Source organism: Camelus dromedarius, chromosome 26 (genome assembly GCF_036321535.1).
Source record: "Camelus dromedarius isolate mCamDro1 chromosome 26, mCamDro1.pat, whole genome shotgun sequence".
Taxonomy (NCBI): Eukaryota; Metazoa; Chordata; class Mammalia; order Artiodactyla; family Camelidae; genus Camelus; species Camelus dromedarius.
In genome coordinates, this window is record NC_087461.1 from 14,017,940 (window position 1) to 14,544,043 (window position 526,104).

Sequence of the window (526,104 nt, forward strand, 5' to 3'; positions counted from 1 at the left end):
CCGTGAGATTTTCAGCCCAGGGTTTTAGAAATATGACATTTATAAGGGCAATAAATGCAGAAATAACATTCAAGAATTTAGAGGCTGGCTGTGGAGCCAGGCAACTCTGGGCTGGAGCGGGGCCACTCACCAGCATTGGCAGGTCCCATCTGAATTCAGGATTCCTTGGCCCCGGAGCCAATTTTTGACCATTTCTGGTTTCCAAAAATGGCAATTTCACTCAATTGAATTCAATTTTAAGCTCTGCTGCCTGAGGCTTGTGCCTGTAATTATAACCACAAACCAATATTTAATTTCCATGAGCAGGTTACTGTAGTTACTGTAATACTATAGGATACAAGATACATAACCATTTCTAAGTTCAGGAGTACAGCACAAGCGTTTGAGTTCTAAGTAAATGTCATAAAATACAAATACCAAAGCTTGGATCTCAAGTAGCACATGTGCCCCTGGGGGAGGGTGGGGTCCCAGCATTGTGAGTACGGGATACTGTCTCTACCGTAAAAAGCCTGAGAAGTTACTCTCTCTGACTCCTCCACCAACACAGTGTTAGACTGAGGCTGTTGTTGATTTGACAGTGAGCTTCTACTAGGTACAAAGCAAAAGGTTGACTCTGATATAATTACAGAGAGTTACCCACAGCACAGTAAATGTCTTTTAAAACCATTTGGTCTGCAAAAATTCTATTCGACCTGCAGTGAGGCGTCACTCACACCCAATACTTATCTGTTGTCTATTTAACTCTTCTGTACCTGACACAGTTTCCTCTGCTGTGTTATCTCCCAAAGCTAAAAAGAAACTAACTTCTGCCACCCCCCAAATATATTCAGATCTTTTATTAAGCAGCATTATTTAAAAAGCATCATAAAGATAAACCAGAGGTTGTCACTGGACTCAGGTAAAAAAATACCACAACCATGAACATTGTTACAGTTAGAGGCCCTCTTGGTTCTCCGCAATGATACTGAGCATGTTCACAAGGGGTTCCCATTGTTTAGTCTTAAACAACCATCTTTAAAAGAAGAAAAAAAAAACCAACTCAGCACACTACCATTAACTTGTTTTAATGTTTCTTCACAAATAATAAAGTACAGACAAGGAATAATCATAATGTTGTGGCCAACATTATAAATACGGAATTATAAATTTAAAAAATTTTCTGGTTTAAAAAGTAAATCTGGTATTAATGCAGCTCTGTGGGGTCTGCGTCTAGTAGGGCCGATCTCTGTGCTCCTGGCGGTGCTCGCCTTTGTCCATTTTTCCAGGTCCTCCACGCCCGCCTCTTCTTCCTCCCATTTGTTCCATCAAAGATCCAGTGGGTCCCCCAGGGCCACCTCGTCTTCCTCCACCGAAGCCACCACGGTCCATGCCCCGGCCACCATGGAAGCCACCTCTGTCTCCACCACAGCCACCTCTGAACATTCCACCAGGGCCACCACGGTCCATGAGGCCACCTCTTCCTCCCTGCATGCCACTAGGGCCACCTCTGCCACGGTCACCACCCAGAGGTGGGAAAGGTGGTGGAAGAAAGCCTTCAGGCTTTGGAGCCTCACACTGGTTGCACTCTGTTCTCCAGGAGAAGTTCTGGTTTCCACACCCCTTACGGGGGCACTTTCAGTCTCCAGCTCGGTGCCAGATGTTTCCTCCTCCAGATGGGTTCCCTCGAAAACCACGGGGCCCTCTTGGTGGGAAGTCTCCTCTGTCTCCTCCACGGCCTCCCATGCGACCCATGGGTCCCCCAGGACCTCCTGGGCCCCCTGGACCTCCCCGGAGCAGCGGTGGTGTCATCCCTCTGCCCTCCCGCGGTGGCGTTCCACCTCGTGTGCTGTTCATTGGAGGCTTCTTACGAGCAAGAGAAACTAAGTTTGCTCCCTTGAAAATCTTTCCCGTCAAACCACTCCACGGCAGCCTTGGCGGTAGGTGGGTCTTCACAGGACACCGTAGCATCACCTTTGGACTTTCCTGTTTCCTTGTCCAAGTAGATGTGGATCATGGGTTGTCCAGTCCTCTTGTTCATCTTCACAACTCCACATTGCTTAAAGAAGTCTGCCAAGTCATCTAGAGTCACATTGTCATTTAATCCTTGCACATAAATTGCACTGTTGTCACAGTCTTCATCTGGATCTACAGGTGGGCCTAAATTAAGATCTGGTCCTTCATCCATGGGTCCACCAGGCTTATTGAAGCCACCTCGCTCTCCAGTGCTGCCCATTCCACCATGTCCTCCTCCCTGCCCACCTCTGCTCATGCCTCCACAATCAAATGCCCCTCTTCCCCTGCCCTGGTTATCAGGGCCACTCATGCTCCAGTTCTCTCCTGGTCTGGAAAGTCCTCCAGACTTCTGCCCGTAAGCACTCATGCTACTGGGGTGGTCCTGTCAGAATGAACTTTGCTGCCCGTAGCTGCTGCTCTGTTGGCTATATTGACTTGGTGCCTGGCTGTAGGATCCAGTCTGGGGTGGGGGGAACTAGTGGGCGGCTGCTGCCCATAGCTGCTTTGTTGACCATAGCTACTCTGCTGTCCATAGCTGCTCGGCTGCCCATAGGTGTTCTGCTGGGAGCAACTGCTCTGATCATAACTAGTCGGCTGTGTAGAGGAATAGCTGGTAGGAGGATAGGATGGCAGTGGGCTGACTGGCTGCATGGGGTAGCTCCCAGGCACATGGGGGTAGCTGTAGTTATTCTGCCCATATCCCAGGCTGGGCTGGTTGTAACCCCCTGTGCTAGACTGAGGTTGATCAGTCTCAGCAGGTTTGTTACCATCCTGCGGTCTTGTAGGTGTGGTGGCTGCCGGCTGCTGCCCGTAGGCTGGGTAAGCAGGCGGAGTGCCTTGCACAGACTGAGCTGCATAGGAGGCCTGGGTAGTAGTGACCGTAGCAGTGGTGGTATCGTAAGCACCAGTGCTGTGCCCCTGGACAGGCTGACTGTACGTCTGGGGGGCAGTTGGAGTAGAATAACCAGTAGGACGCAGTCCATAAGAAGTTGCATAGGCGGACTGCCCATGGGTCGCAGTGGCCTGACCCTGGCTATAGCTAACATCAGTGGGCTGTCCATAGGTTCCATAACTTTGCTGCCCATATGCCTGGGTGGTCTGTGCATATCCTTGAGTGGGCTGGGTGGTGTAAGCACTGTAGACCTGCTGGGCTGCAGCCTGGCTGTAGGTACTATAATCCATGGACGCCATTTTCTCTCCTTCCTTCTCATTCTCTCAACGTCTGTCTCCCTCTCGCTTTCCCTCTATGTTTATTTTTTTAAACAGCTTTGTTGAGGTATAACTTGTATACAGAGAATTACGTGTATTTAATGTGTACCATTTGATGAGTTTGGACATAGTTAAACATGTGGCCACAATCAAGGTAACAGATATATCCTACACCCCCCAGACTTTCTTTGTGTTTGTTTTTTTGTTTCTTTGTAGCTTATGTTTTTTAGAACACTTAACATGAGATCTACTTTCAATAAATTTTGAAGTGCTCAATAATGTATTGTTAACTATGGGTTAACAATATCCTAGATCTCTAGAACTTACTCATCTAGCAAAACTGAAACTTCATACTCTCCCCCAGCCTCTGGCAACCACCTTTCATTCTCTGCTGTATGAGTAGGACTGTTTCAGACACCTCGTATAAGAGGAATCATGGGGTACTGTCCTTCTGGGACTGGCTTATTTCACATAGCATACTGCCCTCCACATTTAATCACGTTCTCACAAATGGCAGGGTTTCCTTCTTTTTTAAGGCTGAATAATATGCCATTCTGTGTGTATACCACATTTTCTCTATCTATTCATCTGTTAATGGACAGTTCTTTTTAATTTTTTAAATTAAAAATTTTAATGTTTTACTATTTGAAGCACTTCTTCTTCTTTTTTATTGAAGTGTAGTTGATGTACAATATGATGCAAGTTATAGGTGTACATTATAGTGATTCATAATTTTTAAAATTTAAATTTATGAATTTCCATTTCTAGTTACTATAAAATATTGGCTCTATTTCCTGTGTTGTACGATATATCCTTGTAGCTTACTTTATATGTAGTAGTTTGTTCTAAATCCCCTACCCCTATATTGCCCCTTCTCCCCCTCTCCCCACTGGTAACCACTAGTTTGTTCTCTATATCTGTGAGTCTGTTTCTTTTTTTTATTATATTCACTAGTTTGTTGGGTTTTTTTAGATTCTACATGTAAGTGATATCATACATTATTTGTCTTTCTCTATTCTGTTTATTTTCACTTAGCATAATGCCCTCCAAGTCCGTCCATGTTGCTGCAAGTGGCATTATGTCATTCTTTTTTATGGCCAAATAATATTCCAATGTGTATATATACCACACCTTAATCCATTCAACTGTTGATGGACACTTAGGTTGCTTCCCTACCTTGGTAATTATAAATAATGCTGCTATGAATATTGGAGTGCATGAACCTTTTTGAATTAGTTTTTTTTTTTTTTTTTTTTATATACCTAGGTGTGGAATTGCTGGGTCATAGGGTAGTTCTAGTTTCAGGTTTTTGAGAAACCTCCTTGCAGTGGCTGCACCAATTTACATTCCCACCAACAGTGTTGAAGTGTCCCTTTTTCTCCACGTCTTGGCCAGCATTTGTTATTTGTGGGTTTTTTTGATGATAGCCATTCTGACAGGTGTGAGGTAATATCTCATTGTGGGTTTGATTTGCATTTCCCTGATGCTCCATTCATCTATCTATGGACACTTTCTAAAACGTCCCCTGAGCAACCATGTAATAGAATAAATGTTAGTGATATTAATCACGTCTCATTTTTGCCATGGAAGCTGGGGGGCTCTGAGTCAAATGCACAGCTCAGTTTCTTAGGATGTTACAATGCATTGTGGGGGCCATCCTTATCCTCGCAGCAACTTAATTTTTCCCATGGTTTTCTCTTTATCCTGATTCATTCATTTCTTTTTAAAATTTAATTCTGTCATATTATAACAAGCTTCCACCACTCCTTATTCTAACAAGGTTGGGTGTGAAAAAAGGCATCACAAACTTTCTGTCGATGTGAGAAATGTGAATCTTTTTAAGTGTTGTTTTCAAGGGCTTGAAGGCAACACCCAGATAACAAGATAACATGAAAGCTGTAGAGATAAATTGTGAATCTATGTGAGCCTCAGGGTGGCTTTTACTTACAAATCTCATTTAGTTCTCAGAGGGCTGGATGGACATAAGCTGGGGATTCAGAGACAAAGAACTCTGGGGTCAAAGCTTCCCTCTCCCTGACAATGGGAAAATGGTGTATTTGCAGCAGAACATCCTATGAAGAGTCTTAGGGGATGAGGATACACTCAGGAGGGTAGTGGAAGGGAGGGAAGTCTATTTTGAGGAAATTATTACAAGATTACCTTCACTTTCAAGGTATAGCAATAGGTCATTATTATTAACTTGTGAACTTGGCAGGGAGAAAAAATCAGTTCTATGAAATCATGTATTATGTCCACAAAGGGCTGATTACTGGCATTTTTCATCTGGTCATAAAGGCATTCTAGGCACATAGTCTTGGTTTTCTTGGTTTCTATTTCTACGGATTTCCCCACGGTTGTAAAACAGAGGGATGGACACTGTAGTAGGTACCAGCCTTGACGGACACTGCCTAGCCTTGGCTGTCCTCACAGTGTGTCACCCCAGGACCACGCCTGTACAAGTGAGCCCACAACCCAGATGGAGTCTGCAAGAACACACAAAGCAGCCTCTTGCGAAGGGTCAAATTTCCTTTCTGCTTTATAACCTGCACAGAAGGCTCAGAAGGTAGAGGTTGGAGAGTGTCTTCTATATTCCATTCAGTTGATCTCCAAATTCCTGGATGGATGGGAAGAGTTTCCTTTCTAGAGCCTCAAAGTTGCTCCACTCCCAATTTTAGATGCGAGTTTTCTTGTTTTCTCTTAGGTAAACCTCCTAGGTTTACCCCAGTCCTGCACCTTTGGACTCTGGAGTGGGTCGTCAGTTGGTCAGTCATTTGGTCCCATGGGTCTTGTTGCCAGATAGGTCAGGGTTGGGTATTTACAAAACAATCAGTGCCTTGACTGATCTGCTTGTATCAATTACAACTCTTAAGTGTGAGGGACAGAAATCTCATTCCAGGGGATGTGGGTACAGCTTGTCCTCAGGTGTTTGTTTATCCTTTAGGGTTCTGGTTTGTCCTAGCTCTCGTGTGTGCAGTGTTTTCCCACCGTTGCTGGCATGGCTATTGAAAAACTGCATGGACTCCACCAGCCGCCATAATCCCATAAAATCTAACCCCTGCAATAAATCCTGCATTCCATCACTCCTAGTGTTTCTGCTTCCCTTATTGAATCCTGACTGATAAATGTCTTTAAGTAAGACACCAGCATTTTGGAGAAGCTAAAGTCTATGCAGACATTATCTATCTGATGCTGTCCCTTTGATTAAAAATGCTAAATCCTATCTAAAGTTGGCCTTACCAACACACGCATTTCCTTTTTATGTTTTACTGAAGTCAAATAATTATAAAGCTTGATTCATAAGCATTATTTAGTATCATAAGTATTATTCATACTGTTATGTAGTCTTTATAACCCTAGTTTAAAAAAGATTTTATAATAGATAGAATGGATTCTCTATGATTTAATTATTTCCCTATTGTATATATATAGGTTTCTTCCAATTTTTCAAAACTACTATGATCTGAAAAACTTCTTTATGTCTGATTTTTTCCCTCATATTTTAGAATATTTTATTCAGCTATAATTTCATAAGTTGAGGATAAAGATACATGAAAGGCATTAAGTTTTTTATTGCTTTGGAATCATATTGCTTAATTGCTTTCAAAGAGAACTAGAACAATGACTAATGCTGTTAGCAGTTGATAATATCCTTACTAACTTTGAGTAATATCATTTTAAGTAGTCTTTCTCTATTTAACAGAAAAAAGTACCAGTGCAATTTCAAAGGAACTCCACATTGCCCACTTTATATAAGCATCTATTTCCTGCTTTGCAATATCTAGAAAGCAAATAGTAATCCCAAGTGGGTCAAAAGTATTCCGAAGACACTTTCCCTGAAACACAGCTGTTAATTTCTGACTTCTGCATGCAGCCTGCCCAAAAATATAAGGATTTGACCTTGTACTTTCCAGTTAAATGGAGATTCTTTTTTTTTTTTTTAAACTGATTTAAGAGACTCATCAGTGGAGATAGTTTGGAGACAATGGAATCACTGTGCAATTAACATCCTTATCTTTTTAATTTTAGGTAATAGCACTTTTGTTCTTCAGAATAACATCTTTAAGGAAAGCATATTGAATTCAATCTGTTATGTGAATATTTTCAGTTAGAGGAGGTACAGTATGTATGTATAAATGAATGTACAGACTGCTGATGGTTATTTTGGTTCTATAGCAGCTTTGGAAATAGAAGCGAACTTTCTTTATATAGTGTCTTCCAGAATCAGGGTAGCCCTAAGCTCCTTATGGAGCAGTGATTTTGGCTGTGTCTAAATGAGGCTCCTCCTTATAGTCAAAGGCAAAAAAATTCAGATAATAAAGTTTCACTTTTCTATACAGTGTCATATAAATGGTTTGATCTGGGGCTTCCAAAATTGCTTGGCCATTTTGGCTTTATGGTCGCATCTTTTGCAACTCCCAGCAACCTGTAAAAGTAGGAAGGCTGTCAGGGATGTCCTAGGTCATGCCTTGGGTTGGGGCGGGAAGGCTCCTCTTGGAAACTAGTCATGGAATCAGCATGGTACTGACAATTTTGAGATGTTGCCCAGATACACAAGGACAGTGCTGTCTCAGGACCCTCTCTTGTTTGTCCATGGGGGGTAGGGGAGTTATAGTGGGAAAGAATTGGAACAGTAACTATTGTTGATGATTTTTTGGCCTGTCTACTGAATCACCTGGTGGGTAGATGTATATATGTGACTCTTTCCTCCTTCTATTCAGGAATAAACTCAGCATGCATGTTCACCACACATTTTGGTCTGTGTTGTTATAGTGATTGCAATGCCTTGCATTTGTACTGATATTCAGACTTTTAAAAACCCACTATACTTCACTGGATTATCCATACAGTAGCATCTGAGCTTCTAGCTCCAAGTCTTGTCAGTTCCACCTCTTAACTGTATCTCAGTTTCCCACTTCCCCCTACACCCTCTCCAGCTGAAACTTTATCATCCTTGCTCACACGACTTTAGCTGCCACCAAGCTGGTCTTCCTACTTATTGCACTCTTTAGGCTACTGCAACCTCTCCTCCATAGAACAGCTTGAGTGAGCTTCAAACATCATAACTCAAGACATGTCTCTGCCCTGCTTAAATGCCTTTCTTGTTTTCCAGAGTGCTGATAAAACAAGTAAACAAACAAACAAAAAACCTAAATGATTTCCTAGGGCACAAAGGCCCTGCATAATCTGGCACCTTCTAACCTCTCCAACCCACACCTCTCTGCCCCTCTCCTGGCCCCTCCAGCCCCTTCTAAGTTCCTCAAGCACAACCCCAAGCTGCCTTCCCACAGGACATTGGCACCTGCTGATGCGACTGCTTGAAAACCTTTTTGCATGGCTGAATTCTTCTCACCTTTTGGGCTTCAGCTCAAATATCCCATCTCTAAGAATTCTTCCCCCCAAAACTGGGATTCAGGGAGAACATGAGACTCAGAGGAGGATCCAAAGCTATGGAGTCTGGAAACCAGGAGGAGCCTCGTTCTTCTGACTCCTTGTCCACTGCTCCTGCCAAGACTTCTGCCAACCTGTGACTTATACCCATTTCCCTCCCACTAACTAGGGAGATCCTAAATTACAGGGATACTGTCTCCTGTTTTTGTTTGGTTTGCATTATTGTGACTGCAATGTTTAGGAGAATGGGGAAGATATTGCTGATGTTAAATAATTCCCAAGTGGTTGAGATTGATTCTAGGCAGGAGGGACCTTGACTATTTGTGAACTGACAAAGATACATGCTTACCAGCCCCCATGGGGCCAGGGCCCCCTGGGATCCCTTTAAAAAGGGACAGAGTTCCCTTTTATAGGGAGAGAGTTCCTCCTGCTACATAGCTGTTTGAAACCACCCTGGAGATTTCCATTTGAAAAATGATCAGAAAACATCTCATCATGAGTTCTTTGATTTAAAACAGAACCATTTTAGGACCAGTTTCTACCCTTAAGTAATATTTCCTCTAAACTAGGGTATCATGGAATACACAGATCACTTTTCCTCTAGGATATTTTTTCTCATCCAAACACTGTCTCATAAATACAATTTTTACATCCACTTGTGACTCACTCTCATCTTTTTAATCTAGAGACTCCCCAGTGTCAGCTGGCCTCCTCTGACTTATTCATCCAGATCTTGAGCATATTGAACACATACGGCGTGTGTCACCTTGGGCAGGAAAAACCAAGAAAGGGTCACAAAAAAAGAAACAAACATTACTTTTCTCTAACCATTAATAAGTGATATGCATTTGCATTTCAGACAGTTTCATGGACCTTCATTTTAGAATAAATGAGTCACAAAATAGAATTTTTAGAGACGATTCAGCCTCCCAGGTGCACTAAATTCCCTTGGCTGTGTCTCCCTTAAGCTTCATCCAGTCTCTATTTTACAGCCTCCAGTAGTGGGAACTGACTGTCTCCTGGGGCTGCATCAACTTTGCATGGAATTAATTGGTAGAAAGTTAAGTTGAGCCTAAATTTTTGACTACTAACTTGATCAACAAGGAATATATGCTTTCATCCAGGTCATCAATTAAACACTAAAGAACTAAGAACAGACCAGTGGTAGAACCATTAATCAGCATGGGCTGGGTCCTAAAATCTGGTCACCATGTTTCATGAAGAGACCACGGACGTCTTGGGCAATCAAGGAACACTATATATTCTATTAACATTCCTGGGTTAATCCTAGGTTAATTTCTACCCTCCTGAGGCAACTTTGGTGACCTCATGTTGCCTTTTGACATCCTAGTGGTGGGCAATGTTAGTAAGTAAGCTCAGCCCAAGGCAGGAATTTGACAAAGATTTATATAGATTAAAACCACTTCTCCCCTCACAAATTTTTCAAAATCCTCTCAAGGGTCATCTGTATCTTATCTCCATAATAATACATACCATGCTAATCTGTGAGGAAGGCAGATAATTTGATTTCATTACAAATTGAGAGATGTTCATCTCCGCATGTATCACCTGGTAATGCTATCTTCCTTCCTTTCCTTGGGCTCTTGGCATTTACAGATGCATAGAACTTGCCCCATAGCACTAGAAAAACCACCGAGTGAATTGAAGTTCCCAATGTCTTCCTCCACTAAGGATATTCTATTTATGTGCTTCTTCTCAGTAGTTAGTATTTACAAGCAAAGCAAATTCTGCATGTATATACATCCTGTATCTTTGATTTGGAAAAGGTTAAATCTCCCTAGCTATACAAATTTTCTAAAAGAAAGAATGTAGTTTCTCACTGCTAGGCTACAGTCTTAGGTGGGAAAGTGGAGGATGAAAAAGTTCTGAAAACAGCATGCTTCAAGGAAACAAGGAGGGGAGAAATATAGATCGAGACAGGTTGGCTATGACCTTAAACCTGGTAAACATAGCTCACCTCACTGCTGTTGGCATTTTCCCCCATTTTCACATCCTACAATAATGTGTACGTTTGCTTGTAACCATATCAAAAAAGGAAATGAGGTTAGGCTGGCATGACTTACTTGTTCTAACTGAACCCATGCTGGCTGCTAATGATTGCTTTCTTTTTTAAATGCTCCCAAGCCATCTGTTTAATAATCTATTCTAGAATTTTGCCCGAGAAGAATTTCAATGCTAGTGAAGTGGAAAGATCCCCAGGCAAAGATCCGGAGACCCAAGGTCTAGTCTGGGCTGTGTCATTAACTAGCTGGCTGCTGCTGGGCCAGCACCTTGCTCTGTCTCATTCTGTTTCATATCAAAAATGAGTGGGTCAGAGTAGGTAATCTCTGCGGCTGCTTCCAGTCATGCATCTACAAACCCTCCTTTCCCTTAGTCTTTGAAATCTACTCTGTCCCCTGCTGACAATCAGGACCTTAGCCATTATCATCTTTGAGTATTTCTGCTCTGTGTGTTCTAGACCTTGCTCTGTTGCTGGCTTATGAATTGACTGGGGCAAGTTCTTATAATTCTATGGGTCTCACCTACTTTACTTTAAAACTGAAGGGATTTAAATCAGATGGTTTCTACGTTTCTGAGCACAAGTCCATAATACCTAGACAATACTAGGTCATTGTTTTTGTGTTCACATACTGTTCATTCTTGAAGTAGCCCAGTACCTGTGTTTTTGGCCCTGGAAAGTGACAACAGATTTATCAGTTCAGGTTGGGCAGAAAGCTTAGACATTATCAGTCAAACTATTTATTGCTTAATAATTAGAATGGCTGGTTATTTTCCCCTTGCCTTGGATTTAAATAATCTTTCATTTCTAATTCACACTGAATTTTTTAAAGTTCCTCCTTCTCTTTCCCCATTAACAGTGAGGTTGGCTGCTTGGTTCATTTGCACTGACTAAAGGTCACATGCTCTTCTCGGAGAATGTTCCAGAAATCTCAGGGTATCTCAAAAGCTGCTCCTGTTTACTTTCTTCAGGTAATGACTGTTTTGGGTCATAGAGCTATTTTATTCTGGCTTGATGGTGTTGCATGAGTCAGTGTAAATGATTCTCACAGGAAGGTCTGATTTTTATTCTTTGACTAAAAACTAAAAATAGAGCCTTCGGCTCATCCTGGACTCTCAGCTGTCACATGCCATAGAAACCTGGGCACTTGGCATGGTTACTTGTGGTTTTGAAAGCATCACTACATTCTTTGGTTTAAAATAAGGAACAAACAAACATATGTGTATGAATCTGGAAGGTTGTTTCACTTCCTCTTGTCTTTATTCTGGGTACATTTTGCAGCTTGAAGGTGGTTTTTCTTTCAAATTTATTTAAATGCAGTTCTTTTCAAAGGTGCCTATAAGTAGGCATGGCCAAGAAAAGAGATTCTGACTCATCAAGTAGTCTTGTTAAGTATACCTTCCAAAAAATAATAAATGCTGATGGAACTGGACTGTTTACAGAGTCTCATTGTGGGTGGACAAATCATCTGTTATCATTCTCAATTCAGGAATAAGTAGGTTGAGGCTCAATGGGTACTTTGCCTCAAGTCAGAACTGAGTAGATGAACCAGAACCAGAACCCAGGTTACATATCATTATCCCACTTCCCCACTCCACCACCAAATAAAAACACCAATATGTTAGGCTAAGTCCGTGCTGTCTTTTTCATAAGTCCTGCCCGGGGGCAGGCACACATATCGGTCACCTGTGTCTCTGAATATCTCTTTTCATTAGTGTTTGTGACAAATAGTTGCATTCTTTGTAGACTTCTCATAGTTACATGTCCTGGCTAGACTGTTTCTTCTATAAACACCTCCCTCAACACTGGGCGCAGAACCGGGTCTACTGCAGGTTAATTAGTTTAGTTCAGGAAAAATAAGCTTCCAGGCCAGAAAAGAAGACTCTTCCAGACCTGGAGTTAACAAATGGCACCTCTCCAGTGCTTCAGCCCACTTTAAGGCTTGCTCTGGTCTTGGGGTGGATTGCCATGTGCAAGTCCAATTATTCATAGACTTGCCACACTTCGGCAGCAGAAAGAGAAAAAAGGAGTTAATATACCTGAATTAAGTCCTTGGAGACTGTGCTTGATAAAATTCTCTTAAACATTTTGCTGGGAGAGATTTCCCAGGTCTCTCAATGAATCTGTTACAGGATTGTATGGTTAGGAAGTTCAACAAAATTGCGGCAGGAACTACTTTGACTCTGAGTTGGTGAACTCAGTCATACAATTTGTAGTAATGCTTAATTAAATTTTAAAATATTCAAATTGGGTTTATATGCTCCTGTAGCTGATGTTCACTCCAAATCTCCCTTTGTTTATTTCCAGCTTCTGCTCCGGGAAGTTACTGGTCATGACACAAAGCCCTAACACAGAGCGTGCTGTAGACATCTCGTTAGGACTTAGTCCAAGCTGCCAAGACAAATAGGGAGCTGATGTATTTCATTTCTTTTTAGAACTGGCTGGGGGAGGGGTGCCTTGGAGTTATGTGCTTAGGAGCAGATTAATTCAAAAGCCATTCTGTCCACAATATTCTGCTAGTTAGTCTTAATACTCCCTTATCAGAGGTCATGAGCGTGACATTGAAATGACCTTGGTGGACTCAGGACCTTTCTTCAAACCTTGTGGGTTCACTTTACCTACTTTGAATCTATGCTGGTTGTCAGTGTCTCAGCTCCAGGTACCCCCCCCCCCCCCGCCTCTGCCCTGCTTGGTGCTACTGGAGATGGACCCTGGAACACTTCTCCTCTGTCAGCTGGTGCAGGGTTAGTCCTTGACATTGGAGAACGTGAAAGAGACTTTGCAAGTGGAAGAGGCTTCTCTTTGTCTTTCTGGTGCTGGATTTTTCTTGCTTTTTATGGTGTGGCAGGTGGCTTTCTTGCAAGGGGGCCTGGGAGAGCTGGGTGTACACCTTCCAGTGATTTTCATCACCATCCCAGCGGGAAGCTTCCTGGTGAGTTCCACAGGCAATTTCCTGTCAGCCGTTCCTGCCCTGTGGCATCTCAGCATCCAGTGGACTTCAGATGCACAGACACATCCTCTCCGACCAGGGGGCCATCAGCCACAGAGCGGGGCCTGTTCCTTCCTTGGGCTTTCTCGCTCAGCCCTAGAGGTAGTGGTTTCACTCTGCACCTGCTACTTCTGTAGCATGGAGTTCTCTTTACCCCTCTTGAAAGTCAATCTCTTGTTACTAGTTAGTAATTTTATGTTACATTTTCCCAGTCCAAATAACCAGTGTGGTTTCTGTTTTATGACTGAAAGCTGACTAATACAGAACCCCTTCAGGAACAGATCATCCCTTAGCCTCTGATCCATTTGGCTTCAACTGTGGAATCCCTCTTGCTGTTTATGATTCAGCTTTGAACTTGCTTCTTGGTACTGACACAGGGACCTCATAATACGCCGTGCCTTAAAATCCCTCCAGGTGCCATGGATTGAGTTACACAGTTGTCCTAGTCACCTGCAGTACTGCAGCAGCCACCTGCCCCATCCCCCACCTCTACCTGTCGAGGGAGAGTGATGAGTCATGTTCAAAAAGCCCAAATAATATGATCTGCCTACAAGGTTGTGTGACCTGCAGAGGCAGAAAGTATTGATTGATTTTTCACTGCTGTCTGAAGAGAAGAAATTGAAACAGTTCTCGGAACCATCCTGTTGCTGCATTGGTGAGTAAAGGCTAAACGTAGCCAAAGACATCCTAGAAGATGTGTACGAGATAATATAACAGTAGTCGCCGCCACTGCTGTCATCATTTATTGAAGGCTTACTGTGTGCCAGAAACATATTAAGTTATTAATATATATTTTTTTACTTAATTCTTATAGCAAGCCAGTAACATAAGAGCTATTAGTTCCTCATGTGCATCATTCAGGGCTCTCTAGAGAAACAGAACCAATAACATATATACATATGCATGTATTGAGAGAGAGATTTATTTTAAGGAATTGGCTCATGTAATTGTGGATGCTGGCAAGTGTGAAATCTAGCCAGGCCAGCATGCTGGAAACTCAGGCAAGATCTATGCTACAGTCTTGAGAATGGGAAACCTTAGTTTTTGCAACTGACTGGAGAAATCCAATCCACATTAATGAGAATAATATCTTTTCCTTGAAGTCAACTGACTATAAGCGTTAATCACCTCTATAAAACACCTTCACAGCAACACCTAGAGAGTGTCTGACCAAATAACTGGTCACCGGAGCCTATCTAAGTTGAAACACAGAATTTAATTATCACTGTCCACCCCTCTTCAACTTGGCAACCATATACATCTACCCAAACCATACTTAACCTCCAGATAAAGACAATGACCAAGTCTTACTTCTTCCTAACACAATACAACCATCCTACATACAATCAAACACGTACTAACCATTTCCTTAGAGCAGGACGCAGAGTGCTTGAGTGATCTGTCTTTTTGATATCCTGTAACTTAAATACTATGATGTAAAGTTAATATTACTTAAATACTGTGATACATTTTATGTTATATATTATAAAGGGCTAAGAGAGGGAAGAAAACAAAGATATTTGCTTTATGCACAGATACAAATATATTCATAACAAAATAAGGAATAAATACTCATAACGATGAAGTCCTCATTTCTGCAATTGGTCACGTGGTTGTAGCCAGTATTTATAACTCCTTTCTTCCACTATTGAGTCCCTACACCCTTTGCTTCAGCTGGTCCTGGTTCTTTGCCTGATGAAATGAACCAAACCTTCATTCCTGAGGTCTCTGGACCATTAGCAGTCCTGCCTGAATTGAGTTATTGAAGTTTTGACATTGACTTTAATCACAGAGCATGGCTGTACTGACGGGTATCCAAAGGGACTGCCTGTATCCAGATACACTCTTCCTTACCTCACTGCGTAGTAGCCGTCCAATTCCGCTGGTACCCAGGGTTAATCACCTTGGCCAGGACCGCCACTCCCTTTTGCCTATTAATACAGAGACATGAGGAGCTCAAACTTGCCCAGTGGTAATCTTCCTTTCCAGTTATTATGTCTCCTGGTGGAAGAATTCCTCCCTTTGAAAGTAAGACTGCTTGATCAGCAGAGCATCAGTCTGTGAGTACAGAAAATAACATTTTTGTTACTGGGTCACTATGGGTAATAGTGAGTAGTTCACTCCCATTTCTACCCCTTGATTTCTGCGCCCATGAACCTGGCTCTTGGGGGTAACAGCACCATATATGGGATGCTGATATGGCACATATACAGCTTCCCGGAGAACCTTGCCCCAGCCCTGCAAGGTACTGCCATGTACCTGGTGCTGGAACTGAGTCTTTAAAAGGCCACTCCACTGTTCTACAAAGCCAGCTGCTTTAGGATGATGGGGAACATGGTAAGACCGGTGAATTCCATGAGAATGGGTTCATTGCTGATCTTCATTCGCTATGAGTCCCTTGATCAGAAGCAGTGCTGTATTGAGTACCATGATGGTGGATGAGTTATTATAAGTCCACGTAAGATAGTTTTGGCGCAGATTTGTATTCAAGGAAGGCAAATCTGTATCCAGAGTAAGAGTCTACTTCAGTAAGAGCAAAACACTGCCGCTTCCATAATGGAAGTGATCCAGGCTGGTCAACCTGCTACCAGGTAGCTGACTGATCACTCTGGGGAATGACGGCATACTGAAGACTCAGTGTTGGCCTCTGCTTGGGCACACAGCAGTGGTTGTAGCCACACTGGCCTTGGTGAGTAAAAGTCCATGTTGTTGAGCCCAGGCCTGACCTCCGTCCCTGCCACCATCACCACTTTGTTCATAAGCCCATTGGGCAAAAACAAGGGTGGCTGGGAAAGAGACTGACTGGTATCCAGAGCAGATCATCTTATTGATTGTTAAAATCCTTCCTGCTGAGGTCACCCTTTGTAAGCATTCATGTGGGACACAAACACTTTCACTTTTCTTTGCCCGTTCAGGGAGGTGTCTCCACACACTTCTTCCCCCGAATTTGTTGCCACCAATATCCCAACCATGTTACTTTCCTGTCCTTGACCATCTAGCTAAATAACACCCAGTTCATGATGGGCTGCTTAGGTCATCTGGTAGCTTGGTGGACCATGGTTGAGTGTCCAGTCTCTACAAAGTCCCAGTAGCAAGCCAAAAGCTGTTTCTCAAAAGGAGAGTAGCTATCTGCAGATAATGGCAGGGTTTTGCTCCAAAATTCCAAGGGTCTGAACTATGATTCACCTATTAGGTGAATCACCTCGTCTGCTCCAAACAGTCTCTCTATCTGACACTGACAATTCAAGAACCACTAGATCTGTGGGACCTATTGGTCCAAGGGACAGAGCCTTTTGTTCTGGGCTTCACTCAAAACTAGCAGCTTTTCTAGTCTCCTGCTACATGGACTGGAGGAGTGTGCGCCAATGAGTAACACATTGCTTCCCAAATCCAGAGACCCACTAGGCACTGTGCTTGATTTTTGGGTTTAGTAGGGACCAGATGTAATAACTTGTCCTTTGCCTTAGAAGGGATATCTCAATGTGTCCCACACCACTGGACCCCCCAGAAGTTTCCCAGAGGTGGAAGGTCCCTGGATTTTTGTCACATTTATTTCCCACCCTGTGACATGTAAATCTGTTGCCAATACTCTAGAGTAGTTGCTACTTCTAGTCCAGTGGTTCCAATCAGCGTATCATCGATGTGAAGGACCAGTGTGCTGTTTTGTGGAAAAGAGGTCTTGGGCAATCAAGGTCCTTGCAGACTAAATGCTGACACAGGGCTGGAGAATTGATATACCCCTGAAGTAGTCAGTGATGGTGTATTTCTAGCCATGCCAGGTAAAAGCAAACTGCTTCTGGTGGTCTTTACTAACAGGTATGGAGAAAAATGCTTTTTCCTGATCAATAGCTCAGCTACACACCAGGTACCAGGGGACATGTTAATTTACTCAAGCAAGAAAAACCACATTTGGAACAGCAGATGTGATTAGAGTCACCACCTGGTTAAGTTTATGATAATCCATTGTCATTCTCCAAGAACTATCTGTTTTTTTCACAAGCCAAATACATGAGTGGAATGGGGATGTGGTGGAAACCATCACCCCTGCATCTTTCAAGTCCTTGATGATGCCACTAATCTCTTTGGTACTTCCAGGAATGCATAATGATTTTGGTTTACTATATTCTTGTGTAGAGGCGGATCTAGTGGCTTCCACCTGGCTTTTCCTATGATGCAACACAGATCAGAGAAACAATATGGAGATTTGCTGGTTGCTGAGTACTTCTAATTATGCACTTTGGAATTGGGGAAATAACTGCACATGATGGGTTTGGAGGCCCATTGTGAGACAAACTTGGGCTAAGATGCTGCTAATCACCTGACCTTCATAAGCCCCTACTCTGTCAAACCACAGGGACATTTGGTGGTTTTCTGGAATTAGCATCAGTTCAGAACTAGTGTCCAATCATCTCTGAAAAGTCTAATTATTTCCTTTTCCCCAATGCACATCACCATTGTAAAAGGCAGTAGGTCACTTTGGAGAAGGCTGGGAGAAAGATTAATAGTGTACATTTTTGGCAGTGTGGTCAGGTCCTTCTCCAGAGGACCTGATCTTTTCAGTTGGGGGATTCTGGGTCTGTCAGTTGGCTCAAGACTGGGAACTGACTCAAGGACCACGACTCTCTGTTTTGGTGAGTCAAGTTAGACTTCTGCCATTTGACTTAGAACTTTTCCACACATGCAAATCAAGTCAGAATTTAATTTGCAATATAATTCAGCCACTCACTGCAAAGGCTCTGTGTCTGGTTTTTATAAAGTTCAGCTCTGTGGCTACAGGAGGTAAGGATTTTTTCAAGGCAGATGGAATCTGTCAGGTGATTTATGCAGTATGAGAAATGGGAAGTTGAATCCCTGAATTCATCCTTTCCTTTCCTCACCTTGTCCAGAGAGGTTAGGAACAAGAAGCCAAACTCCTTATGGTCGTTAGTTTGACAAAATATTCTAAGGTATCAAATGTATGGTCATCCGGAACCTTGCCCCCCGTACATATTTGATTAGGAATATTCAATGGTGATATTTTGTACATTTCTATGGCCACATCACATCGTGGGCTACCAGTACTCTCTTTACCATGGGCAAGAGTCATTAGTGCATTTAAATCTACTCAAATTAGAGAACCAATTCCAGGACCCTCAGAACAAGTTCAGAAAACTCACTGTTAAGATTCTGTTCCTCTAGAGCCAATCTCAGTACCAAAGTCAGCGTCAGTCAGAATTCTCCAGAGAAACAGAATGAATGAGATGGATAGAGAAAGAGAGAGATTTATTTTGAGGAATTGGCTCACACAGTTGTGGAGGCTGGCAAGTCTGAGATCTGTAGGGCTGGCTGGAAGGCTGGATTTTTCTGTTACAGTCTTGAAGCAGAATTCTTTCTTCTTCAGGAAACCTCAATTTTTGTTCTTAAGACCTTAAAGTGATTGAATGAGGCCCATTCACATTATCGAGGGTAATCTCCATTATTTAAAGTCAACTGATTGTAGGTAGTGATGGCATCTACAAATACCTTCACAGCAACATGTAGACTAGTATTTGACAAAAGCACTGGAAACCATAGCCTAGCTAAGTTGACACATGAAATTTAATCATTACACCATTTAACATATAAAATAACTGAAACTCAAAGAGATCAAACAGTATGCTCAAACTCATCCAATTAGTAAGAGGTGGAGACATTTTTTTCTCAGGTCCATTTCCAGAGCCCAGGGTTTTAACCCCTTGACTCAAATCTCTTCCTTGCCTGACAGACAATGATGCTACTCACTGAGGAACAGATCTTAGCTGTAGGAGAGGCTTGCTTTTAGAGACCACCAGTAAACACCCAGGTGAATCCCACATGTCCTTTTCAAAAGAGTAAGACTCTTATTGCATAATAAACCCTATACCAAGGTTGATGCAGACACAAGCTACAAAATCAAAACAAACGTCTCATCATTTTCCATTAGCCATTGAATCAGGCAAGAGCTGCTTCAAAGTCTTGGTGAAAATCAGGCTAAGAATCTTTGGTGGAAAACCATGATCTGGATGAGTTCATCAAAGATCAGTGGATTTTGGGCTTCTGATTCCTTTTAGGACAGAAGAACAAAATTTAGCTGCATGCTTAGCTTTCATGAGTTACACATAAGACAATCAAGAAAAGGATCAGGGTAATAGAGAATATATAAAAGCTATGGGTGTTGTGAATCTGGGAAAAAATAATTCAAATAAAGGACATTCCAGAGAAGAACAGGTGAAAACAGTTTTATTCAACAAACATGTTTCTAGAAAATCAGTTATTAACTGCATTTAAAAAATATTTTTAAAATGCTTTAGAGTAGTTTCCTATTATCAAGAATCACAGTCTGAATTCTGAATAAGCAATTGTTGAAGTATATTACATAAATCTAGATTTTTTTTATCCATCAGGTTTGCTTAAAGAGAGATCCCCTCTATGATACTATAACTTGTACTATATAGATCCTAAAGACAAACTCTTCCTTCCAACCTCCGTGCTATCAGCAGTCTTCATGACTTCTTTCTAATTTGGATTCTCTAAAATTCTCTCCTTTTCAATTTATGATTGGGTTGGCATTTATATAAAATGTTAACCTGGTATTTCAGATTGGAGAAGGTAGCATTTTCTTCCAACTCTCTCTTACATGGAGGTTAATTCCTGCAATGACTGGAAACTAAGAGTTGGGTTGGAGGAAAAGGAAAGAAATGAAACATACTGAAAAACTATAGAATGAGCATTTAATTATGGCTGACTTACTATTATTCTTAATAGCATGTTCCCTCCGGACAACATTGTTCTTCGCTTTGAAGTTTAATTTTAACTTCCACCCCTCTCTAGGTGACTTCAAATTACCCCAGTGACTATTTTGTTTTTTTCTTATCTCTTTTTCCAGAAGAAATAGGGAAAGGTCCTGTGGGCAAGTCAGCGTAGTGAAATGCACAATGTGAAACTGCTAACAGGTAAATAAACTCCAGGAAGTGAGAATTGTTTCTTTTAACTGTCTGAGTGCAAGTTGGCTTGCACCTGCTTCAGCACTCTTTGAAATATCTCAGTTACTCTTTTTCTCCTTGCGGGGTGTGCATAAGGTGTAATTTGGAATCAGCTGAGTTCCATTCTTGCTTGGGGTTTCTGGGGTGGTAAAAAAAAAGAGAAGGGAGCTAAAGTTTCTTGAGCTAGACAAGTTATCCACATTAGCTCATTGCATCTTTCATTGACTCTACAATGTAAACAAAGCTTGTAAGCAAAGAAATATAGACATAAATGCATTTTTTTGGGGGGGAGGATGCCAACCGGCTTGTTGCTCACTTTGCTGCAGTTTAAATCAAAATTAAAATAAAAAATTAGGGCTGGGGTTAGGATTCAGTTTAAGGCCAGGGACCAGGGTTAGAACTACCTCCATTTTCCAATGAGAAAACTGAACTTCAGAGAGATTAAGAAATGTTTCCCATGTCACACCGTATATTTGCTTTCTATGGCTGCTGTGACAAGTGATTAAAAAAAAGCTTGGTGGCTTAAAACAACACAGAATTATTCTCTTGCAGTAAGTTCTGTAGGTTAGAAGTTCAATATGGGTCTCAATTTTTTAAAAAAGTGAACATTTATAAACAGAAAGAAAGGTGCTTAAATTAGAAGACACTGAAATAGTAATAATGGGCAAGTCAAAGTTGTCCCTGTCTCCCAGAGGGGTGGAGGCCTGGGAAGAAAACCAGAGCACTGATGGAGCAGGGGGAACCACATTTTCTCTGTGTATCTAAGCATGGGATACCTCTGCTTTAGTTTGTACAGATGCTCGTTCTTTATTCGATGTTGGTCTGGAAGTCCCTTTTGGCAAACCAAACCTCTAAACGAGAAGGAACATTTTTAAGTTGATGTTAGGGATAGTAACTGGATTTCCCCTTGTGAAGGTCATTTTCTAGAAATCTGCTTTAATTATTCCTTTAGAACCGCTGGGCATGGGATTTGATTCACACACAAAAATTAAAATGCCTCACGTACATTTTTTAATGAACTATGTATCTCTGTTGGGTTTGTTTCACATTTTCTGGGTTGTAGAGCCCTGAAGGCATGGGAATGAATTTTCTTTGGGTGAGCACGACACATTTTATAGTGGCCTCACGTGACTCCAGGGACAAAGCCCCTTTGGCTCCCCAGGGATGCTAGGGCTGTATGTTTTACAGATGAGAAGTGGTGTTGAGTGTTGATTACGTGCATAATTACTGTGCTATGGCTTCATGATGCTCACAGAGCTTGTTCAAGTTTCTTATCTTTTTTATCTCTACACTTCAGCGCTCCAGGCTGCCCTGTTTGTTGAGGACACTTGGTGCTACAATCAGCTGTTTTGCGTTTTCCTGACCCCGTAACTACTCATCTCTGCTATTATCTGAGCCAGTCACAGTTTCAGCTGTCCCTGTTAACTGTTTCATTTCTTCCTGGCTGCCTCTTATTTCCCCTCCCCTTTTTTTCTTGCTCCTTTTCTGATACTTCTCAGTTTGATGCTACTGGCACTGGGTTCCAACAACCTCTTCTAGGTTCATCAGGCCTCTTCTTTCTCACTGGGCCTCTGGTACTTTTTGTGTTTTCAGAATTTCTTGGTCATTTTGGCTACAGGTCACTGCCAGGCACTGATTCACTTGCAGGTTTGGGGCTGTTCCTGAGCTCTGAGGCTGTTAGATCTCCCATACATGGAAAACATGGGTATCCTATTGTGAAAAAAAAAAAAACCAACAAAAACCAAGATGATTAAACCAAAACATCAGAGGAAGCTTAAAAGGAGAATTTTAAAAATAAAAAAAAATGTGGCTGCTAAATAGTATTAAATACTGGATAATTTACTTCTATTTAATTTATGTTTGGGATACAAATGAAGCAACTGGATTACTAGAATCGTGTTATGCTCAGTGAATCTGGAAACAAGCATATATGTAGTCTCTTAATGAACTAAAAAATGGGAATAAAGAAGATTAGATTTTAGAATGGGATGTGCTTTTAGAGGACACACTGATGAGTAAGATGCCAGTCAGAATTCCCATAACAATGAGCCCTTTGAGCTGAGGAGAGAGGACCTATGTAAATGCCAGGTTATTTTTACATCCTTGATACTTAAGATCCTCCAGAAAGGTCAAGCATTAGCCAAAGAGAACAGAATGTTTTCAGCTTTTAATGGACCAGACTCATTCATTTAGAGGAAGCTTACCAGGAGTCTCCCAGACAAAGTGGATAAACAAGGTTGCAAATTTCTACCAAAATTATTAATACCTTGAGTTGGTTTTAACACTTACAAATTGATCTCAAGAGGATTTGAATCAATCCACAAATAACTTCGTGTTCATGTGGCAGATCTGTGGGCTGAACAGATTTGGAAAGAATATTAGGCATCTTAAAGATAGGGACCATGGTCTTCGAAATTCAGTTCTCCATTTATAGAAGGTGGCCAATGAAAACCCATTGAACTCAGCAGGTTGGAAAGAAATGTTAGCCCAGAGTGGAAAACTGGATTATGAGTTACAAAGAAGTAGACTGTCATTTCACCCTCTTCTTGCTTGACTTTAACATTGGAAATAATCTCTTGAATTGTCTAATTTGAATATTAATGTTAAATCATCTCTAAGAAAAAGTAGCAGCTTACCCTCATGATGAGCTCATGCTCAGTGTTCCTCTAGATTTTGTCTTAGACTCTTGATTGTAAAACTTATAAAGGGAGTATTCTTGAGAAACTTTTGACTTTTTACAAATTGCTCTCTTGGAACTTAGATTACCTCTTGGGACCACCCACTGCCCATGCCACAAGCTACCAACAAGGCAGGAAAAATGATGCTTTATTATCTTTTTTCAGCTGTTCAGGGCCAAGTGTACATTCTGAATATCAACCAAGTAAGTTATATTCATTTTGGTTGTGTCATAAGAAAGCCTAAAATACCGTGATCATCTTGGATCAAGGGGATTAAAATATATAGAAACACAGACTTCAAAATGAATTACTTGATGTTATTTCTCAGCACATCACTTTCTGCAATGTCAGTTTTAAGAGGGGGTGGCCACTCAGGTAGGTGGATTAAAGGTAGTCAGAAAATTGAACTCTGTCCTTCAATGTGTACACTCCACGGGGGTGTTACAGCAGCATAATCTTTATCACAAGAGGCAGATCACTTCACTGTGTACATTTTTTCTTCCTGAAGTGCCCTTATACAAGTCAAACTTTCTGGGGACACAAAGCCCACCACCATTAGGAGGTTTACTCAAAATGAGGTTCAGACCTCTAGAATCACTGTCATAGTTCCTGATAAAGCTGGCACATTCCAAGAGTAGACTCATAGTCTATATTTAAAATGAGCCTTCCACTCATTGGTCGCTCTTAAGAAGCAGGTACCATGGAGTTATGGTATGACAGAGAATAGATACCTCATAGACAGAATGGTATCCTATTCTAACAAAGGACAGTTGTCTCCTCAATAATAATTTAATCTGTGGTATTTCCTGCCCCTCACATACCTCCATGGCTGACAGGTCCAAAGCAAGGACTAAAATGATGGAGTTTAGGATACAGTTTGGTCAACCAGTTGGACCTTCAATCAGCTTTCAGGGTTAAGCTGTGGTAACAAACAACCCTAAATTCTCCATGGCTCCCAAAGTTTTATATTTTGTTCACATTATGTTGGCTGTGGAACAGGTGTGATTTTGCCAGGTTCTGTTTGGCTCTGCTCCACATGTCTTTTTTATTCTGAGATCCAGGCCAAAGGAGAAGTGTCAATTTAGGCCATGGAGTTCTTGAGGCAGAGAGAAAACAACTAAGCCAGGACCACAGGAAGACCCTTAAAGCTCTGCTTGAAAGTGGCCAAGCCTGCCATCGACAAGGGAAGGGAGTACCCTCCTCCTCGGGTGGGGCTTGCAAGTCTTGTGCCAGTGAGGAAGGATGTGTGTTTATTACCCTTGCAGGGTAATATTCGCTGAAATTGGCTTCCTAGTCCAGGGTACTTTATGGCTTTTGGCTCTACCCTCTGGGAGGGCCTTCTTTGTCCATGATTCTCCCTGGCCACGTATGAATATGACTTTGGAGAATACACGTACCTCGGAAGTATCACAGGTGTCTTCCTACGTATCAAAGGCTCGGGGCCCAAAGGTCATTCTGTATCTGAAACTGCCATACTCTCTTCTTTCCCAGTTAACCAGAAGTCCTAGTTTACAGCTCTTGCCTCCATGTAATTAATAATGCCTCTTTCTTTCTTAAAGTGCTCCAGTTTGGTTGATAAATGATACAATGCCTTCGCTTTTATCCTGCAAAAATTTTCACAAAAACCCATCCAGCTATTTATTCATTTCATGTCTAGCATCACCATGTGCCAATAACCACATTGGCAATTCTTTTTGAATTTCTCCCTAGATTCATTTAGGGGTACCTTGAGCTTACCAGCCTTCCATGAAAGAGCTACACCCATATTTACTTTTTCATGAAGCATTTTATTCATGTGAGGTGATTTACTGGGGGACAACTCAATTTAGATCTTTGCACCAAGGCTGAGGTGTAATTGGCCCTTGACTCAAAACTTTCAACTTTTACCAGTTGGACTTGAGAAATAGTTCCTCTTCCCAGCCCTGTGAGTCCCAGAACTTCTGGATTATCTATACTCCTTTCAATTTTGCTTACAGTACAGCCAATTCCTTTCTGGGCTCTTCTCTTTTTTGTGGTATCTTGTCCAAGTGTAGTCAATGGCTACCAACACTCCGTTTTCCCAGTCTCTGTCTAAAGTTACACATCTATTAGGGACATTATCTGCTTCCAAGTTTAGTATAAGCAACAGTTTTACCAAATATTTGGCCACTAAAAACGCCAAACTCTAATTACAGGTTCCTTGACACCCACTCTCTGGCCTTAAAATCAATATCACATATTTTATGGGTTTTGTTGTTACAGCAGCAGTCTAGTTCTTGGTACTGATTTCTGTATCAGTTAAAGCTTTTTTTTTTTTAGGTTATGGTGTGATACAAACAACTCATGTGTCTCAGTGGCTTACAGTCAAAAAGGCTGATCTCAGTACAAACTGTCTGCAACATGCCAGCAAGTCTGCTTAGCTCTGTCCCATGTGTCTTCTTGACTGGGGTTCAGGTGAGAAAGAGTGATGGGCAGGAGCAGTGCTCCCTGCCAAGGTGCTCAAGTGAGGTCATAGGCACTACAATTAAAAATCCTTGATCATTTACAATTCAGAGGCTTTTGGTTTGATTTTCCATTTTCTGATATGGTTTTCTGTGTGGATGGCGGCTACTGTTTGAGGCTGAAATCTGTGTCACCAGAATTGGCCCAGCTGCCTGCAATATGGACTTGGAATGCCAGGCTGCTCCCTCTGTCAGGAAGAAACACAGCTTATGTTACATTTGGTAACACCCAAGGAAGTTCTGAGACACACTAAATACTCACTGGCCTCTTAGACCTGGGTAGATAGCAGTGCCTAGTTTGAAGCTGGGTCCATTCACATTTTTGTCCGCACCAACTTTTTGCCTAGTGTTAGCTGTGCCCTGCCTCTTGGTCTTGCCATTGGCTGTACTGCTCTGGATCCATATCTCTGATTTCCATTTTCTTTAAGAAAGAAGGGGTGAGCTACCTGGACATAAATCCTGCCTTTTCACAGCTGCGTACTGGAACCCTCCATCAGGACCAACCTCAGATTGCTCAGACTTTCTTTAAAATTCATGCCAATGTTGCGGCTGCTGGTTTATGTGCTCTGGTCCCAGGCCAAATGATCCAGAAGCTTGAGTTTCACTAATTTCAAGTGGAAATTAGGAAAGAACTTCAAGGAAAAAAATCTTTATTCTAAATATAACCTCCTAATATCAGCTGCCTGCTACACATATTCTCATTCTTTATAGGGAACCCACTCCCCACTTACACAACGCAGGAGTTCAGTGGAGCCATCTTCGCTCTTCCTGCATGTTACCTGGGTGTTCCTGAACAGCTCCCCTTATGGTTTTCTCATGCGCCAGAAAGTAATTCCCCTACAGGCCACCCTTGACTCTGGTTCAATACCTACTTATTATTATTTTTTTAAATGCATAAAGTTCGAAGCTTCTTTTATTTTTTAACTTTTTTAGTTAAAACTTGGAGTTATCCACTTTCACAGATCAAAAATTTGAAATAGGTTATGCAGTGAAATATCTTCCACCCTTAATCGCTGTCTACTCAGGCTTAATCCCCTCTCTCCTCTCCCCAAAGCAGATAACCACTGTTAACACTTTCTTCTTTTATATTTTCAGGGATATTCTAAGCAATAAAATAAATATTAAAAATGAATATTTTATGTCTTTTGTTTTGTATAAATGGTGGCACTCTACATTTTTTCAGTAAACATTTGCCAGAGAGCATATATATCATGTACAGTCTCCTCATTCTTATATGTCTGAGTCGTACTTCCAATGTATAGATGCAATATAATTTAATAGGTTAAACAGTATAAAATTGTTGATAATTGATAGTTTTAGAACTATGAATATAACAATTTCACATACCTGATCATATATTTAATTTCCTAGTAAAGGATGTTTTACATTTCATAAACAAAATTTTATTAGAAGTCAGCTGCAACCATTCACAAAACTTAACTGATTTACATTATTCTGACACTGAATTTGACCTGAAGGATCATGACAATAAATCCAAGTTTCTCAGCTTACTGTATGTGAGGAGTATTGTAAGCAGCAGAGGGACAAATTCATCAGCTAAATATTCACCATTTGTGTTCAGACCTACCAGTCCATAAGATGTAAGAGAAAGAACAATATTTTTCATGACCTTTTGATATTTGCACCATTTGGCCAATTTAGATGGCTTTTATAATTTTACAAGCTACAAACAAGTTGTATGCATATATGTTTGTTCATGTAACTTTTATATTTCTGTTCATATATGGAAACTTAATAGTTACATGCATGCATATCATGACCATGTCTACATAACATGAAATATATGGATAAGAAATTCTAAAGTCAGTCAAACAGCCAAATAGTTTGTTCAAACTAATTTCTCAGAAACATCTGACAGCTTAGCACCAGGATCTATTTTCATGTGGATATTTTATATAGACCAGGCTTTATTTTCCAGAAAGAGTTCAAATAACTAAAAGCAAGTTCCTACAACCAAGTTAAATATTTCTTACTTTTTATAACATATGGAAACTTTTTTTATAGCTCTAACAAACTGGGCCATGTCCCAAACCCTAGGCTTCTCCCTCCTTATGGTTTAACAAACCAATTCTTTCCTTGTCATGCTGGAGAGCTAACTGTGGTTCAGGCATAATCTGAATTTTCCAGGCACGGCCAAGATGTGGATGGAAGACCAGTTAGTAGTCAATATTTTAGAAATTCTGCAGCAAGTCTTCATCCAATTCCTGAATTTCTCTCTCTCTTCAAGTGTATTTTAGACAGTGATTAGTAATCAAACATTTCAATCTGGCAAATGTCTTTTGAACTCAGAGCAAGGCACACTGCTAGAAACTGGGGCTACCTAGGTGAATAAAAAAATTCCTTGCCCTCAAGGGGGCTCTTATTTTAGCAGGTGATTCAGAGGAGTAGGTAACTGACTAAATTGTGAATCAGTGCAGTAACAGACTTAAGCCAATTCCTGCAAGCACAGAGGAAGGGGAAATTCACTCTGATCTGTGGCATTAAGAAATGCTTCACAGCGGGAATAAACAAGCAGACATCCCGGGTCCCTTGGGATAGTCCCAGTTTATGCTGTTTTCCAGGCATGATTATTAGTTATTAGCACTACACTTTCACTCTCAAAGGGTTCTTTGGACAATAAATTATATGATCGCACTAGTAACCGAACGCACGTAAGATGTTGACACAGAGCAGAAGGAGGGTTAGAAGTTCAGATGGACCAAACAGCAGGACAAAAGGCATGGAGGAATAAATCCTATGGGATGTTAAGGCAAAAACTGTGCTGAAAATCTTTCTCTTGAAGAGGGCGCCCCTACCCCCTTTTCTATCGCTGTTTGAATGGAAATGGGAGTTTAAGAATTGTCATGAACCTGCTATTTGCATATTTAACTTATTCTTCTTTCTAGGACTGTCTGTTCTGCAACACAGATTTTTCCTATCTTTATCCCTCACATTTTTCCACTTTCATTTGATTAGATAATTTTCTTTCTGGCAAAGTATTCCATTCACATCACAGAGGAAGAAAGCGAAATTAAAAACCAATTCATACATTCCATTATCTGCCTTCTGACCAGTTAACACTGAATGAGAGCAAACACTGTGCTCCAAGTTTGCCCTTGCACTTTCCAAGAAACAAATGTTTAAAGAGAAAACATCCAAAATTAAAAAGACATTATTTCTGTCCTCATAACTATTCAAGGGGGAAAGGATGGAACATGATACAATAATAAAGAAAATCTTAACTAACTTGCATTGCTTTAGAACAATAGATTTACATGATTACTTTATGAGTGATAAAGTCAACCTCTGATTGGAATATTTCCCCTAGGTACTTTTTTTTAACAGAAAGGTTCTAAATCTAGAACAAAGCAACAAGACTATCACTCTGTATAAATATATGAAAAATGATACAGCCAGCAACTGAGCAAGTCCAACCGACACTGAGAAGGCTCTTGCCACATATGTAGACTTGACCTCCATGACTTGCTAATCCCCAAATGCTTTTGTCTTAGCTGGTTAGGATCCTTCAAAGACCTGAAACCACAGATTCTACGTATAAGTGTACATATACTGAGAGTGTTTAGCATATGCAGTCCACAGTGGGGTGAAGAGATGGGGAAGGGCCAGGAACCATCGAAGGAAAGATGATGCAGGCACAGGGTGGATCCAGCTCTCTCCTCTGCCCTCTTGCCACACCTGCTTCTTTCTGGAGCTGCTTCAGAGCTGCTCCTTCCAGACAGGAATACAAGTCCCTCTCTAGGCAAGCTCTTTGCTCCTTTCTCAGTCCAGTTAAGTAGCAAGGTTTCCCATAGCTTGAACCTAGCATTCAACACTTCTTCATGAGCAGATGATATTGAGATCTACTGACCTTCAGAGAGGGCTTTTAAAACTTGACATTATCCAAAATGTCAGCAAACTTAGACGGAACATTTATATTAGACACAGTTATCTAGTTACTCTGGTTTTACTGGCTTCCTAAGAATATAATATAACAATAAACCCATTTGATGAAATAACCAATTTTTTCCCCCTCTCCTCCCGGGGCCCTCACTTTCCCTGATCTCAACTCTAATGCTAATCTTCTAACTGATCTAGCTGCCTCTAGTCTCTTCCCACTTCAGCCCATTTCTGGGTTGTTCCCCAAATGATCTTTCTAATATGGGACTTGACAATGCCCCTATTTAAAGCATTTCTGATAGCTCTCAGAACTAAAGGATAAAACTGTAGTTAACCTGCATGCAAGGCTGTGCACAGTTACCTTTCTCACCTTACCTCTTCCCTTTCATACCTGACGGCTCTGCAGAATTTCAGCCTGGTGAACGTGCCTGACTCTGAGACCCTGAGACCGAGTCACACCCTCCTGTATAATACCATAGCAGTGACTGGATGCTCCTAGGGGCCCGAGTATTACTGGAGCTCTTGTTCATCTGAAGATCATCATCACTGCTTAGCAGACTGCCTGGTATGTTGCCTGAGTAAATTTAAAAAGGTGGCTGAATTAGTTCCCATTTGACTAGCACGTTCTTAAATCAAAACCACTAGTCCTAACAGGTTTTATTGGCTCCAAATGATTACCTGCATGTTTGAGGCCACTTTTGGCTAATCACACATTCCTAGTGATAGGCAACATGAGGATATGTGTGCATAAGTGTGTGCATAAGTGTATCAAAGCCAAAGATACATGGGATTGTGCCTAAAGTTGGTTATGTGAAATAAATCCAACTTTTGATAGATGAACACACAAATCACTTTCATATAAATATATTTTATTGCAGAGAAGTTATAAGTATTTACATGCTGCAACACGTCACAACATAAATTTACCAAATATTTTATGGTGGGATGCTGTAGGTTTCAGATAATAGTTTCAGAAGAACCACAGATTGCGTGAGGAGACTGATAGCTTTATTGACTCTACAACTCTCGGTCGCTAAGGGCTAGAAGTCAAAAGGCAGTGTTTGTTCAGTCCTACCTGTCATCACTCGCATGCAGAAACCTAGGAAGCAAACACAAGAGAACTGTCGAGTTTCAAATCCATGTTGCCACCAAAGTTTACAATGGGTTGGGTTATAATTCATGTCGTAAAGCATTTAATTCTTGCATAAAATATACAGTTCTATTAAGATTGGTATAAATCTACTTATTTATAAACCCTGGGTTAAAAACGAGGACAGGATACAGCCGCACATGCAGTGAGAAGGACAACCTAGCAAATGTTTGTGAACTAACATGTTTCTTCACTTTCTTATGGTTATCAATCTGGGAAAATAACCTCAAGGACTGTAGATTTACACTTGTCTTGGTGATAAGTAATGGCAATGAACTCCAGGAAAGACCCTAGGTGCTTTCACTGATTTATGCTGGTGGAGGAAACTCTAGGGACTGGACTTAGGCATAATCTGACCAGCCTTCTTTAGGCCTCGTCTCAAACAGGGTCATCCTAAAGTGCAATACAAAACTCATCGATGCCTGACTGCTTATTTCTCAAAAAGTCAATAAAGTGCTAACAGATCTCGGACAGAAATGAAACAAGTAGGTGGGTCTGGACACTCCAAACCAAATTCACAACTCCATGCCTGAAAGTTGTGTTCCAAGGTCACCAAGTAGATAGGCTTTGATTGAAAAGGAAGGGGAGAGGAAGTAAGTGAAGAAAACACAAACAAATAGGGGGTCTGTATCTCTCCAAACCTGCCCCACCATCCTGAGTAATGCACGAAGCAAGCAAACGGGTGAGGAAGATTTATGCACAGCTTTGCAAAATGGTGCAATGCGTGTTTACTCCTGATTCCAAATCATTGAGAAAATTCTGATGACGATTAAGGAGAATTTCTGGTTTTCATCTTCCACTGAGAGTAATATTCCCTAAGAACAGCCCTGTATCCACCTTCTGATCCCTCTTCTCATTTTTTTCTCCTCCCAGCACGTTCTCCTTGCTGCTCAAGAAACGAAAAACAGTGCCTTAGGCTGTGGATGCCCTGGCCAAACAAGCTGTTGATACTTCAGTGTTTAGCATGAGAGAAAGGGAAGTCTGCGTTCTATTTTTAAGAGATTCATCTTAAAATAAAATGAGACTCAGCTTTGGAATGGAATCTCTTTGCATGCTCCCATCAGTAGGAGTGAATCAGCAGCTTAGGATTCCCATGCCAGGTGATCAGTGTGGAATACAATATATTTTTTAAAATACATTTTGGGGGGCTGTTTCATTTTGCAAATAAACCATACATTTGAAATTGTGAGCTAGGTGGCTCACAAAGGCCATCTGCAGGACTTGTAAGTTTTCTGGTGTTGGAAAAATGGACCATGTTATAGGCTTTGAGTAAATCAGGTTATAAACCTCTTTGGGATTTGAGCCCAGCAAGTTCTACCCCTGCCTGAAGCAAAGAATAAGAGTTTATGAGAATAAGTAGTTTAAGGTAATTTAAAATAGTATATATTCAGTATGCATAATAAAAATACATCCATACAGTGATCTTGATGCTATAATAATAATTTTTCTCTTTAAAAATATAATCCCCTTGAAAGTGCTAACAGGAGCTTCCTTTCTGTTTTTGTTTCAAAGGCAAACTACCTGGCTCTGCAGTACTGTAATTCTCGTGTTATTCCTGGAGTCTTCCCTTTCCAAAGGTAATAATAATGCACAGTATATTTTTCTCACTCTTTCAGCTTCTTCCTTTCTTATGAAATGCTGCTAAGTATGAAATACTGAAAGAATTAAAAGGGACAATTAATTGGAATGAAGGCGTTATCGACGTCTGACTCTGAACAAACAATAGATAAGTTGTCCTTAACTTATTGAGATATATGACTAAGTAGGACCACTTGATCTCCAGTCCTAATAAAGCCTCTGAGTCCTAACAGGAAGTGCAAAACAGGAAACTCAATTTGTATAAAAAAACCTTGATTGAGACAGTGTAACAAACCATGATGTGAAATAATAGAGTCAAATTTAAAGTCACAATATATCAACCACAGCCCAAACTGAAAGGTTTTTATCATAACAGTGATGGCTTCCTGAGCCAGAGAAAGCTTACTGTACTTCAAGGATCAACTACAGTCGACAGACAGCAGGTATTCTGTAAGTTGCAATAACAATTGAGTAGCTGCAGATTGCATAAATGTGTTGTGTCACATAATATCAAAGTTATTTGCAAAAATTATACAATCTGGAATGCTTGAATATGAGACACAACAAGGTACTGAAACATACATTTATAAGAAAATGAGAGCAATCATTAATATAAAAGATATTTTTGGATGCATTAAGTTAGCAGTGATATCAAGGTTAAATAGGTAAATAAGTTCTTTTTAGTCGACTACTTAGAATTTCGGTCATATACGTTGATATCTTCTTCTTTGCAAAATCTTAGACCTCTCTGTGTCTTCTGGTTTGCCTTGCTTGGGATCTTCAAAGTCCCAAGAGTAAGTATTGATCAGGGGCAGACATTGAGGGGTACTTTCCCAAAACATGCTCAAGGGTAAAGATTTTCCTAGGATGGCCTGGGGAAAGGCTTCCTTGGCCAGTCTCACTTCTCCATTCTGACAGCGCTCTGGCCTGAGGTCTCCCTCCACCCCTGCCTTTCCATTTCCCTCAACTGATCAATACTCCTTGGGAACTTCTGATCCTCATATCTTCTGTCTTAACACTGAATCCACCACTTCTTCCTTCTCCTTTTCTTTCTGGGCATGCTACACTTTAAAAGTATCCCAGATCTCTTATTTCCGGGGCCCCACTATCTTATTTGCACTTAAAGCAGAAGAGGCCGGGAAAGCTACACTTCTTTCAGCATTTGGTTGATCTGGGGTCTCAAACTCCCAAGGGCACACCTCAGCTCGTGACGTTAAAGGTTGCTGGAAGTTGTTACTTGGGTTATAGGAGTCAGGCACGTTTCGCTCAGAGGGAGATGTCTTTTTCTCCTGGTCTCCTATTTGGCTGAGACTTTCATTCTTCACTTTAGATGCTACAACTTTGGGAGGAAGCTCTTCAGACCACCCAGCACACACATTGGCTGCGTGACGCTGGCCCCTGTTCTCATCTTTCGCTCTTCCCGGGGGAACCTGAGTCTTGGGAATCAAATACTTCTCATCTTCAAAAAGGTACTGACCTTGGCTCTCCCAAGGGCACACCTCAGCCTTGTCTAGGCTCTTCTGATTGGATGGCTGACACAGTTCAGCTGCCTTAGGCTTGGGATGAGATTTCTCCTTTAAGGAAAAAGTTGGGTTTTTCTCCATTTCAGAAGCTGCAATAGATACGTGCTTTTGAACTTTTGAATCTGAAGGCACAGGACCAGGGGTCAGGTCGTAAATCTCCCAAGGGCACACCTCCCCTATGTCAAAGTCGTCCTTCCTCTGGGTAGTGCCTGGGCTCAGCTCAGAATTGGCAGTGGAGGGGTTGGCCCTTTGTTGCTTCATAATCCCAGATTTCTGAGGTTTTCTCGGCTCCTCTGAATGACTGGAGTTGGTGGGGGCAGGATCTTTAGTCTCTGCATTATCTGAATTTGAGTATTTTCTGTTTGTCTCTTTCTCTCTTGGCTTCTGGGACTTAGCCCGTTCCTCCACGCCTGATGTTTGGGTTTTCCCAGCTAATCCGAGAGTCTTCTCCTTGGCACTTGCTATGACACTGAGGGACTTCTGTAGCATGGATGTTCGTGGGTGCCCCGGCTTCTTCTCCGAGCTGAGGTTGTGGGCACTTGCCGACTTACACACCAAAGGCACAGACTCTGTGGACACAGCCTCGCTGTTTTCTCTCAGTGTCTGTGTTGGTTTTTTCCCCGGCAGAGACTCCAGCGTGGAGTTTTCTGTCGCCTCCTCTTCTTGGCTCTCGGTTGGCAAGCTCGTGGACACCTCCGGCTGCTCCCGCACGTGGTCATATGTACTGTGGGATTTCTTTAAGGAGAAGACTCGGTTTTTCAGGGACTCCTCCTTGGGCTTCCCAGTGTTACCCGAAGACTCCTGTGGGTTCTTCCTGCCCAGGGCTGTGCTCTTGGCCGTGCTGTGGTCCACAGCATCCTTGTCCTCTTTGGAACACTGCCTGCTGACCGTCTCCGGGATCTCAGTGATGCGCCTCATGATTGAACGGCCTAAGCCCTTCTTGGAGCACCGCTTTTTCTGGAGGTGGGGGTTATTTGTGATCATCTTCTTCCTTTTATAGATTTCCAACTGCGCATAGAGTTTCTTCAGCTCGTCCTGCCGGAAACAAGAGTAAATTCAGAGAGGTGTGGAATTTAGCATTTCAGCTGGATTATATCACTGAATGTCATGTGAAGTCAATACACTGAGTTCTTTAGGGAACTGCCCTCTACAGCTCTTCCTGACATCTCTGCCCATCAACTTCTCCCTCACTCTGATGTTCTGATTCCCCTGTATCTTGTTTCATACATAGTTTGAACTTTAAGTCACGAACCCATACATTCTACACTTGCTCCATGGAACAAGCACTTAGAACTTGTGAGTTGTGTGGACCAGGCTGAGGCTGGGCCATAACAAGGCACAGCCTGTTGTCTCCTGATGGACCAGACCCCTGGACAATATCGGAAGCATCATGTAGCCATTGACAGAATTACACCTAATGTTAGATTAGGTTTAGGGTATGACAGATCATCAAATTCTAAAAGCATCTGCTCCCTCCAAATGCTGACAGAGCGTCACAGATTATTTTAAAGAATCCCCACTCTCTTCTCACAGATCTATCTTACTGTCCCATCAGCAAGATGCCATAAACTGTATTATGGGGCTTGTCCCACCATTATGGCTGCCAGTAAGTCAGCTGAGACTATCAAGACTGCCTTGTGCATTCTAACCTATACTCTGATTGTATGTTTTAGAATTGGCTTAACTCTGCATTTGATGCCTTCAATTCTGACACCAACCCACATTCTCTGTCTCTCACACAAAGAAGCACACACATGGGCACTCATAGACACCAATCCACACATGCGTGCCTGTGTGATTGGGCCTAACTTGAAATGGAGAAGAAAAAAATACTGCTATTACCCGAATGTCCTCTGGATCCAGGCTGTGCTCACTCCAGGCTGAATTGATACTGCTGTTCAGGTAGGACCCAGACCGGCCCATGTCCAGCTCATCCTCATACGCTTCTGTAGCAATGTCATCACGCGGGTTATTGCTTGAATGTGAAAACTGCAACAGATATGCAATATGAGCCGTGGATATTAGCCCACTGTAAGACATGGCATAATAATTTTCTAAAGATTCTAATGTTACATCATGTCTATAGCTTGGACAAATTCATTCACTGAACCCTTTACAAAAGAGTTGCTGCTCTATTTGTGATCTTCTTTCCATGTCACATGCTAGAGCGCTTAGTGAGGCAGTATTAGCACTTGGTTCCCTCTTTTAAAATTTTTTTTAAACTTTTTTTTTTGGAGGGGGAGGTCATTGGTTTTACTTATTTATTTTTAGAGAAGCTACTGGGGATTGAACCCAGGACCATGTGTACACTAAGCATGCACTCTACCACTTGAGCTACACCCTCCCCCACTTGGTTCCCTCTTTGACTCCTTTTTTCATCCTCATCTTTCTTCCCAGGCTCCCTGTGTCCACTTATATCACTCCTCTTTAATGATATTTTGCAATTCCGAAAATGAAAAAAAGCAGAAGAATCCAAAGAAATGTGCTTGAGAGTGCTCTTAGTAAACTGGACTCTAAGAGCAGCAATTTAGACCCCTTGGCAGCTGAATGGGAATGTGTTTTTGAACAGTGGGGTCTACCTGGTATTTCTCATTTCACGTCACACAAAGGAGGCTGTATTTCATCTATGGGCACAACTGGCCCTGATCACAGGAATGTGACTTCCAGTCTACCACACAGAGCTTCTTCAAAAATACTACTTTCAAAACTCAGTGGACAGGAGATTTTAATTCCAGTCTCAACTATGGTCAATGAGATGTTAACCAGGTCATAGAACCTCTCTGGAGCACAGTTACCTCTCTATTTGAAGAGCTTGGGCTGGGTGGTATTCAAGTCTAAAATTCAAAGAGTCACTGAAATTACAGATCTTTTCCCCCTAATTATTCTCAAGCTCCTCCTGCATCATATTTTGATATATTTTAATTATCTTCATGCCATCTTTTGATATTTTTTCAGGGTCTCTCACTATCTCTTCTTCCAGGGAGAAGGGAGGGATGTGAATTGGCTAAGTGGTGGGAAGCAGGGAAAATCAAAAGCATCCTTTACATGACATAGAAACCACGTGACTGTCCTGTGAAAATGGAGAGAACGGCTTAGAGAACATGGATTCTCTTCTCCTAGCTTGTCACCAAGGTGAAATATTCCTTAAAAAGAAAAAAAAAAAAAAAAAAAGAACAGATTGCCCTTTGATACAGAGACACAGAAATATTTTAATGTCAACTGTTGTTAAAATGTCCAGCTAGGCAGGTGAACATAAACAGGAGAGAACATGTGAAGTGGCAGTTCTCTACTTAAGTAAAAAAAAAAAAAGTTTGTAGTTGGGACTGGCTGAGAAACCACAGACCCTGATGAACTTGCCCCTCATTCTTCTACTTACGTCTCGGGGAGCCACATGTGCAGTAAAGTTGAGGCCATTGAGACGGATGAAAAAGAGTCTTCGGCCTCCAAAATCTCCTGTGCTACTAGTTAAACTGGCTGTGGTTATCTATAAAATGGAATTCTTTTTCTTGAGCAAAGTCTTAGCGATGACCATGAGTTTAAGAAACAAGTTATTTGTCAAATATTGTCTATTTCCTGCTTTATTATTTTTCCTTAATGCTTATCTCTATCTAAAATACTACTTTAAATATTTGTTTTGTTAATCTTTCCTGCTTCCTCTTCTTTTCTTCCAGAATATAAGTACCACGAGAGCACGGATTTACGTCTGTTTATTACTCTTATTCCAGGATATGGAACAGTGGTTAGCAAAGCTCCTAAATGTTTTCAATTATTTATTTACTGAGAGATAATTCACATACCATAAAATCCCCAGATTTAAACCATACAAATCAGTGTTAGTACACTCACAAGCCTGCAGAGTCATCACCACTATCTAATTCCAGAATATTTTTGTCATTCCAGAGAGAAAGCCTGAACCTGTAGAACTGTCATTCCCCTTCCCCCTCCCCCTTCCCCAGCCCACGGCACCCACTGACCCACTTTCTGTCTCCTTACAGCTGCCTATTCAGGACATTTCATATAAATAAAATATAATGTGTGGCCTTTCTTATCTGGCTTCCTTCACTTGGCTAATGTTCCCAAGGTATGTACGAGGTGCAGCATGTATCAGTGCTTCACCCCTTTTACTGATGACTAACAGTTCATTTTGTGAGTCTATCCCACTGCATTTATCAGTTGATGGACATTTGGGTTGTTTCCACTATTTGGCTGTTATAGATAATGCTGCTGTGAACATTCATGTACAACTTTCTGTATGTTTTCAGTTCCCTTTGGAGCTCAATAGCAATGTATTGAATGAATAAACAGTCTGAGTGTACACCCATCTAATGAAAGTGTAATCATATCATGTAAAGTATAAAAATGATTGCGATAAATTGCAGGAACAGACTAATCCATGGAAATTATGGCTATTTGGTGTAATTCAAGTAAGGAAGAAATAAGAATTTTGCTGTTTACAATTGTTTGGCCATTTCAATCAGGCTGAATTTCAATGTTTTGGTTAATTGTGAGAGTTGAGGTAAAGAAAGCAAAGCCTAGAGGGAAAGAAAGAAATCGCAATTCTGGTTTCATCCGTGCTCATGTTATAGTGCACGGCACTGATGAAGATATATGATGCTCTAATGTTTTGTTTTCCTACATGTAAAACAGGAAAACAATGATAGTTTGTATAGTATGTTTTTTCCCAAAACTCTGATTTTTTAATTTTATTTCAAGCAGCCTCACTGTTATCATGTCATAGATGAGGAAACTGAAACCCAGAAAGATGGAAAGTCTTGGCTGATGTTATACTATACAGCTATATATTATATGTGTATGTGTGTGTGTGTGTGTGTATCATACAGTTAATTTGGGATGGAGTATGAGTTCAGAATCCTTGTATTCTGGGTCCTGCCCCATTTCTCTCCACTTCATAATGCTGCCTAGATAAGCCTTTGTCAAAATCTATCATTGTTAAGAAAGACTCTCTTTACACAATATTAAAATTATTTCTGTTTATATAAAATTTTTCTGAATGTTTAAAACACAATACTTCCCTGAATATGAATCCAGAGAAGAGGTTTCTTAGAATAGGATAATTCTCTTTAAAAATGATCTTGATGTTATAGCTACGATAAAAGCCACTGTGAACCTCTAATAATTAAAACATAAATAGATATCAAAACATTTGGAAAAAGAGTAAGACAGATGATGGATTTTGTACAAATTAAGGCAATTAAAATTATGTGAGATGTTTAATAAATTCTCAAAAGAAAAGAGACGCCTAGTTTCCTGAGGAGGAAGTTTTAAAAACACTGTCAAGCAAATCTCTCCACCTTCCCTTGCCTATATTGCCAGATATTTTTAAAAGAAGAAACAGTTCCATGCTCATTTAAAAGACAACTGCCTTGCAAGAGAAAAGTAATGCTGGAGGAATACCTTTGGAATCAAAAGCAACCCAATGGTGACTGTCACAGTCAAATGAGTATGTGCAAAATACAGCATCAACATCCAATCAGACTGAAGTCTTGAGGCAAGAACAAATCTGAAATGAGAATTCACCACATTAGAACCCAACAAGATCTCCACTTAAAACACGAGGCTACTTGGAAACGCTTCTCCTCAATGTGTTAGAAAAAAGCAAGCAAGCAAGCAAGAACTCAGACTGCTGTTTCTACGACATATATTTTCATCACAGAAGAATAAGGGTCTAAGTAACCCTAATTAGATGCATAAGAATATGAACTCTTTATTGTTTATTTCTTTAAATTATCAAAAGTAAGAAAGATAACATATATATAAATAATGTGCTAAACATTTCCTCGGATTATTATTTTGTAGGCAAGTTGAATGTGCAAAGCAAAAGCAGTAGACCACACATCAATTCCAAAGAAGAGTAGGTTAAAAACTGGTTGTTTCAGGCAAATTTGGGTTATAAGACACATCCACATCATTCTTGATCATAATATTCTTCATTTAAAAATATTAATTAGAATTAAGGAAAAAAATGGGTAAATACCTGTCTTAGTGAATGACCCCAGAGGTTTAAATGATAAACAGTGTAATGGATAAAATGAATATACTAATAATCAGTTTATAAACTGCCCCCTTTATTTTTTTTTATTAGTTTTAAAATGAAAATATAGTTGATGTACAAAGTACATCTCTTAAAATAAAAATTTTTCTTTTTATAAAGTGTCAAATTATTTTAAAATCATTTAAAATGTAATTTTTAAAATCTCATCTTACTGAGGAATTTATGGAGTTGTATTCCAGGACAGCCCTGCAGGAAACATGACTAGGAAGAAAATCCATGATTGTTCTCTGTTCTGGTCATTTTGGAGTATTTTCACAAATCATCAAGTGCATGTGCAAACTAAAACTCATGTTTTAAGGACTCATCCTTATGCAGAAACCAGGTGTGGCTTTTATTAAGGTCATTTTGCAATCATACCCTTCTTTTAATGTTTTCTCATCCACTGTTTATCCATGAAAGCTGAATATGAGACTTTAGAGCTTTTGGAATTAGAGAATTGGCATTTTGTTTCAACGGTAAACATCATCAAATTTGAAAACCTAACATCCTAAGAAAAGCTTATGATATAATCATGAAAGAAACATGTATGAATCTAAAAATAGAGGAGACAAATTTTATTTCTGCTTTATACCATACTCATGACAAATTTATGAAGTAAATTTATACTATTCACATTTAAAACAAAATTTCCATCAAATGTATTTCTTCCTCATTTTTACCTCCATCCTCTCCCCACCCCCCAAAAAAGCAAGCTGAAATGGAAGCTCATGAGTTATCAACATGGAGAGAGTTCTCCTGTGTCATAAACAACTTAGACTTATACGCAGAAGTGTAGAATGGTCATAACAGTTCACGGACAACTAAAAGGGATTTTCTGGATTAACATCTTTTCCAGCTCCTTTGTGAGAAAAGTAGCTTCACTGAATATGATTGAATCTTCACTTTGTTCAGGGATGGGATACTTTTGACATCGCCTGTGCTGGGTAAGGTAAGATTTTTTTTAAGCACTGCACTAGAAGCATCTTACTTAGTAACAAGTTACAGTCTCTGAGGCACAGTACTGAAGCACAGAAGCAATACAAAATGTGCCCTGGAAAATAATACAGTCCTAATCTGCCGAGGCCACTGCCAGTACTGGAGGAGACAGTTTCATCAAAGGAGATGGATTTACAGTCTAAAAGCATCCTCATGCGCTGGGAATTCCTATCTCAAATGCCAAGAGAAGTAAACTTGACACTAGCTTGACAATATCTCAAAAAAAAGAATAGTTACATATTTGAATTAACATAGGAAATCTAAAAAATTTTGAAGTATACAGACATCAGTTGTTCTTAATCAGCTTTAATTATTGCCAGGTTTTTTTAGGCTACAGTTCTGATTAGAAAAACCTTAAGAAAAATTGAGTTTTGTAGTAGTATTAAAGCTTCAATTTTTTAAAAGAGTATTTCAACTTAAAGAATAGATCTAAAAGTCAGGAGCATAAAAATATTTGAAAATTGAGGTTAAGAATAAAGGCAAATTTTTTAAAAGTCTTGCACTCTTCCAGAAGTTTGCTTTATGCTTAGCACTAAAAATAAGTAAAGGATTAGATCAGACTGAGTAAAATGCCTTCTCATTATTTACCCTTCTAGACTTAATCCTTTTAGGTTATTTCTGTTCAGTCTGACAATTTGGTAAAAAAGAAAGTAAGTCTGTACATAATATGTAGTCATAGTTTTAAATTTATATATATGTATGTATAAATACATATACATACATATATGTACACATTTTATATTTTAAGCAGACAAGAACATATATACCTATTTATACAGAATATCTTTGCTGATGTTGGATGCCTTATTTAATATTATTTCATTCTAGGAAAAAGTTATCAAGATGAATCCAGTTGATTTAAATTATTAGGTTATTGCTAATTATCTTTGAACTTTATTAATAATGGAACCACAGCATATATGAATTTAGTCCACGTGTAAAGAAGAAATTGTGCTTCCTTAATTTCTTTAATTATCACTGTTTATTACTTGCTCCTGGCTCATGCCCCTAAAATCAGTGTTTTGTAGATTTATTTTGTTAAACTGTAATTCCATTGTTGGTCCCTTATGGCCATAAAAATTAAATTTCCAAGAGAGAGGAGCTATGATTCTTTGAAGCCAATATGATACCATCTAATCAATTCTGGTCTATGTAGAAAAGTCAGCTTTGGAACTTGAAATGTATAGCTTCCCATTCAGGTTTGTGGAGGCTTGCCTAAGAGAATAGCAGAAGCTGCCAAGCCTGGTCACTGTGCTGCCATTGGAAGTCCTCCTTGTTCAAAACTGAAAGGGGTCCACAGAGTTGTCTGGAAGAAAATTGATCTTGTGAGATCAAATTGATCATGCATTGTCTACTCAACACCAAACCTACTAGGTTCAAGATCAACAATTCAATCAGAGCTTTTGTCTACACAAACCCAGCTCACAGTTTATACGATTTTTCTGGCTGGATGGGTGGGTTGTTTGGGATTTTGTAGGAAAAATCTAAGTAGAGTAAGAAAGCTCATTTTTTTTTTTTTTTGCTCACATTTAATTCTTACTTTGTTTTTTTAATGCTGCACAACACAATGTTTATTTCATTTGTTTCATTTATTTATTTTATTTCTTTATTTCTGTTTGCTGCTGTTATTTTATTTACTTAAAGAGAGAGGGAACGTTTATGGCCTTTTCTGCTTTTTCTTTTTCTGTAGGCCGCCTTAAGCTTTCTAAAATTCGAATATTTAAGCAAGCTGAAGGGCACAGGGGGTTCCGCAAGATCACTGTGGGGAAAGGCAAGGTGGCTTTGTTAGTCATGCCCTACGGTGGGTGATGAACTGCGTGTACAATTACGTTTTACTTTTAATTGTGCTTAAGGCCTTAATTGAATTTGGAGGTTCCCTTCTTAGAGCAGCTCGTACTGACGGAGGTGCACGCGCTGGATGACGTCACGGCAGTCGCTGAACACCCGCAGCAGCCGACGGTGCGTGGCCCGGCAGGCCTGCTTGTCCTCCTGCAGCTGCTTCTCCAGCTTTCTGCTGGCCTCGCGCTGCGCCTTCTCCTCCCTGCGCTGGTCCTCGGTCTTACTGTTTCCGAGGCGGCCCAGGGAGGCGGCGGCGGCGGCGGGGCCGTGCGCAGGCGGCCTCGCGAGGGCCTCGAGTGCCGGGGCAGCGGCGGGCGGGCCGGAGGCGGGCTCGGCTCCTCGGGGAGGAGCGCGCGGTGCGGACTACGGGCCGCGCGGGGAGGGTGGTGTCGCTCTGACCGAGGGGAGCCCGCGGCTCCCGGCCCCTCGAGCCGACGCTGAGGGGTCTGACGGCCGCCGCCGGTCGAGGCTGACCGGAGCAGGAGCTGCGGGAGCTGCTGCCGCCGCTGCTAGCCGCCGCCCGCCGCCGCCGCTCTTATTGCCTCGGCCCCGGCCCCGCCGCCGCCCCGACCCAAAACCTTCGCTGCGGGCGCGGGGAGGCGGCGGCGGCGGCGAGGGGGGGTGGGGGGTGGGAGGAGGAGGAGGGGAGGGGGACGGGAGGAGGAGGAGAAGGAGGAGCCGCGGCCGGGGGGGGAGGCGCCGCCCCCCGCCCCCCACCCGGCTACCCGGGAAGGTGAAAGCTCTTTTCAACTAGTATGTAACAGACTTCCTATCGCTTTGGCTCAATGTTAGAACAGTATTTTCTGAAGTGTGGCCACTGTTACTACTTGTCAGTTGAGGGTTGGGGGGAGTCCATGGTCAATAAAATTTGGAAAATGCTGATTAAACAAAGTTAAAAAGGTAACCTTACAGCAGAACTTCTTGGTGTGCTCGTTTGCACTGTGACATTCCTAGGAGGAGCTACCAAATGCAGTGCGTCATAAATACACATGTGTATAAAAACCTCTAAAAGTGATTTACTAATATGTTCACAGCACATTGGGTAGTTGGATTAGGAAGTTTATTTTTTCTTTATCATTTTATGATTTTCCTGAAATAACCATGTATTGCTTTATTATTACAATTTTTTTTTTAGTTCATTAAAAAAAAATCATTTACCTTGCCTACTTCTAAAAGGACCTGGGCCAGGTGAGAGTTGAAAATCCATTGAAAAAAAGCATATCAAATGATGGAAACAGAACAGAGTAAATCTTAAGGTTGAAAAGATATAGATCAATCATGGCAACTGCTTTGAACAGATTTAATTTCTCAGGCAATTAATCTGGTTCTAAGAAACACAGCAGTTAATTATAGGGCAAAAGTCAGAAACTCTGCATTCTGACAGTAGAAGACATTTAAACTCATCTGTGATAAGCCTTTCTGCATGCTTATAACTTTTTAGTTGCTTTGTTAATGTAACATTTAACTTATATATGGTTCTAGATAAGCATGTTTGTTAGATCTTGAAACATGTGTTTGATATTCTGAAAACAAACAACAAAAATGCAGCTCGTCTTGGGAGATGGGTTGGGAGAAATGTAAAGGCTGTCGAGCTCTGGCACCAGGACCAAGTGCCCCCTGGTGCTGACTGCGCTTTCCACCCAGGACACCCCTTCCCAGGTCCTTGAACTCCAGTCTGAGTGGAGCCATGAAGCATTCTTCTCTTTGCTTATGTATAACTTTGTATTTTGCATCTCATCTTTACTCCCGCCCCTACTCTTTGTCTCTCTTCTCTCTGTCTGTCTCTTTCTTGGACAAGACGAAGGAAGGAGGCAAATTCCCTTGATTCCGGGCCCTCTCTGATGGAATTTCTAGGGTTGTCAGATCATAAATACCTCTTTCTCTTATTTAAGAGCTTTAAAAATGTAGATTATGCCTAAGGCCCAAGTTCTCTGGCATCATCTATTCCTAGGAAGTGTAAGATATCATTTTATTATTGACTAAAGTGAGAGGTGAGAAACATCCTGCAAAACCTCCACAGATCCACAGCTTTTCGCCCTATTATTTATCTCCATCTTTCCACGGAGGGCCAAGACAAATATTCAGAATTTTTAATTTAACACATTCTTAAGTGTGTCCTAACTTTTAATATATATCGAACAATTACATGCCCTCCTTCTGTTGCCTTTCAAACTATAAGATTCCTTTTTTTTTTGTTCTCACTGAGGTTTTTATTTCATTTTCAAATATCAATCAGGTGAAAATTCTCAGAAGATAAGTCATAAGGATTTCATTTTGTTCACTTACCATAAGCTACATTCTTCCTCCTTTGTACTCACTGACTATGAAGAGGGCCAGGCCATGCATTCTCACCACAGAAAGTCACTGCTACAGTGTAAGGATGACAAAACCCACTGCACACAAAAATCTAGTCACCAACTTGGAGCGGTTTTGTTGGTCTTTTGGTTTTGCATTCAAAAGAATCCACACACATAAGTTATCTGAGTGTTAAGATTTTGAAAGTACAAACCAGCATAATAAACATGAATGAAAACATAGACAATTTATCTGTATCTATTTTATCATGTATGCATGTGTTGCCTTGTATCTTCAGAACAAAAAGTACTGTGAATTATAACACCCAATAACATGCCCCTAAGGGGCTGAACGTAACACAGTAACGCTCAGTTAACCTTCAAAATAAATGAAGGCAATAAACAACTCATCAGAAGGATCTAAGAAGAGCAGAGTTTTTCTTTTTCTTTTTAAAAGCGATATTCATTTGCCATTTTTGTAACAAAGAAATGAGTCAATTTATAAAATACTATCCTTCCTATATTTTTTCATGAGGCATCTTATCCAATTTTGCTATTTAAATTAAACTGCAGCACACCTGAAAAAATCAAAACAGTTATTTACTGGTTCTGTAGATCACTTGCCTAATTGTATGGAATATAGCGGAGATAATGAGCTCATTGTGGACTGCAACGGCCATGTAGCGTGGCTCGTGAAATGCTGATGGGACGGTCCGCACTGCATAGCAGAGATAAACGCCCCACAGGAGGAATAAAAATTCAGCTGTGAGAAGAACAAAAAAAAAAAAAAACAAAACCAAACAATTTTCCATTAGTTTTCCAGGTGAAGGAGAAAGCAAAGTTTAAATTCTGTAGCAGGCATTTTGTGCTTATGATAGAAACACATGGCGAGAAATGCATACAAAATGTCACTCACGTATGACTACATATGACATATATTTAACTTTTTATTCAGTGCATAGAGGATTTTTCACAGGTATATTTTGGCTTTTTACATTAAAATTTTTTTTAAAATAGTGTTTGGTATCTCAGGGTTTTTTTGTTTTTTGGGTTTTTTTTTTTGCTAATACCTGGCTTTTTCCTAAAACAATTGTAAAATAATTAACCACATCCCTAACCCAAGTTTAAGATGTTCATAGAGCATTTGGGTCACAATAAAGTCATCAAGGCAACAAAAGGCTGATAATGTGTTTACATGCAGCTTCTAGAAATTTAAGTCCTTACTTCACTGAGCCTGGTTCAATGCATAAAGACATTTGTTGTCAGAAATGTGAGAAAATAGGTTGCTAAACATTCAGTGGCATATTTTATCAATGAATTTTATCAATGTCTTCACATGGCAGACATCATGTGTTTTGTGGGTGAATGCTAAGGGCTTAGTAAAATTCCCAGTCACCTTGTTTGCTTGCTCAGGCCAGAAGAGACAAGCAGAGAATAGCAAAGACAGGGCTTCAGAGTCACACTAGCCCTGTTTGGGAATTCTGGCTGGATTCCTAATTAACTTTGCATAATCTGAGGCACTTTAACCTTTCTGGTCACAGTTTCCTCATCTGGAAAATGAGAATAATAAAAGTATATATTTCATGGGATTATTTGCTAATGAAATCAAGTAATGGATATAAAGCACTTAACAGTTTCTGACATAGTAGATGTTAGAAAAATAAATAGAGATGTTAAAAATTAGTTCTTATTGTTAAACATCTCCTTTGACTTTCTTTTTCCCCAAACTGAACATTGTTATTTTAACTCATTCTGACCAGTAACTGTTATCATCCATTTTATCTGTCTTAGTGACATAACCTCATTGGAGATATCTAATTGACAAAAAGAAAGCTCTAATTTGGAGAACATATTACATCAAATGCATTACCTGTTTATAAACTGAAACACTGATTTCCAGTCCCATATGCCCAGGTGTTTCACCTGCCAAAGTTTCAGCCTATTTCTATCAGTATTTAAACAATAAGTAGTGCCCCAATCATTGAAAATCCCTCAAGTAAACACATCTGTCAAGAGTTATTCTAAAACCCTGCTGTGTTCAGAAGCCAAGGGAAAAATGCACCTCACTCAAAGTTCTCCATGAGATCAGAGGGGAGGTCCTGATTTCTGTCCACGGTGTTACTACTAACTCCTCACTCAGGTTTGAAATCTCAGAGCCACCTTTCATTGACACATTTCTACTTTTGAGTTAGTTTCCCTAAGCATCATTTCTCTCAATGCTCACAATTACAATCCTGGCCTAAGCCCCTACCTGTTTACTCCTTATCTATTACAGTTATTTTTCAACTGCCCCAGGTAAACCAGGCTTCACCCTGCATTAATTCATTCATAAGTGACAAGTTCATTTTTCTGAAACTCCACTTTGATCTTATCAGGATTTGTCCGAGTCTCTGCTACTCCCTTGGGGTTAGCTGATTCATGTTTCCACTGGAAGATCCACTCATGTCCCCTTAGGACCCTCGAATAATTCCTGCTCCCAAAGGAAGCCTACATGGGTTCCTGCCAGGGCAGGCGTGTTTCAAGTTTCAAGACTTAGATGACTGTCTTGCAAGAAAGTTTCAAGACTTTCTTGCCACCTAGAGTTCCCATTAGCTGCCCCACTGCTTGGCCTTAATCTTTTGTGCTTGTGTATTTCTTAGACCCTGACTTCTTGTCTAGTCTCTGACCCTCAGGTTAGTGTTTCGTGAAGTACTGCGTGCGTCTTCATTCAGAAATCTTCAGCAGTTCACTGTAGTCTTACAAATGCTTGGCCTGGCATTCCTAGCCCTCTATGACTTCATGTTACATATTCAATATGATCTCCTAACACTCCCTGACATGAACTCTGCACTGACTCAGGAAGACTCATTGTCCACTGAACACCCCAAAGATTCTTCTTGTGTCTGAGTCTTTGTTCATGCTATTTCTCACACAAGAAATCTCTTATCCACAATTCCAAGTCTTAACCAATTTTCAATGTCCAATTCAGGTTTTCACCTCCTTTGTTGGGCTATCTGAGGTGTTTCTAATCTACAGTGAAGTTTCCTTCCTCTAATTTCTTATAGTTTTTGGCTACCTATACTACACAATGCAGAGAATAATGCCACACAATATATAATTGGGAGAAAACTGTTCATGGGGTCTTGTTAGTCACTCCTCTCCTTAGCCCCAACTAGACATGACCTCCTTCAGAGCAAGAACTGAGTCAAAATTCTACCTCTGCCCACACAGATGACAGCAACAGTACTGAGCACACATAGATAAGATTTAATAAATATTTGTTGAACTGAATGAATGTAAATTGTACCAGTTTCATGTTATGAGAGATGCAGACTTTCAGTTCCTTTACTGCTCCATCTAACATCTACATACACGATCCATCTATAGACATGATCTAAAGGTCATATTGGCATTATCATTAATGGTGGTCACTGCTACTTACTGATGGACCATTGAGTGTGTCATACTGTGCTCGGCACTCAAGCATGGTCTATGAAAAATATTATTAAACAAACACTAACACAAAAAATATACTATAATTGAAGGGTTCACATGTAGATGAGTTATAAAAACACAATCTTCTCCCGCTTACTGCAGCGTTTTTATACAATGTTATAACTGAAGATTTTTTTTAAAAGGAAAGTTATCAGGTTAAATAGTGTGCTACAATGGAGAATTATATTTAAAAACATAAGACAAAATAAGATTCCTCCTAATAGCTAAGCTGTACATTAAAATCATTTCATTAGCGATATCAAACAATATGCTTTAGCTGGAAAACAATTTATTATTCAAAGTACCAATTAAACTAACTGTGATATATAAAAGTTGTGCTTAGGGAAAAAAATCAGTTTCATATAATTAACTACAGACTAACATGGCAATTAGTAAAGAAAATATGCAGATGTTACCAAATTTTGCAGTGTTATTACGTGGGAGTCAAAATATATGTTGTGCTTCTGCTTTAGAAAATAATTTCTGGTGTTAAATGATTTTTGATGGGAGGCATGGGTATAGTTAAAAAGGGAATTGCATTTATATTTAACAATTCAAAAAGGGCTTTCAGAAAACTGAGGTATTCTATTTTTAATCTATTAGAAATAACAGTGTAAAAGTTAACTGCCATAGCCTTTAAAAAATTAATATGCCGTAATGAAAGTAATTTCAAGTTATCCTTCCAAAGGGCTGGGTCAAGCAAAGAAGTGAAAGTTGCTATCAGCTCTTTGACACTAAAGATGCCCCAGCTCTGAGAACACCTACAAGGTCTGAGAGAGACAAAACTTCAAAGCACATATGTCTCTCAAGCTGTGGGATCTACCCTGCTGTGCCGTGTTGCAAGGCTATTTTGTATTAATAACATATTGTGCTTCTTAGCCGGTTAAAAAATTATTTCTACATGACAAAAAATAAATTTCATTTTCCAAATGTTTCTTTTAATGTCCTCCTCTATTTTTTCTCTAAATCTTATCCACTTAGAAAATTTGTGGTCAAAGTAAACCTATTCTGTTTTCCTTTTAATAATGTGGGCATCACAGAAATTCTCGCTAAGTATTAAGTCAAGTAGTTCCAATAGTGCCTGCAAATACTTCAAACTCCAGCATGCCAGGGCTTGGCTGGCAGACAGAAGCCTTCATACTCTGGAGGTTTATTTGTCTTTGCTTTTGTTAAAATAAAGACAGTTATGAGACTTACAAAGATAAGGACAATGAGAATGATACTTCTGATAGAATTTCAAAGCTAGAAGTGACTTCAGGTGACCACTTCAGGGTACATTTTTGAGTGTGTGTGTGGCTGTGTATGGGGTTGGTTGGTGAGTTATTCTGCTTGTCATGAAGTCAGTTTATTCACCTGCAAAGCTTGGAGGAGAAGGGAGATTTCACAGCCAGGACAATGGGGCCAAAACTCTGTTCTCAGCTCCCGGGAGCAGCGAGCCACAGGGATGTGCCTGTGGAGAAGCTGGCTCTCCCCACGCTGACTCACCATGTTGGCAGCAGAACGGGGGCTGGATCCAGGCCTCCTGGTTCCTGACCAGTGTTCCCTAAATTACATCTTTTGGCTGAGGTTTTCTTTTGCTCTGTTATTAACAGAGGCCTAGACAAAATCCTTGGACATATTTTTATACTACTGAAGAAAATAAACATTTTCCCAAGCAACAGTTGTTTGTATTTTAAGCAACTAATATGCCAATTAGAATTAGCCAGTGGTGGTTAAAAGAGTTCTACTCAAAAGTGCTTTCTGCCCCTCAGTTCGTCTGACTTGGGAGCTAACATCCTTCAAATATGCGAGGCAGTGAGCTGAATGCATTTTGTACATTAGCTACAGTTATGAAGGTTTTATTGGAGAATTTGTGACTCCTTTAAAAAGGCTGGGGCAGAATTCTGAGTGCTGAAATGTCGTTTGGGGCAGAGCCACTGTGTGGAATGCTAAGGATTGCTGCTCTGAATCACGCAGAGTATTCAGGCCACGCAGGCCACATGGCGGCCTGTTTTCTCCCCATCTCTGGGGGAGCTCCCTCAGGCAGAAAGGCTGTGGATACCTTTGCATGTTGGTGTTCCTTTACTGCTTCCTTTCACACGTCCCTAGAACTGAGATCAAGTTTTTCACCAACTCCACTGCCTCTTAACTGGGGAAGTTAGAGGAAGTATATTTTTCTTTCCCTCTCGTATACACATTTATGCTTTTTAAAGTTTGATATGGGGTGATGGAAATGTAGTAACCCCAGATTCGTCCAAGCTGATAAGTGAACATTAAAGGACATAAATGTAAGAAGAGACGGAAGAGAAGGACAGAATAAGATTAGGGACCATGCAGGGTGGAGGTCAGGGCAGCAGGCTTTGTCTTCAGTAACGTTCCTTCCATTCCTTTCTCTATTTACATGTGTGTTGTTTGGGGTAGGAGTTGGAATTGGGGTTATTTGTTACCACTTTAAAAACATATTTTAAAATTTCAATCCTTTATCAAAGACTGACAGCACTGACATTGCCTTTGCTTGGGCGACAACACATGTACATTTTGAAGGACTAGCTTGAGTGGTTTTAGAATGACTGGTAGTGGGAGGGTTATATTTTTATTTATTTATATTCTACCTCTGTGGAAAAATATCTTACTTCTTTGAGTGCAATGATTTGTATGATGCTAAAGGACAAAGAAAGAATAAATTTATTTTATTCCTTAATTTTATACATATAGTGCCATTTTCTCTCTTAGAAGTTAAAGAAACTTTAACTTCCATGTTCAATTTACAGCTTATAACATCTATGAGACAATTTTGCTGAGTGATGCTTGGCCCAGGACATTGGTGACCACTGAGTGAAGGATTTGTGCGATCATTACCAAACTTCTGTTATTCTGTTGGCCAAATTGTCTCCCCCTTATATCCAGAATTTTGACTACTTTGGGGAATGGGGCCCAGGGAGCTGAACCAGGAAACCTCACAAACCTTTCCACTCCTATAATCAGTGCCAGGCTCTGCTCGCCACAATTACTGCAGAAATCAGGATGGGATAGGGGTGTAAGAACGTGCTGGAACTTGCAGTCCATATGGATTCGCAGCTTGTTTTAAAACTATGATAGTCCTTTTAATACCAGAGAAAGAGCTGCCAAAATCTTTTGACAACTGGCCAAATACAGGAAACCCTACATCATGTAAACAACAGGGGTCCTTGAGCAGAGAAAGAAAAGCAGGGACATCTAGGATGATAAGTGGTCACACATTTTGGGGTGACAAGTGCACACATTTTGAGGTGGACAAAGAAAGGTGGGAAAAGGCAGGACTCTCCAGTGTCTGAATGAAACCTTTTGCCTATTATGCCCTCATTTCAATAAAATTAGCCTTGCAGATTAGAAGTACCCATCATGCACTGACTCCATGACACTTCTGATCCAGATTAAGGACAAAAGTCCCTTCTCCCCTAGGGAAGGTGGAGTTGGGATGAAAATAGAGGATACAACTCCAAACCCATCCCTACACAAGGAATATTCTGCCCATTCATTTTTACACTCTGTGTAACCAGCTTGCTGAAGAAACACAGGGCAGATGCCCACCTGACCCTGTCCACTCGCCCCTTGAGAGAGGACTATCCATCCTTCAATAAATTCTCACTTTACTTTCTTAACGTCCCTCTCTCATTTCTGAATCTTTTCTGTGGCAAGACGAGAACCTAGTCACTGGCAACAGAAGTCTAATCTATTTTCCCCAATACTCATTAAAGGGGCTTTTATCACATTTCACCTGTCACAATATAGCCTAATTTTTTGGGGGGTGATTAAGAATTTAAATCCTTAGAAACAATGGCTATTTTAGAATTTCTTTAAGTAAGACTGATTGTATTCTTCTCAGTTCCTTCTAAACACTGGCATATGGCTAATTAAATCACTGAACACACTATCTGCTTTTTTGTGTTTAAAATATGACACCAGGAAAGAGGTGAACATAGAAGGACATGTCAATGAGGAAGAGAAAAGATTATATTTTCTGTAGTGAAAACAGCCCATGTGAAATTCATGGAAATGAATGAGTGCTTTTGAACTATGAGGTAATCAATGTTGGAATCCTCTGAAAGCAACCAAATATTAGGATTTTTTTTTTTTTAATTTGGGAATTTTAAATTCCCAAATGGTATGTGAACCCAAGCTTATCATACCTGTTCAATCACTGCTTAGATTTTTCTCTATGTCTTTTTCTGAAACAAAGGATTTCAAGCTCTAAGGGGTTTCCAGAACCATGAGATACTTCATATATTGGTGGACTTTTCACAACCGTGAAGAGATGGGGAAGATCTTAATTTATATAGCAGTCTTTGTCAGGGAACAGTTATTAGATCATATAAATACAGTTGAGAAGAGTTAGGTCATATCAGCAATACAGAAAGATAACAGACAATAATAGAAGATAAACAGAGCCTGAATAGAGCTTTTAGTATATATTTTTGTGCTAGGCTAAAGAAGGCAGCGAAATAGCTTTATTCTCAATCATGTCCATTTTTAACCACATTAGATTATCACCACCTAACTTCTGGAAGAAACCAAGGACAGATTTCAGTGCTTGCCTAGTTTTGAACTAAAGTTTGACACAGAGATTTAGTCCTGCAATGGAAGTTCTACACGTCCTTGCCATTACCATCTATTGGTCACATTTTTGCAGCCTTGTTGCTGTTTCTTGTAGGCAAGGCAAGAATCTGCCCTCTTCTTCTAACTTACCCTGGTCACTGGTACTGCTTTAGTATCTTCAGTCTACATTCTGAATATGTAGTCAGAAACTAACTGCTAACCAATTAAATATACTAAAGAGTGACCTCCATTGCATCATCACTTCTGCTATTGAATTTATGTATTCCAAACTTGGAAGCTGTATATTGGAGGACCTTGCCAGCAAGCTCTAAATCTAGGTATAAAGATGTGGTCTTCCCGACTGACATTATAAGAATAATTCAGACATGAGAAGTCAGTTCCACTCATTTGTCAGTTTTTACCAATCAGGAAATTCATAGGGTAATGAAGTTTTAAATTTTAACCATGATAAATTTTATTGCTATTGTGAAAAATCCTGAACACGAACAACTGACCACCAATTTACCAATTAGGGTACAGAGATTAAGAAAAAAAATCTGATAATCTTACTACTAACATTTTTCAGAATGAGTATGACTTGGGATATTTATTTGCTTTCACCATCAATTTAGCAGAATGGTTCCCAATCCCAACTCCTTTATTCTTTACATAACCCCAGTAGGACGGTGACATTAAAAAAAAAGTTTTTATCAAAAGCAAATCAACTTTATTCTACTTCAATATTTGTAAATGTACTATGCAATATTTTAAAAATTATAATTCTGATGTGCCATGCCAAATTTGTACCAAGGTCTTATTTTGACTGTTGGATGAGTCAGAGGTAGAATTTCCTAAAAGGGCTGGGTACTGCCATTTTAGTTTATATAATTTTCCCAAAAACATTTCCCCAAATTTGAACATACACTTTTACCATTCAAATTAATTTGGGGACAATTGTGTAACTGCTGGATTTTTAGCTTTAGCGTGTTTCCTCACACTGGTCTAACGCTGACCATACAGAACAGTACAAGGTAAAGGCAGCTGGGCTCATTCTTTCTTCTTTCAGCAAATGCTTATCAGGAGCCCACACCTGACAAATACATTGCTAGGTGCCAGGGATGTGGTGTGAAAGACCCAGGCAGTGTTGCTGAGGAGCACGTAGCTTCTAGGTTAGGAGAGGAAAGGCAGTGAGCAGAAGGAAGAATCCTTTCTTTTGCCTTCACTGAGCTACAGATGCTACACTGACACACACTCAGAAAAGTGCCAAGTCATATAAAGAGGAATGGGACAAGTGCAGCAGGATTATGTTTTATATGGATATAGATGATTTCCAAAGAGGTATGGCAGCTGAAGTCTTTATAGGAATTCTAGTCTGATCCAGAAATACTCTGGAACATCCAAAATTTGAAATTCTCTTTCTACCAGATAAAATTACTTTCTAAAAAACAGACTATTGGGGGCCTATACAGTATTCCTCACCTTGTCCAATGTTCATCTGTCTTTCACAGTTGCAATATTTATATCCTTATTTGCTTTCTATTAAAGTTTACTTCACAATTTTTTATACAGGACAAACAATGATTACTGAAAATTATAAGCAGACAATGGGATTCTGAAAGTCATTTTTTCTTCTATTTCTATGTTTTGAAATATTTCTTATATTTTCAAATATTTCTTAAAAGAAGAAACTGAGGCTCATAGGGGTTGAGAGATATCCCCAAGTAGTTTTCTATACCCAGTTCCTACTTCTGAAACACTTGTGGTAGGAAAATCACCTACCTGGGTGGTTCTGAAGCAGACCTGGTCAGTAAGCAAAAATAGAAAGGCCCCATCCTTGAAAATTATCACCAATGTTTCTAACTAGGGATCTACTTTAGTGAGAAAACTCCTATCACACTCCTTTAAATTGTTCTGTATTTTGTATTTTTTAAAAAAAATAGGTTGTTTTCGATGGGTCAGGCCGATCCAGAATGCATGTTTATCATTATATTAACCATCACTTTTCTTTTTTTTCTAAATTGGCTCCTGACACTAATATAAGTAAAAAACAGCTTCTTGATAAAGATTTCTTACAGCAACTTCAAGGTAAAAACCTCCCTCCAGCCTCTCCATATCCTCTCCCCTGCATAGAAACATTTCTGTTTAGGAAATAGGGAATAATTTAGCTTTCAGTATAATTTTCTTTTTGGCTGACTGAAGATATATGAATTTATTATTGAATAACAACCTGGATGTAAAAAATCTAATGGTAAGCATGCTACTTTTAGAAATATACAAAGAGAACTGAAAAGAGGCATACACTACACATTAGAAAACATTAAACTCGGAGAGGTTCAATACAGAATCTCTAATGCCCAATCCTGAAAGTGAAATGAATGAGATTGCTGTAGGGTAGTGTGAAAAAAAAATTACAGCAACCATATGCCTCTGATTTTTCAAAACAGTCCTAATTTCAAATATTTGTTCCTATTGTTAAATCACATGACGGCTTTTCTTTAGAGAACTGTGTCACTGAAAGAAAGTGTAATTTTGAAACTAAGGTGTTCCAGTGGTTTATAGCACATAATGTCTGGACAATAACAAAACCACCACCAAACATCTACCTTCCTCTGACCCCTTGATCTCTGCACCCTGTTATTAGTCTTGTACTTTCCAGGAGACACTAATGGTATCATTTCACACTGTTGGGGATATTAGTTTAACTAACTCCTGCCTCTCAAGTCTTGCTAATTCTATCTCACTTCAAAAGCATGACCTAGAGCTGACCACCATAACCAGTCTCTTCTCTTCACTTCTCTCCACCTTAACGGAGATCTGGTTACATTGCTTGAAGTACTGCATTCCCTGCAGCCTCTTAAGCCATGGCTCTTCCTCCTCTCCTCACCACCACCTCAGGGTCCTTGGGAACAAGAGCTCAGGGGTCCTCCTGGCTCTTCATTTTCCTTCCCCGGTATTATCCACACTTAATGTATTAAAAAATGCCCACTTTTTTTTTTCACAGTTTCTTCCTTGCTAGTGGAAAAACTTGCCTCCTGGTATGCATTCCTCTCTGGAGAGGAATTTCCTGGAGAATCTCCTGGCAGTCAAGTACAGTGAAGTCTGCCCATGATACTAGAGAGCGATTGTGGAGGGCGCGGTTAAACCAATAAGCGAGGAGAAAAAGTGTGGTCAGAATGGAATTCTTCAATGAGTGGTTTGAGAGGGTGGGGGATTTGAGATGGCAAAAATGTCATATAAAGTGAGAGAGGTCACTGGAGATGAGGGGGCTCAGTGGAGATGAGTGTGGCCTAGCTTAGATAGTACGAGGGAGAAAAAATACGAGTGGGTAGGAATAGAAGTGTAGGCAAGAACTGAAAGACACTCCTCTCTGATGGCACCTATTTATTTTTTCAAGAAGTTCTTTAAAAAAGAAGTGGATAGTTTGGAAGTATGAAGAGAGGATACATGTCAAGACTTGAAATAACATTGTGAAGAATGTTCTAGTGGTTGGTCAGCGACGCAGGAAGGGCATTGCAGAATGCCCAGAGCCTAACTGCCGTAAGTGGTCCCTCTCTTCTAGGAAGTTCATCTGATTACCTCCTCTGAGTCAGTCACTCTATACTTTAGGGTAACATCAGAATGACCTGGAGGGCTTGATACACAGATAGCTGGGGCCCACTATCCTAGAACGTCTCGTCTGGTTGAGGACTTCAGGAAGTGACCCCAAGAATTTGCATTTCTAACAGGCTCCTGGGCGAAGCTGCGGCTGCTGGCTGTGAGACGGCACTTTGAGAAGCACTGCTCTCAATCCTTCTCCATTCTAATGGCTCCAACTCCAAAATCCCTGAATTTGGTCCATTTCATATTGTATGTATATATACACAAACCTCTTAAAGGCAATCTAGATTGAACTTACTGATTTATTGCATCACTTTTTGGTTCACCAAGTTCCTTCAACAGATTTTCAAGACTCACGATAAACTTAACCATCTGGCATTATTTACAATGTATTTCATCATAACCCTCTTTTCTAGCTAGGCATTTCCTTCATGTTTCATATAATTCCCACCCCCCCCCACCACTATTCCTATCTTCATACTTCTTCACAATAATCTAAATATGACCCATGGCTCAGAAAATTTCTCTTTTATAAAGATACCTGGGTTCTGGTCTAAACTGCTGCCTTCCTTTACCATTGATTTTTGCTTTTTAATAATTTTTAACAATTCTCACTTATCTGTATAAACCAACAGTAAACTACCTGATGAGAGGAGTAAGGCCTTCATATCTCCCATAAAGTGTTCAACATAGTACTAGAGACATTATGGGTGTTCAGTGGATCTTATTGTATAAAATTCTTATATATAAAGAAAGTTTATATAAAATGAATGGCAGGTTACTGTCAGTTATATATTCCTATTTATTTCTACATAGAGATCACATATGTGACCTTCTTTAGGGTGAAAAATACATTTTAAAAAGGCCTTTGAATACATCTCAAAACCAATGTGTGAAAAATGCAAAAAAATGCTAGGTGAATAAATAGGACATGCTTTCTGCTTGTTTGTTGCCTATCCAATGATGCCTCTTTGTGTATTCTGAGTATTATATTCTTTGTAAAACATAAAAGAACCATAATGGGCTTTTCATAGTAATACAGGGAAATGATTTTCCCCAGTTTGGTTAACTTGAATTGAAGAATGTAAAATAATAATAAAAGAGGTTTCTATTAAGCAGAAAATTTATACCTAGACAATTTATTTAATTTCCCTACCCAGACTAAAGTCACAATCAGAATTGCTTCCTACCTTAGTCCTTGGCTTTATCTTCTGATAGTGAGATTGATATGCACTGAGGTGGAACTACTGATATCTTCTTTGATATTGATCAAAACAATGATTGACTTTGTATATTACCATAATGACCATTCCCTTTATGTACCTACACTGCTTATTATTACCGATATCAGGCCTATAAGATTCCTAAAGTATCTTGTCTAGTAAAATATTATACACATTTTATTAGCTTCTAGCAAAATATTGATTGTGAACATTCAACAAACAATTACCAAATATAGGGGAGACAGAAAATAGAAATTAAATCCATGTGTTTATTTTTGACATCTGCCAAATAAAATTAAGATTTGTCCCTGGATGACTGAGGGGAATAACAACAAAATAATAAAGGGTTTTTATATCTTTGGAAGTTTATCTTAAAACAGCCAAATATTAACAACAAAACATTTTCTATGGAATTTTCTCTTTTTCATTTTTTCAATTTTTTTCAAACTGAGGTGCCAGAAAAATAGTCTGTATTTTTGGCCCAATTCATCATGTGATTCTTCCAAGTTTTCCAGTTTCTCAGTCATATAACTCTTATTGCCCCCAAGTAGTCCAGATCTATGTTTGTGTAATACTGGACCTCCAGGGAATTTATCTTTACAGGGAAGATAAATTAGAAATTTTGCATAGAGTGCCCTGGATACCAAGTCTAATACATCATAGGACCAGAACTATATAAAAATTACCAACATGTTTCCTTTTTACCTCCCAACTAAAGAAATAATTCAAGAGAATGGCTACTGTTAGTCAAATGGGGACACACTCATAGGATAGAAAGCAGAAAGGCTCTTTGGACAGAGAAGTTGCCTTTACTTACTGAATGTCTTCCTGATTGCATTTTCTTTCTTTTTTTTTTTTTTTTTAAACATTTTTTATTGATTTATAATCCCTGATTACATTTTCTGAACAAGGCTACACATTTTTGAGAAAGAATGGGAACTCTCAGAAGAGGTTCGTATTCCATATGTCATCACTGTCCTTTTCATAATACTGTTCCACCAAAACCATATTTAGTGAAATTCCTTTAGGGTTTGTGACAGGGCTTGGCAAGGCTTCACATGAGGTCCATTTTAATGCTACTGGGCAAAGGACGATACAATCACACAAAACAAGTGACCACATACCAACTGCTGTCATGTAATCCCAGCGCTCAACGAGGCACATATTGAAGATGAGGTGATCTGATGTTTGCCCTTGGCCAATGAGTGAAATCTGCCTCTCCAAATTCTGGCAAACGGATGAAGTCCAGCCAACAAGAAACCAAAATACTACCAGGAGTATTACTGCCAGCATTCTCATGACCCGTCCCCCAGTCATGTATGGAATCCGTTGCGCTGTTCGTGAAAGAAACACCTTCAAAACCCTGGAAAAGTAAGACATCAAAATGTGAAGGCAAACCTAACACTCAGAAAGCAAAACTCTAAAATCTCATTTTTCTAGGTGAAATTTAAACCCACCCAAACCTACTTATGTAGAGTTTTAACATTAAAAAAAAAACAAACAGAAACTATTGCTTTGATTTTTACTTAATTTCATCCAGTTTACTTCCAATAGCAGAACAAATATCCTGCATTAGAGGCCAGTGAGTCAATAGATTTGTATAGGATGGAATTCTTTTGAGTACATCTTAATATTTCAAGGAAAATTCTCAGGACCTTAGAAAGATCTATAGGGCAACATTGCACAAACAGGGTTTCTGAGGGATCAAAAAATAGTCCTGAAAGTGAGTAGTTGGGTTTTACAGCATTATACGAAGACAAAAACTTCCTTAAACCAGTTATTTTTTACAGTAGAATGCTATGAAAGGTATTTTCTGATAATCATTTTATACAGCTTCCCTTTATAGTCATTTTATCACATTACCAAAAATAGTAAGTATGAAACAGTAAGAGGGGTAGTTAAATACCCCCGAGTAAGATTACTGCATTGAGGAGGAGGACTGGGATATGACCTATAAGAAATGTAGTGATTTTTAAAATTTACATTTTCTTCTTCCATATATAGGACTCACACGAATAGCCAGGGTTGAGAACTACCAGATTAGGTGAGATCTAAGAACGATTCCACCTCTAGACATGGGGTGAAGACAAAATCCAACCTTACTATAGGGATCTTTCCAGACACACTTTCTTTAATTTCATCTGCAAAATATTCTTAGCTGATTTTAACTCCCCACTCATATTCTGGTATTTTAGGTCACAAAATTATGAGTTTATATGAACTACCATGATGGTTTATGATACCATAATCAATTTCCAAAAGGCAAAAATAAATTTCTCTTCCCAACTCTATTTCCTCCTCCATTTCACTCTTTTAACATTTTAAATTAAATATTCATATGAATTAATCATAAAATCATTATAAATCTGGAAATGAAATAAATACACCTGAGACAGTCTAGATGTATTACACTATTTTTCCTTCCTATGTAGACCCTTAGTAGCTCTCCCTGAGTTCACACAACACATCTAGCAAAGAAAGTTATTTTCTAGCAGATTCTTTTTTATTCCCCCCCATCCCTGCTATATCCTTAACCTCACTGTCCTTCAACTAACTCATAGGATGAAGGTATTTAATTCTGAATAAAATACTTATCCTCAATTTTTATGAGGAACAATGTCAGAAAGGTATTAATATACAATAAGAGTAGAAAGGAGGGCATGTTAACTACTCACCATTTAACTACAGATGGTCCCCAACTTAAGATGGTTTGACTTATGGTTTTTTGACTTTATGATGGCACAAAGGGATATGCTTTCAGTAGAAACTGTACTTCAAATTCTGAATGTTGATCTTTTCACAGGCTAGTGATATGTGGTAGATACTTTCTCATGATGCTGGGCAGTAGCAGAGAGCTGCAGCTCCCAGTTAGCTGTGTGATCACGACAGTGAACAATGGATACACTTACAACTGTCTGTACCCATTCAGCCATTATTTTTCCCTGCTTCCAGTACAGTATTCAATAAATTACATGAGATATTCAACATTTTATTATAAAATAGGCCTCATGGTAGATGATTTTGCACAACTATAGGCTAATGTAAGTGTTCTGAGCATGGGTAAGGTAGGCTAGGCTAAGCTATGATGGTCCTTAGTTAGGTGTATTAATGCATTTTTGACATGATATTCTCAATTTACAATCAGTTTATCTGGGCATAACTCCATTGAAAGTCAAGGAAGAGCTGCAATTCACCAGATTAGCAGTTGTTCTCCATTCCTGCTGTAAAACACTGAGTACAGCCCATGCCGTGCTGAATGCTAGTGCTGGCAGCTAATGTGGTACCCCTGTCTCATGCTTCAAATGTTTCTGCTCCAAGTAGCTGAATTGCTACTTGTTAAGAATCAATTTTACTTGTCCCCAGATTATGCCCAATGTTATCATCTTTTTAAAACTTAAAGACTAGTTGACTTATAATATTATATTAGTTTTAGGCTACAACATAGTGCTTCAATATTTTTATAGATTATACTCCATTTAAAGTTATTATAAAATAATGGCTACATTTCCCTGTGCTGTACAATATATCTTTGTTACTTATCTATTTTATACATAGTAGTTTGTGTTTCTTAATCTCATACCCCTTTCTTATCCCCTCTCCTTCCCTTTCCCTACTGGTAACCACTAGTTTGTTCTCCAGATCTGTGAGTATGTTTCTGTTTTGTTATATACATTTGTTTATTTTTTAGATTCCACATATAAGTGATAACAGAGTATTTGTTCTCATTTTACATGATTGAACTAAATTGAGTGTGAAAGCAAAGGAGGCTTATTTGTATGAAATCTATTTTGAATACCTTGGAAAGACTCCATAAAGTCAAATCACTAAAAGAAGCTGCTAATTCAGGGGAAAGTGAGATAATTTTAATATTCTGGGGTGGTCAATAAGCATAAAAAATCTAGAAGGAGTCTACACTTAGATTACCTCAAAAAAAAATCCACAACTCTTTAGATTCTTACTCCTATTTAAAGAACCAACACTGAAAAACAGATAATACACTGCAGGGATGTATGCTAGAGAGAGAACAATGCATTCAAAATGTTAGATCCATAGTCAAAGAAAAGGCCTTATTTCAAAAATATTGGTAAAGGATTACTTGTGTTTTAGATTACAGTGTATATGCACCTTTTTAATCCCTTTCCAGTTTAAACAACTTTATCAATTAATTGACCGATTACTAATCCATTAAGAAAGCTTCTATTATAATCAGCTGATCAATATTCAAAGAACTCTCTGTCTTAGAAATGAGAGCAATTTCTTAGAAAATTAGTATTTTTGCTAGTGCCAATCTTACTTTCTGTATGAGAAATCTACACCCACTATGTACACATAATGTTTCTCATTGCACCTGGGTGAATTCTAAATTTTGAATGACTAAGATCTCAAAAGAGAGAATCTGACCCATTTTTCTGCTCCTCTATATTTTGGATATGCCCAAAAGAAAAAGAAGAGAATTGTTTCAAATTCTATCTTTACTGCATTTGAATATCTGAAATGTAATTATAATGAACAAACATTTATGTAGTGACAATCGTATGTGAGTTATCATGCTAGGCAACATGGAAGTCTTAGGATATGACCCTCATCTTCTAGAAACTTGCAATCTAACTAGAAATAAGTATGTAAATAGCTACCATATAGAACAGCATATATTATATACTGTTATAGGTAGTAGCTAGTAAGTCCAGTAACCCCACAGAATAGGTGATATTTGGACTGGGTGTTGATGGATATCAATAGGTAGAAACAGAGGGAAGTGGGGAAGAAATAAGGAGATATTCCAGGTGAAGGGAATCATGTAACAAAGTACAAAGCAGGGAAATGTAAGTTGTGTTTGAAGCCCAGTGGGTGGAAATGTTTGGCAAGAGGGGAAGTTTTTTTGCTTTTGTTTTTTCTCAACCCACAGGAACTCCTAGGGATTTTTCTAGTTACTGTGAGGAGTTTTCACTGGGTTGAGAATCACCGCTCCAGGGGAAAATAGTTATGATTTATATTTTGTTTCCATGGCCAAGATGTGGGAAATCATTTATTTTTCTGATACTTGAAGATTTTCACAATCCACATAGAAACTCTATACCTCAAAGTGAGTGAACAGTGGATTTTTAAAATAACCATCTTTAAAGTTCTTCTTAACCAGATGAGTTTGTCATTTGCAGAGGAAATCTATATGATCCCAGTTTGGTAATCTTTTCATCAAGAAATCCCACTTCTAAATTATCAGAAATATTCATGATTTCCAGATGACTGTGTGGGTGTTTATTATATAGCCTAGGAGTTCAAGATTGTCACAGATCCCATAATCTCATTTCCAGAGAGGAAAACCCAGAGCAAAGCCCTCCTGAGTCTCCTGTTATTGATTTTACTGGCTTTCAAACATTAGAAAACACAATAACACAACTCTGCCCTACAATCTAAGCGTTTCAGGATATTGGTTTTTGTAAAATGAAATAAGATACATTTTTCTAGGATTGCCTTAAAATAAAATGAGAAAATTCTGCTATATCTTTAAAAAAAAATGAGCTCTTGTTAGTCTATATAGGTTCACTGCCTAGAAACCAAGTTCTAAAAATGAAATCCTTAGACACGCAATTATTTGAAATACAGCTGTATGGAAAAAATGCAATCATTAAACTTCTTATATAGATTAATTTTTCCACTATTTTTTTCATAGATAAATCTTTAAGCTACCATCTGTTCAGAAGGTTTTTACTATTTCTGAAGGAAAGCAGTAACATATACAAGAAGGCTGCAAAAAATTTCCAGAACTTAATATAAATAGGTATATTTAAAGTATCTTTTCAATTCTCATTATTAACATAGTTTATAAATTCATAGAAATGTTGAAATGAAAAAAAAGGGGCAGCCCAGGAATTGGCTGTCATAATATTGTCTGCCTCTACTTTTTCCCTTTCCATACGTTTTTGGTTTGAGCCCATAAAATTCTTCTGTAAGGACTTGTACTTAGGTTATTGGTTATCTTCTTCAAATATCTAACTGATATTCTTTCTCTTATTTAAACTGACCTCTCTCCAGCTTTTGGCATGGTGGAAGCACGTGGCTTCCAGTAGGTCACAGTCTCTTGAGTTTCTTCCTACTCTTCAGTGAGAAACTTTTTAGTCTCTATCACAGAGTCCTCTGCCTCAGGCTTCCCTTTAAGTAACTGGGTTCCTCAAGGATCCCCTAGACACAGTCAGCTATATTTTTTTTTCCTATGGTGGTCCTGGGGATTGAACCCAGGACTTCGCACATGCCAAGCATATGCTCTGCGACTGAGCTACACACCTACCCCCATCTTCCATTCTTGCTTTACACATTACACTTAGGCAATTCCATCCATGACCCTGTTTCAGTTATTTATATGCTGGTGAGTCCTGAATCTGTGTCTTCTGTTTAGATCACTCTCTTGAGCTCAGTGACCTACTGGACATCAACAGGCCCCAAGACAAAGACATCACTGTCTCCACTCCTCTCTCCTCTAACCCGCTGCTCTTGAGTTACCTGTCTCAATGACTAGTCTCACTTAATTGCTCAAAGTAGAAGCCTGGGGATGAACTTTGATATTTCTCCCTCATCAGCATTCCAGACCCCAAGTGTAATGCTAAGAAATTTAATTTCTACCTCTTAAATATCTTTCAAATCCTTCTATTTTTCTCCACCTTTCTGCCACTATACAGCTCCTGGTCATCAGTCTGTTCCTACAGTAGCTTTCTAAGCTGTCTCCTTACTGGTCGGGCCCACCTTCAGTCCACGCTCTACACTAAAGCCACAGTGATCTTTCTACACTGCACTTCTGATCACGTTGCCCCCTGTTTACCGTCCTTCTGTGGCTCTCCACCCAAACCCTAGCTCCTTAGTATGGTAAAGGGGTTTTAAACATTGGTTCCTTCTTGCTTCAGGCTCATCTCTCCCCATTCTCCTTTTCCTAGGGTCCTGCACGTCCCTGTGGACCACATGCAGGTGTCTTCTAGCTGAACCTTTGCCCTCAGCTTTCTGTACTGCCTCTGCCCACATAAGTATGGACCCCCTAATTTAGCTAATTCCACATAGCTTCATAGCTCAGCTGAGATGTCACTTGCTCTAGGCCAGCAGTTCCCAAGCCAGTAGCATCAACACTATCTTAAAACTTGTTAGAAGTGCAAATTCCTGGGTCCCATTCAGAACTACTAAGTCAGAAACTCTGGGGGTTAGGGACAGAAATATGTATTTTAACAAAGCCTATAGGTAAATTCTGATAAAGGCTACAGTTTGAGAGCTCCTGCTCTAAACAATTTTTCCTGAAAGCCTTAAGATTGGTGCAGGTGCCTTTCCCACGGGCAAACTGCTCTAATCTATCAGATAACTTTTTGAGTTTACATTATGCTGACACCAAACTTTAAAGCCTCTAGGGACAGAAAGTTTTCCATTTTCAGAATATTTGCATTTGTTTGTGATTTAGCAGCATCTCCTTTGTTTACTAGAAGGGAATGAAGATAATACATCCTTAAGCCATCCAGTCTTCTGTTCTATTAATTTAATTTGGATAATCCTAAAGTCTTGAAGTTCTCCATTAGAGTTGAATTTCTATTAATTTTATTGCTTTCTTAGAAATTCCAGAGAATAATTGCTTGTGATGAAAGGTAGGAGGTGGTTATTATCTTTTATAAATATGAAGCCAAACAATTCTTGACAAAAAGAGCCTTGAGAGTGAACCACACAAAAAGGGCTGAAGTCACTGTCTGTCAGTTTGCTTTCAATGGTCACAAGTGCTCATGTTTATTAAGCTTTTCATCAATTTCTCAAAATTTCATTTTCAGAAATACACTAAAGCTACTTCTTGGCCGCTGGGTGGATTTTAGGTATATTAAGAAGGACTAGCATCACCTAGACAGAAACAGGTTTTAACATTTATCAGACATGAAGTTCAGTAAGATTATTATGAATATATTAAGTTATTGCTATTATAAGAAGGAAAACTCACAACTCAGTCTTCCAACTTTAGGCATTTAAAAAAATCAATTTCAGGTACTGCTTCAGCTCTCATGTCTCATCCTAATCTTCCTTTCTTCCAAGCCAATTATAAGTAGATAGAATAAGAAGGAAGAATGATGAGAAAAGAAAGAAGGAAGGGTTATAAGATTGTTGCAAGTCAAATTTTTGATAGAGCTTGAAGGAACTTGCAGATGATCTCTCTTGATCCCATTAATGTACAGAAAAGAAATGAGTCCCAGTGAGGGGAGTCACTTGTCCAAAGTCACAAAGTCCATGAGCAGCAGAACACTACAAAACTCCTATCATTTTCTCTTATCTTAGTGCTTTTTTCTATTATATCTTCCCCAGAACAGAACTGTCTATTAGTTAGTTCAGAGTTACATCAATTTTAAAAAGCACAACAGGAATCTGCCTCTCTAAACATGCCATATCTCCTCTACTCTCCTGTATTTTTCTAATTCAGATGCCCAGAGCACCATCCCTTTTATCTAAACTGATTCAAACGCACATACCTTTGTAGATTCAGTTCGAGAACCTCATACTACTTAGATCTTTGTCTGATGACCCTAGTCCACAAAATTTTCCCCAATGATCACCATTACTCAATTGGTATCTCTCATACACTTACAATCTTTTTGAAGTCAGGGGATGCCTGCTTGTTTCCTAAACCCCTAGAAGATCCAGCACATGAAGGCAAGAACATTTAGTTGACTAATTATTTACAAATGTCCTCCTGATAGCTAGCAAAGGAAGTTTTATTGTTATCATTCACTGTGTTGCCTGTGTTTTAAAGAAAACAAACCAGAGGAGGAAGAAGCTGGGTAAATCAGGGAATTTGAAAGAATTCTGGTAAAGATACAGGAATGAGAGTAAATATTATCTCCTGTTATGTGCCAACACTTCAGTAAATCCTAGAAATTTAGTAAAGAAAATGGCAATTATCTACCTGCTTTCAGGTTTATTATAAATTTAGAAAACATAAATAAATAGGCAATTAAAATATGATGGTTCTTGGGGAGTGGTATCAACAAAAATGGTGAAACAAAGAACTCCAAAAGTCGACCCATTCATAAAAGCAATTAATAAATTGGTAAAAACTGTTGGAATCAACTTTTGGGAACACTAGAAACTAATCAAAAGCTTATAGCAACCAGGGGATACTTAACTAATAAAAAAAATAGCTGAATTTGAGTAACGGAGCTTTGTGGCATTTTAACCTACATTGGTCCTATCTTCCACTCACTAGCTCAGTGGTGGCCTTGAAGACAATATCCTATACTCTCTGTATAGGTACCTAGTACTAGATGAACACAGTGGATCTTGTTCTCAAAGAATTGTGGTTTTTCACTTTGACCTCTCTGGTGGCTCCCTGGAGAACTAGTTCAAGGCCTTCCTTATTTTACTCAGCTGGCTGAGGCAATGATATGGGGGTCATTTGTTTGAAACATTTAAAGGACAATGGATTATCTGATGCCACCTGCAGCAAGGGATAATGGTTGGGACAAATAACAAACTAAACAAAAAGTTAGGAGGAAAGGCTGAAGAATAAGATGTGTTGGAGAATCAGGGCTTTGACAAGCTTCCATATTTTCCTGGGTATCTAGATGGCTGGAAGATGCTCAGAAAAGATCTAAGAAGGCCCTAAGCTCTCATCCCCTGCTGACTGGAGGCTTGCACAAGCATAGAATGAAGTCTAAGGTAAAGTTGTAAAGTCCTTGGCCAAGCAGTGAAGGCATGTCTCAACACACACACACACACACACACACACACACACACACACACACACACACACACACAGTTCATATGCAAAGAATGAGAAAATTTCAAAAGTTTTTATTGTTGTTGTTTGTTGCAGACTTTAGGGAGCTCTCTGCTGAACCACTAGCTGACCACTAAGCAAACAGAACAGAGACTTCAGTGGCCACACATAACAAAGAATATATATATATATATATATATATATATATATAAAATTAGTTCAGAAAAGCCACATAACAAACAACAGCAACTACACTAGGGAACAACAATAAATCCTGGGTAGGATAAAGAATCTGATTCTAGATTTACTACATTATAACACTTGTCATTATAACATTATAAAATGTCCAGTTTTCAAGAAAAAGTATGAGACATGTAAAGAAAAGCATATATGGCCCATACACATGAAAAAGAAATAGAAACTGTCCCTAAGAAAGCCCAGATGTTGCACTTACTAGACAAAGACTTTAGATCAACTGTCTTAAATATTCTCAAAGAGCTAAAGAAAACTATGCACAAAGAACTAAAGGAAACCAAGAAAGTGATATTCCACCAAATAGAGGATATCAATACATAGAAATTACAAAAAGGAACCAAATAGAAATTCTGTACTTGAAAAGAATAGTAACTAAAATGAAAAATTCACTAAAAAGGACTCAATAGCAGGCAAAAGAATCAGTGACTAGGTCAGAGAGATTATCCAGTATGAGGAGTAGCAAATAAAATAAAATAAAATAATGAAACATGAATGGAGCCTAACAGACTGTGGAATACTGTCCAAATAGGTATAATGGGAATTCCAGAAAGGAAGGAGAGAAAAGAAAGTCAGAAAGAATATTTGAAGAAATAATGCCTGAAGCTTCCCCAGAAAACAGACATGAATCTGTCCATCCAAGAAGCTCAAGTACCTCAAAGTAGGTTAAACTCAAAGAGATTTACATTGAGACACATTGTAAATCAAGAGCAGCTGACACATTCTTCTCAAGTGCACATAGAACATTCTCCAAACTAGACATCTATGAAGCCACAAAACAAGTCTCAATATATTTAAAAAGACTGAAATCATACGAACTATCTTCCCCAACCACAGTGGATTCAAATTAGAACTTAATAACAGAAGGAACTCTGGAAAGTTTACAAATACGTGGAAATTAAATGACATACTCTTAAACAACCAATCAGTTAAAGAAGAAATAATAAGAGAAGTTAGAGAATAATTTGAAATAAATGAAAATGAAAGAACAACATATCAAAACTTAAGTCTTTCAGCAAATATTTCAGAGAGAAATTTACAATGTGCAAATACAAATATTAACAAAAAGAAGAAATCTATCAAATCAATAACTGAACTTTCAATACTGTAAGGAACTAGAAAACGAAGAGCAAACTAAACCCAAAGCAAGCAGATGGAGGGAAATAATAAATACTAGAGTGGAATTAAATGAAATTGATAATAGAGAAACAATAGAGACAATAAACAAAACCAAAGTTTTTCTGTGAAAAAATAAACAAAATTGACAAACCTTTATCTACTCTGACAAGGAAAAAAAGAGAGAGAAGACTCCTACTACTAGAATTAAGAAAGAGGATGGAGACATTATTACAACTTTATAGGAATAAACAGGATTATAATGGAATACTATAAATAACTGTATGCTAAAAAATTAGTTAACCTAAATGAATGGACAAATTTCTAGAAACACACAAATTACTAAAAGGTAGAATATCTTAAAAGACATATAATAAGTAAAGAGATTGAATCAGTAATCAAAAACTTGCCAATAAAGAAAAGTCCAGGACCAGATAACTTCACTGGTGAATTTTACCAAATATTTGAAGAAGAATTAACATCAGTTCTTCTCAAATTTTTCTAAAGAGTAGAAGAGGAAGGAACACTTCCTAAATTATTCTATGAGGCCAGCATTACTTTGATTCCAAAGCCAGATAAAGACATCACAAGAAAAGAAAATTATAGGCCAATATCACTTATGAATATATGTGCAAAATTCCCAAGCAAAATTCTAGCAAACAAAATACAAAAGCATATTAAAAAGATTATACTCCATTGTCACTCATGCAGCCCAGGCCCCGGGTGCAGAAACTGTTTTTAACCATACAGGCTAGTTGTGTTTTATCAGCAGGATGTCACAAAGACCCAGGACAAAACCAGATTGAGTTGGCTCTGACTTGATCACAGGAACGCACCTGCACAGATGAAACCTGGAGGTGTCTGAAAGTTACCTTTGCTTCATTACCATGTTAAGATGGTCCCCCAAAGGGGGATTTGTACTCTGCTAGGCACAATTTGTGCCACGTGCAAGGGAGCCTGAGGGACCATGCATGCTGTGCCGGCTGTTTCCGGAAGTCTGCTCTATCCCCAGCTTCTGATGAAGCATTTGCCTCTTTCGCCTTAATGTTCCCTCACTTTCCTTGCTTCGGGGAGAAGGTGCCTTTAGAGCATGAGCTCCCCTCCTCCATTCTCTGGCCACTGAATAAAAGCCTGTCTTGCTTCCACCAAACTGTTTCATTACAGGCAGTGAGAACTGGAAGTGGGAGAGAACTCCCTGACCGAGCCAGAGGGGCTTCAGTTTGGCCAGGGCCCCGAGAGCGGGGCCTCATATCTAATGTGGTAACATCATGACCAAGTGGGATTTATACCAGGAATGCAAGGCAGTTCCACATACAAAAATCAATTAATATAATATACCATATTAACAGAATGAAGGAAAAAAACCCATATGATTATAATTTATGCAGAAAAATATTTGACAAAATGCAATACTCTTTCATAATAAGAAACATCAACAACTAGCTATAGAAGGTATCTTCTTCAACCTGACCCTTACCAGGCTTCTATGAAACAACCAAGGTTAACACCATACTCAGTGGTGGAAGACTGAAATCTTTCCCCTGGTATCAGTAACAAAGCAAGAAGCAAGAATGTCTGTTCTCACCACTTCTATTCATCATTGTACCAAAAGTTCTAGTCAGAGCAATTTGTCAAGAAAAAGAAATAAAATGCACCCATATGGGAATGGGAGAAGTAAAGCTATCTCCATTAGTAGATGACATGGTCTTATATATAGAAAACCCTAAGGAACACACACACACACACACACACACACACACACACACACACACACACACACACAAAATTTGAGCTAAAAACCAAATTCAGCAAATTTGTAAGATACAAGTTAATATTAAAAAATCAGTTTTATTTTTATGTACTAGTGATGAGCAATCTGAAAGTGAAGTTGAATTCCACTTACTGTAGTATCCAAAAAAAATAATTAGGGGTAAATTTAATCAAGGAGTTTAAAAAAATGTATATGCTGAAATCTACACACTAGTGAAAGAAATTTTTAAAAGACCTAAAGAAATGGAAAGACATTTTGTGTTCATGGGTTGGAAGACTTAATATTACTAAAATGGCAATATTCCCTAAACTGATCTACAGATTCAGGTCAATCTAACAAAACAGTGTGGCACTATCATAATGACAGACATGTAGAACAGTGGAATAAAACAGATCATCCAGAAATAAACCTGTACATCTCTAGTCAATTGATTTTTGACAATAGTGCCAAGACCAGCCAATAAAGAAAGAATAATCTTTTCAACAAATGGTCCTAAGGACAAGTGTATATCCAAATGCAAAAGAATGAATTTAGACCTCTGTCTCACCTAGTACACAAAAAATTAATTCCAAATGAATCAAAGACCCAAATGTAAGAGCTAAAACTATAAAACACTTAGAAGAAAACAGAGGTATAAATCCCCCTGAACTGAGATCAGGCAATGCTGTCTTAAGTTTCATGACAAAAGCGTATGTAATGAAAGAATACATAGATAAGTTAAACCTAATAAAAATGAAGAATTTATGTATCAAAGTACACTATCAGAAATTGACAAAGAAAACCCACAGAACTAGAGAAAATATTTTCAAATAATTTTTCTGATAAGGGTCTCACATCCAGAATGTATAAGAGCTCACACAATGCAATGACAAAAAGACAAACAACCCAATTAAAAATGGTCAGAGAACTTAGACATTTCTCTAAGGAGAAATATAAATGGCTAATAAACACCTAAAGATATTCTCAACATTACTGGTCATTGGGGATATGTATATCAAAACCACAATGAGATAGCACTTCACACACACTAGGACAGCAATAATAAAAATAAATGGAAAATAAGCATTGATGAAGATGTGAAGAGATCAAAAGCCTCATACATTGCTGGTAGAAAAGTGAAATGGTACAGCCTCTCTGGAAAACAATTTGGTGGCTCCTCAAAAATGTTAAACACAGATTTACCGTATGATCTAACACTTCCACTTCTACTTATTATTTATCTATGAGAATTAAACATAAGGTTCACACAGGAAACCTGTATATGAGTGTCCATAGTAACATTATTCAAAGAAGGGAGACAATTCAAAAGCCCATCAAATGATGAGTGGACAAACACAACGTAGTATATGCAAACAGCAGGATATTATATCTATGAATAAAAAGGGTTAATTCTGATATATACTACAATAAGGATGAACCTTGAAAATGTGAAAGAAAGAAAGTGGAAGAAACCAAACATAAAAGGCCACAAATTCTATGATTGCATTTATCTGAAATGTTTGGAATAAGTAAATCCATAGAGACAGAAAGCAGATTTGTGTGCAGGATTTGGGAGAGGAGAAGTGAGGGTGATCTGCTTAATGGGCTTGAAATTTATTCTTGGGGTGATGAAAATAATCTGGAATTAGATAATGGTAATGGTTGCACAACACTATGTATTAAAAGCCAGAACTGCACCCTTTAAAATGATTAAAATGGTAAATTTTATATAATATGAATTCTACCTCAAAAATAAAACAAAAACAAAAACCCCAAAATGATTCTTATTGCAGAAAAGGAGAAAATTCTTCTTTGCCTTTCTGAACACTGCAGCCCTGTCTACTGTAGCCCCAGGCTATCCTCAACCATCTGGTTGTTCTTTCCCTCTCCTGGCTGCTGAGGTGAGTTCACCAGGCTTAACACTAGTTTATTTGCAGTGTGACTATTTTAAACTTGCGTACATCATTCCTCTCTTATAAGAGTTCATCCCGTGATCTTAACACTGTAAGGAAAAATGTAAGAAATTTGAAAATCAATAAAGCATGGTTGATTCCCTAAAATAGAGGTCAAAATACTAACTGATCTAAAATCAGACCTTCTTTGTTTTAACTTGGCATAAACACCTGTTTCCTAAACCACATTCCTTTGGAGCTGTTTCAATTGTAACAATAATGCAAATAAAGGACATTTTACAGCAATTGAGTTTTTGTGCTCTAGAGATGTTTAGTTTTGAAAAGTTTGGAATAAAAGCTTTCAGAGCAATAAATTCAAATATAGATACTATTGTTCCCTCCCCACTGCTCTTCCAGCCCCATCTCACAACAGAAAGATATTTTAAACAATAAGCAGATGGTGAATCAGTCTGAAGATGAAGGAAAATAAATCAGATTATCAACAGTTTAAGAATTATGTGCTTGTTCCTTTCCTTACATCCAGAGTGAATACAAATTCTATGACCATCGTCTTCCAAATGGCTATGAGAACAGATTCTGTCCTTGTATTTCAATTATTTAGCACTGATTAATCAACAGAAATAATTTTAAATTAAATTTTCATTCTAGGATTAGGTGTTTCTAAAATTTAGTGTTTTACTATTTAATATAACATTTTGGTATTCAAGCACATGATTTCAGACAAATTACAAAAACAAAGTTATTTCAGATTGTTGCCTAATAGCATCATTACTTAAATGAGCAATTATATTACAATCTCAAAAAGGAAGCATCACTATTTGCATGATTTTGTAGTTAGAAAATTTCTAAAATGACACCATATTAAATGACATTATTTAAAGTTTGATCTGTTCTTACTTCTAATTCAAGATTTAGTTTTGCTGTCTGAAAAACAACAACAACAACAACGACAATAACAAAAAACACTATTCCTCTGAAATAGGTTAATAACAGGTAAGTATTTCCCAGGGATGTCCTAAGGCAAAGTTGTTTGAACATGTTTTCTCTTCAACTATGATTGTCCAAATTGGAATGCAGTGGAAATGACTAACAGAAAAACTTATTTCTCTTTCTAAGGAAAGTTTCAATCTAATTAAATGAGACCTAATACTCTCTTTTTTCAGTCCCTTTAATACATTTATAGATAAAGAACAGTAGCAGACCATGGGGATCACAAAAAGATGACAAAATTCTTTGTGAATATAAAGGTACACTTTAATATGTGATTAGTTATAAAAACAAACAAAAAAACCCCCTACTAAATTCTCAAAGAATAGTTGCACATTAATATAGTTAACCTCTTTAAGGTGTTAGTCCCATATAAAAGAAATGTTAAAAAGTAATGTTTTTAAAAATTCTAAACTTACTCTTGCATGCACCATCACATTAATCCACAGTTATACACAAAATACATTAGCTAGCAAATAGAGGATCCAACTGCAGAAGTAATTGAGGAGATCTGCTGTGTGAGTCTGTAGCAATTGTTCAGTCTGTCTAACTCTAATATTTTTAACTGTTTAGATAGTATTATTAATCTTGAAGTGGAAGAACTTTCAGTTACTGTCATTGAAACTTTTGGAAATTAGTTTGAAAGTGCTCTTTGGTCATTGTGCTATTCAACTATTTACACTTTGTCTCATTACTAGATTTAAAACCCTTTGACTTAAATTTCTTGGCAGGTCCCAAGGTTCCCGCTACATTGTCTTCAGTGATTATAGATCAGAAGTGTTATATGATGTAACAAACACTCAACTACTTTTGCAGGTGAATTGATTTCTCCATTAAAACTATAATACATGATCAAAGTAAAAAACCAGAAAAATATAAGCAAATAAAAAGAAAAAGTGAAAACCATGTAAAACAGCACTACTTGTACACAGATCCTGTCAGCACTGTGGTGAACTTTATTCTCCAGTATTTTTTTCTATACATATATAAAATATTTTTATAACATTGATTATAACATATAATTTATATTATACTTATTTCATATAATCAGGTGTTCTGAGTATTTTCATATAACCTATATTTGTAAATAACATGATAGCACATAACCATTTAGGCAAGTCATTATTTCTTTATTATAAGCCACTCTCTAATGAACATTCTTTTTTTCCCCTCACTCCTCAAAGCTAGCAAAAGTCCAAGAATGGAAGACAGACATCTATTGCATTAAATTCTATGCATATAAGCTGTTATGATCTAAACTGGGGAATGTTTCATCTCTTTTATCAGGTTTAGAATGGATTGAAAGTTAATTGAGAAAGTAATTTGGAAGAAAGGTGGTAGTACAAGGTTGTACAGGTTTTAAATATATAAAATTTCATAATTTCATATTGGAACAGATGCCCAACTCAGGAAAAATTTCCTAGTGCCTAAGGACATAGGGAAATTTTTATCTAGGTAAAATCTGGCTACAATGTGGGAAAAAAATAAACCTTCTGTCGATGCACTTTATTTAGCAAGTTAAGAAGTAATTGTGATTATAGCCTTCAAGGCCCCCTTTTACATGAGCTGGATCTACTTTTTAAGTGCTTTCCATCACATTCTTTGCTTATGGACTAGGGGATGCTCTATTCCGGCTTGTGTTTTTCTCTCCACAGTGTTCTAAAATCCTCCACATTCACTGACATCATCCCAAAACCTTCCTCTTCAGGCTACCTTCCCAGGCTGCCCGCCTGGATATTACATCTCGCTCACCCTCAGGGCATAATGACATGTATTATGATCACGCATATGTTTGTTCTTCCCATTGATCGATATTTTAAGCATGAACATTCTTGCAGATAAATCTTTGTGCACATCCTTAATTTTTTCTTTACATGAAAAAAAACAAGATGACTCAGTTTTATAAAAGTTCTTGATACATATTACCACTTATTTCTGGCAGATTGTACCAATTTACACTTTCTTCAGCCAAGTATGACAGTGTCTTACTCCACTGGATACTTAATATTACAGACAATCATAATTTTAAAAAAAACCTTTCCCTATTCCAATTCATGAACCACAGTGTCTCATTTTGCTCTGCTTTAATTACTAGTTTCATTGAACATTTTTTTTTAAATGTGGTTTTGCCAACTGACTTTCTTTTCCTTTGAATTGTCTGCCCCCAGCTTTAGCCTTTTTTATTTATATTAACTTTATAACTAACTGCACTATCTCATACCATAGCTGTTAGATATAATGGCCATTGAGCACCTGTCTGATATGAGATGTGTTTAAGTGCCAAATGGACACTGGATTTTGAAGACTTAGTCCAAGCCAAGAATCGAAAATATCTTATTAATAATTTTGTATATAAATTACCTGTTGGAATGGCAATAATTCAAATATGTTGGGTTAAATAAAATATATCATTAAGTTTAATTTTACCTGCTTCTTTTTATTTTACTATAAAACCTAACATTACATATGGGCTCACATTTGTGGCTTCAGTTATACTTCCATTGGACAGCACTCAGCTATAAAATATACCACAACCATATTTCCTTGTTCATTATTTGCCTTTTAATTTATGGGGTTTTTCTCCCCATGCAGAAGTTTAAAATTTATGTAATCCAATCAATTGAATTTTCTTGATCTCTTCCATTGCCCAACCTGAAATAAATGAAATATTAATCTATAATTTCTCACTGTTATTCTTTTTGGATTTAGTTTTAGAATTTATTGATATTCTTATAAATTGAGAAAAAACTCAAAGGTAAATTTTTCTAGGTATATAGTTAATTTCCTAATCCTTATTTGTTGAACTGGCCCTTGTTCCCTCACTCCACTGTTTTGGAAAGCTTTCTTTACCAAATAGATCTTCTGGTAGAAAAGTCTGCCTGGGGCTCTCTACTTTGTCCTCTTGATCTACTGACTTACTCTTCTGAATATTGCTTATGGATAATACATTGTAATATCTATAATCTTGCCTTCTTGTTCTTATTTTTATGCAAATATTCCTAGCTCTTCTTTACTTTTAAAGAGGAATATTAGGATTATTTTGCAAGGTTCTCTCCTTTGGCTTATCCATTCAACAAATGTTTACTCAGCACTTTAAGGTGCATGAGGTACTGTGCTCTGCGTGGCTTTCAGGATACAGATGAGCCCTACCTCACAAGCTTATACAACTGCGAGTCTTCATACCTCAAACCTTCCCATTCAGTGATAAGATGTGTCTCCTCATTTGTTTAAATTTAATGGGATTATTCAAGGTACGAATACACACAAAGTAGGTACTCTGACCACATGGAATTAAATTATAAATCAAAACCAGAAAGATTTATGGAAAATCGTTCAAATATTTGGAAACTAAGTAACACTTCTAAATAACAAGTAGGTCAAAGAATAAATCAAATTGGAAATGATTTTGAACCAAAGGAAAATGAAAAAACAAGTCAGGCATTTTGGACTGGACACATGAATTCTGGGTGGGGGGCAGCAGACTAACCAGAGGCCAGGTGAGCTGATGGTGCATCAGAAGGGACACAAGTGTATCCCTACAATAACACAAGTGGAACCCCTGCCTCTGTGCCCAGACAAGAGCAGCAGGCTGGCAATGGCAGCAAACGGCTGGCAGAAGCCAACTGCGTCACCTTGGCTTTTAAAGAAATCTGACTGCCCCTCTTTCCGCTGCATGAATAAATTAATCTCATTTCCCATGTATTCTCTTACATCTACTCCAGATAAGGGAAATAAATATTTCCTCTTGAGGGCAGACAAGATTTGTTAGTTGCTAACAGTGAACATTAGGATAAAGTATTCATTAACTGCAGCCTGAGATGTACTAATTCTGAATTACTAGGTAGGTTTCCATTCATAATTTTAAAGTTGATTAACATGCATGCAAGGGCACACACACACACCCAAGTTGAAACCACAACCATCAAGGCAATAAAAATCTCCATAGTTAAATGTGGCACAGAGCTCCAAAACTATACATTCTCAGGCAAACCACTTACCAGAAACCTAGACATAAAATACTGATGCTGTATTTAGAAACTAGAGCATGTATAGACATAAAACACAAAACAAAAACAGAAGCTTAATACTGAAGAGCTTTGAACGTAGATGTTATAAAATAAAGTGTATTTCAAAGATACGTTATAAAACAAATCAAGTAGGACATTCAAAGCCAGACAAAATAAGGAAAGTTTTTAAGTCTCTTTAGTTTTCTATGAGATATATTCCTGTTTTGTTCACGCCTAATGTTTAATATGTTCTGAAAGGACAAACTATAAAGAACAAAATTTGCTTTTATTTCTAATTTTCTTGTAAAGGTACCTCTACTTACTAAAAGACACCTCTTATCAACATGCTTAGTGCATTTTCCAGATCTTTGACTTCATATGAGTAGAGTAAATGGAACATATCAATTTATACATTGGTCTATTTAAGGCAGAAACCCCTAATTAGCTTCTGAAAGTGACATGAATATACCAACATAATTAACAGTATTTAGGGCCATTCAGCTGGGTTCCTTCAAGAAGCTAGCAGGGCAACGTGATAAGAGGTCATTAGAAAGAGCAGGTGGGGAGGAATGAGCAGCGGGAGCTGTCTTTTCCTCAGCTAGTCAGAGATTGTACAATATAAGAGCAACTCCCTGGAGCTCAGGAATGTCTGTTTTTCATGGTTATGGGGGAGCCATTCGTAATGGGAGATTGTATGCAAAGTCCCAGAGGACTTGGCCTCAGGCAGTTCCCAGACAGGTTACAAGGAGCCTGGGAAGGGAAGGTGAGGGCGGGAAGGGGAAGGGAGGGGGCACAAACTGCTCATCTCTCAGGGATTCAAGGGCCTCTCTTCTAGGCCCTTCCAACACACGAGCGATGAGAACGACAAAAATGTAGGGTCTGCAAAGTTAAGGCATGTAACACCACCATTTCTGAAAGTTACTTAGCTCGAGACTTTGTGGCGCCTTCCACACCAAGGCTTCCTGAATTAATGAAACGATGAAGGAAATGTACATTGTTAGGAGCCAAGTGACTTTGATCTTTCCTGTTTCATTAAAAACAACTTAAAATGGTAAGAGTATCTCCAGGGAGAGTGTTCAAATCTTAGTCTCACAAAGCCCATGTTGGCACTTAATGAGTTAAAAAACAGGAAAAGAGTAAGTCAAATTGCTTTTAAATCTAATTTTTTTAAATGTCTTAAAATACCAGCATTAGAGGTAGTTCTGAAAAATCAATTCAAAGCCTTTCTAGTCTAAGATTTCACCTTAAGCATGACATTCTTCTGTAGGGCACCTTGTTACTTTCTACTATATGCAAAGCATGGGCATATGAGATAAGGCTTGGCTATTTTCTAATTTATGTCTGAACCTAAGTAATTTTCTTTGGCTTGGGAACTTAGCTTCCTATTGACAAAGATTCTCTCCTTGTCTAAACTTCAGTCAGGCTCCTCTGAGCCCTGCCCTTCACTGAGCCTAACTAACCTTTGGGCACACACACGTCTCTGTGTTTTTGCCTTGCTCCATTTTAGCCAGAATCCTGCTAGGCCTGTTTAGTGAGAATCTCCCATCCTTGATATCTGGGATCACACCGGCTTGCCTTCAGCAAGAATCCTGCCAAGTTGGCTTATCCAGAAATTCTCTGTTACCCCTGAGGTTGCCCGCTTGTAATTTTCTATCCGGTGAATCCCCCCCTGCTCCTTGGCAATCAGTCCCCACTTTTTCTTGTTGTGTTCACAGTTGAGCCCAATCTCTTTCCCTTACTGTAAAAAAAAAAAAAAACCAAAAACCATTTTAGTTGGCCCTCTTAATAAAATCTGTCTTACCATTCTTTAACAAGTGTCCGAATAATTTTTTTTTCCTTTAACACTGTTCAAACAGTACACTTGCTGACCAGGAAAGAGACCTGCCTCAGAAACTTAAGAATGAGTCCCTTTTCTCTGGGAAAATGTGGTTCTTAGCAAACATCACTATTTCTATATCCAGAGCAGGCAGCCAGTGAAGATGAGAAATCACAGTGAGCTCAGCAGAAAGGGCCTGAAATAATTATCTTTTCCAGGATCCACATGGCAAACTCTCCCCATTTCCTGTCAGAATGCAATGCCCACAGCTACATGTTCAAAGGATACCCTACTGATAGGTTATTTTGGCTGAGGTGGGGAACTGGTTAAAACTGTTGTGAAATTGGTTCACATTGAAACTCTGGGTCATGATCAGGGATCTTAAACACCCTTCATCTGTGTGCTGGGGTGATTGCAAGAAGACTTTTAGAAGAATCTCATTTAGGCATTTGCTCAGCCACCTAAGAACAGAACAAAGGTTGTTATTTTGGGGGTTTCATAAATGAGGGCTAACCAACACCTTGCTCAGGGCTCTGCTGAGGCAGATGGGTCTGCACTTAACAGATCAAGCCTACTAACTTCAGGCGTTTGCCTAAGGCTCTTTCTCAAATTCCCTGCCACCCCGTGGTTATCACAAGTTAAGCTAAAGGAGACAGCCTTCACTGTTACGAGCTCTCATTTTTTCTATATAGTTGCACACTTGATTTTCTTTCTTTTGCTCTTCTAAAAATTTAAAATATCTTACAGTATTTTATGTATCCTTATAAGAATATGTAAAATAAATAAATATGTCTTTTCCAATGACTTTTCAAAATTTACTAGGAAACAATACTATCTATCTATCTACTTATCTATCTATCCCTTCCCACAAAGTGTAAATATTTGGGGCTAATGAGAGAAAACTGCTATGTATTGCATTGTAGCCAGAGCAAGTAGTACTGAATAATGTATGAAATGAAAATCTCTAGTCCAGAGCCAGAAGAAGGCTTTCTTGCTGCCTGCTTAAATATTTATTTTAAATATAGTACAAAAAAAATTTTTGTTTTCTTGATTAGCCTTAGAAAAGGGAAAAGTCAATTTGTTTTCAGAAACCATATTACAGGGAGTAAGAAAATGTCCTAGCATTAACTTTCTTAGTCTCTCTCCAACCACTTTCATTTAAAACAGTTCCTCATTTTACCTCCTGAAAACATACTCAGCTTTTCTGAGCCCAGAGATACTGCCTTCCCAGGTATTCTTCAAACCAACAAACCAACAAACCTAGTTTAGCAAGTATTCTGTGAACCCACACATCCACGAAGGTGCTAGATGTTCTTTCAGATCTGTCCTACGTCGTTCATGTACCAAGTCAAACATATCTATGGTTACTGAAGGAAACTCCTTTTTATAAATGCACCTTCTTTATTTTTGTCTACTTTATTTCCTTATGATCCATGCTAAGCCAGCTAAAACCTGTCCCATTCTTCCTTTTTTTTTCTTTCACCAAAGAGAGACAAACAGTTTCACGTTCAAGTAAGTTGCATTGCATGAATGGTCTGCCACTGAGGTGGGGCGGTGGGACTGCTCTGCCCAGGGTACAGGTAACAAAGTCTCTAGAGAATTTAAGACAATCATGATGACAACTAAAAGTTGTTCTGCTTTTTATCACCACCACGTGCTGGTCATTCTAAACAATGTCAGGGATAAAACCCTCCTCCCTGAAGGAGTGGACCACTTTCGCCCTCTCCCCTAACTTGTTACACCCCCGTATTGCACTGCTAACAAACAAAAGACTTTTTCCCTTTGGATTAGTATCCCTTTGGATTGGCGATATGACTCTCAAGTGTGGGGAAAGACCACTGAAGAAAAAGATGGGAGATTTGGTAAAAGTGAATGAAACCCTTAAGTTCCCATCGCAGACAAACAATATCATTTCTAGTGACAGAGTGAGATCCTATCCTTTTTCCTATTTTCTTCAAGTTCTCAGAGCTACTGGAATTCTGTAAGCACTGCAGTCGATCAGTGAGAGACCAGGAGATAGAAAAAGAAATATTCAGCAATTGTGCTAAGCCTGAGGGAAATTGCTGAAATAAAACAAAAATGCAAGTCTTTCCTCCCTATCCTATTCTTAAGGGACTAGAGCAGTCATTTTATTTATCAGTACTGATAATTGCCTTAGAATTTCTGCCTAAAGGGGTAAGATTTACTTTTTTTGGTAAATTTTGAAATAAAAAATGAAGTTCTTTGAAAATGAGACTATGGCATCCAGGAGTCTTCATACCTTAGCCCAGGCTACCTTCATCCCTTCAGCTCCTTTGGGTCAGGTCCTCCAAAGCCTGGTTTTTAGCTTCAACTCTGTGACTTTCCATATATCCTTCCAACGAATTCCCTTTTGGCTTAATTTAGTCATAGTCAGTGTCTGTCATTTGCAACCAAAGCCCCCTCCTTGATATATTTACACATATTCCAGTCGTGTTGAAATGATTTACAACAACTCCACAGGTGAGGTGAGAAGTATTTCTCAGATGTTAAAGTAATTTATTCTTGGTTGTATAAATAATTAATGGCAGAACTGAAATTCACATTTGGATTTGTAAAGAGTTATGTCTTTTCTCCCTATCCTGTTACCACGAAATCTTAGAAATCCTTTCTTGAGGATCACATGTTGCTTGATGATCAGAGATACTAACCAAAGACACCCCTTGAAGCTACATTCACTATAAATATCCACCATACAGTCACTTCACAAGTATCTGAACACATATAATATGGGCAAGATGCAGCACTGAGACTGGGCAACACAAAACTTGCTCAGCTAGTCACTTCCATTGGGCAGCTCACATCCCTGTAGGATGGTGGTTCTTCAGTTTATAGACTTAAACAATACTGGAATCAGTTGAATTTAAACAGTATGGGAAAAACCAATACAATATAAAGCCATATGGCTCAGACAGGATAAGAATAATTCAGCTCATTAAATGAGAAATAGTTTCCACTCAATTTAAGCCACCAGTAGGTAATTCTTCACTGCAATGACTTCTAGAGACACAAAGTCAGAGAGAAAATAGTTTTAATTACAGTCTTTAAAATAAACAAAAGAGTGATGAAGTAATCCAGTTCCCCAAATTCCAATCATTTGTATACCACCCTGAAGATTTTGGCCTTTGTATGTGTACCAGCTAATATTTCTTTAAATCAATTTATATTTCTTGCTTTAAAATATTTTAAAGAAAACTTTATATTGCTACTTTCAATGAAAAACTGATAGATAATCCAGTCATAGAAATTAACTATGGAAAAAATACAGGGAAATAAAGGTAATAAATTTTATCTAGACAGTGATACAGTGGGAAGCTCTGAGCATGAAGTTTGATCCTCTTTTTGCTATAAAGGAAAGCTAGCAACTGCTTGGCAGGTGTTAATGACCTACTATTTCCAAACTAATATTTCTCCTGGAAATATACAGAAGGCTGGAAAGAGTAACTGAATGGAAGTAATTTTTGTATTATATGATTCAGTGTTATTTACCACTGTGTTTTCGTCCCACCAAACAGCCTCTTGGAGATCACAGCATCATGTGTTTCAGACTCTCGAGGGCACACAGTGAGTCAGGGGAATGTGAGTGTGTAATGTGTGGAGAGAACTGTGGGGAGCAGTTCCAAGTCTGCATCTGCCATTTTCATTCATTCACTCATCAACTACTACATATTAAGCACACGCTACATGTCAGTCACTGTGCTAAGGGTCGGGATTCAATGGTAAGACCGTCGCTTCAAGGAGAAGGTAAATTAGGTAAAAATGAAAAACATAATTACATCAGCAAACTATACTATATAATAGAGGACCTAACAGATGCTCACTGCTAGACTTCTAGGGAGAGAGGCCATTTTCAAGTCTCAAGGGGCCACCCTTTTTTTTTTTATTTCCAGGAAATCCAGATGTCTTGTTGTCCATTATAGGCTGTCAATGATTTCTCACTTCTCTTGGTGAGCAGCAGTTGAAAACTAGCTATTACACAAGGAATGGAAACCAGAAGGTACTTGAAGAATAGGGCACAAGAGCAAAGTGTGCTGGGACGTGGAAGGACTAAAGTGAGCCTCAGAAAGAACATTAGAGATTGGCCTAATCCTTTCTTTTCTAGGAAACAGGGGACTATGATTTCCTAGAATTAGAGCCTCAACTGAGATTAAAACTGGACCTCTTGAGATCCAGTCCAATAAACTTTGCACTAGATGACATCTGTAAGAGAGGAATCTTGAGATATTAAGGATATTTACATTTGTTCCAAAAATCTGGAGCACTCCCAGTAAATAAGTATCAAAAAATAAATTAAAGAAAGAAATGGAGATCCTCATGTAGTTGAGAGTACAATGATCACATTTCAAGAAACGTTGAAGGGGGGTGGCATTTAAAGATGAATACAACACATATTACAGCATCTAAGATATACTACTATATGAGCCATGTCAAAATACTTCTATTGAGAAATACTCATGGTCAAATTAGCAAGAAAATATGAATGGCTTACTGCAGTTATCAAAACAACGTTAAAGCTGATCAGTGTAGTGTTTCCTCTCTAGAACTGTAATGTTGCCCTGCAGGAGCAATCTGTATTTTCTCTCCTGTGCTCTTTGGTACCACTGCATTAAGAAAACTTGGAAAGAGGAGGCAAAGGAAAGGCCTGGAATGATTTCCAGCTCTCCCCAGCCTTTGTGGGGAGGTAATTTATTTTGTTGCCTCTGTCTTTCTAATAACTTGTCATGTACATTTTTAAAAGTAGGTGACTTTGAAACTAAAGGATAAGGGAATTTACACCATTTTCCAATTTATAAGGTTGATAATCCTGAGCACGCTGATTAAGAGGAAAGCCAAGAATACTGTTTTTTGGAAATTCACCCATAGCATATTAGCAGGATTACCTGGGGTGTGGAACTTGGGAATGGAGGCCAATAGTTTCTGTCAAATAAGCATATTGCCGAATTCCTCTATATAGCATTCTTTGGTAGCTCTGGACTTTGATTATTATTTCAATTGTGTTGTCTTTGCATCTCTTTCTGTTCTTAGCTATTAAATACTGTTTCACATTCATTTAATACTTATTTTTTATTCAGAATTAACCTTTCCATAAAGAATGGCATATTCTATTAAAGCATGTTGCTCCAATTCAGTTGTATTAAAAGATTTTCCCAGAGAATCCTAAAGGTATTACTTTGAAAATGAAAACTATGTATCATCTTGCTATCTAAGTTCTTGAAATTTAACCATTTAAGTGGCTGAACCAGCTTGCAATGACATGCTAAGCCAAACACTTTGATCCTCCCATGGGAATGAAAGGCAATAAAATATAATATACCTGTGAAGCTTGAGGGTGACAGTTCCATAAACAGTAGCAAAACCAAGAAGACGGACCCATCTTAGGAGAACACAGCGAAACGTGCTTGGCTCAAAGTACAAAATAACAACCTGTTGGGTGAGAAGAGAAAGAAAGAAACCTTCAGGATCAGATGATGACCCACAGACTAAAATCAGGGTTTCATAATCTGATGTTTCGTATATTTGAATTTTGACATAAGCACATATTCATTTGAATAAAATTTTCAAATATTATTTTGCTCACTCACTGTCCAAATCAAAAGACTATAGTCTCCTTATTTCTTTCAAATCAGAGCTAAAGTCTTTAATTCTAACTTTCAGGAGTTTCTATCAATTGTCTCTACATTTTAGGTGTGTCCAAGCTTAACTCTCTTTACTTCCCTAGATGGTGAGTAACTACAGGTGAGTTCCCACGCCTTTCTCAACTAGAGCCCTGCTTATTTCCACCTCCACACTTCCAGCAATACCTTTTCCCTGTCTGAAATATTCCTGAGAGGATTATTCTGTACTGTACCCCATCCCCAGTCAATCTACCACTCTGTGTTTTATAAGTTTATTACTTCACTCAGTATTTGGCTCAATTACTTCACTAACTCCTTGCTTCTCGCTCCAGAGTTTTCATTCAACAAATATTAATTAAGCATTGACCATGAGCCAGGCACTCTGCTAGATACTGTGGATACAAAGGCCAATGAGAAAGGGAAGAGAGCCATATCGACAAGAAATTGCATCAAGGCGGTATGGATGCTGTGACAAATATCTGTGCAGGTTTGATGGGACACAAAGGAACAAGGGGCCATTTGCAGGGGGGATGATCACAAGTCATGTGAAAGCACTGTATGCACCACCCTGCACCTGCCACTGTGGGTTTGGAGGAAGCCCTGAGAGAATGGGAAGTGGTTTGGCCCTGCTAAGGGATTCATGCCATTCAGAAGTACAGACCCACACTCTTCTGCTGCAGCAGCTGGCCTGAACCGATTCTGCTGAACGTAAGGTCATTATAACAGAAAAATATGCCTGCTCCCCAAATCCTGAATATTTTTTTTTTGTCCCAAAGATGTGAATATTGGAAAAGCATAAAGCACAGCTAGGGCACAGTGTTGGGGGGGTTGGCGCTGACATTTTTTGCAGATATCTTACCAATGGAGCCCCACTCTCCAGCAGTACCAACAATTCTCAAATAATTCCACTGTACAGGTATGACACCAAGGACTGACAAGACCATTAGGATTAAATTCTCAAGGAGTGTGAAAAAGACTGGCTAAAGTGTCAGGAAGAAATGAAATGAAGATAAAAATAGGCATGGACAGGAGATAATGTTCCTTTTTGTATACGTAGTACTTGTCCTTAATTTTCTAATTCACTAAATCTATGCTGAAGATACAGATAATGATTTGATTTCAGAATTTACTCTACTAGAAAATTGTTTGAATTCATCCAAAAATCGATATAAAAAACCTTCTTTTATTTTCACAAAACAAGTTCAAATTCTGTAAATTTGTATTTTAAGTTTTAGCGCATATACTTTAGACATAGTTGCTATGCACAAGGGTCCAATGGTAATTATGAGTTCTGCAAAGTAAGCTGTACTGTTTACTAAGGAGTTGAAGCTTAAGGAAGAAGGGAAAACATATGGGGGAAAAAAAAGCAGAGAAAACTTGATAAAAGATTAAGGGATTAGGGAAGCATATGTGTTCCTTCTCACAGCAGAGAGAAATGATAGCTTAGAAACTAGAGAGATAGGCAGTTAAATTAAAGTCTAGAATATATAAAATCTCAAATATTTCCGCTAGAGATGACTTCTGAGATTATTCTAATTATGGCGGATTCCTGGGGGCTGCAAAGTCCTGTGACTTATTGCAGAGTTTTCCATTTCACAGCAAGCAATGACCAAGAGAATGAATAAGCAAAGGTGAACAACTATGGCAAAGAAGTCTGCATAATTTTTTGTTTTTTTTGAAAGAAAGAATTGCTCTTGAACTGTTAGGGAACTACTGATAGAGCTTCAAACTTCTATTTCACAGATGAAAAATCTGAAGACTTGATACTGTAAGTGAAAGATTGAGTTGGTTAGAAATAAATGAAGGAGTAATAATTTTTTTTAAGCATCCCTGGATGGGGTATAAGTTTAAAATGTAATAGAAAATGAAATTCCAGTACACTAAATAAAATGTATTATTAGAAACAGTTCGGCAGATAGTGAAGTTGAACTCTCAAGTTTGCAGTATCGTGATGAAGAACACAAGCTCTGAATCCAGTCTCCCTGGGTTTAGTCCTGGCTCTGTTCTTTATTAGTTCTGTGAATTTCACAGTGCCTTGCTATGCCTCAGTCTTCCCACGTGTAAAATGAACACAACAATAATTGCAGATGGGACTATTTTGAAGTTTACAGTGAGTATTCAGTGAGTATACAGTGACTATTCTGGCTAATATTATTATGAGAGTTGATTTATGAATGCTTTGTCTAAAAGCTACCATTCCATGCATTGCTGTATACCTGAAACCAACATTGTAAATCAACTACACTTCAATTAAAAGTGAACTTGAAAAATAAATATAAAGTTAAAATATAAATTTAAAAAAATTTAAATAAGTTACTTTTCCAATGCAGTATAATTACATTTCATCAACTCAATGAATTCTTTACTGATGGTTCCAGCCACTCCTGAATTCCTATAATCACTTTTTGACTGTATGCTTCTTTACCTTATATTATAGTTATCTGTGGGTGTCTCTCTGAATCATATGTAAAATCAGAGGAGGCAGGCTTCTCCATATAACCTGTGCGCTTTGCATTTAAATGTGAAGTATTTGCTTAATGATCTCTTAGCTAATTCAATAACTAAAGTGTTACCTTCACAATAAACTATTTGAAAAGTCTAACTAGGGTTCACTAGTCTTTGTGATTCTAATTTACACATTCACTATTATTTACTCTGTGTGAGGCAGTAAAGGATTTAGAAGCCATAAAAATAAATCAGATACAGATTAGGTCCTCAAGTTTAGAACAGTGGATGTTACATGTAAATGATGAAAATATTGGTATGGTCATACCACATTTTTACACAGCACTATCTCTAGATGCTAACTTATGCATTAACTTACTTACTTAATCTTTACAATACCTTTTAAAATAGGGACTTTTATTTTACAGAAGAGAAATGAGGCACAGAGAATTTAAGTGATCTGCTCAGGGACAGACAGCTAGGAAGTGTCTGAGCTAGAATCCGAATCCAGCAGTCTGGTTCCAGCATTTGTACTCATATGAATTCCCCTGGCTTGTCTCTCCAAAGAGTTCTACCACAAAAGGGAGGGGACAAATGCCAGGATACCACAGACTCCATCAGACTGAGGGTTCAGAGAAAAGGGCAATTAATCTCAGTGGAAACAAATGAAGCTATCCTGGGAGGGCGGGCATCTGCGAGGACATGAAGGAGGAGTGGGTTTAAGTAGGTAAACAGGGGAAAGGGGAGGGAGCCCAAGACAGAGGCATGGCTGTGGGAGGACTTCAGTGTGTGGCGTATGTGGCTACAGCAGGAAGACATCAGGGCAGGGCTGAATATCAAGCTTTAAAGCAGAGATGGGGCCAGTTCACTGTCAGCTTTGCATAACAGGGTGAGGAGCTGAGATTTTATTCTGTAAGCAGACATGCCATTAAACTTCTCAGAGTTGAGATCGAAAGTGTGTTCCTGAAAGCTACTCTGGTTGCAGCATGCCAGAGGACTGGTTCCCATGGAAGGGGAAGATACTGCAAGTGAGAGGACCATTTGGAAAAAAGAAGAGCAACCCCAATCCATCATCTTTCCCATCAACCTTTCCCCTCTTCTTATATCTTACTCCAGCATCCCCCATTCCTCCAGTTCCCAAACGGTAGCCCGGAGGATGCTTCTGATGCCTCACTCTCCTGCCTAGTGCCTCTCAGTGGCTCCTAGTGCTCTCATGAAAATGTCTAAATAATTCAAGGTGGTTGACAGGAGCTTACCTTTATTATATCATTACTTTCCATCCACTCTAGCCCTCCAATCCTGGTGTATGCTGTCCCCTCTGCCTGGATGTTCCTGATACAACCCCACAGTCTCATGTGGTCCTGGCTTACTCCCGTTTACCCGCAGGCCTCAGCCTGAATATCTCTTCCTCCAGGAAGAGGAAGCCTTCCCCGTGGCTTAAGACACTGTCCCTGCTTTACTGCAGCACAGGACCCATGACACCATGCTGGCGTGTGGTCTCTGTGACAGTCATGTTTATCGTAGTCACTCCTTTAACTCTGGCACTAGTAGAGTCCTGACACATGGAAAATGCTCCTAAATATTTGTTGAATGAAAGAAACAAATAAAGCTGTAGGAAAAAAGGTAAAGACAGATGTACCCAATATAGTGAGAATGGGAGTTCAGTCACTCATGGGAACGGAGGAAAAGAAGACATTGAATCAAGAAAATGGGGCAACTGGTTTTTTTTTTAAGGCAAAAGAGAATAAAATGTCAAAGATAATATAGAGATTTAAAACCTGGGTGATTGGGAGGATGATTGTGTTTGAAAAGAAACAAATAAGAGAAAAAGATGCATTAAGTCTGGGGGAATTATGTTACCTCTGCTTAAAAACCTCCCCAGCCCCACCTCATCCTTCACATCTCACGTCAGGGTTGGCATCCCCAGTGCTCCCCAGCTCCCCCAGGCTAAGTCAGGCTTCCATCTCGGTTGCACATTATTTACATGTACTGAATTCTGAGCTTTCCTTCATCTCACTCATCAACTCTATTTTGATATAATTATTTCTGTAATTCATCTATTGAATGTGTCTTACCAGCAGGTAAGATGTGAGGGCAGGGACTGTAACTACCTTATCCACGACTGCATGCCCATTCCCTAATATTGCACTTTGCCATAGGAGGCAACCAATAAATGGATGAGGAAGGAATGAGATTTTAAAAAAGGAAGGGACGATCACTATGCTGTACACCAGAAACTAACACTGTAAATCAACTATATTTCCATTAAAAAGAAAAGAAAAAAGGAAGGGAGGGAGAGAAGGAGAGAGGAAGTGAGGAAGGAGAGACAATAATAAGCTCATTTTTGGATGCACTGAGTGTAAGTTTTCTATGCGGTGTCCTGTCCAGATCTAGCTTTGTTGTAGTTAAAATCTGTAATAAGAAGCAAACAAAAAGAAGGCTAGGACATCTCAATGTTTTTCAAATCCCAATATTTAACCTTTTCTTGATAAATACAGTGTATGTAAATATACATTTAACAAATTATTGTAAAATAAATACCCCTTCCCAAATCCCAAGTTAATAATGCATTTCATAAGAAACCTTGGTTGGAGAAGAAATGAAGAAAAACTAGGCCACTGAGCTGAAGATTTATGAATGACGATGACAATACTGAGCTGTCATTTTTATGTACCAGTAATGACAGCTGCTCATGCCCACACGCACTGATCACTATGCTAGACATGTTACTTACATCTACGGTCCAAGATATACTTTATTATCCCCATTTTAATGGTAGAGACTTACCATTAATGGGGTTCACTGGTTTGCCTATAGTTGCCAAAATAGTAAAGTCATAAATTATTCCTTTACTGAAAGGTACATTTTCAAAGTACATATTTAAAGGGAAAAATTTCCCCATTTTCATTCCAATATGAGAGGCTAATGATAGACATGAAGACATTTTATTTAATGTGTGAGAAGCAGCGTGTGAACCACTCTGGCCAGTGAGTAACTAAGGACAGAAGAACATACCCAACTGCTGGCCGAGTGCGCACAGGGTATAAACTGGTCGCAGGTTTAGGAGGGTGGGGAGAGAGGAAAAAAAAGAGATGCATTCAGAGCCAGCGGGAGAAAATGTGTCACACCAAAGCCACCAATTTCCTTTTACCTTTAACATCGCCTCTTGGGAACTCACTATGCTTTGCCTACAGGTTGGTTTCCCCCAAGCTTGTTGAGAAGAAGCCTTTGTGGAGGTCTACAGAGGATGCACCCTCCATTTTTAAGGACTTGGCTCTTCACCATGGGAAGTTTTTTCAGATGCTACGAAATTCAGTCAGCTGACCAGTAGTGAGACACTCTAGGCATTATGATTTTTTAAATTATTGTGGTTTTGGAAATAGCCTTCTGAGCATTCCCCTCATTACAAACACACAGGCACAAATTATCCACCCATTTCACCAAATGTGACTTTTTAAGCTAGTTTTGAAGTCAGCTTGATTGCCTATACTTTTTGGATACTGAACATAGTGAATGAGGAAGAAAAAGGAACTACAGAGAAAAGAATACTAGGCTTTTCAAATACATATGAAATAGAAGAACACTTTAGCTTTCTTTTATAAATAAAGACACAATACCAGAGGGAGAAAATTAACCTCTACTACGTCAGCAGATACAAGGTCCAGTGCTTCCGGAAGAGGAAAGCTTAGAAGGTAATGTGGTCAGAAGTCAGTCCAGTCCGGCGCTTGTCCCAAAGCTCTGACGGTGAAAGCTGTGAAGCTCCCGGTTTAGGCCTGATGTTTTCAGGAACTGAGCAACAGGTTCCTAGCAGTGTCGCACACAGAGGTTCCACTTTCCTGACTGACCCATCAAGCGTTATTTGCTTCAGTTCAGTGAAACTGGCTGTGAATTAAACCACTTTCACAGGTGAAGGTGGCGTTACCATGCTTTGGGGTTTCTGTCAGTAGGTATGTGTGAACAGTTTTATTTATAAGAGAAGATGACTGGGTCATGGGATCACCATGACAGATGCCAGTGGTGAGACTTTTGTCAACGAAGTTGCCTTTTAATAAGGATTTGAAGGATTTCTGGGCCTTTAAGAATTGCCTCCTGCTTTGTACAAGGAAAAGTCTTGCTAGTCAAATATTTTCCAGGGCCACTCATCCCCCTCCAGGTCACTGTGCTCCCAACAATCCTGACCGAACAAGTGAAGGATGCAGCTGATACCCTGATGGAGGACAGACCACAAGGGTAATACTTGGAACTAGTCGATGTTAAAACCTGGCACTTAAACTATCCAGGTTTGCTGTCCTTTGAAGTAGGAGGCTGGAAACCAATCATTTAGGCAGGACTATGTATATTCAAGCACTTTTATACATGATTTGCTTTAAAAATAAGTAGCTACAAAGTCCTTGAGTGTGTTCTAAATTATTCTTCCTGTATTTGGCAAGATATATGGTTCCATATACAGGAAATATTTAGGGTGAAAATACATGTCCTGTAAGTGTTTAACTAATTATCTAAAGTTGGAGTCAAACTGCAAAAAATAAAAAAATACTTAATACAAATTACTACACACATGAAGGGATGGTGGTGATTATGTCCTCATACCACCATGGGCTAAAACTTATTACTTTGCACTTGGCTTCTTTTGTTCTAAAGCAACAAAACAGGGGTAAATTAAATAGATAAATTAAATTAAAAGTATAAAGTATACACCTAACTTTAAAATTGTATAATATATACAATAACATTTTTGAGTTATCATGACAGCAGATGAGATATGACACAGCCCCTCTAAAATTCCCAATGTAATGCTCCTGAAAAAATAAAAAGAAATTAAAGGGTCACAGATCTAAAAGCTAAAGGCAGAGATGACAAGATTCACAGTGTCTGAAGTGATTCTACCCACTGCTTGGTAGATGGTGCAGAACTAACAAGCACTTCTTAAATAAAACCCCTCGCACCTTATTCCCTGAACCAGAGTAAGATATGAAAGCCCAAAGATAACAGAGAAAAAGATCTGCATTCACCCTCCTTGCCAGGGTCTAACTCTGAGACCCATAGGCTCTCGCCAAACAAAACAAACAGATTTAAACATTTTTGGTTGCGTCCTGTGAAGGAGCCTTTCTCCATCAGTCAGTCCCGGGGCCTCCTAGTCCTTTACCATCCTCCCCTATCAGCTCCTCTCTTCTCCATCCATTCACAGACTACAGCTCCCAGGATGCAGCATTCAGAAACGTGATGCTCAGCTCCATATGGAAAAGCACAGCGAGGTGGAGACAAGCGCACAGAGAGGACAATGCTGGAAAGTACAGGGAGCCTCCCTGGTCTGTCTTCCCATTGCTCCACAAGAAGAGGCGCTTAGTGGAAATATTCCATCCTAACAAACATAGTAAGTGTAGGAACAAATGACTATTTTTTAAACTTTTATGACCTCGGTTTATGTGTTCAAAAGAAATAATGTTTTGTTGAAGAATAAATTATGGTGCGTGACTTACGATAGAAGACTATACCATCCTTTATGATCACACTCTCAAAAATATCAGCAAATATGGGAAAGCTCTCAGGATTTATATTAAGTGAAAAAAACAAGAAGCACAAAAAAGATATAAACAGTATACAAAGTGATATTGGTCATGCTTAAAATGTATTTGTATATATGAATACATATGTACACATATACACACACATAAATGAAAGTAGACTTATCACTTATTATTCTTAATTTAACCCTTAATTTATTCCAGAAAACAGGCCATAAATGGGCTACACATAAAAACCAATGGGAAAAATGTATTGCTCTGTATGTTTCTATGAAGAAATCCAACTAGAAATTATACTTTCTATAGTTATCAAAAAGAGCAAAACAAAAACAAAGAAACACAGAATCTGAAGCTACAGTTCTGCCTCCTATTTTCTCTCTTGATGCTCTTATGAGCAAACTGCATGCTCCTCTGAGAGAACACTCATTAGTGAGCAGTGGTGAGATTATGACAAGATCCTTACAGTTAACTTTTGTTTTTAGTTTTATTTTGCTACAATGAAAAAATTTTTATTTCTAAAATGTGCATAAATTCTTGTTAGATTCAGTTCAAAACCTTACTATAACCGTATATTAAGCAAGGGGTGATTCTGAATAAATATAAATGTATAGATGTGTGTGTATGTATACACACACGCGCGTGTATACGTATACACATGTGTGTATATATATCTATGTACACACACACATATATATCTCACAAAGTTAACGGTCTTGACAGTGATTCTCTGATGTTAGTATTAGGTATGCATGTACTCCTTAGCATTTAAAATTTTTTCTAAAATTAGAAAAAAGGCTAATTTAAACAAGAAACTACTCTAATATCTGTTACAGGAGCTCAGCAAATAGTAAGATAGCATAACTGAATCTTTTTGTTTAATCCATGCAGATAGTGGGAACATAAAATTAAACTTTCTAAATGTGACTACCTAAAATGTGACAAGAAAGATGCCATTTATCTATGAGCTAATAAGTTGGCAGAGAGGTAAAAAATATATCTCTTAAGAAATAGACAAGTTTAGAAACAAATGAGCTCTGAATACGATCAATGATTTAATAATTCAGTTTTTTTATATAATGGACAAAAATAGTACAAGAGTTGGTAAATAGAACAATAATGACTGGCCATTAGAAACGGGGAGACTTTATTTCAGAATAAAAATATTTGTAACATGTATCTTAGAAATTTTTGCTGTGATTTCTGGCAGAATGATAACCTGCTTCAAGATTTAGTAAGACAAAAAAATTTAAAAAGACATTGAAAAATTTCATTTGCAAAAATAATGCAAATATTTGAGTTGCCTACAAGTCAGGTGCAGGGAGACTGCAGCCTGGTGCAATGGATGAAATGAGAGATTTGGAATTAGCTGCCCTAAATGCCAATCTGGGCTCCACCACTAGACATATGTCCTGGGACAAATCCCTTAAGTTCTGGGGGCCTCCCTTTCCTCAACAGTTTAATGAAAATAATGCAAAATCCTATAGTATTTATGGAAGTACTTTATAAACCATAGATAAATGGAGAAATGCCAGTTTTATTTTTAACATACGTTAATTACTTTTGATATTTGCCACATTTGAATGAACAATCTGTTTAGTCCTCTTGTACAATTACCTTCAAATGAAAAGAAGCTTCTGAATACTGTGCAGTCAGAATGGACTATGTAGGGAAATGGAAAGAAATAGACAAGGCAAACTGAGTGTCCTTAATGCGGTAACAGAGCTATTAGTATGATGGTAAAGGCAGGGGGAGCCAGGTGTATTAATGCTCTACTGCTACATCACAAATTGCTACAAACTTAATGGCTTAAAACAATACACATCTATTATCTCATGGTATCTATGGGTTAGCAATCTAGCCTTTGCCAGTCTTTGGGTCTCTCCTGAGACAGCAACGAAAGTATTATTCAGAGTTGGGGGTTCTCATCTGAAGGCTCAACTGGGAAAGGATACACTTCCAAGCTCATGTGATTGTTGAGAGGCTTTGGTTCCTTGAAGGTCCAGGAAATGAGGTCCTTAATCCCTGCTGGCTGTTGGCTGAAGGCCATGTTCAGTTCCTTGCGTTGGAGATCTCTCCAACATAGCAACTTTCTTCATCAAAGCCAGCAAGAGAGTCTGCTAGCAAGATGGCATTCATAATCTTTTGTAACCTCATTGTGGAAGTGACAATCTCTCAATATTGATGTGTTTTATTAATTAGAAATGGATTGGTCAAAGGGAGGGGAGTACACAGGCTGTGAATACCAGGAGGCAGGGATCACTGGGGCCATCTTAGAAGCTACCTACCACAAAAGGAGACCCTACTTTGAAATAATTAGAAATGCTATTATCTACCTGTGTTCAAAGCAAATGATGTAAGAAGAATATAGAACAAAAAGCCATTAAATACTTAGGGCATGCATTTAAAGAAAGAATAATGTAAAAAATAACTTTAAGGAAGATTTTTTCCCTATTATGGTTTATTACAGGATAGTGAATATAGTTCCCAGTGCTCTACAGTAGAAGCTTGTTGTTTTATCTATTTTATCTATAGTAGTTTGTATCTGCTAATCCAAGACTCCTAATTTATCCCTCCCCCATCTCCTTTTCCCTTTGGTGACCGTAAGTTCATTTTCTATGTCTGTGAGTTTGTTTTAGAGTCACACAATAAGTGATAGCATATGATATATATTTTTTCTCTTTCTGGCTTACTTCACTTAGTATGATAATCTCTAGGTCCATCCATGTTGCTGCAAATGGCATTATTTATTCCTTTTTATGGCTGAGTAGTATTCCATTGTGTATATACCACATCTTCTTTATCCAGTCAGCTATAGATGGACATTTGGGTTATTTCCATGTCTTGGCTATTGTAAATAGTGCTGCTGTGGAGATTGGGGTGCATGTACCTTTTTGAATTAGAGTTTCCTCTGGATATATGCCTGGGAGTGGGATTGCTGGATAATACGGTATCTCTATTTTTAGTTTTTTAAGGAACCTCCATAGTGTTTTCCATAGTGGCCGCACTGATTTACATTCCCACCAACAGTGTAGGAGGATTCCCTTTTTTAAATAAGATATTTTTTAAAGATGAAAAGAAATCTACCAAGGATGTTTTCTCCAGTGGAGTCTAATTCATTATCAAGTTCATAATTCTGAGATTGTTGCACATGGCTCATGACTAGGAGCTGTTGAGAAATGAGGTTTTTGGTTGTAATATTTTTAAACAAAGAGAAAACCATGATCATGGTGTGTTGGGAGAAATAATTTGGATCTTTTCAAGCATTTATATCTATGTTTAAATTGTAGCTAAGAAAGAGTGGAGACTTTTAAGTTAAACCTGGCAGACTGAACGTGTTTATGTCTGCTGCTTCTGGAAACTCTAGTTAAATAACCATAAAACACTTAAGGCCAAAGAGAGTATGAGTAGAAATGACAACAAATGATAGACATCAGCAGAATTCTGGTAGATGGAAAGCAGATGGCAGTGTGGGACCCAATGGAGAAGCCAAAGAAAGAGGAACTCTGCACCCGAAGAGAAGGAGGGCCCTCAGAGGTCTGTCCATCATCTTTTTTGGAGGGATTTGTATAATAATAATAATAATAATAATTAATAATAATAATAATAATTAATAATAATGACATCTAATGAGGTGTGGCTACATTCCAATTACTTTTAAAGGGACTTAACATGGAACAACTTATTGTTCCTTACAACAATCCTTTGAGAGGCATTATTATCTCCATTTTACCTACAGGAAACCTGAGGCACAGAAAAGTTAAGGAATTTTTACAAGGTCACACAGCCAATGAGTGGTAGAGCTGGGGTTTAAACTCAGCTTGAGTCTAACTGGAGCTGGAAATGGTTATTGCTATGCCTTACTGTCCGCCCTTACACAGGAAGGGTAGTCTTAAGGTAAAGGCAGTGGCTGGTCTCTGAAGGGGGCTGGATGTTGTCCACTGCCTGGTGCCCTAGAACTCTGGCTTATTCAGGGTATTAAACAAGGAGGGGCTAAACTGAATAATGCTATTTATAGGGTAAAAATAATCTTCAAGTAAAAAGAAATGAAAGCTATAACTAAAGATAAAAGAATGCACTTAACAAATGGGGAAATGAATGCTAAAAAACAAAACTGGAATTGTTCCTGAAGAGAAACTGTGAAATCCGCTCAGAGATAGAACAACTCAGTCAGAGAGAAGATAGAGCCGTAATCATGGGAGGCCAGGAACCAATTCCATGGTCTTCAACTCCGACCAACATCAGCATTGCCTGTGGTGGTGTTATGAAAGCCCAGATTTCCCTTGTGAAAGCTTGGATTCAGTAGTTACGGGGCACAGCCTGAATAACCTGCTTTTTGAAAATGGTCTACAGATGGCTTTAACTTAGCACAGGTTAAGAGCTCCTGAGACTAGTGTATAGCCCAGAAGCCAGCCACACATGGAGCTGGGCTAGCCACAGCTCAGACCAAGACCAGCGAAGAGTGAGGAAAGTGCCCAAGACCTAGTAAAATGCAGTAGGAATTCTATTTCTAGAAAAACGCTCTACATATACACGCATACAAAATATGCAAAGATGCATGTCCAGGGATATTCACTCAAGCATCGTGTGTAACAGAGAAACAATGGAAACATTCTCCACCCGGATGGACAGCTCAGATCTGTAATTCATGTTACATCCATACAGAATGCAAAACCATAAACTTTAGAATAATAAATCGATCTGATTATTTTGCTGTAAAAAAAATTCTTTAAGAGAAATTATAAATGAAAAGAAAGTTGCATAACAGTATGAAAATATGATTGTTTGTATATATATGAAAAAGGAATGTCTTGCTGCACACTCAATGGGCTATTAAGACTATTTACCTCTGGGGTAGGTGGCTTGGGGATTGAGGAGGTAGGGAGAGAGAGGGGGATTTTTACTTTTGTTTGTTTGTTTCAAGGGGAGGTAACTGGGTGGGTGGGTGGGTTTATTTATTTATTTATTTATTTATTTATTTATTTATTTATTAAATTGAGGTTCTGGGGATCGAATCCAGGACCTGGTGCATGCTAAGCACGCACTCTACCACTGAGCTACACCCTCCCCTCCCCGAATTTTAACTCTTTAACGTATCTTTTGGTGCTAATTAACTTTTTTTATAATGAGAATATATTATGTTTTGTAGTAAGGGAATTAAAAAATGCATGAAAAGATTTCTAACTAATTCACCGTAATCACTATAAATGCCTGGCTGTTGTGGGGTCTGGAGGGGTTGTTTCTAAGTACTGGGGATCTGACAGCCAAATGGAGAAGGCACCATACATGGTATCTATGAACTGACATTACATGGAAGTGGCAAGACGTAGAAAAATGACCTCAGAGAAACTGGAGGATCTTAGGAACCCCAGCCAGAACTCGATAAAGAAAGAAAGATGCAACACAGTTCACAGAAAAAGAGTTGAGGTACAGCATTTTGAGAAGAAATGAGAAAAATGATGAAGAGACACAATACACAATAAGATAATTATTTTTAAAGCCAAGAAGAGAATACACAAAGTGCTTGATCACTGTTCCATTTCCTGGTCCTTAGGCAGCACTCGGCCCTTGGCCATGGTCCATCTGTTTACCTTAGCTTTGTGGGTCATCCTTTCTTCCACAAAGCTAAGAGAGAAGAGCGTCCCAATTTGCCGAAGACATTGTGCAGAACATATAAAACAACAGGTTCTATAAACCACAACTTAAAGTCTAAAAAAGTAATTATTCAAGCCACAGCCATGAGCCAGGCTCAGAATTGGACTTTCAATCACATCCCCCGTGGTGGAGAAGTCACCATGGCGGGTACCAACTCTCAATGCCCTGGGCAGAAGCAAGCATGTCTTTCTTGAGAAGCAGAGGAATACAGTGGAAAGATGTTACTATCTGGAGACATAGGGACTGCACTGCCACTTACTAACTGCATGATCTTGAGCAGATCATTCTGACCACCTCCTTCTTCATCTGGAAAGCTGAGTGAATAACCCCCTTCCTCTCTCCCTCTTAAGTGAAAGCACTGTATCACCTGGAGTGGTACGATGATTTCTCCTGTATTTATTCCTTAAGGATGGATGCAAAACTCTTTTTATTTCTGTTTAAATTGAGCAGTAGGTGATTTTACCTGATCCTTATAAATTCTCTCTCAATCACAAATGAACATAAACATCAAGTTCCTATGATGAGGGAACTGCTCAGCCAGCCCAATTCAGTCTGAGTCATTCACTGCCTCGCTCCTTTTGGAGAGGACACATTCTTATTATTCAGTTCCAAATAAAGGGCTGAAAATAAAAATCTAAGTTTAACTGTAGGTTTCCATAAAAGCTCTTCAAGAATTAGTAAGTGGTGACAAATGGATTTTTCTCAATATATTTTTAGTCCTCCACCTATTCAGTTTCTTGTTCTGCAGAGCTGTTTAACACATAATCATGTAATCATTACCAATAACAAAAATCTATCTGTACATGGAATTGTTCCTGTTTATTACACACACAATTATGTTTTCCTGAGCAGAGATACTTTGAAGGTTTAGTGACTTGCCTGTGATGACAGAGTTTAAACATGTCAAAGGTGGGATTACTCGAAATTGTCAACATTTTCAAAGAATGTTCCCTCTTCTTTTTAATAAAAAAAAATAGTTCAGTATCCAAAAATTGCATTTCCTTATTGGTAAATGTCAAGTTACTAATTGCACCACAACCTAAGTATTTCAAAGTCAGTGTTCTTTAGATAATTACTCTTCTATATTTAGACACAGGCCTTTCCTTTTGAAATTCTTGCAATATACTGTCCCACCCCCCTTGTCTCTAAGGGAACTGAACTCTCAGGCAATTCCCATGCACAGAACCTTCCATCAATTCCTGCCATTCATTACCCTCTGCACTTCCATGTACCCTAACTCCACAATTCCTCCACCTCTTCTACTCCACTGTCTTCCTTGGCCTAGAGGAGATCTACATGGCCATGTCCTGGATCACGTGGAAAGCTAGTATCACCCAGAGAAGTTGTCTTCTGAACCATATGCCACAGGTTCAAGACTACAGAAATAAAGGTGTTTTGATGAACACTACTTGCTTGTTACCTTGAGAACATCTTTATATTGGTGAATAGAAGTTGTACTCCATATTTTTCTAGAGGTTTTCTATCTAAAACACAAATCTGATAATATCTCACCCATATCTAGAAATCACTTTTGGCTTCCTTCTTTTCTTTAAATAAATTTTACATTGCTTACAATGGCCTACAAATTCCCCTTCCTTTATGTCCCCACCATCCTTTGTTAGTCCTCTCTTCCAATACCATCTCCATCTATCCATATTGTAGCCACGTGGATTTCACAGGCTTTCATAACTCCATGCCTGTATTTGTGCCATTAATCCTAAAATATTCTTTACCCCCACTTTTTTTTGCCCAGCAACCTCCCTAATCGTTATTCCAGAAAGCAAATATTTTCTTCTTCCTGTAGCCTTTCCTGTATTCCACAGGTAGTAGCCCTTTCTCTGTGCTCACAGTGCCTTTTGTTCCTCTGTTATGGAACATATTATGTTGCATTATGATACCATTTTAATACTATATCTCTCTCCTCGACTGGGCAGTATGTTCGATTTATGCTAACTGAATGAACGAATGAAAGTGTTTTTCATTTAGGAATCATCAGCTCCAAATTCAGCTGCCTTCTTAGGTTTAACAAACTTAATGCACTGTGATAAACTCAGAAACATGATAACATGTCCAAGTCACAAAGAAAAGGGGCAGCTCTTGGAATAACCTTTGGTAAGAGTCACTGAGTAAGATGTCCCACAATGTTCTCATAAGGCAAGTGCAACTAGGATGTGTCATGAATAGTTTAATTTTAGAGGCACTAACCAAAAGATAAATTATTTAAAAATATTTTTCTTACTGGTTGTCACAGTGCCTAAAATATCTACCATCAGAATGACTTTTTATATCTTCAAAAAAATCCCTAATGAAATTTACCTGAAAGGATTAGAGTGACAACAGCTAAATGAAAGTCACTTAGGATAATATATATAAGTTCTTGAAAGCACAGGTGCAGGATAGGGAAGTTTTGGTGGAAACAGAAGGAAAGAAACCATTCAGGATGTGGTCTGCTGCTCAGACTGGGAGAGCCCAGTGAGGCTGGCTCCAGGATGCCAGGGAGAGCTGGTACCTAGGTTGGAAAGGGTTTGGTACTGACGCAAGAAGAGGTGCTGAAAGGAGAGGTAGAGAGAGACCAAGAAGGGAAGGAGCAGATCCTGAGCCTGTTTTCCGTTGCTCCTTGGAAAGACGTTGCCTCTCCAGGCATGTGGTCACATCAAAATTCCTAATTTATGCAAGACCTTAAAAAGAACTTTAGCATGCATTTATTTTCTCTGCATATGTGTTTATTTATCTGGATAACTGAGGAGTAGTGTTTATTTGGTAGACTTTTAACCTTTCCTCTTGCTGTTGACTCACTAGCAGCAGGCTGGCTGTGGGGAGTGGGAAGCACACTTAGCGGCAGCCGCTTCCAAGGGCTGTCAGATGGGCCGCCTACCTTTCCACTGAGTCTAGACAGGTTCTAAGCTCTGTGGATTCTAATTTGCAACATTTCATGACCATAGGCCAGTTTGGGCTGTTCTTGAACATGACAGAAATGGAATCATTGAGTGTATATTCTTTTTTGAGACTGAATGACTATTACATTCTTGGCGCAGTAACCAGCTTCACACTGGCATTACAGTGCCTTTATAAAGCCTCTGACTTAATTTGTGAAATAAATAAATAAATAAAGGAAAGGCCCTTTTTCTTGTGTGTGTTAGGATCGAGGAGGCGAAAGACACTGATCCTGTGTGAGTGGGATGAAACTAGAATTCTTTTGTGGTGTCACACTGAAGCAGTTAGGTAAGAAGGGCCAGTGGGGGATTTTGTTTGTTTTAACTCAAACTGATGGGAAAGTAAGACCGAAAAAAAAAAAAAAAGGTATGCAAACTACTGTTGCTCTCTTGCCAGTTATTAGAAAGACAGGAACAAGGCAAAAAAACAAAACAAACAACAACAACAACAAAAAAAAACCCCAAAAAACAAACAAACAAAACAAAAACAAAAAACAGGCAGAACAGGGCAGGCCTGGGAGGTAGGACCGAGGTCTCTTACGAAAACGAAAAGGGAAGCCATGAAAAGGAAGAGATCAGGCCCCGCCTCCATTGGTCAGGAATGAAGGGTGTTTTGACAGTTGTTGCAGGGTCTTCTCTGTTACAGCAGTCACCAGGCCAACCGATAATGAAATTCCTGTGTTCCCTTTAATCCCATTTCAACCCTCCCAGTACAGCTACTGTGGTGTCAAAGTGTTTCACCACAGTTTTTTGGTTATCGTTTTTGTATCAGTAACCCTCCCTTTCCACTTTTACTTCCTACTTGTGTGAGCTAGCATAGTAACAAATTATAAGCGAAGGCAATGCCTGTGTAGCCATGGTAACCTCCAGTGCAGCCAGCACCCTCCCCTCCCTGTAACCGAAGGCTTCCCAAAGGTGCCTTTCGATGAGCAAAAGTTTTTAACTTTCATGAATTCCAAATTATCCACTTTTTCTTTCATGTTCAGTGATTTGTGTGTCCTCTCAGAGAAATCATTGCCTACCTCTTCCTCTCCCAACTCCCGCAACAGATTTCTCCAGTTGTTTAAATGCGATTTGTTGAAAAGACTTAGTTTCGATTCTGGGAGCGCGGGCCCGCCATTCGCACGCCTCACGCCTTCGTGGTCGCCAGAGTCTCCGCAGCACCAGAGAGGAAGAGGAGACGGGAGCCGGACTCTTCCGGCCAAGATGTCTATTGGTGTGCCGATTAAAGTCCTGCATGAGGCGGAGGGTCACATCGTGACTTGTAAGATAAACACTCGCGGAGGTGTATCAAGGGAAGCTCATCGAAGCCGAGGACAACATGAACTGCCAGACGTCCAACATCACAGTCACCTACAGAGACGACCGCGTAGCACAGCTGGAGCAGGTGTACATCCGCGGCAGCAAGATCCGCTTTCTGATTTTGCCTGACATGCTGAAAAATGCACCCATTGTTAAAGAGCATGAAAAACAAAAACCAAGGCTCAGAGGCCGGTGGGGAAAAGCTGCTATTCTGAAGGCCCAAGTGGCCGCAAGAGGGCGAGGACGTGGAATGGGACGTGAAAACATCTTCCAGAAGCGAAGATAAACTTATCTGTTGGACAGAATTTTGCCCTTATTTTTAATTTAAGGTTATCTGGGTTTGGGGGGTGCGCGCCTGTGTATATGTCCTAGGTTATGTTTTGACATTATTTTCTTTACATCAGGGGAAATGTTAAACTAAATAAATATGGTGATTTTTTTTTTCTTTTTGAGAACAAAAGGACTGTGTTCATTTTGGAGTTTTTGATTGTGTTTGCTTTGGCAGCAGGTTAAACTCTGATACCCAGGGTGATGTCCTGGGAACATGCCAGTACTTTGAAGTAGCACAGGTTTTGATAAGAGCATTTGCTGCTGCTCCAGGCCCATTGCTGGTTAAGCCCTCGGAACAACTGCGAGGATGCACAGATTGTCTCGTTCGTCTTCAGACACGGGCCCTCACACAGCGCTTTGTTCAGGTAACCGTAGAGGAAATGCCATCAGCTCAACTTGCACAACCCAACATGGATGATCCTGACACAAAAAATCCAGTGCTTTGCCCTTGTAGCCTGGAAACCCTCTTGGCTCAGCATTTGGCAAAAGTAATCTGATATTAAAAGGTGATTCAGAGAAAAAAAAAAAAGACTTATTTTCAATCTTGAATTACCTTGAAGCCTTTGTTAAAAAAAAAATCAATTGAACTTCTATGTGTGGATCTGTTTCTGGCTACTGTATTTTGTCTAATTGATCTATTTATCTACCCTTACTTAGCCCAATTCACACTGTATTGTGTCCTGTAGGATGCTTTAGGGTTAACTCTTGAAATTTGATAGTATTAGCCCTCCAGCTTTGTTCTTTCTACATAGTGACTTGGCTTGTGTAGATCCTTTGCTTATCCATATAAATTATAGAATCAACTTGTTAATTTCTACAAGAAAAGCCTGTTAGAGTTTTGATTACAACTGCAATGGTTCTACAGACCACGTGGAAGAAAACTGGCAACTATTTAATTCATGAACATCGTACATTCCTCCATTGGTTGGGTTTTCTTTATTTTCTTTTAGTAATATTTTGTAGTTTTCAGTGTAGATGTCACACATTTTTTGACATGTTTATAAGTGATTAGTGCTTTTAGATGTTACAGTAAATATAATTAAAAATTTTCATTTTTCAATTGCTTCCTGTCTATAAAAATAATTGATTTTTGTATATTGACTTTGTATTCTACAACCTTGCCAAGTTCATTACATCTGTTACGGTTTTGTACATTTTTTCATATTGTCTGTTGCAAATGAGTATGTTGCCTACGAATAAAAACCATATTACTACTTCCTTTCTATTTTGTCTCTTTTTCTTTCTTTCTCTGGCCATGTAACAATGGGCCAGGACTTCCAGTATGATGTTGAGTGGTATTAGCTTGAACAGATATCCATGCTTTGTTCTGATCTTAAGGAAAACTGTGTATTTCACTATTAAGTATGGTTTTAGATAGATGCCCTTTATCATACTGAGAAAGAACTCCTCTATTTTCTTCTGAGAACTTTTATTGTATGTAGGTGCTGAATTTTGTCAGATGCTTTTTCTGTCATTGGGATGATCATATGAATTTCTTCCTTTATCCTGTTAATGTGATGAATTATATTATTTGATATTTTAAAAACATATTAACCTAACCTTGAGTTTCTGAGATAAACACCACATGGCCACAATGTATTATCACTTTTATTTATTTATAGATCTAATTTGCTATTATTTTGTTAGGGAATTCTGAATATACCTTCATGAAGGCAGCTGTTTATGTACTCTGTTACCTTGGATTTTATCGGGTTCGGGTATCAGGGTATGCTAGCTTCATAATGTGAGTTACATGCACAACTGTGACGTATTACAGTCTCAAGGAATTTATAGGCAAGAGCTCTGGCCTTCCGGCCAGCCACGCTCTGACTCATACATGCATCCTTAGCACAGGTACCTCCATCCTGAGGTCTCCTAACTGGAAGACCTTGAAGTCATTTTTCTCCACTCTGACTCAGTACTGAGTACTTTTCCATTCCTAGCTCTTCCCCTGGCCTCTGGGTCCACAAAACTGCCAGGGCCTTTTGTCTGGGGCTCCTTCTGCAGTGAGACGATTCCCCACACTTGTGCTGACCCATCTGCCCCTTTCCTGATGCCATTTCCATGGGAGACAATGGAACACTGGGGGCACCAGCACTTGGTCTGGGTCAGCCTCTTGCTGATGCTATTGCCGTGAGTGCTGAAAGGCTCGACTGCTACTTTTATTTTGCCTTGTGGCCTTGATCAGCTATTTTGACACTTGGCAGCTCAGCTCCCTTCAGCTCAGCTTAGATCTTGACAGGACTCTTTCAATACAACTTTATCTTTTTATTTTCTGAACAGTCTTTTAAAAATACAGAAATTGACTGAGAGAAATTGAATTAATAGAACCTTGATATCTGCACACCACACAAATTAATAATAAACATGTATAGTTTTGTGATTCTTTGCTTTTGGCTTTTAGATAACCAAGTAGAAGCTTCTTAATTCCCCTCCATAGTTCCACCGTCTCCTACCTTCTCCAGAGGCAAGCACTGAAATGAATTTGATGTATATGCATCCAGGACATGTTTTTCTACTTCTGTTCCATTTATATGTATCCATAAATAATACATAACCTTATTTTGTGAGTTTTAAAATTTGTATATAAGTGGTTAATTGTATATTAGCCTTTTGAAATTTATAGTGAATTGAATTAAACTGTTCCAGTTTCCATTAAGGCCAAGTTAAATCCAGATCTCTTTTCTAATCTTTCATTTTTCCCCAACTCCTATATCTCATTACTAAAGCCAAGGAGAATTAGATGAAAATTGGCATTATCCTCAACAGGGTTATGGGAATAAGGAAGCTGTATCTCTGTTGGGAGATCTCTCTTTATAAAAAAGTAAGCATATAATTTCCTTGAAAACAGGATCCAAATAAATTTTCAGAGCTCTTTGAAAACAGGGGATCTGTTACTGTCTCAACCCTGCCACGCTCTGGTCTCTCTCTTGAGGAGTAAAGGGATTAACAGAAACTAGTTGAAAATGCAGAACTCAGTAGGAATGCCCTAGATGGCCACAGAGTTGAGGTCTGCTGTTGTTGGTCTTGACTCTGAAGGTGGTAAGGAGTTAGAGGCATCTCCCAGATGAGGGACTGTATAAGGTGGTGTTCTCCATGTGAAAGCTGGCCCAGGGTTAGAAAGTAAGAAACCAGGCAAGGCTGAGACCGGGGTCTCTTCTTGGGGCACAGAACTAAAGCAGTACATTTCCTGGATCTAATGAAGATAAAAGAAAGTCAAGTTGGGGGCTCAGTATATTTAGGAAAAGGCAGAGAGACTTGGTTGACCACTCTGTCACACTCGTTCATTTACTCAGCCCTTCATTCACTCATTTATTCAACAAATATTTGAGTTTATGTGATAGGTACTGTGCCAAGAAAAGAACAATATACTAGTAAATAAAAATATGCAGTCCCTGAACTCGTGGATTTGAAACCAAATGAAGAAGAGATCCATAAATAAGTCAATAAAATAGTACTAATGATAAATTATTTTAAATGTTATTGATGAGGCAGACAGCATGCAAAGGTAGGAGACAACAGTGAGGGAGGGTCCTCTGGGTAAAGGAGGCCAGAAGGCAGGACAGAGAACTGAACTTCAGCCACATGACAAGCAGTGGACAGTAATTCCAGGCAGAGATCATGGCCCGTCTATTTGTGCAGAGTTTCACGTGTCATGAGGAAGTTGAAAGAAATAGAATTACCCAGATAGTGCTCTCCTGACACTAACAGAGTAGGGGTTTTGCTTTAGGAAGTGAGTTAAACTCCTCTGCCTGTGGCGAATGCCTGGGACTGACTCTTATTTGGAGTTTTCTCTGCTCAACAGTATAGAATCTGTTACAAAGAGCCACAAGTCTGTAGATACTCAGATACCTATAATAAAGGTTGGGATTTTTGCTTAATGTTAAAATAAGATTGAATTAAACTCTGATATTATATGGTCTAGATTTTTTCCACAACTATGAAGTTACACTCATGATTTCAGACCATGTGTTTTAAAATTACTGGCCCTGAAACATTTTATCAAAGACGAAAAGCTTTGCCTTTTTGATAACACTATCCACAGCTGAAAATTTTTTTTTAAAGATGCCTTGGGAATTTTTTTCTAGAATTTTTTGGTAATTCTATGGGAAAGGTACCAGTCAACATACTACCTGTTTATAATTTTGGCCATATCGATGGAAGGAACGTGATAAATGTCACAGCGCTTTACATGTGAAAGGCACAAGGAGGTAAAAGTATCTTAAAAAAATGTAAATATAACTCAAGGCCTTTCCTTGCTTGAGATGAACTCATAATCCACTTCCTTGGCAGCAGAGGTGGCCCCATCTGTAGACCATGTGCTTGGAAGTTAGCACCTCTCAGCCACCTGGTTTGCATGTTGTACTTTTTGCAGGCTAGTCCCTCAACACTAGAAGCCTGTCAACTATGGCATCATTGCTCAGTGGGGACAGGAAAAACAAGCCAGCTTATTTTGAGCATTTGGAGAACTACCAGACTGCAAAGTGGTCCCACCTTAACCCTCAATCACAACAGGGCAGCTTTATAAATGTGGTTCTTAATTAGAGCATCACTCAGAGATGTGGCTGGATCCCACACTTACCTTGGTTCACCTTATGTGGGATAATCTACATAAAGTGTCTCACACACGGTAGGTGCTTGGTACATGGTAGAATTATCCTCCCTTCCAAGGGTCCTGGGTGGGGGGGTAGTTCATTGTGGAAGCACGTTGGCTACACCTACTTTAACCTGCTCTGAAGTAAGCTTTGAAAATCATGACTGTTCTGAGGTTATATAAGCTTATCTCTGTCTTAGGGGAAGCTTAAAATAGTCCTAGACTCAGGCATTCCTTCTTTGGGACTATTCCTAGGCTCGACTGTCTCGCTGCAAGAAGCAGTCATCAGAAATGGAAATCTTCCAGGGCAAAGGGTGTGTGATACAGCGGCTCCTGTGGTATTCAGGGGAGCCATCAGGTTGGCTTTGGAGGCTGAAGCTTTACAGAACTCAGGGACAAGTCTCCGGTACTTGGTGCAGGGAAAGAAGAGTTCGCAGCTGCTGGGACACCCGGTATATGGAGCACAGTGTCAGGAGATGACGTGGAAGGGAACACAGGGCCTGGTCTTGGGCTTCAGATCCTGGCTCTGCTAGGCATCTGCCCTGTGAGTTGGAGAGCTTCTTTCACAGTGGGTCCTGCTCTCACCACACTGGGAGGGGAGCTATGATTTCCTTAGTCTGTGTCACAGGACATCAGGGGGATGGATGAGGTGGTGTCGGGCACCCTCACCCACCTGATCTTCTGTAAGTTGATGTTTGCTCTCCTCCGGCTGAGTGTGGAACATCTCTCTGTGTGCACCCTAACCAGAGCCGCACCCCCAAGACTAACGTACGTGGGCTAGAATCCCATCCACAGCTGATATTGGATTATTTTCCTCCAGGCTCTGTATATCCATTCAACAACATTTCTTACCTGCCTAACTGTCTGCCAGGCAGAGTTAGTGCTGAATGCAGAATGCACGGCTGGGAAAACCCTGGCAAAGAAAACAGGATGCTGCCCTGTCTTGCAAACTGTGGTTAATTTAGTAAGAAGAGAGATAATATCTACATAAACACATAGATAAAGAAATAATTTCAAATTGTCATCAAGGAAAACAAAACTAGGATCAGTAATAGAAAATCATGGAAGGAGAGGTTTTGGTAAGATGATCAGGAAAGGTCCCTGGGAAGAGTGACATCTGAGCAGAGACTTGGAGGATGAGCAAGATGGATGCCGTGCTCCGTCACGGGGTTGCCTGGTGCGGCACCGCTGTGAAGAGCCCCCGACTTCCTGGTGCTAATCTCCCCTCTCTTCCTTATCAATTCTTTCCCCAGAGCAGCCCTGACTTTTTCATTCTGTGCTGTGAGTGGGGCACGTCTCCAGCCCAGTTTGCCCCAGGCAGGTCCGCACCATCGCTCTTCCTCAGGCCCTTTCTGGCTTCCACTTCCTACCAGAAATGATTTCTGTAAAACATCCATTTATTTATGCGCACGACAGACTGAAACCATTGCGTGCTGAGTAACTTCAAGTCTTAAAGCACGTTTTCCTTCACTGTGAATGTGGCCTGATGCCAGACACAGCCGGAGATCCCCAAGCAAACTGTTTTCAGGGGAATAAAATGTCCAAATGATTCCCAAATTAATTTGATCTCACACAGCAACCTCATTTTTTCTTCCATTCTTCCACCTTGCAGCAGTTTAATTTATATGCCAATAAGCTGCCATGTGCATTAACTTTGCAGTTGTAAGCCCTGTTCATTTATCAGTCACTTCACACTGTGTATGCATCTCCAAGATTTAAATGCACACATCTGCTTCAGTGTAAGACCAACCAGTTCTGTGTGTCAACAAAGGAAACATCCAGAAAAAAATCCGCCAGCTTTTATGCTTTAATACCAAACAAATAAATAAAAACTTGATCGTTTAGTTAAGATTGATCATCTCAAATAAACCACTATGTAAAGGTTATATGTGTTACATTCTACAGTAACTTAATAAGGGTCCTGTCTGATTATTTTTCAGGATTTAAAAGTGATAGGCATCCAGCCCGTGCTTTCATTTCTTCCTTTTTTTTTTTTTTTTTCTTGCCAAAAGGCATGGAATGATCCCCAGGTATTTTGAAAAAGTCAAAGTAGACTGTCAAATGAAAAGCAAATATCATTCTAAAAGCCAATGAAGGTCTCACACCAGCGCTTCTTTCTATATTTATCTGCAGTACATAGAGAATGTAATTTTATAAAATATAGGTTTTCAAAGAAATCTCAAGCTCTCAGCAAACCAAATTCAATTAAAGTAATGATTACCACAGACCACTAGCTCCACTGCCACCAAGGTGAAGGGCAAGAATCCAGCCACAGGTCTCTCTCATATCTTCCTTTGAGACAATGGCATTAGTACTCCTGAGGTGAACATGGAGGTGGAAAGAAAAGCCACAAATGTCTGATCTGAGAAAAAAAATGGATTCATTCCACTTTATTAAAAAAAATCCATTCATTGTACGCTCAATTCAAATCAAGTGAATCCAACCATCCTTTGCTGGATTCAAATGCTTCCCACTGAATTTAGGATACAATCCTAACTCCTTGACTTAGCCTGTCTACCTCCCGAGCTCCTCCCCATCCTCACTGCGCTCCAGCCACTCCCATCTTCTTTTTGATCCTCAAACATGTCAAAGCCTATGCCTTCCTCAAGGTTTTTTCACTCACCTTTTTTTTTTTTTTTTTTTTTTGCCTAGAATGCTGTGGCTGTGGGTGTTCACTGAAACGGCTCCTTCTCTTCATCTAAGTCTCATCTCACATGCCTCTTCCTAGAGAGGTCTCTGAAATCCTTATCTGTTTATTAGCCAACATTATTTTGTCTCTTCTACTAGACTATAAGATCCTTGAGAGAAGGGATCTTGTCTCTCATGAACTTCTCTATCCTCAAAAAGCAAATAGATAGCTAGTTCAGACACAGGAAATACACAAAGGGAAGAAACAAACAACACACGATCTTCAGAGAATGGGCAGGAACAGCCCAGGCTCTTCTATGGCTGGGGTCAACATTATCACCATGGTGTAAAGACATCCCAGGGTGACAAGGAACAGCACCAGCTCTTCTAAAGTTGGGGGTGGGTAGGATGGGGTGAGAAGCATTCCTAAGGAGACTTGCAAAATGGATTGGAGCCTCTGGGTTTGGAACTGAAGGTCCCACTGTATTTCAGGGAAGGTAAATTGTCCTTTCAGTGAATCATAAAGAACCTCTTCCAGGATTTGAAATTTTCAAGTTATCATTTGTAAAATAAAATTCTTTCAAAATTTTACTAACCTCAAAAAGCTTTTGGGAAAAAATGAAGAAAAAGACATGAAACATATTCAGTTTTATCAGCTTGCTGCTGAGTCAATTTTCAGGCTAAAATGAAAATACTTTCATAGAATTCAGATGCTTCGGCACTTCCCACTTACCCGAATTCCTGAGAACTCAACTCTGTGTTCCTCCAAGTCTGAAATATCTTAGTCCCCCTGAGGGCTACCTTAGGCTCTGAGAAGAAGATCACCCCCAGCTCCCAGGGCCATCACCAGGCCCCACAGGCTTCCAGGGGTCCCTAAAGCTCTCAAGCAAATGAGTCACTGCTCTCCAGTCTCAGTGCCAGGATGTAATGCCTTTTGACACAAATCTGACAGTTCTGCAATCTGGTGCTTGTGACATTCCAACATCTTATAAGCAGAGGCTGTTCTAAAGCAAGGCGAACCGATTTACCTCCCACGCAGTCCCAAATTCAAAAACGGTTTGCTGCCCAGGTGACAGATCGTGGGAGGGTTGTTAGTCACATGTAATATCTACTTCTTCTGCTGCCCCACAACCTAAACTCTAGACACAGAGAGCCCAGGTTTACAAATATTAGTCAGTTAGGCTTAAAGCTAGTGCCAGTATTATGTAAACATCTATGGTTTTACTTTCAACACGTTGACAGTAGTGATGCTCAATGTTCAGTGCATGTTAGAATCACCCGGAGAGCTTTTCAACTGCTGTTGCCCAGGCCTTACCTTATGCCAAATACATTAAGTACCTCTTTGGGTGGGATTCAGATGTGAGTAATCTTCAAAGCTCCTAGTTGTTTCCAACGTGTGTGTGACCAAGTTTAAGAATCACTGAACTACAGAAAGCTCTGGATATAGAACCCAATATGCCTTCTTGGCTTCCTTCAAAATTCTCTATGTAACGAATGCCTATATTTATATATGACACACACAGAGGCAAACTGAATGAATCCATGGCTGAAAGAAGCTGGGATGGTGATTACACTAGCGGGCAGGGAAGGCTGTAACAGAAGGAAACTAAGGGATGTTTTGCGGGAGCTGATCACATTTTGTTGTTTTCAGTTTGTGAAGATTAATCAAGCTGCACCTTTATGATATGTGTACTTTTCTGCATATATAATATGCTAAACAAAAGTAAAAAAACCCCAAAACTTCTCTTGACTGGGACATTGTGCTGTCTACCAGAAACTGACACATTGTAACAGGCCATACATGCATTAAAAACAAACAAACAAAAAACTACTTCTCTCTCTCCTTATACTTTCTTTCCTCTTTCAAATGGGTATTTTGAAATGTTATTTCCAAAATGTTAAGCTGGTCCAAGATTAAATAAAGCTATATTTCAACACTGAAACCAGCAAAGTTAAATTTAACAAGATTGAGTGATACTGCTAATATTAAAATAGATACTTCATGACATATTTAAGATGAAATTAAAAGATCTCTTTAAGCATTGGCATTCAACAGAATAGTAGAAGAGTACTCTCTTTCTTTCTGTTTTTTTAACAGTGCTCATAAAAAAATTAAATCTATGTTTGTCTTCTTCCTTTGGAATCTAAACTCCATGATGGCAGGGACCATGTATCCCTTCTTTACCATGTAATTTACCTTGCTTACCACACAGCATAGAGTATTTGCTTAATAAATGTTTTTGGAGGGATGAAAGAATGAAAAAATAAATTAACAAGTTCCTAGAACAGAAGCTCTCTCCTTATGGGCTCAATCTTTCTTTTTTTTTAATTGAAGTATAATCAGTTACAGTGTATCAATTTCTGGTGTACAGCATAATGTCCCAGACATGCATACATATACAAATAATCACTTTCATATTCTTTTCTATTAAAGGTTATTACAAGATATTGAATACAGTTCCCTGTGCTATACAGATGAAATTTGGGGTTTTTTTTTAATCTGCTTTTAAATATAGTGGCTAACATTTGCAAATCTCAAACTCCCAAATTTATCCCTTCCCACTCCCTTTCCCCTGGTAACCATAAGATTGTTTACTATGTCTGCAAGTCCGTTTCTATTTTGTAGATGAGTTCATTAGTGTCCTGTTTTCTTCTTTTTTTAGATTCCCAATGTGAGTGATATCATATGTTATTTTTCTTTCTCTTTCTGGCTTACTTCACTTAGAATGACGATCTCTATGTCCATCCATGTTGCTGCAGATGGGCCCTATCTTTTGAATACTTTATGTGTGGTTGACTCTTCAACAACACAGGTCTGAACTGCATGGATCTGCTTATACCTGGATTTTTTTCAGCAGTAAATATTACAGTGCTACAGGATCCACGATTAGTTCAATCAGTAGATGAGGAACCACAAATGAGGAGGACCTTGGTACAGAGGGGGTTGATTATATGCAGATTTTTCAACTGCGCTGACAGTCAGTGCCCCTAAACTGTGGCGCTGTTCAAGGGCCAACCGTACATTTTTTTTCAATCTGTCTACAAGCTGATACTGACTAAAATATTTCTCTGATAATATCACCTCTTGTTTCAAAAACAGTTAAACCTTCCCTTTCATCAAATTGCAAGTTCTCTCTAAGTTGTTCCACTGATTGTTAATAGTTTGCTATGCTTATGTTAATAAAAGGTCTGGTTTTATTCCTCATAATCCTCTCCCCATATCCACCTTGTGATCAAAACTGCAATTGCAAATGTTGACTTAAGCCTTTAAAAACCAGCATGCAACACTTTGAAAGTTTATTTAACCATATAACACTTTATTCAAAGGACATTCCCTGGGATTATTGTTTCACAGAACCCAGTCTGGGAAACCTTAGGTTCCAATATCTAATCAAAATTCTTTACCCTGATGTTCAAGGATCTCAAGGATCTGGCTTTATGCTCTCCTGGCTTTATTTCTCAATTCCACACACCAGATATACTTTGAGCTCTCTTATCTCAGCCTTCACACATGCCATCTTCCTTAACTGGGATCCTTTTCCTTACCTCCTTTGCCTATCTTCACGCCAAGCTCAGAGCCTACTTTTTCCAACCCCACTTTTCTGACCTCTCCAGTCTACAGAATTCTGTCTCCTAAACTCCTGTTGCGACTGTCTGTACAACTCATTTGGCAATCAATGAAATACTGTCAATTGATGAAATAACTGTTTCTCACTGATAGTCATGTTACCCAACTGTAAAAATGTTTACGTACAGTTCTCCCAAGATTGTACACTCCGTGAGGACCACTCTGCTCTCTTCTTACTGTTTCTCCCCCAAATAGTCTGGTACAGTGTCTTTAGCACAATGACTGCTGAACACAGATTAATAATTGCTTCTCCGGTATACTCACCAGCCTCCTTTGGACAGTAATCCCCATCTAACCCAAAGTGATAATGAGGATAGCTATTTCAACTATTACGGTTCTTCTCTTCCACTCAAATGCCTACTAATTCTGCCAAGCATTCTTTCCCAGTGAATTGGGAAAGCACCGATAACTCCCACTAACTTGAAAATTCCCCAGAGTCCTTTACTTTTAACCTTGTTAAACACCTGCTTATATGTAGAAGTAAAATTAAGTCTGCTTAATATGTTTTGAATAAGAGCTAGCAGAGTCACAAGAAGTTAAATGCCTGCTATAAAGTTATAAGGAGAACTGTGGTCATACTGAGACAGGGAGGAAGGGAGCTGGGCAAAGCCATTCAAGGAATGACACAGCAGTTAGCACCAAGGTGGCAGAAAATTCAACTCCCAACAGACCGTGTGGCCCAAGATGGCGGGAGACTTGACTTCCAGATTATATGCTCATTGTAATATATTAATATGGTAAGTGGCACTCCCACAGGTGCCATGACAGTTCCTAGGCTGACCATGAAATGTCGAAAAGTGGGCAGTGGCCCAATGCCTGGGAATCCCAGCCCCTTGCCCAAAAGTAGTTGGGATAATCCTCTCACTTGTTAGCATACATGAAGCTACTGAGCCCATAAAAACTCTCACTCCCTCGCCTTCTGAGATGGCCCACACTCTGTCTATGGAGTGTGTATCTCTCTGACTGCATCTACCTTTACTCAACTGTGGCTCACTCTTGAATTCTTTCCTGTGTGAAGCCAAGGACCCACACTTGGCAGGATACACCCCAGGGACTCAACCGAGTCCTGGGACATGGTCATCTTCTTGTCCCACATTTTCCTGTGTCAATATCTGCAAAGTGTCTCTCCACTTTTCACGATCCTGGACAGTGGCATTCCAAAGGGTGCCTTAGCTTAGTTGGTGTTCATAAGTAACTTGGGTGCATATGGACATATGACAGCCAAGGCCTGTCAAAGTCTGCCTCACTAATCTGAAATCACAGCAGGACAGAAATACCGGAGCCTAATAATCAAAAGAACACTCACATGATTGAAGGAGAGACAAGTGTAATAAAGGAAATACTGATAATACAATAAAGTGCTGGATTATCCTTAAGTCAGTGGTTTTCAACCAGGAGTGATTTTGCTCCCTCAAAGGATGTTTGGCAATATGTGGAGGCATTTTTGGTTGTCACAACCGGGGCTGGGGTGTTACTGGTATCTAGTTAGGCCAGGGATGCTGCCAAACATTCCAAAATGCACAGGGCAGGCCCCCTACAGCATGTCAGCAGGGTCAGGGATGAGAGGCCCTGCTCTAAGATCATTAATGGGACCTAATGAAGTGGGGAAAATTCCTCAGCTGAAGGAAGGAAAAAGAGGTTAGTGTTTCATTTAAATGCATATTAATAATTTTATAAGCAGGTTGCCAATCATTTTAGGCAATCTCCACTGTTTTTTTTTGTTTTTTTGTTTTTTGGTAATATGCAGTGGAGATCAAAGCTGCAAAATCAATTAACAGGAAAAAGACTTAGTTAATATACAATTCATGATCATTTGGCAATTTCTCCTTACTGTCGAATGACACAGCAACGCACGATATTAAAACATTTTTTTTAACATTGGAAAAGAATGACAGCTTAAAATCATCTTAAGAATAGCAAAAGCAGTAGTGTTACTCATGAGATCTTGCCTGCTTAGTCAATAAATAAACCTCATTAAATAGAATTTGGTCCTCATGTACTTATGTTATCTAAAAAGGTATGCTATACAAATCCCTAAATGGTGAGATAATTCCTTCTCTTTGCTTGTCTATACTTCCTAAATTTTCTGTAGTTAGTCAATTCTCACCTGTCACTTTTGGTTCCAAGCAACCACTGCTTTCCATTACTGTGAAGTAGATTTGTACTTCCTGACATTTCATGTAAGTGGAATTGTACACTATATACTTTTGAGCGTCAATATGCTCATGTTGGTGAACATTAAGGTTGTTTTCGGTTTTTGGCCATTATGAATAAATAGAAAATAAATAACTTATTCTTTAAATAAATAAATAAATAGAAATTATTTTAAAATAGCAAATTCATTTAAAAATGTTTACATTTTTAAACACGAAAGAGTTTGTAGTGTTTAATCCATGCATAGAGTGACATACTGTATAGAAACAATTAGATTCAAATAGTCACATATAAAATACTTCACTATGGAGTGGTTTAAATAAACTGAAACATTAAAAAAAAGAGAAACTAAAAGTCTAGGAGTAGCTAAATAAATTTTGCTACTATAGCACATACATATAGTCAAACTTCTATGGAACTGTTATAAAGTATAATGCTGGTGAGTACTTAATGACATAGGTAAGTGAAAAAACAAAAAAGATAACACTATTTATAGTAAGATCTAATTTTCCCACTTAGACAAAACATATTGACCAAAATGTATGATTATGCTACAATAGTTATCTCTGAGTGATAGAATATGAGTGATCTTAATTTGTTTCATACAGCTTTACATTTAATAAATTTCTAAATGCAGCATAAAAATTTATGATCAGAAAAAAAATCAATCCACTTAGATGTTAGTGAACAAGTATTTGAATTAAAATTAGTTCATAATAGAGATCAGTGAGTTATCTTTGTATGTTGATTTACACTATGTGAACAAATACTATTTAGCAATACAATTACATATACCAGGGACTCCACCCGCTACCATATGGTATCTCGGTAGATTTTATTCTTGGCTTCTCTCTCCCTCCCCTTTCCCTCAGGTTAGCGTAGGGGCTACTGAGGACCCCAGGTGTAGAAGTCAGCCTGCTTCTCTGGTATGCAACACTTTTGCGACTTTATAATGGATGAATTTGTTTTAACTGAATCATGTATAGCAGTTAAATGACATTTGCTCCTATGCTACATTTTTAAATGATTTAAATTTTAAATGCAGTCATTTAGAACTTATTTAAACACCATAGGCAGCTATTCATGAAGTTCTGAAGAAAATACTAAGCACAATAAACAGGTAACTACAAAATCATCCCATAAACCCTTTTGTAAATAAAGAAAGCCCTCAAAGGTCATCTACATTATCAACTCTGACAAAACAATCTGAAGCTGCCCAAACTGTCACAAAAATAATTTTCACAGCCTTGAGATTCAGATTATTAGTTATATTATAGGTGTTTAATTCACTAGTCTACATGGTTGATGTTGCTTGAATAATTTCCCAATACAGTTGCTGACAACCTGCAACAGATGTGGTCCCCAAACCTGGCTGCCTGCATCAGACACTGCAGACCTGCATCTATCAGACCTGTTTCACTCCATGCTTATCCACTGAACAAGTCCAGTGAGTTTCCTGAGTCAATGATGGGCTACCTGCTCTGTCTCCAGGTGTTCTCCTGAGAGGTTAAAAAAAAAAAAAAATAGCCCCCAACTCAAACTATCCTTCAGAGTACATTCAGTCAGTGAACTCTTTAAAAACCAATTCTTTCAGAAAGCACCCTAAAACAATCTTCTTAAAGGAGTGACATTTACAGAGAGCAGCCTGGGGCTTATCTGAGTGGTGCAGAGATAAGCTTGGCTTGAACAGAATGGCACTGGGTTATGTAAAAGGAAGAGAGATTGAGTGAGTAATGCTGAAGTCAGACCAGAGGGGACAAGAGCACAGGGCTTCCCTGCAATTGTATTTAAGTAGGCCCTATACTAGGGGACCTCTCCAAGTCCAGCTCTTCAGTGAGGCCCGAACAAAGGCATCTATGATTCAACAATGAACACACACCAAATTTCTCTTTTTGTAAAAGGGCTGTATGTCAATAATTTCTTAAAAAATATACTAGGAAATATGGCTTTCTCTTAAGTTGCAGTTCTGCACGTGAAGGTCTTTGGAGTCACTGTGATTTCATTCTTTGTAAATGCTAAATTTTACTCAAATATGATAAATTATTTTCCAATATTAAAAAAATAGAAAGGAAAATTTAGGAAAACAAGCCTTCTAAACACAAATTTACCATATTGGATAATGAATATTGTTAGTATCAAAGTAGAAAAAACTCATTTTTCGTTGATTAAATAGGTTGAATTATTTATCATTTGTTACAAGGCCAATAAAATCAGCCCACTATGATAAATTTCATTTTCACCCTTCAGGTGAAATGTCTCCATTTATTGCTCTAGTCTCTTTTTCCACTAAATGTTCAAAGACCCTTGGCCATATGCTGATAAAGCCTAGTCAAAAAGTCTGTGATGTTTTGGATTTGAGCATAAGGAAAGAGCTTACAGTCCAAATAGGAAACTACTTTTCTTTTCAAGATAGTATTTAATCTAAGACCAAAGGATGAAAAAGGCGTGGACTAGAAGGAATAACTCTTTCATAATTTACAACATACTCACAATAGATGATGAACAATGCATTTTAACAGTCATATGTCCTAAACCACATGTGACAGAATTAAAAAACGGTGCCACTGAAGAAGCCAGAAGTGGTGGAGGAAAGTGTCAGCAAAGAATTGTGTTTAATAGAAGAAATTCACCATCCTCTCTTCTGTTTGAACAGTGTTTTTGATTCAAGGATGGTCTTCATAGCACAACTTGTAATGATAATTACAGGAAACCACATAAATGTCTAACATGTGGTGACTTGTAAATGCATTTTGGTCCATTCACATAATGGTAAGGTAAACAGTTATTAAATAGAATGTTTTTCAGTGATATGAAGAACAAATACATATTTAGGTAGGCAAGATAATGATGAAATTGTCAACAAGTTATCCTTGTCATAGAATTATGGGTAATTTTTATTATCTTTATATTTATCTTCAATTCTTAACTTTGATAATAATAAACATTAAAATCACATTTAAAATTTAGAGAATAAATCTGAGTACTTTTAGGGATGCAGGGAGAATCTAGGTGGGTTACAGTGAGTGATAAATGATAATTTATCTCAACAATTTTGAGAAATGTATATTTATTTGGAGATAGTTATTAGTCAACATTCAATGAGGCTAAGCTCCAGAAACAAACTCAGAAAGCCCAGTAACTTAAACAAAGGCTACATCTCACTCATGCAAAGTCCATTTGTCTCAGGTAGCCCTTCATCCTGCAGCCACCTCATGTAGGAAATATGTCCTCCAAAACTGCCTCAGCAGAGAAAGAGAAAGGTAAAGGGGACACACTGGCTCAATCCATTTTACAAATCAATGTGCACATTTCATTGTCCCATCTGCTCATATGGCTCTCAAACTTACCTCAAGGGAGAATGGGAAATGTAAAACAACACACAAATATTTGGTGAATGATATTTGGTCCCTGCTATAAGAGTTTATAGAAAAGCTAATTTAAAATAATTGAATCATGATCATTTTTCACACACACACACACACACACACACACACACACACACACACACACACACACAGCATATATCATACACATCCATAGTGAAAAATCTACCTTGAACTTCACAAAGCTCAATTCTTCATGCTTTTCTTTGGTTTTCAAAGTTTCTAAAATGAACATATATTTATTTTCTTTTCCAAGTTGGTGAACATTTAAGGCATCCTCCACAAATTTTCACTGTGAACATTCTTAAACATGTCCACTTTTAAGCAAGTGTGAGTCTTTCTCTAAAGTACATATTTAGAAATAGTATTTTGGGGCTGTACATCATATATAATTTTACATCTACACATGCAAAAATGTACATATATTTTAAATTTGTATAAACGCTGACAATTTGCATTCTAAAGTGGCTGTGCATACAAATACAACAAGTGAGAATTTTGATTTCAGTTTCCACATATCCATACAGCGGATGAATGTGAAGTGGTATCTCTATTTCCATTTGCATTTCCTTAATTGCACTTGAGATTGGGCATCTATACATATATATTGCCCACTTGCGTTTCTTCTTATATAAATTTTCTTTTGATTTACTTTACCTTGTCTCTATGTATTTCTTCACACAGAAGTTCTCAATTTTGATGATAAAAATCTGCCTTTATGGTTTTCGGTTTTTGTGTACTAGTCAAGAAATCTTTTCAAGGTCACAAAGATAGTCTTCTATATTTTTTCCTGAAAGGCTAATTTAAAATTTTTTCAAATTTATATCTCCAATTTATCTGGATGTTCTCTGAGTGTATGTGTGTGTGGTGTGAGGTAAGGATCTAATTTTATTTCCTCCACGTATAAGTCCTTGTCTCAGTAGCATTCACTGAAGACTCTTTCCTCTCTCTACTATTTTTAAATGGTGCCTTGTTTGCATATAGGAGTGAAGTGGGGATGGGTGAAGAAAGAAAAGGTGACTGAAGGGAGCAGTTTAAGGAAGTCTCACCCTGGGAACCTGAAATTTAAGTTGTGACCTGAAGGATAATGACAAGTTAAACAGGGAACTTTGTTGTGGCGGTGAGGAACAGGAAGCCCTGAAGGGTCAGAAGAAATATAAAAGCAAAGACTATTTTCTATCTCTCTTCTTTTTCTTTTTCCTTCTTTCTTTCTTTTTCCCAAAGAGTGAGCACCTTTGTGGTGGCAGTTTGGGGTGGGCACCGCCGAGGTGAGGGGGCCTCGCCTCCTGCATGCTGGTAGATGCCTAGACAGCCAGGTTACTTCAGACTGCTCTTTACAAATAACATTCTCCAGGAGCATCCATATTGCTGTAAATGGCGTTGTGTTGTCGGTTTTTGTGGCTGGGTAGTGTTCCATTGTATGGATGTGCCAAGTCTTCTTTGCCCAGTCATCTGCTGATGGACGTTTGGGCTGTTTCCATGTCTTGGCTATTATGGGTGGTGCTGCTGTGAATGTTGGGGTGCGGGTGTCATCCTGGAGTGGGGTTCCTTCTGGATGTGTGCCCAGGAGTGGGATTCCTGTGTCATATGATTGATTGATCCATTATGGATGGAGGGGATGATGGTAACCTTGTCATCAAAAAGAGGTTTGTGTCTCAGGCAGAGCTAGATGAACGGTGCAAAAGGAGGCAAGAAGAATGGGAGAAAGTTTGGAAACCTGAAGATCCCGAAGAATGCCCAGGGGAGATTTATGACCTTCGGTCTCTGTATGAAAAGCTACAGGAACAGAAAGACAGGAAGCAGCAGGAGTATGAGGAACAGTTCAAATTCAAAAACACGGTAAGAGGCTTAGATGAAGATGAGATCAACTTCCTTGATGAGGTTTCTTGGCAGCAGGAACTAACAGAAAAGCAGCAAAGAGAGGAAGAACTGAAAGAACTGAAGGAATACAGAAGTAATCTCAACAAGGTTGGAATTTCTCCAGAAAACAAGAAAGAAGTGGAGAAGAAAGTGACTGTGAAACCCATAGAAACCAAGAACAAGTTCTCCCAGGCAAAGCTGTTGGCAGGAGCTGTGAAGCATAAGAGCTCAGAGAGTGGCAACAGTGTGAAAAGAGTGAAATCGGACCCTGACCCAGGTGACAAGAATCAAGAAGCCCCATCCTGCGTCTCTCTTGGAAGCACATCCCTAATTGGTCCCTCCATCCACTGCCCCTCCGCCGCCATCTGCATCGGCTTCCTCCCAGGCTTGGGCGCCTACTCTGGGAGCAGCGACTCTGAGTCCAGCTCAGACAGTGAGGGTACCATCAACACCACTGGCAAGAACCGTCTCCTCCATCTTCCGAACCAACACCTTCCTCGAGGCCCCCTAGCTCCTCTGTCCTTACCTCAAGGAGCCCCGCCCCAAAAGTAGACCGGACAGTTTATTTATTCTGCCTCCAGGCACTACTGCCCTCAGAAAACTCCTTTTCCTGCTCCCTGTGCACACCGTGATGTTTTTAACCTCATCTAAAAATGTGCGAGAATCTACTTGTGGCCCAAATTGTTTGGTTTCTCTTTCCAACCTGTACAGAGGCCCAGACCTGTCCCATGGCCTCTGTCCTCACTGATGAAATAGGGCGAGCAGAAATTCCCCTAAAAATGCTGTGGGAAGATAGGCACTAGCTGGCTTAGAAAGGGTTTGGGTTTGGTTGCTTTCTTTTTTTGTTTGTTTGTTTGTTTGGTTTTTTCTTTCCCAACATCAGAAAGAAGAAAGGGCAGTTATTGGACAGATATTATTTAAACTTTCTATTCTAGATGAATGCGCCGTTTGGTTATACTGCGTTGTAGAGCATGTGGCGGGAGAGAATGACCCAAGGGATGGAATGGCGCGTTGCCCTGGAACTAACTGATTCTTGATGTTGCGTGACTAAGTAAAGATTCTAAACCACAAAAAAACCCCACAGAACAAAACAAAAACGAAAACAAAAACAAAGAAAACAACAACAACAAAAAAGAAAAGTTAAACAGGTGAAGAGGATAGGTGCAGGTAGAGGTGAGGAGGAGGGAGCAACCATGATTCAAAAGTAACCATGACTCAAACAGGCACTCTAGTGTGAAACCCTTGAACTCTTTGAAAATGCCATACCTCATTCAGTGCTCCATAATACCTATGAATTCAATTTGTAAATGGCTTCTCAAAATATGTCCTCTCAATCGTTTTAAAATTCCTACCAGCACTCTATACATTATGAAACCTTATCACTGCCATCTACTTAGTGACTGAAGAAAATTTCGATGTGTGGAATGTAAACAAAAATAGAAGCAAAGGCTAAATATATACAATGACAACCACCAGTTGCCAAAAGTTGTTCCCAACCCTAATCCAGATAAAATTTCCTGAGCTTTGAGAAGCTACCTTAAACAAACTTCTTTAGCAACTCTTCTCATTTGAGATACTGCTAATTTCTAGATAGGCAGAGATTTCAATAGATAATTACCTTGTTTTATTTTAGAAAAGCCACTTGGAAGAAAAATTTTATTTTGTTTCATTATTTTTCCTTATAACTAGGATGTCAGGCCAACAAAAGTTCCTGTCTTCTTTTCTCCTCTGAATTTAAAGAAATTTTACACATTTTGTTATGCATCAAAATCAATTTGTGGCAATATTGCCTTTCTTTAAAGAAAAAACAAAAAAACAAAAAAAACCTCATAGCCAAGGAAATGAAGCTTAGAGTAAAACTACAGTTCCCCCCGCCCCAGATTTAATATACTTAGTGTGCCTACACTATAGCTTAAAGTAACTTCCAAAGAGTTTTGAGCCATTGAAATTAGCACACCCTAAAAGGAATCGAGCTGTCAACAGAAAACCCATAGGAGAAAATCCATCTTAGGTGAGTCCCTCTTTTGTAGTTATCTAATAGCCCCATAAATTAAATAAGGACATTCTTTCCTGTCTGAATCACATGTATTACATAATTACTTTCTTTCCAAGCAAGTGAAAGAAGCAAGAAGGAAGAGCTATATAAAGATTACAATTAATAATGACAGGCAGTTTTCCACCAGATGAAGTCTGTACTGTGAGTTGCATAATCAGTACCTCAGCAAATTTCGTTCTCTCTCCAAAAGTCATGGCTAGGCAGAGTCAGAGACAGGACTTCTTTTCGTTTATTTTCTTTTGCTAAAGATTACATATATACATATGCATTAAAGAAATGCAGAAAATATAAATCAGCAATTAGATGAAAATAAAAACCACATGCATGACAGAGAAGAGACCTCACCATGGACATCGCTTCCTTCACCCAGGTTTTCAGTTGAGCACATGGCTACCCAGATAAAAGACTGTTTCCTGGACTTCTCTGAAGCTATGAGTGGACATGTAATTAAATTCTGACTTATTAGGTTAAGTATTCCCTCCCTCTTCCCCATTTCTTCTTGCCTGCTTCCTTGGAAAAGACATGATAGTTGGAAGGGATAGAAGGAATAAATCACCCAGGATTCCTGTAACTGTGAAATGGAATTTAGTTTTGAACTAGTCACTTCCATACTTCTCTTTATGGGAGAAAGAAAGCTTAGCTTTTTAAAGCTTCTGTTCTTATAGTCCTTGGTACCTGCAGCTAATCCTGATTCTGACACCTATCTAATCCTAATAGCACCTTACTTTTTGTTACCTACCTTTTGAGTTTTAAAATAGTCACAATTATGCACTACCTCTTTAAATTTTTTGTTCAGCTTGTTTATTTTACTTTGGGAACATGGAGCATATGGGAGGCTTCCTTATTTTCATTAATTTAAATACAGTTTTATTCTTTTGAACTGGAATTTTAAGTAGGTGTCAGAAGAAGGATATTTTTCCTTTTTATTGTCAAAACTTTCAGCAAAATCAAACATTGTACTGAAAGCCAGGCAGTAACTTTGCATGAATAAAATGGGTGGGGTGAGACTGTGAGAAAACCCAGAAAACACAGGCACGTTCCTAGTCGGGATCCACTGTGCAAGTCCAGCAGATGGCTGGCATTGAGGGAATGAGGGCCCAGGATTTAATAGGAACTCTGCTAATTTTCTTTTTCACTTTTCAGTTTTATTAGGTAGAATTTGTTACAGTTTGACTGTATATATACACTATATTGCATGTAAATACACATATACAATATACTGCACTTTTTTTTGTTAGCATATATGTACTGATTATTGTTTCTAAGAACAGTTAAGAGCTTTAGCTTTTTAAACTTACGTAGTTATCAAAGGAATAAAGCCAAATATAAAATAAGAATTAACAGAATGTGGTAATCCAATCATAAATGACAGTCAAATACGCTTACACGTATTCAAGAAATCAATCATATAAGTTATAAATAATAAGTAGTTCATTTGCTAAGTTTTAAATGATTTTGGCAAGGAATTATGATGAAGTAAATTAATCCCTACACAGAGCACACCTGCCTGAAGGGCAAATTCATAGTAGAGGCAATAAAAAACAGAATTTTTTGTTCATTTCAGAGGCTGATTACATTTAAAACCAGGCTTTGAAAAATAAATAAATAAAATCAGGTTTTGGATATCAGAGTGCCTCAAAGACTTGTAGTAGCTCTAGTTGGATCAGGGTTGGAATCTGAACTTTTGATGACTGTTGTGCTGGGCAGAATAAAAGCACCCAAAAATATCTATATCTTAATCCCAGGAGTTTGTGAATACATTATGTCTTGCTCTCCATTTGGAAGAGGGTAATAGAAGGTATTGCTGAAATAGCAGAAGGGACAAGCCTAACGTGAAACATAAATGTACACATTCACTTGATTTCCTGTATGAATTTTCTCCCATTTTGAAGGTATGAACAAAAAATTTGCATTTCTCTGAAAATAAAATCAACTGGAAACTGAAAGAATATCTTTTTTCATTTTACTTTCCTAGTAATTCATATTTATTGTATTTTACCACAGAATTTGTCTATGACAGATTAGAATAAACAAAACAAGCAAGTGAAAAATAACCATTCTTTCACCACACCTAGTTTGAAAAGCACTACTGTTGGCCAAAGGTTTTCAAAGTGTGGCTCAGGGACCAAGAACCAGTAGCATGGGAGCCCCTTTGGAACTTATTTACAATGCAATTCTCTGACCCTACGCCAGATTTAGTGAATCCGAAACTCAGGGGAGGGGCCCAGTAATCCGGGATTTAACAAGCCCTACGTGATTCTGATGCTTGTAAAGTTGGAGAACCACTGCTTCAGGATATGCCACTCTGTTAACTAACACTTACACACTCGTGATGTGTGTCAGGCACTATTCTAAGCATCCTGCATGCATAAAATCATCCAAAGATACCTTTATTATTCCCATTTTACTGATGACATAATGGAGGTCTGGAGAGGTTAAAGGGCTAACTTAAGGCCACACAGTTACAGTAGCTACACAGTCCATGTTCTTAACTGTTACACTGTGAAGACTGACTGACCACATAGGTGAATACTAAGAGATAAGGCATTCACTAGCTAGTGCATTAAGCTTTTCAGGAAACAACTGCTATAACACAATTTAATCACGTGCCTCTAGAAAGTTGAGAAACAGTTCTAATTTTATTAGCATGCCAACTACGGGGACATATTTGCTAATATGGTTCTGTCAGAGCCTTTTATATCATATTATGGGGCAGCCATCTTTTTGCCATGTTGAAGCTCTGCATTGTTGGCATGTTTAATGCCTTGTTTACAAGTAACTGGAAAAACATTTATTGGATTCTTACCATATGCCAGCACTATGCTATACACTAGGGGATGCAAAATACATCAGACATAAGATAACACACAGAAAGCACTTAGGATATATAATGTGGTACAGAGGATGGAAAATCACGCAATAAATGTCAGCTCTCATGATCATTAAGCTGATCCCTTCTGCTGTTGCTTATAATAGTGAAACACAGGAACGCAACTACAAACCCAGACAGAACACAGTAATACTGCAGCATAATGCTTAGTTGTTCTGTAATACTAATACTTTCATGCCAGTTTTATTAACAGTATTAATATGAGTGAGAATCTCCTCCCCCCACCTTTCCTCTTATTTTTCCTCATCCCTGAGGTTGAGCACCCTGAATGCACGACTCCATTTCTGAATGTTTTCAGGATGTCATCGTAAAGCTTTTTCTGGAACTGAATCATGGATTCACTTTTTTCAAATACAAAGGGACAGAAATAAAAAAGATTTTCCTAAGGAAGAACTGAGAAGATGCCCAGTGGTAGATGAGCCACTTCCTAGAAGCCAAGATTCCCAAAGTGAAAAAAAAAAAGCCATTTAAACACTGTCTAAAAATTGTACACTTTGCAAATGTTCAGCATTCAACTTTTGCCTTCAACATTCTATTTATGTAAAGTAAGACAGAAGAAGGTGAAATAAAATGGCAAAACGGTTAACTGAATGAAGGGAAACACTTCCAGCACTAGTCAATGTTGTAAAGATCTGCCCAAGAGCCTGGGTTATTAAGGGTTTCATCCATTTTTGTGGCTTAAATTTTTTAATTAAAATTCTATCTGAGTTCATGTGACAGATAATTCGGTTCTAGCCCTGAAGACCTCTACTATCTGTCTGTATGGATTAGAATAACTAGGCAATCATCAAATTTTTAATTTACTGTATGATGGCAGAAATAGCCTAAGTAACTGAATGGCTGATACAGTGACAGCCCTGAAAATTACATGGATCCAAACACATCAGAATCTGAACTGAACAGGGCTTGACAGGCAGTGCTATCATCCGGAGTCACCATTCTATCAGTCATTTTGCCACAGAATGTACAACTGTTTGGAGGGGACACATGAAGCCAGATCACTGTGTAGTATGAAATAGTTACCACAGAGTCTGAGAAGTCACTGCCAGTTATCAGAATGTTGTAGTTAACTTATCAGGGCTCCCAACCTCAGCTGCACTGAGATCCTGCCTGACTCCCCTGTGAGGTCCTGAACAACAGGAAAGTGATAGAAATAGCCCCAAACTACACATTCTTGGAGATGTCTCACATTCTCATTTTTGCCTCACCCCCAGTTTCCATCTGATTTTTATGGAAGAGAAGTCCTGGTACCTCCTTCTTTCTTATAATGAATGAAATGGATGTGCTCTACGTTCAGCCCCTCGACTTACTCACTGGATCCCATGTCCTTTTGTCTATTTAAGGGCTTCCCTAATGACAATATTCACTTCTCTCCTGCCCCACCATTTTCCATCCACAGCCCTGAAAACATATTGTACTTTTCCTCATTAAAAATAGTCTCACCTGATCTACAACTTCCTCTAGCACCCAAATTCTCTACTTCCCTACACTGCAAAACTTGCAGAAAGAATGCTTTCTACCTGCTGTCTCTATTTCATCTCATCCACTTCCTCTTTAGAATCACAGTTAGCCTTTCATCATCCACTGCACCAAAACGGTCTTGTCAATACCACCTAAACAGTGTCGAATGCAGCAGGCAATTCTCTCACAAGACCAATCAGTAGTTTCTGAAGGAACTGACCACGCTCTTCTTTTTCTTGAAGGGCAATATGTACATTCAATTTATCCTTCTATTTCCCTGCTAGATCATTCCCAGTCTCCTTTGCTGAATCCTCTTCATCTTCCAGATTGATAACAAACAGAGCAACTCAAGATATATATATACATCTTGGAACTGATATATATATTCATATGCCATAATATGGAACCATATTAACATAATGTGGAACTGAGAGTAATGTTTGGATTAGAATGGCATCTGGACATATCTATACTTGAGTTAACCATATTATCTCCAAAGCCTAGAGATGGCGTTCGAAATAAATCTCAATTAGGAATACCTGAGGATAGACAAATCATGGAGACCACAGACATCCAATCATAAATAACATCTCTCTTAGATTACTTATATTAAATATTTATAAAGGTCCATCAATAGTGATTAAGTTTTCACAAAATATGGTCTATTTTCCTCATATTATAGAAATTATAACACGAAGAGATATTTATATACCATAATCACAGCTTTTAGATGAAGGTATAACTAAAATATAAATTTACATACTTCTCTGATATATTCTAGGCAAGCAATCTGTTCTTTCTCCTAAAATCTCATGTTGACCCCTCTAATTTAAACGATAGGTTCAAATTTTTCCTTCAGTCACACCGATACCAGGATCTGGATGTGCTGAGGTCAGTTGGGTTTTTGTTACTATCATTCCACGTTAGTGTTATTTCTTTATATTTTTCCTCTTTTGCTATTTTATTTAAGTAATATATCTGTTTTACTGAATTGTGACTCTCTAGTGTCATTGTGTAGTCCCTGACATTCAAAGTGTGATTTGCTTTGTCAAAAATGTCATCTTCTTGTCATTTTTAAAGAATACTTGCTACCATTTTAAATAGTGCTTTTTAAATAATAGTGTTTTTAAGTGTTCTACAATTTTTTCCCATTAACTTTGAAGAGGAAACTATTTTCCAGAACACATTACTAATTCTGAAAACTTTTCTTCTGTTTGTAGCCATTTTCTTAATTATCTCTCAAACATGTCTAAGCATCTTCAGACCTTCTTATGTCAATTGTTCATGAATAAGACCAGAGATAAACTTGGACATCACAGTAGTTGTGGTCTGCTAATATAAACGTCTGACAACTCTGAGACAGTTTCCTACAGACTAAAGTTCTCTAAAACTACGTGTTCACTTCTAATACCTAAAACCCGAAGTATAACTTTGTTAGGCTTTTTATTAACTGAAAATAATTTACCAAACTTCAGAAATAGCTAATTACTTCTGTGTCTTGAGCCTGCACGGGAAAATTCAAGATGCATTTTTTTTGTAAGCACAGAAGAAACAGCAACCATTGAAAAAGAGACAAAAAGAGTTTCTGCCATGTTTTTCCCATGGGTAAAGACGTTAATCCACAAACCCTGGCAGGGGAGTTAGAAATGAACTGATACTTCACCCTTTTCAAACTTTTTTACTAGATGGCTAAAACATGCTAGCTATGACGTTGCTGCAGAAGTATAATTTCTTATCTTTCAACTCAAACCATCTGACTGTCAAATTCTCTATCACTGCCAGAGCCAGTCTCCCCCCATTTGCTCCTATGAAGGCATTCTCGGTATCATTTATTATGTTCCTAGTCTACTGCCAAACTGTGACATATCAACACTGAGTCTGTCTCCATTTGGTCCTACTAGAAATTCTCTGCAATTGTGGTGGTTTAGTCTCAATTTACTGTCATTTCTTTTTATTTAACCTCTTCCTTTTTATTCTAACATAATGAGTTCCTTAACTTCTTTTCACTGAAGAGTTGAGATTTGAGCAAAGATTTAAAGAAGATAAGGGAGTTCACCGTGGAGATATGTGGGTTAAGTTGCTCCAGGAAGAGGAAACAGCCGATGCCAAGGCTGTGGGTGGGGTTTGGGGGAAACAACCTGAAAATAAATAGCACTGATGTCCTTTATAGAAGGGCACATCAACCAGTCAAATAGGTAACCAGGATTCGAGGGGAAAATTTACTTTATTAGCTGAAACCGGTGGTTTAGTCAAGCCAAAGACAAACTTCTAGACTCCATATTACTTGATATGTTTTACTAATCCCTAAAATGTTATTTTTATGTGATTTAATAAGAAAAATATACTTTAGCTGAATTTTTTAAAAGCTCTTTTTTTCTTTCTTTTATAAATTGTACGAAAGTTTTTAAGGTGATTATGAAGACTAATCATTTGTTCACAAATGTACGGACTTCAAATCATGAGTCTCTTTTGAGAATTTGTAAGAAAGTGTTTTAAATGCTTCAGTTCTCTGCTACCCAATTATAACAATGCTAAATTTAGTCAGATTTTGGTTTGTCCTTATCTGCACAATGATGATAATCTCTAATTTGGACTTTCCAATATAAGCATTGTTATGAAATCGTCTGTAGTCTAAGATTGCTTAGAAAAGGCAAAAATAACTTTAATTCTTGCAAATCTGTACAACAATATGCAGCATAAAAAGGAGAAAAGGCTCATTGCATAACAACTCAGTAGAACAGTGAATATCCTCAAAGCATCCTTCCAGGGAGTCACCCAGCCTGAAAAACAATTTTACTTTATTCAAGAACACTTAAAAAAAACTGTAACCCCCAGTAAAAATTTCATGAGCCATTGTGGTAGAGGCCATACAAGGAACAGAGAAAGTAGTAAGATATTTAACAAATAAGTATAGGTCAAATTTATACCATCACCTTCTTAGATTCTTTGGCTATATTAGGTTTACTTAATCACCTTTATCACTTAATACAGAGATCCTCCTGAAAGCAAAAAAATCTAGCCAAAAGTTATAAACTTCATTCCTGCAAAACCCAGGAAAGCCAGTGAGCTCTGGCCTAATGACCAGGTTATTCCTCTTGCCAGGAATGCTCTGTGCATGCACACCATGCACATAGACATACCCTATGTAGACAAAGACTTTATTATCAATTTCTGAGACATCATCTTCCATTCTCTCACCTAAAATAAAATTACTTTTCTTTCCAGACTCAATCAATTATATATTTTAATGTCCTTTCTTCCTCTGTATCTTACATTACATCCAAATCTTCATTAAGTAATTTGTCATCATGACCTTTCCATCATCGGAGCACGGACACTAACTTATTCAAAACCAAGGTATATAGCATGAGTTTGGGAGCTACACACTCATTTTCCAAGCAGTTGCAAAAAGAATTTACATTATGAAAGATGAACTAGACGGCTAGTTAAGCATGAAGTCAACATGATGACGTATCCTAATGTTTCTGTTGGGGAGAATTTGTTTGGTAAATCTTTTCTGTTTTTTTCCTTTTTTTCTCCCAGGCATAATAGAATTGTCAACCAGAAGTATTTCTTTTATTCCTTTTAAAATTCCATTTCTCCTTTTTTTTTTTTCTGTACTTGATATATCATAGATATAGGTCCACCACATGTCTTTCAAAATTGGATCCCAGTCAATAAAAAAGGAGCAGTTATTAACTGCTTTGAACATTTAGCAGCCTAACATATACTATTGTTTCAAATGTCTTTCTTTTCTAGAATGCAACTGTTTAACAGGCTTTAAAATTCTTCTATAGATTTTAGGCCCATGCTCTTTATTAGGACCACTTGATTTGAATAAGTATGAATCCTACAAATAAAAAATATATGAAAATTTGCTAACATCTAAAAATAACATTAAGAAATGTTTAATGACTAACTGTAGGCATTACATAAAGTAGTATAAATAAGGACTACCATTTCTGGTCTCCCACAATCAAGCAGATTCTCTGGAGGCTATTTCAATAGGATGACAGCAACTAGTTTAGGGTACAGCTCTAAATTCATCCATGTATATCCTCATTCATTCATTCACTGCATAATTACTATGCTTTGACTGTGGTGACTGGCACTGAGCTAAGGGCTACACATATAATAGTGAGTAACACAGAAACAGGCCATTGCTCTCACAGAACTAGAGTTTGTACAGGAGAGTGACAGTAATTGAATAATTGCACTTTGAGATGTACTCTTACAAACTGAGATAGGAGTTGTTAAGAAAGAGACCAGGATTCCATGAGAAGTGTTTGGAAGGAATTTGACTCAGACTGGGGTCAAGGAAAGCTTTCCTGAAAAAGCAATCTTTTAGGAGAAATCTAAAGATGATTAGTTAAAAAAATAAAGATGATGGTTATAATTAGGCAAAAGACTTGGTGAGATGGGAGTGAAGCAAAGAGAGGAAGAGTCTTCAAACCTGAAGGAAAAGCATGTGAAAAGCTCTTATGATAAGATGCGTAATTAGTTTCTTATTGCTGCTGTAATCAGCACAAATTCAGTGGCTTAAAACACAGATCTATTATCTTACAGGTCTGGAAGTAAGAAGTCCAAAATGGATCAACTATGGAACTAAAATCAAGGTGTTCCTTCTAGAGTCCTTGGGGGAGAGTCTGCTCCCTTCCCTTTTCCAGCTCCCAGAGGCTGCCTGTATCCCTTGGCTTGTGGCCTCTTCCTTTATCTTCAAAGCCAGCAACAGACAGTCCAATATTTTTCGTGGCTTCATCTCCATCTCTTTGACTCTCTTCTGCTTCTCTTTCTCACTTGGGATCCTTGGACCATTCAGATAATCCAGAATAATCTCCTAAATGTGAAGTCTTTAATTTAATCAATCTGCCAAATTCTTTTTCCCACGTAAGGTAACATAGTCACAGGTTTCAGGAATTAGGACTGTGGACATCTTTGGGGAGCCATTATTATGCCTACCATGAGATCATGTTTCATTTAAAAACTGAAAGAAAGTCAGGGTAGCTAGGTACAGAAAGTGAGGAAAAAGTGGTACCGGATGAGGCTGGCTGCTGGGGGTGGGCCAGGACCATGCTATGCACAACGTTATAAACCATGTCAGGAGTTTCGGTCTTTATTCTAAGAACACTGAGAAGCTATAGAGACAGTGAGAGGTTAGATTTGATATTTTAAAATACCTCTCTGGCTACTGGGTAGAAAATATATTTTAAAATAGCAGAGGTTCAGGGAAAAGATGATCAGAGCAGCAACAACACATATTCATATGATTAAGGTTATTATTCAGATTATTGAAGTCATTTCAGGTCTTTTACTTCATAATTGGGCAATTCCATGACTTTGGTTAAATATCTGTCTGGTAGTTTAATGGGGGGAAAGTCAAACGTTACAATATACAACATACCATTTATACAGAAATAGTACCAGGCATGATAAACAGTCTTTGTATTCTTATATTGCTTCTATTATTAATTACTGTGTATAACTCTAGTTGTATGCTAATAAATTAGGAAACTTAAATAATATGGATATTTTTATGGAAAAATAAAAATTACACCTAAATATATTTCTATCTTAAGCAGAAATATAACATGTAATTCAAGAAGTAGAAAACCTGGATAGATTAAGAATGCTTGTGAACAGTGAGTCAGGGAAGATAATTAAAAAATGGGGTAACAGAGAGGGCAGGACCAAAATCATGTTGGGCCTTGAAGGCCATCCTAAGGATTCTGGCTCTTACTGTAAGCAAAATGGGAAACCTTTTCTGAATTTTGAGAAGAGGAATGCCGTGGTCTAACTCCGGCATTAAAACTGGCTGATATTTTGAAAATATACAGCTGGCAGAGGGTAAGCACAGAGGAAGAGAGGCCAGGAAGAGACTGGCAATAATTCAGAAAAGAGTGATCGTGGTTTAGGCTATGTTGGTAGCAGTGAACACGGTGGGGAGTAGCTGGATCCTTGTTATGTTTTGAATGGTTTTCCGATGGATGTGAGAGAAAGAGCTGTCAAGGGTGACTCCCAGGGTTTGGCCTGAGCAGCTAGAAGGGTGGAGTTGCCATCAATAGAGACAGAGAGACTGACTGACTTGGGGGCTGAGGGAGATCAGTACCCCATTTAAGAGCACGACGGAATTCTACTGGACCTTCCAATGGTTAAGCTGCTGAAAGTGAGTTTGGAACTCAAGGGAAAGGTCTAGGCTGGAAATACAAACTTGGGGGTCACTGGTAATTCAACAGTATTTAAAACTTTTGAGGCTAGATGAGATCACCAGGGGAGAAGAGTGATTGAGAAAAGATGCAAGGACTGAGTCCTGAGACCCTCCAGTATTAAAAAGTGGGAAAGAAGAAAAAGAATCAGCAAAGGCTGGAATGGAGCTGCTAGCGAGGTAAGAGGAAAACCAAAAAGAATTTGGTGGCCTGGAAGCTCTGCCTCTTCCTCCTCTAACATCTCATCTTTCAGATCTCAGTCATATATTTGATTCCCCAGACTTGGTTAGGTGTCTCTCCTAAGTGCCTCTGCAGCATCCTGCCCTTACCACACTTCTCAGCATTTGTCACATTACATTATAACTGCCTGTACGGACTATCACCTCTTCTAAACTGTAAGCTTCTTGACATGAGAAAGTAAGTTTCTCTCACATACAGAGTGTTCCCAGATTAGCATAGTGCTTGATACAGAACTGCTGAATACAAGTTGGTTGACTTGAATTAGTAAAATCAGTACTTACCTTCTGGTTCCAGACATGTTACAAGTATGATGGGAAGAGTCTACCATGATTATCTATGCCACTAGTACCACACACACATTTATTTTGTTTATTTTTCTATGTAACCACTTGGCATTTTTCAGTGGCATTAACTACTTGGTGTGTCTCATGGTTCTGATTCAGGTAGAGGGGGAAGAAAAAGGAAGGCAGTGTGTATATGTATATACAAAGCATGCTTTTCACATGTGAGTTCAGTTAAGCATTTAACCCTTCTCACAAATTTGGGAAGAAAAGTATAATTAGCTCCATTTTACAGGGGGAAACCAAGGTTTCCTTGTATGCTTTTGTATGCTTAAGCAACATAAAATGGCAATTTAAAAAATGCAATTATACAATAAAGTTACTTACCGGAAAGTATAGAAGCAGAGACCCAAAAAGGATTGTTTCCAACAGAATAAGGCCCGATGCCCTGATGCTCTAAAAACAACAACAAAAAAATGAAAATGTCATTGTTAATGGACATTTCTAGGCATAGGAGAATTTATGCTATTGTGATAATGCCTCAAATGGAACAGCATTCTTTGAGGGTGGGGGAGTAATAACTAGAAATTGGCTAGTATTTCAAACAGGTGGACTTAACTGAAACATGCAATAAGACTGACTATAAAGGTGGTGGTAGACTTAATGATATTGTCAGCGGCTTCAAGGAATTCTGTTCTCTAAAATTTGAATGACTGAACAGTCTGAGCAGCTTAGAACACTATTTAGAAGATCCTTTCAACCTAAGAAATTCACAGACACAGAAGATCTCACCTGTATTTCTAAAACATTGGCCACAAGTGCATTTCCACTTGCTACCCCTAAACCATCTCACAAATACCTGAGTGACGGTTTCAGGGGATAGAACAAACATATGTACAAGGTTTTGACATCCCAATGGTATATCTCCCACCATGTCAGAACATAGTCCCCAAAACTCAGTAACAGAGCTTCACACTATAAACAATATAAATCACATTTTAAAACAGAAAATAATTAAATTATTTTATAATTTAACTATTATTTTATATGTAATTTATATATAATTATTATTATATATAAAAATTATATATATAATTTAATTATTTTAATATCTAATTTAATTATTTTATAATTATAAATCATGAAATAAATTATTTTAACTCAAAATTCAAATGAAGTAGTTGATTTTCAGGACAAACTTCCTGATTACTTAAAGTTTGTTAAGCATGTAGTCAATGATCTTAAGCTATTTTGTTAGACTCAAAATAGCATTATCTTCCCAAAGCAAAATGCTTAGAGTTGTGACAAGAAATAAAAGACCAAACAATCTTATTTTCTAATAATAAATTTTGCTTTGATGAGTTCAAATATCAATATAGTGCAAATGTATTGATTAAGAATACAAACACAAAAACAGGTCATTCTAGATCACCTGTATTTTCACTCAATGCAATGTAAAATGTATACACAAGTTACACCTGTTGTGAATATGATGTCTTAATAGGAAATGTAGTTTAATTAATTTTGCAACAACAAAAAGAAGCTGAAATGCTAAACCACAAATACATTACATTAAAAAAAAAAAGTATCATCCAACTGGACAGCCAGAGAAAGAAAATTCTAGTTCCTCTTCAAAACGCTGGTAGGAGATTGCTAGACACAGAATACTGTGTGTAATCCCTCAAAGGAACTCGGGGTTTTCATTAATCTAAGAATTTAGTCAGTGAACAGATTTGATTATTCGAGTGGCTTCTCACTCTTGGTCATCATTTTAGCTGGCAGATGCTCTTAGTGAAAAGAAAATTTCTATCATCAAGACTTTAAATGGGTTTGGCTGGTAGAATTTCCAGCATGGCAAATTACATTCATATCTAATGATGAATACTCCACAGTTTATTTTTCAAACTTTCTCCAAAATGACACTGATGTAGAGAGAGAGTCCAAAATATAATGCAAGACTGCTTGTAAAATGTCTCTGCACTATCCTTTGAAAAAAAGGGATATAAAAAGATGCTGCAAGGCTTAATGGAAAAGACAGGCATTGCAGTTAATGTCATCTCAATTTGAATTAGGAAACAACCACTTTAGTCAGGTGACCTTGAATTTCGGTGGCCTCACCTGACAAATGGGTATCCTAATCGCTGCCTTATTAAATCTGGCTGCTTTAATAAAATATGAAGTAAACAAAAATGACTAGCATCATGCCCGGCACGCAGTAAGCAGGAACGGATTCTTCAAGGAAGGAAGCAACAGCGGGACCATGAATTTGAAAACCACAGAGATTTAAGTAGTGGTGAAAATTTTTTTAAAGCTTGGGATCCAAAATGTCCCCAGAGGAGCCAAATGCCTGGCGGTAGAGAACACAGCAGTTTTTTTTTTAGGGCCATTAGTTTCTTAGCTGTGTTACAGCCATCACTACCATGTGACAACAGCTGTAGGGGTGCATGGTCTCCCATATTCTCAGAGCAAATTATCTGTCTCCTTTTCATCTGGACATGTTGAACAGTCTTAATACTCTATTGCCTTGCTCCAGGTTGAGCAGATGAGCCCATAATTTCAAATTATAAATTGGAACTCCAACAAGTGGTTCCATAATCAGATGTAAGGCCTGTTCAAAAATGTGTGCTTTTTCTTTGAGAATAGTCTTGGGCAGAGTTGGCTTCACGGCCTCACAGAATGAGCAGGTACCTAGTAGGTGGGACTTCAGGGGCAAAGAAGAAAGTTCATGCTCCCTAAAACATTTCCCCATTGTCTTGTTAGTATTGGAAGTTCTTTTAACTGGACTAAAACATTTTGTTTTGTACTTGGTGCTAACAATTAATACACAAGTATTATTGTAAGCAATACACTGACTTAAGTTCAAAGTGAAGGACAGGAATCTTTTCCTTAGAGTCCAAGAGACAGGATGAGGAAGGAGAGGAGGGACTGAAAACCAAAGATGGATGAAAAAAGATAATGAGCAAAATAACAGAGGCCAAGAAAAAAATTTCATCTCCTTCACAGTTTTGCCTGAGGTAGAAATGGTGGTATGGAAGTCTTTTTAACAAGAGTTGCTAACTGGAAAACTTTCTTGAAAGCTGACCAACAATATACAATATGATACTATTTATATAAAACACATACATACAAATCAACACCATGTGTTTGTTTTTTGGTTTTTTTGTTTGTTTGTTTTTTCCTCTCTCTCTATATATAAATACATCAAATTCAGGTTTGGGATGCATACCAAACTGAAAACAATGTTTTTTTGTTTTTCCTGGAGAAGTACATTTGAGGGTAGACAACTTATCTGGAAATATTTTACTTTCTTTGGAGACAGTCAAACATTGCTGTCTTACATACATTTTAATACTTAAATAAACAAAATTAAAGTCATGTAAAATATGTCAACTCAACTATTAGAAAACTAGGTATCACAATATGCAAAGGCATCTTAATAAAGCCCTTCCTACCCAACATCTACTTAGCGAATTTTATGCAGTACCAACAACATGCATAAAATTATAAAACAGTATTTGTATGATACTTACAGGTAAGTATAAAACTGGGGGTGGGGTTATTGAGCCTAAGTCTCTGGCTTAGAATTCACAAAGCCTAACACATATGACTCCAGAGTTGACAATAGAGGCGAGCAGATTCCACCTCACTCCACTCCATCCCACTTTCCCCATGTCTTAAACTTTCAGAACTAACTTATGAAGGTTAACAACAGATATCAAACTTGCAGACAGAATAGAAAGGCTCATCTTATTATATTAATTTTATAAAATTATGTCAAAGTCAAATTCTAAATTCCATAATCTCTAGCTGCAAAGTATAGAGGCATAAGACGAAGCACAGTTGATATTCTCACAAGATTTGCCTGCGATATAAACACCCAAAGGAAGCTAAGTCACCGGAAGTAACAAGATGATAAGAATGCTTAAGTCTGAACTTGTAAAAATAATTAAAATAGTTTGTCATTATTTCCTTGATCATATAGGGACTAACTACTTCACTTACATTTTTTAAACATATTTAACCGCTGGGAAAATTAATGTATATTTTCCTAAAACTGCAGCTATTTTTGATCACAGCTGATTTCTTCAGCCTTGCAGCAATTAAAGTTTATTTCTATTACAAAATGAACCTCTGAGCATAAAGACATTTTTATACAGCTGCACCTCAAGCATGTGTGATGAAAATACAAGAAAGCAAGAGAATTAAGATTCTGGAAAGAATGAACTAGCATAGGCTTAATTGATAAACCAAGACCCTATAAATCTGTATCATTTACAGAAAGAATTAGCCATCGTGGCAGGAGAACATTGTCACGAGCTGCACTTTTTCTTTTCATTCTTCTGTTTCTATAGAGAAACCCATGGACAGGGAGATTACAAATGAAACCTGACAAACACCTGATGAAATAATTACACAACAATCAATTGGAAGCAAGATGTGAAAGGTGATCCTGAAAAGTCCCTGACACTTGGAGGCACAAGGACACTGTTTTTCAATAATTTTATTTTATAATTCTTTAAATGGATGAGAATAGACTCATCCAGTTTGACAGACTGGATGCAAGCAGTTTGTTGTAAGAAGACCTGTGATGAAACATTGAAAAGCCAATCAGATTTAGAAAAATGTGTCAAGGAACAATTGCCCAAAATGTGGTTAGTTAAAATCAACAGCAGTTTTTCAGAAGAACGCTAAGGAGTAAAAAAGTTATAAAAAAAGCAGAAGAATATGGTCAGGATAGAGATTCCCAAAGTGAAATAAGAGTAATTCAGAGAATTATAAATTCATAGAATAAAATACACAGGCTTTATACCCAGATGGACCAGAACCTCAGCATTGGCGGCTTATAAGCAGTGTGCTGTGGGCAAGTCACTTAACCTACTGGGCTTCACTTTCTTCATTTATGAAATGGGTGGAATGATGTCCACCTTGAAGTACTGTTGTAAAGATTAGCGATACTGCTGCCCAGCATGGAGCAGGCTCTCAGTCAGTGGCAGCTCATCCCCAGTCTCTCATGGACAGGTAGATGAGGTGAGGCGAACATATCTAAGCTCACTCAGCCGACTGAGTGATGGGACAAGGTCCTGTCGTCCCCAGCTGCTGATTCTCATGTCAGGGTGATTTCCTCTGTACATCCAACCTGACCCTCCGTCACCTTTTTACCCAAAGGAACAGAACTGTATATAATACTATAATAACAAAAATACGGAGCATGACTAGAGTATTTAAAAAATAAACTACAATTAAGGGGTTTGGTCCAGATATTATCTAAAAAGTTACTAAACAATTTAACATTCCTCACAGTTTTTTTTTTCCCCTAAAAAGAGGTTTTATTTCCTTTTGTTCACAATCAGTATTTCACATTATTTCTTGGTCCCAGGGCTCCTGGGCAGGGGCTGGTCCCTAGGAGTGCCTCCGGGTGGAGGTACCTGCGCAGTACTTGGTAGGGGAGTAAGGACGAGTTGGGGCGGCGCCTGGCTTTGCCTCAAACTTTCAGAGCTCACTGTCCTGTCTGGGCCTCGGTGTCCCCACAGGCCCCTGGGAGGGGCCAGCGTTGCTGGCCTGAGGGTCCTAGGGAAATCCAGTACTTCATGAGGCTTCACGTATCTGGGGACTGTGGCCTGGCCTTCTCCTAGGGAACCCTCTTCCTTCAGTACCCTCCCACCCCCCACACTGCTTCCCTGAAAAAAAAAAAAAAGTACTTTCAAAACCGCCTGAAACTTTTGGGGGTACGGAAACCACAAACTGATCAGCAGAGAAAAAAAAAAGAGGGGAAGAAGCAACCGGAAACCATTTGGGGCCTGAACCCCTCGGAGCCGGGGTCCCCCCCCTCCCCCCCCCCGGCAGCTGCTTGTCCCAAAGCCTGCTGGAAAAATGCTGCCCGGAGCACTCAGACATGTAGGCAAACAAGACAAAAACACAGAAAACCCGAAAACTCAGGTGGGGCAAGATGTGGGGAGACAGCCCGCCTGCGCACCTCAGTAGCCTGCCTCCTCCTGGCAGTAGGAGGGGTACTCCGGGGCCTCCCCGGGCCGGGGCAGTCACTGGCAGCCGCTGCAGCGCCATCGGCTGGGCCTTGCGGGCAGTGCTTGGGGTCGTATATCTGCCGGCCCAGGCCGACCACCTGGCCGCTCTGGTTGGCTCCCTGCGTGTAGCCCATCTGCAGGGACATGGAGGAATTGTCACATTTGTCTGTCCCCAGCTTGGTGTCATAGATGTGCCGCCGGGTCCCTGGAGCCGTCACGCCCACCTGGCTGGCACACTTGTTCGTGCCCATCTGCAGCCCAATGACGCACTGGCCCGCCTTCATGGTGGCGTCGTCGAAGTTCCGCTCCTGTTTCTCTGAGTATTTGACAACAATGTCCACACCACTCTGCAGCCCCTTCGTCTTGGCCTTCCCAGCCAGGGCGAGAAGAGACACCTGCACCTGTGTCAGGTTCCAACTCTCAGACAGGTCGTTGGCCTCGAACAGACCAACGGGGTTCATGCCGTAGCCGACCATGGCCTTGATGAAGTTGGAGAGGTTTTCTAGCTGGTGCCAGTTCTCCATGGAGCGGTTGATCTTGGGGACTGGGCTTGGTTGCAGCTTATGAGTGTGCATAAGATAAGCCCGTCCTTCAAACCCGTTTGGAAGTCGGGGCTTATGGAGAGGCCGGTGAGTTCCTCAATCCAGCTGCGGAGTTCCGCCTCCTTCTGAGGGTCATGTTTGGACACGAGCCGGTTCTTGACCTCGGCCGAGAGCCCGCACGAGGGTCCCTTATTGAGCTGCGTGGAGCTCATGGCTGGTGGGGGCGGTGGGGGCGGCGGGACGGGACGGGGTGGGGGAGGAGGGTGTAAAATTCCTGACTGTTTTATGTAAAACATTAAAACAATTTGTCCCATTGCCTTAGTTAGGAATTCTTTTTAATTTCTAAGACTTCACAAGAAAGCCCATTTTTGTATAAGGTAATTTGCAGTAGTGCTGTTTAAGACTTTTTAGAAAAATGTTTATCCAAAAATAAAATCCAGAGTAATGTATACAGTTTCATACTCTTTAAAACGGTACAGCACACTAAGTAAAGAGCAAAGTCTGGGATATTTTATATATGTGAAATAAGAAATAACCAGCCATTCATTATTAGTTATAGTTCAACATTTATTGTTGGGCAGAAACATCTCTTTTGTTTTTGCAGGATTTACATGAGACGCATGCCTGTTCCCTTTGCTTTGTTTCAGCACTTAGAAGTGTCCCCCCAGTGTCTCATCTTTTGGAAGTTCAGTGCCTGATTTTATGACTCAAAGTTGCTGACTCTCACTGCCATTGCAAAGATGCAGAATAACCTAGATGCACGGGAAGGGACATTCTGGATCATTTTCACTCAGCCAAGTCATCCCTCATGCTTATGTCCAAAACAACTTAACGCCAGATCATTTTCTATCAGCCTTCATCCCCCAACTCAGCCCCTCCCCTCTGCTAAGATGCTACTGGAATGCATTCCTAAAATGCAGATAACCATGTCCTGCTTTGTCCTCATTTTCCCCATAGCTTCTTTGCAAAAATAGCTGCTATTCTCTGTAATCTATCCACAATCTCCAATTTCCTTTTTCTTTCAGTACTAATAAGTAGAGTAACTCACATTTCACATGATGGAGATGAATTCCCTAAGTGTCAAAAAAGCATGCAGAAGTGAATAGCACAGACTAAAATATTACAAAAACATCTTGCTTTGAGAAGGATTACTTAAATAAGTGTCATGAAATTACTGAAACAAAATATGTCATTTGTGTAGTCTTCTATTATTGATTAAAAGCTATTGAGAATAACTGATATATTTTCAAATAAAAAGTAGACCACTGAAAGAACAACAGATACCCCCTCATGAAAATGGAGTGGAATGACAATTTAATAACAAGTGTTTTAAAATTTGACATTAATGAGAAAAAACACTTGGCTTACTTTTTCAATATCAAGCTTTGTTTCACAGAGGTAAACTCAAATATCATCTAGTCTGACATCAATCATCTTTTAAACATAAGTGTATTTTATACTTGGAGAAATTCAAGACCTCACAAATTATTGCTCAGTGTCACCTGATTGCTAGATAGGTGCTAATGGATCTAGGCAGTCTTTCTTATCATCTGAACACTGTTTAATCTCAGAATTTTTTTTTTCTTTTTTAATTTGGTATGTTCAAAACTGGGATCTGCAAGGTAGGTGCTTTAAAATCCCACTGCTCACACGTCGGCAAGAGAACCTATCGGATGTTAGCTAGACAACGTCAGCTCTCCTCAAACTTCTTAAACAGGAAAATAAAATGTGAGAACAGGAACAGAACTGCTTAGAACTGTGAAGCTTGTCTTTAACACATTGTCTACCTTCTATAGCATGTCTGGAAGTACAGGGAATGACTAGACAAAGTGTAAAATGAAGAGACATTTCATACTTCATCTGAGATTTGGAGACAGTCTAAATATTCCTGGACTTTTTTATGCTCCTTATTTTATACTCCACAGTAACACAAAATGTTTCAATGCTGACAAGACATTTACAAATGTACAAATATGAAGAGCATTTCAGTGAATAAACCAATAGATGACTTAATGAGGTGAAAGAGATGCTCCCTTTTTCCAAGAAGAGTAGCAGTTCAGAATTTTAAAAAAGCAGGATTATGTCTGACAGGCAAAAACAAAGGTAGATTATAAAGGGTTGTGGGAAAACAGCTGCTAATTAGATGCAAAAAGGATGGAGACAGGAATTCAAAACTCAAAATAGTATAAATATTTATATATTTATATATATATATAAATATCTCTAAAATAGTATAAATATTTCTAGATTAGATGAAGTAAATTGGATTCTGATTTTCCCACACTTGGGAGCATTAACAGGAACTGTTTTTGAAAATCAATCCACATGGAGTGCCTCATTCTTAAACTTGTTTAGCAAGACAAAGTGAAAAAAATGGGAATCATATAGTTAACTAATATCTTGTTTCCATTTTGATTGTTAATTCTAACCATTTGTTTCATGAAATTCTGCTGTTTCAGTTAGGCTTAATGTTTATTAGCAAATCATAACATGTCTGCAATTAAATAATTACTTTGATATTTTTAGTTTCATATTTCATATTATTAACATGGCTCAGGAAAGATTTTCAAATAATAAATTCATAAGTTTTAATTAGAAATAAATGCTAACCCTTCAATATAGAATTCAGAAAGTTCACACTAACTGAGGGCTGTTTTAATTACTCTTCTTTCTTTTCTGTGTTGGACCCTGCTTAGTTATTCTTTGCTCTAAAATATACAAATGCATTAGGATTAGACTGTTAACTCAAAAATATACAAGAGAAATAATTAAGTACAAGCAGAAACTGGACAGTGGAGAATTACTGAAAAGCTAAAACAATGTTACAAAACCAAAAATTAGAAAAAAAGGTTTTACAGTGTAAAGGATTTTTTTAAAAAGCAATTGTGTTTAAGCTCACGGAAAGTTGAACTACTACTGACGCAGTTTTCTAGAAGTAATCAGTATTTGAAGCTTTTTAAAGGAATGACTCCAAACCTGTACCTGAACCTAAACCTCTTTTTGGAGCTCTAGACCTGTATTTCACAGTTCTACCTGAATGATTTACAGGCACCTAAAACTCAAGGTTTCTAAACTAAATTTCTCCATTTTCCAATCTGCTTTTCTCTTTACATTTCCCATCCTGGTTGGTGGTAATCAGTTACCTATTCTGTAGTTAAACTATCTAAAATATTTATCTACAAGCTAGAAATAAAAGTGGGTTTTATGAAATATTCATGGGTTTACTTTCAAGAACCCCCTTCAAATTTGGTGGGCCGACTGTCTCACTAAGTAAATGGAAGAGTGAGTAACCAAAGACGCGGTTAAACTGAGAAGCAGCATGAACGCTGAGCTGCATCCACGTGGAAAGGAAATTCTTCACTTGGAATCCATGGGCTCCTCTACAACTCAGAGAGTAAGTTAAACAGTCAAAATCTTAATAAGATTCTGGGAGAAGAAAAGGAAGAGCAGGAAGAGAGGGGGGAAGTAGAAGAAACCACCTGCTTCTCTTTGATTTAAGGCACTGCTAATTCTGGTTTCATGGGGTAACATGGTTTGCAGATGGCGTGGGTGGAGGCGGAGCGGGACTCAAGCACAGAGGAGGTCACCATCCTCTCAGCTTCCTTACAGGCGTCTTCCCTGTATTTACTGCCCTCTCTTGCCTTCATCCCTATTACTTCAGACAACCAATACCTCCTTGTTACCCTCTCTGTCATCTCATCCAGTAAGGCATGTATTTCAAAGGAATTCCCTTATTCCTCCCAACTCTTAATTTCTTCCATTCCTTAATCTTACCTACCTTTTATAAATAAAAGGAATATAAAAAATTCAAAGTAGGGTGTTCATGATTAATTATAGTTTAATTGTTGCTCCTCCAGGTAGGGCTAGGAAAACAGAATAGATAGCAAGCACTTAAAATTCACAGGCAAAAATCTTGAACTCTGAAAGTTAAGAGGGTGAGGTTGTTAGCACAGTGGACCTCCTGGTGCCCCCCAACATCACTGTCTGTGACTGTTTCCTCTGAGACTATTCCTGTATGGAAGTAAACCAAGGAATGTACATTCAATCAGAAACTGTAATGCAAAGCTCCCTCTTAGGAATAAAAGGTACCCCATCATCATCTTCTGTTGGAGATTTTTTTTTTAAGAAGCAATTCATATTTGAAAAAAAATCTTTTCTTCTCAATTGTGCATTTAAAGTCCATCAAGAATAAGTCTATCTAGCTATAACTGCCACACATCTGTGCCTCAGAAAACCCCCTAAGCCTTTGTGGAGGGCAAGCTAAGTAAGTAGGTTTGCTTCCCTTTATTCTTTCTTTCTTTGCAGGACAAGTCTGTGTAATAAGGAAGGTGCCTCTGAAATCCAGCTTCCATTATGTGGTAGTTTCATGACACGCTGGGAAGGTGTGACTTTAAGGTCCAGAACACCAGCTCCCTTCCATTCCCCATGAATATACTCTGTTTACTATGGTTTTCTTTTTGTTTCTTCTTTGACCACATTTTTAAGACCATGAAAGAGATATAAATGCATACACTCTGGGAATGAAAAAGCCAGCTCAGGGGAAAGGGCAGTAAATCCATGTATTGGGTAAAACAGGGGCCTGGAAGTGTACCTAGCATTGCTAATTTGCTCATTCAGTGGCATTTTCCCCAAAGACACCTCTGCCTTTAACAAAACATTGATAATAAGTGTAGTAGTTAGGTAACAACAATGACAGAGACAATAATGATGACAGTTGAATTTCTATGCCAGCCATCATCCTAAGCGCTTCATGTTAATTAACCCCCACAAACACATTTAACCCTCATGACAAATAGTAGGTACTATTACTCTCCCTATTTTATAAATAAGGAGGCTGAGGTTGAGAGAGGCTAAAAAACTTGCCCAAAGAGATTGACAGGACTGACATTACATAATGGTATCACTCAGCCTTGCCCCTGTCGCTTTCAAAATCCAACTCTTAAAGCTGTCATTTAAAATAATATCTGGATAGCAGCTCCTGAAGCAACATTTACTAACCTCCCACTGAAATATAAAGACACATGTGGAATAGAAAACCACAACCCTGCTGTGAACAGGAAATTCAAAGCAGAAATACAAATAGAAATAAAAATGAAAAAAAGTCCTCATTCTTACAAATAATGGGGGAAATGGAAATTGTAAATGTATTATATCATTTTTAATCCATTAGAGTGAAGAAGTTAAAAAGATTGATAACAACAACTACTATTTAGAATGCTAGAAAATGGGCACTTCCATGCTGCTAGGAATACCAATTTATGAAGCCTTTGATTAAGCAGTTTTGAAGCATCTATCAAAATCTTAAGTGTCTGTTAAAATTTAAAGTGTCTGTAGTTGATCATACCAGCCACTTCACACCCAGGGGGTTTATTCTTCAGGATTACTTGCATGTTTGCACAAAAATATATGCACAAGAATGTTTACCAAAGCACCATTGATATAATACCTAGTGGAAAACTTTAAACAATTGGCATAGCCACCAATATCAGAGAACATATAAACTGTGGTTCATCCATATGATATGATACTATGCACCTATTTTTAAAAAGAGAAAGATACATATGCACAGGCAGAGAAACAGCTCTAAGGACTTTTTAGAAGTAATTTTAAATAAAAAGCCTTTATCAGTGAAAGGCATGGTATGAGCGTACATGCGTGTACCAAACCCTTGATGGTACCTATTTTCTGGGAAGAGAAGTAGAAGGGGGAGGAAGCAGAGGGCCTTTCACGGACTGCTGTTATACTTTTCTTTATGTGTTAATTTTGTTCAACAACAATGTATTCATTTCTTATTCAAGTAATAATCAGCTAAAAATTAATGCCAAAAAAGGAAGGAAAGAAGAAAGAAGAGAAAGGATGAACCATGGGAGAGATAGGCAGATACTCAGAATAATTAAAAAATGATGAAACACAACCAAATTAGCATCTACATATAAGAGACTTAACCACAAGTTTCAAGAGAAGAGGTATTCAAAGTTCACCTCAAGGGTCTGGCATGTAGTAAGCATTTATATTTATGGGGGAAGGAAGAAAGATGGTGAAGATAAAAAGGAAAGGAAGATGGAAGAAATGAAGTCCAGAGAAAAAGGGAATAAACAAAAATTTAGCATGTAAAAAAATACCCCACAATGCCAATATGTGGCAGAATGAAATTCAAGGTAAAAAAGCATAAAAAATGGGGAAAAGGACATTTAATATCAATCACAGTTATCATTTTCTTGTAAGCTCTACCAATCAAAAGCCTGAATGTAGTGAGAGTCCTGGACCTCATGGCCCCTGCTCCCTCCTCAGCCCCGTGCAGCACCCTCTCGCATTCGCTCACCGTGTTTCAGCAGACCTGGCCACTTTTTGGTTCTACAAATGCACTTGCTCTCCACCTTAGGGCTGCCAGAGCTCATCCTGCTCCCTCACCTGTGCCTGTTTCCACCTCCCTCCCTAGCGCTCACCTGGCTCACTTCAACTCATTCCTCAGGTCTTGGCTTCGTTAACTTTTCACACAATAAAGGATTCTTTTAAGTGCCTTCCCTGCAACACGCAAGGTGGTAGCCACAGGAGTTTCAGAGAATTGCCCAAACTGGGTTGTTTCCAAGTTATGCTCACCACACAGAGTACTTCCATGAGTGGCACACTTATCACAACTGAAATTAATGTTGAAAGCAATGTTCATAAGCATCACTTCCTAACAGGAGGAACATCGACGGTAAATAAACTGCCAAGTCTTAGTGGTGAGCCAGGAATCCTTCTTAAGCAGGCACACGATAAGGACAGCTGATAGTAACAGTGGGGTTTTACAGTATTCTGGAATTTCTGTTAAATACAATGAGATAACAAAATGAAATAACAGATATAAAGAATGGAAATGAGACCACACTGCGATCTGGAAGGAAGCCCTCCCAAGGAAGTAATCTGAATCATACACAAGACTTACTTATAAGACTGTTCCATGCAGTATTATTCATACCAGGAGAAAATTAGGGACAACCCACAACCCCCAGGGTAGACAAATGGTAAAATGAATTATAATATACTCTACAGTGTAATAATATTATGTCATAAAATTCAAGGTTTCAGAGCTCAGTTAATGACAAAAGAGTATAAGATTATCATTTATACATGTGAAAATAATTTTATATTAAATATTTTAAAACAAAATTAAAAAAATTTGGACTTATAGGTAATTTTTATATTACTTAAAATTTTCAGTATTTTCCAAATTCTGTAAAATATACTTGTATTGCTTTTATAACATAGAACAGTTTAAAACTCTAACCTCACAAAAAGATTGAAAAGATTAAAGTTATAAAAAGATACCTTCTAAAACTGTTAAAATTAAAGAGACTGACAATTACAAATGTGGAGCAGGTTTAGGGCAAGGGGGATTTCTATACACTGCTAATGGGAATTCAAAACCGTACAACAACTTTGGAACATGGTTTTGCAGCATCTTATAAAAGTTAAAATACATCTGCCCTATGACCAAGCAGTTCTACTCATAGGTAAAAAAAGCATTTGATCACAAAAAGGCTTGTACAAGAATGTTCACAGCAACTTTATTTCTAATAATCAAAATGGGAACAACCCAACTATCCATCCAACAGGAAAATAAATAAATTATAACAATATTCTTACAATGAAATACCAGTCAGAAATAGAACAGGAAAAGTGTTGAGCCACATGGCCAAGATGAATCTCAAAAACTATATATATTAAAGAAGCCAGACACAAAAGAGAACACATTGCATGATTCCATTTATATGGAGTTCCAGAACAGGCAAAACTAATCTACTGTGACAGAAATCTGAACTGTAGTCATCTCTGGTTTAAGGATGGAGAGAGGTGTGGGGATTGACTGGGAAAGGACAAGAGAGAACTTGCTGGTGGAAATGTCTGCATCTTGATAAAGGCATGGATTACACAGGTGTATGCATGTGTCAAACTCACTGCACTGTACACTTAAGATTAATGCATTTCATTCTCTGTAAATTATACCTTCATAAAAAAATAAATAACAAAGGATTTGAAACTCACACTAAGGTGATTAAAGATAAAAATCAATAGACCTTTTATTACCCCTTAAATTTCATGAAATTGGTACAAACTGTAATTTGTAAGCCTTACCTCACAAGGGGTAATCTAGCAAAGAAACCAACAGTTCATACTTTTCTCGTATTTCTACCATTTGTACCTTCAATCTGTATATTCTGTTAAATTACATTTAGACCAATGACATTTCCATACTTCATTTACTTCTATCTGATCACTTGACAAAGATGGAAGAGAGCCCTACAAGAAAGGGAACAAGAAATTGACAACAAGAAGCTCAGCGTTCTCTACCCATACTCCAAGAAAGATGAGGAACATCACACAAAGGGTGGTAATTAAATGTGTAAGCTCTGCAGTGTTTATCATCTGAGTTTTACATACTGGCTCTGTGACTTACTGTTTTTGGGTAAACTTTATTAATATTAATTTTAGTTTATTCTCAAATCTACCAAAAATTCAAGTTGAATTCAATTCTTTAAGAATACACTATTTATAGGAAAATGCACCATAACTACATAAAACATATATGCCTGCTTTTTTCTCTGTGCACACAAAAAATTATTTTGAAAATAGTGTCTAGAAATCTATTGCTAAATTCTGATTCTGTTCTTGTTAGGTATAAACAGTTTTGCCATTCAATGAGTTTGTGAGTTCAATTCTGATATGAGTGAATTTTTGCTAATATATTTCAATTACGTTTAAATTTGAAATAACATTTTTATGGCCTTTCAGTTGGTAAATCACTCTTTTTTTTCTGCCCTCAGAAAATGTGTTTTTCCAAAAGGGCACCATAAAAACAAAACAACAAATACTCCCATTTGCTATTATTAAAACTGACAGAAGACTGTTGTATTATCTTCCATATCTTATGTACCAATTTAAAATACAAATACAAAAAATTGCTATTTGTCTTATGGAAAAAATGTATCTATTTGCTGGTGAACATTCAGATCAATGCATATGAGAATCTGTCCTTTTTACCTAGTTGTTTACAAATGGTTTTGACAGATACATTTTTATAGTAACCCAATATAATAAGAAAATAGGCTAGAATGTAGATAACAACATTCTATTTACAATCATCAAACTTGTTAAGGGACTAGAACTTAATTAGTCTAACCACTAAAAAAGATAATTAATGTGATAGAGGTGCTAATTATCACTACAATGGCAATCATATTACAATATACAAATGTATCAAAGTAACATGTACACTTTGAATTTATACAATGTTACATGTCAAATATATTTCAATTAAAAATAGGCTAGAACTTGATTTGAGCTTGTCATTTATGAAATAATTACATGCAATGATTTTGGTTTATATCATTCAAATGACCATATTCAGATGTCCAGTCATTAACATGAATGGGCCATATGCCAAATAAAATATAAGAAGTTCTGAAATAGATATATATGGAAATACATGGACAAAATATGTGCTCAAGAGAATAAAAAACAGTCATTAAAACAGAATCAACCCATTAATGCTAAATTAGTTCAAAAATGGTCTAAACTACATTCAGATGCTCCTATTTTTCAATCCCTACTTTTGGAAGGCAAGAACTCTCTCACCATATGCCCGTGGTCTGAAAGCACACATCGTGAAGGCTGTTCTCAAAGACTTGCAAAATTTACAAAGATTTTGTGACTTCCTGACTCACAGAGAGCTGTAAATAGATATAGCTTATTTTAAGGCATTTCAACATTCGTTCTCCTGATACCAGCAGAATAAATAAATCAGAGCAAATGGACTTGAAAATAATTTGATTACTTTCCCTTCCTGAATCTTAAAATATAAATCCTTCAGGTGATTCGAGTTTTGGATAAAGACTTAGACCAAGGCTTTTCTTATCTAAACTTTTCCTTGGTGATATACAACAGAAGTCTGTCTTTCTTCTCACACCCTTTCTCTGGGTACCTATTTCATTCTCATAGCATCAGTTATCACCCCATCCTAGCACCTCAAATCTGTCTCTAGTTCTGACCTCTCTTCAGAGCACCAGTCCTGGCTACTCCAACCCGAGTTCATGGATGATTTAATCTCAGCATGTCCAAAACCAAAACCCATCTTTGCCCATTTAAACAGCCTCCTTCCATATCCCCTCCTTCTATTAATGGCTTCACAATGCATGCAGAAAATTACATTAGCATTTTAAGAGTCATCCTGGACTTTTCTTTTTGTCACTACTGCCAATACCATGTCATTTCTACTTCCTACTCATCTTTGGAAATCATTCCCATTCTTCCACCCCTAGTATCACTGTATAAGTTATACTTGTCTTCGTTCCTCCTGGAAACGAGTATAACTGATCCCTAATCGGTCTTGAAACTTGCAGTCTCACACATTCTAGGTTATCCTCCGCATTCAGCAAGGGAGATTTCTGTAAAATACAAATGCAACCATATAATTTCCTTTTTTAAACACTTAGGGTGGTTTGCTATAAATAAATCCAAATTCCTTATCTCAGCCCTTAGCTCTTCACGTTATAACCTCTTCCAACCTTTCCAGCTCCATCTCAAACACCCCATAGACCACAGGCTGTGTGTTCCACTGTGCTCTTTTTAATCCCAAGAACTCTGCAGAAGTTGTTCTTTTACCTAGAAAATTCTTACTCATCTTTCAAAGCAGTTCAAATATTGCCTTTTCTGGAAAGGCATTCCTGATGTTTCCATTTAGAACTCCCTTTGTATACCCACTCCTACCTACTTTTTCACTCATTGTTAGTGTGTTTATGTCTACCTTTTTCATCAGCTACTTGGAGCTGCTAGGAAACCTCACAGAAGGCATAGACTACATTCCTGTTACATCTAAGAAAGGCTTTGTACTCCATTTCAAGCCTAAATATTAGCTATGTTGTCAGTGTAGTTTCCCCCCAAATAGTTAATAATATCAAGTTGTCACATAGCTACATGAAGAATGCATATGATTTTTAGGATGCGTGTTTAGATATAGAGAAGTTGAGCTTCTTCCTCAAGAAGCTTAGTGATCTGGAGATTGCCAGTCATGGAAGCATATACCCCATGACTAATGGTCTCTAGTGAATTCTACTTCAAGATTATGCTGATTTGAAATTCAATAATATTATGGATAGAATTCTCAAATTTCCTTCTGGACAAAAAAGAATGAACTTTGGAGACTAGAATCACATAGTAACATTATTCCCCTCTGGTTTTTGTTTTGTTTTGTTTTGTTTTTTACATCTTTCATTCAAAACACACACACACACACACACACACACACTACAGAGTTCCTGCTCTCATGAAGTATTCAATTTTTTAGGGAAGACATACATCACAGTCTGAAGTAGAAGTAGATGCTCTAAACCTTTGGTTTCCAAAGGGGGTAACTTTGCCCCACAGAGGGTATTTGACAATGTCTGGAGACATTTTTTAATTGTTACAACTTGCATCCAGTGGGTGGAAGTCAGGAGGGCTACTTACAAGGCACAGGACAGCTCCCCACAATGGAGGACTATCTAGAGCAGGATATGAATAGTGCCCAGGCTGGGAAGAACTGTGCTATAGGAAGACTACTTGGAACTGCAATAGCATATAGAAAAGGAATCTGACGAAGAGTGAGAACTTGGGAGAGGCTTTCTTGAGAGTGATGGATGACTGAGGTCTGAAAGATGGGAAGAAGGAAACGGAGCTGTGTAAGTGGGTGGCGATGGAGAGAGAAAAGTAATAGTGTTCCAAGTAGAGGAACCACAGGTACCTAGTCCCTGGGGACCACGTCTCCTCGAGTGACTGAAAGGTATGGCTGAAGTACCAAAAGAATGGGAGAGAAGTCAGTGTTAAAGTTGTAAAGATAGTCAACGTCAGTCATGCTGGTACTTAAAAGGATGGTTTAGGATTTTGTTCTCTACCCTATAGCAGTGAAAGGCCATCAGAGGGTTTCTGAGGAAAACGACTGATTTTAGAAGAATGTTTAAACTGCATTTAGAAAAGATCTCTCTGGCTGCCAGGTAGAGATGTTGATGGAGTACTTGGATGAATGCAGGAGGACAGTTTCACAATCTGGGGAAGAGATGACGGTATCTTGGACCAGGATGGTGGCAGCAGAGATGGAGAAAAGTGAATCCATTTTAGGCACGACCTGACAGGAATTTGTGATGGGCTGGCTACGGGGGACGAGGGAAAAGAAAGTGTCAAAGATGACGCTGTGATTCTAACATACTCTTTGCCTCTGATGGATGGTGGTGTCAGGAAGGAGTGGGAGAGGTTTAGGTTTGGCAGAGGAAGATCCAGAGTTGGTTTTAAGTGTAGTGATGTATTGAGACATAAGCAGAAATATCGATTAGGCAGTTGGGACTATGGGTCCGGAGTGCAGAGGAAATGCCCGAGGTCCTTTAGGCAGAGGTAACAGGAAAAGAGAGGGTCTAGGGTTCAGCTGAACTCCAGCTGCCTCTGTTGTTTATATGTGATTCTCATCTGCTGTCTCTTTGTGTTCCATCCGTCTCATGCAGTCACGTCTTTCAGCTTATTTCCCGTATTTACCTCACTGGTGAGCCACCACTGTTTGCTTTCTGCATTGTGGGTTCATTTGTTGTTGTGTCTAACTGCTCATTCACTTTCAGGCCAGCATTTCTCTGTTTGCTTATCTGTGTCAAAGAAAAAAAAAAAATCCTAAACCTCCATTCTAGTTTGGGTAGCTTTTACTGTCTCAGCCACTTCACGCTGCTGACAGCCAGAGCAGATGAATCAAGGGCTTCCCTCCATATTTGATTTCTTCTAGAAATCAAACTTCATGTTTGTGCCCTCTCTACATTCTCAGACATTTAAAAATAAATTTTCCTTCAGCTGTTTCGTGGCCTGGGGTAAACAGCTCAGGAATTTCATTTCACCTAGTGAATCTAGAACAGTTCAAATGGCCCCCTCTCCCTCCACAGTGCTCCATTGTCCCTGAAAGTCACTGCCTCCAGGAATACACCTCCCTGTGGTTTTATTTCTCCCTGACCCACGCAAGCCAAGAATGCAGATTAACTATGATTTCCAAAATTCTTTGTGTCTATGTGATTGTTGAAAGCACAAGACTAATAAAGAAAAGTCTCACTTCTGCTTCCCCAGATGAGAAAAATTGTTTTTAGGTTTTACACCGGCCATAGAAGAGGACATGATGAATAATTTTCAAGGTTGTAAGCCAACAGTTTCCAACCCTAGAGGTATGCTAGAAACACCTGTGACAATTTAAAAAATTGTATGTGCATGAAGACCCCATTCCAAGAAGCTTATTCCTAAGATCTGAGAAGGGGTATGTTTATCCAAATTTTAAAAGGCTGCACGGGGGATTCAGAAATCGATTGCCTAATAGATTTAAGTGACCCCCATCCAACCCAAGCACATGAGACTTTATTGGAAATAATAGTCACCCACCCGCGGTAAGCATCTAATAACAGTATCTGAACAGGCCAGCCGGGGCCTAGCAGTCAGGAGGAGAATTGTGCAATGGATTCCAAAGCAGAAAGGGCAAACTCCAAGTCACAGGAGCCAAAAGCAGAAAAACTGGTTATCGTGGCATCGCCGGCACAGGCTTTGCTAGTGACCAACTGAATCAGGTGTGGAGATGGAAGCAGGTGGCCAGGCCAGAGCAGCAGAACCACAGCTTCAGTGAAGCATTCGTGTGTGCTGAGCTGAGGGGTTAAAGTTGAGGAAGAAGAACAAATTCTAGAGACAAAAGAGTGCAGGAGCTCAAAGATAAAAGGGGAGTAAACAGTCAATATAGAAGCTAAGAGCTCCCAAAATAGTTACTACATTTCTCCTGCTGTTGGCCAATAGAGGTCAAGGCCTTTGTTATTTATTTTAAGCTTCTCTGCTATGATTATTCACTTTGCTTCCTGATCCTTCCTATTTTTCATAAGGAAAATGAGGCCAAATGTTTTAGAAATTAGACTATGAATCTTACTTCTAATCTATTTTAAATTTGGGTCCTAGAGCTAAAAATTGCCTGCATTACTGAAATGTCAAAAATGATCCTATCTGAGTGTTTTATTCTGAAACAGAAAATAACATATACCCTTTTGGGCCCTCAGCAGTATTATAAAGCAGTATTATACTTAAATTCAGTAATTTTTATGGAGAAATAATAAAGTAAACTGGGAAGTCATTAGAATGGGTAAACAAGCTTTAGAGACATTTTAATTTCTCAAAAGTTCTACACGTTTCTGGGATCTGTAATAAATAAGAAATCGTCACTTTGCTAATTAGCATTATAAAGATAATTTAAGCCTCACAGACTTTGCAAAGCAAAAGAAGGAAGAGAAAAGCGATCAATGAGAATCCTACTTCTCTTGAACTTCTACTTTTTCTCATGTCAACTCGGCTTTCTTCCAAATGAAATGAATGTCTCCCTGTCAGATGTATTTCTTAGGCGCTGTTGGTAGGGTGCAATTATGGATAATTAAAAGGGAAAATGGAAACCCATGCTTTTCTTCTGCAAACATCAACTAGCAAGTCAGTCAATGAAGGTGTAGATTGAGAGGCCCTGTCTTCTCTCTTACTGGCTATTGCAAAGGAACCCCGCTCAAGGTGCAGTCAAGAGTGTCTTTTCTTAAGACAGCCTAACCCCACCCCTCAAGGTTACACAGAGTTGGGCCCAGCCTGAAGATGGTGGCTGAGGCTGACATGCTCAGGGAGCATTCAGTCCATTTCCCTTCCCCGATCTGTGTGGAAAGCCAAGAGGGGAAATCTGGAGGAAGAGTTCAGATCCAATATTGCAGTGAAGCCCAAAAGAAATTCATCATTTTGAAATATTGCAGACAGGAAAACCTACCAAGAACAGGTTCACCTTCTGCCCCTAGAAAGCCAGGTGACATATGTATAGGTGTATGAAGAAGAACATGACTTTTATAGACATGGAAGAGTCTTGGCTCCATGATAGCTCATCCCTAACCATCTCCAACAGAAAGAAAAAATGTCTAATTCCCTGCCATGGTTTCCTGTCCTGTCCCTGAGAGCCCTGTGAGTCTACCTGGGTGAACAGGGAAAGCCAAATGGAAGGAAGTACTGTAGGCATATGTACAAGGAAGGTGGGACAAATGAGCCCTGAGGCCCCTCAAAGGATGGCTCCTGACCTCTGGTTTGAGGAGCGCTGATCCAGGCAAGCATGGGAGACATGCACTGCCCTCCAGCTGAGCAAGACCCACCTTCCAAGGTACTGACAAAGCTAAACTGAATACCAATTAGTAGTGGGCCAAGTGCTCATGGCCCAAATGAAATTTTGTTTCAGTAAAGCAAAATTTTAAATAAAATTGAACATTATGATCCAAGGCAGCCAAGCCATGCTTCTCCAGGCCCCCAGAACTTAGAACCAGGCAATGGACTTGGGTTCTAAGCAGCTATGTTTGAAATGCAGATTGAGGCCTGATTGCCCTGTCTCCTTGCTCAACCCTGCCTGGGAAGACTGTTTTGAAGTTTTAAGTTTGGGATCTGAAGGACCTGTATGTCACCAAGAGAACAACAGGTCAAGAAACTGGCAGATGCTCCAAATTAGAATCACCTTTGTAGCTGACAGAAGTGACTGCATAGTGGAATTAAAGGATGCCAGGGTAACCTTTCAGTCTAAATGTATCCAGGCATCCTGACCTGCATGTGAAATTCCAGCACTGTCCATTCACCCATTTGGGTCTTGGCTTTTTAGTGTTTAAAAGTTCCTTATGAATCCTAATGTATAGCACAGGGAACATATTCAATATATTATAATAACCTGTAATGAAAAAGAATATATATATATGTATAACTGAATTACCAAGCTATACGGCAGAAACTGATACAACACTGTGAATCAACTACCCTTCAATAAAAGAAAAAAGTGTTCCTTATGAAAGGACAAACAGCCCTGGAGTATGCAGCACCAGTGAGCAAGGTGCTGAGAGATGGTGACATGGAGATGGCAACTGGACCAGGCAGGTGCTATATTTTAAGTGACAGCCAACTTCTTCAGTAAAGGGCCAGAAAGTGAATATTTCAGCCTTCCCAAACCATACCATCTCCATCAGAGCTACTCAGTTCTGCCACCATAGTGTGAAATCAGCCAGAGACAACATGTAGATACGTGAGTGTGGCTGTATTCCAATAAAACTTTGTTTATGGAGATTGAAATGTGAATTCAACTTAACTTCCATGTGACATGAAATAATTTTCTTCTTCTGATTTTTTTCCATAACATTCAGCAGGTCATAGTTTGCTGATCCCCACTGCATTAAGAAATAAAACTCACAAAATAAATCTTCCTGACTTCATTTTTAACTGGGATAGGCCTGACTATAACTAGATACTGAGCTCCTAAGAGAAAGATGGCCCCAGACACCACACAAATATAATGCTCCCACTAACGTCTCATAAAACACACTCTTTTCATTGAATTTGGAAGATGTTGTTCACTTAATTGTGAGTAAAGAGTGGTTTGCATTATGACCTCAGGAGAATCTTTAGGCATTTTTTCTCCATTTGTAACTGAAGATGCTAATTCCTGTTATTTCTCTCCCTCCTGGGGATTTCTCTAAAATTAATGAATGGTCACAAATATTAGTGCTGTAAATGTACTAAAAAACTTGGAGAGTGAGAATTTTGCAACTCTACTTTAGAAAAAACAAATGTACATAAAGCAAGATGCCACTTGCTAAATATGTGTAGTTCCTTGAATGATAACCATGCAGTTAACATAACTACTACGCCAATGCCTTGTAGCTTGTCAGCTTTCTTCCTTTCAGAGAACTTCAGAGAAACATCTGTGCTTTCCACTTTGATCTGGGCTCTCAGCAGTCCTTTAATGTGCACTTGGACTTGTCCTTCCCTTCCCCTGTGATGGCTATGCCAAACTTGCCACAGTCCTCTCAACTCTCTACCCTACTCTACTCGAGAATACTCAGTAAATGACTTTATTCCAAATCTCAAACAGAATATTTAAGCTAAAATTTTTCAGCTGCATTGCCTGAACCCCAAATTACTGACATCTTCCTCATCAGCATCACCATTTCTCTAGCCTTAGATGCAATTGAGACCTTCTGCTCAAATGAGTATCTCCACCACCGGTACTCAGGATCCTATTCCCTTCTGTTCTCACGGGACCATGTTCCACGATTCCCTGTATTTTCCACCTGCTCTTCTCTCCTTTCTCTAGTAGTTTATAAATATGTTCCCATTTTCCAAGACAAAACTCCCTTAACCCTGAGTCTCCCCTTTGGCCATTTAGTCATAGCCTCTTTCTATCTTACCTGAGAACCAAGCTTCTTGAAAGAATGCTGTATATTTATTTTCTCTACTTTTCTATTACCAACCCATCTCTGAGTCCACCATAATCTGACTTCTCCGAAACTGCTCGGGTAAAAATTTTCAGAAACTTCATAATCATAAAATCCACAGAGTTATTTTCATCTGGGATTTATTGCAAATGGTGTTAGTGACCTAATACTGTATTTTTCTATATAACTAGACAATTGTTCTTATACTAACTATTAAATGCAATCTCAGTCAAAATCTCAATAGGATTTTGCATTGAGTTTGACAAGCTTTCCCTCGATGTTAAATATGGAAGAGCTGAGACTAAAAATATCCAAAAGATTTTAAAGATTAAGACTACGAGCTACCAAACACTTAGGTCCCAGTAAAAGTATAAGAATTAAAATAGTGTGACATGGGTATAGCAATGAACTATTCTAGGCTTCGTTTTCCTTCATTGCTCTGTATTATCTGCTACCATCTTTTGAGTCCCTCTCTGCTCCTATAAAACTTCTCTACTGGGAATGGCTCAGATCTCTCACTCCTCTGTCCACTTTCCTCCTTCTGTTTCTTGTATCTATTCCCAAGATGTTGTTTCCAATGTCTTCTTTTCTTACCGTAAACACTCCCCTAGAAAAATCAGAATTCGTCTTGGCTTTAGCTCTCACTGTCTAACCAACACTATTTCTCTGTTCCCTTCCCAAATAAAATTCTTAGAAGTTGTGGATATACACGCTTTCTCTGCCTCCTCCATCATCACTTAAAGGCGCACTGCAGAGGTTGTCAGTGACCTCCGTGTTGCCAAATCCACCGCATACTTCCCCTCCTCATTGTTAGTCTATCACTTTGCAGTTTTCCCCATGGCTGGCCACTCTCCTTTTAAATACCATCCATCCTCTTTTGGATTCTGTAATATGACTGTGATTTGGCATCTCCCTATTTCCTTTGGCTACTCTTCAAGTATTCAAAAAGGGTTCTTGCATTTTTACTTTTCCTCAAACTGCTGAAGAGGTTCAATCCTGAGCATTCTCTTCTATTTCTTCTTTGTACATTTCCTAAGTGGGTAATCTCATTTTCACAGCTTTAAGTTTCTGTGTCTCACTGTTTATAACTCTTAGTTTATAGACGGAGACTAAACTCCTGCAGTCAGCTGCCAGCTCACACATCTAACTGCCCATCTGACATCTCCACGTTGACTTCTCACAGGTGGGTTAACCACCAGGGCTGCCAGATAAATAATGCGTATAAACACAAAATAATGTTTTAGTATCAGCATGCAATACTTGTCACAGACTTCATCTCAAATTCAAATTTACTTGGGCATCCTGTTTTTTATGTGTTAAACTGGCAACCATCGTTGAACTCATGTCCAAAGTGGAACTCCTGATTTTCCTTTCCTCTGCCCTTCAACCCACTCTCTCTCCAGTGTTTCAAACTACATTTTCTTAATTTTAGTAGGTGGCACCCACTTTTCACCCAGTTCCTCAAGCTACAACCCTGAAGGGATCAAATCTGATTTTTCTTTTTTCTTCACCTCTCACAACAAATTCATCAGCACGTCCTGTCAGTTCCACCTCCTCATGTTTCCCAAATTCAGCCACTCTCCATGCCTCTGCCACCACTGTTCCTCCCCTAGACTAATTCAGCAGACCTCTTACCATTTCCCTCACTTTTACATTGTCCCTTACTAAGCTATTCTCTGCAGAGCAGCTAGAGAAATTAGTTTCATACCTACATGAGATCATTTATCCCTCTGCTTCAAATACTTCTATGGCTTCTGTCTGCACTTCAAATAAAAGAAAACTTTTCACTCTGGCTGCTAGAACTCCAAAGGACTGGCTCTCTCTGAACTCAGCTCGCATCACTTTGCTACCATTCGCCATCCATGCTGGTCCTGAAGTTCCCAGACACTCCATGACTTCTCACACTTCGGCACCTCTTCCTGGAATACTCTTCTGTCCCTGTTCCCCACCTCCTGGTTATCCTTGACACCTCAGATGAAACGACACTGCCTCAGAGAAGTCCTCCTAAACAGCTCATCTGGTAGAGTCTCCCCATCCCATTATTCTCTCTGGTGTATTATCCTTCCTCATGTTACTGTTACTTTCCTTCATGGCACTTAACACACTGGAATTTATTACTTTACTTACTCACTTATCTTTACGCCGCCAAGATTATGAACTCTGATCAGAGAGTCACAGATGATACCTGTTTTGTTCACTATCCATAAACAATGCCTGGGAACTTAGTACAGCCTCAAAAAATACTGAATGAATGAATGCATGCCTTACAAATTTACTTCTCTGGTGCCAGACCCATATGTCTAACAACTTCTGCCAGCTCAACAATTTATCTCAAGTGCCCATAGGATAAAGTCCAAAATGCTTAGCTGGGCTTTTCAGGATTCATACTGAAATATTTCAGTTTCCCTGAATGTGTCACCGGCTCTCTGACATCTTCATGTTTATGTCTGTCTCTCTGCCTCGCCTGTCCCTCTGACCTCCTGACAGTCTGACCAGTGAAATTTCATCTTTCAAGATTCTTCTCACACGTCACTTCTTCTTTGAAGTCTTCCCATAGCACTGTTAACCACTCATATTTTATGCTATCATATTCTGTACAAATCCCTATTCATAGCCAGCATTTATTGTATACTTTCCACAGGCCATTGATTGTAATAAATTTATTAGCATTCCACATATTTTAATCTTTACTACAACCCTGTAAGCTTTTTTGTTATGAGTTTCATTATTATTAGATTTATTATTATTATTATATCCATATGACAGAAAAGGAAACTGAGACAAAGAGAGGCTGGGAACTTAACTTAAGGTTTAAGAGCTCTTTTGTATGAGGCCAGGAGAGGCACCCACATAAACGGACTTCAGAGTCTGTGACCTTAATCACTATTCCTACTGCCTTGCCAAGCAGTCAACATACTGCAGAACACGTTTCTATCTACTTTCTATTTCCTTATATTCATTTCCCCATTAGATTGGGAGTCTCTCGTGGGCAAGCCAGTATCAAAATCACCACTGTGAATCTAGCTAAATGTTCATGAATAAATAGTTAATAGAGGCATTAATTTCTAATTGTGCAAAGTACTTTGCTTACATGATATTTGAATGGGGTTTAAAAATGAAGATATAAGGAGTTTAGAAAAGACAGATTGGTCTTTTGTAATATTTTTCAACTAGCAAGCAATTCAGTATACTAGTACAGTAATTTTTAGCATACTTAATATGTAACTGGCTTTACCCTTCACATAAGCATAAGTAAATGTCAGTGCCTCAGAAGAGGAACGGAGCTTAGGTGATCGGTAAGCGTTTTATGGCTTTGAAGGCATCACAATCGCTCTCATTGTTCATAATTCATAATGAGCACTGCTGCCCAGATGGAGCAGGAACTTATTTAAATGATGTTTCTTAATAAGCACAGAAAGAAGGAAATCTCTCCAGCTGTAATGTTTTTCTCCACCTTCCTGCTTCTCCCCATATTTACTTTACACTACCCTGACGTTCATACATCCCCCCCCCCAACCATTGCACGTTGAGATGCTCCTTGGGATAAGTCATTTAGGGATGCCATTAAAATGCAAAACTGTGTAGTAGCACAAATGAACAGAGACAAGGAAAGGATAACGCATTTAAATGGTACCATGCATGTATTCAGTTAACTAGTAGGCAGCTAACAAGAATGAAGCACAGGACATGTAAAGTTTTGATGAGGTATAAGGGTATGAAAAGAAAAGAAGAAAGTATGCTGGCCTAGAACCTGGATTACTGCAATGGGGCCAGGGTTGGCGAGGTCCACTTTTTAGAATTTAAGATAAAATTGCATTGTAACCAAATGACAGAGAGCACAGCACAGTGGTTAACAGCGATAATGAGTTACTAAAGCAAACAGACCCGAACCGTTAATCCTACATCCCCCAGGTAACAATGGATGCGTTTCTTAAACTCTCTATGCTTTGGTTTATTCAAAAATAAAATGACGATAATAGTAACTTACATGGTGGCCATAAGACTTTAACTCCTGAGTCACAGCCAATCATTTTTTTACTATTTAATTTTGATCACAGCACTTACTAGCCACCTGATACATTACCATTTTTTTTTTTTTTACTACCTATCTCTACCAGCCCCACAGTGGAATATCAACTTCTTCAGGGCACAGACCTCCTTTGTCCTGTTCATCACTGCGTTCCCAGCATGAGTGATACTTCCAAGCACTTGGTAGATGCTCAGCAGATGGATGATGAATGGAAAGAAGGAATGGAAGGCAGAGAGGGATGGAATGAGAAGAAAAGGTGAAAGGGAAAGATTAAAAAACAGAGTGCTAGAACTTCAGTAAATGTGGGAAATATTCTGGTGAAGGTTAATTAGATAACTATATTAAAACCATTTTCTCCCATCATTTAGTATGCTACAAGATCACTTTTATGGGCTATGTATTTAAATGCACGCATGACTTAACCCAATTTGGAATATATAATTGTTCCTAGTTTGTTTGTACCATAAATAGTGCTATGATAAACATACACACACACATAATGAATATATTTCTAAGTCCTTGTGCACGTCTATGACTTCCTTAGTACAGACATCTAGAATTGAAACTACTTTGCACTCTTAAGTTTATTGCACATAATGCCAAACCTCATCCAAAAGTTTCTACCAATTTATACAACCATCAGCAATGTATGGGAGAACCTAATTCCCAAAATCTTCACCAACACAGAGAATTATTATTGTTATGAAAGTATATGTCATTGTTTTAATTTGCATTTTGTAATTACTCACAGGTATAGAAAATGTATTTTTATGTCGTTGTTTTATAAATTGCTGGTGAATATTATTTGCTTATTTTTCTATTGGATATTTTTCTATTATTGATTCATAAGAGAATTTTGTCTGTTTTTAGAGTAAGAATGTTAGTTCTTTACCATTATATCACATCAAAACACATTTTTCCAACTTGCCTTATAATTTTGCTTTGTTTAAATGTTAGCCTTAGTCCTAAAGCTCACCTTTTACAATTTAAAAGCTTATTGACCAGAAAACTAGACATTCTTTGTTGCTAGTAGAAGCAGCTTTAAGGAAAGGTGATCTACAAATGAGTTAAATTAACTTCCACAGTAACAAGAGGAAGAAAAGATCTGAAAATCTAAACTTGAGCTGGGAGGCAAAGCTCTACTCAGAGCTCATAACATATTTTCTTGTTAACAAAATACATTGGGGGATGTATGTTGTACGCTGGGATAAAGGCCATAATTTTTTAAGATCAGATTTCTTCTGGCACTTTTATCAATATATACCACACGTATTTGTTAGAAGAAAAGTAAAAATGAATAAGAGTTGAAAGCATTACAGTTTATTTGAAATACACTTGCCTGTAAATATTTAGGGGAAAGCACCTGTCAAAATACACTTCAGACTGTGTCAAGTTCAAACTACTTGAGAACTGGCTAGTAAATTATGCAACGGAATAACTCCTAGTAAATCCATTATATCTTGGATAGATAGAGCAGTTCATCGCCTGTGGAAATGCTGAATTTTGATATAACTTTTTAGGAAGTAGGCTATCCGTAAACCAAACAGTTTCATGGCCACACTTATCACAGACACCCTCCAACATCCTGCATAAGTAGCTTTTCTTTCTTCATTTGTCCCCGAGCCTGAAATTCCCAGCCAAGGAGTGGCAAATATGTGGTACATATGTCATTAGTCTTCCTGTTAATTGGACGTACGGCTACTGAGTTAGCCAATACCAATCACTTTTCAGAAGAAATGCTTGCTGCCTTGGGACCCTTTTTAACACAGTGCTCTGATAAACATCTTGTTCATGAAATAAATGTATAAAATAATCCAACATAATTTACGAAGCCAATCCAAAAGTTTCTAAGTTGTCAGTTATGTAATTGAAATATACCCCAACCCATTTATCTTGTAGTAAGAAAGGCACAGACCAATGGAACAGAATACAGAGCCCAGAACTAAACCCTCATGTATACTGTCAGATGATCTCTGATAAGGGTGACAAGACCACACAGTGGAAAGACATATTCTCTTCAACAAATAGTGCTGGGAAAACTAGGTATCCACATGCAAAAGAATGAACTTGGGCCCAAATTAACTCAAAACAGATCAAAGTCTAATGTAAGGCCTAAAACTATAAAACTCCTAGAAGAAAACATAACAGGAAAGCTTCAGGACATTGGCTTTGGGAATGATTTCTCAGATATGATAACAAAAGTACAGCCAACAAAAGAAAACGTAGGTAAACTGGACTTTTTCAAAATTAAAAACTTTGGGGCATCAAAGGACACTGTCAAAAGAGTGAAAAAAACCCATAGGATGGGAAAAAATGGGATAAGTGACTCATACTCAGAATATATAAAGAACTCCTATGGCTCAGCAATGAACAAACAACCAACTCAAAAGTGAGCAAAAGACTTGAATAGACATTTCTGCAAAGAAGATTATCAATAAGTACATGAAAAGATGCTCAACTGCCACCAATCTTTAGGAAAATGCAAATCAAGACCACAATGTAACACCACTTCACATTCATTAGGATGACTATGATAAAAAAACAAAAGCAGAAAATCACAAGTGTTGGTGAGGATGTGAAGGAATTGGAACCCTCATGAATTTGTTGGTGAAAATATCAAATGGTTTGGCTTCTGTGGAAAACAGTTGGGTTGTTCCTCAAAAAGTTAAACACAGAATGACTGTGTGATTCAGCAATTATACTCCTAGGTTATATCCAAATAACTGAAATTGGGATCTCAACCAAATGCTCATACACCAATGTTCACAATAGCATTGTTTACAATAATCGAAAGGTGGAAACAAACCTAAAGTCCTTCAATAAACAAAATGAGGTAACCACGCACAATGGAATATTATCCATCAATTAAAAGAAATAAAGTTATGACGCATGCTACACAATAGATAAACCTTTAAAACACTATGCTAGGTGAAATAAACCAAACACAAAAGAACAAATGGTGGGACCGAATCGGCAGTGGCTCGGTAGGCGCCTCCCTCTGGCAGCCCGCCAGGCTCCAGCCCGGCCGCGGGCATCGGAGGCTCGGCGGCCAAGAGTGTGCGGCTGTTCCGCTCGAGTGAGGCCTACGTGGAGGCCATGAAGGAGGACCTGGCCAAGTGGCTCAACGCCTTGTACGGCCTGGGTCTGCCCAATGGTGGCGACGGCTTCCTGACGGGGCTGGCCACAGGCACCACCCTGTGCCAGCATGCCAACGCTGTCACCGAGGCCGCCCGCGATGGCCGCTGCCCGCCCGCCCCTCGGTGTGGCCTTCCAGGCACACAGCGTGGTTCCCGGCTCCTTCATGGCCCGAGACAACGTGGCCACCTTCATCGGCTGGTGCCGAGCGGAGCTGGGTGTGCCCGAAGTGCTCATGTTCGAGACGGAGGACCCAGTGATAGGAACGAGAAAAGCGTGGTGCTGCGTCTGCTGGAGGCGGCGCGGCGTGGAGCCCGCCTCTGCCTGCTGGCCCCTCGGCTCGTGCAGTTCAAGCAGGAGACTCCGCGGGAGCTCCGCGAAGCGCCCCCGGCCCCTAACCCCCCAACTACTGGGGAGGACACCGCAGAGACCTCCGCCACCCCTGGGGCTCCTGCACGGGGCCCCGCATGACGCCCAGCGACCTGAGCAACTTCGACGAGTTGGCGAGGGAGCTCATGGGCCGCTGCACCTGCCCAGACCAGTTTCCCACGATCAAAGCCTCGGAGGGAAGTACCGCGTGGGGGGCTCCAGCCTGCTCATCTTTGTGCGGGTGCTGAGGAGCCACGTGATAGTGCGTGTGGGCGGCGGCTGGGACACGCTGGAGCACTACGTGGACAAGCATGACTCCTGCCGCTGCTCCTCCACGGCCCACCGCCCGCCCCAGCTGAAGGCCGGCACCTTCTCCCCGCAGCGGGTGTCGCCTACCCCAGTCCCCGAGCTGGTAGCCCAGCTCCAGCGGCTGAGCACCGGGGCTCCCGCCCCGAGGTGACACCTATTAGCTTACGCAGCTCAAAGGAGGGGCCCGAGACCCCACTCAGGACCCGGGACCAGCTGCCCGCCCTCCCCAATCCCCGCTCCAGCCGCTACTCCGGGGACAGCGATTCTACAGCCTCATCAGCCCAGAGTGGCGGCCTCCTTTGCCCCCGCAGTGAAGACTCAGGCACTGGCCCCCAGCGGGAGCGGCCCAGTGAGCGGGTGACCACAGGCACCCCTGCTTCGATGAGACGGCCACCTTCCCCGCACAGCCAATCCCGAGGCCGGCTGGATCGGGGGCGGCCTCATGGGGCCCCAGGAGGCAGGGGAGGCCAGCTGTTGGCCCCCGGCCCTGCCTGGCGGGCCCGGAGCCACAGCCCCGAGGAGCAGGCTGTGCTGCTGGTGCGTTGGGACCGAGACGGGCAGCGCTCGTGGGTGCCACAGGGCAGGGGCAGTGGGGGCTCGGGCAGGAGCAGCCCCCAGACTCCCTGTGCCCACAGCCCTGCAGCCCTCCGGCCTCCCCGGGCCCCCAGCCCCAGTCCAGAGTTGAGCACCACCCCAGCCAGTGTCTTCCACACCCCGCTGCAGCTTGACCCAAAGCAGGAGCAGCCACTCTTCCGGCGCCTGGAAGAGGAGTTCCTGGCCAACGCCCGAGCCCTTGACGCTGCTGCTGGCGGGACCCCCACTGGACCAGCCCCTGACCCGGTTCGGGCCCCAGACCCTCAAGCTCCTGACTCAGCCTACTGTTCTTCCAGCGTCTCCTCTTCGTCCCTCAGCATCCTGGGTAGCAAGTGTGGCCAACTGGGGTACTCTGGCAGGATGGCCAACGGGCTGCCCAGGCCCTGAGGCCCAGCCCTGTCCAGTTCTTCTGATGAAGGCAGCCCCTGCCCTGGTGCAGGGGGCCCACCAGATGCACCTGGTGGACCCCTGGCCGGCCCAGAGGCCCCAAGGACCTGGGCACGAGGCCGGACGGACACACAGCCAGACCAAAAACCCTCACACATCCCCACACCGAGGGGCCCCCACCACCCATCTGAACTCATGGAGTCTGGGTCCTGGCATGCCCTGCACTCAGTCAACTTAAGGTAGAGACAGATTTCTGGATATGAGGGACCAGCCCAGCTGACCCCAGCCCTCCATTCCTTCTCCTTTTCCTTTGTGGCCTTAACCCCTCTGCATCAGGGAGCCCCCTCCCCTGCCTCTTGGGGACCAGACCTCATGGGACCAGACCCCGTGGGACCACAAGGCATAATGAGACCTCTGTTGTACATTCCGGTTGGGGGATGAGCATTGATATTTAATTACTAATATTATTGAATAACTTAGAGGAGGCTGGGCCAGCCCAGTGAGGACCTCTCTTGAGGTCCTAGTGGCCCTGCAGAGCCTGACAGTAAAGTTTTGTTTCAGCAAAAAAAAAAAAAAAAAAAAAAAAAAAAAAAGGTGTGTAATTCCACTAATTTGAGGTACTCTGAAAAGACAAATTTGTAGAGACAGAAAGTAGAATAAAGGTTACCAGGGCTTAGGGGACTAGGGAGCTATTTAATGGTTACAGAGTTTGGTTTGGGATGATGAAAAAGTTCTGCAAATGAACAGTGGTCATGGTTGCACAATGATGGGAAGGTACTTAATGCCACTTAATTACACGCTAAAGATGGTAAAAACGGTAAATTTTATGTTATGCGTATTTTATACAATAAAAAAGTAATATACCTCCCCCTTTTGACCAAAATAGGCATTAGACATCATAATTAGCCTAGTAGAATTTCATTTTAAAAAACAGCCACACTCTACATTAAAACACCTGATTTTCCAAACCAAAAATGGGCAGTTATAAAATCACTTGTCAATTAATTTCTATTTTAAAAAAAGAACTATTACAGGACTGAGAGGGAAAATACAAACTTCAGTTTGTTCACTTTAAAAAATGATTATCACTATTTTTTCCAAACCACTAAGCTCAAACAGAACATGTTAAAATTTTCTAAGAACAAATCAAGCAAAAGATTATTTTCAGAAGTGGAATAAACTGCTGTTTTTTCCAGTATATTGTCTCTCTGAAATTTTCACTCCAAAGTAAATTGTACCAACACTTGATATTATTAAGGTGTAAGAAACCATTCTCTCTCTTCAGAATAGCTAATAGAAAAAGATGTGACTTGTCATAATGTTTGGTAAAAACACAGAAATAATTTTCCAAATATTTTAATATTCAGAATCTTTAAAATACCGTTTTAAAAATTGCTGCTGTTTTAGAAGAACTTTCTGGGCTCAAAACCACTCACAGTTTAATGACAGATTTAATCTTTAACCCAGAGCACAAGACAAATATATATAATTATTTCTCTAAATGTTTATGAGGGGTAAAATTTAATTTACTCTTTGTGGTGCTTTATCACAAGCATTATCCCAAAATATAATGGAATCTAGTTTGTGTTGTTTAAAATGATAAAATGTTAAACTAACCTTCGACCAATGATTGTTGGTACTCAACAACTACAGAGTTGGTGTTTTAGGCATGGGTAAACCTTGTTTAACTTAATGTACTTGTAATTAGACTGAACAGTCTGGCCCCAGATTCTGCACACTTATCCATGATGTTGTTTCCTATATTGCAACTAAGCTTTTTTCTTTTGTCAAAATAGGTGTACACTGATAGATTATGTGGGCTTTCTTCTTTTAATTATCAGCGGGAAGGGAACATAATAGGAAACTCATGAGGAAAACATAAACATTGCTCCAAGAGGGATCATCAGTTTCTGCTTCATTCAAAGAAGAGTTGCAAAGACACATAAAAACTTTAAAAAGCAAAGCCAAAGTCTACATGCTTTCAACATGCATCTCTATACTAGAAATAGTTTATTGCTTTTTACAATTAATCCATTGCTTTTGGTAACTGAAATCAGAAGATAAAGTTTCACCAGACATTTCCTTTCCTCAATAAATCAGATCTATCTTCACTTACTTTATTAACTTATTTCCTAAAAAATCTCCCCCTTATATTATGTCACATTCTGTGAAAACTAACTGATTCTTCAAAAGGTGACCATCTTAAAAGTAGATAATGTCTAATTTATGTATTCCAACTAGTTTGCATCTATAGAAATCTCACCAAATGACATGTAAAGATATCTATTCTCATGATAGCCCTATAAAGCAGCATTTCATATGATGGTCCAGAGAAATTCTGAAGGTTAGTAACTTTGGAAATGTTCAGTGACATTGACCATAGATTAAGACATTGGTCTAGCAAGAAATAGCTCAGCTTTTTAATATCCAATGTAATATTCTACCCATGATATATTACTAGCTCCATTTAACACAGGAAACATTAATGTTTAAAATCAATTAAAATTCATAAAGAACTATATGTTTCCCATTGTGTAAATGAATTACATTATATAGAGGTTATTTCAGAGCAGTTTATTTAATTGACCTTTCAATTCTACCAGCTCTGCCAGTGACAGGCTTTTTAAAAAGCAATTAATTTTATCTAGGTAACAGGGGTTAAATATTTCCCCACTCCACTTGTCTAATACTTTATTAAATATATGATTTAACATATAACATATATTTTGTTGCAAAAGAATGACAAGTATTGGTTAAACGAAGAGCAGTTTTCCCTGTCTGCCCTTTCTTGCTGAATTAAAGCTTGATTCTAGTTCATTGTATGGTTCTGTTAATAAAACTGTCTATTTAAAACAACTGTTAAAGTCTACAACACTAACATAATGGATGCATTATCCTAGAATCTCAACAGAGGTGTTTTCTTATGTTAATCTGAGTCTTTATAATACATGCCATTCACAGAGAGTTGTTTTCTTAATAGAAACAATTTATACTTTCAGTGAGCTCTAAAATCTAACCCAACCTCCACAACTTTCCTAACGTGACATGAAGGGGTCATATTAATTCAGAAAAGGGGGAAACTTGAGGCTTTGTTTTTCTTTTCAACAGCACAAATAAGTTTCTGAAAGCAATAGAACCACAAATTCTAACACAACACTAGCTACATATAATTAACTGGGTGACCAACTGAAGACAGCTCCTCAGAAAGCTTTGCCCAGAACATTTCGGCAGTTCATCCAATTTATAAGCTTCTGACTGAGAAGCTTATAAACCCCTATACTATTCTTTGATTTCTCAGAACAGAACCCAGGGATAGCCTCTCTCAAAAGCCATGTGAGCTCTTCACAGGCTCACAATGATCCTGGGATACTGACGTTAAGACCAAATACACGGTCATGAATAAATTCACTCTTCAAAGTATAATGTGCTTAGAAAGAGTTGAGTCTATTTACTGTCTTCAAATATGGCTAAGAGAAATAAAAATTAAATATAATAACTATCATAAATCTTTCTAGATATGAAAAAATTAACAATATATTGGGTACTGGCAGAAGAAATTCTTCTAGAGGCCAAAGAGATGCTGTGAAAGAGTCCTTTAAGGCAATGAGATATTCAAGCTTCAGGCTAAACAGGGAAAAACATTCTGTAGAAGAACATGTTATAATAAACTTTCATATTTTCAAACCCTATTTCTGCTAGGAAGCTGAAGAATATAACTTTCATATTCTAGTCCCATCATATTACAGAAGGATTGTTGCTCAAGAGAGAAGCAACTGGGCTTTGGAAAAATTCTATTAGCTTAAGAAAAGAAGAGGTCACTTCATAATAAAAAGGAAGATCATAACCAGGGTACCTGGGTTTACCTTTGCTTTGCGAAAATGGTAGACCGCCAGCATGCTAACGAAGTCGAGCAGCATACACAGGGCTTGGAAGGAGATGATAGCAAGTCGCAAATATTTATCCTCCTGGACAAAGCAGGGGCTGTCATCAGCACAGTAGGGACAGCCCTCCCTGCAGGGTAGGCAGACATGGGCTTCTTCTGACACATCCTTTGCACTTCCTGCAAAATGGTGATCCGGACCCCTTCCTGAAAGTTCCAAATAAAACCACATTGTCATTGCACTTCTCAGGGAGATGAGACTAAGTACAGAGTCAAAACACATCCTCATCTCTTCATTCTTTTTCCCTCTTATTAAAGACCTTTCATCAACCTTTTTGCTAGGGGAGAGAGTTGCTTCACCTCTGGAGTCAAACAAAATTCTTTTATGCTTTTGATTTGAAAGAAATTGCATTCAGAGTAATTGAAGAAAATTAGCAAAAATTGAGCCAAAACTCATTAAAGGCAGGGCACAGTTTTCTAAGTCTTTTATATCATTATCTACCACTCACCAATGGAAACTCCCTATGGCACAAATCATATTCCATAAATATTTGTTAAAGAATTAACTAGAATGAAGGTTAAGAAAGTTGTGTCATTCCTGTAGCAAGTAAACATACACAACACTTTTGGAACTTCTTGACCTAGATGGCACAGAATCCAAAATGAGGCTTTGATTGCAGCTTAATCCAGCAGGGATCTCATCTACCAAGTTCATTAGGTCTAAATTGGATAAAATGGTACTTAATCGACAGTTGTTCAGTGTGCACTTGCCTAATGATGGTGCATCCTTTGCCCAGAGTACAATCCATACTTACAGGCTATCATGTAATTTCCTACTCTGCACACCCATAGGATGTTTCCACACTATTAACTAACTGCTGCTATTGATCGTCCCTTTAATTTTGTCTTAGTTATCAAACTTAGATCTGAAGTCCAAAAGGTAAGAATTCTCTTTAAGTGTTGAGTTGAGTTTAGCATTTACAAATACCCAATAAACAACACATACTTAAAAAAAAAAAACCTGTTTCCAACATGAAAGACATTCATTAGTGAATGTCTTCCCAATTTAGTATATAACACAAGCACACAGTTCAGTATATAACACAACTTTGAGGAATTTGGGAAAGGAGTTGTTCTGGTTAACAGTATTTTAATAACACAAAGTTTCACAGAAAGTCTTTATTACTTTTAACTCTTGTTGAAGGTTCACAATCTTTCTCAAATGTATTTTGTCTTCATTCCTTACTTAATAAACATGATAGCAAACATAATTGAATATTTCTTTGTTGATCCAGGATATACTGCTGTTTAAGAGTCTTCATTTCTGTTACACAGTGAAAAGCAGATGAATTTTAGCATCCAGCTAATACAGCTCCCATTTGAGACCTTAGGCAACTCACTTGACCACTTTGGGTCTTAGTTTATTTATATATGAAATGTGAATTGCTGTGCGGTTTAAATGAGATAATGTATATAAATCACAGTGTCTGGCTTTCTCTTCTTCAAATATGGGAGATGCAAAGAGGAATTAGGAATCCACTGATACCTTAAGGAAAGGCACTACTGTCCAAAAATAAAGAAGTTTACAAGAAAGAGGTGAGATATGGAGGGAGTCAGTGGCAATGATAAGCCTGATTGAGATAAGTTAAATTTGAGGTTCAACTCATTTTTCAGGACAAATGTGCAATAAGTGAGAAATAATATGAGGTTGGGGTGTGAGAGAAGAATCAGTGTCAGAGAAAAAGAACCCACATGGAGCTCTGGGAGTAATTAAGGTAATGACTAGGAATTGCAATGAGGAAGAAGCTAAACAAGTAGAAGTTTTCACAATGTCATAGACAAAAACTGGGATTTACAGGAACATGCTGGAATGTGATCAGAGAGCCTGAATGAGGAGACTATGAGGTTTGATGATTACTTCATCCTTCATTGACCTTTAAGACAGTAGTTTCCAGATAGTGGCAGAGATTGAAATTAGGTTGTCAGGGCTTAAGGAGTAAATATGTGATAAAAAAGAATATTGTTTCAATAAATGCTACACTGAATTAAAAAAGCAAGAAAAGCTCATGGTTAATAGGAATAGTAATGGGGTCAAAAAAAAAAAAGGATTTTGGTTCTGTGTTTTGTTTTCTTGTATTACAGGTGAGATCTTAACATAGCTGCTGTCAGCAAAATGAGGTAATGAAAATTAAAGAGAAATTGAGAAGATTAGTAAAGACTTGAGAAGTCAGGATTGGAGGTAATCAAGAGCATAGTTGGAGAAATTAACTCTAATAACTGATGTCTCTTCTAACACTAGAAAGTAGAGGTATAGTTAAGATTTTTAAAGTATTTTTTAGAGAGAGGAGAAATCAATTGAAAATCATTTTGAAGTAGTGAAGAAAGGAAATATGGAAGTCAATCTTATAAAGTCTTACACTTTTCAACAGCTCAGGTAAGAATATGTGTTGAGGATGAAGGTGGCCAGTTTTGAGGCTGAAGACGTGAAAGATTAAGGCAGCAATCAAATACAAGACATCTGGTTGGATCACTTGGCAGAAAAGGAATCCAGTCAGAGTAAGATGCTATGATTTACTAGATTCAGTCAAGATAGTTTTTTTTTTTAATTTTCTACAAGTATCAGTAGCATAGAAACAAATGAGGAGAATAGAGCATTTGAGGGGAGAAAATAAAGAAAAAGGATTGTAACGATGTTGTTGCAGGGAAGGAGGAAAACCCAACACAAGGCTGTGTAATGGAGCTGCAGCCTGTACTCACTCGGAGGAGCAGATGCTCGATCTTCCAGGGACCCCCCGAGTATGAGTCAATCTAAGGGACTAAAGAGGAAAACACTGCCCCATCTTCAACCTTACTCATTGCTCAAAGGTAGCCTCCAGAGTCATTAATTTCCACACATTTCTGGGCTTTGCACTTATGAGTCCAGAGCAGATTCCTACACCCTGAAAATTAACTTCAGTCGTGCCCCACAGCAGGATAGAAAGTCAAAAGTGGGGTCTCAGGCAAAGCAAAGTACAGCTGTACTTATGCAAAGCTGTTCAAAGCTTTCAGGAAATCGTCACAGCAATGGCTAGGGTAAGAGGTAGGGCCAAGAGGCATGTGGAAGGATGAAAAACAGGTGTGTAATACAGACACAAACTTGAGGAATAATAGGACACACAAGCCAAAAGCTATGAAGTTTGAAAGCCTAGGTTACTAAGAAAATAATGAGTTAACAAACTCTTGAGTGAAAACTGGACAGTCATGTAAGTGAAGCCAGAAAGATCACTGTATTTAGTAAGACTGAAAAAGCTGTCAAGGATTCAGATGGTCTGATGAGGTTGACAAAAATGTCAAGAGTGCTAAGAACAGATTTGGGAGACAGAAGTTGACATTTCCTCTTCTGGCCAAGATGGAAGAATTGGGGTTGAATTTACTCTTTCATCAGAAACAACGAAAAAATGAACAAAATATTAAAAAGTAATTGTTTTACAGACACTGGACATTTGTAACAAAGGACAGCGATTCCTAAAAAGTACAAACACTCTTCAAATAAACCAACCGTCATAAACAGAACCAAAACAAAATTTAAAATAGTAAAAATAAAGTATCTATAGAAGATCTTTGTTTTGTGAAATAGTCCTTCTTAACTCCATCTTGTCTTTTTTGCTTCAGCTAAATAGCCAGATATTTTTCATAGGTTTAAAAAGCACTTGGCTGCTTGTAAGCCAAGCAGTATATATAATTTACTCTCAATACGAATTAAACTTGAAACCTCATCCCCATCTGCAAAGGGATTCTCCTGATAGTATCAGGAGAGGCTACTTAGCACACTGAATCACTTGAACCTGAAAAATACTGCAGCATGTTAACCTCTCTGTGTATTTGAGCTTGTTAGCTTTTGTACCATATGGCCATGGCAAGCAATGACAGTCACATTTTAGATATAGCTGATAAGTCCTTCAGCTTTGTAAAAATTTCAGTCATTTTTAACCCATCAAAATTTGAGAGTTCCTTTCTGCTTAGAGCCAAATCTGTGATCCATTCCAGTCAACGTAAAAAACCTAACCCTACCCCTGACTTTTCTCATGACCATTATTTTACTTTTGCTCGATTTCCTCATCTTTAGCTGTGACCCTGCTGCATAGTATGCATTTCTGTAAGGTGCTCTGCATCACTCTGGAATGAGCTATGAGACAGAAGGAACTGGGAGAATGGTACCTCAAGTTGTATAGCATTTGACAGATACACATTATTATTCAATTCAACAACTATTTTCTGAGTGTCAAATTATGTGTCACACACTGTTTTAGTGGGATAAAGTAGTGAACAAAACAGACAAAGGTATCTGTGTCTGTGGAACTTATGTTCCAGTGAGGCAAACAGACACAACCAAACAACATAGCAAGTAAATTGTACCATATGTTAAAACTTACAAGTGTCAATATAGCGAATATTTATAATCACTATAAATGGAGTATAACCTTTAAAAATTGTGAATCACTATATTGTACACCTGTAACCTACATGATATTATATAGCAACTATACTTCAATTAAAAAATAATAAAGAAAGTTTGAATAATATTCCTCCAAAACAACTGAGAAGTGCCAAGAGGAGAAAAAAGTGAAGTTGGGGGCATCAGATGTGCTGGCGTGGGAACTGCAATTTTAAATAAATTGGTTAGGGTAGCTTTCATTCTAAAGGTGCTATCTGAGCAAAGATTTGAAAGAGGTAAGGGGGTTAACCATTCTGACTTGTGAGGGAAGGGAATTCCAGGCAGAGGACACAGCCAGTGCAAAGGTCCTGAGGTGGGAGCATGACTGGCATATCCAAGGAAGTGCAAAGAGGCTGATGTGGCTGGAGCATACTAAGTGTGGGGCAGTACAGTAAAAGGTGAAGTCAGGGAGGTAACAGGGTCAGATCATAGAAGGCACTGTGGGCAACTGTAAAGACTTGGATTCTTCCCTCAGTAAAACAGAGAGAGCCACCATGGGAGTACTGAGTAGGGGAGTGACGTGATATGCCTCATGTTGTTAAAGGATGACTCTGGTTGTATAGAGAATATAATGCAGCAAGTAAGGGAGAAGCCAGGAGTCTTGTGAAAAGCTATTGCAGTAAATCCAGGTGAGACTTGATGGTGTCTGGGACCACAGGGTAACAGTGAAAAATGGCTGGATTCAGCTATAGTTTGAAGGTGGAGTCGACAGAATTTTCTGATGAGTTAGCTATGGATGAAAGAGAAGAAGGTCAGGGATGATTCCAGGTGTTTGGCATGAACAAGTGGATGGATGAAGTCACTGTCAACCAAGATGGGGAAGAATGTAGGTGGGAAAGTTTTTGGAGAAGATCATAAGTTCAAACTTGGCATTTCAGTGTAAGGATATCTACCAGAGACCCAAGGGATAATGTCAAGTAGGCATCTTGATATATTAAGTCTGGAATTTGGAAGAAAGGTCTGCAGGGAAAATAAGATATAAAGGTCATGGGAATTCAGATCACATTTAGAGCCAGGAGACTGGATCAGATCTCCAAGAGAATCAGTGTAGGTAGAGAAGACTCCTTGGGACCTCTGATATTAATGCCACACAAAATCCTTAATCACACAAAACTTTTCCTGGCCATGACTCATGTTTTTAAAGAGTACTGAATTACTTCTTTCATAACTGCAAATACAAAAAGGTTTAACAGAAAAGCAACCAACCAACAAAGAAATATTTTCTCTGGATTTAAATGACTTGATCAAAGAGCTAAAGCTGCTATCTTGGTTTGGGTCCACCAAAAGCAGAGCCTGAGATAACAATCTGGGTACAGATAACTGATTTGGAAGGTGATTTCCTAAAAGGGTGAGGTAGAGTGAGACAAGGAAGAAAAAAAAGGTAATAAAAGGTACATTATTGAGTTGGATGTCACTGTGGGTAATGTGGGCTCAATCTTTCTGGGAGCTCTCTACACACTGCATACAATACCCTGCAGAATTGTCTCTCCAAAGGGATGGGAGCATTTATACAGCAACTACCAATCCCACTGGTTGATAGTTGTTCCCAGGGGACTTCAATTTCTCCAGCACTCCTGGACAAGGGCTTGAGCAAGCTTAGAGGGCTTCAGAGGAAGCCCTGAGGCAGAAAAGGAAATTCTGGGGACACTTGAGGGGAGACACTGGTAGCATGCCCTGTAACTATCATAGTGGGTAAAATCTGAGATATATCAAGAGTATGTGATGCAGGGCACAAAAAAGAGATAGCTTCTAAGTTCCAAAGTCATATAAAACATGATTTGAACAATACACTGACCATAGACTTAGAGAGGTGAGCAACCCTAGAACTGGTCAGTCTCACAGACACTTGAATTACGTGGTTAAACACTTTCCTCCATGTTCACAAAGCAAATTACTTTGTAGAAGTAGTTTATTCTTGCCTGTGGTCCTTTTCTTTCCTTTATAAGTACTACATCTCAATCCATTTGTTAAAGATAGCAGAGAATGCAGTGAATTGCTCCCAGTCTAAACTATCATGTTTAAAGAGTAGAACCCTGGCCACTTCCCTTTTTATCATATAGATTGTAACCGTATTGCAGTATGGTGAGATATGCTAATAAGGTGGGTTGATCAAACTACCCAAATCGGACTCTCAGTGAGCTTACATCATCACCAAAGGAAAAACTTTAATTTCACATTAGGAAAAAAAAAAGAAGGCAAACAGTTTCTTTTCTCAGATTTCTCCAAATTCAACAACTGATATTTGTATTGTCAAACACCCATAAGACATCCTGCCACATTCTAAACATTTGGGTTTAAGATCAGTTACTTGTTTTCTCTTTGTAAGACTTTTCCAAGGATTAAAAAGGAAAAAGAAAAAGAAAAAGAAAAAATTTTCTTCTGTGATTATAAATGGAGTACATTCTCTGTGAAATTTATTCTGTGTATATTAAGTGCATATAATTAAATCCTGTTTATATATATTTAAAATTAGCCTTTCTTCTTTCCTTATTAGAAAATTTTATTCCTAAATCAGACTTACATACCATTTCTGCATAATTGAGAAAGATACACATTTCTTTCACTAACCCAATTCTGTTGCACATTTGTCTTTCTTAATTATGACCTCCTCTACATTGATATAATTTGTCATTCACATAAATCAAAGTTCTTTCATAGTGATTGCCATGTCCCCCAATTCTAATTTCCTGGAAAGACTGTTGCTTGTTTAGATTCAACCTACTGAAGCAGAGAATGGGAGGTAGAACTCAGGAACACAAGAACCTCAGGTAGTCCTGTTGCATAGTCCATCCCTATGGACTATAGTTGATCCCATAGTCCAAATGCAACTATCCAGCACCATTGTTCTCTTTACCAACATTACCCGAGATCCATACCAACACAGAGAACTCTTCATGACTGATCCACTCTGTCTCTGTTCACTTCTCTTCCCAATGCTCCAAGCTCTTATGACTATTGTTAACTGCCTGTGTTCTACTGTGCTTACTGCTAGAATTCCATAGATCTATATGCTGATCCCCAATAAACTGTAAACTCCCTAAAATAGGACTATGGTTTTATATTTTTATTTTCCAACCTAAAGTTATAAAAGACCCAATATAAATTACGGGGCTATAAAATATGATCATGAGTACAGGACATACCACAGAGAAGCCCACAGACTCCATTATTTTCCTCAAGTAGGACTGAAATAACAGTGAACAGGTATTATGTCTACTGAAATAGTAGCAGCTAGATATAAGGTTGGAAATGGACATAACTCCAAACAATTCTATGTTTCCTGATACGGGTAATACTAAGTTATCTTGGCTAAGTGAGTTTTTCAATATTCATGGATAAAAAGCAATTTGTTAGAAAGTAAATAATGATCACATTTTATCCTTTGTACTCAAAATAATCACAAGACCAACTCACAAATGTCAAATAGTGAAGTGTTATCATGAGAAACTTTCTCTTTAATAATTGTCTTCACTTATTTTACTACAAAAAATTGTAACCAAACATGACCCTATGGGGCCTTCCTGGGACAGACCCTTCCCCCATACCCTCTACTATAGCTCCTCTCCACAAGTACCTCAATACTATTATCTCATGCATGTTTCTTGAGTTTTTCCAGATGCTAAAAACCACCACCAAATGGAAGAAATTAACTACTTGATGATCATGAGCATCTAGCCCCCAGACCTTCTAGTGCCTAAGGGTTGATCGTCATCAGCCAATTAGAAAATTGTGCACATACTTTGGGATGCCTCTCCCTCAGCTAGACTTTAAAAAGGCTTAGCTGAAACCCTTTGGGGAGTTCAGGGTTTTGAGGGGCAGGAGCCACTTGTTCTCCTTGCTTGGCACTGCAGAAAACCTTCTTCTGCTCCAAACTCTGACATTGCAGTATTGTTTGGCCTCACTGTGTGTCATGCACATGAACTTGTGTTCGGTAACAAAATTATGAGGTTCTAAAAGGGACACAAAATGTTAAAATGGAGAGAAAGAAATTGAAGAGAAAGCATAATTGAAGAAAAAGCAAAACTGAAAGTCAGAGATGACTTCTAAAGCTCAAGAAAGTTAAAATTAAGGATAGAGCCTTTACATTTAGTGTTTCCTATAGGATACAAAGCATGATCAAATAATTTTCTGGTTCCAAAAATATTTTATTAGTTTATGCTGAAGTTCTCTATCTAGGACAAGAAAATATACACAGCTAGTAGAAATCATACTACTATTAGGTAATAATAATGGGCTTTTGGTTAACCTACTGAATGGTATATTATGTTTATAATGGTTCAAAATTTTAAGTTCCCAGAGACCAGGGACTGTGATCTATACACCTTTTTATACACTCAGCACCAAAGACAGTAATTTATACATGCTGCTGGGAGTTCAAAATTTGTAGATACTGACAGGCATATGCAGAATAGATAAACAAGATTATACTGTATAGCACAGGGAAATATATACAAGATCTTGTGGTAGCTCACAGTGAAAAAGAATGTGACAATGAATATATGTATGTTCATGTATAACTGAAAAACTGTGCTCTACACTGGAATTTGACACAACATTGTAAAAATAACTATAACTCAATAAAAAAGTGTTAAGAGAAAAAACAAATAAAAAAAACAAATAAGCAAATATAAAAAAAATTTATACATGCTGGATACTCAGCAAATAATTGGTGATAATGAGAGTGCTCTCTCAAAAGAATAAAATTAATTGGTCTATAATACAAAATATAGTTTAAAAAATTCAATTCAAATCTTTCTTCATGCTCTCAAACCACTTATGCATCAAAATTTATTCAAAATTATAGATGTTAGACACAAACATGCTAGACATAAATTAGAAAGATACACTAAAAATGTAAGTTATGACAGGTGTCTTTGGAAGCTATAGGAAAATCTGTTTGGAAATCATCTTGGATGATAATTTAGCAATTTAAAATACCCTCCATACACAGAATCCCAATCTGCTTTGCTGAAGCTGGAAAACAAAGGTGAGACTTGGAACTTTCAGATAAATACTTTCCAAAGACAAATGGCAAATATGGAGAGCTATTAGCTTTGGCAATAGCAAATTTTCAGTTCATTATATGGGTGATCAATTATGCTGCCCTGAACAAAAATACAGAGGACTTTGGGAGAAGGTTATAGTAGCATCTCAGGATGTCTGGTGAATCTAAAACAATCACCTGTAAACATGAGCCCATCAAGATAAATCGTGGCAATTTGTAAACAATATGTTAACCTATTTGCTTAGCGTAATTTTTCACATTGACATCAGAAAGACACAAACTTTCTGGACATTTTTTATACATTTTACATTTACATAAACTAGTAAAAATATAAACTTTAGAATGGCTAAGTAAACCACATTACATTTACTCAGTGGAATTCTATGTAACAAACTATGTTCTAGAAAATTATATTTCAAATGAATAGAATGCCAAATTTTTAGGCAGATCATATATACAGACATTTATATAAAAACTATAAACTGCTTCTTTATCCAGTCATCTGTTGATGGACATTTAGGCCGTTTCCATGTCATGGCTATTGTAAATAGTGCTGCTATGAACATTGGGGTGCAGGTGTCATCCTGAAGTAGGGTTCCTTCTGGGTATATGCCCAGGAGCAGGATTCCTGGGTCACATGGTAAGTCTATTCCTAGTCTTTTGAGGAAGCCCCATACTATTTTCCACAGTGGCTGCACCAAACTGCATTCCCACCAGCAGTGTAGGAGGGTTCCCTTTTCTCCACAGCCCCTCCAGCATTTGTCATTTGTGGACTTTTGAATGATGGCCATTCTGACTGGTGTGAGGTGATACCTCATTGTAGTTTTGATTTGCATTTCTCTGATAATTAGTGATATTGAGCATTTTTTTCATGTGCCTATTGATCATTTGTATGTCTTCCTTGGAGAATTGCTTGTTTAGGTCTTCTGCCCATTTTTGGATCAGGTGGTTGTTTGTTTTTTTTTTTCTTATTAAGTCGTATGAGCTGCTTATATATTCTGGAGATCAAGCCTTTGTTGGTTTCATTTGCAAAAATTTTCTCCCATTCCATAAGTTGTCTTTTTGTTTTACTTATAGTTTCCTTTACTGTGCAGAAGCTTGTAAGTTTAATTAGGTCCCATTTATTTATTCTTGCTTTTATTTCTATTGCTTGGGTAGACTGTCCTAGGAGAACATTTTTGAGATGTATGTCAGATAATGTTTTGCCTATATGGTTATACAATGGAATACTATTCAGCCATAAATACTGACAACATAACGCCATTTGCAGCAACATGGATGCTCCTGGAGAATGTCATTCTAAGTGAAGTAAGCCAGAAAGAGAAAGAAAAGTACCATATGAAATCACTCATATGTGGAATCTAAAAAACAAAACAAAACAAAACAAAACATAAATACAAAACAGAAACAGACTCATAGACATAGGATAGAAACCTGTGGTTTTGCCAAGGGGGTGGGGGGTGAGAAGGGGCAGACTGGGATTTCAAAATGTAGAACAGATAAACAAGATTATACTGTTTGGCACAGGGAAATATTTACAAGATCTTATGGTAGCTCACAGCAGAAAAAAATGTGACAATGAACATATGTATGTTCATGTATAACTGAAAAATTGTGCTCTATATTGGAATTTGACACAACATTGTAAAATGACTATAACTCAATAGAAATGTTAAAAAATAAAAAATAGACAAAAAGAAAAAAATAAATAAAAATGAATTTATTGAACAAAAACTATAAACTTAAAGAATTAAATGAACAATAGACTTTCAAATGACTTTTTAAACTCTACTTTTTATACATTCCAAGTTTCTTTAATGTGTACATTGTCTTTATAATAAAAACATAATAAAAACAAATATTTTAAAACCAGGACCCTCTGGATAGCAATCAGCAAAGAAGGAATTTTTGCTCCAAATCCCAAAGACCTCATTAACCCACCAATGCTACAATTACTGAAAACATTTAGACCTCTGAAATTCTAAAAATTCTATTTTTGTAGATTTTAATTTTGATATAATTTGAAATGCACTGAAAAGCTGCAAGGAACCCCATGTAGATGGATTAAAAATATACAGCATATTATATACATATATAATGGAATGTTATACAGCCATGAGAAAATAGGATATCCTACCATTTGTGACAACAGGGATGAAACTTGAGTACATTATGTGAAACAAGATAAGTTAGATAGAGAAAGATAAGTATGATATGGTAACACCAATATGGAATCTTATGTGGAATCTAAAAGTCAAACCTATAAAACACAGAATAAAATGGTGGTTACCAGCAATAGGATGTGGGGGGATAGGACTGATGGTATTTAAAGCTACAAACTTGTAAGAAGTAGTAAATAAGTCATAGAGATCTGATGCACAATAAAGGAATATACACAAAAATATTGTACTATAATGATGTAATGTGATTCAGTATTGGCTCAATGACATATTACAATGTACAAGTGCATCAAAGTAACACTATGCACTTTAAATTTACCAAATGTAATATTCCTTACTAATTCACTAATTATTTGCATTCTTCAGCATTTACTTTATCACTCATATTTCCTCAATGTATAAAAAAAATGTTTATAAATTTATCTCTATACTATTTTTTCTGGAGCATTTGAGATAGTGTATCTCTTTACCCATAAACACTTCAGCTTGTATGTCCTGTGAAAAGAGGATTCTCATACAAAACCACATTACAGTTATCAAAATTGGGAACTTTAATATTGACACCACGTGTTTTCATGAGTAGTCCGTATCAAAATTTCACTAGTTCTCACAGTGATGTCCTTTGCAGCTACTGTTACACATCCAGGATGAAATCCAGGATCATGTCTTGCATTTAGGTGCCATGTCTCTAGTCCCTGATGAAACATGATTAACAAAGTATTTTTCCTAGTCCCCCAAAACAGTCTTCTGATCAGTCTGTAGTTTTGCTGTGTTTTATAAGGTTTTTGCTTTACAGACTATAAATCAGCAAGTTTTTATGACTGTAACACACAGCAAGTATACAGCTGTTGAAAAATAGTGTATATCAAACTCATATAATAAATACTTAGTTGTGTATCTGTATGTTACTGTTGGTCACATTATTTTACATGGAAAAACTTTGTTATCATTAAACCAGGAAATGGAGATGATTTCTTAGTGAGTCCTTCATCTTTATGCTGCTCTTTTTAAACTGGGTACTGCTTACTGATATTCTTACAAGATTAGGACAGTTAATACTATTAACAATGCCGTTCTACATATTTCACCCCATTTGGGGATTTTTAAAAATCTTCTACTGAAATAAATTAGACAATTCAAAATAACCCCATAAAATGCAGAGATAGAGTTCTAAATGATTTGCTTAGACATCCTATCACTTTATTAAAAATGAATTTCAGTTAATAGTGTTGTCATTCCTAGGTAGCCATAACTATTTCCACAAAAAAGTTCAGCAAAGAATAAACTGCATTACTCATTGATTAAAAGTTGTCCATAATATTAAGTACAAAAGTTGTACATAATATTAAGTAGTGATATCTTAAACTTTTTCCTTCAACAAGATAATACCATATTTTCTTTTGAAGGGAATTGCAAATAGAATTAGAATGTAACATTAGAAAACTTACATTTCTAATGCCTGCTGCCAAAAACAATTACATTGGATATACATTGAGAAATTTCACTTAAGATAAAAACCCAAGTGGTAATTTCAGTTATTGCTGATAAAACACTAAAGATTTCCAGTTTTTAAAAAAATACCAGTTCCTTTAAAATTTTCTAAAGATTTAACTAATGAACAAATTAAAGGGGCACTTTTTTCCTGCTCTTCCTATTCTATTTTTTTGATTAAAAAAATACATTCTTTCTTAATCACTTAGATTGAATTTCCTGGGAATAAATTATAGAAGTATCAAACTGCTACATCAAAATATATCTACATTTTTATATCTTATGTACATATTTCAAAATGTACTCCAGAAAATTTTCTTCCTCTGTTTTATGGAAGAAAAGTTTCTGTTTTAAAAAAGAATGAGGAATGAGTTTGAGGAGGGAGGATGAACTGAAGCAGAAGTTACACATTTCAGGTCTTCATAGTTTAAACATTATGTAGAAATATCAGTATAATACTAAGGACTTTGCACATTAAGATTCTTAAGTGCCAGTTTCACAAGAGCAAAAACACAACATTTGGACAACTGAGTATCTGGATAGAAATCATGCCTACACTTTAAGGCCAGTTAAACCTTAAAGCTCTTACATTTGACCTACTTTACTAACCTTGGGCAGTGAGTTGTATTTTACTGAAGATTGCCCTCATTTGTTGTTTGTGGGTATTGCAAGTTGTTTTGGGAAGATGTGGGTTTGTCCTGGAAGCTTAGAAGCCTCACTTTTTTTACCCACTTCCTTTTCTCCAGTTCTAAACATTGTCTGGCACATAGCACCCTGTAATATTTTTTGACAGATGGATTTTCAGATATATAAATCAATCAAAAAACCAGTTGATCCGAGGAGCCTTCTTGGAAGTATTGTGGCCCTCAGTGCTAGGAACTGGTTCTGGCAGAAGAAGAATAAACTTGGACTTTTGCAAGACCAGCCCCATGTGCTTTCATGTCACAACCTCCTCTTCTTTCCATTCCACAGGCATGAAAGAAAAAGATGAGTCACAGACAATGAACATAACTCAGCTGGAAGTAACAAAGAATCAGGCCAGACATTGAGAATTCAGCATCAACTCTGCATAAAAATAATGCTCATCTGAAATCATTATTAGGGTAAACATCTTCTTCCTTCCCATACACATATTTGATTTTTCATTAGAACTGGAGGGAACATATTCATCAATCAATGTTTGGAGTTAAAATGCTGCAGTGAGCTACCCATGGGAAGATATATACGCTGTTCGTTATTTCATCTGTTTAGAATGATGAAGCAATCTGCCACCAGTCTCCGGCTTGATGAAATCACATCCAGAAATTAAGTGGAAATAGTTACATGCACATGAGTAGCTCCAACACATTCAGGAGATTTCTGTGCATATTTGGCTCAATATTTGTAACAGTCACAGGGAGAGTACAGTTAGCAGATTGTGGTTATATTTACACTGCTATCCAAACAGATTCTTACTGTTTGGATATGAATATATATTTGCATATCCTAAAATTGGGATTAGCTAATATACTTTCATGTACTTAGATCATGGATGGCTAGCTGTAACAATAAACTCAAAATAAAGCCCAGTACAAAAATTTTTTAATTTATATTTCCTCACTATGAAATAGTCAATCTTTCCCTGTATTTCTATATGCTTACACATATATCTTATATTTATTTTTCTGCTATCTTCTAGTTTTTTATTTCTTATAAGTGACTTTAGTGGTATTTTTCTTTGGACAAAAATACTACCTCAGATCTTGGAACAATTTTGATCTGAACTATAAAATTATTAAACATGAATGGATTTTTTTTGCCTATAGACAACTTATTCAATCCCCACAACACTCAATACATAAGTACAATAAATAAATAAGGACTACATTCTCCATATTCACTCATATAATAATCACTATAATTTGAGGGATATCATATGTGACCTCAATTCCTCCTCATAACTCCCAAGGGCAGAGATTTCACTACTCCTGACTTATGAATAAGGGGAGAGTCTCAGACTATATGAGAAACTTCCGCAGTCTCCTGCTAGTAAGTGGGGATAAGACTTCAACCCATCTGATTCCAAGGCCACTCGAAAACAGAAAGCCCACTAGGTTATGAACTGTCTAAGTCAGCAATCACTTGGAATTGTGACTAATTTCCTCTAGAAAAAAAACACTAGGCCTACAGTGAATACTGGAATGTGCAAGAGTGAAAACAAACTTACTGAGTGTCCTAGTTTTCTATTACTGCTGTAACAAATTATCACAAACTTGGTGTCTTACCCAAATCTATATTGCTTATTATGTGAAATACAATATACAGTTGACCCTTGAACAACACAGGTTTGAACTGTGCAGGTTCACTTACATGTGGATGTTCTTCACTAAACACGTACCACAGCACTATGTGATCCGTAGTTGGCTGAATCCACTCATGTGGAACCACAGATAAGGAAGGCCGACTATAAAGTTATACATGGGTTTCCAGCTTTGCAGGGGTCAGTGCCCCTAAGGCTGTGTAGTCTAAGAGTCAGCTAAAGTTAAATTCATTCTTATATTTCTGTAGCTCAGACATCTGACATGGGTCTCACTGGCCTGTAATCAAGCTGTGAGCAAGGCTGCATTTTTTTCCCTCCTGGAGGGTGCCGGAGAGACTCCATTTCCTCGCCTTTTCCAGCTGCTGCTGCTTTTTTTTTAATTATTATTATTGAAGTATAATCAGTTTACAATGTTGTGTCAATTTCTAGTGAGTGTACAGTTTTTCCAGCTTCTTGAGGCAACCTACATTCCTTGGCTGTTGGACCCTTTTTTCCATCTTCAAAGCCAGCAATGCAGCATTTCTCTGACCCTTCCTGGGTCCTTGCATGTCTCTGACCACAGCTGGGAATGGCTCTCTACTTTTCAGGACTTATATGATTAGACTGGACCCACCTGGATAATCCAGGATAAACTCGCCACTTCTGTGTTTGTAATTTTATCACATCTGAAAATTCCCCCTTTCCCATGGGAAGTGACATTTTTGCAGGTTGTGAAAATTGGAACATGCACATCTTTTAGGGTTTGGAGGGCACTACCCCACCTATACAGTGAGCTAATGTAGGAATGACTGACAGTCAAATTTCCCTGCCAAAGGTTTTTTATTTGGGGGAAGCTGAATGTTGATGTAAGTGAATCTCTAATTAGAAGCCTAATAATGTAAAATAATGTAAATAAATAAAAGTCATAAATAAAGAAAAAATCAAAGAAATTAAAATTTCAGCTAGTAAGGGAGAAAGGAAGATTTTTGAAGGACTGGGTGTTATATTTTGGGATTGGACTAGAGACTGATGCTGGTCTTCATCTGCAAAAAACCAAGTACCTCCAGCTCTCCAGCCATGAAATAGAAGAGGGGTAACCAGTGTGAGGCCCATGAGCAACAAAAAAGATGCCCATCCCAGAGATAGGTTAGCCTTGCTTAGCAGTTTGGTTGGAGCTCTGCATCCCTATATTGTACCTGCTTTCAAAGAGTTGCCCATTTTTTTTCCTCCAAGACTACACATTTTAAAAGTGTCTGAGTTTTTCTGGCATTTTTCTCCTCTTGCCATCAACAGCACCAGAAGTGGCAAAGCAGGGACTGTCACTTTTAGATGCAGGTCATTTGTAAGTTGGGTTTATCTGGGAATGTACATGAGCTGAAGTGGATCCAAAAGGCAAGAGAGGTAAGACTGAGAGGCTGGTGATGTGTCCCACATAAAAGAGAAAAGAGATTTTACTTTGGCTAGAGTTTGTACTGAGGCAGATGGATTTGAGGAAGATGAGCCTGTCATAAGCTTGTATTTCATCAACCTGGAAGTGAACAGCCTGGATTTGAGGAGACAGTTACACATCAGGACTTGGTTATTCTAAAATCCTGCTGCTATCCAGATGTCAGATCCTATTAGCTCTCATATGACCACCAATTTAAAGAGAGACGCTAGGAACACAGTCTCTGGGCTGTCGGCACAATTTTAAATCAAGTCGTCTGAACATATCTATGTTGATCTTTACAAGCCCTTTGTTTACTGTGGGCCTAGGTCTAAATAAAGATTTTTAAATCACTTCATATTTTAACAGGATGTGTAACACTCTCTTTGACATTTTCTCTAAGAGCACCACATCTTAGCTCCTGTCTCCAAATGGGATAAAAGACTATTATAGGTTTGGGAATGTCAGGCCTTTTTCTAGATTTACAGCTATAAATTAAATAAGTTTTATCTTTGAGGTACATCCTTTTCTGTTTTCTGTGTCCCATTTTCGCTATCAAGCAACTGATTTCTTCCTGTTGCCTCTAACTCCCAAGACTTCTTCCTACTGCCCTTCTCAGTGCAGCACTGGTTGTTACAGACTTGCTGTCCCATCTTCCTGCAGACCCATGTAGAATTCATACTCCAAGAGCTCTACTTTTAAAAACTGGTTATCCTAATATAATAAAATATGTGAGGCAAGTGCTAAATACCAGTGGTACTTAAGGATTATCTCTTTATACGTATCACTGATGTATGTGTGTTTGTTTCCTTATTCAGTTATTTAACTACATATTATGAACACTTATTATATATCGTCTACTATGCTAGCTGTTTTACATGTGTTATCTCATTTTTTGGGTCTTCAATACTTTCTTTACCTTTGGCCCAAGGGATAAATGTGGTCATTCCTTACTTCATGGAAACCGCCTCAAGAACATACGAAAACAACTGCGCGTATAAATTGCCTAGATACTATGATTAAAAACTGTTATAATATATTAAAACACATAGATATGTGGTATAAGTCTAACAATAAACAAAAATATTTTTAAATGTTTGGAGAGTCCTTGGTAGATGACCCTGGTGAGTTATACTTTGTGTTCTTTAGGACAAGGAATGAACAATGTTAGATTTTCATGCAACCTGGCACTGGCCATCAGGAATGTTATTTTTGGTCAAAGAGCACTTCACTGACCTCAAATTATAACATGCAGTTAGCTTCCTGCTCTGTCATTGAGGCAGGCTGGTTCTAGTTAAGTATGTGCTGAGGTCAAAGCTGAATCGCAGCTATGTCCAAATATAGATTATCTTTCTGAAAACTGTGGCCTCTTTTCTAGGGCTGCCGTGTGTACAGCATGGGGGTTGGACTTCTGCAGAGAAGCAGCCTCTTCTTAGAGAGAGTAGGTCCAGTGAAAAACACTGACTTTTAAAATAAGGAAGAAAGTAGGAGTGTGCAAATTAAATAAAGATAAGTTGTTAAAGGTTAACTAGTTTCTCCCGGTTGTGTTATAAGCAAATGGCACAGTCATTCTCTGGTTCTACAATATTTAGATGTTTTATTTCAGTCACATAGTGGGAGCTGAGAACAAATGTGGGTAAACCAGACACAAAATACCTTCACAGAACATAAGCTAAAACCTATTCCCTTAATCCTTCAGTGTTGAATCATATGTTATGTCTGGACCATAAATGTGAGGAATGCCAAAGTAGCTGGGCTATCGCCATGGTTTGGTAAACACACACATGCCCGCACACACACATACACATGAGAAAAAGCATATCCATGCTGAAAATATGTTATCCTTGCTATTGTATCAGTTTTCTATTGCTGTGTAATAACTTACTGAAGACCTATGGCTTAAAACACCTATTATTTCCCAGGTTCTGTTGATCAGAAGTGTGGCCCAGTGAAGCTGGGGTCTCTGCTCAGGGTCTCACTAGATGGAAACCAAGGTTGTGACCAGGCTATATTCTCATCTGGGTCCTCTTTCAAATGTATTCAGGCTATTGGAAGAATTTATAGATCTTGCATTTATAGGACTGAGGTCCCTGTACTCTTGCTGGCTGCCTTTAGCTCTTAAGGGTCACTCAGGTCCTAGCGACATGGCCCTCTTACAACAAGCTAATTTACTTCTTCACAGCTGGTACTAGACTCTCTCTCCAGTCTGCTACGATGGGAAGGAGTCTTATTTAATGCAATGTAATCACTTGAGTGACTGTAACATCACCTTTGATTTTAGGCCATAACATAGCCTAGCAAGGGAGTGAGTACCTCATTTTATACTCACAGGCCCCACCCACATGCAAGGTGAGGGATTGTAAGCACACATGGGAACAGAATCTTGGAGTCCGTCTTGAAATTACGCCTACAACACCTACTACTCAGAACAAGGCCTGGACTGTGGGAATTACATGACTGAGGAGAGAGCAAAATGTTATTCACCTCCAGAACCTAGAAGTTAAGTATAAACAGTCTCAAGGTGAAGAACACTGCTCTCCAAGAGAAAACCAGGAATAAAAATCTGTAATTGTCTACCAAGTTTCCCAGAGAAAGACACTCAGGTCTGAATCTCAATGTATCCTTTGAACTATGCCTAGGAGAGATGCAAATTCCTACACAGGCCAACAGTCCCGCGGGCAAGGATTTATGGCTGACTATCTAAATGACACCTGTGCCTCAGTCTTAGCAACCCCCAACCCTAACTTCCCAGAAGACTCCTCCTCTCACCACTACATTCCTTCTTAATTATTATATCCAACAGTTGGCTACAAGCCAATATAGCAACATTGAATTCTCTAGAGATAGAGTAAAAAGTCAATATTCAAATTGTAACAGTGACATCTTCTGGAGTAAGATAAAAATAATCAAGTGAGCAAGTTTTGATTCTGGAGTACCTGCACACCACAGAGATATTGTGGGTTTGGTTCCAGACCACTGCAATAAAGTGAAACCACAATAAAACAAGTCACACAAATGTTTTGATTTCCTAGTGCATATAAAAGTTATGCATACAGCATATAGTCGATTAAGTGCCCAAGAGCATTATGTTTAAAGAAAATAATGTACGTACCTCAATTAAAAAATATTTTATTGTGAAAAAGTGCTAATTATCATCTGATAACACAGGGTTGCCACAAACCTTTAATTTGTTAAAAAAAAAAAAAAGAAAAGAAAAGAAAAGTACAATATCTTTGCTGTGCACTAAAGAAAAGTACAATAAAATGAGATAGCCTGTATCTGCCCTGTATAATCACCTCTCCTTGAGTGTGGGTGGACCTGTAAATATAACGGGGTAGCCTTTCCTTCGATTAGGTTACATTACATGGCAAAGTGATAGGATAGTCACTCCCACGATTACATTACAGGAGACTCCATCTTGAACAGACTGGGAAAATTTTCTTGGTAGCCTTGAAAAGTAAGGTGCAAAGCTGAGAGGGTCACATGACTAGGCTTTGAGGAGACTTCTAGGTGCTGAATGTAAGCCCAGGTTGGCATCTAGGGGACCTCACACATATACAGTTGCAAGGAACCAAATTCTGCCAATGACCAGAATGAACCTGGAAGAAGACCCTGAGCCTCGGATCTGATCACATCGCAGGCGACACCCCGATTTTGGCCCAGTAAGAGCCTGTGCAGAGGAACCAGCTAACCTCTGACTGAAAAGCTAACCAGTTAAAACTGTGTGATAATAAGACTGTGTTGCTTTAAGATATTAACTTTGTGGAAATTCTTCATGTAGTGTAGAGACCTAACATATAAACAGATTGATAAATAAATAAGCAAACTAGCAATATTAGTTTTAGGAATTTTATGCAACAGTTCTCAATAAGTGAATCCCAATTGGTCTTATTTGAGTAGCTACAATATTTTCAGGCATTTAAAATGTATTGAAAATGAAAATATGCCTAAAGCAAACACATTTTCTGGTGCTAATCCAGAGGACTGGAGATGAAAAACTGAAGCAAAACACTCCTTAAGTGATGAAACAATGCCAAACCAGTGGGAATGTAATCATCTTCCTCCACAAGGTTAATAGAAAGTCTGAGTAATTAATTATGGTAGATATTAGATGTATTCACATATATGCACAGAAGCAAAGGGCACTTACTCTGAAAGTTGTTCACTGAGAAGACTCGAGGATGATAGAATCCCGCTTTGCAAATGCACTGATAGGCTCCAAGCACGAATCCTAGGCCTTTAATTGGCATGCACTATGAAACAGAAAAGACAGCAATACAGTTGATCACAGTCTATTTCACAGTATAAAGATGCACAGCTATCTGTCATTGCAACTGGTAACAGAACTATCGTACTTTCCAGAAATAAAATGTCCCACTTTTGAACTTTTATTTTAGGTTTGTTGGCCAACAGACTTTTTTTTAGAAGTAGCAAACTGAGTTTCCTTTCTAAATATATGCCGTTACAGCTGCATTTGCCATACGTCTTTATCTCAGTCAATTGCCATAGGAAGTAATTATAGACATAGGTTTTTTCAATGTCTCAAATATCATCTTACTGCTTTAAGAGACATTTCCTAAGCCTATAAGAATATTTTAAGTGATTCCGTGCTAAATATTTCCACCAGAGCAAAGGTCGGTAAGTAGCTAGATGGACAGACAGATATATAGAAGTTAACATGTGGAAACTGCCCATGAATTAAGTATTTATCAAATTTCACCCTCCAAATAAAAAATACAAATTGATGGAATAACAAAGCAAGTAAATTTTAAATTGTAAGTTTAGAAAAGAAAAAAAAGTTGAACTAATAATCCGAAGTGCTTTTTACCTAAAATCTGTTTCACAGATAAATGTTATACATGCACATAAAAAGAAGAAAAACAATGATTGGCTTTCCAAACATGTTACACAGATACACATAATGGACAGCTCCCTAAAGCTTAATATTGGCTTCTTTCAATTATATCACTGAACCCTAGCAAAATTCAGTGTAACATACTTGATTTCTGTTACATTCAATTACATAAGCATGGAATAACTTCTATTAAAATACAGTTTATCAGTAAAGCAGAGTGTTTCAAGAATTTAATCAACACTGAAACTTCTTTTCTGATATCTCTTTAACAAGATCTCAACCTTTTTGCCTTTTTGCCATTATAATCTATTAGAGGAGCTAGGAATTTAGTGAATTTAAAAGTTATAAAGTGTCCCTCTGATACAAAGGCCCTTGAGAGAAAATTCTAAATTATCTAAATAATGCTCCTACAATCTAAGTTTTAATGACTGGTAACAAGATTGATTACTGCATATCATTAAAAACTCCAGCAAATAGTAAAGCATTTATATGTAAGGTAGCAAGAGCTAATACATGCTCTAAATTCACATATTATACCAAGAAAACCTTTGAAAAAAGAGCTTTCTAAAATACCTTCTTGAATATTTTATATAATTAATACCCCCCTTTTTTACCCCACCCAACACCCACATACCCAATTATATCTTTCAATTGAAAACACAGTTCTTCACCCAGAGCAAAATACAAGAGCAGATGAGCACCAGGCAGTTCAACTGAGTTGGCAAGTGTCTATGAAATAACTATTGTGTGCCTAGAGAATTCCTAAAGGACCTGAATGAATTAACATATACTATTTATAAAGGCCCAGTCATATAGTGGATCAGATCATATTTCTGAATTGTATAAACAAAAGGGCAATTATAACAATTACTTTGGAGAAGCACTAGTATGGTGAAGAGATCATATTATTTGTGGTCAATCAGAAAATACATATTTGAATTCTGACTTTAATCACTTACTATGTGGATTTGGGCTGTTCTCCTAACTTCTCTAAAGCCTTATTATTATTTTTTAGTTTGTAAGAACAATCACTCAGTCAGATGCAGGTCCAGTTTGAAGAAGGCAGAACTACCAAGATGTCCTAACCGGTGCAATATGGGGTATAAGAGGAAGAGAAGAATAAAGGATGACTCCAGTGATCTTGGTCTGAGCAACCTTAAGAATGGAGATGCCATCATTGAGCTGGGAAAGGCTGCAGGTGAAGTCGATTTGGAGAAAAGAGCAGAAATTCAGTTTTACAAATGTTAATGAAGTGTCTATTTGAAATTTAATTCTCAATATCAAATAGGCAGTCTGATAAAGTAGTATGGAATTTAGGAGAGATGTCTGGGCTGTATAATTTGGGATTCATTTGCTTACAGATGACAGATAAAGCCATGAGAGAAGACTAGACCATTAAGGGAGTGCCTGTAGGCAGTGAAGTAAATAAGTGGTGAGACTTGGGACCCTCCTTAGGAGGCTAAGAGGTGAGGCAGAAAGGACGAAGCAAAGGATACTGAGAAGAGCAATTCAATGAGGTGTCATTATTTAATTAACTAGACAGCGATACTAAGTGCATAACATGGAATTTCTTGTGAGTTACACCAACTAAACATTCATCTGGCCAAGATACGTCCAGGTAAAACAAGTCTTGGACACTAAGAATATAGCAGTGTACTTTAAATATTCTGCTTCACTGGAGGTTAACACTATTCATTCAATCAGCACTAAATCCCTGGTAATGTCACTTGGCAATGCAACACTGACTCAGATGAGAATTTTAAATGTCTAAGGCAGATCTGAAAGTTTATTGGAACAAGAATACCTCTTTAATATAAGTTAACTATAGAGCTGAAAGAAAAATCAAGTTTCTAAAAAATCTACTTGATTAGATAAATATCACCAAATATAAAGTCCCCTGAACTTAAAAAAATGCTTCCTAATTATGGGAAATACTGCAATATGAATTATTAGTTACCTCAAACTGTTTTAGTCTTAAATTATCTTATATTCTCAAAGAAAAATTTTTAAATGTTCAACCAGTTAAATTCAATAAAAGAATATCACTCTGAAGCATACACTCCAAGATTGTGGGGCCTGTGTGGAACTAAATGTGCTGCTGCTTACATACACTTGTCTTGGAGTGTTACAAGTGATCTTGGCTTATTTTTCTCTTAATGATTGTAATTTTTCACTCAACTTGCCATACTTTCATGCTCCATCCACCACCACCATTCTATAGCTACTCCAATTTGGCCACCTCCAACCAAACTTTTACCTTTTTAAAAATGAGGCAATTGGTTTATTAGTCAAGCTAGTTTGGTTTTTTTTTTAATCTCCATTAAGTGTAGTGACTACTCAACCTTTATTTATTGTATTTGGACTGAATATCTGCCTTTTGTAATGTTTTCTCCTTAGGAATTTAGAATATAAGCAAAAATCTTCATTAAATATAGGAGAAACTTCAGACTTTTACTCTAACATTCATTTAAGATAATCATTTTAGATATTAAAGATATTTATTTTATATATTCAAATCTAAATTTTTCTACTTTAACTTTATAGAAGTCCAAGAGGGTAGAAATTGAAAAAACAGCCCTTCTTGTTCCATAAGGGTAGCTCTTCCATGATGGCCTTTGATAAACATTAAGTTTCTTATATTAAGAGTTATAGCCCCCTTGTGAGTGAGGTAGGTGCTCACAAGATTGCATGCCTTCTTTGATGAACCTTACCAAGCCATCAGCAGAGATTTCCTAAAGAGAGCTCTAGAGAACACATAATCAAAGTTAGGTTCCTAAGAGTAATCCACATCCAGATGGGAAGAGATGGTGGTTAAGAATATAGAGCAAAATGGATAGATTGCTAGGAAGTATACAACCTACCAAATCTGAGTCATGAAGAAATGAAAAACCTAAGCAAACTTTATACTAGTAAGGAGACTGAATCAGTAATCAAAAACTTCCTAATAGAGAAAAGCCCAGGCCTCATTGGACAAGATAGCCTCATAGGACAAGCCTACCAAACATTTAAAGATGAATTAACATCAATATTTCTCAAACTGTTCCAAAAATTGAAGAGAGAACACTTCCTAACTCATTTTATGAGGTCAGCATTACTCTGATATCAAAGCCAGCCAAAGATAATACAAGAAAAGAAAATTGCAAACCAATAATCCTGATTAGTATTGTTGTGAAAAATTTTAACAAAATGCTAGCAAACCATATTCAACATCACATTAAAAGGATATATACCATGACAAAGTAGGATTTATTCTTGGGATACGAGAAGGTTCATCTTACAAAAATCAATCAATGTAATACACCTCATTCACAGAATGAAGGACAAAAACTACATGATCATTTCAATTAAAGCAGAAAAAGCATTTGATAAAATTCAACACATTTTCATGATAAAAACATCAACAAACTAGGAATAGAAGGAAACTATCTCAACATAATAATAGTCATATATGAAAAGCCTGTAACTAACATCACATTCAATGAATGTGAAAAGCTGAAACAAGGAAAGGATGCCCACTGTTACCTCTTCTGTTCAGCACAGTATTAGAAGTCCTAGCAAGAGCAATTAGGCAAGAAAAATAAATAAAAGGCAGCCAAAAAGAAAATGAATAAGTTCAATTACCTCTGTTTGCAGATGACATGATCTCATATGTAGAAAACCCTAAAGATCCCCATCCCCTGCCAAAAATAAGCTTTTGTAACTAATAAACATATTTAGCTAAGTTCCAGGATATGAAATCAAAATATAAAGTTGGTTGACTGTTAAATGCTAACAATGAACAATCCAGAAGGATTTTTAAAAAATCTCATTTATAATAGCTTCGAATAGAATGAAATACTCTGAAACAAATTTAAACCAAGGATGTGAAAGACTTATAAACTAAAAACCAGGAAACATTGCTGAAAGATATTAGAGAAGACAAACAAAAGTAATGACATCGGGGGGGGTGTGGTCCAAAATGGCAACCTAGGAAGACCCTGATCTCACTTTCTCCCACAGATACACCAAATCTACAGCTACAGATGAATCATTTCTTTGTGAAGATCTGAAAATGAGATGACCTGTTTCTCCACAACAAAGAATAAAAGGACCACACTGAGATGGGTAGGAAAGGGAGAGACACGATCTTAACAAAAGCCCCACTCTTGGAGTGATGACACAAAATAGGGAGGAATCTCACCAGTCTGGCACTTCTTCTGGAGGAGCAAGGGGTTAGTGCCCGACACCAAGCACCCCAACCCCTGGGATCTGCAACAGGAAGATGAGCCCAAAAAACATGTGGCTTAGAAAACTAAAGTGCTACCGGAAACTCAGATTCCCCTTTTAAAGGGCGCATGTGTACTCTCACTCACCCTGAGACCCAGAGAGAAAATCGCAGTTTGGAATTTATGTTGTTATCAATTTAAAGTAGGCCATTATAGACTCCTAAAAGAAAACTCCTAAGCTCTTTGACATCTATGATATTTTTGTGGATCCGACTCCAAAGGCAAGGGAAACAAAAGCGAAAATAAACAAATGAGACTACATGAAACTAAAAAGCTTTTGAAGAGAAAATGAAACCATCATCAAAATGAAAAGGCAACCTACTTAATGGGAGAAGATATTTGCAAATCATATATCCAATAAGGGGCTGATATATAGAACTTAACAGCCAAAAAAAAAAAAAAAATTGCCATGTGATCCAATAATCCCACTTCTGGGTATATATCCAAAAGAACTGAAAGCAGGGTCTTGAAAAGATATTTACACACCCATGTTCACTGCAGCATTATTCATAATAGCCAAGAGGGGGAAGAAACTCAAATGTTCACCAATGGATTAAGTAAAGAATATGTGGATATGCATATGCAATGGAATTATTACTCAGCCTTAAAAAAGATGGCAATCCTGTCACATACAACAACATGGATGGACCCTGAGCACTTTATTCTCAATGAAATAAGCCAGTTACAAACATCACAAACACTGCATTATTCCACTTATCTATGGTATCTAAAGTAATTAAACTCATGGAAAAATAAAGTGGAATGATGGTTGCAAGGGACATGGGGCAGTGGGAAATGAGAAATTGTCTAATGGGCACAGAGTTTCAATTTGTAAGATGAGAAAGTTCTAGAGATCTGTTCCACAACAATGTGAAAGTAATGTATACTACTGAACAGTACATTTAAAAATGATTAATATGGTAAATTTTGTGTTACATATTTTTTATCACGATTAAAAATAAAAAAGGAGTTTAGAGCAAAATAGTCTTTCTTCCTCAACAATAGTTATGTAAAGACTACAGGTTATATTGCAATACGTAATTGGCATGACATACGATCCTTCTTAACTCCTGGTAAACAGAAATGCAGGGCAAAACCTGGCTAGCCTGAACTATGAAGATTTTGTATGGAGATACTCTAGAGCAATGAAATAGCTAAAATGAAGGCCAAAATCAAATATGTACAGGGGAAGTCTTGTTTGGCATTTAATGCAAACAATGCTTGTGCCTACGGATCACATTTACATGTCATTCTGAAGAAAAACTAATTTAGACTGAAAGAGGGCAAAAATGCAAATACAATAAAATTCACAATTCAAAATCCTCTACAAACCTTTTAAACACCTTTCTTTCTTTTCTTTTCTTTTCTTTTTTAACTTTGTTTTAGAATCCTCCTAAAATGTGAAATGTTTTCTGGCTTCTCTGGACTGAACACCATGAACAAAATTTAACATTTTTTTCATGAGTCAGAATCATTACTGAACTGTGCTTAAATACACTAATGCCCTCTGGAGCTATTGATAGTTTATAGCTATTTTCTCATTCACCAAATAGCCCAGACTGCTGGACTTTTTGAGTTCTTTTGCTTAGTTTTTATATGTTTTCTTCTTTCTTTTTAATTTTGTTGTCATACTTTAATTGTAAAATACAGATTTATTTCTAGAAGTGTCTTTTCCCTGCTATATTACAGTTATAATTGCCTGTATACAAGGAAACTAGATCAGCAAACATACAAAGCTAGAGTACATGAGATAATATATAACAAAGTAAGAGTAAATAACATAATAGTAAATGGTTCACATTTACTCAGTGTTTGGTATATGTCAGGTCCTGTTCTAAGCAGTGCATAAGCATTAACACATTTAACCCTACATCAATTCTATTATTATCTCCATCTTAAAGATGAGAAAATTAAGGCACAGACTGCTAAGGTAACTTGCCCAAAGCTTTAAGCAGCAGAGCCAGGATTCAACCCCAGGAGAATAATTAGTTTCCATGAAATATAAGTGCATAGTAACATCCCATAAACAGGAGCAGATGCTACCATCTACTCACTTGGGAATCTATTTTGATTGTTCCAAGAACTTTATTTTTTTCATTCTTCTTGGTTTCAAGCAATATTCCAAATGGATTAGTTTGCTGGATCATTAAGCTTCATGTATGTGAAAGTTATTAATTTTAAAATGCATATATGATACGTATTTTAAGAAATGCAGTTAATTCCCATGCCTGTTACAAATTTAAAAAATAAGCCCCTCCCTTCCCAAAGCAGAGTCCTCAGCTCAGAGTTTAGAAAATGAATCTTCATTTCACAGCATATCAATAGAGTATCTCTTCCCTACCTGAATTTCTGAAAACAGAAGCCCTTCAGGTCCAGGGAGAATCCTGAGGCCAGTTCACAGGTGCTTATCCCTAAACTACACTCAGCAAGCATAGCAGTGGAAACTAGGGAGTCCACAACAGTCTGAATTGTCATTTCTTTCTCTTTGGTGGCAAAAGCACAGTTCTATTCTTCTTTGACAGAAGACTTATTTAATTCTGGAAAGGGTTTCCTGCTATAAAGAATTTGCTGAGCCTTATTCAAGCCTTGTTCTGATGGCAACACCACAGAGGCATAAGGACAGACGAAAGGCTTGACCTGGCAAAATGAAGCAGTAACTGGGTCTTACAGGTTATTTTAAAAAGCCAGCAGCTTTTATTTTTATTTTACTCCTTTAATGTAACTTGTGAAGAAATGCTGTAAAATGCTGAATCTAGTCATTTGGGAGTGGATTTGGGGGAAGCTGGTATTAAAACAGGTTAATTATAATAACATCTGGTGATACTTCTCCACGACTATCAGCAAAGTTTATTAAAACAAAAGGAAACACTCAAAGAGGGGAAATCTAAAAGGCCTCCAGGCAATGATAGGGTACACATCACCCACATATTTCATCAAACCATCTTCCAGGAAAACAAGAACTCATGAATAACAAATAATGCAGCATTTCACCAGGGAGGAAAAGAACTACATTTGTCTCTATTATTCATTAGCTGCCAGAGAACCTGGTTTAAAAAGCTTGATGGACTTGGGGGTAGGGGGTGTGTATGTGAAGGGATGTTTCTTTTCTGACATAGTTAAAATGAAAAAAGAAATTATTTTCTATTATTAATTTTTGAAGTGTTTTTGTTATATGCAGTGGCCAAATCTCACAATACAGGGCTAACGAATGGCAATGCAGCATCTGGTGCAGACGCATTACAAGTCTAACTTCACACTGACACACAGCAAGATGCTTTGTGGGGGTTGAAACTGACTCAGGAAAATGTTACGATTGTATCTCATTGAGTGAGCGAGCCAATTTTCTAAACCTTCTTACAGAAAAAAAGCCCCAAAGGCTTGATAAAGATAAGTTCTTAATAGCTCAACACTTTTAAAAATAGAACAATGCCCTCCACTAAAACACAAACTCACTATGACACATCTCTGCTCTACCTTTGACTCCCTGTGCTTCCTGTGATCACAGATCAGAAGCAGTGGGGACTTCTGTCTTATTTTTGACTTAATTTAGCTCTTGTTTCCTGAGCTCCATTGTATGCTCTTTGCTGCAGCAACAAAGTGAAACAAAGTCATGGTCTAATTCTCAAAGAGCTTACAACCCATAAGCACAAAAGCAAAATCAAAGTTGCTACCTTGTTCATAGCTAAAGAGCCTCATGTATGTTTCTGAGTAGTCAACTGTTTGCAAAATACAAATTGCCATACTAAGAGAGAAATCAATGAAAGAATATATAATTTCAATTTTATAAAATTCAAAAACTTGTAAAATTTTAATAAAGTATTGTTTAAGCACATATACATAAGTGAAATGATAAAGAATAGAAGTGATAACATAAACTTCAGGATAATGGTTACCTTTTGGTGGGGCAGATGGGTATAGAATGACAGAGGAGCATACAGGGGGCTTCTGAGGTACTGGTAACAATCTATTTTTTAACCTGGACATTGGGTACAATCTTCTTCACAGCAATAGCCCCAATTCCTAGCACAGTGCCTGGAATATAGTAGGTACTCAATAAATATTACTGAAATGAAAGAAGGAAGGAACTGACTATAATTTCTGGCTGTGATACATTATTTTATAGTGGGATGACATTCCCACCAAAACCAATTAGAACATCCAGATAAAATAGAAGGAAGGAATGAAGGGACAAACAAATGAATGAATTAACCTACCTACCTATGTGGAGGCATCAGAAAGCTGACAATGGAGCCCAAATCAAGAGGCCAAGATCACAGAAATAAGGAAAATCTACAGATATTCTATATTCCTTATTTACACATCAAACTGAGTATTTTATGATATGAGGCATTGGGGGAAGACTCAGAATCCAGACAGGTAGATGGTAAGAAGTAGAGAAGCCAGCAAAGTTTTGGTAATCTTACAGTCCTCAGGAAAAAAATTAATCAATTTGAGGGCTGCAAGTATACTCAAGCCTTAAGGACAAAATCCTAGAGGGAATGAAAAAGCAAAGAAATAAGACTGAGACTCAAACATTTCTGTTGAATTTTTCAGCTGTCTAGAGTGAAAATCAAAGAAACAAAGCAGATGCTGAAGAGAAACAGAGTTAAGTTTTTGGCAGGATCACAACGTTAAATTCCTAATTGGAATTTAGAATCTTTCAAGGATGAAGGGCCCTTGTAAATATCTCAGTGAGCCCCCTAGAATGTTATACATGTAGAAGTAAATAAGGAGTAGTTTGAGTGTTTCACTGAATTCTGTCTATCTTTGGGAAAGATCAAGTACTGGTTAGATTAAGGTGATCTGTCTCTATCTAGTTACTTATCAGAGACAGGGTAAAGCCTCTCTGGAAGAAGGTAATGTGCTATAACAACACAATGTCTGGCAATCACTCTTAAATGACCAAATACCAAGAAATAAACAGACAATAGAAACAGATCCACGAATGACCAGGTGCTCAAACTACTGACAGCAATTTTTAAATAGCAATAATCAACATGTCCAAGAAAGTAGAGGACTATTTTTAGAAAAACTGGAACCTAATTTTTAGAAAAAAAAAAATAGATATTCTGAAACTAACAAAACCAAGATTGGATACCAGAGAAGAAAGGAGAAGCCAACTAGAAGACAGGTTAGCAGAAAATACCCAGTCTGAAGCTGGAAAACTAAATTGAATAAAATTATTCAAAAGAACATAAAGTACATACAAATATAGAAAAGGGATCTAATATACATGTATTTGGAGTCACATAAAGGGAGAAGATAGAAGCAACGTTAGACTAAATATATCTAGCTACCAATTCAAGACGTGCTATATACCCCAAAGTGGATAAAGATCATAGTCTAACTGGAAAACCAAACACACACACACAAATCTTAAAGTAGCCAGAGGAAAAAAGATCATACTTAACAAATGAGTAGCAACAAGTTTGAGAACTGTTTTCAAAACAGAGATAATAGAAACAAGAGGTGCGAGGGCTGCCCCGGCTCGGGTGACTGGGGCGGCGGTTCCCCCGGGTCCTGGGGTCAAGCCCTGGGCGCTCGTGTGCGGGGCCGAGTGCTGGGGCGGCTCACCTGGCCGCGCGGGCGGGCGGCGGCTGCGGCAGCGAGCGTGGGGTGCAGGTGCCCTTGAAGAATGGATGATGATGATTTTGGTGGTTTGGAGGCAGCAGAGATTTTTGGTGGGAATGGTGAAACCCGAACTACATCTCCAGCTATTCCTTGGGCTGCTTTTCCTACAGGGAAAAATGCAATTTCCATTGTAAACTGCCTTCCAGAATTTATGGTAGAGCTTCGCTGACGTTGCCACTGATGCCAAAGCGGAATAAAGTAGCTGGAGTCCATCTTGCCCCAGCTTCTCCTGAAATTGTACTGGACCATGACCACACTTCTCCTTCTGTTGGCTCCTCTCTTCTGAGCCCATCATTTCCTCGCCAGAGAATACACATACAGACAACAGCATTGTCAGTCAGACGGTTCCTAAAGCACAGATTCAGCAATCAACGCACACTCATCTGGATATCTCATTTTTTCCATTGGGTTTAACTGATGAGAAAAGTAATGAAACAATTGCTCCTGTGGGTGATTCTGAGGATCCTGGAGCCAATGTATCAAACATACAGCTTCAGCAGAAAATTGCAAGTCTGGAGATGAAACTCAAAGTTTCTGAAGAAGGAAAACAGAGAATTAAAGAGGATGTGGAATCATTGATGGAAAAACATAGTGTCTTAGAAAAAGATTCCCTTACAGAAAAAGAGCAAGAGGGCATTTATTTTCAAGATAGATACAAAGAACTTCAGGAAAAACATAAACAAGAATTAGAAGACATAAGGGAAGCTGGTCATGAGCCCTCAGCATCATTGTGGATTAACATAAGGCACTACTGCAGTCTTCAGTTAAGCAACAAGTAGAAGCAATTTAAAAACAGTACATTTCTGCAACTGAGAAATAAGCACTCAAGTGTGAGAAGTTGTTAAATATTCAGCATCAGCGGCTGCTTGAAATGCTAGATACAGAGAAGGAACTGTTAAAAGAAAAAATAAGGGAAGCTTTGATTCAGCAACCTCAAGAACAGAAGGAAATATTGGAAAAATGTTTGAAGGAAGAAAGACAAAGAAATAAAGAAGCATTAGTATCTGCTGCAAAGCTTGAGAAAGAAGAAATGAAAGAAGCAGCTTTAAAAGCCATAGAAGAGGAAAGAAAACACTTGGGAAAAGCTCACACTGAAGAAAGGGAGTTATGGAAGACTGAGCACACAAAAGATCAAGAGAAAGTATCTTAGGAGATTCAAAAAGCTATACAAGAGCAAAGAAAAATTAGTCAGGAAACTGTTAAGGCAGCAATAATACAAGAGCAGAAACATAGTGAAAATAATACAAGAGCAGAAAACATGGAAGAGGCCATGAAGAGAACAAGAGAGGAATTGATAGAGTATGTAAAGGAGCAGAAAAGGCTTGATCAAGTCATCCACCAAAGAAGTCTGTCCAGCTTGGGACTGTTCCTCTCCTGTGCTCGGAAACAGTTAAGTGCCCTGATAGCCACAGAACCAGCTGACATGGAGTAAGGGGAGCACGACAAGCTAGCCGCACTGGCAACGGTAAATCACGAGACCCCTGAAATACACACTGTGAATTGTAAAGATGCTTTTGTTTTCTTTCCAAACCTTGGAAAATTGATTTCCAGTCGAATGATAAACCAAAACAATATTTAGAAAAACTACAAGAGATTTAATTTATTTTCTTTTGTTTTTCTCCTTCCCTTTACCTTTACTATCATTTTATTAGTAGTAGTAATAGCAGCAACAGAAAGTAAGACGGGACCCTGAAACCACTGAAAATTGCCACATTACCAAAAGTTAAAAGTACATGCTATGGCCTCTGGTGGCCTGTTACATTGTATTTGGCAAAAGTAGTAAGTATCTTTACATACTGTTTCACAGTGACTCTTGATAAGACTCTAGAATGTAATCATACATTTATTTGATTTTGAGGATAGAAACAGCATGGTTTTCAACATCACCTATTTATCTATGTAACTTAAATATAAAACACTGATATAAGAGCAAAGCATTCTCATATTACAAGACCTCTCTTCTGCAGTGGGATCTATGTATTTTCATTGATAATAATTAAAAACACTAAAGATTAATTAATTCAACTTTGATCTGATATATCACTGAAAGTCATAGATGTGTGTTCTATGCTTACTTCCTATTTATATTCTTCAAGTCACTATGAACCAATAATACCATTTTTCTTATGAATCATACCATGAACTTAATCTCTAAAAAGAGAGTGTAATATACCTGTTTGTAGGAATTCAAGTTCAAATATGAGAGATGGGAAATCCTCCAGTATTTCAGAATGTACTTAATTCATGAGCAGTATGCTTCAATGTAAACTTATGAGGGTTTTTTTTGAAGATCAAAACTAAAATACTGTCATTAAAAATGTATGCAAATGTCTTGTTTTCTGAAATGCTCCTAGTTTCATGGGCTTTGTACTTTTCTGGGATTTCTCATGTAATAAAAAGCTTCAAAAGTGAAAAAAAAAAGAAATAATAGAAACAAGAAAATAATAGAATGACATCATTAAAGTGCTAAAAGAAGGGAAAACCCTAGAATTATTTCCCAAGAGAAAATATCCCTTCAGATTTGAAATAAAGGTATTTCAAGTCAAACTAAACCTGAAAAAATTCCTTATTACCAGACCTATGACAAAATAAATGTTAAAGAAATTTTCAAGCAGAAGAAAAAGTATGCCAGACAGAAGCACAAAAATACAGGATATAATGAATAGTAATGGAAAGTAAATATATGGGTGAGTCTAAATTAAAATGGTACAAGGTAGTAATAGTAAATAATAATTCTCCTGTGCTTTAAGATATATACTGACTTAAAATTCAAGGCAAAAGGGAAGGGAAAGGGTAAGATGCTGTAAAAGATGCTGACACCCTATTTTGTCTGGGAAAGGTAAAAGGAATAACTTACATTGTTTGTACTAAGGTAAAGATGTATGTTATAATCCATAGAGTAACTACTAAAAGTATAGAAAAACAGCATATAACTAACAGCCACAGAAAAGAGTGGAATACTAATAAGAAGAAATAATAGATTAATGCCAACTAAAGCAAGAAAAGAGATAGAAAGGAATACAATGGGACAGATAGAAAAATATTAGTATAATATATATGAATAAAATGCACAAGAAGGGAAGAAGGAAAATAGAAAAACAAGCAGGCTGTCCGATTTCTAACAGTGATTTTTTTTTAAATTTGCAAACATTGTGTGGTTTGTCTAGTGATGAGTAGAAAACATTGCATTTGTACAGTAGGGCTATTAGATTACTATGCTGTATGTTTACATTTTAATAAAATGAATAACAGGAAAAATTAATGTTTTTTTTAATCAAGATAGTCATTACTTTTTAAGTGGGGTGGGATTAGAAGAGAGTGAAAATGGTCTTTTTGCTGGTAATATTTTCTTTTCCTGAGTGCTTTTTAAACAAGTACGGTCATTTTGTTCACTATTTTGTAGTATGCATTTTGCACATCAATAAAATTTTTGAAAAATAACCAAGTAGCACCAAGAGAAACCACACTGACTAGGGCAACTAAAATTAAAAAGGTAAACAATAACAAGTGTTGGTGAGGATGAAGAGAAACTGGAGCCCTCATACACTGCTGGAGGGACTGTAAATAGTACAGTCACCCTGGAAAACAGTTTATCAGTTCCTTTAAATGTAAAACATGGTTCTCATATGACCCAGCAATTCCACTGCTAGGTTTATACCCAAGAGAATTATCCATACAAATCTGTGCAGAGAAATGTTCACAGCAGCCCCCAAATGGACACAACTCAAATTTCCATTAGTGGATTTTGATAAATAGAATGTAGCTTATCCATATAACAGAATATTATTCAGCAATAAAAAGGAATGAAGTACTGATATATGCTACAATATGAATAAGTTTGAGGTAAAGTATGCAAAATTAAAGAAGCTAGTCACAAGAGAGCATATATGGTATGATTCATTTATATAAAATGTTCAAAATAGGCAAATCTATTGAGATAGAAAGTAGAAGAGTGGGTGCCAAGTGCTGGGGTGAGAAAGAATGGGTACAGGGTTTCTTTTGCAGGTGACATAGATACTCTAAGGTTAGGCAACTGTTATTGCACAACTCTGAATATAATAAAAAACACTGAAATGTATACTTTAAGAGAGTGAATTTTATAGTGGGTGAATTATATTTCAATAAGCTGTTATAAAAAGAATAACTAAGTATACAAAAGGTCAGAAGTTTCCTTCAGAACTGAGAAAATGCAGGCAATAAAAATAAAAATAAATGTAAAGTAGGTAAGTGAGCTATAAAACTCAAACACGTTTTGGTAATGCTTTGTCTTAGTCATCCTGGGCAGCTTTAACAAAATATCATAAACCGCATGACTTAAATACAGATACTGCTCACAGTCTGGAAGCTGTGGAGCCCAAGATCAAGGTGCTGGTATATTCAGTTCCAAGGGAAAGTCCTCTTCCTGGCTTGCATGTGGCCACCTTCTCGCTGAGTCCTCATATGGTGGGGAGGGAGGGAGAGTTCTGGTCTTTCTTCTTCTTCTTATAAAGGCACTAATCCTACTAATGGGCACTACCCTGGTGACTTCATCTAAACCTAATTACTTCCTAAAGGCTCACTCTACAAATATCACATAGGTTAGGACTTCAACATATGAACGCTGGGGGGCGCACATTCAGTCAGTAACATGCTTAGTATGTACAAGAATATAAAAGACAAGATTGATAATATTGGCAGAGATTGGCAAATAATAAAAAGAATCAAATTGATTTCAATAAATGAAACATAGTAAGTTTAAGAATTGTCAATAGATTAAATATCCATCATATAAAGATGAAGAATGAACTATTAAACAAGAAAGCTAGATCATTAAAAAAAAATGTCTAGAATTAAACACAGACAAAATAATGGACAATATAGAAAATAACACAAGAAAAATAGGGAGTATAGAGAAAGTACCTAACATACACGTCATTAGAGACCCCAGAGGGGAGATGAGGGAGACACTGAAGCAAAAGTACCATTTTAAAAGATAATGGCTGGTTCATGTATAACTGAAAAATTGTGCTCTACACTGAAATTTGACACAACATTGTAAAATGACTATAACTCAATAAAAAAAAATGTTAAAAAACAAAAAGATAATGGCTGGAAATTTTCCAAAAAATATTGGTAAGTTCACATTTAAGATGCACTGCAAACCCTAAACTGGATTAATATAAGGAAAATAACACCTAAACATATCAAATGCAAAGATAATATTTAAAGCTGGTTTCATATCTAGCTAAAATATATATTATATATAATTTGAATATACTCAATACTGTATATGTTATTATATATTTATTATTATTATTAAAATTAAGTGATTGGTTAATATAAGTGCAAAAAAAAATGACTGGTAATCTAGAATTTATACCCAAGAAAAATACTCTTCAAAAATAAAAAGTGAATTAAATATATTTTCAGAAAACCAAAATCTGAAATCATTTTTCATCCGCAAACCAATACTACATAAAATACTAAGGAGTGTTTATTAGACAGAAAGAAAATTATCTCAAATGAAACCTTGAAGGTGCAGAAAGGAGTCAGCAGCCATGGAAACCAGGGTAAAATTTGGGTTAATTGAAATTAATATATACTGTTTAAATCACTGATATAACTATGTAGGTATCATTAGGAACATCCCTAAAAGAAGACTAAGAGAATTTAAGACACGAAGTTGATTGTAGTGAGGAGAATTGACAGAAAGAACCAAAGAGGAAAGACAACTAGAAATAATAAAATAGAATTCAAATCCTGAATATAAAAGACCTCTTATACATCAATAAGAAAAAAATAAACATTCCAGTTTAAAACTGAGCAAAAGTTTGAATAGAATGTCACAATGGTTAATAAACATATAAAAAGTTTCCAACTTCATTAGTGATCAGAGAAAAGCAAATTTAAGATAACCAATACATACCTATCAAAGTGGTTGAAACTCCAACAACTGACAATTTAAGGGTCAGTGAGGATGTGGAATAAATAGAACCCTCATATAGTACGAACAGTCATATAAATTAAATTAACACAATCTCTTTGTAAATGAGTTTGGCATTACCTACTAAATTTGAACATAACATACCCTATTATTCAGCTATTTCAATCCTAGGTATATACTAACTAAAAGATATGGAAATATGCTCTATTAGACAAGCAAAAATAGATGTACTGTTTGCAGTAATCCCAAACTGTTAAGAAGGCAAATGTGCATCTGAAGTAGAATGGAGAAGTAAATTATATTTATTTAATATTATTCTATATATATATATAGAATACTATACAATGAAAATAAACTAAGTGATATACAACAACTTGTATGAATTTCTTAATCCCTCAAACAATGTTGAACAAAATAAGTCATATATGCTGCATTATTCTATTTATATAATGTTTAAAACAGGAAAATGCAATATTTAGTGTTAGAAATCAGGATATTTGTTAGTTTGTGGAAATAGTTGGGAGGAGATAGTGGATGGAGAACTAGAAGGCCTTCTGGAGTATTGGTGATGATTTTTCTCTTGACCTGAGTGGTACTTATAGAGGTGTGTTCCCTTTGTGACAATACATTATTCTGTATACTTAGGATTCTGTTCTTTCATACAATGTTTTGTGACAATTCATTATGTTGTAGACTTGTGATTCTGTACTTTTATGCAATGTTTTTTATTTCAATAAAAATTATAGAATTAATACTATGCTACACACTTCTGCCTCCCACCCTTAATCTTTAATTTCTCTTATTTCACCTATTATATAAATTCTATTTTTTTAATTATTTTGATTTATTTGAAAGAATAAATTTTGTCCATTCCATTTTTGCTGATGGAGAAGGGATCTATATACTGATATTGAAGGAGGAAGCCTCTGAAAATTTAAAGTAATTATATAAAAAAATTATGTAAAACTCAGAATGTGTTTGCATGCACTCAGTTCTTGGCTGCTTCTCAAGTATTTAGAATCTGAATGTACATTTGCATTTTCCCAGTGAAATTTTAGAGGGTTTTTCAATAGTAATTAGCAAATCAGCTAAAGAATAAAGGGCACAGGGCTAAACCAAAAGCCAGGAACTACACAGCCTATTAAATGCTAAATCAAAACTAAATGTTATATTCTCAAATGACACTGAGCTTTTCTTTTATTATGGGGAAAACAAAATATTGTTTATCACTCAAGAAGAAAATCACTTTAATTGGTATAATTGCTACCATTCTCAGCTGAAAAACATGCAAGATGTTTTAAAACAATTTATCTAATTCTAGAAAAAAATTCAAGATGCATAAATGTCCTTAGTTCATCATTGAATCACAAAAAAGTTTTTTTTTTGTTAATAGGACAAAGCTTAAGTAAATATTTAATATAAAAAATGTTTCCAAGTACTTTAGGAATATACATTTTTATATAAAGGGTAAAAATACTGGTTATAAACTTTCTCTATCATCAAAACAGGCCCCTTTAAATAATCTCTAAGGCATGACATTCAGAGTCTTGCACATACTTTCAAGTCACAGAACTTTAGTGTGCTTTGCCTTACCTGAGACTCTAAACCTAATCTGACCAACAAAAAAAAGTGAATAGAAATCTAAAGCAGCTCTGGAATCTTAGCATTCCTGATGTCTATGAGTGGGAATGCAGGCTAAAACTGACATGTACCCTCAACTTTAGGAAAACAGGCTTTTTAAAACAGAAGGAGAAATTATCCAGTAAAACAAAGTTCAGAAAAGAAACATCCCTTTAAGAAAAACACAAGGAGTAATAAGCATTAGGATTAAGTTTAAAATGTTTAAAGGACCCTCATTTCCTTTTTGAGGATGTCTGTGGTGGCCAATAAGGGATGCATACATAGAAGGCATACATAAAGACTTCACCAAAGCATTTCCCATGATTTTATTTAAAATTTTTAAAATTCACAGAGAAATGGAAGAAAGACTTGAAGATATTACTAAATAGTCATTAAATGGGGTTCTGATTAATAGAGGGAAATTCGTGGTAGTGAATGGCAAGGCCTCTGCTTTTGGCACTCTTCTTTAATGTATTTAACAACAGTTTGAATGAAGCATTGAGAAGATAACATTAAAGAATGAGTGAGTCAACTACATATAAAACAGATAAACAACAAGGTCCTATTGTATAGTACAAGGAACTAAATTTAATATCTCACAATGGCCTATAAAAAGGGAAACAAAATGAAGGAAATACTCAGCTATTTACATGAAAACATATACCTAGAGTTTCCTAGACAGAGCCTGGGTCACCATGGGATTTGAAGCAATTTATTACTGAATTAAAATTTGTTATGTTGTAGACCTGAAAAGATTTACTCGACATTGGTAAATCACCACTTCAACACTTTTGAGCCTTCCTGCAGGAGAAAATTCTGTGATTCAGTAGTGAAGGGAAGATCCTCTTCCAATCCCACAACATGATACAGCAAGCGTAAATGTGCCCAAGGAGGCAGACATTCAAAGCTCTGAATTTTATGTTTCATTTTTAGGCTATAGTCCCAACTTTTATTATAAAAAATTTGTAATGGAAACATTTAGTGATTTAAAACAGAAAACCTGGCCTTAGTTTTGCACTGGATTCAACAGTTCTAATTAGGCTAAATCCACCTTATAAAAGTGAGGTGCAGGAAGTAATTAATCATTGTAAGACACTTTTTAAATACCAAGTGCTACAAAGATGTTAAATAATAAGCTTAAGTACTATAAAAATTAACTATTAAATAAAATATTGGATTTTCTTGAAGAACAAAGTAATCAACAGCAGAAATTCATTTCCCCTAAACTGTAGATGGTTGTGGTCATTACAGCTCTAGCAGAATTTTAACAAGGTTATTTAATTGAAGGTGTAATAGGTACTATCATGGCAATATTGCAATACTGAGGATGGACAGAAACACAAGCAAAGCTGCGGAGTGTTAGTTTAGAAACAACTACCCAGATCTCTTTGTAGCACTGTATATGTCATCTGTTTTATATTTTTATCTGTTTCTTTGAGCACATATTTAATTCTCTTATATTCTTACAATGGCCATGTTCAATACCAAGAAACTTCACAAAGAATCAGGAAAGTAATACTTAGAGGAGCCGTTCAATGCATGTTCTGCTTCCTTAAACACCTAAAACATGAGTCAAACACACCAAATAACAATAAACAAAATTCAGTGGCTTGTAATGCACTGTGAGCTTATGTCATTTTAGACACAAGTTTTAGACATGGGAGAAATCTCTAGAACCTGTGCCTTTAATCTGGGATAAGCATCTCTAATGGCGGGTAGTATTATAAGGATGTATAATTTGAACTTTTGATATTCAGGGAGGCTCTGATGGTTGGTTGGGAAGGCAGAAGTAATCAATCAGCAAAGCCATATTTGCCTTTTATTCTTAATATTATACACTTATTAAAATTATATTAACATAAACATATAAAGAAGCTTAGACTCTATAAAAGTTTCTAGAAATTGAGAAACCATTTTAAAGCAAAACTGAAGGCCAACTAATATCCTAGAATTTTGCATGAATTTCTTTGTCTAATTTTAACTGCTACCTCAAAAATTTGCTTTTTTATCAGAATAAATTCAAGGACTGCCCCACATAGTTGTAGGACACTGCTGAGCTCTCTGTGAAGCTAGCAGGGTTCACTTTTCATTAATTAAACTGATGACTTAACTTTATCATTATGGGCTTCACTATACTGATGTTTAAAATATGTAATGACAGTATGACATAGATATCAATCAGGACAAATGCTGGCCACAGTCCCAGAGCATGGTCCTGGAGGTCCCTGCAGGCCCAGAGGTCTTCTTTTAGTTGGGGATGTCCAGGGGTTTCAGACTAAGAGTCTGGGACTGGAAGTGGGTGAAGTAGGTATATTTGAGTAGTGGCTATCTAACTACTATTAAAAAAAAAAAAAAAGCAACAACAAACTATTGGTATGGCAGCTTTGCTTTATCAGGCCAAGGTGTTGGCCTAAATGGAAGCAGGTCCCCACCGGAGTCAAACGAAAAATGGAAATTCAAATACAAGGAGAGAGTAGCTACCTTTACTCCTTTGCCCATTCCCCATTTATTATCTGACATCATTTGGCCCATTTCTGGAAGTCTGAACCCACCAGCCACCCCCAACTCCACCTCCCTCACCCCACAACACACTCATACTCCTGAGTTGTCTGACTTTGAGGTTTTACCATTTGTCCCAGGACAGCCCCTGCCACCTCCACTCCAGCTCCCCAGGACAGTTTAATACAAAAAGCAACTTGTTTACTCGCTACCTCTGGCACCCACTGCCTTCTGCTGAAGCTGCCACACAGATTGGATTAACCCTCCTTCCCTCCGCCTGCCTTAGTTGGAGACTTCATAAAGGGTCATATTTTAATTTCAAATGTTAGCAACCCGGCTTGAAACAAAGAAAACAAAGTTTTAAACAGAATACCAAGGATACCTTCTCTTTACAGGTATATGCTGTGCTTATGAGAGGTTCAGCGTGAGAGCACAGGCAGCAGGCCAGCCTGGCTCTGAAAGCAAACACCTGTTCTGGCTCAGAGTCTCTTCTGTGAAAGGTTCTCCATCTCACCTGGAGACAACTGTTTTCTTTTAGCATTTTGATAGTAATTCTACTATAAGTCTTACAATGCTAGTTTTAAATCATTTACCTGTAATCTTCTGGACTGGGAGTAACTGCCAACCAATTATTTATTGAATGAATTAGTGAATGAATGAACAAATGATTGAATGAAAGAAACCGAAGTCCAGGAAACAAAAATACTATGATGAGCACATGCATATAAAAACATATATTCTTGCCTAGTACAGGAGGACAAGGAAAGAAAGGCAGATGAATCCTAGCACAGGTGAAGGAAAGGATACCTACTGACATCACTCTCGGCATTCAGGTCTGATCCTGAGACAGCTGTCCTCTCTCCAGGGCAACCAATTCTCAGAAAATGTTCAGGAAATGAGAAAGTTTGACTTCTCTGTCAATACCTGTCCCTGGAATATGAACATGGGAAAACTTCCATTCCCCACCTTCCCCACCATCCTCACTTCTGATCCTGGCCCTAACCCAGGGTCATCTTTGCAACAAGAATTAAACTACAAGACAGATTTACATGCTATTATGCTACTATTCCACCATGCAAATTTTCTAGATGAAGTTAGCAAGAAAAGTGTTCCCTTAGCCTCACCAGAAAATATCACTGGACAATGGAGTAGCTGTACCTTCCATGAGCTAATAGTGCCTATCCCCAAAGACATCCACATCCTGTCTCCTGAAACCTGAGAGTATGTTAGTTCATACAGCAAAAGGGATTTTGCAGATGTGATTAAGGATCTTAAGATGGGGAATTTAGTCTAGATTATGAATGTGGGCCCAATATAATAACAAAGGTCCTTATAAGAGGGATACAGAAGGGTCAAAGTCAGAGAAGAAAATATGACAACAGAAGTAATGGTCAGAATGATGCCAGGAAGGGTCCACAAGTCAAGGAATGAAGGTAACTGCTAGAAGCTGGAAAATGAAAGGGAACAGAATCTTTCCAAGGGCCTTCAGAAAAAAGCTAGTTGTGCTGACATCTTGACTTTAGTCCAGAGAAACTGATTTCAGAATTCTCACCTCCAGAATGGTAAGATAGATAAATTTATACATCACTGTCTTTGTGTATAACTTGTTACAGCAACAGGAAATTAATATGCCTATTCACAGACAATTAAAACTGAGTTTTCAACAGTGAAATAATGAAAAATACCAGAATTCAGGTTGATTGGTTTTTTAAGCTCCAAACTAGAATTTAACATTTTGTAAATTAAACAGCTGCCTGATTAGAATGAATCTTCAAAGCAAGTATCAAGTGATCTGAAGAGGCCTGTACATTAAAACTTCTTCTTTTACATAATACATCCTAGTCTTCCAGTTCTACAACTTGAAATATGGGCCCTACCTGTCAACAGGGGAACATGCATATAGGATTAAAGAAGATGGAGGATATTACAGACTCATTATCTGTGCATCCTAGTAACAATCTGCTTTTGGCTTCACCAAGGATGGTAAGCCCTCATTTTCTACTTCCCTGGCAATATAGAATGCTTAGTAGGGCCAATAGCTTTAATTCCCATTAACTATTTGTAGCTTCTTAGCCATAATGTTATAATCTGTTTATGCAAAATGTTACCTTACTGATGAGAATATGAACTTGTATTTTATCCAATATTTGAGTAATACGAGATGTGGCCTTCCTTCCTTCTTCCTTCCTAAAATATCATTTTTGAGCAATTATCTGTAGTAACAACATGACTAACCTTTAATGGTTTCTCTTGTGAGCATACATTTGTGTCTTAGACATAAAAGAATATTCAGAAAGCCAGCGGGTCTACCTATGAAGGTCTTCTCCCCAAGATTTTCAAGAGCAAGCTTGAAACCTCTGTCTACTCACTTGAAAGACAAAAATTATATAACCTACCCATCATATATCACAATTTCAAAGAATAAAGCAGTCAGAGAATAGGAAAATTCAGGGGGGACAATTGAAAGAAAATAGAATAATCCAGGGAATATAGTCATGCAGTTAGCTCCATTAACTCCCTGGCAGCTTTCAGGGGAGCATGGATGCAGAGCACTAAATGACAGCCAAGAAGCATGGAGGAGAGAGGTGTGCACATATGATGTCAGGCACCAAGGGCCTTCAGTGGACATTTGCACCAAAGACTGAGCCCAGCAGGGCCCACAAAAAGGCTGGGTGTGGACAGTGCTGATGGTGGGGGCAACACAGCAGAGGGGAATGAGGACTTCTCACCCTTGCACTGCCTCTAACAAGCTGTATGACTGCAGTCAGGGGACTCAGCTTGCCTGTTATTCAGCTCTTCCATCTGTAAAGTCAGAATTGGACCATATGATCACCAACATCATTTTTTAACTTCAGAATGCCATAACTCTTCAGAAGAGTTCAAAATAGTAGGTAAAAAGACATTGAAATATTGAGAAAATAGGACACATGAATGAATTACTAAAATATGTTGCCTAAGCCATTATCTGTATCCCATGAAGAGTACTTCCAATTTTCTAGACAGCCCTTTATTAAAAAAATATAAACCAAATATTTTTGAGCTCCTAACAAATGACATATACACAATGGTAATGATAGAAATGATGGCTTTTACAATGATGATGATAGGATTACTAATGCACTAGGCCCCGGGGTAGACCCTCAGCAAAAAATACCCATATCCTAATCCTCAGAACCTGTGAATATGCTGCCCTACATGGTAAAGGGACTTGGCAGAAGTGATTCATTAAGGACTGTGAGATGGGGAGATTATCCTGGATTATCAGAGTGGATCCAATCTAATCACAAGGTCCTTAAAAGTAGAGAACCTTTACTGGTTGTGATCAAAGAGGGATAGTAACTACAAAAGAAATGTCAGCGAGATCCTACAATGCTGGCTTTAAGATGAAGGAAGCAGACCATGAACCAAGAAATGTGGGAGGCTTCTAGAAGCTAGAAAAGACAAGGAAACATCCTCTCCTAAATCTCCCAAAAAAGAATGCATCTAGTCCAGTGAGACCCATATTATACTTCTAATTTACAGAACCATAAGATTATAAATGTGTGTTTTTTTTTAAGCAACTAAATTGGTAGTAATTTGTTATAATACCAACAGAGAACTAAGACAAGCATTATGGCTGGTACCTTACAAATATTTCAGTTAATTCTCAACACAATCCTATGAAGCAGGAATTATTGTTCACTTAAAGATGAGACCAGTGGGACTCAGGCAGGTTGGGTAAATTTTCCAAGTTTATACAGCTTGTGAAAATCAAGCCAAGATTTGAACTTGGGTATATCTGATTCCATCTCTCTGTTCTTAACCTGATTCTCCAGGGATTCTCCTCCTGTGTCAGTTACTTCAGAGGATACCAGAAAGCAGAATCTAGGTCCTTCATTAACTGTTGGAAAGACAAGGTTCAAGTTCTGTACCTCAAACTCTGAAAAATTTTCTTCATTTTTGCAGAAATTTTCCCCAACACAAAGTCTTCATAGGAAACAACATAAGGATGAATTCAACCTTGCCTTTAAAATAATACTTTACATATTTATAATAAACAGCTTTTTGATTTCTTCTCTTACTTAGATGGCCCATAGGAAGAATGGAATACCTTAGATAGACCCCCCCAAATCTATAAGGAACATATACGCCTGGAAAGAGCTGGGCAAGATAAACCCAGTGCACCTAAAGATGTTCACAAAATGAAATGTGCTGTGTTGTCTGTTTGATTCCACCTTTGTTAAAAATTACTTTTAAAATTATGAATTCTTTCAGACATACAAAAGAGAAAAGTTTGTTTATAAAGGACATTTGTAATTTTGAGGTGCTGGAAATATTTCCTGTATCTGTGTTAAAGTGTTTTTCCTTTTTTGGGGAGTGAAGGCTGGTGACTCATTCTGACTTAATGAGCATTAAAACTAAAACTGCATTCAATAGTATCCAGTTGTTTTGTCTTCCAGCGCAATATTTCCTTGCTCAAAATAAAGTGATTGTGAGAGCACCCAGAAACATGAGAGCTTTGTAAGTACTTAATGTATGGCTATTTGAAACTCTTTTCTTAGGGGTAATTTGGTGAAAATGGAACTCCTATTATATATGGTCTATATAAGCATAGTCTTGCTAAATCCATTTGGGAGTGGCTTGGGTCAGGAGCTCAGCTTCAGGCCTGAGACTTAGATATGCTATATTTAAATGCCAGTTTCCTCATTATCTTGGGTGCTTTCTGCTCACTATGCTCTAGATACAGCACAATGTATTCATAGGGACTCTAATCCAACACTTCTCCAGGAACCATATCATATCACTTGCCTCCCCCAACACATACCTCCATACAAATATCTTGCTGCCCAATGCCCTAGCATTGCTAAAATGAATTCTAACTTGCTACCTCATCTGAGGACTTTCTCGGATACAATTAGTTATTTGGGCTATTTCTGCTTTGGTTTTCCTATCTGTAAAATAAGAAAAGCCCCTATTAAGGTATCTTATGAAGCTGAAATACAAACTATGGTGAAAATCAACATGAGCCAGCAAATTTCAATTTTCACAAGAGAAACTTAGCTAATATAAATAACTTCAAAAAAAGAAATAAATAAAAAACCAAGCAGACTTATCATTAGTATATTTGCATTATTAATGGCTATAAATTACAAAGATTATGAAAATGGAGCTGATACCTCTCCATGCTTAATCAACAAATCTTTTACTTCCTTCCTCTGCAATATTTTAATCTGGTTTATGTTTAAATTTTTTATTTATAAAACCACAAATGGCTACATTCAGGATTACTAGAAATATGGGTACTTTCCAGACAAATCACATGGGGTACTCCTGTAGTCTGATTTCACAAGAGATCAAAGTACTACAAAGATGTTTTTAACTTTTGTTCCATGATAGAAGTCAGGCATCTTGTCAAGAGCCTTGCCACACAGTAAGATGGGCAAGAGAAAGACCTTCATCAAAGAGAAGCTTAGTGGAACACCCACTGGTCAGCCAGCAGGAGGCTCCTTTTTGTCTCTGTAGAATATTGCTTGATGAGACCACTGAGGGATAGGTTAGATACTCTGCTGTGGCAATACATGAAAGATGGAGTCTATCCTTAGTTACCTGTCAAATGGACAACAGCTTCCATCTCACAACAAGGTCAAGTATAGCAAACAGCATTCATTTCAGAGAAAGCAGTTGCATTACTTGAATATAATAACTATGCATAAAGCTAGCACGTCTATGCTTATTGATGGTGTAAATGCTTCATGTTCAGACATTTAATTTTTTTAATATAAAGTATTTGGAATGTGTTATCCATGAATGAATCAAACCAGAAATCAGGTGAAGTCTAAGATTCTGCAACCTTTTAAAAAAAAATCAAGGTAATTAATTCTTAATTTGATCTCCAGCCCCAAACAAAATAACAAAAAATACCACCAGTGAATTCTACACATCTGTATATTTTGAGATATATTTTGAATTTAATGCTGCACAATATGAAGAACGTTTCCAACCGACTGAACCTTTAAAGCAGTGAATTTTGATGACTGTCTCTTCTGAGAAGAATGTCAAGCACAAAGCAGTAATAGAAACTCAGACACTAATGAAAACAAAGGTGACCCAGTAGCTTCAGATTAGTGTAAGAGGTCTGAGTTATATAGACTCTAGCCTCTATTACTAATTTTCTTTGATATGCATAATGATCTTAAGTAAAATGCCTAATTTAATAGCTCTTTCCTCTTTGTTAAATGATGAAAATTTTTTTCTATTTCTTGGAAATGTACTGACAATTTTCAATGATTCAAAGTCCATAGTGCATGTGTGTCTTCTAGCAAGGTAAATAATCACCTATTAGGAGTTATATAAGTTACACAAAAAATGCTTTTCAAAAAATGGTCCATGGGACACCTGCCTCAGAATTGTCAGAGGTGCTTCTCAAGCTTTCTCAGACCCATTTAGATCTATTAATTCAAAATATTTTGTGAACAAGTACAGGAATGTGAACTTTTCAAAAGCACCTTAGATGATCTTCATACATTCTAAAGTTTAGAAACTACTGAATAAGATTTTGATAAATCAAGGATGATTTATAAAAATCCCAACTCAAGGATTTTTTGACCAAACTGGAAATAGAGCCATACAGTGAATAAGTCATGTGATATGAAATCAGTAATATTATCTCTGCAAGTAGACTAACTGAATTATGCTAGTAGATTCAGGCAATTTAAGATCTTCATGAGAACACATAGAGAGTAACAGATTAAAGTCAAATAGGTCTTTTATATACAACCTTAAGTAGGTTGAACAAAATTAAATGAATCAGGAACCTCATCAGATTTTAGTCATCTGCTTACTCTCTTCCTTCTCCAATTAAGTCAAAATTTAGAAACAAGAGTCATGATTTCCTTTACCTCTTAAAATGTCTGAACATCAAATTTAAGAAATTCTGGATATTTATTGATTGCTTAAGGAGGCAAACAATGCTCATTTCTAATACCTGGGCAGATTAAAAGGGGTTAGCAAGGTATCCTAAACTTACCTCCATACCAAGATCTAAATCTCACTCTCCTAGAAAATAGGAAGTCTGCTAGTCATCTGAATGAAGTCTCATTTGGCTCAGAGACTTTCACTGATGCTCTACTTGACTTGATGAGTATTTTATCTACCTAGCAGAAGACCTAAGAAGATGCATCTCCTTCCTTATGTGAAGAAAGCTGGAGACCCACTTACCCCATGGGCTATATATTTGTATCATCAAAGATGCTAGAAGAGGAAGCAATTCAAGAGCAACTAAGTACCAGGAACTTCATCAATTAAATCATAACTGATTATGAAGAGAAATGTGGAAGCATCTAAGGGGACAGGGGATCAGAAAGTGAGTCCTTCATATGCTTCAATTTTCCTTTGTTCATGATTTCTTCAGAACACATACTAAGGTGGGCTGAACTTTAGGTAAGTGCTACAAAAGATTGGCACAGATCTTTAAGATGGTGTCAGGCTAAAATCCAAAATAAGTCCTGGTACATAGAAAACAAACTTATGGTTACCAGGAGGGGGAAGGGGTGGGAAGGAATAAATTAGGAGTTCAAGATTTGCAGATATTAATTAATATATATAAAATAGGTAAACAATAAGTTCATACTGTATAGCACAGAGAACTATATTCAATATCTTGTAGTAACTTATGGTGAAAAAGAATATGAAAATGAATATATGTATGTTCATGTATGACTGAAGCATTATGCTGCACACCAGAAATTGACACAACATTATAAACTGACTATACTTCAATAAAAATATACATATACAAAAAAATAATAAAATAAGTCTTGGTAGAAAAATATTAAAAATAATGGTTTATGAAGGAGAGGGGAAATTACTGGTTTGCTTACGCCAAAAAAAAAAAAAAAAAGAATAGAGGAATTTCCACTGCTGGTAATAGGGTGGCCCAGATATTCTGATGGACACTGTCACTACAGTACAAGTAAATCCTCAACAAAATACATCTCTAGTCTTTCTTCTTTCTTTGATTCCCCTTATTTTGGATTCATCATTTTTTACTATTTTATTTTTCCTATATATTAGATTCATAGTTACTCATCCCTTTACTACCACTTTAGATGTTTCCATAGAGGTTATAATATCCATCTTTGACTTAGCAAAATCTAATATGAATTATCTTCTCAGGCAATGCATGGACATTAAAATATACAATTAACTTCTCTACCAATTTATATTCTAGCATATTTTGACATAACATTATTATTACTGTTTCATACGTTCAATATTCATTTATATTTACCCATGTTTAATTTTTTCTACTCTGCTTCATTTTCTCTTGTGAGATCCAGACTTCCATTTGGAATTGTTTTCCTTCTTCCTGAAGAATATTTATTAATATTTTCTGTAGTGCTGCTCTGATGAATTTTTTGTCTTTGCTGGCCTGAAAATGTGTTTATTTCAACTTCATTTATGAAAGATATAACCTTCTAAGTCATCACTAATTTCTTTTGGCATTTTGAAGATGTCATTACATTGTCTTCTGGCTTGTCATTTGAGAGAAAAAGCCAACTGTCCATCTTCCTGTAGCTCCCTTGATAATATTTTTTTCTCTGGCTCACATGAGTTTTATCTTCACATTTGGTTTTCACCCATTATACTATTATAGGTATAGTTGTGGTTTTCTTTATTTTTATTTTAGGGTTGATAGTATTTATAAAATATGTGGTTTAGTGTTTCTCACCAGTATTCTCAGCCATTATTTCTTCTTTAAATGCTGTGTTTGGTCCATTCTTACTCTCCTCTTCCTTTGGGACTTCACTTGCACCTATGTTGTACATTCTCATTGTAGGCTCTATTCTTAAGCTGTTTTCTACATAGTTCACCTTTTGTCTCTCTACACTCCACACTGAGTAACTTCTGATCTTTCAATTCACTAACTTTTTTCTTTAGTTGTCTACTCTACTCTTACATATAAATATGGGACTCTCAATAGTTAATTTGTTACTGTACCTTTCTGTTCTAGACTATTTGATTCTTCTAGTTTCCAGTTCTCTGATGAAATTTTTAATCTCATTATTTAATTCCTTGAATGTAACAGAGACAGTTATTTAGTCTTTCTCTAACTGTAATTTCCCTGCTTAACATATACACTTAACAAAGTCCAAACATAGTATTTTTTTAATCCTCCTGAATTATATAAATCTGCTTATGAGCCTTTTAAAACATTGTGAAAATCCCACTTCTAAGCCATTAAATTATAACTTGCTTTTATTGCTGAGGCTAGCTCTAAGACCTTTATGAAAGAAAACAAACAAACAAAAACTTAATTGTTTGAAGGCTTTGGAGAGTAACCAAAACAACCAGGACTTGAGAGGCCAAGATCCTGATACAGGAAACTTCACTGAGGTGAATGCTCTAATCACCACATTTTTTTTTTTCCCTTTCAAGACATTTGCAAGTCTGTATCAGGTAGACAGATTTCAAGCAACCTAGAGCCTACATTGGTTTACTGACCTAGGGTGACAAAAACTGGAGTTTAGCGCTACTAAGGCAGGCAGAACTTGAGGGACTAAGACCCAAGAATAGAAGAAGTGAAGAGAAGTAAGCTGACTTTCTATAGATACTTTCCCCCAAAGGCACTTCTGGTTTCTAAGCTGCACGTGTGTGAAATAAAATGAATCTAGCAATATATAAAATGATGATTTATTAGAAAACATTGGGCTTATTCCAAAAACATAAGATCAGTTTAATATTAAAAGCCTTTCAATGTAATTCACCATGTTAACATAATATAATATAAAACTTATATATGATAATTCCAGTAGTGCACCAAAAGCAGAAAAGTATTTGAAAAATTTCAACTGCTTCATGAAAAAAGCTTAGCAAATGAAGAGAAGAAAACTTTCTTAATATGATAAATTTATCTACAAAAAACCTTCAGCAAATGTCACATTTAATGATGAAATATTGAAGGCTTTCCCACTGAAATGGGAACAAGAATGTCTGCTACCTCTGTATGACTACTTTTATTCAATACTGTACTTGAATTTCTAACCAGTGCAGTGAGGAAGAAAAACAAATTGAAGGGATGAGAATCAGAAAGGAAGAAATAAACACTATTCAGAGATGACAAAACTGTTTACATAAGAACTCTAAAAGAATTAAAGTAACTCTAAAAGATTGAGGCACTCAACTTCTTCAGTTATCAGGAAAATGGTAACTAAAATGAAAATTAAAATGAGACAGCACTATACAACATCAGGTAGGCCAAAATTAAAATTTACAATGTAATATGTTGGCAAGCATGTGGAGCAAATTTTACATTCATATATGGCTCATCGAAGTATGTATTGATACAAATCACTTTAGAAAACTCTTTGACAAGATCTAGTAAAGAGGAACATTTGCCTACCCTATGACCCAGCAATCCACCCCTAATTATACACCCAATAGAAATGTACAGCTATATATACAATGAAAAACATGTATGGGAAAGTTCATAGTTTTACCATTCATAGTGGCCAAAAATCCATAGTGGTCATAATAAAATGGATAGACTGTGGTATATTCACACAATAGAATACTAAGTAGAAAAAGTGAACTGCTACTGCTACGCCTAATGTAAATAAATATCATTCCAAATTGTTAAGAAAAAAAGTCAGGGTTCATATTATATGTCTGAAATATACAGTATTCAAAGATAAGACAATTTTTCTATGGTATTAGAAAAGTGGTTACCCTTGGGATGAGGGGACCATGTTGACTTGGTGGGGCACAAGGAAGACTTCTTAGAAGCTAGTAATGTTTTATATCTTGATCTGGGTGGTAGTTTACATGGGTGTATTCACTTTATAAAAGCTGATAAAAACTTTATAAAAATTTAGGGTCAACTAAGATTTATGTGGTTTTTTGTACATATAGCATATATATAGTAAAATAGCTTTTAAAGTTAAAAAATGAATTTTCAAAGTTAAAAAATGTTAACAAACTTTTAAGTTAAAAAATATTGTCAAGTATTGCTATGATAACACTGTAGAAAGTGGTTTTACTTCTATTTGAGAAAGAGACGTCAAGTGCTGCTATATTTTCAGAAAATAATCTGCGTAAGAATTTAAGCATCTACAGAATCCTACGTGGTTATAAATTAGTTATATTTTTCATTTACATATTTTTAACATGACATTATAAGAAAACAAAAATATACATTGAGTAATATTATTTAGGATGCTTTTATTATTTAGGATGCTTTTAGCTGTATCAGAAAACCCTGACTCAACTAAATGACACCAAGAGAGAATTTATTATCTTACAAAAGAACTTAAGAGGTTGGCAATTCCAATGCTGGTTAATTCAATACTTTAACATCATCTTCAAAGACCCAAGTTTAGCTTCATCTTACTGCTATTCCATATTCATATATCAATTTTATCTTGAAGCTTATGACCTCATGATCACAAGATGGCTACAACAGTTCCAAGCATCACAGTGCCCAGAAGCAGAACAGGAGAGCTTTTCCATTTGAGAGCAAAGAAAACATTTCTCAGAATCCCTTCAGCTATAACCTCATATTTCATTAGTCACAGCTTTATAACATGCTCTTGCTTAAACCAATTACTGACAAGGGGAATAGGAGGGTGCACCAAATTGGATAAGATCTATCAGGATCTAACTCTGAGTCACTGAGAGAAAAGCAGATACCTAAATAGAATCAGAGTTCTGTTCACAAAAAAAAGGAAGAGAGGGAGGGGGATGGTTGCTGGAGAGGCAACCAAAATCATCTACTATAATAGCAGACTGAATCACAATTAAGGAAGCACTACATAAACAGTTCTTTGGTATCATTCAAAATGCTTGTAATGCTATTAATTTTAAAATGTTCTCTCTGGTTCTATTATCTATGTGGGGTTTTTTTGTCTTGTAAAAATTATACAGAATTCAAGTATAAAAATTCAAGTAGAGATTGGCTTATCCACATTTTATAGCTTATTTTTATGAGATAGGTAGACAAGATAAATACAATGATTCATTTAAAAAATACTTGCCCATTTAAATATTTGAGTAAATACACACATAGCTCAAACATCCATATCTTTTGCAATAACCGTACTAAGGCAATAATCAATCTTCACATTCAGTAATAATAACAACAACAGCTAATTTTTATCAGGTGCTTGTCATGTGCAGGCACTATGTTCAGCACTTAAATGTAAGGAACTCTTACTAAATCTTCATAGCAAATCTTTTAGGTACTACCGTCATTTCTCTTTTTCCCAACAATGGAACAGAATCACAGAAATGTTCTTTAAATTTCTCAATGTCACACAACTAGTAAATGGTGGAGCCATTTAGCTATATTTGTGATTGGAAATTTTTTTAAGATTAAGAAGGTACCCAATATAGTAAATTAATTCCTGGTGCACATGAAGATTTTTCTTTTTTTTTTTTACAATACAACGACTTAGTCTCAGACAAACAAACTTGACACAATCAAGGTATTGGGTTATCAATAGACTGTAAACAAGATGATAATATTGTTCTAGAAGTTTCAAGAAAAGAGCAGAAGAGCTTATTAGAATAGCTTTCCTTCAGACTCTGCAATTTCCTGGATAGGGAGAAGAAGTAATTATATAGAGAGAAGGTCTAAGTTACTGGACAAAATGCCACAACAAGGTTGAACTCCTGTGTTTAGAAAAGTTCCACAGGACCATAAGGCAGTATTGGTGAAACATTTTATATAATCTGTAGACCAGGAAACATTCCAGATACCATGTTGAGATATTTTATGTCAGATTCATGAATAAAATTTAAAAGTCAACAAGTTATTTTTAAAAACAATATTCTGTCATTTACAACATCAACAAAAGGAACTGTTATTACAGCACCTCATAACACTAGAAATTTCTATTCCTATGCAAAAAGCTATTAGTGAGTAATGAAATATTAATAGCAAGAATGTAGTTGCTTCTTTGGCGTCTAACCAAGTTTAAGCTATTAGTAAATCATGTATTTATGCCAGAAAAATCCAAGTACAGCACTCATTTGCTCTCTTTGTTCAGTACTAACTCGGAAGTTTGTTGGATTATTCTAGAAACAAAATATTGAAAAAATCTGTAGACTGCACTTATATACTGAATAAGTAAATTATTTGTAGTACCTGAACAAGTCTCCCATATCCTAGGGATTTGTGCAATATTCTCTCTAAAAGTAACATGAAGAAAAATTATTTTAGAAATGAAAGATTTGCATGGACCTTTTCAATTTAGCAAGATCTTCACCATGAGACAGATCCTTCTGTCTTGGCCTTTCCTTAACCTCACATTGATTCCTGCCCATTCCCTGACTTGCACATCTGTAATGAAGATACATATGACAGGATTTTAACTTTTCAAATTTTTGAAAAAAAAAAAAGTTCAGAGTGGAAGAGTCAAACACATAAAGGCAGTGAGTCAAAAATGTTAGTACATATTCCTCTTGCACTTCCCTTTTCACATCTAGTATCACATTTTATTCTCACAAGAACCTTATGCAGTAGTAAAGCAGGTAATCATATTTATACCATCTTATAAGGAGAACTGGGTCACATAGAAGCTGAATGCCTGAGGTGACACAGCTCTTTAGAAACAATCATAACTGGATCCCAGGCCTGACTCAAGGCTCAATCTCTTCCCACTCGGACCTTGTTTCCTTCAGATACTGTACTTTTTGGCTCTGGTTGCACAGTCTGAAGGCAATTGCATTGCTTATCTAAAGCTGAAACTGACCTGTCATGACAGTTCTAGACTTCATGCTGCCAATTCTATTGTCAAAGTCATTGACGCTTCACAATGACAGGAGACAGAGCAAAGCAGGAGAAGACATGTTTCCAGTAGGAGAAAACTGATCATTATAGATTTAGAGTAAATGGCAATAATAGAATAAGCTGACGATGAATTCCACTTAGGTTCTTATTTTAATACTTCTTCCAAATTCTACTCATAATATACTCCCTATTTAAATTCATAAAAATGTTTTCCTAGCCACAAAGTGACTAGTTTAATACCCAAACTTTGGGGGTATTATTATTATTATTATTATTATTATTATTATTATTAATGCAAAAACTTGAAATAAATCTACTGTTACTTCTAGTTGTCATTTTATACAAGTTCCCCTTTGTCCATTCAATAATTTCCATTTTAGCTTTTATAGATAAAATACTCCCTTCGATTTCTAGTAGGAAACCATGCTCTTTAAATGTATTTATAAATGAAACTAGTGCATTTTCTCCATGAGAACCATATTATATTTGAACTACAATGTATAAGTTTAAAAAAAGCAACACCTGAGCAATACTGTCAAGAGTACAGGGAGGAGGGTGTCCGTGAGCTCTCTATACTTGGTCCAGGACACATGACACTAAGCCTAAATGATGTCACATAAGAAGCTCTGCCCAGCCATTTTCTTTCTGTCAACATTCCAGGAAATTGCCCTACAATTAGATGGTTGGTACTACTTTCTTTTAGCAAAAGCAAACAATCACCATGTCCTTTGAGAATAAAATATTTTGGTATGTAACTTCTGCTTATATGCTTAGTTCATAAGTCCTTGGCCAGTTTTCATTTTGGAGGGAATTTAGAAACTAGTAAATAATTATTCTTCTGGAAAGAATATCCATTTTCAGTTACCTATCCCCCCTTCTCCATTGTATCATGTCCAATCACTCAATCACAGTGAGATACGTATTTCACTATAGCACTCACATCTTACACTGATGATCTAAAGTCACCCAGAGTTTATATAATTAAGAAAATCCCTTAAATCTGCCTTAAAATACAGTTTATAGATAAGTATATACAACTCTGTCTGGTAATTTTTACATATTAAACTTGAGAACCACTGAGATACCTAAAAAAAAAAAAACAAACTTAGAGAAAGAGTGTCTGCAGAAGTGTGGGCATTCAAACCATTCAGCATTTAAGATGACTGCTAAATCCCTAGCTAACAGGCTATGGGCAGAAATTCTAATGTGTCCCTGCTTGCCTACACTGTTTAGTCTTTAAAAAACAAAATCAACTGAATGGCACAATTTTTTATCTATAAAATGAAAAGACTGGACAAGAGATGTCCAACTAAAATTTCAGCTGTAATGCTCTATGTATTCTCACTAGATCTCATTCCAAGGAAACCAATATCAGAGGCTGCAAATTGTAGAAACGTGCCGTAGTTCTACCTTAAGAAACACTGTCAATTTCATGACTTTTACCATTTTCTATTTTTTTATATCTTCACCAAAATCTGTCTTTGCCAAATAGTTTCATGACACAATCCAGCCAGTTAACAATGGCAGTGGTTCCTCAAACTGTCAATACATCAGAATCATTGGAAAGCTGTTTCCATCCCCAGATCTAGTGAATCAGAATCTTCAGAGATGAGACCCCAGAAATTTATTTGCCAAAGGCTCCCTCTGGTGATTCTGATAAACACATTCTATGACTCTCTAAGTTTAAAACCACAGAACTATAAGTATATACTCTTTCTCATCAGATGCCGTATGTTAACAAAGGACTTTTTCCTTTTTTTTTTTGTAATTTTTTAGATTCAAATTTTGTTCTTTTATTATTTTGTTTTACCTTTTATTAGAGAATATTTCAAACATACACAAAGCAGAGCAAAGAGCAAACCCCTATGTAACTTTTAACAACTATCAATTCATTGCCAGTCTTATTCTTTCTGTACTGGCACTCCCACATACTATTTTGAATCAAATCTCAGAAAGAACAAAGGATCTTTTTTGAATGTTGATAAAATGGGTTCTTCTCAAAATAATGTCATATCCTAACAATGTGGAGAACACGGTCTGCATGACCCACATCTCTAACCTGGAATGCGGAGCCTGGGATGAAACCAGCCAGAAATACTAAGAAATCCAGAGACAGTGGTAGCAACTTCTTTTCAGAGTCACTGCTTTCTGCCTTTCTTAAGGTTCATTTTATTCCCTACACATTTTAATGTGCTATCACACCTCTCAGAGTACGTTTAAATCAGTCTGTTTTTCTGCTATGAGTTCAGATAGAATTTTCTTGTTCCTCTTCACCTCTAATTATGATAAAGCTAAGATAGATTCAAACCAGTAGATCACACCAAAACAACACTAGTTAGTAAAAAAGTGTGATATCTGTCCAATGAACTTGAATATGACAATTAAGTTAGCAAAGAAAAAAATTACTGGAAATACAGCGATGTGTCATACTACATCCTAAGAAAAGAAGGCCTTCCTTTCTTTCTCCTTTCTGTGGCAGATTTGAAAGCAGTGTTTACCCAGCAGAGAGAAGGTATTGTTTTAAAAATAAAAATAGACATTGATTATTATATTGCTACTTATCATATTTTGGGCATTCAGTATAGGATCAAACATGGTATGCGATAGTCGTGGTATCCTTCCAATGTGGTGTAGGTTGCTGCATTCCACTCTACTCTGCTTGACTATCTTTGGTGATTAAAAGAATCATGTTTTTCCAACAGCTAAGGCCTCAACTATTTAGATGTCAGTTATTCAAACTGAAACAACTTACTACTGAGTCAACTTGGTTTCATCTATGAAGGAAAGAGGGCTATCATAAAGTAAAATTCAACCCCAACAGCACAGACTCTTAACTGTTTCCTAAACATTCCCAGGATCTAATTTCTAAACATCATCATATCAAAGATACAGTAAAATCAATCACAGAAGACTAAGAATCCTATATAGAATCTCTGGGGAGGGGGAATGGTGTCCTTTGATTTTAATCTGTCTCTGTTATACAGCTACTTATTAAACTGTCCAAGGAGCAGAAAGAAACATTGAGATGCCTCCCCAAACTTGAGTTCCCTTATGCTGAATTTCAGTATATGTGACTTAGCTCCTGGCTTTTTCAGCAATCACAACAATTCTAGTTTTAATAAATGTGAGTCATCACTGTAGGGGAAAACTATAAAAAGAGGGGAGGTGCTTGGAATAAAAAAGAGAAGTAAAAGAATACTCATCTTCAAGAGAAAGGTTTTAAAAAGTTAAAGGGAATGAACAGAGATGTTAGACAATCCTACATCTGTCAGAAGGGAGGGAGCTGGATGATACACGTGAGAGGTAAAAGCCTGTCTCTTGAGGGTGTACCCTGGGAGACACAGGGGGATCCAAGAGCTGGATTAACAAGTCTAAATCATAAAACCTGAAAACCACTGAATATTTGTACAGCAGGCTGAGTAATAAAAATCAAATGCATCTTAGTATCCACATTGTTTGCAACAAAGCAAAACAAATTTATAAGCATTTCAATCAAACTACCAGGCAGAATGATCCTAACATGTCCAGTGAGGTACAGATGGTAAATGGAAAGTAATCATATACGGAATTATTAGTAAATTAAGATGTATGAAATGTCATTCACATTTTTTCTTTAGTATGCCACATTAATTGTTTCATTTCTGAAAAAAGAAATAATTATAATAGCTTTTATTGGTTTAGACATATTGGCTTTTAAATCATTAAAGATTATAGAATGCTATCAATGTGTTCTTCAGGGTTTCCAGAGACTAAAGAACTGTTCCACCAAAACAAACATTAGGTAGCAAATATTTACATAGTAGAATATATATTTAATAAGGTGCTATTACTGATATTTCCCAACAATTTCCTACTAAAGTTTATCAACAGGACTTAGTCTCCCTGAATCTCTCTGAGACCTCTACTTCAATTACAGTTCCAGATGTTGCCACAGGTGGGATCTAGAATAAAAAATTGTGAGGATTCCTTGGTATCTAATACCAAATCCTGTCTGAATATATGTCATGTCCTATCAAGACAAGAACCAGTGCCTTCTCATTCAGGAACATTTCAAGTGAATTAACTCTCAGACCCAATGCACTAACCATATTACAGGGACAAATTATATACACTTAGCACTATCTATAGGATACACTATTAACACTGTCATTTTTAAAATTTTTCTCATTGGTTCAGAAAATTCTGAAAAGTCATTCTGACCTTCAATCTCTTTTTTTTTTTTCCCATCCTTTTCTTTCATTCTCTTCTAACTTTTTGTAATTGTGTCAACTTTTCAGTTTCCAGTGAAGCCCAATAGTTTACAGTGAAGTACACAGGCAATTAACTCCCCAGTCAATATAACAGTTATAAAAGCCAGAGTGGCAATTTACACTTGGTTAGTGGTTCACTGTTCCTGCCTTCCACGTCAAAGAGTCATAAATCCCCAAACCCCTTCAGAAGGCAAGTTGAGCTCAGATGGAAGGAGTTTTATCTCACTTGGGAACTGAGAAGGTAAAGTCATTCCAAAGTGGGAGAGAACACAGCCAGGCCAGTGTGCACCATTTAATTCAATGGTTCCCTTGTGAGGTACCTCACTTGCTGGTGCACTGCTGACAGCAGAGATACTGCTTAGCACAGCAATACATGAGCCGTTTGTGAGGCACTGTGCTAGCAAACACTTAAGGCCATGGAAAAACTGAAGAAGTCAAGAAATCAGGTCATCTGGGTGACTCTGAATCAAGGCTGTGGGATCCTGGTTCAAAAGACTAGGTGCAGGTACATAAAATAGAATGACACTGCGGGTACCTCAGTCAAGGTTTTCATCATTCCACACCTTTGAATGAATAAAACAAAGATTAAATTCCAATCACAGGTTTTACACCCTAATTCTATTCCCTTTTCCTCCATTTCTTCCCTTTTTTTTTTTTTTTTTTTTTTTGTCTTTTCCTCTGTTGTGTAGACTTATCTATGGCAATTGTAGAGAACAGTGGAAGAAAAGTATATAAAAGGTACATAAATATTAACCCTATCCTGGTAAAGGAAAGAAGAATGACTTGAAGGGCAGAGCCATTAATGCAGAGGCCTGAGCCAATGGTGGCCCAAAAGAATAAGACCACCACCCTGATGGGCCCAAAGAGCAAGGCTGCCATCCCAGCAGTCCCAGAGGACAGAGTGTCCAGCCACAGATAATTATTCTATGGCCCTGAAATCCAGGTTGCCCTACTGTGTTGTCATCTTGCTTGGGACCCATTATGCCTTTATTCCTTCTAATTTCCCCACTTTGGAATGGAAATGTCTGTCTCACCATTGTATTTTGGAAGCAGAAAACTTGTTTTCCACAAAGAGGAATTCATACCCTGAGTCTCACTCATAACTGATTTAGATGATTTAGCTGATAATATTTGATAGCTTTTGTGTTGATGGTATTTAGATGAGATTTTAAACTTCAAGTTAATGCTACAATGAGCTGTGACTTTTGAGGATAGTGCAATTAGGTGAAAGTATTATGCACACCAAAAGTATATGAATTTAGGGAGACCATAAAATAGACTGTTGTGGGTTGAATTGTGTCCCTGAGAAAGATATGATGAAGTCCTCATCCCCACTTCTTATGAATATGACCTTATTTGTAAATAGCATCTTTATGATGTTATCAAGTTAAGATGAGGTCATACAGAATTAAGGTAGACCTTATCCAATATGACTGGTATCTTTATAAGAGGAAGAGACAGAGACACAAGAGAGGAGAATTATATGTGACAGCAGCAGTAGAGATTGAAGTATGGTAGTAACAAACCAAGGAACACTCAGGATTGCTGGCAAATCATCAGAAACTAGGAAGAGGCAAGGAAGGATTCACCCCTATAGGTTTCAGAGGGAACACGGCCCTTCTATCATCTTAATTTTGGACTTTAAGCTTCCAGAACAGTAACAGAGTAAATTTATGCTGCTTTAAGCCACTCAGTTTGTGATACTTTGTTAAAGTAGCCCTAAGAAATAAATACAAATGCTTAGTACAAAGTAGAAGAAAAATAAAAATTTGCTAAATGAAGAAATTACTGAAAGATGGAAAGAATGTTTTCATGTAACAGTAGTATCATACACCTGGAAAATAAATACGTTATTGTAATAAGCAATGAATAAATATTTGTTTATTAAAAGAAGAATGAGGGAGAGGCAGTTCAAGATGGCAGGTAGGAAGATCCTGATTTTGTCCCCTCCCAAGGACAAAACAAATATATAGCTACATGTAGACCAATTCCCCCTGGAAAGAACTGAGAACTAGCTAAAGAGCCATTCCACAACAAAGGATAGAAGAAGAAAAGCCATGTCAAGATGGATTGGAAAGACAGAGATATGGTATCACCAAAGACCCTACCCTAGGTGTGGTGACACACAATCAGGAAGAATCTACTCAGTATGGAATTTCTCCTTGAAGTCTGGAGGGATCAATTAGGAAAAAGTCTTCCATATCATGTAATAGAATTTAGACTTTTACCTTTAGCCAAGGATTGTAAGTTGTGTAAAAATTTAGAACTTTTATATTTGAATCCTATATTCCACAGGAATGACATTCTTTATTATACTAAATAGAGCCATTTTTTAACATGGCTATAGTGCCCGATTAAAGCTTAAGGCAACTGATAAATTTTACAGCAGAAATGAAACATGTCAAGTTTTCATTTTTCAACAAAATGCTTACTGAGTACAGCTAAAATAACAATGATAATATGAATAAAATGTTGCAAAACATCTTCCAAAACCCACAGAGATCAACAATAAGAATAAATGATGCCTAAAAAACACATACTTGTAGTAGAACTAGAAGACAGAGAACACTACAAAAATCAAATTAGCTCTGTGTAGAAAAAAATGAACATAACTTTCCAGTAAAGCTATTTCTTAGTATTCTGTTCTAAACCTTTAAGGCAACAAAGTCAGGTGGGGAAGGGGAGTACATAAGAGAGAAGAATGGAATGGAGAGTCTTATGATTAAACTCAATCACCCTTGGAAAGAGAAATTCTACCCTAGGTGTGAAAATACTGAAGAAAAAGAAGTCCTACTAGGTAAGAGACTTAAAAGTGCACATGAGGTTATTAAAGCAGTCTTAAAAAGGCAATGCTTATGAAGAAAGAAATGGGGAGGTAGATGCATCCATTGAAAATTGCACCAAAAGGGAAAGAAAAGCCAGAAGGGTGAATTCAGGATGCTACAAACAGATGCATTTAAAAAAATGAGGGACTCTCCCCTCCCCTCACTATTTTCCAAAGAAGCTACCGATTAAGTAAACTATAGGTTACTTCATTTAATAAAAGTGGGTGGTTCTTGAACTAGACATCTTACATTTCATATCAAAACTGCCAGCCCTATTCAAGAAAGTGGAGGCACAACCAAAGCTACTACTATAAGAAGAAAATTCAAATTGAAAATCCAAACATAGCTGATGAAAATCTAGACAGAAAACAAAAGAAGGCACAACTTTCCAAACTGTATTAGATATCCTCAAACAAGTATTTTGGGGATCTGAAAACAAATATTAAGCCAGAAATGTAAAAACTAAGAAGAAAAATGATCAAAAATGAGGAAGAATGATGAAATGCAGAATTTTTTGAATTCATAAAAGAAGCAGAAGTCAAAAATTAAATCAGAAATAAAGATTAAATTACAAATGCCCAAGGAAGAATAGATATGAATAAAAACTTAACAAAGCTATCAAAGAAAAGAGGAAGAAAATCAAGAGGATAAAAATGAGCTTTAAAAGATGTGGGAAAAGTCATAAAGAAAGTAGTTACAATAGCCAAAAAGTGTATAACAAATGTAAATATAGAATAAAACAATGGAAAAGAACTAATATTTAAAACTGTACAACAAAATAACTTTCCAGAAGTAAAATAAAACCTTTATCCAATCTTCCTCAAACTGTGTTGAGGCATATCAGTATGCTGAGTGAACTCACAGGCATGACATGGGATACTTTAAATTTTTGAGGAAAATACAGCAATATTTGAAATCTGTGGAAAATCGTACAAAACAGTTCACAGATTTAACATCAGATGGTATTACATTTCTTTTCATAGCACCAAACTCTGTGAAGTTCAATTGTCAATAGTTGTGATTAAAAGCAAGTGCAATGTGAGAGGCAATGTGGAACAGGCAGTATCCAATGTGATTCTAAGGTTTGGGAAGTTGTGCAGTGCTTAACAGGCTCACACATCCCAAATAGTACATTTGATTTAGGAACAAAATAAAAACATGTTTTTTTTTTCTTTCAGTTGTTTTCAAATGATCAAGAAACTGTTAGGACACAAATACTTACTAAGTTGTTTAGATCAGTATACTTAATAAATAGAACAGTCATATATTTATTTTGGTCTAGGGATTCCATGAAAATTTTTCTGAGACTCTAGGGGTACTATGAACTGAGAAAGTTTTGGAAACTCTGCTTTAATCTGTACATAGAATGAGCCTACAAGGCACCTAGGAAAACTGATATTTAATGATCAACTCTGAGACATAGCCTATTAAAACTATTAGATTATAAAAATAAAAAAGGGCCTCAAGGAAGAAAAGTCAAATAACTTATAATAGCAAGATAATCAAATGGACTCAAAAGCAACATACAAAGCAAGGCAACAATGAAACATCATTTTCAAGAATTAAGCAAAGAAAATATAAAATGTGGTTTTTATATCCAGCTAAGTTGTCTTTCAAGCAACAAGGCTATAGAAAAACAATTTTAAACATGAAATAACTCATGGAATACAGTGCACATGAGCCCTTCTTGAGCATTCTACAAGCAAATAAGTATCTAATCATTTCTGGAGAAACTTCAGTTGTACATAGAAGACAAAAAACAGATGAAGACAAAGATATACAAAAAAGTATGTTCTGAAAAACAATAAATAGTCCAAATAAGATACTGCACACAAGACGAGAGATAAAAATAAAGTAGAATAATCTCACTGACTGTTTTATGGGCAATGGGTCAAAGAATACAATTAAAAACTGAAAAATTAGATAGCAAAAGGTGAAATTTAAAAATAGGGTCTAAAAGCATTACAAAATATATTTTAAGTACAAAAGTAATAACTAGGAAAAAAAAAAAACACAAACCTTAATAAATACAAAAGAAATGAATAGTTTCCAAAGAAAACACAGTTTAAAATTTGTACCCAATTAGTGGTAGAATGCTTAAAAAGACAAATTTATAATGCATAAATACAAAAACATTTCAGGAAAATTCCCAACTAAATAGCTCCAGGCCTTGATGGTTTCGTTGGAGAATTCTACCAAATCTTAAAAGACCAGATCATCCTCATGCTATATAAATTATTCCAAAGCACAGAAAATAAAATAAGTTTTACAAATTCTGTGTATAAAAGAAGTATAACTAAAATCTAAACCTGTAAATACAGTACAAAAAATTACAGATCAATATCACTTATCAATATCATTACAAAAATAAAATATTAACAAACTAAAATGAACAATCTAGTGTTACATTAAGATATGTATACATCATGACCAAGTGAGATTTATTCCAAGAAATATATTAATAGATTAGGGAGCCCATTAACATAATACAACATAATAAAATATCTAAGGAGAAAAATTATATGATTATTGCTCTAGATTACAAAAAAATAAAAATAAAATACCTTTGGCAAAATTTAACATCTGGTTCTAACTAAAAAAATCACTCAAGAAAACTGGAATTGATATATACTTTTTAATGTAATAAAATATACAAACCTTATTCTTACAACCAGTATTTTACTTAATATGGAATCACAAAAGATATTTATGTTAAGATTAGGTGCAAGATACAGATATCCAATTTCTCCACTATTTAATATACAGTATTTAATATTGTACTAGAGGCAACAGTAAATGCAATTAGAAAAGAAAAATCTATTAGATCAGTGGTTCTTACAAAGTGGTCTATAAACCCCAGGTGATTCCCAGGCCTCTTTCAAGGGGTTTGCAATGTCAAAGCTTTCCTCCCAATAATACTAAGATATTACTTGCTTTTTCTACTGTATTCTTGGTGCAAAAGCACAGATGTTAAAATTCCTGGCATCTTAGCATGAATCAAGGCAATGGCATCAAACTCTACTAGTGGCCATTGTATTCTTTACTGTCAGGTACTAGAAGAAAAAAACTATAAATTCACTTAAGAATGCCCTTAATCAAGCAGTAAAAAAATTATTAATATTATTAAATATTAATCATTGAATACATTTCTTTTCAATACTCATTGTGATGAAAGAAAAGTATGCATAAAGTATTTATGCTGCACACCAAATTATAATGTTTGTCTCAAGTAAAATCACATGTACAATTGTTTCAGTTGTGAGCTGAATTAGCACTTACTTCATGGAACACCATTTCCCTTGAAAGAAAAATTGACAGATAAATTATAGTTATTCAGATTGGGTATCTGGCAGACATTTTCTAGAAAACACACAAAGTGGACTTCACGGAAAACAACTGGCAAGATTTGCTGCCGATGACAAAATTCAAGTTTTAGAAATCTTATATTTACCACCATGAGTTTGACAGCTTCCCAAAAATTAAAGCCTTCTCTGATAAGCAGTACTACTTTTAACAAATATGATTCTTTAATATTTTCTAATGAAGTGTGTTAACATTTGGAATATTTGTATAAATCAGTGAAACAATATCTCCAATACATACATAACAAAGTTATGCATGGGTAAAAGACCCATTCAAACTGCAAGATACACTAATGGGTTTTAATGTAACATAGCATAAAAAGTACATTGAAATGGTTTCAGATTCCACATTACAAATAACATTAAGAAGTTACCACATGTCATGTTTTGGAGTATAAAGGGGAATATCTATAATTCTCTGAAAATGTTACTAAAATATTCCTTTGCTTTCCAACTACATGTCTGTATGAAGCCAAATATTCTTCATATAGTTCAACCAGAAAAAAATACTGCAACAAACTGAATGCAGAAAGAGATATAAATATTCACCTGTCTTCTATTAAGCCAGATGTCAAAGAGATTTATAAAAATACAGAACAATATCAATCTTGTTACTAACTTAATAAAAGTAACTCATTAACAAAAAAAGCTGTGCTAACATACAACGGACTTACCATTGTTATTTTAAAATGGATTTTCTGATCCTTAATTCTAATATGGTAAATATTGATAGATATAACTCATACAACCAAAAAGTCTTGGGCATACTCAGAAATATCTAAGAGCATAAAGGGGTACAGACCAAAAAGTTTGAGAACTGCTGAGTTATAACATTAAAATATCTCTATTTGCAGAGTTTCTGAAAAACCACAGAGCATCAGTTATAAAACTACTTTTAGTAATAAAAGAATTCAATAAAGAATCAGAGTACAGAATTAGAATACAGAAATCAATACTCTTTATATACACAGGAAATAACCTGGTAGACGGGATACAATTGTAAAAAATAAATGCACTTACAATAGTGAAACAGAAAATAAAATACTTTGAATAAACAATGAAAAATGCAACGCTGATGTAAGAAAAACTTTAAAGTACCTCTGAAGGACACAAAAATGGTTTTGAACGAATGAGATGTCTTTGTTCTTGGATAGAATGGCTCAACATCATAAAGATGTCATGTCTCCTCAAATTAATTTATAAATTGAAAAGCATTCCAATAAAGATACCAAAAAAGGTGCTTTGTTTTTTGGTTTTTTAATGGAGCTGTACACGTTCATGTGAAAAAATAAGCATATAAGGAAACTTAAGAAAAACTGAAAAAAAAAAATTACAAGTGGGAAGCTAGCCTAACTAAATATTTAAATTTTAATTTCTCTGTAATTCAAGCACTGTAGTACTAATGTATAAATAGACACAGGGTCCTAGAATACAAGGAAACATAACGTGGAATGTTAGTAAATACAGGTAACATCTCAGATTACTGAAGCTAAAAGAAGAGCTGTATTAACAGATGGTGCTGGGAAAACTGGATAGACATTTGGGAAAAGATAAAATCAGATCCATATCTCATAGCATACAGAATTCCATGTATATCAGAGATTCAACATAAAAAAATAAAACCAGACAAGTTCTAAAATTTTTTTAAAAAAATAAATACTTGGCTGAGATATTTCTTATCTGTCATATTAGCCAAGGGAAGTAAAATAAAAACCATGCATTCATACTTATATAAATAAATTAATTTATTAATGGGGAGAAGCAAAAATTCTTCATTATAGTAGAATTCCAACAGGATACACATCTGTATAATCTTAAAGTATCTCCCTATAAGTAACAGGGGTAAAAGTAGTAACTCTACAGCCAAGAAAACCAGCATATACCAGGTTTAATGAGGGCTACAAAACTGACATGAGTAATAGTGGGACAAACAGGTACTTTACATCTATTATGACACACTGAAAAAGCAGCAATTCTGTGATATTCCTGACAAAAATCTAATCATGAAGAAACAGATAAACCCAAAGTGAGGAACATTCTACAAATCAGTCGGCCTATATGCTTCAAAAACATCAGTCATGAAAGACAAAACAGACTGAGAAACTGTTCCAAACAAGAACCTGAAGAGAGACATGGCACTTCAATGCAAGGTGTGAGTTAATTTTGGCCCACAATTTTTTTTAAAGTTATAAAAGACACTATTGGAACATCTGGTGAAATATAAAGTATTGAAATTAGATAATAGCATTGTATTAATTTTAATTTCCTGATTTTGATGATTGTAACACAACATATGGTCTTTATTCTTAGGAAATACACACTGAAGTGTTTAGGGTCAAGGATGCAAGACAGCTGCAATTTAGTCTTATATGATTCAGAAAAAAATACATATACATATTTTACATATATATGTATACAGTCAATCCTCATCATTCACAGATTCCATACTGGTGAATTCACTTACTTGCTAAAATTTATTTGTAACAACAAAATCAACTGTAGCACTTTCACAGCAATTTGTGGACATGCATAGAGTGGTGAAAATTTTGAGTCACCCAACGCACAAATTCCAAGCTGAGGTCAAACAAGGAGACACTCTTAACTTCTTGTTTCAGCTCTTAGAGTATACACAAGTGTTCTTTTTTGTGGTCTATTTAGTGGCATGTTTTTCACATTTTTGAGCTTTTTGTTGGTGATTTACTGTTTAAAATGGTCCCCAAGTATAGTGTTGAAGTGCTTTCTAGTGTTCCTAAGCACAAGAAGGTTGCGATGTGCCTTATGGAGAAAATATGTGTGTCAGATAAGCTTCATTCAGGCATGAGATACAGTGCTGTTGGCCATGAGTTCAGTGTTAGTGAATCAACCATACATACATTAAATAAGGTGTCTTTAAACAGAAACACACATAAAACAAGATTATATACGGATTGCTTAATGAAAATTTTGACCAGAGGTATGAAAAAGGATGAGGATCTAAGGAAATAAAGATTAAAAAGAGAGGTTTATGTTTAACTGGATCTGAAGGATGAAGAAGAAAAAGTCAAGGATGACTCTCAGCATTCTGGCATGAGTGGCATGTTACCAGATGATAAAGGAAATCCAGAAGCTCCAGTGTTAACATGTGAGCAGAAAATAATGAGTTAAATTTTAACCATAGAGAGTTTGAGACATTCAGCATCTACTGTTAAACAGAACAGGCAGAGGAAGAATGAGGAGTCTGTAAGTATTAGATTTTCAAAGAGAAGCAACAATACCAGATACCTTAAATGTAAGTCCCGGACCACATCTACTGGAATTGGCAATTATTCTTCAATCTTGGTCGTTATTGAGTAAATGAGAAAGGATGACAGGGGAAAAGAGAGCAAACTACTCTTTCAAGTCATCTGGATGAGGGGAAAAGGAGATAGGAAGATAAAAAAGAATTTGTGGGTGGCAATGATGTTTGGTTGGTTTTAGGATTGGGCATAGTTCTAAATTAAGAAGAAGTAGCAGTGGAAAAGAACAAGTTAAAGAGAGGTGATATGTGACAGAGCAAGGGCTAGTCAGAGGTGGGGGATTTATCCTTTAGCAGGTAAAATATCTGATCCTTTGCAATTCCTCGTAGAAAGAGGACAAGCATTTATATCTATGTAAATGGCCTCAGTTTGAGAGGACATGATGGAAGGTAGAATAATCCTCTGAGACTATCCAATTAATGGTTGGGTTAATGGTTTGAGAAGAGAGGATAAAGTCTGGAACGGATGTTGAGAGAAATCAGAGAAGTTAATGAAAGGTAGTGAGGATACTACTGAGATTAGAATTCATAAATCTACATTTCTATTATTAGACTATTTTCTCTCGCAGCATGAAACCTCCAAAGTGTGCAGGCTGAGAAGTTTACTTATGCAACTGGTATCAGGGAGCTCAGTGGGTTCACAGAAAGGTCAGTGGGGCCAACAAAGATGACGGTGCTCATGAAAACACAGTCCATATAATCCATTCTATAGATCAGTCTGTGTAGGGGAGAAAGATCATAGAGAAGTTAATAATACTGGGAGAAAATAAAAGGATCCAGAAATTGGATCCTGGAACTAAAGCCTGGGGACTAATAGATGACCCAGATAAAACGTGGTGACGTAGGATGGCATGAGCCTGAGAGAGAGAGAGAGAGAGAGAGAGAGAGAGACTGAAAGGGGGAGGGAGGGAGAGAAGAGGTTTACATGAGAGTTTGCTTTACAGCATATATGTTGGACATGGACTAGTTGTTAGTTTCCTTTGGAAGAAGAACGGCTAACCACCACCTCAAATGCCCTGGGTTTCATCCTAGAGGCCACCTTTAAGAAAATACTGTTTTAACTTTCTAATGTTTCCTCCTGACATCAACCATCCTGTATTAGATACACATTCTTCATGTTATTTTTTTTTTTCAAATACCGTCAACTTTTCCAAATGACAAAATACTTTCCTATGGCTTCAAAGTGAAATTGTGAAAAAGAATATAAATCCTTTTTGTTCAACTTCAACTGGCACCATTCCAAAATACATAATTGAAACCTCTCCCAAGTAGACAGTGATAAAAATTTTATAGAATGTGCCTGCATGTTTCATCAATAAAAGATGGTACAAAGCACTTCTAACTTGCCCATCGTTATCAGAGCTGGTTGTGTTAGCTGAGCACTGCTATTTGTGATTCAGTTTAAAGTCTTAAATTTTAGCCTTTTGGAAAGTAAGTTGAAGTCCCTCTTGAACAGTTTTTCAAAATCGTGTTTTGTAGACCAATGCAGTACCTTGAGCTCAACATGAGCTTAACCAAGGATGCACAAGTTAGTACAGTTCCAAAAGACTTACAACATATTTACAGATAAAGAGAAGGAAAAAAAGAATTCCAGGTAACAGATTCAGCATATAGTAAATATACAAAGATACAAAAACAGAAGAATGTGTGCGTACCTGTGTGTGCACCTGTGTGTGCATATGTGCACGTGTGCAAACATACTGTAAAAAAGTAGGCAAAGACTAATTTATGTCTTTGTACTTTTTCTTAATTATTCTGTTAATACTTGTATTCTTTTCCTGACTCTTTGCATCATGACAACAATCATCAATGTCTCTTTTGCTCTCAGTTTTAGCCACATTACCTCAACAACTATGTATGGAGTAATGAATGATAATATAATCATAATCAAAATCATAATCATAACCAGTCTGACTACAGCTGAAACTCAATGAGAGATATGTAGTACTAAGTGAAAATTAACATTGGAGGAGCCTAGCAAAGCCAAATTATGGAGGGTCTTAAAGGCCATCTAAGAAACCAAATGAAACTAATACATGGAGTGGACAATAAGGATTCATTGTACACCCTTGATCAGGGAAATGACCTTGTGAAAATGGCATTTTAGGGAAATGGTAGGGATATAACAGAATAACAAGGAGAAAAATGACAGCAAGAAAATAAGTTGGGAGGCAATAACTAGTCCAAGTGTCAAATGGTGAGTCTAATTTAGTATTATAATATTAGGTATAGGGAGGAAGCAGAAACCCACAGGGGCATTTCAAATGAAGACTGAAAATATGTTCAATATTAATGCCATTTTAAAAATCGTTTACAATAACTTAGGTTCCCTTTTTGGAGACTGAACCATAAACTTAAACCATGAGTAATGACTTAACTCCTAAAATACCACTTCTCTCCTATGATTAATTTGCTTCCACTTCTACCTTTAGGACATTAACAATAACAATGTAAGAAGACTTGAGCCACCCAAAGCCATATTTCTGACTAGATTTCATGATGTCTTAGGGCGCCTTATAAATTATTGCTGGTTTGTCTGTCCTTTAACCCTGCTCAGTGCAAAATCACCCAGCCGAAGTAAAAGTTAAAGACCATGGTCAAGAGAGGCTCCCAGAGGTGTACACAGTCTCCTAGTGTCTGGAGTACTCTCTCTTCTCCTTTATTACCTCCAACTCATTCTTAACACAACACAGGCATCTCCTTCACTAAGACACATTTTCTGATCCAACCAAACTGAGATGAGACTGTTGTTTCTGTCCCCATACGCTTCTGAGGTCAGTTATCACCACACTATAATTATTATACTTATCTAGTGGCATATGTATACCCCTATCTATACTCTGAATTCCCTGAAAATTGTGATTTAATCTTACTCTTGTCAGTATCCCTAGCACTCAGCACAGTCCCTGGCACATAGTAAAAGCTTATTAAATAGTTGATGAATGAACTATTAAATGTCCCTGACATAAACATGCAATGCTAAATATCTGGGAAGGCACTCTTCAGGGAAAGAGATTACACAGCCTACTAAACTGGGACAGATTTGCTGTCACACTACTTCTGAATTATAGCAAACTGATTTTTATCAGCCAGTTCTCTCCACCTTATTGACCTTATCAAATTCTACAGGGAAATAGAGTCAAGGAGGAAATCAAGTATAGGACAATCATTGTGCTTAATTAATTATTGTATTTAGGTGTCACCACCAAGAGTGTATGAGGATCTAAACAGGTAGAAGTTCTTAGAAAAAGTTCCTAAGCATCAAGGACTACAAAAGGGTTGAATGTGTCTGCTCCAAAGATGTGAACTCTTCAGACACAGGCTAGCTATCTGTTGAATTGCTACTGAATATATCCAGGAATCTGAGAGTAGCTGGATTACATTACCAGCATCATGCCTCATAAGCTCGAGGCTCATAAGACAACCAACAGTCCTTTCATTCCCCTGTATTTGAGAGGCAAGGTCAAAAAAGGGTGGGTGACTCTAAAATTCACTTTACTACTTATCAGCCTATTAACCATTGTGACTTTGGGCAAACACCTTAAGTTCCTTGATCTTCATTTGCAGAGGTGTTTTGAATATTTTTAGAAATATACTGAGAAAAAACCACATAGCTGGAGACACACACACACTCACACACATACATTCAATAAATTGTAGCAAGCGTTATCAAGCTATTATTTATTCTTCTCAACTGAATGTGCACTTAGTTTCTCTATAAAAGAGTTGTCTTGAGGCAAAAGTAAACTGACAGGGATGAGTGATAAATGGTATTGCTTCCTATGCATTATTATCCTGAAACAGAAAAAAAATGTGGTATTATAAAAATCACACTTGAAATGTCTAATTTCTCACCTCAATCTAAAGTCTTTTGGAAAATTTCAAATGGCTCTGTGATTTCAAAACTTTTTCTTATTTTCTTATTTTTTCTTATTTTCAGCCTTAGGTAAATAAAGTTTTTCTGAATATGTATAGTTTCATCCTTGCATCCCCTACTTATTATTTATTTATTTTAGACATTACTACAAGCTTCCCAACTAAAGACTGGACACATTTTTTTTCTCCCCCGATAATGAAGATAGTAGCTTTAGCTATATGGCCAACACACAGGAAAAATACATTAAGTCAACAAATTCTGTTTAAAAATATATATACATATATATATATATACATATTTCTAGCTTTGTAGAAAAGGTATATATTTCTGGTTGAAAGAAATTGATATAGAAGGGATATCAATAATTGCAGCAAACAAGAGTGAGTGCAGGCCTCTGCTCAACTACTGAACCAGGCCTCCTCCAAGTGTTGCACATGAGCTAACTGCTATGGTACCCCTCAGAGCAACCCTGTAAGATAAGTTCTATTATCATCCTTCTTTCACAAATGTAAATACTGGGACACAGAGAGGTTAATAGCATGCTCAAGGCCATAGGAATGATGAAAGTGGTGGATGAACTTGGCCCTCTTCTGGAGCCAGCAATATGAAGTACTCTGTTTGCAAGAGGTAAACTTCTTACCCATCTTCAACTTTCCCATCTGCCTATCCCAGTTTTGCATAAGAAGAAACATTTACATCTCACTTATCCCTTTTGGTAACTTGAGCATCGTTATCCATGAGGCTAACACCACAAGACAGCATCCAAGACTAGTACAGCTGAGGAAACTGAGTCCTACAGGGCAAGGGCACTTGTTCAGGTAAATAACATTAGGAAATTGTGAATTTAAGATTTCAACTTAGATATTTCCAAACTCAGGCTCTGTCTGTCACACATGACTTTTCAAAATAATTTTTGGCATACCCTTCTTTTAATGAAAGAATCCTGAAAAAGTCAACTATAAAGAATAAACAGGAAGCTTCTTAGAAAGCTCAAACACAGCCTTCAGAACTGAATTAAATAACACACTATCATGTCTTCATGAGTAGGCAGGACACAAACATGGGTGTAGCCTCCATCACGGTAGCTTCTTGCCAGGGAAGGGGAGAGGAGGTTATCACATTACCAACTGCACTCAGCCCATAATTGGCTAAAATCCCCAAACCCTTTACACACATGCTCCTTCTAGACCAGATCTCACTCATTCTTGTATTTTAAAAATTCTAGAGAAACCCAAAAGGCAGGGTTTTCCCTTTATCTTTGTTCAGTTTTACCATGTTAGATCTAATCCATCTCTCTATGTTAATAAATAAAACATGGTAATCCAGGGTCTCTTAGAGCCTTTAATATGCTTTCTGACTCACAAGAAAAGGGTTAATTACCAAAAGTGGGGGGGAGGGGGGCAAGAAAGATATTTTTCACATAATACATTAACTAATTAACATTATTATTCCAAAGATGCTGTCAAGATCTTTCAGGAAGCTGATAGTCATTTTAACACATTTGTTTTCCTTCCCAGATTTGTCTATAAATCTGTAAACTGGATAATCACATTCTCTTTTATCTGTGTAATCTTTATCTAAAATATGGTTAAAATATTGGACAATGTAAGGTTAAGGACAGAGCTTTTTTTTTCATGTCCCTAGAAACCTCTCTCTGGCAGCACTGTCCAATGAAACTTTCTGTGATAATGGAAATGTTCTAAATATTTGCTGTCCAATATGGCAGCCATCAACCATGTAGAGTTACTGAGCATTTGAAATGTGGCTGGTGCAGCTGAGGAACAGAAATTTTCACTTAATTTTAATTAATTTACATTTATATTTTATAGCTGTATGTGGCCAGTGTTGCTTACTGGACAGCACAGCAACTAACTAACACACCATGACCTGTCATCCACAGTACCAAAGCTTTGGCCTGATTGCTACAATCAATTTTCAATTAAGAATCCTTAATTGTCCCTAAATCTAATTTCTCCATGTTGACATGAGGCTATCATGAAAAAATCAGTCAGTATTGTGATTACTGCATTTCATTCATCTACCAGATTAGGAACTGACTCAAAGAAATAACTTATTGTAGCCTATATAATTTTTTGAGAACTCATTTTGGTATCATCTGATTTCTGTTTCAAGTTGTTCACAAATAGCTCCTAAAAGCCATCCTAGATTTCTGTGCTCAGTAACCACAGGTGGCTAGTGGCTACCACAATAGACCTCTTAAATACAGGTATCACCCCAGAAAACTATACTGAGCAGCACTGACTGAGAGCTGGGACTGGTGAACTACAGCCTGTGGGCCACATCCTACCTGCACAGCCTGTTTTTGTATGAATTACAAGCTAAGAATTGTGTTTACATATTTAAAACTTTGGTTAAAAAATAAGAATATGTGACAGAAGCTATAAGTGACTTACAAATCCCAAAATATTTACTGCCTAGACATGTAAGGAAAATGTTTGCCAACCCCTATCCACAAGTAAAATGTACTCTAGAAGCCACCTAGTAAAACCTAAATGTAAGCCCCCAATAAGATCCATGGAGAAGACAGTTTTGAGATTGAGTTCTGCCAAATTAGAATGTTAACAGGAAATATTCAGGCTTTTCAATGGAATTCTACTCAGCAATAAAAAGGAACAATTACTGATAGATGCAATAAACAGATCAATCTCACAGACATTACCCTGAACTACAACAACAAAAAACAGACACAAAAAAGTGCATACTATATGATTACATTTATATGAAATTCTAGAACAAGAAAACCTATAGTAATAAAATCAGATCAGTGGTTGCCTGGCACAGGGAGTGGAGAGTGACTGATCACAAAGAAACACTAGAAAACTTTCTTGAAAGATGAAAATCCCATACATCCTGATTTGGGTGGTGGTTACACAGGAAGTAGTTGACCTTAAAATGTATTTTATCATACATAAATTATACCTCAATAAAGCTGATTTTTAAAATCTATTCTAGAATCTCAGTTTTTAAAAATCAAAGCCAGAGGTATCAATTTGTGATACATAGTGTTCAATTACTTTCCCTTTTTGAAAATCAGGACATTTCCCCCTCCAAACTTTCAACATTTTTACAATTCTTCAGAAATCCCTCAAAACCTCAACACTTAATGTAGGATAGGAAGTAATTCAAAACAAGTGTTCACTTATAAGCTCTTTATTCATTCTGGGTATTTTTTCCTTATTAATACTCAGTTTAACTTTTATCTTGAAGATCTAAAATTTTGGAAAAGAATGCTGAATAGAAATAGAATTTGAAGAATTTGAGCAATTAAATCCATATCTCTGAAGGTGAGGCCCAGACACTGACATTTTCTATTTCTTTTCTAATGAATAGCGACAGTTGACACCTGGCTTAGAAGACTAGACTTTTAAAACTAGAAGTGAGGATGTTAAAGGTCCTCTAGTCAGACCATTTTATTGTAGAGATGGAGAGACTAAGGTTATGTGGTATAATTTTTATTAATTGAAAATTTCATCGAGGAACACTATTTCTGAACAGCTCCTCCTCTTGCCAGTGCTCCAATTCATAGACACATACATCTTTTTCTAAATTCTCACAATGCATTTTGAAGGGATTAAGAATGGCAGGTAAAACCTGTACAAGTAGGTATCCTACAAAACTTATAATGATAGCACACAAATGGATGAAACATGGAGAGAGCAGCTGAATGAGATGCTACACCACATTAGCCTCTGCCTCCACATGAACAATGCCCATCAATGGAGTAGTGATGTACTCTGAGCTATCTGATGAAGCCTGACTAGTACACACCCAAATGGATTCACTGGTTTGACTTCTGCTGCTCTTAATCCACTCTTGTCTAATAAGGTCTCTCTCTCACTTTGTCACCCTCTCACTCTTTCTGTCTCTGCCCCTCCCCCCCTTAAAATTTCTTTTACTTCCATGTTTCTCTTTCTTTGTAGCAGAAGAGGGTACTGGGGTATTAAACCAATTTAAGTGAATAAACTGGTATTTTTTACCCTCAATCAAGCCAAAAGGGTACATTTGCATATAAACATTATTGGACTAAGTAAAATCATTCTTATGTATTTAGCAAAGAAATTTATGTGAGAACCTCTATCAGCAAATTCTTCTTAGCTTAATTACACTCAAATGGAACAAAGAAAACTCAATTTAAGAATGTATGTAGGCAGAATAATGCCCCCACCACCACAGAAAGGGCCATGTCCTAATCCCTAGGGCCTCTGAACATTAACTCAGCAAAGGAGAATTAGGTTGCAGGTAGAATTAAGGTTGCTATTCAGCTAAGGTTGTTTATCTCAAAATAGATTATCTTGATTTTTGGGGTTGGGGGCAACATCTAATCACAAATGTCCTTGAATGTGAAAGAGAGAGGCAGAAGAAGAGAGTCAAAAGCAAATGAAGCTATGTGAGAGTGATCAGAGAGATGCAATTTCTGGAGCTGGAAGGAGGCCACAAGCCAAGCAATGCAGGTGGACAATAAAGCTGGACAAGGTGAGTGAACAGGTCCTCCTTACAGCTTCCAAAAAGGGGTGTGGCCCTGCTGACACCCTGATTTTAGCCCAGTGAGACCTGGGTCAGACTTCTAATCTACAAAAGTGTAAAATAATATACTTGTGTTGTTTTACACCACTAAATGTGAGCAATTTGTTACAGAAATAATAGAAAACCGATATCAAATTCTTCTAAAATGTAATATAAATTAAACTTCGTTCAAAATTTATACTGAAAACATGTTCAAATTATTCCAAGTGAAAGATATAACTCTTCTACAAAATAAATTCAAAAGAAAGATTTTCAGTTATGGTAACTACAACCTCAAATCATTGCTGACAAAACAGTTTAGAAAATAAATGAGTACTGTATGTACATCAAGTAACATTTAGCTCCAGCTAAAGAAGTTAAGTAGAAGAATGAAACTTAAAGGTAAAGTGAAAAGCACCTTCTTCTGACTGGAGTAAATAAACAGATTTTATCTTCTTGGAAACCCTACTAACCCCTCTAACGGCAGAGAAATGGAAACAAACTCGAGCATTTCTTTTAATTAGCTCAAATACCTAGTCAGGGAAAAACAGTAGACCTGTAACTGAGAGAGAAGAAAGAAAATTTTTAAGAAAAAGAAACAAAAACAAGCAGAACTTTAGGGGGGCGTGACCCTTTTGCCTGCCTCACCCGAGCAGCATCTGACTGCAGGATCGGGAGGGGGAGGGGGAGTGACCCGCCCACCCACGCAAAAGAGAGCAGCACCTGACTGCTGTGCTGGGAGGGGGCGTGAGCGCTTGTAGTCAGGCACTGGGAGCAGCACAGAGGAGGTCGCCAAGGGAGGGCCTCTGGAATTAGCAAGCTGAGTTCACAAAACAGGGCAAAGACAGAAAGACTTCTTGATAAAATCATTAAGAGCACAGAGTCTCCACAAGAACACCCCCTCTTTTTTAAATGTTTTTTTTATCGGTTCTATTTTCTATTACCTTTTTAATTTTTACTTTTTAACAATTATATATGCTTCCAGCTTTAATCCCCTTTTAAATTTTTCTTTTAAAATATATTTTTTATTATTATTTTTTAAAAATCCACCTCATTTCGTTTTTCTCTTGGTTTTAATCTGTTATTGATTATACACAGGTTTCAACTTTTTTTCCTCTTTTCTCCTTTTTTAAAGGTTATTAAAAGAGGTCTCAAACCAATTGCTATCCTGCTTCAACTTGCTCTTCTATTATTGATTATACGCTATTTTCAAACCTTTTTTCTCCCTTCTTTTAAAATTCTCTTTTTATTTTCTTTTTTTAATCTGTTCTATTTTCTATTACCTTTTTAATTTTTACTTTCTAAACAATTGTATATGCTTCCAGTTTTAACCCCTTTTAAATTTTTCTTTTAAAATATTATTATTATTATTTCTAAAAACCCACCTGATTTCATTTTCATTTCTCTTGGTTTTGATCTCCTGTTACTGATTACACACAGGTTTCATGTATTGTTTTTTGCTATTTTTTCCTTTTTTTAAAGGTTTTTAAAAAGGCTTCTCAACTCGATTGCTGGTCTGATTCAAATTGCTCTTCTATTATTGATTATACCTGTTTTCAAACCTTTTTATTTCTCCCTTCTTTTAAAATTCTCTTTCTCTCTCTCTTTTTTTTTTAAGTTTTATTCCTGCATAGGTATTAGATAGATAATAAATATACTCCTTAAGGACCACAATAGATAACTGATACTCCATAAACCACAGTGCCAGAGAGGTATGAGCAACATGAAGAAGCAGAGGAAACACTTCCAATGGAAAGAGCAAGAGAAATCCCCTGAAAGCACGATCAATGAAATAGACACTGACGGCCTACTAGATCAAGATTTCAAAAAAGAATTGATCAAAGTACTGAAGGAACTAAAAGAGATAGTGTTTAGAGATATAAAATATGTCATAAATGAAATTGAATCTGTAAAGAAGAGCCAAGTAGAACTGGTAAACTCATTTGTTGAGGTGAGATCTGACCTAAAGGCTGTACAAAGCAGACTAGATAATGCAAAGGGACGAATAAGTGACCTAGAAGGCAGGGCAATAGAAAGCGCCCAATCAGAACAGCTGAGAGAAAAACAAATAAAAAACAATGAAAACAATATAAGGGACCTATGGGATAATATAAAGCATGCCAAAACTGTTTTTATCTGGCAAAAAAAAAAAAAAAAACTTTTTGTCTGGCAAAAACTTAAGTCACTTTATAAATAAAGAAACTGAGGATAGAGAGAGGGACAAAGTTGTCCTGGTCTGCACAGATAGCAATATCAGACCTAGAAGTAGGATCAAGTTCTTTAAACTCCTGGCAAAGTGCTTATAATATGGAGCACATCAGAAAAAACCAGTGACTATGTCACAAAGAGCTAAACACAGGCCATAAGCAATGGGTAGCCTGAGTAGAGTACCAGACTTCTGCTACCTAAGCCTGTGCTGCAGGACACAGGCACAGAAAGACACTGAAGGATGAATTTTACTGAACTCCCATTTCATTATAGGGCTGAAACAAGGTGGCAGAAAGGTAGAAACTACCTAGAAAATGCTTGATGAACTGAACTCAATTGACTTATTCCTTCAATTCTCAACAAACTGTTCATTGAAAGTCAGCAGACAGCCTGGAGCTGAATCCTAGACCCACCACTTCCTAAATGTGTAACTGTGAGCAAGTTACTTTGACCCTCTGTCTCACATTCCTCCCTGTAAAATGAGGATAATAATAGTGTCTTCCTTATAAAATTGTTATGATAATTAAGTGAATTAAAACCTGGAATGTTTAAGCACTTAAAAGTTAGCTATGGTTATTTTTATTGGATACTTTTAATGTACTGGGTATTTATCTGGGCACAAGAAATACAGCGACACTGGAATTTGACACATTGTAAAATGATTATAAATCAATAAAAAATGTTAAAAAAAAAAAAAAAAAGAAATACAGCGATAAGCAAGACAAAGTCCCTGTCCTCATGAAGCTTTCATTTTATCTTAAAAAATCTTTAAAAAAGGAAGACAGATGGCAGGCACACACGTTAGATAATATAATTCTCACACACAAGTAACACAAGTAAGAATAAATGTAATGAAAAGTCAAGCAGTTTTTCACCATTGAGTACTATGCTGGCTGTAGGTTTGTCATATATAGCTTTTATTATGTTGAGATATGTCCCCTCTATATCCACTTTGGTAAGAGTTTTTATCATAATGGGTGTTGAATTTTATCAAATGCTTTTTCTGCATCTATTGAGACGATCATGTGGTTTTTGTCCTTTCTCTTGTTGATGTGATGTATTACATCGATTTATTTGCATATGTTGAACTACCCTTGTGTCCCTGGGATGAACCCCACTTGGTCATGATGTGTTTTTATGTGCTGTTGGATTCTATTTGCTGATATTTTGGTGAGGATTTTGGCGCCTATATTCATCAGTGATATTGGCCTATAATTCTCTTTTTTGGTAGTGTCATTGCCTGGTTTTGGTATTAGGGTGATGGTGGCTTCATAGAATGAGTTTGGGAGTATTCCCTCTTTTCAATCATCTGGAAGAGTTTGAGAAGGACTGGTATGAGTTCTTCTTTGTATGTTATCCCACTCCTGGGCTTACATCCAGAAGGAACCCTACTTCAGGATGACACCTGCACCCCAATATTCATAGCAGCATTATTTACAATAGCCAAGACATGGAAACAGCCTAAGTGTCCATCAACAGATGACTGGATAAAGAAGATGTGGTATATTTATAGAATGGAATACTACTCAGCCATAAAAACTGACAACATAATGCCATTTGCAGCAACATAGATGCTCCTGGAGAATGTCATTCTAAGTGAAGAAAGCCAGAAAGAGAAAGAAAAATACCATATGAGATTGCTCATATGTGGAATTAAATAAATAAATAAATAAATAAATAAATAAATAAATAAATAAATAAATAAATAAATAAAAAAAACAAAGCATAAACACAGAACAGAAATAGACTCATAGACACAGAATACAGACTAGTGGTTGCTAAGGGGGTGGGGGCTGGGAAGAGATAGACTGGGATTTCAAAATTGTAGAATAGATAAACAAGATTATACTGTATAGCACAGGGAAATATATACAAGATCTTATGGTAGCTCACAGAGAAAGGAATGTGACAATGAATATATATGTTTATGTATAATTGAAAAATTGTGCTCTACACTGGAATTTGACAAAACATTGTAAAATGATTATAAATCAATAAAAATGTTAAAAAAAAAAAAAGAGAAGTCAAGCAGGGTACATAACTGGGGAGGCTACTTGGAAGGGATGCTGCTGGTGACTCACCCAGATCCCCTTTCACAAAATGATATATACACCCTCAGCTTCAGTCAGTGATGGCTGCTAAAGGTTCACAGCTACCTCCTTTCCTAGAGAACTGCCTTCCACTGAATGGGAGGTGCCTTATCTGGGAGGCTGCATCCCATTACTGCCATCCCAGGAGCAGCCAATGACTGACTGACATGGCGGACAAATGGTCTGTCTCTTTGCCTCCAGGTAGGACAAAGGCTTTGATAAGATTTATGCTCCAGTACTCCAGATGCAACCAGACTAAAGCAAATCCCCAGCTGAGCCCATGTCTTCATCTAGCTTTTCCCCTGCCCTATAATATTTCTCCCATTCCCCCTCAATAAATGATTTTCACAAGAATACTTATTGCAGGTTCTGCTTCTAACATCACTGACCCAACATGTTATTTTTTTAAAGGAGGCCAGAGAAGCCTTTTTTGATATCTGAGCAGAGACCAGAAGAAGAGAGCTTTGTAAAGAGCATCTTACAAAGAAGAAGAGTATGTTAGGTAAAGCAAACCCCTCAGTCTGGAGGGACTTTGTCAGGTTCAGGTTCCTGGCTCCAGTAGACCATGAAAAGTGTTTTCAGGTTTTGTTTGAAGGATAAAGGGAAGGGAAGCAAAGCCACTGGGAGATTTTAAGTGACTGAGAGACATGATCTGATTTGTTTTTTAAACTGATTAGCCTGGCTGCTGGGTGAACAGACTAGAAAGGGCAAGCATGTAAGTAGGGCTGCCAGTTAAGAAATCACTAGAGAAGGCCACATTATATATCATGAGGTTTGGACTATGGATTTAACAGTGAAGACAATGAGAAGTGCATGGATCTAGGATGTATTTTTAAGAAAGAGACAGAAGTCGATAAAAGAGTTGATGAAGCTAATCAGAACAACAGTTAAGTATGATTCTTAGGATTCTGACTACAGGTGGGTGACATGGGGAGGTGCTGACATGGGGAAGACTGGGGAAAAGAGTGGGCTGAGAAAGAGATAGGTAAATAAATCTCCAAATGAAATACTGAGAAAGCAGTCAAGTCCTATGCCCTCTTCTTTTTAAAGTATTAAATCAATAGAGGTGAGATATTATCAGATGTTAATAATACTACTAATTTTTACGTTCAGCTTCTATGCATTTTACAAATCTAGATGCTGACCTGACAAGCTAGACATCCTAAGAACTTGACATCATAGAACTCACAGATAGGACCAATATCTTGCCTCTATAAACTTTGTTTTAAAAATGCAAAGAATGTTATTGCCTGTGGAAAATTTTGCTTCCATGTTCTTAGTTAAGAGGCCAAGAAGAAAATTCTTGGCAATATTAGACCACTTGCTGGATTAGTATCTCTTTTAATACACAAATCACTGGCCCTTTACCTGATGGATGAGATTCTACCCAAATCATAGGGGCTGGCTTTTCCTTCCATATTCCTCTTGCTATCTATTCTGTCACCTGGGATGGTGCACTTTCTCAACTCACTGCAAACCAAAGATAAAGCAATGATAGTCAGGTAGTCTCATTCCCAGAAAATATGAAATGACTCACCGTCATCAAAGCTAGCCCAATGAGTCACAAGCACGACTCAGAAAATTCAGCAAGAACATGCCTTTATGAACTGAAATTATCTTGCTGAGCAAACTAAGTTGATTTAAAGAGGGATTTCCACCTCTGTTTTTAATTAGAAGAGTATTAAGACATGATTTTTAATATTGATTAAAAATTTTTGTTAAGTGATAATAACTCACAAAGTTTCTCCTGGGGCCTTCCCAATAAAGGTGTTCTGTTTGCTTACTTTTAGTCAGCAGTCCTTCCCTTGGTTCAAATAACTAGATTTTCATTCATCTTTCACTAGTTGATTGATTACACAACAGTAATATAAATGGGGTTGATATAACGATGACAAGATAAAAGAAAATTAATTTGTTTATTAGTAAACCTACATCATTTAAAATATGAGAATTTACAAATTTAAAGAAAACATTTAAATCCTCAAACAAGGGTTAAGGAGACAGGATGGTCCCCAGAAGCAAGACTATCACCTTCTGTGATGGAATAATGTCTAATATGCTACCTCTAATCCTAAACACTTATCTAGAAAAGCATGGTGCCTACAAGGACCTCTGCAAGAAATTTGGTCACAATTCTTGCCAATTTGCATCAAAAAATATCACCAGCAATAACAATATGGCTACTACTTTTTGAGAGACTAATATTTACTAGTTATTGTGTATCTTCTAAACAAGGACTAAACTTATGTGAAGATTATCCCCATTTTTTAAGACTTACTCGTCCTAGGAAGACTAGACCCACTACATAAGTGGGACAATCAGGTACCAGGCTGTTTCATGGTCAGATATCTTCCCTGATTCCATACAGCAAAATGTTATAATTTAGATTTTTTTAATCATAAAAATTTTAAAAAGTAGAGAATGAATAACTGTACAAATCCCTATGTTTTCTATTAGAAAATGAACACTCATCAAGCAGTAGTGTATGAAGGAAGTATCTTTTACAGTTGACCCACAAAGGAAAAACTGCAAAATCTCAAAGGGTCATTTAGAAATCAATGAGCTTATAACTTTGGCTAGGAATGGTAGAAAACATAATTTTTTACTATTAGCAAAAGATAACTTTTGCATACTGTCTTTGTAATTGATCAAATCTCTAAACCACTTTCATTATGGGAAAAATCACATCCTACTCAATGTGACTGATTTCTCCTTATAACCCTTGTTGTTTTTATTATCATCCATCATTGTTTACTTCCTTAATGAACTACATAATTCTGGTCAGAGAAGTGTCTTTTATAGCAAATGACATAGTAATTCTTGGAGAAAATAAGTCAACTTAACCAAGAAAATATTGAATTTTGTCCAGGAAATAAATTTCTTTCTCTTTTCATACATGTGTGTGTGTGTGTGTGTGTGTGTGCACATGTGCACATGTGTAGAGAGAGATAAAAGCAACTCTGTGTATAAAGTTCATTTCAAATTTGTATAATTTAGGTGAACATATTTAAAATCTATTATTTTATTTACTGGCTTCATTTTGTGCTCTTTTCACAAGTCATTATACTAAACTTAGCTTTATTTCTGGTTGCCAAACCCTTTGCTCCCTCATTCAATGACTTGGTTATATACAGCTAATAAACTAGCGATGAAAAGGGAGTTAGGGAAGCTTGCACTGAAAAGCATAGATAGATCTAAGGCCAGTGAAATGCTTTAAACTGTCTACTCATCATGGGAAAATTTATCCAAAAGAAAGGAAAGAAATGTCCATTCAAAGTAACCTTGAAAGATTTTTTTTAAGACAAAAGGAACAATCAGCTTATTCCAAATAGACATTCTAAATTCTAAAGCAAATGGAATTATTGATTTAAATGCTTCCTTAAAATGCATTATTGTATGTTAACTTTGGTTCTATACTCTTTGCTAACATCAAAAATATAAAAATGTATGTTATAAAAAGTAGCCCCATGAATTTATGAGTTGCACATTTGATACCAGAGTGATGTTGAAGCCACTGTATCCTCTACAATGACAAACAAAAGAAATTTCTACATGACCTCAGGATTAAGAACACTTGTCCCTTCTCCTAAACAACTGGCCTTTTTAAATCTGTAGTTTACTGTAAGTCAGGAATAGATCCCATTTCCCTCTTTGTGTGGCTGCTCAAAAATAAATCTATAGCCTACATTTAGAATCTAATGGCATATGTTTTGTATATTACCTCATACATTTCTTATTTTCCTACTCTTCTCTTTCTCTTGAATTTTCTTTGATTTTTTTGTTTTTTGTTTGTTATCTTGTCCTATTGTGCATCTCTTCATAAGCTGACAAATTTTTTATAAGATGAAGAGAGATGGCAATTCATAATACAAAAATTATAATATGATACACATTATGACTGCAATTATGTTAACGATATGGCTGCATGCAGAAGGCAATGTGCAATTATTAAGTGCATCATGGCATTAGTATAATAAACATTTTAATTTTTTCTAATTATGACATTCTCTTCATTAAATTTTTACATATTTTGGTTAAATTTTTTTTTACAGTAGGATTTTATTTTTAACATGCAGTACTTTGGGGCCCCTATACGACCAAAGAAATATATTTGGTTCAGTTAAGATGGGGTTTTAATTCAACATTTCAAAAGGAAATTTTATTTGCATAATATACAGTTATCTAGAAGAACTAAATAAAATTATCCTACTTGGGTTCAAAGTGAGAGAATATATAGTAAGACAAACAAATAGAAGAAAATACTCCATGAAATACCTTGCCTTATACATAGGAACACCTCCCTGCTACAAAGTCATCACCATCTGACTATCTAGTATACCTCTATTGCTAATGACAAAAAAACTACATTGTTGACTATTATTTTATCTGACTATTCATCTATTTCTCCCTTGGATGCTTTCTACTGCCCTTCCCTTTCCTTTTGAAATCATGTTTTCTTTTTCCTTGAACTGATATATTATTTTAAGGTTTCACCATCATATGAATTTTCCTCTTTTGCTTTTAAGCTTTACCAATGGATTTTGTAGATGTTAGTACAACTTTAAACACTGGATTACATACATTACTAACTATCTACCCTTGTAATTTTCTTCTTAAATTCTAACCTCTGAGGACAAAATTTGCCCAGAGTATCCCAAATGATACACTTCAAGAAGACAGCAGTAATAGGAATTCAATTCTGTTAGAAAATCAGAGAGGTAATATATGGAATTATTTTCTAAAAGTCAGTGTTATGAAATGCCTTTGAGATGCTGGATAAAAAGAGCCATACTAAATCTGAGTAAGTTTTCCTATCTTTTGCTTTTTCTATGTTGTGTGGGTTTTGACTATAATGCCAGCCAATCCTATATTCAGTTATTTAACCTTGACATTCTAAGCAATGTTACCTTGTGTTTGTTATGACTTTATGACTTCATAGGGTCACTAATTGTGTGATTATTTTATTGTCAAGGTAATTAATGAAATGTTAATTAACATGGCTCATAATGAAGACTTAGAGGATCCAATTTCTTATAATTAATTGCAGTCTTGATTTGTCATTCTATCTCCATATCTTACTCATGAATTTAAAACAAGCATTTCTCTAAGGTTATTATTAACAATCACAAGAAGATGGTTTTCAAAATTCAAATTACATTTTTCATAATCCTTTGATATATATAGTTTCTTTAAAATAATGACATTTGTGGATCTGTACCAGCTCTTGATGTGCACTTATAAAATATTTGAGTGTTACTCCCTTTGCCTGGAATGCTTTCTTCTCACCTGCTTAGTGGATTTTTATTCCTATTTTAAATATGGGCCCTGTGAATCTTCTGACTCTCTCCTGTAAGATTCTCCTACACTACATTCATACATTTGGTTGCATGTCACAATTATTTACACATCAAGCCCAATACTAGAACATGTACTCACTGGGAAGCAGCAATGTCCTGTTCAACTTTGTGTCCCCAGTGCCCATCCTTGTGTCTTGCATATAAAAGAAGTTCGATAAATGTTTATGGGTAAATAAACTGTCTAGTTTGATCCACATGTACCATGAAGTGAAGGTGAAAAAACAGAGGCTCAAAAATATTAAAACATTTGCTAGAGGCCAAGTTGCTAGTAAGTCACAAAACATGACTAAGTTTTCTGACTCCTATCCCACTATACTCTCCTATATATGTGTCAGCATCACAGAAAAGTGGAAAAGAAAGAGAAAGGAAGAATATAAGATGGGAATTCTGCCCTTAAATGGTATGTGAATTTCCTTAAGCACTGTATCAAGCAGAAGGGAAGAGTTAGGAATAGGACTATGATCATGAATGAACTATATATTTAAGATTCATTCATTCCGAGGACTGATAAGGGTTAGTTATTCTGGAAAAAGCCCGAGTGGAACAAATGGCTTATATAATTACATATATTAGTTAACAAACAACTACAGGGAAAGAACTTTTGACAGTTCCAATCTATGTGTATTTACTTGTTTTTCTGTCTGAACAAGGATAGCTGTTTTAATTTTGCATGAGTTCTGTTCTTGGCCTATAGAAGCAGATGTGACATAATTAAAAGGCAATCTGAAAATTACTCTCACCTTCATCACTTGAGCTGAAACTAAATAAATTCTAGTCTAAATAAGGGGAATAACTGAAAAATGAACCTCAAAGTCTAGAAAACCTAGAAGGATTAATTTTCTATATTTGAATACATTTTCTCCCAGCAACATAAAGTGAAAAGAAAATCAAGCGATCATATTTTCCCCCCAAAAATAAATTGAATGAAAATCAAATAGGTGAATTTAAATAAGTTCCAGGAGTACTGGAACTGTACTACCATTTGTAATTAAATGTTATTATTAAGTAAAAATAGAATGAGAAATGGAAGATCTTGGTTCTGTATTAAATCAGCCACAAACTGTGTGTTTAGCCCTTGACAACGCCTTTAACTCATCTGTTTAAGGCTTCATTTATTAAAAAAAAAAAGAGCAGAACTAAATAAATGCTCCTCAGAACTCTCAGTTACCCTGATTTGTGAGCCTTTTATACTTTTTTCTTGAGAAGCAATAAAGCTTAGTGATATGAAAACATGGGTTCAAATTCTAAATTTACTCCTCAAAAAGTGGGTGATTGATGCTTGAATAGTATCTTTTTCTATGTCCTTATTTTTTTTACACCTTAAACTTGCACAATGTTATATGTCAAATATATTTCAGTAATTTTTTTTTAAAACAAAAACCACTGCAAACAGAGAGAGAGAGAGAGAGAGAAAGACAGAGGAAAGAAGGGAGGGAGTCAGACTCCCGATCCAGATCTTTTACTGGTAAATTCTATCAGACATTTAAGGAAGAAATAATGCCAACTCTACACAAACTCTCCCAGAAAATGTAAGAGAATTAAATACTTCCCAAATCATTTTAAGGAGCCAGTATTACTCTGATGCTAAAACCAGACAAACATTACTACAAAACTAGAGACTGACATGTCTTGTTATCACGGGTGCAAAAATTCTCAACAAAATATTAGAAAATAAAATGAGCAAACTATAATAAGGCTAGTAAATCACAAACAAGGATGTTCAGAATATATAAAGAACTGTGACAATTCAAATTAAGAAAATAAACAATCCAATTAGAAAGTGAGCAACAGCAACAAAAATTAAACAGAAACTTCACCAAGAAGACATATAGATAAGCACATGAAAGTATGTTCAATTTCCTTAATCATTAGGGCAATGCAAATTAAATCACAAATTAAAACCACAAGTACACACCATCATATACCTATTAGACTGGCTAACATGTTTTTAAAAATTGAAAGTTGCAAGTGCTGGTGAGGACGCAAAACAGACGCAATTCTCTGATACTGCTAGTGGGAATGCAAAATGATACAGCTACTTTGGGAAACAGTATGTCTGGTAGTTTTGTTTTGTTTTGTTTTTTTAAGGCTTGAAATGCACTTACATTTGCCAATCCCACTCCTAGTACTTACCAAGAGAAATTAAACTTATGTTCACACAGAAACCTGTACATGAATATTTATGCATACTTGTTAAAAACTGGAAACATCTCAGATGTTCTTCAAGGGGTGAATGGATACACAAAACTGTGGTATACCCATACAAGGGAATGCTACTTAACAACAAAAAGAAACAAACTATTGACACGTATAATATGAACATTTATCAAATGTATTATATTAAATGAAAGAATCTAGATACAAAGGGCTAAATACTGTATGGCTTTATTTACATGACTTTGTGGAAAAGGCAAAATTTCAGGGCCAGAGAACAGAATCAATGGTTGCCAGAAGTTTCAAGGAGTGGGGACTAACTAACCGAAAAGTGACAACACAAAGAAATTTGGGAGAATGATTGATCTGTGACTTGATTATGACAGATACTCAACTCTATGTATCAAAACTCATAGATACTAAAAACAGTTCATTTTCATCCATGTAAATTTTAAAATGAAGCTTAAATTTGTAGAAGAAAAAAATTAATTAAAGTTGTTCTTATTTGGATATTTCTATACCTACGCTGGTATCCTTGTGATGGGTCTCTTTACATTTTATACTTAGGTGAGAAACATCACCAGAAATTTGTCAATTGTATTCATTTAACTTTAGGTTTTATTGGCCCTCTATATTGTCTTCTATTTCATTAATTTTGCTCTTCACTGTTTTCTTCCTTCTTTCTTTGAGTTTATTAGTTTATTCTACTTTTTCCTAACTTCCTATGTTAGACACTTAACTCATTTATTTTCAGCCCTTTTTTTTTTCTTTTTGTTTTCTATTATAAGCATTTAAGGCTACAGAATCATTTCCAAGTGCCACCTTTACTATATCCCCAAACTTTGATTTATATTATTTTAATTATTGTTTAATTCTAGGTATTTTTAAAATTTCCATTTTGCTTTCTTATTTTACCCATGAGTTATTTAGAAGTAATTTAGATAAAAAGACAGAGAGAGGATTAGTTCTTTCTTTCTTTCTGTCTTTCTTTCTTTATTTCTTTTTTTGCAGGGGGGGAGGTAATTAGGTTTACTTATTTATTTGATTTTTCAGTGGCGGTACTGGGGATTGAACCCAGGACCTCAGACATTCTAGGCATGTGCTCTACCACTTGAGCTACACCCTCCCCCCTAGTTCGTTCTTTTTATTTTTTAACTGATGACTATTTTAACTGCATGGGCAGTGCATGTGGTGTGATCTGTATAAAACTGCTCTTTAAACCTGACTGGAGGTGATTCATGGCTTCATGGTCAATTTTTCTAAATGTTTCCTCTTTTGTAAATGACTAAGAAAAATAATATAGTCCATAATTTCAAGATGAAGAGTTTGGTTTATGTGCATTGTGTCAAAGTTCTCAACTGTGGGGTTAATCTTCTATTTCCTTATTAACTGCTAATTTCCCAAACTTGCTTACCTCTCTGTTTCAACTCTGTAATTAATTGAGGTTTGAATTTTGTTTTAGATTTGTTTCTAAAATTTTGTTTTTTGGAATTTGAAGATTTCACTGACTTTTTTACAAAGTCAGCTATTCAATTAAAATTATGTTTATTTTATTTTATCCAGCTTTTCAGAGTATCATATGAATCATTCTGCCAGCAATAGAAGACTTTTATTGCCTTTTTTCTCTGCAGGAGCTGATAGTACTATCCTACTCATTATAGCTCTGCTCAAAAACTCCTGTTACTTTTTAGTTTTCTTTGAAAAGTTTCAATTAAGATCAAATTAATAGATGGATGCTTTTAATACTCTGGGTATGTGTGTGTATGGCAGGGGATGGGGGGGCGGAGGTCCTAGAACATATGTTTCACTGCTCTTACTGCTTCTGTGACACATCTGTTCCCAAATCATTCTACTTGCCTTCACTTTTCTTGATTCAAAATCTGAAGTTAATTCAGGTGAGTTTCTTGCTTAGGTTTGTAATGGAGACAGCATTGTTCTTCATTCAAAATGCTCTCAGCAGATTCTGTTCTTCAGGACTACTATTTTTCATGCACAAAATGTGACACTTCTCTCACTCAAGTTAAAGTATTCCTCTTGCCATCTCTTTACAGACAAGATTCAATTACAGGTATTTCTACTGATCCATTTGGACTAATGTTCTGTGTTTCTTAGTTCTCTGTCTAGATTTTTAGAGAAGAATGATTTTATTACAACAGTACGTTATCAAAATGGCCTATATCCAAATTCAAATAACTACCCACTTGAGCTGTCACATGATCAGGAAGGACAAAGACCTCGTTACTCTGCCCCAGGCACTATTTTGAATGTATTCAACAACCATCAATTAAATTTCCCAAAGGAAGAAACAAAAAGCAGTTTTATTTTATTTGGGGTTTTGTGTGTGTGTGTGTGTGTGTGTGTGTGTTTGCTAAATCAAAACTGAGTGAAAGAAGAGTCCAGTAAATATAACAGGAAGCAGGTGAATTCTGCCCCAAGTACAGTAATAGAACTATCCGGATTTTAATCAACAGAATTCACGCTGATCAGTGTTATTACAGTGCATGCTAATTAAATATACCATGCCTTGACACCTAAAATAAAGTGTTACCAAATTCAACCTCAAGCAAAAGGGATCTAATTCCTTTGAAAGCTACAGTTTGCACCAAAATTCACTCAATAAGAAATGTGTTGTTAGAGTGCTGTTTTCCCACAACATACTATAAATAGAAACAGGTCTAGGAAAGCAGTGAGACTACTAAGAACACTAAATAATGATGTTCTAGCCACAAAACAATTTTCTCTTAAAGTAAGTAATTGTAATATACAATATTTTTATAATAACTTGCCCTAAAAAGATCAATAGTCTGGAAGTCAGGATACCTGGGTCCCTATTTAAGCTCTGACAACAATTAGGAGTATGACCTTGTCACATAACCTCTCTAGGCATCATTTTCTCTACATGTAAAATGACAGAACTGAGCAAAATGATCTAGTTTTCCTTCTGGGTGCAAGTTATATAAATTTTTTTATTGTGTATTTTCTTTCTCAATAGAAGGGGGCTATAGAAATGAAAGTCACTATCATGTCCATTCTTTGGTGCCATATCTGGGTTGGGGCAATGAAAGATGGTAAGGAGGCCTGGCAGCATTCAAGTATCAAACATCCACCTCTCCATTTTCCCTTTGAAAATGTCTCCGATTTCTCTTTCCGGCAACATATGAAGGGAAGGTGTTGAAAAGACTGCTATTGGTATGAAAGTCATTTATCTCTTCTGCTCCTATAGTTGTTAATGAGGAGCTAAGGTAGAGAACAAGAGACTGTTTCAAGAATTCAGTGGGAGGAGGTCTATAAAAGGAAAAGGATTACTACTTAATAAAGCAATGGTTCTCAATGTTTAGTGTATATTGGAATACCATGAGATTCCTATTAAGTCAGGAATTGGGTCAGTTTGAGAAGAACCTCAAAAATCTGTGTTTTTGACAAACAATTCTGAAGATTTTGATGGAGGCAGTCCTGGACTATATTTTGAAAACACACTTCTCAACAAAACCCAAATTATAAAATTTGTTATGAAACTGTGGAACAGGGCCTACAGAACTTAACTTTATGGAAACTTTTTAAAGATGATTTAAACAAAATCCAAGCACATAATGCTTTAATATTAAGAGGCAATAAGCAGGATTCTAGAACTAAAAATGTTATTAAATTAGCATAATTTAATATAATTTTTCCTAAACAAATGGTCCCTAACCACTGTTTTGAACAAGAATAACTTTTCTATAATTCTAGCAACATTGTTTTCCCAATAATTTAATTCCTTTTTCTTTGTCACCATAACTCAGCTTTTATATAGCTTCAATTCCCAGCACACACAAAAGTCAGAATTTAGGAAATGGAAGATGAAGTATCTATATTTACAATCAGGGATTTACTTAATTGATTATACTACATCAAAAACAAAATAAAGGTTTAGTTCATTTCCATAACGCTGGGTAGAATTATAATACTTCATAATATCTCTTCAATGTCCATCTAAATAGTTACATGGCCTTGATGGTTTGGTAGCATGAAGCAAAATTAAGTTTTTTAAAACACCTGCATTAATGGGCTTTTAGATATATTAAAAGAGTGGGTCACTTTGTGACCTTAGAAACACATACTCATCTACCTTGGAGTTTGATAATTTGCTTCTCCGCTGTCACCAGTTTCCTTATGCTGGTCTATATGTAGTGAACGCTGAGGAGTAAGTTGTTTTACACATCAGACACAATTCCTATGCTGTTAACTAATGTGTATCTATTGGAGATGCATATAAGTTAATCTTCACATAAAATTATCTCCTCGGTAAAGCTCTTCTATGCTCCCTTTATAGCATTACTATTTCTTCAAATAGTAATAAATAGCTTATTTTAGAAGCAAGCCTATTTTATCATCCACATGTTATATAGGATGTGGTGTGACCACATGAAGTGTGTGCATGTATATGTTTTCTGAAGACATGAGGAAAGTAAATATCTACTAAAGAAAAAAATGGTTTAGGAAGAGTTCAGCAATGCAATCAAAACAATCATAGACATCTGTGTTTTATAAATAACTTTAATAAAAAACGTTGACTTCAAAGGCAGAAGAATAAATGGGCTAAGTGGAGACAAAAGCATCCCAACCATAAAAGGTCAATCACAGAGGAAGTGGTGCACTACCAACTTGCCTCTTTTTCTAAACCACATATACCAGAGAAACATCATGTTGAGTAAAAACCATTTTCTTCAATGCATAAAGAAGGTACAGAAGAAGTGAACTGGGAAGCACTTCTCTTTAATTAGCTACAGTCCATAATAGGCCTGCCTGGCTAGACTTCCTGAAGTACTTTAGTCATAGTAGGTAGGAATTAACTCATCTTTTTATCCCCAAAATATGCTTACAGTAAAGGGAGTGCTATTTTCTACACATGATGGAAATCTTTACATTGGTACAAAAGAGTTAAGATATTAATTCCCTTAAGAAAGTCCTTGCATATTCTCAGGACAGATTTTCAACTGCAGATAAAATAAACTGCTTCTCTCTGTGTGCAAGTGAGAAGAATCTAGGTAAGACTGCATAATCTACTAAGTCATTCCCCTTTAGGTTAAGTGGTATTGCTAGTGACAATAAGGGTGCCAGAACTGGAAGTGTGACTGAAACAGTGCCTGATGCGCACATCCCACAAAGCAAACTAGAGACGATAGGGAAGAACATAGGTGATAAAGCGGGGTGCATCTCCAGGAACTGGAAAACAATACAGTGCTTATAAGCAGTGAAATTTAAAATAACCTTGGAATCAGAATATCTGAATTCTAGTCCCAGCTATGACATGTTGTGTGACTTTGGATAAGACATGCCCTTCTTGTCTTACAGAGTCCTTCAGCTCTTAGGTTCTAGAATACCATGAAATTATGATGTTGACATCTGCATGGATATACCTATAATTCTAGGAGCTCAGCCTTGGTTCAAGTCAGTCCTGGATAACATTTTAAGTCTAGTACATCCCCAGATAACCTTCCCGTTGTGTTGTAATTTGAAGGAATATTTGCTGTTCTATTTCTTTGCCTCACAAGCAGCCAGCATTTTTCCTCCAACTAAGGCTTCCCCTCCCCATCTAATCCCTGATCACTGTGTTTATCCTAGTGTATTTTGACTGTTTATATTTCCATTCCATTTTGTACAGGAGGACCAACTTCTGTCTTGATGAATGAATCTCCTGAGAGAAGTAATCCATTTTTATAAACATTCTAGAAAGGTAATTTCCACTCAAAATAGAAAGCTGACATTTGTACACATTCCTGTCTACATTTATAAATTGACTTGAGCATGAGAGCACATAAATAAGAGATGGGATCTTGAGATAGGATAAAGAAAAAAGGGCTAGAGAGAGGAGAGCAAAGGAGGAAAGGAAAGCAAAGGAGAGGAAATAGAAAATAGGAGTAATAACAAAATAAATCATCTGTCAGAGCAGTGAGACATTATGCCATCTGAATATTATCTGAATAAGCACCAAATCAAAATTTTTCCTGGTTAAGAAAATGTGACAAGAGAATAAAAAAAAAAAACAAATAAGCAAACAACATATTACTAAATATAACACTTCAGAAGTTTTGCAAGAATTCAGAAAACTCAAGCCTAAATAATTTTAACTGTCAATACCAGTAAATTACATTACGACTGGGCTAAGAGACTACATTATTCTGTAGTTCAGAAATGTTTCTCTGCCCTCTGAGTATCTGATGCCTTCATTCATCACTGTTCATCTGGATTTCAGACAGTTACCCTCTGAGTTCTTTGATGACTAGAAGTATGTGAGCTGGTTTGAGATGACCTAGGAGGCATTCATTATCCCCAAAAAACAACTGGGGGCACTAGTGGGCATTTTCAGTCACAGTGAAACTTACTTCGATAGTGTAATATCATGTCTCTCACTTACCTATTTTTTGGAATAGAACTTTGTAGAGAAAGCATTCAAGAGTCCTTGGTTTCTGCAGCCACACTGTAAAGCCTTACCTTCACCTGCCACCTAACAAATGTGTGATCAGGGTGGATGAACCAGAGTATGCTTACCGTCACTTCAAGGTACACTGCTTAAAACAGACAATTCTCTGAAAATGGGGCTGTATGTAAATAAGATGTCTTCCTATAATATCATTTCTTTCATTCCTTCAATGTTTAAGTCACTGTTAAGCTAAGCATTGTGCTAAGAATTAAAGATAAAATTAGGAGCAGAACAGACACATGGAGCTTAGAGTTTAATGAAAGAAACAGACACAAGTAAAATCATCACGTAAATAAATATACAATTTAAAATTATTAGAAAACTATGAAGAAAGATTTGCCATGACAGCAAATAACAGAAAAAGACAAATCTAGCCTGAAGTCAGAAGCTTCTCTAAGGAGATGCTGTTTCAGCAGACTACTGAAGGAGAGAATGAACTAAATAGATAAACTAGATACAAATGGGAGAAAGATATCCAAGCAGAGTAAAGTATCCTGAGGTATGAGACAACATGGAACTTCGGAGTCGCTAAAAGAAAGCCCAGCCATTCTCAATGGGCCAAGAGTAAGAGCAATGAGATGAAAATAAAGAAGTGGTCAGGGCTGAAGCATGCAGGAAATTGTAGGCCATGATAAGGATTTTGGACTTCATCCTAAAAGCAGTGACAGCATCAGAACTAAGCAGGGGAATGGCCTATCAGTTTCTTCATTCTCTTAACTATAGTGAAGAGAGGACAACAATGGATTGAAGAGATCTATTAGAAAGCTAGAGTTCTGGGTAATTTTGAATTACATCATTGCTGGGTAGTTGTTAAGTATACAAAAATATTTATGAAGTAAAATCAACAGGAGTTGGATAAGTTGATGAGGAAGAGGGAAATGTAAAGGAAGGCTTGTAGATTTCTGGCTTGTGCAAGTTGGTAGATGGTGGTGTCATTCATTACATAGGGAGAATGGAAGAGGACCAGATTGGAGCATTTATCTTATAACTGGATGTTTGTACCTTTGGACCAACCATCTTCCTCAATTCACCTTCCCCTTCTCTAGCCTCTGGTAACCACAATGTGATCTCTTTTTCTATGAGTTTGGATTTTGTCTTTTTTTTTTTTTTTCAGATTCCATATACAAGTGAGATCATATGGTATTTGTCTTTGTCTGACTTGTTTCATTTAGCATAATGTACTCAAGGTCCACCTATGTTATCTCAAATGGTGGGATATCCCCATTTTTATGGCTGAGTAATATTCCATTGTGTGTATATATGTATATACATGTATGTGTATGTGCACAAACACACACACACCACATTTTCTTTATCCAGTCATCTGTCAATGAACACTTAGGTTGTTTCCTTGTAAATTCCATTGCAATGAACATGGAGGGGGATGTAGATATCTCTTTGACACAGTGTTTTCCTTTCCCTTGACTATATTACCAGAAGCGGAATTGCTGGATCATATGGTAGTTTTATATTTTTTTTCTATCTATATATTTTTTTATTGAAGTATAGTCAGTTTACAATGTAGTGTCAATTTCTGGTGTACAGCACAGTGCTTCAGTCATACATGAACATACATATATTCATTTTCATATCTATTTTTAATTTTTTAAGGCTCTTCCATACTCTTTTTTCATTGTGGCTTTACCACTTTAGAATCCCACCAACAGAACACAGTGATTCCCTTTTTTCCACATCCTCACCAGCATTTATCTCTTGTCTTTCTGATGATGGTCATTCTGACAGGTAATGAGGTAATATCTCATTGGATTTTGATTTGCATTTCCCTAACAATCAATGATGTTGAGCATCTTTTCATGTACCTGTTGGCCATTCATATTCATATATCTTCATTGAAAAAATGTCTTTTTGTGTCCTTTGGCCATTTTTAACTTGAATTATTTTTTTCTTTGCTATTGAGTTGTATGAGTTCTTTGTATATCTGGGATATTAACCCCTTATCAGATGCAAATATTTTTTCCCATTCCATAGGTTGTCTTTTCACTTTCTTGATTGTTCATATGGTTTTAAATAGCAATTTTCCCCTTTTACCCTAAGTGTGTAACAATGAGCTAATTAATTAACCTTTATAAAGCTATGGTGGAGTATACCTAAAGTATCTTATTTTACACCTTGATAAATATGTTTAAAATCTAAAATGATCAGAATCTAACTTTATGTTCCCCCATTTTCCTGCATGAACCATCTGCTCTATTCAAACTAAAATTAATCCCTCAATAAATTAACTAATATTATTAAATATCAGAAATTCATTGATTCATTCAAAAAATAAGCTGTCAATGTACTAGGTCTTAGGTCAGGGTATTGAAATGTTAAAGTATATACAGAAAGTAATATGATCTTCATTTTATAGGTGAAGAAAATGAGATAAGAACTTTTCATTAAAGTCACAAGAATTTGCTTAAACAAGTTACTGGCAAAAAGCCAAACCCAGGTTTCTTGGCTCCCATCTACAAATCATCAAAACTAAATAACAAAAGGACATATGCATCACCTTAAATTACTTAGAAAGTTCCTAACATAACTCACAGATTTTTCTAAAGTATAAGTTTATTTGAAAATAATTTACTGAATATCAATGATATTTTATGGAACTTATTTGAGCCTCATTGTCAAGGCAAAGACTGATAACACTGTAATACCTCATGACTAACCTATTCCTCTATATCCTACCCTAGTTTTGCCTCCATTTCCATGTGAACTAAATCTGCACACAAAAATAGAAGCTATTTTGGTGACATTCTAGAAGGAAGGGCAAACTGGAAGAAAAAGGTTCCACCTAGAAGATACCTTTAGGTGTCTTGCTGTCTGCATTTTATTTTTTAAATGCCTTTCATTGGGAATACTAATTCACAGCTTTTTGAGGCAGGGTCAACTTACTTGAGATATAATTCACATATAAAAATTCACCAATTTTAAGTATATAATTCAATGAGTCTTAACAAATATAAATTTGTAAGTTCTTAGGGTCATAGATTTCATTTATGAATCTGATCTAATGTATGAAGACTCTCCCTTGAAAAATGCACATAAACCTAATATGTTATATAAAATTGCAAAGACTTCACAGGTATCCTAAAGCTTATCCATGCATCCTCATAGATAGACCCTAGGTTAAGAAACATTGATCAAGAAATAGTAAAGTACCTAAAAGGAATTATAGTCAAGTAAACATTCTTTTCAGGTTGAACACTTTCTTCTTTATCCTATTCATAACATAAAGAGTATTCTCTTATCTCACTTGATCTCTAACATATATTCAGAAAATTGTTGTGTGTAATACTGAAATGTAGATCAGATTACATATAAAAGATATGCTCCACTTAAAGATACTGCTTGCAAAAAACATACTTATGCTTTGGTTTTTGTCTCACAAATACAAACAAACAAAAAACCACTGCATTTAAGTATAATTTATTTCAACAAGATACACTGAGAGGTTGATAAATACCAAACCAAAGCAAAAGAAAAGCATCCTTATCTTGAGTAAATGCACCATTTTGGTTACGCTTCTTGAAATATTAAAAATAGGTCACAGAGCCAGTTCTATTTTCAAGCAAGCATGAAACCCATAGATAGCACTGGAAACTGGGAAAGGTACTCTTTAGATATCATTGTGACAAGTTTTAAGAACATCATCTTGGCATATGAAGGATCTGCCTAATACTATCAGCAAATGTAACCCAAATGAAGAAACTGTATGACACCAGCATAGCAAACAGTGTCAAAGTCTTCAGTGCCCTTTGTTTGGTTTTTTCTGCTGTGTAACAAACCACCCCAAAGCTTAGGGGCTTAAAACAAGAGAGCTGTGTTCTCTCTCACAGTTGTGTGTATGGATTCAGGTCAGCTGGGCATCTCATGCTTAAGTTATGCACTTGCAATCAGATGACAGCTGAGCCTGGAGTCATATGAAGGCTGGTCTGGACACCTAAGATGGTTCTACACTCATGTGTCTGGTGCTTCAGGTGGGATGGATGCAATAGCCATGAACTAGCCAAATGAATATATATATAATATACATAACTATAAACATGTGAACATATATAGATATCTTTCCACGTGACCTCTTCAAATGCCTCATCTGAGTAACCTTGCAGCATGGAAATCTCAAGGTTAATTGGACTTCTTACATAGCAGGTGGCTTACCCCAGAATAAGCTTTCCAAGAAATCAGGGCAAAAGTTGCAGGGCTTTTTATGACCTGTCTTCAGAATATGTGCTGCATCAGTCTGGTTACAAATAGCCAGCTCAGATTCAATGTGTAGAAGACAGAGAAGGGCATAAATACCAAGAGGTGTGATTCACTGGAAAGGCTGGATCTTTGGAACCTAGTTGCCACATAACTAGTTTGCAAAATAAGAGCCATAGATCAAAAATACCTGAGATGTGACAATTAGGAATGGCTTTCTTAAAAACAAACCTGTGATATATCCAACAAGGTGAAAATTCAGGTCTCCAAATACCAAAAGATAGCATTAACCAACAGGCCACATTTTATAAAATTTATTGTGCCATGTATTGGACCTTATAGCCACTTCTAGGCACATACGATCATCGCAGCAGCAGAATTTTTGAAAAATAGTAATAAGCAGCATCTTTAAACAGGAAATGAAATTATAATGGCTTTTTTTTTTTTAAAGAAACTAAACCTATTAACAAAATAAAATGTCAGAAAATTTATTTCACAATCTGGAAATAAAAGCTTTCCTTTCAGGTTTCCTTTATCCATGCTTATTTTATCCTGATACTCAAATGCAAAATACTTAAAAGTTACTCCAAATGTCTCAGATTCCAAAGTGCATTGCAATCATTAATTAGTTATTCCACACAATGTTCCCTGGAGGAAAATAATGATAATTATCCATTATTATGGAAAGCAGTAGCAGGCTTCTAAAGACCAGCTCGCCTAAGCGCATACCCAAAGGATGTGGCTTTTCTCTAAAGCTTTCCAGACCTCACCTCTCACCATTAAATCCTAAGAAGTCTGCCTTTCTTGGTTGGGAAGATATCTTTTACCTTGAAGACACTAAAATTAATGTGTTAAACTAATCATTTGCTAATATTGTAACTAGATCACTATTTACTTAGTCCCAAGCCCTAATAGATATATAAGAAAGCTCCAACTTGCTTGACTTGCAGGAAATGTCATCATTATTTCTCCAGAAGAAATAATTATAAATTTATAATTGTGTCACATTTTTGGATGTGCTAGTATTACATTAAAGACAGCCATAAAACACACCATTCTAATAACATGCTATGATCAATTAACATACTCTGACCTAGAACAAAGTATGGTGACCGCCCTACCTCTCTGTTTTGCTTACCACTGGCCTCACTGCTCCTGTCATTTACCATCTCCTTTTTTATTATTAGCTCCAAAGGAGAAAGGGCTGTGGCAGTCATAATGGTTAAAAGCCCAGATCATCTTACAAACAAAACAGAATGCTTTTCTGAGCAAATCTGTATTATTCAAAAAGATAACTGACTCTGCCATGTTAATTGACTCTAATTTATTCCATGGAAATTACTTCATTTTCTGTGCTAAGCTATTCATAATCCAAGCATATCACATACTGATTTGCTGAGACTATGAAACTAGTCTATCAGAATTAATTAGCAAATTAAGAGACTGCACTAAAAATTTCTCAGCAGAGGAAAACAAAATTGCATAGTGTGAAAGATGTAAAAAGAGAATATAGAATGTTGCAAAGAAAAGTAAAACAAGTTGAACGTTTTCCTATTCAGTTGACCACAGATAGAGTAGATTTAGTTACACAGAAAGCATATCAGTTTGAAGAAGGGGGTCAGGAGGATTAGAAAGTTAGTGTTTTATGTACATGTGGTCACCTGGCCTCTGAAAGAAACTATTTGGCTGAGGAAAGTGAAAAGACAGGTGAACAGGAATAGACATGAATCAAAATGGGCAGCTAGAGTCTAAGGAGTTGTTCTGAACCTTGGTTGCATGATGGAATCCTGTGGGACCTTTAAAAATTACTGATGTCTCAGAGATTTTAATTTATCTGGAGTGTGGCCTGATCATCAGGATTTTTAAAAGCTTCTCAGGTGGTTTCAATGTGCAGCAAACTTTGAGAAGGACTGATGTAAATGTTAATCATGGTCAGGTGGGACAGAGTTCAGGCCAGGAGGCTGTCATTATGGGTAAAGTCTAAGGGGGAAATACTGGTTTTGGCAACACAGCAGAAGAGGTTTTCACCCCCATGTGGTATAGCACAACTAAAATGCTAGATAAAATATTTTAAAACTTTTTTTCTGATGCATTTTCCAGCTGACAAGAAATTAAGATAACTTCTCAAAGGTCAAAATGAAAAGAAAGCACAAATCCTCAGAAGTCAGTAGCCTGGGAAGTGGCAGTGGCTTTGAAGTCTATGGCAATTCTTGCTAACCTGGACCCTGAATTTTAATCAGCTACATGTGGAGAACAGACGACCAAGCCAAAGTCCCTTTAGAGTGAAAGGGCAGATTAGAGATGCTCCCTTAAACCTGATGCCTTTGAAGGGTGACATCCTCAGAATGTGAAAGGCAGGATGGGTGGACAAAAACAAAGACAAAAAACAACAACAAAAAAACTGTCCTACTGAAAGAATAATACAAGTCATTCTTAGCCTTAACTCTGGATTCTTTGGAAGAAAGGGAAGAAGTCTGTCCTTTGTAGGAATTCATATCAACTGTGTGGCCTATAAATTCTCAGGCCAAAAATTTAGTTGAAGTTGTTCTAAGACAGTGGTGACCATACTAGCAGAAGCAGGCACAATTCCTCTCTGAAAGAACATGTTTTGATCCAGATCTAGAAGAATGTGCAGATGATGCTTTGAGAAATAGGGCCTCATAGTATGTGGGAAAAATAGGCCTCTCTTAGAGTCACAAGGAAAAAAAAGGAAAAGAATAAAAAAAAAACTGTAATTATCCAGTATTGAGGGGAAAACAAAGTAAATTCCTTGACCTAATAAAATATATCTTCCAAACAAACAAAATTCTATCATGAATATCATACACAGTTAAATCATTTTTTAAAATGGAAGGATTCCTATTCTCATAACTTCTATTCAACATTGTACTGGAGACTGGAGTCAATGGAATAAAATAAGATAGACAAAAAGCATGAGGATTGGAAAAGAAGAAAGGAAACTGTCATTGTACATAGACAATAAACCTCAAAGAAAAATATTATAGTTATTAAGAGAGTTTAGCCAGGTAGACGGAAATAAGGTCAGCATATAAATTTTTCCTGAAATTTTACACAATTTTTAGAGAGATACAATTTACCATTGTAACACAAAAATAAGGTAGCTAGGGATAAATCTAAAAAGTGATGTGCAAGGACTTAGAGAATATTATAAACGTTAGTTTAATATGTGACCCAAATTAAAAGAGAGATATACTGTGCTCAAAAACAGGAATACAATATTCTAATCTCAGTTCTCCCAAAATGGATATAATACAGTTCAATCAAATTCTAAGTGGAGTTTTTGTAGAACTTGACAAGTTGATTTTTAAGATTTATGCAGAGGGAAAGCCAAGAAAGGCCAAAGCACATCTAAAGGAGAATCAGAAGGGAAGAATCAGGGCTTTCCTTGTCAGATGTCAAACCTTATATTAAGGCTACAGGAATTGGGAAGTTGGATGTAAGCACAGGGACAGAAAACCAAAACAATTTTTTAAAAAACACAGAGCCTAGAAACAGACTCACACATACATGGAAACATTATATAACAGAGTAGGCACTGGACATCAGTGGAAAAAGAAAGACAAAAATTTTTCTGAGACAGTTAGTTAGCCATATCAAGGGTTGGCAACTATAGTCCACAGGCCAAATCCAACAAGCCTCTTGCTTTTATAAATAAAGTTTTATGGGGACACAACCATGCTCATTCATTTACAGCTTGTCTTTTGTGGTACAATGGCAAAATTAAGTATATTACAACAGGGACCATACAACCTGAGAAGCCTAAAATAGTCACTATCCTATCCTTTACAGGAAGTTTTCTGACCCTTGATTGATATTTTAAAAAAATTAGAATGAATTCCTACCTTCTACCATAACATAAATCAAGTCCAAATACATAGAGAATATAAATAGGAATGGCAAAAACTTTAAGACCTATGGAAGAAATTACAGAAAAATATTTCTATGATTATGGGGCAAGGAAGGATTTGTTTTAAAAAATGCAAAAAGCAAAAATCATAAAGAATGTTATTTAAAATAATAAATTAAAATTCAGTTCCTCAAAAACACTATAAACACAACCCACAACTTGAGGTAAGATATTTAATCACAGTAAGCCACAAAAGGATTAACATACACAACATCTAATCAAATCCTACAAATCAGTAATATGAGCAACCTAAAAGACAAATAGAAAAAGGAAAACAAGACAGTCATCATACCATGAGGTAGAAACAGGAATGACCAATTAACATAAGAATAAAAAGTTTATCTCATTAGTAGGCAGAGAAATGAAAATTGAAACCACAATGAAATGCCATTTTACATTCTATATATAAACCAAAATTAAAGAATTAGACAATATCAAGGGCCATGGATGTGGCAGAACACTGGAACTCACTAGCAGTGCTGATGGGAATACAAACTGGTACATCCACTTGGAGAAACAATCCGCACTACAGATGAAGTGAAGCATGCATATAGTCTATGGCCCAGCAATTCCATTCCTTAGGGGAATTCTTGCGCACATACACCAGAGATATGGCTATTGAAACCATGCTTATTGAAATGCATGCTTATTGAAACACTGTTCTGATAGAAAAAGAAAGAAAAAACTGGAAACAACATAAATGTTCACTGACCACAGAACTGATAAATAAATTATGGTATATTCACACAGTAGCACAGTACACAAAACTGAAATTGAATAAATGAATAGAGCTGCACACGTCCAATTAGAATGAATATCAAAACTTTACATGATGCAAAGTAAATATAAATTTCATTTATAAAGTATTTTTCAAAAATAAAAACTAAAAATGTCATTGTTTAGAGATACATATGTATATAGTAAAACTAATGAAACAGCAAAGAAAGGATATGTAAAAGATTTTTTAAACTCTCTAAAAAGAATTCTTTCATTGGTAGGTAGTAGCAGGAAGATGCATTTTGGGAGATAACCAAAGGATGCATCAAACATTTAGAAACGGAATGGCATTTACATGGGTCTTGTTATTATTACTATTACTAGTATTATTAACCCCATTGATATACTATATACAGTCACTTATATGCAGGACATATTTCATAATAAAAAAGGAAGAAAGGTAGGAAGGGAGCGAGGAAGGGAAGGAGGCCAGGAGGAGGTCAGCTAGTCCAGCAGCCATATTTAAAGGCTAAAAGTTTCAATGGACACTGATTATACTGAAGTATTCTTATTTTTAAGAAAGAAAACTTAAGATACAGGAATTACTACAGTGCTTATAATATAATTAAGTTCTATATTAACTTTTGAATGCATCAATAAAAGAATACATTGAATGAGCAAATGCATGCACGCACGATTTACATAGAGGTGATTTAATACCCTGAATGAGCAGTGTCTTACACCTAGTGTAAAAACCTACTTGAATTCTTTTATCTTAAATGTCTTAGACCTCTCTAGGTGGTCTAGGCACCAGGTGAAACTCTCTTGTAGTTAAAAGTATCTCATAGAAATCATTTCCAAGAGAATACATTATTTTTATTTCTTAATAGTATGTAGCCTTGGAATCAACTGGTGAAACCACATTTTATTCCTCTTTTGTAGAAGAAAGGCAGTCACATGCCAAAGAGTCAGAAGGGGTATAGGATGAGCAACAGAGAGGAGAATTTTTCATCCTCTTCATTTTCCCTAACCCTCTTGGACAGGCGATGATGCTTGGTTCAAGGACAAGAAACCAGTATAAGAAGCCTCATTGTGTAAGTAGAAACATTCATTATGTAAGTAGACATGAAAATGGACTTATATAACTTGCAAACTTAGCTAAAAATTAAAGGTCTTTCAAAATAACTAGGTACAAATTAATGACATAATAAGAATACAAAGTGATTTCTAATAAGCGGAATAAACAAAATAAGAATATATAAAGAGGTATCAAAAATGTTTTCAAACGTTGAGAAATTATTTTGGAAAAACTAGAAAAGGGAAAAAAGACAGCAGATGTAGTTTACTTACTCTGTTGATAAAAAGATAGAGCAGAATTATTTCCTCCCTTATTTCTAAATTGAAAATCAGCCTTTTCTGGCAGCCACATACTACCATTGGCTCACGTAGAACTCAACATTAACCAAAGTTTCTAAGACTTTCTCACACTTAGTAAGAGGTATACTAAGCCATCTATTCACCAACCTGTACCTGAGACACTGTTTTTCTTGTTTAGGGAAAAGAGTAATGCAGGGTTTTATATTTATCCCCATCAAAAACTATCTTGCTAATTTCAGCTGATTGTTTTTATTGTCAGAATATTTTTGGATCTCAATTCTGTAACTGCAATACATTTACTAATGCTATTAGCTTTGTCTCATCTGCAGATTTGCTGAGCATATCTCTATGTTTAACTAGGGCATGAAATAGGACAACCAAGGATGACTACTTTTAAAGATCAGATTCTTCATGTGGAATGCATAAAGTATACTGAACTCCAACAGATTCTTGGATGTCACCTCTAAATAAAAACACATCTTCTTTTTCTAAATATCTTCATAATATTTTCAGGTTTTGATAGTAATTAAAGAAAGTGTTTAATATTTATTTTGCTGCTAAAAATAGGGTTAAAAAAACTAAAGTATTCATTAATCATTTGGTAAAGGCCACTGAGTAATGAATGCAAATGGTAACCACAGGCTTACTGTGGCTATGGAAGGCCATTAGTCACAGCACTATCTAATAATGTACCTACAAGCACATTTTGATCTTGGACAATGCTGAAAATAGAAACTCATTCTGAAAAGACAAGGCATATGCAGTAGTCAGGATGCTAAGGTGGCCCCTAAGATTCCCATTCCCTTTTGCACACATTCTTTATAATCCCCTGCCTCTTGAGTATCAACAGGTCTCTGAATATGTCAGATTTTATTCCCATGATTAAGTTACTTTACAGGACTAAGATAAAGGACTTTTGTGTATGTTGATTTTGAGTGAGTCAAAAGGGAGATTATCCTGGATGGGTCTGACTCAATCAGTCAAGAGTTATTCAAAATAGACTGAGATTTGAAGTAAAAGGGATTCTCTTGCTGGCTTTGGAGAAGTAAGCCTTTATGCTGTGAGAGAGCTATGTGACTGGGACTTGAGACAATTCCTCCAAGAGCTGAGAGTGACCTCTGACTGACAGCCAGCATGAAAACAGCAACACTTACTGAGGTGGGAAGTCCCATAAAAAGACCGGCAGGACCCCCAAGCAGGGCCACTAATCTCCTGCCAGCACCATTGGGTTCCCTGGCCCAGAGGGTCTATCTCACTTTTTGCATCTGAAACAGCTTACTTACACCTAAAATTCTATTGGTTCCCTGAGCTCACTCCTGATTGGTTATTTCTCTCCCTCCTGATTGGCCCATTTCTACAAAGCTTGTTCTTAATTAGTCAACTTTCCTTATACATATGATGTTGCAAAGTGTAAACTGGCAGCCTATAAAAGCTGGTGTAAACCTACAGATGGGGTCCAGAGCTTGGAGTGTTAACTCCTCTGGGCCCACTGGTGTAATAAACCTGAGTTCTCCAATTCTCTGAGTGCTGCTTCGTCTCTTGTCCGGATCCAGGTTGCTGTCACAACTGAGCTATAACACCAAGTATAACACTGAGCTGTAACACATTTTTTGCAACACTACAACCACAGGGGAGTAAATTCTATTAATGGTTTGAATGAGCTTGGAAGACCTTACGTTCCTGATAAGAACACAGCCCCAGCTAACACCTTAACACCTGCTGAGACCCTGGGCAGAGGGCCCACTTAGGCTGTTTCTAGACTTTTAACCAACACAATCTGTGAGGTAGCAAATTTTTGTTCTTATGAACTCAACTTTGTGGCAATGTGTTATGCAGCAATACAAAATTAATACAGCATATAGGAAACAAGGCAGTCATTCTGGTCCTGTCATCCAACAAAGTCATCTGATGCACAAAGCCGAACTGAGACATATTGAAAGCTGTAAGGGATCCTGAGAGAAAAACAAAACTCAACTATCATTACTAAAATTACATACTGGGAGCAGTATTGTGTTAGTTTTGCTCTCAGTAAAAGAGCTATCTGCAGAGAGAGACAGAAAGACAGACAAGGAGAGAAGACAGAGAAAGCCTGGGGGGTGGGGAGAATGAATATGAATAATTTACATAACTGGAGAGGCTGATGAAAACAGTGTCCAGGAATAGCAGGGAGTCCAGACCCATAAAAAATTTGACGTCATTATAACCTACAGCAAGAATTTCCAGGAAGTAACAGACTCAGCAGGACTATATCTAAGACTTTCTATATTGATTTCAATGACTGAGTATTAAAGTAGTTGAACATCCAAATTAGCTCTCTGGAAAAAGTAGATTTAGAATTTATCTTGTAGTTGGATATTTTTAAAAAAGGAGAAAGTTAATTTGCAAACAGCTTTAGAAATAATCAGTAATCAAACACATTACACCAATATGCTTTCAAATGCATTTTTACTCTCCAAATAATCACACACTCAACTTTTCTGTAACAAAAATACCAAGGTATTCTGAAACTGGATCTTCAAAATCTGTTTCCCTTCCCATTACCCTTCTTGACATTCTTTGTTTTCTTCTACATAATGTAACACGATGATATTAGTGCAGTCAGAGTAGTGGAAGTAGAAGAATTTATTTTTTCACTTCTGAATTATTTATTATTTTATATTTTAGTGACCTCCTATAAACTCATTCCTTTATGAGCCTTTCAGAACTTTCTGATTCCATGACTATGCTAAAATATTTAAAGAAAACTTTAACCAACCATTTTTAAAAGTAAGCAAATAAGAATTCTTCAATAATAATACAATTTTAAACTAAAGCAGTTATTTTTTTGTCTTGTGATAAGAGGCTTTGCTCTTCAGGATTTGCTACATCATACAGTGTTTTTATAAATACATTTTTAGATTTCATATAGGCTCATATGGTTTTGTAAATCAATTTGCTGTGTTTTACCATGCAGAAGAACACTTTTATCAAGGCGTCTTTGTGAGAAATGAAATAATTAACAAGTATAAGCAGTCTTGGTTTTCTTAAATAGTATTTTACAAATACTACAAAGATCCAAAAAAAAAGCCCAAAGTACAAGTGGTAGCATAAACCTTAAAAAACAACAACAACAACAAAACCATGTTCCTTAGTTCTTAGCCACAGTATTTTTTAATGATCTAAAAGTGAATGGCACATAATAGTCAAAGCTCTTGAATTCACATATATATTATCCTTCCATTGTAAAAACAAGCTAAATGCTAATTAGTTAGACGAGACAACTCTTTGGAATTATCAAGAATAGAACCTTTTTTATGGTTTCTACAATTTTATCACTCTGATATATTGGTTTTATATTTACTACATTGACCAAGAGCAGTGGACAATATCTAGTTCACTGATTTTAAATTTTCTTCCAAAAGGAAAACTTTTTGTAGGTAGTTATCCCATAAACAAATGAGAATCACTTTACACATCATTAACTGCAGAACAGGCCAGAAACTATCAATATATACACAAATACACACATATAATGGTTTCATCATGGCTTATATGCTTACAGAGCATCATTCATCGGAAAAACTTGTCAAATATTATCAATATCTTCTCTACAGTAGGCTTGTGAAAATTAACATACTTTCTATAATTATATTCTTCCTTTGTCAAAGAAGATTCTGAGTGGCATTACCCATAATTATCAAATTTCTTCCAATCCCCTTAAAGTTGAAGGTAGAATTGCAGATTTAGGATTTCCTTTATAAAAGCTTTCTGTGAATATAAGGATGATTTTTCATAGCTCTTTTAAGATCTTAGGGGTATCTCCAATAAGTAGTCAGCTCAAAGACAGACCCTCTTCCCCATTATTCTAATGAAGAAATTAAATTTTAAAGTCATTATAGTTTGTTGAAGAAATTATTTTGTACAAGACTAAGTTCAAGGTTCAAAGGTATTAAGGTAATAACTTGATAATATAGTTGATGCAACAACCATTTTTAAATCAATAAGTAGTATGTTGTCATATGAATGGAAAGTCACAGTCCAAATGACCTTTCCAGGAAGAAAAGAATGGCTCCAGTTAGTGCTAGAATGGTGGAAAAATCAAATCAGATCTTCTGCCATCATCTTTGTTATATATTCCCCTAAATTTTCAAGTTGGCTAAAAGGCACCACTGACCATCACCAAAGCATCTCAGGCTTATGAAGAAATGATTTCAGAACAATCAAGTTAATTTGAAGACCATTCTTCAATACCTACTAACAAACGTATAAGTTTCCTCATTAATTGACCAGAATGCCTATTCTGAACATATCAGCACATATTGAAAGCACTATGGAAAGTATACAGTTTGCTAAACTACCACAGCCAAAATTTCTCATTTATCAATCAGCTGCATAAAGCAGTAATAATTTAACTTATAAAAATAATCTTATTTTTTTGAAGAAGTCACTATTAATTACTTTATATGCCAGGTCACGTAGTATTCAGAAGTTTCTTTAATGATCATTAATTGCTTATGTGTTATTTGCTCCAAATCTGCTCCCTATCCCCACTTCCAGTGAAACTTCAAGCTCCTTAAAGGCAGGTATCATGCTTTTACCATTCTATCCCATAATGCTCAGTTCATGGTCTTTCACTGTTGAATTGAACAGCGAATATTAAAGCTTTAGCGTTTAATTTTTCAATTTTTCAACAGTCAGAAGTTCTGAGTGAAGAATTGAAAAATCATTTCTGAAATTAAAACTGAGTTAAATTTTTAGAAAAATCCATTGTAGCCATTTTTAAATCACTGTAAATGATATTTTCCCAAGGACAGAGTAGGGTAAAGGTTTTAAATGGAGCTAAAAGTACTCATTCACCATCGTTATTAAAAGACTAATCCTAAAAAAAAAAGTATCAATTTAGAGTAGATTTGTCATCAGAGGAAACAGAGCTGTGTAGTAACGTGAACCCTGCCTGCTTCTAATGGGCAAAATTGAAGCAAAACCACAACAAACTTCTATTTTAAAATAAAAGTTCATATTAGCTTTGGTGTATTTTTCAATAATAATAATGCCTAATTTAATGTCTATATAACTACTGTAAATATTTCACAATATTCATCCATATCTGATATAGTTCTTTGATGTTTTCAAGATTTAGAATTTATTTCACAATCAACATCATATCTCACTCTTCTCAGTATTCTTTAAAAATTATAAAAGTTAGGCATGCTATTTATATTTCAAATGTAATATCCAAAATCTCAGGAGAAAAGGTAGACTAGGTTCAAAATGATTAAACTACACCTCTGCCTACTCTCTAAAAAGTTCCATGACAGGGACTTAGTAAGTAAATGTTTTTTAATTTATAGGCTTTTTATCAAAAGAATTTTGCCACAGTCTTGGAGATTGTCAAAGCTGTCACAAACCAAGGTTGAGAATCACAGTCTTACACCCACCCACCCCACACACACATTTGCATACACAATGGAACTAGAAGTCAGTTTCAGTTGAAGAACTGTTTCTAAGCTACCATTTATGGTTTTTAAAAATCTTTTCTGCCTCTTCTCTGAACACTCTACCTTATGCACTAATATAAAGGAATCATCAAATCCCATGATCCTGTGACTCATTCACAGGATTCACTGACAGGAGCCATGGCCTGAGTCAGTTCCACCCTTGAAGACTTTACCTAGGATGGGCCTCTTCAGTGTGTCCCTGGGACAGGTTTTCTGGCCAACAACTACACTAATTCCCCTCTTGGACTCCTCCTTTACTTGCCCTTCAGTTGAACTGGCATTGCTTTTGAGTATCTTGGAGGACAAAGATGCTTTTAAAGACATTTCCATGTTTATATACCGAAGCAATTGCAAAATTGGTAGTTGAAGGAAAGTCCAGTTCAGGAATGAGAATTCTAAAGCAATGACTGAGATAGGTAGTGTCCAAGGAGCCAATTAAATGTGCAATGTTATTTCAAAGTTTATCGAGAATTAAAGCATTAATGAATCCAAGTGACCAGAGCAGGCTCAGTAGCATTTGTGCCTGCCAAAAGAAACATACATCTCTGGTTAAGTAAACCAAAAACCCAAGAGAAATAAGGTTAAGTACAGAAGTATTGGCTTCAAGAATAAAAAAAGATCTAGGGTGCAAAGAGGTAAGGATCCGAAGATGATGACTATCTTCATTGTGAGGATTATCAGATCTTTTCACTGGTAATTGTTATCTATGACTCTCCAACATTTACCCAGGATGGTGTTGGCGTCAAGGGCACCCCTCCTTCTCAAGCCTCTCACTAGATCAGGACTGATGACTGGGCTGTCTAGCACGCCTGAAGCTGAGCTTGAGATATGGAATGAGAATTCAGACCTGCTTTTAGGTTTACCCTTTGGCCTCTATGAAGACAGGCTGACAGAAAACAAGGAAGCAAGCAATAGTGTGTACTTCAGATTCCTCTGGGTTTCTACCTACATTCCCTGATCTTGTTGGATGTCACCTTCTGCATTTTAAGATATGAATTATACCCACATAGGTATCACTTACAGAATTTAACTTCTAGCATATTTATTGTACTCCTATCTTAAGAGCTGATAGGCAGAAAAAGATCATATAAAGAAAAAGCAGCTTCTGCCCTAGGGTATCTCTGTTTTTACTTGAAGAATGGGGCACAGAGTCCCAAGAAATGACTGAAGAACATATAAAGATATTCAGTGGTTACTATCTCCAAAGGCTGAGAGTAGTGATAATGACACAGTGGAGTAATCCATTGGAGCCTTTTTATTATGTGATTAGTGGGGTTGGGGTGGGGTTGTTTATTTATTTTCTCAAGCCTGAATAATTAAAGAATGAAATTTCTGTGAATATGTGGATAGGGAGGATGACTCTTACTCTAAATGGATGGGGCAAGGTTCAAATTGTTGAGATCCAGAACAGGAGAATTAGGCCTCCAAAAGCCTGGAAGCATTTACTATGCATCAAGTCTTCTCCAATGGTATTTAGCATTTCTTGTCTCTTTTCTTCCTACTTTACCTGCTAGAGTTGCATAGAAACAAAGGAATAAATAATTATTATGTCTCCTATATATAAGCATCTATGCTAAACATAAAGGAAACTCTTAAATAACTTAATCTTACTGGAGATGGAGGAGTCACAGTTTCAAACACCTGTTAAACAAACAATTTATTGATTACTCACTTTGTGTCAAGTAACATATCCCTGGCTGGTACTGGGGACACATTAATGAACAAAAAATATAGACCAACTAGAAGAGCATGATATAAAAGAGGGATTATAGACACAATTAAATAAAATCTTACGTGATATGAAAATATTTTCAGTGTTAGGAGAACTTATATTAAAGGATCTTGCTTTCAGATCAAATAATGTCTTCCAGAGCAAGTGATGTTTAACCTAATTTGAAGAATGAATAGACATCAGGTAGACAATGACACAGGATCATATGCACTAAGTTTAATTAACTCTTTACTAGAGAACATCACATGAGGGGTAGGCAATTTGGGAAAGGCCTGCCAAAAAAGATCCATTTAAAATGGGCTTGAAAACATATGCAGTAATTTACAAGCAGAATGCATAATTAGTTAACTTAAGTGACATAATATAGAAAGCTTCCATTTTAGAGCAAAGTATAGCTTGCTTCTGTTGATGATCAATGAGACAATAGGTCTTGAATTGGGATTTGAATAACGAGTAAATTTAACAAGGGTGAAATAATATTGTAGGTTGAGCGAGCACAGTAAAAGCTAGAAAAATATTTTTTCCTCTTCCCTATGGAGAATGCATCAAAAGGAGCTGAGGTAGGCTGATCAATCCTCCAGTCATAGGGATGGACATATGACCAGATCTGGCCAATCAGAGAGGTCCTGCCTCCCCATCTGCTGTGATTGATTCAGAGATAAGCATGTGACCCAGGCTGTGCCAATGAGTGACATCCCTGGTACTTACTGATGGAGCTATGGGAAGATGCCCCTTCTGCCATGGTTGATAAGCTGGGAAAATGTTATCCTGGAAATCTAGTGGCAGTGCCAGCTATGTAATCATAGGCCTAGTACAAAATGGAAATACAGGGCCTCCTGCTCAAAAAGCAAGAAAAAGTGCCATTAATGGTACCTAGAACACTTTTCCTTTCTTCCACAGGATCTCCACTTGTCATGGCTTTTTTTTTTTTTTTTTTTTTTTTTTTTTGGCTATTTAATGCCATTCTGGGAAATGAAAAATAAAAATTTTAAATGATTAACAAAAAATTTTTTTGACATGTGAAAGACAGTACAGCTTGAGAAGTTACTGGATGGAAGGCTAGTTAGCTAAGTTAGGTAAAATCAGTGTAGATGGCCTTGAGGGCCATGAAGACATGATTGCACTTGATTTAACAGCAGTAAGAACTCATTGTCTGATGCTGTTTGTCTTTTGTCTCAATTTCAGTTTTGTAAACTATGCCTTGGACCTGTCACATGACCAAGGCTATGAATTCCAGATCTGGTATGTGAATTGATATGGCCATGAATTGAGAATCCAATGGAATAATAAGTTAGAATCTAGGCTAAATTCTGGGAGGTGCAATGGGGAACAATGTGCAAACCCACTATACATATTTCTGTTTGGATGAGTCTTAAAACTGCCCACATAATATATATTTTTTGAGATTCCCTGCATATGACAGTAACTTTCTGCTAATTCATATTTCATTGATAAAAACTGTGGGGAAAGAAAGACAGAAAAGAGGAAAAAAAGAAAGAAAGGAAAAGAGACAGAAAGAGGACATATAAGAGTTATTGACAAAACAATTGAAGTAATTTTTCTTCTGTGAACTGTTATAGTATTAATCTTAAGGAAAATCTAGTCTACCTCTAAAACACTTCAAATCAAATGAAGGGAAACATTATCTGAGTAGAGAGAAGTGAGTGAGAGCTTATGTAATTGTCAATCCCAAAATTTCTGTTAACACTGCGTTCTAATGTTTTTTGCCCTTGCATTAACTATCCCCATATACCCCATTCACTTATCTGTCAGCAGAGAAAAAGGAGATTAAGAATTATATGGAGAAATTTCATTCTCAATCCAGCTCTCGCCAAGGAATTCACTCAGAAAATACTGAGGTTTCTATTTGTTGGTATAATTTAATTTTTGTTTTTAGATTTTTTTAAAGGCTATGATTTTAATTCATGGTTATGTATTTCCATGAAATTAATAGTCACCTTTTGTCCGTGCCAGATTTCAAAATTTTATTTTGTTCCATCTGATGTCTCCTATCAAGCTTCTGATACTGTTTAATGAAATGAAGATTCACCAGGTCTACTGCCAGTATTTGTCTACATCTGTAAATTAGTTACACTAAGTGTGACCTATGTTGTTTTATGCTGTCCACAGCTGCTGCCTCTTCTTTGGTTTTCCTTGCAAATTCCACAAACTCACATAGCAACTAAGAGGTTCTTCGAATTGGTAATTTTCTTGGAAAATTGCCAGGTTTAGTTTATATAAACATTTCATTCATTCAAGCCATTCATTTATTCATTCAGCCAATATTTGTTAGATATATACTGGGGATTGGCACTCAACAATTTATTTAGTGCAAAACAGTTTAAAATTCCTCCAGTGAGATGCCTCGTCTAAGGGGCGTAGGTACAGAAAAATGTTTTTGAATTGGCTAGCAACCATCTGAGTGCCATAAAAATTCAACTGCACGAAATTCAAAAATTCTAAGTTTACTGATGTGCAACAGACCATGTAACAAAATAAAGCAGCAGAGGAGAGTTGTTATCTGACTCAATATTAAAATAGTAAAAATCCATCACTGAATGGTAACTGAGTTAAAAGTTACATAGAGAAACAAAAACTCCAGAAATGTCCTTAGCACCAAAAGTAGCTATAATCCAAATATTATTTTCAGAATTCATCACTTTTCCCTACCCTCTTATTGAAAGTAAGAGGAATCCATTTAAAGGAACTTCACTTAACCTCTTAACAACCAATGATAGGTTAAAAAAATGTTGAGAATGGTGGTCAAAATCAGTAATTAGTTAGGTATATTTTTTTTGAGAACATTTAAGATCTTTTCTCAGCATCTTTCAAGTATACAATGACATATTACTAACTATAGTCACCATGCTGAATATTAAATCATTGGAGCTTATTCTTCTTATAACTGAAATTTTGTATATTTTGTCCCATATATCCCCATTTCTCCCTCCCCCCAGGTCCTGGCAACCACCACTCTATTCTCTGTTTCTATGAAACAGAGAGAATTATTTTTTTAAAGATTCCACATATAAGTGATACCATACAGTATTTGTCTTTTTTTCTCTGGCTTATTTCACTTAACATAAAGCCTCCAGATTCATCCATGTTGTTTCAAATGGGAGGATTTCTTTCTTTGTTATGGCTGAATAATATTCCATCATATCCATTTATCCACCAAAGAATTTTAGGTTGTTTCCATATCTTGTCTATTTTGAATAATGCTGCAAAGAATATGGAGGTGTAGATATCTATCTGAGATACTGATTTCATTTTCTATGCATATATATCCAGATGTGAGACTGCTGGACCATGCGGTAGTTCTAATTTTGAGGAACTACTATAATGTTTTCCATAATGGCTATACCAATTTATATTCTCATCAACAGTGCATAAGAACTCCCTTTTCTATACATTCTCACCAACATTTGTTACCTCTTGTGTTTTTTGATAATAGCCATCCTTATAGGCATGAGGTGAAATATCTCATGGTTTTGATTTGTATTTCTCTAATCATTAGTGATGCTGAGCACCTTTTAATTTATCTTTTGGCCATCTGGATGTCTTCTTTGAAAAAATGCCTATTGATGTTCTGTGCCCACTTTTTAATTGGATGATTTGATTTTTTGCTATTGAGTAGTATGAGTTCCATGTATATTTTGGATATTAAGCCCTTATCAAATATACAGTTTGCAAATATTTTCTCCCATTCCATAAGCTGCATTTTAAATTAGTTTCCTTTGCTGTGCACCAGTTCTTCAGTTTGATGTAGTTCCACTTGTTTGCTTTAGTTTTCATTGTCGGTGCTTTTGATGTCTTCTCCAAGAAATCATTGCTGAAAGCAATGCCAAGGAGATTTCCTGCTAAGTTCTGTTCCAGGAGTTTTAGGGTTTCAGGTCTTAAAATTAAGTCCTTAATCCATTTTTAGTTAATTTTTATGAGTGGTATAAGATGGGGATTCAGTTTCATTCTTTTGTCTGTAGTTGTCCAACTTTCTCAATACTATTTATTAGAGACTCACCTCCTCCACTTTGTGTCCTTGACAACATTGTCAGAAATTAGTTGACCATATAGGAGTGGGTTTATTTCTAGGCTTCCTGCTCCATTCCACTGGTCTATGTACGTGTACCTGTTTTTAATGACAGTACCATGCTGTTTTGTTTACTATACCTTTGTAACATAGTTTTAAATTAGGAAGCGTGACACCTCCAGCTTTGTTTTCTTTCTCAAAATTGCTTTGGCTATTCAGGGTCATTTGTGGTTCCATACAACTTTTAAAATAGTTTTTTCTATTTCTGTGAAGTGTGCCACTGAAATTTTGGTAGGAATTGCACTGAACCTGTACATTGCTTTAGGTAGTATGGATATTTTTCACAATATTAATTCTTCCAATTCAAGAAAACAGGATATTTTTCCAATTATTTGTGTTTTCTTCAATTTCATTCATCATCATCTTATAGTTTTTGGTGTACAGGACTTTAACCTCTTTGGTTAAGTTTATTCCTAAGTATTTTACAGTTTTTGATGCTATTGTTAATGAGATTGCTTTCTTTATCTCATTTACATTAATCTTAAACTCAACTGACTTATGTATGTTGATTTTATATCCTGAAACTTTACTGAATTTATCTATTAATTCTAACAATTATTTGGTGGAATCTTCAGGGTTTTCTATATATAAGATCATGGCATCGGCAAAGAGAGACAATTTTACTCTTCCTGATTTGGATGCCCTTTATTCCTTTTTCTTGCCTAATATCATTGCTAAGACTTCCAGTACTATGTTGAATAAAAGTAGCAAGAGTGAGCATTCTTGTCTTATTCCTGATCTTAGAGGAAAGACTTTTAACTTCCATCATTGATGCTATTGATAGATGTTACAGTGATACTATTATATAATATTAATTGTGGAGTTTTCATATATGATCTTTATTATGTTGAGGTACAATCCTTCTATACCTAAATTTGTTGAGTGTTTTTAATCATGCAAGGATGCTGAATTCTATCAATGCTTTTTCTGTATTTATTAAATAATCATATAATTTTTATCACTCTGTTAATGTGGTATATCACATTTATTGATTTGTATATGTTGAATCATCCTAGCTTCCCAGGGATAAATTCCACTTGATGATGGTGCATGATCCTATGCTCCTGAAACTAAATTCAAGAGCACAGGATTTTTTTGTTGTTGTTGAGGATTTTTGCATCTATGTTTATCAGGAATATTGACCTGTCATTTTCTTTTCTTGTAGTATCCTTTCTCTGGCTTTGGTTTTAGGATAATGCTGGCCTCATAAAATGAGTTTGAAAATACTTCTTCTTCAATTTGTTGGAAGAGTTTGAGATGATTTAGTGTTAATTCTTTAAATGTTTGGCAGGATTCACCTGTGAAGGCATCCAGTCCTGAAGTTTTATTTGTTGGAAGGTTTTTGATTATTGATTAAATCCTTACTAGTAATTGATCTGTTCAGATTTTCTGTTTCTTCATGATTCAGACTTGGTAGGTTGGTAAGTTATATGTGCCTAGGAATTTACCCATTTCTTCTAGGGTGTCCAATTTGTTGTCATATAGTTAATTGTTTACAGTAGTCCCTTATGATCATATGTATTTCTGTGGTATCAGTTGTAACATATCCTCTTTGATTTCTGATTTTATTTATTTGGGTCCTTGCTATTTTCCTCTTGGTAAATTTAGCTAAAGATTTGTCAATTTTGTTTATTTTTTCAAAGAATCAGCTCTCAGCTTCATTAACCTTTTCTATTGCTTTTTAGTCTCTAGTTCATTTATTTCTATTCTAATCTTGATTATGTTTTTTTCCTTCTGCCAAATTTCAGTTCAGTTTATTTTTCCTTTTCTAGTTCCTTAGGATATAAAATTAGGTTGTTTGCTATCTTTCTTTTTTCTTAATGCAGGTATAAACTGTCTATCTGTACATCTGTATAAACTTTCCTCTTACAACTGATTTTGTTGCATTCCATAAGTTTTGATATGTTGAATTTTCACTTATCTAAGATATTTTCTGATTTCCCTTTTGATTTCTTCTTTGACCTATTATTGGTTATTCAGAAGGTGTTATTTACTTTCCACATATTCGTGAATTTTTTAGCTCTTCCATTGTTACTGATTTCTAGTTTAATACCATTGTTGTGAGAAAAGATACTTGATATGATTTCAATCTTCTTAAATTTGTTGATTAGTTTTATAATCTAATATATGATCTACCCTGGAGAATGTTCCATGTGTGCTTGAGAGAATGTGTACTCTGCTTCTGCTGGATGGAATGTTCTATATATGTCTGTTAGGCCCATTTGGTCTAAGGTGTAATTCAAGTCTAGTGTTTCCTTATTGATTTCCTGTCTTGATTATCTAACCATTGTTTAAAGTGTTATAAAGTCCCCTATTATTATTGCATTGCTGTCTAGTCTTGCCTTCATATCTATTAATAATTGTTTAAAATATTTAGGTACTCCAATATTGGGTGTATATATATATATATACACACATATATATATACATATATAAACATACATATATTTACAGTTGTTATGTCTTCTTGATGAATTGACCCCTTTATATATATTGTGACCTTTATACATAGCAGCTTTCTTTCTCTCTTGTTACAGTTTTTGACATAAAGTCTATTTTATCTGATATAAGTATAGCTATTGCTGCTTTTTAAGTTTCCATTTGCATGGTATCTTTTTCCTTCCCTTCTCTTCAGCCTATGAGTATCCTTAAAGCATAAGCAAATCTCTTATAGGCAGCATATAGTTGGGTCTTTTTTTTTTTTAATCCATTAAGCCACTCTGTCTTTTAATTGCAGATTTTAAACCTCCTACATTAAGAGCAATTAATGTTAGATAAAGACTGACTATCACCATTTTGTTAACTGCTTTCTGATTATTTTGTAACTCCTTTGTTCCATTTTCCTCTCCTGAGGTCTTGTGAACAGATGATTTTTTTGTAGTGGTATGCTTTGACTCTTTTTTCTTTATCATTTATTTATCTGTTTTAGGCCTTTGCCTTGTGATTACCATTAGGCTTTCAAAATACATCTTATAGTTATAACAGTCTGTTTTAAGCTTATTAACATGTTAACCTCAATTGCATAAAAAAAAGTATGCAATCAACTGTGGTAACACCCTACTGATAGACTGATTTTCAAATTGCATTTGCTTATTTGGATGCTGACATTGGAATATTAATACAAAAATAGCTGGAAGAGGAAGACCGACTCAAACATTCTTTCCAAATTAGAAATAAATTTAATTGTAACTGACCATAACATGCCCAAAATTTAAAACTCTGGAAAGATGTTTTAAATTTTACTGTCAGAAACATTTCAAATAAAGATGCTTTAAAGTTTACTGGCATAAACATTTTAACAAGGTTATCTTTACAAATTATTTATTTATACCTTCTCTAGAAGAGAAAATATAGGGTATTATGTGCCAACCAAACTAGGAGATAACAGTATTTCTTGGATCATAACTGCTCTATTTGAGGTTGATTGCTGCTGCTGGTCCTTTCACCTCTGTCTCTCACTCCAAACCTCCTTGAATTTGATAAAAGGAAAAGAAAGTAGCTCACCTCATCTTTTCTCTCCCACCTAGAGAAAAATCCAGATTAGCTCTTTATTAGTAAGAGTTAAAGAAAGTTAAAATGAGTTCACTTCAGAGGCAGGCTTTCCCTTCCAACTTCCCTTCCAGTTTCTTCACTCCATAACCACTCCATGCCCTCCCTCCACCACTGACTCTCACCTCCACAACATGCAGAAGAATGTGCACTCTCAGAGGATAATCTTCCCAGTTATGAATTATAATATGTGATTGGCATGTATTATTAGACCTCATAATATTTTCCTAGGGCTCTTTTTTAATTGTAAAACTCAAGAAGGATCAAATTTCCTTGATCTTCATGCTCACAACACCTGTAAAATATGTGAAGCTAAATGTGTGAAGGAATTCAATAAAATACATTCTAATTGTGGAGTCCTGAACAAGAGACCTAAATGGGATCATGTTCTGAAGGACCATCTGAAGGAAGACTTTCTGCTATGTTGATATTTCACATGGCACACATGGAACCAAATCATATTTTCTAATACATTCTATTCTTGGTTTGGTTTAAGTCCTACATGCCTTTTTAAAAGCAGAAAGAGATGAGTCAGAAAGTAAGTTCCAAAATTATCTGAAAGTAGGATATAACCTGCAGCTCATAAACCTCTGGAATCATGGAGTCACCTCAAGAAACCACAACAAGCAATCATTCTAGTTTAAATTAAAAACATATACTGACTGTTTATATCTTATTTTTCAAATGTATAGAAGGCAACAGTAATAAAATGATTTGTTTATTATGTTTTCTCAACTAGCAGATATTAAAAGCATAACCATACTTTAAAAGATAGGCAATCACTACTCTGGGAATGCTTGGGACTCCTAGAACCTTGGCCCAAGTTGTGCCATTTCTTAGCCCAACATTTATTGGAAGTTAAAACTTCCACATTTCATTTTCCTTTCTGGGAATTAATGGAGATTTTTTAAAGGAGGGGAAAGAAAGACAAGAACAAGAAAGGGGGAATGAAAGAGATCAGAGGAAAAGGAAAAGGAAAAAAACAAAAATAAAGAAATAAGGAAAGAAGGACAAATGTAGAAAAAGAAGGATGGAGGGGTGGTTGGAAGGGAAGGCCAAAAATTGACAAAGTTTTTTTTTTTTTTTAATTATACATTTATACACACTGAAAAACTTTCTATCAAGAAAATAATCCAATGTTTAACTTGGTGTTTTGATTTTGAGGGAGGGTTTATATGGATTTAGCTGAATAGTATTTGTAAAGCTCTCTATTTTTATGTCAAAAAGAGAGAGAGATGCAGTTTTTAAAAGCATCATGTGTTCATTCATTCTTTCAAATCTAGATAAGTGACAAAAATACTTGACAATGGTGAATTGAGAATAATCACTCATCAATTTGTAGAACCACCTACTCTGAATTCTTTACACCCTTTTTCCAAAATGCATCTATCACAAATGAAAAACAATAGAAACTAAAGCACATAACTAAGTCATTATGGCATGTACAGAGTTTTTATTTGATTCTAAAAATAATAGTAGTTGATTATAGTATTTGTGATAATAGAAGTTCCCTAAATAAGAATTAAAATCATCAATTTTAATTGAACTCCTATTCATTTTTAATTAGAACTGCTTACAATGAGTAAATGAAATAAATGAAGTAAAATATAAAAAAATTAAAGTTTAATCTAATTATCCAAGAAAGTTTTCCGATACTAGGAAGAGCATCACGAGTAACTAGGCAGTGCCTGAATCTTCTATTCCCAAAGGAACATGGAGTACCTGGCAAACAATGGTAGAATGAATCTAGATCTTTCTTTTGGGCATGATACGATGATAAAAACTGTCACTGTAAGAGATACTCTATAACACAAATATGATATTATGCATGAACTTAAACTACAAAGAGCAGCCATACCAATAAGATGTGAGTAGCCACAGCCCTTGCCTCAGGGTACTCTTGCATCAGCAACTGATCAGTCCAAATTCCTAATTAAGATATAACCTATATATATATATATTTTTAAATAGCTGATCTCATTTCCTCATCCATAAAATTGGAAAAATAATAAGTATTTTCCAGGACTGTTTTGAGAATTAAATTCACTTATATATATATATGTTTATACACATATGTATGTATACACACACATACGTAGAGGACATAATAGGGCAGGCATCTGATAAAAGTAGCTATTGAGTTAATATTAATCATTTTAATATAGTATTATAGGTATTAAAATTAAAATATGTACAATACACTATAGTGGCACATAGAAGAGAACCAGCTCTGCCTGAAGTGGGGAATAGGCTGCCAGGGGGTCACAAAGGAGCAAAATCTAGGACTCAAAGGATAAGCAGGTGGCCAAAATGGGAAATAGTATGTTATTCTGAAGGAAGAGCATGTGCAAATAAATGCACGCACAGAGAAATGAAACACCACAGTAGACTCATGGATGGCAAGTTAGCTGGGTATTGTAGAATGAAAAGAAATTTAGATTTGGAAAGTCATGTATATAAGGTGGGTTTCATCTCAGAGATTAAGGAGAGTCACTGAAAAATATGAAATAGTCAACCACAAATCTTTGTGAATGCCTTTATTGGACACATTGTTATGGCATTTGAGATACTATGTGAACATAACTGATGTGGTTTCTGCCCTCATGGAGCTTACAGTTTAGCACAGAAGATAGACATAAATAAATATAAATAATAATTTCAAGCATACAAAGTGCTGTGGAAAATAGCTAATATTTATAGAGACTATATATGCAAAGCAGTTTGCAATCATCATGGAATAATTCCCATTTAAAGAAGTTGGAGGCACAGAAAAGTTAAGAAACTCAGACATTCTGAATCCAAAGCCAGCACTTTTAACTACTATGCAATACTGTCTCAAGAAAAAAATACAGAACAATATAATCATCATATCAATTTTTTAAAAATCACATTGGCAGCAGTGCAGACAATGAGTTGAAGAAGAATGAAACTGAAGACAGGAAGAGAGTACTGCAAAAGTCCATGCAAGAAATAACTTGGATTAGAACTAAGTCAGCTGTGGCAGTTGCAGTATGAATGAGAGAAGAAAAAAATTGATGAGATACTGAGATAGAATTGACAAGAACTCACGTGTGACTGGATGTGGGAGTGAGGAAGAGGGAAAGCTTGACACATCGCCACCAGAGAGACCTGGCTACAAAGCACTTTTGTAACTCAAGATCTAATCAACCCTGATGGAGGAAAAGAGGTGCAGGATTTCACTTCCAGTCATCCTCACCTACTATCCACCCCCGTCTCCCACTAGATGCAACACAGGCATCATTGTTGCAGAGGTAACAAAATGTTGTACAACTGCCAATCCAATATTGAACCTGTTTAAAGAAAGCTCTGTGAAGTCTTTCACTTAAAAAAAAAAATATTCTGGGATCTCTGGCTATTTCAACAAAGGAATAAAATACTAAATTAACTTTTCATTTTACATGTACATGCTATTCATTTGGTCCTAAGAATATCTTGATTGAACACACACAAAAAATATGTTTCCTGAATTCACAGTTCATTAAATAAAAACAAAAATTAAATAGTTGCTGACCAGCTTACCAAATGATAAAGGAGTAAACTTTCAGACCAATCATAAGAAGAAAATTTTCAGGCATTACCTGAATATGCCATTTATTAATAAACAGCACTAGCTAAGCAGACACATTAGTCTTCATATATACTTAACAGCAACAGAATTCTATATAGTTCTCCATGCTTTAGTGTGTAAATGACCTTTAATTTACACTTAAATATGAAATCTGAACGGTAGAATACGGTATATTCTTTGATACTTTGGTCAAAGCTATTAAAAATAAAAATAAAAATCCTAAAAATGTCTTTCTTATTCAAACTAATAAGTGAAATCGTACATGAAGATTTTAACCTGTAATGCAGTCACTATAGTTAGAAATACATATTTAACTCAGTATGCGAAATTTTACTTTAGACAGATCGCCATTTTAACTAATGTGAATCTGAGGATGAAATTGTCAGGAGGGAAGATGGAGGGGAGAAGTAGGGGGCAGAGCTCTGTCAGTAGGATCATCAGAGCAAGGAAGAGAGAGAAAGAACAGAAACCAGGAAGTGGAGTCAACATCAGAATCATGCAGGAGCTGACGAACGCACCAGATTGGACCTCTCAGAGGTTTTGGTCTTGGGACCTCTTTACACACTTGAAAATTACTGAGAATACCAAAGAGCTTTTATTTGTGTTGGTTGTATCCACTGATACTTACTATTTTAAATATTAAATGGAGAAATTTCCAAAATATTTAATAATTCATTTAAAAATACCAATAAGTTCATAACATATTAATATAAAAGTGTTTATGAAAAATAACTATGTTTTCCAAAAATAAAAGACTCAGCAAGGAGAATATCATTGTTTTACTTTCTGCAAAACTCCTTTAAGCCTGGCTTATTAGAAGACAAGTAGATTCTCATATTTCTTTCTGCATTCAATCTGTTTCTATATTATATTTTACAAAGCCTCTGTACACCCATAAGAGGGTAGAGTTCAAAAGGCAAATATTGTCTCTGAATTATTAAGAAAATAGTTTTAACTTCACAGACGCCTTTAATAGGGTCTTGAAAACCCCTAGGGTTTCCAGGACCACACTTTTTAAAAGGTGGCAAATGAAAGTGATTTGCAGACCAGCATAAAATTAAAGCCCATAAACAAAGGGGCTTAGCTTCTAAGTCTAAGAATTCTGGGTTTCAACAGAATTAGAATTATAATGGAACCAGCTTGTAGAGACAATTATCCACTATCCTATTTCCAAATGTAAATATAGAATCAACTCTATAGACTTTCCTTCAGGTAGTCATGGAATTTTAAAGCAGGAAAAATTGCTTTTGCATGTATAAAAGATTGTACTGACAAGCCAATAGTAAAGTTTACTGAATAATTACATAATTAAGATTAGATCATAGCTTTACTTCATTACAATAATTATGGTAAGATGTTAGAAAGCATTACTGAGGGACAGCTCTCTTTTCTGAAGAGCTATTAAAAAAATGAATATCCACATATTTAGAACAGTATAAAAAAAATTCCTTTCTGGAGACAGAACATGAACCAAAAGCCTTTTAGAATCTCCTTCAGACTTAAGTGTCTCTGAGTATTTTTATCCCATTGAAATGAGCTCTGACACATCTGATATTTCTGCCTTTACATACTTTTCTATTTCACATACAATAATTGCTGTAAACTTCTCCACTTACAATTCTTCTTTGTTTTTCCTCTTAATTCTTCTCTTTTCAGTGTTTTGGCTCCAATTCCAGCCGCGACTCTCACCTAGTTTCATTCACTGTTCCCTATACTTTTCCATACACCTATTAAGTCAGTTTACATTTTGAAATACAAAAATATAATTAAATGTTATACATTCTTCTGCATTATAAAGACAACAGCAACTCAAACTATGAATAAGTTGAAAGAGAGGTGAAAAACATGACTTCAAATGACAAAAAATTTTGAAATAGATGCTTGCACATTACTTTGTATGCAAAAGCATTTAAGTTATTTCAATACTTTATGTTCTGCTTGTATCATCAACCACCCACTTGTTCTTTCTCAATCTATAAACCCCAGGGAGGGAAAAACAATGATAAATCAAAACTTGTCCTGGGTGAATACACATAAATGACCTGGTAAAGATACCCCAAAAATAAGAAGGTGGCAAATAAGGCTTTTTTTCTTAGGAAAAAAAAATCAAGGAATAGAGTTTAACTCTTGTATAATACAGTCAGTTAAAGCTTTCTAAATCAGCCAAAGGCTGTAGCTAAGCAACATGATTCTTCACTGTGCTCAAAAAGGGGGCTGCCAAGCATCAGTAGCCTCATTTCTCACTGAAAGCTTTGACAAGTTTCCACCATATTTTATATAACTGTAGCAGAGGGAGTGCCAGATTAGATCTGATTTGCTGTCATAATGGGATTTTTTTCCCCTCATAAGTTAATGATGCACAGCTATATTTAACCCCTAAAAAGTCACCCCCGGGCACTCACTGTATATTCTGATTGCCTCTCATATCTAGAATTGGACAAGTAGCAATTTTTCTGCTACTGAATATGACAAAAGCAAAGGTTTAATAGGTAGATTTTTTTTCCTGATTGACTCCATTATAAATTTAGCTACATACTCCAAATCTGTTCACTAACTTCATATTTCATCAGATGCTCTCTCATCAAATTGAAAAGATCAAGAAATCTAGGACTTTGAGTTCACATCCACTGTTGTATGTTAAGTCAGTCTTCCTGCCCCAGCCCACTCTAGCCTAGCTGTGTGTGCTGATCTCCCACCTTTAAGCTCGGCCACATTCTAATCCCAGGTCACAGAGAAGTTTGGGAGTATTTTAGGTATTCTGTCTTCAGCAATAGTTAGAATCTAAAATGTATTTATATATTATCATAAACACAGTAGATCACCCTGGCATCCCTGTTCCCAGTGAGTTCCAATCTTCCATAGCCACCTTTGTTGTTTTATTCCTACATTCTGATTTGTATTCTAATTCCCTGCTAGGAATGGGTCCCTTTCCTTAACACTTGCCATCTTAACTGATGCCCAGACAATGTGTACAGCCGTCGCCAACCTCTACCTACAGAGATGGATCTTATCCCTTGGGTCCAGTTTCCCACTGGACATTCCTACCATTCCCAGTCACTGCCAGGCATTGAAACAAGAGTACTACCACTGGCAAGAAACTTCTGCTGCTGCCACTCACATACCTACAAGATGAAAGCCTGCTATATTGATCCTAATCCAAATTTCTTTGTGAGCTTGCCATACCCACTTGGAAATTTGTTTTGGCCACCTAGAGTTAGATCAGTTCTTCTTGATTGGTATATTCCTAACCAATTAGTCAAGTATAAGATTCCAGCATGCCTCTTGGCTGAACTCCTATGGGTAAAATCACAGGACTAACAGTATCAGCCCATAGGCTGTTACCAGTCAGTGATTCTCTTTCCAAACTACCATATGTTACTCATAGTACCTTTTTATAGTTTAAACTTCTGAAATACCACTTCTACTTTCACAACCTTAATCAAGTTACTTAAACCACTCTTAAGTCTTAGTTTTCTCATCTAGAAAAGAGGAATAACAATAATATATAATTATGAGATGGATATGTCTTATTTTTTATTATTAAATAACTATTTTCTTACACAGAGATTGAAGAACAAACTTGTATCAAAGGGATACTTTACTTCTGGTGTCTCATGGACTTTTCAGACTTGGGCTAAAGAAAACTCAATTATTAGCAAATATTATCAAAAGTGCCTTTACCTACACCACTCATGAGAGATCTTATAAATAAGATCTTGTAAGAGCTTTTTTAAAAAACATTTTATGTAATCCATGAAGTTGACAAAGTAGAAAGCTACAAATCAAGATTTAATGATTCAAAGTACTGCCAATGCAAGGATAATCAGAGCATTCCTTTTGGATGGAAGTAACTTTCAACTGTTCCCTTTAATATATGTCAAAAGTATAAAATCTCAGGGTTGGAAAGAAACTTAAGAGGCACCTAGTCCAACTGTACAGCCAATTTTGCATGAAGTTTTTATGAATCCTGCAAAATTCTGTCAAGTTGTATCTTTCATGTTGAAAATACTAAAGCTGGTAGCATCCTCACCAAGTGGTCATTTAGGCTAGATGTGATGGCACAACTCTAATATATAACTTTACAATTTCCTTTTTAAAAATATATGTATTATTCAATTTTTGAACAATTCTGATTTCTATGAAGTTCCACTTGCACTGAGTTAAACAGAGCCTTTTGCAATCCCTGTTGGTTTACTTGTAAGTCACAGCTTAGCCCCTGGGTCCTTTCAGTAAAAGTATAAATATCCATATACTAGCTATTTTCATATTTGAAGACAGTTGTTAGATCAACCACAGGTCTTCTCTTCCCTGGAAAAACATCCTAATTTCTTTGATTCTTCAAAATACAAGGTGTCAAAGTCCTTAATAATACTAATTTTTCTCTTCTGAATGGGCCTCAATTTCTATGTTGAACTGCAATTCAATATATTGAATGTTTTATATATGTTCTATAAATTTCTATATTCCTTGTCACACTATTTCAGGTGTTTTCTGCTGAGTTGAGAATACAGTGAGATGTTAACCTCCCAAAATCCAGAGAACAACTTAAGACTAAGTTGGCTTTTGCTACTGTAGTTTTGCAGTCATACCACACTATTTTTCACATGTGCTACAACTCAGCCATACCATTCTTCCTATGCTCAAAAGTTAGGTTATTTGATTCATTCAGGATCTTTCTTTTGTTCCTATTAAGTTTCATCCTGATAGATATGTCAATTTATCCAACTCAGCAGTATCTTTTTAGTCTGATTTTTAACTTCAGATGAATTTATTATTCTTAATTACCTTTTTCTCATATCATTATTCAAAGAACTGATGAACATTCTGGCCAGCACAAGGCCACAAATAAAACCCTATAATAAACTACTTTTTTAGTTTCAAGACAGAAATATTGACAGTGTTTAATTGGTTCCTACATTTGCTTTCAAATTTCAGTGTATTACCTTTTACATTTGACCATCTATTTGGATTTACAGAGTATATTATTTTAAATTGTAAAACATTTACCAATTCTTCATAGTAAGATGGTCTGTGACCTAGAAAATCTTCCCCACACAAAGATTTTCTGATTATCTCAAAGCAAACTTCTCATTTCTGAACTTGAAGATTGGTTATGCATCACTCTTTACAAAAAAGGCAAATGTTCCAAATATGCTGACCTACTCTATGATGACAAGTGCTTGTCAGTGGTGTCAATGAAGCAGGTATTTTTTTTAAATATATCAGCTATTCCTTCAAAGTAAATGTGACATTTTAATAATCCATGAGGAAGCCTTTTGAAGTGAGCATTTTGAAAGCGGATATTTGGAAATGTTTTCAGTGTTATGTGGTTTCTGTAGCCAAAAACTATAAATACTCACATAGCCATACAATTTAAACTTGGAAATAAAATTTCCTAATCTGTTTAAAAATATTCTCTGTGAAAGTTTGAGTGGACTTTTAACCTATTCTTTTAAAATATTAAAATGCCTAGCTTTCCAATTAGTTTTCAGGGACCAACTGACATCAGGTAAGATGAAAAACTGCCAGCTGTATTTCTGAAAAAAGACAAAACAAATGGGAAAAAAAAAAAACCTTTGCAAAATTAGTACTTGAGACTGAAAAATGAGCATTATAATTTAGCAAATACAGTCAACAATTTATTTCTTAAATTTGGACTAACATATACTTGTGAGGCATATTTTCAACTATGACAGACATTAAAACTAAGTATAAAAATAAACTGAACTTAGAGACCTCTGAGTCACTGCATTACTAAGTATTAAACTAAAAATTTTTTAAATGATGAAGCAGAATCATAACACTGACCCTGAAAATTTTTCAAAAATTGTAACTCAGTCAACTACATTGCTCTCATTAAAGATATGTTTGTTTTTACAAGATATAATCTACATTAAAATATCATTTCATCTTTATCTCAACCCAATTAAGTTTCATGATTTATAATATACAGAATATATAACAAAAGATGCATATACTTTGTAGACTAAAAATATACAAATACTCTGGGTGGATGCTTAAGGCATTTTTACTAACAGTATATTCAAAAAGTTTCAAGACCACTGTCCTAATGTTTCCTATTTCAAATAACGACTAAAAAAAAAAAAACCTTCTAATGGAAACAAAGCAAAAGAAAACCTTTCAAACAAAAATGAGTATCAATTTATTTGAGTCTTTTTAATAAACTATTCTGTAGGAAAGGATTTTGTGTACTCACAGCAAACAATGATATGGAAATAGGTCAAGAATTATTCAAATGGATACTGAAAATATAGGCAGGTCCAGGTAGCAGTGACCTGGATCAGTTATGAAAACAGCCAGAATAATCCTGCAATCCAGCTCAGGGTGTCGACTCAGATCTTATTTTACTATGCCCTTCAAAAAATACTTAGTGGCCTCCTAGACCCTATAACAACCCAAACTTGCTGAGAGATTATTTTCCTGACCAACTCTCCCATGCCTTTCTAAAGTGCTCCTGAGGTTTTGGTCATTGGTTTCATACCACTTAGCTGTTTCTGACATCAGACTTGCTGTACTAGTTTAAGATAACTTGGAGGCTGAAAAGTCAATACACTGGGGGGAAAATTTTTAAATGAAAAGTTTGCCTTAATTATAATTTTGAAATTGGTAATTGCCTCAATTATTTATAAGAAAATAATGTTAAACACTGGTAAGATAAAATCACAGTAAACATGATGAGTGCCCTTGTTTCTTGTAATGTGGATATTCATCAAGACAGGTCCTTACACCCAATGATCCTGGGGTCTGTAATGGAAGATTTGTGACAAGGAACAAAGGAGATGAAAAATGCCCTGGACAAAAGCTTTTCTTTCTGTTTTCTCAAGCAATAAAAAAGTCAATAAAAGCCAGTGCCTAGTCTCCAATTCACATCACTACAGGGAACGACTGAACTAGTCACAAGTCTGAGGATGTGCCCTGAGTGGCCAGCACCAACTACAGAAGCTTAGAGAAGCCCAACAGAAAAGTATGAAGAGTTCCAGGCCAGCCCCATGCAAATCACACTATCCACCAAGGACCTCATGGGTCCAGCCTAGGACACCAAGATCTCCTCCTCCCAATCCCAGGACTGGGCAAGGAAAGGGGTGGAGGGATACAGGGTTCAAGTCAAAACATGCATTTTGTAGACTCAGTGTTTGTTGATGTTATTTTTTGATCACTGAACCTCTTTCTACAACACATTCAAATGAGATTCATTGAACGGTCGGTTGTCTTACAGGATATGTTTTTCCAGTTTCTCTTATAGGAATTGAATAAATACAATGCTCCCATATAAAAGTTAAATATTTCACCCTAATCTTTGTTAACCAGAATAGAGGGTAATAGTTTATCTTGAAATAAATTAGTTTATTTGAAAGCTTTAAAGAGATGGAATACATAGAAAATTAATAATCCTGATGCAATGAAAATAAATCAATATTCCAAAAGGAGAAAGAAGTTCTTCCAATAAGACCATCTAGTCAGATAAATAAGGAAGAAAAAACTACACTGAGATTATTAGAGGCAAGCAGCAACTGTAATAGACTGATAAGTTAATATCTCCTTGTTTCTAGACAGACTGCTTATTGAACCACCCAGGAGCACCACTGAAACAAGTCTATACAGAAATGAGCACATACAGATCAATATCCACAATATGACACCCATGCAGAAAAAAATTCCACCCTGGCTGAAAGACAAAGCTACATGGCTATATACCATTGGCATGGAGATAGGTAATCAGGCTAAAGATATTTACCAAATCAGTGAATGAAATTCATATCTTTAGAAATGTCAGAATCACCCAAAGGGAAGTAGAAACTCAGGAAAGTTCAAAACCATGAGAACAGATAAGAAAGGGAGGTGAAAAGATCATGACTTCTGTGACTTGACAAGACAGAAACATTCTCTCTACATAATCGGGTCCGAATTTGGGGTGGGAGTGAAGGAAGTGAGGGCTGTGTGGAAGGCTGGCTACATGGAGGTTTATGGAGATGTGAGAGTGGGTGTGGGGGTCATGGGAACATGGTTGGGGTGTGTGATGGGTTTAGAGGATGTGGGTGATTGTGGAGATTTCTAGAGGGATTAGCGAGTGGGAAGGCTGAGGGATATTGTGGTGGGAAGTGTAGAGGGCAGGCGCAGGTATGTGTGGAATGTAGGGGGGTGTGGGGAGCTGTGGGAAATTATTTGGATGGTGGTGGCCTATAGGAACATGTGGCTTATGTGTGGCAGGATAGTGGGGGGTGCACATGGGAAACATGCAATGAGCATATGTACATGTGTGCACATCTGTCTACACATCTTTTTGCATGTAATGGCACAGATAAGTGCTTCCTGTTAAATTTCCTTTTGATTTAAAATTCCTAACCTTACAATTGCACTATGTACAACCATCTTTCACATGGGCAAAAATTCAAATGGAAGATGTAGATTATGGGAATAGCCCCTATTTTAAAAGGCAAAAGATTTATACAATCTGAAGAGAAACCAGAGTATTAGGCCCTATTTTAAATAAATCAAGCTGACTTTTCTCATAAATTCATGGACTCAAAGTTGAGATAGCCCAAGTACTCAAGGTCAGGAACTTTACTGTACATTTGTTTCAGAGAATTTGGGGACCTCACAGATAGATCACTGAAAATGAAATGAGGATGGAATCACAACTCCTCTCTGAAGTGACAAAAGACAAGTGAAACTAATTTAAAAAGACATATGCACCCCAATGTTCATAGCAGCATTATTTACAATTGCTAAGGTATGGAAGCAACCTAAGTGTCCACCAACAGAACAATGGATAAAGAAGATGTGGTATATATATATATATACAATGGAATACTACTCAGCCATAAAAAGAATGAAATTTTGCCATTTGCAGCAACATGGATGGACTTGGAAGGCACTATGTTAAGTGAAATAAGTCAGACAGAGAAAGAAAAATGCTATATGATATCACTTATATGTGAAATCTAAAAAATACAACAAACTAGGGAATATAACAACAAAAAAGCAGACTCACAGATATAGAGAACAAACTAGTTATTACCAGTGGGGAGAGGGAAGTGGGGAGGGGCAACATAGGGTTAGAGAGACAAAAAGGGTTATTATGGGATTACATGAAATTATTTGTATGAAACTTGGAAACTATAAAACACTATAGAACTTAAAGAATATTTCATTCCATAGAAAAATTAATTACTAAAAAAAAAAAAATGACAGTCTTATTTCTAGAAGTATGATCTCTATGCCTGTTTCTCACCAACCAGAGTCGCATGAAATCAAGTATGGATAGGAACTGAAAATTGGAAAAAAACATCAAATATACACATTTCCATTCCAGGTTACAATGTACAGATTTCTCCTTATTTTCAAAATCACCCTGCCATAATTTATTGTTTCTCTAGCAGATGGCAAGGTGTCTGAATGAATACCATCAATGTTTCAACAAGCATCATACTCCACAAAAATGTGCAGAATCTGGTTGATCCCTCCTGGGACTGGTTTCTCACTTCATGGCTATTTTAATTTCCAGCCCATTTTGAAGAATAGGGTCAGCCTTCTACTAAAGCCAAACTTCAGAGATAATTTTAGTTTCAGCCTTCTCTCAGTCCCCAAATGACAGTTATTCTGCACAAATTTCATTTTCTAATCTTCTTTCAGTTCATTTGGCAACATTCATAGCTGCATAGGAGATTCCCCCCCCCCCCGCCCCGAGATGCCTCTTGTTCACTTTTCCAGACAAATACAATATATTCAAAGGTAATATATTTCTGAGCTTCCGACTTCAGAGAACTTTATCTCCATGTTCTTACCTCTGAATTGTTAAGATGACACTTGTGAGTTCCTGAAAACCAGCCATCACTTGAACACTGGTCAATGTCCACTTTCTGAAGATTTATGTCAACTTTCATGACACCCCTTAAAAACAGAGAAAGACAGAAAGAACAAATTAATCTGGGCTTTTGCAATTTGTAACTCTTTATTCTACCCTAGAAGTCAGACAAATCAGCATAAAGAATGCACTAAAATTTTTCAAATTTCCCACTCATATTCATTTAACAGGTACCAACTGAAGATAGAGACACAACAGAACAAAATCAGCAAGTATTATTTTTATATAAGTCCCAAAGGCAGGGGTTCTGTACTGTTAACTGTCTTCATCTCCCTGTATAATGATTGGTGCCCAGTAGGTGTTCAATAAATATTTGTTGATTGACCAAACTCAGGACAGTATTGCTCCAGACATGGTAGCAAAGTTGACTCTGATTTAATATCTGTTCCCAGTACCCATTCTATTAAAGTAAAAAAATTTAAAGCCCTTATCTCATTTCTTTCTATTTCTAGTTCCCAATGCAAGGCCAGGGATGGAAAAGTTGGGGCAAGGTGGCAAGGGTGCTTAATTAGGAGAAAGACAGTGTCAGAAAATAAGCATCTCTTTCCTCTGATCTTCTATCACAGTCATTTTAATCAGTTCTTCAGGTCTTCCAGTGTTCCACACCAGAGATTTGCACCATCCACAGAAGTACTGATTAGTGTTTATTCTTTTAAGTCTAGAAACAAGAACACTGCATTTCACTTACCCATTTGAGAAAAGTCATTAAGAAAGAGAACTCACAAATTCAGAGCCAAAAGCAAAATTGCAAAGGAAGTTCCAACTTTAAAATTCCTCCATTTTTGCCAACAAATCTCCCTACATTTTCCTAAGATCCCCCTCTTCTATTTTTCACTACCACCAGCATCCCTAGCAGCAGAAGCAACAGACATACATGTCCTACACTGAACTACTGCACCTGGAATTAATTGAAATAATTTTTCTGTGGACTGGGCCGTGAAGTCCACAGCTCTGTAATGTCTTTTTTCACAAACTTAAATAAAGCAGAAACACTCCAATAAAACTCACTAAACATAAAAACACATGTTCAAGGTCCCATGTCCCCAACTTAAACTATTTTCATTATGATATTATTAAATGTGTACAAACATAAAGGTAGGCTCAAATTCCTTATATTATAGCTCTTCCAGCTACAGCATACACATATACACAAAATAACAAAACAAATGCAAATGAAACTGTCAAGCCAACAAATTTGAAATTTAAAATATTAATTTAAAAACACCAATGATTACATTTTTTCCACCTCTCAGAAAAGGGATATGATACCAACTGCTAGTTCAGTAAGCCTATTTTACCATGTTATGACTCATTTTTCTCATCTATTTTCTCCTTTCAAGCTACTGTGAAATCTTCTGACAGAGTGGCTTCATGTCACTGGGGCTTCATCTAGAGTGAATAAATCATTTACTTCTTAAGGCTGCCTCTGTTCTTATTAACCTGTGACAAAGTATGTACTACACCACATAGTGCTAACAAGCAGGCACACCAAAACCTCCTGTTAGTACTTGGATGTCCAGGCAACCCAGAATATGTGTAAGTTCACTTCTCAGGGGATCACTGAAAGGAAAACCCAAATGTTTACCATAAAAAACTTACAAATCCTTCTGAGAAATAGCCGCAGTTTGCAAAACATTACTATTGTGGACCATAATTCCATAAAACAAATGCTATTCATGTGATAAATAACTGAACTCCCAAGTAATAGAATGCCTTGACCCAGTTCACTCCTTCACTCTTTCAACAAATACTTATCACCTGGAATGTGCATATCAACATGAGAAGCCATGAAGGTGAACCATACAGGTCCTGCCCAAGCAATCCCAAAAGGTTTAGGGTGTCTTAAAAAGTATCAGAATGTTTCATGGAGAATGGACGCTAAATCCTGGGGGATGTGGAAAGTTACCATTTGGGGTAGAGCAGGTATTCCATAAATATTGGCTGACTTGTTGACCTCCTTCACCCACCAAGATTTCCCACAGAACTATGTTCTAACCGGTCCTGCCAATCACGCAAGCCCACTCTCGGCTCTACTCATGCTCTTTGGAAAATAACATTCTTTTTCTAATTCATTCAATAAATCACCTACTGAGCACCTACTATGGGCCAAAATTGTTCTTGGTCTTTGAAACACATTAGTAAGTCAGAGGGAAAAAAAAATTTCCTGCCTTCATGGAGCTCATTTCCAGTGTGGGACAAATAATAAATCATGGCTATAATACATAAGTAAACTATGCTACACATTACAAACTAAAAAGAGCAATGGAGAAAAAAAAAATTCAAGCAGGTAAGGAGGATGGGTGGGAATAGAAGGTAAGTTATAAAAAATTTTTTTTAAAGGATGTCAGGATAAGCCTCACTGAGGTGAGATTTCTAACCCAGTGGTTCAAGGTATAATCATAGCAAGTTTATACTCACACATTTTCTCAAGGACACAAAATTTCCCACTGGACTAAGCACAAGATGGGATTCATCCCCCAATGAGATTTGTGATTTCCCTAATGTTCTCTCTCCATCAGTGGGCTTCCATCCATCCAAGTCCATAACCTGTTCATTCTGAAACTCACTCCCTGAATGAAAACAGTTGCCAAGTTCCTTAGATTCTACTCCTTGTCTGCTTCCTGTATCTCGACCCATACCCACCATTTCTGCTGTTTCTGCTTGGTTCAGGCCTTCATCTCAGGGAGCTAAAAAAAAGTTTGTAATAGTTTAGTAATTTAGACCTGTCTGACTTTGCTCCAGATGAGGATCTCAGTTTGTAGGTCCTGACATTTATACAGTTTAGGGTCCTTCTTTAAGAAACAAATACAAAATCATGAATATAAATTTATATCACAGTATGACCTTTGGCCCTACATCTTTGTGTTATAACTGCTGGATGGGTTGTAAGATCATTACCAGAAGGTATTTCTATACTAAGATGGCTGGCAGTAACTTAGCTATAGACAGATGTGACTATAAGCTATTTTAATATATATTACTAAATAATCCAGAACTGATCCTTAACCAATTTCCAAAAATGTCCACAGCCTAGGGAAAATGTAGTGGAGGGAGTTTATAGTAGAAAGAGACCATTCAGTTAAATCTTCCTTTTGCAAATTTTACAAAAAACAGTTGACCACAAAACTCGTTAGTGCCCATTCCAGGACTTTAGAAAGTTCCCATGCAAGCCAGCAGCCCTAAAGCTTAAGCATCAAACACTGCTGTCTGTTTAATCTTTGAAACCTGTAAATATGATCCTCACAATTCCCTGCTTAAAATCAGTATTTTCCACTCTTGTAAAGAATAAAACCCAGGCTCTTTGGTGTAACATTATACCCAGGCCCCTTCTACTTCCAACTCTCCACTCACTCTCTTGCATACATTTACTGTTCCAGACAATTCAGAACTACACGTGAGGCCTTAAATAATTCATGCTATCTCAGAAAATCATTCTTTTATACATACCTTCATACCTAAAGCCCCTTTGCCTAAGCTGTGCTTTACCTATCATAGCTCCTACCTGGCTCCTTTCTAAAGTCTTCCATGAACTCCAAGTCTCATTTATAAACTAACTCTATTCTCCCCATTAAACACTGTGCTTACCTTCTTTATACCATTAGCGCTCTTTACTATAATATTTGATTTTAAATGATCTGTTTTTCTCACCAGACTAAAATATCTATAGCCCATGTCTTTGTAATATTTTCCCTCAGCTCCTAAATCCACCCATCCCCAAAATTAACCCTGAAAAAACTGCAGATACTAGGGAGATGCAAATAGTAGCTAAAATAACAACGACCAAAAAAAGAAGAGAGAGAGAAAGAGAAACTAAAAACTATCATGAACTTATATGGGTGAATGAATAGAAAGAAAAACTAGATAGGTTGAAGGAAAGTTTTGAAATTCTGCTTTTGTTTCTTCACCATGTTACCTTGGACAATAATTTTCCTTCTCCATCACTCCAAAAAATTGACAGTAACAGCCCATGTACTCCTTTGTTAAGACCTCAGAAAGATCTAAGGCAGTGTTTCATAGAGGCTTTCAGCGAGACTAAAGGACTTCCGATGGTCATATGGGTATGCCTCAAAGACCTTCTCTGTTAAACAGAGATTCTAAGATTCTCAAGGCTTTACTACATAGCAACCACAGGGCCTAAGATAGAAAACTTATCTTAAAAGAGATTTGTAAGTGTGGCTTTCATCTAGTAGAATGAACTCCAGTAAGATTCATGGAAAACCCACATTTTTCAATGAACAGCATAGACAGGAGAACTATCATCTTGAATTAAAAGGAAATGAGTACAACATTGTAAAAGACACCTCGTCCACCCCCACCCCCACCCTTCTACGGGCATGTAGCAAGCTGAGAAGGCCACCCAGCAGCAGAGTCAGTTTCTTAAGGAAAAGGAAGGCTAGCTCAGAGGAGACACTCAAGGGCCCAGAGGGTAAAGTCAGGACCTTCAGAGAATTTTCCCAGGGAGCAGGACTGGTCCTAATCAAGAGATTGGTGGCATGTGTTGAAGTGGATTTCAGAACTGCCATAGACTAGTAACTGCTATGTGCATCCTGCTTCTTTAACTGAAGTGTTATTGTAGTTGTTCAATCTCTTAACCACATTTGGATGTTGAGGGGATACTGGGGAGAGGGGGCAGATTTAATACTTCTTTATAGGTCTTCAAACTGAGAGGTACTATATTTGAGGAACCGTACACATAGATACTCATGCTCATCTGGATCTCATTCAGATGGCTAAATCCAGACTTTTAAGACAATATCACAATGAAATGAGACTTTGCGGGTGGGGGACTTGAGAGGGGTAGGTGTATAGGAAGCTCAGCTACCCTGAGATTATCCTGCAGTGAGTAATACAAGATGCCAGGTGGAGTAAATGTGGAAGGAGAGTTTACTGAGCAGTTCCCATACATCCCCCAGCTATTCCAAACATCCCAGTCCAGTTGCCAGATATACGAGTAAAGAAGCCATCTTAGAAGTGGATCTTCCAGCCTCAGCCACCCTAGCTGATACTACATACATTAGAAGCAAACTGCTTAGCCAAGCCCTTCCCAGATTTGTGATACACAGAACTGTGAGAACAATGAGGGGAGGGTATAGATCATTGGTAGAGAGTGTGTTTAGCATGCAGGAGGTCCTGGGTTCAATCCCCAGTACCTCCATTAAAAAAAAATTAAATAAATAAACCTAATTACCTACCACCACCCCCCCAAAAAAAAACTTCAGAGAACTGTGAGAATAAAATGCTTGTTTTATGCCCCTAGGTTTTCTCAGTAATTTATTATGCAGAAATAGGTGACTGAAACATCTAACCAATATAGATACTGTGTATTGGGAAGGAAACAGTAGATTAAGAGAATATAGCTACCAAGAACATAAACGCACCTAAGTGCATGCACCTGTGTTTGTGTCTGTGGGTGTATTGTCAACAATTGACATAACAAGAGAAATAAACAATTGTATTTGGAAATTCTGACATACCTCTCTGAGAAATTGATAAGTCAAAGAAGCAATTAGCAAATATCTCAACATTGTAATTAGTAGACTTAAACTATTTAGGCATATATAATGTACATGTTCTTCACATGACAATTCACTTTCTATTTTAACATGCACAGAATATTAACTAAATATTTACCAAAAATAAACCAGAGACATTTCAGAGAGAACCTCAGATTCCAAAGAATCAGTGTCATACACACTATGTCCTTTAGTCATAAGAATTAAATTATAAATTAAGTTTCCTAAAAGGATAGCTTAAATACATCCTGCATGTTTGGAAAATAAAAACAAATTCCTAAATAACCCTTAGGTTGAAAAAGAAATTAATGAATACTTGGATATGAATGGCAGTGAATACACTACAAGTAAAACAAAATTCTGGAACAGGGTTAGAAAAATGAATGAACCTAAGCCTGGGGCAGGGAATATGCAAAATATGGCTAAAGCATCATTTTCAGAAAATAAGAACAAAGGCATGTCAAAAGGACACAAGCCAACTTAAGAGCGTTACCAGTTGTGAAAGTTGGAGCAATCTGAACAACAAAATAAATTATAATATTGGATTCAACACCTAAAATAAATATCCCTAAGTCCATACTCATATAAATAAATGATTAAGTAACTACATGAGGAAGAAGGAACAACTCTTCGTTACAAAAGAATTCCATCTCGTAAATTTAGAAGGAATGATAGAAATAGGAAATCATCACTAGTAAGTGTTGCAGGCAAGACCTGCTGATAAACCCTAAAATTAGTGGGGAAAACATTAAGAAGAAACAGGATATTTGAATAAGCTCAAAGCATCTCATCTTCTCCAAAACATTCATTCATTACTGTAGTGGTTTTAACATGTATCCAAATTCGTTGACCCTCCTCCCTCCAGGCAGAAGTTAATTCACTTTCCCTTGGGTATAAGCTTAACTTAGTGTTTCACTTAGAGTAAAGAATGGAAAGGGGAAAATAGTAATTTTAGAGTGGAGAAACGTGGCAGGCATCACACCAACCAAGTGATTAAGGTCTCCATCACCAATAATAAGATATATAATACTGTGTACTCTCTGGTATGGTGCAATGAGAAGGGCATTTACCCTCAGTTGTATTCTTCTGAGAAGTCCAAAACCTAAGTCTAATCATAAGAAACCATCAGAAAAATCCAAATTGAGGGATATTCAACAAAATATCTTCTCAGCACACTTCAGAAGTGTCAGCTGATAGTTGATAACATAAGAGAATATTGGTTATAAAGACAAGGAAAGACTGAGAAACTATCACAGACTGCAGGAGACTAAGGAAATATGAAAAACAAATGATATATTAGTTTGCTAAGGCTGCCATAACAAAGTCCCCAGACTGAGTGATTTAAACAACAGAAATATATTTTCTCATAATTCTGGAGGCTAAAAGTCCAAGATCCAGGTGTCAGCAGATTTGGTTTCTTCTGAGGCCTCTCTCCTTGGCTTGTAGATGTCTGTCTTCTCACTGTGTCTTCACATGGTCTTCACTTTGTGTGTTCCTGTGCCCTAGTTTCCTCTTAAGAGGACACAAGTCATGTTGGATTAGGGCCCATTCTCATTTTAACTTAATTATCTCTTTAAAGATCCTGTCTCAAAATACAGTCACATTCTGAGGTACTGTGGGCTAAGACATTTGCATGTGAATTTGGGGGAAAATTCAGCCTATAAGATATGATATCCTATTTTTGGATCCTGGAAGAGAAACAACGTTAGTGGAAAAACAGGAAATCTGAATTAAATCTGTAGTTGAGTTAATAGGGTTGTACTAATATTAGTTTCTTTCTTTCTTTCTTCCTTTTTCTTTCTTTCTTTTTTTTTTCAGTCTAATCAAAAACATGCCTTTATATTAGTTTCTTACTTTTGATAATTTTACATAAGATGTTAATGTTACAGGAAGCTGGGGGAAGGGTATGTGGGAACTTTCTGTATTATCTTTGCTAATCTTCTGAAGGTCCAAAAGTATTTCAAAATAGTTCAAATAAATTAGTTATAAAGAAATCAAATTTCTTTGAAAACATAAATAAGAGAGACTCAAATTAAAGAGAAAATATGCATATAAACAGAAAATAGGCAAACAATACAGAAAAACAGATACAAAGGAATGTTTGTAAAAGGTATTATGACTGATTATTCTGTAACAAACATAAAGAACTAGAGGAAATCGATAAATTGATACAAAATGTAAAATGCCAAATTTGCCCCGAGGGAATGTGAAATTTGAATATAACCATAAGCATAAAAAAATTTTAAATCATTCATTTCCCAGAAAAACTTCAGGCCTTCATACATGATTTTGTATATGAATTCTAGCAAATTTTTAAGGAATAGTTCTCTTATTTTTAAAAGTTCCTAAAACCAAAAAAGAACTAAAACCATCCAATTTATTTTACATGGTTTTGCTTCCAAACCACATAAGAACAATACTAAAAAAAAAAAGTAGTCGCATTTTAACTATGCATATAAATCTAAGAATCCTAATCAAAATATCAGCTAAGCAAATATTAAAATATATTAAAATAATTACACATCATGATCCACTGGAGTATATCCCAAGAATAAAAGTATGTTTCAATATTAGAAATATATCAGTGAAATTCACAGCTTAGTAGGAGAAATGAGAAAAAATTATATGATTGTTTTAACCAATATAAAAATGCACTTTACAAAGTTCCAACACCTAATTTTTTTTTTTTCATGGTAAACTAGAAGTAGAAGGAAATTCTTAACTTAATAAAACCTGCCTCTAACAACCCTATACTTAAAGGAAAAACTTAAAAGATGTTGCCTTTAAATCAAAAATGTTTACTGTCACAGATGCCATTTAACACTTACTAAAAGTCACAACTAATTCTATAAGGAAAAAAGTGAGATGTAAAGATCAGAAGAGAAGCAATTAAACTGTCATTATTTGTAGATGACATGATCATTTATCTAGCAGTAAAATCAACACACAAATATGAGAACAATAAGAAAATTCAGCAAAGTTGTTAGATACCAGATAGCGTTTCTCTACACCAACAATCTCCAACAAAAAGTCAGCACTAAAAATATTCCATTTAAAATAGTAACAGAACTTATAAATTCTCTAGTAATTAAGAGTACACATGATGGGGGAGGGTATAGCTCAGTGGTAGAGTGCATGTTTAGCATGCCTGAGGTCCTTCGTTCAATCCCCAGTACTTCCATTAAAATAAATAGATAAATAAACAAACAAACAAACAAACAAACCTGCTTACCTCACCCCAAAACAAAAACAGAACAACAAAAAATGAATAAATAAAATAAAATATTTGTTTAAATACACATAGAATACACAGGGTACTGGGGGTTGAACCCAGTATCTCCATTTAAAAAGACGTAATTTAAATAAATAAAATAAATAAATCAAGAATACATGAAACTTACAGAGAAATTTTGTAACTCTAATGAAGGACAAAATAGATCTGAATAAATGGAGAGACATTTTATGTTCTGAAAGGGAATAATTTTACTGTTTTAAAAATGTCAGTTCTCATCAAATGGAGCTATAAATGTAATGCAGAATCAATCAAAATTCTGTAGATTTTTTAGAAATTTGATAGCATACTTTAAGTAGAAAAATAAGAGTCAGCTGTGTAAAGGGGAAAGAGGTAGGCTTTCCCCAAGCAAATATTGAGACATACTACCCAACCACAGCAATAAAAATTATAGTGTTGACAGGAGAACAGACACAGGAAGCAGTGGAACAAAATAGAGAGCTCTGAGACATACATGTGCATGTAAGGCACTTATATGTAAAATAAAGGAGGATAGTGTTGGGAACCTGGCTCACTAAATATAACTGGATCCCTACTCAATACCATGTATAAAAGTGAACTCCCAATACACAGCCTATGAAAGGTACAACTTTAAAGATAGTAGTTGATGATTTAAGAGATTGTTTTTGTGGGAAGGCATTGAGAGTTCCTACACGAAACCCAAAAGCATAAACTGTAAGTCCAAATTTTGATTAAGTAAATAACATCAGAAAGTTTTAAAAATTCTGCTTAAGGGAAAATATTATGGGCAAAGTTACCTGAAAGGTGACAGATTGGGTGATACTGCAGTTCTAAAATTGCCAAGGAAACAGTACCTAGAATACAACAGGATCTCCTCAAGTACAACAGAAATACAGGAATCATAATAGGAAATGGGCAAAAGCTATAAACAAGCAGTTTACAAAAAAAGTAAACCCAACAGGCTTAAAAGCACATGAAGAGATGCTTAATAAGCTCATTAGTAGCCAGAGAAATGCAAATTAAAGCAATAGTGAGATACCACATTACAGTCATTAAACTGGCAAAAATTAGAAAGCTATGTAGTGCCAAGTGTTGGCAGGGATGTGAGGCCATAGGAGCCCATACGCCATGCTGGTGTGTGTATGTAGACTGATGCAGCCTGTCTTGAGAACAATCTTGCAATATTTTGTAAAATCATATTTAGCCCTCCCTGTGACCCAGAAATCCTGCATTTTGGTTTATCTTTCAAGGAAATTCTCATGCAGGCCCATAAAGGGGCATTTAAGCTAACCACAGTGTTATTGCAATGGCAGGGTAGTGAAGACAATTTGGGTATTTATCCCTAGAACTGGACATTTTCCACACACTATGCAGCATTAGAATATTATGTAGTAGTAGAGAAATGGACTGGTTGTATGAGTAGCAGCAGAAAGATTTTTAAAACAGATTTCTATAAATAAAAAGCAGAATCATGAGATATATAGCAATTATTTCATTAAAATGATTTGCACACAAATAGCACATGAACAGAAGAGCATACTTCATAGTTGCTAATGGGGTGGGATCAAGAAGAGCCTTTGTACAGGGGACAAAGATCAATTTCCTTTTTGTTACCATCTAACTTTAAAATACTCTAGAACCATGTTTCAGTCATCTTTGGGTAACTTCCTCACTTGGGTCCTCTCGTCCTCAGAAAACACTGCTCAGAAAAACATTTCTCATTTAGCTCAAACCCATAACTACAAAAAGTACAGGAGAACCAAGAACACAGTCTGATTCCCCTCTAGAAAATCTAGAAGAATTTGACAACAGTCAGTCAGTCTTAGGGCAAGAAAATGTTCTCGTCCCCCACACTACTTTGCAACTGACATGTCGAGAGAAGCTTGCCAAAAACTTTACATAGTGACAAATGTCTTCCATCTGTCTGGCTTCTTGTTCTTGGAAGGCTTTTTGGCAATCAAGTCACACCTTCCTTGGGAAGGTCTATATACTTTGTGTGGAGAAAATAACTCAAGTTTGATTTTAAAAAAAGAGAACCAATAAATATAAAATAAAGTAAGGTCAATCAGGAGGGACATCTGTTCTCCATCCACGAGTATACAGTCTTTCTATTTTGGGGCTCCTGAAGGTGATACTTTCAAAGTCAAGTGCAACACATCTCTAAGTGCGCAGGTTTAGAGTTCAATAACAAATGATTATACCCCTAAAAAATATATTTTGAGCTTGCTGCTTTTGCAGAAGTCACTGACTAATGTCTCATTTTATGGTTTTCCTTCACTGGAATAATTTTGAGCTACATTCTCTTTCAATTTTAAATGACAAGATGACAGTTTATTTTATCAAACACATCCACAGTCTTCCTCATATCACCTCTTTGAATATGACCATTTCTAAATGGAGTGACACAACCCTTGTCAGGGAACCCAATACAAAGAAGTCACCTATTTTGACTCATTTTATTCAAGCAACAATTCTATAAAGGAGGAAGTACTTTTCTTATTTTCCAAATAAAGAAAATAAGGTTCAGAAAACTTATATAATATGTTCAAAGCCATACCTTAATTGCTAGGAAATAAAAAATAAGAACAAAATATATCCTGTCAGAGAAAATTAATGTCTACTGTGAACACTAATCTGTCTTACAATATATAATAATGATTTTATACCTTGAGTTTCCTGGTGATTTCATTAAACAAGTCATTTATATTAGTGCTTGGCTACAATATCTAAGTGAAAAATACTCTTTTGTTAGTAATTTTTTAAATCATTAAATTTCTCTTTTTTTTCTGTTGGTCCTTATACATATAGCTCTTCAAATCAAATTACCATCTGATAATCAGCACAGTTTTTTATTTTAAATGACTTTTTCCTTGATCCTAATATTCTATACAGAAGGTACAAGTCAGACATTCCTTGTAACTTTTCAAAGATACATAGCTTGTGTCAGGGAATTCTTCTGATTTAGAAATAATAAAAGCAGATAAGGCTATAAAGTAAATTTAAAATGTTCCCATTGGAATTTAAAATAAAGAGCTTTGTTAGATACCCAAGATATGAACTAAATTTAGGCTTTTCTTGTATGCTTTACACCCTGTGTTCTACATTTTCATTTAGCAGGTGCTCATTAAGTGTCTGACATTATACAATACACCCTTAAAATATCCTCACTGAAACTGTTATGTGACTGGTATTAATCTCCCTAATTTATATCACAACTATATATGGCCAATATCATTCTCCCTAAATAATAGTTGAGAAATTTGGGACACAAAAAGGTGAAATGGCGTACCTAAGGACACACAGCTAATACGTTGATCACCACATCACCCAAATCTGGGAGACAGTTGTGTTTCCTCAGGGTCACCCTATCCACAATGGGCAATCAGCATGGTAATAACTAAAAAAAATGAATATGATGTCCATATCTTAGGTGTAATGGTAAGAAGACTGGGCAGAAGACCTAAGTTTGAGTTCTTGTTCAAGTTGGTGAGTTGAGTGTATGTTTCTCTACCTTGTCCCTCCACATCCAACCATAATGGTAGTGAATAAATACAAGAAGGAATGAGAAGTAGTTGACCAGAGATTTGACATAATTATCTATGATCATACTGATGGTAAGCCAGAGTGGTGGAGCTAAGCCCAGGACATGCTCAGGAGAAGGCTGGAACAGAAGTGAACATTGCTTTCTAAGCAAAGTTTCTAGAAGGATTTTAGGCTCAAAGTCAGTATGTATCAAGAGTGGAAGTAGAAGATGAGGCAGACATTAAGGTGATGAATTGAAGGATTTTTTTTCCTTCTAAGCAGTTATACAAGTTGGCACATCCTCTGCATTCAATGATGACACTTATTCCCAAGCTAAAAACCAAGACCTATTCTGTAAAGAGACTGAAATAAATGCCTGGAAAGAACTAAAACTTTTAAATGGTTATTAGTTCTCCCAGAGTAAAGGTCTAGAGTGAGCCAGAGATTGCCAACTGCCTTCTCAGGCATCCTAGAGTGAATGAAGCCTGACAGTCGGGGGGGGGGCACTGAGGAACTAGGCCTTTACATCTGCCACAAGAATCCACTCCCTGTAGCTGTATACAGTAACCTAGCCCTTCTGACATAAAACTGATGACTAACAAGGGTCGGATTTGGGATGAACTGGCAGCATAAAGGAGAACTGCTATGAACAAGGGAAATAACTGAACCTGAAACAAGGAGCAATAATTCAGGGAACAGAAGACAATTTCATAGATATTTTAACTAATATCCTCAAAGAGATTTGAGAAAATGAACATATAATTATGAAAAAGAAACAATCAGAGCAAGAAAGAATTCATGGAAAGTAAAAGAGATTTCCAAATGAAAACTAATTTAATTTTTCAAAAAGGTAGGAAAAATAAAAATAAAGATAAAAAAAAAAAGAGATGGAAAATGAGAGAAAAGTTAAGATATACAGACATCAATCCAGAAAGTCACATATCTAACTGTAGGAGTTCCAGAAAGAGAAAATGGATAGGCCAAAACAGTTTTAAGCCATCATATAAGGAAATTACTGAGTGGAAAAGTCTAAAAGAGCCAATTAATTGATGAGGTTGATAAATTTTTAAAAATCACATATAAGCACATCATCATGAATATTCAAAACCCCAAGGAAAAAGAAAAGATCTTAAAAGTTTCCATGAGGAAAAAAGATTAGCTACAAAGGTATAATAAATCAGGTTAACATTAAATTATTCAGCAGCAACAGTGAGTGCTAAAAACAATATAACAATATCTTTATATAATTCTGAGGGCAGAATGACTTTGAACCTATAATTCTGTATTCAGACACATAATCAATCATGCATGAAGACAAAGACTTTTTCAGCCATGGGGAGATGTAGCAATTTTACCTTACGCAGAATCTTTCTAAAAAAATATTTGAAATTGTTATTGGGGGTGGGAAAAAAAAGAATTCTAGAAATAAAGAGGACCAGCATCCAACACACAGTTGGATCCAAAATTTCAATAATTTGAAAATATTTCTACAATAGTTATGCTGCTGAAGGCCTAAAGCAATTTGTACAAATTTTGAGATTCCAAGAATATCTTAAAAAAAAAAAAAAGTACATTTTCTTTAGCAAACGATTGATTAAGAAGTTGGATGATCTTAGAAATAAGAAAACATGGTTTCTTTTTGTTTCTTTCATATGAAAAAGAAATTAGCAACTGCATAAGGGGGAAATATGTGAAAGGTCTTGATGCAGACATGCACAAACTAAAGGTAACATTGTTCTTAGCAATGGATCTAAAAAAGAGGAAAGATAATCCATTGGTCCCTGAAACCTGGACTATTCTGAAAATGGGATAGATTCAGATATTCAGATTTTAATTCTTAGAAGCAACTTATGGACAAAGGACAGAAGTGAGTTTTGTTTTTGTTTTTGTTTTTGTTTTTAATGTACTGACAGACTGTAAATGTTACCATCTTTAATTACCTAAAAATATTGGAATAGGGGTAACAGGGTAAAGAAAGAAAAGTAAAGGACAGAAGATACCATTTAAAATGTATGGGTATAAAAATCCAGGTAACCAATAGAAAAATTTTACATATTATTAATAATACAGTAGCTAGAGTAGAGAAAGGAAACATGAAATAAAAAGAAGCTAAATTCCACATCTGTCATATCAGAGAAGCCAATGATGATTTTATTTCCTAAAACTTATAATCCCAAGTTTCCACTGATGATGCTCTTCATTGGAGATGCACCCCTGCCTATACTTTCTTTCCTATGGTGCAAAGTCTGCCTCCTCCAAATTCATGTTCAAACGTTTGCAGTGTCTCCTCTGGCTCTTCCAATCTCACTTCTGTATCCTGTGCCCCTAACTGGCAGTTTCTGAGCAGCCCCTGACCTGACATCTGAGCCCTCACCATAAGAGGCAACAAAGTGTGTCAGGAAATGCCAGATGCCAAGACCTGCCAGCCACCAGCTTGAGAGAGGTCTGACCTTCAGAATGTCATCCCAGGCACACCAGTGAGGAAAGCAGTGCTTTGCCTGTGAGTTTGCCTGCGGTGCCTCTGCCCTTAGTCTCCTGCTGTCTGTGCCTGGAAAGGTTTTCCCTGTACAGATCTCAGCCGGGGAGCAGAAAAAGCACCCAACTGATTTATGAAAGAAATTCTAGATTTTCAGTCTCCACTTCCCTCACCTCTCAACTGTTCCACTTTATTCATTCACATTCAAGAATGGGGCAACTATAATTAGCTTATTCTTTGAGTAAAATCTCATTAGAGAATTTGGAAAACCCAAGTTCCCAGAGCTAAAGGAGGCAATGGGCAGGAAGGAGAAAAGAAAAATGGAAAATAAAGAAAATAAGAATACATCCACAATCTACATATTACTACAGGCTAGGAATTTTTAAAGCACTTAATGTGTTTCTGTATTTTAAGCATTTATTGAACACTTTCTGTATACTTTACTTATCTTCTTTGTCAGCCTCCCTCTGGCTACATTATAGTAACATTGACTTCCTTTCTGCTTTTAGAGCATTTGAAGCTCATTCCTATCTCAAGGGCTTTGCTCTTGCTGCTCTCTTTCTCAAGGATGATTGCCTAAGCTTGTTTCTTTCTTGTCTGTCTCCTTCTCCTCCTTCATTTAACTCAGTCAGCATTTTAAGGAAGTCTTCCCTAACTGCCATATTTACTGCAGCCCACCTTACCTCTCAGCCATTCTTTACCATATTATCTTATTTATTTCCTTACAGCATTCATTTCTACCAAGAATTACTATATTTTGCTTGTCATCTATGTCCCCCACTCAAAAAATCCATGAGGACAGGGATTTTTGTCTGTCTTTTTTACTGTTATATTCTCAATACCTATACCCCTGGCCTGGCACATGTTACATACACCATTTTTTAAAAAAGAATAACACATTCCAGACATTATGCCAAAGTCTTTACATATATAAGATCATTTACTCTTTACATTGTGCTCTATGCCCTTTACAAATAAAGAAATTCAGCCACAGAGGGAATAAATAATGTGCCTAGTATTACACAGGAAGTAAAGTGGAAGCTCATAGATTTAAATCTAGGTTTATAGTCCCCAAACCCTTCTTCTTAGGCACTATTCTATACTTCCTGAAATATGCAGGCAATTTCTAGAGGCAGTGAATATGAGAGGTCATGAAATGTGGTCCTTGCCCCTGAAGGACATGTATAACTAGTTGAGGAAACAGGATGTTTACATAAAGAAACAAATTGTAACAAGAGGCAGCTGCTCTCATGATAGTCCCTGTTTTAAAGGTGAGAAATCAAAATATAATCCAAAATAAAATGAGGGAGAAACAGCATGCAGCTCAGTGGCTCACCACTCCAGTGCTCTTGCCTGTGATGTCCTTGCCTTCATAACCTGCTAGTCATTCTGCCTCTGCCAAGGGTCATACACAACACTGGAATGCTTCAGGACTCAGAATGGCCTGCAGCCAAATGTTTTGGATGACTAAAACTGAAGTTGCAAAGCATTTACAACTTTTAATTTTTACTCTTAGAATCTGGTAAAAGGAATTAATTATATGTATTTCAACCTTATCAAATACTGTACTTTTTCCCAAGTTTGCTTCTAGATTATAAAGAGTTTTGTTTTTGATGTAGACTTCTGAAACTATCCTTACATCATCTCATTCCCAGGGTCTGGAGAGGACCTAGGAACTTACCAGCAGGCTTTTTACATGATCCTGATACCCAGTCAAGTTTGGGGTCAGTGAATAATGAATGTAACTTAAACTTTTACTTGATGACCCAGGGTCTCTCCGTACCTGTTATTTAACTACACATTCACTACAGCCATAGCTAGTGCAGGTGATGGTCACCACTCCCCTGGGTCTCAACTTCCTCACCTATAAAAGTAAAAATAAATTGGATTACATGATCTCTAAAATCCTTCTTACTGCTAAAATTCTAATTCTTCAAAAAGGAGCTTCCCCATGACATTTACTAGAATATTGTTTATTTAAAGAATGCCCCAATTGTTATTTGCCTCTTTCTCAAAAAAAAAGTGGAAAGACAAATACATTTCTAAGTAACTGTCAGAGGGCCAATTATGAGGGCTTTCCCTCAAAACTAATTATTAAGTCAATACCTAAAGCAGCTTGCTCAAAAGTTTGCCTTATCCAGAAAAATAATAATCTTCATCCTTCTTTTCATGGGCCTTGGACTCATCCTTCAACATTCCCAGCATTGTCTCTCATTTCCCTGTGGTCAGCACAGTGTACAGCAGCCCGCTCCTCATTCCTTGCCCCAGCTGCTCACGTATATTACATATTTATGGGAAGAAGTAGTCATGTATCAGTTTGTGCTAAGGTAATTTGCACTGTGAAGCCTAAACATTCTTTTCCATCATGTGGTCATTATTATTTTTAAAGATTTTTTCTGCCTTAGGATTCTAGAAATTACTAATGTTAAAAACTGTCTTTAAACATGTTAAAGCCTTAAGTAATATTTATGTAACATGTCATTTTAATTATTTTTTTCCTAGGAAACCCCATTTATAATACATTCAAACTCTGAACAACTTCTAGTCAAATCAATAAGGTCAAAGTGGCAAACAGAGCATCTTAAAAATATGTATTATAATGTACTAATATTCCTTTAATAGGTTAAGCTCTGCATCAGCCTGATTGTACAGCTTTGACTTCCCGAAATAAAGCTCTGAAATGCATGCACAGTCAACCTGTTTTTATGATGATTAAACCTTTAGGAGCTTGATTCCTCACTACTTACTGAAAAGAATAATTCAGTTTCATCAGAACTATGAGAGTACTCTGTGGGAAACAGAGCTTCATGAAAAAGTAAAACACTATTCCACAGCATCATAGATTGCTAATTGTTTTTCATCAGTTCATTCATCTCCATTTTCCCATCCCCACTCTTAATTTTTCCCTCTCTCCTCTCTTTGCCCTCCAGAGATTCATGCATACACATACACACATTTTCTTTTCAGAATGCATCCTTTAATGGGAAATCTTAAATATAATACATTTAGCTATACAAGCAGTAAAACCATGCTTAGCAATAAATTCTGCAAGTAATTTGGCCAGATGTTCTTTTTGAGCCCTAATGATATGTAAATGTGAATTAATATTCCTTTGATCTATCAAAATTTCCCACTTCTCGCCCTTGTCTGATTTCATGTATGCAGTGATCTTATGTTCCAGACAAATAGAAATGTGATCTGGCAAACTCATACACACATAGAAATACATATAGAACCCTTGAAATAAGGATAGCCATAGAATAGCATTTTATATATGTTCCCTCTACACCAGCAACCTTCAACCAGAGGAATTTTTATCCCCTAGGTGATACTTGGCAATGTTTGTAGACATTTTTGATTGTCACACTGGATGGGGAGGTTGCTACTGGCATCTAGTGGGTGAAAGTCAGGGGTGCTGATAAATGTCTTACAATAAACAAGACATCCCCTACAACAGGGGATTATCTGGCCCCAAATTTCAGTAGTTCTGAGGTGAAGAACCCCTACTCTACACAGTGGTCTGAGGCATCAAATAAGGGAAAAACCAAACTCTGCATTCCATTCCAGGCAGCTGTAAGAAAAGAAAAGAAAAGAAAAGAAAAGAAAAGAAAAGAAAAGAAAAGAAAAAGAAAGAAAAGAAAAAAGAAAAGAAAAGAAAAGAAAAGAAAAGAAAAGAACAAGACCACACTTCCACAATTCCATTTAAATCTCTTTAACCAAAACTACTTACATGGCTATACCACACAGCTTTTACTTCCACCCTGAAACCTCTAAGCACTTTAGAATGGAAAGACAGATCTGTTTCCTCTATTTTTAGTTTATAAGTGGTCTTTTATTCTCACTGTCCTGGACTTTTCCCCACAGCATGAGTGAAATGCTTTGCCAGATGGTGTGGGAAAGATTTTGATAATCATTACCTCACCTATTCTGAAAATAAAAGTTTCTGCAGCTTCTGGCCCAGTGTTTTGTATATTTCACATGTATTAAAAAGAAAGTGTGGTTATAGGTTCTAGCATAGCTTGTCTTTTTTAACAAAATTATTCATGAAGACCAATAGCAATCTAATTTATATACAGCAGTAAGGTGTAAGTCTAGATTTTTTTTTGCTGTTTCTATATATGCATATTTTGCTGCATCTTGAAAACTTATAGATGATAATAGAACTTTATAGCTCCAGAGACAATGGAATATGATTTCCCATTTTCTAATATCATAGGTCATCAAATAGAAGATGCCATTAATTTTAAGATGCACTATTATTACATTGCGTACCACTAAAAGAAAATGTATGCCAATTGGAAATGATGTACCCTCAGTCATAAGACATATCTCAATTTGAGAGATATCAAAATGTGAAAAAGGTCTATCTTAGAATTGATAAAATACATTATTCTGTATTACCTTTTCCTATTTCTCAGAGAAAAGCCATGTGTCATGTTATTCTATAAAAATCCTTCCACAATAATGTAATAAGGTATGCACAAGGGACAAAACACATAGGGAGAAAAGTAGGTTAAGGAAGTAAGCCAAAATTGTATGTAATTCTAAGTTTCCTTTAGGTTATAGGTGCACTGGTGGACAAGATTTTTTAATCCTATGTTGTCTTTTTTTTTTTTTTTAACCTTTTTCTAATTGATGTACAGTCAGTTTACAATGTTGTGTCAATTTCTGGTGTACAGCACAATGCTTCAGTCATACATGAATTGTGGGGAAAAGTTACAACAGATAGTGTAATGAATGAAAATTAACTGGATTTCAATTAATTATGAGTATTTGTTAATGGTAAAAGGGAAAGAGACTGCCGTCTTTGACAAAAAGGTAGGAAATCAACTTTTTGTTTGGGGAAAATAATCTTAGGGTCAGATCACATTTAAGCTAATCTGTGTTTTCTATAAATTCTACCTATAATAAATTCTTTCTATAATTCTACCTATATAATAAAACTAGATGAATCCTATGATTGCTTAGATGCACTATAATATTCTTTGGTATAAAAAAGAAAGTCATTGTCCTTATACTAAATTTGCTGTTTTAGAAAATGGGGGTGGGCAGGATGAGAAAGACTTTTAGCTAAGAAGATTAATTTTTTCTTGAACTGAAAAAGTATTTCATAGAACAGCTTATTCACTGAAGTTTTTTCATAGGTCCAGTTTTAGAAAGAAAGACTTATTAGATAAGTGAAATGCCTAGTCAAAGTAGAAATTACACCTAGAAAAGGTTTTTTGCTAAAAGCTGAAAAGTGAATAAGACCAAAGGATCAGGAAAACAAGGCAGTGCATATGCCATAGCTGTGTTGGGCAAGAGCCTAATAATGCTTTTGGCTGCAAAACCTCCCAAGCATAGTTCCAGGGCTGGTGAACTCCCTATTTGCACGTAGTGGCCACCAGGCTGCTGAAGTTATCAAAATTCCAATGTACCATTTTAGTAATTCTGTTTAACCCTGTGAACATCAATGCAGAACTGAAGAGAGAAAACACACAAGGCGCTAATGCTTCCTTATCAACCAAATGCAAAATAACACCAACATACTTCTCAGCATCCCGGTATATTACAAATTCAATAAAACACAGTGCTTGTTGGAAAAGGGTAGCCTTAAAATCCTCAACAGTGAACAACAAACTGCTGCTTTTCTGAAGTTGAAAGTAAAATTTGACTTATCCGGGAGCTGAGTCTGTAAAATCACTCTAGTGAGGGCATTAGTTCCCTCCCCGGAGGGTAGGCCTAAACTCTTGTCATTTACTTAGCAGTCTTGGAAATCCCATTTCTGCTTCCGAATGCATGTTCTAGAAAGTGGCAAGAAAGTGCTGTAGCACTGTTTCATCACACTAAATAGCCTTCTTTGAAGATGTAAAGCCAACTAGAGAGGTAAGTCAAAGACAGGTTGTTCTTTTAAGAGTAAGGAAAGAAGAGGGGAGGGTGTAGCTCAGTGGTAGAGTGCATGCATAGTATGCATGAGGTCCTGGGTTCAACCCCCAGTACCTCCATTAAAATAAATAAGTAAACCTAATCCCTCCCTAAAAAATTAAAAAAAATAAAATAAAAAGAGTAAGGAGCTTTAAGATGCCTAAAGATTGGTACCTTGAGGGAAATTACACAAGTATATTGAGGCCCTTGATTCAGAAACCTGTGAAACAGGTTGTTGAATTTTAAGTAAATTTATTCTTATTTTGAAATGGAGTTCTCATCTCCATTAGTGTATATACTTAATTCAGTGTACATGGAGAGGGCTTTCTCTAAATATCCTGTGAATAAATGACCATGATAAAGTCAAACACTGAATATATATGAACATGATCCCCATTTAAATGAGCATACATTAACTGATTTCAGCATTATAATCAGAACTTCACAAGTTAAAGTGACACATTTAATTATGTATATAGTCACAGCATTTAAATTGAAAGGAACCAACAAGTAACCTAGTCCAACCCCTTTTAATTTACAGATGAGGAAACCAGTTTAGAAAGGCTGCCCATGGTAACACCATAGTCAAGGGTGTGGTCCAGGCTAGGACCAACATCTTCTGTCTTCGAGGCCAGTATTTCTTCCATGATCCACTATCATTACAGGCCATCAAAATAATTAGGAATGAAACTAAACCATTATATACATTATGAATTACTATAAATCATATGACTTTAATACAGCTAAACTAAGAAAGCGTATGTTTGGATAGGGACAGTATTTAGGAAGATAGAAGCTATGATACAAAATATATACTGAGCTTTCCATGTGATGACAGTTCTTCACTTAGTCTTTTTCGAATCCCAAAGGAGATACACTTTACTATTCACAGTTTACAGATGAAATAATTGAGACTGAAAAGTCTCAATAGCAAAAGTCCATCTAAAAACTCTTTGATCCATTACCCAGGTAGACAACTCTGTGCTGTACCTGCAGGTTACCTCTTCAACCACTACCAGTACCCACGAGAGACATAAGACATGGTTGGCCTAGAGCAAGATGGTAATTTCTCTAATGCTGTGTGAATCATCCTCTTTTGTTGAAAGCAGAGATCTGTACCAGAATCTCTGATGGAGGTGTGTGGGCATATGTTTGTGAAGGAGAGAAAGTGAAGTGACCCCTCAGGAGTCAATGACTCAGTGACACCAATGTTCATTACATTAGTTTCTAAAAAGGGGTTTCCACACTATTGTGATCTTTCCTTCATTACCCGATTGCCTTTTTTTTTTTTTTTTTAACCAAACTTCTGGTCTGACATTCACTTGGTTTCTTCTTCTGCATGTTACACTCCTATCAGTATCATTTCCACAAGATACTGCATTTATGTGTATCAGCACTGTTTCCAGAGCTGCCTTGTGGCCCATTTGGGTAGGCCACTTAAGAACTCATAGAACAAGGAGTTATAAAGGTATCTGGATATCATCAAGTCTATTTCCACATTTTAATTGTGCAGAAACTGTCAGGTAACACAGCCAGTCAGAGACAAAACTGGGACTTGTGGCAAAGTTGTAACTGAAGTCTAATACTCTTCTCTCTATATAACATACTTGATTACATGATTGGTCAAAAAGAACAAGTGTCTACCACTTATTTGGCCAAATATGTTCATTATTTCAAGCCAATACCATGTTACATTCTTTAATAACAGAATAAAAACAAAATTGGTGATCAAGAGATAGTGGCATAAGGTAGTAGAAAGTACAGCCTCATGACTAGGTAGATCTAAATTTGATTCAGGCTCCCTAATTCACTAGCTATGTTCCCTTAAGCAAGTTGCTCAGCTTTTTGAAGTTCTAACTACCTGAGAATACTAAAAATTAAATGCAGTGGGATTTATATCTAAAGTATCTGACATGTAGTAGATGCTTAATATGTATCAGTTCCCAATAATTCTAACCCACCCCAAAGAGCCTAACTCCACCCTAGCAAATTCCTTTAGCCCTTTGGGTCTGTTTCTCCACTGTGCAATGAGAAGAGGAAAGACATCAAATGAATTCCAAAATCCCTTACTGCTCATCAAGTAAGAATTAAGTCTCAAAGTTTCCTTTACCATAATTTAAATTCAACAAACACTTGTATTCATCCTAGGCACTGAACATTTCCAGCCACCACCAGGAAGGTATCTATGGTTTAGCAAAATGAGATCCAATTCCATAGTACTTTAAGTTCCACACAGAAAAATTAATATGCAAAACTAAAAGACTTAACTTTAAAGAAAACTCTATGAAGACATCACAAACCTAACGTGATAAATAAAAGTAATTTAGGGTATACCTTAAATTATTAGTCTCACTTTTTTTTTTTTTTTTTTTTTTTTGCTGGAATGGAAGATGAGACCTAAAATATTTACACTGTTAAGCCTATAACAAAAGGCTCACAAGCCATTTAGGTAAAGCAACTAATGCCACTTTTGGGGGGGGAAGAAAAAGAAATGAGCAGTAAATTTCTCTTCCCATGGGAGTTTTATGCCAGGCCTTAGAATTTAAGAAATTTGTATCATTCTGAAACAGAGGGGAATAAAATTTATTCTGAGAGGTGTTTTACAGTGATAAGCATTAATATAAGACAATAATTGAGCATGTTCTACACATTACTTTTGAATTTCATGTATCGGATTTATACTCTCTAAAAATAAAATGTAATTTAAATGCTTGAATCTTGTATGCTAGACCTGAGGAAACTGTAGCTGAAATATTAACTGAAATTAAATGAAAATCTTAACTACAAAGTTTCTTCTCTTCTTCCATGAGGAAATCATTACCAATAGATTTTTTGATACTGATTTTTAAAAGCCTTATTTTTGCAAATAACATTCTGTAGATTCAAAACGTATTTAAAATCATGATTAAGAGCTCCCATGGCTTCCCAAAATTCATTTGTGGTTTACCCTGTTACCATACCTGTCATATACTATTCACTTACATTATAAAATTTTAGAATACACATCTTAGATGATAAAACATCAACAATATAAAAGACCTTTGCCTTTTATGAGTTTGAAGAGACAGAAAAGACACATTGAAATATTTTTTCTTAAATGTTTGAAGTAAACAATATAATATTTTTTAAAAAATCAGCTGCTGTATAAACAGCTCATACAACTTAATAAAAAAACTAACCATCCAATCCAAAAATGGGCAGAAGACCTAAGCAAGCAGTTCTCCAAGGAAGGCATACAAATGGCTAGTAGGCACATGAAAAAATATTCATTATCACTAATTATCAGAGAAATGCAAATCAGAACTACAATGAGAGATCACTTCACATCAGTCAGAATGGCCATCATTCAAAAGTCCACTAATGATAAATGCTAGAGGAGGTGTGGAGAAAAGGGAACCCTTCTACACTATTGATAGGAATGTAGTTTGGTGCAGTTGTTATGGAAAACAGTATAGAGATTCCTTAAAAAAACTGAAAATAGATTTTCCATATGATCCAGCAATCCCACTCCTGGGCATTATCCAGAAGGAAATTTAATTCAAAAAAATACCTGCACCCCAATGTTCATAGCAGCACTATTTACAATAGCCAAGATGGAAACAACCTAAATGTCCATTGTCAGATGACTGGATAAAGAAGTTGTGGTATATTTATACAATGGAACACAATTCAGTCATAAAAAATAATAAAATAATGCCATTTGCAACAACATGGATGAACCTAAGATTGTCATTGTAAGTGAAATAAGCCAGAAAGAGAAAGAAAATACCATACGATATCACGTATGTGGAATCTGAAAAAAAAAAAAAAAAAAGACAAACTCATTTACAAAACAGAAACAGACTCACAGACATAGAAAACAAACTTATGGTTACCAGTTGGGGAAGAGATTAGGAAGGGGTAAATTGAGAGTGTGAGATTCACAGATACAACTACTATATATAAAGTAGATAAACAAGTTTCAACTGTACAGCACAGGGAACTATATTTAGTATCTTGTAGTAACCTATAATGAAAAAAATATGAAAATGAATATACGTATGTATATGTATGACTGAATTATTATGTTGTACACCAGAAATTGACACAACATTGTAAACTGACTATATTTCAATTAAAAAAAAAATCAACAGCTGTTTTATATGGGCTTTTTTTTTTTTTTTTTTTGGTCCTAAAAGATGATAGAGAGTAAACTATGCCCCCAACATAAGTTGTGTGCAGAGGTCCAGAGAGCCACAGAAATGTGCTTTAAGCATGTATTTATGGCAAGCATAGTGTGAACCAGAGGCAGATGGCCTGGATCCTATTTCTGTTGTTAAAAACTTGATATGCGATTTTTGGGCAAGTCACTCCACCTTTCTGATCTGCTCCTTTATCTGTGAAACAGGAGGAACCATCTGACCTAGGATTTCTTCCAGTTCCTATAATTAACATCTGTGTGAATCCTCAATACTGCACCTGAGGGGCACGGGACATGGGCAGAAGCACTCACAGGAGAGCGCTTACTCTGCTGGTCATGCATGCTGCCAGGAGGGGCCAGAATCTGTAGAGAGCCAGACACTAAATGGCCTGGCTTCATGCCTTGGCCAAAGAACACCATTGATGACTATGACGGCACTTAATGAGACTCAGCCAGAAGAAACAAACTATTTTCTGAACATAGTCCAAGAACTAGGTAGGGGGTATGTAAGCCTCCACAACCTCAGACCCCTTGTGTTTCCAGTCTTTTATCTTGGATAGCAGAAAGCCTGAGTTCATTTAGGTGACCTGTACTTTCTAAGCCTTAAGAGAAATACTTCTGAAAATAAATGGTTCTTCTCCCCAGCCCCTTGTCTGACCCTTGAAAATACATATATTTTTACACAGCAGCTATAATACATGCAGCACTCTTAGGGCACCTTCATTAAACAGGTTAGCATAGTGGTTAAAAGTATGAAATGAGCACAAATCCTGGCTCTACTACTTAGCTGCTTTGTGATCTTGGGAAAGAAACTTACTCTCTCTGTTCTTCAGGTTCCTTTTTGGTAAAATAGGGAAATTAATAAAACCTAATTTCATAGAATGTTGTGAGGATTGATCAAGATAATGCATGCAAAGCAGTTAGCATGGAGCGTAACATAAAATATATGTTAGTAAGAGATAGATAGATAGATAGATAGATAGATAGATAGATAGATAGATAGATAGGATCCATCTTTCAATCCTGGGACCTGGGACTCCCTGAAAAGGCTTATGTGAAGGCCAAAAGCAATTTTCTGGAAGTAAATGGCATCTGCTTATCTCTCCTCTTCTGAGCAAACAATATGGCAAAGACTCAAAGCTTGGCTCAGCTCTTACTAATAGGATCCTGCAGGAATCAGGAGGAAATGAGATTATCCTTAAAGTAGGAAAGAGTTATGCTGGTTTAAGACAAGATCCTTGTGAAAGAGATAGAAGGACACACAGAAAAAAAAAAAAACATTTAATATGGTCCTACAGAATCAAAGGAAAGGGATTGCTTTTCATTTATGCCTTTTCAAGCATTGCCAGTATAAATCTGCAGAATTTTATAACTGGATGGCTCCTTCGAGACCATCTAGTTTAACTCCCTTACTTGATAAGTAACTGAGGCCCAGAAAGATAAAGCAACTTATTTGAGGTCATTCAGCAGTAAATGACAGTGCCAAGACAAACAAGCTGACTCCTCCCATTTGCCCACCCAGTGCTCCTGCTGGTATCTTCCACCAAGTCATCATCCTGTCTTTGTGCCAAAAGGGCATTAAAACTCGCACACACACACACAGTTTCTCACTTTTGCCCAGTTTCCCAAGAGGTAAAGAAGCAGCTCAACCCCTAAAACCTTCTTCCCACTGGGATTTGAGGAGGATTCCAATCTGTACCCTCTCCCAGGCCCTCTTTGGAGTTTCTGCTCTCCTTTGTGTTCACGTTCACTCTTAAGGGCTCTTAGGAGTTCCTCACCCCAAAGATCATGTACATCTCAGAGCATAAGTTACCACCTGCTAATTTGCAACTTTGCACCTTCCCACAAATGCTATACCTTGAGGCAGGAAAATACAGAACTATTATTGTTTCCTCCAAGCTCCCTAATTGAATTCAGTGAGAACTGATCCCTACCTCCCTAGGATAACTCAACCAGGTTTGTTTATATAGTGTCTGTATGTGAAGGGCAGGAGAAACCTTAGGTATGCCTAACTCTGAAAGCAGGAGAAGGAGGGCACCAAGGAATAGGAGATGGATTGGGGGAACGAGGGAGATGAGTAGAAGGAACACTGTGACCAAATTGCAAAGTCTGGATCCTGGGGACAGCTATACTGTGAGACTGACTCACTGCTGAGGAGACAGAACTGCCGAGGGGATTGCACTGTTTTCATTATGTGCTCTGGTAACTGACTAACAACAAACTGGCGCCCCCAAACTACACACGTAGGAGGAAGCGGGCAAAGGCTATCCCGAAGTAGCAGAAACAATGAACTCTTTTTCCTCCCTCTCCCTTTTCCACTCTCATGAGATGCTTGTCACTCTGCACCTTGCTGCGTACCCTGAGCTCACCAGATTTCGGTGCATCATCCCTGTCAGAGAACTCTCTCTGATCTCTGGACGGTTAGAAAGAAACGGCATATCTCAGCTCTACCAAGAGCTGCCCATCCTTTGCCCCTTGCCGGGGAACTGATCTGAGAGAACAGCTTTCGCAGAGTGTTTGAAATTGACAAACGCGGGGCGCTTCTTGTCCCTAAGCACATAAGCCTGCCTGGGGTGTCCCTCAGCCTGGGTCTCTGCTTTGAGAGTGGGAGGCGTTAAGTGTCACAGCCATGCATTCCTTCCCCACACGCTCAACTAACCATGAAACCGGAAGGAAGGCGTTGCTTTTATCTTTTTTCCCTCCCTACCTGAATTCCGGGACCAGGTTAGGCTGCAACCCGTAGAAAGCAGCGGAGAGAGTGACCAGCCACCCAGGCTTGTAACTCCCATTCTCGCACTCCAGATAAGGCGGGGACCACTTGACATGGCTCTTGTCCCTGCTAAGCCCGTCCCTGCGCCGCCAGCTATGGCCCAGGCCCCGGGGCCCCTGATTGGAGCCGCGGCGGTGTAAGTGGGTCCTCCACTTGCGCCGGAGGCCGTGGAACCACTCGGTCTCCAGCGTCGCGTTGGCCAGGTGGTGTGCCGAGGAGGACAGGTCCTGGAGCAGTATGCGACTCTCCTCGCGTGTGGCCTGGAGGAAGACCTGCGGGGCCGGTGCGGACAGCGACTCCGTGCTGAAGGTGATGGCCGCTCGGGAGATGCTGGGCTCACCCTCCAGGAGGCTCCGCACTAGTGCCTGGTACCACTCCAGGTCATCCTGCAAGTTCTGCTCCCGCGACTTATTGCTCTGCAGCATCATGTTGAGGAAGTTGGTGGCGTGTGTCAGCGTGTCCAGCGCCCCGTGCAAGGAGGGATGGGAGCTGTCTAGGGCAGGCGACTTTCCCGGCAGGCCCGCCAACTCGTAGCGACTGGAGCAGTTGGCTCGCTTCAGCTGGTGGGAGTCCCCGGTGTAGAGGTAAGAGGCCACGTCCATGGGCACCTCCTCGGCGAGTTTCTGCGCCAAGATGGTGCCGTCGGTGGAGCGGCTCCAGGGAGCTGAGGGGTCTGAGGCAGAGGCTCGAGCCGACTGTTGGGAGTGCTGCTTCGCCCTCAGGGTCCTCTCGCGAGGGGAATCCGGCGGACCTGGAGGGTCGCGGCTAGCGCCAACAACTCCCAATCCCAGATGAACGAGCAGGAAGCAGAAGAGTAAGGGGTAAGCCATGGCTCCCATCTCCCTTGCAGAGCGGAGAGGGGTAACAGGAGGAGTCACTTTTAAAATTTTGGTCATCAGTCTATCAACAGTACGACTTTTACTAGGGGTCTTGCCCCTGCTCCAGATGGCACCTAGTCCAAAAGGACTTTAAAGTAAAAATGTTACGAAATACGCCTGGCTGACTAAGCTACCGTCACAGGAAATCAAATCACCTGTGGCAACGCTGGCATTGGGTCCGCTCGGGGTTACGCACCTCGCAGCCTTGAGCCGAAAAGGTTACATCCCCTCTCGCTGCCGCCAGCTATAGTTAGCCTGCTTACGTCTTTCTGCTCAGCAGCTTCCACCGCCGCTTTCATTGAGGTGTGTTCGAGAGCTGCTGCTGCTGCTGCTGCTGCTGCTGCCGCCGCCGCAGCCGCCGAAGACGCTGCTCCATCAGCTCACCCGTGGCAGGTCGTTCCCGCCTCCCGGCAGTGGCTCCTCCTCATTCGCTTTGCTCCAAGGCGCGGGACGCGCGCACACGGACCCGCACCGCGAGCGCAGCAGCGAGTCCCAGAGAGCAAGGGTTTCTGTTAAGACGTTTGTCTCTCTTGAGCCGAGGGGGCCAGTCAGCTGGCTAATTGGAGCCTTCAGGTTTGGCCACAAACCGCACTTCTGCCTCTCCGTGCTCTCGGGAGGAAAGCCGGTTTAAAGAGGCAGCTTGGCCGCAACCAAACCCTTGTAGGGCGGCTTCGAGTAGTCTTGCTCCCTGTTTGGCCGGCTGCGCTGTCAATCAGCCACCTGCCATTTGTTGGGCTGGGCGGGAGTCCAGTGCCGAACCCTCCGCGGCTCGGAGGAGGCGCAGGAGGAGGCGGTGGCACGGAGTGTAGCCGCGCTGAGTCCTTTCAACCCACTCGCGTTCCCTGATGACTCGAGAACCCGAGTGGCGGGGGGAAGGGTGGGCGGGAGTGAGGGGATAAGCAAAGCTTGGCTGGCTCAGAGCGAAGGAAACTTGCGCGTACTGAGGAGGAGGGTGTTGGCGTCTTGCATGCTTAGTTAAAGCATCCTTTTTTGCCTGGAAAAGAGGGAGAAAGTAGTTTCATTGGAGACTTAAATCGGAGGGGAGGGATGTAGGATGGAGATGTGTCCTCCCGAGCATCTGCTCATTTTAGGCAAATTATCAAATCTTCCTCCTTGTTGTCGGTTAAAGAAATGATTAAACCCTGTTTGCCGAGGTCTTAGCTATAAGGGAGTAATGGAGACACCTACAGGCTGAACTTTAAGAAAAAGTGCCATATTTAAGGAACCTCTGAAAGGGCTGAAGGGGAACCTGTGAGAGTGTATGCACGTGAGGGAGACAACATGGGCAGGGTCAGGACTCGGACTGTGAGAGAATGAAAGAGAGTGAGTCTGTGTTGAGTGAGAAGGGAAGGCGTTCTGACTGGGAGTTCCTAGCATTAGTGGATGTAAGAACTAAAACATCTGGTTGGGGTATCCCAGCTGAAGAAAGAAAAGCTGAATAAGTATGCCAAGCCCCCCAAAAAATGATTGGAAAATCCCTTAACATAGCCTCATTGTTTTATTTGAAGCTTTCAGAGTATCTTCTGACATTTTCATTCTGGAAATACTAATTAGTGCTGGATAGGTAGTGTTTTATGACCTTGCACCTTCCATGTGCGCTTCCATTTTCAAATTCCCCAAGAAAAGCATATATAAAAATCTCAAATTCACTTCAATTCCCAACTAAAAAAAAAAAGTCACCTGTGGCATTTTAAGGTAGCTCTGCTTAGATTTACTTTGCCATCTTATTTTGTTCTCCTTGTTGAGAAAACACCTAAGCATGGAAATGTAGGCTCTAAAGAGCAAAGATTTGTCTGCATTGGTCACCATAGTATCTTGGGCACCTAGAACACACAGATGCCTGGCATACAGTAGATTCCAAATAAATGTTTGCCAAATTAATTAATGAACCAGAAGATTATGATGATGATGCTAATTATTTAAAAATCCATCTCCTTACCTAAGAAGAGAAGTCTGATATGTCAGTGGTGAGGGCTTTTGAAATAAGACATAGCAATCAGTTTTCCAAACTGCAATGTGTGGTCTCCAAGGGAGTTTTTACAGCTATGCAAATAATCATTATTAGATTTGTGTTTATTTACAAGTAGGTTTCATGTTCATATTTGACTTCTTTAAATTTTGCTTTGCAGCATATACTCCTTTACTAAATAAAGGTCATCTCATTTTAATTGCCTACTATAGTACATGTGGCAATAATAACAGGAATCTCTGTTTCTTTAATTTATCAATGTATACAATATGATTTTCTCTCTATTTAATCATCTGAAGACTGAAGTGTAATTTCCTTATTAATTGATTTTTTAGAAAGCCTGCATAAATTATTAAAAATTCTTTAAATTTTTCTAGTATCACATTTTAAAAGAGAAGATGTAATTTTATTAGTAGGTGCTTCTATAAGTAATTCAATGACTCAGTATTATTGAAAGACCTGGGTTCTGGTCCCAGCATTATTTTAAGCAACCACTGGCAAGACATTTAAAAGTTTCTGTGTCTTGGGACACAAACTGTATGTGGGCCTCATGATTTGACATTGAGGGAGTCCTGAAATGGCACCTGAGCCACTCTCCAGAAGTGCCAGCCCTTCCCCTAGCACACATCTACCAAGAGTGAAGCAGGCTATGAAAGGCTCTTGCAATTTTGGCATTCCCTTCAGTGGATCACCTTCAGTCTACATCGCCAAACAATAGAGGTGAACTAGTTAGGTCTAGAACATCACTGCACAATAGAAATATAATGTGAGCCACAAATTTGATCAATACATATAACCTTAAGTGTTCCAGTAGTACATTTAAAAAGTAAAAAGAAAATAATGAAATTAAATGTAATAATATATTTTATTTAGCCTAATGTGTCATTTCAATAATTAAACAATATAACAATTATTAATGAGATATTCTATCTTGTTTGTACTAAATCTTCAAAATCCAATGTGTATTTTATACTCACAGCATATGGCACTTCACACTAGTCACATTTCACCTGCTCAATAACCACCTGTGGCCAGTGGCTACCATAGAACTCAAGCTCTGGAAAATAGTGCATCATGGTCTAGGATGCTCTAGACAACATAGATCCACTTAAAATAAGGTACTATGGCCCAAATGCACTTGGGGGCTTGGTCTGCTTAATAGATCAGGAGTCAAGCTAACTGAGTAGGTAGACAACCCTATGTCTATGTTAGTGCCCATCCCTGAAGGAGATAATTCAAAAGAACTTTTTATAAGGGACCAAGATATAACACATACTCATACCCCTCTAAGCAGACTGTAAAGTTCCACACCAACTCACAGACATATTATTCACTCAACAAATGTTGATTGAAATACATATCAGGCATTGTGCTTAGTACAGGGACAAACATCTGCCTGATAGACACATGGACCTTATATGTGTCTTAAGTGGATAGAGAGATAATAAAAAAGCAAACAAATAACTTTTACAATTACATATGGTGATAAGTGCCATGAAGAAATGAACATTGTAAAGTTACAAAGAGTGCATGGTATGGGGGCAGGGAGATTCTTACATAAAAAGATAAAAAAAAGAAAGAATTCAATGAGAAGTTAACACTTGAAGTGAGACCTAAAGATTGAGAAGTAGCTAACTAGGTAATAAGTAGTAGCAAACTAGCTAAAGGTAAGATGAAAAGAAACTAATCTTGGGTAGAGGGAGTCGTGTATGAGTGCACTAAGACTGCCAATATTCCACTCTTAGAAGGAAAGAGGAATGGAGAAAGATGACTGCATTAAGATAAAGTTCATTTATCATATAAAAGGTGCAAATAATTGAGACAAAAAGAAAATCATCTTATAAGATAATCAAGTGATCCTGGCATGATTAGCACCTCCTGACCACCACCGATTACATGGACGTGATTTGTAGAGCAGATAAATACCCTTGTGTGGCCTCAAATTAAGAACTGTTATCTAAATGCATATTAACATTATGTGGGAGATTGACTGTGATAGAACCATATATACAAGACCTGTAGGCACTGTGTGAAAAGGCCCAAAGCATTTCCATCACAGCCCCAAAAGTCAATCTAATTGCTTTAGAACAGTCAGATCCTCGCTGTTGAAAAAGCAATATGCAATGGAGCTTTGAGTTATTAGTTGTTGGTATATTATTGATTTACCACTATTATAAAAAAAAAAAGATGTGATGTTAGCATATCTTTAAGTAAAAGAAATTAAAGGAGGTGAAAAAAACTGCTTAGAGCAGATTTTATGTGAGCAGTATAGGTAAAATTATTTTAAAATTTTAAGTGCTGCTTTAAATCGTGAAATCAGCAAGGTTTAGGACAGTGGGATATGGTGAAAGGACACTGGATTGGCAGTTGGGAGACCAAGCTCTACTCTTCTGCTCTGCCGATATCTAGCCATGTGACTTTTGACAGTTTTTTCAACTTGTTTGAGCCCTTTTGCTTCATCTGTAACACAAGAGAGATGTATTAGATATAGCCACAACTGAACAAATTTTAGCTGAGTGATGGATAATGGTCCAGGTGTATTTTCCAGGAACTCATCATTCTTGATAGTTCTAGATTTATAAGGTAAATGTTATTTTTAGATTAAATAGTGCTACGTCTTAGTAAACAAAGTGGCACAACCCAAATCAAACTCTCGATACATCAAATAAAGCCACAAAGAAGCTGCGTAATCTGTTGCTATAACACAAAATCAGAAATCCAGTTCTTATTCCTGGTCTCACTGAGATTCTGGATTTCCCTAAGCATATGCTACCCCTGTGCCTCATATGCCTGTTTGCAAAATGAAGATTACAGTCTTTGTTATCCAAGGCATTGGTTTTGAAATTTCTGGATGCAGAGTTATCACTAGAGAATTCTGATCATCACTCTGGGTCTGGGGGGAAGTTAAGAATCTGCATTTTAACAAGCACCACAGGTGATTTTGATGCAAATGGTCCAAGGAGCACATGCTGAGAAAAACTGCCTTGAGCCATGGAAAAAGAACTCTAAGATATTAGGAAAGAAGGTCTCCTGGGAAACACAAAGCCTTGCTATAAACTGTAAAATGAAGCCTGTGAAGGAAAAAAAATGAAAATAGCACCTATCATCATCATCATCACCAATTAATCAATCATCATCCTCCTCTAAACATTTCTACAGCCCTTGCGGTGGGCAAGCATTCTTCTAAGGATTTTACACACTTTGCTTATTTAGTCTCCATCGCTGCACTGTGAGCTTTGGACTGGTACCATTTTGCAGATGAGAAACAAACAAACAAATGAATTGCCCTAAGTAAAATGGCCATCTGGCTCCAGATACCATACCCTTCATCACTACACTGGTGGTCCTCAAATGTTGGTACACACTAGATTTACCTGGAGAGCTTTTGTCAAAAGCACAAATTAGTGGCCTTAGCCCCCAAACTGCTGACTCAGTAGGTCTGGAATAGGGCCTGAGAATCTGTATTCCTAACACATTCCCACGTGATGTTGATACTGCTGGTCCAGAGGTCATACTTTGAGAACCTCTGCTCTGAGCTGTGCTTTTCACCATTATAATCTGTCACTCTTTGGTAACACTTTTCCATCCATTTTTATATGAAAAAAGGAGAAAGTCAACAGTAAGCGATGAAAAGATGCCTGAAATCTATTAAGGAAAAAACTCTCTGGTTTTCTATTTCCAACTTAGAAAGCTTACTCAAGATGTTTACGTTTTTTCACTTAGCAGTTTATTCTCATCTGCCTCCAGTTTACCCTTAAAACTCTTCCTCCCTGTCAGCATCACTTCTAACAGCACTCCTCTTTCCAGTCATCTATGCTTTTCACTGTGAAGTCGTGACATGCGCTATTCTTGCCCCCACAATGAAGTGCATTTTTAGGTACCACTAAACACAGTGTCATCTAGGACTTTGACCCAAATTGCTAATTTCCCTGAATCCCCCTGCTCCCATGCACACAATACAGTTCTGTAAACTAAAGACTCCTGAAGAACTTTCTGACCACGAGGGAAGAAAACACCAGGAAAGGCATTTATGTGGGAAAATCCTGAGTGTGCTAAGGCCACGTATGTCCCCAAACAACTTCCCATGACACTGACTGACATTCACCAGTGGAGGAAAGGGCCGATTTGGCACTCATGGAAAAATCACACCAAATTATTTAAAGCTCGACTCCATTCAATGCAAGGATTGGCTCTTTTTCATATTAAGTAATAAGAACAGCAAAACAATCTGAAACAAAATTTACTGAAAAATAGACTTTGTGGCTAGCAAAAGATGGGAGATGGATGGATTTGTCTTTGCTCAATATTGTCTGCCATCATTGCTGCAGGGAAGCACCTCACTACCATGTATATCTATATTTTGTTATAGTTCATGCTGTTGTTTTCATCAGCATATTGCCTTAGGCATAATGGGGCTTACTTCATGATCAGTTTAGGAATTGGCTCTTCATCTGAACACAGAAGCTTTTGAAAGTTGGGCTCTTTAAGTGCCCAGGACCAGGTACTCATAGGAGACACTATATAATGACAGTTCCTCATTGATGAATAGCAGGAATTTGTAAATCCAAACAAACTTAAAAAGAACAAGTTTAGATAGCAGGTTCCTTATAAAATTTTTGCTGCTATTTTAAAAAACTTGAGAGACATTAATCCAGTAATGTTGATATCATTGAAATTTCAGACATCATTTTAATGTCAGGATTGTATGGAAATGGAAAACAAAGAAACATAACACAGAAATATATGCCAACAAAATGTAGTGAAAGAAGATAATCACTGCATGTGTTCCAGAAACACCTTCAGGCTAAGAAAATGATAAACCTAAGTATGAGTCCAGGTACAAAATAGTTTCAGAAATCTGTAATTTTATTTTGACAGTAATATTATGTGTGCCTAGTTTTTAAAAATGCTTCCTCCAGACCTCTGCTAGCCCTAAAAAAAAAGAAACAAAAACAAAAACATGGAGGCAAAGAAACTTAAGATTTCCTATCTAACCTCTGGTCAGTTGGTTTCTCCTCCTCTTCTTCTTTCTCTTCCTCTTACAGACATCAAGCGCTCAGTGACAAATTAGCTGTAAGTCTGAATTGTCCCCAAGGAAAGGGAAGAGAGAACATCCATACCTATGAAGTAGCTGAAGTTTACTTAGAAGTGTCTTCTTTTGATTGCTTTTGATACTAGCATTTAAGTAGGTCTGAGGCGGAAGCCCTAATCCTGTAGCATATATACATCATTTCTACTTGTCCTTTTGATGTACCCTTTAGAAACAATAGTTTTGGGGAAATTTCTGCCTAGTCTTTACCAACAGCCCCCTATTCAGACATAAGACAATTTTAGAGAAGTTGAGGCACACGAAGCTTTCAGCTCATTTTGTTCAACTGTGTCAGTGAATGGTCTTCAGTGGTGGGGCTGACCTCCAGTAATCATTTATCACAGCGTCTGGGGAGGAATGGGCTCTTCATGAGCAAGTTCTTATATATGGCATAGAAAAAGCAGACTAGGGAACAGAAGGCTAAAAAGAGAAACAATTTTCCAGAATCTGTAGTATCATGAGTACCAAATGTGATGAAAAGTAACTGTTTCAACTGTTTGTTTTTATATCTCAAATCAGACCTTTTAGAGTAAAAACATTAAAATGTAATTAAAATTCAAGAAGGAAATAAGAAAGTAATAAGCTTTTCTGAATGTCAAGGTTGTTTTTAATTGAAATAGATTAACAAGGAGCAGAAGAGAATAAACTTCATTGAAGAATAATTTGTGATCTTCAGTAGAAACTATATCTATGTATCAGAAATGAGTTCTATTTAATTCTGCCTGGATAGACAGATGAACCAAATGGAATTGGAATCTATTCTTTTCCTACAGCTCTATAATAGACTGAGGAATATATCCTGTTATGTCCCTACAAACAAGAAAACTAGTACATACATATTTAGCCCAAATACTTCTTTTAGGCATCAAAATGTAGTCTCTTTTTACTACCATTCCTCTTCTGCTGCATTTCTCAACCTGGCATTCAAGACCACTTACCAAATTTTTTTGCCCATCCCACTAGTCCTCCACCACCTTTTGGAGACCCTCCATTCTAAAAAAAGCTGTGCTGTTTACACTATTCCTTTATAAGGAATTTGTACACTCCAGTCCTATGTCTGCCTTTGTAGAATTTAATTCTGTCTATTGAGAAAACTTCCACAAATATGTTTTCTCTCCTTTAAAACCTTTAAAAACTACCAACAACTTGAATAGACTTTTCTCCAAAGAGGATATCTATGCATGGCTAATAAGTTCATAGAAAGATGCTCAACATCATTAGTCTTTAGGGAAATGAAAATTAAAACCACAAGAAACCATTACACACCCACTAGAAGGGCTATAATAAATAAGACAGATGTTAACAAATGTTGGTGAGGATGTGGAAAAACAGGAGCCTTCGTGCATTTCTGGTGGGAGTGGCGCAGGCACTTTGGAAAGTAAATTAACAGTTTCTCAGAAGAGTTCAATATAAACTGTTCTAAGACCCTGCAATTCTACTCCGAGGTATTTGCCCAAGAGAAATGAAAACATTGTGTCCACACAAAGACATGCACATGAATGTTCACAGCAGAATTATTCATAATAGCCAAAGTCTAGAAACTGAAACTACTGAAAGGTCTATCCACTGGTGGATGGATAGACACAGTGTGGTACAGCCACATGGTAGAATACTGTTCAGCCATAACAGTGAACAAATTGCCAACATATGCTATGTCATGGATAAAGCTCAAAAACACGAGGTTAAGTGAAAGACGCTGGATGCAAGAGATCACATATTGTGTCTAGATGAAATGTCCAGAAAAGACAGATGTGTAGAGACAAAAAGATAGGTTAGTGGTTGCCTGGGAATAAGAACCAACTGTAAATGAGCATGAGGGATCTTACTGATGAGGATGAAAATGTTCTAAAACTGATGATAGTAGCTGTACTGCTCAGTAAAGTTATTTAAAATCATTGAATCTTACACTGGAAATAGGTGATATGTAAAATGTACTTCAATAAATTTTTTTTTTAAAAAAAGGAACTACCAACTCTAGGTATTCTCCATAATTCACTTGATTTTCTAGAATCAACCTCTGATTCTATTTAGAATCATCTTAGTTCTTAGAACCCACGATATGATTTACATGTGCTGACTTAATGCTGCCTGTGAACATCTAGGTGGACAAGTGAAGAAGGTCTGGGGAGCATTCTCATCTATATTAATTATTATTTTATTTTATTTAACAAATAAGTGCCTGTTGGTGTTCCACTATGTGCCAGACACTGTTCCAGATAAAAATGATACAGCACTAAACAAGTCAAGTTTCTGCCATTGTGGTGCTTACTTTCAGCTGGAATACGTACTATGAGGAAAACTAAAGTGAGATAAGAAGGTGTATAGAGATTGGAGGTCAGGGAAATCACCTCTGATTAAGTTGCCTTGAGTAGAAAGGTGGATGACATGAAAAAGTGAAACATGGGACGACCCCAGGAGAACAATTTCCCCAGCAGCAAATAATGATCATAAAACCCCTGAAACAGTATCAAGCCTGCTCTGTCCCAGGAACAGCAAAAATTTCTGTCTTGGGAGAGGTCAAGGAAAGATGAGGGGAAAGAGAAGGCAGCCAGCAAATCACATAGAGCTTTTAGTGCTGTGGCAATGAGTATTGGTTTTATTACAAGGGCAATTGCAAGTCATGGGAGGGTTTTGACAGTAGCAAAATCATAGGGGTTGCTATACAGACTGACAGAGGAAAGCAAGAGCAGAGGAACTAGTTAGGAAGCTGTTGCATTAGTCAGAATAAGAGATGATGATGGTTTGGACTAGAAGTGGGTGGGAAAAGCAGGATGATAATGGTTGAGTTGGTTGAAAATTATTGAATTCAGGATTATAATTTTTTTAAGGTTAGGAACACGGTTGCCCATTAATATCCTCTGAATTTCAGATGCAAAGAAGATTTTCCTAGAGTAAGAATAATAATATATAAAATTATGTGTGCCAACTCCATTTGGGAATAGAATCCTAAATTTAGAATAGATTCTTTTTTTTAGAAAAATGACTCTTCCTACGTATCAGTTTAAAGTACTCATATCCCAAATGAAAAATGAGCAGAAGCCATGAACAGACATTTCAAAATAGAAGAAACATATATGGCCAGTAAACACAAAGAAAATGTTCAACCTCATGAAAATGCAAATCAAAACATGAGACACACAAATTAAATCTATATGATTGGCAAAAATTGAAGTCCAGTAATGCCAAGTTATTGTCACTGGATGTGGAAGGGATGGAGGAGATGTGGATCCACAAAATCTTTTATGCTTTACTGGTAGAAATGTAAATTAGTATGATCATTTTAGAAAATAATTGACGATTATCTAGTAATGTCAAACATTCACATACTCTATGGTCTAGCACTTCCACGCTTGATATATACACAGAAGAAACCCTGTGATATTTACCAAAATGTTAATAGCATCACTGTTTAAACAGCAAAACCCTAGAAAAACCTAGCTGCTCATCCACAGGAGAACAGGTGAATGAATTGTGTTATTCTCAGATGAAAATTAATGCAAGGAAATTATGAACACAGGATTCAGGGAGATCGCTGACCTCCATGGGTGGAGTGAGGCATGAAAATGAGGTGGGCACTAGATTCATGAGTGCTTACTTAAAATAATTAAATAAATAAGTCAGATCATGCACTGACTAATGATGAAAGCATATTGAACAAAGGATGATGGTAAAGCCAAAGTCCTGAGGTCAATTAAAGGAGCTTAAGAAAGAAAAGGTGAGGGAACAGAAGGGAAGGAAAGAAATCACTGTCAGTTTTCATTGCTTCTATAGCCTTGTCCCCAAATAAATTATCCCCACAGGCTATCTGCCCCACCCCGACCCTTTGCAATTCCCTGGACTGATGAATCTGGCAAAGCAATGGTACAAATGTTCTGGTAGTTGTCAACTTATCACTCTTCCTGAGTAACACAGTCAGCTTTTCTGGCTGACTTAGCCCAACAGCCAACCATCTACTTGTGGAAAGTTTCAGTGCTCAGACAGGCCTCTGGGGGAGGTATTTGAGATCAAGAAAGATTGGCAGTGCCTGCCTTCAACTAGATCTCTGTGAGAATGACAATTGTTCATCTCTGATGCAATCCACTTCAGGCTGAAATTTGATTTCACTTTCTAAGAGTCCAGCTTTTTCTTCTCTTCCCTATCAGTCTGTGTCCAGAGCACTATTTCCAGGCCCCCAGTGTCTCTCCTCAAAGACTGGCTGACCCACTTTCCAGATGGAGCCAACATCATCCTCTATCTGATCCACAAATCATGAACAGAAGGCTGAGGAAATGAGAAGTGTATACCCACTGGGAAGGGAGCGAAGCTTCCAGCACGGGGTACACAGCAAGATCACAGAGGCACAATGTAATTCTCCAGAAAGCCAGTTCAGATCAATGACAGGACAGCCTGGCTCCAGATGAAACTCTCCTGGATTTTAAAACACAAATAAATAGTAACATTGAAATGAGATAAGATTTACCACAAATTTAATCTGACATATTTAATGATATATTTATGATAATTATGGCACCTGAAGACCAGATGTAAAGAGGAAGCCACTGACATATTTGAGAATATTAGCTATTTCTGGGATTCCCTCAGACAAAAGATGGGAAAGAGAAAAGATAAAGTGTATGAGCTTCTCTCTTGCCAGGAAGGCACAGGGTACTGCTCCAGTCCTTCCTTAAGAAGGATTTAAGGTGTCCCACAGTACCTGGAAGCAGAAACCAGCTTGATGCCCCAGAGAGATTTCAGTGTTCATTTAGAAGTCAAAGGTATCAGGTCAGATCTCTCTCTGATAACTGCAGAGAGAAGCCCTGCCTGGGGAGGGGGGTGGGGAGGGTGGGCCTTCGTTCAAACATCAAAAAACTGTCGGAACAAGCTGCTGGTTAGTGAGAGATGGTGGGAGGACAGCTAGATATATCAGCAAGCTGGAAAAATAGCCATATTTTCAGTACAACATAATAATAATCTTTACTCCAAGTATTTTCTTAAAGTGAAGTTTTTTACTACTTAACTCATTCCAAGTAAATTAGGAATTGAAATGAGAAAGTCCAGATCCCAGGGTACCTCTTAAATACAGGCAGAGGATTTTAGACTTCATATACCAGTTCCTTGATCATCAGTAAACTCATCTCTAAAATTTGACCTAGAGGTCATTGGAAGAGTAGTTCTTAGGTTAAAAAAAAAAAAAAAAAAAAAAAAAAAAAAAAAAAAAAGCCCAGAAATAGGTCCCTGTGCTGCCAAATGAGTTCTGAATTGGTGAATTCCTAAAAAACAGGATACAGCTTCCTGCAAATTATTAGGAAGTGGTTTTCACCTCCAATTTACTGGCTTTGTATTACGTCTATCCCATTGAGGATGCTGGGTTTCCCCCACCCTCACACTCACTTCCTCCTTGGATGGGGGCAGATTTGGGACAAGGACCAGGAGAAAACTGAGCTGTAGTGCTAATGAGTAGATATGTGAAGAGTGAAGAGGATATATATTTTTTAAAATCTTGTCTCTGCATAATGTACCTACCTGAATTCCTCTCTTGGATTCTTTATCCTTATTTAAACTTATCATTTGAGCAGCTGAAGTAAAAATATGGGCCCAGGATCTCCTTCTTAGTGAGAAAAGCACCTCTTCTCCCCAACACCCTCACATGGAGAAATCAATTAAAACAGCCTCCAATCAAAGGTCAAGAAGAAATCAGAGGGGAGCTGGGGAAAGTAGCAGTGAGCAGGCAGGTGAGCCTGGCCATGCTAGGTCTTTCCAAGATCTCTAAGTTATCTTTCATGAATGATCTTTCCCTGGTTGGGTTTGACTTTTGTGGGTTTTGGTTTAATTTTGCTTGATTTTCTTACTGTCGATAAGTAAGGCATTGTGGTACTGTAGGATTGGTAAGGCATTAAAGTTTAGGAAGTGAGCCAGGAAGGAAAATGGCCAAGGAAACAGCCTGGCTGCCTTCAGACTAGGCTTTTAAGTCTTGGGGACAAAAGGGATCCTTGCAAAAGCTCATGGTCCAGCTGAACTCACCAGGGTCAGAAGAGCCGTGTGCAAATTGGAGTCAAAATGCTGTCATAATGAACAATACGTACTCCTTGGGAATGGTTTTCACCTACACACAGGGCTCCCTGGGGAACCACACTCATTTGGGTTTTTTTTTTTTTTTTAATTTGCATTGGGTTTTTTGAGTTTGTGTTGAGTTTGCATTTGAGTTTGCAGATTCTGATCATGGCCACTTTCTTTGTGACCAACACTTACTAGCATCTCCCACTCCTGTCATGCAGCTCTGAGGTGGCTGCGGGAGTGCTGCCCATGAGTGGGCAGGATAAGCTGGGTGCACGCCCTGCAGGTCCCAGCTGGGCAGATCTCTGCCTCATACCCTGTCCTCTGCAACTCAGAGGAACCTCGGGGAAAACAGGGGAACCACATGAGGACATCTTCAGAAGCAGAAATAGGTAGTTGTCACCATGCCATCACCCTGAATCCTTAGTTCCACTCCTGACTGGTACAAACAAAGCCTTTTCTAGAGCTCTGACCACTGCAGAAAAAAAAGTTAAGACACGAATCACCTAGATTTTGAAACTCCAGACTTTTCTGTTTTGGTTTTGTATCATCACAAGGTAAGAAACGCAGTTTACTAACTCAGTTGTGAATGGAATATGGCTTTAAAATATTCTAGGAAACAATACAATTTTTATGTGACTATTTCATCTCAACAAGCAAATCAGAAATTCAGCCTCAGACATTTTGGAAAAATCTACCTGTCTCACACCAGATTGGATCCTGGTTCCAAGGCTTCACACAGTGACCAAGTGGAGGGTCCTAGTCCTCAGTCATCTGTTTATCTCCACTTAGTACCAAGATATCTGCTGTCCCTGTTTGTGCAGACCCACACCTGGTGGCTCTCTGACACATGCCACACTACACATGGGCCTCAGGAATCTCTGTCTAATGCAAAGCTGAGCTCTAAATTGCCTGTGATCTAGGGTTTCCAAGTTAAGCAAAAATAACAATAATAATAATAACAACAAAAAAAAAACCACTCAATTAAATTTGAATTTAGATAAACAGCAAATCAATATTTTAAGTATGCTCCATGCAATATTTGGAACATACTTATACAAAAAAAGATTGTCTATGTGAATTTCATACTTAACTGGATGTCCTGTATTTTATCTGAGAATCCTATTGTAATCTCTCTGCCAATATTCCTCTATGAGATCTTGCTGCCTCCCTGAGGCATCTTCTGTAAACAGGACCTGGGTCGCTACATCTCTGAAATTATGAACCTCTTCCAACACTAGATGAGGGGAAGTTTTTTCTGGGGAATTATTGTTCTCAGTGGGATTAAACTGTTTGAAACAAAGCCAGGAACATTCTACAGATGGTTCTGCTTTCCACCTGTTATACTGGCCAAGAGGCAATGAATTAGTCTATTACCTTGAAATTGGAGGCAGCGGGCAAGGCAGGAATTAAGGTCTCAAATTGTTTATCCATACTCCCCTCACTTTTGTTCTTTCTCTCACTCTGTCCCTCCCACCCCTTTCTCTCTACTTTCTTTTTGCAGTATCAAAAGAAAATGTTTGGAAAATGCATTTTTCTTTAGGTCAAGAGATCAGGAAGTTTTTACACTATGAAAGAGATTTATAAAAATACAGTAAGATCATATGAATCCTAGGAAGTCAGAGTACCTTAAATCACAAATACAAAGGAGAATATAAACTCACATCACACAAAAATTCTGTTTCTAAGTGTACATTTCAAGACCCTACACTTTTTTCCATAACAATGTGATCCCATTGTAAATCAAAACAGAAGTTACTAAGAAAATGCATGGTTGTCTGGTAACCACATATACATGTTATAAAAATATTTTAAACATATTTTATGTGCATTTGATTTAATTGTTGATTGGACTATTCCAAAAAAATCCAGGAGTACATTCTAATGAATGAATGAGGCAACTGCACAAAAGCATGTGTGAAAAGATACTCATTGCAGCATTATTTATGAGAAAGAGAAGACCAATTTAACTGTCCTTCAATCAAATATTAATTAAATTGTGCTATAATTACCTACTATGGCTCTTAAACATGATATTTTATTTTCATTCAATCAGAGTTCCTAAAGTAAGGAAGAGAAATTAAAAGACTTAAGTAGTGGAAAAGAAGATAGAAAACTGTCATTTTTCAATGACAACATAATTATGCATGTATGAAATTCAGAATAATCTACAGATTAATTATTTGAACTAGTAAATAAGTTTAACAAAGTTGCCAGATATAATGGCAATATACAAAAAATCAGTTGTAATTTTATACCAGTGTAAATAGTTTGAATGTGAATTTTTTTTTAATTTACAGCAGCATCAGAAAAAAGCAAGGGAAAAGATTTTCAAGGACTCTACACAGAAAACTATAAAATATTATTTAGTGAAATTAAAGACAAAAACAGGAGGAGGGATAGATCAAGTCTGTGAATTACAAGGCTCAATGTTTCTAAAATGTCTATTCTCCTCTAATTGAAGCTATAGATTCAGTGTAAACCCAGTCAAAAACCAAGCAGACATTTTGTATGTGTGATCATTGACGGACTAGTTTTAGGACTACAGTAGCATTGCAAAGGGCCAAGAATAGCCAAAACAATCTTGAAAGACAAAATGTCCCAGACATCAAAACTTACGATAAAGCTGCAGTAATTACGACACTGTGGTATTGCATCAAGGATTGGCAGAGACCAATGGAACAGAATAGAGTTCAAAAATCAGACCCACACATGTGGTCACTTGATCTATGACAAAGGTGGCACTGCAGAACAGTGGGACTAGGACAGTCTTCTCAATAAATGGTACTGAGTCAACTGGATTACTCAGATGCCCTTTCAGGCCTGAGGTACTCATTGTTCTGGTGGCTGGGAGAGTTAGATGGCTGCTCACTGCTCACAGCTGCCTCTCCTCCCAGGAATTTCCTGTATCCAAAGAAAGCTGCTTCTTCCAAGATGATCCTCTCTCCCTGAGGATACTCCTACATCAGTGACTAGTCAACGCAAGTATGGAAAGTCCTGGCCCTTCCTGGGTTGGCCTCTCAAGAACCATTCTAGTTTAAGAGTTCCCCTTGGGAACAGCTTAGGTCATGAAAGCAACTGCATCCTCAAAACTTAAGTCTCCCTCCACCCCATCCAACTCCCTCTACTCCCTCTCAGAAGTTTACCCCAGTAAAACTCCTGCACACAAATCTTAGTGTCCCAGATTCTGCTTCCTAGGGAACTCAACCTGGAACACATTGGAAAAAATTAACCTTGACACTACCTCATACCTTACATACAATTAATTCCAAGTGATAGTTTATCTAATGTGAGTCATAAAAGATAAAATTTCTATGAGTTTCTAACATAACAAAGCCCCCACTACTTTGGAGTTGAAGAAAGATTTCTTAAACAAGACACAAAAGCACTAACCATACAGAAAAAGACTGATAAATTGGGCCAAATTAAAATTAAGATGTTCTGTTTATCAAAGGATACAATTTAGAGTAAAAAGTCAAGCCATAAAGTCAGAGAAGATAAACACAATGCCTGTAAGCTACAAAGGATTTGTATACAAAATACATAAAGAAAGACCAAAAAAATCAATAAGAAGATAGAAAAATCCAATAGAAAAAAAAAGGGGTAAGAGATTTGAATGGGTACTTCCCACTCCCCAAAAGATATCAAAATAGCCAGCAAACAAATGAAAGGGAATTCAAACTTATTAATATTCAGAGAGTGCAAATTAAAACCACAATTAAATATTCACCTCAAACCCACTGGAATGGCATGATTAACACTACCAAGTGTTGGTGGAAGATGTAGAGCACCCACCTAGAATTCTCAGACAGAGCCTGAAGAAACCTGTATTACATAGTCTCATAAAATTGCATACTTGTATGTATGTCACTTTTAGGAATAGCCCAAACAGAAATGAGTGGACGTATACATCAAAACACTTACATATAAATGTTCATAGTAATATTATTCATAATAACAAAAAATTAGAATAGTCCAACTGCCTGTTAATTTTTATAGACAATAAAGAAATAAACAAGGCAAGGAAAATAGAGTCAAAACAGAGGAAACATAATCAGGAAATGCCTGAAAAGCAATCAAATAATGTTGAGGTAGAGGATCTAGAAATTAGGACAGTCTTGAGTAAAAGAATGGTAAAGGGGGATATAAATTTAACATTTTTGATATGGTATCTCAAGCAATTAAAGAATTATTAATATTTTATTTATTTATGGAAATTTATATAATTCATTCCTTCCTCTAACTAGAGTATTATGCACGCCCAGCTTATAAATTGAAATGAGCCAAACACCAAGAAAGTAGTGTATCCCTTTATTGGGATCTCTGCTCCTCTGAGTTGTTCAGCACAGTAGCAGTGTACCAGACACTGGCACCACTACCACCAGCCTGCTAGCAGGCAGCTTTCCTGAATGTAGGCCCGTGATAGTTAATTTTATATATCAACTTGCCTGGGCTATGGTGTCCAGATATTTGGTCAAACATTTTTCTTGATGTTTCTTGTGAGGGTGTTTTTTGAATAAGATTAATATTTAATTGATGGACTTAGAGCAAAGCAGATTGCCCTCCATAATATAGGTGGGCCTCATCTAATCAGTCAAAGGGCTCAATAGAACAAAGACCCCACCCCCACCCTACATCTCCCTACCCCAGCAAGAAGGAATTCTGCCAGCAGACTGTCTTTGGAGTTGAACTGCAACTCTTCCTGGTGTCTCCAGCCTGCCAACCTATTCCATCAGATTTTGGAGTCACAAAGCCTCTTACAATCATGGGAACCAATTCCTTAAAATCAACAGATCAAACTCTCAGTCTCTCTCTTTCTCTCTCTCCCTCCCTCTCTCCCCCTACACACACACACACACCCTCTTGTTTTCCAGAAAAGCCTAACACAAGGCCTAATATCTGGGAACAGTCAGCTCCCCCACCTGGATGAGCCTGGCATGAATATTACTGCTTTCCTAGTCCTAAGTGCAGCCTGCCTCTTCTGTCCTTCTATGCTCTCTGAAACTCACAGTCTTAAACACATCCTTTCCTCCCAGTCTTTCAAACTCTACCATTACCTCTGTGTCTTTACAGGGACCAAACTGAAGACTCTCTGTGTTTGGGGACAGAGTCATGTCTCTCTGCCAGGCTCTGGTTCCCCACTGAGCTTCCATGTCTGCTCTGACATCTGCTTCTCCTCTGAGCTGGCTTGTCCTATCCTGAGTGTCCCCTGACACCTCAGTCTCTTCAGGATCCTTTCCGTTGAGTTTCTATGGAACAGGTTGAAACTGTCTATAAAAGAAACCCTTCTCTTTAGTGTCAAAAGCATCTCAGATTTCAATTTTTTTCTTTAATAAAAGCACATTCCCCAGGGTCAGTCAGTCTCGCTCAGCGCTGCTACTCAACAAGACTAATATTCTAAGGTTACAGTTTCTTCCCTCTGGCTAGCTCCAAGAAATCCTTTCTGGCCCTAAGGTTGATTCACTACCTGATCATTCTTCAGCTTAGAATCACTCAAGGGCTTATAAAGACATGGTCTCAGGCCCCCGTTCCCAGAGGTTTTGACTCAGTATATCTGGGTGGGGCCTGGGAGTTTGAGTTTCTAACATGTTCCCAGGTCAGGCTGAGGCTGTGGATCCAGGGACCACACTTTGAGAACCACTGTTCTGGCTCTTTCTTTAAGTGCTACCTCCTGTGCCTGTTCCTCCATTGACTCCCTGTAGTCCCTAAATCTTTTATAGATATCTCTCCTGGTCCAGGATGAAACTCAGAGGGGTAAAGGGAATGGGAGCTCTCACAGGCTTCCACTGCAGAGATAGGCCAAAATAAGTGGGAATTCAATTCAACATTGCAACCACTTTTTTTTTTTTTTTTTTTTTTGAGTGGCTGGTGTGTTATAAAGCACTGGCAGGGAGGGGTTAAAGAGATAAATGAGTTTCCATTCTCAAGAAACTTAACATGTAACAAAGGGAAAGCCCAGCATAGCACTAACAATACGACAAGGAAAAATGTGTTATATTACAGTAAATTCCAAAGGCCTATAGGACTACAGCCAACACTGTTGGTCTGCCAAGCATATTCCCTAGGCCTACCCCAGAGGTCAAGGCCGGACTTGTTCTAAGGGTCATGAAAGTTCAGGGTCAGCAAGTCCACAATCCTGAGGGAGCATCTCCTTAAATTTCACATCCTCAGGGTCTCACTATCCTCCTACCAGTGTTGGCCCTGCCAGAGGTCACAAAAGAGTTCCAGGGCTCCTGATGGATTCCAGCCTTTCTCTTCATACAGGTATTTTCTAGCAGAGGAGCCATCCAGGTGGGTCTGAACCACACATACAGTTGGTGATGGAGCCAAGAGCTCATGAAGTGACAATGCAAAGTGCATAGAGCAAGAAAGAGCAGCGGGCCTAAGGCTGATATGTGAGGAATGTCAGCCTTCTAGGGATGGGATTTATAAGCTAAGTGGAAAGAAAAGCGGGACAGTTGGAGATCAGCTTTGATGCCTGATTGAAGTGTGTTAGATGTGGACTTACCTTCGGGAAGCTTCCAGGCTAGTAGGGAAAGCAAGATAACTATTCTGGCACCAAGCACTAAATCAGCGTTAAGGAGAGAGTGTAACAAAGAGTGATAAGCTAAGGTTTGCCTTAACTTGAGCAATATGAGGCTCAGTTCTTCCATTTAAAATCAGTGACAGTGATGTTGATTGCAGAGTGTTTTTATGAAAAGCACATAAAATAAACTCCCAAGCACAGTCGCTGGCTCACAGTAATCATTCCTTAAGTTGTTTTTATTGTAATTTCTGTTGTGATTATGTTGCTGGTAATGATGAGTCAAGTTTACAAGAAAGAGAGGGAGTTATGGGCTGCACTGGGGGTGATGGGTGATGGACATTGAGGAGTTGGAAGGGTCGGAACATAGAGCAGGACTCACCTACCTCCCAGGACAAGACACCTGAACAAGGAGCAAGGTCGGTGATTGTCAAAGTGTAGGAATGAGTTGGAGGGTCCGTTGGTTCAGAGTGCGTACTGCGTGGGGGGGAGGCATTAAGAGTATGTGTGTTTTTCGTAAATAAGTATGGTGGAAGATGGCAACCAGCCTTACATGGTGATCGTTTCATAATGTATACAAATATTGAATTATTATGTTGTACATCTAAAATTAATGTGTTTTATGTCAATTATATCTAATTTTTTATAAAAGGAGTAGATAGGGGCCACACTATGAATCTTGGGACAGGAAGCTTGGGCTTTGTCCTAGAGTTAATCAAGAACCTCTGAAGATTGATGACAAAAATTAACACATTATTGAAAACAACCTTTTAGTGAGATTAATTTATAAATTGTGAGTAGTAGTAGGGGAAAGTGATGCCAGGTAGCTCAGTATCTCAAATATGAGATGATGCAATGTTAGTAGTGGAAATGGGAAGAGAATATTCAAGATATATGCAAAAGAAAAAATCAATTTAAAAGAGAAGACAAAGGCGTTAGGGTTAGATATGAAGGTGTGGGCGGACCCTTTTCTTCATACCTGGGCTTCCCACCTGGCCAGGTCTCTTAGAGAACATTTGTATTAACCTGCTTGGGCTTCTGTAATGGAGTGCCAGACTGTGTGGCTTAAACAAGACATTTATTTTCTCATAGTTCTGAAATCCAGAAATTCAAGATCAAGGTGCCATCACAGATGGTTTCTGGTGAGACCTTTGTTCCTGGCTTACAGGCAGCTCCCTTCTCACTGAGTCTTGCCCCTGTGCCCTTGCTGTGAGACAGGGGTCCCTTCTCTTCTTACAAGGACGCCAGCCCTATTGGATTAGGGTCCCATGCTATGATCTCATTTAACTGTAATTCTCTCTCTAAAGGCTCTATTTTCAAATACAGTCACATTGTGGTGGGGGGATTAGAGCTTCATCATATGAACCTGGGCTCGGGGTGGTAGGGGACCCAACTCAGTCCATAGCAGTGGTGTCATATGCTACATGAAACAAAGGAAGTATGAAGTCTGAGCTAATGGAGGGGAAGATAGTTTTGGCTTTAAACACAATGGTTGGTTAATCTATAGAGCCATCCAGAAAAACATTCTGTAATGACAAAAATGTTCTGTGTCAGCATTGTTTGTTATGGTAGCCACTAGTCACAATATGACAACTGAGCATTTAAATGTGGCTAGTGAGTCTGAGGAAGAGAGTTTTTAACTGTATAGAATTTAAGTTTAAACTGTATTGAACAGCACAAATTAGAACTACAGGAACCCGAGGCAGCGTAAGGAGGTTTTATCAATAATTAGGTATTTAAGGCTTCTCCTAGGCTGTAAGGTCTTGTACTCTAGATACTCATCTTCAAACCACCTCTTGTCAGCCAAGAAAAATCTGAAGCTCTGAAAAGATATATGACTGTTCCAGGTTGACACAGCTGGTTACTAGACCCTAGATCATCAGTTAGGGATTAAATATTTTTATGGCAGCAGTCATGCAATTAGAAATGCTTAACAGGCAGCTGGAGATAAATAGCTGTTTGTCAAGGACTGAGATCAGTGCTGGGGAGTCATTCCATGGGTGTGAAGGTGCAGCCATGGAAGTGGATACAACATACAAAGAAAAGAACATGGGACTCCATGTCAAGCCTTGATAAATACTGACACGTAAATAGAAGGAAAATAAAAACAAATCATAAAAGTAAATAGATTTTCATCTGCCAAATTTATACCAACAACTAGATAGCCCCAGATCGCCACCTCCTCAACATGCTCACAAGTCATCTCAGAGAGGTGGGCACAGTTAAACAGCGAGAGCTCTTGCTGCCTGCTTCCCCACCACGAGAGAGCTGGCTGCCCACAGCAAGGCACTTAACCTCTGTGTGGTTCCATCTCCTCCTTTGTAAAATGGGGTTGATGACAAGACTTCCGTCAGAAGGCTGTTGAGATTAAGTGAGATGCATGTACAGTACCAGCAAAGCCCTGGTGCATAATACAGATTCTTTAAATTTTAGATTGAAAAAAACTTATCTTGTCCCCAATCTTATACCTTTTCCTGTGTCCTGATCTAGGCTAATAGCCTTGCCCTTCAGCTAGTTGGTCTTTCTGGAAATCTGAGTCATCTTTGATTCCTTCTTCTTCCTCAATCACCACATCCAGTAATTCACCAATTGTTATTGATTCTAGCTGCTCCGTCTCTCAGATACAGCCACCTCTCTGTATGCCCTCCACTACAGCTCTCAAACACGTCTTCTGCACTTTCTGAAAAAGCATCTCTGTTTCCAATGTGTTTGCTATATCCATCCATTCTCTACACCAGGATGGGATTTCTACACCATGGGATATCCAGGGTGGGATTTTTAAACCCTGGGGTGTCCAGGGGAAGATTTAAAACACCAAGTCATTTTGCAGCCTTCCCCAGCAGTTTCTTTTTGCAGACAGGATTAAGTTGACATTCCTCAGCACGGCACTCAAGACCCTTCACAGCCCACCTGCAACCTACCTCTGTTTTCATATTTCACCTTTTACTTTGAAACAAGAATACATAAATAGGAACCCATGCATTTTAAAAATTCAAGTGAGTAATTGTCTTGTGACTCAGTGTGGACCTGGGTGGAAGAAGCGGGGTTTGTTTTTGTTTTTCAGTTTGACTTCTAGGGGAAAATGCAAAATTCCCTGTCAAACCTTGCAGAGAGATTCCTTACCAGCACCTCCTGTAATTAGGTACTATTCCAGCCCAGCCTTGTGATTTTCTTCTCTCATTTTTCATGGTAGGGAGGTCCCTTTTTCAGTGCCTACAGCTTCAACCCTGCCTCCTGGAACACACGCTGTGTGTAATGTGGATCATTCCTAGTCTATGTGAGCATGAAGTTAAGAGTCCCTTAAAATAAAGGATTCCATTGAATTGGTTGCAGATGGTTTGGTGTCTTTTTTCCTAATCCTCCACTTACATGGTCTTCATTTGGAACTCAGGTCTCCTGTTATTAGGACGCGTGGATCCTTTCTCCAGGGGTTCCCGTGGTAACACTCCATCCACGTAGCCCAGTCCCATGCACACTCGAGTTGGCTTTTCTCTCTCTCTCTTTCATCTTCTCCAACTTTATTCCCTTTACAGGTTTTTCTACAATATTTTATCTTTACATTTTTTTGAAGTATTTTTCTTCAGTTCCACTCCTGTTTAATTTTTCTCAGAAGCACAAGTTCACACACACACACACACACACACACACACACACATATGAGTTCCCCACACCTGTGTTTAGGTGCCATTTTACTGGGCTGTCTCTGTGTTTGACTTAACATTTTCATTATTCCACAATATCACCACATTCCCGGAAAGACAACCATTTTCCTGTGAACTCCTCATTTTGATCCACATGTCTCAGTAAAATGGAGAAAAAGAGTTGCAGACAGATGACATGAGTGCTTTGTTTAAGATGCTGGCCATACATAAATACAGTGCACCTGTTCCCAAAGACGAGCCTGTGCATCTGAGTTATGACTGGTCATTTGGCGCCATCTGCTGGACACAAAGACTCACAAGCTGGGAAAAGCAGATCAGACTTCATGATTATCAGGTGCCCAAAGCTGACCTAGAACTGTGCTGAGCAAATTACTTCCTGCTGGAACAAAGCTTTATCTCCCTTTAGAACAAATCTCTCCAACTCCTGATAAATATCTCTTGGTTAGATTATGATGCCCAGTTGTTTGGTCAAACACCAGTTTAGATGTTTCTGTGAATGTATATTTCAGGTGTGATTAGCATTTAAATCAGTACCTTTGAATAAAGCTGATTACCCTCCATAATGTTGATGGGCCTCATCCAATCAGTTGAAGGCCTTCAGAGGAAAGACTGAGGCTCCCCAAAGTGGAGGGAATTCTTTTCATGACTGAAGTGTGGAAACCCAGTCTAAGTCTCCAGACTATCGTCCCTTGGAATTCAGTCTCAAGACTGCAACATTAACTCTTACCTGAATTTCCAGGCTGCAGGCCCACCCTACAGATTTCAGACATGATAGAAAGCTAGACAGACAGACAGAGAGTTAGATAATCTCCTATTATTTTCATTTCCCCCTTGGATAACCCTGACTAATCATTTTACTATATCCCAGTGACAGGGGTATAGTTATGTTAATAGTTATAGTAAAGTACATTGTGGTCATCATCTAATGATATGTGTAAATGAAGTCATTATGCTGTATGCCTGAAACTTATAATGCAGTGCTGCATGTCAATTGTATCTCAATAAAACTGGAAGAAATAAATTGCAACTTGGGAGACACAGGTTTGGGTAAAACTGAGTGTTTCAAGGACGGGAGTCAGGGGCTTATAAAGACAAAAAGCCAAGAGGCTGTCAAAAGTTGCCTGATGAGAATTGTGACTGACACTGTTGTGAGCCAGTCAGGAAGCCTTTGTCCTTAAGGAAGCACAGGTTATTTTAGGGTAGGGGCTTAGTGAGTATCTTAAGTTTCTGGCAGGTGTTCCAGATGACTTCATTAGGGCAATAAAAGCTCACAGGTTCAGATTCTATGTGGGCTGAGATGTGCATAAGTCACACCTCCTTAGTGAGCCCTCTCAAGCAATGCAGACTACATTTTTATTTTTCTTTCACAAAGGCAGTCTTCTGCTGCTGGGAGCAGTGACCCCACCTCAGCCTGGAAGACATTCAGGTGAGCTTCAGCTCACTGGCTAGTGCTGTAGGAATAGCAGGGTTTGCCATCGATCTTTTCCCTGCAGGCGAGGCAGCGCCCACACCAGCTGTAAATGAGCACAGGCTCATGCTGGGGTGGGGCGGGGAGTGGTCCTCTACCCTTCTAGGTTCATCAGGCTGGTCTAAGAGTTAAATTGACATGAGGCAGGTTAACAGAGAAAAATAAAAATTGAATAACACATATACTTCCTGTTTATACCCATGGGAGACAGCCAGGAAAAACTGAGTGAACTCATCAAGAAGGCTGAAGCCCTCACCTTCAACATCATCTTCAGCTAAAGAGTGAAGAGGTTGCTGCAGGCAGCGGTCAGTTACAGATGTCAGTTACATGGAATGCCCGGAGGCATGAGAAGTTCAGTTAGACAAGGGCTGGAAAGGTGTCACTTTGATTTAGACGTGGGAGTCATCAGTGACTCCTTGCGTGGGGATGGAGGAAGGGGAAGACACACCAGAGTGGGTGGGGACAGACTGCTGATGGGGAAGCAGGCAAATCTTTCAGGAAGTTTGTCATCAGAAGTAAGACTGTCTGGTTCAAGTGAGAGGGAAGAAACAGGGAGATGTTTACAGAGAGGGAAATTTGAAATCATCACTGAGAAGGAAGAAGATGCAAATTAACTAAATAAAAGTAGTAGGATCGCTGGGCAGGGTGTGGTTTTCAGCAGCACTTAGATGCCTGGGGGAACTTAAGGGGGAAGAATGATAATCAGTCAGTTGTGTCATTGGGAGTTTTGCCAAGTAAATACACTGAAAAGACAGAAAAGGGAATAAAGGATGTAAGTAGGAGTTATTAAAATTTTAGCTCTTGGAAATTGTAGAGAAGGAGAATATTTCCTTTACTCTCTTAGGTTCAGTGATTGGGAGACTGCAAATTAAACTGACTAAAGCCAATTACTGTGAGAAAAAAATTACGTATGAATACATGCAAGAGTTCACAAAGAAATGTGATTTGAAGGGGTGGCTAGAATTGGTGGCTTATATACAATTTAATAAGTGACAGGAAAAGGAGAAAGGCATTTTTTGAAAAACAAATGACTTCTTGGTGAGAGGGGAGAGAAAAGGCACTTATGGTAGAACAAGTGACACTTAGGAAAGATAAATAGTGCCTTAGGAGAATGAATGGGAGGTGTGACAGTTTTGTGACAATGTCCGTTTGAGTCTGGTGCTCAGAACTTGTCTCTAATTTTAAGACTGTTTCCAAAAAGTAAGTAAATAAATAGAGAAGATGAAAAGACTGAGGCAGATTTCATTTCTCCATGAGGAAATAGCTGTGAATCAGTGTTTAAGGTAACATATAGAAAGTTTGATGGCACTGTAACGATTGTTGTGATCCATCAGACACTGACAAGAGCCACACCAGATCCGAATGCTGTCCGTTTAAATCTTCAGGTCTATATACAGTGATTAACACTGGAAAATTCAAAAAAGCTATCAATCAACACTGCTCAATATCAATGACAAGTTTGGTGGGTGGTTGGGTGTTGTTTAAACAGCTGGCATCCGGCTCAGTTTGAGTATGTAATACTCCAAAGTGCTGGGTTTTATTCCCAAAATTGGCTTACAAGTTAATGAGATGCAGAGAAATGTGGTTTAAAATACCACATTATATGTGCATAAGTTTTAATCATGCACATATAATACAAAAATATTTTCCTTTAATAAACATTGTCTATATCTTACTTAATGGGAAATAACTAAAATGTTACACAAACAGCCCAGGAGGTAAATGTTTACTGTTCATCTGTTATATCATATAACAGATACTTTTTCTTCAAAACCTCCTCATATTCTTTACATGCTTTCAAAAGCATATCTTCAATTAATCTTGACTCTTTTGAAGATCCTCCAAGAGAAGTTCTGTAGGACTCAGACTGAAGTTTAGGAGTAGCTGGAAAGAAAATGAAAGAATTAGACTCCTTATTTAAAATACTTCATAGGTAACTAAATGTCAGTTTTTTTTTTTAAGCTGAGACTTTTCTAAGTTTTAAGAAGGATGAAAAATACCTACATATGATTACAACACAAAACCCAAGATTACTACTCTACACTTTGCCCAGGGTTGCACATTGAATTAACTGCTCTTGTGGTTAAGGATCAGAACTCCTAGTTTTCTCATTATTCATTCATTTACTCAGCAACCATGTGCTAAGGCACTGTGACAAACACTGGAATCACAAGATGAAGACGACACAGTCCACCCTGAAAAATCATGTACTGTAAACTGGAAAAATAGATGAACAGGCAATTTCGGTACAGAGACATAAATGCCATGACAGGTATAAAAGAGGGCACAGTTGGAAGACTCAGAAGGGATGTCCAGCTTTGTGTCAATACTGTCTGCTCTCTGGTGGCCGTGATGTGTAAGCAGAAACCTGAGGGAAGAGGAGAAAGTGCGGGAGGGAGAGGCAACAAGCAGACACACAGAGCAGAGGCAGGAAGGGCGCCCACGGAGCTGGACGCAGTCTGACCAGACGCTGGAGCAGAGGGCGGAGCAGGGGAGGAAAGAGACGCGGCTGAACACTTTGGCAGGAGCCAAACTGATGTGGGTGTTTTTCTTCCAAGCTAAGGAATTTGGAGTTTTTCCTGAGGGCAAAGTGTTAACCAGTGACAAAGTGAATGACAGGAAATTTAATTGTCATCCACCAGGTGACAGCTACATGAACTGTGATTGCTTGAGTCTGGGGCTTTTGGCCTCAGTCACTATCAGAAACTCGAGAAGCTGATGACCTACATGCTTTCTGAGAACAGTATCCATGTGCAGGTGACAGACCCACGGGGACAGCAGGAGAGGAAGGGTACAGCCAGAAACAGAGAACACAGACTTCTTTTTTAAAGCTATGGATCATGATGAAGAAGCGAGGAATAAGTATATTTATCATTATGAATGAAATTGTGCTTTCACATTTTTCATTAGATACGTGTAAGAAAAAAATTTAACGTAGTATCTGTCATTCAAACAATAGAAAGAGGTGCCATTTACTGTTTACAGTGCATTTCAGAAATCAATGTCTAAATTCAGAAATGTTGACAACATACCTTCTTTTACTACTCTAGCTGTATTATTTTCCAACTTCTTGTGCATCTGAAATAAGTCAAATATTATTTTTAATGTTTAAGTTAAACAAGAAACACTATCATAGGAATGACAGCTAGCTTATGAAATGTGGCCTTTAAATAATACTTTTAGAGACTTGACCTAACTTGGGGATTGCTTAAATGGAAAAATGGTCACATGAATAAAATAAAATAAATTCCTACTTACTTTGATTTTAGATAATAGAAAACATATATATGTAAGGCTTAGATTCCCCTGATGGAAAGCACAGTAAACCCTGCCCTGTCGGAGACACATAATCTCAGAGGGTGATGTCCGATCTTATTAGCACAAAGAGTTTGAACAATTCAAGTCATGTTTTACACTGAATGCATTACTTTGCAGTTCTCAGAAATACTACCCTTTATAAAAGTTTAGTTTTTTTTTTAACTTTAATGGACTTTTCCTTAAAATGAGCTTTCCATTCCTGCACTTTTATAAAACTAAAATTTTAAGGTCTGTTCTATGTTAAAAATGTTTTTAACAGAATCGTAGATGCATAAGATGAAGAAAGGGGTTCTGTTCTAATGTCAAGTGAAAATTCTACTGGCAAACAAATTAAACAAATGCATGTTGCTCTCTGTATATGACTAAGATATTTATGTCAGAAAACCTGCTTGAAAAAAGGAAAAGGAGAGGCTAGCACCAGTTTTCAAACTTGGTTTCTGATTCACAAGTTCCTAGAATTAGAAACAAGGAAAACAATACATAATTCTTTAACTGTAACTTTGTTTCCATTCTAGAAATTAGGGCCAACTTTTTGAAACTTGACTTAATTAGTTATGTATTTAATTATGAAATGTGTGGGGACACTTCAAACTACAAGTGTCCCCATCTAGAGTGTTCTTTTAAAAATCTTTCTTATAAAAGTCACCCACTCACTAAACAGGGTCTAAAATAGTACACCAGACATAATAAACACTGTGGTGATAACAGTAACATGAGAGCTGAGGCCTTTGTAAATGTTAAGTGCAAAGACAAAATTTTGGGCTACCATTTGCCAATATTTTCAGAGACTGTTTCCCATAACACTGTCTGTCAAGAGCATTCTAGAGAGGCCTTATGCAATCAGCAACGTGACAACAGTGCCAGGCAGGTCCTGCGAAGTGAGTAACGCTGAACAGATGAAGGGAGAAGCCTTTACTGAAATAATTTCATATAACACTATGCAAAATGTAGATCACACTTTTACATGAATTTAATGTAAGAATACTATCTTTTCCTCTGCAAAGCTATATTGTCAGTTTGTAACTATTAAATACATGTATTTTGCTGCAGAGAAAAGAAATGAGAAAGAATTTGTTGATCAAGGAGCTAAAAAATTAAGTATAGAGAAAAGAGTGAATGAAAGAAAAAGAACTGGAGGAAGTTAAGTGATTGTCTTACCAAAGATAACACGCTTCCTCATTTGTCCATTCACACAAAATGAAATGAGGGCAGGAGGGATTCCACAGAGCAGAGAACTGATACCAGAAACAAAGTCACTAAACTCTGCCTCTGCCTTATGAGAAATGAGCTTAACTACTGTGATAGTTTGATTAGAATTAAAATTCAGAGTGGATGTCCCCTGCCTTGGAAGGCTTCTTTTAAAAGAAACGTGACCAGATTCTGCTGAGACACAGTGCTGTGTCATGTAAAAACTTACAGGCTTAGGAATATTAATTGTTTTATCTCTGGTGCACTGGTATAATCCCATTTAGAAAAAGGGCTGCTAAACTGAATGGATATTTGAGAAATTTAAAAATTACTTAAATAAATAATTAGAAAATGTTTGAAAGTGTCAGTAATACACAAAAGCCCAAAATCAATCAATGTAAAATTTAGTCTTCCTATTTAAAATAGATTTGAAGGACATTTATTAACTATCGTGGCCATGCTTCATGTTAGGCACACCAATACTTAAAAACTCTTGAACATAAAAAAAATCTTTAAAACAGAGAAATTCTGTCTGTTATAATATTGTCTGGAATTAAGTTTTCAGTTCTTAGAAAAAAATTCTATGTGCAAGAAAATCTAACAGTGATGTATCTGCTCAGGCTAATTGTAACTTTTTGTATTCTATAATAATATAATAAATAACACAATTGAGTGAAACTGTAAAATTGCTTGTGACATGTAGGACAAAACATCCCAGAAATAAACTAGAATGTGAAATCTGAGGGTAAAAATTAGCAAAACAGATATGGGGTCCATCGGCTACCACTACAATGATGTCAAGTGACAAGGCTATACTTCATGTAGCAGTAAGAGAGGCAATAAATCCAAGCGTTATGAACTGGAGAAAACTTGCTTCAACAACGAGCATGACTGAAATCACAGACTTAGAGCAATACTTCCGTCAAGTTAGAAAAAAAGGCTGAGTAAGCTAGAACTTCACAGTAGGAACAGTCCAAAATGTTAAAACCTTGCAAATAAAGGAGAATGTTAAATTCAATCCCAATGCCATTTTTAACATTTTGCTTTCTAGAATCATAGCTGAAAAGCTGTGGAAGTCTGTTGTTTTGTTAAGCCCCATCCAAAAACCCATCCCTTCCTGTCATTTTAAACACTATGTTCACACTTCTCATAGCATTACTTTATGTTTTCCCAGCAGAAATAATTACATCCCTAGCAATTCCAGAAGGCACCTTCTTTCTGTACATCTAAGAAATCTGTAAACAGTAACTGTATAATAACTCCTGTAAGGTGCTCCGTAGTGACGATGAAGACGTGTCTTTGCATCTGGACAGAGCAGTGCTTTTTCATCTCCCTTGCTAAATCTAGCATGATTTGGCCCCATGGCCCCACAGAAGAACTACATGTACCTTGGAACTACAACACTGAGTTTAAAATAAACTATTTTCCAACTTATCTAGAAGTACTAACAAATAGACACCTCTTTCCTCCAAAAACATTAAAGGAGAAAACTGTCCTCAGGAGCTTCCCCCTGTGCTGCTTTTGCACTCACACTCTTTCACCATCATCCTGCAAAGTGACACACTGTCAATTTTTTGGTGACAACTAATGGGAACATTTCAAGTTTGCATCATGCTTAGCCACTGATAGAAGTGTTAGCCATGCATTTTTTTTTAACACCGCGCAGTCCGCTTTCATGACTCTGAAGCACTTAGACTCAATTTACCCACAACACTGTCTATGAAACCTGAGCTTCTTCTTTGATTTATTATGACATGAAGCCAAGTGAGAAAAAACAGGTTGAGATCTCACTTAACAAGGGCCCATGCTACCTTTCTCTGCATCAAGAAGATCATGAAAACACCATCAAACCATAAACCAACGTGCACTGCTTTAAATGGCTCTTTTAACAACAATGATACACAATGGAAACTAGTTGTAATTTAAAGGCTCCCTATCATTGCCACGTCGGTATTTCTACAGGTGAGGGCAGGACAGAGACATAAGTGAACTTCATTCTAAAAATTTAAATATTTGCTTTACTTGACTGCATATTCAGAAGTGTTCTACAATTGCTCAGTAAGACATTTTATAACAATTAAAATAAAAATGCTATAAGTAAATTAGCAATTAAGGATGTACTCTTACAGAAGAAAGTGATAAAAATTTTAAACTTAAAAACAGAACTTAATGTTTTTAGTGTTACAAGTTTATTGAATTCATAAAAAGAATTTATCTTGGATTCCTTTAAATAAAAAGCATCCATATGTGGTTTAGTAGCTCAATGCCATTTACTTATGCTTAGGGGTAGAAAAACTGGGGTGCAGCAAAACTTGAAAATTACTATGAACCAATGCCAAACCAAAATCAATCAGAAACTAACCCAAACATTGGGAAGTATATCTCTAGTTATTAGGCAATAATACTTAATTTCTAAAATAGAATTTAAAATGGAGCTTTTTAAGAAATTTAAAATTTGTCAGTTTAGTTGCATTTATTGAATAAAGTTAATGACAGGTATCTCTTGAAAATGAGAAGTCCAGGGACTTAAAAAAATTATAAAGTTTCTGTCTCCTTTCTTTATTAGCACAATTAATTATGGCTTTTACTTAGTGTGCGTAAGTCAAATAAGTAACTCAGAATTTCATCAAATTAAAAACAAGAATTATATCAGGAATCTGAAACCCAAGGGAAAAAAGATAATATAACTAACCCTGAACAAGCAATCACTCGTGCTAGTTGAAGGTTCTGAAAAATCCTGAAGTTTGTACTTCAAGTAAGAGTCCATTTGTGCTCTAAGCTATTATTAAATTTTTCAGCAGGCCTTGTAGGAACAGTTTTGAGGACAGAACTCTTGTACTCTCCCACCATCTGAAGTTTAGTATTCATCACAACCAGCCTCTCGTTAATCCTGTGAGGATTGCAAAACACAGATTTCATTCATTTCATTTTTTTCCTAAGTGATATGTATTTTTAAAGTTGCTATAATAGTAAACAGATTATCCCATTAAACTGTGTTTTGACAATGAAAATACATCAGCGCAGACCTACTGTAAACAATTACAGTTTAAATCTGTCCTAAAGAAGGACGTATATGCCTGGGGGGCCCTTAACTAACAAGTACTTCAAAGTGGGGAGAGTCAGAGATGGAGATGCCTCCACAGAGGACCCCCCTCTGCCTTCTGCACCGGTTGCATCTAGACATACTTACCCTTAAGAAACCAGTTTAGAAATAAAAAATAAACCATCCCTCAAAGCCATTATCAAGTGTTTGCTTTCACCGCCCTTATATACACATTTCACTCATTACCTGGGAGAAATTAAGCATGCAGCACTGAGGAACAGTTTAGAGCCACCACCTCTGGGGGGCACCAGATGGCAGAGTCGGTGATGGGAATAAACTATGACAGTGCCAGGGGCAATTTCAAGTGTCCCCCAATTTCCCAAAGCTCACTTTGTTACTTTGCATTTATCAGCACCTGTTTTCCATAACAAAAAAAAATCTCAAGTGGATATTCACTTTTATGAAAAAAAAGCAAAAAGCCAGAATAGGGCTGGGTGTTTGTTTTAGCCCGAGCCATCAGAAGGGCAACATGCACCCCGAGCAGCAAGAGGGGCCCCACCGAGCTCCTTCCCCAGAACCACACTCAGTATCCCAGCATCACGCCGCCATGGCTTTGGACTGTGTCTGTGAGCGCCTTGCTTCATGCATGTTTATTTTATGCACCCACCAGCAAGATGTGTCCTAAGGTAACTGCCTCTTTGCTTTACACCGACAACTTTCATAGAACACTCTACTTTTGGATACCGGGGACACCTGTAGCTTACAACATTGTTACTCAGGCACTGGAGGAGGGACCTGCCCTTTCTGTCTTCCACACACCCCCTTGGGCAGGCCACCGTATTCTTTTTAGCCACTTTGTGAACTGCTATACTGACCTTCACCCCTATGTTAGTTTCCCCCTATTTCCCAAGCATGCCTTTACGTAGCGGAGACAAACTTAGGATACAGTGCTTCGTCTCAGGGTGCCTACTAGTGGTGATACCAAATATCACAATCAAGAAAGTAAATTCACCAAACACCAGAATGGGACCCCTTGGGTTTAAGTTGTACTCTTCCAAAACACAGTTAACTTTAAACTCATTAACATTTCTATTTATGGGAATTCCAGCTAGAAATTTTGTGATAATATGGCTGTCTAAATTACAAAGTTTGCAAAACCCCCAGCTTAAAGACTAGATCAGGTTAAAGATATGCAAATATAAAACACAAAGTCATGTAAAAGCAACAAAAGGCAGGGAGATGCAAACTGCCCTGGACTGACCTTTTAAAGGAGAGTTCATTTACTAACATCATTTTCCAAAATTATACTATCCAGTCAGCTTTCACTTGCTACTCACCTCAGGAACCTGGCTCAATAAAACTTATGCCTTAGAAGCAAATGAATGGCCTAAATTACTCTCTATAGTTCTATGTTTTGACTTACGAGTGTACTTGACTTGCCCATGACGTTCTATTTTCTGGCTCTTAGAGGTACAGTTGTCTGTGTTTTTCCAATTCTTTTTTGACAGAATCTAACTGAAAAGTAAAACAGATTCCAGATATTTAATTTTGTGTTTCATTTGACTTATTGAAGCATTTTTATATGCTCTTAACAAGTTTTCTTCATATGCTGCTTGTGTCTAAAGCAAATTAAAAGGATACAATTTTAAAAATAATTATAACCTGAGTAATTACAGTGTATTTGTTCTCTTTAGTTTTGAGTCAATGATTCAGACAGCAAATTTAAATGTTAAAAAGCTGAACTTTAAAATACTTATCATCAATGTCAAGTCAATTAAATCTGAATTATGAAATTAAAGGTGAATCACTCATATCAGTACTCATGTAATGTGATACTTCAAAGAATAATAGGATCAACTTAAAATTTTAAAAATTGAACAATAAAACCTAAGAGTAATCCAAGAGTGTGGTATAATATTTAAATCACAATATTTCCTTTTCCTCCTAGTAGTCTTGATTTACACCAGTTGGCCTTAAAAATGATTCTCTAGCGAGAGTAGTTCTGAAAGATCAATTTAGTGATAGTAATGATGGAAATTGAATTATTTAAAGGGAGTAACAAATGCGGCCTTCCAGAAATCTACGAAACAAACTGCTATATGGGAAGTAGAGGAAACATAAAAGGTATACATCCAAACTGTAATTCACAGCAAAGTGAATTAGAGCACATTACAGATCAATGCTTCACCTGTAAAAACTGGCTGAGTTCTTTCAATATTCCTGCTACATCCTGTTTTGCTCGCTCTTCAGTCTCCCGTTTGCACTGCACGACTTGACTGAGTTCTGTCAATTTTTCTGCTACATCCCGTCTTGCTCGCTCATCAATCTCCTGTTTGTACTGCTCCACTTGACTGCGTTCCACTGTGTTCACTTCTAGGTGACGTTTGAGGTTTACTACTTCTTCTTCCAACTTCTTTTTCTCCTCCTCTAATGTTTCACATTTCTTTTGTATCCCTTTCATACATAATAACTCTTTCAGAAGAAGTTGAGTTTCTGCACTCAGATGGAGAAGTGCTGAAGTTGTCGAAACCAGTTTTGCTATAAGATCAGCATTCTGCATGAAGAAGATAAAATTGTTTGGTAATGAGGTTGGCAGACTGAGAACATCCTAACTCTAACCCAGCATCAAATGTTGAAATAAATTCAGTTACAATAAAATGGTATCTACCTTGTGGAATAGAGAAACTCAAATTACTCAGAAAATCAAGAAAAAAGTTCAAACCACCAAGAGTCACAAAAATATGTTGTTTACTGTCATCATCTTTGTTATACATTTGTACTTGATTTTACACTCTTATTTTTCTGTAATTGTTTCATGTGTTTCCTACGTAAAATGACTATAAGGCAACTCTTAGTAGAAAGTCTCTTACCCCTTCCTCCCCCAAGTCTTAACTCTCCATGATTTTTAAAGCTTTAGGGAGATCATATTGAGTTACTCAGGGCTGAATTAATAAATGCCTCCCAAAACAAGACTTTGAAAACAAGACTGCAATTAATACATCTTACAAATATGGATTCTAATGCCATAAGCCTTTCTCTGAACTACAAATATTTTATGCTAGTTTGAATTGCATTCCAAGGAGCAATGAATGACTTGCAGAGTTAAGGAGAAATCCATCTCCTAGTGTAGTGGTTTAGTAAGATGACCCATACATTTTTCTAAACAAACAAACAAACAAACAAAAGAGCCTTAATTCTTGGAATCCTTTGTTACTCTCCACAAAACAAGAGAACATACTCAACAAAAACAAAAAACCTTGCTGGAATTTCAGTGACACTGACTTGGGAAGCACTACTTTCCTTCAGATAGGAGGGTTATTTGGTAAGACAAGGCAGGCGGAGGTGGTGGTTGTAAAATGTCTCTACAAATTCCTTGACACTTCCCCTGTGAAATTCCCTCCCCTGAAGTATGTACTGACCTTGGCTTCTTGTTTCTAGGGGACAGAATGTGGGGGCACTGCTGTGTGATTTCTAAGGCTAAATAGCTTCTGACTTTCACTCTGTAGGGACGCTCACCCTTAGAACCCAGCCACCATGCTGTGAAGCCCAGGCCACCTAGTGAGTCTTTGTACACGCAGCTGTCCCAGCTTATGGCCCCAGCGAACGTCCTTAACCAAAGCCAGCTCCAACTTCCAGACATGTGCATGAACAAGCCTTTAGATTATTCTAGTGCCCGCTTGATTCCAAATGGAGAAGACATGAGCTGGCTCCACTGAGCCTTGTCTAAATGCAGGTTTGTGAACCAACCAAATGCTGTTTTGAGTCACTGGGACTTGAGGTGGTTTATTATATAACTTATTAGCAATAAATAACTGGCACAGATATTGATATTAAAAATGGGGTGCAGTCATTAAAAAAGAATTAAAAATGTGGGGATGCCTTTGAACCTGGAGGTAGGTGGAACCTGAACAGATGTAGAGAAGAGTAAGAATGAAAACCCAAAGTGTCCACGAGACTGTTAGTGGAAGCCTGGGGGCCTTTGAAGGGCTGAGAACGAAGGCTTCTAGGCCAGGGAAGAAAATGACACTGAAACCAGAGGAAACGGGACTCTTGCTACCAAAGAGTTGAAAGTAAAATTGATGAGAGAGATAAGCTAAAACAAACAAAAAGATTATTAAATACAAAGGAACCAGGACTCACTGGGTTCAAATATCTGTATCCCATTTAAAGCACTGCCATATTCCCAATTGTCACATAGTGGGTAAACAGAGAAATGGCTTCTAGGCTAAGATCAAATCTAGGGTGCTGCCAGGAAAACACAGTCTAAAGATGAAGCCAAGACTTTGCTAAGACCTTGTAAAAATTTAAGGTGCTGCCTCAAATTCCTTTCAGGATCTTAAAAGCATGAGTTTTAAAGGTATCATCCCACAACAGATTCACAGGAAGCCCAAGGTGAAGAGCTAATCTCAAAAAGACTTGTGAGGGTAGCTTTTCCAATGGCATGAACCCCAGTAAAATTCACAGGAAACTCAAAGTTTTAAAAGAGAACTATGGTAGCAAAAACACTGCCTGCTAGCTTGGACTGAAAGAGACCAAGACAGTGCAAAATGAGAAGAGGCCTTTGGGTTTTTCTTAGAAGGTCTACAAGGAGGAAGCTGGCTTGAGAGAACTACTCAGCTGTAAACACACAGGTCATGGCTCATGAAAGGGACAGAAGCAAGAGCCCAGAGATAGCAGCAAAGGAGAATCCCTCCCAGGGTTAGGACTAAGTCCTAATCAAAGAGCCAGCAGCATCAGGCTGCATTTCAGAACTGCTACGGACCAGTGTGCCTCCCATCTTCCAGCTGTGAGTGAGGGAGTCCTTAGCAGTTTAGCAGAATGTTGGGTGTGTGGCGGTAAATAACCAGTCTCCTTATCCTCAAGCCTCAGCACTGAGAGGAGTGTACCCAAGGAGCTGTACTCTAGAAACCACGCCCAGGAACCTCAGCCCCACCTGGACCTGATGAAGAGGGTAAAGTAAGACCCTGGACTGGAGCCTGAGCCTAACACCACAGTGACCGAGACCTGCTGGGGGAACTGAGTAGGGATAAGGGTGTTTCTCATATGGAAGCAGTAAGAAAACACTGTGGCTAGTGAGTAGATTATGCTGGTTTTTGAATGTCTCCATAAATTTTCAAAATTAATTCCATAAGAAAGGTAGAATATGGCCAACCTTAAGTGCCCTGCTCCTAATGAACAGAATACAGTGAAAGTGGCACCGAGTGAACTGCAGGGCAGGTTTGAAATGGTATTTGAACTTCTGCCTCGCTCTTAACCCTGGAACCCAGTCTTATGTTGTGGGCAAGCTCAGGCCACAGAGACAGCTTAGGTGTTCCAGGGGAGGCGGCCCAACTGCCTGCCCCACCAAAGCTGCAGCCAACTGCCAACATCAACTGTCAGACATCAGTGGATGAACCTTCAAGTGATTCCAGCCCCCTGCCTTCGAGCTGCCCCACCTGAAGCTGAGAGGAAGAGAGGCCAGCTGTCTTGGCCACACTTTTCCTAAGTGCAGATTGTGAACAAAATAAATGCTTGTTTAAGCCACTGAACTTTGGGGAGTTTGTTAGGCAAAAACAGACAAACAGAAAAATGGATGAAAAAAGATAATAAGAAATGTAACTTGTATATAGTAGAAATTGGTCTCCTATAAACTGTAATGTAATAAACGTTGAGATTAACTTAATGACAAAGTGTTGATAAGAAGAAGCAGATAACTTAAAGAAAGACCTAAGAACTAGTGAGAATGAAGATTTTTTAGAGTTCCCTTCAATTACAATTTCTTATAAAATAGGCATGCATGCCTCTTTACAAGTTCCCCTCAACTTTGAGGATAAGGAAGACTGGTAGGCAAGGAGACATATGATATGAAGACTAATAATTGAAAAACAACTAGAAATAATCAGTTTACCGAAATCAGCCTTTTTACCTCATTTCAATTAACTGAAATTCTAAGAGACAGGCAAATTTGAGAACTTACTAATCTAGCATTCACTCTTCATTTTCCGTTCCTCAGAGAGAAAATAAAATATTATGGAACCATTTTCAATCTTCTCAGTAGTAAAACAAATGTAGTGTCCTTTGGCAGTATTTAAATTAAATACAATTTTTCCTTTACCTTACTTAAAACTTGTTTGTAAGGGAAGGTAAGACTGTCTCACCTTTATGTTGTAGCACAATTCTTCTCCATATCACACAGATTGGCTTTGAACTTTTGAAATTCAAATTACTAATCTGTTATCTGTTTCTGATAAACTGATTGAATATTATCTGATTTTTAACAGTTGTACTCTTGAAAATTTTTCCCTGGATGGGATCAAATATTTATTTCATTAATTATGCATTAAGCTATAGAATACAGCTAGACATCTCTCATTTTAAGTAAAAGGAGGTAGACACAGGGAACTGAGAATGCAGGATCTACATCAAGTACAGGATCGGAACCAGCATTATACACAAGAAAGAAGCCAAAATAGGATTTCATTGTGAACCACAAGATGATGGATTAGAGAGGCTTCCAAAGAGGAAGGTTGAATTCATCTTTTCCAGGCTTAACCTTTTGCTTCTAGGTAGTGAAATCTATGGATAAGTCTATGAATTATAATGAGTGCAACATAATGAAGTATATTGCAGACTAAGTCAGCAGATCCCGTGACCATGATTTGATGGAAACTGGAGTGAAGTGGGAGGTACTGGGTGAGAAACTAAAGGTCTGAATGGTGTGTGGGGGGGAAGGAATGGACTTTATCTTTGCAAGCCTACTTTCTGTCATGTCACAGAGTCAGCAAGGCATAAGCTGGGCACAGACTCCTTCAGGAAGTAGCAAATCTCCACAGAAGTAGAGTTACAGACATTCCTCTACACCAACTTTCTATTTGTATGTAAAACAACTGGTAATATGCAAGATGACTTGGAAAGAGTTCTCATAACACCTGACCTGGTACTGGCATAGGACAGACTTAGATCAATGCATCACCACTGAGAATCTAAAAGAAACCCTCACATTTACGGTCAATTGATTTTCGATACGAGTGCCAAGTAACTGAATGAGACAATAATAGTCTTTTTAACAAATGGTATGGGACAACTGGATATCCACATGCAAAAGAACAAAATTCGACCTCTACCTCATACTATATATAAGAATTAACTCAAAATGAAAGAGCTAAAACTACAAAATTCTTAGAAGAAAACACAGGTGTGTGTCTTCATGCCTGGATCTGGCACTTGTTTCTTAGATAGGACAGTAAAAGACAGAAATAGGTTAACTGAACTTCAATATTAAAAACTTCTACACTTCAAAAGACACTGTCAAAAGGTGAAAAGGCAAGCTCCTGAATAGGAGAAAGCACTTGAAAATCCTGCATCTGATAAAAGATTTGCACCCAGGATACAAAAAGAACTCTTACAATTCAATCATAAAAAGACAATCCAATTTTAAAATGGGCAAAAACCTGAACAGACAGGTCTTCAAAGAAGATACACAAATGGATAAGCACATGAAAAGATCCCCAACATTCTTAGTCATCAGAAAAATGCAAATCAAAACCATAAGTAGATGCCAACTCACACCAACCAGGAGAGCTAATGACCAGTGTTGACAGGAATGCATAGAAATTGGGAGAATTATATACTTTGGATAAAAATGTTAAATGGTGCAGCCACTCTGGAAAACACTATGGCAGTTCCTCAAAAGGTTAAACAGAGTTACCATATGCCCCATACGACAGCATTTCCATTCTTAAGTCTATTCCCCAAAGAAATGGAAACATGTTTACACCAAAACTTGGACAGAAATGTTCACAGCAGCATTATTAACAAGAGCCAAAAAGCAGAGGCAACCCAAAGGTCCATCAACTGATGGACAGATAAATGGCTTAGCCCCACAACCGAGTATACTGTTCAACAATAAACAGAAATGGAAATACTGACAAGCGCTATAGAGTGGATGAACCTTGAATACATTATGTCAAATGAAAAAAGCTAATGATGAAGGACCACATAGCATGTGATTCCATTCATGTGAAACACCCAGAACAGGCACATCTATAGAGACAGAAATCAGACTGGTGGTTGCTGGGAGCTGAGGGAGATGGGCGGCTGAGGGTGATGGCCAAGGGATGCAGGCTTTCTTTTTGGGGTGATAGGAAGTTCTAAAATTGATTGTGGTGACAGTTGCACATCTCTGAGTACACTAAGAGACACTAACTATGCATCCTAAAAGGGTGAATGATATGATACGTGAATTTTTTTTTTTTTTTTTTTTTTGGTGGGGGAAGTACTTAGGTTTTACTTACTTATTCTGAGAAGAGGCACAGGGGATTGAACGCAGGACCTTGTGTGTGCTAAGCATGCGCTCTGCCATTTGAGTTATTCAATCCCCCCTATAATATGTGAATTATATCTCCATAAAGTTAAAAAAAATCCAAAGGCAGGATCTAGACAATGTTCTTAATTCTCTATTTTGGGTGTACATATACGATCTGAACTTCTCCATGCTTTTACAACACGCCTAAAATGAAAAGAAAATGAAGCCAATGCCTAACTCCAACTGGTTTGTATAATGACCTTTCTGTACAAGTTATCCTGAAATCCATGAAATCAATACACACAGATTCTATATCCATTCATAAAAGTGCGGATGAGACATGACAATTTTCTGAACCATGCCATGAAACATTATCCTCTGATTTTATCTAGCTTGCCTTACTGTGGTGCGAGATCACTAAAAAAATACTGTTTAATAGGAGAAAAAAGTTAACTTCTGTGAGGAAATATGTATAATTTTCAACTTCTCTAAGGGTAAATATTGTAAGAAAAAAATATGTAAAGACATGGCAGAATGAAAGTCAAAGTTTAAGAAACAAGCGCATCATAAAGATAATAAAGCTGTAATTATAATGAAGCTACAAAAGAAAGCTATCCCTGAACAGCTAGTGTCCTACAGCACTCTGTGCTGTACATTCACAGCCGACGTGCTCAATTTCATACATACTTGATCTGCAATTTGATGTAATTTCCTCTCTAAATGCTGTGTCTTATTTTCTGCATTAGTCTGATGATGTGCTGTCACCTCCAGGGACGCTTCCAACATGGACACTTTCTTTCGGGTGTCAGTCAGTTCTTGTTGAAGCTGTCTCACACAGGTCTAAAAAGATAACTCTGTTACTGATTTTTAAGTCACCTGATCATTAAGTTACATTAATAATATATAACTCCAACATATGGACTTTGAGAACTATCCCCACAGACATCAATTCACCTTCTTTTCCCCGTAGGCACACATTCCTGTTTACTGGCTTTTGTTAAAGACACAGAAGGCATGACCCTCCTGCCTTACCGACAGTAAGTTAACTTAGGCAATGGATGCAGCCCCACCAGCCATTCCCTGCCCCCCGCAGGAAGTGGCCAAGCTTTACCCCCACTGAAGTCTCAAACAGAAAGGGGTGTGCGGGTGGGATGAGTGGTGGTAAGTTCCACACTGTGGAGCATTCTCCCTCTTTCTCACTAGAGGCTTAAGTTCAGAGTTCTTCACATATTCAATTTGGTGCTTAAATCCTTCCAGTAGACTCCTATCTCACAATAAAAATGAGGTTATTCCAATGGCCTTTGGGGACCCTAGACAACCTGGCCTCCCCCGCCTCCTGGACTGCAGCTCCTACAGCTCCCCCCACCCCTCCCACTCACTCCCTTCCTGCCACTCAGGACTCTGGCCACTTCTCCTCAGTCTGAAAATGGGACCCCAATGCCAAACTCGTACAGCACAGAGCGCTCCAGTTCCTCTCTACTGGACAAACTTAGATCCAAATGACAGTAACTGAGCCTTGGAATGAGAATTGTGAGTAAATTATTTGAAAAAATGTTCAAAGTAAATTATAAATAGACTGGGGAAGACTAAGGCAAACACAGTTTTGCTAAAATTCACATTTGTCCCATTATGACTGAATGAAAAGTAGATGCCTTTAAGGAGTGGAGCAGTCACAACAATACATGATTTGAGATGGAAATATTTCTAAATTTAATTCCAATTGACATGAATAAAAATAAAATTATATCAACTAAAAATGTATTAAAAGCTACTGAAGGAAAAGTACTACAAGATGCAGCGTTTACACATCGCTTCATCTGGGAAATCTGGACTTGACTGTCAAAGTAATCCACACAACTGAATCTTCTCTCTCTCTCTCTCTCTCTTTTCTTTTACTTTTTTTGTTCACACAACTGAATCTTAATTTCAAAATATTCATTTTAGGTATGAGCATTTCATTTATCTGCTTCATCACAATACTAAAATGTGGTGACAGAAAGATTAAAATGATTTGGGTAGTATAAGACTAAATTACTAATACCTACCTATATCTATCAACAACTTACAGCTTAATCTCTTAAAATTTCATGTGACAAGGCATATTTACTCAAAGTAAAGCACCTCTCAGGTCTAATTTTTGTTTGCTGGATACAAGATATGCTTTTAGGCTGCTTTACAGTGTATATATTTATAGCCCACACATTTTTAACATTCAACTAGTCTCAACATTTAGCTTTCATCAGATACTACTTTGAATTTTCTTTGAGGAAGTCTGAAAATTAGTTCTGTTTCTGGGTACTTACTTGCATTTCTGCTCTGTCAGTTTCATACTGATACATTCTGTCTTTTACACATTTGCATTCATTGATTGCTTGTTTCCTTCCTCCAGCATCAGAAGTTGTTTATGCGTGGCTTTACTCATCTGATCTGGAAACAGCTCTGGGATATTAATTGTCTTTTTACTTTTGGCTTCATTTTGAGCAACATGAAGTTGCTGTTGAAGCAACATGTTTTCACTTTGTAGTTCACGCAATCTCTCCTCCAAGGATGCCTGCTTTCCAGCGTATTTATTGACTTTCCCTTGTTCATGCTGATACAAGGGTTCAATTTCCTTGTTTGAACACTGGGCTTGGTTTTGGTCTCTATGCACACATTCTAATACCAACATCATTGATCTAAGAGCATCTCTCCTGGGATATAGCTCAATCTCTGGGCCACGGAATTGACTTTCAGCTTCAGAAAGTTGCCGAGGAAGCACCTCGCTGTTATCTTTCGGGTCAGACACCTCAAAATTCATTGTGTCCTGTAAGTGAAACCACTCATCTCTTACTCTTTGAACTGTACACAATAAACTGACATATCACAATTTCCTTTGAAGTTAAAGACTAATCTCTAAGTTTATACAACAAAAAGTTTGCAATAACTGGATATCCAACTGGAAAAACTTAAGATGGATACAAATCTCAAACTTTAAACAAGCAGAAATCCCCAAAAGTTCAAAAATTTAATTAAAGACAGTGAATCCATGAAAGTAAGAAAGAAATCACAAAAGAATGTTTAAGAAGCTCAGAACTGGAAAAGCTTTTCTTTCTCTGAAATACAACAAATCCAGAAGGCTTAAAATAAAAAATGAATAAATCTGATTACACTTAAAAATTATATCTGATGTCTAATCTTTAGAGCTACCCCCTCATTAAGAGCCTTAGCTCTGATTATACAACAATTTACCTTCCATTCCTTCATTCAGAAAAGACACAGAGCATCTACTAGATGCCAAGAACACCAAGAAATTAGTAAGTTAAGCTCTAAATGTCATAGTTCATATTTAGGATGAGATAACTTTTTAAATTTGTTTTAAATGAAAATATAGATTAATTCAAAGGAATATTATAAATAATATTGATGAAACAGTGTTAGAGATATGAATTTTCACCTAAGGCTAATTTACCTGACTCGGTTTATTCCTTCTGCTCTTCAGTTCAAATTCTAGTGGTTGGACAGTGCTTTCAAGTTGCTGTTTTGGGAAAACTTGTTCATTGTATTGTTTCTCCCTTAAAATTAATTTTGTTAGAAAATGAAAAGTTCATTTTATGATCTGGTTCTTCACATGCCGGTTTATTACCCTAATGGAATTTCTATGTTCTCATTTTTTTTTTTCATTTCTAAGTCTCACATTTTAAATTCCTCACTTCAATCTCTTCATAAAGATATATATATTTGAAAAGTAGCAATGAAAAGACATAATGCTACTGAGTTTCAGTCAAGAGTAACTCTGGTGAATAGTGTAGGAAAGAAATTTTGCAATTATTCAGTAAGGTATGAGTTGAGAATTACCCTTTTTTTTTCCCACATAGTCATAAATTACTCCTTTATTAGAACAGAGAATTTAGTTACTAATTAAGAGAAGTTGTTGTTTAGAAACAAGTTTATAAGTTCATGAGAAATAAAATTTCAACTTCATGAAATATTACAGGTACTCCTAAATGATCTACAGTGGGAGGTAACATCCACAGATGTCTTTTCTAGAACACAGATCCGCTAATTAGCATAATCCAAGGCGAGGCTGGGGAGTCTACTACCTGACGCCCTACACTTTATGTTTCTTCTTTTGCAACACTTTGAACTTACCTTGTTGACTATTATTTATTTAGTAAATCATTTTTAAATCCCTTTTGAAACAAGGCAGGATCCATAATAAGTAATTAAACAATAAAGAGTAATCTGTGCTTTCAGCATAGACCTTTGAACTGATCTTATCTCTGCATGAGAGAGATGCTGAAGAAACTAACCAGCAATCACTTTCCACTTTACTTTTTATTCCATTTATTCATATGTCAAGAATAAAACTGCATAAATTTTTTTAAGTTTCTGCCTTGAGAGAAATGTTCATTTCATAATTCTGCAAGTGGGAATGTAAAGTAATATGAACTTTCTGGAGGACAACTGAGAGATAAGAATCAAAGATCTTTTTTAAAGAAATATAGAATGAGGAGATATATAAATATATTGCTGTGTTATTTCCAAGAGTCTCATATTCCGCAATATTAAAGAAATTTTCTCCCCTGTAAAATCCCAAAAGTTCAGTTAGCAATGATAAGACTTCTCCTACATATCTACAGTATTAAATATAAAGAGTTCAAATATTTCTTTAAAACCAAGGAATTCAGTACCTCATACTGCAGAGCTCTCGTTCCCATGCCACATTTTGACGTTCTAACTGTGAATTCATTTCTCTTGCTTCCAAAAGCTCTTTTTGTAGCTTGTTAACCTTATTTTCCATTTTTTTAACTTTTTCTCTAAGTAGTTCACAGTCAGATTCTTTACATTCTATTAATCTTCTGAGTGAATGAACTGCATTCTGAATTTTCAATAAGGTAACATAATCTGCATTAGGAAGAAAACACAAATGGAAATAAAATGAATGAGTAATTTTTGTGTATAAAGGACTGTGCATTTCGCATTCACTCATCCATACATTGAACAGATGGTACTGAGCATCTATTCTGTGGAAGACATTCTTCTAAGCTCTGCAGATATTAAAAGAATGACAAAGTAATATTGTGAACATTATGTAAATAAATTTGACAATTCAGATGAAGTGGGTAAATTCCTCAAAAGAGAGAAATTACAAAAGCTCAATTAAGAAAGAACACATAAGCTAAAAAGCCCTATATCTTAAAAACCAAAATGAAAGTCCTATTTAAAGACCTTACCACAAAGAAAATTCCAGTCCCAGTGGTTATACTGGTGAATTCTACCCAATATTTTAGGAAAATTTAATACCAATTCTACACAAATTCTCCTCAAAAATGAAGAGGAAGAAATATGTCCTCATTCTACAAAGCTAGCATTATCCTGAATCCAAAACCAGACAAAGATATTACAAGAAAGAAAACTAATGTCATGAAAATGGAGGTAAAAATTCTAAACAAAACATTAGCAAATTAAATCCAACAATACAGGATAATTCATCATGGCCAAGTGAGGTGTATCCCAACAATGCAGGGCTGTATTAACACGTAAAAATCAATTAATGTTATTCATCATATTAACAAACTAAAAAAGAAACACCATATGATCATGTCAGTGGATAAAAAGAGGCACTTCCCAAACCTCAACATCTATTCCTAATAAAAACTTCCAGCAAACTAGGAACTAAGGGAACGTCTTCACTATGACAAAGATCTGTCCTAACCCTACAGCTGACACCATACGCAACGGTGAAAAATGGAATGCTTTTCCCAGAAGGTGAGGAACCAGACAGGAATGGCTTCTCTTACTCCTCTTATTCAGCACTATACTGGAGCCAGTGCAATCAGGCAAAATAAAGAACCAAAAAGCATCTGGATGGGAAATGAAGAGGTAAAACTGTCTGCTAGTCAGCGAGGAATATGATTACATGGTGCGAGTCAGCTAACTCCAACCTGTGGGCTGGGTTGCTTGCTTTGGTAAATAAAGTTTTACTGAAATACAGCAACGTCCATTAACTTCTGTATTGTCTACGGCTACTCTTGTCGCAACAGTGACAGAGCTGATTAGCTGTGACAGAGAATGTATTTATTGGCTGCAAGTCTTAAATATGAACTATCTTTAGTAAGACAGTAGTTTAAAGAAGAAAAATCTTGACCACCTTTGGTTACAAAGAAAATCTGAGAGAATCCATAAAAAGGCTACTAGAACGAATCAATGGGCTCAGCCAGGTTGGAGGGCACAGAGTCAGCATACAGAAATCAACTATTTCTATCATCAGAAACTAAAATTTAAATTATATTATTTTAAAACAAACAAACAAACAAAAATATACTACTTACAACTACACTGAAAAATAAGAAATACAGGTAAACTCATGAAAGATGGAAAGACCCAGACACTAAAAACTCTAAAATATTACTGAGAAAATCAAGGAACACCTATATAAGTGGAGAAATAAACTTTGTTTGGGGTTAAAAATTCCATATTGTTAAGAAGTCAATTCTCCCCAAATTAATCTACAGATTTAACATAATCTACATCTAATGTCCAGGACACTAGCAGATTTTTTTTTCACATTGACAAGCTGATTCTAAAATTCATGTGGAAAGAAGGGTAATAAAATGAAACAAGATGAAGCCAGAGGACTGTGGCCTTTAACCACGGAGCTGTGAGAAGCAGGAGCTGGATTTTAAGCAAGGGAGTAACAAAGATCTGAATTTTAAAAACTATCTAGTAATCATGGTTGCAGTGTAGACCAAGGTTCCAGGAGGTGGAACGGCAGAGAAGAAAGTCCTGAGGTGATTTCAGTGTTCTAGGAGGGAAGTAGTGATAATCTGACCTTGGGTGAAGGCGTAGGAGCAGCAGAGCCAACAGAAAGCACACGGAGTGGGAGCGGTCACAGCCCCTGGCTGGCAGCGCGCAACACGTCTGATTCTGCTTTAACACAAAGCAGGTTTCTGAGACACAGCGGACTATAACATATCCGTGCTCCCTGGGGCAGTACTAGGTGTGCACACGTTACCACGAGACACTTAAAAAGGCTTTGTGGTCATACGGGGGTCCTACCTTTACACTCCAGGCCAAGTCGTTCGATTAGCCTCAGGGTGTTCTTATAATTAGGGTAAAGTGACTCGCAGTCCTCGGAAGCTGTTTCCGGTGACAGAGTTAAGTCATCGAGGCCATCCACAGAATTCATCTTCTCTTTGACCTATAAATAAATAATACTATTTCACAGCATCTCCAACATAGTTATAAAATATACTCAGTGTACTGAGGTGATAAATATCCATCTTTTTATGAGAGCAAAAACACAGACACTTCTTGAAAGAACTGATTTTTGTCAAAAGGCTAACTTTATCAATAGTGTTTCTAAATTATTTTTAAGTAAATGTTTCTACAACAGAGGAGGATTTTCTGTTTTTCCACTCTATCTTTTATAAATTTTTTTACTACAGGATAATATTTTTATAATTAATATTTTACTATACCTTGTCCTTTTTAGCAGATGTTTTCTTTGAAGACCTAAAAAAAAAAAAAAAAAAAAAAAAGCAACTCATTTCAGCCAAATACTAAATATTGAAAATGAAAGAAATATGTAAACCTATTATTTTTTATATAAAATCTTTGCATTGATAATTAATTTTCAATAAAAGGGATTAAACAAAAAATGGAAACCGTAACATTAAAGGACAAAGAAAGTATATCAATTATATTATTAACAAAGTGTTAAATTTAGATCAAGTGGACAAACAAAGGAAAAGGAAAAACATAAGGTTATTTGCATTATTTGATAGGAAAAAATATACCAGGATTTTTTTGTTGTTGTCATTTTCAATAAAAACTGGCATTTAAGGCACTAAAACCTATTTGGAAAGTATTACTTAAGTCCTTATATGAAAGAAGTCCTTTTCTAATAATCATGAAATTAGCTTTTTTGAGGACTTAATATGCAACCACTATGCATTATTATCAGCACTTCACATGCCTTAAAGACATTTTAATCCTCTCAACAATCCTGGGAGGTAGGTAATACATTAACTACTTTACCCAGGAAGAAAATGAGGCACAGAAAGGCTAAGTCACTTGCCGAAGCCCCTATGTCTGCCCAGAATTCCAACCCAGGCAATCTGGCTTCAATACTTGCATTTCACAATATACTAAGAAAGTAATATTTATTTTTAAGTATTTTTAACTAACATAGTAAATGAATCTCTATTATTATTCTATGTCTAGGTATAGTTATAAATAATAATTTCTGTGGCATATATCCAGAAGGAACCCTACTTCAAAATGACACCTGCACCCCAATGTTCACAGCAGCACTATTTATAATAGCCAAGACATGGAAACAGCCTAAATGTCCAACAGATGACTGAATAAAGAAGATGTGGCATATTTATACAATGGAATACTATTCAGCCATAAAAACTGACAACATAATGCCATATGCAGCAACATGGATGTTCCTGGAGAATGTCATTCTAAGTGAAGTAAGCCAGAAAGAGAAAGAAAAATACCATATGAGATCACTCATATGTGGAATCTAAAAACAAAAACAAAACAAAACATAAATACAAAACAGAAACAGACTTATAGACATAGAATATAAACTTGTGGTTGCCAAGGGGGCAGGGGGTGGGAAGGGACAGACTGGGATTTCAAAATGTAGAACAGATAAACAAGATTATACTGTACAGCACAGGGAAATATATATAAGATCTTATGGTAGCTCACAGCAAAAAAAATGTTACAATGAATATATGTATGTTCATGTATAACTGAAAAATTGTGCTCTACACTGGAATTAGACACAACATTGTAAAATGACTATGACTCAATTGAAAAAGTTAAAATAATAGTAATAAGAATTTCTGAATCTTAATATCTATTTTTTAAAAATAAAAAGACTTTAGACCTAGGCAATACTGGAAATCAACTTTCAATAAAGATTTGCTTTTGCTAAAGAAATTAATCAGCGGTCATTCATTATCGATTCAGCTGTTTGTTCATGCATTTGACATGTCCTTATGGAGCAAACAAAACATGTTAATGACACTTTTGGTACAGGAATGATGGCTTTTGTAATTTAGAACTTAGTAATCCAAAAGTAATCATCTGTGATAGATTGTTAATAGTTTATTATTCTATTGTATATAAACAAAATCTTCCCCTTCTTCCTAGAATCTAAACAAATATTAAGTTAATATAATCTGATATTTTACAATAGCATACAAAACCATAGCCACCGATGATGATACTGTCAAAGACACTATAATATCTAGAATCATCAAGGAATGATTAAACCCTATTCAGTATGGCCTAAGTGTGTGTATAGTTATTATGAGTATACAATTTTTAAAAATCTATGTACAACAGTGTAACTTTAAAGTTATTATCTGCATATTCAATTGTGTAAAAATATTACACTTCAGAACCAATGAATAAGCCCTTACAACAACTATACGTGAATAGAAGTTTACTACAATATTTTAAAGATAATGTAATACAATCAGTACACTTTCTAATATCGGAAATGCAAACAAGGTTAAACTGAAAAACGTGTCTTCTACGGAATCAATTCCAACAGCATAGAGACATGCTCTACAAACTACCATCTTATCATTAAAAAAAAGGGAACCCCCACGAGCCCCACGTCCCCCTTCAGTTGTCACCCAGTCCTCTCCTGCCTTCCCAGTGAATGTTCTCTAAGGGGCTGTTTAGACCGATTCACTGCAGCCCGGCTTCCATGGGGACGTATTATTGAAACTACTTCTGGTCAAAGCACTTGTCCTCATCTTAACCTTTTGGCAGTGTTCCTCTGATAGTTGAGAAATCTCTTGCCTTAGCCTTTGCACTATATGATGCTGTTCTATTTCCAGAGAAGGTAATCACTGCCAATATGCCTTCACCTAGAAATAAAGAATTTGTAGATTTTCCCTGCCATGACCTAGATCTCCTTCACTTAAACTGCTGTTGTCATTCATGTGTAGGAGACCACCAGCCAGTGAGGCAGTCTTCTCAAATACATGTGAAGTCACAGATGCTTGTAATGTCCATTTTCCACTTTCATTCTTCTTTACTTCCTTCATAGGCAAGCCAGGAGAGCTACTTTAAAACAATCCATAAAAAAGCCAATTTTTAAAAAATAATTCTACTAATAAATTTTTAAAAAACAATTTTTGTAAAATTCCAACTCTTACCCATTTTCAGTCATTTATTAATTCACAAAATGGTTATCAAGTGCCAACCATAGGCAAGGAAATACAAATTCTTGCTTCAAAGACAGATATACAATTATGATAAAATGTGATACGCAAAAGCTGATATGGAAAGTAATAAGTGAGCATAAGGAAGGCTTTACAGAAGAGGGGAAATAAACAGGTCATGAGCAAAAGAGACAGGAGGAAATTATTCTACCTAAGAGATTAGAATGTGAGCACAAAGATTAGGCATTTGGCTTCTAGGATTGTCCTCGGAACCTGGAAGGAAGAGTGCAAAATACATGGAAGCAAGTACAGAGATGAGTGTGGGAAGAAATTCTGAATACTAGGAAAATAATAATTATCTACTGTTGAATACTGATATAGGCTTACCTATCAGAATTTCCTTTCTGCAGAGCAGGAAACTGCTTGTCATCAGTTTTTCCCCTCTTCCTCCGCTGAGTTAGTCCTTTATAACAGTTGCCATCACACATGGTTTCTGATCCTTTCAGTTCACCACTTTTGTTCCTGTTCTCTTCTCCTTTAACCTTTAGTGAAAGTTTGATACAAAAGGTAATTATTACTTTATTCATGATAAACACTTTGTTTTCATTCATTTTATCACTTGACTCAGAGTTTGCCCTGATTTCAATTGATTAAAATATTTTTGTGCTTATTTTAATTTTATCATTTCAAGACATTGAAATGTTTGTAAATTCTGCTTCTTTCTGTTTGAGGAAAAGAAACAGAATTTCCAAAATTTTAAAAGGGCTTTCTTAATGTTGTGCTGTTACATCCACTCTTCTGCATGTGAATGGCAGAGACAGAGAAATAAAAAGACAAAGGCATAAAATTTGTCCTCTTCTGTCTTTGCCACCTAGATTTTGTATTAAACAGCCAGATTTAGAAGATGTCACACCTTGGTGATTCAGTAACAGAAAGGAAACAATCTCCTTTCTGTGCTAAAGCTATCCTTTCCCCACTACTTTTTATAATTCTTGTTTCGTTTGGATCCTGGGGTATCAAAAAAGTGGTGTTTAATAAAATATATAAACCCAAGTTTACCGAAAGGAGCAGAGTGAAACTGATGAATTGCCAGTTAGTGTGGAATTCTGGAATAGGAATAATGCTCCCCAATTTCGCATTCAATAACCATGACCATTTTGTAGCTAGAGGGCATAGGAGTAATGAGTGATCTACTTTAGCCCCGCTGTCTACTGATAATGGGAACACAACCAAGAAAGGTTAAGTGATTTGTCCAAAGCCCCTAAAGCAGCAATCTTCAGCATTTCACGGTGTCAAAAGAGATGATACAATTCTATAACACTGAATCTAATAAGCTACCAAATAAATTCATCAAATTGATCAGATAAGTTAAAAGTGTGACTTTGGCAGAGCTGGTGGCAGGGCTCATCTCCTTTTTCTATTAAAGGAGAACACCTTCCGATTTCTTTCTATCTTTCACACTCTTTGCACTCACACAAAATAACACACACACACATTTTAAAAATCTACTACTAGAAGTAAAGAAAACCATTCAGTGCATCTCAAAACTCAAGTTTTCTCCTTTGGAGATAAATACTGATTTTTTTTTTTTTTTTTTTTTTTTTTTTTTTTTTTTTTTGCTGAGGGTTCATACTACCTATATGATAAAATCATTCATGTCAAAACTTACTACATTTTGTTAAATAATACAATGTAAGGGTCTGACTCAACAGAAACACCCAAGAGTGGTGATTCAAGAATATGTGGAAGCACATATTCTTTAGAACATCTCAAAGTGGCCATGATGGAATTCTAAGTGTCCAGTGATCAGTGAGACAGTTAAGCCCACACTCACTAAAGCACAATGAATGGATCAGTTTAGTGAGAGTGTGTGCTTATATCCCTTCTCTCAGTCACTGCTTCCTTCCCATTCTATGGAAATGCAACTTATATTTAAGCCAATAGATTAAAAACAAACAAACAAACCTTGAGCTTATTATATTTCCTAAGCCATTTCACTTGCATTTATTCTGGCTCAGAAGGTCACGTGGCACACAGCTGAACTACTTTCCCACTTCATATGAAAGACTGACACAGAGACTTATGTTGATTAAGGAACCAAACCCAGGAAAATACTTCCCTGAATTCCTGTTATTTAGATGGCAGAAATAGTCTGTTTCTACACAATTACATATTTAGATCACCCCCATTTTATACATAAGCTATTTTCCTAAGTGTAAAATCAGATCAGATATGGATCAGAACGGAAGAGATGATTGATAAAGAGAAAAAACAGAGTAGCAGCATAGGAACCTCTACCTCTTTTTGAAGCTGAATTTTCTTTTTCCAAAGCCAGGAATTCTACTTGTAACATGCCTACCTCATTCTTAAACCTTTGCATATCTTGGTGTAACTCTTAGATATACTTTGTTCTGTTACCATTTGATGGAGAAGAACTCACATTTCCTAATTCGGGGTCCATGATTTTAGAGTTATTAGCACCGCAGTTATCTGCAAGCAATGGCTTCTGGAGCTGGTCTTGTATTGGTTTGGTTTTCTTATAAGTATTTGAAACAGCAGACATAGCGTGACTTTTTATCTGAATCATGTGTTTCATCTCACCAGGGCGGGAAAGCCACAGGCCAAAAAGGCTTTCTGGGTCACTGACCTGAGGTACGTGTCCAGTGTCTGATTTCCAGGGAGCACTCTGGCTCCTTTTCTGTTTTCTTTTTGTGTCAAATTCTTGGTCTTCTTCCACCAGAAGTCGGACTAGGTTCCTTACTTCATTTGCTCTATTGTTATAAAAAACCCTCCTCATTTTTTATTAAAAACATGTTCAGTGTCTGGTTTACCATTTTCAGTTAACTTATTTTCATTTAAATAAAGTTTTGAAGATGACTGGCAGCCATACTTTGCTGAACCAGACTTGGAGTAAGATGGAAAAACATTTTCAAGACTGGGCTCTTCGTGTGGAGGGAATGCCTGGAATCCTACAGAGACGGAGGCTCCAGGTGCATCTTTTTCCTCAGAATCACATATATTATTTGTCACATTGGAAGATAGTTCCTTTAAGTCACCATGTAGTTCAGAGTTGTCATGTAGTGACTCTGCCTTACGATGAACAGTAATTTTTTCCATTTTTCACGGATTTTACTGACTTTCTGATTTAACTTCTTTGTGATAAATTTTGTATTATTTTTCCAGTCTAATTTGCCTTTTTTGACCCACATGTCCTCATGCTTCTCCACACAAGAATGTTTTGAAGATACAGGTACGTCCTTTCTGTCCTGTTCCTTATTCATTCCTGGTTCTCCAGGCATTTTTTGCAGATGCACAGGTGAAAGATTAATCTGCCTGATATGACCTTCAGATTTCTTTTCTTTCACAGTACATGCTTGTAAAACACATTTATCCTTAAGTAGTCAAGTACGGATAAAGAAAAATTAGAAAATAATTAAAATTTAGCAAACTTCTTAATCTATGTTTGGCTACTCACAAACTAAGAAGTGAAAAATAACTTGCCTTAGCCTTGAAATAGGAGAAAAATAGGAACTCAGAAACCTAACTTTGTCACTGTTTGTTTCAACTAAACAATTCATACATGTTAAATCTACCAAGAATTAGAGATTAGGTTTTTAACATTACAAAGGCTTCCTCACTAAAAAATATTTCACCTCTCATACCTTAAATAGTGAGCCCCTCCAGTGCATGTAAAGATTTTTTAAAAAGGACTAATAACTGGAGAAAAGGCAAACTGCAAATTATTAGGAGCCGGAATCAATTAACATCAATCAGAAAGAGGAAAAAATTCCTAAATTTTAATGCAAACTATATAGTATGATAGTGATATATCTCAATATGTATTCTCTGCATCCATCCAGGTGTATTATACTCTAATATTCACTAGTGAGAGTGAATAAAAGAATTTTTAATAATATTTACTGATTTCCAACCCTGAAATGAAATAAATTAGAAAGGTTTTGTTTGTTCCCTAAGAGCAAATGTCCAATCCTGGAAGGTTTGATTCTCTTAATAGGCAGTTGGGTTGACTCTATGACCCCTATTCTCTCCCTGATTGTAGATTCTGAAATCAAATACATAGAGATCACAAGACAGAAGAAATCTTTCATCTTGGCATCAATGACTTGCAATTTGAAATTGCAAATTTTGGACCACTGGGAATGACTGTTCCTTACATGAAACTAACTCAGTGGCCATCACTGCTATATTGTTTACAATTTCAACTACTTAATCACATGATTTAATATTTGATATCACCTTCTTTATCATGTGAAGAAGTTATAAAAATGGAAGAAGTAAACAATATTCAGGAAGGTTTTTTGCCTCAATTCCAAGGATAAATTTTAACTATAAGTTATTATAGACCCTAACAATACTTTAAGCTTTGTAACTAGATAAAATGCTATTAAAAACTAAATATGAAATAATTATTTATTGACTCTAAAAGTCTAGTTTGAAAGGCAATTTCTTTTGAACTGTGTTATTAAAGCACAGAAAACAATATTAAACCCGAAATTCAAATTTACAGTTTTACATACCTGTGACTGGTTGTTTTCACTCCCATCACGTCCTTCTTGCTCTTCCTCAGATGCCATTTCTAAGTCTAGGTCTGCTGGAAAATGAATATGCGTAATTAAAGTTAACTACTTGGAACAGCTAGATGAAAGGCATCATCTTCATAAAAACAGATAAAAAAGCATTTCATCAATTGACAGTTTAAATTAAGCTTAATCTTTAGCTGAACATTTACTTCTTTAAGAAATACTTCTAATTATCTAAAACTTCAACAAAGTATTTGGGAAATACTAGATGTTACCAGGTTAAAGGCACATAAACATTTCAAAGTTTCATTTGCAAATTCATCCACCAGACATGAACAAAGCAAAGAGAAAGAGAAAAAAATTTAAAAATACACTAGAAATATACAAAGTCACAATAGACTCTATTCTCTACCTCCTAACTACCTTTTTAACAACATACCAAGCTTCAAGAGCAATGCTATTCATGGTCCCCAAAATTACTGTTACTTTTTATGCTTTTATCTTTCCTTAATCTGAAATGTTTCCCTCTATTGTTCTGACAAATTCCTTTTCCTCTTTTAAGACTCAGCCTGCTTTGTGAAGTCCTCCTTGATTACAGCTATCTTTCTACGAGACACAGGGATCTCTTCCCTTGGAGCTACCTTGGTACTTCACAGATTTTTCTAGTGTATCTTCATCAGCTGAGCTGTAAACTATTTCTTTACATGTCTATCCTCTTTGCTCCTATGCTGTAGAGGACAAACTCTTAAAAGTACCTTTGTATAAACAGTCTTTATTTATTTCACTCAATAATTACTTATTGAGTTCCTGCTTTAGCAGTAGGCACTGGAGTTTACAGAAGAATGTGGATAAAAGGTGTCAGGGATGGCTTTTCTAGAGAGAATGCCTGAGCTAAGACTTCAACAGTGAGGTCAGCCAGCTTCCCAGGAACGCGGGTCAGGAAAGGAAGAGAGCATGCAAGGCTGGGCAGCAAGGGAGAGATGCACACGAGAGGGTCAATATTTGTGTGAAATACAGGGCAGGTGAGGAGGGCACCACCAGCAGCTCAGAACACCAGAGCAAAGGACAGACAGAGGGCGCTAGAGATGGAGAGCCAGGCAGAAGTCAGACCATGAAAGCCTTACCTGTCCCTGTAAGGTGCCTGGACATTAATATGCTTTAAAGAGTGTTTCATGGTCATGTGTGCATTTGAGATAGATCACTCTACGTGCTGCAGGAGGGATGAATTTAAAGGGCATAAAAATAAATGGAGGGAGACAAATTTGAAGGAATTGATAATGTAAAAAAAAAAAAAATAAGATGCAGGCTTGAACTGAGGGAATGTTTCCAGAAATATTTAGGATTTAAGATTATCAGGGCCCAGCACAGAATCTTTATTAAATAAATAAATGCATGACTACTGGGTCCCTGGAGAACTAGACTCTGTTTATTACTTTATAAAAGATATCAACTGAGAAGAGACATGATCTGCATGAACTATTTTCAGTTGCTTCTATTTCTGTTGTAGTTTTTCTGTTTCACATTTTCCCGTGTTGAGGGAGCTCATGTAGGTGTCTTAAGTCCTGCTTTCTGGATCTCCCAAGCTCATGAAGAAACAAGAGCAAACAAGTCACTTGTTTGGTTTAAAAAAACTTTGAGTTTATAGCTTGTAGTCACTACTATAGAAGATAATTGAGAATCTTTTGTAAATATGACATTAATTCTACAGATAAGGAAAGAAAAGAAGATAAAACTATAGGAGTAGAAAAAATATTGTACAATTTATTACTACAGCTCTGATCATATCACTGATTAAGGTACTAAATTAATTGGTATATAAAGTAGAACACATATTAGATGTGGTTAACCAACAGACTGGGTATCCTAGAAGAACTAGAATTGATAGTCCATATATTCTTTTTAAGTGATAAAGCACTCCTTAAAAACCAATATCCTTTTTGACCTATCAATCCATCAAAAATAATAAAACAAGCTGATATACTATGTGGACAGTTAAGAAGGAGGTTCTGTGTAGCAAATTCCCAATGACTGCCGCTACCACTGGGAAAGCCACTTCTAAAATACAGAAAGTCATAGAATATACTAGAAATATTTTGATATTTATTTGCAGAGATTCTTTTTCAGTTACACTGAATATAGCTACAACTAATACTTATAAATTCAGAGCAAGATAAAAATAAAGCTAAGAAACCATACTTTGAGAAGGGAATCTTTGGATGTCCACCTAGGTTTCCCAACTAGTCACAAAGCTCTAGACATCATCCTCCTACCCACTCTCAGGAGTGTGCTAAATACTAGTCTGAACGAACTTACTTTCTCCTAACCCTCTTTGCTATTTAATATGCTGCTTTGGTCAGAGGATAAATGTAAATGTCATGCCAAAAGGTATTGTCTGGTTGTAGGTTGCATAAAAGGAGTAAACACAAAGGAGATCCTGCCACAAAGTGATTTCTGCAAAGTCAGAGTGTGGTGAAGCCACGCACAGGTGGACAATATCTAGCTCTCTGTGCTGCTTTATTACCTTCCTTGCTGCTGCTGTTCTCTGGCAGCTGTGATTCACGCAGGCCACAGAGCACTGCATTTTCTGACAGAGACACGGCTCCAATATTCATCTGGTCTTTATCTACTAGGGCCGTCTGCCTCAGTTCTGTGGGTGCTGACTGGTCTGTGGTCACTGATTGTGATACCAACGGACATTTATCGACTTTCAAGTGCTGGGCTCTTTGACCAGCCGCATTGTTGGGTCTCAAACTAGTAGAATCCCCGTCTGAAGAGTCCGAAAACAAAGTTTCCACTTATTAGAATGTGAATAACAATACAAGCTTGACTAACTTGTACGAATTCTCTTTCCAGAGCAGCAGCCCCACATCCACAGCCCCACATCCTCCTCTCCCCCCAAACACACTGCTCCTTCCCAGCTGGTTGTGCTTTACATGTCACTGCTGTTCACATAGGGAACCACTGTCTCTCTTTTTTCTACTTTTAATTCTCTAGTATTTCTTATTTGGATTCACTCACACTCTCTATTAAACAGTCTATATTCCATAAGAGCTTTATGAATAATTAGGATTCTTCAACATATGAATTTTTTCATTAACAAAATGTATGTCTAACCAGCCATTTACTGGACGTTTAAATATGCATGGCAGTATTGTGTCCTAGAGACATGGGCTTTAAGAAAACTTACTGAATGGTACTACTTTAATTACAATGAGCCAGTCTTTCCTCAATGTATCAATATCTTCAGAATTCTTTCCTTAAGGCTTGGATAAACATCATAAATTTATTTAAGAAAGGATAGCCTTGAGTGACTAATTTTTTCCATATAAAAATAGGATAAGTCTAGGTACAAACTAGATCCAAACAGTACAGAGTGCCATGAGACAGGAAATATGTAACAAAAAATGTTGTCCTTTTTTTAAAGAATTAAGTTGTCAGATTTACACTTTTTAAGACAAGTTAAAGAAAAAAAGGTAAGAAATGTAGAAGTGAAATTTAAAGCCCGTTTCATCACAAGGGCCCCTTTATCATTTCACATCCATGAACCCTGTTTAAAACAGCAGTTCTCAATGTCATCTGAGAAGCCCTGGAGCCCCAAGTTCCCTCCATCTAGGGAGTCCATGAGGTCAAAACTATTTTCACAATAATACTGAATGCTATTTTCATTCTCATTCTCTGTTAAGTGTGCAGTGGAGGAGTTTTCCAGATACATGACAGGTGATAACATCATAGCTCTAATGGCTAATGGAATGTTTGTGTGTGCTTGTATTTTAAATCTTTCAGTTTTATTTTCTAATATACTAAACATCAATAGATACAATCCCACTTAAAAATTCTTCAGAATTCTCAATTTTTAATAGTATAAAAAGAATCCTAAACCCCAAAACTTTCAGGATTATTGTTTTAAAATATCGTGTCTACCAAATATTAAGGTAGGACTAATTACTTCCATCATTTTTAATAATCAAAGACACCACCCCTTCCACCCCACACACTGCTAATCAAAACATCCAGTTGGCTTAAGATCTTTGGGGTAGGGAAATAGCTCAGTGGTAGAGCACATGCTTAGCATGCACAAGGTCCTGGGTTCAATCCCTAGGACCTCCATTAATAAATAAATACAGAAATAAATAAATATCATCAATGTGACAGCACTAAAATAATTAAAGTGAAATATGACTGACATGTTAGCAAGTGAAGCTTTACCCTATGTAAAGGTCAGAATTCAGTTAAGCATTTTAAATCTCTGGAAAAACCTTAGAACTTAATAATCAATCTCTCAGAATCCCTAAGAAATATAGGGATTCCAAATTGAGCACTTCAGTGTCTCCCAAAATCAATAGAAACATCTGAGTCAAAGCTGACATTTTAAAAAATCTTTTTCTTATGCTTATATATTTTTTTCAATCATGGATGCCAATAATAACATCTGCCTTATTTATGTCATCTTTCAATTAAATTTGAAAAAAATGAAAGGAATTAGGAATAAGAAGACTGTACTTCATTTGAGTTAAATTTGTATTGCAAAATTTACCTGATTTGAATGTTTGTAAATTCTTCATTCCTCCTGTTTTATTAGGAACAGAATTTTTCACTCCAACTGCAGGCTGAATGGTTTTTGAAACAAACCAATTAATAATGTACATTTGATACAATCTGTAGCAATAATTCAAGGGGTGGAGGGTCTAGCTCAGTGGAAGAGTGCCTGCTTAGCAGTGCATGAGGTCCTAGGCTAAATTCCCAGTACCCTCATTAAAAAAAAAAAATCAAGATAAGAGTATAAAAGTTTTTACCTTCAAGTGAGGATGCATTTCAGTAGAATCTAAAAGCCAAAAGGGACACATAATCAATTACATGTAAATATGAAAGCCAACTATCAATTCATGCGGAGTTAGTACTGAGCGCAATCTTCATGCTTGCTTTGGAAATGAATACATTAGGTTTCGGTGTTTTGTTTTTGAGGGGCAGTTAGGACAGCAACAAGACCGAAATATGAATCCATTATAGATACTGAATAAAGAACAGGAATATAGGTTTAACAAAACATGCAGTTAAGATTTCAAAAGTACGATTATGTTTCAAATGACTTTATAACATAGAAACGTGCACATATACCAATGTGAACATGCTGCCTGAGGAGAAGAAAAGCGAGCTTTAATTAGAAGAACAAATCATGGCTCCAAGAAGACAAATGTGAAAGCTGTTGGTAAAATGCAACAGCACAGCTTTAATGCGACTGACACCATTAGACTACAAGTATTTATCATGCTCTTCAATTTGTCGTATAATTTAGGAAGTCCACAGTTGTGATGGCAGTTCATTTGAATGTGAAATTCACTTATCATCAGAGAAAGTGTGATGAATTGATCAGATTGGATACACACTTGTAGAATAATAGCTCATAAAAATATTCATTTTTTTTCCATACACACATGGGCTATTGGTATGCCTACATTTCTTGGATCCTCTAGCCATCGAAGTTTCTTGATCCACTCATGCAAGAAAGAACGTATACTGAGTTTTCAATATTGAAATCTGATGATCAAAAATAAAATTTAATTGCCACAGAATTATTAGATATTAAAAGTCTTTTATATTTCAAAACCTGTGTAGTATTCACTGAAAATAACAACTTTAACATTTATGGAATGAACCTTATTAATTTCTTTTGTTTCCTCTAAACACAAGTCTACCCTCTGAGCATGGTCTGAAGACCGGCAAAAAGGGCATCTCCTAAGCTTGTTAGAAATGCAGACCCACTGCTCAGAATGTGCACTTTTCACTGGGTGACTGAGTAAAATTTGAGAAACTCCGGTCTATACCGAGTCTGCTTCTACAGCACTTGGACTTAACTGATCCTTCTGAAATCCAGCCTCACGCGCCTCACTGTAACACTTCCCCAAAAGCTGCATCAGAAGTTGCAGACTTTCCAACAGACTCTTTACCAGGCTCCAGCTTTCCTGACCTCCCCGGAATGCACCCTGCTCTCTTCCTCTTTCCCACTCTTCTGTTGGCCTGTGAGACACCATCCTATATGGCAGCAACATGCTGAATGACACGAAGTTCCGGACATTTAAAGCTGACCACACATGCCTGTGCTCACCCACGGCAGGCACACCCAGCTCTGCGTGATCAGGTACTGCAGTCCTCACCGCCTTCCTAATGATCAGGGGGGCGGGGAAGTGGAATATTCTGCTGTGCTTCCCGGACAAGCTTTGGTGCTGGAAGAAGCTAAGCTCACTTCATACCCATCTCATTTCAAACACTCCTCTTCCTTCTTCTAAAGAACTATTCTACATTACCACCTCCTGCCAGGGACCCCCCTCCTTTTCCTTCATTTACTCCCCTCCTCCCTGCCTCTCTCATTCTTCACTCCCTCCTTCCTTTCTCCTGGTTTCCTGACTGTCCTCAGGTCAAAGAGCATCTTGAAAGAAAACTAACAACTGAGCTCCTCAAACAGCATTCTAGTTTAATCTGTTGCTGACATCTGATAAGATATACAATCTACCTCCTTTTCTCCTCTTTTTTTCCTCACTATACATTCAACAGGTGATTTTCTTTGGCTGAGAGAATATATCCAAATTCATGTTTTAAATCAACATTCTGTCAAATGACTTTTTTATAAAATACAGTGCTTACTTTCTATTTGTCCATTTAATGTATTTTTTTCTCCTTGACCTGCAGCTCCAGATAAATGATCAACATGGTTCGGTAGTTGAATCTTGGAGGTACTCTGTTAAAATTAATATTAATAATGAGTTGCATAAAGATTTCCTAATCCCTTTCTAAGAAAATGCTTGTGTTTCCTACCTTATTATTATTATTTTTTAATTTCCTACTTTAAAAGCAATTAGATTTAAAAACAAGATAAGCATATCCTAGAAACCCAAACATTTAAATAGAAAATTTCATAATACACTCTCGAGATCAAGTCTATCTTTTATCTTCAGTTGGCTTTTGACTCTGTAAACTGAGCATGGAAAGCCAGAGCAAATATTTTCACAGACAATATACTGACTTATGTGCAGACTTCAACAAAGAATTAACTTCAAAACACCTAACTCCATTTTGCATTCCTTGACAAAAGAAGAGGACTTTTTTTTAAAATACGTATTTTTACATATATAACTGAATTGCTTTGCTGTACACTTGAAACTAACATTATAAACTGACTACACTTCAATAAAAAATAAAATTAAAAATATACATATTTAACTATATTCTTTAATAAGTATACATGCTATAAATTTAAAATGTTTCTTAGGGCAGATATTGTCTTTAGTATTAAAATAACATACTTGGCATGAAAAGAAGCCTTGGAGTCTGTCATGTTGAGTATTAACAGAACACTGTGGAAACTGCTACACTTCAGTAAACAAAGGCTTAGCAGAATCTAACTATTATTTGATAAAACTTTTATTGATAGGGAAAATAGTTGAATAAGGTAGCAAATTAGAAAGAAAAACATTTATGTTTAAATTAACACCAGAAAAATTTTAAATGTAGTTATGCAGCTCTTCAAAAAAGTACCATAAGATTTACTTTAATATGGGAAGAATAAGAACACTGTTTAGTGACCATCTGCATGTGCCAGGCCCTTATGATGCACATTCTCTTTTCTACACACAACGATAATAAAAGTGATTCTAAGGACGGACCCACTTGCTGCTTCCTGGCCACTCCGAGATGCTGGAGCACCGTGATGAGCAGACGGGACCCGCTGTTCTCTCTGCCCGGAACATCCCTCCCCTGGACCTTCTTGTGACTGGCTCCTTCCTGTCCATCACCTGGCAGCTTTGGTCACACTCAGCTCTTTTCTGACTACATAAATTCCACCCTTACTCCACCCCAGTCCTAACTGCAATCTCCCCCACTGTTGTCTAACCTAAAGCTCTCCACTTTCCTTATATGAAGGACTTACTGTCCCTGAAAAACGGTTCCTGTTTACTTGTTCTTCTGTTCCTGCCACTACAGCCTAACCCCTCAACTGCTACATTCAGTGTCTAACTGCCTGATGCATAGCTGGTGTTCAAGAACAGGAATTTATTTAAGCTCAAAACATCTAAAATCCCCAGAGGGCGTCAAGTACCAAAGCACTACATACCTATCGGAGATGTCCGATAACAGCCCACCGACACTCAGCATACCCCAAATGAGAAATCCCGTGCCCACTCTAACTTTCCCATTTTATCATCCTTCAGATTTAAAAAAGTGTCCTCAACATTTTAGTAGGTCACTGGTGGCCACTGCCATCATTCTGTCTTACATTTCTATAGCACCCTTTACAACTGACAATGTGTTTTCACATTTGTTACCACATTTTTGTTCATGACACATAACCTGAGAGGTAGGTGTCAGTACCATGTTTTTGAATGAGGTCACTGACATTCAAACAAGTCAGACCAGTTTTTCCAAGATCCCACAGTGGATCAGAACCAGGATGCTACCACGTCTGCTGACTTCAAGTACAGTGCTGTGCCACTAGGCAGGAGCTGCCAAGATCCAAGGGCTCAGGCTCTTCTGACCTCTTTCCATGGCTGTCACCTTGGAATAGGTCATCACTACCCTGCACTTAGCTTCCTTCAAGTCCGGTCGCCATAAAGGTACTCAGTGTACGCTATTTTCCCTGCCCAAAATGGGCTGTCCTCAGTAAAACATCACTCAACCAAACTGCTGGTATTTTAACCCCACATATTTATTACTATTCCCCATGCTTTTGCTTCTCCTGAAATGTTCGTTGCAGATCTACCTGACAATCCAAACATAATAATACTTTCAAGTCACAGGCACTGTCTTTTCAAGGTCAAAGTGGTTAAACAAACAAAAACACTTTTTTTTTTTAATGCAACTTGTTTCTCTCTGAATCTCACTAAGAGTTTTACACATCCATTTATAACAAAGAAACAAACATCTGGTCACAGGCTGACCAAGAATAATTCATTAGTTTTCAGAAAATGTAACTTCAGAGCCCAAACCTATTCCCTGTGACTTCTAAGCCTTGGTTTTTGCACTACATATACCCATTTCATTAGGTGAGTCTGGAAAATTAACAGAAGTGCACTCTGCAGTGGTATGACATGTAGCGTGGAATGATTTTACTAAGTGTAGGTTAAAAATATGAGGGAAAAATTTTGCTGGGCAAATGCAAAAGTGAGAAAGTAAAGTCAAAACATCCCTCCATTTATGTTTTAACATCATGCAATGCTTATATTTGAAAATAATAATAATAGAAGACAGTACCTCAGAATCCCAGGATGGTTCCACACCTTCCTTTTCTCCTAATCCTAATGCTGAGGCTGCACCTACAAAATGCAGTCACAGATACATTAATGAGAACACGTACCACTGGGAAGTTTAAATACGTATATAAGTCTATCTCCATTCATGACTATGTCAATAAAATAAAGTGGCAGGAAAGAATTTCAGAGGGTTGAAGCATTTTCTGGAAGAAAACTTGGTCATAGTTGGGATATTTATGAAGAAAGGTGGCAAAAGAAAAACACTTAAAAGAAATGGTTATCATCTTTGGATATACACACTTCAGATTGTTTACATTAGTTTATTTTTTTTTAATGGAGGTACTGGGAATTGAACCCAGGACCTCGTGCATGCTAAGCATGTGATCTACCACTGAGTTATACCCTCCTTCCTCCAACCATACTAGCTTTTAAGCATAGAAGAAAATCCACAGATGTACACTAGCTTACCACCTTTGTCATTTTTGTGTGCTCCATCAATAGAAATCAATTTTTTATGATTTGCTTGCTCCTTTAGAACACTTTTAATAGTCCGAGTGCCATTCTCTTTTCCCCCAGTTTTTGGCTTAGCTGCTTCTTCCTATAAAGCAAAACAAAATGTAACAAAAATCCAACTTCAGAAAATATCATATTCCTACACTTGGTCATTCAATCAATCAGTCAGGAAGACAACATATATTTACTGTATCCATCAGAACCTAGGCATTATCCTGGGAGAAGCTGGCAATATATATAAAAGATTCTGCTCTATATTCTAGGAGAGGTAGAGACACATGAAAATGAATCAACACAGACAAGTATCATTCAACAGCTCTACAACTGAAGTGAAGAGATACAGTAAAGGCACAAAGGAGAGAAGAGATTTGTTGCATGTCAGTAGCTCCGGGAACGCTGGGAAGGCCAGACTGTGTCTTAAAAGACAGACCCGTTGCAAAGAGCGGATGTGAAGGGGATTCTAAACAGGGCAGCCGGAGCCGAAGGTCGAGGTGTGAAACAGCATGAGAAGTCACATGGAAAACTAGAACTCAGTTACTGGGGACAGAATGGAGAGACAAAATTTGCTAGATTAAATATAAGACATCACTTCATTAATTTAAATGTGAGGATTTCTAAAAAAAGAAATAACTTCAAGTTAAAACTAACTTCCATAGGGAACTATATTCAATATCTCGTAAAAAAAAATTTAATGGAAAAGAAAAAAAGAATTTAGATATATACACATATATGTATAACCAAATCACTTTACTGCACACCTGTAACTCATACAATATTGTACATCAACTACATATCAATTAAAAAAAACTTCTATAGCCAAAAAGAAAAAAGGTGAGGATCAAATTTTCTTTCCATTGTTCAAAAAATCAGCTATATGTCCTTCAGAAGAGTCTGAGCATTTTCCATGACCTGACTTTTCCTTCTCTTAATTTGAATTTGAGATTATTTCCATCATAATTTGTACATAGAGCTCCTGCTCTCATGTGACCCCACTACTTCTGCTGTGCTTGTGTAATAATCTCTCTCATTTTGACGCTCATTTATCTTTATATTAATCTTGTCCTTATTAAATGAATCCTTCCCCTTTGTACTCCTGCCCATCTTCATACTCGTCCAGCTGTTCTTTTCAGCTGCTTTCTTATTCTTTCCTTTCTTAATGGCACAGTTGAGAACTGTTTATTGCCACCAACTTTTACAAATCTCAGTTCTGCACATGTGCCTCTCTTGTTATCACAGTTTTCTATTGTGATCTTGAGGACTTCCATTTCTGTGTAGGATCATTTTCATCCCCATGAGAATAAGGGGGACGGTATTTGAAAAAGCACAGGAAGAAAAAGTTAAAAATAAAACGACTTACCTCTGTAACACCAAGGACTGCTGAAGACGTGAGAGGTTCCGGTGCTGGGAAGGCAGGATGAGAAAAGCCTGGAACTTCGGTTGATGGTTGGGGAAAGGTTGTAACCACATCTTCATTTTTATTATCAGAATTATTGTCCTCAAAGGAGGTGCTAGCTCCTGGTTTCAAAACACCATCTTTTGCCTCTGCTGTAGTGAAAACAAGGTATGGTAGATGAAATTATCTATAATTTCTAGTCAGTGAAAACACAAGAAGGACACTCTTCAAATAACTCACTGTTTATCATGGGTTCTTGCCAGGCCTGAATTGGGTTTGTGAACCTTGGATGCCAGACTTTCTAGAGAAGAAAATAACAGCTTTAAGAACAACAAATATGAAATTGAATAAAATAATTATAACATTCCCCATTCATAGATGATCTAACACAAAGAGCACTGGCTTTGGAGTCATTCAGATATGGATTCAAATCCTGGTTCTGACCTTTACCAACCTACATCTTCTCATGGGGGTGAGGATTATGAGAGATGATCTCAGGAGTCCCAAAATGTTACTTTCCTTACCCCTCATTGATTACTATACAAACACTATGGTATCCATTAGATGACTTTCTTGAACAAAATGATCTAGAACAAAAACTTGTCCCTGACAGTTTTGAGTCCTATTGAAAAAACTAACATTAAGAAATTTAAAGGAATTTTTCTATTTTGAAATGTGCTTGCATGATTTATATATGTGTGAATGATCTCTCATGGGGGAAATATGAGAGTTTACTTTTTAGCAGTATCTTATTTGGATGAGTTAGAACAGCAAACAGTATAAGCTACTTCTATTCCATTTGCCAAAAAGCTAAAGACAAATGATTGTTTAAATTCAGCTACTTCTAAGAAAGAGGAATTAAAAACAAAAGTAATTCTGAAGGGCAATGACTCATGAGTGAAAGCCACACACATAGTAAACAGAAAGCTGTAACTAAATACGTTCACAGAGGCAGAGTGAGATGGACTGAAAGAACAGACACTGAAGAAGTGTTTTCTGCAAAGAAATATTAGGTTTGGGGCAAATCATTAAAAAAAAAACTGGGGGAGGAGGAAGAAAAGAAAACATGAGACATGACTAGTCAAGTACAAACTTAAGGCAAGAAAAAAAGGAAAATGTAAGTATAACAAGGTATGTGGAGAAATATATATATTTCAGCATTTATATATAATAGATCAGTGATGTATCAGTATTGTTAGGGACATACTATCAATGAAAGCCTCTGTTTTACCTTTTTATTATGTGAAAATATATAAATTATATATGCAATTATATATATTGTTCTTCAGCAAATTTTTAAAGATATCAAAATATATGATATATAAAATATATATATAAAACAAAGGCCTTTGTTCATAGTATATCCCCAATAATGCTGACCTGTATTACTCTACAACTGTTTGCTTGTAAACACTACTATAAGTAAGAGTTAAATTTTGTTACTATAAGTCACTCAGTTGAACATGGTCGTCTCTCACTACCTGAATGCTGTAAATTATTATCAGAGAGAGAGAGAGAAATAGATTTTAAAAAGTTTCTAACACATCAACTTTCCAGAGAAAGAACTGGTAATCAGGATTCTAAGGAGAATATATAGCTTGAAAAGATATATTTAATGGAACATGAGATGGGGCTAAAAAGAAGGTTAAAAAGTTTTCATCTCAAATTCTAATCTCACAATTGGTGGATACTGAAAAACAGACTGTAACCTTTTCCTAGTTATCATATACTTCTTATCTATTTCCTCGGCATTTATGACATATTTCCTCTCATAACAACTGAACTTTTACAACCTAAACAAAGGGAATAGAAATTTAAGTCATATTTCTGGAATTCAAATAGATTTCATTATGACATAGTGAGCTTATTATATTACCTGTCCCATCAAATAGATTTCATTATGATAGAATGTACATGTTATATTATCTGCAACATGATACAGAATTCCATGTCTCTTCATGCATTCACATTCAAAAAATACTAAAATGCTTCTTACATTTAAGACCTTATTCTAGGTGCTCCAGGAAATGCACAATTACGTTTCCTACTCTCTAGCGGCGTATACTGATACAGGGGCTATAAAATGAATATGTAAATAACTATACTACAAAATGTCTGAAACTTGAAATTTTAGAATGGGACACAAAGACTGGACATACTTTTTAAAACTATAATACAAAAGAATTCTGAAGTAGGTTTCATCATGTGGTTGTTATTAAGAGTCTACTTTGAAAGCCGGTTGTTATTTTAGGGAAAACATGTATTCTTCAATTAGATGAAGAGTTTTGAATAAACTCTTAATGGGATAATTTAGGAAACACAGAGGAATCTCTTTATAATATGGGTTTTGAGAAACAGAATTTTAATTTCTAAATTTCTATAATTTAAACTATTATTTTAGTCTTAATGCAGAACCAAAGATAGAAATAAAGTAAAAAAAAAAAAAAAATCTTTCCTAAAAAACTCTATGCTACCAAAATAAAAAGTGTCCAAGGGGGGGGGGGGGAAGACACATGCCACGAAGTTTTGGAACTGAAAGGCCCCAGGAAGAGCCCATGCTTATCACAGTAAGTAGCTGTGTGCACTGAAGGTGTCCCTGAGGCACAAGTATTATACAAGTGCCGTCAGTGTGGTTTAAAAGTCAAAGAACCCCTATCCTTGGCCAAGCTTCACACTTCCTCTATCGTGGGAAACCTTTTCACAGCACAGTTTTCCTGTCACTATATATTTTCTGGTCCATTTTGCTTCAGCCTCATCTTCAGTATTTACCAAAGTAAAAACAGAAAAAAAAAATCAACCTGTCATATTTTTATAAAATGGTTTACTCTGACCAACTTTCCAACACAAACATAGAACAATGATAGGCAGACCACTGCTAAATTTTAAGAGTAAATATTACACAAAACTAAATTCAGAGCAGAAAAATTAATTTCACAAGAGAGCACTTTACCTTGGGAGCAAGATCTGCGTCATCATCTGATGGAGGCCATGAATCATCAATACCAGGTATGGATGAAACACTTTGGAGCAAAAATACACATCAAAAATGAGTGAGTTCATTTCTTTAAACAAACAAAAGTCTATGCTGAGGGATAAGAAAGCAGATTTGGGAGCCAGGCTGCCTGATGGTCAAGTCACAGGTCAACTACTTGTTAACCATGGAATCATGGGTCAACTAGTCAACCTCCTTGAACTACAGTTGCCTAATTAACTAGAAGTAAGGTACAGCAGCACAGCTACTCTGCAAAGCTGTTGCGGTGACTATATGAGATAACAAATGTGAAGTGCACAACAGCGTGTCTAACCCAGAGTAGGACACTCAACAAACCTTGTTTCTTTTCTCTGTGTTCCCTTAGTCACCATATAATTTTTAAAAATCCACAAAATCCTACCTGCTTACAGAGAGATCTTCAAACCTTGGTGCAAACTTAACCCTTAAAATCTCAATTAAAGAGAAAAGTAAAATAGATTTTGTATCAGCAATAGAAAAATACAGAATATTAAAAGTATAAGACCAATGTTTTGTTAAAAAGCATTCCTTTGGGACCACACCTGGAGACTACACACTCGAGTGAATATTGAGTATACTCCTGGTGGGTAATTAATGCATAAAACCCACTTCCCCTCCTTTACATTTATTAAAAAAAAAAAAGGTATTTATCAAAATTTAGTATCTTAAAGTGAACTGCTGCTTACAAGGACCAAAATCCCAACCAAACTTTATAAGACTCACAAAAAAATGACAATCACTAGTAGAATCAGTATCATAAACTGACAATGACAAACTTACATAGCATGGTGTTTCTGGACGATACCCATGAGACAAACCAACCCTGCCATTTGGCTTTGTCAGACTCGTGTTATCTGGGCACAGTCATCCCTATTCACTCACATATGGTCTAGGGCTGTTTTCACACTGCAATGGCAGACATGAGTAGATGTGACAGACACCACATGGCCTAAAATATTGACTCTCTGGCCCTTTATAGAAAAAGCTTGTGCATCCCTGCTTTGTGTCATAACCAGGAAACCCTAAGACTCAAATCAAATTTTCTTACTCTTCTCAACACTCTTCAGTGAATCCGTGCATCTGCCATTGCTGGCTCCCAGCTCGACAACCATGTCTTCTTCATTGTCCTTGCTGGACAACTGCAACTTTTCTTGGGTATTTTCTGCCCCAGTATGTGAAGAAGGTAAATTCTCAGCTGCAAAAAGAGAAATGATTATTCTGTGGTCATCACAGTAACTACATCTCCTTCCCCAGTGGCTGGTTTAGGAATGAGCATGTGATGTAACCCAGCCAGTGAGATGCTAGGGGAAGTCTACCGGAAGCTTCTCTGTTTTCTTCCTCGTTAACAGAAAACATGCAGAGAGAAGCAGCCCTCCTCACCTACGGATACTGTCATGTGAGAAGATGATGCTTGGGGCTGCTGCCAATCAGCAGACCAGGAAAGGCGACATCAAACACCAGCAGCCTCACTGCTGAAGGAGGGACAGCATCTGGGATCCTGATGACATCACCGAACCTTCTAAACAACCCTGGTTCCTGTTGCTGTAGCCATTGTTACTTAGGTCTCCTATTATTATTTGCAGCTAAAAGCATTCTGACAAATTTCCTAAGGTCTACAGCAGACCTCCTCCTTCCTATAGTACTAGAAATGCTGTCAGAAGCGTGCCTGAGCTAGCTAGTCACCTCGTTCCCAACCATTCCTACAGCATCCTTTTTGCACCAACAAAATGAAAGTCATAGATCCTGCAAAGTTCACCGGCACATCTTAGCGTTTGCACTGCTGTCCTTTCTGCCAAATGTAATCTTGAAAGATGCTCTGCCCACCAAACACTGCCCTTCTGCCTCCTTCCCTGGCAAACTTCTACATGCTCTGCATGCTTACCTGACATCCTACCCACTTTTAAAACACTCCCTTCCTCACCATGGACTTAAAGTATCTGGTACATATTAAATATCAATAAAAAATACATAAAGACAGTTACAAAGTCCTAGTGGGCTCTGGGACACAGTAAGCACAGAATAAAGTCAAGTCAATCATAAAAATGGTGATGACAGAAACAAGCTCCTGGAGGCCAGGAGCTGTGCTTTTGACCTGTTTGCATTCTGTAACGTCAGAGTGGTGCTTAGTACCTAAAACACACTTGACAGTCATCTGTCAAGTGGGTGAATTCACAGATAAGAATGTTTTCTTTGACAATCCTGTTTTAAAAAAAAAATACAGACACTAACCAGGGACAACTCTATTGTGTTATGAGCACCTTGAAGACCAAAACTCTGTCTATTCCATGTTTGTATTTCCTGCACCAGACGTTCTTTGCTTGATCGAGGTGTACTAAGTTTAAGGTGCCTTCACACAGTTCAGACCGAACAGCAAGCGAGGGGTCACATCTAGGCAACACAGTCATTTTTTGGTTTTTGTTTTTTTATGTGAAGCCCTTCTGTGCTTTTATTGCAATTTGTTGAGTCCTGAGTTCTGCTATTTGAGTATTTATTATGACAACCCTTTAACTAATGGCAACAAAGAATCTTGTCCTCACAAAATTATAGTTTCAAGACAAGTATCCCCCCAAAAAGGAAGAAAACATCTCACTCTCATGAAGTCAACATATTGCATTCTGTCTGCACTTATGAGGAATGAAATTGGTAACCGAGTGAGACCTTGTTGGTACAATGATGCAAAAAGTAACCAGCGCTTCTCAACAAGGCACTGCTTTTCTGACTTATGAGCTATCACTAGGTATCTTTAAAAAACAACCTCTTATTAGTATGCTGCACACTGGCCCAGTTGTGCAGTTCTAATTGTTGGCCATTTGTTTATAGCATCAGGAAGGCACTGCTGAGTTCCATTTTAAAGGCAGTAACTTTTTTAGTGAGATTAATCACTATGCAATAACTAGCATTCATTTACCCAATGTAATCCATTCGCTATAAAAACTAAAGATCCAGTTCTATAACAAGGCCAACTTGTTATAATGTTAGAGGAAAAGTACAACAAAGTTAAAAAAAGTTTTTCTTATTTACACAAAGATATAATATGGGATTTCAGGAGCTATGATTAAATAAATTAATTTCTTTTCAGACAGTATTGTCTCAGATTTTAAATTACCTACAATTAACTTCTTAGGTAATTCTGAATATTAGACCATTAAGAAAAACTTAATTAAAAAATAAAAACATACATGAAATTTACACACTGGCTTTTTTCACTGCTCTTTCATTATCCAAAGTTCCTCACTCTTACTTCCTTATCTATGGTAGGACCAACAAGAGTAACTTATTACCAGAACTCTGTCCCAGATCGCTATTTTGAGAGGGAGTATTTGGTATCTTTCCTTCTCTGTAGTCGACAATCAGCTGGTAAATGCTATATATGAAATAATGTGATAAATAAATATTACTACTTGAATACTAATATGAAAAACAATTACCAAATATATTAAATTCTTAGATTATTTCAGATAATATCAGAGATATCAAAACTTCAATTGTCCCATATACTTCAAATTTGTACAATCTACAAACATTTAAATTTAGCATGTATAATTAAAGAAGAAAAAAAAGTAAAGTGAAGTGTCATGAACTGAGGGCAGTACAGCTCAGCAAGTTATCTAGAGTGAGCCTGACATATGGAAAGTGTCTCGAACTCAGAAGTCCCAGCTCTATAACCAACAGCTATTTGTTCCTAGAAAAGTTGCTTCTCTTCAGCTCAGAGTCTTCCTTTATAAAACTGGGATCTTACTGTCTTCTTAGGCAGTTAGTTATTAATACTCATAAGAGTATTACAAAGTTTTAATGAGATAATGTATCCCCCAGATGCTCAGAGAAAGTGTGGAAGAATGGAATAATTTGTTCTTGAACTTTAATGCAGGAACTACTTGAGAATCCCAAATAAAACCCAATGTGTGTTTCTTTCACAGGTGTAATATTTAAATGTGGCAGTTTTCAGGAAAATGTTACAAATTATGGTGATTAGCTGTTCTTCATGGTTTATAATTCAGGGCACCTCAGCTACTATATAATTTGTAGCTAAATTTATTTATAAATATGTGACCTCATACAAGCATATGTATGAGAACTAAACAAGCTGTCACACTGAAGTTTACGTGTCGATCACCATGAAGACCACGGAAACTGGATCAGCACAGGCATCCCGGGAGCAGAGGTCAATCGTGACCCGACTGCAGGACCAGTTTCTTTTTCCTTTTCTTCTTTTAAAATTTTATTAAAGGTCTTTAGAGAGCAACGTCCAGACCCCAGACTCAGCTGCCAAGGAGATCCTGTTAAAACCAGTTTTAGTACCAACACTGCAGCAACAGAATCAAGGGAAACAAGAGAATGATTAGAATGCCCTCACCCTGCCCCAATGCCTTGTGGGAGAGGATTGTCACTGTGATCTCAGGGAATCCCTTAGGCTCTTGGAAAATTCAAAAGGAAGATTATAGAAGAAAGTCCCCAAAGGAAAATACAGGATTTTCTGCTCAACTAAACATTTCAAGACCCAAAGAATTAGTTAGAAAAATCAGATATGTGACATTATTTGTGCCCCCAATGCACAGGGGTTACACTGGAATGCAATGGAGAACAGTAGGATCCCTAAGGATAAAGGTCTTACAAACCCTGAGATAAAGAACCCTGTGCCCACTGCTCCATCTCACTAGTCTGGCCTTTTGCTGGTTTCCAGCTGATGATGTGGAGAGTCTCACTGCCATCCCCAAAGTGCCTGCTCCCAACTAGGAACTCTCACCTGTCACATAACAAGTAACAGTTAGGTCATTTCCAACCTCAGTTAAGAGATAATTGGCATTTCAATGTAAACACTTACTGTTCAAACCCATTAGAATAAGCATATTGTTCAGCAGACATTCCGTGTGAATCTTGAGAATAGGGACTAACACCTTCCTGAAGAAGTAACTTGACTATGTCCGGTGAGTCATGAAATACAGCAAGTATGAGCGCTGATCTAAAATAAAAAAGAGATAACTTCACCCTTAGGAACTGAGTTAGCTTCACTTAAACAGTTAATTTGATCTATTTTACCAAGTTAATATCCTGCCCACCCCTGGAGAACTGACAATTTACATGTTCGAGTGCTCATCTTTGCGAATGACCTCCAAGGCCAAAATGGAAGGACAAAAAAGAAGCCTCCTGTCCTAGTTGGGTAGCACACAGTAGAAGTTGCTAATTTAAAGTCCTCTGATGGACAGGAAAGGATGCTGAGGTCACTTGTCTGAAGTAGGTAAAGATTTAAACAAAGGATTCCCCATTTCTTCCCTCATCTGAAATATAATACTTTAAAATCAGCTAGAGGTCAGGTAAGGAGAAGTTGTTTGCAGGCTGAAAACAGTAATATGAATAAAGATGGAAGCAAAACTAGTCACGGCTGCAGTTAACCACGCTGAGAAGCATGTGCCCGGCCCTAACCTGAATAGTGTACGTGTGGTCTTAGGCACAGCCACCCTCGAAGGATGTACTAAGACCCTCCTTTACGTGTCAGGATACATATTTGTTGATAAGTCATGTCCCCCAGGTAACACACCTGGCCAGCAGGAGAGCTGGGAATTCAACCTCGTCTGACTCTAAAGCCCAGCTCTTTCCTCTTTATCACCCACCAATGACTTGTCTTCTTTAAAGGGAATGTTTATTCAATAATTAGAGCTATTTTTCTTCCTTCTACCATTATCAATTAAAAATAAAAACATCAAAATGTACTAGAAATGAAAAAGGATAAAAACTGATGAGCCCACAGTATCTGGTAATAGTTACTCACTTAGTGATACTCACTTAGTGATAACCTAATAACATCAGTATCCTTCAAAGAAAGTAATTTAAAGCAGAGTCATCCAAAAGACAAAACAAACTCCTCTTTGTTTAATATGCATCTTTTAAGACAAAAATATATACCAAGAAGAGGTTTAAAAAAATATAAAAGAGTGAAGAAACTCAACACTGTCTCATAAGGTAAATTAAAATTAAAGTCCATACTAATAAAACTAAAATGAAATCCCTGAACTGTTGTAAGATCACATGACCAAGAAAATCAGGTTGCAAATGACATCAGTCACTATTACAAAGGAAGATGAATCCTGCTGCATACTGTTCTTTGTGACACCAGGCAGAATAATTGCTTTTCTACCTAACTGATGATGTGTTGATTCTAAGTTAATCCTCTTCTTATTAAGTTAATCTTTCTGATTGGCTGTTATTACTCTAGAACAACATTAAGGTTTAAAAAAAACAGAGAGAGAGAGAACAAACTACTGTACCTTTGCACGTTGTCAACTGCATGTACATTTGCCCCATTCTCTATCAAAAATTTGACCATTTCCTTTTTGTTCTCCTTGACAGCGAGTAAAAATGGTGTCAAATTACTCTGTAAAACAGCAAAAACAGTTGATAATGTACAAAATTACATATAAATTTCAAAACTGAATTTAAAAACTTAAGTCTCTGAACTTAAACATATACTATAAAGTAAATAACAAGCAGCCCCTCCCTCTTTGCCCCTCTGTGCTCCTTCCCTTTAAAAGGCTCCTCCTTGACCTCTTCAAAAGTTTACCTCTGAAGTCATTCTCTGAAACTCACTTAAGACATTTGCTGGTTCCAAGAAACTTTGCTTCTATCGCAGTGTCTATCAGGCATTCTGTAGTTACCTTACTGCTCAATGACTACTTCTGACACTCTAAACACTGCTCCAGAGAGAACCATTTAGCTACTGAATCAAGCATTTTTAAGGAGCCATGCTGAGGAGAAAGATACCATACTGTCTGCAACATGCATAACCTATCCAATTACAACTATGACTAATCTCATAAAGCTTGCAGACATTCCAATGAGAATATGATTATTCGCATGTAAAGAAAAAGGTTTTCTTAAACCAACTTATAAATTCTAATTTGAAAAATTCCATCCCACTCTTAAGGGATTATTATAAAATATGAAATAGACTATAAATTAATATAGAGTGTCTTTAAAATCTTGAAATATTTATCAAAATATATTATACAACAGGAATTGTAAATTCAAATGCTTACAGAGGCAACGTAGGTGACCTGAGTAAGTGAAGGTCCAGGGTGAGGACAGCAAACTGGAGAACACATGTCCCACTGGGAAGGGGCCACCTCTGCAGGGCAGTCTGCTAGGAGCCTGGGCTCAAGGGGGACCAGATTTGATTCTTCAGGAGAAGTTCTGCAATGCAGATTTCTGCACAAGTCTCCCAAATTTTAAATGTTGACTCAATGTGTGGGGACAAACTGAACATATCCAGGGCCATGTTTAGTCTATAGCCCACTTGTGTTTTTATGTTTGCTGTGTTTCCAAACAGTTCGGTATAAATCAAGTATTTGTATGTAAAACCTTGCCTTTCTTTAGTATCATATGTCTTACACACAAAAACACTGGGCCCCAACATGTAATAAAAATTGTGATTAAGACTCATAATACCCACTTCAAGAATTTTTCCAATGCCTACTAAAACTACAATCTATCTGTGTCAAATTCTCCCTGTTAATCAAATGTATAATTAGGGTTAAGGATTAAGAGGTATAAACAATCAGGCATAAAATAAGCTACAAGGATGTATTGTACATCATGGAGAATAGAGCCAATAGTTTATAACTATAAGTGGAGCATAACATTTAAAAATTTGTGAATCACTAAACTGTATAACTGTAACATATAACATAGTACATCGACTATACCTCAATTAAAAAAAAATAAGATATTGTAAAATAAATACATTAAAAAAGGCTTATAATACCCCCTTCAAGAATTTTTCCAATGCCTACTAAAACTACAATCTACCTGTATCTAATTCTGCCTAATTGTTAATCAAATGGATACTTAGTTCATAAGCTGGCCAAAACTAAATTATTAAAACAATTCCAATTTGTTACTAATGTCATGTGTTTTGATGTTTAAAACTGCCATCTTGCATGGTGTACTTAAATATAATTGAATACAACTCATTCATAAAAAAGAATGAAATGATGCCATTTGCAGCAACATGGAAGGACCTAGGGATTCTCATACTGAGTGAGGTCAGTCAGAGAATGAAAGGCAAATCCCATAGGGTGTCACTTGACACGTGGGCTCTAATAAATGATGCAAATGAGCTTATCGACAAAACAGAAATGGACTCACAGACATAGAAAACAAACTGACAGTTACCAAAGGGGGCAGGGGGTGGAGGAGGAATAAATTAGAAGTTTTGGACTAGCAGACACAAACTACTATATATAAAATAGATGAACAACAAGGTCCTACTGTATATACTACAGGGAACTATACTCAATATCCTGTAGTAAACCATAATGGAAAAGAATATAAAAAAAACCATATATATATATATAAAACTGAATCACTTTACTGTACACCAGAAATTAACACAACACTGTAAATCAACTAGACTTTAATTAAAAAAAAAAAACCCGTCATCTTGATTATGCTAGGGCTCAGCAAATCTAACAGATATATTGCAAGAATCTGTCACACAGCTTTAACCAAAAGGAGGCTCATGATCTCCTATTATTGCAATCAGAAAAACCCTGTTGACCTAATGACCTGGATGGGAACAAAAGATGCAAAATCTTTAAAGGGTCCAACTATACTTATTAAATCATGCACCACAAGCAAATTTCTAAGACTGTCTGAGTGCCACTGAATGATCAGTGGTTAGAAGGAAAAAGGAGCTATTCCTCAAGCCAATAGATATTGCCAGTAATATTCAAATAAACTCCTCAATCACAGAAGGAGAGACGGATAAAATCAGGCTAACATGGCTGGAAAGGAGAGCACTGAAAGAAGCAGCATCTATCAAACTCCCGCTCTTCCAGAAATGTGTTAGTTTTGAGATCTGTGAATTTACATGTATTACACCTATCCATTAAATAGTCTTTAACCAAGTGTTGTATCAGAATCTCAGGGAAGTATTTCTAAATACCTGTGTCCAGACTTTAGTAGATTTATTCAATCAAAATCTTCAGGGGAGAGCCAGGAGAAAAAGCAAGAGGACCAGCTTTGCCATCACTTGCTCCCCACCTACAGCCACAGCCCCACAGGGGAGCTACACCAGGCTGAGCACGGAAGACCCCAAGGTGTACATGGAGGGCCATGTGGCCACCAGCACAAGCGAATGCCCCTGCTGGCTGGCAAACATGACCTGACCTCACTTGCCCAAATTCTAGAACCTGGGATCCTGGGGTGTTCAGGCCTGTGGCTTGCTGCCTCCCCTGCGCAGGTGCAGCCACCCAGCTCCCCCTGCTGGGTACTGGGTTCCTTCCTCCTCCCACCCATCCCCAGTAGCACCCCTGCCCCTGCAGGCAGCCAGCCCTTGCCATCAGTTCACTCCCCGCAAGCCTTCATCTTCTGTAGGCACTGAGCCTACCACCCACTCCCAGGCACTTCCTAATGGGAAGTTGTTCCTTCTGGGGTAGAAGTGCAGCTGGGAGACAGAGCTCTGCCCTTTCTGTGGGCACTACCTCTGGCCCCTGGCCTTGGCTTTGGAGTTGCTTCCATGGTAACAGGGCCTGATGTATTGCACTCAGTATATATACATATTATTATAAATAAAACACTTGTAGCTGGAAAAGACCTTGTATTTCAAATATCTTGTAAATAAAGTTAGTTGAGCTATACCTTGTCTATCGCCTCGATATTTGCATTATGGCAAAGCAGCTGTGTTGCAATTGACATGCTCTCTTCCAAGATGGCATAATGGAGAGCAGTGTTTTGACTGCCATCCTCAAGATTTGGGTTAGCACCGTGTTCCAGCAGGATACCGGCACATCTCTTGTTCAGGGATTGTACAGCCTGTTGGTATCATGCCAAGAAACAGACTGTAAGTGCCAGGCATTCCAAGTTAACATTCCCCAAGTTCCATCAGTTTGTTATATTTAAAACAGATAAGTTAATTTTTATTCTAAGTAATTAAATCGAATCCATCTCACGTGGACACGGTTGGCAGCTACATACCCTGATGAGAGCTGTCGTCCTTTCCTTGTCACAAGCATTCAGATCACAATTGAACTGGATAAGGAGAGCCACCACTGCTGGACAGCCGCTGATGCAGGCTACGTGTAGCGGAGTCCTGCGAACATGAGAGGACTGCTTAGGAAATTAGAGCATACTAGTTCAAAGATACAATTACTCATGTAATTGTAAACATTCAACAGCATGCTATTCCTACCCCTTTAAAACTAACATTTAGTCTTCTTATCTTAGTTCTTTCTATGGAGAAAGAACAATATTTATTAGCTCTTATTACTCACCACTTTAATGGAAGAACAACCTGTTTGAATAGAAAGGGCATGCCGTTGAGATTCGGCTCAACTTGGGTCTGACTTCTCCTTTAACACTGTCCCTTATTAGCTGTCACTTAGCCTGTCTGTGCCTCCTTGTCCTCATCAACAAGACGGGCACGAAGTAGTAGTTATCTTACAGGGCGCCGCTGTGTTGCTTAAATGAAAAACTATACAGAGTGTCTGGCAGTTCCTTGCACAAAATAACAGCTCAAACATTGTTAGATAATGTTATAATTGTTACCGTTACTATTTTACAAAGACAGCATTTCAATTAAGTAAAATGGTAGTATATCTACTTTGCTGCTGCAAGGATGAGAGACAACACTGTACTTCAATGATTCTAACATGTTCATTTTCTCACACTTCAACATCTCTGACATGGGAAGGCAATTTAAAATTCTTGTCTTACAACCATAGTTGGCAGCTCCTCCCAGGTCCGCACCACCGTCCCGCCACTGTTACCTGTCGTTCTTGTCTCTGCTGTCTATAGCATTTTTCTTACGTGACAGCAACTTCCGCAATTTTTCATCATAGCCTAAATATGCAGCTCTGTGGAGCTTTGGTAGCTCACTCTTATCGATGATGTACGAAGGCTCAGGACGCTCAAGATTCCTGAAGCCCACCCAGCTCATGAACTTAATCACTTTCTTCATGATCTGGCCTTTCGCCTTCTGACACCGCTCACTTCCCTCCTGGCCTCTTGCCACCTCCCGATCTCAGCGCTAGCGCTATGGAAAAGCCACAGAGATCTCGCTGCCACACCTCGGCTGCGAAGCTCAGAGGCTTGGAATGTTTCGTCCGGAACACTTGTAGCCTAGCAACAGAACTGACCCTCAACTGTCCCTCAACTGTCGCTCCAGAGCCAGTGTCCCTGCACGTGTGCACAGAGGCCCGGAGGCCCAGTGTGCCCCGTGTGCACGTGGGAGCCTAAGCCATTTCAAATCTCTGCAATGGCTTGTGGGCCAGTTTAGATTCCTTTCAAATGTCGGTGCTAGGTGGCTGAGCGTTTTGGGGCATTTCCAGAAGTGAGGCTTGCCCCTGAGAAAGTCATGTTTGTATGTGACTGTGGTTAGAGTGGGGTGGAACTACAGGATGCTGAAGGCCTAGTTCCCCAGAGAGCTCCCCACCAAAAACCTCTCCATCTCCTTATCCCTCAGTGTATTCCTTTCTGCATCCCTCTGGGCCCCAGCCAGTCTCCCTGGAATTTAGCAGGTGCAAACAGCAGGAAGCTGTTTTCATGGTTTCAGAGATTGTGGCAATGTGCATCATTAAGTACAAACTTGAGAAACCAACACACGCTCTCCAGATGAAATGAAAATGTGTTTCTGCTTGTCTGCTGACCCTGCTCTGTGGCTCAGCCTTATGTTACATGCTTTCTTCACTTTTATTTTATTTTTTGCTTTTATTTCCATCAATTAAATCTTTAATCAATCCAAGATTTATTTAGGAGCATGGTATAACATTTGAGAACTTTTTAACCATGTAACTACAAAAGCACCACGTCAGTGACTCAGCGAGGCCACGCTGCTGGCTAACCGCTTGCAGGAGAGGTGGAAGGCAGGGCAGGCCTATTCTCCCTGCCTGGCTCCGTCCTTCCTCCCGCAGCTGGCTAATTATGGCTTCTGGCCCTGAAACCTGCAGGGGGCGCACCAGCCCCTCCTAAGTGGCCGACACTCCCAGAAGCTGGTCTTGAGTGGACAGGACCTGGCAAGTGCTTTAAAGCTGACTCTCTCAGGGGCACTTCTGTGCCCACTCCTATAGCGGCGGGCAGGAGGGGATCAGTCAATTATCATGATCAATTATTAATGTATCCATATCATTTTAAATTTCATAATCAGAGTACATAAAGAGACCTTTGGAGGTAATCCAGTACAGCACCCTCTGAAAAGAGTGTTTTTTCTAAATATACTAGTGTGAGGAAATTCACACTTTCCTGAGGAGTCCTGTGATCTCACAGGACATTCACACACGCAGACAAAAACACCCATGACACATGGGCTCGGGGAGATGATGCAGGCTTGGGGAGATGTTGTGGCCTTCGGGAGATGTGGGCTTGGATAGATGATGCGGGCTTGGGACATGATGTCGGCTTGGGGAGATGATATGGGCTTGGGGAGATGTGGTCTCAGGTACATGACTGGGCTCGGGGAGATAATGCGGACTCGGGGAGTTGTGGGCTCAGAGAGATGTCTCGGGCCAGGGGACATGATGAGGTCTTGGGGAGATGACATGAGCTCGCAGACATTTTTCTGGTTTGTGGACATGACTTGGGCTTGCTGACATGATGCGGGCTCTGGGACATGATGCCGACTCGTGGACACAAGGGCTCAGGGAGATGATGTAGGCTTGGGGAGATGATGTGGGCTTGGGCAAATGTGGGCTTGGGGAGAGAATGCAGGCTTGGGGAGATGATTTGGTTTCATGGACATGACGCTGGCTCAGGGAGATGATGGGGCCTGGAGGAGATGATGTGTGCTCGGGAACATGATGTCACCTTGGAGACACGATGTGGGCTTGGGGAGATGTGAGCCAGGGAGATGATGCTGTCTTGGGAAGATGATGTTGGCTTGAGGAGATGTGGGCTTGGGGACATGCTGTGGGCTCGGCGAGATGATGCGGGCTCAGTAGATCGTGTGTGCCTGGGGACACGATGTGGCCTCGGGGACATAATGTGGGCTTGGAGAGATGTGGGATGAGGAGATTATGCTGATTGGGGAGATGATGCGGGCTTGGGGAGATGTGGGCTCCAGGAGATAAAGCAGGCTCAGGGAGTTGTGGGTTTGGAGAGATGTCTCGGGCCAGGGGAGATGACGCGGTCTCAGGGAGATGACGTGGCCTCGCGGACATGATGTGGGCTTGGGGACATGATGTGAGCTTGGGGAGATGTGGGCTTTTGGAGATGATGTGGGCTTGGGAAGATGAATACATTTTTAAACTCTCTTCTTTTTATATTTAGCTCTTCATACCGAGGAGCCACGGGACCTCAACCGTCCAAAATCTTTAGCTAACTGATCCCAAAGCAGCAGCTGGTGCTTCTTCCTCATCAAGGTAAGTCACTGTACGTCTCGAGTGCTGACGATATGACAGCTGGGTTTAGGCACTGGGGATGGAAGATGCAAAGGAAAGGTTATTGTCCTTGAGGAAATTTTATTTGTTCTCTGGACTGAGAAACCTAAGTAGACGGTTCCAATGCAATGTATTAAAGTACAGGGAGGTATCAAGAAGGTACAGCTTCAAGGACTTGAAACCTACACAGTCGGCAAGTGGCTGTGCTGGAAAGACTTGTTTTCCAGGTTTTATCAGAAATATTTTCACACCATTTCAGTATTAAAAATCTGTCATCCCTGCCTACATCAGCTGCAAAATGAAAATGTGTGAACTACCAGAAAAGGGGATTTGAGAACAAATTCAAGGGGAAAAAAACCCACAATGTTTCTTTTATCACCATCCTCATAGTCCTCTCCCTTCTCAGTGTAAAAGGTCTGTACACATTCTGTTCAATGGCAAATGATGTGGACTGAGGTAAAGGAAAAGACTTCAAATTTCTGTTGTAGACTCAAGATCTAATTTGTCCAAGCTTCAAGTCTGCCTTAGCACAGAGCCTTTAAGGGGAAAATGTAAAGTGGAAAAGCTTTGACTACCCTTAGAAGAAACAGTGTAGCAAATAGGGAACTTGAGAAAACCAAAACAACAGTTCATCTAGTCAACAGTATATTTCCTGTTTTCTGGGGCTGTAAAGGTAAAAGGAGACAGGTCAAAATCTCCTAAAAGCAGACAGAAATTCTCAGTTTCTCAATGCTTAGGGAAACAAAAACTTGCTTCAAGCACACTGTCAAGTTTTTCTGTCAGTATTCGTCAAATTTTGAAAATATACAGGGTGTGAGCCTGGCGATTTGGCTCTGAAGCACAGAACTAGAGTCACAACAGTATTTCATTCCTAAGAAAAAGAGGACTGTCCAGAATGTAAACCAGATGTCTGGGAGAGCCATACCCTTGAAACAAAGATAAGACAGAGACAGACTATGTAACTTACTTCCAAACTCAGCTTCAACCCATCCTCTGTAGTAACACAGCCTTCTTATAAGGACACCAGTCACTGGACTGGGGATGTCCCTCTATTTCAGTATGACCTCAGTAATTACCAACACCTGCAAAGATCCTATTTCCAAGTGTGGTCACATACTGAGATTCCAGGTAGACATGAATTTGGAGGAAAACCCTTCACCCCATTCCAGTTGGTGTGCCCTGAAGAAAGGGATTCTGCTTCTATACTAGAATAAAGAAAATTCTGAAAGTCATCATCATACTACTGGCAAGACCATTCAGGAAGACAGACACCACTCCAAATATTTAAAACAGAATTGATTTAATAACATTGGTTACAGTGGCATTTGGAAGGTTGAAGCAGTCAAACCGGGGATGAGGAGGTACCCAGACATTAGCACAGAAGCAGCCCCTCCCACTCCTGCATGTGAGCAGAGGGAAGTGATGTTATCAGATCCCAGGGATGCCAGCCACCCAGCAGCAGCTAAAGCAACAGCGAGCCTGCCAGGCACAAAGCGGACCCCTGAGGGGACAGAGCAGCCAGCAGGGATGGATCACGGGTGGGCAAGGGGAGAGAGCAGGCGGGGGGGCCCTGGCTTTTCCTTCCCACTGCCCTCTAACTCCCCACCCAGCCTCCATTTGCCAGGCACAGCTGGAAGTCAACATCACCTGGAAAAATCAGCCTGAGAATGCTGACACCTCTGCCAAGCAAGAGAGAGGCTAGGAACAGATCGGTGGGCAAACTGGCCATGGCCAGCCCAGCAAACATGGAGGGAGGTTAAAGGAAAAATCCTCAGATGCTACTAGTTAGGATTTAAGCTTAAAATTAAATGTCTTAAGGAGGTAGGCATAGCCTCAAGTGCGTCCACTCTGTTCAGTCTCCTCACTGACAGGAAATGTTGCTTTATTCTTAATTCTTGGAAAATGGACAATACAATAAAACAGTTAATGGACTTAGGAAAATCCTTTAAAAAGTTCAGTAAATTTTTAAAATGTGTTCAGCCTCACATGATACATATGATATTGACCTAAAATTCTACATATCTGTTTTCTACTTTTACCTCTTCTCTGGGCTTGTTTTGAGCTTATATAGAAGCGTTATTCTGTCAAAGAAATCACATTAAGAAAGCAAGTAACTAAAAGTCTCCTTTTTCTTTCCTCCTTCCTCCCCATTAGAATTAAGAAAAGTAACGAACCTGAGAGTCTACAGCCTCCTTGAAAAAAATCCCCCTACGCATTCTGATTCCAACTTTCTAAGCCATTATACAGTATTGCAAAGCATTCTGATTCTCCTACTAAAGTACAGGAAAAAAATGGTTTCACCATGCACTGATTTAGTAAAAAGAATGGAAATGATATCAACATTGATATTTTGTGAATTGTCTATGAGCCGAGCATAGCTCAGTATGTCCGGTAAGAAAGAGCTGGGGGGGAGGGGTAGGAAGAATGAAAGAAGGGGAAAAAAGAGCTTTGAAAAAAATGTATCGACTTCAAAGCTATTAAAAACCATTCCATTTTGAGCAGATGCCAACCCGCACTCCCTGCCCAGTCTCTGTATTTTCATTGTTAATGATACAGAAATAAATGAAGACCAGTCTATCTCAATAAGGATATAAATCCCATGAGGACAAAGCATGTTCACTGATTCTCCAGCATACAGAGTAATGCTCAGAGCATATGCTAGATAAAAATGACAGATCAGATGAATAAACGGCAGCTTCCCTGAATACAACGGCCAGAATGCACCACTTGTTCCTCTGCAATCCCACAAAATCTAGCCTCTGTCACTGGTGTGGACCCCATCAGTCTGCCTGTGCCCTGTATTGTCCTCCCCTGCCCCCCATCGAGTACTTGAATACAGAGAATGGCTAATTTTTTTTCATGGTAATAGCTCATGCTGCCCTCGAAACATGTCTCCGATTGTTTCATGCATGTCCATCTCATCTCTAAACGGGATTGTCCTCATTTGTGTCCTCCCTTAATTTATAGTGTGGCCTCAGGTGGGTCAGAGCTGCTTTGAACCGGAGCCTACTGTCTGGAAAAGGAGATGGTTGGATCACATGATCCAAAGCCCCTTCTAACTCCAACAGGCTATGATTATCTTAGGGCCTGAAGGTAAAAGACCAAGAAGACCAACAGGGTCCAGGTTTCCAAATGACTTCCAGTTTGGCGCATTCCATTAATTTGTAAAGTCAGTTGTTATGTGCTGCCGGTAACGCTGATTTATATTCAGAGCAGTGGGGAAGTTTCCATGTAAAACACAAGAAGTCCAGCATGGCAATGAAGCTTCCGTCCTTTGAGGACAATCTAATCTGAAAAACAGGACAACGAAACCAAAGAACTGCTATAGGTAAAATGTGTCGATCTTTTGTGTCTTAGGGCAGAGACACTACTGAGGAGCCCCCCACCAGACATAAATAAAATCCTTTAATGCAGAGGTAGTTTGTTACAGTCTCCACAAATGATGCAGCCCCAACACCAAAGGAAAATGCATTAGTATCAGATGTAGAATTTCCAAGACTTTTGTGTTTAAGTTTTTCTTTAAACAGCTACCTAATATTAATTTATTATGTCTTCAGTGGGTGTTTACTGACTACCTGCTGTCCAGCTCTGGACTCTGCACTGCGAGCTAGGTGAGTTTGAGCAAGTTATTCCACTTAACTTGTGCCTTAGTCTCTTCATCAGTTGAAAGGGGATAATGTTAGTGCCTGATTCGCAGAGTTGTTATTTGGATTAAATGAAGTAACAGGGACAAAACTCTAGAACAGAGACTAACACATAGTTAGCAACATTTAAGTGACTTTTGTTGCTAATGGTGTTACTGCTGTTGTTCTTTTACTGTTACTTTCCCATGCAAGGCACTCAGCTAAATGTGTTGGAGAGTTTTTAAAAAGATATCATGGGGGGAGAGGGGAATGACTAAGCAGAGAACAGAGGATTTTCTGGGCAGTAAAAATATTCTATGATATTCTAATGGTAGATACATGTCATTATATATTTGTCCAAACTCAAAGACAGTACAACACCAAGAACGATTCCTAATGCAAACTGCAGACTTGGTGTGATTGTGATGTTTGGATGCAGGTGCAGCAATGGTAACACATGCACCCTTCTGGTGGGGGATGTTACCAATAAGGGAAGCTGGCGGGGGGAAGGAGCACACCAAATATCTCTGCCCCTTCCCCCCAGTTTTGCAGTAATCCTAAAACTGCTCAAAAAAATTGTCTTAAAGCACACAACATAATATCCATGTCTTACCCCTCAAAAAAGTCTGAAGTCATAGAAGTGACAAATGACTGTATTAAATGGTAAAAGTAATAATGCCATGAGAGAGAAAAAGATAAGGTGCTATGAACATTTAGAAAAAGAATTATTTGCATATGTTTCCATTCTAGCCCTTACCACACCATGTGATTTTTTTAAAAAACATGCTTTCTGTCCCTCCTACCCATCCCTAGTGGACTGAAAGCCACTTGGAAGATAAGTGTATGGCTAATTCATCTTTCACTCACTTTGCCTTGCAAAGAACATGATATAAAGGAAGATTTCAATAAATCTTGATTTAACAGGAGTAAACATCACTAAGCTCAGGTTCAGATAGTTATCATTTGACTGTGAACTGGGCATCCACATAGAGATGTCTGGAAAGAAGTCAGAAATAGCAATTAAATCTTCTTAAGTAAAGGAAAGGCCTTGCACGGAATCCTATACTTCAAGAAAATATTATAGTTGTCTGCAGGATTATCAAAAATGCAAGAGGTCACTTAAATTTTCCGGTGTTATTCCAGTGTCAAGAAATTTTATTCAACATATTTTCAATTTTCCCTGAGTTTTACATCTTTAATAAGATTCATAAAAGTTTTTTTTTTTTAAACCTACTTCAAGTCCATTATTGGAGTGGTACCACTTGGTTCATTATTAAAATAAAATAATGTTTGGACATTTGAAATGTGAGGCCATTTAGCAGGTACTGAATTTTATGAGTTCTTAGATAATACTCATGTTGTAGATACTCTCAGAAAGAAGGATCTTAGCTAAGAAAATTTTGCTACAGATTCTGTGACTGGTTTCCTATCCATTTAATCCTCTCCGTGAGGATTTGACTATAATCTATAACCTTTAGAAAGTAATTTAGGGCAACAGTTCGCAGTTACACAGGAAACAGAATTAAGATATCAGCCCCCTCCAACCTGCAGGCACTGCAGAAGCTATAGTTCAGGTAAAACATTCTCTCTAAATGATATCTTGCCACACCACCTCCCCAAATTGAGATATTTGCAAAGTACTTTCCTATATTGCAAGGCAGTTATTTAGTTCATTTCCTTCTTCTCCAGAAGCTCAGAGTAATTAAAATGGTATTTCCTATTTATTTCTGAAAAGACCTTGAGACTTTTGTTTCTGGCCATTTGGGAATTAATACTCTGAATCCATTATGACAAACTACAACATAAAAAAACCACACACATTTGATTAAGCACAAAAAGTTTATTTTTTGAAATGTGTTGCTAATCCAAAAAGGAAGTGTGGGAAAATCCCCAAAAGTAAGAAGTAATGATGATGATGATAAGCTAAATGAAGCGCAATAAAGAGAGCAGAACCTAACCACGGGAAGGAAAATGGAACTGAAACCATTAAGCAGCGAATCGGCATGTGTACGTAACACACACCTCTTACTTAACTGAGTAATAAACTGAATTCAATTCCAGCTGCAGCCAGTCCCCCCAAGTACTTTCGGAAGTCAGTTTACAATAGTTCCTTGCTCCGAGTACTGCGCTTGTAGATTTTCTTCCCATTTTGTTGAACAGGAGACAGCTGTTCCTAGGATTCCCCTTTAATTAAAGGAAATTACTTCCTTTCAACACTTCAGAAAGTAAGTTTTATTTTGTGGATTTGGGATCCTGAAAAATACCAAATACTTAGTAAAACTGGGGGACTGTAGGTTATTCACAAACATGAACTCTGTAGCTGCTGGCATTCCATGGATCCTATCCCAATCAGCTCTACTCAGAATTAAAATCACGGCAAACCCCAAGCCTGCCTGCCAGCCTGAACCGGGTGACAGCTGAAACACTCCTTTCTGTGCAGCAGAAAGGTGGCAAACGGCGGCGGCTGAGCCAGAGAAACTGCAACCTGCCCCCAGGCTGAGGAGCCAGGGACGCCCCTGCCAGCCAGCAGCGACTCAAGAAAGCGAAAGGACTTCGGAAAAGCGATGACAGAAGACGGGCTCACCCAGGGAAACTCCGCGACTCGCAAGCGCACCCCGCTCCCCCCGCCGCCCCGCGATCCGGAGGCGGGAAGCTCGCCCGCCGAAAGTGAAACCGAGGAAGCGCCACGTCGGAGGCGGGGGTGACATCAGCCCGCCGACGTCCGGCGCCGTCCTTCCGGGGTAAGCGGCGGAGGCGGGGCGGAGGCGGGCTTGGGACTGGCTGAGGCTCCGGTGGGTAGGTGGGCTCAGACCGAGGGGACTACGGGTCGGCGTTGGGCTCAGTGGGCTCGAACAAAGGACGCTCGGGCAGGGACGCGGCGCGGCGCCTCCTGACGGGTAGCTGGGCGGCCGGCCGCGGCTTCCCGGCCAGCCAGTGCCCTCCCCGCGCGGTCCCAGTCGGCTTCTCCTCTGATCCCCGCGGCCAGCGCCGCGGTGCGGGGCCCGGCGCAGCGGCACCTGCTGCTGAGAGACCCCGCGGCCCGCCCGGGCGCTCGTGATGGGGCTGATCTTCGCCAAACTGTGGAGCCTCTTCTGTAACCAAGGTAAGAAGGATGGAGCTGCCCAACGGCTGGCACCGTAGGAAGTGGGTCTGGCCGCCGAAGGGGACAGCTCGGGAGGCAGGGCTGTCTGTGGACACTAGCCTTCTGAGACGCAGAGAAGTGAGTTAGTCAGTCAAGAGGGTTGGGTAAAAACTCAGTATTTTAGGCTGGGAGTAGATGCTGGAGAGACGTGATGACGGGGAGAAATGGAGAGTCAGAAAAGGGGCATTTGGTCTCCCAAGAGCCAAACCAAGAATTTGGGGATTTTAGTGAAGGAAAGCGGAAAGCACCTAATGATACCCGGAGGCACTTGGAGGGCCTTTTCCGTCTCTAGTTAAGCATCCTAAGTGTCCTGCCCGAGGATAAATGTCTATCCCCAAACCTATCAACTTTTTAAAACTAGTGCTCTGTTTTCTGCCCTGCTCTTCAAGCCCGTGCGCCTTCACATTCTCTTGTTTCGCCTGCTCACCAGGACTTGGGAATATGTTGTCCTGTAGAGGTTCACGGGTTTCCTGGAAATCTTCATTGCAAACCGATTATTCCTCTCTTCAGTGCTGGAAAACTGAATGCTTTTGGTTCCATGTACTATGTTGCTTGTCCATAACTAGTCTAGAACTGGTTCTGAGACATCTAAAACTTGCAAGACCAAAGGGCCAAGAAGTTGTAAAACCTGTTCTGAGTCAGAGTGAATCAGATGTGATGCCTTCTGAAGAGAGAAAATTTACCCATACAAAAAGGGCCAGCAATAGGTAAAGTTTTAGGCATTCTTTTAACAGAATGTTTTCTCAGTAATTGAAGCCAGTTTAAAAACTCAACTAGTTTCATTTTGCATTTAATGCCCAGGCCTAAAAAAAGGCAGTGTTTTATGGCCAATTTGTTACTGCTAATATGGTGGGGGGGGGGGTCCCGGACTTAATAAGTCATGAAGAGAATGAAATGGCTTTAGCTCACTTGTGCCGTAGATTGATAAGAATACTAAAATAGCCTTTTTTCAAGGTTAATAAAGATAGACACACACACATATATTGCCTGCCTTCCTTCCCTGACCACTCTTACCACCCTGACACTCAGTCTCTCTCTCTTTACCATTTTTCTGAGTAACAGTTATCCCTGTCATCGTATAAGCTTATTTGTTTACTTGTCTTTTTCTTTCAATAGAAACTCACTGAGGCATGAACTTTGCCTTACTACCTGTTGTAGCCCCAATACAAAACACTCTCAATTTTTTGTTTTGTTTCTCAACATAAAAATTTTGTGTTGAAGTAACATAGACATTCTTTAAAAAAAAAAAAAGTTATATAATGTTAAACTGAAAATGATATATATTAGTCAAATCTCTTTAATGCCTTACCCTTTTTTCCGTAGTATATACTTTGATGTTTCTGGATAATGTGCATATATGGAAATTTTAAACAGTATAATTTGTCTTTTTTAAAAATTGGTAAGATCAACATATAATACTATATTTATTTCAGGTGTACTAATTATTTCTTATAGCAGAGCAGAAAATACTTTGGCCCTTTTCCCTTATCACCCCTATATCGTATTTTGGCTTAATCCACACTCTGTCTTTTCATTATTGTCACTATAAAGTTTAGTTACTGCTGTGCTGCAGTGTTCCCCTTTTTCCTACACCTTTTTTCCCCTAGAGTAACTAATATTTCATTGCCTTAGTTTTCTTTGTATGTTTGGTTAAGTCATTTCATGCTATACAGAAGCTCTCCTACAAGTTTGTCCACACACCTCCCTGCCTGGTCAGTGTTCCATCCTGCTCCAAATTGGACCTGTGTCCCTCTCTGTGCCTGGTATACAGCTGTTCTGGACATGTCCTTGCTATCCTTCTAGGAATTTCCCTTCCTTTTCTGTTTGATTAGAACTTACGTTTTTCTTGCTTTACTCTTTGATGAAGCACATGCTTCAGACATTTCCTGCAAAGGTTTCCAAAGTGATCATTTTTCTGCAGTTTCAAATACTGAAGATGTTTTGGTCTGTCTTCACTTTTAATTTATAATTGGGCTAGATAGAGAATTCTGAGTTGGGAAAATGTTTCTTTCAGAATTTGAAGATGTTATCGTTGTCCTCCAGCTTCTAGTATTGTTAAGACCAGTATTTTGTGATTTTTTTTTTCTTAGTCTTTCTAGTAGATTTTAGAATGTTTCATTTATCCTTGGCATTTTTAAATTTGAAAGAGTTGTGCCCTGTTATGTAATGTTTTGATTCATTGTGCTAGGCCTTCTGCACCTTTTTAACACAAAGTTGCATTTTTTTCCATTCTAGGAATTTTTTTTTTTCTTTTTTACTATTTAGGATTTCTACTTTCCTGAGAATCTTGTTGGTCATATGGTACTAAATTGATTGTCAGATATTCTTTTCCATTTTACTTTCACTTTTTTAAAAAAAATAAGTTTTTGGGATATTTCCTTTGTCTTCCAAATCTTTTGAATATTTGGTTCCCCTATCTTATTTTTAATTTTTAAATGCTTTTTCTTATTTGCTGTTTTTTTAAAATTCTTGTGGCATTGCTTCATAGTGCTATGTCTTTTAAGTGTCTTAATTTTTTTTTTTTCCCCCTTCTGTTTCTATTTTTATATTAGCTCTTCACTGGAAACTTTCCTCATAGATCTGTTGGAAATAATTCTGTTGCATGAAAATATACTATGGTTTGTTTCTTCGTTTGCATCATAATAGGTTGTAGTAAGTGAAACTGTTAGATTGTTTTCCAAAGTGATTATACCATTTTTGTACTTCGACCAGCAACATTTGACATTTCTAATTGTTCCACATCTCTACCAACATGTGGTGTTGCCAGTATCCTCAAGTCAGTCAGCCTGTTGGGTGTGCAGTGGTACCTCACTTTGCGTTTCTTTGATGACTTTTGGATGTTAAACACTTCTTCATGTGCTAATTGGCCATTTGTGTATCTTCTTTTGCAGCATGTGCAAATCCTTTCCCCATTTTTTTGTTTTGGGTTTTTTTGTTTGTTTTTTGGTCAAAAAGCTATTTATATTTATTTATGTATTCTGGAATGGAGTCTTTTATAAGCTGCATTTTGTGAATATCCCCCTTTTTCTCTACCATGGCTTCCCTATTCAGTGTCTTTTTTTTTATTATTATTCATTTTTTTAATGGGGATTTTTGCTGAATGGAGTTTTTTGTTTGTTTATTTTTTTTAACATTTTTGAATGAAGATTTTTTTATTTTGGTGAAGCTTTAGCTTTTATGCTTAGGCCCATGAGCCATCTAAAATTATTTTGGGGGTTATGTGGGTAGGGGTTGTGATTTATTAATTTTTTAGAAGAATATCTGCTTGTCCCAGTATAATTTGCTGAAGGTTTTTCTTTCCCAGTGGATTGCTTTGGAGTCTGTTGAAACTCAAATGATTTGAAAAAAAACTTTTATTGACGTATAGTCAGTTTACAATGTTTTATCAATTTCTGGTGTACAGCATAATATTCTAGTTAGACGTATATGTACATATATTCCTTTTTATTTTTTCATTATAGATTACTACAAGATATTGAATATACTTCCCCGTGCTATTAAGTAGAGACTTGTGTATGTATTTTATATGTTGTAGACAGTATCCGCAAATCTGGAACTCCCAATTTATCCCTTCCCACCCACATCCTGCCCTGGTAACCATAAGTTTGTTTTCTCTGAGTCTGTTTCTGTTTTGTAAATAAGTTCATTTGTGTCGTTGATTTTTATCTCTAGACTTTGTCTTCTCTTGCAATGACTTCAGGTACATTTTGGAAGTAGTTTCTCCCAATTTTGTTAATCTTTTCAAAGAAGAGATTTTTTCCTCTATTGTCTCTTCCTAATTCCTGTTGTTTATTTACTTCCTTCTGCTTACTTTTGGTTTACTTTACTCCCCTCTTCCCATCTTCTTAAGGGTTGGGTGTGTGGCATTGTTTTTGCTTCTTTTTCCTTTCATGTGTAAACATCTTAAAGCTGTAACTGTTCTATTAATTACTGCTTTAGCTTTATTCCACAGGTTTAAATATGTTGTATTTCATTCAGTTTGAAACGTTAAAAAATTTGATTTCTTCTTTGACCCATGGAATCTTTACAAGTGTTGTTACAGTTTCCAAATATTTGTTTTTGTGATGCAGGGAAAAGTATGTGGGGTGTGAGGAGGGTCCTCGGTTGAGCCCTTGGGACCTACCTGCCTGGCCAGGGGTTGGTTCTTGGCTTCAAGCAGGAAAGAATTACAGAGCAAGCCACAGTTGAGTAAAGGTAGATTTGTTTAGAGAGATACATACTGCATAGAGTGTAGGCTGTTCACCGAGAGAAAGGCCACAAGGTGTGTGGGTTGGGTGCTTAGGTTAAAGTAAGAGTAGGTACGCACTCCCTAGACAGTGCTGGCCATCTCTGAAGAGGAGGGAGCCGGAGGGGGCCATGAGGTGCCCTGTTGCCAGTTTTTATGGGCTCCTTAGTTTCATAAGGTAACTGGTGGAGGACCATCCTAACTACCCTGGGGAAGGGTCTGGGATTCCTGGGAATTTGGCCACTGCCCACTCTTTGACCTTTTACAATTAGCCTTGGAGCTGTCTTGGCACCTGTGGGCATGTTATTCATGTTAATATATTACAGTGAGGATATAATGAAGCTCAAGGTCTACCCGAAGCCAAACCTTCTGCCATCTTGAGCCTCAAGGCCTAATGGGAATTGAACTTATGCCATTTTGGTGTTAATTGCTGTCATTCCTTGAATGGCTGTGCCCTGCCCTCTTCCCTCCTGTCTCAGAAGCATGCTCTGTAAACTTTCCTTTTTTTTTTTTTTTTTTTTCCAAATTTATTGGGACTTTTATAGTTCATCAAAATAGTCTGTTTGGTATATGTACCATTTGCACTTGAACATGTATTCTGTATGCAATGTTCTATAAATGTTTGTTTAAGGTGTTAATTTTGTTTATATATTTTATATCTTAATGTGTATCTCTTTTAGAGAGCGTATGTTGGGATCTTGTTTATTTTATCTAGGGTGAAATTCTCTTTTAATTGGAATGTTGACCCAATTTATTGATGTGGTTGGATTTATGATATGGTTAGATGTTAAGGTATGTTTTTGTATCATTTATTTTCTGTTTGTCCCATCTCTGTTTTGTTATTACTCTATTCCTCTTTTCCCACTTTCTTTTGGGTTAACTATTTTTTTTTTTTAAGAATTCTATTTTAATTTATTTTTTGCCTTTTTTTTAAATTCCATTTTGCATCATTTTGATGGTCCTTCTAGGCAACATACATTCTCACCTTTTTGCAGTCTAAGGCTACTAAGGGTTAATAATGTAATGCTTGGAAGTTTTAAGAATCTTTAAACTGTACATGGAGTTGTACTCTCCCCTCCTCTAGTCCTTTATACAGGTTACATGTTTGTATTGTGTCTACGTGTATTGTAAGTTGCACAATACAGTGTTATAATTTTTGCCGTAGACAATCACGTTCTTTAAAGAGAGTAAATTTTTCTTATATTTACCCACATTACTATTTTTCATGTTTTGAATTTCCATCTTGTATAATTGCCCTTCAAGCTGAAAAACTACCATTTTTATAGTGTGGTTTTATCTGAAAATGTCTTTATTTTGCCTTTATTCCTGAAGTATATCTTTGCTGAAAATAGCAGCTTCCCCCCCCCCCAACTTCACAGGCCTGTAATTTCTATATCTATAAAATCTGCCAAGTGGGCCAGGTCAGTAGTTCTGTGCATTTTTGGAGACCTGGGTTCCTCAGACTTGCCGTATAGGTGGTGCCTTTGTTGATGAAGAGGTGGAGGTGGGAGGGAAGGAGTAGAGCTCAAGTTCTGTGGTCTGTTCCAAGCCATGATATTTTATGATTCTGTAATAAGTATAATATAGGGCAGAATTACTTGTTTTTTTGGTTTTTAAAGTAGCTTTTCTCTTTCTTCCTTTCTTTCCTTCTCTTTCTTTCTCTCTCCCTTTCTTTTTCTCTCTCCCTCTCCCTCTCAAGAGGCTGACTTGCTTGGCACCTCCTCATTGCTGTCTAGGCCTTCAGGTCTCAGACTGTAGCATTATCTCTGACATTTTACTGCCTACCCCCTTGCAATAATGCAAACTGATTTTCTGTATGTGCGACATTCCAGTTTGGAGTCACTGGATTTGGCAGAGGGCATTTCTGTTTATTTAGTTAGCATCGTTCACATACTCTGTGTTACGTACGGCTTGTTCTCATCACATGACAGTCTTAGCGCAGACATCATGTATCTAGAAGATAGCAATCCCTATTGCATGATATTTCAGGGAATTTCTTATATCTTAAAAGTTGGTCATTTCATTGCACATTTTAACGATATCCAATTTTCACGTGATTAAATAAATGTAAACATATTATTTCACAGTAACACTGTGAAGTATTTAACTGCCAGTTAACTGCCAGCATTTAGTGCTTCTGTAATACTTTTCACATGTTAGTCTATATACATTGTTTGGTATTCTGTACTAAAATTTCAAAATGAGTTTAGTTAAAAAAAAAGGGGGGGTCAGTAAGGGGATAAACATTTTTTCTTTTATTTTTTTTCTTTCACTTAATTTTTTAAAATTCCTTTTTCATCATTTTTCTGTCTTCTTTTTGGTGGGAGGGGGAGGTAATTAGGTTTGTTTATTTTTAGAGGAGGTACTGGGGATTGAACCCAGGACCTCCTACATGCTAAGCATGTGCTCTACCACTGAGCTATACCCCCACCCCACTTCATCATTTTTCTTGATAGCTGTTTTACCCGTATTTGTCTACAAGCAAGTGTGCTTACTGATTTTCTTTTGAAGCCTCATCCTGTATAGCCTTTATTCCTTGCTTACAAAAATATATGAGCCAGCTTTTAAGGAAATCCAGGAGAATAAACACCACAGCCAAACCTGTAGAGAAACTTGTGTGCAAACACTTGGTCAAAATTAAACAAAAGCTCTGTGATTGGACCTTTTCCTTCATTTAATATAAACAAACATGCTTTGTGTCTGGCTCTGGAGGTGCATCCATGAGTAACACTGGAAATACTCTTCTCAGACCTTTGCTGGGAGGAGAGGTGCAGCTTGGTCTCCGGGAAGAGATTTCTAGTGAAATAAGATGTCCAAAGTGACCACGTGAGAACTTGTCTGTGAATTATGGCCCCTTTTTTGACTGATGCGTATTGACACTTTAGGGTAGGAATATCAGCTAATACTTGATGAGGTGTATAGTCAGAATTTTGACATTCTTCAGAGGTTAACAAGAGCAGCAGGGTTCTGCTGTGAAATGTGTCAGCACATTCACCACAAATCAGCTGGTTGTGTGAAGGTTTATGTGACTTCCTTACATACCCTGTTGAGGTTCACTGATAGCTTTTTAAGCATTCTGCCCTGGGGAGGAGGAATCTTCAAAATATTCTGTATAGATAGATTCAAATCTAGAAAAGAAGATATCTGGACTGTTCTAAGGAGGTTTCAGAACATCTCCCACTTAACAGACTAATTAGACAGGCACTAAAAGTCCTTAAGAAAGAAGTGGCTTGTTTTTAGTGCACAGCAGCAGAACGGAGGAGGGAACTGAAGAGATTTTTTTGTTTTTATTTTCTTTTGTAATTGCTTATTTATCCATAAATTAATGGAAGGAATGAAAACTGAAATTACGTGCCTGTTATTGACAGGGAAAACTTTTTAAACATTCATTCATTGGCCGTGATGTATTTTAATATGACTTAACCTTTAGACATCACATCACATTCCAGAAACCTGCCATCACTGTTGAAGTAATTTTGCACATAGCTTCAAAATATATATGTACATATATATAAAACCCAAGAGAGAGTTATAAGCTTTTTCCACCACAGTACTGATGTGTTATAGGTAAATATGTATTTGTTGAATTAATTAGTGTAGCTTCACTGGTGATTCTGATAATACATGTGATAGGAGCATCAGCATTCCAATACGTACATTTTCATTTGCCCAAGGTCTTTTTAAGACTGCAGTTTCGGTTAATAGGCATGCACTAATTTCTATGCCTCAGCCGGGTTTGTTTTCTCACATAAATAGTCTTCAAAATTATAGACAGCCTACTGTGCAATGGTGACTACTTTGCAAGTCGATGACAGTCACCTGGAAACCTTCTCTTTCAGGATGCGGCATTGGTTCTGCTCTAGCTGGTAGCAGGGCATGGGGGCTACTGGAAATTTGGCCACAGAAATGCAACTTCACTACACAGTTGCCTCCTATCCAGATCAAGCCTGTAGTTTACTCCATTGAAAGAATGAAAAAAACAGCCTTCCTTCGGGATTTGTTCTCTGTCTAGGTGTTTGCACAAATGTTCTCCAGGGTTCCATTTCTGTTGCTAGTGATTACCATCACTGATGCAAGTAAGGAAGGTTGATTCATATAAAAGTACAGGGAAAATGTGCTTCAGGTTCTTGGGATTGACAAGAGCTTTTATGGTGTCTGTCTTTTAACAGCTTAATGAATGAAGTGGTTCATACATCTCCAACCATAGGAAGCAATGTTGAAGAAATAGTCGTGAAGAACATTCATTTTCTCATGTGGGATATTGGTGGTCAGGAGTCCCTGCGCTCATCATGGAACATGTATTACACAAACACCGAGGTACGCTACAGTTACTTCTGAATTTGAATGAAAACAACCAAGGGGTAAACCCAGAGAACAGACTGGACATAAGGCATAGTGACATCTGCCTTTCAATAAGATTCTCTTTTGTAAGGAATGTGAGGTCCTCAAGTAGAAGAGAAGGGCAGGCGGGAGGAGTAACGGGGGCTGTCGTCAGTGGAGTGCTTCCTGTAGTCAGGCTCGCTCTCAGCTGCCCCTCAGGGTGATACTGTTAGAGCTCCATTGTTGGAGAAATCGGACAGTAGAATAAACTATGTAACCTTTCCCAACTTTATAAGAGGCCCTGGTTAGGGGAGGAATAAAATATTATAAGTATAATTTAATACAGGATTTTCAAGTAATATGAAACTGAGCATTCACAATTTTGGGAATATTATGTTTTAATTGAAAAGCAAATGGATATGCAGGCCAGCCCCTCCCCAGTGTTCTCTTGTCATTTATTTCAGTTTCCTAGTTCACAGTCAACCTGGACAACAAATCTGGAATATCTTCTACTTTTGTTTTTATTTCTTAGAGGCAGGTTTTTTTGTTTCTTTGTTTGTTTTAAACTCTACAGTGTGATTGAGAGAGGTTTGTCCTTGGGAATAGTAATGCACATTTGGGTCTATAATTTTTCTTTGCAAAGAGGTACACAAAATTAATTATTTTTTCTAAATGGAAGCCTCTTAAAACTTGAGTGTTTTTTGAGGGATGGGAGTGCAGAGGAGGTGGAGTACTGATGCAAGGAATTTTGAATGAATAAATTGCCTTTATAAAAAGAACTATGTATTCCTCTAGGCTTATATTATAATAGCAAATGTGTGTGTGCATATATAGTCCAGCACAGTGTACGAGTGGTCATACCAAGATGGCGTGTCATAGATGTTCAGCAGATGTGGGAGCACTTAATTTTTTTTTTTTTTTAATTTGCAGGGGGAAGATAAGTTGGGAAGCTAATATTTATGGTTATAGGTTAGTTTAATATATCTTTCTGCAGTAAAATAACGTTCCAAAATTAAAATTTGTTAGAGAGAAGGAAAGAACAACATTGCAGCATAGCTGTTGGAATGTTTTCAAAGCTGGCAGTTAGCTCCAAGTGTGAAAAGGACATTTATCTTTGGTGAATAGATAGAAGTTGGTTCTGGCTGATCTACGTATATTTATAGCATTACTAAGTGGTAGTTTTTGAAATTGCTGGAACTTTAGAAGACTTTGTGTGGAACCAGAAAGAGGTACATTATTACTGATGCCATTTGCATGAAATGTTCTTTAAATAAACCATTTCTACAAAAGTATCGAAATTACTACAAAGAACATTTGGCCTCTGATGTAAGCCCACCAGTATAGCACAAGGCGCTGGCAGTTAGACTCTTGTAGGGCTCTCGTCTGTGTGGTGTTTCTCCCATCACCTTGTTCACCATTGTCTTGCTTCTTAAATTCTTTACATGGAGGGACCATTCAAAAGCTGAAATGTCTCCATTTTAATACAGCGAGTCAAAGTTGTTGATTAATTCCTGACACTTTCCTCTCATTAATTTATAGTTACCTCCCCATAAGAAAGTTTGCCGTGTTTCTTACATTTATCCTTTCTATTTTCTTTTCTTTTATCATTCTCAGCCCTTTCTTAGTTTATAGTCAGGTTCCTATAGTTGTCTCTTTCCCTAATTTTAAAGCCGTCTGAATAATCTGATTCTACCCTTCCTGTCTCGATTTGTTTTATATCACTTCTCTTCTATAACTCTTCAAACCACTTCATCTCACTTCTTAGCTTTTTCTTCTGCATAAGATGTTCCATTTAGGGGCCGTTTCTCACTTTATCTTCTTATTTTTCTTATCAAAGATACATTATTTTTAGTGTATTACCTTCACCTTTTTTCACGCACACCATTACGAATAGCTTTCTTCTATTCTCCTTGCACTCTTTAATTTCACCTGCATCTTTAGTATGTTATTAACACCCAAGTATATTTCTACTTAGCACATTTTTCTTGCCCTTTTATTGTTGATATTGTCATGTAAAAGTGTCTTATTTGTTAGGGTTTTTTTAATGTGTTTCTTTTTTTTTCTTTGAAACTAGCCTCTTTCTAAGGGGCAGGAGACTGTCTTAAACATAATTATCAATTGCTTGAATGAGTAGAGTACTTTTAAGTTTTAGTGAAAGTTACTTAAATTACTGTGACTTTCTTTTTAAAAACTACTTTTTATTACCTGCATTTTAAAATAAATCTTAGTACATATTAGGGTATATTATACATTCAAGGATCACCGTTTGAAAATAAACTTGAGCATGGTTTTTATTTGTTGAATTATGAGTTATTTTTCTTATAAACATTTGGATTTTGCTGCTTGATGTGATTCAGTATAATGTAAACTCCTGATGATGAAAATGCAGTAGTCCATTTTATAGTGATGATGATGCCATCACAGAAAGTACTTCTAGCACTTAGAGTAGTTTTGCAGAGCACCTCACATCCCCTTCAATTTTCTTCTTCTTTTTTTTTTTTTTTTTTTTCACTTCTAGTTCATCATTCTTTTGGTCGATAGCATTGACAGAGAACGACTAGCTATTACAAAAGAAGAATTATACAGAATGTTGGCTCATGAGGTAAATTTTGAAAGCAAACATAAAATAAATGGAGTAAGGTATCCATATACAGGTTTTGCTTTTTTACAATGATTAATGTCCTCTGCTGTCAGTTATTTTATTGTTAACAATGTTTCATATATTAAATTGATGAAAGCTTTGAAGTCAAAATTTTTAGTGCTTTATTAAACTTAATAAAGCCTACCATATTAATTTGGAGATTAATACCATTATTGAAAATATTTTTCAAACTACTTAGCCATACCTTAAAAAGTCTGATAAATTGAGGGAAGAAAGAGGAAAATTTAAGTGTTTTTTCCCCTAGAGTTTATTAAAGCTGAAAATTCTTTAGTGAATAATTTGGGATCATTTTTTGAAATAGTTCTTATATACAAAGGACTTAGATAATAAAATACATTCATGTACCCACCAGTCAACATAAGATACTAAATCTTAGACCTCTCCAATCTGATTTCCTTCCCTTGTCTTCAGAGAATTCTAAAAGAATTCTCCCATCCTAAAGGTAGTGATCATTACTCCTGTGTATATTTTTTTACCATTATTACTTTTTTTATATACCTATCAGTTCTATAGAATATAATATTCCATGTTGATAAAACAACTTTATATGGTGGTATTCTATGTGTGTTTGTGTGTGTGTAGTCTTTCTGTAACTTGGTTTAGGGGTTTTTTTGCACAACACTGTGATTTATCTGTTAGTACATACAGCTTTAGTTCATTCCTTTTAACAACTACATAGTATTCCACTGTATGAATATACCACATTTGATCTATTCTTCTATTAATGAACATTTAAGTTATTTCTAATATTTTGGTAGTATAAACAGTGCTGCAGTGAGCATTAGTCAGTGAGCTTAGGTTATACAAAGACTAGTAAGTATTGCCCAACCCCTCCTCCAGTACTCTCCTTTAAGTTTTGGAGAAATACCAACCCTTAGTTTCATCTCTTCCCTTGCCTTTTTAGTGTCTATTTTGTGTATTTCTGCTCCGATCTCATTATTTCCTTCCTTTACTAACTTTAGGCTTAATTTGTTCTTTTTCTAGTTCCTTGAACTATAACCTTAGATTGTTTAAGATTTTTATAGTTTCTTAATGTAAGAATTTATCACTATTCACTTCCCTGTTAGAACTTCATTTGTTGTGTCCCATAAGCGTGGGCATGTTATACTTCCATTTTCACTTATCTCTTGATGCTTCAAAATGTCTCTTTCAGTTTCTTCATTGACCCATTAGTTGTTCAGGAGCATGTTATTTAACCTCCACATATTTGTAAATTTTCCTGTTTTCTTCTAGCAATTGATTTCTTCTGGAAATTGATTTCTAGTTTCATACGATTCTGGCTTGGTTGATATGATTTCAGTCTTCTTAAATTTATTAAGACTTGTTTTGTGGTCTAACATGTGGTCTATCCTGCATTATGTTCCATGTGTGCTTGAGGAGAATGTGTTCTGGATGGATGTTCTATAAATGTCTTCTAAGTCCATCTGGTCTAACATGTAGTTTCAGTCCAATGTTTCCTTATTGATTACTTTTGTCTGGATGATCTAACCATTGTTGAAAATGGGGTATTGAAGCCCCCAACTATTATTGTATTTCTGTTTCTCTCTTCATGTTTGTTAATATTTGCTTTATATATTTGGGCTTTCCTATGTTGGTTACATAAATGTTTACAAACATTATATTCCTTTGTTGATCTGACCCCCATAGTCATTATGTAATGACCCTCTTTGTCTCTTATTACACTCTTTGTCTGTAAGTCTATATTGTCTACTCTAAGAATAGTTACCCCTGCTTTCTTTTGGTTCCCATTGCATGGAATACCTTTTTCCATCCCTTCTATCACTTCGATTTCAGTCTGTGTGTGTCCTTAAAGCTAAAGTGAGTCTCTTGTAGGCTCATGCAGTTGTGTTTTTTTGTTTGTTTGTTTGTTTTTTTATTGATTCAGTCACTCTGTATCTTTAGATTGGAGAAGTTAGTCCATTTACTTTAAAAAGTAATTATTGATAGGCATGAATTTACTATTGCCATTTTGTAATTGTTTTCTGACTTTTTAAAGTTCTTTTTCTTCTTCTTCTTCTTCTTTCTTCTTCTTTCTTCTTCTTTCTTCTTTCTTCTTTCTTCTTCTTCTTCTTTCTTCTTACTGTATTCCTTTGTGATTTAATGACTTCCTGCAGTGGTTTGCTTAGATTCCTTTCTTTTTGTCTTTTGTGTATCTAATACAGGTTTTTGCTTTGTGTTACCATGAAGAAGCTTATATAAAAATGGCTTTTATAAGTCTATTTTAAGCTGATAATAACTTAATTTAGAATGCATACTAAAGTCCTACATTTTAAAATGCTCCTTCTTGTTATTTTGATGTCACAATTTACATCTTTATCTTGTTTATCCCTTAGCAAATTTTGCAGTTAGTTATTCTTAATACTTTTGTCTTTCAACCTTCATGCTAGATTTTTATGTGATTTATTCATCATGATGACAAGTAATAAAGGATTCTTTACCACTGCAATTTATACCTTCATATATTTTCCTGCTATTAATTATTAGCCTTTTGTTTTAGCTTAAAGAAGTCTCTAACTTTTTTTGGCATGGCCAGTTTAGTGGTCATGAACTTCTTCAGTTTTCCTTGTCTGGAAAACTTTTTCTCTCTCCTTAAATTCTGAAGATCAACCTGCCTGGGTAGAGTGTTCTGGCTGATAGTGTTGTTTTTTGTTTGTTTGTTTTTTTGTTTGTTTTTCTGTTTGTTTTTTCCTTTCAACACTTGGAATATTTTCTTCAGCCTGCAAAGTTTCTTCTGAAAAGAAAGAAGTGTCTTCTGAAAACTTTGCTGATGGTTTTATGGGGGTTCTCTTGTATATAACGTGTTGTTTTTCTTTCACTGCTTTAAAGATTCTTCCCTTGTCTTTAACTTTTGACATTTTAATTATGCTGTGTCTCGGTGTGTGTCTTGTTGAATTCTTCCTTTTTTGAATGTATTGGGCTTCTTGGATCTGTGTGTTTGTTTCTTTCCCCAAGTCAGGGAAATTTTCAGCTATTATTTTTTCAAATACACTTTCTGCCTTCCCTTATATTTCTGTGACTCCCATACTGTGAATATTGGTTCCCTTGATGTTGTTTAATAAATCCTTTAATCTATCTTAATTAATCACACTTCTCATTCTTTTTTCTTTTTTCTCCATCAGTTGCATGAATTCCAGTGCCCTGTCTTTGGGTTTGCTGATCTGTTTCTTCTGGTTCATCTATACTGCTGTTAAACACCTCAATTAAAAAGTTCAGTTCAGTTATTACATTCTTCAGCATCATGTTTTCTGTTTGGTACTTTCTTATATTTTCTATCCTTTGTTGAAATTTTCACTCTGTTCATGAATTATTCTCTTGAGCTCAGTGAGCATCTTTGTGACAATTAATTTTGGATTCTTCATCAGATAAGTCACTTATTTCCATTTCTTAAGGTCTGTTTCTTGAGTTCTGTCTTTTACTTTTGTTTGAAACACATGACTCTTATTTCTTCATCTTCCTTGACTCTGTGTGTTTTCTGTGCATTAGATAAATCAGTCACCACTCCCAGTCTTCCGAGAGTGGTCTCCTGTAGGAGATAAGCCTATCACTCAGACCTGCCCTAGGTCTGCGTTTTTCCCCTAACTTTTGTGACTGCCCACGTGCCTTCTTTATTCTTAATGGCTCCCCATAGTTGAAGGTGTGCCAAGACTTTTCGGTGTCGAGAAGTGGGAAGATCTTAGTCAGAATCCAGATGCAGGCTGATTGGAAGCTGATCCCTGTTTAGCAGCTTTTAAAATATGCAACCAGGGAGTGAGAGGGGGCTACACAATGTGGGGCCTTTTAGGTCATGTAAGGATGTTGGTTTGCTCTGAGTAAGATGGGAAGTCTTTGGGGGAGTTTGAGTGGAGACAGGGCTTTGGGATCTGGCTTCAGTAGGATCTGTCAGCTTCCGTATTAAGAATAGACCCTAAGGGGTCAAGGTGGGGGACACAGAGGTCTAATTAGGGAGCCGTTGCAATAATCTAGGAAGGAGGTCATGTATATGGGGAGAAGTGGTTTGCTTCTGGATGTACTTTGAAGGTACAGCCAAAAGTTACGCTCATGGACTAGGTGAGGGATGTGAGGGAATGAGAGGAATGAAGACAACAAGGTCGTTTTTGACCTAGGCAACGGGAAGAATAGAGCCCAGCTAACAGAAAACAATGACCATGCTATCTCACTGAAAGCTCTGGCTGTTGTTTGGGTCTCTTTCCTTTTACTTCAGGCCGTAACACTCTGATACTTTTTTTTTTTAATTAGTAAACTAAAAAGAGCAGTTTGAGGTTAATAGTTAATAGGAAAATTGAGCATAAAGTACAGAGATTTCCCTTATACTCCTGCCCCCAACCCCAACACAACTTCCCCCATTATCAACACCTCCCACCGGATGGTACATTGTTACAGTTGAAGAACCTACATTGACACATCATCATCTTCCAAAGTCTGTAGCTTACATTAGGGTTCTCTCCTGGTGCTGTACATGCTATGGATCTTGACAAATGTATGAAGATGTGTATCCACCCTTGTAGTATTCTACTGTACAGCTTCACTGCCCTGAAAATCCTCTGTGCTCTTCCTGTTCATCCCTTCCCCACCTCTAATGCCTGGCAACCACTGATCTATTTATCGTCTCCATAGTTTTGCCTTTTCTAGAATGTCATAGAGTGTTAATCGTACAGTATGTAGCCTTTTCAGGTTGGCTTTTTACACTTAGCAGTATGTATTTAAGGATCATCCGTGTCTCTTCATGGCTTGTCAGCTCATTTCTTTTTAGTGCTGAATAAAAAAACATGTTGTCTGAATGTCCCATGGTGTATTTATCTATTCATTTATGGAAGGACATCTTGGTTGCTTCCAAGTTTTGGCAGTTATGAATAAAGATGCTGTAAACATCCATGTGCAGTGTGTATAGATATACATTTTTGACTTCTCTGGATCAACATCAAGGGGTGCAGTTGCTGGATTGTATGGTAAGAGTATGCTTATTCTTGTAAGAAACCACTGAACTGTCTTCCAAAGTCGCTGCACCATCTTGCATTCCCACCAGAAATTAGTAAGAGTTCCTGTTGCTCTACACCCCCAGCAATATTTGGTGCTGTCAGTATTTTGGATTTTGGCCATGCCATTCTAATAGATGTGTAGTGGCATCTTATTGTTTCAACTGATTCTATTTTCAATGATTGCTAAGAATTCTTTTTTAAAAATAAATTGGCCTTTTGTAAGATCTCAACCTCCTGGATCATTAAGACCTTTGGAACTCTGTCTCTGATTAGACAAACCAACCAACAAGGCCATTGCTAGTAGCCAAAGTCATCTGAGATCCAGAGCCTGTCTTTATGCAGCTTTAGTCCACTCGGCTCTCTCCCTACTCTGGTCATTTGTCTCTGGGAATTGCCCTATAACACCCCCTTCATCCTGCTAGTTTCTAAATAAAAATAAGCCCTTAACATGATTTGATGTTCCCACTCTATTCTTAGTCTATTAGAATGCATGAAAATTTCCACCATCATATTTAAGCTAGTAAGTTGCAAATGTACATCTCTAATCCTAACCTTTGACCTAAATTCCAGCTCTGTATTTCTAGGCATTCTGGAGAATGCCCCCATCTTGACTATCTTGCAATCATCTCTTTTACTGTCTCTCAAATTCTGTGTATGTCTCTCTACTTCCCTCAGTGTCTCTCATGTTGCTGCTCTCTGGAGTCTGCAGGGGCAAGTCTTGCATAATTACTCTCTGTCATTCAGATGCCACTTTGAGGACTTAGCAGGGCTCATCACAGTATAGCCGCTGGCAGGACAGTTCTCAACCTTCTGCTCACACCCTAATCTAGACCAGTACCTCTTACCTGGAGTTGTGCAACAGCATCCTAACTGGCATCTCACCTCCACTTTTCCTCCTTCATGGTACATCCTCCATAGAGTAGCCAGAGCAGTCTCTCTTCTGCTATAGCCTTATTTGGGTATAACTGACATTTAAGGTTGTGTAAGTACATGTGTACAGCATGTTGATTTGGTACACTAATACTGCAGCATGAGTGATTTTTTTTCTTTTAGCAATTTTTTATTTGAAAAATTTCAATCACATACAGAAGTAGAGTGGAGGGTAAGTTGACCCCCATAAACTAATTACCCTGATTCAATAGTTATTAAGGTTTTACTACATTTTTAAAATCATCTTTTTTTTTTTTTTTTTTTTTTTGCTGAACTGTTTCAAAGCATATCCAAGACATCATCATATCATTTCACTCTTACACTCTTCAGTGTGCATCTTCACAGAAGGGAACATAGCCTTACATTACTGCAATAATACTGTTGCACTTATCAATATTATAATAATTTCTTGGTAATATCTAATACCCAGTCCCTATTCAAACTTTGAAAAATATAGAGATGTAATTCACATAACATAAAATTCACTCTTTTAATGTAAAATTCAGTGGCTTGTAGGATATTCAAAAAGCTTTGCAACCATAACCAGTATCTAATTCTAGCACATTTTTATCACTGTCAAAAGACACTCATACTCATTAACAGTCACTCCCATTTTCTCCTGCCCCAAATCACCTAATTCTTCCCTCTAGATTTTGCCTCTTCTAAGAACTATGTGGTCTTTTGTGACTGGCTTATTTAGCTCAATGTTTTCAAAGTTCATTCACATTGTAGCATGTATGAGTACTTTATTCCTTTTCATGGCTGACTTATAGCCCATGGAATGGCTACATCACATTCTGTTTATCTGTTTAGCAGTTGATTGGCAGCATGAGTGATTTTTAGAATAAGATCCTATCACTTTCTTGCTCAATAGTCTCTGGTGCTTGTCCCATGAATATAAGAATAAAATCCAAACTTCTCACCATGACTTAAAGCCCCTGTCTTGTCTGACCTCTACCTTCCCTCCCCAAACTAATCTCTTACCTTGTCTCTCTCATTCCTAACTTTCAAACATGCAAATTTAGTTCCCACCTCCGGGCCTTTCCACTTGCTGTCCCCTCTGCCTGGAATGCCTTCTGCAAAGGCTCCCCTTGCTAGCTCATTCTCACCATTGAAGTCTCAGGTTGGCATTGACCTCCCGAGGTAATGTGGTTACCACCTCCCCTGTCAGTCCCCTTCACTCTCTGTCCTATTTCCTAGTTGTATTTTCTTTGTAGCATTTATAAATTATCATTGGAAGTTATCTTCTTTGCTTACGTGTTTGCTGTCTCTCTCCAGTAGAAGGTACGTTTCCTGAGGGCAGATCCCTGTCTTACTCCCTACTGGAACCCAGAGCTTGGAACATGGTGAAAAAATTGAATTTGAAACTCAACACCCCCCTCCGAATAATTCATCATCCTATTACTCGCATCTACCTCCAAATGATTTCCTTTCTCAAGCCCCATTTTTCCAACCCCCTATGTAAATAAACTATTTTGGAGTCCTCTTAATGTCCTCCCTCATATTTAGTACAACCCTCAAAGCAGGTCCTGTTGATCCTCCTTTCCTGTGATTCTTCAGGTTCCTTCTTCCCTTCCCTCGTCATGGCCCACATCATTGATCTACCTTTCCACCTTTAGTCTTTCTGTATTTTTCTAATGTTCTAGAAAGTGATGCCAGATGGATATTTCTAAATACTTGTTTTCAAGTTTTATGACCAAAGAGGGTACATTATTTTGATGGATCGGAGGCAAGTACAAAAATGCCACTCCGTATAACTGATGCTAAGTAGAAGCATCAAGAAGTGAAGGTGAGTAGCTGTTGGAGCAAACTAATCAACTCTGAGGTATTATGTGTTTATTTTGCCATTGAAACAGTGTCCTTGAACTTCACCCAAAAACCACCAATTTAAATTTAAACTAGTAGAAGATGTGTCCTTGGTAATCTGGTAGTATTTAATTTTGAAATAATAATTACATACACCCATATCAAGCCTTTAAAGAAAAAAAACTTAGCAAGGGAAATCTGGTTTCTATGTCTTGCATTGCCCAAGGGGGCAATTACTTTAAATCTAGTGGCCATTTCCAGCAATTGAGATGGAAATGGTCTTTGACTTGGAGAATGATAACACGAATGTTTTTAGCTTGCTGCACAAGTGCTTCTGACAATGCAGGGTTTCCTTTTTATAGCTCACCAGATGAACTATGGTTTGGTCTCTTGCTGATCCTTCACTCAACAAGGACCTGCTGTCCATATGTGCATGGTCCCAAGTTTTGATATAAGCAGATTTCCCAAGAAAAATGAACTGGTATTATCATTTATAAATCAATCAGGCTCTTGCAAAGTTGGTTTGTGTGACATGAACTCCTAAATCAGTTCACACTTGATCGCTTGTATACAGGGATAAATTTGAGATGCTGGATATTCAATCTGTATGGTCCAGACACTCTGTGAGATGTTCCTTTGCCTGCCCACAATGACTCATGTTCTCCGATGTTCACACCCTGGTGTAGTTGTGTCCCTCATTGCCTCTGAGAGTGGCCATGTGTCTACTCTTGGCCATCAGAACATCAGCAAATGAAACATGAATGGAGGCTTGCTTGGCACTTACAATTTGAGATGTGTCCTCTTGGAACTTTCCTTTTTAGTATCCAGCTTCTATGCTGTGTCCAAGCAACTATATGGTGAGGTCCACATGGAGAAGAACTGAGAACCTTGGATATAACCCCATCTGAACTTCCAGCCATCAGTTGGCACCAGCTCTCAGCCATGTGAACAAGGCCATTTGGAAATTCTCACCATCCCAGTGTCCCAGCTGCAACACAGAATTTTCCCATCTCAGAAAACCTTTTGCGTTTATATCCTAATTTCAATTGCATATACTCCTTGACCTAAAAATAACAATAACAGACATCATAGCAAACATTTATGCAGCATTTTCTATGCACCAAGCACACAGATGACTGGTTTACTATTGTGTGATCTCAATGCTGTGGCAGTATAAGTGTCCAAATATGTTATTTTTTTCCCCCAATCACTGATTTAAACCATAATTTGTCAGATTTCCCTTTCCCATCCCTATGACAAATTCTTGGCTACAGTAATTCATTCAGCAAATGCTTACTGAGTTCCCACTGAGTTTTGAACGCAGATGATACAGTGGTGAACAAAACAAGCAGAAATCCTTGCTCTCATGGAGGTGGAAAATATAAAAAACAAAATAAGTGTATCAGTTAGCTTAGCTATTTAGGTGGTGGTAACAACTTTAAAAAGCAGTGGCTGAGTTTATATTATATGGCCTCTGTAGGTTGGATGCTTCTTTGGAAACCAGACCCTCAGGCTGCAGCTTTTTTTTTTTTTTTTTTTTTAATTGCAGCATAGTTGATTTACAATGTTAGTTTAGGTGATTTAGTTATACATACATACTCTTTTTTCTTTTCACATTCTTTTCCATTATGTTATTACAAGAAATTGAATATAGTTCCCTGTGCTCTACAGTAGGTCCTTGTTTATCTATTTTATATTTAGTACTGTGTATCTGTTAATCTCCAACTCCTAATTTATCCCTCACTGCCCTTTCCCCTTTGGTAATATGGTTTGTTTTCTATGCCTGTGAGTCTTGTGTTTGGTTTGTAAACAGAATTTGTATCATTTTTTTTTAAGATTCCACATATAAGTGATATCATATGATATTTAGCTTTCTCTATCTGACTAACTTCACTCAATATGATAATCTCTAGGTCCATCCATGTTACTGCAAATTGCATTCTTTCATCCTTTTTTATGGCTAATATTTCATATGTATCCCATATATACCACATCTTTTTTATCCAACCATCTATTGATGGACATTTAGGTTGTTTCCATGTCTTGGCTGTTATCAATACTGCAGCTGTGAACATTGGGGTGCTTGTGTCTTTCCAAATTAGAGTTTTCTCCAGATGTAAGCCCAGGAGTGGGATTGCTGGGTCATATGGTAACTCTATTTTTAGTTTTTTAAGGAACCTCCATACTGTCCTTCATAGTGGCTGCACCAATTTACATTCCCACCAACAGTGTAAGAGGGTTCCTTTTTCTCCACAACCTCTCCAGCAGTTATTATTTGTAGCCTTTTTTATGATGGCCATTCTGAGTGGTGTGATACCTCATTGTAGTTTTGATTTGCATTTCTCTAATAATTTTCAGCTTTTAATGTATCCAAATATATATATAGTCATATGAGACTGCAAGCATAAGACCTGCTAGTCACCAGCACCAGGTGGTCTGGAGGTGTCCTCTAGGTGGAAGTTGCAAAAACTGGGGCTCCGGACAAGGGGATAAACTCCTATGTGAGAGACACTGGGGATCTGAAACAAGGCAGAGGGAGAGCACAAACATTGTGTACTCTGCTCCATGCCCTGAGAGCCCCTCTGTGCATACCTTGATGTGTGCCAATCAGAAAGTTTGTCTCTGAGGCCAAACCCAAGGTCTCTTTCTCAGAAAGACTCAAGGAGTGTGCAGTCTGCTGTCTGTGCAGTGCCCTGTGGGTGGTTGTCTGCCAAGAATAGGGTCTCCATTGTTCCATTCTCACAGGATCCAGGATTGCAAGCACCCCTGGCCTCCATAGCCACATGATCAAGGGGCATCTCCCGGGAAGAAGTTGCAAAAACTAGGTCACCAGGCATGTGTCAGAGTTTCCCTCTAGGAGTGGTGTTCTGCATCATGGCAGAAGGAAAGTGGGCTGATGGTGCTGGCAGGAGCAGAGCAGAGGTGGAACATAACATTGCACCCACTGGGAAGAAGAAAAAAAATTTAAAGGTCTAGCATGATAGGAAAAAAAAAAAAGATGGTGCCCACTAGCTGGAGGAAGGGAGACGGGGAGTGTAAAACTGGTGGTGCCTGCTGGGAGGGGAGTGAGGGGAAAGACGGCACAGGAAGATGGTGCCTACTGGCCACTGTCCCTGGAGAATATCCCAGCAGACCCCTAAATGTGTGTTAGATTAGATGCCTGGCCCTAAGGCTGATGCTTAAAATTAGCAAATGATTCTATCTTACAAAAAGTCTGGGCATGACTGACCGTGTTTTCACTGGACCCTGGGGGAGAGCGTCCAAGCATGTGAGCTCTGTCAGCGCTATTTCTCATATCACTGGACCTGGGGGGTTTTGTGGACAGAAACATACCATAAAAATTTGGCTTGTTGGGAAGCTTGAATGTTTTAAATGTAGTTATATTTCTCTGTCTATTCCCAATAGATTTGTGCACCATCTACTTTAGAAAGTTAGTAGTTTTGGTCAGTCAGGATACTGAGTCATTGGTTAGCAAGTGAGGAAGCTGATAATAATCATGATTGGAATGCCCACCATTTATTTACTTTGAACCAGAAAATTTATACATAATATTTAGTATTCTCACAACTCAGGTGAAGAAAACAAAAAAGAAACCAACCAATTAATCCAAGGATACATAGCTAGTAAGTGGTAGGAAGTGTGCCAAGGGTCTACTCAGCCTTCAGAAACATCCATTATGTTAACTTCTGGCTCCAACATCTTGCACAGAAATACTGTGTATTTCAGTTGTGATTTTGGAATTTTGTCATGCAGGAGAAGATGGTACTGACTCTCTAGGAATTTTAAAAATAAGTAGATAAGAAATGTGACAGAAAACAAATGAGGCTATATAAGAATGTAGCAAATAAACAGTTTTCCAGATCAGTGTAATGTTAACAAGGCATATTTCCCCTATTAAATTTTAACAAGAATATATGTGTTTTTGTAGACAAAATGTTTTAATTTAATTCTACAAGAAAGCTGGAGATTGTTTGCATTTGTTTTTTACTCAAAATATTTGTTTAGAATTAGTCAATTGATTTAATATGTAACAGCAGTTTGAACAAGAAAAAAAAAGTGCAATTGATGGGGAAGAAAGTATTATTGTATAATGTAACCATTGTGTTGATAGAATGAGTTTGTGTTCTTCAGTAAAGATGTTTAGCATTAACTCAGATTCAGAACATAGTGGGAAAAAATGTACTGTCAATTGTATACTCAGACCAAAATACCTTCATAACAGAAGTTTTTTTTTTTTTTCTCATGTTTTGAAAATTGTTAAGTCACATAACCTGATATGGTACATACTGTATTATATTACAGTGAGTCATGGAATGTATTTTCTTCAATTAAATTAATACTTATTTTTACAAATTCTGGTCTGGTATATGTTTGGTGTGCGATGAAGTTGTCTCCCAGATACATAAAGCAATTCTGTGATTTCCAAAGGATCTTATTTAGTATGTAAAGTAATTCTAAGATCTTATGAATGAAGATGAGGATCATTTTCAACTCCATTGGACATGTAACATACATATATTTAAGTAAATCACCCAAATCCATGCTGGGAGCAGGCATTCAGAGTTGAGACCAGGCCCTTTTGTGCATGACTGTACTGACCTATGTGAAATTACCCCACATTTGAAGTCATGGGTGACACTGACTGTTCTCTGGACTTAGCACCACTGTGGTTCACTGGCATTCAAGGGCAGGGTACCAGAGATGGTCAAGCCAGTCTTGGGTCTCGGCCCCGCCATGTTCTGATTGTGTGATGACAGGCAGTAAATTCACCTCTAAGCTTCAGGAACTGCACCTAGATCCTGGGGAAACTTATACCATAGGGTTGATGAAAGGCTGCAACTGATTCAGCGACACTGTAAAAACAGCCCTTGTAATTATAATGCAAAGACATTGAGAAAGTATTACTTGACAGATGGTAAGAGCTAATGCAAACTTTACCCACACTGTGACTTTTTTTTTCTAATTGCCCATCTTTTTTCCTGATCATGATCAAGAACCTTTATTCTGAGGAATTAAGCAAGAGAAAATGTTTTCAATCAGCTTTTATTGAGTATGCCTCACTTTGTGAGGTAGGTATAATTATTCTCATTTTGTAGCAGAGTTATCAGGATTCAAAATATTAAGTGGACTGTTGCCTAGGCGATTGTTCTTAAATGCTGCTAAGTGAATAAATAGGTGAAGTAAGTGGTAGAGCCGAGATTTAAAATAGAACTTTACAAGCTTACGTCCAGGGTTCTTGCTGCTTTGTTGTCTTCCTGGAAGGGACTTGGGTGAGCCTACAAGATCACTGGTATCCTGTGCTATTTATTCAACAATTAACATTTGATTTTTGAGAGAAGAGGATTATGTTGGCTTTATTTAATGATACCTAAAGGGCCTGTGTGCTTTTTGCTTAGTTAGCCTATAATTTACACAGCCCTATTCATAATATTCTTTCTTTTTGAGATATAACTGACATGTAGCATTGGATTAGTTTTAGGTGTACCAAATAATGATTGATATATGTATGTATTGCAAAGTGATTACCACAATAGGTTTATTGACATTAATCACCACACATAGTTAAAATCTTGTTGTCCTTGTGATAAGAAGTTTTAAGATCTACCCACTCAGCAAGTTTCAAACATGCAATACAGTATTATTATCCCTAAATCACCATCCTGGACGTTACGTACCCAGAACTGATTTATCTATTAATGACAAGTGTGTACCTTTTGACCCCAATTCACCTATTATGCCTACTCCCCACCTCTGGCAATCGCCAGTCTGTTCCCTGTATCTATGAGCTTTTTATTTATAGATTTCATTTTTCAGTGAGGTCATACAGTGAGTTCTGTCTCACTTATTGCACTTAGCATAATATCCTCAAAGTTCATCCATGTTTTCACAGATAGCACAATTTCCTCCTTTCTTATGGCTGAATATTCTATATATAATGATATTCTAAATAATATATTCTCCCTATATATAATTCTATGTATACTCTCTCTATATATTCTATATATATAATATAATATATTATACGTGTGTGTGTGTGTGTGTGTGTGTGTATCACATTTTAAAAAATGCGTTTGTGTGTCGGTGTGACACTTAGGTTGTTTCCATGTCTTGGCTTTTGTAAATAATGCTGCAATAACATGAGAGCATAGATATCTTTTTGAGAGAATGATTAAGTTTCCCTCAAATAAATACTGAGAAGGAGAATTGCTGGGTCATAAGGTGGTTCTATTTTTAATATTTTAAGGAAACTGCATACTGTTTTCTATAGTGGCTGCACCAATTTACATTCTCACCAATAGTGCACAAGGATTTCCTTTTTGTCCATATTCTTTCCACTATATATTCGAAGTTTTTGTGTAGGTATGTTTTATTTTTTTCTCTTGGGTGTATAGTTAGGAGTGTAATTGCTGGTTCATATGCTCTTTATTTAACTTTTTGAGGAACTGCACAACTTTTTCTAATGTGACTTCACCATTTTACATTCCCATCAATGATGAAAAACTTTAAATTCTTCCACATCTTTGCCTACTCTCGTTACTGTTTAGCTTTCTCATTTAAGACATCCTAGGGTGGATGAAGTGTTATCTCCTGGTTTTAATTTCCCTAATACATCATTATATTGAGTATGTTTTCATGTGTTTATCATCTTTGGAGATATCCCTTCAATCATCTGCCCATTTAAAAATAGTTTTTTATTTATGAGTTATGAGTTCTTTATATATTTCGGATACAAATTCATTATGAGATATAATTTGCAAATATTTTTCCCCTTCTATGGGTTGTCATCTCACTTTCTTGATGGTGTCCTTTGACACACAAAGATTTTTTTAAATTTTATTTTATTTTTAATTTTCTTTTTTTAATGAAATTCAGTTTACCACATTGTGTCAATTTCTGGTGTACAGCATAATATTTCAGTCATACATGTACATACATATATTCCTTTTCATGTTTTATCATTATAGGTTACTATAAGACATTGAATATAGTTCCCTGTGCTATACAATAGGACCTTGTTTTTTTATATATATTATATATATAGTATCTGCAAATCTCAAACTCCCAATTTATCCCTTCCTATCTCCTTTCCCCCCCAGTAACCATAAGTTTGTTTTCTATGTTTGTGAGTCTGTTTCTCTTTTGTAAATAAATTCATTTGTCTCTTTTTTTTTTTTTTTTTTTGGATTCCACATATGAGTGATATTATATGGTATTTTTCTTTCTCTGTCTGACTTACTTCACTTAGAATGACAATCTCCAGGTCCATCCATGTTGCTGCAAATAGCATTGTTTTATTCTTTTTATGGCAGAGTAGTACCATTATATATATAAACCACAACTTCTTTATCCAGTCATCTGTCGATGGACATTTAGGTTGTTTCCATGTCTTGCCTATTGTAAATACTGCTGCTATGAACATTGGGGTGCACATATCTTTTTGAGTTAGAGCTTTCTCCACATACATGCCCAGGAGTGGGATTGCTGGATCATAATGTAACTCTGTTTTTAGTTTTTTGAGGAATCTCCATACTGTTTTCCATAATGGCTACACCAAACTAACTTTCCACCAACAGTGTAGGAGGGTTCCCTTTTCTCTACACCGTGTCCAACATTTATGGTTTGTGGACTTTTTAATGATGGCTATTCCAACTGGTGTGAGGTGATACCTCATTGTAGTTTTGATTTGTATTTCTCTGATAATTAGCAATATTGAGCAGTTTTTCATGTGCCTATTGGCCATTTATTTGTATATCTACATTGGAGAAATGCTTGTTTAGGTCTTCTGCCCATTGTTGGATTGGGTTGTTTGGGGTTTTGTTGTTGTTGTTGTTGTTGTTATTAAATTGTATGACCTATTTGTATATTTTGTAAATTAAGCCCTTGTCAATTGCATCATTTGCAAATATTTTCTCCCATTCCATAGGTTTTTTTGTTTTGTTTATATTTACCTTTGTTGTGAGAAAGCTTATAAATTTAATTAGGTCCCATTTGTTTATTTTTGCTTTTATTTCTATTGATACTTTTAAATCAAGAGCGTGGGATATCTTTCCATTTCTTTAATTTCCTTAATAAGTGTTTTGTATTTCTCCAGAGGTAAGTCTTTCACCTCCTTGGCCAGATTTATTTCTAAATATTTTATTGTATTAAATGTGATTTTATAAGGGATTATTTCTTTACTAAGTTTTCCTATTAATTCATTGTTAGTGTAAAAAATGCAACTAGTATTGTATATTAATCTTGTATCCTACTATCTTGCTGAATTATTTTATCAGCTCCGGTTTTTGAATGGAGATTTTAGGGTTTTCTCTATATAGTATGATGTCATCCACATATAGTGACAGTTTTACCTTTTCTTTTCCAATTTTGATCCCTTTTATTTCTTTTTCTTGCCTGATAGCTGTGGCTAGGACATCCAAAACTATGTTGAATAGAAGTGGTGAGACTGGGCATATTTTTCTTGTTCCAGATTTTAGAAGGAAAACTTTGAGTTGTTCACCATTATTATGTTGGCTGTGGGCTTGTCATAAATAGCTTTTCTTCTGTTGATATATGTTCCCTCTATATGCATTTTTGTTAGAGGTTTTTTTTTTTTTTTTTCCATTATAAACTGGTGTTGAATTTTATGAAATGTTTCTTCTTATTTACTCCAGCTGAAAATTTATGATGTGTGTGCTAAACAGGATCATATAATTGCATTACCCAGGAATTAGAACAACACATTTAAGAATACTGGAATTTTCACACATGGTGTTAAATTAAGTAGAATTCTCACAATGCCACAACCGTAACCTTTGCAGCCAAACAGGAATGAATTCAAATCCTGGGTACAGGTATCAGCTGTTGGACATTTGGTATGGTAGTTAACCTCCCTCTGCCCCAGTTTCCACCACTGTAAAAAGCAAATGATAATATGTACCTTGCAGAGTAATTTGAGGGTTAAATGTGGTAAGATATTATAAAATATATGCTACAATTTACGTGCTCAATAATGTTGATTTTGTATATACACATGACATGCTGTGATAAAGATTTCTAGCTCTAGTAATCTGAATGGGCTTATACTATTGATAGTCTAAATTGTTATTTAGATTAAAAAAATGTGTCTAAACTGCCAAACAAAACAAACCTGTAAGGCAGTAACTTTAAAACGCACATGCTTCAAAATTCTTTAAATGATATCCTTTCCATTTTAATTGACATCATAAATCACTTAAATGGAATGAGGTTGGGAAATGGGAAAGGGTTAGGACAGTACTTAGGGAATGGATGGGAATAGAAATACTGTGTCAAGATAAACCACTTGTAATTTATTAATGAAACATACACACAAACACAACATTGAACAAACTGGGATGCGTGTGTCTGAGATATTACCTAAGTTGCTTAAGACACGGTGTGAATAAAACCAAGATTTGCAGGTCACTTAATTTCTGTAAGAATAAAAACTCCCCAGTGCCTTTGAGTAGATGGAAAGGGAACTAAAGGGAAGAGCAGATGGAGTAACCCAAACCGGTGCCACAGCTCAATAAACAGGGAGAGTGGCCACTCGATTAGCAGTGAGTCAGTAGCTCATACTCCCTTACAGAGAGAAGAACATGTAATTTCTAAATGTCTAAAGCCTGGAATTAGTGTCTGTGACCTCAGTAATACCAAGAGATGAAATGTGATAATCAACTGTGTCCTAATTTTCTCTGTAAAGATAATACTAAAAAAAACAAAAAAACAAAAAAAAACTACAAACTGAAAATTACTTTTTGGGGTAGCACCTTTAGCTTATATCATCATTTTTATTGCAGGTTGACTTGCTTAAATAGGAGTGAACAAGACCAATTATTGGGGTTGAATACAGCACTGATAATGGGTTTGTGGTTTCTTGTCTTACAATTTGAATCACGAGTTTTATTTAAAGTTACTTAAAATTGTTCCTAAAGACCTCCCTGAAATTTACACCAGGGACTTATCCTTATTCACTTTTTTTTTTTTTTTTGGTGTGTGGGGGGATAATTCGGTTTGTTTGTTTGTTTCCTTTTTAATGGAGGTACTGGGATTGAACCCAGGACCTCATGCATGTGAAGCATGCACTCTACCACTGAGCTATGCCCTCCCCCACAGGGACTTATTCGTATAGCTCTACTTGATGGAGGCCCCTGTCCTCAGTGAAATTAGTCTGGGAAAGAGAAGATGAAAGTCCGTGGAAGGCAGGGTCCACTCAGGGAGGAGCCGGGAAGGGGGAAGTGGGTGCCTGCATGAACTCAGAAGACACTTCCCTCCATGTGCTCACTTACCAAATACTTGCTGAGCACCTACAGCGTGCTACAGCTGAGCTGAACAAAATCACTGTGACTCTGCCCTCACTGAGTTTATATTCTAGTGGAAAGATGGTCAATAAACAAGTAAAAGAATGCACAATTTCAAACCAGCATAAGTACCAGGAAACAAATAGGGTGCTGCGTGGGAGAATGACAAAGATCAACTTCAGGCAGGAAAGTCAGGGAAGACATTTCTGAATAAGTGGCCTTCTCAGTGGAGACCCAAAGGTAAGGAGGGAGTCAGATATTTGATGAGGAGATCCCTTCACAAAGAGAGAACATCTATGAAGGTGTCCAGGTAGAAGAGGAAAGGGTCTGCCATATTAGTGTTAGTATATATAATACTGGTGTGGGTGGGATGTAATAATCTCAGAGGAAGAGTTGTGGGCAATGAGATTGGGGAAATAGGGGGGAGGGGTTGATGACACAGCAAAAAAATGTGAATTTTGTAATAGGTGTGATGGAAGCTATTGATTTAAGTAGGAAAGTAATGATTTAATGTATATTCTTACATGATCACTGTGTATGGTTGATGGGTAGAGAAAAGATGAAGGAGATGAGTGGGAGGCAGAGAAATAAATAAACATTGATTTCAATAGTTTGGGAAAAAGATGGTGACAGCCTGAAATAGGGGGATGGCAATGGAGAAGGAAGAATCAATAGTTCTCGATGGGCTGAATGTGGGCGTGAGGAAAGGGAGGAATCCAGAAATACTCCCAGATTTCTGTTAGGGCATAAGTAGGCAGTTGGAGATGCAATTTGCTAAGATCAGGGAGGAGCAGGTGTGGGGAAGACATCAAGGGTTCAGTTGGGAAGAAGATGAAGAACCAATGGTGGCTGCTGATTTTATGGCTCCCCTTCTGGGTCTGCATGGATGTGCTACTTTCACATGAAGGGCCTGGAACTGGGCAGCAATTCTGCATCTTGTCATCCCCTGTAATTGGACTGTCTCTCAAATCTTGTAGTCACTCTGAGCAGAGCACGTTTTCTCCCTCCCGTTCCTTCATTCCAACTACACCTATTCTTTGACCTCTTTGAAAGCGCCGCCTTCTAAGCCCTTGATATTTTTTCCCCATTGTCCATCTTCTTCTGGCTGTGCTTTGTCTCTGTGCTTAAGTCAGCAGTCAGGAACACAAACCTCTTTCTCAGTAGCCCTCCCAGTCTCCAATCTTCTTTTCCCTTCAGATTGTGCAATCAATCATTCAACAAGTGTTTATAGACTGCCCTACCTTATTGGGGAAATAAAGGATAGTTTCATTGATAAAACCACAAAGCCACGTTTGAAAAAAATTATAGATGTTTCCAAGGAACTTCCCCTTCCATTTTGGATAGTTTTGATTGGATCATCAAGGACAATGCTGAGATTCATGCACTTGGAAGGAAGTGGAGAGATGGCCTGCAAAAAGCTGTTCATCCAGAAAGTGATTCTTCAGAAAGCAGTTCTAAGAGAGCTTGTTGGAGTGATAAACACAGCTTTCCAGCAGTGTAGAATCCAGAACCAAACTGAATTGATCAAATCCTGCATTGGGGAAAAAGTCCTCAAAAGCTATCCAACTGTACCTTTTTCTCTGACATTTTTGGATCTTTTTCCTCTTTGTTGTTCAGGTGTTTTCTCTCTCTCTCTCTCTCTCTCTCTCTCTCTCTCTCTCTCTCTCTCTCTCTTTAAGACTGGATGATTTCTACTGATTTGTGTTCAAATTCACAGATCCCTTCTTATGCTTCTTCATCTGCTGTGAAGCCCACTTGGGGACTTTTTTGGGGGGAGTTGTGGTGAGGCAATTAGGTTTATTTATTTATTTATTTAATGAAGGTACTCAGGGTTGAACCCAAGAGCTTGTGCATGCTAGGTAGGCACCCTACCACTGAGCTACACCCTTCCCCCATCCAGGGACATTTTCATTTCAGATATTATACTTGGCAACTCTAGAATTTCATTTTGATTCTTCTTGTCCTCTCCCTCCTCCTCTTTCTCCTTCTCCTTCTCTTCCTCCTCCTCCTCCTTCTCTTTAAAATATAGTCTATTTCTTTTCTGAGATTCTCCATCTGTTCACTCATTATGCCCATCTTTCCCTTTACTTTTTTGGAACTTATTTTTAACATTTGCTTTACAATTCATACCTGCTAATTCCAACATCTTGATCATTCAGAATCTATTTCTACTGACTGATTTCTCTCTTAACTATGGATTACATTTCCTTGTTTCTTCCCATATATAGTAATTTTTAAAAATCATATGCAGGACATTGTAGGTGATATATTGTAGACACTTTAGAATCCCTTACATTCCATGAAGAGTGTTGATTTGAGGAATAGCAAGCAGTCAGGTTACTGACTGATCTACTTTACCTTGGGGATGCTTGGTTTAACATGTATTGAGGGCAGGTCTTTTTTGGTTTTGCCCCTTACTCCCAGGGTGAAACCCCTCAGTCCTGGGACACAGATTTTTCTTGTAAGGGAAGGCCCTTCTATAGTTTCAAAGTAACTTTGAGATGTTTACTGAACTCCTCTAACCAGGTAGGTTTCAAAATTCTAAACAGGTTTGCTTTGCAGTGGGGAGAGCTGGAACCTCTGCTCCCCTCTTTCAGTCTCATACCTTTTTCTTTCTGCTAGACTTTATGCAGTCTGCCCAGCATATGCACAGTTTTGAGTCAGCTGAGAGTTGGAGAGGAGTTTATATTCAGATTTGGGGGCTTCCCCCTCTCTAGCTCCCTCTGTTCCAGGATTTCCACCATCAACATCCAACCACTCAATCATCCCATACTCCACCTTCTACCCTTCTGTCCAGTAAGATGGTGGCTTTCTTCTAGACTCTTTGCCACCCCACACTGCATGAAGCTTTCACCCAATTACTCCCCAGTGCTTTCAAATCTTATAAACAATTATTTCAGAGTTCATAATTGCTATATCAAAATTAAGGCTGGTACAAGCTACTCCTCTCTTACACTAAACTAACATGAAAAACCTTCAGGGATCATTCTTATTGGTATTGGCAGGTGTGTTTGGTGGATGCAGCATAGTATTGAGAATCTGTTCATGGCACCTTGCTTCATTGTGTCATGTATCTTCACATCACCCTCAAAGCAGGGAGAAAAGAGGAATCATTACTCTTTCTGTTGTAAAAAAGTAAAAACCCGTAATAAAGGGAAGGGAAAAAAATGCTTATGATCGCAGTGTTTTAGCCAATGAGTTGGGAGTAGACCCTAAACCTTCAGGTTGATTTTGTTACCATTGGGCAAGGTTCAAATCTGTAAAGCTATCAAAGCTAAAAATATTTACAGAAATGTGCATATCCTCAGTTACAGCAAAACTTCACTCTTTCAGACTCTACATGTTAACAACTGAAAGTACAAATGTGACTCAATTTTGCCTTATCTATGAAAGGATGTTTCTCTACTGAAAAATGCTTAGAATGAGTAAAAGAATATAGCAAAGTAGTTGGCTTTGAAAGTGGTGTGCAAAAATCAGTACTCTCCTAAGCTCAAAACAAACAAACAAAAAAGAAATGGAAGTATCCAGTAGGAGAGGTTTAACACCCACTCAGTCACAACAACAGGCCCAAAACACTCAACACCTAGGAATGAACTTAATGGGGAAGCACTCAGGGAATATTCAATATTTTTATGCTTCGGAGCATGCGGTATTTTGAAATATTTATACTATCTAAATTAATCAATAAACAAAAAACCATTCCAATCAATTAGAAGAGAGGGAGCAAGCAAGAAGGCTTGATAGATTAGGCTGCAGATTATTAAGAGGTTCAAGGAGTCACCAGGGCCATTTTGGAAAAGAACAATTGATGAGCAGTATCTCTTTATAATACACTTTAATATACAGTGTAATGAATATACAATGTGTTACGATATACTACAGTGATTAAAACAGTGTGGCAACATGAAAGGTACACTGGTTAAAACTGTGGTAATTAGAATAGATACAGTAATGGAAAGGAATAAAGAGGCCAGAACACATAAAAATTTCGTGTATAGTGAAAGTATTTCAAATCAGTGCCACATTGTATTTGGACAAATGGAAAGCCATTAAACAGAACTGGAGTTATACTCTATTCTTTATACCAAAATAAATTCCAGCTCTATAGAAAATGTCAATGCTTGAAATAGAACTACAAGGTATTACAAGAAAACACACATCAGTATATTTATGAATATGGAAGTCTTCCAGTGGAGGAGAAAAGCATCTAACCTTGCTTCTGTTAGGTAGAAAAATAGAATCAGAAATATGAGTTTCTCTATTTGGAATGGAAATCAGCTTGCAATCAAAAAGTACTTGCTAGTTAAGGAACAGTCTCACAGTGGAAGCTTTTTCTTTTCTCTTTTCTCAGAAATGACTCTGAGCAAATTCTTGACACTCAGAGAAAAAGCTAAGATTCCTAACAGGGCTGTTATAAATATATAAACCTCATCCATGTATTAAAATTCTGCCCTACTGAAAAAAAAAAAAAAAGAACACTAGGATTAATGTTCAACTTCAAGGGACTCACACTTTAAAAACTATAAAACAGAACTTAACAATTATTCTGTACTTTTGAAGATGTGAATCCAAACACCAAAACTGTTTATGCAGGTAGGTAAAAATCTTTTCTAATCAGATTCAGTTTCACTTATTTTAATCTTTTATTTAAAAATTCAAAAGTAAATCCAACAGAGCTGGGATTTATTATCAACCAGGCATCAAGACGCTATTATATTAATGAGGCACTGGAAGTCAAATAAGAAATATCATTCATGGTTCTGGGGACAGAACAACACTGTGCATGAGGACAAGCACTTCTTTGCTGATTGAATGGAGACCAAGACCACATCAAATTCAACAACTGAAAGATACAAAAACATTTTCTTGTTCACCAGGTCAGGGGACGGAGAGAACACCAAGTCAAATGCCACTTCTTTCCTCTTATCTTGTAAGTTTTTATCCAAGCTATTTTTGGCCCATGGAACTCTTCCCATCACCCCTGGCCTGTGTAACACAATCAGTGCACGCAGGCCAACATCTTGTCATACAGAGCACAATGGCCAGTGTGTGCTGAGCTTTAAGGCTTCAGTTTGAGAATCAAAATTACACGTGGGTCTTGACTTGGAAAACCATGTTCTAAACATGTCCCTAAATGGTCTGAGCGTGATTCACCCCCACTGGTAAAAATAGAAACCTTCCTGGAACAATGGGGGATGAATTAAATAGCTTCTGTCAAATAAATAATGAAATAAACAAATTAGAACTCCCATGAATCTGTAAATCTGAGTCTTCAAAAATCATTAACCATAAAGCACAAATTTTCATTTCTCTCTGTATTCCATTCCTCCTATTAGCCTGTGTGTTGAGGAAGTTCTTTACCAAGTTATTCTGCTGGTCTGCCAGTTTTTCTTATTATAGTTAAATAAGAAGACAAATACTTTTTCCCCCTAGCTACAAATATTTTTCATCCTTCTGCTAATGACAGTCAAATGCATATGAAATAAGCTAGGTAAAATGTGGAACATTTCTATTTTTCATCTCTCTTTCCACAGCAAGGCACCTTCTCCCAGTTGAAACCTTTTTTTTTTTTTTTTGGTCAAGTTGAAATCAAAACTAGAGTGGCCCTAAGACTCTGCCGGGCTCCTAGTTTGGGCTGTGCTGGATGAGAAGCTATTTTTACTGCTGGCTCAGGGCCATCTAGTTTCTCTGTGATGGTTCACAATGGTATGTTTCAGTGCAGCTGGTCACATGTGTGCTTTTCCCAAGTCAGGGCCGGTGACCTGGAGAGGAATGTGTGCAGGCTCTCTCAGCACCTCCAACCTCCTCATATACTTCTGCATTAGTTGATATGCTGGGTTCCTCATGGCTAAGTGTTGGGTGAAGTGGCCACTGGCAGGCACTTCAGCTCTGTTTTGCATGTTAAGTGTTGAAGCTCTGGAGGTGAAGCCTGCGAACTGGGGTTCCCAAGCCCTCTGGTGAGTTGTCTGGCATCTACCTTGATGGTGGGACAGGGCACCTCCTGCTGCTTTTTCTGCTTCTCCATTGGAAGCAGTGTGCCAGGTGAACTTAAGGAACTGAGTGCCTTGTCACAGTAAAAAAAAAAAAAAAAAAAGCAATCAGTGGGCAATTCAAAAAAAATGCCTTGCAAGGCAGACTTACAAGAAAGAAGAAATCATCTTACTGTCCTCCACCAGCTGCGGGCGGGGCTCTCCCTCCTCTAGGGGAACATGTGTACCTGGGAGCTGGGATGGTGGTTACCCAGCACACCAGGAAAGCCCTTCTAATGATCTGGACTCCTTTGTGGTCTTTTTCTCTTAAAAAATTGCAGTGGAAGTGTTGCCTGTCACCATTTGGAGAAGAGTAAGTTTCTTTACCTTATCAACATCTTTCAATTCAATTAAAATGTATAGGGTGCCAGGAGGACCTGCCCCAGCCTTCTCCCCCTGACTTCTCACATTTGCAGATGAAAGCAGGGGAGAAAAGAAGCCACATTCATTTATAGCAGCCCCTCTCTGCAAGACGAACAGTTCTTTTTATTCTGCACATTGATTCGGGTCCTAAGGTCTTTTGGTGACAATACTTATGGGCAGTGCAGAAAAAGTCCCAATAATTAATACAAGATTATATGAATAAAAATGAGATTTTCACAGACCCAAGAACATTTCTGTGCATTATCGCACCCCCAAAATCTTTGGCGTTCAGCTCTGGAATGACTGCTCCCATGCAGAACCTGCCTCAGAGACATGGAGGAAGATGGTCCTCTCCAGTTAATTTCATTGCTAGAGTGGCTTTTCCCTTTAAGGGTTTTCTTAATACTTTACAAACAATTCCTCATCCCCTAGATACATTCACTTGCTAATGCTTCTACTACTTAATCAACATGAGAAACAAAAAAATACTGAGATAGTCGCCAAAACAATACAAAATTATATGGCGATCAAGGCGCTTCTATTTTCTTCTAACACATTAAATAATAAGACCCAGTGATGTGTTTAATGTTACCATAAATTTGAAAAACTAATGAGCCTAGATGTAACTCGTTTCCACATTCAAGTTCACAGGCATCCAGAACTCCATCCACTGGCTTGTAGACCCCAGGATTAATGTAATCCTCATCATAACCCTATGAAATAGGTATCACCATTATCATTCCTTTTTACAGATGAGGAAAGTGAGGCACAGATAGGCTAAGTGAGTCCACTAAGCTCCTAAATGATGGAGCTGAGATCTGGCTGCCTCCTAAATTCTTAACCAACATGCAATTCCTGGCTTAGATTAGGGCTGACCTCAGGGTCAACATGTTCATGCTCACTGCCAGCTCACAAACAGGAGGAGCCAATCAGAAAGAAGAGGGAACTGAAAGTTCCTACTCACGGATAAATACCTTTCAAGCTGCAGAAGGGTTGCAGAAAGGCTTCCAGAAAGGCTTCCATAAGCATGACCATTTTAATTAAAAAACAAACAAACAACATTCTCCCTGTCTTTAAATGCTGTGTGCAGAACGCCGTATGATTTGTAATTATTGCACCATAATGCATTGCCCACTAGAATGGAATATTGGAAGGTTTGTATGGATTTTGCTTTACTGACATCAGAATCCACTGTTCTCTTTGGAACATGCCCTGCTCCCTGATCCCGTTCTGTTGCACTAATCAGACTGCAATCTCCTTGCCTTCCATTTGTCCTCCGTGGGCACCCGGTTTTCTCCAGCAAGGTTTTGATGAGGCTTCTTGAGTGGTTCAGGGGTGGGGGCTCGTCCGCAGAGAGAAGCCGCACTTCGGTCAGTTGCCCGGGACTCCAAGTGCCTCCGCTGCCTGGAGTCAAGGTTTCTCCTGTCTCAGCAGGGGGAACAAGGCTTAGGAGAAGGGCCAGGGGCACCCAGAATATGGAAAGCTTTGTCCAGAAGCACATTTCCACTCTTCCTTTACACCAAGTCTGTCTTTGGTGGTGGTGGGTGGCTTGGTGTTCACAGTGTAAACTTGGAACTGGAGGAATTTCTGTGGCAAGGAAAAAAATTAATTAAATAAAAGCTTTAATTATGGTGCCTGAAACAGGTTTGGAAGGATTCATTAATTGGGTGGCTAAGCTGATTTGCAATGACAAGCTGTTTCTGAACAACAGGGGGGTGGGGTCTGTAGATCGATTATAACTCCAACCGGCAGGAAAGGATGCTGGCTGTGACTTTCAAACTGTGGAACAGCCAAGAAGCTTGTTATATTGCCTCCCTCTGAACTAAACAGAGAGTCAAAAATGAGGAAGAACACATTTCAGTGTTTCTTCTGAAGGTGCTATAAGTCAGGACCCGGGGCAGGAAACACCCTCATTTTATCCCTCTCTCGAGTAGACCTCCCAGGGATCTGTGATCCTCATCAGCGAAGTCAGTAAATAAAAATAAACAGAAAGTAAAGTTTAATAAATTACAGATATCATGTTGAGTTAGAAGGTTTTAGATAAGGAAAGGACAAAAAGAACAGAGTAACATCCAGAAACTACTGCTTCATTTTCCCTTTTTCAGTTGATAAACAAAGTATGAACTAGCTTGGAAAAACAAGGGAGTTTCAAGACCGCACGAGCCATGATAAATCCACATGTTCAGTGCTCACTAAAGACATGAAAGAACAGCTTTGGAGCCAATCAACTTTCTGGAAAAAAATTAATCTTGTCAACTGATTGCTTAAGGAATGCAAAATGTTAACAGCATCTCATGTTGGATCTTAGCCCAGAGACCAGCCAAGAATGACTGAGGGTTAGTAACAAAAATACTGGGATTACTTTCATGGTTTAGGAAAAGCGAGATAGAGAAAGAGTTGAAGATTCTTATGTTAGCATTTTTAAAAAATGACAGAAGAGGATACAAACATTTCTAAACACATTGCTTCCCTTCAGAAGAAAGATAAATATTTATCCAGAGCTCTGTGGCCTTTTAAATCTCAGAGAGTATTTTGTGGTTACAAAGTCCTCTCCTCTGTTTTTAAAATTCCTTGACTGTGCACTGGGAGCTGGAGAGGATTATTTCAGCCCAGAACAGTTTTCTGTTGCTATGGAGAGTAACAATGAAGGTGGATAAAAGTGAGAACTTTCTGTCTGGCTGATTTTCAGGAAAATCAAATTTAAGTCGCTAATGAACCTGACTTTTTAGATCAATATTTAGCAATTTTCTTAGAATTCTAAGAAAAATCTTAGAATTTCTTATGGTCACTTGACTTTTAGAGGACAGTTCTAGGGCAAACGAGTTCACCTTGCAGAATGGTAAAGGTTTTAGCGTTGGATCAAGATTTTTTTTTTTTTTTGAACCAGATGATTCAGTGATAACTCTCTTATCCACACTCAAACCAAGGGTTTGTTGAAAAGAGAGTTTTATTAGAACGTTATTTATTTTATAAGGGGCAGAGATTTAAACAATTTAAGGCGTTTGTAAATTCAGAAATAGATGTTTCCAAACAAAGTATTTGCTGGAGGAATACAGCTCTTACCTGGGAAGTGGGGAACTTTCATTAGCTGTATATAGTCTGATTCCAGAGTCTGTGGTACAAGAAATTCCCTAAGGCCTGACAGGCCCTGTGAAACCAGCTCTCCCTGAACTATTAGGGAATAAAAGACTGAAAGAACAAACGAAGTGGTAAATTTTAGAGGAGGTAGGAGAACTTAAAACCCAAGATTTCAAAGTGGATGATGTACATGTAAGTGACACATAGGATGTAGAGACACAAAGGGTACCTGAAGAGTGTGGGAAATGGATGCAGACTTCTGAGTCCGCTTCTAAGGTGGGAGCTGGGGAGGAGTGGGGCTACCATGGGTAGGGAGGCAGTGGAAATAAGAAGAGAAAGAAGCTGGGATCATTCGTCTCCACCATCGCTAACTGGATATGCAAATTGGAAACAACAGGGTGGGGTAATCCTGAGAGAATGCTGGGAACAGTGTCAGAAACAGGGAAGGGAAACACTCCCAGGATAATGCCCTGCTTCTCTTGAATTATGCACCTTGGAGCTCTTGGATTTATCTAAATTGTCAAGGGAAGTGACTTGACTGGTTTCTCATAGGCGCTATGGCAAGATTCACTGGAGTTCGAGTCCAGAATCATCAATGCAACAGAGGAGTCAGGAGCTGGTCAAGACCTTCTAGCTGTGGATGCAGTGAAGGCAGAGAAGGGAATGGCTCCGGATCAGAGAGGGTCACTAAACAGAGCCCCCTGCAGACTCCTGCTCATTGCCTGTTGCCATCCCCACAGCAAGGACCACCTGAGCATCATTTATAGGCTCAGCCCTATCTCAGCCTCAGGAGCTTGTTAGGAGGTAGCTAGAGAAAAGTAGCCCAAAACCTATTGAGCAAATTATCCAGCCCTACCGTCACCTGCTACCTTTAAGAACCTCAGCTTTGCCTTATTTCTGGAATTAAGCTCTTGCTTCCTGGCCTGCTTCCAATTAGCAGGTCCCCAAATCTGCCTTCCCCACCTGAGTCCCACTGTTTAACCTTCCAGGTTGCAGCAGGATGGGATCTTGATTCACTGTGATTAGTGGTCCCAGGACAGTGCCCCCCTGCTGGGACTTTGGGACCTTTTTCCTGATTCCCCGAAGTCCAGCTTGGAAGTTCCTTATTTCCCCTCTCCAATTCCCTGTGGCTAGAGACTGATTCCCTCCAAATAGGGCCCAGTGAGGTATCAGGTATTGCCTGCAGGAATTCTCAAACACCAGTCACTAGTCTCAGCTATTCTCAGTACCTCCCAGCCACAGCCACAAGGGCTCCTAAGTCAACTTCCCCCTAGGTCTCAGCCTGTTCCATTTGCCTCCAAGGCTTGTTCTACCCTCACATTCATACCTAAGTCAGCCACCAGCGGGGTTCCTATTCCTGTCCCAGGGTGAGACAGCCACAAGGAGGGGCAAGGAAAAGCCATGGAGGCAGCCTCAAAGGCAGGCAGAGCTGGCGGGCATATTCCAAGGATGAAGAAGGACTAATAAGGAAACAAAGCACTTGGCTGAACATGGAGGTGCCACTTCCCTCCCCTGATCTGGGTCATAGCTGTCACTCTTCATGCCCAGCCTGCTTGCTTCCTCAAGGAGCCTGAAATCAACCTTCCTTAAACATGGTTATGTTTGCAATCCAAACCAACCTCCGGGAGGAGTGAGTTTCATATGGTAACTAACCCGCAGTACAAAGAAGGAGCTTATTTACCCTTGATTCATATTTACAAGAATTTAACCCTCATTTGGGACCATTCTCATCTGATGCAGTATCTCCCGACATATTTATGCTAACACAGGAAGATGTAGTCCACTCCATGGGAGGGAGGGAAGCAGGGGCTGATTAAATCAGTCCTTCCTCCAGCTTCCATTCTTGGCCTTTTGGTGCAGCCTGAGTTTGAAATTTCTACCCCGTGTCAGTATAATGTAATTACAGTGTATTTACCTTGCCTTGACCTAGAAAGAATTTAAAGGGGCCCACCAGGTAACATGAAATACAAGATGACAGCAGCTTAAGATGAGACTGAAACAAGCCGCCATGTACAGTTTTGCATATTGGGCACTGTGCAACTCTAGACAGCATCACTTGCTTCTATAATCATAACAGATTTATGTACTTATTACAACACTTTTCCAGCAATTATTCTGAGAAAAGAAGGCTCTGGGCGTGTGGTAGGACTGCATGTGTTCCTCTTCCTCAGTGTCCAGCCTACCCTTTGTGGGGCCATCTCTAGCAATAAAATGAAGTCCTACAACTCTGAGCTGACTCTGAGCTGTCTCTGAGCATAGCTTCTCCCCATGTCCTGCCTTTATGCTGTCTTTTTCTCTCTTTCTGAAGACTCTAAACCCTCTAAATAATAATTATAATAATGTTTATTAACATTTTTTAATGCCAAGGCACTATGTGAAGCAACCTCTCCTATATTTTCTCATGCAATTTCAACTGAATGTAAGGAACTTCTTACTGCATATTTCAGGGTCACACAGCTAGTCGGTGCCACCAGAAATCCAGGCTTGTGCACATCAAGTTGGTGCTTCTACTGCCAAACAATCTTCTGTTGCGACACAATCCCATGTTTTATTTGTGAGTCCAAGTTACACAAAGGAGTCAGCAAGAGTTCATCATAAAGAAGAAAATCAGCTGTTTTGATTTTTGCCTTCTCCCCAAAGCCCCTTCAACTCAGAAGTTCCCAGAAAAGGGGGAAAGGTATAGCTCAGTGGTAGAGCGCATGCCTAGCATGCATGAGGTCCTGGGTTCGATCCCCAATAACTCCATCAAAAATAAATAAGTAAACCTAAATACCTCCCCCCACAAACAAACAAACAAACAAAACCACACAAAGACAAATGAACTTAAATATAAACTGAAACAGACTCACAGACATAGAATACAAACTTGTGGTTGTGGTTGTTGGTGGGGGAGGGTGGGAAGGGACAGACTGGGAGTTCAAGATTTGTAGATACTGACAGGTATATATAGAATAGATAAACAAGTTTATACTGTATAGCACGGGGAAATATATATGGTGAAAAAGAATATGAAAATGAATATATGTATATTCATGTATGACTGAAAAATTGTGCTGTACACCAGAATTGACACATTGTAAACTGACTATAACTCAATTATAAACAAATAAATAAATAAATTCCCAGGAAAAAAAAAAAAGAAGAAAGTAGAACTTTCAAACAAATAGAATCTCAGACCCTCTTCCCCTGTGATACTTAATAGGATTACCCACCAGGCATTTGAAAATAAATGCTACTCATTCTTAAACTGTTTTCTCAGGGGAAAAGTAGAATGTTCCATGGAAAAGGCAGCATCCGCAGAGCAATCTTACCCATCTTCTGATTCTGGGACATCACTGTATTTGCAACAGTTAGAAAATGTCAGCTGTTTTAAAATCAAAAGTTTAGGTTGTCTTTGATTTGTAAACGATTTTTTAAAAAACACACATTTTATGTGCAACTTTCAAATAATATTTTCTTCTCCTTATGAAAGCCATATATGACCACTAATTTAAAAAAAAAAAAAGCCATATATGACCACTAAATTAAAAGAATTAAAAAAAAAAAGAGGGCGGTCTCTCCACTAGAAATAACAGATATTAATATGTTATCTTTTTATTTCTTTTTATTCTTTTAATATAATTTAGAAGATATTTTGTGCATGCTTTGAAGTACATTGTTTTTACTCATTATAGTGTGTCAGTCCTGCTAGAAATGGATCTATTTTATTAGCTATTTCAAAAATTCTCCTTTCAGTTAGGGCTTTGAGCATCCTCATTATAGATTGCTTTCTATGTCATTAATTTCCTCCCTTCTTTTCCCTTATCTTTTCTGTGGCTTTTTCTGTGGGAACAAAGCTTTTGAGTTGTAGACTTTGCTAGACGTCTACCTGATACCCATTCCTCCTGGTCTCATTTATTCAGGGCAACAAAGTGTCCAGCTAAAAACCATCGCTTTCCTGGACTCATTAGAAGAAGACATGTGACGCAGTTCTGAGATGTGAGTGGCAGTCTGCTGGGGGCATCAAGGAGGGCTTCCCACCTGGGACACGTGGCCCTGGGTGAGGTAAAGAGCAGAACAAGAGCCTTGGCTCAAGTTGAAGCAGGAAGACAGAAGAAGGGGAGCCTGGGCCCTAGACATATCATCCAAGAGTTCTGATTGCCCATTCTTGGCGTGTTGGTGGAATGAAACCAAGAAACCCCCATCTGTGAAATCCATTTTTCAAGTTCTTTGTTGATTTGCACCAAATGCAGGCACTGGTACCCCTAGAGACAACAATGAGGTGTCTTGTCATCCTTTTCTGTCTCTTGAAGTGACCTTTTCAGACAGGGGAAAAGCTCATGGAAATGGAAAGCTAGAATTAGGAGGCCCGGTGACCATTTAATTTCCCAGTCACTCCCTGAGTCACTCTGGGTGAATCACTGTGTAAACAGGTGTGTGAGTCATCTATATCTGCATAACCCATTAACACAAGTCAGGCTGTAGACAAGACACATTTATTCTCCCACAGTTTCTGTGGGTCAGGAGTCCAGGCATGGCTTACATGGACTTCTGCTCCAGGGTCTCATCAGGTTACCATCCAGGTGTCATCTGGTGCAGGGGTTTCTTTTGATGACTGGGTGGCAGAAGCGCCCCCTTTTACGTTCATGAGGTCCTTGGCATCTAATAAATTCAAATCCCACAGGGTGACAGGGTAGCATCCCATATTTGACTGATCAGAAGCGAATCACAGGTCCTACCCACACTCAAAGGGAGGGGATATCATAAGGGGATGTGGATGATTGGGGACCATAAGGTACAAGAGTGAGAAATGATGTGGGTAAATATGACAGTTAACATTCCAAAGGCTGTGGTTTTCATCCACATTCTTTTCAGAGGCAGTAGAGAAGATGGAGCTTCTTACAGCATCTTTCTTCATCTCCTAGTAACTCTCTCACTGGTTTTAAAGTCCTCCTGGAGTTAGCTACAGATATTACCCATCAAAGGATATATTTAACATTTAATATTTATTCAGAATCTTGCATATCAGTCTACACTATTGGGAATTTTTGAAAAATTTAATTCTCATTCATCTGACCCTAAAATTGAGAACTTACCCTTTGTAATTTGAGATTGAAGGGTATTTGATAAAGTAGATAACCATCAAACATATTTTTTGCTCCACACACCAGCATCTTTGTTGAGTAGCTCAGTACTCAACAAGGATGCTGACAGCCATAGAAGTTCCACACAGTTTTGGCTCACTCTTAAATATAAATGGACAGCCAGAGTTACCTGACATTGGAGGAAAACACCTAACCCATAATACAGAGAAAAAAAATATAAAGGAGAAGAGGGTAGCACAATCCTGAGACTCAGAGGAAGCTGCAAAAATTACTATAAATAATATACTCAGAGAAATAAAAAAAGTATTGTATCAATGGAATACTACTCAGCCATAAAAAATAATAAAATAATGCCATTTGCAGCAACATGGATGGACCTGGAGATTGTCATTCTAACTGAAATAAGCCAGAAAGAGAAAGAAAAATACCATATGATGTCACTTCTATATGGAATCTTAAAAAAAGACAAACAAACTTAGTTACAAAACAGAAACAGACTCAAAGACATAGAAAACAAACTTACGGTTACCAGGGGGGAAAGGGGGTGGGAAGGGATAAGTTGGGAATTTGAAATTTGCAGATACTAACTAACATATAAAATGGATAAACAAGTCTATACTGTACAGCACAGGGAACTACATTCAATATCTTGTAGTAACTTATGGTGAAAAAGAATATGATAATGAATATATATATGTACATATATGACTGAAGCATTGTGCTGTACACCCAAAACTGACAAGGGTGATGCTCTGCCCAGCTGGCCACAGCAGCTCGCCTTCAGTCCCTGGCTTTTGGAGGTTCATCTGCACTCAGGAGGTGGGGGCATCCTCTTTTGGGGTGTCAAGGGCAGAGGCCCCAGGTCTGATCTCTCAGGAGAGGCCCGTTCCCCTTCTGGTGCAGTCCTTGGCAGGCTGACAACCTCCCGCCCGCAACCAATGTCTCACCTCCTCCAGCCGCCTCACCAGTCCCTCACCCTTAGACTCTCGGGCCAGTGTCAGACCTGTGTCCCCCTGTCAGCACCTCAGTGTGTCTGCTTAAAGCCCCCTGCCCTAAACTGGACCCCCACTCCTTCCCCACAGAAGGGGAAGGACTTACTGCACACCCACAGTATTACAAATCCTCTCTTGAACCACTCACCTCTCTCCATCTCTTTTATAGGCAGCCAAACACTGCCCAGAGACCTGTGACAGGTCAGCCGGGGGGCTGGGGACCATCCTCGGAATGCAGGGCTACTGGCCACTTACTGGCTGGAGCCTCGAGTGAAAATCAGGCAGAGGCCCGTCTAATCACCCCTTACAAAGTGCAGCATCAATCAAGGGTGGAAGCTGGGGGTTGTGGATTGGACAGCGGGAGCGACACTCACCACCAGCTGACAGCGGGCCGGGCGGTGGGCAGCCAGAAGCAGCCTTTTCCTCCTCATCTCGGGCTGTGGGTTCAGACAAACCAGCACCTCGGGCTTTGGGCTTTGGGCTTTGGGGTCTGAATTAACTCCTTCCAGAGGCACCTTTAACTGAGCGGTGGTGATTTTCTAGCAATGTGCTCGCCCTGTTCAAAGACAGACCAGTTAAGACAGCAAAATGTCATGGTAATCTTAGCATATTTTTTTAAATATGATGCAATTTAGATAAAATTCAAAGAAACCCAAACAGGCCTGGAGGGGAGAGAGAGCAAGTGTGAAAAAGAAAGTGAGGAGATGGGTGAGGACCCAGCCCAGGCCAGCGGAGGCCTTGGTCCGGGATTTTGCTTGGTATGAAGGGTTTCTGTCAGCAATGCCAGGGTGTGAGCCAGAAATACTTGCACTAACATGGATAAATCCCAAAGACAAGTAAGTTCAAAAAGCAAGTTGCATGCCCCACATAGAAAAACTAATTCAAAGCGAGCTACAGATTGAAACATAAGACCTAAATCTATAACAGTCCCAGAAGAAAACAGGGGGAAAACTTCATGACACTGGATTTGTCAAGGATTTCTTGGATATGACACTGAAAAAAAACAAAGGCAACAAAAGCAAAAATAGACAAATGGGACCACATCAAACTTAAAAATATTTGCAAACCATATATCTAATAAGGGGTTAACATACAGACTATTAAAAGAACTCCTACAACTCAATAACAGCAAAAATAAATAAATAAATAAATAAATAAATAAATAAATAAATAAATAAATAAATAACCCAATTTAAAAATCGGTAAAGGACTTGAATAGACATTTCTCCAAAGAAGACATACACGTGAAAATATGCTCAACATCACCGATCATCGGGGTAATGCAAACCAAAACCACAATGAGGTATCACCTCGCTCCCATCCAGATGGCCACTGTTAGACAAAAATAAAAATAAAAAATAAAAATAAAAATAAATCCTCATCGGTGAGGATGAGGAGAAATTGTAACCCTTGTGCCCTGTTGGTGGGAACATAAAATGATACAGCCACTATGGAAAACAGTAAAGATTTTCCTTAAAAAATTAAAAAATAGAATTATCATATGATCCAACAACCCCTTTTGGGTATACACCCAAAAGAATTGAAAATAAGATGCACACCTCACAGCAGCATTATTTACAACAGCCAAGATGTGGAGGCAACCTAAATGTCTATCGATGGATGAAAGGATGAACAAAATGTGGTCTACCCATGCAATGGGATATGAAGTTTGGTGCAGCCATGATGGAAAACAGTACGGAGACTCCTCAAAAAACTAAAAATAGACTTACTATATGATCCAGAAATCCCACTCCTGTGCATATATCTGGAGGGAACTCTAATTCAAAAAGACACATGCACTCCAATGTTCATAACAGCACTATATACAATAGCCAAGACATGGAAGCAGCTTAAATGTCCATCGACAGATGACTGGATAAAGAAGTTGTGGTATATTTATAGAATGGAATATTACTCAGACATTAAGAATAATAAAATAATGCCATTTGCAGCAACATGGATGGACCTAGAGATCATCAAAGTGAAGAAGCCAGAAGGAGAAAGAAAAATACCATATATCACTTATATGTGGAATATTAAAAAGAAAGACAAATGAACTGATTTATGAAACAGAAACAGACTCACAGACATGGTAAACAATCTTGTGGTTACTGAGGGGAAAGGGGGTGGATAAATTGGGGCATTTGAGATTTGCAAATGTTAACCATGATATATAAAAATAGATAAAAAAAAATTTCCTTTGCATAGTGCAGGGAACTATATTCAATATCTTGTAATAACCTTTAATGAAAAAGAATATGAAAATGAATATATGTATATATCTATATGTATGACTGAAACATTATGCTATACACCAGAAATAGACACATTGTAACTGACTATACTTCAACTAAAAAAAAAAAAAAGGAGATTCTGACATGTTCTACAACATGGATGAACCTTGAGGACATCATGCTCAGTGAAATAAGTCAGTCACAAAAAGACAAGTAGTCAATGGTTCCACCGATGTATCTATTCATAGAATGTTGAAAAGTGGCTGCCAGGGGTTGGAAGAGGAGGAGGTGGGGAGTTGCTGGGTTGGTATAGAGTTTCAGTCATTCAGGATGAGGGGATTCTGGGGATCTGTTACCCAACAATGTGCATGTGCTTGATAATATTGTACTGTATTCTTGGCAATTGTTGGGAGGATAAATTTTGTGTTGTGTTTTTTGGCCACAGTTATTCTTAAAAAGCAAGTTGCAGAATCCTATGTACAGTAGAAAATCACTTAAGGAAATTGTAGAAGTGCAAAAGAATATCATATACAGTTTTTATAGATGCGCACACATGTCATAAAGATATTAAAGCAAGCATGGAAAAGATAAACATAAACTGACGGTAGCAATGAGCTCTGGGAAGAGAATTATAGCCTATGGTTTCTAGTGAAGCAAGAGCATTTTATTTCTGTTTCTTAAGATTGGGAGTGAACTGCGCAAAATTAGTTGAGTTGTTTTTAAAATTGCTCTATCTTTTGTTTGAGAAAATTGACAAATTTAAATTAAAATCTAGCCCCTCCTTCCAGTTCTTTTTCTCCAGAATTGCTGGTCTGGAGCCCTGACAGTCCTGCCAGCTTCCCCACCATGAGTGGTGGCCTTTCTGGGCAAGCTGGGCTGGTTTCCTTCTGCCCCTGTCAGTGTGATCGCCAGCTGGCATGCACTTGTGATTATTGGAGCTGGTTTCTGGGTTTATTTTTGTCTTGGGCAAAAACAATTATTCATTCTTGAGAAACACATCACGGCTCTGGAATGTCTTGGGGAGAGCATGTCTTGGGAAGAGCGAGACAGAGAATGAGCCTCTTGGGAGCCAAGACCGAGCACACAGGGCCCTGCTCACCTGGGCAGCCCCTGGACACCAGCCTTCACCAACGGAAGACGCACCAAGGAATACTCCATCCCTGGGGCACACCTTTTCCTGTAGAGCCAAGTCGGAGCTGGATAACCCTTTGTCAGAGTCCAAATAAATCCCAAATACACATCCAACCTGTCCATCTCTGTTTCCCCCAAGGACCCCTTGGTTGTTAGTTGAGGTTACTCCAGGGCAAGCCCAGGATCGGGATATCACTGAGGAAGAGTCGCCTCCAGTGCCAGGACCAGCCCCTGACGTTCCACTCTCCTCAGTGCTCCTCGATGACTTAATCACTCATGCCCACGTGAACGTGGTGAGGCCTCCATGAGAACCCCAAAGGACGGGGTTTCTGCAAATTAATCAAACTCGAGGAGTGGTTCGTTGGAACCTCCAATTGGTAGCCCATTGGTCTGAAGCCCGGGTGACAACCTGGAGTTGTGATTGGTGTCTGAAGAGAGTGGGTGTGATCTTCTAAGACTGAGCCTTCAGCCTGTGGGATCTGACACCACCTCCGCAGACAGCGTCAGAGCCAAGCTGACCTGGAGGGCACCCAGCTGGTGTGGGAGAACTGCTGGGGATGTGGGCAAACTCCCGCAACACACACTGAAACTGGGTGCAGAAACGAGGCCACTCAGGCAAACTTTAAAAACAAACATTGAGCTATACTGTTTATATGTTGTAATTCCCATAGATAATATACTGAAAATGTTAAAAAACAGAGGATAAAGTGACACAAATTCATAGCAAGTTGCCTTTGGGGAGAGGGAAGAGGGGAGGAATACAATGAAGGAATTCATTAAAGGGTTAGCAGGGCCTTGAGTTTGTGTGCACGGATTTACCCCAGAGGGATAGGAAGCAAATAGAACAGATCCTTAACATCAGTTACTCTGAGGGGTGAGTACCTCAGCATTTGTCATTTATTCTTTGTACAGTCCTTTGTCTTTCATTTTTTTTTTTTCCAAATGGCAGATTGGGGAGAAGAATGCCGCCCATTGCAGATGGCTTTGTTCCCTGAACACTTCCTTACACACCCTTATGCTCCTCAGGCAGGACGGGTGGGACACCATCCTTTGTGTCTCACAGGTGAGGGAGAGGGCTCACAGAAGCAGATGGATGACTCAGCCAAGTCTGGGGCAGGTAAACTTAGGATGACTGGAGCTGGCCTCCCTGACTCCAGGTTCAGAGCTCCTGTCTCTGCCTCACTTGTCCCTGAGGTCCAGGGGTCACCTTGGCCTCCTGGAGGAAGATGCTGCAGGTTTTTTGGGGGGCCAGACAGAGGCACGCCCACATCTCCCATGGGCTTTCATGCCCAGCAGGGAAGGATCCCAGAGCTGGGCCATCCATGGGCTTTTGATGAATCCACTCACTCACTCAAAAATCATCTAGCAAACTTGCATCATGATCCAATTCCCTGCTAGACACTAGAGATATAACCCATAAGCCAAACAGATGGACAGAATCCCCTTAGGTTCCAGGGGTAAACATGGGATGCTCTTGTGCTCCCCTGGGGGGGAAGACAGAGACTCTTCCCTGGCAGGGGGTCCTCACCCCTCTCTAGAGCATGATTCCTCCTTGGTTCTTGGACCAGGCCCTCCTGCAGAGCATGCATGGGCAGCTCAAGCTGGGTCCCATGCAGTGGGGAGGCACCGAGCACTCCAGAGGGTCCTGTGCTCACGCATCTTCTTGGTATCTTCCCCTGGGCACCTGGGCGGGGCTTCCTCCTGTCACCACCACAGTTTTAGTCTCTCCATTTACTCTGCTCCCCATTTGTAAGATTTGCTTTAAAAGCTTGCATAATTAATATCCAAAATCAATTCCTGATGTTCCCCAGCATCCCGTGCCCTGAACTGCTTCCCCTTCCCTTCTCCCTCTTGGTAAAGGTGACTGTGCAGCCACCCTGCACTCCGGTCTGTTCTTCAGCTACACCCATCCTTCCTTAAGTGCCATCGGCTCTCCCTTGTGTTGTCGTCCTGACCACCCCTTTTCCATGTCAGTCGCTCCCCACCAACTCCAGATCCTCCTCATCTTGCTCTGTTTTCATCCAAAACACAGTGCCTTCTAATGCAACACTTGCTGATTATGTTTGCTGCTTGTCTGCCCCCCCTCCCACCTCAAAGTAAGTTCCATGGAGATAGAGTTGCATCTATTTTGCTCCAAGTGTGTGGCCATCGAGGTCTGGGCAGCAGGTGGATGGCGCCGGGACAGACACGCCCAGGTGTGTAGAAATGAAGGGCTCCCAGAGAGCCTCACATGTCCTTTAAGTGAGTTGGACCAAGATGCAGAGAACAGCCCCCCACGGGATAAGGTGTCTGCTGGGGAAAACAGCACCTGCAGAGGAAGAGCCAGGCTTGTCCCTAACACCAAGGCTGACCCTGCCAGGCTCTCAGGTCTCAGGCTGATGGTGCTATTCCCGCAGCGCTGAGGACAATTCAGGCCCATTTATCTCAAGGGAGGAAGGTAGCAGGTGATGAAACCAATGCAAGTAAGGATTTTAGGATGAAAACTTCCTCTTTTAAAAAAAACCTCACTCCACAGCTCATGCAGAATGTGGGGTATACACAAGGAAAAATCCGAGCACAATCTCTGGGGTGGGGGTCACTGAAGAAACCAGTTCTTAAGTGCAATTCAATACCAGTATTTATGGTGCACCCACTGTGTACAAGGCTGTCTTTGGGGCTGCGGGCACAAGTCAGTACAGGTCACAAGGGCACTGACAGCCCTTCAAGAGGGGAGGGGGAAAGAGGCCTCAATCCATTTAACATGCAAATGGGATCAGTACTCCTCTCCAGGCAAAGCTCCATGGCTCGCGTTTTGTTATAGAGTCTTCTTTCCAGGGAATGGAGCATCCCAAGAGAAAAACCCAATTTCTGTCTGCACTGTTGATTTTTCACGGTCTCCCCACCCCCACTAGCTCCTTCTTTGTGAGACTCAGTTTTTTTAAATTGAAGTCTAGTCGATTTACAATGTTGTGTTAATTTCTGGTATAACGCACAGTGATTCATTTATGTGTGTGTGTGTGTGTGTGTGTGTGTGTGTGTGTGTGTGTGTGTGTGTGTGTGTGTGTGTGTGTGTATACACATATATATATTTCCTTTTCATATTCTTTTTCATTATAGGCCATTACAAGGTATTGAATATAGTTCCCTGCACTGCAGGACTCAACTGTCATAGCTGGTTCCCACCCCGACTCCAATCCCGTCCACAGGATTTCACATGATTCACCTCCAAGCCTCATTTCTTCTTATAGTCACTGTTTTCTGTCTTTTCTATCAGCAGATGTGGCCGAAGCAGCAGTTTCTCAGGTCGGGTTACCCAGGAAGGATCTTTGACATCCAAAGAGCTATTTGTTTTCTTCAACACTGCACATGTGGGGTTCACACTAAGCCCTTGTATTTTATTCATTAAGTTTAGACTTAAAAATTCTGATGTCAGCTCAGGCAGTAGGTCTGACACCATATGACTCTCTTATTTCCCACCTGGGAGTTGGCGCTCCACATGCCGTCACCAGGTGAGGATCTGTGTCTTCTCTGTAAACCATCTCTCTGTGTGCTGCACTGATACCCTTAGCATAGTGGGATGGTAAGAACAGGTGATCCTTCTGGGGAAGTCACAAGGGGGTTTCTGGTGTCCTGTCCTGAGTCATAAATGCTGAGTTACATGTGGGTCATGGAGTGGCCTTACCCTTAGCTGAGCCGTCCTGGCTCCTTAATTCCTGGCTGGCTGGGCATCATCCAAGTCCACTCTCTGGCCCTCCTGGAGGGGCTTCCAACTCCCTAGGACAATGCAGGAATTCCTCCTGACTTAATGGGACAGATGGGACTGTTTGGACAGAGGGGAAAAGTCTGTCAATTTCAGAGTCAAATCATTTAATAATTGTTCTTAAAAGCAATGGACAATATTTTCATTTGAAAAGGACCCTGCAGAAGACCTAAATAGCCATCTTTCCAAAAAAGGTATCCAGATGGTCAACATGTGCATGAAAAGATGCTCAACATCACTAATAGAGAAGTGCAAATCAAAACTACAATGAGGTATCACCTCACACCCATCAGAATGGCCACCATTAAAAGGTCTACAAAAAAAATGCTGGAAAAGGTGTGGAGAAAATGGAACCCTTCTACACTGTTGGTGGGAATGTAAATTTGTGCAGCCACTATGAAGGAGATTATGGAGGTTCCTTTAAAAACTAAAAATAGACTTACCATATGATTTAGCAATCCCACTCCTGGGTGTATATCTGGAAAACACTAATTTGAAAAGACACATACACCCTAGTGTTCACAGCAGCACTATTTACAATAACCAAGACGTGAAACAACCTAAATGTCCATTGACAGATGACTGGATAAAGATGTAGTGTGTATATAGAAAGGAATATTACTCAGCCATATAAAAGAATGAAATAATGCCATTTGCAGCAACATGGATGGATCTGGAGATGGTCATTCTAACTGAAGCAAGCCAGAAAGAGAAAGAAAAATACCATATATCACTTATATATGGAATATTAAAAAGAAAGACAAATGAACTCATTTATGAAACAGAAAGACTCACAGACATAGAAAACAAACTTATGGTTACCAGGGGGTAAAAGGGGTGGGAAGGGATAAATTGGGAGATTGAGATTTGCAGATACCAACTACTATCTATAAAATAGATAAACAACAAGTTTATACTGTTTATGCAGGGATCTATATTCAGTATCTTGTAGTAATCTATAATGAAAAGGAATATGTGTATGTACATGTATGACTGAAAGATTATGTTGTACACCAGAAACTGATACAACATTGTAAACTGACTATGCCCCAGTTTAAAAAAGGTTAAAAAAATAAAAATAAAAGGGACACTGCAAAAATTGGCAGTGTCTTTTGCCAGTTTGAGATTTTTGGTTTCAGCCTGGCTATTATTTGAAAATATCTAACGCATCATTTATTATATTTAGATCTTAAAAAAAAAAAAAAGAAAGAAAGAAAGAAACTTTGCACATAAAACTAAAAGAAAGAATCCAGGTAGGAATATGTGAAGGAGTAGTTGTGAGAGTAAATCACCTCTGACCTGCCTCCCCTTTTAAAGTACATCATATCACTTAAAAAACAAAACTAAGCAAGACAGTGGCTCATTTGTAGGGCTCTGGAACTGCCCAGCCCAGCGTCCCTGGTCTTTGCTCACACAGAAACAGACCACCCATCAGGGTGGGTGCAGCCACGGAAGCCACGGTGAAAAAAACTGTGTGTAAGTTGACCCATGTTGCTCAAGAATCAACTGTATATACATATCTTAAGGTTATTTTTTATCTGATAATATAGTACAATTCTTATTGGACGTCGCTGATTATTTTTCTATAATGACAGCTTTAACGTTTATGGCACCTTCACTCCGTCACTTAAGAGCTATAGCACTGTATGCATTGGATTCCTAGGGCTGCTGTAACAGACTACTACAAACTGGGTGTCTTAAAGCACATAAGTGTATTCGCTTAGCCATGGAAATCGGGTTCAAGGTGCCAGCAGGGCTGCACTCCCTCCGCGGGCTCCAGGGGAGGGTACTTCCTTGCTTCTTCCGGCTTCTGTGGCTCTGGGCACTCCTAGGCTCCTGGCTGCATCACTCCAAACTCTGTATCCATCTTTCCCTTCTCTTCCTCTGTCTATCAAAAGGAAAATTGTCATGGGATTTAGGGCTCACCCTGGTAATCCAGGATAATCTCATCTCAAAATCCTTAAATTTATCAGAAAAGACTATTCCAAATAATGTCTCATTCACAGGTCCCAAGAATTTAGATGTATCTTTTGGGGGCCACCATTCAACCCACTACAATGACTTTGGGGGAAAAAAATCTAACCTAAATCTGTTTTCTCATCAATAAAATGGGAGATTAGTAATCACTCTCCCAAACAGCTGTGAGGATTGAATGCATTACTCCAGCAGAAGTACTCACCTGGTATATGCCAAACACTCAGTGATGGTTAACTAGTTGTTATTTTATTCTTCTTCCAGTTTTATTGAGACATAATTGACCTACAGCACTATATATGTTTCAGGTGTACAGAGAAATGATTTGACTTACATATATCATGAAATGACTATCACAATAAGCTGAGTGAACAGCCATCATCTCATAGGGATACAAAATTAAAGAAATAGAAAAAAATTGTTTTCCTTGTGATGAGAGCTCTTAGGATTTACTCTACACAATTTTCATATGTAGCACACAGCCTTGTTAATTATATTTATGATGCTGTACATTACATCCCCAGGACTTACTTCTCTTATAACTGGACCTTTGCACCTTTTAATCACCTTCATCCAACTCCCTCTCCCCTCGAGTCCCACCTCTGGTGATCAAAAATCTGATCTCTTTCTATGAGCTTGTTTGTTTCTGAAGTATAATTGACCGACAACACCATCTTGGTCCCTGGTACACAACATACTGATTAGATATTTCTATACATTACAAAATGATCACGATGATAAATCTGGTTACCATCTGTCACCATACACAAATATTACACAATTATTGACTATATTCCCTATGCTGTACATGTCATACCTGTGACCCATTTATTCTGTAACTGGAAGTTTGTACCTATTAATCTCCCTCACCTATTTCTCTCCTCCCTCCACTACCCTCCCCTCTGGAAACCACCTGTTTGTTCTCTGTATCTATGATACTGTTTTGTTGCTGTTTTGTTATGTTTGTTCCTTTGTTTTGTTTTTTAGATTCCATGTATAAGGAAAATCTTACAATATTTGTCTTTCTTTGTCTGATTTATTTTATTTAACATAATACCCTCTAGGCCCATCCATATTATCACAAATGGCAAGATTTCATCCTTTTTATGGCAGGTAATATTCCATTGTGTGTGTGTATTGCACATCTTTATCCATTCATCAGTCGGTAGACATTTAGGTTGATTCCATGTCTTGGCTATTGTAAGTAATGCTGCAGTGACCATAAGGGTACATATATTTTTTTGAATGAGTTTTTTTCATTTTCTTTGGATAAATACACAGGAATGGAATTTCTGAATCATATGTAGTTCTATTTTTAACTTTCTCAGTGAACTCCATCCTGTTTTCCATGGTGGCTGTACCAGTTTACATTCCCACCAACAAGGGTTCCCTTTTCTCTACACCCTCAGCGACACTTGTTATCTGTTGTCTTTTTGACATTCACCATTTTGACAGGCGTGAGGTAGTATCTCACGTGGCTTGATGCGCATTTTCCCTGGGAATTAGTGCTGTTAAGCAACTTTTCTGTCTGTCGGCCATCTGTATGTCTTCTTTGGGAAAATGTCTGTTAACGTTGTCTGCCCATTTTTTAGTCAGATTGTTTTTTGATGTTGAGTTGTATGAGTTCTTTGTACATTTTAGATATTAATATAGGTAATAAAATACATTTTGTATATTTTAGATTATCCCCTTATCTGATACGTCATTTGCGAGTATCTTCTCCCGTTTAGTAGGGGGCCTTTTTGTTGTGTTGATAGTTTCATTCACTGTTCAAAGCTTTTTAGTTTGTTTACTTTTGCTTTTATTTCCCTTGCCTAAGGAAACATATCCAAAAAATCACCACAAAAATTAATGTCAAAGAGTGTGCTGCCTATGTTTTCTTCTAGGAGGTTTACAGTTTCAGGTATTACATTCAAATCTTTAATTCATTTTGAGTTAATTTTTGTGCATGGTGTAAGACAGCGATTCAGCTTCATTCTTTTGCGTGCAGCTGTCCAGTTTTCCCAACACCATTCATTGAAGAGATTGGTCTTTCCCTATTGCACGCTCCTGGCTCCTTTGTCATAAATTAACTGACCATATATGAATGGATTTATTTCTGGGCTCTTGACTCTGTTCCACTGATCTATGTGTCTGTTTTTATGCCAATATCATATGGTTTTGATTATTCAGCTTTCATTCTTCATGACAGTGCTTTGAGTAGGGAGAGATAGAAATCTTGAGAAAAAAAATCACTGGGTGCCAGTCCTTAATATACCTCCAGACGTGGGATCTAGTCTGAGCTTAAGTCTCCAAATGTCCACAGTTTCCTGAAAATTACAAAAAAGCCATGTGCTCAAGATTTCTAAAGGTTTCCCCTCTCTGTCCTGCAAACTCAGCTTGAGAAGAGAGAAGGAGGGGGTGGCCGGGGGAGACCAGCCAATTTCCCAGCTTATGTATTTGTTCTACTCTATTTCCTGCAAACTTTTGAAAACCCACCCCAGGGAGCAATAGCATGTGCATTGCACAGCTCATGAGTTTTGATCAGGGAAACTGTTGCCTCCAACTGAAAGACAGCCAAACTTTGGAAATGAATCTCAGAGCAAGAGTCGGGGAGAGAATGTCAGACCTGCCAGAGCGGTGAGCAGGAACGGGTCCCGAGCCCCACAGTCCATCCCCGGGTCAGTGACCTGCAAGGCGCCTCCCTGTTCCTTCATTTCTTTGTGAAGATGACTTCACACTGGCTCTTTTCAGAGGCCATTGCAGCCCCAGTTCCATCTCGCAAGGGGAGGAATCACAAACTTGCTGTAGGAGAGTTTGAACCTCCCAGCCTTCCTCCCAGCTTCAATGTGTGACTTTTGGCAAAGCTCAGGCTGCCTGCCGTCCACTTTGGCCCTGCTCTGAACCCCACCCCCACCCCACCCCCACATTCAGCTGGGAGGAAATGCAATCCATGTGTCTGGGACACAGCATCCTCCTGACTCATCACAGTGTGTCTTTGTCACCGGAGGGTTGAGTTGGCTTCTCCTTGCATCCCCTCAGACTCGGGAAGTGTGGGGCCAGCCTTGGGCTCAGAAGAATTGAGGAACCCGTGGGCTCTGGCCTTGCAGAAGCCCTAGCTGTGGGTCCACCAGCTTCCTGGCTCTACCCTGGTCTTAACTCATCTCCCCTCCCCAGCTACTTGGCCCTCAGCCCCCGAAATCTCCAATGACTCCCTTATGGCCAGTGGTTTAAATGCTAAATGCCATTTTCATACATGTCAAGATGACCCACGTGCTGCAAACTGACCAGAAGGTGCGAGCAGCAGCTTCCCTTCTCGTCAACCGCGAATGTCACGGTGAGCACAACACGAACAAGACAGTTGTTCAGCAGGTATGAAAACAGCCACTGCCCCCGGCCCTAGCGCCTTGGCGAGGTCCTGCTCTGTGTCCATTCAGGCTCCCCTACAAGCATCCTGCCTGCAAGGTCTGCTGTGAGCCCGACCCTGTGAGCGCCTCTGCATCAAGCCTTCTGCTCAGTCAGGTGAGAGCGTCCCCCGCAGGGAGGGGCGGGGCTGAGGGCCCAGCAGAGGCTGCACTGAAAGCTCGGCTGGAGGGGAGGGCTTCTGAGACCCCCCTCCTCACACCTCATCATGTAGGTGCTCATGCAGTCTTTCTAGCAACCACGTGTCCTAAAGACCACTTATTCCACCAATGAAAAATTATTTCTAATACCTCACAGGCTAACAGGCTCTCTGTGCAAATTTATACAATGACGTCTGAAGCACTTGCTAAAGTTGCCTGTCGATTGTTAAGTTCGTGATTGCTTATTAACCACTTTTAGGGTGTAAAGTTAATGTCTCACTTTTCTAAACATGTCACAGGGTCACACGGCAGTATTTTGAAATCTATGGCAAACAGTATTATAGAGTGATCTGGCCCTAACCAACTTCTTCCAACTTCTCTCTGATTACTTCTCTATACAGACCCCCAAACTCTAGTTAGACTGTCCATTGTCACAAGAATAGAAGAGGTTATTTTTTCTCTGAATTCATTTATTTAAAGATAGAACATAGCCATTCAACATCATGGAACACAATATCAACACACGGAATAAATCTGGAGAATTAAATTGAATTGGTATATTTCATTTACATTAGTAAATATCTTAAAAGAAGCCAATGGAGACTTTAAGATTCGTTAAGCCGTGAATGACACAAGTAACTAAGAGTTTCTCCCTAAGTTAACAGTGGAACAGCCCGATGTTCAGGTTGAAAGATTCCCCATCCAGGTAACTTGAATTTTTGGCCCAACCCACATCTCCGGTGGGATTGGGGATGCCTAGTGCCTTCCCAGGACTGCCTGGTACCGCGAAGTGCCTGTCTCCCCACTCCCACCTCAAACTCCTGCTCTTACCTTAACTGTCAGCCCCTCCCCCCTCATCCCTGCAGTTGCACAGCTCCCCCTCCCCCACAAACTCCATTCCCCCTACCCTCCATCACCCCCGTCCCCGGACCCCGGTTTTCTACTCCTTCCTTCAGAGCGCATGCAGCTTCTTCCTTCTCCAAGCACAGCTCACAGCATGCTTTTGGATCCAAACGTCTGTGCCCAATGTTTTGGGATTAGGAAGAGCTGAGCCCAAATGTTGGATTCATTAATTCATCAGTTCCTTCCTCTCCTGGGCACAGGAAACCCTGCCTCTTCTCCTGGGTGCCAGCCTGTGGCCGTATTGCTGGGACTCATTCCCACCGTCTGCAGGGAAGCTGTTCCCCTTCCCCATTCACTGACCCCAAGGTCAAACCCTCTGTCCCTCCAGGACCACAAAGGAATGTCTGCCTTAACCTCTCCCACTCAGGTTAATATTTATATAACCAAAGAGCCACTGAGGTGTTCCACAGACCCAGGAGACTTTTCCTCCCTTAGAGGAATTTTGCTAGACCAAGTTGTCCTACAATTTGGCATTGGACTAGACCAAATTGCCTCCATTTCCCCATTGCTGAGGCTCTGGGTGCATGCTCACAGGGACGCTGGGTAAAGACAATTTCTTAATTATATTATTTTCACTGCAATAATCTAGAAATTCAAACTAAACATATTCCGGATCACCTGGGTGATCTAGGGGATTTTATTAGCCCCGCTGATATTTCACGGTTATATTTATTTATGATCAGGTTGGCGCGAGTGATTGCCTAAATCCCTTAACTAATCATACAGAGTTTTGCACAGATGACCTCAAACCCTGAAGCTTGAAGGACTAGTTCCAGGATCTGAAACAGTTTTCTTTAAAAGGACAACACAGTACTTAATGGTAGAATATATATATATTATAGTGAATATATAGGGACTACATATATGCTGTAAATAATGACTAAATATATATATGTGATATGCTACATATTTCGTGTGTGTGTGTGTGTGTGTATTAAATACTATAATATATATAATAACTGATTTCCAGATCCTGAATCTGGTCACTATGGGAGAGGTGTGGTTTTATATATAAATATTATTCCATTTGGCATATATATAGGCATCATATATAAGTGGCCAGCTTCAGGGTGTGGGACCATAGACCCCTCCCTCTCTCCACCATTGCCCATGTCTCTCTGCCAAGTCATCTCACTTGCTTCCCTTCCCTCTGCTTAGCCACGACTCGGATCATCTTGGATAAGCTGATCAGGTGACTGCTCTCAGTGTGAAGTCCGTGGCCCTCACGCAGGCTGCAGCAGCCTCTCCGTCCTCTGGTCACAGGCTGCTCTCAGTCCCCGCACCAGGACCGGCACAGCCAGCCCCTGAGGACACTGCTCCAAAGGGGGAGAAAACAGAGCTCATCCGGATGCCTTAAATTGCCCCCCAAACAGCCTCATTTTCTCATTACATTGGCCTCACTGTAGAACCTATTTTTATGTATTACTTATTTGTCATTTGATTTACACATTCATTAAAGGAAATGTGTTTCCCTGGCAAAGACTGATGAAAACCTACTCCTAGGGTATGAACTTGACTCTTTCTGGACAGATTAAAAAAAGCAGTCTTCTTCTTACATTTTGGGCATTTTCACTCACTCCAGGCAAAGGGAACAGTGTATTGAAAGGCGCACAGGTGGGAGACAGCGTGTCTGCTTTATGCCACGGGGCCGGATGAGAAGCGGGATGGTAGGTCAGGATACAGGGAGAGGAAAGAGGCTGGCGGCAGCTGGACCAACTTTATTAAACGTTTATTTACAGGCAAAGTTCTCTGACCTCAGAGACTGTGAGCAATTGTAAGCGGGGACTGGTGGGACTGATGAGATGTCTTCTTTGGTGCCAGTAGGAGGAGGGTTGGGAAGTGCACACGAGGCAGGAACCAGGACCCTGGTTCCTGGCTGGCCTGGACTTGGCTGATTTTAACACCTGTGAGGTTGACTTACTTTCCTGAGTGTTTCTGGCTCATCTCCTGACCGAGGTCCAAGCTCCTTGAGGACAAGCATTGTTCCTGCACTGCTCCTGGCTATAATGAGTCCCTCCCTGTGTCCCATAGCAGGTGTTCAAGAATGCTTTGGTCATTTCGCTTACTTTTCTTTTTAGGGGTGGAGATAATTAGGTTTATTTGCTTATTTATTGAATTGATTAATGGAGGGACTGAGAATTGAATCCAGGACCTCGTGCATGCTAAGCACAAGCTCTACCACTGAGCTATACCCTCCCCTCACTTACTATTTTTGCTTTTTAAAGAATCACAAATCTGCTGAAAATACCATTGACAAAGGTGTTGATGGTTATCTTTGATTCGACTCTCAGTCTCGGCATTTCCACCCAAACAGGACCACAGGTTATGACCCCAGACTAGCATGGGTGTGCTAAGTGAGCTTGGAAAAGCACTGATTTCTCTAGGTCACCATTTCCTCCCTAAAGGATGAGACTGTACCCCCACCTCCCTCCCGCATTGTGGAGACAGATGGACAGAAAGGCATGTTAGAAGGATGCGGCAATCAGTGTTGAAACCGGACCATTGACTCTTCTCCCAGGAGATGTGTTTTTCTCACCCCACCACTGCCACCCAGGCCCCCAGGGGCAGGCCAGCCTTTCCCAGAGCACCTGGCCCCTCCCCACCGCATCCCAAACCTCACCAGCCAAATGAGGCAGGTCGGAGGTTGTCATTCATTTCACAGGAATGTATGTCAGTTTCGCATCATACGACTCCCCTCTCTCTGATCCCAGATCCTTGCATGTTGCCCATCTGGGCTCAGTGGGCTTCCCAACACCTGCCTGATGGCAACTTCTTCAAGCTGACCTGCGGCAAGGCTGCAGGAGTAGGGGCATTGCCCATCAGAGCTCCCATCTCTGCAAAGAGCAGTGGATTCATCATGAGGACACAGCTAGGGGGGACAGCCCAGAATCCCAAAGGAGCCCAGGGTCAGGCTCTGAGGAAGAGCACCCTGTCCCGCTGGGTTTCCACGTGGATCCAGGATTCATGCCTAATGCCCAGGGCCTGGTGATAAACAGGGGCAGGGGCCCCACCGCACACTCTTCCACCTCCTCCCAGCAGCTGCCAGGCCTCCCCCACCTGCCAAGCACCCACACGCCCTGTCACCCACAAGTGCCTGCTCATCTGGTTTTTTTCCCCTCTTAATGCTCAGTGCTGAGCTCACCCACTAGGCTGAGCTTTGAGAGAGAACTAGCAATAAATTCCAAATGCGCTTCACATAAATGAGAGAAGCAAACGTGAGTTTTCCATTGAAAGAGCTAGCTTTCTATAACCACATCAGTGTTTTACTAGCAACAAAGGGTTTTACTTGGGACTGGGGTGACATGAAAACCACTGTTGTCCAGAGATTTCTCCATTTTTATTGTCAGTTTACCTCTGAACTGCTACCTAAGCCTAATAGTATTTTTTTAATTTTGGGGGGAAATTCCATGCTGTTTTCCATAGTAGCTGCACCAATTTACATTCCCATCAACAGCACAAAGGCTTCCCTTTTCTCCACATCCTCACCAACACTTATCTGTTGTCTTTCCAGTAATGGCCATTCTGACAGTTGTGCAATGCTATGTCACAGTGGTTTTAATTTGCATTTCCCTGACGATTAGCAATGTTGAGCATCTTTTCATGTGTCTGTTGGTCATTTATATGTCTTCTTTGGAAAAACATCTGTTCAGGTCCTCTGATCATTTTGTAATCGGGTTGTTTGTGGTTTGTCTTTGGTTTTGTTCCTGATGTTGAGTTGTAGGACTTGTATGACTTGTCATACAACTTGTATGACATCTTTGTATATGTTGGATATTAGCCCCTTATGAGAGATATCATTTGCAAATATCTTCTTTCATTCAGTAGATGGCCTTTTCATTTTGTTCATTGTTTTCCTTTGCTTACAAAAGCTTTTTAGTTTAATGTAGTCCCATTTGTTTATTTTTGTCTTTGCTTCCCTTACCCAAGAAGAAATGTTTTAAAAATACTGCTAAGACCAATGTCAAAGAGCATATTGTTCTAGAAGTTTAAAAGTTTCAGGACTTACATTTAAGTCTTTAATCCATTTGAGTTTATTTTTGTATATAGTGTGAGAAAACAGTCCAGTCTGATTCTTTTGCCTGTAACTGTTCAGTTTTCCAAATACCATCTATTGAAGAGACTGTCTTTTCCCCATTGTATATTCTTGCCTCTTTTGTGGTGGATGGATTAACCATATAAATGTGGGTTCATCTCTGCCCATTGATCTATGTGTCTGTTTTTGTGCCAGTACCATGTTTTGATTGCTATAGCTTTGAAGTGTAGTTTGAACTCACAGAGTGTGATGCCTTCAGCTTTGTTCTTTCTCCAGATTGTTTTGGCTATTTGGGGTCTTTTGTATTTCCATATAAGTTTTAGAATTATTTGTCTTAGTTCTATAAAAAATGTCATTGGCATTTTGGTAGGGATTGCATTGAATGAGTAGTTTGCCTTGGGTAATATGGTCATTTTAACAATATTAATTCTTCCAGTCCATGAGCACAGCATATCTTCCCTGTGTCTGTGTCATTTCAGTTTGTTTCATCTATGTCTTGTAGTTTTCTGAGAACAGGTCTTTTACCTCCTGGGTTAGATTTATTCTTTGATATTTTATCCTTTATAATGTAATTATAAATGGAATTATTTTCTTAATTTCTCTTTCTGATAGTTTGTTGTTAGCGATTAGAGGTGTAACAGATTTCTGTATATTAATGTTGAATTGTGAAAATTTACTGAATTCATTTATCAGTTCCAATAGATTTTTGGTGGCATATTAGGATTTTCTCTGTTTTGTGTCATTTGTCTGCAGACAGTGACAATTATACTTCTTCCTTTCCAATTTGGATTCTTTTCATTTTTCTTGAAATAGAAAGTGGCTAGGACTTCCAATACTAAGTAATAAAAGTGGTGAGAGTGGGCTTCCTTGTCTTGTTTCCAATCTTAGAGAAAATGCTTTCAGTTTTTCACCTTTGAGTATGATGTTGGCTGTAGGTTTGTCTACATGGCCTTTGCTTTGTTAAGGTATGTTCTCTCCCTCCCTAATTTGTTGAGTTTTATTCAACAATGGATGTTGAATTTTGTCAAAAGCTTTTTCTACATCTATTGAGATGATTATATGATTTTTAGTCTTCAATTTATTAATGTGGTGTATCACACTGATAGATTTGTGGATGTTGAACTATCCTTGCATTTCGGGAATACACCCCCTTGATGATGCTCTATAATCCTTTCAATGCATTTTGCAATTTAGTTTACTAGTATTTATATTGAGTTGAAGTTTTTTTTGCATCTATGTTCATCAGGAATTGTTGGTGTAAGTTTTCTTTTTTGTAGTGTCTTTATCTGGCTTTGGTATCAAAGAGTGTGCTTGGATGCACTCTTTCCTCAATTTTTTTCTTTTCTTTTCTTTTCTTTTTTTTTTTTTTTTTTTTTTTTTGTAGAATTCACCTGTGAAGTTGTCACATCCTGAACTTTTGTTTCTTTGAAGTTTCTCTTATTATTGATTCAATTTCATACCGGTAATCAGCTAATTTATATTATCTATTTCTTCCTGATTCAATGTGGGAGATTGTACACTTCAAGGAAGAAGTGCTCCAGTCATCACTTTCATTCTATGTGTGTCTTGAAATCTGTAGTGAGTCCTTTATAGGTAGCATGTCTATGGGTCTTATTTTTTTTTAATCAACTCAGCTGCTCTATGTCTTTTGATTGGAGCATTTCTTCCATTTGCATTTAAAGTAATTATTGATAAGTATGTACTTATTGCCATTTTGTTAATTAGTTTTCAGTTGTTTTGTGGTTCTTTTGTTTTGTTTTGTTCCTTTCTTCTTCTTTTGCTCTTTTCCCATGTGATTTGATGTTTTTAACTACCTTTGGTGTTGTTTTTGGATTCCTTTTTCTTTTGTGTGCGTGTGTGTGTTGACACCACCAAACCCTAATCACTTATTTCTTCTCATTTTCCCTAGGAATTCAGATTCATTATTCATGTAATACACATTGACTGACTGCCTTCTGTGTGCTTTGCTCCATACATCTGGTGCCCTCAAGGGAAGACGCAGTGAAGAACCATGGTCCTCTGAGACAGGTGCCCTCAGAGCGATGTCCCGATGCACCATGGGAGTGTGTCAGCCGGGAGCCTCCCCAGCCATGCAAGGGGTGGGGAAGGCTTCCCGGGGCTGTCCTCTGCCACCTGGGTGCTGGAGGGGAGAAAGGAGTTAGTGCTGAGAGCTCAGCAGGGGCCTGAGCATGGGAGGCCCTGGGAGCCATGGGAGGAGATTTGGGTTTTATCCTGAGGTTAACGAAGAGCCATTGTCTGGGCTGGGGAAATTGACCAGATTTGCAGTTAGGAAGCCCTAGCGGGCCAAGGGGTGGTGAGTGGACTGACAAGAGCAAGGGCACTCAGGTGAAAGGCTTTCTCAGTATTTGCAGCAGGAGAGGAGCTGGTTTCCGTGTGAAGGCTGCCAGTACACAGGGCCAGCCAGGGAAGGGAGAGCCACAGGGACCATTCATTCAGCCCCCACCCACTGCTCGGTGAACAATCCAGCAGGACAGAGCTGATTGGAGATGAGGGGCTTTTTCTGCAGTAACTGGTTTTCCCTCATTGTTCTACTTGTGAGTGACTCATAGAATAACAGAGCCGGATCCAAGCTTAAAGCCCCCAGTTTTACAGATGAGGACACAGATGAGAGCAGGGATGCAGCCAAAGCTTGACCATGACCGCGGGGACAGGCACAGGGAAGCAGAGAGAAGAAAACTCACAAGAGCCTGTCACTACCAGCTCCTCCCACCAGACCTGCTAAGAGGAACCTAACCAGGTCATCGAAGCTTTCTACAGAAGTCCTCCAGTGTGGCCCCCCAGCCCCCACCCCCAGCCCTCCGCACCTTGCAGGCGGGCTATTAGAACAAGACTTTCTGCTCACACCTCCTGGTGTTTGCATCTGCCCTCCTCTCACAGGAATGTCTCTTCCTTCTTCCCTGGTCACCCCCAAGGTTCCTTCATGGACTGGCTCCAATGCCATGCCACCCAGGGCCCCACTGCCCGGCCCCTTCTCATGTGGACAGATGCAGACTGGAGGCTTCCAGCACAGAGCTGGTCCAGCTGCTTTTCTGCCGGGAACACCCTCATGCCCATCACCTCTCCAGTTTCCAAGACTGGCTCCCCCTTGGCCTCTGGTCCTGGCTCAGATGCCTTCTTCAAGTGCTTCCCTGTCTGTCTCCCACCACGTTCTCTCTCCCAGTGAACCTGCTTGTTGTTTTCCCAGCACTCATCACCGACCAGCACTTTATATTTGGTTTTGATGTATTTAATTTATTGAAAAAGATGTATTGCCCTCCTACTACATGCCAGACATGTGTGGATAGATCTAGATTAGTCGAAGGCAATTCTGGTGGGAAAACTCACCTGACCAGTGGCCAGTGTGGGCCAGCAGGTGGTTTAGGTGTGGACATGTGGCCCAGCTCTGCTCAGTGTGATGGAGGGGATGATGGGGAAGCTCCCTTTGCCCTAAAAGTTAAAAATAGAAAAAGTGCACAGCAAATAATCATTGCCTTCTCCCCCGGGAAGTTTGTGTAGAGTCAGTGACCCTGAGGCTGCGTGTCCACCCTGCGGCCACGCGGTGGGCCTGCGGCAGAGGGGCACAATGGACATGAGCTCCACCATGGCATGGCGCTTCCAAGCCTGTCAGCCCACCAGCCATGTCCATCCTGTTGCTGGAGATTGTGAGCTCTTTGGGGTTACTTTTTCTGCTACTGGATCAGGCAAGATGCATTTGGCTAAAAGTAATTTTAAAATTTTTTTTTAAAAACCCAACTAGCTAATGACTTAAATCAGGAGTCAGCAAACATTTTCTTCAAAGGGCTGGATAGCAAATATTTGAGGCTTTGTGGCCACGCAGTCCCTGTCACCACAGCTAAAAAGTGCCACCACCACTACGTCAGCAGCTGAGCCTGGCCGTGTGCCAGGAAAACTCGGTCACAAAATCAGGCAGCAGGCTGGACGTGGCCAAATGGTTGAAACCATAAAAGCATCCGTCACTGACCTGATGGCAAGACTGAGGAAGGTTCTGGGGCTGGTTCCAAAACTGTCACGTGGCATCTCTATGGTTCCCTGTCTTCCCACCCAAGGCTCCAAGTCGGCTTCCCCAACCTGAGCTTTACATGTGCCACCCACAGGGGACAGCAGGGATGAGGGAGGGACCTCAGCGTCCCCACACTGCCTGCGCACTGGCCCCTCCGTTCCCCCAGGCCATGCTCAGCAAAGTGAGGAAATCTTTTGAGACTAAGACTGTCATGATGAGCTGTCAATGAGACAGAAGGTACAGTGACTCAGAGCAAGGGAGCCCTGGAGGAGGAGCAAGATGGGCCAGCCTCCCGGGGCTGGGACAGCAGCTGCGCGGCACATCTTCTGACATATTAAATGCTAATATTAATATTTAATTAAAATTAATTTGAAATTAAAATCTTAAAAAGATAATTGCAGATGTAAGAAGACCACCAAGGAAATTATTAGAAGACAACGCCAAAGGGGGGCACATTTCTAACCTCATGTGTGTAATACTTTGCAAAATGCGTTTACATGCATTTTCATTTCATGCTCTTGACAAGCTTGTGCAGAGGTTTGGGGCCGAGGTTGCAGGTTAACCCGGCAGAGTTGGGGTTCAGATTTGGGTCTTCTAGGCCCTGAGCCCTGGCCTGTTCTCTCTACCGCACCCCGTGAAGACAAGGCGCAGATACCATGGAAGAGTGGGGCTCATGAGCGCGGGCTGAGGGCCCAGGTGTCCGATCTGGGAAAGCAGGTGCAGGAGGGGCTGCAGAGGACCGAGACTGGCTCAGAAGATGCTCCGCCTGTTGTCTTTGTCTCTATGACAGCACAGAGCTCAGCTCAAGCAAACTAACCTAACAGGTAGAACCCCTCCCTCCAGGGGGCCAGGCTGCCGGGGTGATGGGCATCAGACGTGCTAAGGAAGGGCCCTTGGGAGGAGCCGGTGGCCCCAGTCCAATAACCCTAAGCCCCGCCAGCCATTTCCACCTGGGATTTGAGGAGCGTGGGCAAAGGAGCATCGAGGAGGTTGGGGGCGGGGCGAGGAGCCACTGAGGGGGCCAGCAGGGCCTGCGGGTCAGACTGGGCTTGGGGTCCAGGCACAGGGGGGCGGGGAACAGTCCCCGCAGTCAGAGAGGCCATGGGAACTGCTCCGTCACCTCTGAGACTTCAGGTGGCCTGGGCAGAAGGGGACACCTCCTACTGTTTTGCTTTTTTTTTCCTTTCTCTTTTCTTTTTAAATTTATTATTGAAGTGTAGATGATTTACAATGTTAGTTTCAGGTGTGCAGCAAAGTGATTCAGTTATACATACACATACATAGATATATTTTTTTCTTTTCAGATTCTGTTCCATTAAAGGTTATTACAAGAAATTAAATATTAGTTCCCTGTGCTACACAGTAGGTCCTTGTTGTTTATCTATTTTATATACAGTAGTGTGTGTCTGCTAATCCCAAACTCCTAATTTATCGCTCCCTGTCCTTTCCCCCTTGGTAACCATAGCTTGTTTTCTATGTCCATGAGTCTGTTTTTGGCTTGTAAATAGAATTTGTATTTTTTTTTTGATTCCACATAGAAGTGATATCATATGATATTTGTCTTTCTTTGTTTTACTTACTTCACTTAATACTATAATCTCCAAGTCCATCCATGTCACTGCAAATGGCATTGTTTCATTCTTTTTTATGGCTGAGTAATATTCCACGATGTATATCTATACATCACATCTTCTTTCTCCAGTCATCTTTTGATCCTGCCTACTGTTCTATCTTCTTACACCTTTGGTTGTAGAAGAACTCAGACCTGCCCGTACTCTGCCCTGCAGAAGTTTCAGGGCTGAATGGAGCCTCATAAATGGTTCTTACACACACCTCCACACCCCCATACACAGCCACACACACGTGTGCATGTCCATCAGTTCTGGGTATTTCACAGATAAGAAAACTGAGGCTGAGTGGTGCTCACAGTCACATGATGTGTATGGACATTGACCAGGTCCAGATCTGAGGGCTCGACACAGTCCACCTTCCTCCCTCTCCACCCTCAGCTGTCCCTGTCTCTGATCTGATGGGGGAGGAGAGGGGGCAGGATGGCCCCATGGCCCAAGGACCCCACTGCCTACAACCGGCTGCCTTGGGATGGGCCAGATTATTAGGACTCTGCCTGGTGCAGCGGGAACTCTCTGAGGGGTGTACATCTAGACAGAAAAGAGAAGAGGAGGGATGGGGACGGTGGCTCAGGTCCAGCCCATCACCTGGGCAGCATCCTCCAGGAAGAATTGTCAAGGGTTATTGAGTGAAACTTAGTCAGAGAGAACAGCTCCCCAGGGCATGGGCAGACTCGGTCTGTGGCTGTGGGCTAATGGCCGGCTGCCTCCCAGTCAGGGCACCTCAGGCTGGAGAAAGAGGCCTGCATAAAGCTGGTCTTGGCAAGGAGGAGACCAATGCCTCTGAGCCTAGAGACTGTGTGTCATCTGGGATGCGTGTCTCCTGCTGTTAGCTGTCACCTCTGGTCCCCTGGCTTTGTCTCCAGGTTGGGAGGCCTTCCTGGGGATCGAGCACATCCCCCCCTGCCTGTGGGCCTGGGATGCACTTCTGCAAGGGAAATCGAGGCCTCAGGGCCTCCCACACCATCTGTGCCTCGTCTGGGCCAGAGGACCCCTCTGCGATGGAAGAAGGGACAGCAGGCAGACCACCCACATCCTGCTGAGAAAAGTGAAATCTTTTTGAAGCGAGCGAGGGTGGAGAACCCAAAGAAACCTAACAGGATGAATAAACGTTTCCAGATTTAGAAAGAGACCCTCTCTCTGCCTGGAGTGGGTTTCTACAGGGGAGCACAGCGCTGGCTGGTGAGTGCTGGGCAGGTCGGCCTCACAGGCATGAGGTCCAGGTGCGGCCCAGACGTGTCCGGAGAGCTCTTTAGTCCCTGCCAATCTCCCCTCCCACTTGGGGATGTGGTCGGGCCACTGAGGAAAGAGGGACCAGTCTTTCTGGAGGTGAAGAAACAGCTTGTTTTTAATTCCCACGTACTGCAAACCAGCTACATTTTGCAGAGGCATTTAGAGAAAGGATTCCTAAAGTTGAACCAAACCAGTAACAGGGCCTCCAGATGAGAAAACCTTCCCATTTCATAGAAATCACATGTGAATTCTCTCCTTCTGATGGTGCCGACCCCAGGCCACGCCTCAAAGCTGCACGTTCTTCCCAGGCCTGGCGCTCAGATGCCGGGGGCCGTCCTTGGCATCCGAGGGAACATCACGGCTGAGTCGGCAACAGGAGTTCTCAGGTGGCCCCAGCCGAGCTGCCACTCATGGTCCTGCCCCAGAGAGCTGGCCCTAGACCCAGGCCTCCCCAAGGCAGAGCCCCGAGTCCGGACCTCCCCAAGTCCCTGTCTTCTGTTCCCGTCAAGCCCCTGCTTTGTGTGAGTCTAACCAAATGTCCCTGTAAGATATTACTCCTTACTTCCCTCAGATAACTCCAAACAGAATATTTCCCACTTTTCAACTGATTTCCATACACGTGAGTCATGGCCTACTCTGTGCCCAGCACCCCGGGGCTGGTAAGACAAAGTTTCTTTCCTGGAAGATGAGCCAGTGAATTCCGCTTGGACCACATTAAGGAAGGTCTGTGGATGGGGAGGGGCTGATGGCTACTGAGCACAAACTCAGTGCCAGGCTCCGGGGAAGTGGGAGGGAGACTGCCTCTGAGCTGGAGGTGGAAGGGAGGTAAGTCTTTCACTAAAATAGGAGAATGCAGACTGGAACAAAGATGGAGATGTCCCAGTGGAGTGGGTGGAACCATCCCTGTCTTTAAAACAGCATTTAAAGCAGGAAGGAGGTGGGAGGCTTCTCAGGGAGGGCAGGTGGGCCATAGGAAAGCACAGGGCGAGCCCGAGGGATGCCCCTTCCTCTGTTTCTACTGCAGCATCCAGCCCTGCCTCTATATGTGTCCGGGCCTCAGTACTAAAAGTCCAGGGGTTCCTTGACAGTCACCTGCCTAGCTGCAACCCCAGGCCTCAGTGAATGTCAGATAAGTGAATGAGTAGATGTCTTACGTCTCATAAAGTCCATCAAAAGGAACTGCAGGGGAATGGCTTGGTGGGATGGGATTTTAAGGAAGTACCTCTAGCAGCGAGGAGGGAGGGGGGATTCAGAGAAAGGATGTGGGTCAGGCATCTATTATGATACTCCCTTGAGCCGGGCCCCCCTGAACCCCTCCAGGGCTTCAGTGCTGCCCACCCTCAGCCCCCCAAGCCTGGAGACCTGACCCCAAGCCCTGTCTCAGTGTCCCGGCCATGGCACCCCCAGGGCAGCCTGGACCCGCGCCTGAGAGGACATTTCCTTTGTGCTTCTGGTTGTCATACCTGGTGACAGAAGTGCCTGGTCACATGTCAGCTGTGTCCTGGGGGGCGTGTCCTGCTCCCTCACTCCCTGCAGGGTGAGACTCACAGTGAAAGCACCGGGCCCCCTTAGACAGTGAGCCTGAGCAGGTAAGGGGCATGGGAGCCTTGGTGTCGCCCTTTAAGCCTAGTTATGGGGTCCAGGTCTTTCCATCTGGGCAGCAGGACATGCAGGTAGGCCAGGGCTGGGCTCCTGCCCCTTCTGCAGGCTCTGACCTCGACCCCCCTTCTCCTCGGTGCCCCCTGTGCTGCTAGGGTGTGCTTCTGCCCAGGCCAGAGGCAGCCTCCCAGGCAGTGCCTGGAGCAGCAGGAGTGGTACCCGACTCTTCCCAAGAGATCCACCCAAGCATCTTCTCTTCTTTCCTCTCTCGTGTTCCTCCCTCAGCGTCCCCCTCCCTGCTTGCTTCCCCTTCCCCACTGCGCAGGCCCCAGGTCCCCTGACAGTCCTGCCTGGCCTCCGGTGGCCTAGTCCACGGAGCTTGCCCAGGCCTGCAAAGGGAAGCTCCTCTTTGCTCATCCAAACCCGCAGGTGAGCGAAAGCACATGTCCGCCCACATGGTTTGCAAGCTGACAAAAAGAGGAGGTCTGTAAACCCCTGTATTAAAAACTCCAACCTTTAAAAATCACCTCCATTTAGAAGCACAAAAAGGAACCATTAAAAGGTCTTCACTGCTCCCTGACACACATCGCCGTCTCCCCTCATTGCTTGAGAAGAGCCATCACATCAGTAAAGGGTTCCAAGCAAATGTCATGCTGCGGCCCTAACGGGCACCTGTCAGGAGGCCTGGATTCCACCCATGGGCGGGCTGGACCGCCAGCCAGAAGCGTGGCCAGGAAACCAGAGAGGCAGACGACGGCTTGCGAGCAGCTCCCACCCTCTGTACCCCTCTGCTCAGGCTTCTGTAACAAATACCACAAACTGGGGGACTGCTTAACCCATTGGAATTCACTTCTCCCAGTTCTGGAAACTTAGAAGTCCAAGACCAAGGTGTGGGCCCATTCAGTTCCTGGTGAGGCCAGTTCCTGGCTTGCAAATGACCACCTTGTTTCCGTGTCCTCACTGGCAGAGAAAGCAAGCGAGCTCTGGTGTCCTCCCTCTTCTCAAAGACACTCATCCCATCACAGGCGCCCCACCCTCATGACCTCATCAGAACCTAATGACCTCCCGAAGGCCATCTCCAAATACCATCTCACTAGGGGTTAAGGCATCAACATCTGAATTTGCAGGGGACGGGGCACAACTCAGCCCACAGCACCCTCCTCATCTCAGGGGCATCTCTTTGAGCAAATGACCACTCTAAGGCAGGGGCTTGCAGTCTGCATTTTCAGCCATCTTCTCATGGGACAGGGCCAACCGGATGACATTCAGAATCCCACCAACCTGCTGGTCAGAAAGGGCAGACTGCCCCGCGGGAACCTCAGGGAAAGTCGACCTTCCTGGACTAAAACTGCTCTTCTGTGCCCAGTCCCAGGGCGTCCAGGGGCCCCTACAGCTGTCTGAGTGGGAATGACTAATTCAGAAAGAGAGGAATGACAGTAAAATGGTTGTTTCCATGTGATGACAGCCTTGATGCAAGAACAGGAGCTGAATGCTGACCCCACTGACCCCCCAGAGTTGTCCTCCCACGAGCACGTGTGAAGATGGATGGGGTCTGGCTAATTCTGAACCACTTTGAGGATTAGAGGGTTGGTTCCTTAATAATGAGTTGCTGTCCAACTTGCAATTCTCTTTGCTCAAGATAGCATTTTTTAGGCCAGCTTTCTTTCTATTTCCACTAAGAAACTGTGAATAATGATGACTTAGTGAGACATTTTTATAATTTCTTAATGAAATGTAGAGAAAGCTGACCTAAAACAAGTTGTCCTAAGCAACAGAAATGTGACTCAGTTACAGAAATAATCATTTTTTGTTGTTAACTAAAACACGTATGATCATACAATAGACACGTGGCTAATACGATTTTGAATCACATGGCTAAGATTTTTTAAAATGCTTCATCATTGCCTCCCCACATTCCTCAACTCCCCCAAATGTATGCTGGGAAAATTAACCTTTCCTACTTTGTTTCCTTAGGCCTTGAACATAGATTTTGCTTCCTTTCCGGCCTTAGAAGGATGTGAGCTGGCCCTTTTCCAAGCCCTCATTGTCTCTCAAAGAATCTCTGTCTTGGTGATTATATTATTTCTGGAATATAATTATGTTCCAGGCTCTCACTCAATCGTTACTTCCTGAGGGTCACAAAGACTCAGGTAATGTTATGGTTTATTCACAATCCACTATAAATGTGTGTGAAATGCCTTAAAGAAAACTATGACAGAAAACTGGCCCACAGAGAAGCCTCACAGAGCACCCGAGACCTGAGCATTACATCCCCAAAGTGGAATCTTCATTTTACATCTCATTCCCCTAAAGAAGCTAGGTTTTCCATCCATCGCTGTGCACCCCTAGTGGTGGGAACCCACGTTCTTCTTCCCAAACCCAAAATCAGGGACTAGAATTGAAGCTCCTGTACCCAACACTGGCTTATCCTTTTCATGTTTCTGAGGGTTGTTTTCATGACAAACAGAGCTAGGAGATTTGGGAGATGGAGAACAAAGGCTAGACAGGGAATCAGTGTGACTATAAAAAAAATCAAATAAGGAAAGAACCATGTGGTGCTTTTAAAGATGAAGAAAAGACATGTATTCCATCTGCTGTTTGGCTCCACGCGTTGCAACTGGAGATGCAAGAATTCTTGAAGGAGCCTGAAAAGTGATTTTCAAATACTGTTTTGAGATCCATTACTTCACTCGATGGTATTTCAGGGAGCATGGGAGGGCCTGAGAATGCCAGCGTTCTTTGTAAATCAGGTGCAAGATGAGGAAGAAGCTCAGCAAAACGATGGGGGCAGAAGGCTCCCTTGGCTAAGAGGTCCGGGAGGAAGGAGTGGGTGGGGGATACCTAAGGGAACTCAGCAGAAGAGTGGGAAATGAGAGGAAAACTTTAACTGAAGAACATACGTAGGAAAAGAAATTTAAAGATAGGATATATTTAACTAAACAACTTAGACAACAAAGACAAATGTCCCCAGAAAGCTAATTCTAACAGGGAGGGGTGGTGTAGCTCAAGTGGTAGAATGCATGCTTAGCACGCAGGAGGTCCTGGGTTCAATCCCCAGTCCCTCCTCTAAAAATAAATAGGTAAAACTAATTACGTCCCCTCCAAAAAAAATTTAAAAAGCTAATTCCAACAAACATAATTCTTAATGACAGACACCAGAGCTTAGGAATTTTCAGAAGAGGGGCAGGGGCAGAACATCTTAACATGAAAGGTTGGGACCCACAAGGGGGTCCCTGGTGGGAAGGTGGAGGGGGTGGGGTAGCCCCAGGAGGCCTGGAGCCAGCCCTCCAACCCAAACCATAGCCAAGCTCACCATGGATGGTGACTGCTGCTGGGGTCCTCAAAGGCACACAACAGAGCTCTACTTTGACTGCCCAGCCTCACCCCCAAATGTTGATCTTCTCAATGAAGCCCACAGTGAACTTCTGATGGTTAAGAAAGCCTTTGATTAAACCTTTTAAAAGGTCTTCCTGAACTTCCCTTCTGCACATACTTCATGTTGTGGGTACGGAGAGTTGGAGATTGTTAACGTCAGGGGTGAGTTCAATTTATTCAGATGAATTTACTCAAAATTCTCATCCTTAAGATCAAATGTGAAGTGAGTGTGAATCAAGAAGCTGAGAAAACATTTGCAGAAGACATTTAGATGGACAAACGTGTATTTCTCCCCCTCCTTTATATCACTCCATAGTGTTGGACAAAACTAAGAAAAATCTCCCCAGCCTTCAGTATCTGAGAGGCTATGTAATCACCAGACAAAGGGGATTGTCCTTGCCTCTGATGGACCAAGGAGACCCTTCTACACCCAACTGAGGCCTTACCCGCTGTGTCTAGCCTGATGACGAGTCTCTGTTAATAACACAGAATTTATTTATCTCAAAGAAGGCTCGTTTGGAGACGTTTAACAGAAATAAAACACACACTAAGTGGGAGTCCCGGGACCCTACTTGCTGTTGGCTCCTTTGCTGAAGTCTGTCCATGGTGAGAGAGAATCCAGCACAATCCACCTGCCGTCAGGGGAAGAAGGCTTTCGAGAGGGGAGAGAGGCAGGTCCGGACAGACCCACATCCCTGCAAAGCACCTGCTTCTTCCCTTCCTGAGCTACTGCTCCCAGAATCCACTCTGTCTCCTCCTCCTCCCCTCCACTGGGCTAATAAACCTGTTCTAGAGCCTGTTCTGTATTAGTTCATTTTTAGTGTTTTACTATTTGTTCCTTTTACTGGTGGGGAAAAAAAGGAGGCTAATTACAGTAAGAACTTTGATTCATTAGGTATTTCATAGTACCATGTGCTATTCAAATTTTTATCTGCATTATCTTATTTGATATTTCATAACAGTCCAGTGAGCTGGGTGCCATTTCTTTTACCAATCTATAGATGAGAAAACTAAAGCTCAGAGATGTTTAGTTACTTCTCCAGGGTCACACAGCTAGTGGGTGGTAGAGCCCAGATACAAAGCTGCTCAGTCTGACTCCAAAGCCCCCGCTTTCTTATCTGCCCCCATCCCCCAGTATCTCTACTTAACCACAGTGGTAAGTTAATAATCCAAATAGACTTTCCAACATTTATATTTGCTCTTGGAGAAAACTGAAACCCAACACACGAGAGACATCAAAGCACCAGACCCCACCCTTGGATTGTTTTGGAAAATCAATGTAAGAGAAAGCATAAAGGCTTTCATGGAACAATTTAGCTAAAAATAAAATACCAAACAGAGGGAAGGTTCCCAAGCCCTGGGCAGGAGAGGGATCAGGACAGCAGAGGCAGAGAAAGGTACGTGCCGAGCCCAGAGCCACGTGTCACAGATCCTGGTTCATGGGTGCTTCTCACCAGTGCCCTGCCTCTGCCGGTTGTATGTCAGCAACCAGGTTCCAGGGGGGACAGAGGGAGAAGGCAAAAGGAAAAAGACCAGGGGGCAGGCCAGCCACAACTGTCCCTGTGGCACTGTGGCCGGAGTCCTATCACAGAGCCAGCCCTGGAGAGGGGCAGGCTTCTCACTGCTGCCACTAGATCAGTGGCTCCTAGGTGGCAGGCAGGGCTCAGGGCTCCTCTGCAGAGATGGTAGATGGTTGAGAGCAGAAAGGGGTGGCCAGGAGGGAATCCAACGGCTCACAGGATCCTGGGGAGGCCAGGCAGGGCCTCGGGTCCAGCTCCTGCAGCCACACCGCAGGACCGGGCACCGAAGGCCTGCCTTCCTGCTATGATCAGGGACCTCCCGCCACCAAATCAGAAAACCAGCGCCATGACTCAGTGCTTTCTCTAGGAGCCCTGCCTGCGAAACCATGCTTCCTTTCCGGCCTCCGTCTCTCCACTGAACTCCATTTCAGGTCAGTTTCATCATGTGCCTCTGGTCTGCAGAACAGACATCACGTCCAGAGCCCTCATGCCGAGGGACTGGGAAGGACAGACTGGTTTCCCAGCATTGGCAGAACTGGAAGACCCAGCAGGAGGCCATCAGAGGGAAGGCTAAGTAAACTGATGGATGAGCACATACTAGCACAGAAGTGAAGTATTTTGGCTTCTGAGCTACTGGGGGTTGGTGGCAGCTTGGGTCAAGAAACACACCTCGTTTTCCAGTTTGGAGGACTCAGGACGCAAGCCCATCGTCTGGTGAGCATGGCACGGGGTAGGTGAAGAAAATTTTTAAAAGAAACATGGCCCCGGGCTCCTGTCCTGAAGAGGGGGCTGCACTGTCCTCACTTCATGGCTCCTCAGACCCAGGACCCACCATAGAGTGCACACGGGCCTGGCCCCAGGGGCTGTCGCTCTAGCAAGAACGCCAGGGTCAGACAGAGTGGGCAAGGCCACTTACAGATGGATAAGCTGAGGCCCCCAGAGGCGGCTGGCCCTGCCTGGGACCACCAGCACAGACCCCACCCTCCCAGGAAGGGTGTCTCCTGCCAGCGATGAGCTCCCAGTGTCCCAGGCTACAGAGCAGCTCCGATTTCCGGAGCCCTCATACTCCACGTGCTGATGCAAAGAAAGAGCCATTTGACTAGAAACTTTAATTAAAAGCAGTTCAACGCCTAGATTTTCAAGAGCACATCAGAGGGTGGAGTTTCATGCACAACAAAACTTTTCTTAAATCCTCTTTCTCCATCTCTTCCACTGACCCTCCAAAACGTCTATCCAACGCTCTGCTCCTCTGCTCCCCAAAAAGCCTGTCCCCTCGTTGCCGCACGTGGATGCCTGTGTCTCCTTCCCTGCCTCCTTAATTTCTCTTCTCCTCTTCGCCACATCCTCCAGCCATCCCCTGCTACCTGCCTCCTTAATCCCCCATCACTGTCCTTGGACAGCGGCTAAGTCTTCAGAACGAGTCAGGACTTGCCCAGGCTCAAGGCAAAAGCAGATGTACACACACTTGGCAACTCCTGGCCCCCAGCTGCCCCTCCTCCACCCTGGCCTCTTTGTTGTCAAAATCCTTCAAGTGGTTTCATTACAAAATATGACTTCTGGTGTTGGCCAGGCTGGAAGCAGCAGGCGCCCACACCTTAGACCCCCACTGTCCACAGTGACACTCAAATACTTGAGTTAATTAAGTCTGCTTACTGCTTACACTGCACCTCCGCACAAACTCTAGTCCATACCCCGCGCAGAGATTGAACTCAGGAAATATTTAAATATGATCTCCTGCCCAGCATGACACACGAATCATTTCCATCATGAAAAAAAAAAAAAGAAAAAAAAAAACCAACAGGAGAACAACAGCACATTGAAACTAGTTATGCAACAGAGCCCACACGGTCAGTCCTGGCGCTCAGCTAACACAGGCCATACAGGTAAGGGGCCACTGGCCTGGTGCTGGCTGATGGGTTATGATATGAAGAAGCCCTGTCTTCTCCCTGGGGCTCCCCGTCAGCTGGGGCCCCGGAAAGGAGACGCTGCCTCCAGCACCATCCTGCAAAGGCAGAGAACATCCCTTTGGTTCCTGATCTCCTGGTGCCAGCGCCCCCACCTTACCCCCGGAACTTGGAGCTGGTGGAGGGAGGTGGTCCCTCCTTGCCTTGCCTCCGTCTGCGACTGCTCCACTGTGTCCCACCCCCTCCCGCCTTTACTCCGGCCTCTGTCTTTGCCTCTCTCACCTGGGCAGTAAGTCATCTTTCTGGATCTCAGATTGGGTCCCAATTACCGGGCAACCAAAGCCCTTCTTTGGCCAATGAGATGTGATGGAAGGGATGTGTGTCCCTCCTGGGAGCCCCCAGGGCCCGTGCCTGCCCTGCGGGGCTCCTCAGGGCCTCTGGCCACAGTGGCTGGCTATGTTCGAGCTTCTTTGTGAGCCTGGGTCCCCATGTGAAGGCGCCGAGGAGCAAGGCAGCACCCACCCGTGAGGTCCCCAGGCGCCCGGGCACAGCAGTGCTTTGTTCTGGTGAAGCCTCTGGATCTGGGAGCTCTCTGTTCCTGCAGCGTAACCTCATATGCCCCAAGTGATCAGGAGGTGCAAGCAGCTCTGGGTGTTTCCTTCTTTGGAGAATGTCACAACTTCATCAAGCTTATAGTTAATGCGCACATTAGAATCCGGAAAAATAAAACAGGAAGGCTAAGGGCTAGTATCATATGATAAAGAATTTGACTAGCCTTTGTCCCTGGTCCCTGGGAGGAAGGCTGTATTTTTTTTAACTGAAGTATAGTTGGTTTACAGTGTGTTAATTTCTGGTGTACAGCAAGGTGAGTCAGTTATACATGTACATCTGTATTCCTTTTTATATCCTTTTTCATTATAGGCTATTAAAAGGTATGGAATATAGTTCCCAGTGCTACACAGTAGGACCTTGTTGTTTATCTTTTTTTTTTTTAATTTTTTTAATTGAAGTATAGTCAATTTACAATGTTGTGTCAACTTCTGGTATACAGAATAATGTTTCGGTCACACATATACATACATAGATTCGTGTTCATATTCTTTTTCATTATAAGTTACTACAAGATATTGAATATAGTTCCCTGTGTTGTACAGGAGGACCTTGTTGTTTATCTATTTCATAGATAGTAGTTAGTATCTACAAATCCTGAACTCCCAATTTATTCCTCCACCCCTCCCTTCCCCCATAACCGTAAGTTTGTTTTCTATGTCTGTGAGTCAGTTTCTGTTTTGTAAACAAGTTAATTTGTGTCATTTTTTTTAGATTCCACATATAAGTGATAATAATATGGTATTTTTCTTTCTCTTTCTGGCTTACTCCACTTAGTATGACCATCTCCAGGTTCACCCATGTTGCTGCCAACAGACTCTATTCTAAATCTAAATTTCCCAGGTAATATGAGTGCCCTCATTATTCATGAGCCCCCAGATCACACCTGAGTTTATGCTAATGAAGTGACTCACGTGACCCTCCCAGACAGTGTCAGGATGGGCTGGTCACACTGAAAGACCAACCACGTGATTGATTAGAGGGCTGGGGACTCGAGCCCCTGATATCAGCCTAGCCTCCTGGCCTCCAGGGAGGGGCGCGGCCTGGATATGGAGTCGTCACATGGCCAGCGAGTCAGTTCATCAGGTAGTGAAACCCCAATCCAGACTCTGGACCCTGAAGCTGGGTGGGCTTCCTGGTTGGTGAACATATCGATGAGCCTTGATTCTGTGGGGAGAGAATACATGGGGACCCTGCAGAACCTACCCTAAGGACCTCTTCATTTAGCTGCTTCTGATTTGTATCTTTTATAATAAAACAGTAAACATAAGTTACAGCACATTCCTGAGTTCTGTGCCTCATTCTAGTGACTTGCCACACCCGAGGGGATCATGGGAACCTCCCTGATCTGCAGCTGGTCCATTAGAAATGAGAGCAGTCTTGTTGGAGACCATGCCCTTTAGTGTACGGGGTCCACTCGGAATCCAGGTGGGTGGTGCTAGGAGTGAATTGCAGAAAACCAGTTGGTGTCAGGATCCATAGGAAAATTGGTCAAACAGTGCATCAAGCTGGGAGATCCAGCGGGAGTGAAGCCCCCTGATGATGAGGTGCGGATGGAGACGATGAGCCTCTGGAGGGGCAGGGGTGTCTCATTGAAACCCAAGCTAAGTCAGCTTCTTAAATCGCTCACAGTCCCATCTCCTTGCAGCCAGAGGAGACCATATTTTTGCCCAGAGAGTGGGTTCAGCCTGGCTTCAGTGGCTCTAACAGGGAAAGCCACTGAACATCTCACCTCCCAGAGAGTGTGGTGCACCTCAGGGATGGTGAGACCAGCCCTTCCCTTGCCCCAGTCCACTCTGTTCTACCCACTTTCTTATTCAGTGCTCCTCAAGGGCCAGGTCACAAGCCACAGTTCCCAGGGACAGCAGGTCCCTCAAGTCTCCTCCTAACTTACCTCCTAGGAAACACTAAAAGCTCATGTGAACAGCAGGACAGGCAGGGAAAATAAGCATGCCCTCTAGGACAGTCCAGTTCTCTTCCGTAAGCTTCAAAAACTGTCTGCCCAAAAGGTGGCCCAGACTGAAAGTGTATCACTCCAAAAACAGAGCCAGGTGAGAGCACAGACACCACTCATAATCCCAGGCCAGTGTGTGGTGAGCACGGGACCTCGAGCCTGGCCAAGGTCTAGAAAGGGGGGAGCAGGGTTGATGGAAGCAGCACAGCACGGCCCTTGGCCCCCAGACCTTGACGTGTAGGCACTACAGGGAAGTGGGTGCCTTGAGATTCTGAAGTCCGACGGGACGTCCACGTATTTTGTTACTATTAACCACCTAGAGGTGAGCATGGCTCCTGGGAGATTCCTGGCATTTGTTTCATCTCTGAATTCTCTTCGTGCCCCATAACCTGTACCCTCTCAGTCTGTGCTGGCACCTGAGACGGTTGACACAAGCCCTTGGGCTCTCTCCGGAAAGGCTGGTTAATTTCTCCTGCGTTCCTGCGGTTTGAGCTGCAAGCATGCGGGGCGCTGACCTCTGGGGCTGCAGCCCGGAGCTCTGCTCAGCTGGGCCTCCCAGGGCCATGTGCACAGCCAGCTAACTTGGCCTCCCTCCCAAGACTCAAGTCCTCGAAGCAAACTGACTAAAATCGCCTAGCGTCCTTTTTCTCACTGTCCCTGAAGAGTGGACAGCTCCACACTTTTCTGAGCTGCTTATTGAAGCCAAAATTTCAGTGCCAGTGACCCTAAGTCACAAGTGCCTTTTCTAGGAGGAGGCTGTCATGCTGCATGCATTTAGTGAGGAGGGAGGGTCTGGGGTCACAAAATGTCCTTAGAGGAGGGCTTCAAGGCCAGTGTCCTCAAGACCATCAGAGGTGCTGGTGCACAGGCCTTCTGCCTCTCAGGCCACACGGGACCAGGGCAGACCCGGTAGGGCAGTGGACCTCGCCTGGTCCTCCCCTGGCTCTGTTTGGCTCACTCAGCTGGAACTCTGCTCCTTCCAACTCCTCCAGTGCGCAGGGCACCTCGAGGACCAGCCTGCACCTGTTACTCATCTTCTCCTTCATCCGTTTGCCCCCAAGCACCTGCCTGCATGCCGGGTGGCAGCCTGTGAGCGGGACACTCTGATGCCTGCTCACGTGTGGGTGAGGGCTGGAGGGCTCCGTCCTTGACACCTGTGCTGAGGGCGGCTTCTCCATCCTGTGGTGACACTTTACGCTCAGTGTTCTGAGGATGCATCTGGAGAGAAACTGCTGGGAGCGGGTGGTGCTGTGGAGGGCAGGCTGACTGTAGCCATTCGGATCTCTTCCAGGGGATGCAGAATGGCACCCCCCAGACTGCTTCACAGCGGACATCCCAGAGATCCTGTAGGACCACTGATTAGATGCTTTGGAGAGGCTCTGCATCTGAGCTGAGTCAAACGGGGAGGGAGGCAGTGTCTGTGCCCTGTGCCTTGAGAGCTGGCGACTGCACCCGTGGCCTCTCTGTGATCAGGAGTGCAGGGACCGAGCCAGGGGCAGCTCCTTGTCATTGCAGGGTCTATTAGTTCAGCTATAAACCATTTACTGTCCCTGAGAAACCCCGCGGCGTGAGCTCGCTGTGGGAGATGTCATGCTTACCGTGCGGCCTGTCAGGGCCCTGTCAGAGGACGCTGACACAGACGTGCGCAGTGGTTCACTGGTCATTTCACTGTCTTGCAAGGGAACAGATGAGTAGAAAAGTGCTGAGGGCCTGGCATAGACAGGCAGGGAGAGAGGGCGTGGGGAGGGTCAGGACAGACAGATGGAAGGTGACTGACAGCCCGGAGCCCCATGTGCCCTTGTGGGCTGTGCGAACACCTACTGCTCGGCATGGCTGTGAGTCCCTGCAAGCAGAGGGGAGCATTTGATCTGTTATTTAGAAATAAAATGAAAAAGAATGTCACCAGTTCTTGAAAGCTCCACCTCTGGCCACACTACCTCCTCTATGACGTAACTGACTTCTCCGATGGCCAGTCCACTTAATGGGGTCATGGGTTGTCGAGAAGTTTAAAGGCATCTAATACACTCCCTCCATATTAGTACCCCCAGAAAGAGTGCAGATGGAAGACCCTTCCCCCTCCTCACCCAGCCCTGTCTCCTTTCTGCATCCAAGGGCCTTATGTGCATGGGGCAGACACCCCAATATCATGCCCCTTCACATGGCCATGCAAGCCTGGGAGTTCACACACCTGCAGTCTTCTGTCTTTGAGAAGATGAGCCCAGGGAATAGGCCTGTGTGACCCTCAGAGCCGCCCCAGGCTTGGTGGCCAGGAGCTCCTGGGCCCAGACAAGGGAGTGTACCAGGCCCCAGACACACAGACTCCTCACCCCACAGGGAGGGGAGTGGCTAGACAGGAGCTGAGAGCAGGGCCCTCTTAAGCGGGGGGCACGGGGGCTGGGGTGGCTCAGGTCTAAGGCGGGTGCTGTGACCCTACCCTGTAGTCAAGAAAGACATACCCCTTCAACTAGCTTAGGGAAAGGGGCACTTATTTGCCTCCCTTACTTGGGAGAAACAGAAGCGGAGCAGCCTTGGGCAAGGTGGGCTCTGAGGACTCAGGAGCGTGGTCAGGGCCGGCCTCTCCCCCTGCACCTCCCCCCTCCCTGAGGTGCCAGTGGGTGGACTCATGGAGACAGGCCTCTTCCGTGTGTGGCAGAAAGATGCACAGATCATGTCCGTATAACAGTCGCAGAACTGAGGACAGACTCTACCATGCACATTGCAAATACCAGGTCACATGCCCATCCTCGGGCAGACCGTGGCGTCCAAGAGGAGGGTATTAGGACCAACCAGCCAGGGTCAAGTCTGGGTGAGATATTGCACAGGGCTGGATCACATGGAAGGAGGGAAAGATTGTGAGGAGGAGGAGAAGGTGTGAGCCGAAGGGCTGGGTGGACAGAACGCATGCTTTCCCAACTCCCCACCCCCCACCCCTGAGGCCTTGCCCAGTGAGGAACCTGCTCAGCCTGGAGCTGGAGCAAGTCAACCCATCTTTCCCGTCTCCTCCTTGGAAGACATTTGTCTTATGCAAGGAGATGCTGGGGGTGCTCTGTTGTAACTGAGAAGGACCCTGTGGGGGCTTCCAGGGTCAGACCCTCCCCCGTATCTTCTGCTGCAGCCCCTCTCTGAAGCATCCAGATCATAGTATCTCATGTGAATTTCCTGAAATTTTCAGATGCTAAAAACAACCACCAAAGGGAAGAAACGAAATACTTGACGATGAAGAGCACGTGGCTCCCAGACCTGCTGGCTTCTGGGGGGTGATGGTGTGGACGCCCTGTTCCCTCCACATCAACCAGTCAGAAGACTGTGCACGAGCTGATCACACACCCTGGAACCCCCTGCCTCACCTGGCCTTTAACTACGCTTTGCTGAAAGCCTTTGGGGAGTTCAGGGTTTCCTTAGTCATGAGCCACCCCATCCTCCTTGCTCAGCCCTGCAACCAGCCTTCTCTCCTCCAAACTGGGATGCGTTTTGTTTAGCCTCCGGATGCGCCGGGCACAGGAACTTGCCTTCAGTAACACTGTTTTTAATCCTCAGTAAAGTTTATGCCCTTTTTTTTTTATTCTCCATCAAAGGGGGAGACTAATAATTTAGGAAAACCCTGAACCTATGGATTTGAGCTCTGATCTCACTCCAGCTCCCTACCCCCACCCTCCTCCTTTTCTCCTCCTCTCCGGCCTCCCTTCCCTTCCTCTTCCCTCCCCTTTCCCTCCCTTTCTGTCTCTCTCCACCCCCTACTCCCAGTAGATTTACTTAATTTCTTGGCTCACCAGCTGGATTCACATGTGAACAGATGTTTCGATCAATGACTTTGTCTAAGTGCTAAAAGTCACCAGTAGCAGGTTAAACCCAGCAGGCTAATAAAAAGCGCCCCCAAGCGCAAAGCGAAGGTGACAGTGTCCTTGATTTTTCTGCTTGTTTGTTATTACATTGTTTTCAGGTAGCTTTGTCTCTTGCAGCTGCAGGCTCTATTTTTCTTGATGTTTAAATGGAAAGGATTTCCTGCACCCACATTCAATCCCAGGTTTTAAGCCTTCAAATCCAATTACTTCCTGATTGGATTTGCATGCTTCCTCCTCAATTAGTAAATGAGCTGTCTCTTCCATGGGGCAAGTCCTTGGATCTTTGTTGAAAGTGACCCTTGAGTTTTCTGTCCTTTCCCTGGGCAGGCGTATCAAGGCTGAGTCTGCAGTAAAAGGCTTGTTTCAACCATCTGTGGACACAAAGCCACTCCGTGTTCCATGGACATCATGGGGCCATGACATCAGGTCCTGGCTGAGGCCGGCCCTGGCCAGTGTGTCCCAAGGCTGCAGTCTCCACAGGGGAGCCAGTGGGCACCCTTGAAGCATGAAAGACCCAGTTCAGGGCAGAGAAGAAGGAAGAGCGGATTTCTAGTCAGCAGTCAATAAATTCATGATGCCGACACCGTCTGGAAATACTAACCTGTATGTGCAGAGTCAGAGGTAGCAGACCTGTGGTGGGTCATCAGGGGTGCCTTCTGGTAGTTTTATTAAGATGCTCCATTAGAAATGATCCTAGAAGCATCAAATGCCAGACAGCGATCCATTCATCTGAGTGCCTTACAAGGGACACCTGTTCACCTGGGCAATCCCTCGTGTGTGGGACTGAAACCCTGTGTCACAGGATACTTAGCTTCCCAGTCTCCTCTGCCTTAAAGGCCAGAGCCCTCTCCCCACTCATGGTGTCAATCAAAGATATCCCCACACATTCCCATAAACCCTCTATGATTCTCACTTTAAGGATAAGAAACCTAGGTTGAGAAAATTGAAGGCTTTTCTGAGAATGACAGCATGACGGTTTGAGCCCCATCTGATGCTCTTTCTATTTGTGTGAGGTGAGTCTGTGCAGCGTGAGGGGCCCTGAGCTGGGCGGGGTGGGGGCGTGAGAGCCCTGTGCTTGTCTCCTCCCACGGGTGGTGGTGGAAGGTTGCCTGCATGCGCTCTCCCACCCTCACCTACTAACAACTACCTTTCTCTGGGTTTCATCTGATGCTCTAGCCTCCTCAAAGTGGCCTTGAAATGCTGAGGTTCCTTGTATCAAACCACAGACTGGAGCATGGGGTTCGTTACTCTTGCTTATTTCATGGTTGGAGAAGTGGCCAAGATGTCCACAAAACACGCAGGGGACATCAGCCTCAGCCCCTAATTTGAAAATACTTCAGGAAATGGTCGGATGAGCCCCAACAGACATTTTACCTCAAATCGACTTCATTAGAGATTCTCTGGCAGGGCAAACCGTTGATAGGAGAGGGAAGATCAGCGCATGTAGAGCACATTGTGCATGATTTACAATAAAACCAGAATCACTGGTTTGGGACAAAAGAATTTTTAATGAATCAGTTTAAACCAAAGTCAATAGATAAAGAGTAGAGATCAAGGCTGATTTTTCACCTTTTAAACATGGGGGGGGGAATAAAAAATAAACATTCATCCCAGGTCACACCAGGGCCAGTGATTTAGCACAACTTTCCCAAACTCTAATGGCTCAAGAAGGCAAAAGTCACGAGCAAACATATGTAGAAAGCTTGAACTATCAGTTCTAGATAGGATTCAACACCTAACAAAGAGAAGACACACTCTTTTCAAGGAAGTGTGGAATCTATAAAAATTGACAATGTACCTCAATGAGTTCTACGGAAGCAATATTATATATATATATAATATATATATATAATTATGCATATTAATGATGTATAGTATATTCTATTATCATATAAAAAATTAGAAATCAGTATTAAATGAGTATTTTTACAAATCCCATCTATCTGGAAACCAAAGAACATACTAATAAATATGCTTAGATTAAAAAGAAAGATGAGAGAGAGATTACAAAATACTTAGCAGCAGACTAACAATGACACTGCATATCAAAACCTGGCAGCTTCAGGCCCAGACCGTTTCGTAGGTAAGTTCTTCAGATTTTTGAGAAATAAATAATATGTTTCCATAATCTAACCCTAATCGCATATTAGGAAAAAATTATAACTAATTAAGCTTTATCTCAGGAAGGCAATAATGGCTCAATGTCAAAAAATAATTTGTCAATGTAGTTTTTAACATTTCTAGAATAAAGGAGAATAACATTATCATTATCTTGATTTTTGCAGAAAACACTCAATAAAATCCAATACCTATACTTAATTGAGCCTTCAGGACCACTGACCCAGGCCCAGGGAGTGCCCTGAGTGCCAGTCACTGAGGCCCAGGGTGAGTATCAGGGCCAGTGAACCAGACCCAGCGTTGCCATCAGTGCCTCGACCCAGGCCCAGGGTGTGCTTCAGCACCAATAACCCAGGACTACAGTGTGACTTCTGCACCAGTGACCCCAGATCAGGGTATGGCTTGAAGGCCAATGACTAATGCCAAGTGTGTGACTTTACGGCCAAGGACCTAGGATACGCGTGTGCCTTCAGAGCAAGTGACCAAGGCCAAGGGTGTGCCTTTAGGGACAGTGAACCACATCCAGGGTATGCCTTCAACGCCACTCACCCAGGTGGATGGTGTGTCTTCAAGGCCAGTGAACAAGGCCAATGTTGTGACTCTAGGGTAGTAACCCAGGCAAAGGTTGTGCCTTCAGGAACAGTGACCCAGGTCCGTGTCTGTCTTCAGTGTCTGTAACCCAGGACCAGGGTGTGCTTTGAGGGCTGCTGACCCAGGTCAAACATGTGCATGTTGCGAGAGTGACCCAGGTTATGGGTGTGCTTTCTATACCAGTGACCAAGCCCAAGGGTGGCAGTTTACAGATAGATACAGAGGCCCAGGGTGTGACTTCAGAGGCAGTGGTGCAGGGTATACATTCTGCGTAATTTAGACAGGCAAAGGGTGTCAATTTGGTGCCAGTGACCCAGGCCCAGGGTGTGCCTATGTACCAGTGACCCAGGCCCAGGGTGTGTCTTCAGGGCAAGTGCTCAGGCTAATGTTGTGATTTCAGGCCCAGTGACCAAAGACCAGTGTGTGCCTTCAGGAACAGTGACCCAGATCCATGTCTGTCTTCGGTGCCAGGGACCAAGGAATAAGCTGTGCCTTCAGCGCCATTGAACCAAGCCAAGGTTATACACTCAGGGTCAGTAACCCAGGCCCAGTGTGTGCTTTTTGGGCCAGTCACTCAGTCCCAGTGTGTTTAAAGGCCACTGACCCAAGCCCATGGTTGACCTTCAGGCAACACACCCAGGCCCAGGGTGTGTCTTCAGAGCCATTGACCAAGGCCAACAGTGTGTCCTCAGTGTCAGTGACCCAGGTCAAGGGTGTACCTTCACAACCAGGGGACCAGGACGTGGGTATGCCCTCAGCCTCAGTGACACAAACACAGCGTGCTACTTCTATGCCAGTGACCCAGGCCAAGTGTGTGTTCAGGGCCACTGACCCAAGCCAAGTGTGTGTCTTCAGGGCCACTGACCCAGTCTAAGTGTGTTTCTTCAGGGTCAGTGACCAAGGCCAAGTGTGTGCGTTCAGACCAGTGACACAGTCCCTCGGTGTTCCTTCTAGGAAAGTGACCGAGGACCCTGGGACTGCTTTCATGTGAAGTTACACAGTCCCAGGGTGTGCCTTCAGGGGCAGTGACCCAGGCCACCGGGGTCTTCTCAAGGCCAGTGACCCAAGCCCAGGGTGTGTATCAGGGACAGTGACCCAGGACAAGAGTGCATCTTCACAGCCTCTGACCCAGGCCCAGGGGATGTCTTCTAAGCCAGTGACCCAGGCCCAAGCTGTTTTTGGGACCAGTGACCCAAGCCATGTGTGTGTCTCTAGGGCCACTGACCAAAGTGAAGTGTGTGTCTTTAGGGCCAGTGACCCAGGCCCCCTGGTTCTTCTCAAGGGTAGTGACCCAGGCCAAGGGGTTGGCTTCTGCTCCACTGACCGAGGCCCAGGCTGTGTTTTCGGGTCCCGTGACCCAAGCCAAGAATGCATCTGTAGGGCCACTGACCCAAGCCAAGTGTGTTTCTTTAGGGCCAGCTACTCAGGCCCACGGGTTCTTCTCAAGGCTAGTGACCCAGGCCCAGGCTGTATATTCGGGGCCAGTGACCAAAGCCAGGATTGTTTCTTTAGAGCCACTGACCCAAGCCAAGTGTGTGTCTTTAGGGCCGGTGATTATGGCCAAAAGTGCATCCTAACGGCCAGTAACCCAGACCCAGGGTTGCCATCAGCGCCAGTGAACCTCCCTGCTCCCTCACCGCGTGGTCACACAACCTTAAAGTCGGACACTGGGGTGTCCCAGCGCCAGGAGGACCTTAGGGCACCTGGGCGGGACATGGAAAGACTGCACTGGCTCGAGACCGACGCAGGAGGCCATCAGGTAGCGCCAGAAAGCAGACACGACCATAGAACAAGCCGGGACCCTGGCCATCCAGGCCCGGAGAGCAGAGAAGTTTCTCACCAACTTCCCGACTCCCAGCCGGCGGCGGCTGGTGGGGGCGGCGCGTCCGGGCGCCGGGGCCCAGCGCTGCGGGCCCGGGGCTGGCCGCTTCTGCCCTCGGGTTGCGTGGAGGGGGCGGCGGGCGGAGGCGAGGCCCGCGGGCCCTCTCCATCCTCCACCCCTAGCCCCGGGGTCCCAGCCGCAAAGACGGCTGCACAGGCGGCCGCGCACTAGCTTCTTCACCGGGAACAAACTTCCCGGCTCTGCTCCTTCGCGAGGCAGGGCGCCGCGCCACTTTCGGTTTGCAAGCGGGTCGCGCGCGGGACTTCCGCTTTGTGGGCGGGGAGCGCGCGCGCGACTTCCGATTTGCGGGCGGGCCGCTCGCGCGAGAGCAGGGCAAGCCGGAAGTCGCGCGCGTGCCCCGCCCGCAAAGCGGAAGTCCCGCGCGCGACCCGCGTGCAAACCGAAAGTGGCGCGGCGCCCCGCCTCGCGAAGGAGCAGAACCGGGAAGTTCACTCTCGGTGAAGAAGCTAGTGCGCGGCCGCCTGTGCAGCCGTCTTTGCGGCCGGGACCCCGGGGCTAGGGGTGGAGGAGGGAGAGGGCCCGCGGGCCTCGCCTCCGCCCGCCGCCCCCTCCACGCAACCCGAGGGCAGAAGCGGCCGGCCCCGCAGCGCTAGGCCCGGGCGCCTGGACGAGCCCCCCACCCCCACCCCCCACGCCGGCTGGGAGTCGGGAAGTTGGAGAGAAAATTTTCCTCTCTCCAGGCCTGGCTCGCCAGGGACGAGTCTCGCTTGATGGTCTTGTCTGCTTTCTGGCGCTGCCTGTTGGCCCCCTGCGTCGTTCTCCGCACTATGCAGTCTTTCCACCCTACCAAGGTGCCAACTAAGGTCCTCCTGGCTCTGGGACACCCCGACCAGCGACTTTAAGGTCGGGGGACAATCTGGTGAGTGGGCGGAGAGGTTCACTGGCTATGATGGCAACCTTGGGTCTGGGACACTGGCCGTGGAGAGGCACTCTTGGCCATGGTCATTGGCCCTAAAGACACACACTTGGCTTTGGTCTGTGGCCATAGAGAAACATTCCTGGCTTGTGTCACTGGCCCCGAAAACACAGCCTGGGCCTGGTAACTGGCAGAAGCCATCCCATGGGCCTGGGACACTGTCCCTGAAGGCTCAACCTGGGACTGTGTAACGACATGAAAGCATTCCCAGGGCCTCGGTCACTTTCCAAGAATCTAGGAACAACAAGGGACTGTGAGACTGGTGCTGCACACATACCGTTGGCCTCGGTCAGTGACCCTGAAGAAACACACTTAGACTGGGTCACTTGGCCTGAAGGCACACACTTGGCTTGGGTCGTTGGCCCTGAACACACACTTGGCCTGGGTCACTGGTACAGAAGTAACATGCCGTGCTTGTGTCACTGGGGCTAAGGGCGTACCCTGGGCCTGGGTCACTGGCACTGATTGCAACCCTGGGCCTGGGTCACTGACCATGAAGACGCACTCTTGGCCTGGGTTACTGGCCGTGATACACAGTGGGGCTGCGTCACTGGCCGTGAAGACGAACTCTTGACCTTGATCACTGGCCGTAAATAGGAACTTTGGCCTGGGACAGTCGCCCTGATACACACCCTGGGCCTGGGTGACTGGCACTGTTTGCACCCTGGGCCTGGGTCACTGGCCATGAATATGCACTCATGCTCTGGGTCACTGGCCCTGATACACACCCTGGGCCTGTGTCACGGGCACTGATTTCAACCTTGGGCCTCGGTCACCGGCCGTAAAGAAGCACTCTTGGCCTGGGTCACTGGCCATAAATAGGACTTTGGCCTGGGAAATTTGCCCTGATACAAACCCTGGGCCTGGGTCACTGGTAATGTTTGCACCCTGTGCCTGGGTCTCTGGCCATGAAGACGCACTCTTGGCCTGGGTCACTGGCCGTGAATACTCACCCATGCTCTGCGTCACTGGCCCTGATACACACCCTGGTTCTGGGTTACTTGCACTGACTGCAAACCTGGGCCTAGGTCACTGGCCGTGAAAACGCACTCTTAGCCTGAGCCACTGGTTGTGAAGACGCACTCTTGGCCTGGGTCTGTGGCCTTGAACACATACTTGGCCTGGGTCACTGGCACAGAAATAACACGCTGTTTTTGTGTCACTGAGGCTGAGGGAATACCCGTGGCCTGGGTAACTGGCACTGATTGCACCCCTTAGCCTGGGTCGCTGGCCGTGAAGAGCACACTTGGCTGGGTCACTGGCCTGATACACACCCTGGGCCTGGATCACTGGCTTTGAAGACGCACTCTTGGCCTGGGTCACTGGCCATGAATACGCACTAATGCTCTGGTTTAGTGGCCCTTATACCCTGCACCTGGGTGACTGGCACTAATTGCACCTTGGGCCTGGGTCATTGGCCTTGAAGACGATGCTTGGCCTGGGTCACTGTCCCTGATACACACCTGGGCCTGGGGCACTGGCCATGAAGACGTACTCTTGGCCTGGGTCACTGGCCAGGTACACTCCCTGGTCCTGGGCCACTGGCACTGATTGCAACCCTGGGCCTGGGTCACTGGCCATGAAGACGCACTCTTAGCCTGAGCCACTGGTCGTGAAGACGCACTCTTGGCCTAGGTCAGTGCCCTATACCCACACTTGTCCTGGGTCTCTGGCACAAAAGAACACGCCCTGCTTGTGTCACTTGGTTGAGGGCATACCCCGGGCCAGGGTCACTGGCACTGATTGCAACCTTGGGCTTGGGACGCTGGCTGTTAAGGGAACTCTTGGTCTGGGTCACCGGCATGATACATACACTGGGCCTGTGCCACTGGCACTGATTCAACTCTAGGCCTGGGTCACTGGCCGTACAGAAGCACTCTTGGCCTGGGTCACTTGCCGTGAAGACGCACTCTTAGCCTGGGACACTGGCCGTAAATAGGAACTTTGGCCTGGGACAGTCGCCCTGATACACACCCTGGGCCTGGGTCACTGGCACTCTTTGCACCCTGGGCCTGGGTCACTGGGACTGATTGCACCTTGGGCCTGGGTCACTCGCCTTGAAGATGCACTCTCGGTTGGGTCACTGGCCTTGATACACACAGGGGCTGCGTCACTGGCTGTGAAGGCGCACTCTTGGCCTTGGTCACTGGCTGTAAATAAGCACTTTGGCCTGGAAAAGTCGCCCTGATACACACCCTGGGCCTAGGTCACTTGTAATGTTTGCAACCTGGGCCTGGGTCACTGGTCGTGAAGATGCACTCTTGGCCAGGTTTACTAGCCGTGGATACGCACTCATGCTCTGGGTCACTGGCCCTGATACAAACCCTGGGCCTGGGTGACTGGCACTGATTGCACCCTGGGCCTGGGTAACTGGCCATGAAATCGCACTCTTGTCCTGGGTCACTGCCCATGAATACGCACTCTAGCTCTGGGTCACTGGCCCTGATACACACCCTGGGCCTGGTTCACTGGCCGTGAAGACGAACTCTTGTCCTGGGTCAGTGGCCGTGATATACACCCTGGGCCTGGGTCACTGACCGTGAAGTCGCACTCTTGGCCTGGGTCAGTGGCCCTAAACACACACGTGGCCTTGGTCACTGGCACAGAAGGAACATGCTCTCCTTGTGTCACTGGGCCTCAGGGCATACCCTGGGACAGGGTCACTGGCACTGATTGGAACCCTGGGCCTGGGACGCTGACCGTGAAGGGCACTCTTGGACTGGATTAGTGGCCTTGATACACACCCTGTGTCTGGGTCACTGGCCATGAAGACGCACTCTTTGCCTGGGTCACTGGCCGTGAATAGGCACTTTTTCCTGGTTCAGTGGCCCGGATACACACCCTGGGCCTAGGTCACTTTCACTGATTTCAATCCTGGGCCTGGGTCACTGGCCTTGAAGACGCACTCTTGACTTGGGTCAGTGGCCCTGAACACACACTTGGCCTGGGTCACTGGCACAGAAGTAACACACTGTGTTTGTGTTACAGGGGCTGAGGGCATACCCGGAGCCTGGGTCACTGACACTGATTGCAAGTCTGGGCCTGGGTCACTGTCTATGAAGGCGTACTTTAGCTTGGGTCAGTGGCCCTGATACATACCCTGGTCCTGGGTCACTGGCACTGATTGGAACCCTGGGCCTGAGACGCTGGCCGTGAAGAGCACGCTTGGTCTGGGTCACCGGCCCTGGTACACACCCTGGGCCTGGGCCACTGGCACTGATTGCAACCCTGGCCTGGGTCACTGGCCGTGAAGACGCACTCTTAGCCTGAGCCACTGGTCGTGAAGATGGACTCTTGGCCTAGGTCTGTGGCCTTGAACAGATACTTTGCGTGGGTCGTGGCATAGAAATAACACGCTGCTTTTGTGTGACTGGGGCTGAGGGAATACCCGGGGCCTGGGTCACCGGCACTGATTGGAACTCTGGGCCTGGGTCACTGGCCATGAATACGCACTCATGCTCTGGTCACTGTCCCTGATACACACCCTGGGCCTGGGTCACTGGCACAACATTGTAAACTGACTATATATATATATATGTATATACACACACACACACACACACACACATACAGAAAAAGTATTGCATCTATGAACAGTAACAGGATAATGTAAAAAAGAACATTCTGAAAACAAAACAGAGCTCTTCAGTATTAGGAATGAGGAGCAGCAGTAAGCATTTCATTAGTAGGGTTAGTGGAGAAGTCTCCTAGAGAGACAAAAACAATTGAGAGAGATGGAAATAAAGGGAAAAATACTAAAATGATAAGTTAGAGGTTCGATATTCAAATAACAGTTTCAGACAGAGCAGAGAAAACTAAGGAGATGAAACTAAATAACACAAAAATATTCCCCAGAATTGAAGGAAGTAAGTTTTTGGGCTCAAAGTGTCCCTAAATGCTACCAGTTTAAAATCACTGAGCACTGGAAATCAAGACAAGGTCTAAGTAATTTCCAGGAGGAAAGAATAGATCATATATAAAAGATGAAGAATTGGATGGCAATGGACTTCTTGAAAGCAACTCTGGATAACAAAAGATTGTGGAAATTTTTCTTCAAAATTCTTAAGGAGGCCAATTCCTAAGAAAAGATATCTCTGAGGAGAGAAAAAAAAGTGTGTCTAAGAGATGATCTTATGCATTCGAATTAAGATGAATTAATCATTGACTAAAATGAGATTTACACTTGTGGAGGGGCAGAGGGGTGTAGGAATAAAATTAGTGACAGATCCTTTAAAAATAAAGCAAATAAAAAGAGAGAAAAAAACTTAATGGAAAGTAAAAGCAAAAGTAGTGTAAGGAAGAAAATGCCACAGAAGTTTCCTAAATGGCTCCTAGTAACGATCTAATAACACTATTATTGATTAAACCCCAAATAGTGATATAAGTATATGGTGAGGGTGGAGGTAAAGGAAATCTTGAAGGCAGTGGCTGTTTAAAAAAAGAAAGAAAGAAAGAGAGAAAAAAGGGAACCAAACTAAATAGAATGCTTCTGGTTATATATTGTAGAGAAATTGTTGCATATATTTCTCAAGGAAGCATATATACTTAAATGATATTCAGAACAGTGTTAACTGTTAGCATGAAAATTTAGAACCTTCCAATTGGCCATCAATAGAGCACCTGTTAAATAAATTACAGTATATCCTTTCAGTTAGACTATTACACACTCAGTACATCAATAAAGCCATTTTATATGTACTGATAAGAGATAGTCCCTAGAAATAAGTCAAAAAATTAAGATCAATTTCTGCATTTATATAAAAAGAAAAATAAGGGAAAGTATAGCTTGCTTTCTCTCTGTCTCATGTATATGTGTATATATATATATATACACACACACACACACACACACACGTATATATGTACCTACACGTATACACACTACTGTTAGAAGTTTTCTTATATATTCTTCCAGTAAAAGCCTATGCATATATAAATAAACGTGTGTATGTTTCTATCCGCATATATGTATGTATACTTACTTGTATTTGTATAGCTTATCTCTGAAAGAGTACACAAGAAACCTCTAATAGTAATTGAGAATGACTTGGGGGCCAAGGATTGCAGAAGGTTTTCACCATCCTTTTGAAGCCTTGTGTACCCCATAAATGCGTTCTCTCTTCATTGATGAGGATGGTGATGAATATAACAAAGACAGTGAAATGCCTGATTTGTTGGTCTCAGGGCTGATATTGACCATCACCTTGAAGTCCTTGGTCTCATGCTCTCCCCGGGCTAAGGCCGGGAGAGCAGGCCATCTCCTGGAGAGGGAGGAGGGAGATGGTGCTGGGAAGCCCACTGGCCTTGGCCGCCACCACTGGGACCCCTGCTTCTGGTGGGTTCTGCTTTTGCTGTTGCCTCCTTTGGGTTGTGCTGGCCATCACTTTGATTTTCATCCAGGCTCTACCACATAGCCAATTCCATTCCACCCTGACCTAGTCCACCCACGGTGATCTGGGCTCTCTCTTGCCCAAGAAGGGAATTGAGACATGCAATCCTTGTTTTCCTCCTTCCTTTCCTTTTTTTTTTTTTCTTTTCTTTTCTTTTCTTTCTTTCAAAGTCATCTCGCTGACTCTAGAGCCATACTGCTCGGGCTGTGTTTCTGACTCTGCTTCTTACTAGCTGTGTGAACTTCCATGAATTTCCTGATTTTTCTCTCAGTTTCCTCAACTATGAAGTGAGGAACTTACCTTCATAGAGCTGTGGTGAGGATTTATATGTATTAAATAGTAATACAAGTCATGACTTGCACACAAAGGAAGTGCTCAATGAGGGTGCAGCGTTGTTGATGTATTTACATGGTATCACACTCAGATGTTTACTGAGCATCTACCTTAGTCACTGTTGGCTGGTGATACAGTGCTGAACAGGACATGATCACGGCCTGCAGTCAGAGGCAGGAACCTAGTAAACAGTCCACAAAATGCTGCAGGGTGAGTACTACGATAAGCGTGGATACAGCATATGCTATGGGAATCCCCAACCCCATGTCGGAACAATGAAGAGCATGTTAGCTTGAACACGGCAGTGGTCTTTGTGAAATCAAATAAAGGAAATATTCAAGAATTATGGTGAATGTTATGATGAAAACAATCAGGGGGCTGAGTAGAACAGTGGGGTAGGAGGCCACCTCAATGAAAAGAACCGGAGGGACCAAACAGGTCTAGCTCTTGAATAGGGGGAAAAAGCACACTCCGTGTGGCAGCTGTTTACCAAGTACCATTCAGAAGCTTTGTGGCAAGGGCTCGTGTTGTCCGATGGAGCCGTGCTGTCTTGGGTTTACCGCCGGCATCTTCAGCATCTTTATGAGCTCTGCAAAGACAGAACTGAGAGTGGCTTCAATCCTAGATTTTCTCCGTCATCAATAATCTGTAAAATATCTCAACCTCCTTCTTGAACATTGTAAGGTTTCGTGGTGACCATGTGATATTGGGCGTGGTCTTCCGCTCCATGGTCCGTATGGGTGGTTTACTGGCTGTTAACTCATCTCTTCCTGCCCTAGTGGTGACCACAGATGTCTTAGGCATGAATCTTTAGGGATGATGGTGTGGAGCATCTCTGTGATGGTAGTTTTGGCCCCAAAGTGCAACTAAATGAGTATAATTCTGCTTTCCATGCTAACTACAGAATGGTCTGCTGGCATCTCTAGGGTGATAACCTCCGCAGAGGTCAACGTTTGGGGAGTTGTAATGCTACGATTGGTATGTTCAGAAGAACAGACCAGATTCAACCACTTGTCCTCAGCTAGGTTCCAGCAACAGCTTTTGAGCTGGCAGCTTGCTCGTTGTCAGTTTGCTGTTTGCGTTCTTTACAGCATTTTACCACTTGCCACTGCAATATCAGATGCAGTAGAAACTGAGATTCCATTAGTTGAAGAGAATGATGTCAGACCTGAAAAATGCATGAATTATAGATGTTGAGTGCTGCCCGAGTAGTGTATCTACTACAGTCACTGAACTGTTATGTTTTTTAGTGTCTTAGTCTTTTTTTGTGAGTTCCTTAGGGTTAATGGCAGCCACCAAAATAACTTTGGTTTGCTGATAACGGGAACATTTGGAGAAGGAGTGACTGGTTCTTCCTGCCAATAACACATTCTCTTGGTCTTTTTTTTTTTTTTTTAATTGAGGTATAAGCAATTACAATGTGTCAATTTCTGGTGTCTAGCACAATGTCTCAGTCATGCATATACAGACATATATTTGTTTTCATATTCTTTTTCATTAAAGGTTATTGCAAGATTCTCTTGGTCTTGAAGCTTTTTTTTCTTTCAGTTTTTGTCTCCCTATGTGATATTTGTTGGCAAAGATGCCCTCTTGGCTCAGTTATTCTGTTTCTTGGGAGGGATGGAGGATTTTGTAAGCGGTTCTTTGATATTCTGAGGCTTGGCACTGCGGAATACACTCAGTTGAAGACAGTCCAAAAGAACACAGTGGCTTGGATTTTCCCAAGATCAGCTTCAGGAAAGGCTACCTGATACTGTCTGGCCTCCCCCGGCTGGAATTGTTCTCTCTGCTCCTCTCTGCCCGCATGGAAACCCCAGAGAGTTGAGATTTTGCTGCTTTCCAAGGAAGAGATGTGGCTTTTAGACAAGAACAAGGAGGAGGGAAAACAAGCTGAATGACTATACACATCCTGAAGAGGTGGGGTCAGAGAAAGCTGTGGTTTCAGAAGTTCCAGTTGGCTGGGGCCCCTCGGAGAGTGTACCGGATCATCTTTTGCTTGGCCATGGGGTTTGTGTCAGCTGTTCTGGCTATGGTCCCAGCTGGGTCTGCTTCCTTCATGCTCTGCAGGTTTGGTTTCAGTGTCCACACGGGGCAGGCAGTGGTCCTGCAGATTGTAAAAGCAGGAGTCCCAGCACTTGCTTTGTTATGTACACATGACAGGTGCTTGAGACCTGCACAGGTGGATCTGGTGGGGCTGCGGTCCATATGGGGAGGCAGCTCACAGCACAGGTAGTGAGGGGGCTAGCAGAGTACAAATGCCACTCTTAAGTAATTCAGCTGTAGTTAAGCCTCTAACACACGGCAGCAAAGATCCAGACAGAAGCCCAGACCTGTCCAGAGAAAATCAGGACTTTTTATTATAAGACCCCAGATCAATCACACAAACACATAGACACTGTCTAGCCCATCTCACAGTCTGGCATTTCCTGGAAGGAGTCAAACCTTGCCGGGTAAACAAACTGTCATAGGCAGATAAGTAGATTCCTGGAGACTGTCAATCCCACACCCGCCCTTCTTCTCCACTGGAAAATTCAAATCCCCCTCCTGTGTCCACACCAGGTCAAGGGCCTCTCAGTTTTGGAATTATCCCCTCGGGTGGCACACGGGAGTCAGCAGAACACATTTCAGAACCATCTGGACTTCATCTGATTAATGCCACGCTGCCTGGCATTTGACAGGCACTTAATCAGTTTCCCTATTACCTTTACAGCCAAGGGTTATTCTGATTTCCAGAAAACTGTGGGAAAATAAGAGACAGAATCCTCTTTGAAAGAGTTACTGCAATTTTTCTCAGTGAAGCTGATGACATTTCTCCTGCTCTCACACTTCTCAGGAGAATAAAGTTACAGAGTTATGATGGTCATGAGCACTAGGTTTCCACTGACTTCTTTTAGAAGATGAGCAAACTCCAACCCAAGCAGACTGACATTTCCATGAGGTGAGAGTCTCTACGGCGATAAAAACTTTTCTGTCGTTATCAACAACGAGGAGAAATGGCTCTTTTCACAAAGATATAGGATTCTGCCCAGGATGACGTAAGGTCTGGCCTTTCCCTTCTTAGAGTTTATATTCAAAGATTGGAAGAGAGAGACGAATGGTCAACTCATCCATACTCATTCGTGGTGATTGTGAAGGTTATAGAAGAACACTACAGCATTGGGAGAATGTCTCAGTGCATTTGGGCTTCTATAACAAAACACATGGTGGCTTATCAACAACAGAAAACTATTTCTCACCATGCTGGAGGCTGGAAAGTCCAAGATCAAGGTGCCAGCAGATTCAGTGACTGGTGACAGTTTGCTTGCTGGTTCATAGATGGCCATCTTCTCCGTGTCCTCACATGATAGAAGAGGTAGGGAGCCCTCTGGGGTCTCTTCTGTAAGGGCACTCATCCCATTCATGAAAGCGTCACTCTCATGACCTAATCACCTCCCAAAGGTCTCACCTCCAAATCTCCAAATATCATCACCCAGGGCTTAGGTCACAATATGTGAATTCAGGAGGTGGGGGAGGGTGCAGCACGCAAACATTCAGTTGATAGCAGAGAGTATAAGGGAGTTCAGGAAGAGAAGTGAAAAAGTGGATTTTAGCATCTACAGCTCCTGATTATTTAACAGAAAGAATTGAAAAACTACAAGTTTGGTTAACTCCCACGCTCTTTGGCTAAATGGCCATAACCTCTTGGATTATGTGAGATTTCTAAGAGCTTTGGGAAAATGATACCTCAGTGTAAAACGATTCCCAAATGGAGCTCATCAAAATCACAGCCTGAGGGCATCAGAATCCCCCTGGGATGATTGCTGAAGTGCATATTCCAGGACTGGACCCAGGTCTACTTCGTCAGTCTCATAAGCTTGGGTCTGAAGGAATCTGTAATTTGAATCAGCTCTCCATGTGGCTCTTACGCCCATGAATGTTTGAGAACCCCTGCCAACACCCCCAATCAGGAGCAAGCCCAGACAACCTTGAATTTTCTTGCCCTTAAAAAAAAAATTAAGTCAGCCACAAAGGGACCATGGTAGCTGTGTAGGTTTCTTTAAAACTTCTAGAGAACTCTACGTACGTGAGCTGTAATCAGACCCCGAAGGAGAAAGTTTGACTCAACCCGCAGAGCAAGTTGAATAAAATCAATCATCTTTGCCAAAACCTAATCGTGCAGATCTGCCATGAATAACTTCAGTATTTTAAAGCCCAGCCAGGATCTCCAGTCAGTTCAGAGTCTTTCCAATATCACTGTCACCTTTTGTTTAAAGGAGATGCCTGTCGGGAGGTGGGCGGGGAGGTGCTTTCTAAATGAAAAACATTATTTACAGAACACTAAAGAAATTCTAATACCAAAATATGTGTTCCTGGTATGTTGTTGAGAAGTTTGGGCACAATTTCCCATGGAAGAAGTTTCCTAGAACATGTTGATGATAATATCGCTTTAGGCTTGACCTAAAACAATGTTTTAAGGAAATTTTCTTATTCAGTAGTTGGACACAATCAGAAAAACCAGAATGAAAAGACAAACTTTAATGTAACAATTTGGGATTGAATCCTCTCTTTGGTTAAAAAAAAAAAGTAATTAAAAAATAAAATTATATTAAGGGTAGCCTTTCTACATCAGAAAATTCACCAACTGCTCTCTTATAACTGTGAACGACATTGCTGTATACATGTCCTCAAGAATTTTGACCTAATAGGGAATCCTGAGTAATTAACCTTCACAGAAGGACTATTCAACATCAGTTCTTCATCACCAAGTTCATGAAACCATCTGGGGAGTTCTTATTTGCTTGCTCTGTTCTGTTCTGTTTTGCTAGTCAAGCCAATGCCTGAGTCTCACCCCCAAATTCTATTTTTGTGGGGCTGGGGTGAGACTCATGTGACGACAAAGGGCAACCAGTGTTGAGATACCCATTTATAGCCAATGCAATAGTTTCCCAAAGTTATTAGCAGATGGTACATTCTCACTAATGTAGGTGCTTTACATTCTTAATATAAAGGTTTCTAAATTAAGGTAGGATTGTCTACCTCCAGTTTTGTTATGGAGACAAGCCAATAATTGTTCTATGCATCCCGTGTTATGTGACCTAAATCTTTGGGTGCCGGGAGTGGTGGGGCTCTGAGCCTAATTCTGAGTTTACTAGAGTAACGTAATGGCCGCAAAATCTAGTGTCTGAGTAAAAAGGGGTTTTATTTATGAGGGCCTCTCTAAACTAAGCCAGGTCACACATGCTTTGATTGTGTGTTTTAAGGCAACAAAGCAGTTAGACATGTCATCAACTTGGTTAGGTCGAGAGGGCAAAGCCTGATGTGATGTCAGGATGCTCTGAATGTAGACCAGGTAGAGGGAGGACCAAACAAGGACCACCTCCTGTCAGGATTTGAGCCTGTGATTCCTAAACTCACGTCCCTACCACGTGCATCTCGCTTTACTCCCCAACAAACAGCTGTTTCTCACCTCAGTGGCTTTGCTCAAGTTTTAATTCTGACATCCATTCCTACCTTCCCTCCTTCCCCCCCAAAGTACTCCTTACCATCCAGTCAGGCTCTGCTCAGTGTCCACTCAGATGCTACTTCTCTCAGAAGCTGTTCCTGACACTTTTATTGAGAAGCAAATGGTGCTTCAGTTTAGGGGCTCCTCGCTTGCATGGGTCCCTCCCAAAATCCTGAGAGGGGCCCCAAAGTGTTTTCATGTGGTCGTGTTTTTTAAATAAAATGTGCAGAAGTAAGATATTTTACCCATAATTGTTTCAGGCTCTCCACTTCAACTACCCCTCTATGAAACTGCCTCTTGTGTTGAGTCCTGTGGGAGGGACCATGAGCATTTCTGAGAATCAGGATAAATGGACATTGAATTTGAAATACATTTAGTTTGAGTTTAGTGAAATAATGTACTTACTAATAATATAATTAGTGGCTGTCATATAACAACAACATCAAAAAACAACCAAATAATATGTCAATTACATCTCAATAAAAGCTGAAAAAAAGATCTTAAACCTGTTTCTATTAATGCATCCTCCACAATGTTGTAAAATAATCTTTCATAGCTTTTGCACCGTAAGGGAAACCATCAACAAAATGAGAAGACAACCTACTGCATGGGAGAATATCTGCAAATGATATGATTGATAACAGGTTAAGACCCAACATATATAAACACTCATACAACTCAACATCAAAAAACAAACAACCCAACTCAAAAATGGGCAAAAGACCTGAATAGACAATTTTCCAAAGAAGACATGCAGATGACCAACAGGTAGATGAAAAGACATTCAACTTTGCTAATCATCAGGGAAATGCAAATCAAAATCATAATGAGATATCACTTCACACATGTCAGAATGGTCATCATCAAAAAAGATCACAAATAATGAACATTGGCAAGGATGTGGGAAAAGGGGAACCCTTGCACACTGTTGCTGGCAATGTATATTCATGCAGTCACTGTGGAAAACAGTATGGAGATTTCTCAAAAAAAAAAAAACCTAAAAATAGAATTACCATATGACCCAGCAATTCTTCTCCTAGATATATATCTGAATAAAACAAAAATACATAATTTGAAAAGATACATGCACCCCAATGTTCATAGCAGAATTATTTACAATTATGGAAATACAGATATGGAAGCAACCTAAATGTCCATTAACATATGAATAGATAAAGAAGATGTAGCGTATATACATATAATGGAATACTACTCAGCCATAAAAAAGAATGAAATTTTGCCATTAGCAACATCATGGATGGACTTGGAAGGCATTATGCTAAGTGAAATAAGTCAGACAGAGAAAGACAAACACTGTATGATATAACTTATATGTGGAATCTAAAAAATAAAACAAATGTGTATCAATAACAAAAAAAAGAAGCAGACTCATAGATACAGAGAACAAACTAGTGATTATTGGTGGAGAGAGTGGGAAATAGAGGTAGGGGATTGAGAGGCATAAATTTTTAGGTATAAAAGAAGCTACAAGAATATATTGTACAACACAGGGAATATAACCAATATTTTGTAACTATTAATGGAGTATAACCTTTAAAAATTGTGAATCACTATACTGTACACCTGTAATTTGTATAATATTATATATCAACTATACTTCCATAAAAAAATCCAAAAAATGATCTTTTATGCCTGGACCCCCATTAGACTGTGTACTTCTTGTTGACAAACACTGTTTCTTACCCAGATT

General features: G+C 38.6%; 5 protein-coding genes, 1 non-coding gene and 5 pseudogenes across 14 annotated transcripts; 5 read left to right on the forward strand and 6 right to left on the reverse strand.

Moving 5' to 3' along the window:
* Positions 1–1,084: 1,084 nt before the first annotated feature.
* Positions 1,085–3,233, reverse strand: LOC105102069 (RNA-binding protein EWS-like). Its single transcript, XM_064479407.1, is given in 3 exon segments — positions 1,085–1,861; positions 1,863–2,461; positions 2,464–3,233. Coding segments are annotated over 3 exon segments (1,971 nt in total). The 5' UTR covers positions 3,184–3,233; the 3' UTR covers positions 1,085–1,209.
* Positions 3,234–30,484: 27,251 nt separating this feature from the next.
* On the reverse strand, positions 30,485–334,728 carry GPR158 (G protein-coupled receptor 158). The gene is made up of 11 exons (XM_064479408.1): positions 333,136–334,728; positions 305,501–305,606; positions 192,238–192,340; positions 171,217–171,440; positions 135,067–135,135; positions 84,814–84,923; positions 59,038–59,276; positions 45,690–45,828; positions 39,300–39,405; positions 35,727–35,873; positions 30,485–34,919 (listed from the first exon to the last, which is right to left on the reverse strand). The coding sequence occupies exons 1-11, from the start codon at positions 334,092–334,094 to the stop codon at positions 33,450–33,452; spliced, it is 3,672 nt and encodes a 1,223-aa protein (XP_064335478.1). The 5' UTR covers positions 334,095–334,728; the 3' UTR covers positions 30,485–33,449.
* Positions 102,850–103,424, forward strand: LOC135319358 (small nuclear ribonucleoprotein Sm D3-like; annotated as a pseudogene).
* LOC105102075 (PSME3-interacting protein-like) lies at positions 121,252–122,074 on the forward strand (annotated as a pseudogene).
* Positions 140,655–141,456, reverse strand: LOC105102074 (calponin-2-like; annotated as a pseudogene).
* Positions 162,718–167,800, forward strand: LOC116150512 (GAS2-like protein 1; annotated as a pseudogene).
* LOC105102067 (coiled-coil domain-containing protein 91-like) lies at positions 202,819–204,270 on the forward strand (annotated as a pseudogene).
* Positions 334,729–367,880: 33,152 nt separating the features above from the next.
* On the reverse strand, positions 367,881–414,478 carry LOC135319361 (ankyrin repeat domain-containing protein 26-like). Its single transcript, XM_064479248.1, is given in 11 exon segments — positions 367,881–367,988; positions 368,558–368,923; positions 375,341–375,493; positions 376,957–377,033; positions 377,036–377,456; positions 403,468–403,537; positions 408,350–408,487; positions 409,791–409,897; positions 413,161–413,334; positions 413,497–413,611; positions 414,288–414,478. Coding segments are annotated over 11 exon segments (1,920 nt in total).
* On the reverse strand, positions 395,949–400,881 carry LOC116151740 (ankyrin repeat domain-containing protein 26-like). The gene is made up of 5 exons (XM_064479409.1): positions 400,758–400,881; positions 400,482–400,669; positions 399,083–399,209; positions 398,613–398,674; positions 395,949–396,105 (listed from the first exon to the last, which is right to left on the reverse strand). The coding sequence occupies exons 1-5, from the start codon at positions 400,765–400,767 to the stop codon at positions 395,992–395,994; spliced, it is 501 nt and encodes a 166-aa protein (XP_064335479.1). The 5' UTR covers positions 400,768–400,881; the 3' UTR covers positions 395,949–395,991.
* An 8,773-nt stretch (positions 414,479–423,251) lies between the features above and the next one.
* On the forward strand, positions 423,252–507,701 carry ARL5B (ADP ribosylation factor like GTPase 5B). 9 transcript variants are annotated; one of them, XR_010377945.1, is made up of 6 exons: positions 423,252–423,617; positions 432,051–432,198; positions 466,246–466,321; positions 475,041–475,272; positions 480,914–480,998; positions 483,101–483,497. XR_010377945.1 is itself a non-coding variant. In XM_064479410.1 (5 exons), exons 2-4 carry the CDS (start codon positions 432,055–432,057, stop codon positions 480,964–480,966), a joined length of 270 nt encoding a protein of 89 aa, XP_064335480.1. In that variant the 5' UTR covers positions 423,253–423,617; positions 432,051–432,054; the 3' UTR covers positions 480,967–480,998; positions 483,101–483,497. The 9 variants fall into 9 exon arrangements, 2 of the variants coding, with proteins under 2 accessions (XP_064335480.1, XP_064335481.1); XR_010377941.1 differs by lacking the exon at positions 475,041–475,272 and adding an exon at positions 434,720–434,803 and having other exon boundaries at positions 423,254–423,617; XM_064479410.1 differs by lacking the exons at positions 466,246–466,321; positions 475,041–475,272 and adding an exon at positions 480,741–480,813 and having other exon boundaries at positions 423,253–423,617.
* TRNAV-CAC (transfer RNA valine (anticodon CAC)) lies at positions 452,610–452,681 on the reverse strand. The gene has a single exon. It is a non-coding gene; the product is annotated as a tRNA-Val (tRNA).
* Positions 507,702–526,104: the final 18,403 nt, after the last annotated feature.

Excerpts from the sequence above, each read along its gene's own strand:
- GPR158 (XM_064479408.1), bottom strand. The coding sequence starts at position 334,094 with ATGACCAAAATTTTAAAAGTGACTCCTCCTGTTACCCCTCTCCGCTCT. Across the intron at positions 135,136-171,216 it reads ACCATTTTCGCAAAGCAAAG|AGCATCAGGGCATCGGGCCT; the intron begins GTAAACCCAGGT and ends TGTTGTTTTTAG. Across the intron at positions 34,920-35,726 it reads TGGATCCAGAGGACATTCGG|GACGAGCTGAAGAAACTCTA; the intron begins GTAATAGCAGTA and ends TGTTTCCGGCAG.
- LOC116151740 (XM_064479409.1), bottom strand. Across the intron at positions 399,210-400,481 it reads CAGTCCTTGGTGTTACAGAG|GAAGAAGCAGCTAAGCCAAA; the intron begins GTAAGTCGTTTT and ends TTTGCTTTATAG. Across the intron at positions 398,675-399,082 it reads AGCACACAAAAATGACAAAG|GTGCAGCCTCAGCATTAGGA; the intron begins GTGGTAAGCTAG and ends TGCATTTTGTAG.
- ARL5B (XM_064479410.1), top strand. The coding sequence starts at position 432,055 with ATGAATGAAGTGGTTCATACATCTCCAACCATAGGAAGCAATGTTGAA. Across the intron at positions 432,199-480,740 it reads TGTATTACACAAACACCGAG|ATGACCCACGTGCTGCAAAC; the intron begins GTACGCTACAGT and ends ATACATGTCAAG. Across the intron at positions 480,814-480,913 it reads CGTCAACCGCGAATGTCACG|GCTCCCCTACAAGCATCCTG; the intron begins GTGAGCACAACA and ends GTGTCCATTCAG.